Source organism: Homo sapiens, chromosome 15 (genome assembly GCF_000001405.40).
Source record: "Homo sapiens chromosome 15, GRCh38.p14 Primary Assembly".
Taxonomy (NCBI): Eukaryota; Metazoa; Chordata; class Mammalia; order Primates; family Hominidae; genus Homo; species Homo sapiens.
The window spans coordinates 81079212-81598701 of record NC_000015.10 but is presented as its reverse complement, the minus strand read 5'-3'; the positions used below and the strand labels follow the sequence as shown (position 1 = coordinate 81598701).

The 519490-nt window shown below is 41.0% G+C and overlaps 4 protein-coding genes, 2 long non-coding RNA genes and 1 pseudogene across 28 annotated transcripts, besides 24 other annotated features; 3 read left to right on the top strand and 4 right to left on the bottom strand.

Moving 5' to 3' along the window:
- Window positions 49485-49986: an enhancer, noted in NCBI's record as "NANOG hESC enhancer chr15:81841057-81841558 (GRCh37/hg19 assembly coordinates)". NCBI's record gives its function as "activates a minimal SCP1, AML or CMV promoter by ChIP-STARR-seq in primed H9 embryonic stem cells {active_cell/tissue: H9 hESC(primed)}" and the evidence as "EXISTENCE:reporter gene assay evidence [ECO:0000049][PMID:30033119]".
- TMC3-AS1 (TMC3 antisense RNA 1) lies at window positions 155626-274369 on the bottom strand. Its single transcript, NR_120365.1, has 7 exons — window positions 274141-274369; window positions 266161-266357; window positions 256994-257140; window positions 240199-240366; window positions 236666-236783; window positions 218448-218493; window positions 155626-155797 (listed from the first exon to the last, which is right to left on the bottom strand). It is a non-coding gene; the product is annotated as a TMC3 antisense RNA 1 (long non-coding RNA).
- On the top strand, window positions 224489-267614 carry TMC3 (transmembrane channel like 3). Its single transcript, NM_001080532.3, has 22 exons — window positions 224489-224713; window positions 225965-226111; window positions 230374-230449; window positions 236401-236482; window positions 239231-239337; window positions 240202-240300; window positions 240411-240553; window positions 242108-242255; window positions 242934-242977; window positions 246861-247008; window positions 249135-249244; window positions 252259-252337; window positions 253691-253936; window positions 254657-254785; window positions 255357-255424; window positions 257184-257312; window positions 259198-259308; window positions 259922-260047; window positions 260778-260856; window positions 262051-262093; window positions 263727-263982; window positions 265440-267614. The coding sequence occupies exons 1-22, from the start codon at window positions 224625-224627 to the stop codon at window positions 266281-266283; spliced, it is 3303 nt and encodes a 1100-aa protein (NP_001074001.1). The 5' UTR covers window positions 224489-224624; the 3' UTR covers window positions 266284-267614.
- Window positions 241737-242236: an enhancer, noted in NCBI's record as "H3K4me1 hESC enhancer chr15:81648807-81649306 (GRCh37/hg19 assembly coordinates)". NCBI's record gives its function as "activates a minimal SCP1, AML or CMV promoter by ChIP-STARR-seq in naive H9 embryonic stem cells {active_cell/tissue: H9 hESC(naive)}" and the evidence as "EXISTENCE:reporter gene assay evidence [ECO:0000049][PMID:30033119]".
- Window positions 274020-274069: a silencer, noted in NCBI's record as "silent region_6743". NCBI's record gives its function as "represses an Ori minimal core promoter by ATAC-STARR-seq in GM12878 lymphoblastoid cells {active_cell/tissue: GM12878}" and the evidence as "EXISTENCE:reporter gene assay evidence [ECO:0000049][PMID:35858748]".
- Window positions 274370-274560: 191 nt separating the features above from the next.
- Window positions 274561-289649, top strand: STARD5 (StAR related lipid transfer domain containing 5). 2 transcript variants are annotated; one of them, NM_181900.3, is made up of 6 exons: window positions 274561-274701; window positions 275754-275803; window positions 276162-276294; window positions 279246-279363; window positions 280200-280293; window positions 285299-289649. In NM_181900.3, the coding sequence occupies exons 1-6, from the start codon at window positions 274603-274605 to the stop codon at window positions 285444-285446; spliced, it is 642 nt and encodes a 213-aa protein (NP_871629.1). In that variant the 5' UTR covers window positions 274561-274602; the 3' UTR covers window positions 285447-289649. The 2 variants fall into 2 exon arrangements, 1 of the variants encoding a protein (NP_871629.1); NR_135013.2 differs by lacking the exon at window positions 275754-275803.
- Window positions 283106-283185: a silencer, noted in NCBI's record as "silent region_6742". NCBI's record gives its function as "represses an Ori minimal core promoter by ATAC-STARR-seq in GM12878 lymphoblastoid cells {active_cell/tissue: GM12878}" and the evidence as "EXISTENCE:reporter gene assay evidence [ECO:0000049][PMID:35858748]".
- Window positions 284618-285817: an enhancer, noted in NCBI's record as "P300/CBP strongly-dependent group 1 enhancer chr15:81605226-81606425 (GRCh37/hg19 assembly coordinates)". NCBI's record gives its function as "activates an origin of replication core promoter dependent on BRD2, BRD4, P300/CBP, MED14 and CDK7 cofactors, with strong dependence on P300/CBP, by STARR-seq in HCT116 cells {active_cell/tissue: HCT116}" and the evidence as "EXISTENCE:reporter gene assay evidence [ECO:0000049][PMID:35650434]".
- IL16 (interleukin 16) lies at window positions 284644-415990 on the bottom strand. Of its 19 annotated transcripts, none has more exons than XM_047432447.1 (20): window positions 415806-415990; window positions 410299-410349; window positions 372991-373403; window positions 338822-338930; window positions 332901-333043; window positions 329054-329164; window positions 325498-325612; window positions 319812-319885; window positions 318928-319144; window positions 315946-316063; window positions 312872-313004; window positions 308162-308249; window positions 305665-306146; window positions 301624-301774; window positions 298227-299322; window positions 297190-297358; window positions 295052-295153; window positions 292536-292794; window positions 292157-292282; window positions 284644-290097 (listed from the first exon to the last, which is right to left on the bottom strand). In XM_047432447.1, the coding sequence occupies exons 1-20, from the start codon at window positions 415843-415845 to the stop codon at window positions 289904-289906; spliced, it is 4191 nt and encodes a 1396-aa protein (XP_047288403.1). In that variant the 5' UTR covers window positions 415846-415990; the 3' UTR covers window positions 284644-289903. The 19 variants fall into 19 exon arrangements, 18 of the variants coding, with proteins under 18 accessions (XP_047288403.1, XP_047288404.1, NP_001339614.1 ...); XM_047432448.1 differs by having other exon boundaries at window positions 292157-292279; NM_001352685.2 differs by lacking the exons at window positions 410299-410349; window positions 415806-415990 and adding exons at window positions 331901-332048; window positions 401550-401823 and having other exon boundaries at window positions 292157-292279.
- Window positions 289971-290148: a silencer, noted in NCBI's record as "fragment chr15:81600895-81601072 (GRCh37/hg19 assembly coordinates)". NCBI's record gives its function as "represses an EF-1alpha promoter that drives an FKBP-Casp9 reporter gene in an ReSE screen in HepG2 liver carcinoma cells {active_cell/tissue: HepG2}" and the evidence as "EXISTENCE:reporter gene assay evidence [ECO:0000049][PMID:32094911]".
- Window positions 294266-295465: an enhancer, noted in NCBI's record as "CDK7 strongly-dependent group 2 enhancer chr15:81595578-81596777 (GRCh37/hg19 assembly coordinates)". NCBI's record gives its function as "activates an origin of replication core promoter dependent on BRD2, BRD4, P300/CBP, MED14 and CDK7 cofactors, with strong dependence on CDK7, by STARR-seq in HCT116 cells {active_cell/tissue: HCT116}" and the evidence as "EXISTENCE:reporter gene assay evidence [ECO:0000049][PMID:35650434]".
- Window positions 294351-294881: an enhancer, noted in NCBI's record as "H3K4me1 hESC enhancer chr15:81596162-81596692 (GRCh37/hg19 assembly coordinates)". NCBI's record gives its function as "activates a minimal SCP1, AML or CMV promoter by ChIP-STARR-seq in primed H9 embryonic stem cells {active_cell/tissue: H9 hESC(primed)}" and the evidence as "EXISTENCE:reporter gene assay evidence [ECO:0000049][PMID:30033119]".
- Window positions 296807-296896: an enhancer, noted in NCBI's record as "active region_9956". NCBI's record gives its function as "activates an Ori minimal core promoter by ATAC-STARR-seq in GM12878 lymphoblastoid cells {active_cell/tissue: GM12878}" and the evidence as "EXISTENCE:reporter gene assay evidence [ECO:0000049][PMID:35858748]".
- Window positions 299962-300011: an enhancer, noted in NCBI's record as "active region_9955". NCBI's record gives its function as "activates an Ori minimal core promoter by ATAC-STARR-seq in GM12878 lymphoblastoid cells {active_cell/tissue: GM12878}" and the evidence as "EXISTENCE:reporter gene assay evidence [ECO:0000049][PMID:35858748]".
- Window positions 300185-300234: an enhancer, noted in NCBI's record as "active region_9954". NCBI's record gives its function as "activates an Ori minimal core promoter by ATAC-STARR-seq in GM12878 lymphoblastoid cells {active_cell/tissue: GM12878}" and the evidence as "EXISTENCE:reporter gene assay evidence [ECO:0000049][PMID:35858748]".
- Window positions 300940-301504: an enhancer, noted in NCBI's record as "H3K4me1 hESC enhancer chr15:81589539-81590103 (GRCh37/hg19 assembly coordinates)". NCBI's record gives its function as "activates a minimal SCP1, AML or CMV promoter by ChIP-STARR-seq in naive H9 embryonic stem cells {active_cell/tissue: H9 hESC(naive)}" and the evidence as "EXISTENCE:reporter gene assay evidence [ECO:0000049][PMID:30033119]".
- Window positions 301505-302071: an enhancer, noted in NCBI's record as "H3K4me1 hESC enhancer chr15:81588972-81589538 (GRCh37/hg19 assembly coordinates)". NCBI's record gives its function as "activates a minimal SCP1, AML or CMV promoter by ChIP-STARR-seq in naive H9 embryonic stem cells {active_cell/tissue: H9 hESC(naive)}" and the evidence as "EXISTENCE:reporter gene assay evidence [ECO:0000049][PMID:30033119]".
- Window positions 304371-304430: an enhancer, noted in NCBI's record as "active region_9953". NCBI's record gives its function as "activates an Ori minimal core promoter by ATAC-STARR-seq in GM12878 lymphoblastoid cells {active_cell/tissue: GM12878}" and the evidence as "EXISTENCE:reporter gene assay evidence [ECO:0000049][PMID:35858748]".
- Window positions 304461-304550: an enhancer, noted in NCBI's record as "active region_9952". NCBI's record gives its function as "activates an Ori minimal core promoter by ATAC-STARR-seq in GM12878 lymphoblastoid cells {active_cell/tissue: GM12878}" and the evidence as "EXISTENCE:reporter gene assay evidence [ECO:0000049][PMID:35858748]".
- Window positions 304730-305248: an enhancer, noted in NCBI's record as "NANOG hESC enhancer chr15:81585795-81586313 (GRCh37/hg19 assembly coordinates)". NCBI's record gives its function as "activates a minimal SCP1, AML or CMV promoter by ChIP-STARR-seq in naive H9 embryonic stem cells {active_cell/tissue: H9 hESC(naive)}" and the evidence as "EXISTENCE:reporter gene assay evidence [ECO:0000049][PMID:30033119]".
- Window positions 306061-306190: an enhancer, noted in NCBI's record as "active region_9951". NCBI's record gives its function as "activates an Ori minimal core promoter by ATAC-STARR-seq in GM12878 lymphoblastoid cells {active_cell/tissue: GM12878}" and the evidence as "EXISTENCE:reporter gene assay evidence [ECO:0000049][PMID:35858748]".
- Window positions 311845-311924: an enhancer, noted in NCBI's record as "active region_9950". NCBI's record gives its function as "activates an Ori minimal core promoter by ATAC-STARR-seq in GM12878 lymphoblastoid cells {active_cell/tissue: GM12878}" and the evidence as "EXISTENCE:reporter gene assay evidence [ECO:0000049][PMID:35858748]".
- Window positions 323320-323614: an enhancer, noted in NCBI's record as "tiled region #15421; HepG2 Activating DNase unmatched - State 12:CtcfO, and K562 Activating DNase unmatched - State 12:CtcfO". NCBI's record gives its function as "activates a minimal TATA promoter and a strong SV40 promoter by Sharpr-MPRA in HepG2 and K562 cells {active_cell/tissue: HepG2 | K562}" and the evidence as "EXISTENCE:reporter gene assay evidence [ECO:0000049][PMID:27701403]".
- Window positions 323320-323634: a biological region, named in NCBI's record as "Sharpr-MPRA regulatory regions 3481 and 15421".
- Window positions 323340-323634: an enhancer, noted in NCBI's record as "tiled region #3481; HepG2 Activating DNase matched - State 12:CtcfO, and K562 Activating DNase unmatched - State 12:CtcfO". NCBI's record gives its function as "activates a minimal TATA promoter and a strong SV40 promoter by Sharpr-MPRA in HepG2 and K562 cells {active_cell/tissue: HepG2 | K562}" and the evidence as "EXISTENCE:reporter gene assay evidence [ECO:0000049][PMID:27701403]".
- Window positions 333334-333403: an enhancer, noted in NCBI's record as "active region_9949". NCBI's record gives its function as "activates an Ori minimal core promoter by ATAC-STARR-seq in GM12878 lymphoblastoid cells {active_cell/tissue: GM12878}" and the evidence as "EXISTENCE:reporter gene assay evidence [ECO:0000049][PMID:35858748]".
- Window positions 407970-409169: an enhancer, noted in NCBI's record as "P300/CBP strongly-dependent group 1 enhancer chr15:81481874-81483073 (GRCh37/hg19 assembly coordinates)". NCBI's record gives its function as "activates an origin of replication core promoter dependent on BRD2, BRD4, P300/CBP, MED14 and CDK7 cofactors, with strong dependence on P300/CBP, by STARR-seq in HCT116 cells {active_cell/tissue: HCT116}" and the evidence as "EXISTENCE:reporter gene assay evidence [ECO:0000049][PMID:35650434]".
- On the bottom strand, window positions 449523-499294 carry CFAP161 (cilia and flagella associated protein 161). 4 transcript variants are annotated; one of them, XM_006720408.3, is made up of 8 exons: window positions 499181-499294; window positions 470978-471112; window positions 463343-463432; window positions 461954-462186; window positions 460567-460651; window positions 454882-455040; window positions 450771-450844; window positions 449523-450364 (listed from the first exon to the last, which is right to left on the bottom strand). In XM_006720408.3, the coding sequence occupies exons 3-8, from the start codon at window positions 463424-463426 to the stop codon at window positions 450169-450171; spliced, it is 831 nt and encodes a 276-aa protein (XP_006720471.1). In that variant the 5' UTR covers window positions 463427-463432; window positions 470978-471112; window positions 499181-499294; the 3' UTR covers window positions 449523-450168. The 4 variants fall into 4 exon arrangements, with proteins under 4 accessions (XP_006720471.1, XP_016877452.1, NP_775799.2 ...); XM_017021963.2 differs by lacking the exon at window positions 499181-499294 and adding an exon at window positions 479869-479910; NM_173528.4 differs by lacking the exons at window positions 470978-471112; window positions 499181-499294 and adding an exon at window positions 464304-464432.
- On the top strand, window positions 480362-481563 carry ANP32BP3 (acidic nuclear phosphoprotein 32 family member B pseudogene 3; annotated as a pseudogene).
- Window positions 486938-487097: an enhancer, noted in NCBI's record as "active region_9948". NCBI's record gives its function as "activates an Ori minimal core promoter by ATAC-STARR-seq in GM12878 lymphoblastoid cells {active_cell/tissue: GM12878}" and the evidence as "EXISTENCE:reporter gene assay evidence [ECO:0000049][PMID:35858748]".
- Window positions 499295-516211: 16917 nt separating the features above from the next.
- LOC124903540 (uncharacterized) lies at window positions 516212-518995 on the bottom strand. The gene is made up of 3 exons (XR_007064734.1): window positions 518567-518995; window positions 517435-517547; window positions 516212-516425 (listed from the first exon to the last, which is right to left on the bottom strand). It is a non-coding gene; the product is annotated as an uncharacterized LOC124903540 (long non-coding RNA).
- Window positions 518996-519490: the final 495 nt, after the last annotated feature.

Here is a 519490-nt window from a genome sequence, read left to right as displayed (position 1 = left end):
AGATAAATAACCCAATTAAAAATGGGCAAAAGCCTTGAACAGACAACTCACCAAAGAAGATATGTAGAAGTAAATAAACTATGAAAACATGCTCAACATCATATGTCATTAGAAAATTGCAAATTGAAACAAAAATGAGATACCATTACACAGCTGTTAGAGTGGCCAACATACAGAGCACTGATAACACCACAAGTTGAGGCAGTAGAGCAATGGGAACTCTCATTTACTGCTGATGGGAAAGCAAAATGGTACAGTCCCTTTGGAAGACAGTTTGGTGGTTTCTTACAAAACTAAACATACTCCTGCCATATGATCTAGCAATCATGCCCCTTGGTATTTACCCAAAGGAGCTGAAAACTTATGTTCACACAAAAATCTGCACACAGATGTTGATAGCAGCTTTATTCACAACTGCCAAAACTTGGAAGTCAAAAACATGCGCTTCAGTAGGTGAATGAATAAATAAACTGTGGTACATCCACACGATGAAATATTATTCAGTGCTAAAAAGAAATGAGCTATCCATCCATGCAAAGAAACAGAGGAAACTTAAATGCCCATCACTAAGTGAAAAAAGCCAATCTGAGAAAGCCACATATTGTATGATTCCAAGTCTATGACATTCTGGAAAAGGCAACATTATAGATACCATAAAGAAGACCACTGGTTTCTGCGAGTTTGTGGGCAGGAGGAATAAATAAGTGGAGCAGAAGGGAATTTTATGACAATGAGGCTACTCTGTATGATACTAGGTGGTTGCACGTCATTGCAATTTGTCAAAACCCATAGAATGTGTAATACCAAGAGTGAGCCCTAATATAACCTGTGGATGTTGGGTGATGAGGATGTGTCAATGTAGGTTCATCAATTATAACAATGTACCATTGTGGTGCCAGATGTTGATAGCTGGGGAGGTTGTGCGTGTGTGTGGGGAAGTGATGATATAAGAGTTCCCAGAACTTTCTGCCTAATTTTGCTGTGAACCTAAAACCACTCCAAAAAATAAAATCTATTAAAAAACAAAACAAAACCAAAAAAACAATGTGTCTGGGCAAGCCTGTAATCCCAGCACTTTGGGAGGCCGAGGTGGGTGAATCACATGAGGTCAGGAGTTCGGGACCAGCCTGGCCAACATGGTGAAACCCCATCTATAGTGAAAATACAAAAATTAGCTGGGCATGGTCGTGGGTGCCTGTAATCCCAGCTATGCAGGGATTCCAAGTCCCTGAGGCAGGAGAATCACTTGAACCCCGGAGGCGGAGGTTGCAGTGGGCTGAGACCATGCCATTGCACACCAGCCTTGGCGACAAGAGTGAAACTGCATCTCAAAACAAAACAAAATGAAAAAACCAAAACAACGTATGTCAAAACAATTTGCCAGAGACTATTTCCAATGAGTAACACTTCATGGAGTCCAATCTGAAAGGAGAAGGATTGTAGACTGGACACCCCATTTACTTCGGTGTCAAGATTCCTTTTTCTTCCTCACCCTCAACCCCAGAATTTAGGCCTTCCTCAGGGAGAAAGGAAGATGAGAGAGGAGCTGAATTTTGAGAATGTTTCAAATGACTGAATGGTTACCCAAGAGACTAAATCTCAGACCTTGAGTTAGCTAACTTTTCTGGTATCAGCAATACTGAGGACATGAGAGCTGAAATAATTGAATAGAGTTCAATTACAGAGAGAAATAAAGAATATTGTACATCTGGGTTTTGTCACTCTGCACATTCAAACATACCACACGTGTTTTCAAGTTACATGTAAAAGTTTGATCTTAGAAAAAGAATTCTCAGGAACATGCACAGAGCTTATCCCAGCAAACAGCATTTATGAAGTTGCATCTGACAGGTGAGACACACCTCCCTTCTGGCATCTTCCCCACCTGTAAGGGTGAATTCACTCCTTTTTCATTGAACATGCCATTCTAATGCACAAAGTGCACAGTAAGCCTCACAAGGAGGGCTACTTAAATTTGCATACCAAACAATCCTGACATCTAGAGATGTCTTGTGGTCAGTCAGCACAGAGACAGAAAAATCTGGGCCAGTGACCCAGATATTGAGAGACTCACTCCTCTGAGGGATAAGGCTGCACGTGGCAGACTGGAAAGCAGTGAATTGAAACCTATTTCCTTCTACATTTCTCTGGAGACAAGATGGTAATATACCAGGGCCATGGTCTTCCTGTCTTGATATCTGTGCTCATCCCAAATGCACAAAAAAAAAAAAAAAAAAAAAAGACAGCTTCAGGAGACAGATCTTTGGACAACAAAAAGATCTTTAGATTAGATCTATCTACGCCGGAACAGGCAGGTGGGCTTCAGTCTTTGAAAACCAGAAGCTACTATGCATGAGTTGTTGTTCTCATAACTGAAAATCTAAAAATATAAGGAAATTCATTTTAATACTGACAGATTGGAAAACGGAAGGAAGAATTTAGAAAACTCAGAAATAGTGTCAAAGAACAAGGCAAGAAAGGCTCAGTAACATGCTCATAATTAGATGAAAAACGACGTGCAAGCTCCAGGGATTTTCTCCCCTGGAATCTTCTCTCTCCATGGAAAACCCACACAAATTGGCTGTGTACCCCTGAGAGCAAGGCCAGGATCAGGGAGCTATAATTGTTGTTTAGAGACAGTGCTAAATGCAAGACCAGGTTTCACTCTTGGCCAAAGAAGTGACCTTTTTCTAGAATTTTACTGTATGGTACATGCCCTCTAAGTACAGGAAATGTTAGCAATGGGCAAATAAATCTCATGCTCCGGCATGACTGGAATAATGGCTGAAATTGAAGGGAGTGACAGGCTGTAGGCTGTTATTCAAATGAGGGCAATATAGCCAAGTGGTGTAACATGGCTTGCTAGACAAACATAATCATCAGGAAAAGCTGCAAATCTATAGTTGAGAGATGGCTACAAGTAAAGAGAGAGTAAAAGGGAGAGAAAGGCTGGGTGTGGTGGCTCACACTTGTAATCCTAACACTGTGGGAGGCCAAGGGGAGCAGATGGCTTGAGCTCAGGAGTTCGAGATCAGCTTGGGCAACACGGTGAAACCCCATCTCTATAAAAAATACAAAAATTAGCTGGGTGTGGTGGCACATGCCTGTGGTCAGAGCTACTCGGGAGACTGAGGTGGGAGGATTGCTTGAATCCAGCAGGTCAAGGAAGCAGTGAGCCATGATCACTCCACTGCACTCCAGCCTGGGTGACAGAGTGAGACCCTGTCTCAAAAATAAAATAAAAATTAAAAGAAAGAGAGAGAGAGATACAGTGCATACTTAGACCTCAAGCAGTTAATTAGACAGGAAATACTGGTGAAACTTTCCTCAAGAAATGAAAATAGAGTAAGAATGGACAGGAAAGTAAGATGTAGTAATGATATCAAGCCATGGAGGGAACAGTAGTAAATCTAACACTATTTTTACACAAAGATTAGATAAGTTGTCTGAAGGGAAAGGAAAGAAAAAAAGAAGATATTTGGGCAGATATTTGATACAAAGCTCAGGGTGATAGGTTAAAAAAAAAGTTGGTTTCAATTGGAAGTGAATTGAACAGAAAATGAAGCACAGAGTTGGTGAACAAGCAGAGGTCCAGTTCGCAGACTTGAATGATGACTGATTCCAAAGAAAATTTCTTTTTTTTGAGACGGAGTCCACTCTTGTCGCCCAGGCTGGAGTGCAATGGCATGATCTCAGCTCACTGCAACCTCTGCCTCCTGGGTTCAAGTGAACCCTGGCTGCTTCAGCCTCCTGAGTAGCTGGGATTACAGGCGCCTGGCACCATGCCCAGCTAATTTTTGTATTTTTAGTAGAGATGGGGTTTCACCATGTTGGCCAGGCTGGTCTTGAACTCCTGACCTCAGGTGACTCTCCCGCCTCAGCCTCCCAAAGTGCTGGGATTACAGGCGTGAGCCACCGTGCCTGGCCCCAAAGAAAATTTTTAATCACAATACTTGTAATCAAAGACAAGCCAAAAGATACTACAGAAGCAGGATGCACAATAAGAAATGCCTTATGAAGGAGAGTGGGGAGCGACTGGCAGAGATGGCAAGCTATGAGCCTTGAGAACATCTCCTGACAAACAGTTGCTGGCAAGAAGACTCAGGGATTTTTATTTCATACTGGTAAGGATTTGATAGCCCTCAGACACAGTTCTTTCTGGGAGAGCTCTGTAGTAGATGAGCCATATATCTAACCAAGAGAGATATGAATATCATTTTCCACTGCAAATCTGTCTCCATTCAGAGATAATATGGCATTCTCTTAGAGCACGGCCTGAACTGGGCCATGATTATTACTAACACTTATAAAGACATTGAACATCAGAAATTTTTTTAAATATCAGTGCTTTTGTCATCTTTGGGGTTGTACACATCACAAGTGGAAATAGCATCCTCCCTTAGTTGTATGAGTTGTGTTATGGCACAGGTGGAGCTTCTGAACCATGAGCATCTACCCTCACCATGGGTTTGACCAACCAAGGGATATTAGTTTCTCCCTTTTCTCATGGAGGTGGCAAAGATAAAACATAAAAGCTGTGCTTGGGCATAATAAAAACTTACAGGGCTTTACTTTCGTGGAAAATGTGACCCATTACAAATGCTGACCATGATACACTGCCCCAGGGACCTTCGCTCTTCTCCATTTGGGTGAGATGCTGCTGATTCTGTTTTGACCCTGATAGGTGTTAAGTACCAGGCTCTGAAATACAATTATCACCTCCAGGTCAGCATACCCTGTAGGTATTTCAGTGAAGGATGATGAGGACCCAAGCTCTTCGTTAAACTCCAGCCGACCTTCACACAATTGAGGACACAAGCCTCTTGGTTGGTGCTCATATTATATTATGGAGAGAACTATCATTTCCTAACAAAAGTCAAGCAAAACCCTGAAGAGACTTTTCACCTCTTCCACCTATCTCAGCGAAGAACACACTGTGCTGATTATTTTCTATTTGGCCTCCTACCCCTACCCACATGAGATGAGAGCTCTTCTCTCCCTTCCTCTGCCATTCTCTGCCTTGCTCTGGGACTTAAGAGACTCCCCCTAATGGCCTGTATCATCTAGGTACCCGTATTCACCAGCTTCTCATGGGATCGACTAATGGGAGGCACCATCAAGAGACAACGCAGAGCTAGAGCAGAGAGAAACGCAGAGCTAGAGCAGAGAGAAACGCAGAGGTAGAGCAGAGAGAAACGCAGAGCTAGAGCAGAGAGAAACGCAGAGCTAGAGCAGAGAGAAACGCAGAGCTAGAGCAGAGAGAAACGCAGAGCTAGAGCAGAGAGAAACGCAGAGCTAGAGCAGAGAGGAGTCGCAGTTATTTCTTCCCCACTTGCTCCCAACTTAGGCACAGAGATACTGAGAGCAGTTGTGTCTTTCAGGGACTACAGCTTTTGCCTGAGTTCCTTCTCCTCAGCTCCAGCTCTCAGTGGACTTTGATACCATGACCCAAACCCCAAGGTAACCTTGTGCTCCTTTAGGCCTCAGACAACAACAGCTTCCTGCTCTTGTTACTTTCTGGGTACCCCAACATTCGCTGTTGGTTCTCTCCCCACATTCTGTCTTTAATAAACTTCAGCTGTCTGGTCCTGTTGCAACCCTGACTCGTACAAGCCTCTATCCCTGCTATCTCAGACTGTTTGGGCTGCCATAGCAAAAATACCATATACCGAGTGGCTTAAACAGCAAACATTTATTTCTCACAGTTCTAGAGACTGGCAAGTCCAAGATCAAGGCACTGGTAGATTTTGGGTTTGGTGAGGGCCCTTTTCCTGGTTGATAGATGGCTGTCTTCTTGCTGCATCCCCACATGGTGGAAGGTGAGAAGGAGCTCTCTGGGGCCTCTTTTATATGGCACTAATCACATGCATGAGGGCTTCACCCTCATGATATTAATCACCTCTCAAAGGCCCCACCTCCTAATACGATCACATTGAGAATAACGATTTCAACCTGTGAGTTTGGCTGGGTTGGGGAACACGCAAATTCAGACCATAATACCTGTCAATAGGGAAAATAAGTGAGAATACCCTGCTCTCTTAAAATGGAGTTTTTATTCTTGCAAATGAGTTTTGTTTGGAATCTATGTTACTCCTTGTACTCAGAAGTGAATACTTTGCCACTTTCTCTAACTAGACAGTTTTATGAGAGAATGGAAAGATAAGGCGAGAGGAGAACTTCAGAAGATTTCTTTTCGAGTCTTATATAATTATCAGGCTTGGGATTTCTCTAAAAGCAGATAGCCAGCTGTGTGAATGCCTATCCTTTGTTCTTTTTATCCCTGGGATCACTAAGACCCTTATCAAAAGAACATATTCAAATAAATCCATCAAATCTCTTTGATTTGGCACTTATTTTTAAAGAGAAATAAGAAAGTTTGGAACATCCTTCGCCAATTTAGGTATGGAAGTTTTATTGATTTCAACCTAATACTTAGAGCCTGTAAATATTTTTCAAGTGACTGCTTAATAATAATTTTATAGGGCATAACAGAAATTATAAACTTATGATTGAATCATCAGTTTGTATCATAATTGCAGAAATATTTTATTATAAATTTTAGAAACTTTATACCCTCATCCCCACTACTCCCAATTTTTTCCTAGACTTTCTTCTACTCACTGTTGGCATGCACATTTGTTTTTGGCAGGCTATGGGCTATCTTTGTAAATATGCACATTTCTAGTCTGCTTTTCCTCATAAAATCTTATTTCATAGGCAGTTTTCAGTAACATTTATTTTTTATTTTTAGTAGCTACATAATATTCTACCAGGTATTATTATTTGCCCATCTAATGCCACTCATGAGTATTTAGGTTATTTCCAATAATCAGGCTGTGATGGTTAATTTTATATGTCAACGTGGCTGGGCCACAGTGCCAATATTTGGTCAAACATTATTCTGTATGTTTCTGCAATTACGTTTTCAGATGAAATTTATATTTAAATTGGGGGAATCTGAGTAAAGCAGGTTGTCCTCCATAATATGGCTTGGCCTCATCCAATCAGTCAAAGGCTCAACTAGAATGAAAGACTGACCTTCCCTGAGCAAGAGGGGATTCTGCCTGCAGATGGGCTTTGAGTCTCAACTGTAACATCAGCTCTTCCTTGGTCTCCACCCTCCAAACCCATCCTTCAGACTTTGGACTTGCCAGCCTCCATCATCACATGAAGCAACTCCTTATAATAAATCTCTTTCTATGTATACGTATCCTGTTGTTTCTGTTTCTCTGGAAAATCCTAATGCACAGGTAATCCCTAGAAGTAAACTTTTTTTTTTTTTTTTGAGGCAGAGTCTTGCTCTGTTGCCCAGGCTGGAGTACAGTAGTTCTTGACTCACTGCAAGCTCCACCTCCTGGGTTCAGGCCATTCTCCTGCCTCAGCTTCCGAAGTGGCTGTGACTACAGGCACCTGCCACCATGCCTGGCTAATTTTTTTTTTTTTTTTGGTATTTTTAGTAGAGAGGGGGTTTCACCGTGTTAGCCAGGATGGTATCAATCTCCTGACTTTGTGATCTGCCCACCTCGGCCTCCCAAAGTGCTGCGATTACAGGCGTGAGCCACTGTGCCCAGCCCCCTAGAAGTAAACTCTTTAGAAATCCAGTAGAATCATATTTGCTGCACTTGAGAATTTGAGAACTGTTTCTCTCTTTCTTGATTAGAAACATCATGGGATTAGGTCCACAGTTGGCTCCTTCCAGTGGGTTTGTGGTTGCTGACTTCAAGAATGGAGCCAGGGACCTTCATGGTGAGTGTTACAGCTCTTAAAGGTGGCACAGACCCAAAGAGTGAACAACAGCAAGATTTATTGTGAAGAGCAAAAGAAGAAAGCTTCCGCAGCATGCAAAGGGATCTGACTGGGTTGCCCCTGTTGGCTGCGGGGTGGCCAGCTTTTATTCCCTTATTTGACCCCGCCCATGTTCTGCTGATTGGTCCATTTTACAGAGTGTTGATTGGTCTATTTTACAGAGTGCTAATTGGTCCATTTTACAGAGTGCTGATTGGTCCATTTTACAAACCTCTAGCTAGCCACAGAGCACTGATTGGTGTGTTTTTACAGAGCACTGATTGGTGCATTTTACAAACCTCTTCTAAGACAGAAAAGTTCTTCAAGACCCCACCGGACTCAGAAGTCCAGCTGGCTTCACCTCTCAGGATGACGCTTAAAGTGATTATTCTTTTGTACATAGAGAAATGACTTTTTGAGGCTTATGGAATCCATCAAAATTTTGTTTAGAAGTTTCATATTATAACATAATATTGTGTCATAATCCAGTATTTTCTCTTAATATTGTTTTCTACTTTAATTTTTCTGTAAGTAAATTATTAAAATGTAATTAAAATTTTAAAGAAGAAATTAAAAAATTGCTAATATAGGATTAACTGCAATGAAGATGGAAGAAATGGTTGGTTCTATTCATAGGTTATCTTCATGGACTTCTAGATGTCTGGTGATCAGGATTTGGGTGAAGATATACTAGGTGAAGGGGCAGATAAAATTGGTTAATAATGTAAAGAGATAAGATTTGGGGAGAGAAAATTAAAGAAGCAGTATAAAAAGAATAGCAGAGCAGGAGTGGGTACCTTGCATTCAGCTGTGAACAAGATGAAGGGATGGCATTTCATTCTAACAGTGGGAAGGAAACTGAGATTTGGCAAGGTAAGGGGGAATGGATGAAGCCAGGGCAAGAGTCCTGCTACTTCATGGTGTGCCCTGAGATATGGTTAGATATGAGTAGGTATGCATAGAATAAAAACCAGATTGGGGCTTGGAGAAATGGCCCCAGGCAGACTTGGAGTTTTCCTTTATGGCGAAGCAGAAAGAATTCTGATAATCAAGCTTTTTCTTATCTAACATATAGTTCTGCAACTTGAGAGCCAAAGAGCTGGATGTTGTCCATACCAGGGATGGTTAAAGAAGCTAAGGGAAAATTCAGAGCTGACAAGACAGCTGTCTTCAAATGTCCGAGGACTCGCCATACGGAAGAGAAGAAGGATTTCTGATCAATGGATAGAATTAACAGGGAGACAGATTTGGGCTCAATAGAAGAGACATTTTCTAATCATTATAACTGTCACACAATGGAGTGGATAATCTGTGGAATGTTGAGACCCCAACACGCTGGACGTGTTCAGGCTGGCGTACCATCTGTCAGAGATGCTATCAGACCAGATGACTCACTGTTAAAAATAACATTTTGTAATAATTATTAGAGTAGAATATGTTCGCAGGAGACTATGTAAAAAATAAAGCATTAAGAAGAAAAGAGAAGTCATCCTTAACTGCACCATCTATAGTTGACCCCTATTAACAGTTTGATGTATTTCCATTTGATACTTTTTGCTGTGTACATAAAACTCTACATTTGTACTTTCTAAAAGCATGTATATAGCACATACGTTATAAGTTTTCACAGTATACACATGGACTGCAAATATAGTTGTATAGCTTTGTCTTTTTTCTCTAAATTATGTAAGATTTTTCTATGTTTTAAAATAATCAGAAACATAATTTTAATTTGTTGTGGATGACCTAGTCCTATGAATGGAAGTATCTAGTGTTATTTATATACATGATGTCCTGTTGAACAGCTTTACACACACCTATATATAAATATGCAGACACATATATACAGATGTATGTATGTGTATATGGATGGGTGTGTGTGAGTGTGTGTGTGTGTGTGCATTTTATTTCTTTGGGAAAAAATCTTAGGCATAGAAATATTAGATCAGAGAACACAGACATTTTCTAGTCTTTTGATACAGGACAGGACTCCAGAAAATATACATCAATTTGTAATCTCAAAATAAGTTTACAGGAGTCCTTGTTTTAGCACAATCGTGCCTGTAATAAATCATACTATGTTTTAAGGTATTTGTCAATTTGGTAGCTAAAATTGTATTTCAGTTTTTGATAAAATGAATTTCTGTTATTATTGATACACTGGATTATTTGCCACTGGAAGAGAGAAAAACAGTAGCACATTGCTCATACTCCATAAAGCTAGAGGATCACAACAAATGGAGACAAATATTACAGAATTTCAAAGTCTAGGAAGGTGCAAAAGAGATGGAAGGGGACAGGGAGGGGTAGTGTAGAATGATGGCATAGTCATGGTCAGAGACTCTCCTCTCTGAGGCAGGTCACTCAAATTTTCCTCCCTGAGAGTTGGGCCCCTGGGTACATATGACCTGTCAAGGTAGCTGTTATCTTTAGTAAAATACAAAGTCAGGGAGAGAAATGTCAAGATATTTGAGACAGTCTGCATGTAAGAAAAACCATAAACTGTTGAAACATTATAGAGAAGAGAAAAGGAGCAACATAAAATAAACGTAGAAATTACTCTTAAATAATGGAGAATGTTGGTAGCATGAAACAGAAAGAAGCAGTTGTAAGAAGAAGCAAGTTATAAATACTGGATATAAAAAGTATAAGAATTGGAACAAAGAACATAATGAGTGGACTGAATAACAAATTAGGTACAGTTGATGAACAATTAGTAAGTATAACAATTTAAGGTACTGTCTCAGATTGCATTAGGAGAGAATAGAGCAATAGAAAATAGTAAGAGAAAAAGTTAAAGGAGATAGAAGATCAAAGTAGAAATGTCAATGCCTTTATAAAAAAAATTCAAAAAAGAGAGAAAAATGTAAGCAAAAGAAGGAGTAGCTAAAAAAATTATCAAAAATTTCCTGACATTAAAAAAATGCATAAAAACCCCTTAGATTTAAAAAGGTAATAGAGAATGGAGAATAGTCATTAATTTTAAAAGACCTAAAAGATATATAAGCCAAATACAATGTTTTGATCATGTTTTTAATCCTATTTTGGAAAAAAAAACAATTGTAAAAAATCTTTGAAACAATCAGAAAAATCTGAACACAGACTATCTATTAAATGGTGTTAAAGAATTATTGAAATATTTCTAGGTGTGATAAAGGTATCATGGGTATGTTAAAAAGATGAGTCCTTTTCATTTAGATATGCCAAATTTATTATGAATGAAGTGTGTGATGCTTGCGATTTGCTTTAAACTGGTGGCAGTGGTGCAACAGAAGTATAAATGAAAGAAAATCGGTCATTTATTGACATTTGTTCAAACTGAGTGATGAATACATGGGAATTCATTATAACATATAAGTCTCTTTCTTGTGTATGTGGAAAAATCCTCTAAGAAATCGCTTGAAAACTAAATTAAATTTTAAAAAGAAATGTGTTGTAGAATGAATGCCAAAATAGATAAGAAAGTTCACAGAAACATGCATTCATATTACCTCATTCTAGTCACATTACAGTGAATTTTAAGAAGTTTAGTCAAACTAAAATCTCTAAAAGATTTCAGAGAGAAAAAGTAGATAACCTAGAAAGGAAAAGAATTAGATCGACCTCACACTTATCAACAGCAACACCAAATATCAGAAGACAATGGAGTAGTATTTTCAAATTGTGGAAGGACAAGAACTTAAAGCTTAGAATCATATAGCAAGCTAAATTATCTTTTAAATATAAGGACAAAATAAAGATATTTTCAATCAAAAAAAAAAAAACCTTTAGAAAGTTTCCCAAAGACCCTCTTTGAAAACTCATAGGAAGAAGGTATTTTTAAAAAGAAAAATAAATTGGAGCCCTCATGAGATATTTGTAAAGAAAAAGTAAATTCACTTTTTTATTTTTTTATTTTCAGCTTTCCCAATTTCTTTTTTATTTTACTTTTTTATTATACTTTAAATTCTAGGGTACCTGTGCACAATGTGCAGGTTTGTTATATAGGTATACATGTGCCATGTTGGTTTGCTGCACCCATCAACTTGTCATTTACATTAGGTATTTCTCCTAATGCTATCTCTCCTCCAGGCCCCAGTGCCCCGACTGGCTCCGGTGTGTGATGTTCCCTGCCCTGTGTCCATGTATTCTCATTGTTGAACTCCCACTTATGAGTGAGAACATGTGGTGTTTGGTTTTCTGTCCTCGTGATAGTTTGCTTAGAATGATGGTTTCCAGCTTCACCCATGTCCCTGCAAAGGACATAAACTCATCATTTTTTATGGCTGTGTAGTATTTCATGGTGTATATGTGCCATATTTTCTTAATCCAGTCTATCATTGATGGACATTTGGGTCCATCAAGTTTTTGCTATTGTGAATAGTGCCACAATAAACATACATGTGCATGTGTCTTTATCGTAGAATTATTTATAATCCTTTGGGTATATACCCAGTAATGGGATGGCTGGGTCAAATGGTATTTCTAGTTCTAGATCCTTGAGGAATCGCCACACTGTCTCCCACAATGGTTGAACTAATTTACACTCCCACCAACAGTGTAAAAGCGTTCTTATTTCTCTACATCCTCTCCAACATCTGTTCTTTCCTGACTTTTTAATGATCACCATTCTAACTGGCATGAGACGGTATCTCACTGTGGTTTTGATTTGCATTTCTCCGATGACCAGTGATGATGAGCATTTTTGCATATGTCTGTTGGCTGCATAAATATCTTCTTTTGAGAAGTATCTGTTCATATCGTTTGCCTACTTTTTGATGGGGTTGTTTTTTCCTTGTAAATTTGTTTAAGTTCTTTGTAGATTCTGGATATTAGCCCTTTGTCAGATGCATAGATTTCAAAAATTTTCTCCCATTTGGTAGGTTGCCTGTTCACTCTGATGATAGTTTTTTTGCTGTGCAGAAGCTCTTTAGTTTGTTAGATCCCATGTGTCTATTTTGGCTTTTGTGGCCATTGCTTTGGGTGTTTTAGTCATGAAGTCTTTGTCCATGCCTATGTCTTGAAAGGTATTGTCTAGGTTTTCTTCTAGGGTTTTTATGGTGTTAGGCCTTACATTTAAGTCTTTAATCCATCTTGAGTTAATTTTTGTATGAGGTGTAAGGAAGGGATCCAGTTTCATCTTTCTACATATGGCTAGCCAGTTTTCCCAGCACCATTTATTAAACAGGGAATCCTTTCCCCATTGCTTGTTTTTGTCAGGTTTGTCAAAGATCAGATGGTTGTAGCTGTGTGGTGTTATTTCTGAGGCCTCTGTTCTGTCCCATTGGTCTATATATCTGTTTTGGTACCAGTACCATGCTTTTTTGGTTACTGTAGGCTTGTAGTATAGTTTGAAGTTAGGTAGCATGATGATTTGTTCTTTTTGTTTAGAATTGTCTTGGCTATGCGGGCTCTTTTTTGGTTCCATATGAACTTTAAAGTAGTTTTCTCCAATTCTGTGAAGAAAGTCAGTGGTAGCTTGATGGGGATAGCATTGAACCTCTAAATTACTTTGGGCAGTATGGCCATTTTCATGATATTCATTCTTCCTATCCATGAGCATGGAATGTTCTTCCATTGGTTTGTGTCCTCTTTTATTTCACTGAGCAGTGGTTTGTAGTTCTCCTTGAAGAGGTCCTTCCCATCCCTTGTAAGTTGGATTCCTAGGTATTTTATTCTCTTTGTAGTAATTGTGAATGAGAGTTCACTCATGATTTGGCTCTCTGTTTGTCTTTTATTGGTGTATAGGAATGCTTTTGAGTTTTGCACATTGATTTTGTATCCTGAGACTGTGCTGAAGTTGCTTATCAGCTTAAGGAGATTTGGGGCTCAGACAATGAGGTTTTCTAAATATACAATCATGTCATCTGCAAACAGGGACAATTTGACTTCCTCTTTTCTTAATTGAATACCCTTTATTTCTTTCTCTTGGCTGACTGCCCTGGCCAGAACTTCCAACACTATGTTGAATAGCAGTGGTGAGAGAGGGCATCCTTGTCTTGTGCCAGTTTTCAAAGGGAATGCTTCCAGTTTTTGCCCATTTGGTATGGTATTGGTTGTGGGTGTGTCATAAATAGCTCTTATTATTTTGAGATACGTTCCATCAATACCTAGTTTATTGAGAGTTTTTAGCATGAAGGGCTGTTGAATTTTGTCGAAGGCCTTTTCAGCATCTACTGAGATAATCATGTGGTTTTTTTCATTGGTTCTGTTTATGTGATGGATTATGTTTATTGATTTGCATATGTTAAACCAGCCTTGCATCCCAGGGATGAAGCCAAGTTGATCATGGTGGATGAGCTTTTTGATGTGCTGCTGGATTCAGTTTGCCAGTATTTTATTGAGGATTTTTGCATTGATGTTCATCAGGGATATTGGCCTAAAGTTCTCTTTTTTTGTTGTGTCTCTACCAAGCTTTGGTATCAGGGTGCTGTTAGCCTCATAAAATGAGTTACGGAGGATTCCCTCTTTTTCTATTGACTGAAATAGTTTCAGAAGGAATGGTACTAGCTCCTCTTTGTACCTCTGGTAAAATTCAGCTGTGACTCCCTCTAGTCCTGGACTTTTTTTGGTTGGTAGGCTATTAATTATTGCCTCAATTTCAGAACCTGTTATTGGTCTATTCAGAGATTCAACTTCTTCCTGGTTTAGTCTTGGGAGGATGTATGTGTCCAGGAATTTATCCATTTCTTCTAGATTTTCTAGTTTATTTGCATAGAGGTGTTTGTAGTATTCTCTGATGGTAGTTTGTATTTCTGTGGAATTGGTTGTGGTATCCCCTTTATCATTTTTTATTGCATCTGTTTGATTCTTCTCTCTTTTCTTCTTTATTAGTCTTGCTAGCGGTCTATCTATTTTGTCAATCTTTTCAAGAAACCAGCTCCTGGATTCATTGATTTTTTGAAGGGTTTTTTTCTGTCTCTATCTCTTTCAGTTCTGCTCTGATCTTAGTTATTTCTTGCCTTCTGCTGGCTTTTGAATGTGTTTGCTCTTGCTTTTCTAGTTCTTTTAATTGTGATGTTAGGGTGTTGATTTTAGATCTTTTCTGCTTTCTCTTGTGGGCATTTAATACTATAGATTTCCCTCTACACACTGCTGTAAATGTGTCCCAGAGATTCTGATATGTTGTGTCTTTGTTCTCATTTGTTTCAAAGAACATCTTTATTTCTGCCTTCATTTCGTTATTTACCCAGTAGTCATTCAGGAGCAGGTTGTTCAGTTTCCATGTAGTTGTGCAATTTTGAGTGAGTTTATTAATCCTGAGTTCCAATTTGATTGCACTGTTGTCTGAGAGACAGTTTGTTGTGATTTCTGTTCTTTCACATTTGCTGAGGAGTGTTTTACTGCCAATTATGTGGTCAATTTTAGAATAAATGTGATGTGGTGCTGAGAAGAATGTATATTCTATTGATTTGGGGTGGAGAGTTCTGTAGATGTCTCTTAGGTCTGCTTGGTTCAGAGCTGAGTTCAAGTCCTGGATACCCTTGTTAACCTTCTGTCTCATTGATCTGTCTAATACTGACAATGGGGTGTTAAAGTCTCCCACTATTATTGTATGGGAGTCTAAGTCTCTTTGTAGGTCTCTAAGGACTTGCTTTATGAATCTGAGTGCTCCTGCATTGGGTGCATATATATTTAGGATAGTTAGCTCTTCTTGTTGAATTGATCCCTTTACCATTATGTAGTGGACTTCTTTGTCTCTTTTGATGTTGTTTTAAAGTCTGTTTTATCAGAGACCAGGATTGCAACCTCTGCTATTTTTTGCTCTCCATTTGCTTGGTAGATCTTCCTCCATCCCTTTATTTTGAGCCTATGTGCGTCTTTGCACGTGAGATGGGTCTCCTGAATACAGCACACTGATGGGTCTTGACTCTTTATCCAATTTGCCAGTCTGTGTCTTTTAATTGGGGCATTTAGCCCATTTACATTTAAGGTTAATATTGTTATGTTTGAATTTGATCCTGTCATTATGATGTTAGCTGGTTATTTTGCCCATTAATTGATGCAGTTTCTTCATAGCGTCAATGGTCTTTACAATTTGGCATGTTTTTACAGTGGCTGGTACCGGTTGTTCCTTTCCATGTTGAGTGCTGCCTTCAGGAGCTCTTGTAAGGTAGGCCTGGTGGTGACAAAATCTCTCAGCATTTGCTTGTCTGTAAAGGATTTTATTTCTCCTTCACTTATGGAGCTTAGTTTGGCTGGATATGAGATTCTGGTTTGAAAATTCCTTTCTGTAAGAATATTGAATATTGGCCCCCACTCTTTCCTAGCTTGTAGGGTTTCTGCTGAGAGATCTGCTGTTAGTCTGATGGGCTTCCCTGTGTGGGTAATCCAACCTTTCTCTCTGGCTGCCCTTAACATTTTTTCCTTCATTTCAACCTTGGTGAATCTAACAATTATGTGTCTTGGGGTTGCTCTTCTCGAGGAGTTTCTTTGTGGTGTTCTCTGTATTTCCTGAATTCGAATGTTGGCCTGCCTTGCTAGGTTAGAGAAGTTCTCCTGGATAATATCCTGAAGAGTGTTTTCTAACTTGGTTCCATTCTCCCCATCACTTTCTGGCACCAATCAAACGTATATTTGGTTTTTTCACATAGTCCCATATTTCTTGGAGGCTTTGCTTGTTTCTTTTCACTCTTTGTTCTCTAACCTTGTCTTCTCACTTTATTTCATTAATTTGATCTTCAATCACTGATATCCTTCCTTCTACTTGATCGAATTTGCTATTGAAGCTTGTGCATGCGTCACGAAGTTCTTGTGCCATGGTTTTCAGCTCCACCAGGTCATTAAAGGTCTTCTCTACACTGTTTATTCTAGTTTGCCAATCGTCTAACCTTTTTTCAAGGTTTTTAGCTTCCTTGCAATGGGTTAGAACATGCTCCTGTAGCTTGGAGAAGTTTGTTATTACTGACCTTCTGAAACCTACTTCTGTCAACTCGTCAAACTCATTCTCCATCAGTCTTGTTCCCTTGCTGGTGAGGAGCTGTGATCCTTTGGAGAACAAGAGGCACTCTGTTTTTTTGGAATTTTCAGCTTTTCTGCTCTGGTTTCTCCCCATCTTTGTGGTTTTATCTACCTTTGGTCTTTGATGTTGGTGACCTACAGGTAGGGTTTTGGCGTGGATGTCCTTTTTGTTGATGTTGCTGCTCTTCCTTTCTGTTTGTTAGTTTTCTTTCTAACAGTCAGACCCCTCAGCTGCAGGTCTGTTGGAGTTTGCTGGAGGTCCACTCCAGACCCTGTTTTCCTGGGTATCACCAGCAGAGGTTCAGTTGGAAAAGCGGAAATCACCCATCTTCTGCGTTGATCTCACTGGGAGCTGCAGATCGGAGCTGTTCCTATTCGGCCATCTTGGAAGTGACTCCAGTTTACTCTTGTTTAAATAAATGTTCCCTTCCTTCCAAGTTAATGACAAAAATTAATCAATAAAATTAAAATAGCAGTGTGGCTTGGGACTTGGAGTGGGGGAATAAGTAGAAAGGACAGAAACCAGAGGGAAATGAGAACTTCCTAAAGTATTTTTCTTGTTTGAGAACTATTTATATATGAATAAGCCTTAGAAATAGATAGAAAAAAGTATGAATTTTAATAAGATATGAGAAAGTACTAGAAAGACAGAAATATATAGTTTTCAAGCCAATATAAAGCAGATATAGAATATTAAATAAAAACTAAATAGAAATCACGATGATAAAAAATCATTAGGTAACACGAAATAGTTTACCATTAATTACCACAAATATCAATAGCTTAAACTCATATTTCAGAAGAGAGATTCTCGGAATGGAAAAAAATTCAACTTTATGTTTTTTTCAATAAGCAAACTGAAAAAATATATACAAAAAAATTGGAAAATAATAAGATGAAAAGAATATCTTATGCAAATGTGAACCAAAAGAAAGACAGGGTAACAGCTTTAATAAGACACAAAAATGATTGTATTCCAGATCATCATAAGGGACAAAAGGGACATTTAATATTGCAAAAAGAAACAATATACCCTGATGATATAGTAAACATGAACATATATTCACCTAACAATATAGTCGCAAAATGTATACAACAACTGCAGACATATAGAGATGTAAAAATATCAGAAATTGTAATTAGATATCCCATATATTCAACTTAGAAACTGTTGGACCAAACGGAATTAAAAAAAATAAATTTATTGAGGATTTGAATAACACAATTAATAAGCTTGAATTAAAGAGGAAATTTTTAAAATATCCAAAATGTAAAAAATTTTAAATGCCTCAGGTGTGATTAAAAAACCAAATCAAATTAATCTAAAAACATAACACCCAAGAACCTACAGTAGGCATAATCTTAAATGAGAAAATAATTTAAAAGCATTTTCTTTAAAATCAGGAACTAAACAAATACATTACCTGTACCACTTTTTTCCTTCAACGTTTTAGTAGAGAGCATAGCCAGAACAATAAGAGAAGAAAAAGAAAATAAAGATATTTAGAATTAGAAGGGAGGAAATAAAATTGCCCTTAAAATCTGCAGACAACATAATTGTCTACAAAGAACCTTGACAAAAAAAAAAAAAAAGTCCTACAAATTATTAGAAATAGTAGGAGATTTTTGTAAGGTACCAAGATATAAGATCAATATTTTCAAAATTAATTGCATTTCTATAATGGCAACAAATTAATGGAAAATGTAATTTATATGGAACACTATTTACATTAGCAATAAAAATAATAAAAAGCTTAGTAATGAATCTAACGAAGTATATAAAGGACCCACACACATTAATTATGAAAATTTACTGGAAAACATTAAGGAAACCTATGAAAATGGAGAAATATCTCATGAGTAGGAAAAGTTTATGTCAAAATGATATTAATTCTCACTAAATTAATCTACAGATTGAACACAACTCTAATTAATAGCGTTTTTCATGGAACTTGACAAGCTATTACTAAGTTTCCAGATACATGTGAAAAAGAAGAATAAGGAGGAAAGATATGCTTAGCCAGAAATCAGGACTTACTATAAAGCCATTGTGTCTGAAAGTATGTTATTACACAGGGATGGACAAATTACCCAGTGGAATAGATTAGACATCTCAGAAACAAAAACCTACAGTACGGTAAACTTTGATAAATGATAAAGATAGTATAACAGATCACTGGGAAAAGGAGTGATTGTTCAATGAAAGGAGCTGGAAAACATGTTGATTCAAGTTAGGGGAAAATTAAGTTTTATCCTTAGTTTAAATGAAAAACAAAATTAACTCCCAAAGAAGTAAAAGCTTAAATGTCAAAGAAAGGGTACAAAATATTAGTAGAAAATATAGATGAATATGTTTTTGCCTTTAGGACTGGGAAAGATTTCTTAAACAGGAACAATATTAAATAATAAATAAATATTACACAGGACAAAAAGTTAAATTTGGCTGTCTTAAAATCTTACAAAAACTAAAAGTTGTTTTATGTTGGGAGGAGACGCTTACTACATATATTTAGAAAAAGCTAGATCCATAATTATTGCTGGGAAAAAATGGTTCACTTAATGAAGAAAAATAATTTTGGATACCTACCACATGATATATGCAAAGTTCAACTCTAGATGGATTGGTAAAAACTATAATGGTTGATTTTTTTTTAACCTTTAGAAGGCAAAGATCTTATACTTCCAAAAGCACAAAACTTTATAAGGCAAAATGTTAGCTATGACTACATCAAAATTTAGGATTTCTGCTTAGTAAAGAACATCAGAGACAAAGTTAACAGCTGACAGACAGGGAGAATATATTTATTCAACAAGAGAAAATACAAGATACACAACAGGAAAATGGGAAAAGAATATTAGAAGTCAATTCGCAGAAGGAGACCTTAAATGACTAACTAGTATATGAAGAGATGTTTAATTGATCTCTCAAGTGAAACCTCATTGACTAATAAAATGACCAGTGATATTAAACAAGAAAGTTGAATGTTATCTTTTTGGCCAAGATACTGAAAACAACATCCTTGTCCCTGCTGGTGGAAGCAATTTGGTCATACTTAGTGAAATTACAGATACACAATAACCCATCCATCTCTTTCTCCTGAGGGTATGACATTGACCAGTGGTTCTCAGGTTAGGGTGATTCTTCCCGTCTCCACCAGAGGACAATTAGCAATGTCTGGAAACATTTTTGATTGTCACAACTGGGAGAATGCTACTGGCATCTACTGGGTAGACCCCAAGGTGCTGCTAAATATCCTACAATGCACAGGACAGCCCCTACCAACTAAGAGCCGTGCAGCCCCAAATGTTCATCGTACTGAGGTTGAGAAACCCTGCCCTAGAGAAACTCTTATATAGGTGTGGAAAGGGGCTCATGTGAAGTACTCTATCACAGTATTGTTTCCACAAGTGGGGAGCCGGAACATGTAAGAGTCTATTATGAAATAAAATAAAACATAAAATATGCTGGAGACACAATACCGTGTGCAGCACATAGAAGTAGCAGAAAAAAACACACAATAGGCATAGATCTTAAAAGATGGTGTTAAGTGAAAAAAGGTGAGAAATAAAATTAAGTCGACAGCTCAATATGATTTGTATAAATTTAAAATATACATACCCGAAGCAAAATCATATTTTTTACAAGAATATATTATTTCAAAGGATATTAGCAAACACATTTGAGTACCGTGTCTCTAGAGGAAGAGAGGAATGAATTGGTGTGTGAGAAAAATCCAAAAGATTAAAGCAAATTAACTTAAGGAGAATAGAGCCTGGCTTGAACTAATAATGATGATGTGTCATTGATGAAGAAATAGTACTAATTTGACTCCTCAAGAGTGAGATTAAACCAACAAATAACCGATATATATCGTAATATTTTTTATTCTATGGAGAGTATACTTCTTAAAAGTGCTCATGAAACATTTATTTAAAGAAACTAATGATGTGTTATATCAGGAAGAAAAATACATTTCAAAAACTGGAATTTATAAAGACCACATTCATTAAAAAAAGTTCTAAAATAGGTTAAATAGAAATATCATTTGCTTTTAAATTAAAAAGCACTCTCAAGCAGTTCTTGGATCACAAAACGAGAAAGGAAAATGAAAGCAATCCCAGACTACATAGGCAGTAAGGACAAAGGCAATTTTGCATCAAAACTTATTAGATGTGCTCAAAGTTTTATTCAATATGAAATTCATAAGACCTCTACCTCTTTTTTTATTAAACAAGAAAGAATATAAATATATGATCTAGGCATTCACCTCAAAATATTAGTAAAAGAACATCAAAATAAACCCAAAGAAAGTAGAAGGAAGGATTATATGCTGACAAATTCAATATTAAAGCATCAGAAAACAGAAAAAGAACTGGTTCTTTGAAAATTAAAAAAAAAAGAAGAAGAAAAGAAAATAGCAGACAAATCCCTGGGAGAGTCAGCGAGCAATAAGATGAAGGGAAAATACTTGTCTGAACCATCCAGCTGGAGACATAGAGTCCTTTCTCACATCTTAAGCAAGAAGCCCCGGGAGTGGAAGGTTTAATTCCTGTTCAGTACTTTGGCTGCAGGAAGGGCATTATGAGGGGTTGGGTGTATGGGGATGGGCAATCAGCTCCTACTCATACATGATTTCTCTGTTTGGTTGGACTGAGCTGAATACACACTGAGCTTGCTGAGTCTTCTGTCCAGCATCAGCTCTTCTCTGAAGTCCCTGCTGCTAGTGCCCTGGGCTACTACTCCCGAGTGAAGGCAGCTCCACCACATCCAGTTTTCTGCTTGTTGTGGTTTTGCTTGTCCTTCTCCCTTTGGACTCAAGTCATTGTTTCAGTGCAGATTGAACCCTGTGACACATGCCCGTTGACACAGCCTCTCAACCAGATTGGATGTTAACTCCATTGCTGCCAGGGCATTCTTTGCTCACCCCTTGTGATGGAGCCCTGCTTTCCCAGGAAGAGGTATGTGGAGTTGGCCCTCCACCTGGTCCCATAGGCAGTATCCCAAACTCCCTTGATGACCATTGCATACGAATGACATTCTTCCCTCATTTTAAGTAGTGGTACAGGTTTTCCTCCATTGATACTGTACGTGGTCATTTCCATCATTTGCAGGGGCAAGGGAAATTACATGCCTCAAGACCAGTCACCTTCTTCCTCTCAAGTAAAGCATTCTTCAACATGTGCCCCTGGGCAAGCCAAAACATACATCTTCCTACAGCTTATTTGCACCTTTTATTTTTCATATTCATAGCAGATGTTCAAGGATAAAAATATCCCATTGATTTAAAAGTAAAAATAATCTGCCTATTTAACTGCAAAAATACTACATTCTCATTGTAAAAAATCAATGATACAGAGATGTTTAGAACAAAAAGCTAGTAGCTTCTTCTATCTACATTCCAATTTCACCCCCTCAACCATAAGGTAACAAATTTGAAGAATCTCAAGTATGTTTCCATAGTTTTCTCTGTCTTTTCATATATACTATTGGTTTATAGTAATTGTTTAAAAATATAAGTCCTCATATTTGTGGATTGACAGAAAACCACAGCTTCCTATCTGAAGTTCCTTTGTTTCACAGTAAATTTTGGTACAGAGTAGTGAGTATAGAAGCTGTGACCATATTACCAACTAAACCATGGGACTATGTCCCAAGAAGCCCATCCCTCCTTAATTTTAATATAGAATTTCCAGTCATCGAGAATTATTCACTAAGCTCGTGGCTCAAAATATTTTGTGTTAGGAAAAGATCCTGTCAGAAGAATTTAGTAAAGCCTGCTTTTCCACTACTAACAGCTGTCCAAAAAAATTTTTCAGGAAATACTAAGAAAAAGTACCAAGATACTAAAAATATGGAAAGAAGAGCTTTCCATGAGATACTAGTAAGGTGAATGGTCAGTATTAAATTATAAGCAAAATATTCAGTTAAAAAAAATGGCCACGTGTTGAACATTGACACCACTGATAAGAATGACCCTTGCAGGAGACCATGGCCTCCTGGCAAAGCTCCAGGGAAAACAGAGAGGGGCATGACCCTGAATCAAGTGAAGCCAAATATAATGTTACAAAGACCGGATTTCACATGCAGTCCTCATTCCTGCTGCTCTGATTGCATCGTTGCAATCGCTCCAATTCAGGCTTGATATTTGCTGAAGCTTACTTATTCCCCATGGCATGAAACCAAATTACAGAAAGATGGCTTCACTCCATGCTAGTTTGGACAGGTACAAATATTTGAAAAGCCTCTTTGTATGTCTATTCCTTGAGCATGGAATGGATGTGAGCTTGTAGGGCTTGGAAATGTCAATGAATAGAATTGTCTGATCACCCAAAGGACTTGCTTCGTGGGCGTGTTTAGAAGTGAAGAGGTGTGATGTGACTTATCAGTAAAGGGAGTGTCCATGGCAACCAGCCCCAGGTTTCCTTGGAGATACTGTGCTTTGGCGGGAAGCCAGTGAAGAAGTGCTTTGGAATGGAGTCTAGGAAATAACAATGACACAACCTTTGCATGGGGACAGATTGCCCCAGACATATATACCATGCTATAAATGGATGTGAGGCTCCATACATAGAAAGCATGCAGCAAACATATAAAAGTTGAGGGTTCTAAAAAACACTAAAAAAAAAGTCTTGAAATAGGATCTATACTGGCTTTAACATCAGTTGAGCAAAGGAAGCTATGTGATTAAAACTTTAAGCAATTTCTCCACTGATCACAATTTTCCAACTAAAGAATTTTTCAAAAAAATATGAAATAGGAACACAGAATTAAAGGGCCAAAAATAAATGAACATCATAATCTTGATATTGAGGCTTATAGATTCACGAGTTTTCCCTCTTTTCTAAGGAAGACAGACTTTTGCATTCTTGTGTCTATTTTTCTTTTCTTGCTTTTACTTTAGACAGCTTCTACATTTCAATAAAAGTAGCCAATGTGTGCCAATATTGGAGCCTCACCTCCTCATGTCCATAGAGAGTTGAGGGAAGTCAGCAAATTTTGCATTTTGCATTTTGGATCATTGGTTCAGAAAGGAGCTGCTGCAGAGCTTGAGCCCTTCCTAGCATTGTCACTAAATTCCTTAGTGTTTAACTTTTCCCCACAAAGTCTACTGCTAGTTAACTGAAGGATAGCTTCAGGGAATTTCACAGCTTTCAACACAGGAAAATTGTGGGCTGGAGTGAAAAAGTTCAACATTAGGAATCAATCAGGAGATTTAAGTGTGAGTCCAGGTCAGGCCTACTGTGAATCTGGGCAAATCACGTTCCTTTCATGCTTTTATTAATTATCTAATTGTTTAATTCCATTTATGTGAAATTCTCCAACAAGCAGAAGTATCATCAAAGAAAGTAGATGCGTAGTTGCCAGAGGCCAAGGGCTGGAGAGGAGGTCGATCGATCGTAAGGAAGCACAAAGGAAGTTTTTAGGGTGATGGAAACAGTCTGGGTCATGATTACAGTGAGGGTGACCTGGCTGCATACATATTTCTCACATCTCATCAGATTTTATACTTAAAATTGGTGATTTTATTGTATGGAAATTATACCTCAGTAAAGTGGATTTTTAAAATTCATGGTCACTTGTCCAGTTTCTGAACCCTCTCCAGTTTTAGTCTCCCTTGTCCCTGATCTTTCCATCTTTTTCCTTCCAGGCCCCTGGCCAACCGGTGAAATCACTTGCCACTACCCATCTATCCTTACCTCAGGCCTCCAAAGGGGTCACCAAGTGCTGTACCTGAAGCTCTGGCTGTTGGAACAATTTCCCATTACTGGCCTCTTTTGGGACCACCCTTGAAGAGGGCTGTATTGCAATGGCAGTTCACTTTTACTTTATACCTACATAGAAAGTCATCCGTCCAGGAACCATACTTGGCCTTTTTCTTCCTTTATCAACAATTATAAGGGAACCCCATATGGGCTACAGGTAGGAACTGAGAGGCACTAATGAACAGTGGCATAGGATTCTGGGTCACCTTACTTGTGCCCTCTGGTTCTGTTGGAACCCAGACTCTGATAGGCAGGTTAGTTGCACAGTTCCTGATTACCCATGGTTGGGTACTCGACCCTCCAGGGCTCAGAAAGGCTGATTCTTTTGGAAAAACAAAGAAACAAAAAAACTAAGATAGATAAAACTCTGGAAAGTTAAAAAAGGGAAAGAAAAAGAAGGTGCAAATAAATAATATTATAAATGCAAGAGAATGCATAAGTATAGATTAGGTAAGTATAGATAGTAAGTATAGACTGGGAGCTTTCTGCAAACGGTGTGTGCTTTGCAGCAGAGAGCGTGACCTTGCTCCAGAACTTCAAGAATCTCCCTTGTTATTCTCCTGATGCAGCCTGCCATAAACTCCACATGGTTTCTTTTCCCACCGCAGATTCTTTGCATACTGAATCTGCAAGGTTTCATGGTCAAGTAGCTGGCCTACCTGTGTGGCAGCCTGAAACTGATGACGGTTCTTGAGATGCGGTAAAGAGATTAGAGCACTTCCAGTTTTGAAGAGGTCTGACAGATGTTGTGCTTCCTTTATGTGGTGAGAGCTTGGAGTAAAGGACAAATTATTGTATCACCAAGGTGTCAGCACATGAAGCCTGCTCCACACCCTTAAATCCTTCCCTGCTGTGGCAGCTCCCGAATTTACATAGGGTTCACTCTCTCTCTCTAGAGTACGTGTGTCCTACTAACACTTGAGAGTATTCATCACTTCTCAGTTAACAGCTCCTTTTAACATGAATCATCGATTACTAGAGTAGACCCATATGATATTCTGTGTAATGTTCAGACAGTCCAGGTGCATTGAAACTATATTGACAGAGAGTGAGATAAAATAACCGTGGAGTAAAACCATTGATGTATATTGTTTTCTGTCCCAAGTGAATGTGAACTGTTTCTGATCTTTCTTTCTGAGTGGGATGGACAATTACCTTTACACTGCTCTAGCAAAGACTGCCCATCTTGCACAGCTGCTGCAATTAGGGCTAATATTTGATTAAGTTTTTAGTTGTCCACCCTCCACGATATGTTTGGTTATAGCAGTGATGGAGCTTGTCAATTAAATAGAGATATTTTTGCTACAGCCAGTTCTGTATCTATCAGTTGTTCAAAGGCAGAAGGGATGTACTAGAAATAAGAAAAGGCTGAAAAGTAATGAGCTATATGAACAAAGTAAAAAATGAGAAAGGGTAAAAGAGTAGAAATCCAAAAGAAGATGAAAGAAGTGCTGATAATAAAGGTAAAAAATTTACGAAATAAAAACAAAGATACAATAGAGAAGATGATCAAAGCTAAAGGCTGATTCTTTGGGGGAAAAACTAAGATACTGCCCTGCAAGTTTGAAGAAGGAAAAGAAAGGCAAGGCACAAATAATATTATAAATGCAAAAGTGCATAAGTATAGATTAAGGAGAAAAAAGGAAAAGAGCTTAATATCAAAGACAGACCAACAAACCTCAAAACTCTAGATGAATAGAAATATAACTTACCAAATCTGTGCCCAAAATAAGTAGAAATGCTTAACAACTTAAAAAACTATAAAATAAATTGAAGTAGTAATTTAGTATCTTTACACACACACACACACCCACACACACACCCACACACACACCCCACACTAGGTTCAGTTGGTTTTATTGGCAAGTTGTAACAAACTTAAAAGAAACAGATTGCCCCAATCTTAGAGAGTATTCTAGAGGGGAAGAAAAAAAAGGAATATATCCAAACTTACTCTATGAGGCCAGCATAACTTTGATTTCAAAACTAAAAAGACAATATGAGAAAGGAATGTAAAAGACCCGCTTCACTCATTAATGTACATGTGTTAAAGTCCCCAACAAAATAATAGCAGACATAAACAAACAATATGGAAAAATGATTATATACTATAATTAAATGGAATCTGTCCCAAAACAGGATGGTTTAACATTTGAGAAATCGCTGTCATTTGCTGCATTAACATATTGAATGAGAAAAAGTCATTTCTTAGAGATATGGTACTCCTCTTACAGGTGACTTTACCTCCAAGGCTCCTATTAGTCTGATAGCAATTTTCTTAGAAATTTGCTTTAAACTGAAACCCTTCCTACCCAACCCTTCCATGTTTCTCCCGTCTTTTACAGGGGTCAAACTTGCATTACAATCAGATGACTTTCCTACCTTCTCCTTCATGGATTTTTTTTAAGGGAATGCTGGTTAGCTTGATGAGAGAAGACAGCAGAGTTGAGTGAATGGGCAAAAGAAGTGTTGTCTAAATCTTTGAATATAAAGTATAAAAGTCAGTGAAAGTGAAGTATTGGAGCTGCCAGAAAGAGGATCATTAGGGAATTAAATCATTGAAGAGTTGTGAGAAAGTATGCCCAGAATATAGGCTGAAGGATCTTCTTAGAAAGGATAAAGGAAAAGCCATTCTCTGAGAATAGGGAAAAGTTTGGGAAATATACACAGATTCATTAGTCAACAATTACTGAACACTTACTATGTGCCAGGCACTGTATTAGACAAGGGTATTCAATGGTGAACGAAGCAAAAATGCTTGCTCCTCCCATGGAACCTACTGTCTCGAGATGGAAACTGCATTAAACAATTGCATGCAGATGAATGCAATAGTGCCAGTTACTAAACTCCATGAAGAAAAAGATCAAGATGCAGTGAAAGATGATGGTGTGGTTCTGATTGAGAAAAACAAAGAGTCAAGGAAGGTCTTTCAGTGAAAATATAGTTTGACCTGAGAGCTAGATGATGGCTAAAGGACAGTGAGAAAAAGAGTAAGGCAAGAAATAATCTAGGTAAAGCAAAAATGCCTTGTTTGAAGACTGAACCAGAGCAAAACTTGGTTATATTAAGGAAGCACCAAATGGTCAATCTGCCTAAAGGGTAGTGAAAGAGGGGAAGAGCATCAAGGGGCGAGTATAACGAGGTGAGCCTGTCCTGAAAGATTTTAAAATCCCCAAGAACTTAGATTTATTTGAAGTGCAATGGAAAACAAATTCAAATTGCTTTTAGCAAGAGAGTGACATTATTTCAAAAAGGTTTCTCTGGCTGTCATCTGAAGAATGGGTTGCAGGAGGGGTATGAGTATAAGTAGGAAGACCCTCTACTCTCATGTGGCAATTGAGCTGAGACAATGGTGGTGGCTCGTACTGATACAGAGGGAGGTGGAATGAGTCTAGGCATTTCGAGGCGATAGAATAAACAGGATTTAGTGACAAATTGAATGTTAGTGATGACGTGGAAGAGGTGTTATGAAGAATGACTCCCAGATTTCTGTCTTTAGCAACCAGAGAGATAGAGATGCTATTTACTAAAAGGAAGAAAAACAGAAAGAAAAGAGCGTTAGGTTGGAGAAGGTGGGGAAAGAAGGATGGAGGTAGCATGATGAGAAAGTTTCAATTGGGGACATGTTATAACATCATGAGGAAGCCAGATCTCTAGTGGGTAGTTTGGTAGGGAATTAGGAGCACAGATGAAGAATTTTAGATGGGTAAGAAGGTATTCTAAAATAGATAGGATGGGATATCTTAACAGAATGAGAGATCCTCTATTTAGAAAAAAAAAGAGGAGAGGGAGATTGAGATTTGGGACATGAGCCTAGTGGAAGAGGCTCTGAGGAATATGCAACAGAATCCCAGATGAGAATTGAGCAACAATGTAGGTGAAAGTATTATAGCATTAGACTGCCTGCATGTGTGCTGTGCCCAGCCATTCCCATGGCTAATATTGCGCAGAATAGAGGAATGTTAGTGCTGTGTGATATTCCAAAAGACCTGTGGTCAAATTCCTCTTTACAGGCCTGGAGCCTGATTGATATTCATTGTATACCACATGCTTTTTTTTTTTCTCATGGGGAAAAGAGAAAAAAACAAATTGCAACCGTTAACTGTTATTTTCAACTTAAGTCTCATATGATCTGTGTGCATTGTTGTCCAAAAGATCATTTTTACCTTTTAGGAACAAATGTACATAAGACAACTGAAAAAATTTCTGGAAGAAAGTCTTAAAAATAACAAGTACCAGCTTGTTATTTACTATAGCAACTAAAGAAGAACAAAGGACCTGCCCATTCATCTCACCCTGAGGGAATAATGTTCTGATTGAATGGCATCACTGCTAATTATTTTTGCATTAGGAGCTGTATGAAGAGGAAAAGAGCCCCTTCCGCATCTGAGTTAAGATGACTTAAGTCCTCGGTATCTGTTCCATACAAAAAGAGGGGGTTCGGGCTCTGTTTAGATATAAAAAATAAGAATTAATCTCAGAAGCAGAGAGCTGAATACTCAGGCAGAGAGTTTCTGACTATTCTGTAAGGGGTGTGTGTGTGTGTGTGTGTGCAAGTGCATGTGCAGAAAATACATGAGCAGTTGTAGAAATCATTTGACTGGCCTCTAAGCTTCTTGGCATCTTGAAATTTTGCCTCATTGCTGATTAAAATATTCAAATATGTCTAGCCTACAGAGGGAGGTCTCGTCTGATTTTGTCAAGCACCAAATATAATAAAGCATTCATGAAGTAAGGCATCATTCCAAATTCTCTCTTGGTTAACCACACATGTGAAGGATTAGGCTACTCAGAGTTTAAGGCTATACCTTTAAACTGCCCAAAGGAATACTGCATAATTCAAGCCTGCTTCAGTGGTATGCTGGTAAATGTTTAACAGTCAGCTCTCAAGGAGGAAAAAGCACCATGATTTGTAGCATTTGCCAATTTCCATGGTGTAAAACTTCCACCATAGCTGATTCCAAGCTACTGTAGGTTTAACAAATGGCTTGCAAAATTTCAGAAAATTTGACATTCAAACTGGTATGAGCTAGCTCCAATACACTACGGCAAATAGGTTTGCAAATTATTGCTGAATTAATGGCAGTATATTCTAATTGCGGACAAAGGAAACCAAATGCAATTAAAAATAAACATCCTCTTAGAGCTGGGGTTTAATTCCAAAACTTAAATAATCTTTCTTAGAACAGGATTCCACAAAAGGTCCAAAGTTTTTGAAGAGTCATTCTGTTTTGGTTAACATTTTATTTTTAAGCATTATAAAACAATTGGAAAATGCAGAAAATAATTTTTCTCTAGAAGCCTCTTGGGAACTAATTTTAAAGTTGCTGACAGGAATCAAGAAATGACCCAGTGCTTGGGAAATCTGATACAAATTCTCTGATCTGACCCATACTCTGTAAATTGATATTGCTGAGCCCCCTTGTCTTGGGGTATTATTTTGTGTCTAATATTAGGATAAGAACCTTTGTGCCTCATGGAAATGTACCTGAATCCCCATGGAGGAGCTCTGCATGACAGAGAGAAAAGGTGACATATAATTACATGCGGCCTTATTATCCCTCTTGGCCTCACCATTCTTACAGAAAACCATTTAAAAGAAGTTCCTCCAGCTAATGGACAATAAAATTGATACTATACAGATGTAAGTTCAAATCACTGTTAGGATGATTATGCATGGTAATATTTAAGATACACATCATTCAGTTATTCAATAAAAAGTCTTGGAGATAAAGTGGTCATCAAGACAGTCTCTACCCACATAAAACTTAAAGACTAGTGAAGGAAAAAGGCAGCATATAATCACACACACAATAAATAAATGTGTAGTTATGAGTTATAGTAATGGCCATAACTGAAAAAGACAGTACTATCAGAGTATGCCGTAGAAGTGATGCTTGATTTGAGACATAAAAGAGAGGTGGAAATTAATTAGGAAAAGGGGATGAAAGTGAAGACTATTCCAAGCAGGAGGAATCGTTGCTTGTGCAAGACTTTGAGATGGGAAAGATCATGGGGTCTCTGCAGAGCTGGTGGTTGGCTGGTTTGTGTGGCTAGAGTCGGAGCACTAAGGGAGAACGGCAGGAGGTGGAGCTCTAGGAGTTGAGTTAGAAACCAGATCATGAGAGTCTTGACAGAATGGTGCAGACGCCAAAATGAAGTTGATATTACTCACAGAGATGTAGCTTTACCTAGCAGAACCATGAAAAATGCTCTGAAAAGAAGAAGGTTAGGAAGAAGAGGGTAAAATTCTGCTCAACTCCTCACTTCTAAAGGGGGAAGAATAGACATGAATTCTTTCTAAACATTAACTTTAAAGTATTTTTTAACATTTATTTACTAATGGTTTCTACTTTAAAAGTAAAATTTCTAATTTTCAAATATAAAAAAGAAGAAAAAACAGAAATTGATCAACAAAATGTTATGAAAACAAATACATTAGAAAGCAACCATGGTTACCCTCTTCCTGCCTTAAGCGATTGTATCTTTAAATAGATACATCTTAAAAATAGTGGATAAATATAACTTTAAACATACATCTTTAAATAGATACGTTATTTGGTATGACATTTAAAACATTAAACATAATAGAAATATATTTCTAATCTTAGTTTTAAATTTAAGAAAAGACTAAATTTTTATTAAATCCTTTTTGTCAACTGATATTTTCTATGATTTGCTAATGTGATTATTGAATATTTTAACACATTTTATGATAATGAATTAACTTTGGATTCCTGTAATGAAAGCTACTGGTAACTTTCTCTTTGTACACTTTCTGCTATGACCACAAATACTCACCATTTTACTGAAGGTGCTAGCCAAGATAACAAATATGAAAAAATAAGACATGTTATTAATATGACCATGAATATTAACATGTACCTGAAAAAGCCAAAATGGTCAACTAAAAAAATCATTCAAACATTCCTATAAGAGAGTTCAGAAAAGTGGTCAGTTACAAAATAGGTACTTTAAACCAATCACTTTCCTTGATAAATAGCAATGCCCATTGAGGAAAGATTAAGAAAAACCACTCTATTCTTGATAGTAACATTAGTATTGAAATAATTGGTAATCATCTAGGAATGTTATTGGTCTATATGAAAGAAACTTTCCAACTTTTTACAGAGGGAGATAAATTTGAATAAATGAGAAACTATATAATTGTGAATCGAAACTTTGAACTTGTGAAGATGTTAGTTATCCAACTAAAATGAAAAAGTACCCTAAAAAATGAATTGAATCAGTTCCATAAAGAAAAGGACAAAGTTCATCTGGCATTGATACTTATGCAAGAACCTCTTTCTCTCTCTCTCATTCTTTCTCTGTCATATCATGGAATGTACTTATCAAATGGATTTTTAAATAAATAGTTAGAAGACAACTGGGTAACCACATATTCACACAAGTTAGATCTGGACTTCAACTCACCCATTAAAACAAATCTCGAATGGTTTCAAGAGATAAATGTAAAAATGGAATCATAAACAAATGAGGGGAAATGATAAGCCTATGTGTATACGTGAAAGACTTTCTGACATCAGTATCAGGAAGCATTTCCGAAACATTGATCGATTTGATTATATAAAAACCAAAACCTTCCATACATTTAAAGATGCAACATAAACAATTTGAAGCCAAACAGAAATTGAGAGAAATATTAAATACATATGCAATCAATAATTAGCATCTTAAACGTGTAAAAGAATTTTTAAAATCACTGAAAATGTCAACATCCCATTGAGAAGTTATAAACAGGAAATTAGGACAAGGAGAAAATCAGCATTGGCAAATATAGATCTGGGAAAATATTCAACCTAACCTGCTAAAATATGCAAATCAATACAACAATAAGATATTATTTTCCACTAAAAAAACTGACAATTATTCACAACTGGTGTAGGTTTAGGCAAATTAATTTCTTAATATTCTTATTTGGAGATATACAATTATTATGTTTTGATTTAAAATTCTTAAAAGTTTGCATAACTGTTGATGTACTAGTTATAAAAAATTTTATGAAAATCTGTGAATGTACACAAGACTGTACACAAGACTGTACACAAGAAATGTACACGAGAAATGAGGAGAAAACTGTACACAAGAATGTATGCGAAGACTTCACATTGAGGCTGTACATTGACATGATTAAGAATGAAAACTTTGGCTTTAGGATCCTTAGTTATGCTATTCAATCTGTCTAAACTTCCTTTCTTTATCTGTAAAATGTGTAACATAGTATCTGGGTTAAAAGATTGTAGAGATCAAATGAGTACTATAAGTAAATACACTGAAAGTACTCAGGAAATCATTATTATTTGTTTTAATAACATTATTATCATCAGCAGCAGCATTTTTAGGTGGCCATATTGCATGTGGTACAAAGTTTGGATTTTTAAAAAGTCATTTGTTCATACATTCACAGAGCTTTCCAGGCCTGGGGAATACAGCAGTAAACCAAAGTCCCTGTCTTCAAAGAGGGTCCAATGTAGTGGAGTAAGTTCAACCATAAGCAATTAAATGAGATGATTTTATTTGTCAGAAACAAACTATGGAGAAAATAAAGCAGGGTAAGAGGTTTAGAGGATGGCTTTTTTTTTATTTTATTTTATATAGGCTCCCACACTTCAAAAAAATTTAAAAAGGTGAAAATATTGGTGGAGAAAATCATGGAGATAGACCAGGAAAGGAGAACTACAAGTGCAAAAGGGCTTGACATTTTTGAAGAATAGTAAGGGGCCAGTGTGGCTGGGAGTGTGTGAGCAGGTGGGGCCGGGAGAGACAGAGACAGAGACAGCGACAGAGACAGAGACGAGAGACAGAGACGAGAGACAGAGGAGAGAGAGGAGAGAGAGAGAGAGAGAGAGAGAGAGAGAGAGAGAGAGAGAGAGAGAGAGAGAGAGAGAGAGAGAGAGAGAAACATGGCATGCAGTGCACTGGTTTTGAAACACCCAGGATGGCCGGGTGCGGTGGCTCACGCCTGTAATCCCAGCACTTTGGGAGGCCAAGGCGGGTGGATCACGAGGTCAGGAGAGCGAGACCATCCTGGCTAACACGGTGAAACCCCCTCTCTACTAAAAATACAAAAAAATTAGCCAGGCGTGATGGCAGGCACCTGTAGTCCCAGCTACTCCGGAGGCTGAGGCAGGAGAATGGTGTGAAACCGGGAGGCGGAGCTTACTTACAGTGAGCCGAGATCGCGCCACTGCACTCCAGCCTGGGCGACAGAGTAAGACTCCGTCTCAAAAAAAAAATAAAAAATAAAAAATAAAAAGAAAAAAAGAAACACCTAGGATCTTGTGGGCCATTGTAAAGGCTTTGTTTTTGTTTTTCCTCTGAGAGAAATGAGAAGCTTTGAGCAAAGAAGTGACATAACACACATTTTTGAAGGATTCCTTTTGCCACTGTAGGAGGCAAGGTGTAAGTAGGGAGAATGCTTTGGAGGCTACGCAGTTTCCAGATGAGAGATGAAGGTGACTTTGGCTAGGATAAGAGCCAGAAAAGTGCTGGAATTTTGCATATATTTTGAAGGAAAAACTGAAATAATTTTCTGGAAAAAATTAGATGAGTCAGGAGACTCTACATTTTTGGTTTGGCTCGCTGGAATATGGATGCTGCCATTGGCCATGATGGGGAAACCTACAGGAGGAGTATGGGGCAGAGTGAGGTATTCAGTATTGAATATGTTAAATCTGAGACATCTATTGGACATCTGAGACACAGAATGGAAAGTTGGCTCTGTCAGTCTGTCTATACATGCAGGAAGTGTGACCAGCCTGGAGATGTAAATATAAGAATGTTCTGCACAGGGGTGGTATTCAAACCCATGCAACTGGAAGAGACCGTCAAAAGACTGAGTGTAAATGAACAAAAATAGAAGTCTAAGAACGGAGCCTTGGAGCACTCCTACATCTGAGGCCAAGATATGAGGAGTGAGTGCTCAAGAAATAAGAAATGAGAAGACATCAGAAATCAAATGAGGACAACGTATCAAGAACAAGGAATGATTAATCGTGGCTTATTCTGCAGACAGGTCAAAAAGAGAAAGGCCAAGAAGTGACCCTAGTATTTAGCAATGTGGATGTCATTGGTAACTTTTATAAGAATGGTTAGATGTTGCTAACTGGAAGATTGAAAAGACCAACTCCATTAGGGTAAGAGCAATTCCTCCAAGTCCATGTTTCTCAAAGTGTGATCCCAGGACTGGCAGCATCAGCCTCACCAGGTACCTTGTTAGACATTCAAATTTGCAAGGTACACTTGTGTCTACTGAATCAGAAACACTGAGGGTAAGGCCCAGCAATTTGTTTTAACAAAACTGTGATGATTCCAATGCATGCTTACATTTGAGACCCACTCTTCTACGTAATGGGATTACTGTAACTTTTTATTTCCTTCTTCTTGCTTTTTTCCCCTATTAACCATATATATTTTTGCCTTGAATATAAATTATCCATAATAATATCTTCAATTTTTAAAGAATGAAATGTGATTCATCTGTGTTGAAAATGCTGAATGATACAATTGAAATACTGATAGATTTTCATTGGTCTTTGTAGAAAAGCTAAGTTACTGAAAATGGTTAATTTTATGTTTCATAAAAGTACTGACATAAGGCTGAGTTTATCAAATCTCTGTGCAATGTTACAGAATTTTTCTTTTTGTCAACAGTGCATAAATACTGCTCTGCTAAACAAGGATGAGTGTATCTGACAAGTTTTAAAGTCATTAGAAAAAAGGCAAAAATAATTTTAAAGCCTCTTCTCTCTTCCATGTGAAATGATATAAGTTGCTAGTCAGTTTGACTGTCACAGGAAATTACTATAGTAGCTTTAGCTGGTGAGTGAGTTTTAAAAAAAGGATAAATGCTTGACTCTTTTCATTGAGGTAAGATACAAAGTGTAGGCCTTTTATACTTTGGATATTACATCCCATTTTGGTTTTGTAGTCCATTCATCTTGAACTTCTAAAAAGCCATCCCGAAGCTCTGCTTTTTATTACATAAACCATGTGGGAATGTTAAAACCCCAAGACTTCATTTCTAGGCTCCATTCCAACTTCCCTACTCCCAAAGAGAAATAATAATGAAGAATTAGCTTCAGTTTTAACAAACATTTGTTTTTCCCAATCGGAAAAAAAAAAAGGATTTTGAATTCAGTTTCTTCCTTTTAAGATTTTACTGTTTGTTAGGATTAAGTTTGGTTATGACAAGGAAAAGAAATAAGCAAAACCAAAATATCTTAAACAAGGTAACAACTTATTTCTTTCTTATATAAAGTGAAGGAGAGAGAGTTCAGGGCTGCTACCATGTTTCTTGGTACAAGATCCTAGGCTCCTGTCTTCCTGACTGACTAGTAACGGTCTCCGTTCCCAGGGTCTCCTGTGATCCAAAATGCCTGCTGCAATTCCAGCCCTCACATCTCTATTCTAACCCAAAGGAGGAGGGAACAGAAGGATAATGCACATGCTCCATTTAAGAATGCTTCCCACAGCCAGGCACATCATTTGCACGTATATCCCATTGGCAGAACTCATTCACATGGCCCTACATGGCTGTCAGGAAGGCTAGGAAATTTTAGACTTTATTCAAGGTGGCCATGGCCCAGCTAAAACTTGGGAGAAGAGTTAACAGATGTTAGGGGCCACCAACTAATCTTCTTCATAACAGTCATCTAACTCTTTTTATTTACTCTTAGAAAATATTCAGGGAAATTCTTGCTTGCCTTTTTTTTTTTTTTTTTTTTGAGACGGAGTCTTGCTGCATGTCCCAGGTTGGAGTGCAGCGGCGTGATCTTGCCTCACTACAGCCTCCAGCTCTCAGGTTCAAGTGATTCTACTGCCTCGGCCTTCCGAGTAGCTGGGATTACAAATGTGCGCCACCATGCCCAGCTAATTTTTTGTATTTTTAGTAGAGACAGGGTTTCACTGTGTTGGCCAAGTTGGTTTCCAACTCCTGATCTCAAGCCATCTGCCCACCTCGGCCTGTCAAAGTGCTGGGATTACAGGCGTGAGCCACCGTTCCTGGCCACCTCTATTTTCATAGAGGCAGTGTGGTATGGTAAAAGGTTATTGGACTAGGTGTCAAAAGAACGGAGTTTTTGTCTTGGTTATATCACTTACAACTAAGTTGCATGACTCTGGAAAATTATAGAAAGGTTATGTAAAATAGTGGAAAAAGTACTGGGCCTGGAGACAAAAACTTGGACTTGAATTTTGGCTCCATGACTTACAGATGTATGACTTTAGTCTCCTCATCTGTAAAGTAGAAACAACAATGTATAACTTGCAAGATTGTTAGGAGGAGTATATGATTAATGTACGTGTACACTAGGCACATACTTATAATTTAATCAGTTAGTTTCCTTACTTCTCTGAGCTTCCACTTCATGATTAATGAAATTCTAACATTGCATGAAAAATTATAAGATACCAAAAAAGTAAAACATTTGTATAATAAACTGAAAAAAATGCTTGTGACGAATAACTTCAAGGTTAGAGATCTCCAATAAAATCAAATTCAAATGAAAGACACAGTGAACTTAGATCTTGGCATACCTCTGGGTTTTTTTGTTTGTTTTGAGATGAGCCTTTGCTATGCTGCCCAGGCTGGTCTTGAACTCCTGGGCTCAAGCGATCCTCCCACCTCAGACTCCCAAGTAACTGGGACTGCATGTGTGTGCTGCTGTGCTTTGGGGCTTTCCTTTTTAAGAAGAAAAGTTTATCCCATTACTATTGACACACAGGGCAGAATTTTCAGCTGTTGTTTTAGTTCTTAGATCACTTTTTAGTTTTTGTTTTTAGTTCAGTCTTGTCGTTTTCTTGGGGCAAGTAAAAAGTCATTCTCAACGTGAAAAAAAAAATAAAAATAAAAAAGCTAGACCCAGTCATTGTATGAGTGGAAAATGTATCAGATTAGGAGAAAATTTCACTTCATTTAATAGCTCTAGGCCCCAGGTTTCTTACTTGTTATCAGCAAAAATAAAAGAACAGTGTCCTCTACTTACAAAGCATTTATATTTAAAACTTTCATTTAATAATACTTACTCACCAAATCTCAGAGATATTTAAGAGAGACATTTGATGAAATTACCTTGAAAAATATGTGTCATTTTTACAATATCACTGATTAGAGATGTGAAAAATTCTCTTGGTGCAAAACACAATTTAGAGAAAAGTTATAGTGTTCTTGTTCTCAGATATCAGGCTTGCCAGGATAGAATAGAAGATAAATATATTTAACAGTTTTAAACAAAAAAGAAAGTATAAAAAGTAAAAGAAAATATTTAAAAGGAATAATTCTACAGAGAAAACTAGGCCTAGATAATTTTATTGGCAACTAACCTCTACTGAATATTCAGTAACTAGTTATTTTCAAACTTACATAAACTATTTCAGAAGATAAAAAAGAAGAAAGATCCCCTACTAGTTTTTGAGGCTGGCATAACCACAACCTGAGAATAGCATGAAAAAAGAAAATTGTATGCTTGCCTCACTCATAAACATAGATACAAAAATTCTAAATGAGGTACTAACAAACTAGATCCACCAATGTATTAAACAGAAATAGAGCACTGCTATGTTGGATTTAATCCAGGCATGCAAGGTTGGGTTAACAACAAAAAAAAACCCATCTTAAGAAAATGATGTAATTCACCGTTAATTCACTCCTTAAGGGAAAAAAAATGATGATTTCAACTTATGCAGAAAAAAAAAAGCATTCAATAAAATTAGACATTACATCCTGATTTAAAGACAAAGACAAAAGCAAAAAACAAAATGACAACAAAAATCACTCTGGCAATTTAGGAAGAGAAGGCAACTTTTAAACTTGGACACACAGCATGTAAAGAAAACAAAACAAATCCTGATAGTGAACAACATCATTAACAAGAAAATTTAAAAACATTTTCTTTAAATTCAAAAGAAAGTAAAACACCCATCATCTCTCCTCAAAAATATGCTGACCACATAATAAGAAAAAGAAATAAAGAATACAAAGATTAAAAAGGAAAAAATCATCATTATTAACAAGAACGGTTATTATTAAATGTTTTTTCCACATAAAGCCCTTTGGAATCTTTAGGTTATGTCTCATTAAAAAAAAGATTTAAAAATTTATGTTAAAATAAACAACTTCTTCTGATCAAAGACATCATAAGATAAATGAAAAACATTACAAACAGAATATGCTCACAAAACATGAAAGAGAAATGATTAAAGTTCAGAATAAAATGATAAATCAATAAAAGCCAAGATGGCCAACTAGATGCAGCCAGGGAGTTTCTCCCGCTGAAAGAGACCAGACCATCAAGTAGACTGGCACACTCCAAACAGATCTTTGGAAAGAAGTCATTGAGAGTGGACAGAGGGAGGATGCAAACCCTGGGCTAAAAGAGGAGGAATCTGGGAACCCTGCACAGTCCTGGGAGCACCAGGACTCATTCCTGGCCCCAAGCAGCTCCTGGGGAAGGGATGAGTTAAATAGATGTGGAGTGGCCTATTCTCACCATGGACCTTTGAAATCCTAGCTGCAGGAAACCCCAGGACTGCCACAGACATTCGAGCTGGCAGGGGTAACTGCCTGGAGAATTGGTGGAGACAGACTTCCAGCCTGCATGGAGCCCAGAGGGTTTGGCAGGAACAGTTGCAATGGAGCACAGCCATAGGTGCCCAACCCACAAGGCTCTCCATGCTCCTCTATGTGGTTTTCATCTTTGTTGAGTGTCATACCTAAACAGAGCAGGGCTATCTTGCCTGTGGGATGGGGACAGTCTGATCTGAGTGCCCCCCAGTCTGTCAGCCTATCCCAGGGTCCCTGCTTGGCCACACCTGCATGCAGTGTGGCATCAGCTGCCAAGTCAAGGTGCTTGCCAGTGGCCATCACCATAGCTCTTTCATCATTAGACTCTATCTAACAGTTGGAGAGCTTCTGAAGGCAGGCCCCTGCTGCAAGCACCCACCGATAGAACTCCTCCACTGGTGCATACCCACCTGCACCTCCCCGTGCTGCTTCAGCCATGTGTGTGCATGTGCAGGACCCACTGCTGGTGCATGTACAGGAACACCTGCTGCCCACTGCTTTCCTGTTCAAGTGCTTTTACCAGCACCTCTCATTGGACTGTTGCTGCCAGTGAACTGGGCACATCTTGACCCCTCCAGTACAACAGGTTCCTAACTTCGAGGAGCCAGAGAAAAAAGCTGCAGGCCTGGCTCCATCCCCCACAGGGTTAGAGCACACAGGCTAGGAGTATTGAGCTGAGCCTTGGCCCCTGAAATCATCCAGAAATGAAGCCAGTCGACTAAACACAACTTATAACACAGTCAAGCCCTCAAGGGTATCAAAGACAATAAAAGCAAAACCCTTATCCAAAGGACAACAACTTCAAAGATTAAAGGAATATCAGCCCAGAAAGATGAGAAAAAAACCAGTGTAAGAACTCTGGCAACTCCAAAGCCAGAGTGTCTTCTTACCTCCAAATGACTGCACTAGCTCCCCAGCAATGGTTCTTACCCAGACTGAAATGGCTGAAATGGTAGACATGTATTCAGAATCTGGATGGCCAAGATCACTAAGATTCAGGAGAAAGCTGAAACCCAATCCAAGGAATCTGAGAAATCCAATATAATAATACTATAGCTGAAAGATAAAATAGCAATTTTTCACAAGAACCAAACTGATCTTCTAGAGCTGAAAAACTCTCTACAAGAATTTCATAATATGATCAGAAGTATTAACAGCAGAATGAACCAAGCTGAGGTAAGAATTTTAGAGCTTGAAGACCAGTTCTTCAAATCGACTCAGACAAAAAAAGAAAAAAGAATTTAAAAAATGAACAAACCTACAAAACCTCTGAGAAACAGGGGATTATATTAAAAAAAAAAAACAAATATATGACCCAATGCCATCTTAGAAAGAGAGGGAGAGAGAAGAAGCTTTTTGGAAAACATATTTGAGGATATTTTCTATGGAAATTTCCTCAGTGTCACTAGAGAGGTCAAAATGTAAATTCAGGAGATTCAGAGAACCCTAGCAAGATACCATATAAGATGCCCATGTCCAAGACACGTAGTCATCAGATTCTCCAAGGTCAACATGAAAGAAAAAATATTAAAGAAAGCTAGAGAGAAGGGTTGGGTAACATACAAAGGGAACCCCTTCAGGCTAACAGCAGACCTTTCAGTAGAAATCTTGCAAGCCAAAAGAGATTGGGGGCCTATATTCACATCCTTAAAGAAAAGAAATTCAAACCAAGAATTTCATATCCAGCCAAACTAAGCTTCATAAACAGAGGAGAAACAAGATGTTTTTCAGACAAGCAAATGCTAAGGGAATTTGTTATCACTAGATCCTTAAGGGAGTGCTGAACGTGGAAACAAAAGACTGTTACCTGCCACCAGAAAAACACACTTAAGTACATAGCCCATTGACACTATAAAGCAACTATATAATCAAATCTACATAACAACCAGCTAATAACACGAGGACAAAATAAAATTCATACATGTCAATATTATCCTTGAATGTAAATGGGCTAGATGCCCCATTTAAAAGGCACAGAGTGTCAAGTTGGATAAAGCAGCAAGACCCAACTGTATGATGTCTTCAAGAGACTCATCTTACAAGTTATGACATGCACAGACTCAAAGTAAAGGGGAGGGCAAAGATCTATCAAGCCAATAAAAAACAAGGTAGCAGGGGTTGAAATTCTTTTTTTTTTTTTTTTTTTTTTTTTGAGACGGAGTCTCACTGTCACCCAGGCTGGAGTGCAGTGGTGCAATCTTGGCTCACTGCAATCTCTGCCTCCCAGATTCAAGCAAGTCTCCTGTCTCAGCTTCCCAGGTAGCTGGGACTACAGGCACCTGCCACCATGCCTGGCTAATTTTTGTATTTTTAGTAGAGACGGGGTTTTACCATATTGGTCAGGCTGGTCTCAAACTCCTGACCTCAGGTGATCCACCGGCCCTAGCTTCCCAAAGTGCTAGGATTACAGGCATGAGCCACCAAACCCAGCAGGGGTTGCTATTCTTATTTCAGACAAAACAGACTTTAAACTAATAATGATCATAAAGGACAAAGAATGGTATGAAATAATGATAAAGGGTTTAGCTCAACAAGAACACTTAACTGTACTACATATATATGCATGCAACACTGGAGCACACCAATTCATAAAACAGGTTCTTAGAGACCTATGAAGAGACTTAGATAACCACATAATAATAGTGGGAGACTTCAGGACTTTACTGATGGTGGTAGACAGATTATTGAGGCAGAAACCCAACAAAGATACTTGGGACCTAAACTTGACAGTTGAACAAATGGACCTAACAGATATCTACAGAAAACTCCACCCAACAACAGAATACACATTCTTCTCACCTGAATATGGCACATACATGAAGATCAAACACACTCTCCGCCATAAAGCAATTCTCAAGAAATTTTAAAAAGCTGAAACCATATCAGCCACATTCTTGGACCACAGGGCAATAAAAATAGAAATCAATACCAAGAAGATTCTCAAAAACATACAATCACCTGGAAATTAAACAACCTGCTTCTGAATGACTTTTGAGTAAAGAATAAAGTTAAAGCAGAAATCAAGCAATTATTTGAAAGAAATATACACCTATACATAAACTTCGATGTACACAATATTTCATAATAAAAATAATGCATAGTATAGAATGAGCTGAATGCATATTGCTGCTTTGTCCATACTAAGACTTGTTTTAGGAGTTGAACTAAATCTTACCTGAATCTTATCTACTGACTTTGGTTTTACATTATCTCCATTGTAAAGTGACTCCCCAAGAGATGTCTTTGTGTTTTTACACAGCCTGGCTTCAGAAGACAGTGGGGTGATTATCTTTATCCTTCCTCTTTCTTATGAAAATGCTCCAGTCTGATTTCTTCCAGAGCCAGTTTCTCCATGGAACCAGACAATTCACTTTGAAGGCACTACTCTCATTTGCAGAATCATCTGTAAGCACCTATCTATGCAGGACGTAATATCCTCTTCTCACCTCATTTGTTGCGTCTTTCATGTTCTGTTGCTGTTTGCAAATCTCTCTCTTCATTCTCAAATCTGACCCCAAAACAAGGTTCTCCCAAACCAAACTAAGTAATCAACTTAGTCCTTCCACTCTTTCTCTATTTTTCCTTTTTGTGCAAACAGCTCTCCCTCCCTTTTTAAATGGAAGTAGAATAAAGCAGTCTCTTTCCTGGCAATTGCTCAGCTCTGTCTACCCATTTCCCAAATTCTGCCTCACCAAAGCATAGAAATGGAACCAGAAGACTCACACTATTCTTTAGAAATGGAAAGCGTCACATCCCTGAAACCAAAGTTGTCTTTAGCAGAATTTTTTTTAAATAGGTTTTTCTGTTACAAAAAGTTTGAAAGATGTATAATTTAATATCTTTTCTTATATCTCAACTGTATCATTGTACTTTCGGGTGAAAATACCCTCATGATATGATGTTAAGAATGTGACCTTTAGAGTCTGGCAGACTGAAATTAAATCTCAGTTTGGGTAAATTATTGAATGTCTTGGCACCTCATTTTCTTTTGTTAAATTGGGATATAAATACCTACTTACTTGGCTGTTGTGAAATTAAATATAGTGATACTTACACAGCATTTTGTGGAAAGTCTTGACCCTTGGAAGGAACTCAGTAACTGGTAGTTTAACTGTATATTCAAAGCCAGGCACGCTGGCTCATACTTGTAATCCCATCACTTGGGGAAGCTAAGGCGGGAGGATTGCTTGAAGCCAGGAGTTTGAGACCAGCCTGGACAACATAGCAAGACTAAATTTCTACTAAAAAAAAAAACAAAAATGTGTCGGCTGGGTGCGGTGGTTCACACCTGTAATCCCAGCATTTTGGGAGGCCGAGGTGGGTGGATCACCTGAGGTCAAGAGTTCAAGACCAGCCTCGCCAACAGGGTGAAACCCTGTCTCTACTAAAAATACAAAATTAGCCAGGCATGGTGGTGCACACCTGTAGTCCTAGCCACTGGGGAGGCTGAGGCAGGAGAATCACTTGAACCCAGGAGGCGGAGGTTGCAGTGAGCTGAGATTGCACCATTGAGCTCCAGTCTGGGTGACAAGAGTGAAACTCTGTCTCAAAAAAAAAACAATGTGTATATTCAATATTCTGCTAGAAGCAGTAGGGGGAAGAAGAATAAGTAAATAAATTGTGGTTTCTCAGTGATTTACCATTTTTATATGAGAAGCTCACATGCATGCACACACAGCACTGAGGACTACACAAAGAATAGGGACAGGGACAGGGGCAGAAAGAGTCAGGGAGAACTTTTGGTGTGGAGTTTTCATGGACAGAGGGAAAGAGTCAACTGCTGTAGAAAAAAATAATTATCTGAGATACGTGGGGGCATTCTCTGCAGCCTTACTGGGCCATTTCATTCATTCCTCCATTGGTTCAGTATTCTTCAATTATTTGAATGGAAACAGAATGAACCTATTTAACTTCAAAAGTAATTAGAATGGGGCCAGGCACAGTGGCTCATGCCTGTAATCCCAGCACTTTGGGAGGCCAAGGCGGGAGGATCACTTGAGGTCAGGAGTTCGAGACCAGCCTGGCCAACATGGTGAAACCCCGTCTCTACTAAAAATACAAAAATTAGCTGAGCATGGTGGCACACACCTGTAATCTCAGCTACTCTGGAGGCTGAGACAGGAGAATCGCTTGAACCAGGGAGGCAGAGGTTGCAGTGAGCTGAGATTGCACCACTGCACTCCAGCCTGGGCGACAGAGTGAGACGCCATCTCAAAAAAAAAAAAAAAAAAGGTAATTAGAATGCTGTTTGCCTGCACCATTGTCCCTTGTTCCCCACCACTATCTCTGAGATGGAAGGACTACAGATCCACAAGGGAAACAGGCAGGTGATGCTCTACGCTGTGGCTATAACTGCTGTCACATTTTTGAGTGATGTGCTGTCCTTCACTCTCACCCTCATCAGTACTTCTCTTCTTATTCATTCTGAGACAGTGAGACAGCAATTTCCAGAAAACACCTAGGCAAGAAGGAGAGAATTAGCAGGAGTTCCTTGCATCCTGGGAGGATCATTCCCCATTAGCAACATGCAGAAGGGAAAAGAAATAGGCAGAGCTGGTAGAAATCACCAGGAAAAAAAAAAAAAAGACCAAAATGTACCTCATGTGACCCCAGGCTTCAATCACCGGTTTGTCCAATGTGTCACTGTAGCTTTGTATTCTGAATATCAACAGTCTGGTCATCTATGCAGTGGATGAGAAAGAAGCTCAATGTTTTCCAGGACTGAGGACCCTCCTCATCTTATTTTATTTAGAGGCAGTGGAGTATGTGGTTAAACATGTGGCACTGAAGCTGACAGTCTGGGTTTAAATCCTTATTCTGCGCCTTGCTGACTCTGTAACTTTAAGCAAGATAGTTCAGTTCTCTGCCTCAATTGCTTCATCTGTAAAATGGGGATCATCTTGGTGTGTCCACTTCACAAAATTATTGTGAGAAGTAAATGAGTTAACAATGAAAGTGCTAAGAACAGAGTGACTGTTAGGAAAAGTGCTAATTGGTATATTTGTTAGGGGTCAGAAAGAGGAGAAGGCAGTTCTTACTTATAATCGGAGCCTGTCTGACGTTGTCTGGCTGCCCTTTTACTCCTATGATCACTCTTATTTTGCAACCCTTGTCACTAACTTCTCTGGAACTGCTGACCTCTTCCTACCCACACACCACCGCCCATGTCACTGCCTAACTTGACTGTAGATTTTTGAGAGTGTCAAAGAAAAATCATTAGAGTTTGAAGAAGAGTTCATCTTGGGCAGCAGGAAGACACCAGGGAGCATTAACAATGACTGGGACTCGGACTGGGAACTGCTCATAGCACTGGGGCCATCGACGGTGAGGAGAGGAAATGGGGAAGGGGAATCAGCACGGGGCCTGAGAATGCACAAGGCAAAATCACTAGACCAAAGGAGCAAGAAAGGTAACACATAATCACTACACCGAAGAAAAGAGTCCTGGTTTCACTAAAGATTAAACAATCTGTGCTGAGCAAAGAAACCAGTAAAAAGAATTCTGCACGAAGGCCATACTGAAAACATGCATTTTAAAAATTTGAATAATTATGAGAAAATTTGAAGCTTTCTACCAAAAAATAAGTCACATAAAAAAGAAGAAAAATTGGGATGACATCTGCATGATGAAATGCCAAAGAACAAAAAGGCAATACTTAAGATTTGAGAGAAAAAAGAAAGCAGAGACTCTCAATTTTGTACTAGTCCAGCTTTTCGGGTCAAAGAAAAATATTTCTTAAATATGCAAAAAGCTAGAAAATCCATTGTCTACGTACCCCTCATGAAAAATTTACTTGAAGACACAAAAGCAGTCAACTGAGCTATAAAGGAAAACTAAAGAATAGGAGCATGGTGGTTTATACTGATTTGCAGGTTTTTCTTGTTAGGAAATACTAAGTTTGGGGTTTTTAAAAGTAATTATAGTTAATTATTCTTAAAAAATAGAAAATGTAGCAAATGTTGGAATAATCCCACTCTAGGAAAATTATTTTTTTCATTTTTAGTTGACACATAATAATTGTACATAGTTATGGGATAAGAGTAATATTTTGAGATATGTGTACGATGTGTGATGATCAAATCAGGGTAATTAGCATGGTGAGAACCTGGGATATTTGCTATTTTCCCTTTTTGATTTTCATCTTCCCCCCAAATTTTTACCCTACACTAACACATATTACAGTGAACTCATACTACATAGTGTTCATAAAAATGATATTAAAATCAATATATGCAATAATATATGCAAAATTCTTTCCTCTAGCTATTTGGAAATATATAAGACATTGCCATTAACTGTATTTACCCTCTGGTGCTATAGAACACTAGGACTTATTCCTCCCATCTATCTGTAATTTTGTATCCATTAACCAACCTCTTCCTCTCCTCCCCTCTCTCATCCTCTAATAACCATAATTCAACTGTATACTTCTATGAGCTCAAGTATTTTTTAGCTTCCACATATGAGTGAGAGCATGCAGTGTTTAAATCTCTGGGCCTGGCTTATTTCACACAATATAATGTCCTCTAGGCTCATTCATGCTGCCATGAATGACAGACCTTCATTCTTTTTTAATGGCTGAAGAATATTCCATGGTTATATACCACATTTTCTTTATCTATTCATTTGTTAATAGTTAATATGTAGGTTAATTCTATATCTTGGCTATTGTGAATAGTGCTGTAATAAATATGGGGATGCAGATATCTCTTTGATATGCTGATTTCTTTTCCTTTGGATAAATACCCTTTAGTGGGATTGCTGGATCATATGGTAGCTCTGTTTCTAGTTTTTTGAGAAGTTTTCATACTGTTCTCCGTAGTGGCTGTACTAATTTACATTCCTATCAACAGTGTATAAGAGTTCCCTTTTCTCCACATCGTCGCCAGCATTTGTAATTTTTTGTCTTTTTGATAAGAGTCATCTTAACTGGGGTGAGATGATACCTCCTTGTGGTTTTGATTTGCATTTCCCTGATGATTAGTGGTGTTGGGCATTTTTTCATATGTTTGTTGGCCATTTGTATAAATTCTTTCTAAAAATGTCTCCTCAGACCCTTTGCTTATTTTTAAATTGCATTATTTGGTTTTTGCAGTTGGGTTGTTTGAGTTTCTTGTTTATTCTGGAGATTGTTCCTTTGTTGGATGAATGGTTTGTGAATATGTTCTCCCATTCTACAGATTGCCTCTTCACGCCATTGTTTCCTTTGCTGTGCAGAAGCTTGTCAGTTTGCCATACCACGCTCGTCATTTTTTTTGTTGTTGTCTGTGCTTTTTAAGTCTTATCCGTAAAATCTTTGCCTAGACAAGTGTCCTGAAGCATTTCCCTTACATTTTCTTCTTTCAGTTATATAGTTTGGGGTCTTGTATTTAAGTTTTTAATCCATTTTATTTTTATATATAACAAAAGATAGGAGACTAATTTTTAAAGTAATTAATTCTTCTTAAAACCAATAGCAAATATAGCAAATGTTGGAATAATTCTATTCTAAGAAAGTTATTTTTAACAATGAAGAACAATGCTGCACAGAACTACTGGAATCTTGGTATTCTGCACATATAAAACCCATATTAAGGATCCTGTGTCATTTTGACAGAACTAGAACCTAATAAAATTAGTGGCAGATATGAACCTAAATGATGCCTCTCTTTATGTCATCTTTTACCTAGTACTTATTGATATCCCTTATAAGTATACTTAAAAATTAGTGGGTGCATTTTGCTTTCAACTACATAAATTACATGAAAATAAACATAAGAAAATGTAATAAAATGTTTACTGTGGAAGGTGAGACATGGGAGATTTGCTATTTTCCCTTTATGATTTTCAATTCCCCCCCTCAATTTTTTACCCTACACTAACACATATTACAGTGAATTCATATTATATTTGCTATTTTCCCTTTATGATTTGCTATTTTCCCTTTATGATTTTCAATTCCACCCCCCCCAATTTTTTACCCTACACTAACACATATTACAGCGAATTCATATTATATTGGTGGTCATAAAATGATATTAAAATCAATATATGCAATTAGATATATTTCATATGACTAGAACCTTGTCAACAATGTACTAAAAATAACTGTGAAAGTAAATACAGCAGCTTTACAATGGTTACTTCTGGATTACAGCACTATGGGGGATTGTTTTAATCTCCTCCTACTTTTTCTGTATTTCCCAAACATTCTATGAGGAGCACATGACATTTTTATAGTGGATAATAAAAAAAATAAAACAAATCTAGGGGGCATGGATCAGCAAGGCAGAGATGAATAGGGCAGAGAGAACTGTTCCAGGTTTGAAGCTAACAGAAGCTCTCAAGGAATTTCTGGTAACTTTCTGCCCTAATCATCTCCTTGCTGTGACAGCCACAGGCCCCCTCCTGCTGCTGCTGCCATCACTTTTAAATATGTACGTATGTAAGGGCATATGTGTGTACGTATGTGTGTGTGTATATATATTTACATTAAGAGTACACAAATATAATCTCACTGCAAACATAGACATTGCAGATAAAGCTAAAAGTCTCTCTTGATTTTCAGCCCCAATTTTTGTCTCCAATCCAGATGTTTGTTTGATCATTATACTTTATAGCTGTGAGTTTGCCACAGTAAAATCGCAACTCATTCAGACCTTTATACCTGCAATTATACGCATATCTGTTCATATAGAATTTGACAATATTGATTTATGTTCATGTGTTTGTACAATTGGTATTTTAACATTTGCATTGTCTTCTCAAAAATATCTCACGGAGAACTTTCTCTGGCCATCCACGTAACTCTATATTTTTACTTGGTGTGAGTAACAAGGATGTGAACGATCATTTGTTTCTTAATTAAGAAAAATGGGCTGGGCATGTTGGCTCACATCTGTAATCCCAGTACTTTGGGAGGCCAAGGAAAGAGGATTCCTTGAGACCAGGAATTCAAGACCAGCCTGAGCAACATAGCGAAGCCCCACCTCTACAGATAATACAAAAATTAGCCGGGCAGGGTGGCACGCGCCTGTAGTTCCAGCTACTCGGGAGGCTGATGTGGAAGGATCAATTGAGCCCAGGAGGTCAAGGCTACAGTGAGCCAAGATTGCACTACTGCACTCCAACCTGGGCAACAGAGCCAGACTCTTTCTCAAGAAAAAAAAAAAAGAAATATTATTAACCTTAGGCATTCTATAATTGGTATCAACTTTTCATTGTCACAGAAGAAATCTAGCAATGAATATGCTTCCCGTATACATTTTAAATGGTTCTCTGTGGAGTTATCAAAAATTAATGAAATATAAGGCATGTATATTTTTAATTTAAAAGATATTGCCCTCTAGTGCCTTCCCATGAGTCCTCTCACTAGCAGTGTTGAAAGAGTACCCATATCTTTCCCCACACTTCATATTATTAAACTTGGTTTTTTTTTGTTTTTTTTTTTTTTACCAGCCTTGTCCTATTGGAAGTATTTCATTGTTATTGATTTCCCCTGATTACCAGTGAGGTTGCATCTAAATTTTTTTCCTTCAGACTTTGCATCTCTCCCACCTCACCTCTCAAACTGCCCTAATCATCTTAACTCCTGTTACGCAGGTTGGTATCACCAGCTGTCTGGCCCAGACTCTGTGAGCACAGAAAATGAATAAGAACTTTTGTTAGTAACTTTTATTTGGCTGTTCATAGCACAGCAGGGAAAGACGCATGGCTATTGAATTTCAATCTGGCCTTTCTTGGCCACTTCCCCAGCAGTTGCCTTTTGCAGTAGAAAATGCACTGGCCTAATAGTCAGAAGTGTGAGTGCAGGTTTTGCTACTTCCTGCTTCTATACCTTTGGTGAGTTTCCCATAATTTTTGGCTTCAGAGTCATCCTTTATTAAGAATAATTGACAATACCTATTATCCTAGTTTACAGATGTAAATGGGTGCCCCACGTGTTTAAGTGTGTTTCCCATTACCCTAGTTCCTAGTAAAATTCCAAATGCTTTGCTCAGTTCCAACTTGTGTGAAGTTGGAGGGTTCTCAGCCCATTTCCACACAAGTTGTCCAAGTTTCCTACCCAATGTTAAATGGTCTGACGAATGTTTATGACTATCTGTTGATGAGTCATCCATAGGCAACTGGTTGGCAACGGGGTTTGCACTTAAGTCAGCTCCGAACTAAATCCTTTCTACCCTACTTCTTGGCCTTCCTGGAAGGAGGATCCCTCACGCTAATTCAAAGACCTGTTCCTTGTACTCCTTCTCTCTTGTTCAAGTTACCTTTTAGCTTCTTCCTCTTTCCTCTTATCTCTAGTCTTATCCAGTTTTAAGAAAATTGTACCTGTGAATAGACTTTTGCTCCTAGTTTTATTTTGGATGGTGGTGGGGGAAGAGGTCAAAGAGAGAGGAAAATACACAGAACACACACACACACACACACACACACACACACACACACGCACACTCACACACATGCACACACACACGTGCTTTGGGCTATAACCCTACGACCCAGGGTTAGTGTGAAGAATCAAATGAGATAGTATATATGAACATTTTCGTAAACTGTACAGCCCCATACAATTAACGATATAATTAATATTAAAATGTTCCAGGTGAAGCAATATCTTTTATTATTTTCATCTTCCAAGCAGGAGTAGCCATTCCTCTTGCCAGCCAAATGAGCCTTATGCTTCTGTAGTCCTGTGCACAGGCTGACAAGCTAAACTGAGCCATACCAGACCTGCCCATATTTTATAGCTATCCTGAGAGTAGGATCCTCCTCCTCTCTCATTCTTCCTCCCTTACAATAGGAAATCTATCCCACTATATCAGGGAAGGGCTGTGAGAAGCATTCTGGTCTGAGTGACCTCCTTTCATTTTTGAAACCTGAATGGCTCAAGTCCAAGGGTGAAATATGTGCAGCTGAGTAACTACAGATGATAACACCCAATCCTGGTAGAAGGACTCCACCCTCCAAGAAGGCTCTTTGTAATAGGAAGTGCATGGTTTCCACATGTTCTTCTGGCCTGAACATCCATGTGCTTTTCTCTCAGGTCTTTGAGGCATGAAAGCTCAGCCCCCAGCTCAGCCTGACTCAGTGGAAGCCACAGGCCAAACAGTTGGTTTCTCTCATCATTTCCATTCTGGTTTCTCATTATAGTTTCATGTTCTTGAATGAATATTCCTAATCCTATTCAGCAGCCAGGCGCAGTGGCTCACGCCTGTAATCCCAACACTTTGGGAGGCTGAGACGGGCAGATCACGAGGTTAGGAGATCGAGACCATCCTGGCTAACACGGTGAAACCCCATCTCTACCAAAAATACAAAAAATTAGCTGGGCGTGGTGACATGCACCTGTAGTCCCAGCTACTCGGGAGGCTGAGGCAGAAGAATCACTTGAACCCGGGAGGTGGAGGTTGCAGTGAGCAGAGATCCTGCCACTGCACTCCAGCCTGGGTGACAGAGCAAGACTCCATCTCAAAAACAAACAAAAAAGAGAAATCGGCTCATCCTCTCTGAAGGGCTGCAGAGACATGGACTGGGCAGTAAGGAGCCAAGTTCAAGTCTTGACTTCACCACCAGCAAGTAGCTGCATGGCTGCAAGTCTCACTTCCCTGTGAGGTCAAGGAAGTGCAGTGTAGGAGATTAGAGTACAGATTCCTCTGTGTGCTTCATTTTCTTCACTGACGAAATAAAGGCAAAATACCACTTACATTGAAACGCTGCAGAGGTTCAGTAGAGTAAAAGGTTGGAAAACACTTAAAATAGTATCTGACGTGCTTAGTACCCTTGAACTTCAGTTTCTGCATCCGTAAAATGGGAAAACAGAATGGATAATTCTGTAAAGCCTTATTCTAGCTGATAACTAAGATTGAGTTTTGCAAAATAGAGATGTAATAGTAATACTGTTACAAGAATTCGGGCTTTCTTCCTCTCTGTCATACACTTGGCTGTGCTCTGGACGTACCCACCTTTTCCATTTGACAGATTGAGTAGGCAGCCTCAACGGTGGCAAGAAACTTTTTCAGCCAATAGAAAATAACTCCACCTGAGGGAATTAGGAAAAGCAGGACAGACTTTGATCTGAGTCAAGAACAATAAGGGTAATTTGGGAGGGAGACAAAGCCAGAGATGGCAGGAGTGGGGTACTCTCAAGGTTGGGGAGAGCATGGAATGTTTGAGACTGAAGTGCCTGGAAGAGGGTTACAGTGGGTGACACAGAATGGGCTGGAGAGATGAGTGGGACCCAAGTTCCAAACGGTTTTAAATCCATGTGAAGAATTTGAACTTTATCCTCTCAGGAAGCAAAGCCAACAGGGATCTTTAAGCAGAGGACAGATCTTGCCAGGTTTGCATGCCTCTCTAGAATGAAAGTTTTCAAACCACTGGAGTAGGAAGATTAGAGGCAATTAGACTGGTTGGGAGGTTGGTGAGAGAGATGAGAACCAAGACTCAAGAAGAAGGAATACAAATTAAGAGTTGGAGTTAGATTAAGGAACCATTTTTCAGGTGCATGTTATGAGATTTGGATATCGACTGCATGTGGGAGATGGGGCAAGAGGTCATTTTCTAACGTGGAGTAATCAAGAATAACAGAAAGTCTGAAAGGAGCTTCATTTGTGACACAGTAGGTTTGGGGTGTCTATGGGGCACTCGCTGTAAATACTTCATCACCTATGCATGCCAAGCACTACACTGCATTCTAAAGATAAAGTGGTAAGCAAGGCCACAGGGTCCCTGCCTTTGTGCAGCGTATGTTCTAGTGGGAGAGGCAGACAATAAATGGATTAAGTAGATAAACCAAATAATAGCAGATTGTGATGATTACATTGAGGGAAATAAAGAAGGTAATAGGAAAGAAGCAAATGTATAAAATTAAAAATTCAAGTTCAGTGTTGAAGAGAGATACCAAAGCAAGTTGGTTTGAGTGACAAAATAAACAATGTAATATTGCAGAATAACACACATTTCCAAATAAATGTTCATGAGTCTCTGTACTAACATTAATAAATGTTTGAATAAGTTCTTAAAAATTGGAGAGAATAGCCAATTTCACATACAGAAGATTTCAAATAATTCAGATAGATACTCTGCTCTTAAGGAGACAAATCATAACTCCCTTCTCGTTAAGTGTGGGATGCACATAGAGACTTCCTTCTAAAGGGAATAGCATAAAAAGAAGGTAAAAGAGTAACGTAACAGAAAAGAAGCCTGATAAACACTAGATCAAGGTTAACATCATCAATGACAAATCATGTGGATAGTATGTATTTTTGTTATGATATGATGAAAATGGCACTTTACCTCTGTAGTGCTTTTCCAAAAACCCATAACGTCAGTCACATCATGAAACAAACATTACACAAAGCCCAAGTGAGGAACATTCTACAAAAATGCCTGACCAGTATTCCTCAAAACTGCGAAGGTCACCAGCAAGAAAAATCAAAGAAGCTGTCACCTCCAAGAGGAGCCCAAGGAGAAATGATGACTAAATGTAATGTGGGATCTTGGATGGGATCCTGAGACAGAAAGAGGACACTAGGTAAAAATGAAGAGAATTCAAAGTATGAAGTTCAGTTAAAAATTATGTAACAATATTAGTTCATTAGTTGTCACAAATGTACCACAATAACGTAAGATGTTAACAATAGGGGAAACTGAGTAAATGGGAATCAATCTTTGGGTAGGATTTCTCTCCTCTATATTGTCATGTTTTCCTGTATATTCCTATGATAGAATCTAGATTTCCTTTAAAAGTGGAGAATTTTGCCTGTATTATTTTTGAGAGCCATGTTTAGTGCAGGGACATAAATCTAAAAGTTCACTACAAACTCATGGCAACGTGATGGAACTGTCTTAGTCAAACCAGAGCTAAAATGGAAAACTACCTGGTATAGAAGCATCCTGACTTCTCATTCAACTTGAACATTTTTTATGTAATGGAAAAATATCTGGCAGTTATATATAAGGTTAAGTTCACTAAACTTAATGAAATTTTAGAACAAATATGACATAATACACTCAACATTCCATTATCTATTCTCAGATAACCCCAAAATCATTTATATGGAATGTAATTTTTCATTTTTGGCCGCAGATTTTCCTCCATAATTATGCTTGGCTTTGAATGTGGTTTTAATTAGTTTACAGCAGAAGATAGGGGTAGTGCCAAGATGCTCCTTCCCGCAAGCCTCTTTAGAATACTATAAGGTCACTGAAAAACAAAACATTTTTTAGCAGCAGCAACAGGAGAAATGATCTTACCTTCTGAAAATCCTGGCATAACTCCCTGTCATAATTCGTATAGCAGAGAAAACATCTGTAAATGGACCATCCAATCAACAAGCTCTCCATCTACCCACGTTCATCTCTCAGAACTCACCCTCTCCATAAACGCACTCTCCAAAGTCATTACAACGGTAGACTCTAGAAAATGACTAGCTGAGCTCTGATCCTCATTTTCAACTTAGACGTTGTGTGACCTTGGGATAAGTTACTCATCTCCTTACCTCATTCTCCAAATCTAGAAAGTGTACATTTTCTAGCAATTAAAAAAATATGGCAACAGGACTCTTGCTTCCAGCTATGATGGAAGATCTTATATGAGGTCAAACCTCTCACTGGAAACAAATATAAATTTCGGATACTGTATAATAAAAAAAAAAAATACAGAGGCTGGGCGTGGTGGCTCATGCCTGCAATCCTAGCACTTTGGGAGGCCGAGGCGGGCAGATCGTGAGGTCAGGAGATCGAGACTATCCTGGCTAATACGGTGAAACCCCGTCTCTACTAAAAATACAAAAAATTAGCCGGGCGTGGTGGCGGGCGCCTGTAGTCCCAGCTACTGGGGAGGCTGAGGCAGGAGAATGGCGTGAACCCGGGAGGCGGAGCTTGCAGTGAGCCGAGATCGCGCCACTGCACTCCAGCCTGGGTGACAGAGCGAGACTCCGTATGAAAAACAACAACAACAACAACAACAACAACAACAAAACAACAAAATAGCTGCACAAAGGCATTTGGAAAACGACTAAAACATAGAATTTGAGGGGTCAAGGTGACAAAGAAAAGGGAAACACATTGAAGTGAGCAGGGCTTTTGCCACCGCTTTTATACTTCTAAAAATCAATTTTATTGAGGCATAAATGGCGTGAGAATATGCATGGCTGTTAAATGTGCATTCAGTGAATTTGGGCACATGTATACACCTGTGTCATTTCCATCACACATCAAACAGAACACTTTCATCATCCAGGGAAGCTTCCTAGTGCACTTTTGCTATCAATCCCAACCAACCTGCATTGCCCCAGGCAAGCACTGATCTGATTTCTATTACCATGACTTAATTGTGCCTGTTACAGACTTCATGCGAATGAAATCGTCAGTATGTAATACAGCATATCTGGTTTCTTCCACTTTGTGTTATTTGTTGTGAGATTCATCCATAGTTTAGGGTTTAGCAGTTCATGTTGCCTCCTCTTGATGATGCTTCACATGTTTTGAAGGTCTGTTATTAGAAAATACATCTCTAGGATTGCTTCATTCCTCACAAACTAACTCTCCTATGATTACAACAGCATTCATTGTCTTAAAATTCATATTTCTATTGTTAATATGGCTACATGAACTTTCTTATGCTTATTCTTTGCATACTGTGTCTTTCCCTATCCTTTGACTTTCAACTTTAGGTTGAAAGTATGTCTCTTTGCAAACAATGTGGAGTCGGATCTTATTTCTCATCCAATCTAAAAATCTCTATTTTTAAATAGGGGTGTTTAATTCATTTACATTTAATGTAATGATCAATACAGTTGAACGTCAGTCTACCATCTTATTTATTTCTGATTTTTTCTTTTTATTCTGTGGCCCTTATTTCACAAAAAATATTTTTACTATTTTGTCTATCTTTTCTATTGGTTATTTAACTTCTTCCTATTATTTTTAGTAGGTTTTAGTCAGGATCATAATGGGTATCCTTAACTTTTCACAGTCTACCTTTAATTAATATTATGTACTTTCTGTACACTGTAAGAACCCATAACAATGTAATTCCATTTATATTTTACCTTGTCCTTTATACTATTATTTCAAGTATTTTAGTTCCATGTGTTATTAAGCAAAATTCTTTGTTTTTATTTTTTATTTAAATAGTCAATTGACTTTTAGAGGATTTTTAAAAAATTCTTAAAATTATCCTAATATTTACCATGCCCAATACTATTTATTTCTTCCCAAAGATCTGAATTTCCATGTGGTAACATTTCCTTTGTGCTGCATTGGTTTTTAAGTATTTTGTAATTATTTATATTATTGCAAAATGTGCCTTTTAAAATTTAATTTTCCAGTTATTTGCCACTGCTATGTAGGAGTATCATTGATTTTATGTTAACCTTGTTAGCAGAAAACTTGTTACATTTACTTGTTAATTCTTGTCTGTAAATTATCTTGGATTTTCTTTATAGCAATCATGTTGTCTCTCTGATACATAATAGTTTTATGTATCCTCCTAAATACTTATGACTTTTATTTTCGTTGTTGCTGCCTTATTGCCCTGGTAGGAGTTACAGTATGACATCAAACAAAGGTAGTGTTAGTAAGCATCTCTGTTTCTTTCTTGATCTCATTTGGAAAGATCTCAATATTTGATCATTTACTGTGTTATTGGGTGTGATCTTCTTGTAAGATACTCTTTATCATATAAAAGAAGTTCCTTTCCATTTCTAGTTTGCTAAGGCTTTCCTTTTTATTACAAATTAAAATGATAACTCTTATATGCCCATGTTGTTTTTAGTGTATTTATTTTTATTAAACATAACTGCAGAAAGAGATAAATGTGTATTTTTGTTTGTTTTGTGATTGTTAATGTAACTCTGTTATTAAAAATTTATTACATTATCAAAAATTACAGGGCAATATCTTTCATGAACACAGAGAAATATTAGCACATTGAATCCAGCATTATATTAAGTGGATAATACATGACAATCAAGTGAAAGTAATTCTAAAAATACAAGTTTCGTTTAGCATTTGAAAGTCAGGTAATAAAATTCATTACATTAAAAATAAAAAATAAAAATCATGTAACTATCCCAAAAGGTACAGATGAAGCATGTGCTAATCTACCATGAAATATACAAAATGTGTATACTAAAAACTATATTACTTATTTTTAATAAAGAGGATATACCATATCTTATTAAAGTAAATATCATAAAGATGTCAATTTGCCCAAACTGACCTGTACGTTTAATACAATATCAATCAAAATCCCACTAAGAGTTTTTTAAATTGATACATAGTAGATGCATACATTTTGGGAGCACATGTAACAATTTGATACAGTCATATAATATGTAAAGATCAAATTAGGATAATTGGGATATTCATCACTGTTTTAGTTTAGTGTTGCTAAAAAGGAGTACCTGGGGATGGGTAATTTATAAAGTAAAGAGGCTTATTTGGCTTATGGTTCTGTATGTTCTACAAGAAGGATGGTGCTGGTATCAGCCTAGCTTGTGGTGAGGGCCTGGACTGTTTCAACTTATGACAAAGTAAAGGGGAGCTGGCTTGTCCAGAGATCATATGGTAAGAGAGGATGCCAGAGAGAGAGGGAAGAGATGCCAGGCTCTTTTTAACAACCAGCTTTCACAGGAACTCATGGAGTGAGAATTCACTCATTACTACAAGAATGGCACCAAGCCTTTCCTGAGAGCTCTGTCCCCATGAGCCAAACACCTCCCATTGGGTCTTATCTCCAACACTGGGGACCAAATTTCAACATGATATTTGGAGGGACAAATATCCAAACTATAGCACTTCCCTTAAATATTGATCTTTTCTTTATGCTAGGAACATTTGAATTATTCTCTTCTAGCTATTTTGAAAGATACAATGGATTATTGTTAACTATAATCACCTTCCTGGTCTATCAAACACGAGGTCCTATTTCTTTTATCTGACTATATATTTCTACCCATAAATCACTCTCACTTCATTCTTCATTCCCCCCACCGCACTCTTCCTAGCCTCTGGTAATCACCAGTTTACTCTCTATCTTCATGAGATCTACTTTTTTAGTTCCCATGTGAATCAAAACATGAGATATTTGTCTTTCTGTGCTTGGCTTATTTTACTTAACATAGTGACCTCCAGGTCCATCCATGTTGCTGCAAATGACAAGATTTCATGCTTTTTAATGGCTGAATAACATTCTATTGTATGTATACCACATTTTCTTTATTCATTCATTCATTCATTGATAAGAACTTAGGTTGATTCCATAAGTGTGTTTTAATTCACTGCTTTTTATGTTTAGTGTATTTATTATAGGTTTTTGCACTGTGGTTAGCATGAGGCTTATAAAAATTCTTATAGATATAATAAGTTATAAAGAGATGAGAACTGATATTAGATCACAAAGAAAATGGAAATAAAAAAATAAAAGCAACTCCACACTTTAATTACACCCTCCTACATTTGACTTTTTGTTGTCTCAATTTATACATATTTACACTGCCTATATCTTAACTGGTTGCTGTAGCTATTATTGATTTTGATAGATTTGTCATTTAGGCTTTATACTAGAGTTATGAGCAGATTATGTACCACAATTACAGTATTAGAGTATTCAGGGTTTGTCTGTGCACATAATTTTACCAGTGGGTTTCATAATTTCAGTTTTTAAAATTTTTCATGTTAATGTTTTATCTTTCAGATTGAAAAACTCCATTCAGCATTTCTTATGAGTCTAGTAGTGGTAAATTCACTCAGCTTTTGTTTGTCTGGGAAAGACTGTCTCTTCCTTGTTTTTGAAGAAGAGCTTTGGTGGATACAATATACTTGGATGACAGTTTTTTCTTTTCTTTCAGCACTTTAAAGATGTCATCCTGCTCCTCCTGGACTGTGCAGTTTTCATTGAGAAGTTTGTTGCCAGATGAATTGGATCTCATTTGTTTGTTATTTGCTTCTTTTCTCTTGCCACGTTTAGGATCCTCTCTTTGTTTTTGACCTTTTAGGTTTGATTTTTATATGCCCTGGTGTAGTCTTGCTAAGGACACATCTGTTTGGTCTTCTCTAACCTTTCAGTACCTGGATATTTATCTCTTTCCCAAGTTTTGGAAAGCTTTTTTTTTTTATTTTTGTGGGTACATAGTAGGTGTATATAATTATGAGGTACATGACATATTTTGGTAAAGGCATGCAATGTTTAATAATCACATCATGAAAAATTGAGTATCCAGCCTCTCAAGCATTTATCCTTTGTGGTACAAACAATCCAGTTATACTCTTTTAGCTATTAAAAATGTACAATTAAATTATTATCTACTATAGTCCCCCTGTTGTGCTATCAAATAACAGGTCTTATTCATTCTAAGTATTTTTTTTGGTACACATTAACCATGTCCACCTTTCCCTAACATCTCCATTACTCTTCCCAACCTCTGACAACCATCTTTCAATCCTCTGTTTCCATGAGTTTTATTGTTTTGATTTTTAGATCCCAGAAATATGTGAGAACATGCAATGTTTTTCTTTCTGTGCCTGGCTTATTTCACTTAACATAATGACCTCCAGTTCCATCCGTGTTGTTGCAAATGACAGAGTTTTATTCTTTTTCATGGTTGAATAGCATTCCATTGTGTATATGCACCACATTTTCTTTATCCATTCACTTGTTGAGGGACACTTAGGTTGCTTCCAAATCTTGGCATTTGTGAACACTGCTGCAAAATACATGAGTGTGCAGATATCTCTTTGATACACTGATTTCCCTTTTTGAGGGTATATACCAACAGTGGGATTGCTGTATTGTGCGGTAGCTCTATTTTTAGTTTTCTGAGAAGCTTCAAACTGTCCTCCATAGTGGTTTTACTAATTTATATTCCCACCAACAGTGTATAAGGATTCCGTTTTTTCCACATCCTCACCAGCATTTGCAATTGCCTGTCTTTTGGATATAAGTCATTTTAACTGGGGTGAGATGATATCTAACTGTTCTCTAATGATCAATGATGTTAAGCACCTTTTCATATGCCTGTTTGCCATTTGTATGTCTTATTTTAAGAAATGTTTAATCAAATCTTAAATCAGGTTAACATTTTTTTTCTACAGAGTTGTTTGAGCTCCTTATATATTCTGGATATTAATTCTTTGTCAGATGGGTAGTTTGCAAATATTTTCTCTCATTCTGTGGGTTGTCTCTTTGTTGATTGTTTCCTTTGTAGTGTGGATGCTTTTTAACTTGGTGTGATTCCATTTGTCCATTTTTGTTTCAGTTGCCTGTGGTTGTGAGGTATTACTTAAGAAGCTTTTGCCCACACCAATGTCCTGAAGATTTCCCCCAATTTTTTGGGGCAATTTTATAGTTTGAGGTCTTAGATTTAAGTGCTTAATCCATTTTCATTTGATTTTTGTATGTGGCAAGAGATAAGGGCCTAGTTTCATTCTTCTGTATATAGATATCCAGTTTTCCCAAAACCATTTATTGAAGAGGCAGTCATTTCTCCAATGTATGTTCTTGACATCTTTGTCAAAAATGAGTTCACTATAGATGTGTGGATTTATCTCTGGGTTCTATATTCTGTTCCATTGGTCTGTGTGTCTGTTTTTATGCCAGTAGCATGCTGTTTTGGTTACTATATCTCTGTAGTATAATTTGAAGTCAGGTAATGTGATTTCTCCAGTTTTATTCCTTTTGCTCAGGATAGTTTTGGCCATCCTGGGTCTTTTGTGATTCCATATAAATTTTAGGATTTTTTTTCTATTTCTGTGAAGAATGTCATTAATATTTTAATAAGCATTGTATTGAAACTGTAGATTGCTTTGGGTAATAATGGACTTTTTAACAATACTGATTCTTCCGACCCATGAACATGGAATATCTTTCCAATAACATGTAATATCTTTCCATTTTTGTGTCCTCTTCAATTTCTTTCATCAGTGATTTATAGTTTTCATTGTAGAGAGCTTTGACTTTTTTTGGGTTAATTCTTAGGTATTTAATTTTATTTGTGGCTATTGTAAATGGGATTACTTCTTAAATTCCTTTTTCAGGTTGTTCAGTTTGATATATGGAAAGGCTACTGATTTCTGTATGTTTATTTTGTATCCTGCAACTTTACTGAATTTATCAGTTCTAATAGTTTTTTGATGGAGTCTTTAGGTTTTTCAAAATATAAGTTCATATCATCTGCAAACATGATTAATCTGACTTTTTGCTTTCTAATTTGGATGCCTTGTATATCTTTCTCTTGTCTGATTGCTCTAGCTAGGACCTCCAGTACTCTGTTGAATAACAGTGGCGAAAGTGGGCATCCTTGCCATGTTCCATTGCCAGATGTATTGGAGCTCCATTGTTTGTCATTTGTTTCTTTTCTCTTGTTGCCTTTAGGATCCTTTATCCTTGACTTTTGGGAGTTTAATTATTAAATGCCTTGTGGTAGTCTTCTTTGGTTTAAGTCTGCTTGGTGTTTTATACCCTTCTTGTACTTCAATCTTGTTATCTTTCTCTAGGTTTGGGAAGTTGTCTGATATTATCCTTTTGAATAGACTTTCTACCCCTATCTCTTTCTCTACCTCCTCTTTAAAGCCAAAAACTCTTAGATTTGCCCTTTCGAAGCTATTTTTAGATCCTATAAACATGGATCATTTTTTTTATTCTTTTTTCTTTTGTCTCTTCTGATTGTGTATTTTCAACTAGCCTGTCTTCAAGCTCACTAATTCTTTCTTCTGCTTGATTAATTCTGCTATTAAAGGAATACTGCACTCTTAAGAATGATGCATTCTGAAATATGCCCATTGTAGTTGTCAGTTCCAGAATTTCTTTTTGATTCTTTTAAATTATTTCAATCTCTTTGTTGAATTTTTCTGATAGAATTCAGAATTCCTCCTCTGTGTTATCTTGAATTTCTTTAAGTTTCCTCAAAATAGCTATTTTGCATTCTCTGTCTGAAAGGTCCTGTATCTCTGCTTCTCCAGGATTGGTCCCTGGTGCCTTATGTAGTTCGTTTGGTGAGCTAACGTTTTCCTGGATGATGTTGATGCTTGCAGATGTTCTTCAGTGTCTCGGCAATGAAGAGTTAGGTATTTATTGTAGTTTCCACAGTCTGGGCTTCTTTATGCCTGTCCTTCTTGGGAATGCTTTCCGGGTATTCAAAGGGACTTGGGCCCTAAGCCCAATAGAACTGTGGTTTTTGCAGACTCATAGAGGTACCGCCTTGGTGGTCTTGGTTAAGATCCAGAAGAATTCTCTGGATTACCAGGCAGAGACCGTAGTTCTTTTCTCTTACTTTCTCCCAAATTCTTTTCTCTGCTTGATTCTCTCAGTTGTTAAGAGCCTGTAATAAATGTTTTAGTTCAGCAAATCAATCTGTGAGTTCCATGACTTCTGTTTGATTTTTTAAAATTATTTCAATCTCTTGTTAATTTTTTTGACAAATTTCTAAATTGCTTTTCTGCATTATCTTGGAGATTACCGAGTTTCCTTAAAACTGGTATTTTGAATTCTTGGCCAGAGAGCTCATATATTACCATCTCATTAGGGACAGTCACTGGTTCCTTATTTTGTCGATTTAGGGAGGACATGGTTCTGTTTGCTGTTGTTTCTTGTGGATGTATTTCTATGCCTATACATTGAAGCATTCGTTTTTTAATTCCAGTCTTCTCTACCTAGCTTGTTTTGTTTTTTATTGGACATATTTGCTTATTCTTTGTAATTTACCTGTTAAATTTCTTTTTTTCTTTTTCCTGCTAGGTCACCACCTCCTTTTTGGCACTAAATAGTAACTTAAGCCCAGGTTTGCCTCTGCTCTAATAAAAACTTATAACACTACGTGTCGCAAATGAGGGAGGTTTCAAAGAGCATATCCCAGTATGGGAAAGCTGGCTAGGGGTTCATGCACAAGGGAACTGTGGAACATACCTCCTACAGCCTGGAGCTGCTGAACAGCTATTCTGATCTGACAACTCCTTTGGCCAAGTTACAGAGCAGAGTTTCCAGGGCTGGGGATGTTAGTACCACCTCCCCACTTTGTCTGTGGCTGCCTTAGGGATATTTCTCCCTTCAGATACTGCTTCCTGTGGGTTGAGGCAGTGACAGGTCTTCTGCTAGGGAACCCAAGACAGTGGGGGTGCTGATAGTCTACCTTAATCTTGCTTTTTTTCAGGGTAGAAACCATGAGAGTGGAGTAAATTTTCCATGTGCTTGCTGTAGGCAAATTGTGGGGAGTGGAATTGCAGATATGGAGGTCCAATTCTCTTACCATCTGTTCAGAGTTTTTCACTCCTCTGTATCCCTGGGAACTCTCTGACCTTCCTATTTGAGTTCTGGGATATTGCTGGTGATAATCCTAGTGCTGTGTATTTGTTTTGTGTTTTCTGTCGGGGGAGTGAAGCAAGTTTGCTTCTATGCCCACCATCTTGGAACTGGAGCCACTTTGTGTAGAAATTAAAAATGGATTATTAAAATGTATATAGAATTGCAAATGACTATGAATCATTAATCTTTAAAAAGAGTAACAAAATTAGAAAATATAAACTACCATATATGAGGACTTATACACTACAGTAATAAGGAGTAGTATATAAGTGTGTGGAGTTGAGACAAACATAGTTAATAGACCAATGAACTAGATTAGAAAGTGCAGAAACAGGTAAAATACTTATATGATCACTTGCTTTATGACAAAGATGACACAATGTTACTTAGTTGGTGCTCAATAAAGATTGCTTATTTGATCAGGCATCCATACAAAAAAACATTGGAACTTGATCCTGCTTTCCTTCACAATAATTAAATCCAGATGAATTGTAAAAAGACCAATAATTATTTTAATCAGATGACACTGAAAGGCAAAGATTTCTTGAATAGGACACAAAAAGGCTATCTATAAAGGAAAATAATGATAAATTAAACTACATTAAATTAAGAACTTCTGTGTATTATAAAACATCAAGAAAGTAAAAAGATAAGTTTGATTGCAACAAGACATTTGTAGTACATATATTTCAAAAGGACTTGCATCCAAAATATGATGGACATGCACAAATTAATAAGAAAAGGAAAGGCAATACAAAAAGAAGGAAAAAAGTAGCTAAAAGTCTTGAACGGACACTTCACACAGGAAGATATTAGAATGGCCAATAAGCACATGAAAAAATGCTCATCATCAATAGACATCAGGGAAATTCAAATTAAAACCACTATGAGATACCACTGCACATTTGTTAGAATGGCTATTAACACCAGAATGTCTGTAATGAAAAAGGTAGAAACTCCTTAGTGTTGGTGATGATGTGGAACAACTGGAATTCTCATACGTCTGGTGGGAATATAAATTGCAACCATTTGGAAAACTGTTTGGCAATTGCTATTTAGGCTGAACAATTGCATTCTGTATGACCCAGAAATTCCACTCCTAGGAATAGACCCAACATAAATTTATGTTCTGTATAAAGCCAAAGAAAGACATATATGAAAATGTTCATAGCAGCATTACATGTAAGAGCCAAAAGCTGGAAACTACTTAATGCTTATTAATAGTATAATGGATAAGTAAGATGTGATATATGTATATTCTGGAATCAATCAGTCAAATGCTATATGCCACATGGATTTCATGAACATAATCATATCTAATCCAGAAAAAAATACATTCTGTATGATGCCATTCATAAAAATTTCAAAAACTGACAAAATTAATATATAGTGATAGATGTTAGAATATTGGTTATCTTTGGGTAAGAGATAATGACAGGAAAAGGGAGAAAGAGACTCCTGGGATGCTGATAATATGATAGTATTATATCATTTCATGGGTGTGTTCACTTTATAAAAATTCATCAGGCTGTACACTTCTGATTTTTGCATTTTCATGTATTAATTATATTTCAATTAAAAATACAAAAAAATCACAATGCAAAGCACCAATTGATGCCTTGTCAATTTTCAAAATATATAAAAAAATTTGTGAGATTTTGGTGGCATTTCATACTCTTACATATTACCAGTAGCAGTACAAATGTCTATGAGTTTTGAAATGTAATTTTTTAATAAAGCAAAATCAAATTCTAATCAGGGTCTACTACATCCTAGTTATCAGATTGTATGCTTTCATATTCAATCACACTTTATCATTGCAACAGGTACTATCAAGGACTAGTAAACAGGTAAGCTGGAATTCTCACCAGCTTAAAGTACTGCTATAACTAGAGATTCCTCAGAGAGAGTAATAATACTCATGAAAATTTATCCCAAGGAGGATGTGGGAATGGGGAGCTGTCAATATGAGAAGAGATCGATGCAAGAAGACCTGCATTACTGCTTGATTTGTAATACAGAAAACTGAAAACCTAAAACCGAATAAAAGCATATGTTGGCCAGTTGCAATGGCTCACACCTTTAATCCCAGCACTTTGGGAGGCCTCAGCTGGATGATTGCTTGAGCCCAAGAGTTCAAGACTAGCCTGGGGAACACGGTGAAACCCGTCTCCACAAAAAAATTAAAAAATTAGCCAGGCGTGGTGGTGTGTCTGCAGTCCCAGCTACTCAGGAGGCTTAGGCAGGAGAATTGCTTGAGCCCTGGGGGTGGAGGCTACAGTGAGCCATGATTGCACCACTGCACTCCAGCCTGGGTGATAGAATGAGACCCTATCTAAAAAAATAAGTACATAAAAAAAGAATATGCTTCAATAAATGATGTTTCTCAATGGTATATTATACAGATATTACGTAGCCTTTAGAACGGTTATTATGATTTTTCATACAAGTTGGCTTTTTTAGAAGTGCATATAGGAGATATTGTTGAATGAATGCATTTTCCAACAACGCAGAAAATGTTTAGAATAGAATATTAAGTGAAAGGCAAAAAACTTTTGTTGAAACTAAAACTATGTAAAAGTTATGTGCATGTATGTGAAAATATGGTGAAGAAATTCCCTGACATGGAAAAGGGTGATGTATTATGATGAGTGCTTAGGGGAAATTTTCTTATATTTTTTCTCTTCTTTTATTGCTGTTGAAATGGTGTTTGTGCAGTATATGAAAATGTAAAACTAAGACTCCAACTGGTAAGAATGAGTAGCTCAGTTTATCAGGGGTAAGGCGGTTCTTTTCAGGACGTTTAATTTAATGGGGGAATATTGGGTTTAATAGAATCACAAATGACTTAGAGAATAAAAGAATCCTTGGAGAACCAGAAATAGTCAGTGGTTCTTCCAGCGTTTTCTAGTGGATTGTTGGCAGTCAGGGCTAGAACATAGCTATTTTGACTACAATTAAATGAATTTAAAAATTGAACAGTTTAAACAATAATGATACTGAAAAATAAGGACAAAGCAACAACTCAACAAAAGCAAAAATTGGCCAGGGATAAATCATAAAATTGATGAGCCACATCACAATTATTTTATGACTGACTTATTGTATTTATAGTAAGACTCCTCCCGCATTCTTGTCATTCTTAATCATTTTCCACTATGTATACATGTGTTGTTTAAGGAGACTCTGACAAACTACTACCATGATTTGCTCAAATGTTTAATTTAGTGTCTATCTGATTCTTCAAGTTCAGAAAATGTTCACTGTACAATACTCTTTTCCCTCATCTTGGCCTTTATTTATTTTATTATTTAAACTCAAACAGGAGGCATCATTTTATCAGAGTTACCAACAAAATTATTTCCACTTGCTTTGGTTCCTGTGTATTAAAGAAAAAAAAGCCATCTCCTTCCTCCTCCCTGTCTGCATTTATGTTTAACGAGAATAGGAGATGCTAAAAAATAATATGGATTATTAAGGACATCATTTTAATTTATAGTAGCAGTTACTCTTTGCAGGATGAAAAGGAAGTTGGTGCGAACCCTCATTAGAAAAGCAGTGGACATACTGAAAGAAAGTTTCAGGGTGTTTTTAAAGGGGTGATTAAAAGTTAGATTTCCATGCTCTGTGCCAGTGGGCACTGAGGGAGGAGGGTGGGCTAAGGGCGTACAGTGGCTAGAGAGACCATTAAATTGGTATTAAACACTTTTCCATATGAAGGAAGTGTCCTCCTGCCAAAAGCCAGAAGCTGAGAGATCAATTTCCATGCAAATGCTGCTGCGAGAGAGCTGGGTAAACTTGGAGAGATTAAGAGGTCACTGGGGTGAGGACCCAGGACGCTGAGCACGTCTGGCTTCACTTCCTTGCAGACTCGTGGAACTTGGCACAGAGCAGCGGGATGAAGGGCCTATATAAACACACAACCCCACTGACTATTTTTTTCCATAGAATTAACTCAACCCGAAATATATTACAAAAATAGAACAAAGCTGGCTTCCATCAGTTTTCATCGCACCAGCCCATAAAGGATTTCTTGTACCTTGTCCAAAGCAAAGTGGGGGAATGACAGCTCAGGGCCCAGCCTTCTCAGCGGTGGTTTCCTCTGCTGACCACCGCCTGACCTCCTTCCAGAGCTGTGCTGCAACAAAAACCCCATTGAGTGAAATGCAGCCCATATGGAGCAGGAGGGTCTCCCAGACTGACTTCCTCTACTAAAATCCTCAAAGCGATTCATTTGCAAAATCTTCCTAATAAGTACCACGTGGATTCCTGGATACCTCTGGGATCTTGGTAAGAATTTCCTTGTGGTGCTCAGACCCTGACTTGTCTTAACTAACCCTACCTACGTAGCAGGGGCATCAGCCTTAAAAAGCAACCTTGGGCTGTTTGAAATAAAGAATGTTACAAACATTTAGAAGTCCTTTAAAAATTGGCCCCCAGCCCCTTTCACATTTATAGTCCTGGTAAGTGCATTATGTTTAGTGTGAAACGTATAGGCTTTGGAATCAGACAGACTTGGACAATTCCATTAATTATTGCATGGTGACCTTAAACAAGTTATGTAAACTCTTCTGGCCTCAGTTTCTCTAGTAGAAGAATGAGAATAATATCTGCTTATTTGTTAAGAAAATTAAATGAAAGAAATAAGTCTGTCTTGGCACATTAGAATTCAATAAATCTGAGCTTCCTTTTCTTCTCCCTCCCACACAGACTCTGACCTGAATTTAACATACGAGTGTCCAGTATATCTGGTAAGATTAGAAAGTGGCGGGGTCATCTTTTGGGGATTATAAATAATGATCTGAAACTGTGGCCAAAAATTCCTTACAGAATAGCATTGTAAAATATCTTTGGCCTAAGGCTACGTGATCAACCCCCAACTGTCTTTGTTTCAGGTTCTTTAAACATTCAGGCAGACTTTGAGAGTGCTGATGGGGGAAGGTTAACTGGAAAAAGCCAAAGTGAAACCATGATGTACTAAAACCAGGGAAATGCATAGAAAAGAGAGACACTGGTAGTATAATAAAATAATTTACTTCCACACAGAGCTCTACCCAGAATCACATTGAACTCTACCCAGAATCTGTTGTCTTCTCACAAAAGACAGAGTGGTTTTACAGCCACATAAAATCCCTGCTGCCACCAGAACACAGCTCAGAGGGAGATAAAGTACGAATTAAAGAGCACACAGATCAGAGCAAAGACATAGCCCAGGTAGAGGAGGCCTGTCTATGTTAAATAGGTATCTAGCATTTATTTTGAAGTGTGCACAAAGCAAACCCTAGGGTTTGCAGAAGTCACTGAAGTGTCTGGCTGAAAAATGGGATGCCCAGAAATAAGCAGTTTGTGATGGGTCTGCACTTTATGAGGATAAATCTTGGGCTACTGACAGCAGAGAAGCTAAGTCATTTTTGTTTACTTGTTTGTTTGTTTTGAAATGCCAAAAGTGACCATTTCAATGACAATAGGAAAATGAATTTTAGGGAAACAAAAGGCATTCCAGAAATAATGCAAAATTAAAAGGAGTGCAGAAGGACAGGACTTAGTCTGGGCCAGAACAAAAACATTTATCTCAGCCACATCTGGATCAGGAATTTGCCAGCTCCCTAGGGACAATGAGTTGAGAGTTAATACCAGAAATGTATCTTATGTTATTTGTAGTCTGTAATTGTTGAAATGTATGCTGTAATTAACTCTTCCAATAAACTGTGTATATAGTTCAGTCTATAATAAGGGTGCTGTCATCCTCACCTAAGTTTTATAGTATTCTAATGCAAAGAACCCCTTCAGGAATTGTTTAAGATCTTTATCTGAAGTCAGGAGGCATAAGAAATCATTGAAGTCAGAATCGTTGCGTTAAGAGTTGGAGACAGATCCTTAGACATATTAAGCTTGCATCATGGGAATGTGAACCACACTGTCCATAAAGCCTCAAAATACCCCCAAGAAATAGGATCTTCTTGAGTGTATTATTTTAGAAGAAAAACTACTGTTTTAAAAGGCAGTATGTCGGAGTCTTTCTATGTGTACAGTTAGATGGATAAAATCAGTGATGTAACAAAATGGAAAGACGAAGACTGGAAGATCGGTGGGCCTGTGAGAATGATAGTGACCACATCTTTCATTGCAGGGAGTCGATCCACATCAACTAAAATTGAAATATGCAATTTAAAATAAAATGACTCCAACCATTGTTCAAAGGGTGAAGATGGGATTAGGAGATAACCTGCGCTACAACTCCAAACAAGGATCTTATGTTCCTTTATTTGATCATCATTTTGGCACATTCATGACTTTAAATCGACCATGTCTCTCTCTCTCTTCCGCCTGCTTACTGTTGGTGGATTTCTTATTGGAACAAATTCACATTTGTTTTATTATTAAGTGTTAAGAGAGTCTTTTACTTAATTTAGGTTTATTCCATCATCTTATCTTGGAGCTCACCAGTTTTTTGTTTTTAATTGTTTTATATATTGGACTATAGTTTGAGCCACATGTGTTGAGTAATATGTTGAGCTAAACTCTCCTACCCTATGCATCAGGGATATCACTGGAGCTCTATGCATTAGCCAAAGGTTATGAGCCTTGTTCACCAAGACTACGGTCCATGAAGGAGGCCAACCTGGTAGAGATGATCCCTGTGAGATAATGGAACATTCACTCAATAAATCCCAGGTAAGCAAAAGGCAACTGGCTCACCCAGGCTTCAGTTGTAGCCCACATGTCTTGTATTCTACTTCTGCATGAAGCTGCTTGCTGAACTGAAGAGATAACTTCTCTTGATAGGCCATACTTCTTTTAATAAAACTTATTCGGGACAATTTAGATTTTAATTCCAATATCCCACATCCAAATTATACATTCTAAGTTTATGCTTATAACCACAAGCTTCTCAAGACATAAACAACAAACAAAACAAAAAAATAACAGTAAAATTCAAACATCAACCACCTCCCCTATGTCCTGCAAAGCTGTGAAACCAATCGTTCAAGTTTTATTTAGGAAAAGTTCTGAACGACAGTAATACTATAGTTCTACTCTAGTTTAAGAAATAGATTTGACTTGTATTTCATTAATTGCTTAAAAACTGTTAGGGGATATTAGAAAAAAAGTGAAAGACTGAGAAATTTCCCTAGACCTTAGGGAAAAAAGAAAAGGACAATTTATTATTATTATTATTATTGCAAAGGTTGCAATTGGGATTTTTAAAATTTTATTTTAAGTTCTGGGATACATGTGCAGGACATGTAGGTTTGTTACATAGGTAAACATCTGCCATGGTGGCTTGCTACACCTATCAACCCATCACCTAGGTATTAAGCCCCACATGCATTAACTATTTATCCTTATGCCCTCCACCCCTGCTCCCCACAACAGACCCCAGTGTGTATTTTTTCCCCTCCTTGGTCCATGCGTTCTCATTGTTTAGCTCCCACTTATAAGTGAGAACATGCAGTGCTCGGTTCTCTGTTCTTGTGTTAGTTTGCTGAGGATAATGACTTCCAGCTCTATCTATGTCCTTGCAAAGGACATTATCTCATTCCTTTTTATGGCTGCATAGTATTCCACGGTGTATATGTACCACATTTTCTTTATCCAGTCTATCATTGATGGGCATTTGGGTTGGTTCCATGCCTTTGCTATTGTAAATAGTGCTGCAATAAACATATGCATGCATGTATTTTTATAATAGAATGATTTATATTCCTTTGGGTATATATGCAGTAATATATATCCAAAGGAATTGCTGGGATTGCTGGGTCAAATGGTATTTCTGGTTCTAGATCTTTCAGGAATTGCCACACTGTCTTCCTCAATAGTTGAACTTTACATTCCCACCAACAGTGTAAAAGCGTTCGTTCCTTTTTCTCCATGACCTCGCAAGCATCTGTTGTTTCTTCACTTTTTAATAATTGCTATTCTGACTGGTGTGAAATGGTGTCTCATTGTGGTTTTGGTTTGCATTTCTCTAATGATCGTGATGTTGAGAAGAAGGAAAATTTAAACGACGATGAAGCAAAAGAAAAGGAATTGTCACTCACGGCTGGTGGGCTGAGTACAAGTTGATGTAACTTTTGGGGAGGGAAATTTAGTAATAACTAAGAAAATTGAAAATGCATATATCCTTGGACCTGGAAGTTCTACATCTAGAAATATGAATTATTCTCACAAATAAGTGCATAAGAATAAATATACAAAGATGATAATTGCAGCATTATTTGTAACATCCAAAACCTGGAAGCCATCCAAGTCTCTACAAATAACAGTGTGCTTTGGATCACACTATATACTCACATTATGGACTATTATTCAACTGTTACAAAGAAACAAATACAGAAATAAAAATATCTCTAGGAAAGAAATTATCATGAAACACAAATAAATAACAATATTTTATATAGATGATCCCATTTATGAAAAATGTAAGACAAGTGTGAAATGATAAGAACATTGATAATAATTGGCATTTAAGAGTTATGATAACCCCGGGCTGTTCTCAGTACTTTATATGAATTCCCTCCTTCAATCCTTACAAAGACCCCACAAGGAAGCTGCTATTTTTATCATTGTTTTGCAGATAAGAAAAATCAAGCACAGAGATAGAGTAACTTGTTCAAGATCACACAGCCACTAAGTGAAAAAGAGGGTCCTCAAAGTATCCACTCAACTGTGAGGGAAGGAAAATAAGGAAATAAAGATAGAACTTCATTTATTTTATATTATTTAATTTTTTGATGAGAGCAAGTATTTACTTGTTATCTAATAAAATATTTTTAAATTGTTTCAAAATAATGTTAAAAAATAATTCCAGGAATTGCAAAATACTTAGAATGAATATCAATCATTTTACTACTTCTGGGAACAAATAAAATCACATCTCTTTTATTTTTTTGAATTATCGGTAAGAGATCCATCGTCATCCTTTTTAGGCACCCCAGGAATGACTATTGCAGCCAACAGCTCCTAAGCCCTAGGTAAAGAGAAAGAAGGAGAATAAGAACAGCCTGCTAGTGTTATCACTTCTCATTGAACTCTGGTCCCAAAGTCTGGAAGAATTTACTTCTTTCCTGCAACCAACAGATTCACAGATAGGCTGGAATAACCGAAGTATATCATAACGGACATGGTGCACTGGTCACCCCGAGGCCATACTCTGGATTTTGCAGAAAACTAATATGATTTCCAATTATAAGAATACTCAGGCAAAGCATACGTGGCACACTAAGCACAAAATTGTGATCATGTGCATTGCTTTGTTTTTACATTCATTTTTTTAAAATCTTCAATCACTGACACAAGTGTCCTAGAATTTGCTCCAGGTATAGATTACACATGACAATCCCTCTAAAAGGCATATCTGTATAACACCGGCTGTCTGTAATAAAGATAAAGGATTTCCAGGCTTAGACGAGGGAAGAGGAAAATGCAAAAGCATACATCTTGTAGTGCCAAACAATAAAAATCTTCTGATGCCTTGGAGACAATACAAACCAAAGGGAGAATACTAATAAAAACAGATATTTGGGATTTCATTGAAATCTTCCTGTACCTCTATTTCTATGGGCCAAAATGAAGATTTCCTTCCTCCATCTGAGACCCAGCATTTGAATCTATTTTTTCGCATTACTTTAAAAAAAAACATATTGTTGTTAATCTCTTAATTGGAATTAGTTTTAGAACTAAATTTTAACTTTCTAGAGGCACTCGAATCTATGTAGACACTTACTAGTTAAGCATTGCACTATCCCAAAAGCCAGCAAAGAATGTGATACCAACCAGATTTGCTCTGCCCATACACAGTAAGCCAATCATTGTGATGATGGGTTGTGCAAAAGAGAAAAGATTTATTCACAGGGCGGCGCCTCAAGGAGGCAGGAAAACAGCTCTCAAATCTACCTCATCAAAGATAAGGCTTACGGATGTCTATAGGTTAGAGAAATGAGATGGCCTAAGGCTTGGGAAAGGTGACCAGCAATAATAATGAAGCAATTGGTGATCTGCACAAGCATAGTTGGGGTTCATGGCTGTTCACAGGACACATGTTTTGAAAATGATAGTGTTAGCATAATCTGAGGGTAGAGTTTTTGGCCCTCTGACATCAAAAGGCTACCTCTCAGATATTTGCATAGGCCCAGTTAAATGGTCAGTGATCTCAACTGCTTTCAATTGGACAAGAGCTGCTCCAAATTCCTGAAAAACAACTTAAGCAGTTGTTATCATGATGACATATATAGTAAAGGTGTTATCTACAAGGAAGCCAGTGAAGGCTAAGTTACAGTGTTTAGCAGCATAGCTATATGGGTTACCAAAACAAAGTAGCAAAAAGCAGGCAACCAAAATCAAGCAAGGCAGGTTAAGTTTGGCAGATCCAAACAGATTAACTCCTCAGTTTCAAATGTCAAAAAAAATGCGACCAAATTAATAATAATTGCTAGAGAAATAAGTGAAATACTACAATGCTAAAAATTTTTTTCTGGCTCATGTTGTTTTTAGACTGTATAATTTTCCCAATATTTCCTCAATACCTTAAGAACCAATCAATAAATCTGTCAACTTACAGTCAGATCATGATATTGTGAGAAACAAAGAAGTAAAATACGGTCCTTAAAAAAATTAAAATGAAGACTAAAAATGGAGCATTCATTACTTCCAAATAATGAGACAAAATAGAAGAGCAGAATTGCAAAGGTCTATGAAGAAAGGAGGAAAAGAAAAGGCAACAGCAAAAAAATAATATATTAAAGAAAATTATATCTAATTATTCTCTTTCAAAACAAAACCTGTACAATTATCCCAAAAATATTTATTGAGCACCCCCTATGTGTCAGGTATTATCCTAGACCTCAGAGATACGGTGTTAAATAAAATAGAGAAGGTCAAATGAAGGGTAAGCAAAGATACCAGGCAAATTCAAACAAAGTTGGAAGGAGGATATCAGGAACAAAGTAGCAATGGAGGCAAAAATAGGTCAATAGGACAAAAAGATGCGTTCCTAATTGTTTAAAAAATACAATATAGAGTAAGTATAGCAAAACAATAATAAATTTTTTAGAACCAAATAGCATAGACATAAAATATATTAAACAGAATTTGTAAAAACAAAGGTCACATTTATTTGGAGAAAATGCAACATACCTATTAGCTTTTCTATGAAGTACATAAAACACTGGTAAGTATTTCACTTTGGCTCTTTCTTCTACAAGTGAAAGAAAATGCAACCAAAACTAGTTAAAGATAAAGGGGGGCTTATTCGTTCACATAAGGAAACCCCTAGTGGTAGCCTCAGGTCAGGGGCAGAAACAATGAGCAAAAACACAGTTTCTGACTCTCTTGGCTGCACTCTGCCCTACGTTGACTCAATTTAAAGGCAGCTCTTACTGCAGGGTCTCAAGATAGCCAAGCTATCCTGTACAACAAAATTTTAGGTTTTGTGAGAAAGGGGAGGCTTCCCTGATAAACATACACCATAGTGATATGGACAGGAGACAGGGAAATAGTGGGTAGAAGAGGGTGGTTCCCTGGCAAAGGCCCCACACTCAAGCCTGGAGATCGTTGGCCCTAAATGGGGACAGGCATTCCTGTTTTCACACCCAAAAAGTTGCCTTTTGGCCTGCCACGCCCCTTATCCCGTACCCATATAAACCCTGAACCCCAGGCTCCAGAAGCAGATGAGCCGGTGAGGAGATGAGGAGACAAGCAGATGAATGGTGGAGTGACGCAGAAGAGAAAGAGAGAAGAGAATGTTTGATCACCAAGGGGAGTTCAGCTGGAGACGGTCGGAGAGGAGTTCATTTGCTGGATGGACAAACTCCAAGGGAAGATCATCTTCCCACTTCATCCCCCCTTTCAGCTCCCTAGAGGTCCTGCTGACAGCCACCTCCACCACTCAATAAAAGCCCGCATTCATCCTTCAAGCCTGTGTGTGACCCAATTCTTCCAGGATGCTGGGCAAGAGCTCAGGACACGAAAGCTGTCACACTGGTCCTCTGGCCCTCTGCCCTTGCAAAAAGGCAGAGGGTCCATTGAGCTGGCTAACACTTAAGACATCTGTGAATGGCAAGCCTAAAAGAGCATTGTAACAGTGGGGCTGCAGGCACCCACCCCTAGACACTACCGTGGGGCTGGAGCCCAAAGCACTCACCCTGGCTCCCGCACTTGCCTGGCAGCTACACCCTTGTCACACACCTTGCAAGGGGGATCACGGAACTCTCCCGTTTCATCAGCAGACTTGTTTGTTCTGATGGGACCGTCTTAAAATAAATCTTTATGGCCAGGAAAATAAAATACACTGATTGGTGTAGGCGGAGGTCACAGGTTCCAGACTTGGAGCTGGGGATAAAAACCAGCTTCACCAGAAGGCTAAGACCGACGGTGGATGTGACAGAGGCACTGGGACCCTATTCAATAGCCCTTCTTCCTGACCTTCTTTCTAAGACCCCTGTAGCACTAGAGGTAAATCAATATGCCCTGCTTAAAAAACAAAAAGCTCTGACATTTCCTAGCTTTCCTTGGGGATGGGGATGGTCCACCAGATATAAGTGGAAACTTTTGAGTGAGCCTTCTGGAATAACTGTTTTAAAGCTATCTGGGTCAGCAGGGAGGTCACCTATTTACCCTCGCCCTTCTCCTTTCCCCTTCTTCCTTTCTATTTTCTAGAATATGTTGGTTTCAGCTGCAGAGTCCAACCTGAAACTAGAAGGTGATTTTGAACGTGGAGAGTAAGTGTTAACACGACCTAGTAGAAAGCTGGATTCTGGGCTGTGTGCCCCCAGACTTCTTTTATTGTAATAATCAAAATAACTACTTTTTATTCCAGCCACTACAATTCATGTGTTTCTGTTATATGCTTCTAAATCTGGTAAGATACAGAGGGAGAATATTGCTCTTTCCAAAGTTAAGTTTCAAGGCAGACAGTCGTTTTGGGGAGAAAGAGATTGACTCGAAAGGGACATAGGAGAGCTCCTGAGGCGATGGAAGTGTTCTGTAGTTTGTTTAGGACGGTGATTATGTGAGTGTATACAGTTGTCAAAATTCATCAAACTAAGCATTTTACTGTATATTACCTCGATTTAACAAAACAAGGTTCTACGAGCTCAATTAAGGAAAGTGGATGCTGGATAGCAGAAACAAACAAAAACTTCTCTATGAAAAGAAAATAGAGGAACTTCAAAATGTCATTAATAAAATTGAAACATATGTATATATATATACACATATATATAGCTTTGATTTTTATAAACAAAGAACTGAAAACACACATTCTTTATAAAATTCCTATGAAAAACATAAAAAATCAATTACATGCTAAGTTACAAAGAAAGCCTCAATAATGGAAATTATAAAGACCACACTCTGTGACCATAATGTGATAAACAGATACATTTCATTAAAAAACAAATAAAAGAAATGTAAAAGTAAAACACTTCAAAATTTAAACATGAAATTTACCTAAAGCTCTCCTGGGTCAAAGAGTAAACCAACATTGCTTTCTAAATAATCTGAAGTTCAGACAACCTCTACAAGTCAATGAAAACATTAAATATTATCATGTTAGCCTAATAGTAAAGGCCAAAGCTATACTTACAGCAAAAATTTTAGCTTAAATTGCTTTAATATCAACTGGTTAAAAAATGACAATTATTTTAAAATGTAACCAAAAGTTAGAAAACATAATAAAGCAAATTAAGGCAAGAGATAATTTTTATGAAATTTGTAATAAGAAATCAGTGAACTTTAAAAAGAGAAAAATGGCAGAATTGATTAAAATACTATTTTTATATCACTTCAAGGACTGTATAATATCGACTCTAAAGACATACATATTGTCTACTTTAGGAACCAGGCAAAATCATCATCACAAACATTTTCTGGCTCCTACCTAATTCATTCTTTCAGAAGATAATTTTTTGAGTTATATACACATTGTTTCATCTAAAGAGGGGGTGATGCTTCCTAACTGTTACACAAGGACTATGTAATTATTTAATTCATAGCTTCCAACTCTATTTGAAGATTTTGGCCAAATCGAGCATTCTTTGTGTCAGGTACACTCATTAATACATGAAAGATATATTTACGGAACATAGTTTAAAAAAAGTAAAATTGCACCAATGTTTACTTTCTGCCACCCCTGATTCCAGGAAAGGGTGCTCTCCTTGGCTAATGAGCACCTTTGTCCTCAGGATGGGTATAATTGAAAAAGGATATCTTGTTAGTGATGCTACCTGCTCCATGAATTGATTGCACTGTATCCTTGCCAAGACCCAGCCAGGCAAAGATAGAGTTTTGGTTTTGACATCAAAGAATTATCTGAAAAGAAAGGATGTGCAAACTACAATAGTCTTGTTCTTTTACCACGGCCAGGTTGTCTAAAGATCATCCTTCTGTCAAAGAAGGACCAGACCTGAATGGGTCATCTCCCCTAAGGTTGTTACATTAGGAGGGACTATTCTTTCGGGCCTATTTTCTCCAGAACCCATCCAGAGGTCTAATTAATAGTGGCAATTAAGTTAAAGACAAATGATTATCCTTGACAGCTCTCAGTGAGAAATGCAAAATTATCTTTGATTCATTTCATATTTTAGATTTAAATTTACTTCGTAATGCCCCTAAATTCCTTACTGAATTTCAACATGTTGGTATAAATGCATCTCTTTTCTAAGGAGGTGTAACCATAACAAGGGTCTGTGGAAAATTGAAATTATCTACATTCATCTTAAAAACTGCTTATTTTCTTTCCTCCTTTCCCTTCCCCTTCCCCTTCCCCTTCCCCTTCCCTTTCCTTTCCTTTCCTTTCCTTCTTTTTTGACAGGGTCTCACTCTGTCACCCAGTTTGGAGTGCAGTGGTGGAATCGACTCACTCACTGCAACCTCTGTCTCCTGGGCTCAAACGATCCTCCTACCTCAGCCTCCCAAACAGCTGGAACCACAGGCATGCACTGCCATGCCAGGCTAATTTTTTTATATTTTTGTTAGATACAGGATTTCACCACGTTGCCCAGGCTGGTCTCAAACTTCTGAACTTAAGTGATCCGCCTGCCTCGGCCTCTCAAAGTGCTGAGATTACAGATGTGAATCACCGTGCCTAGCCTCCTCTTCTTTTTCTTAAGACTCACCTTGGGGAGGGTCACAAACAGAACTTTAAGAAATTTACCTGTATTACAGATCACCATTTTAGTTATTAGCCTTTTTTTCTTGAAGTTGTCCCAAAGTATTATTCTAATTGTTATTTAGATAGACACTTTTTATTTTAATTTTTATTTTAAGTTCTGGGGTACATGTGCAGGCTGTGCATGTTTGTTACATAGGTAAATGTGTACCATGGTGGTTTGCTGCATCTATCTACCCATCACCTAGGTATTAAGCCCAGCATGCATTAGCTATTTTTCCTGATGCTCTCCCTCCTGCAACCCTACCTCATGGCAGGCCCCAGTGAGTGTTGTTCTCCTCTCTGTGTCCATGTGTTGTCAGTGTTCAGCTCCCACTTGTAAGTGAGAGCCTGTGTTGTTTGGTTTTCTGTTCCTGTGTTAGTTTGCTGGGGATACTGAACTCCAGCTCCATCCATGTCCCTGCAAAGGACATGATTTCATTCCTTTTTATGGCCACATAGTATTCCATGGTGTATATGTACCACATTTTCTTTACTCAGTCTATCACTGATGGTCATTTGGGTTGATTCCATTAGATAGACGCTAACTTTTAAAAATGCATTTCCCAGATGTTTCTATATTTAACACTATATTTAACCACATATTTAACTACTTCAGACATTTACTCACAAATCAAACCCTAAGCTTATTTTATCTCTGAAATCTCATACTCCAATATCGCATGCTCTACACTACTCTGCGTCCCTTCAGCTCTCTCAAGTTCCCATTCCCCATGACTCACCATTCACTCTATACAGGCTTCCTTCTTTCAACTCTTCAGTCCATTCATTTGTGTGCCAGCCTTTCCAGCCTTTCCAGCCTTGACTCTGTAGTTCATCAACGATCTGTTTTCTCTTAGTACTAAACATGTCCTTGCATACCTGATAGTTTCCCTTTCTGGTGCAGTCAGTCTCCCGGCCCACTGTCTCCATTCAAACATCTGGGCTGCTAAGGGAACTTCCTTCTAATGAATGTTGCTCAGCCACACAGACTAGCCATTATCATGTACCCAAGGGCCCCAACCTTAGAGCTATCAACGTGGCTTGCTTACCTTGGTGAATTTTTGCTTATTCTTAGTCAATTTCCCCTCTACACCTCTTGTAACTTCTTATCCCTCTCCAAACTCCTAATCCACCTCATCTACCTTACCCACTGTGATGGACTAAATTGTGTCTATCCCAAAACCACATGTTGAAGTCTTCACCCCTGATGTGCCTCTGTTTGGAGATACAGTCTTTAAGAAGGTAATTACATTTAAAGAGGTCATAAGAGTGGGACCCTAATCCAACAGAATGGTTGTCCTTATAAGAGAAGATACAGCAAGGATGTGAGCCCACAGAGGAAAGGCCACGTGAAGACAGAGAGCAGGCAGCCATCTGCAGGCTGAGGAGAGAGACCTCCAGAGAAACCAACACTGCTGGCAGCTTTAACTTAGATTTCTACCCTCCAGAAAGGTGAGAAAATAAATTTCTGTTATTTAGGACACCCAGTCTGTGGTATTTTGTTACGGCAGTCCTAGCAAACTAAGATACCCACAGCAATGATTTCACCTTTCACTTCATAAAGAAGATTGAGGTCTTCCGACAGGAACTCATTCAACTTCCTGCCCTCCTGCAAAATTATTTGTGTTCACTCCATTCCTCAACCACTTCCCACCTATATGAGAGAATCAGTTGCTTTCCTTCTGTCCAAAACCAGATTAAACCAGCATGGAGGAAAAATAGAAGAGGATAGACCAGCAGCAGATTGACTTGTTAGGAGCCTCCTGCTCATCTATTTCTTTGGGGTTTATCCTGCAGAGGCCTGAGCAGGAAGGGAGAGAAATGAGCTTCTGCAAGGCAAAAAATGTAAGGAGGCACTCACTCTTCATGAATTGTACAAATACTGATACTTCACTTGCACAACCTTGACTGTGGGAGTCTCCTTATATTTTGCATCTAGGGTACCTAATTGGTCTCATCATCATCTCAGCAAGCTTCCGTTGCATCATGTACCTCTGTTAGAACATTCCCCAAAGCTTTCTGAGAGCTGGAGCCTTGGAGCCTTGGAATATGCCCTGGTTGGGGAAGAGCCTTCCAGTCGCCCTGATGTCTGGGACTCTCCCAGGTGTCCTGATCCACAGAGGTCTACTGGATCCTCTGGGTCCTTAGAAAAATTACTCTTCTCTGCACCCTGAAAACTATCTTGTGCTTAAAATGTGAAGCATCTCTCTTCTTTCCCAAATCACTGAAATCTTTGCTGTCACTCTAAACATGGCTGGGATCTCTCTAACCAAGGAAGGCTTGACTGGTCACTTCTCTCTTTCGGGCTGCATTAAGTGTCTATCTTTGTCTCCATAGACTGGTGAGGAGGGCTCTATTATCACATTAGATAGTAATTATGGCATTATGTATCTCTCCCACATGGTAAACTCATCGAGGTGCAATGTCTTACTGATCTTTGAATTTCTAGTGTCCAACACAGGATTTGGCACATAAATTTTCTACCATTGTTTGTTGGATAAATGAATGATATTTCTGCAATCTGCTGTCTCACCAGCTCCAGCTGGATAAGCATGATTGATCAGTACTATATTTGTTATTTACTCTTATTTACTCCAACGCAAGGAAATAAATAACTGAAAATTTGGAACGCCGTCACTGCATGATTGCTGAGTAAACCTTTGTTTTCACATAGCAATATTCCTTGTGTAGCAGGTGAGACAGATTGCTCCTGAAATACAATGAAGTTTTTCTTTTCTTCTCCGTTCCCTTTTCAAATGTGTAGACTTAAAAATATCTAACTCATTAGCAAAATGAGTTTATTTTAATTACACAGTTGAGACTTCTTATAGCTCCATCAGTCGTATTTCTCCATCTGGTTTATTATCTTATTTCATATCAAGTTTCTGTGACTTTTCCTATCACCAGAGTCAAATTTTCTAATCTGTAACTCCTCTTTTTCTTGGTAATTAATGTTGGCTTTCTTGAATTCAGAAGGGTCCTCCCTGTCTCCAAGGATCTACCATAAATCCTACCCATGAACAACTTCCGCTGTTTTATTCAAGATGTTTCTCTGTAACTTGTCATCTATGCTGTCTCAAATTCTGGAGCTTATCTTTTAACAACCATACTGTTTTACCAGAACCCTTAAACAAGCATGCATTATAGCATCATTGGTTGCATCTAATGCTTCAGGAAAACTATATTTCCACTCCTTACAATGATGTTCTTCCCAGAAATTTTCCTAGGTTTCATTTTTTTTTTAATGCTCCTTTAGAAGTGAACTCACAGGTTCCATCTATCGCTTTAGTTTTCTGTTGAAAAAAACTCACGTTCTTTGATATTTGGTACAATTTTTCTTTTCCTGACTGTCATAATTTCTCAGTCTAATGTTGTTCTCCTCAAATATTCCACATCCCCCTGGACTATTTTGTGTTGGCCATGTTCATACAAGTCAACTGTTTCCAATCCTACTTTATGGACACAGAACATTTCCTTCCTTCATTCCTTGAAAGCTGTTCATGAAAATGTTGGAGATAAACAGCAGGGTCATCTGATGAGTCACTGTATTTGGCACCTACTGCCTGGCTTTTTCTTTGTCCCGAAAATCTTTGGTAAAACACACTGGCTTAAAGAGGAGGAGCAGGAACCGCTCTGGAATCATCAATGCAACTCCACCACGAACTGACTACTTCTATTCCTTGACTTGGACTCTGAAAAAAAAATCCCAGAATGTTAACCTTCTTTACATTCTATGCCAGTCCCAGCCCTCATAGCAGCTGCTCCCCCAATTCAATTTCTATGTGCTTGTGCATATGTCAGCCCTGGCTCTAATTTCCCATTTCCCAGGCACCATCCCTTGAATGTCTACTTTCAGTTTTCCTCCTACTCAATTAAACCTTACCCTCAAGAACCCCTGAGCCTTCAACAATGTCCCAAGCCTGCTGTATTTCTTTGGATTACTTCCTTTCTCCTCCCAAACCAGTGGGTGGCTCTCATCTTAGTCATCTTTCTTCAATCCAATAGCTAGGTCATATTTTGCAAGGTCAGCTATATCCCTGTGTAGATCTGTCCTCAGTGTAGATTCTAGAGTGGTGGTACCTAAACCTGGCTGCTCATCAGGACCTTATGGGCAGCCTGGTAAGATTAAGGGGAGAGAGAAAGAAATTGAGGGAAAGACAGTGAGCTAGCTAGGTAGCCAGACAGAGATTTTTATCAGGTTTAGCTCTAGTTAATCAATTTTAAAGCCCAATATCAGACTTTTTATACTCTGAGTCTGATTGTTAATTTTGCTCTATCTCTTTAGAAACAGTATCTTTTGAAATAAAATTTTCAAGCGAAATGCATGATATATTTTCTGTAGTTGGAGATATCTCTCTACTCTCATCAGAAATGAACATATGAAAGATCTTGGATGGATATACTGAAATGTTCAATCTTTTCTTTCTCCTCCAGGACAATGATAATCATTCCACTTTATTTCTAAAATTGTCATTAAAATAGAGAAATGGAGGACAGCCTGATTTATATGACTGTGTAAGTAACAATTTGTCTTTTTTTTTCTGCCTGGATACTTTTTGGAATTTTATTTTGTACTTTCAAAATATCTTTGTACTTTAAAATTTCTGTCTCACCTGAACTCAAGAGGGGTTTCCTTTCTATTAAATTGTCTGGAATGTGAACAACGTTCTTATTTTTCTTCTCAAACTATCTAGTGTATCTTCAATTACATCCTTGTTTTTATTCCTAAAATTGCTAATTGTTCATTGTTGTTTTAGGCCAATGGCTTAGCTGTTTTATTACCTTTTCACAGGAGCGGCTATCAATGTATCCTCTTTTTAAAGAATTCCTATATTAATAATGTCTTTTTCATCTGTTTAATTTTTTATTTTCTGCTTTCTCTGAGTATTAGTGCCTGAGTATTATTTTCCTTCTTGAGTTGAATTCTTATTTGTTTTCTTTAGTTCAGAAAATATTCTCTGTTATATGTTTGTGTATTCCTTATCTTCCACATACTCTAGTATCTCCTTTAGAAATGATCTTCCATTTGCTGGCACTGCTTTGCTATCATTCACATTTAGAACTTTCTATCTCATGGTTTCCCATCTGAACTGTGTCCTCTGAAATCTGAGAGTTACATTTTCCCATTTTATTCACATAATGACTCCTTACATTATCTCAGTCTCTTATAACTTAATGTTGTAGAGATAGTTGTGGTTTGCAATCATCTTTACTCCATCCACTTATTTGTGTTCTTTTTAGTCTCATCTTATCTTTTCATTTCAGTCTATTATGATTCTATGCAGAGAATCTATATCTGCTTAAATTCTTTTCGTGATGCCAAAAGTTTCTGGAATTCTTCTCTTGGATATTTTCAGAATAGCATTCTTCTTCTGCATCTTCTTTTTTTAGACAGAGTCTCACTCTGTCACCCAGGCTAGAGTGCAGTGGCATGAACATGGCTCACTGCAGCCTCAGCCTCCTAGGTTCAAGCGATCCTCTCACCTCAACCTCCTGAGCAACTGGGACCACAGGTCCGTGCCAATATGCCCAGCTAATTCTTCTACATCTTCTAAATGTGAATTCCTTTTCCTTATTCTGCTATATATTTTCACTGGTCCCTGGTTGATTTTATCCTCTTTATTTTTTATAGATATTAAGATAATTTTGTTTCCAGACTTAGAAATAAATTCTATTAACAGAGCATGTTAGTAAATTTCCATTTGTTCCTCCCTGTCCACTCGTATGCATTACCATTTCAGTTCTCACAACCATTCTTATTCTTGCTTTCCAGGACACCCTCTATTGGTGTATTGCCAATGGAGATGGCCCGGAGTCTTTGTAATTTTGAACCAAGGAAATAATAAAAAGCCATGATAAACATCTGCTGGCAGGTTCCCATTGTCAACCCTCTCCTACAACACTTTATTTGAAAGAAATAGTCCTTCCAACGTATGCAGAGCCTATTTTCCTTGCTGCCTAATTGTTCTGAGATGCTGAAAAATGGTAACTGTGAGAAGGCATATCCTGTTGAACAGAGGTCTGATTGCCTCAAAGACGAGCAACAGTGAATGATATAAAATAAAAGTTGTGTTTTATTTCACGTATTTTGGTACAACTCTTGGTTCTGGAGAAGGTAAATTGAGTCTTCCTTTTTAAAAAAGTACTTCTTTAGTTTCAAGAAACAAAAGGAAATTGTAGCATAAGAGGAAAAATAAAGAACTTACTCAATTCAACTCCATATGCTTTATTGTTTGTGTTCATTTTTCCCAGATATCTGTGAGAAGCCCAGAAGGGCTGCACTGTGGATGGCTAGCCAGAGGCATTTTGTACTGTAGACCCCTGCTGTGTGTTTGCACACACCTCTTTTCTGCGTCCTACTCTATCTGGATTCCTGTCTTAACAATACTGAATTTTTCACCCCAAAAGTACATATCTCTTATGTCTTTTTCGTATTATTTTCATTTCTTTTTCTCTTGAGTCTTTGGAAAATTCAATGGCGATGTGTCCCAATTCATTGATTTATATATGTTTTTGGATTTCACAAACTAGCAGATTGCAGCTAATATTGTTTATAGCAAGTTTAAGAACATACTGCACTTAATCTGATTCTTTTAGGAATGTCTCGATTCCATGTAGTGCTGGTGTGGCTATTAATCATGGTATCAAACTCCAATCTCAGACACAGGAACAGGCATTTGACAATCATAGTGCTACATCTCAGGGGATACAGTGATATTTTCAGATATGGGTGTGTGACTTTTTCCCAGGCCAATCAAAGTTTTCCTTGAGAAAGTTTTGGGGGAACTTGAGGTTTTTCTTTTCCTTTAGGAGTATGAGCTAAAAGCAAATAGGCCTAGAGCTTCTGATGAATATCTTGTCAGGTACTACTTTGAAAGCCTGCATACGGTAAGAAAAATTGAGGCCAAGTAAACAAAAGGCAGACAAGTAAAGCTGTAGACTAGATAAAGCTGACCATATTATTTGAGCTCAGAATCAAGCCATGCCTGAAGCTAAATCTGTTCTCCAGAAATATCCAGTTATGTGAGCCAACAAATTCTTCAGGCTAATCTATTCTCTTCCGTAAAACCAAGAACACTGTTCACTTCATCCAATTTGCCATTGCTGTCTATTGCATTCTTTAAGTGATACATTTTCTACCTCTAGTGTGAGCACTATACTCAGTCTATATAGTTTCCCTTTTCCATGATTCTATACTGTAGTTTCATCATTAAAGTTTATAAATGAAATGAGAGACTTTCAAGCATTTTCATTTAGTGTATCATCTTCAAAACCAGAAAATATTTCCCTGAGATATTAAATGCTTCTTTTCTCTATTAGTGAATCCTTTCCAATGTCTGTTTGACATCAGAATGTCAAACAAATATGGTTTGTTGTTTTTGTTGTTCATTTAAAAATAGTGAATATTACATCTTAGGGTTAATAAGGTTTTCCTCCCCCACAGATTGTACATATGTATTCTTATTTTGGTCTTTTAGGCATGGATGAGAGAAATCATAGGGGGAGTTCAGTTGGATGAAAGTTTATAAAATTGGGGATCCAGTAAATGGTAGAATAAAGAGTTACAAGGCCGGGCATGGTGGCTTACACCTGTAATCCCAGCACGCTGGGAGGCCAAGGCGGGCAGATCAGTTGAGGTCAGGAGATTGAGACCAGCCTGGCCAACATGGTGAAATCCTGTCTCTACTAAAAATATAAAAAATTAGCCCGGCATGGTGGCAGGCACCTGTAATCCCAGCTACTCGGGAAGCTGAGGCAGGAGAATCGCTTAAACCCAGGAGGCCTGAGGTTGTAGTGAGCCGAGATCGCACCACTGCACTCCAGCCTGGGTGACAGAGCCAGACTCCATCTTAAAAACAAACAAACAAACAAACAAAAAACCACACACACAAACACAAAAGAGTTACGACCACAGGAATCATAGAAGGTGGACTGGATTATTTCCTCAAGTTTTTCTTTTGTTGTGTTTATTATGGTAGCCAAAGTGACCACAGGCACTACTCCCACTTCTCATGCTATCAAAATTCCTGCCTAGTAACTGGTTATCTCCACCTTTACATAGCATATTTCCTATATAAAACATTAGCTAAAATTGAGCACTATCAGTGCATCCCTATTTTTGTGGAGTTTGGTACTACGTATCAGATATATATTTTCTCTATCTACCTGGTCAGAGGCTATCATAATAGTCAGTCATGGTTTCCCTAAGAAAGGAGTTTTAGTAGACACCTTATAAGAAGCTGCTACCTACTCATGGTTCACACTTGTGTAACTCTAAATGGAATTGATCAGTTCCTCTTGAGTCCCTTCTTGATCACACTGTATTTTGATAAATTTTTTTATTTCTGATTTGCACATTATACCTTTCCCTAGATATTAGCAGCTTTATAAATCGTTTTCTACTATTTTACTCTAATAATAAAAAGAGTAAGAATAAGAAGTTATATTTCAATTTCAATTTTAGAAAACAATAGTAGCTAAATGGATATATAGCTATCCAAAGATTGCTGCCTTAAACCTGAAGCAGTGTGATCAGATTTCTAATGAGTAGTCTTGCCAAAATCATAAAATACAACAATACAATCTATTTGGTAGATTTTTGTGAATTATATATCATTTTGTCACAATCTAAGACCTGAATTAAAAAAAATAGTCTTCTAGCAGTTTAAATAAAATCGTTTTTCTTCTTCATCTTCCCTTTTATTATTCTACGTTTTGGATACAATTACTTATATATTAGTCATAAGTGCTTCATCACATAATGTGACATAATTGGCAACTCATTGAAGACATGGGAATTTTCTCTTGTCTGCAGAGTAATAGTTTCTTATAATAAGAAACACATGTGAGGATTTTTTTTAACTATGTCTGGAGTTGGGATCTTTCCCAGGAGAGTTTCCAGGTGTTTATCTAAGCATAACAGGCCAAATTACTACCTTTTAGAGTCTGGGAAACAGGAATAGCATTAAAAAAGTATAAACGTGACTGGACAGCCTCATAATTCTAAAATGAATTTGGAAACTGGAGAAACTTGAATGAAATTAATATGCTGGAACTATGGACTTGAATTTAATGTGAATTTCTATTTGTTAATCTTCAACTGATGCTATTTTTCTCTGGTCTCTTTTCACATTTGGCTCCTCCTTGTCGTTTGTTAAATGTAAATTTTCCTGTCTAAGCACAAATGTTCATAGCAGGCCTGTAATCTCAAATCTCAAATCATTTAATATAATTGCACTAATTCAATGTGCACCACTTAAATTCACAATGCTCACTTAGATCCTGATTCAGAAAACTCCAAATAGTAGCCATGCTCACTTGTGATAGAAAGCTTATTTATAAACTTCTCTTTTCCTCCTTAGATGAATAAACTAAATTCTTCAAGATTCTCAAAAAGAAAATCTGTGGTGGCAGCCATTTATCTATTGTCTTTCACCCCAATCCACTCTTTTATACTATATTTGCAATTCTGGGTCTTGGAACATGCTTCTTTGCCAGATGACTTTATGTTAGGTTCTGCCAACAGGGAGGACTAGGAGGATCTTAGAAGGCAAGAGGAGGAAGAGAATTTATTTTTCTTTTCTGTGTATTGTTCTTGCTAGTATCTCCTCAGTAGTGGCACAACTTACTTCCCAGCAGCAAAAATTAGTTCTAGACTCCAAATTCATTCAGTACTCCCAGAATTTTATCATCATAGGCCTTCAGCATAAATGCAGCTGCAATAAAGGAAGTCTGTCCCCTTCTCAGATGTCTGAGTTCCACCTCAACAGGGCCCTACCTCCAAAGTTCTATATTCTGATAACCCCAAATACTTTCCTTTTTCTCCTCACTTCCATGGGTGGTAACTGATTCTTTTGTGTGTGTGTGTGTATGTTTGTGTCAATGGATGTTTCTGGGTTCCCTGTTTCCTCTTTGTTCTTTCAATACTCCAATTCTTGTGTAATCACTTCCCTATATTAAATTCTGTCCGTTAAAATACGTATTATGATTTCTACCTGCATGACTACAGCCTAAGTAATACATTATTAGTAGCAGTCCTAGGAAACAGACTTTCAAGCAAGGATGGGATACTGGTTTTCAGCTATTTTTCTACAAAATATGTTGCCTCCAATACCAATTTTCAAGGCCTGCCAGAAGAAGATTGCTTTCACCTGGCAGGAACAACCGTAGATTTTAATAACCTTGCCTCAGATGGATTTTGATTCTCCTGATCTCTGCCATAATATAGTCCTCAGAGAACTTAATCATCTTGACATTCCACAAACATCACCCTGGTCCACTACTATGATGGTATCACACTGATTGTACCTGATGAACAGCAATTAGCCAGTACTTGAGATATCTTAGTAAGACACAAGTTAGACAGAGGGTGGGAGGTAAAACCCACAAAAGTGCAAATGCCTGTCCCCTCAATGAAGTTACTCAAGGAAACTCCAAACATCTCAAGTACAAATAAATACCCAACAGAGCCTCTTGCAAGCTGCAGCAGGAAAATCACAGTGAAGATTGGTACAATTTTGGATGAAAGCTATGCCTTCTTTTGTAGATTCAAGAGCTAGAATCATCTGTTCACCTACTTTTATAACTAGGCAGCCCTGAAATTCTTGGAGCTGTCTTGTTATACGGTAGTCTTTCTCCTACCTTTCCTCAAAAAAGGAGTTTTCCTTGTGGGTGCTTTTTCACAGCACAAACGATTATGTGTCCCTTGCTCTGCTAACATATTGAAATGGAAGCTGTATAGCTGTAAGAAAGAACCTGACTTGATTGAGAATTGATAATTTGCCATGTCCCAGCAAGCGGGCACACAATTCTACTTCTCTATCAGGACTTGGTTAAGACTGGTTCAATATAAAGAACAAAATGTGCAATCTGACTACATTCTAGTACATACAATTTTCTTATCTCAACTTTTTCTGGTGCTTTTGAAGGGCTTTTCCTACTTGGTATTTTATGTATAGTTTAATGGAAACTTTAAGATGGGATCTGAACTGTTTTAATTCAAACTGCCATCTTCTCCAAAGCTGGTGTGTGTAATTTTTTTTAATGAAAGGAAAGCCATATTCTCAAACTGTGTTGCATCAGGTCATCATTTGCCAGTGATACTTTCATGGGATTATGTAAAATCACAAGCAATTGGTGTAATAGAGACAAATTAGACAAAAGCTGTTTTTGAAGCAGATATCTTATATAAAGTATCAAGGTATAGGCATCAGTTTGTCTCTCTCTTGAGAAGGTAATGAACTCTGAAAATATTACTTCTTTTGCTTTAAAAAAGAGAACCACCAATAATAAACTAAAAATAATTAACAAGCAGTATACAAATTAATAAGCATACAAATCCTGCTTATTAATTATTTTTAGTAGTTGGTGGTTCCCTTTTGAATCCAAACATTCTACCACTACCTCAATTTCTGCCTAGAAAGAGTAAAGATGAAAAATCTAGTTTTCTGTCACTCCTTCCCTTGGATGACCTTAAACAAGTTACTAGGGCTCTATATGCCAATTGTTGCACTGTTAAAATAAAACAAAGGCTCTTCTGGATTAGGAACTGTTTCTGAGGGTTTGTCCATTTGTGGATTCTTGTTAAAAGCAAGTAATCAATAAATATGATGGATTCTGGGGCCAAATCAGTGGCTGTTGCTGGTTAGTTTCTTCTCAGAACTAACATCATTGATAGCATTTGAAATAGATGGATAATACATCGATTCCTTCTAAAGGTCAAGGTACTAATAATCAGTAAGCCCTAAACGAGCACCTACGTGTCTCAATCAACGCTCTAGGTACTTTGAAGGTACAAAAACGTTTCTAAGAAATCACTTTACTCTCAAGAAGATTCCAGTCCAGGCAAGAAGAAACAACAAACAACTGGAAATAAATACAAGATATGGGTGTTTAGGAGCCGCGAATGTGATGTTGATTGTCTAGTTCCATATTCTGCTCACTGCAGGTTGCTGTTGCAGCATCTCTCTTTTCAGCTAAAACCTCTCAGGTTCAGCAACTCTTCTTGCTATATCTGTGCCCCCTCCTAAGTGCTTGGAGCTAGTTCTGTGATTCTGACACCCCTTTGCAAATCCAAGCAATCTGTGAAGTTCTTCTAGGCTTGCACTAACAAACACAAGCCTCTCAGTGCTCAGCGAGTGAGTCATCTCACTATCAAAGAGACTCGCCCAGGTAGGCCAGGATATGGGACTTCTTTCACAGAACTACACCAGAATCTAAGCCCTAACTTCTTTTAAAATTCTCCTCTCACCCCTACGATATGAAGAATATCTTATAGGCTCAGTGAGTAGGGAGTTATGCCATGATTCATCAAATATTCTTTATGCCAGTAATTTGTTTAAAAGAAAAATTAAGAGATGGGGTCTTGTTATGTTGCTCAGGCTGATCTCAAACTCCTGGGCTCAAGTGATCTGCCTACTTCGGTCTCCCAAAGTGCTGGGGTTACAGGCATGAGCCAACATGCTCGGCCTTGTGAATTGTTTTTGATCATGAACAATTACCAATAAAAAGGCATGCTCTGAGAAAATACATACATTCCTATATACTACATCGTTATTACTAATTGCTATCTCATGAGATTATATATTATACATATATATATATAATATATATACTGCTCATGGTGTTAGATTTAAATCTATATTTCCAACAGTTTTAATAACTTCAAAATAGTTTGGCTGACTTTTTTTTCAGTTCTGATGAAATTATCTTTTTTAAACCCATGAGGTAGCTGACAACTCATCCTGGGAGTAGATGTGTCGGCTCTGCTATTTCCTTATTTCTTTCTTGTGAATATATCATAGTACTAATTTTGAACCAAAATTTCTTTTTGAAAATCTTTTAAAGCCGACTGTCCATTTTTTGGAAAGCTGGTTCAGTTAAGTTTAAGAAACATAATCCCAAGACCATTAAACTAGTACCAAGAAACTAGAGTACATACATATAGTGAAAGAAAAAATGAGGATGGGCCAGACTCACTGGCATATAAATCCCAGTCTTCTCACAGGTTACTTCACTAAGCAAGATGTGACCTCATGCAGGTATCAATGTCAATCCCTTTATATTAGCAAAGCTAATACTTTCTTCCCACATTCCAGTGGTTTGACTTGTACACTCCTGTTTAGAGGTCACTTTTCTCTTCTATGAGTCTTTTCAAGGCCTAAGCTTTGGAAATGCAGTAGCCTGTTTTCTGCTAGAATATCTTTTCCACGAAGCATTAAATACACTGACAAAATAGGAGAAGGATCACAAGATGAAAAGAAGTTGTGAGAAAAAACAACACATCCATTTATATAAAAAATGTTTTCGCACCTCTCTTGGATGTGGATGGGTGCCCAGGGGTAACACTTTCTAGACAAGGGAATAAGTGTGGACACAGACATTGGATTGGAGGTTATTGGGACATGTGAAAAGGATGGGGCTTCCCAATGGGAGTATACGGGGAGTTATGGTAGGTAAGATCAGTGGGGTAGGGAAGCCACACTGAAAATCAGACTGAGGAACCAGGTTTCTTTGGGATTGTTCCATCACCCTTACCCCATTCATTAATAGTGCAACACATAACCTGTTTCTGATTTGTTTCCTAAATAAGGTTTAAATCTATCTACTTCTTTCTCTTTGGACACCATCACTCAAGCTACTGTCCCACTGCAATAGCCTCCAACTAGTCTACCAACACCCACTCTTTGTCCCAAGTAGTTCTCCTACTTCCCTCCCCAGCCTGATCTCCTAGCATCTGGCCCCTCGTTCTTTGCAGCCATGTCATCTTATCTCACCCAGCCACCTCTTCTTCCTACTCCAGGGGCTCTGTGTGTTACCACTGCTGGAACACTCCCATCCTGTACTACCTCTACCATTCTTCAGACCTCAACTCAATACCAGTTCCTTACTGAACATATTTTTTAACACCTTAAGTGAGTCATATTCCCTATTATGTAATCACAGCATCAGGGACTTACCACAGTTATAATTGTGTTTTACATACTTTGTTTTTTGTCTCCCACACTTGTATAAACGCTGTGGGATCAAGGATCATGTCTCTATTTTCTTACTATTTTATTTCTAGCACTTATCACAACATAAAGAACACAGTAGGTGTTTGATAGTTACTTGCTGAATGGCAAATGCTGTTGTCAATAGGTAGCCACTATACCATCTTGATGGACAACTGACAAGATAAAATAAGGTTTAAGATGTTTCAGCTGGGCGCAGTGGCTCAGGCCTGTAATCCCAGCACTTTGGAAGGCCAAGTCAGGCAGATAACCCGAGGTCAGGAGTTCGAGACCAGCCTGGCCAACATGGAGAAACCCTGTCTCTAGTAAAAATACAAAATGAGCCGGGCATGGTGGTGCGTGCCTATAGTCCCAGCTGCTTGGGAGGCTGAGGCAGGAGAATTGCTTGAACCTGGAAGGCAGAGGTTGCAGTGAGCTGAGATTGCACCATTGCACTCCAGCATGGGCAAAAAGAGTGAAACTCTGTCAAAAAAAAAAAAAAAAAAGTCTTGATGTCTCCAATAGAACAAAAAACAATATAAAAAATTTATCACTAAAAAATTTTAATATAACCACCTATGCAACTCTAAAAGGAAATTAAAACTAATTTTCACAATATATAGAAAAGAACAATAATGAAAACTTTGCATTTGATTGAATAAGACAAAGCTGTTGTCAGAGGAAAATTCATGATTGTAAATGTTTTGCTAATAAACAAGCAAAATTTATATAAAATATATTACTTAAGTATCTAATTCAAGAAATTAGTAAAGGAATTTAAAAAAAAAGCTAAAGAAATCATAACAAAGGGAAGATATAGGCACCTGAAGAAAAATACCTAAAGAAGCCATTTGTAATTTTCCACAAGTAAATTTGAGAATCTCTACAGTGATTTCTTAATAAAATATAAATGATTAAAATGTACCCTAAGAGAGAAATTATAAGAAGATCAATTGTAAATGAAGAAATAGAACAGTTTCCTAAAAACTATCCACCTTCAAAAGTACACATATTTTCACAGAAGAGTTACAGCAAAATGTTAGAATGTTTCCTGTACCTCCTGCAGAGAAGGTGGTTAGGGCAATGAGAAGGATCTCAGACTATAAGAGTAGCCACCTGTCCTATGTCAACACTTTTGGAGGATAGGTTGTTGTATTATTAAGAGAGCAGGCAGGTCCTTTGAATTCCAGTACAATAACTCTTCTCCTCTAAATAGAATGACCATGTATTCTGATTTTCTAAGATAGCTCTTTTTTTCCAGAGGTAATCTGAGTTTTCTAGAAGTAGCTAGATTTTAGTGTATAGTAATTCTACAAATCTAACCATAAGCCATTGAACATTAAGACCCACTAATAAATGACAATTCACCAGTTAAGGTGAGCACATGATTGCTAAAATTAATGTATGCTCAATGTTCAGGTGTAGATATGCTATTTGAGTAGCTGAAGCCCACAGGGCTTGTGTTGGTACGGTAAGCTGAGAAATTGTGGCCATAGGTCAGTACAGATATGGGCACAAGGTGACATCAGCAAGGAACATTTCCAGCTGTATTACCAGATCACTTTCCCAGAGTTCAAAGATATTTGAAAGGTTTGAAAATATATCATTACACTTTTAACTTTCATGTCAAAATGTCTATAAATGATAATTTTTTAAAGACTTACTTTTTAAAAGCTTTGCCAAAAGAATTACATTCGTTAAAAGAGACATGACAATTTGTCTTTTCACTTATGAGATAAGCATGACTCAAGGCAGGAAGTATGACTTATAATATATTCAATCTAAGGAACTCACTTAGCTGTTGAGTCTGTAGTGTCTAGTACTTCCATGAATACATTTCTTGAGATAAGATCATGTAAAATGAGGCTTGTTGCCAAGAACGTGGGAAATCATACACGATACTGCAAAACTCCACCATGGTCACAGATCTTCCTATTGTACTTATTGCTGTGTGAGCAGATGTATATTAACCAGCTTTCCAAAGAGGGTGCCTTGATTTATAGAATTTGTCAATATCCATGGTATAAATACTCCAAATATGGTTGATTAAAGTCTACCAACGTGATGTCACTGAGAAGATTTGTGTCCAATCAGCTCCCACAAGCTGGTGTGAGTCAATTTCCAGTGCACCACAAATTCTAGATAAATTTTCATAATCTTTAAACTTAAGTATTCATTATTACAAATAAAACACAGAATTATCATAACATATGCTCTTCCTCCTTAAGCTCAAAATATTTTACTTTAGGAATTGGATGACATTTTATGTTTAGCCATTGTGAAACAAAACATCTATTTAGCCATGAAAGTCAATATATTAGTTTAAAAAGTTAATATGGAAGTTCTTAACGATGAGTAGGACAGCCATATGTCAATAACATATCTGATCTTCTAAAAATTAGTTACAATTTTGATAATGATTTTTATAATTTTAATAGAAGTAAAGATGTTAGCATCATTTTGTTCTTTGTTAAAATGTACAACTCACCAATTGTCTTATTTAGACACATACAAATCTGATGTGCAATCTTGAAGTAGCATGTGAATGTTTCAAACATTATTTTACAGGATTTTTTTTTTTTGAGACAGGGTCTCTGTTGCCCAGACAGGTGTGCAGTGGTGCGATCTGGGCTCACTGCAATTTTCACCTCCCTGGCTCAAGCGATCCTCCCACCTCAGACTCCCAAGTAGCTGGGTCCACAGGTGCCCGCCACCATGCCTGGCTAATTTTTGTATTTTTTGTAGAGACATATATATTGCCCAGGCTGGTTTCTAACTTGTGCACTCAAGCAATGTGCCTGCCTTGGCCTCCCAAAGTACTGGGATTACAGGCTTGAGCCACTGTGCCCAGCCTTGAAGGACTTCTTTAAATTGACCCTTTTTCCCCAAAATTCCATAGCTGACATCTAATTTAATGCTTTCTCAATGCTACAATTACTTTCTATGTCACATTTTCCCAAAATGGATGAGCACCACTTATTAGTAACCATGCCTTGTGTGGAATTACTTATACTTGTACCAATATCAATAATAAAGACAAAAAAATTGAAGGTTTTTAAACTTACTGTTCTCTAATTCAGGAAGAAAGTTGTTGAGAAAAAGTATGTATTGCATTTTGGATGAGGCTCAGCAGGTAAACGCAAGTTAAGATTGTTGAGTCTTCTTGAGTTCATGTTGTGGCTAAAAACCCCTGGGGACTGGGGAGTTACTGTTTGTGGGAATACCTATTCTTATGAGGGCTTCTTGTTCATAGAAGATGGAAGTTATTTTCTACCAGGTTGAGATGTGTATATGTTTTATGTTACAAATGGTCTTCCTTACTCAAGCTTGAGTAAATTGGACCACCACTGTGGTCCTTGGAGGGCAAATTTGAAAGTCCCTATTAATCCTGTAGGATTCAGTTGAAAGCATAGTCTTCAATGTACTTTACCTGAAAAAAAGGGAATTTTAAAAATGTGTTTCTCATATTTCACTTATTTACTCATTCATCTGTAGATACATTCATTATGCACATCTTCATTTATTCTATAAATAGTTACTGCGTCACTATGACTCGCTAGACAATGAGCAAGGGCTCGGGACAGAGCTGGGAGCCAGAGGGACACAGTTCTGCCCTCATACTATGGACAGACCAGCCATGAAGAAGGCTTTTAAACAAACTATTTTAATTGTGATGATTACCTAAAAGAGGGAATGCACAGCCCTATGGGGATGTGCAATAGTGGAGTCTGGCATTTTCTTGTTGCGGGGAGGAAGATCTCATTGGAGAAGTCATACATAAGCTGCGACACGAAGGACGATGCTTTTACATGAAATTTGTTTTCCTAACCCCTGTCTACATCAGAACTTCCTAGTGAAATTGGCAAGGACAAAAAGAGCATGAGAGATAGCAAAAGGGTCCTCATAATTTTCATAATGACATACATACATAATATTCTACAAATAAAGGACATACGCGAATTTCCTCTCTAATTAGTGAACAAGAACTCTGACCTTGACACTTGATTTCTACTGATTAACAACCCTCGGAAGTCGGAGGAGCCATCAATGATCATGGAAATCACTTTATAAAACCTCTCTCAATAGCTAAATTGCTTAGAGACTCTCAAGAGGATATTTAGAAACATTTAGAAGAATAAAAATTTGTGGAACAGGATGAATTCTTCCAACAGCATTATTACCAAGTTCAGAAATAGGTAAAAAAAAAGAAACTGATCAGGTAAATACCATAAGCTATCTTATTACCAAAGTAATGTTTTAATTTTAATAGTGGAAATACATAGAAGCAGAAGGAAGAAATCACCCATATTCCACACTCAGAGACAACCCCTGGCTCCATTCTGGTGCGGATCTCCAGACTTTGCTCTTCCATATGTGTTAAGGACTGATTAAATGTAATATGATATGCAATATCCCTGGAGAGACAAAAATGACGAAGAGTCTTGGCATCATGACTTTCCAGTTTCAACAATTTGTATTAGTTATTTTACTTTTTCTGCCATGCTTACCTCGTCTATAAAATGGGGCTAAAGGTCACCACTGCATGATAGGATTGTGGCCAAATTAGCTGTTTTAATTCATGTAAATTGGTGTAGCATAGCACACACTCAGTAGGTGGCTGCTGTTCATCTTCTCTGTCAGTGGCTTTCAACTTACAGGTTGTGACCCATACTAACATGTCACGAAATTGATTTAGGTGTGGTGACCAGCATTAAAAAGGAACAGATAATAGAAGAGAATACAGGTTTCATAAAACTCCTATTAAATAAAAAAAAATGAAATAAGAAAAGAGAGTCTGGGTATCGTGAAACTCTATTTCAGGTGTGTGTCGGGGGGCAGGGTTGGGGGCTGTGCACTGTGTCACTAATTTCTTTCTAAGTAGGGAGCACTGTCAACAAAGCATGAAAACACTGTTCTAGATCACAACATGGCCCCTGCCCTGGAACCTACTTTTGCTCTCTCAACAACATCCTGTGGACGTGCTTCCCTATCATTAGACATTCTTCTACACAGTTCTGGTGGTTGTACTTACTTACTGTATTTACTTATGTAAATAGAGCATTTTTTTTTTTTTTTTTTGAGACAGAGTCTCTCTCTGTTGCCCAGGCTGGAGTGCAGTGGCGCCATCTCTGTTCACTGCAACCTCCTCCTCCCAGGTTCACGCCATTTTCCTGCCTCAGCTTCCCCAGTAACTGGGACTGCAGGTGCCCACTACCACCCCCACCTAATTTATTTATTTATTTATTTAGTAGAGATGGGGTTTCACTGTGTTAGCCAGAATGGTCTCGATCTCCTGAACTCATGATCTGCCCACCTTGGCCTCCCAAAGTGCTGGGATTACAGGCGTGAGCCACCATGCCCGGCTGAATGGAACTTAACTTTTAAAATAAATCTCCTAACATTTTGGCCCAATCAGAGAATTATTTCTCAATATAGAAAAGTTCAAACTATTTGCAGATTCTGTAGCCTTTAGAAAGACAATTCATCAAGCGTGTTACTACACATGATTTAAATTGTATACTTTGGACGATGCTGTGTTTAAATAACTTCACAAGTCAGAAAAAATATATACCATTTATTTTTTAGTGATGACTCCAGGGACTCAGAATAAATTGATGCTTAAGGGAAAAAAAGGAAAGGTCTTGGATAAGCTTTGTTTAGCTACTGCACCTGGCATCGCTGAGAAAGAGCTCAGGATACAATGCTTTAAGCCAAGAACACATTGACTTATTGCAGCCCCTCCACATACATTTTACTGTCATTTCTGCAGTTCATATACGAATGTGGTTACAAAGGAAGGTCAACGTTGCTTTGGTGTTTCTATTTCCCCCCACTCTTTCTTTCCTCCTGTCTCCTCTCTCTCTCTCTCTCTCAAAGTGTGTGTGTCTGTGTGTGTGTGTACGTGTCTTTTCTAAGGTCACACTAGAAAACCTAAGACAGCCAACATCGTAGTTAAATGCACAGGACTTCCTGCTTGATGGAAGGCCATAGAAAGCTCTATTAACTTTGATTGTACATGTTTTTTCTCCCTTACTGGAGGAGACTTAAAATCTTTTTACCCTTCACAGCCCTTGGATCCTAATGAGTGTTCAATAAATATTTATTAGATTGAACTGCCATTATTGTCTGCAGTTATTTATTTAACGTGTTTCACAAACCTTGACTTCCATACATTTATAAAAGTATGCATTTCAGATGGGCAAAGGTAAGTCCAGCAGTAAATAATTTCATTCATTCATTCAGAAAAGGTTTACTGAACTTGTACCCTTTGCTCTGCATTTCTGTTCTAGGAAATAGAGATAGAGAGAAAGAGCAGTGAACGAAAAGGACAAATCACTTTTCTCTTGGGGTTGGATACTTCTCGAGGGGGCAGACAATAAATAAATAAGCACATGTATATAAAGTGACTGGTGCTGGTAAGTGTGGGACTAGTATCTTCAACAATTACCACCTTCTATTAATACTCTCTCTCTTTCTTTTAAATATATTCAGGAAAAACATAAATATTCAGAGAGGAGTGGTTCTTTTCCTGCCCCTTGATGAACATTCCAGCAGGCTGAAGATTTTTCTCCTCATTCTCAGGTAAAATCAAACAAATGAACAATGAGCTAATAAATAAAGTCTTGTGATCCCTTGTGGTCACAAATAGAATCTCAGTTTAGTAGTTAGACTGTCTACTGTTCTGTAGGAATCAAAATGAACTTGAATCCAAACCAAACCTTCTCTGACCCCTCTCAGCTGGAGCTGACAGTGGACTGGCCAGTTGCAATGGTGGGGGTGTTGGGACAGCACTCTCTTATTTCCTCATGGAGCCTCCCCTAGCTCCTAACTTCAGTTTCAGGTCATCAGCCCTAGTGAGAACTGACCACCAAGTCATACCTCTTGGGCCTGGTGGATGGATGGTTCTAGCTGAGTCTGAGATCCTCGGCTGCCTCCTTCAGCCCTTGCTTCTCAGGCACTCATTGATCCCAGGCAGGGCTTCCAGGCTGCTGCTTTTTGCAGCAACTTTATCCACACCTTCACAGCACATAGTCATGCATCATTGTCCGGATAACCCCCGGAGTGCAATGTGATCCCAGAGCAGATGCCTGTATCCTGCTGCCTAGGGCCACCTGAGATTTCTCAGGCAGGAGACAGCCACTTCTAGACTGCAGGAAGTGCAAGGATTCCTCCGTCACTAAGGCTGGAGATCAGAACGTAAGGAAGATTCACAGTATAGTTACACGCCTGTCCCATACAGGGAAGATAAGGCGTTACCCAAAACCCTCTCTGACACCTTTGTATGTTCTTGCTATGGCTGAGTCATGGAGCTATTTTCCCATAGGTTCTTTTAAAATTCTCCCTAAGGTGTGGGACAGCAGGGATGGGTTTCACATTCACTCTGGTGATAGGCATTGTACTTATCTCAGTTAAAACTGAGATGGGAGGAACCCATTTCAACACACTTAGAGGGTTGTGAAGAAAACCAATTGGGTAGATGAAGAGAATGTGTGGTGGAGGAGACAGGGTGCCATTTTATGTGGGGTGGTCAGAGAAATTCTCTCTGAGAAGGTGAGAGGTAAGCAGAGACTCTAACTGAAGGGAGGAAGCGAGCCCTTTGGATATGGCTAGGGAAGAACACGCTAGACAAAAGGAACCAGTAGTTCGAAGGTCCTGAGGGAGGAGCGTGCTTGGCATGGAAGAGCCAGGAGGTCAGGAGGCTGGAGCCACAAGCAAAGAGGAAGACAGGAAGGTGTTGAGTTACAGGAGTAGCAGGGAGACAGCTCATGCATGGCTCTGTAAGCCATGCGAATATTCTTTGTATTTTATTTGCGTGACAAGAGAGTCCTTATTTATTTACTTTAATGGCAGGAAAACACAAGAAAATAACTCTGTCCTTATAGTTGAGTATAGAACATAGTAAAATGTAATATAAATTGGGCCATGAGCTTAGTTGATCAGTTGATAGCCAAGACTCTTTATTCTGTGTTCTTATTAACATAAAAAGGAGATTTATGACACAGTAAATGAATAAACAAATACTGCTAAGTTCAAGTAATGTGCTCTGTGGATTTTCTTTCATTAAAAGCTGGTCTTTCTGGAGGAACACTCATCATTCTGATTTTGTATGCTCTCTTTTTATTTATTTATTTATTTGAGATGGAGTTTCCCTCTGTTGCCCAGGCTGGAGAGCAGTGGCGCCATCTTGGCTCACTGCAACCTCCACCTCCCAGGTTCAAGCAATTCTCCTGGCTTAGCCTCCCAAGTAGCTGGAATTACAGGTGCCCACCACCACACTCGGCTAATTTTTGTAGTTTTTAGTACAGACGGGGTTTCACCATGTTGGCCAGGCTGGTCTTGAACTCCTGGCCTCAGGTGATCTGCCCGCTTCGGCCTCCCAAAGTGCTGGGATTACAAGCGTGAGCCACGGTGTCTGGCCTATATTCTCTCTTTTTAAATACGGGCCAATGTTATTTTATACCTTGGCTGTCTCCCTTCCCCAAACATCTGAAATTCAGGTGAAATGAATCTGAAATGACCCAAAAGCAATACAATACCGAAGTGAATATGAAAGTGGCCGAGGGGATAGATCAGCCCAGTGGAGTCCTCCTCATTGTGGGGGCGTGAGGGTGTTGGTTGGTTGGGATATTACCTAAAGGAAGCCCAGTCCTAAAGCAGACGCCAGTGCTGCCTCCCTGAGCCACTGCCCAGCCTCCTGGAAAGCCCAGGGCACTGCTGCCAGCTGGCCCTCTCTGAGCCTGGCTCTGAGAGCAGGCCGACTGTGCACGGGTTCAGAGGCATCCATCACCTGGAGAAGGCACAGAAGGCCTGCTGCGGTAGGGCTGGATTTGAGTCCAGGTAGGTGGAGAGGAGAATTACACATTAGGAAACCATGTGAGCTAAGGCAGGAACACACGAAATCTCTTCCAGGACAGGGAGGAGCCCTGTTGTGAGAGCCTGAGAAGGGAAGAAAAAGCTGTAGAGAATAGCAAGGGCAGATGATGGAAGTGTATGCATTGATATAAAATATGCACCCTCACCTTAGTCACAGGAGAGATCATCTGGTGGATATGAAAATGAGTCTCTTCTGTGCTCCCTTAAGAAGGAAGAAGCGTGGGACAGAGGACTTTCAAGCATGGCTGTCAACCTTGTCTACCCATTGGGATCACCTGGGACCTCTGATGTCTGGTGCCTTGTCCCCATACTCAGAAATTCTGACTTAACTTGTCTGGGTGCCAGCTGAGAGTGGGGATTTGAGGGAGCAACCCAGCTTCTCCTAAGGTGCAGCCATAGCTCTAGAGCCTGACAGCTGATGAGAATTTTGCTTCCCGGCTGTGTGTGTGTGGAGGTACGTCACCTAATGCTCAGGGCTGACTTCTCCATTCGGCACAGCAGGCGTGGTGCTTAAGGCCCATGATACTTTTAGCAGCCCACACAAATGCTTTACATTTTTTTAATCAAAAGAAAAAAGTGAATATAATTCAGCCTGGATTATATTTGTCTTTCTACCAATGTAATTCTAAAATATAATCTTAAATTTTTTTTATGGAGGAGGGTCCATGAAAGTCACAATGCAGCCACTGCTGGGCCTTACCATGCCAATCTGTGAAATGGGGATAGTGAGGAGTCACCTATTCTACCCAGTTGCTGTGAATAAGTCTTCCTCTTATCCCTCTCCAGCAGTGAAATTTGTCCTACTTTGCACTTACAAAGTAATCTCTTACACCATTTCCCCTATTACTGCTTTGAAGTTTCATAAAATTATTTTACTCTTACAAAATCTTTATTCTTACTAAATGAAAGAACTTTGAGTACCGTGGACCCTATCTTTTACATATATATATATTTGCAGGGGTTGGAAAGCAAATTCCATGCAGAAAAACTAATTACAGTGCTTTGCGCGTTGCAGCTGTGCAATCAGCATTGGTTGTTTTGAACTGGGTGGGAGGCAGTCGGGCAAGCACTTCAAGAGATCAGATTCTTGCAGCACATGTGTGGTTGCACATCTATTGCATGCCGGGGATGGAAACACTCTCAATGAACGTCTTTTTGTGTTTCCACATCTGTAAGATCATCAAGATCACCTGGGGAACCTCAGGCCAGCTCTCAAAATTAGCATATCGAAGTACAAGGCTGCATGGATGTATGTATATAGTATGTATATTAATCCCCATTGAAATTGAAGAATTAGCCAAACATGGGAGTCACTGCTTTTTAATGTCCCTTGTGCCAGATGTTCTCTATGTGCTTCTTCAAGTCAACTCTCCACCCTTCTCCACCCGGTTTTCTGCCCCACAGACAGACTCTTAGAAACTGCACCCAAGGCTTCCCTTGCCCTGTGGCTTCCAGTTGGTTTCAGCCTATGGGAGGCACTGACAGGAGATGGTGAGAGGAGAGTGAGGAGAGTACAAGTGTTAATTTCCATCCTCCTCATCCCATAATCTGGCACAGGCTGTGTTCTGCCTAAGGTCCTATCCTCTAGCAGTAGCTCTCTGCAGGTTCTGGAAGAGAACCTTCCAGGCAGCTGAAAACCCAAAGGCATTTATATTACCCTTCCTTTGGTCTCTACAACCTACTCACTCCCTTGTAAATAGGCCCTTCATTAAACTCTCTTCAGTTGCCTCTTCTGGGCTGTGCCATAGCTTTCTTGCTTGGACCCTGAGTTCCTTAATTCTATACTGTATTTTTTTTTTTTTGCAGGTAATCCTGCAGTCTTAATGTGATCACCTTCAGGGTTTGGAAACTCAAATGCAATACCAACATTTATGTTATGTTATTACAGTTTACTCTCCAGGTTTTTTAAAGAATGTTTATGCTTTGCTTTCAAATATTACTATTGTCTATTTTATCCCTACAGCAAATGTATGAGATTGTTATGATCAGCATTGTTTTAGTTGAAGAAATTGAAGCAACACAATAAACGGTAACTTGTTTCAGATTGCACTGCGAGTAAGTGGTAGAGCTGGGGCTCCCACATCGTGGTCCCTGCAGTCCCAATATTCTTGGTGAATTCATCTGAATGCCTCAGAACCCCAGGGAGGAGGAAGCTGTCATATTTAACACCTAGAATTTACTTTTCACAAGTTGGCTAGCTGTGGTTTCTGGATTATAGACTCCTCAAGTGCACCGTAGCCTTGCTTCAACTTGTGGAGAGGGCTTTATTGAAATAATTTTTCCCCATGATTGATGGGTTGCAAATCCATGCCATGAATCTGGGGGCAGCAGGCTTTTCTTTTTGCTGTTGCTGAGGCAGCACTGTAAAACATAATGTACGGCCACATCAGAGTGAGTATTTTCCAGGAAAAATGCCTGCTTCTACTTAAGTTTTATGGGGTCCCCACTTAACATCTCCTTTGGAGTACACACAGAGCTTTTCTAGTTGAGTCTTTCCTAGAGACACTCAATGGACGGAAAGCCACATCATCTACCCTAACAAATGAAGGGGGAGGCAGGGCTCTTTTTTAGAAGGAAATGGCACACTTTTCTCTTTTCTTTAACTGTTTATTGGCAGACGTTTAGTGTGAGTCTGCATACCTGGAAATAATTATATCCCATTCCAGGAATCACTTACAAACCTGGATATTGAGGTGAGACCTGGAAAAAGGGATTCTTTTCACTTCAAGAGAGAAAAATTGGATATGCAGCTGGATTGGCTGTCTCCCTTTTGCAAGTTATTTAACTTTTTCTGGGCCTCAGTTTCTTCACTTGAAACTTGAGATAGTAACATCCACTTATAGGGAAATGAGAGGGATTATGTTAGATAATGAAAGTCAACATACCTTACAAATGTAAATTACTTTCTTGTGATCTTTTGGATCACATGATTAAACAATATTTTGTGCTGAGTTTTGTATGTTTGATATGGGTCAAATGGATTTGGTCCCTTGAGCACATCTCTGTCTGGCCCCGGCAAATATATCACCCAAGTGAAGCTGAGCCGGTGATAACAAAATCTTCCCTCAATGCAATCACTTGGGGGTCAATGGTGAGAAGAACACAGAGTTAAGGAAAGGCCTGACAGAGTTGGGTTTGAATCCCAGCTCCACTCTTATCAGCTGTGTAGCAAGGAAACAGAATACGATTTGCAGAACCCAGTGGAAATACAGACCCCTTTGTTCAAAATTTATTAAGAATTTGAAATGGCAATAGCAGAGCATTAATACAATCATGTGGGGTCCCCTTCGGAGGATGGGGCCTTGAGCAACTGCACATGACCTTGTGGGTGACCTCGAGGAGCTCTTTTAACTGCTCTCGGCCTGGGTTTGCTCATCTCTAAAATGAAAGGAGAGCAAGTGACTGTCTGGCAGGGTTATATGTGAGGAGGGGTGCTAAGGTGTCCAACAGGCACAGCACAGGCACACGTGGGGCTCTGCAGGCAGACCCTGCACTATTCACAGTCCTTAACAACAGCATTTGGCTTAGGGACTCTGAGCCATGCTGCTCCTTCTTTAGTTTATTTCTTGAATGACTCACTTCTACCAGCACAACGGGCAAGGACTTTGGTAGGGTAACAATCTAGATCTAGACAGAGTGAGGTTGGAGTCACCGTTGTTACCAAACATTGATTATTATGAACTATTACAGTTGAATCTAAAACTAGAAGTAAAAAAAGAAAAAATCCTTTAAAAATGAGTTATGGTGTAGGCGGAATTAAAGAAACAAGATATAGTTTCATTGGGCATTCGATCTTTAATGGGCAATGTCAGGTTATCAGTGACTCCAGGGCACACTATGGCTCATGGTCAAAGCTAGCTCAATACCTGTTTTTATAAATAAAGTTTTATTGGAACACAGTCACAGCCATTCATTTACCTATTGTCTAGGGCTGCTTTCACATGACAGTGGTAGAGCTGAGTTGTTGAAACAGAGAGTATTTGGCCCACAAGCCTAAAGTATTTACAATCTGGACCTTTACAGATCAAGTCTGTTGAGCCCTGATTAATGGTCTCCAGAGTCGTCATGTGTGGAATAAGGAATTAGATGAGAACGAGTACGCTTTGTTAAGAGAACAGCACTGCACAAATACTAGAATTGATTAGCCCCTAATGTTGACCTACTGTGGTGTTGGGTCTGCTATAAATCTGCTTGATTCTGGAAGAAAGTCAAGAAATACACAGCATGTAATTAAATGATCAACCAGTCAAGCCTTTATCGGGTGGCAATTATGGGCAAAGCACCTTGGTAACTATCACCTCAGGGGGGCAGTTTGGCTTGCCAAATAGCTGAGTGCCACATCAGTGCTGCTGGTGAAAAAATATGAAAGGAAAAAGAAAATAAAGGAAAACTTATCCTTTCTTCAAAACACTCAAACCTTCTCCATTTAATTTAGACTCCCCAGCTAACATATAGTTAAAATCTCAGCTGTGCTTTTCTTTGAGGGGGAAAAATTCCAATGCTTTGGGAAATCTGCCAGTCCCTGACACTAGAGCCCTTGGATTTTGGGGGTGGTGATAAAGAGACTCACATTCTCCTCCATCACCAAAGGTTACATTTCCAAATTGAATGTATTGAATGTTAGGAGTATGTACATGTTAAATGTTGTTCAGCTGCAGAAGTGCTAAGAGCCTTAATAAAGGTATTGATGTGGGCTTTCTCAGCACCCCCACCACCACATGCTCCACTATTGAGATCAGGGTGAATGTTCTGTAGTGCACACCCGTAAGCCAGGCTGTATGAGCAAGCCAGTCTGCTGTGATCCTCTTGGCGGATCTCCATCATTGTTCCAATGGGCAAGGTGCCGAGGGGAGGCTGCAGCCAGACTTTCTGCCCAAAACACAGCAAATTCTCCCATCTCCAATCACTTGACCATAGGCTCTTTCATCTATAAACCTGGCCCCTTTGCCAGACCATCCTCCATTCTGCCAAATTTGAATAATAAGCCCCAAAGCAGCTCCTGCTGCTGGATGAAGCACACCTTCCTCTGAGCGGGGATTCACATTTCCTTCCCAGGCACTGAGCCATGAGCTGAAACCACTTTTCATCCTGAAATGAGGCTGTGCTGACTGATGGTTACAGCTTTTTTTCTGGGTCTCTGTCAACATGTGCAAATAAATTAATTCGATTCAGTGAGAGCAAGAAAATCAATTAAATTAGTAAAATATCTCACTGTCTTGTGTCAATGATGATAGTCCATTTTATTTAAAAATAACAACACCTCTCTTTAAGACTGTGTAGACCCAGGAGGCTACTAAACCACCTTGTTATATTCCCGATTATATTAACAAATTGCCACCTCTTAAGAGAGGGATTCTAATCTCTATGGAACCACTCTCCTCTCTGTCAAGTTCAGGTGGTGATAACTGCTTCTTACTCATCTTATAAGAATATTACGAAAACGCATGAGATCATGTCTCAGAACAGAGCTCTAGAAGAGAAGCTCAGAGCTTGTTGTCACCTTCCCTTATTCTCCACTTTTTCCTGACCTCCTTTTTTTCTCTACTTTTGCTCATAGAATTCCACTCCTAGTGAGAAGAAAGTCGCCTGTGGCAATCTCAGCATTTACCCTACATCTTTCCTAGGGGCATGTTCATTAAGCCAAGATATACCCAAAAGATGGTGTGCAGTAACCAGCACTCTAGGTTTACATTGGAGATAAGGAATGTTTGTTCTTAGAGTGCAGCATGCACATGCATTATTGAAATGTTATATAACCATAAAATCGAGGTCATACCTCCCTGTGGGATAATCTCCACCTTCTCTCTAATACCACCGTGCACTTGCCAGATCATTTCAGGTGTGCATTCTTTGCAAAGAGATTGCTCTTTCCTTCCTATTTCTTCCCCCAACAGATCTCTGCAAAAGTTCCCTTTTGTGACACCATTTTCTTTGACAATCTTTCCATTGGAACCAGTTTCTTCTGCATTCTGCTGAGCATCTTCGTTCTCTGGGAAGGATGCCTTCTCAGAGGTGGCCTCCTCTGGCAACCACAGGTCTGTTTCCCCCTGATATGGTTTGCCTGCGTCCCCACCAAAATCTCATCTTGAATTGTAGTTCCCGTAATCCCCACATGTCGTGGGAGGGACCAGGTGGAGAAAAATCAAATCATGGGCGGCTACCCTCATCCTGTTCTCGTGATAGTGAGTTAGTTCTCATGATATCTGATGGTTTTATAAGGGGCTTCCCCCTTCACTGGGTACTCATTCATCCTCCTTCCTGCCGCCCTGTGAAGAAGAACGTGTTTGTTTCCCTTTCTGCCATGATTGTGAGTTTCTGGAGGCCTCCCCAGCCATGCTGAACTGTGAGTCAATTAAATCTATTTCTTTTATAAGTTACCCAGTCTCAGGTAGTAGCTTTGCAGCAACATGAGAATGGACTAATACACCCCACTTCCTCAGTTCCTTCTCTCCTGATCAGAAGATATTGTATGCATTATCTCCAAGGCTGATCCATCTGGTGTGCCCATGATGCTAACTGGAACATCATCAAATAAGTTTTGCCTTATGTTCTTTGAATTTTAACCTATTTCTCCGCACCAAATTATCCATCCATTTAACAAATATGCTCCAGCTATGAATATGCATCTACACTTTCATCTATACTCACATCTATAATACTTCTATAGCAAGACCTTTTGGAAATTCACAAAATTGATTTAGGAAAACAGAGTGAATATAGATATACTAAAAAATGTAAAAGGAGTTACCCTTGAGGTTGATAGTACTACTAGATATAAAAATGTTTTAAAGCTATAACAATTAAAATTGTTATGCTAACAAAGCAACCACACAGCCCACCAAAATTCTCAATAATTGGTGTTGAATACATAAATGAATGTCTATCATTATATAATATAAAAATTAGGAAAAGAATAAACATCTAATGCATTATTTTAGAACCATTAAATGTTAAATAAAATTAGCTCCACATCTTATAGCATACAAAATAAATTACAAATATATTAAAGAGTTAAATTATAAAAATCAAATTATAGAAACTATAGAAAACAAATATTGTCAAAAGTTCCCAGAAAATCTAATTGATCATCAAATTTCTAGAAAAAATTGAAGTCACAAAGTTAAAGCTCAATGAATTATACCTCTAGGACAAAAATATTTTACATAAGAAACAATGAAAAATTAAAGGAGAATTAAAATAGTTGACTATACATTTACAGCAACAAATATGACAAAGAGAAAATATAAATGTTTTATTTCTTAAAATATGAAAGAAATTTGTTTTCATTTGCAAGCTGATAGTTTGTCAATATTTTATATTTTCCTTATTAATTGTAGAAGCTTTTAGCATATTGTGTGTACTAAATCTTTGCCTGACATGTCTTTTACAAATATACTTCTTATTTTTTTCAATTGTTTTAAAAATTACTTTATGGTTCTTTACATGTTTACGAAATACAAATCTATTAACTATTTTGTTTGTAATTTCTGCTGTTAGTGCCAGGCTTAGAAGGTAGGCCTTCCCTACCTCAGAATTATATAAATTCACCTATGTTTTATGTTTTTGTCTTAATTCTACTTTTAATTTTAACATTTTTGTCTTTTTTTGTTTTAAGTTTGAAGAGAGATCTTGATTAATTCTCTCCTTATGCAATTGTCCTGATGTTACTTTTTGACTAATCCATCGTTGCCCCTATCAATATGAAATTCCATTTTTAGCATTTTTGGAGATTTGCACATAAACACACATACAGGTGCTAGTCTAATTTTTATAATTTTTATTCTGATCAGTTGATTCTGGTGCTGGCTTGTAGTTGTTCAGATTTTTCGAAGTTTGGTAATAAATTTTAACATCCAGCAGGGTAAGTCCTACCATTTTGTGGACATTTTTGCATGCTTAGTTTTCAGATGAACTTCAAGGTTATTTGGTAAAATTATTTCAAATATTCCCTTAGAATTTTGAGTTGGATTATGCTAAATTTATGGACTAAAGAAGGGAGATTTAAAAAGAAGTGGGCAGGTTATATGCTGCCTGTGAACAAATAAATGGCTCCAGCCTTTCTGAGTTCAACTTGACAATGTAGATCAAGAACCCTAAAAATATGAACACCCCAAGATTTTCATCATCAACTCTAAGTAAATAATTAAAGATGTGCTCAATAAGTGTCTATAAATATCTTAATTGTAGTTTGTCATGTGAAAATACTGGCAATACATAAATGTCCAGTGGCAGGAGATAGGCTGAGTAAACCATGCTGTGCTCACTCACGTAAAGAAATTCAATAGAAACATTATAAAACATGAATGATTATTTACCTGGAAAGTAGGTTTAAAACAGTATTAAGATTCCATTTTGTTGGAAATTATTGAATATGACTAAACAAACAAATCATATAGATAGATGCAGTGATGTGCTGATCAATGTTTAACAGCCAGCTCTGGAAGGAAAGAGCCTGGATTTGTAGCCTTTGCTGTTTTCTGTGATGTAAATATGCCCACTATGGCTGATTTGAAGGTACAAATACTACATACGACTAATGTAGACCTGGGAAGAAATGAGTACAATCAGCTCTCCCGATCTGTTTCCAACACTCCACTGGGCGAGTAAAGACAAAGAAAGAGGGAGAGAGTGAATAGGCAACCTACAGAATGGGAGAACATTTTTGCAATCTACCCAGCTGACAAAGGGCTAATATCCAGAATCTACAAAGAACTCAAACAAATTTACGAGAAAAAAATCAAACAACCCCATCAAAAAGTGGGCAAAGGATATGAACAAACACTTCTCAAAAGAAGACATTTATGCAGCCAACAGACACATGAAAAAATGCTCATCATCACTGGCCATCAGAGAAATGCAAATCAAAACCACAATGAAATATCATCTCACACCAGTTAGAATGACGATCATTAAAAAGTCAGGAAACAACAGGTGCTGGAGAGGATGTGGAGAAATAGGAACACTTTTACACTGTTGGTGGGACTGTCAACTAGTTCAAGCATTGTGGAAGACAGTGTGGTGATTCCCCAAGGATCTAGAACTAGAAATACCATTTGACCCAGCCATCCCATTACTGGGTATATACCCAAAGGATTATAAATCATGCTGCTATAAAGAAACAAGCATATGTATGTTTATTGGGGCACTATTCACAATAGCAAAGACTTGGAACCAACCCAAATGTCCATCAATGATAGATTGGATTAAGAAGATGTGGCACATATACACCATGGAATACTACGCAGCCATAAAAAATGATGAGTTCATGTCCTTTGTAGGGACATGGATGAAGCTGGAAACCATCATTCTCAGCAAACTATCACAAGGACAGAAAACCAAACACCACATGTTCTCACTCATAGGTGGGAACTGAACAATGAGAATACTTGGACACAGGGAGGGGAACATCACACACCAGGGCCTGTCAGGGGGTTGGGGGGAGGGGAGAAGGATAGCATTAGGAGATATACCTAATGTAAAGGACGAGTTAATGGGTGCAGCACACCAACATGGCACATGTATACATATGTAATAAACCTGCACATTGTGCACACGTGCCCTAGAACTTCAAGTATAATTTAAAAAAAAATTAAACAGAAAAAAAAAGAAAGACGGAGAGAGACAAAGTTACCTAAACTGAAGGGAAGGTGGGAAGCTAAGCATGACAAGGGGTGTCAGAACTCTTCCTGGGAGTGGATTTTTAGTCTCTGAGGACAAGAATCCAGTCAGATACCCAGAGAGACAGCTGAACTTCTCTGAATCCAAGAAGTTGAATTACATAGAGGGCCAGGAGAGAGAGCAAATGAGAGAGTGAGAGTGGGAAAGAAAGAAAGCAAGGATGAGCAGTGGTACAGGGCTGGCCTCCAAAGTTCTAAAGTGGCTTCGAGAAGATGAGGAGCAGCGATATCTAACCCTGAATTGTAATCATTTGAGTTTCTGTGATGTAGATTCCCTTTGTCTCCAGAATTCCTTTAAAGTCTGCCGTGTGTGTGTGTGTGTGTGTGTGTGTGTGTGTGTGTGTGTGTGTGTGTGTGTTTAGAGGGAGGGTTTCAGCAAGGTACCGACATGATGGGATTTACATGTTAAAAATATGTTTATCTTCTGCTGGTGTGGGAAGGAGAGACTAAAGAGAGACTACAGAGAAGAAAGAATGACAGCTGGGAGCAGTTGTCAGAGAAAAGATGTTGGTGGCTGTACCGAGGTGAGAGCATGGGGCTGAGAGGTGGCGATATTAATGATGTATTTGGGAGGTACAGCCACCAGGATTTGCTGTGATTCTTGTGCAGCCAGACTGGCACCATTTTGCAGACTAGTGTCCAAACATCCTGATTTAGGTTGCTTTAATTGAACCGCTTTTTGTGGGAGTAATTATATTTTATTATCCCTACATGCCTACTATAAAGTGCACTTAAAGGGCCAATCCAGCCCCCGAGACACATAGCTTTGAACGTGTTGCTTCCCTGCTCAACAACCCTCCATTGCTCCCAGTGCCTTCCTGCGAAGTCCACAGTCCAAGAACTGACCCCAAGCTACTCTTTCAGTACATCCTGGAGGACCTCCTTTCGAGACATCATATGCCTCCGTCAAACCAACTATTTCCTGCTCCCATTATATATACCCTGCTTTGGTAGACTATCTGACTGTCAAAAAAATGTACCATCCCTCCTTACTTAGCCATCCCTGGGGAGAACAATACTTCCCGCTGGACTTGCATCAGGCTTGACCTGGTGACTTGGCTTTACCCAGTGAAATGAGAGTAAACTTCAGAGCAGAAGCTTGAAGAGTCATCCATGGTTCTCCCCTTGCTTTTTTCCTCTCTTCCAAGAAGCCAACTTGTCCCCAGTGGACAGAAGACCGTGAATGACCCGATCATTGGAGGTTGGAAGATTCCAGCAAGAGCCCTGACACATTTTGAGGAGAAAGACTGACTGAAGAGTTCGCTTCTGGAAACCTGGAAACCTCAAGTTTCATACCGACCTTGCTCCCTCCCAACACCCTGTGGATCCCACTGCCCTGACAAGCAGGTTTAGGGTGAGTGTAGGTTCTGCCCAGAGGCCTGGGCAGGGTTGGGATGGGATGCCTCATGCCCTCATTGATGAGCGCTAGGGTGGTTTTCCTGGGAAGCCGGAAAACTGGCCACAGGAAAGGGCTCATGCTTCTCACTTCCTGTGCCATGTAGTGCACTGTTCATACGACACGGCCAGCTTGGAAACAGGCGTCTTATCTCTCCCACCACAGGGTGAGCTTCCACATGGCAGGACTTGCACTGTCCCTTGCTCCCATCTTCTCTGTGCCTAGAGATGGCTTCACTAGGCACTAGGCAGCGTGCCAAGTCCTTCCCAAGCAAGGGAAGGCAGCTGGTGAAACTAGATTCTCCAGTCAGACTTCCTGCCTTGGACACTTACCAGCTATGGGGTCCTGAGCAGTCTGCTTACATCTCTGAGCCTCACTTCCTCATCTGTAAAATGGGCTGGTAACAGTAGTCCTCACCTAATAGTGCTGGTCAAAGGATTGAATGGACTGATTTCTATAAAGCCCTTAGAACAGTACCTGGCAGGGCGTGGTGGCTCATGCCTGTAATCCCAGCACTTTGGGAGGCCAAGGCGGGCGGATCACGAGGTCAGGAGATCGAGACCATCCTGGCTAACACAGTGAAACCCCCTCTCTACTAAAAATACAAAAAATTAGCCGGGCGTGGTGGCGGGCGCCTGTAGTCCCAGCTACTTGGGAGGCTGAGGCAGGAGAATGGCCTGAACCCTGTAGGCGGAGCTTGCAGTGAGCCTAGACTATGCCACTGCACTGCAGCCTGGGCAACAGAGCGAGACTCTGTCTCAAAAAAAAAAAAAAAAAGAACAGTACCTGAATGCTCCTTGTGCTTTCTCAGTGTTTATTAAATAAATCCTCCCTTCTTATAAAGACTGATCATCTAGGCTTTCCAAGGCTGATGGAAGTTTATGTTTTCTAATACCTCATAAATAATACAAAGCTAGAGAATTGTTTCTGATTAGATAGGATCAGATTAGATTTATTATGTAAAGTACAATGGGCAGACCTAGGACCTAGGCACTGAAATTCACTCATTCATTTATTATTCAGCAGGTATTTATTGAGAGTCACCGTACTAACCTCTTGGATTATGACAGTGAACAAAACAAACAAAAAATTCCTAGTCTTGTGAAGGTATTTTATAGTGGGGGCTGGGGGTAGACAATGAACAAGATAAATAGAATACACATCCAAACTGTGTCAGCTGAGGATAAGTACAAATAAGAAAAATAAATCAGGGAAGAAGAGAAGGGCTGCAAATTTGGCTGAGTGTGGGCAGCAGCTGAAAGACTTGTTTAGAGAGGCAGATGTTTAAGGCAGGCTGTACCCAGCAACCTTTTGTACACCTTGGACAGTCAAGGATTCTAAAATTGCATTCACCTCCTTTCTTGAGCCCGCTGACCTCAGGTGATGCAAAGCAGATGACTGTCTCAACTTCTTTGCACACACCCAAGCTAAACATTTAACTTGGAAATTCTTATAAGGACATGGCTGCTGGGCCAGGGTAAGCAAACCCAATGGACCAAACCTATGTTTGCTGTTTTTGAAAAGAAATCTTAATTAGAAGGTGGAATGACTGAAAGTTCCCTCCCAGAGGACAGCTGACTAAACGATTCATGAAGAAATAAAAAGAGAGCCTGAAGCAGAGAGATCGCAGATTACTTCTCCTTCTGAACTCTCCACGTGGAAATCCCAGGGTGTTCAGGAAGAACGAATAACTGCACGAGAAGACTTGTGCCAAAGGGAACACAAGCCCTTACATTGTGCTTTCAGCTTCTAATACAAGTGAATAAATCCTGCTGCTATAATTTGATAACTTCTGGGTTTATTTATCATTTCTTCTGCAAATCTCACTTGAATCGCAGTTTTAGAACCTCTGTCATTTGTCGTTAGGACTAATTGCTCCCAGGAAAGGAATCTGGCTTCTGATGGGAAGGCTTGAAGGAAGGGCTTGCTGAGGCTGAGCTGGCAGATGGCTCTCTTTCCCAGGCCTTTGCTTTTGCCAACACACATCGCCAGGCCATGATGGACAGTAGGGAGAGGAGGAAAGGGCTGCTTGCCAGTGTGTGAGGGAGGCTTGACACTATGGCTCCCAGTGCAGGAGGAGCCTTTGGAGAGCCACGATGACCCAGCTCCGGCCACCTTCCTGCTGCCGCATGCTCAGGAGCCATGCACAAGGCCACAGATGTTATGAGGCTAAACTCCTTGGCCCTCTTTAGAATGTGGCTGAGGAATGATACTGGCCACACTGGAGTGGAGAGCTATGGACTTTTTTCTATGGAGGGTGAGCAGAGCAGTTTTATCAATTTGACTGTAATGACCCACACTGAATTAATCTCACCTGAACTAGCAGTGATGTCTTGATTTTCCTGCATCAAGTCCTGAGAAGTGTGAGGAAAATATGGAGAAAACAGAGAATTATATTTTAAGCATAGGCTGCTTTTTTGCAGGTTGTACCTTTGACGCCAATAACCAACATTGTTTCTAGCAAGGTGTGAGTCACAGGCAAAGAAATGTAAGAGTATCTAAGAGGGTGAGTAGGCAAAGACACCATATTGGGGGCATGGGAACAGACCACACACAGTAAGAGACTTGAATGTTTGGTTTTTGTTTGTTTTTTGGTCAGGTCTGCCATTGTGCATGAAAGTTTCAATTTTGCCTAATGTAGGAAAAGAACTCAAATATCTCTTTGTTCTTTATAGATTCTTCTTCAAGTCAGTAACTCTATACAGGAGTCCAGCTTTCTCTAGCCAGCCAACTAAAACAAAACCCTGTAGCGCCTGCCCGGAGCTATCACACATACCCCATCATCCCCTGCACCACATCTCCTGAGAAGCTGCTGAAATGACTTTTTCTGGAAGTCTCTGGGGACTAACAACCAGTCCTAACATCTTGGGCACTGCTTGTGATGGCTACATTTATGTGTCAACTTGGCTGGGCCATGGTGCCCAGATTATTTAGTCAAACATGATTCTGGATGTTTCTGTGAAGGAGTTTGGGAATGAGATTTACATTTAAACGGGTGCACTTTGAATGAAGCAGATTGCCCTCCAAATGCGGCTGGGCCTCATCAAGGTAGTTGAAGGCCTGAATAAAGACTGACCTCCCTGCAGCAAGAAGGAATTCTCACAGCAGATGGCTTTTGCACTTGGACTGCAACTTTTGCCTGGGTCTCCAGCCTGCCTGCCTACCTTGCAGATTTTTAGACTTGCACCTTCAAAATCATGTAAGGTAATTCCTTAAAATGAATCTCTCTCTACCTATCTATCTATAGATATATATGTAGAAAGAGGGAGATTTTTATGTACGTACGTCCTATTGGTTCTGTTCCTCCCAAGAACACTGCCCAAGAGTTTCTGTAAAGATGGCACCTTTGGGGTCAAGAATTAAGATAATACACAAAATCATACACATCATGACACACATATCATGTCATAACATCACGCACATCTGTACACATTTTGTTGAGCATTCTTTCAGATAACTCTATATCGGTGCATATTCTCATTCACACTTACATGTGGACAACTTTGAGAAGGCATCACTATATACAGCTGTTCTATAAGTAGCCTAGTGCATTGAACCACATGTCATGAACACCCCTGATCACAAGATGATTTTTTTTTATTAAATGGCTCCCAAATACCATTATATATTTGAGTTCCATTTTGAAGGACACATAGATTATTTCTAATTTTTAACTATTAAACATAGTTCGGGCTGGGTGCAGTGGCTCACATCTGTAATCCCAGCACTTTGGGAGGCTGAGGCAGGAGGATTGCTAGAGCCCAGGAGTTCGAAGCCAGTCTGGGCAACAAAGTGAAGCTCTCATCTCTACAAAAAAATAATAACTGGGCATCGTGGTGTGCACCTGTGGTTCCAGCTACATGGAAGGCTGAGGCAGAAGGATTGTTTGATCCTGGGAGGTCGAGGCTGCAATGAGTCATGTTTGCACCACTGCCCTTCAGCCTGGGCAACAGAGAGAGATTCTACCCCAAAAATAAATAAATAAAATAAAATACTTCTATGAAAACTAGCTTTTCCTATATGCTTCTTACATCTGGGTGCTTATCTGCTAAAGGGAAATTGCTTGACGTGGGATTGTGAGATCACAGGGCCAAACTATGCAGAAAAAAGAGTATGATGATTTACACATTCACAGATAGTAAAGGAGAATGCCCATCTGCCCACATGCTTTGTAACATTGGAACTTAGGTCTCTGATAAGCTGAGTAAAGCCCAAAGAATACCCAGACAGGGCTGGCTCGGGCAGGGAGCTCCTCTCCTCCCCTCCCTGCCTTCCTTCTTTCACTGTCCACTCTTGCTCTTACTTCAGCCTCCTTGTATCTTTCCTTTTTACCAAATATGCCCCACTCATCCTACCCCAGTGTGTTCAGTTATTCTGTCCCCATCACCTGTCATTGCCCTGCCCTCACCTCTGTCCAGATCTCCTCCCTTCCAGGCCACCCATGTCAAGGAAGGCCCACGGGATGCCTTCTCAGTCACCACTAGTCTCTGCCCACAGCTCTCGGCCTTTTCTCTCCTAGGGTCCCTGGCGTGCTCTGTCTTTATTTAACAATATTTGTATCCTGGGTTTGTTTCCTTCCTGAAAACTCCTGGAGGGCAGAAACTCGTCTCATGGATCTTTATACTCTGCAGCAGCTCCTCCCAGTGCAGGAGAACCAATAAATATTCAATGACCTGTCTTGGCGGATGCCTCTGTCACTAGCAGCCCTACCAGGGAGGCGAGGCACAGAGGGTGTTTGACAGCTTCTCAGCCGCCTTAGCGATATTTTTGGTAGAAAGAGGTGGGAGGTTTGGGTTAGGGAGGGTACGGTTAAATGCTATCTTGGGCAAATGTAAGCTTGTTCTCACTTTCTTTTATTTGCCACCACCATGTAAATCCACATCTCTCCAATCTCTGGATCCCTGGTCTGCCCTGGAGATTTGGTTTGGGTTTGGTTTGTAGTGTGCCCTGAGATTCCAGAACCACTTGAATGGACAGCATTTGGCCTAGGATGGATCCCCATTGACTGGGGTTGTCAAGTATCCCATGGTGCTGGTACACAGTATCCTTCCAGGCATCTTTTTGCAAACCACAAATGAAGGTAACTCGTCAATTCCAGAGGTAAAAGTTGTGCAGATTTATCTATCCATATTGAAGGGACAGGAGAAGAAAACGAGAATTAGTAAATGAAGCAAAATATACTCTATCCTCACCAAAGACATCAAGCTGCAACCAGAACGCTTTCAGTAATGAGAACAATGCAGACACTCCGGAAGCCCCTGCGAAAGTCAAAGCTGACATCAGAAGTCCCGCCTCTCTCTGGGCTCTTGGGGATGGGGTGGGGTGGCTGTTACCTCCTAGTGGAACTGTGGGTTGGCACAGAGGCCCCAGTACTTCATGCAGGGCTATGGTCTCCACCTGCTTACAGTGTTGTCTTCTAGCAAAGATGAGAGAATGAGTTCTAAGTTAATTTTGCACGCCCAGTTCTGCTTTTTGATGGACATGACTATGCAAATACTGCCCCCTAGTGGGGATTTATAATAATGCACCGCATAATCTCAAACTACACAGTTTAATATGTGGAAGGGATATTGGAATTCTGTCCAAACTGCTTGTCTCATCGTTGAGGAAATTGAGGCCCAGATACAAAAAGTGACTGTCCCAAAGTCACAGGCTAAGTGGAAAGCTTAGAACTAAACCTCAATTTCCACCCTGTAATTTGTAACATCTCTGGTCACAATCAATGAAAATATTTTCTCAGAAAACTATGCATTTCTTGGGAGAAAAACACTCTTAGAAAAAGCCACTATCCTTTGTTTTGTTATATTCAGAATTAGGCCTTTGACGATTTTTCAGGGTTTTTGTTTTTTCTGATAAGTAGTTTAAGTACAAAATCTATTAGTGGGTTCATTGTGGTTTTTGCTTTATTCTTTACATGCACAACTAATTTTGAAAGGCGAATCATAGCAAGAAAATATATATATAATTACCTAAAAGATTTAACTTGTGAAAACAACTGTTCTTTAGTGTTTAAAATTTGGGGATACTGTTACTGTCATCTGAAGCAAAAAAAAAGAAGAAAAGTCAGCACTCAGTTACCTTATACATTTTCTTTTGCTTTTTAAATTTATTTCTTATCACATTCAAAAAAGTGGAGAGCAGGGTAGCCCTCAGAACACCTTCCGTCTCTCTCTCGCTTCCCTAACCCAGTTGTGAAGACTTCTCAGGCCTTCAGGTATACAGGGACTGCAGCATTCATTTGGTTCTCTTTTACTGAGACTAACAATCTTTGTTTATTTTACTGATGAATTCAGTCCATTTACTGACACATTTGTGTTAATTTCTACCGTTTTATTTTGCCTCATATTTCTACTGTTTTTCCACTTTTTTTTTTCTTTTTTTTTTTTTTTTTGAGATGGAGTCTTGCTCTGTCTCCCAGGCTGCAGTGCAGTGGCGTGATCTCAGCTCACTGCAATCTCCACCTTCTGGGTCCAAGGGATGCTCCTGCCTCAGCCTCCCGAATAGTTGGGATTACAGGCACATGCCACCATACCCAGCTAATTTTTGTATTTTTAGTAGAGATGGGGTTTTACCATGTTGTCCAGGCTGGTCTCGAACTCCTGACCTTAGGTGATCCGCCAGCCTCGGCCTCCCAAAGTGTTGGGATTACAGGTGTGAGCCACCGCACCTGGCCTGTTTTTCCACTTTTTACCCACTTTTGATTTGTGGTTGTCCCCTTCCCTCCCCCGGCCCCATATCTCTTAATGCAGTTCTGGAAATTGTAGGTTACCAGACACTGCCGGGGCAGATGTCAGCTCCGGTAGATGCTTATTCAAATGCAGTCCCATTTTTATGCAGCTTCTGGAGCAGAAAATACTTCCTTATTTTCCTGTAAGCCATGCTATGCTTAGAAAAGAATGTTTTATTTACTTTTTGTTTGGTTGTTTTGGATCTGGCATTTTAGGTGTGCTGCTATTTTCTCAGAAAGAATACTCTTATTTTTTGCTCTATCTATTCTCTCATTCATTCAGTCACTCATTCAACGAAAATTTATTGAACATCAAATAAGTGCCAATATTGTTTTAAATGGATCATACTGTAGGTCTATTTGTATTCTGCTTTCGTTTGCTTAGGATATTGTGGACACATTTTCTGGTCAATATTTAATTCAATTTAAAATCATTTTCATTAGTTTATATCATTTGTTTTCATTTATATTGATAATACATCTAATTCTCAATTAATAGACACTAAGATTATTGCAAAAAGTACCTATTACAATAAGCCTTGTGATGAACATCATTGTGGGAAAAGCTTTATGCACAGATACAGTTATTTTCACAGGAAACAAAATACGTGGAATTTGTGTCTCAGAGGATAAAATAAAAGGCCAAAGGATGAGAATTTCATATATTTGAATCAGGTACATTTAGTGATCCAGAGCATACTTATCTTATTTGGGATGGGGAGAGACTTTCTAAGAAAAGTTTTAAATAAAACAAAACTAAAGAAAATGTTGAATACTAATGACTACATAAAAATTAAAAATTTCTGTACATAAAAACAAAAATTAAATGGCCCACAATAAAATGGAAATATATTCACAGTGCAGAATAGGGGTTAGCAAGGGTCAAATCCTGCGGCCTCCTGTTTTTAAAATAAAGTTTTACTGCAACACAGCCACACCCATTCATTTGTGTATTGTCTATGCTGCTTTCACACTAGAAAGGCAGTGCTGAGTCGCTGTGATTTGCAAGTACTTTAGTACCTAAAGTATTTACAATGTAGCCAATTACAGAAAAAGTTTTCAACCTCTGCTGTAGATGACAGAAGTTTATTATCCTTCATATATAAAAACTCTTACAATTCAGTAAGAAAGCATACTTAATTGAACAAACATCTACTCAATATCTAGCTCTTTGCTGGGTCCTATTGTTGGGAACAGTAGAAACAAGATAGACAGTCCCTGCCCTCATGGAGCTGATCTTGAAAGGGGATCAGGCAGGTAATAGAAATACATTAACAAGCGAATGCATTTATGTAATGCCACACATTGGTAAATGCTGTGAAGAAGCTTAAAAAAAATGGCAATTAAAAAACTGTGTTGGGCCTGGGACCGGGAATGTCCTTGGCTAGAAGATAGTTTTGTCTGCGGTACTCACCGAAGGCCACTCAGTGGAGTTAACGTTTGAGCTTACAATCCTTACAATCAGGATTACTTTGTAGGGTTAGGAGCAGGTAGTATTAATACCACAAAAAAGTTGGGTGTTGGTATTGTGCTACGTACCCTTCTAGAGTTATATCCATTAATCTAAAATAGTTATACATCTACTGAATGTTGCTAAATGAGAAGAGATCTTCTACAGACTGCTATATAATTTATTTTACTGAAGTATAATTTAATAAATTGAATGACTACAAATTACTTAACAAACCTGCTATGATTGAACAATTTGCTCTGCTTTTCAGTTACTGTCCCCTCACAATGCATGAAAGACTTTGTGTAGCAGAGCCTTACGGTTAATTTTTGACCTAATTATTTCCTTGGGAAAGCTTCCTAGAAGCAGAATTGCTAGATCAAAGAAAATGCACACGTTTAAGACTTTTGAGATACACTGAAAAACCTGAGTTTCAGACAGTGTAGAGTTATTTGCATTTCTTCTAAAAGTGAATAAGATTGCCCATTTCTCCTAGTGCCATGAAGGCATTCACATTATTTTCCATGTGATATGGGCAAATGTTATTTTTCATATTTTAGTTTCCATAATTTTTGTTCAGGTCAAATATTTATATGTTTATTTGAATTCATCTTTGGAGAAACTTCTCTTTAAAGTCTTTACCGATTTGTCCATTGTGTTTTTATATTTTTATTGATTTGAAAGAGCCCTTTACATGTTAAAGACAATAACCTCTTAGCCAGTTTATTTCTCTCTAAATTCTTTTCATGATGGCTTTGATAACAAAATAATTTTTGGTTCAATTAATCTAAACCACTTTTCTTTGTGATTTCTGCCTTTGATGTCATTCATAAATAGACCTTTCCTAATTAGCCTGTATTTTCATCTACTACTTTCATACTTTTATTTTTGAAAGTTAAATCTTAGCATATTTACTATCTAATTTGGTATAACACATAAGCTAGATTCTATGTTCTTTTTTCCCCCAAATGTTTAAGCCAATTGATTCAATGGCATTTACTAAATAATCTTTATTCTTTCTCAGGAATTTGAACTCACACCTTTTTCATCTGCTAGGTTTACATTATGTGCTTGTCTATTTTCTGGATTTTAATTCTATCTATTTCTGTGCTGGTTTCATAGTGGTTAAATTATTTTAACTTCATCTTCTATTTCTATTTGTAACTCAAATTTATTACTCTTCCTTTTGTACTATTTTCAATCATTTTTCTTTGAGATAAAGTTTTGTTTTTCTTTATTTTCAATTTCCAAAACAAGTCATTTAAAAATTTTAAAGCTGTGTTCAAATTATAGATATACTTGGGATGGACTGAGAACATTAAATTATCTTCTCAAGCAAAATTTCCATTTATTCTGATTTTCCCACTCCTCAGTAAATGTTCATATATATATATATATATATATATATATATAAACAATATTGACAGTAAATGTTAACATATATGTGAGCATAAAAATATATGACCTGCCTATTTTCTGTCAATATTGTTTCAAGATTTTTTATGCTTCTAATATGAATGGAATCCTTCTTCCATTATACTTTTCAATCGCATATTACTGATATATAGAAAATGTATTCTTTTGTACTTGTTATATTTTTGTGTTTGTTTTATAATTTTCCCTTTATTGAAATTTTCATCAGTTATAATTGACTTTATATTATTTTTAGTTTTTATGCAAATGATATCATCTGCAAAAAATGTGATTTTTTTTCATCTATTAAATATTTTATCTTGTTCATTTCCCTTGTCTGATCACAAGGGACTAAAATCCCAAACCCATGTTAAGTAATAATAGTAACAGGAGATATTTATAACTTGTTCTTAATTTTAGTGGCTATTCCTCATACAGTTCACTTTCAAGCATGAAGTTGACTCGATTTGAGATATTTATGCTATGAAGGAAGCATCCTTTCATTCCTATTTTATCAAGAACTTTTAACCAAAATAAATGGCTGAGTTTTATCAAAATATTTTTTGTGGGGTGGGATGGTAATGTCTATCAGGCTAATTCCATTACTGTTCATCTGTGACTTTTATTTCTTTTGGCTTCATGTTTAAATGTTCCTGTCTTCATAAAATGCAACCTATGTAATCATGGCATTTTTTTCTTTTCATGAACTCTAAACCCATGTGATAACATTTTATTTAGAATTTTTCTTATCTTTTTTACATTTAAATCTTTAATCCATTTGGAATTTGCTGTAAGATATGAAGTACCCTTTTTTTTTTTACAAAAATATTTAGCCAATTGTCCACACACTAGTTATCAAAAGCCAAATTTCCAAAATACCACATTTATCATGGAATAATGTGATTTGATTGTCTCAGTCAGCTCAGGGTGCCATAACAAAATACCATAGACTGGGTGGCTCCATAGACTGGGTGGCTTAAACCACAGAAATGTACTTTCTCCCAGTTCTGCAGGCTGGAAGTCTGAGGTCAGGATGCTACCATGGTCGGGTTCTGGTGGGGGCTCCTCTTGGCTTGCAGATGGTTACTTTCCCTCTGCGTCCTCATATGGGAGAAGAGACTGAGAGACTGAGAGATCTCTGTCTTCCTCTTCTTGTAAGGACATGGATCCTATTGGATTAGGGCCCCACCCTTATGATCTCATTTTACCTTAATTACATCCTAAAGACTCTCTCTCCAGATATAGTCACTGGGGGCTAAAGCTTCAACATATACATTCTCGGAGGACACAGTTCAGCCCCTAGCAATGATGTGCCTGGATACAACGTACAGAGAATTGAGTTAAGCAAACCCTTCAGTACATGACACGCTATTATCACCAGCCTGTGTAAGGGGACTCTGATTTCTCTTTTTTCTTACTTTTCATCCCAATTCCCAGCTCCTATACACATGCAAGCTAATATGTCTAATTTCTTTGATATATATTTTTAATGACAAATATTACTAATTTGTCATTAAAAATAGTAATATTTACTAATACCATTAACATTGTTACTATTATTATTACCAACAATGATTTGAAATTTCTATTAACATTGATTTGAAATTTCTATTATTAACGTTGATTTGGAATTTTAGTCCTTTGTGATCAATGAAAATAGATGAAATAAAATATTTACTAGACAAAAAATTACCAATTTTGTACATGGCATTATTATTTAGATGTATGTTGTGTATGTGTATCAAAAAAAAAATGTGTGTACATATAGATCTCAAAGACATTTATATATGTCAGAGACATTATGTTATCTTTACAAAATATTAGATTAATTGCATATGAAAGTGCTTCTAATTAATTTACATAAGTGATACTATGTTGTAGATCTTACTATGTTCCTTACTTTTAAAATCTAAGCTATGTTATCAAAATTTTTCCATTTTAGTAACTCTATAAATAAAAGATATAAAATAAAAGCTATGGGGGGATAGGGCTGAGCATATAGTATTGTAATGCTTATTGTTATCTAAAACTGGCAAGGAAAAAGGAAATAAAAGAGGAGTACATCATATCAACTTAGGATAAAATATTTAGACCTGAACTACACAATATGATAGCCATTTGCCACATGTAGTTATTTAAATGTAAATAAAATAAAAACTAAAATTCACTTTCTCAGCCACACTAACCACATTTCAAGTGTTCAATAGCCATGTAAGGCTGGTAGCTACTGTATCGAACAGTATAGATCTAAGACATTCCTATCATTGCAAAACATTCTACTGCAAAGTGTTATAAGTAGGCAATCTCAATGCTGTAAAGATGGAGAGGAGAAAGAGTGGTCGAGAAAGGTGTTTCCTTTTTACAAATACAGGGTCTTGTGAAGGAAGATTTTTCTAAAGTTTCTAATGCTTCCATTTCAAGGAAATACTTAAGGAGATGTTAAATCGATGGACATTTGTTCTGCTGTCCTAGGCACTCTTCTGTGTGAGTGACAGCACCACATGGTCCTACTCCGGTAGACCTGACATTCTAACAGCCCGCAGCGAAAGATGACAATCATGAAGAAATAGGAGAAAGTCTTACAGAATGCATTGGGGAGGCTTTACTTTAGATTGGGTGGTCAAGGAAAGCCTCTCTGAGCACATGGCATTTCATCAGTGCTGGAAAGACAAAGGAAACTAGCCATGCAAAGATGTGAGGGAGGAGAAAGAGCAAGTGCAAAGTGCCAAGGCATGAATGCACCTCAAATACACAATGAAGCACAGCAAGGCATATGGCCTGATGGCAAAATAAGTGGTGGGGAGAGCCTTAAGAGAGACACTGTCTGGCAGCAGTGGAGAATGAAGTATATCGTTCTGTTAGACCAGAGCTTCTCAAGCTCAGACTATTAACATTTTGAGTTAGATATTTCTTTATTGGGTGGGGAGAAGGGGTGTCCATATGCATTTTACGATGGTTTGCAACATTCTTTGCCTCTACCTACTAGATTCCAGTTGCATCACTCTAGTTGTGAGAACCAAAATTATCTCCGAGTATTTTCAAATATCCTTTGGGGACCAAGTCGCCCTTCGTTGACAATCACTGTGCTGAACCACACTATTCTTTCAGGTCAGTTTCCAAATACTGATCCATGCCCATCTGTGATTTTGATCAGCCTAGCAATTATAACGTGGTCACATACTTTCCCTACAACCAATGACGATTCTTCCCTTTATACTTGCCTACAGTTGGAGGAGCAATTGTATCACATGCTTGTCCTGTCCAATGAATTTTGGCTGGTAGCCTCACATTTTATCAGAAACACAAAGAATCTACTGATGTGGCTTGAGTCAGAAATCCTAATCAACACCCTCATAAGGCCAGCCCGAGTCCTCGTTCTTGGCAGCACTCTAAAGAACTTCATGCCAGATAATGGACAACTGTGCACAATAACAGGAGAAGAAAAGGGTCCAGGGTGAGACAATCTGGGCCCCTCTCTGGCTGGTCTTGTTGCGGCAACTACTCTTTCTATTGAAACCAATAATCTTTTATTTAATTGGCACATGATGAGGATTGTAACTTAGGCTTTCAACAAGATGATATTTTTGAAATATTTATAGGTGTGCCCCTGCCCTGCCAATATCTATTCCATCTTTGTGTTTTACCCCCAACCCTTACTATTCAAGAGCTGGATTATTCCCTGCTCATTATTTCCGAAAGAGACTGTGACAGCTGAAAGAAGAGAAAAAAGTAGCTGCTATCTGGCTTTGAATATCAAAAGAACAGGTTTTGAGAGAAAAGGGAAAGAATAAAAGATCAGACAGAAAGAATAAGAAACAGGAGAGTACAGGAAAGGCAGTTCTCCCTCCCTGGCCCCCACCAACCCTCCACACATACACACACGCACACACACACGCATCCTGGGCTTGATGGATAAGGAGAAGACAACACAGAAGCGATGGGACAGAAGAGACAGCAAGGTCTGAGAAAAGGAACTAAGTCACTTTTGCCAGTTGCCTGGCTTCTACTTGAGCAAGGGGCTCCATCTGCTATGTGAACCCAGAGGCGATATCCATTGCCTTTTCAAACCATGTTCTTCTGATAGCAGACAACACTTTGCCCATTGGTTATCTAGCCAGAAGAGTGCCCTTCTACACCAGACCCCTTAAAACCACTGGCACCATCCCACAGCACAGATACGTCCAACACAGACCCTGGTCACCAAGTTGGATGAGGCTGGGAGTGGTGTGAAAGGGAGAATCCCAAAACTTACTCACAGGAACCCAACAGGGGCAGGAAGTAGGAGTGAATTCTCCTTCTAGAGGTCACAGATGGTTACTCTTAACTTGCTGTCTGTGCCCTCTGTACAATGGAAGCAGAGCAGTGAATCTGTTCCCTGTCCATACGATCTGAGGCACTGGTAGATGTTCAACGGGTCCCTCCAATTTTCCATTATTTCTGTCATTTCCAGTCTAAGCTGCTGTGAACTTGAGGTGTCCCAAGATAGCAGGGCAGCTTGTGCTTTGGTCTGGTTCTATGTATGTATATCCTGCAGAATTTCCCCAGTGTTTCTAGTATACAAATGATGTTTGCCCTTTTTAAGGGCTTCTACTGCTTTTTCCTCCCCAATTTTCATATTTATTTGGTCATTTCAATGAAAATTTGGAAGGGATAGGCTTCACTCAGTTGAACTAAATTCCTTCTCTTGAAATTCAGTGTGCACTGTCTTTCCAATGTCATCTTAATTTTACCATAGTTTGTAGAAAGTCTTTAAAATTTGGCTGATTCTACAAACCTTTGCTCACCTGTGGTCATTTCAACAGGAATGCATAAGAGAAGCAAATTTATGAAAATATGGCCTTACATTGCCTTGTTTTCACCAGATTCAGTCGATTTTTTAAAAAGTCTAGCTACAAGTTGACAGGGTATACAGAATCTCCGTTCTGGGATTACCTCTGGTATTTTAGGTGTGACTCATTGGTGCTTTCTGGAGAATTCTGACATTGGCAAGAAGAAAAGAAAAGAAAAGAAAAGAAAAGGCATTCTCTTGTTAATGTCAATGCATACAGTGGCCTTCTCCTTAAAATTTCCTCCAGTGCCATGAGCAGACAGCAAACTGGATTCTATTCCCCTTTGTACCCCTTTCATTTCTTTAATTTTCTTTATTGGCACTTTACATGAAAGAAATTGTACAGAGTTAAGAATGCATTTTAGGATGTTTTCCTCTGCCAAATTTGCTTGCAAATTTTGCTCCTGCTAGAAGATAAAACGGAACACTCTTGACATTGCCAGTATTCCCGACTGTAGGATCACTTGAGATATTACTTTCCTACTTAGCAATCTCTGAAAGTTGTTCTCCTCTGTGATTTGATACAGACCTTTGCCAATTTGCTCTCTCTCTTTTTTTCACTTTTAACACATTTCCATGCAATATACAAATGCCAGTGTGCAAATCATCCAGAATTATTCACATCCTAAAATAAAGTTCCTTTTCTTCTCCATTGAAATTGTAAAGCTTAAAATAAATTTAGAAGAAAAAAAAAAACCCAGACTTATGGTTTGCGTTTGTCTAAAATGGCTTTGTTTGACAACCAGTGGTTTTGTAGTGTGCCCTGTTGGGTACAGTGGCCACCTTGAGTAATCAGTGAAACTCACAGGCTGAGACCAAGCAGGACATCCACAGGCATGATTTTAAATGTTAGTGTGCAGGACTGAAATCCCACGGTGGTCTGAGCTTGACGAAGCATGGTTTGTCAAGGTTGGTATTCTGATATTGTTTTCCAGACCCTGATAAGAACAGGCCTGAAAGGGAACTGAAGAGATTTTTTAGGGGAGTTGAAGAGTTGAGAACCTAAACAGGGCTGCCTGGGGGACAGCCAGGCTGAGTGAGAAAGCTGCCTTCTAGGAGGTTATCATTCCCACCCCTGAGCATTTCAGAATCTTGGGTAGACACCTGAGGCTCAAACCTGGAAAAGGTAAAAGACAAAGGCAAAAGGTCGTCAAAGGTTATGACTCTCCCTCTGGGGTCAGCTCTTTGCCCCATAAAACCCCTCTGCACGCTAGGAGAGTCCTTGTGCAAAGTCAGCTCAGCCACAGGCTTGGACAAGCAGGAATAATAGGCCTTAGCTACGTTCAGATGGATCCTGCCTTTCCTTCCTTCAATCCTACAGTTTCTGAAATGGGTCATAACTTGGCTACTGTTAGGGGTAGCTAACTGTTGTTGAGAGCTGACCTTAGCCAGGCACTGTGCAAACTGCTTTCTATTCATGACCTTATTTGATACTCACAACTCCCCAGTTAGGACTCATTGCTACCCCCGTTTATGAATCAGGAAACTAGGAGCTAAGAGATTCGGAGCTTGCTCAGGGCCACACCACCAGTAACCCTTACACTGTGCTAGTTTCCACTAAGATTTTGGCTTCCTAATGTTGGAGTAATTCATTTCTTTTAATGTGCCTTAATTTGTTTGATCTCATTTGAATCTTTTTAAGCTTTTGAGATTTCATAATCCTTTTTATCTCTTTTTACTATCATTTATAATTTGTGTCTATTTGTCCCTTAAATATTTCATGTCTTTTATTACTAACCCTTTAATAATTTAGCATTGACATAGTTTCATATTCTTTAATGTCTGAGCTTTAATTTCCAGTAGCAAGCACTTTTCCTGGCACACAGAAAGATCCAAATTAATATTTGTCGAAAAATGAGTAAGCCTCTAGCCTTCATAGTTTTGGGTTGTTACTCTGCTTTATAAGTTTCCCTTTAATTATTTATCTTCTTTTAAGTTTTTTATTCACACTTTTGTGGTTTAACTTTGACAAAATTAGACAACTGTAAGTTCTGAGCTAGTGGTTTTATCTATTATGATTAATTTTTCCTTTAGTTGTTAATATGTGTTAAGCTTTTAATCTTACCTTTCAAAGTTCTGATTTCTAGTTCTTTTGCTCCCCTTAATCTCCCTATATTTCACATAGAAATCCTTAAATTTCTGTTTTTCTTAGACTTTTAGGTTTTTTTCCTTTACTTTGTTATCACACTGGCTCATCTTTTTATTTACTTACACATTTTTTCATCAGTAATTTTAATTATTTTGCTCTGTGGATGATTTTAAAAGTGAGGATTTGGGAGAGGGTGGAAGGCTAAAAATAAATCTTCCTTATGTTCTCCTTCAATGGTTCTCTAATTCCATTCATTTCTCCTGGTACAAATAACAACAACAAACGGTAACAGGAAAAGAATAACTGGACAGCAAATAGTAACATGCCAGAGTGAACATTAAGCTTACTTAATCATCAGAATGGACTCAGGCGCATGTACCAACAAAACAGAGCAGTTGCTGGCTGGCCAGGACCTGCAAGGCTGCACCGGTATGCACTGGCTGCAGATCACGGGGGCATAGAACTCGTCTCAGTGCAAGAAAGAGTAGACTGCCATCTTTTTCCTTTTCCCTCCAGAGGGATTCCCACCAGAAATTTAGGGTTCATTATTCTTTTACTTTTCTTTGTAGTTTTACCACATACATAAACACTCTTAACAATAGGTTATATAGTTTTTGCATTTTAAAAAGCAGCTTTTTGCAAAGAGATTTATACTCTATGCATTATTTTTGACCACCTTTAATTGACCAAGATTATTTCTTTTTTCTTAATTTTTTTTGAGACAGGGTCTGTCTGTTACCTAGGCTGGAGTACAGTGGCACCATCTTGGCTCACTGCAACCTCTGCCTACTGGGTTCAAGTGATTTTCCTGTCTCAGCCTCCCAAGTAGTTGGGACTACAGGAGCACACCACCATGCCTGGCTAATTTTTGTAATTTTAGTAGAGACAGGGTTTTGCCATGTTGCCCAGACTGGTCTCAAACTTTTGGCCTCAGGTGATCTACCCACCTCAGCCTCCCAAAATGCTGGGATTACAGGCACAAGCCACCACGCCCATCCTGACCAAGATTATTTCATAAGAAGCATACTTGTTGCTGCCTGTGGTTTATGTATTTTATTGCTGTATAATATTTCATTGTTTGAATATACCACAATATACTTTGTCATTCTATTTGTAATGTGAATTTTCCTGTTTTTTTTTTTTTTTTACTGTGTTAGAACATTTTGATTCTTGTCTCCTGATGCACATTTCTAAGGGTTTAAGTTAGACATTTAGAAATGAAAAAAGCCAGTCTTAAGGGACATGCATCTTCAACTTTATTAGAGAATGCCAAACTATTCAAATCGTGCTGTACCAATTTACACTTCCTCAAGCACAGTTATATGATTTTTTGTTTCTCTTCACTCTTTTCAATACTTGATATTACATATTTGAATATTTTTGCCAATCTGATGGGTTTGAAATGAAATATCACTATGGCTTTGATTTGACTTTACAAATCACAAATGATATTAGGCATCTTTTCATAAGACTGGTTGGCCACTCATATTCTTCATCTAAAAGATGTTTGTTCCAGATTTGCCTATTTTTCTTCTTTCTGTTATTTATCAATTTTTTTTTCCTTTATTTCTTCTAAAAAAAAAAACAGGATACATGTGCAGAACATGCAGGTTTGTTACACAGGTTTATGTGAGCCATAGTGGTTTCCTCCACCTATTGACCCATCCCCTAAGCTCCCTCCCCTCACCCCCAAACCCCCAACAGGCCCTGGTGTGAATTGTTCTGCTCTCTGTGTCCATGTGTTCTCATTGTTCAACTCCCAATTATAAGTGAGAGCATGTGGTGTTTGGTTTTCTATCTCTTTGTTAGTTTGATAAGGATAGTGGATTCCAGCTTCAATCACATCCCTGCAAAGGACATGATCTCATTCCTTTTTTATGGCTGCATAGTATTTCATGGTGTATATGTACCACATTTTCTTTATCCAGTCTATCATTGATGGGAATTTGGGTTGGTTCCATGTCTTTGCTATTGTAAATAGTGCTGCAGTTAAACATACATGTGCATGTCAGACTTGCTTATTTTTCTACTGAGCCATTTCTCCTAATTCATTAATATTATTTATACATTTTTAAAATTTTTATTCTGTATATTGGACATTGTATTTTCACTTTATGGGCATTTTGTTAAACATAAATGCTTAATTTAATATAGTAAAATGTATCATTCTCTTTCTCTAGAGTGCACTTGATGTACCTTGCTTAAGAATTCCACCTATATGCCAGTCATAAACATATCTTCTATATATTTTGTAAGTTTTATAGTTTTATCTTCCACATTTAAGATTTTTTTCATCTATCAAAGAACTAATTTTAGACTTATTCATCCTCTCTATTATATGTTTGATTTCCACTTCATTAATCTCTCCTTTTATCAGGTAGAAACATTGATAATCCTAAACATATTTAGGTAAAAATTAGCATGTGAAATTCTTTAAATTTCACAGCAACCATTTGTTTGGAGGACACCAGAAAGCCTACCTTAATAAACACGCATATAGAGCTGATAAAATCTCACTTAATTCTTCCGAGCTTGGAGAGCTATCAAAACCTAATAAAGCTTTAAATGGTCAGATCTGCATTTTTAAAATATAACTTTAGCTGAAGTAGATGAGATCACAGAGCTCTGAACTATGACATGGACAACAGAAATTCAAGAAGAGGAACTGATTTCCAGGAAACAATCCTGAATAATTGATACTGGTCAGGTCTTACCGGGCACGAGGGATGCAAGAGAATGGGTCTAAGATCAGTGTTCAGTTTCAATGTTGGTAGAGTATACGGTTAGTGACTCTATTAAGTGAGAGAGAGAGTATGGGAATAGAAACTAGCTAAGAGGTTGAAAGTGCAGGTGGATTAGTCCATTCTTGCACTGCTATGAATAAATACCTGAAACTGGGTAATTTATAAAGAAAAGAAGTTTAATTGGCTCATAGTTCTGCAGTCTGTATGGGAAGCATAGCAAGAAGCCTTGGAAAGCTTTTACTCATGGCAGAAGGCAAAGCAGGAGCAGTCATCTTTCATGGCAGGAGTAGGACCGAGAGAGAGAGGGGAGGCACCACACACTTTTAAACAACCAGGTCTCACAAGAACTCACTTACTGTCACCAAGACAATACTAAGGGGCTGGTGCCAAACCATTCACGAGAAATCTGTCCCCATCATCCGGTCACCTCCCATCAGGCCCCACCTCCAACACTGAGGATTACAATTCAACACGAGATTTGGGTAAGGACGCAAATCCAAACCATATCTCAGTTAGTCAAGGATTCCAATAGAAAAGGATGGCACACATTGGACAATTCGAAGAATCTAGGAAGAACTGCATGGTGAGAGCTGCAGCTTTGGTAGAGGGATGTGACATGTAGCCAACCCATTGGATCCAGCAGGTGCTGCTGGGGAAATAAGTTCCCAGCCCAATCTTCTCCTTCCTTCCAATCTTTTACTGGTGCTGCCCATTTGCAAGAAGGCTAAGGAGTCTCTGATATAGACTAAGCTAAGTCTCCTTGGACATAAGCAAGGGCTGAAAGGTAGAAAGTGGATTTAAAGGAACAAATGATATGTATCACAATAAGCGAAATAAAAGGATCTTTTAGATTTTCTTTAAAATAGATCAGAACTTGTGGGAGATAGATGAAACAATATTGGCAAACTGTTGATATTTGTTAAAACCATGCAATGAGCTCTTCACAAGTGCTTGTTACAGCCCTCTGTACATTTTTGTTTGAAAATTTCAAGACTAAAAAAGTAGGAAGAAGAGGGAGGAGAAAAGGAGCAGGAGGAGGAGGATGAAATTATAGACACCACTGACGCTGTCTGTACATAGCTGAAAAAACTATATGAAAACTACACTATTACGAACACTCAGAGTGAAAGCTAAGGTGTTCTTCCTAACCATCACCAGACACATATCCTTAAAAAAATCTTCCTCTACAAAAGTCAATTCAAAGACTAGAATAAGGAACCATTGCAATATATGTGCAGATATAAACAGAAGGAAACCAGAAACATGAAAAAGTAAGGAAATTTGACACTTTCAAAGGAACACAATAATTCTCTAACAACAGATTTCAATGAAAAAGAAATTTACAAAATGCTGGAAAAATAATTCAAAATAATTATATTAAAGAAGCTCTGTGAGATATAAGAGAACACAGAAAAACAATACAAAGAAATCCATAAAACAATTCAAAATATGGATGAGAAATTCACCAAAGAGAGATATCAAAAAAAGAGAACAAAAATTCCATAATTAAATAATTTAATACATGAAATAAAAAGTACATTTGAGAGCCTTAACAATGAACTAGATCAAGGAGAAGAAAGAATTTCAAAACTCAAAGACAGGTCTTTTGAAATAACTAAGTCAGAAATAATAAATTAATAAAAAGGAAAGAATAAAAATAAGAAAAGTATACAGGAAAGAACGGACGCCATAAAGGAATCAAATATTTAAATTTTTTGTGTTCCAGAAAATGAAGAAAAGTCCAAAGGCATAAAAAAATGTTTAATGAAATAGCTGAAAATGATTCAGGTATAGCAAGTTATTTACACATCTAAACACAGGAAGCTCAGAGATCCCTATCTAGATCTATCCCAAAAAGATCTCCATGGCACATTATTTTCAAACTGTCAAAAGTGAAAGACAAACAGAGAAATATAAAAATAGCAAGAGAAAAGCATCTAGTTGCATATAAGGAAAACCCCATCAGACAAACAGTGGATTTCTCAGCAGAATCCTTAGAGACAAGGAGAAATTGGGATGAGGTATTCAAAGTTCTGAAAGCAAAAAACACTGTCAAGTAAGAATACTACACCCAGGAAAGTTATCTGTCATAAATGAAGGACAAAAGTCTTTCACATACAGGCAAAAACAGAGGGAATTCATTATCACTAGATTAAACCTACAAGAAATGTTCAAAGGAGTCCTAACCATGGAAATGAAAGGACAATATTTACCATCATTATGAAAACACATGAAAGTATACAACTCACTGGTAAAGCAAACACACAAATGAGGGAGAGAAAATACAAAAATCACATCACTACAGAAAACCACCAAAGAACAATGCTAAACAGTAAGAGAGAAAGAAAGACACAAAAGATAACAAAACCAGAAACAATGAAAATTATGACAGGAACATAACCTCACATATAAATAATAACCTCGAATGAAAACAGATTAAATCCTTTGCTTAAAAAATATAGACTGGCTAAATGGATTTCAAAACAAAACAAAACATAATCCAAGTATATGCTGCCTACAAGAGACATAGTTTACATGTAAAGACACATACAGGCTGAAGTAAAGGTATGAAAAAAGTATTCTATGCAGCAGAAACCAAAAGTATGCAGAAGCAGCTATGCTCAATATCAAACAAAATAGAACTTTAACTCAAAAACAGTATTAAAAAAGACAAAGAAGTAATTATATAATGATAAAGAGGTCAGCCCAGCAAAAAGATGTAACAGTTTTTATATGGACCCAACACTGAAGCACCTAGATACATAAAACAAGTATTACTAGTTATAGAGAGATAGGCTTCAATACATTAATACTGAGGGATTTCAAAACCTTGGTCTCAGCATTAGAGAGATCATATAGACAGAAAATCAACAAAGAAACATTGGATTTAAACTGGACTTTACACCAAATGGACCTAACAAACATTTACAGAACATGTTATCCAACAACTGCACAATATGCATTATTATCATCAGCACATGGAATATTCTTTAAGAAATACCATATATTAGGCCATAAAACAAGTATCAAGAAATTATAAAAAACTAAAATCATATCAAATATCTTCTCAGACCACAATAAAACAAAACTAGAAATCAATACCAAGAGGAATTTTGAAAACTACACAAATATTTGTAAATTAAACAACATGCACCTGAATTACCATTGTGTCAATGAAGAAATCAAGATAGAAATTAAAGCTTTTCTTGAGACCAATGAAAAGGAAAACACAACATACCAAAACCTGTAAGATAACAGCAAAAGTCATGCTAAAAGAGAAGTTTATAGCAATAAACACATACATCAAAAATGTAGAAAGACTTCAAACAAACAACCTAATGATGCACCTCAAAAAACTAGAAAGAACAAACCAAACCCCAAATTAGAAGGAAAAAAAGAAAAAAAGAAATATCAGAGTGAATCTAAACAAAATAGAGACTAAAGAAATATAAAGAATCAACAAAACAAAAAGTTGGTTCTTCAAAAAGATAAAGAAAAATGATAAGCTACCAGTAGACTAGCTAAAAAAAAAAAGAGAGAAGACCCAAATTAACATAATCACAAATGAAAAAGGAGACATTACAACTGACACCACAAAAATACAAAAGATCATTAGAAACTATTATGAACAGCTATACATCTAAAAACTGGAAAACCTAAAATAAATGAATAAGTTCCTCGGAACATACAACCTCCCAAGATTGAATCAGAAGAAAGTAGAAGATTTGAACAGATCGATAATGAGTAGTGAAATTCAATCAGTAATAAAATGTCTCCCAACAAAGAAAAGCCCAGGATCGGATGGATGAATTTGCTGCTGAATTCTAATAAACACACAAAGAAGAAATGGTACCAAGCCTCCTGAAACTGTTCTAAAACACACAACAGTTCTGCAACTGTTCCAAAAATTGAAGAGTAGATAACTCCTCCCTAACTCATTCTACAAAGCTAGCATTATCCTGATATCAAAACCAAAGAAGAACACAGCAAAAAAAACTACAGGCCAATATCCGTAATAGACACAGATGAAAAAATTCTCAACAAAATACTGGCAAACCAAATCCAATAGCACATCAAAAAGATAATATACCATGATCAGGTGGCATTTATACCAGGAATACAAGGATGGCTCACCATATGCAAATCAATAAACATGATCAATAAACATCACATCAATAGAACGAAGGACAAAAATCATTTGATTATCTCAATAAATAGAAAAAGATACAAAATCATCTCAGTAAGTACAAAAAAATCAATAAATTCAACATCCCTTCATGATAAAAAAAAAAAGTTCCCAACAAACTAGGCATGGAAGGAATACACTTCAAAATAATAAAGGCCATATATGACAAACCCACAACTAACATTATACCAAATGGGGAAAAGTTGAAAGCCTTTCCTCTAGGACTTGGAACAAGGCAAGGATGCTCCCTCTCACCACTCCTGTTCAATATAATACTGGAAGTCCTAGCCAGAGCAATCGGACAAGAGAAAGAAATAAAAGGTATCCAAATTGGAAAAGAGGAAGTCAAATGGTTAGACTGCCATCTTTCCCTCCAGATGACATGATCTTGTATTTAGAAAATCCATAAGACTCCACCAAAAACCTCTTAGAACTGATAAATTCAATAAAGTCACAGGATATAAAATCAACATATATAAACCAACATACTTTCTATATACTAATAATAAAATAGTTGAAAAAGAAATCCAGAAGGCAATCCCATTTACAATGGCTACAAAATAAAATAATAAAATAAAATACCTAGGAATAAATATAACCAAGGAGGTGAAAGATCTCTACAAGGAAAACTGTAAAACATCAATGAAAGAAATTGAAGAGGACACAAGAAAATGGAAAGAAAGACATCCTATGCTCACAGATCGCAAAGATGAGCATCATTAAAATGTTAATGATGCCTGAAGCAATCTGCAGATTTAATGCAATCCCTATCAATACACCAATATCACTTTTTACAAACATGCAAAAAATCCTAAAATTAATTAGAACCAAAAGAGAGCCCTAATAGTCAAAGCATTCCTGAGAAAAAAGAACAAAGCTGGAGGCATCACACTACTTCAAAATATATTACAAGGCCATAGTAACCAATACAGAATGGTATTGGTGTAAAAATAAACACACAGACCAATGGAACAGAATAGAGAGCCCAGAAATAAATCCACATATTTATAGCCAACTGATCTTCAACAAAGTCATTAAGAATATACATTAGGAAAAGGAATCAAGATGGCAGATACATGCAGGTAGTAGGTGCCTCCTCCATGAAGAGGAACCAGAATAGTAAGTAGATACTTAATATTTTGAACAGATTATCTAGAAGAGAACGCTAGGATTCACAAGAGAAGAAACGAGAAGCACCAGAAGTAAGGAGAGGATTTGAGGGATTTCAGGCAGCTTGCCTGGCCAGGAACTGACTGAGGGCCAGGAGAGCCTCCTGATGCAGGGAAATGGAGAGAAAGCCCCAAAGTTCCACTCTGAAACAGACTTTTATGATTTGGGATATGGGAGAAACCTTTGACTACTAGGACCTCAGGCCTGACATATGAAGCTGCCTAAGGATTGCACAGAGATGCTGCTCCAGGAAGGGAATCTACACAGAATCCACTGGCATCTGAGCCTAGAGAAGCCTCAGCTGGGTGCCATTTTGAAAGCCTAGATACCAGGGACCTAGAAACATGGCTACTGCCACTGCACTACTCCAAGGTGGAAGAAGGGAGACCAGGTGTTCCCATGCACCTCTGGGAGGATCCCTACTGCTCTGCTATGAACTGCTGTGAGATTGAGGCTAGAGCAAACCACATTCTTCACATCTTCTTGTCTATGCTGCTCACTTGAGAATGGCCCTGCCCTCTCTGGTGACAAGCCCACAGATGGCACCGTTTTGAACATTTAATGCTGGGCTATGCCCTGTGTTCTGGCCAAGTTTCAGGTGACACAGCTGCAGCTGCCAGTCCACCTAGGGAGGAACAGCACACTTAGGACAATACCCACTGCCCTGCTATGGGTAGCTCTGGGACTGAGGACCAGCACACCCAACTCTTCACAGCAATACTGACGTGGACTGCTTGGGTCCCAGTGGATTGCTCCACCACCACTACTGCCATCATCAAGCAACACTAGCTGCCCAAAGGCCTGAGAATGCACCCTCACACCACACTCACCTTCTAAGCAAGCCAAATCCCTGGAGGCCCAATAATCAGCTCTCCCAGGACCCACTAACACTGGAGCCAGTGTAAGACTGTTCTGGGGCCTACAAATAGGCACATTCACTCCACTACTGCCATCACTGAGACCCAAAGATTGGCTCAGTTGGTGTCCATGTTCCCAGCAAAACTTCACCACAACTTCAACTAATAACCATACCCTAAGCCACTGAGGAAATCACAGATACCACTGACCCTGTGCACTGCCAAAGAAGTCATACAAAGATCACACACAAAAAAACAAAAAAAAATTATTTTGGATTTGCAGAAATCCAAAATCAAAGTCAAAGTATCTTAATCAACATACATACATCTTCAGGAAAAACTTATCCTGTACAAAAGCAATTTCAGGCTAGGCTGAAAAACAACCTGTACAGAAGCAATTACAGGTGGCTCATACCTGTAACCCCAGCACTTTGGAATGTTGAGATGGGAGGACTGCTTGAGCCTAGGAATTCCAGATCATCCTGGGCAACATAGGGAGACATTGTCACTAAAAAAAAAAAAAAAAGAAAAGAAAAATTAAAAAATAGCTGGGCATGGTGGCACACATCTGTAGTCTCAGCTACTCAGAAGGCTGAGGTAGGAATATCAACTGGGCTCAGGAGGTCAAGGCTGCAATGAGCCATGATTGTACCACTGCACTCCAGCCTGGGTGACAGAATGAGACCCTGTCTAAAAAAATATTTTTTAAACAATTTCAAAAAATTGGAACAAGTGACTGCTACATAAAATGTGCAGGTATCAATGGAAGAACAAAGGAAACATGAAAAGCCAGGGAAATACGACACCACCAAAGGACCACAGCAATTGTTCAGCAACAGACCTTAATCAAAAAAAATTATGTGAAATACCAGATAAATAATTCAAATACGGATTTTAAAGAAGCTCAATGAGATGTAAGAGAAATCTAAAAACTAACACAAAAAAATTAGAAAATTAATTCAAGATATAAATGAGAAATTTACCAAGATGATAGATATCTTCTTATATATTAAAAAATATATAGTATATACAATTAAAGATATATATCTTTAAATATATTTATGTTATATAAATATATACTATACTATGTATTATATATAAATATATATAATTTATATATATCTTCTATTTTTTAAAAAAAGCAGAAATTCTGGAACTAAAAAATTCATTGAAGAAAACACCAAATAGATTTTGAACTTTCAATAACAGACTAAACCAACCAAGCAAAAAAAAAGAAAAAAATCAGAACTCAACAACAGGTCTTTTGAAATAATCCAGTCAGAAAAAAATAATAAACAAGAATTAAAAAGAATGAACAAAGACTTTGAGACATCTGTAACTACATAAAGTGGTTGAACTTATGAATTATAGGTATCCCAAGGAGGAAGAGAGATGAAAGAGCTTAGAAAACCTATTTAAAGAAATAATCAATGCAAGCATCCCACGTCTATCGATAGTCACACATCCACATATAAGAAGCCCAGTAATCCCCAGAAAAATATATTACAAAAAGGACTTCACCACTGCATGTTATATTCAGAATGTCTAAAGTTGAATTAAAATAAGTAATTTTAAAATTAGCAAGAGAAAAATGTCTAGTCACCTATTCAAAAAAAAAAAAAAAAAAAACCCCACCCCATCAGGCTAACAGTGGACTTTTCAGCAGAACCTCACAGGTAAGGAGAGAATACAATAGTATTTTCAAAGCACTGAAAGAAAAGGACTGCCAGCCAAGGATTTTATATCCTCCCAAAATAAGCTTCATAAATAAAGGAGAAATACAGTTGTTTCCTGACAAGCAAACACTGAGGGAATTTCTCATCACTAGCCTGGCCCTAAAGGAAATGCTCAAAGGGGTCATAAACATGGAAATGAAAGGTTGATATTCACCATCATGAAAACACACGAAAATATAAAACTCATAGTTCTTATAAAACAAGGAGGAAAAGAAAGGAATCAAATGGCAACAGAACAGAGTTTCATCAAACCACAAAGACAAAAAAAGAAAACGAAACAAAGAATTTTTAAAACCAAGTTGAAAACAACAATGTGACAGGAACAAAGCTTCACATATTAATATTAACCTTTAATGTAAATGAATTAAATGCTCCACTAAAAAAATACAGATTGGCTAAATGAATTTTTTGAACGATCCAGCTATATGCTACATACAAGAAACTCACCTTACCTTTAAAGGCACATAGATGGAAAAAAAAAAACTCAGAGGTGGAGAAAGATATTCTATGCAAATGAAAACCAAAACTGAGCAGGAGTCACTATACTTACTAGATAAAAGAGACTTTAAATCAAAAACAGTTTTTTTAAACAGACAAAAAGGTCATTATATAATGATAAAGGAATCAATTCAGCAAGAGCAAATAACAATCCTAAATATATATGCACCCAACATTGAAGCACCCAAATTCACAAAGCAAATATTATTAGACCTAAGTAATGAGATAAACAGCAATACAATGATAGTGAGTGACTTAAACACCCTATTCACAGCACTAGACACATCATCAAGACAGAAAACTAATTTTGAAAATTGGACTTTAGACCAAATGAACCTAATAGACATTTAGAGAACATTCTTCCCAACAGCTACAGAATATTCTTTTCACTAGCACATTGAACATTCTCTAAGATAGACTGCATCTTATAGGCCACAATGCAGGTCTTAACAAATGTTTAAAAACTGAAATAATATCAAGTAACTTCTCAGACCACAGTGGAATAAAGCTAGTAATCAATGCCAAGAAGAACTTCAGAAACTATACAAATATCTGGAAATTAAACAGCATGCTCCTGAACAATGACTGGGTCAATGAAGAAATTAATGTGAAAATTTAAAGATTTTTTTGAGATGAATAAAAATGAAAATACAACATACCTAACCCTGTAGGATATAGCCAAGGGAGTGCAAAGAGAGAAATTTATAGCATTAGATGCCTACATCAAAAAATTAGAAAGATTACAAATTAACAGCCCAACATTACACCTCAAGAAATAGATTAAAAAGAACACACCAAACCCAAAGTTAGCAAAAGAAAAGAAATAACAATGATGAGAGTGTAACTAAATAAAAGAGACCCCCTCAAAAATACAAAGGATGAACAAAACAAAAAGTTGGTTCTTTGAAAAGATAAGCAATATTGAGAAACCACTAGCTAGATTAACCAAGAATAGAGATGATCCAAACAAACAAAATCACATATGAAAAAGGAGACATCCCAACCGATACTATAAAAATACAAAAATAATCAGAGATTATTATGTACAATTATAGGCTCACAAACTAGAAAACCCAGAGGAAGCAGATAAACTCATGGAAACACACAACCTACTGAGATTGAATGAGGAAAAAACACAGCCCCTGAACAAACTAAAATCAGTAGCAAGATGGAATTGTGTCTGGAGTTGGTTCCTTCCAGTGGGTTCATGATCTGGCTGACTTCAAGAATGGAGGCAGACCTTCACGGTGTTACAGCTCACAGACCCAAGAGCAGTAGCAAGGTTTATTGTGAAGAGCGAAAGAACAAAGCTTCCACAGCATGGAACCGGACCTGAGTGGTTTGCCGCTGGCTGGCTGGGATGGCCAGCTCCATTCCCTTATTTGTCCCCTCCCATGTCCTGTTTCTGTCCTATCAGAATGCCCTTTTCTCAATCCTCCCCGCGATTGGCTTCTTTTAGACTCCTGCTGATTGGTGCATTTTACAGCGTGCTGATTGGTCCATTTTACAGAGTACTGATTGGTGCATTTTACAGAGTGCTGATTGGTGCATTTTACAAACCTCTTGCTAGCTACAGAGCACTGATTGGTGCGTTTTTACAGAGCGCTGATTGGTGCATTTTACAAACTTCTTGCTAGCTACAGAGTGCTGATTGGTGCATTTTACAAACCCCTTGTAAGACAGAAAAGTTCTCCAAGTCCCCACTCCACGGAGGAAGTCCAGCTGGCTTCACTTCTCACAATCACAAATTAAAAAATCTTCCAATAAGTAAAAGCCTGAGACCCGATGCATTCACAGCTGAATTCTATCAAACACACAAACAAGAACTAATACTTATCCCCTTGAAACTAGCCCAAAAAAATCAAGTGGAAGGGAGTTATCCCTAACTCATTTTACAAGGCCATTATCATTCTGATACCAAAATCGGACAAAGGTACAACAAAAAAAGAAAACTACAGATTAATATATATGATGAACATAGACGCAAAAATCCTTAACAAAATACTAGCAAATCAAATCCAACAGCACATTTAAAATATAATATACCATGATCAGGTTGAATTTATCCCAGGGATGCGTGGATGGTTCAACACACGCAAATCAATAAATGTGATGCATTATACAAGCAGAATTAAAGACAAAAACCTTATGAACATCTCAATAGATGCAGAAAAATCACTGAATGAAATTCAGCATCGCTTCATGATAAAAATCCTCAAAAGAACTAGGCATCAATGGAACAAATCTCAACATAATAAAGGCCACATATGACAAACTCACAGACAACATCATACCTAACAGGGAAAAGTTGAAAGTATTCCCTCTAAGATCTGGTATAAGAAAGAATGCCCATTTCCACCACTCTTATTTAACATAGAACTGGAAGTCCTCACCAGAGCAATCAGGCAAGAGAAAAAAAAAATAAAATGTATCCAATTTGGAAAGGACAAAGTCAAATTATCTCTGTTTGCTGATATGATTTTATATCTAGAAAACCCTAAAGACTCCACCAAAAAAAATTCCCAAATGAATTCAGTAAAGTTTCAGGATACAAAATTAACATATAGAAATCTGTGGTGTTTCCATACACCAATAATGATCTAGCTAAAGACAAAATCAAGAAGGCAATCTCATTTACAACAGCTACAGAAAGAAAAATGCCTAGGAATATATTTAACCAAGGAGGTGAAAGACCTCTATATGGAGAACTAAAAAACACCGACTGGCTCATGCCTGTAATCCCAGCACTCTGGGAGGCCAACGTGGGTGGATCACCTGAGTCAGGAGTTCAAGACCAGCCTGGCCAACATGATGAAACCCCGTCTCTACTAAAAGTACAAAATTAGCTGGGCATGGTGGTGCATGCCTGTAGTCCCAGCTACTCGGGAGGCTGAGACAGGAGAATAGCTTGAACCTGGGAGGCAGAGGTTGCAGGGAGCCGAGATCGCACCACTGCACTTCAGCCTATTGGGCGACAGAGTGAGACTCCATCTCAAAACAATAACAACAAACAAAAAAACACTGAAAAAAGAAATTATACATGACAGAAACAAATGCATTCCATGCTTATGAATTGAAAGAATCGATGTTATTAAAATGACCATAGTGCCCAAATAAATCTACAGATTCAATATAATTCCCATCAAATTACCAATATATTTTTTCACAGAATTAGAAAAACAATCCTAAAAATCATATGGAATGAAAATAGAGCCCAAAGAGCCAAAATCAATTCTAAGCAAAAAAGGAACAAAGTTGGAGGCATCACATTGCCTGACTTCAAATTATACTACAAGGCTACAGAAACCAAAACAACATGGTACCGGTATAAAAATAGACATATAGATCAGCATAGAGAACCCATAAATAAAGCCACATACGAACAACGAACTGATCTTTGACAAAGTCATAAAAACTGTACACCAGGGCAAGAAGAACATAGTCAATTAATGGTGTTGGGAAATTTTTATAGCCTGTGCAGAACAATGAAATTGGACCCTCTCACCATATTAAAAAACAAAACAACAACAACAAAAAAACCTTACGGTGGATTAATTGCCTAAATGTAAGACCTGAAACTATAGAAATACTAGAAGAAACCTAGGGAAAACTCTTCAGTATGTTGGCTTAGGTAAAGAATTTATGACCAAGTCATCAAAAGCAAACACAACAGCAACAAAATAGACAAATGGGACTTAATTAAAAGCTTCTGCACAGCAAAAGAAACAATATTAACAGCTGGGTGCGGTGGATCACGCCTGTAATCCCAGCACGTTGGGAGGCCAAGGCAGGTAGATCACCTAAGGTCAGTAGTATGAGACCAGCCTGGCCAACAGGGTGAAACCCCGTCTCTACTAAAAATACAAAAATTAGCTGGGCATGGTGGCACACGCCTGTAATCCTAGCTACACGGGAGGCTGAGGCAGAAGAATTGCTGGAACCCGGGAGGTGGAGGTTGCAGTGAGCTGAGATTGCGCCATTGCACTCCAGCCTGGGAGACAGAGTGAGACTCTGCCTCAAAAAAAAAAAAGAGAGAGAAAGAAAAGAAACAATAAACACAATAAACAGACAACCTACAGAATGAAAGAAAATATTTGCAAAGTCCACACTTACAAAGTGCTAATATCCGGAATCTACAAGGAATTCAAACAACTCAACAAGAAAAAAACAACCCCATTAAAAAGTAGGCAAAGGACATGAAATTAGATTTTGCAAAAGAAGATGTACAAGCAAACAAACATGAAAAAATGCTCAACATCACAAGTTATCAGAGAAATGCAAATAAAACCACAATGAGATATCATCTTACACCAACTAGAATGGCTATTGTTAAAACATTAAAAAACAACAGATGGTGAGGATGTGGAGAAAAGGAAATGCTTATACGCTGTTGGTGGGAATGTACAACCTTTATGGAAACAGCATGGAGATTTCTCAAAGAACTAAAAATACAACTACCATTCAACCCAGCACTTCTACTACTAGGTATATACCCAAAGGGAAAGAAACAATTACATCAAAAAGATACCTATGCTTTTATGTTTATTGCAGCACCATTAACAATATCTCCATAGAATATTTCTTTCATTAAAAAAAAAATGAAATCATGTCTTTTGCAACAATATGGATGAAACTAGAAGCCATTATCCTAAGTGAAGTCACTCAGAAACAGAAAGTATAATACCACATGTTCTCACTTATAAGTTGGAGTTAAACAGTGGGTACAGATGGACATACAGAATCGAATAATAGACATTGGAAACTACAAAAGGTGGGAGGGCGGGGGTGGTTTGGACTGTTGAAAATTATCGATTGGGTACAATGTTCACTATTTGGGTGACGAGTACACTAGAAGCCCAGACTTCACCACTACACAATATACACATGTAAGAAATCTGCACTTATTAACCCCCTAAATATATTTAAATTTTGTTTCATTTTAAAAAATAAAAACCTTTTTGAAGGATAAAAAACCTACATTGAGGAAAGGATAACCTCTTCAATAAATTATGCTGGTAAAACTGGATAATCATATGCAGAAGAATAAAGCTAGATTTCTATCTCTTACCACACTCAATAATCAATTCAAGATGGATTAAAGGCTTAAATGTAAAACCCAAAACTATAAAACTACTAAAAGAAAAACACAGATAAAACTCTTTAGGACATCGATCTAGGCAAATATTTTTATGGCTAAGACCTCAAAAGCACAGGGAACAAAACCAAAAATAGACAAATGTGACTGTATTAAACTAAGAAGCCTTTGCACAGAAAACGAAACAAAAACAATCAACAGAGTGAAGAGACAACTTCTTTAATGGGAGAAAATATTTGCAAACTACTCATCTTACAGGGAAATAATATCCATAATATACAAGAAACTCAAACATCTCAGGGGTAAAAAAAAAACAACTAACCCCCAAAAATGAGCAGAGGACATGAATAGATATTTCTCAAAAGAAGACTAACAGGGATATGAAAAGATGCTCAACATCAGTATTCATCAGGGAAATGCAAATCAAAACCACAAGGAGGTACTGCCTTACCCCAGTTAGAATGGTTATCCTTAAAATGACAAAAAAAAACAGATATTGGTGAGGATATGGGAAAAGTAGGAAGTCTCATAGACTGTTGGTGGAATGTAAACTAGTCCACCACTGTGAAAAACAATATGGAGATTTCTCACAAAACTAAAAATAGAATTACCATCCAATCCAGCAATCCCACTACTGGGTAAATATAGAAAGGAAAAGAAATCAATATATCAAAGGGATACCTGTATTTGCATATTTATTGCAGCACTGCTCATAATAGCAAAGAGATGGAATCAACCCAAGTGTCTATCAATGGATGAATGAATAAAGACAATGTGGCCTATGTACACATGGAATACTGTGCGGCAATAAAAAAATGAAATCATGTCATTTTTAGCAACATGGAGGGAACCAGAGGTCATTATGTCAACTGAAATAAGCCAAGCACAGAAAGACAAATATCACACGTTCTCACTCATATATGGGAGCTAAAAATTTTGATCACATGAAGATATAAAATGAAATAATTGATCCCAGTGACTGGGAAGGGTGCATGGGTGGCAACTGCAGGGGATAAAAAGGTTGGTTAATGAGTACAAACATACAATTAGATAGAAGGAATACGTTCTAATGTCTGGTAGCATAATAGGGTGACTATAGTTAACAACTATGTATTAATATGATATTTTTCAAAATAGCTAGAAGACCTGGAATGTACCCAACACATAGAAATGATAAATACTCAGGTATTGGATACCTAAGTATTTTGACTTGATCATTACACATTCTAAGTATGTAACAAAATTTCACATGTACCCCATAAATATGTACAAATATATATCAAAAATAAAATTTAAAAAGATTAAATGCAACAATGCACACAAAGATGTAGGAAATAATTAATGAATTTATATTATCAATGAATATTTGCTATTATTATATTTACCACTATATTTTGGTGCTAAATATCCACTAAGTACTGTACTAGGCATTTAACTTACATTTTATTTAGTCTTCACGATGACCCCCAAATTATGATAAATCATGTTAACCTTTGAAAAACCGAAATCAATTTGTTATTTTCTCAGTGATCTATTCATTCAGTTAGCAAATGTTGGAGTTATATTTAAATCTGGTCTTATCTGACTCAAAAACAATTGGGAAAATTATCCAGGTGTGGTGGTGCGCACCAGTAGTCCCAGCTACTTGGAAGGCTGAGATGGGAGGATCACCTGAGCCCGGAGGCAGAGGTTGCAGTGAGCAGAGATCATGCTGCTGCACTCCAGCCTGGGTGACAAAGTGAGACCCTGTCTCAAAAAAAAAAAAAAAAAAAAAGGAATTTTCACTTTATGAGGGTGAATTATATTTCAGGTGCTCCAGAGAATTTATTCAAAATGAAACAATGCCCACGTACAAATTAATTTATTAGGTATCACAGTTCAGCTTCTGTCTAAATATTGGTTTTTTGTTGTTTTGCTGCTTTAATAAAGATATAATTTTTTAAAGTAAATGTAGAAAACCAGGGGCTGAAAGAAACAAACCTCATGGCTTAATAAACAAACCAAGTGAATCTAAACTTACTCTTCAAAAGTATATTTTTATTATAAAACATTTCAAGCATTCAAAAGTTACAAAGAATAATATAGTGAATTTTCAGAAATCTATATCAAGATTTAACACATCAAAAATTTTCCATATATTTTTTAAGAAATAAAACATTACTGATGGAGTTGAAGCTGTAATTCCATTGCATATCCTGCTTCTCTCCTTCCACAGAGGTAACTCCTGTACTGAAGTTAGTATGTATCCTTCTCATCTGGGTTTCTCCTTGTACAAATAAACCATATATAACATTGTTTCCTTAATTTTAAATTCCATATAAACTTTATCATACTGTATATATTCTGCAACTTGCTTTTTGTTTCCACATCATGCTTTTATAGTTAATATGTATTCTTAAATATAATTCTAATGTGTTCATTTTTACCATATTATCATTTTCATACAATAATGTAGGCTATTCATTCATACATTATGCTACAAATTATTATATTATTGTGTTGTTCTATTCCATTGGTTTATATATCTGTTTTTATGCCAGTGCCATGCTGTTCGTATTATTGTAGCTTGTTAATATATTTTGAAATCAGGAGGTGTGATGCCTTCAGCTTTGTTCTTTTTCTCAAGATTACTTTGGTTATTTGGGGACTTTTGTGGTTCCATACAAACTTCAGGATTTTTTTTTCTATTTCTGTAAAAAAAAGTTATTGGGATTTGATAGGGATAGCATTGAATGTAGAGATCACTTTGGATAGTATGAAAATTTTAACAATATTAAGTTTTCCAATCCTTGAACATCATATGTCTTTCTATTTATTTGTGTCTTCATTAACTTGCTTCATCAGTTTTCAGTGTACAAGTCTTTCACCTTCTTGGTTAAGTTCATACCTAAGTATTTTACTTTTTTGGGTGCTATTGTAAATAGGACTGTTTTCTTAATTTCCTGTTCAGATATTCCTTGTTAGTGTATAAAAATGTAATTGATTTTTGTGTGTTGCTTTTGTACCCTGCAACTTTACAGAATTTGTTTATTAGTTCTAACAGGCTTTTTTTTTTTGGTAGAGTCTTTCAGGTTTTCTATATATAAGATAATGTCACTTTGCAAACAGAGATACAGTCATGTATTGCCTAATGACAGGAATACGTTCTGAGAAATATGTTGTTAGGTGATTTCATCATTGTGCAAACATCATAGAGTGTGCTTACACAAACCTAGATGGTATATATAACCTACCACACACCTAGGCTGTATAATATAGCCTATTGTACCTAGGCTACAAATCTGTACAGCATGTTACTGTACTGAATACTGTAGGCAGTGGTAAATATTTGTATATCTAAACATATATAAAGATAGAAAAATACAACATAAAAGATAAAAAATGATATATCTGTATAGGGCACTTGCCATGAACAGAGCATGCAGCGCTGAAAGCTGCTCTGGGTGAGTCAGAGTGAGAGGTAAGTGGATGTGAAGGCCAGGACATTACTGCACACTACTGTAGACCTGACAAACACTGTTCACTTAGACAACACTAAACTTATAGAAAATTTTTTTTCTTCAAAAATAAATAACCTCAGCTTACTGTCACTTTTTTACTTTATAAACTTTTAAATTTTTAAAAATACTTTTTGACTCATTTTGTAATAACAGCTGAAACTCAAATACATTCTACTGCTGTACAAAAACATTTTTTCTTTATACCCCTATTCTATAACCTTTCTTGTATTTAAAAAAAATTTTTTTTTATGTTTAAAATTTTTTTGTTGAAAACGAATACACAAACACACACATTAACCTAGACCTACACAGGGTCAGGATTATCAAGATGTCAGTAAGTGATAGAAGTTCTTCAGCTCCATTATAATCTTATGGGATCACTATTGTATATGTCATCTGTCATGGGCAGAAATGTTATGCAGTACATGATTTTAATTTCACTTCTTCCTTTCTGCTTTGTATGCTTTTTACTTCTTTTTCTTGTCTGGCTAGAACTTCAAGTATTATGTTGAACAGAAGTAGCAAAAGTGAACATCCTTGTCCTTTTCTTGCTCCTGATTTTACAGGAAAAGATTGCAGTTTTTCACGAGTGAGTATGATGTTAGCTGTGAACTTATCATATATGGCCTTTATTATGTTGAAGTAGGTACGGTTTAAATAATATTGGAGTTGTTTCTTTAAAATTTAAATATAATAACCATAAATCTATTTAGATCTGATATACTTTTTAATGGTAACAGAAGATAAAATAATTAGATTTACAATCCTTTCTATTGCTTGTTTAAATTTCCTGCTTCTTGGATTCGATTCTTCTTCTTCTTCTTTTTTTTTTTTCTGTCATTGTTGTTTTGAGACAGAGTCTGGCTCTGTTGCCCAGGCTGAAGTGCAGTGATGCAATCTCAGCTCACTGCAACCTCCGCCTCCCGGGTTCAAACGATTCTCCTGCCTCAGCCTCCCAAGTAGCTGGGACTACAGGCACGTGCCACTATGCCCGGCTAATTTTTGTGTTTTTTAGCAGAGACAGGGTTTTGCCATATTGGCCAGGCTGGTCTCAAACTCCTGACCTTAAGTGATCCTCCTGCCTTGGCCTCCCAAAGTGCTGGGATTACAGGCATGAGCCACCGCATCCAGCCATGCATTCTTCTTTTTAAGACTTAATTGTTTTGAATCAGTTTCAGGCTCACAGAAAAATTGAGAGGAAGACACAGAGATTTCTCTTATATCTCCTGACCCCACACATGCATAGACTTCCCCATCATCAAAATCCTCCACCAGAATGGTTCCTTTGTTATAACTGATGAACTTACATTGACACATCATAATCACCCCAAATTTGTAGACTATGTTGAGGTTAAATCTTAGTGTTGTACATTCTATGGGTTTGGACAAATACATATTGGAAAAATAAATTCATCATTATAGCATCATACACAGTATTTTCACTGCCTTGAAAATCTTATGTGCTCCATTCTATTTGTCTCTCCCTTTCACCTCCCCAACTCCTGGTAACCACTGATTTTTTTTAATTGTCTTCATGGTTTTATCTTTTCCAGAATGTCATATTGTTGGAATAATACAGTATATAGGCTGGGCAAGATGGCTCATGCCTATAATCCCAGCATTCTGGGAGGCTGAGGCAGGTTGATCATGAGGTCAAGAGATCGAGACCATCCTGGCCAACATGGTGAAACCCCATCTCTACTAAAATACAAAAATTAGCTGGGCATGGTGGTGCATGCCTGTAATCCCAGCTACTCTGGAGGCTGAGGCAGGAGAATCGCTTGAACCCGGGAGGCTGAGGTTGCAGTGAGCTGAGATTGCGCCACTGCACTCCAGCCTGGCAACAGAGCGAGACTCTGTCTGGAAAAAAAAAAAAGAAAATGCATTCAGTACATCTAACCTACTGAAAAATATAGCTTAGCCTAGCCTACCTTCAACATGCTCAGAACACTTACACTATCCTACAGTTGGGTAAAATCATCTGACAACTCAGTATACTATAGAGTATTGGTTGTTTATCCTCTTGATTGTGTGGCAGACTGGGAGCTGTGGCTGGCTGCTGCTGACCAGCATTGCAAGAGAGTATTGTACTACATATCACTAGCCTGGGAAAAGATCAAAAATCAGAATTCGGATTATGGTTTTACTAAAGAGATATCAATTTTGCACCATTGTAAAGTCAAAAAACATCATAAGTCAAACCATTGTAAGCCGATGGCCATCTATACTTGCTTCCCATAAACCCACTGTTTCCTATATCCCATGACCAAAAGGAAAATAATGACAGTCAATGAAAAATTAGACTTCCTTTTTCTTTTTTTTTTTTAATTTCAGTTGTTTTGGGGAACAGGTGGTTTTTGGTTACATGGATAAGTTGTTTAGTGGTGAACACTGTATCCAATGTATAGTCTTTCATCCCTCAAACCCTGCCATCCTTTCCAGTAGTGAGATTGCTGGGTCAAATCATAGTTCTACTTTTCATTAAGGAATCTCCATACTGTTTTCTGTAGTGATTGTACTGGTTTTCATTCCCACCAGCAATGTAAAAGTGTTCCCTTTTCGCCACGTCTACACCAATGTCTACTTTTTTAATTTTTAAATTATGGCCCTTCTTGCAAGAGCAAGGTGGTATCTCATTGTGGTTTTAATTTGCATTTCCCTGATAATTAGTGAAATGCAAGTGAAGAATATCTTGATTGCTTGCAAATTTTGGCAGTTATGAATAAAGCTGCTGTAAATATTGTGTGCAGGTTTATGTGTGGACATAAGTTTTTAACTCCTTTGGGTAAATACCAAGAAGTGCATTTACTGGATTATGTAGTAAAAGTATGTTTAGTTTTGCAAGAAATCGCCAAACTGTTTTCCAAAGTGGTTGTACCATTTTACATTTCTACCAGCAATGAATGAGAGTTCCTGTTTCTCCACATCATCAGCATTTGGTGTTGCCAGTGTTCTGGATTTTTGCCATTGTAAAAGATGTGCCTTGGTATCTCATTATTATTCTAATTTGCATTTCCCCTATGATATATGATTTGATCATGTTTTCATATGCTTATTTGCCATCTTTGTTGGTGAGGTATTTAAGTCTTTTGCTCATTTTTAAAATCAGGTTGTTCATTTTCTTATTGTTGAGTCTTAAGAGCTCTTTACATATTTTGGATAACAATCCTTTATAAAATGTGTCTTTGCAAATATTTTCTTCAACTCTATGGCTTGTTCTCATTCTGTTTCACAGAGCAGAAGTTTGTAATTTTCATGAAGTCCAGCATATCAGTGATTTCCCTCATAGGTCATGCCTTTGGTGTTGTATCTAAAAAGTCATCACCATATTCATGTTAACCTAGGTTTTCTCCTGTGTTATATTCTAGAAGTTTTATATTTTTACATTTTACATTTAGGTCTATAATTTATATTGGGTTTACTTTTATGAAGAGTGTAAGGTCTATGTCTTAAGATTCATGTTTTTGTATGTGAATGTCCAGTTGCTCCAGTGCCATTTGTTCAAAGTCTATCTATTGTTTATTGTATTGCCTTTGCTCCTTTGTCAAAGATTAGTTGACTACATTTATCTAGGTCTAATTCTGAGCTCTCTTTTCTGTTATATTGATTTATTTGTCCATTCTATATCAATACCACAATGCCTTGATTACTGCAGCTTTATAGTAAGTTTGAAGTGGTGTGGTCTTGGTTGTTCAGCTTTGTTCTCCTTCAATATTTTGTTGGCTATTGTGGGTCTTTCGCATTTTTATATAAACTTTCTAATTAGTTTTTCAATATCCACACAATAACTTTCTGGGATTTTCATGGGGAGTGTATTGGATCTATAGATCAAGTTGGAAAGAATTGATAACTTCATAATACTGAATTTTCCTATCCATTATCTTTGAGCATAAAATATCTCTCTATTATTTAGTTCTTTGACTTTGTTCATCAGAGTTTTGTAGTTTTATCATATAGATATGGTATATTTTTTAAGATTTATGCCTAGCTATTTCATTTTCGGAAGTGCTAAAATAAATGGAATTATTTTTTAAATTTTAAATTCCATTTGCTTATTGCTGGGATATAGCAAAGTGATTGGCTTTTGTATATAAACCTTGCATCCTTCAAGCTTGCTATAATCACTTACTAGTTTTAAGAGGTTTTTTTGGACAATTCTTTTGGATTTTCCACATAGATGACATGATCATCTATGTGGAAAAGACAATTTTCTGCAGAAAAGACAATTTTCTGCTTTTCTGCCAGTTGTCTTTTTCTTTTCTTTCCCAATTTATAGGTCTTTTATTTCATTTCCTTGTCTTATTGCATTAGCTGGTACTTCCAGTACAATGTTGAAAGCAAAGGTGAGAGGAGACATCTTTGCATATTTCTTGATCTTAGCAGGAAAGCTTTGAGTTTCTTATCATTAGTGGGTTGCAGTTTTTGTAGAAATTCTTTTTCAAGTTCAGGAGATTTCCCTCTTTCTAGTTTATCAAAAGGTGTTTTTTTAAATCATGAATTGGTGTTGGATTTTGTCAAATGCTTTTTTCACATCTGTTAATATGATTATGTGATTTTTCATTTTTAGCCTGTTGATATGATGGATTACATTAAATAATTTTTGAAAGTTGAACCAGCCTGCATACCTGCAATAAATCTCACTTGGTCATGATGTATAACTCATCTTATATGTTGTTGAATTCAAATTGATATTTTATGAAGGATTTTTGCAAATACGTTCATGAGACATATTGGTCTATAGATTTTTGTTTTTCTTGTAATATCTTTGTCTGGTTTTGCCATTCGGATAATGCCTATCTCATAGAATGACTTAGACAGTATTCCCTCTATTTCTATCCTCTGAAAGAGATTATAGACAATTGGTATCATTCTTTCCTTAAATTTTTGGTAGAATTCACCAGTGAATCCATCTAGGCATGGTGCTTTCTGTTTTGGGAAGTTATTGATTTTGATTCTTTTTAAAATTTTTATATTTTCATTATATTTTCAAATTTAATAGTTGCATGTAATATACTTTTATAGTTTTAAAAGCTTATTATCTTTATGCACTTTTGATGAATAATTCACTCCTATGGCTTCAGTTACAACTATTCAATACTCTCAAATATCAATCTGTTTCCAGATGTTTAGCCTACTGACTTTTGGTTGTTTTCAGTATCTAGTCTACAAAGAAAAGCTGCATTTAAAAATGGGAGTTATTAAACCAGAACGTGTATAAACCAGAATGTGTATAACCATAATTCATCTAAACTAATTTGGTTATAATAGAATAAAAAGGAAGGAAAGAGAATACAGCAAACATAAGTATTGTTTGGTTGGTATGTATGTGAATATGTGTCTGTGTGTTTCTTATCATAAATTGTATTTACTTAATGTAATCTTTGAACCCAAAAAGCATTTAAAAATTATGCTTGTCAAAGGCATTTTTATAGTAACTCCATCCCTTTTTCCAATTATTTGTTCAAAAATGGAGTGAGTGATTCAATTCTGGCCAAAAATATTTTAAGAAAATTTCTCATTCTTGAAAGGGATGAGAGGGTCATCCTTCTGTCTCTGCTTAAAGAAGTCAAGGCACCTTATCCATTTTAATAGCTGTCTTGAAACAATGAGGAAACTCAACCTTTGGATAAAGACAAGAAGTGCTAAGACAGAGGTAAGTGGAGGTTTGTTCATACCAATCCTAAAACCCACTCGACCTTGGGATTCCTAGTAGGAAAACCAATAAAATCCTTATTTTGTAAGCCAATTGAGTGTCTGATATTTGTTACAGAAAGGATCCAGTTTGAAACTCTAGGTCATTGTGTAATTTAATGAGATAATGCATGTGGAACAGGCAGTACTATGATCATATAATAGGGGATTGAAAAGGGAAAATAAAAGAATCATGCAATTGGTGGTTTGGCTTATGCATGATAAAGCCACCTCACTGAGTTTTTATCATGATATAATGAATGTGTACATTGATTTATCATGTAGTCTTTCTAAATAGGAGAGAGCATGTGGCTTAGACCATTAGATCCAGTGTCCTTCTAATAGATGCTTTCTGAGCTCTCTGTGGGGATAAGAGACTTCATCTCCTGCTGAAGGAGTGATGTGCTGTGTTTTTCCTAAGAACACTATAGTATTCTGTAAACTTTGGAAAAAGTACCATACTTAATTCCATTAATATATTTAGTCTTCACATAATTATATGAAATTTAATTTTTTGGAGAGTAAAATCTCTCCAGTGCATTTTCTCTCTCTGGTGGATAAGGAAATCAGAATGTGTCATGGGCACACTCTTCCTGAGCCTTCACCATCTGTGTGTTGTTGAACGTATTTTCAGAGGAGAAATTGGGACAAACTTAAATGGCGGTTCCCCAAAGTGAGTTTTTTCATCATAGGCAGTCTGACAACTCTATACCAGCACTACTAAATCTTCTAATTTTTTTCTAGAGCTAGCCAAGCTTCTAGCCTCTTAATAGGTACTTTCAACTATACTAACAAGGCTGACATACCAAACAACAGCCTTTCAAATGCAGCAAAATCAATGACTTGGCTTTGCCCTGACTCCTGGAGGTTGACAAAAATGGACCCTGATTAATTATGTTTTCTACCACATGCATTTCTTGGAAACATTTCAGGCAGGGGTGTATCAGATTTATAAGGGCTATTAAGAAGAGTGAATACACGTTTTCATCTGCATACATAATTTATGCTAGTGGAATACATTTTCCATGTGTGTGTATAAAAACAAGCAGGTTGAATTGTGTTTGTGGAATGGATACGATCCGGGCATCACATATGTGGCATTTTGCTCTTCTGCAATTTCAAGTTTGTAATCTAAGACACAGAATTACTTAACAATGACTATAAATGCATGCTACATTGCAAAGATAATTGCTTTTACATTTCATCTGTTATTTGCTAGCATAACCTTTTTTTATGTGTGAATTTCTTACCAAATGACTTCCAAATGAGTATTTTGGAATACAATTAACTACACAATTAACTATAGGCTCCCAATTTGGTACAGTCAGGAGATATTAGAATGTCTTCCACACTGGTGCTTCTCAAAGTCTGTAGAAGAAAGCAGAATTTCCCCCCCATTAATCACTGACCAATTATTTCGAAAAAAACATAACAAAAGTAAATTATTAGAAAAATGAAATTTAAAAGTATGAAACAAACCCTTTAAAAATTTTAGTTGAAATAGACATAAAATTATTCATTGTGTCGGATTCTAAAAAAGTTCTAACACTCTCCATTTCTAAATTTATCACAGGGCACATTGGTGACATGTAGTTCACAGAGACACTCTGGCTCACAGACCCCACTTTGAGTGGCACTGCCCTAGATAACAGTTGGTAAAAGAACATGTGCACCTTTCAAGTTTCCATTTTGTTAGGAGATGCTTAGAAAGTTAATAAAAATGTACTCTGTCTTTGTCCAAACTGCACAGGTTTGTGGGATCTGATAATGTGTCCTAGACTCTATTTTGGTGATGGAGTTCTGCAAAATCCACCTGCAATTCCACTCTGGTTCTGCTGCAAGTCAGCCCTTGCTTAAATCTCTTCTGTGGCTTCCCATTGCCCTCAGGATGACATCGAAACAATTAGCCATGACACAGTGGTCTTGCCCACCTTCCTATCTCTTCAACATCTTATCTGCCACTCTCCAAACAATCCCAGAAAACAAGATCATATTAGAAAAACTCAGAAGCCAATCTGAAGTGCCTCCTACCAGACAAAGATGGGAAAAGTTGAGCAACAATATAAATAATAAGTGCAATAGACTGAAACACACCAAATAGATTTAAATCCATCTGTTCATAATAACACTTTAGAAAGGTATTGGGCCAGGCTAACCCAGTCAGTAGATCATGAGACTCTTAAAAAGGTCTTGTTCATCTTTGGAGGCTGCTAGGGAACTAACTCATTATTATGAAAATGGGTGAGTCAAGGAAAGATACAAGCATTCATCCTTTGTTATACAAACTTTGCCTCAGAACAAATACTTGATAAGAGAAAATTTCCTTCATAGAATTATTTTAACTAATAAAGAAAGAATTTCAGCAATTTGCCACCCCTAATGGAATAATGGCTACATTTTAGTAACCACTTGGAGAATAAACGGAGATACAATTTTTCAAAATCATTAAAGTGTTGAAAGAAAAAATAACCTAACCCATTAGCAAGAGGGCAGAGACAAGAGTAATTAAGCATCAAAACCAGTAAGTATTAAAAAGGACAAAACACGTCAATTCTGAAAACACACATGTAAGTATGAAAACTATCAGATGACAAAACTCTCTGTGTAGGCAAGAAAATAAATTTGACCTATATATATTTTAAAAGGTATATTAAAGCAAAATCATAGAATTAAAAGGAAAACAGTAGGCAAAGATATAGCAGGCAAGCACAAAAACGTTTGACAGGTGGCAGAGTCAAAGACACAAACACAACAAAGAGAAGACAGTTATACACCTCTACCGACAAAATAAAATGGTATTGAACTATATAACATAAAGTACTAGGAAAATAAATAGAAATTGATAAAGCCACAATAGTAGTGCGAGACATCACACCTTTATCAATTGGTGATGCATAAAAGACGAAAAAAAAAAAAGAGATGTGCCTACTATGGTTTATCTCATTAACATACACATAATAAGATAGCTTTTTTATATATGTAAAATGTCTCAACTGTTTTGTAATTTTTTTCCTTTTAATTGTGGTAAAATACACATAACAAAAAATTGACCATCTTAACCATTTTTAAGTGTATAGTTCATACTGTTAAATACATTTACATTGTTGTGGAACCAATCTCCAGAACTCTTTCCATCTCGCAAAACTGAAACTTCACATCCATTAAACAACTCCCTATTCCTTCCTCTCCCAAGCAACTAGCAACCACTATTCCACTTTCTGTCTCTATGAATTTGACTACTCTAGGTACCTCACGTAAGTGAAATCATAAGTATTTGTCTTCTGTGGCTGGCTTATTGCACTTAGCATAGTGTACTCAAGGTATTTATGTTGTAGCCTGTGTCAGAATTTCCTTCCTTTTCATGACTGAGTAATATTCTATCATATGTCTATATTATATTTCTTTAGTCATCTCTGAACAGTTGGGCTGCGTCCACCTTTTGGATCCTGTGAACAATGCTGCTATGAATATGTGTATGCTTTGGAAAATTTTTAATTAAAAATCAGTATTACAGGAACGATTAGGGGATGGGCATTGAACTGGACACTGCACGAGAAATCATGTCACCCTTTTAGTATCCCCCAGGAGACACATCTTCAATTGGTAGATGCAAAATTACAAATTGATGTGACTTTGCCAAGGTCCCAAGGAGATGAACAGCAAGCCAAGCTTGGGTTTGAACTCAGGTTTGTCTGCCTTCAAATTCTGAACTCAAATAATCAGATAGCCAAGAAGAAGTTAGGAGAGATGTTTGTTTTTAACTGCAACATAAAAGGAACTCAGCGTTCACTTAATTAATTTCTATTTGCCGGTCGTAACCTTGCTTATGCTTACATTTTCATCTCTTTGTTTTGAGAAAAACAACCTCCCTCATCTTGTGAAGTCTGATTCTTCTTTGTAGCACTTCTCTGGCCTCCTTGCTCCCTGCTCTGCTTCGGATAAACAAGTAAAATTCACATTCCAGGTTACTTTTTGCCAATCACCCTCACTGAGAATTACTGATACAGAAGAAAGGGTCCAGGTCCCCATCCAAAAAATGGAAATAAAATAAAATTGCTCTAAGAATTGAAAGACGTGATACATATAAATCACTTAATGTAATGCCTGAAACATTATAATGGGCTCAATGCTGCTCTAAGTCATCACTGTTAATGGCCCCCTTAGTTTCCACTGTATCATAATTGATGTAATCACTCTACTGATGGATAATAATTCATTGCTATTTTTTATTATAAAAACAATACACTATATACATCTGTATAGCACAATAGCATGCACAATATAATCTTATTTTTTAAATATCAGGCAGCATAATACATGTATACACAGGTATCTGGAAGAAGATAAACAAAATGGTGAGTCTTGTGTTTTCACCTTTAGACTTTTTTGTTTTGTTGTTCTTTGTCTTGTTTTGAGCAATAAAAATGTATTAATTTTAAAAACAGAAAAAAATTATTTTGGAAAAGAGAATGCTGTAATCCCATACAAGAGAAAGTCTACAAATTTCAGAAAGGCAGGTCTAAATTGAAAATCAGTTCTTCTTTGAGTGAATATGCTTGTAATTAGCTGCTTATTTGAGACGAAAATGGGATACACGCCCATGTTAAACATGATATCTATCTAAAAGGACTAATTTGAGAATGATTATCACACACCAAAGTCTGTAGTATTTTACCAAATCTAAGATGTCTTCAATTATAAGTTGTATCATTGTTTTATAGGCCATTAAGAAATAAGAAAAATGTCTAAATAAACCATGATGTGTCATAGATTCTGAAATGCATCCTGATTTCCAAGAATTCAGAATGTGAAAATATTTGCACCTTAGACTTGATAAAAGAGTGTCATTCACTTCCTGTCATTAATTTACTTACTTATTTATTCAGTATATAACTCCCTTATTCAGAAATATTCTTCCAATCCCCTAACATTCAAAGCACTGTTTAGAGTTGAATTTAAAGATAGTACATAAAATATTAACTCTCTGCTCTCAAAAAGGCTGAGGCATGAATCTATGTAGTAAACTACAATACAATATTTTCGTGCTAGATCTGAAGTAAATAAGAGATGTTGTGGGGCACACAGGCCAGCACAATTACTATTTCCCTGAGGATACTGGGGAGCCTTAGTGAAGACCATGTGTATCATCTTCCCTTGAAAAAGGAGCATCTTTGTCCAGACACACAGAGGCAGATATGCAAAGGTCCAATACATCCTCTGCCGGGCCCTCTGAACCTAGCCCCATCATTCCTTTGTTTTCTAAATGTGTGCCTCACATAGATGAGGTAGGAAAGATTACACCTCAGCCTTGGCTTGAAAAATGAGAGAAACAGGTTTTAAAAAGGCTTTTGAAGCCTTCAGGATTACAAGAAATTGTCTCAGATGCTGGGGTGAGCATCTGAAATTAGTGCAAAAGGTTAAAAAAGGAAAAGTGTATAGTTAAATTTGCCCTGGAAAAAAAATAGTAAGTCACCTTAAGTTACCATAACTTAAGCACCTGAAGTTCAGAAACGTGATTTTTTTTTTTTTTTTGAGACGGAGTCTAGCTCTGTTGCCCAGGCTGGAGTGCAGTGGCTCGATCTTGGCTCACTGCAACCTCTGTCTCCTGGGTTCAAGTGATTCTCCTGCCTCAGCCTCCCGAGTAGCTGGGGTTACAGGCGCCCATCACCACACCCAGCTAATTTTTGTATTTTTAGTAAAGACAGGGTTTCACTGTGTTGGCCAGGCTGGTCTCGAACTCTTGACCTCAAGATTCAACCGCCTCTGCCTCCCGAAGTGTTGGGATTACAAGCGTGAGCCACCGTGCCCAGCCAAAAACATGATTTTTTAATTTCATTGTTTTGTGTGTTTCACGTGATAGCTTTCTTTGCCTTTTGGGGATTAAGTAAAAGTTCTTAGGAAGACATGTAAGAAAATAAAAGAATTCATTCTCTCTCACTCTCTCTCTCCAGACTCATAGTTGAATTTGCCTAAGTTAAATACCCAAATAATGTGATTCCACTTCAGTCACTTACAGAATTCAAAGCACATAATCTCTGAACAGGATCAATAAAAATAAATACCGTGAACCAAAGGCAAATCAAAGGAAACCATAAAACTATAGTCATCAACCAAAGGAAGGAGCAAGGATGGATTCAAGACAGAAATCAAAGAACATGATAAAAATTTAAGCTAAATGTTTATATTTTAGATGATTATTTACATAGAAGAAACGAGCACTGTTCTTAAAATATCCAGATAACATAATGCTAGATACAGTTAAAAATGAATGTTCCTCCATCCCCTTCTGTTTCTCTTCCACAGATACAAGCACTGTTAACAATTTGGTCTATATTCTTTTGGATTTTCTGCTCATACATATGAGAATATATTATACATATCAATATTTAAATGTGTTAATATGCTTATCCCTGTTGTGTTTCCTTTTATGTGACTTCCTCCTTTTCTCCTGTGGTGGTTTGGGATTGTGGCACAAAGAAGAAGGAGGAATAAATATGCAGTTTATGAAATAGAATTCAGAATAGGATTTTTGAGTCTTTAGCAATATGCAGGTTTTTAAAAGCCTGCGTTTGTCATGAGATATAATTTTCTAAAATTTAAAATTTGTACATTTTATTAACCTATTGGTCTGATTTTATAATTTTAACGATACCCACTAGAACGTAGAACAGGCAAGAAGAAGAAATACAGTCCTCTTCCTTTTTACTTCCGAGTAGAAAACGGTAGGGTAAAAAGATCAGATTCTTGCCCATGCCTTCCCTGAGTCATTTTTCTGGGAAAGGAAAATGAGGGATGGGTCAAATGTTCTTCCCATACAATGAGAGTATCTAAGACAAACGAGACTACAGTCTCATTTCCATAGGATGTACTCCTTTAAGTGTATAACGGCTTGGAGTCACATTCAGAATTCCATGGGAGCATTAACCAGCACTGGAGCTTTGAGCAAAGCCTGCACCTGGTGTCTGGTGCAGCACATAGCTTCCATGTGCACTAGAGGCTTCTGCAACAAGGACAAAGGAGCTGCAGCATTAGGGAATTTAGTGAAAAAGATGCAAATGACCGGCCGGGCGCGGTGGCTCACGCCTGTAATCCCAGCACTTTGGGAGGCCGAGGCAGGCGGATCACGAGGTCAGGAGATCGAGACCATCCTGGCTAACACGGTGAAACCCCGTCTCTAGTAAAAATACAAAAAAAATTAGCCAGGCGTGGTGGTGGGCGCCTGTAGTCCCAGCTTCTCGGGAGGCTGAGGCAGGAGAATGGCGTGAACCCGGGAGGCGGAGCTTGCAGTGAGCCGAGATCTCGTCACTGCACTCCAGCCTGGGGACAGAGCGAGAGTCTGTCACAAAAAAAAAAAAAAAAAAAAAAAAAAAAAAAAAGATGCGAATGACCAGTGTCAGTGTACACAGCTCAAAATTAAGGTCCAATATTATGTACTGCCTTCACACCTGGGGAAAACTGGGAGAGCCTTAAGTGGCCTCACCACAAGTTCTCCTCCCCATTTTGCTCCCATAGATAAGGTCGCCTAGCCAAATAACCCTCCTTTTCAGGAGGACCAGGCACAGTTCCTACTTATACCTGAGAGGCAGGTTTTGGTTCCCTGACAGCCTGCGGAATTTTCAACAAAAAAATCACATCCTCCGTCGGGCAGCAGACAGCACCAGGCTCCTGATACTACAAAGCCTACCTCCTGCAGCCCCTGCCTCCTGCAGCCCCTGCTTGTTCACCCTCTTCCTAAGCCGAACACCTACGTGGCCCTGTGTGGCCTGTGGCCCTTTCCCCCAGCCCCCTGTGCTGCGAGTATGGGTGATTAGTAAATCACCGTCAACCTCATCTGTCTGGTGTTGGTGTTCAGTCATCCCCATAACCTGAGGCAACGGTGTAAATATCAGGTGTTAAAAACCACTGTGCCCCATCTTTAGCAGTGAAGGCTGGTACCTGCCTGACTTCAGCAATTCTTATTGTTCTTTTAAAAAGATAAATCTATCAATTTAACGCAACTCCAGTCATACTCCCAGGTATTTTTGAGTGGGAAGGAGCAGGGAGCAGGATGAGGGAGAATATAGGGAGGTTGGATACAAAGTTAAAAAAAAAGAAATTACTAATTTTCACTTCTTTTAAAATAATTTTTTAAACGTATAGAAATTTTCAAATAAATGAATTGGGAAAGCTATTACAAGCAAGTATAAATCAAAAATAAAATACAGCAAAATAAAGGATAAGGCCAACAATACACTATCAGGCAAAAAACAATTCAAGAAAGGGAACTGAATGGGACAAAGAAGATGATTTTAATTCTCTAAGAGATAGACTTGAAAATAAAAATGTGGTATTTATGAACCTTTAAATTAAATACAATCATTTTCAAGCCCTCCCTCCTTGAGATTGTTCTAGAATTAACCTGATTAGAGTTGTGGTGTTTCCCAAATTCCAATTATATGGTCACAGGCAATCCCTCAGACTTGATCCCTCAGATACCTAATTATAATTGGTATGTGTGGCTTTTACTAGCTTATATCCAAGTGTTGGAGAAGACCCTTATTTTCTCCTCCATTTACTGACAACAAGTGTAGAAAAAAAAAGTATATTGGTTTTTTATTTTTTAGAATGAGATTATCCTAGGTGGCATCCATCCATCCATCCATGCATCCATCCTTAAATAGTGTGAACCCAAACTTCATGGCTTCCATATTTTTTTTTCTGAATAGAAAGAAAGAAAATAATGAGGAAGAATTGTCTAGTCTCAAATTCACTTTACCAGTTATGAGGTTACACTGTTAGGTCAGGACACTGCAGAGATGAATCAGAGGGAGTCAAAGGGAGAAGGGAATAAAGAAATATCTTAGATTCATTGGGGGACAGGCGAGGTACAGGTAGCTGCATCGTCCATGTGTAGGACACATATTGTCTTCAGTAATCACCACAAACATACTCCTCTTTTGCATTAGTGAAACATGTTCACACGTTTGTTATTGCTGATGTATTTAACAACAGTGAGAGAAATTGCTACAGGAAATATAACCCCGAAAAGGAATTAAAAAAAAAAAAGCTTTATCTAGGTTAGATGGTGATTTAGTTTTCAGCAGAGAAAATCCAGAACAGTGGAAGGATCATGCTGGTCTTTTCATCTATGTTCTCCCTTGTGTTGATTCAAGCATCTCTAAGAGTTATTTCAAGAACCATTTTCACACATTCACTGATTTTTGTTTCTTTTTTTAAGCCTTCTGGAAGCAAAACCCAAGCTGTCTATTGCAGCCATGGAGATAAACAGAGATCTGAAAGCTATCATTTTGAAGTTTTCTTCTCTTTTAACTATTCTTAACAGGATAAAGCTACCCTAACTACATGATAGAATCACCTGGGGAGCTTTTCAAAAATCTCAGATTCTCAGGACACATCCAAGGCCAATTAAATCAGAATCTTGTGAGGTATGCACCAGGCATGGTAGAAGTCGGTGACTTCTGGCAGCAATATTGTTTTGGCACCCAGATTTACGGATTTTTAGGTCATCATTATAAGCCCTTATGTTAGAATAGCTTTCACATCTTTTACAAATGTTACCCACTTAATCTTCACCACAAGCCGTGTGATGGGTCTTATTCTCCATGTTTTATAAATGAGGACATTAGGGTTCAAAGGGGCTTGCAAGTGGCAGACACCAGTGTATAATCCATTGACTTGAATCCTAAGAAAAGTTGGATATTCCAAAACTAGATTGTTCACCGGCTTCCCCAGGGACTTAAGCTCTCATTACAGAATTCCTACAGAAGAGAAGGTCTGGGTACATATTACCAAAGATTGAAGAACAGGGACAAAGCTACCTGTAACACCCATATTATTTCTCTTTTTATGGCAGTCAGGTGGCTTGTAGTGAGTATTGAATGATCAGCATGATGAAACTGCTTCATCAACTCATATGATCTAGAATTTGGGAGAAAACGGGAAAGTTCCCAAGTAATCCCATGCTCAGATACCGTCTCAGTAACATGTACCATGACCTTTTATGATGAAGCAATATGAACATGGTATTGTTTGTGCCAGTTTTTTAAGGAGTCATACAACATTGTCAGTGTTATTAAGGTTATGAATTGGGAATTACCTGGATAGGACATCCACCACCTCATTCACTGTCTGCATGGATTCAATTAATATGATTGGTCAGACAGGAGGAATTTTTCTGCATAACTAGGTGCTTAGTTGCAGGATACAGGAAGGTTCCCACATAAAGGAGGATCATTCATTGGGCCAGAATATTGAGATTGCTACCAACCAATAACATTGATGACTCTTAAAACCATATTAAGACATAAATGGAATGGTGAACTGAGAACCTCTGAAAATCCTTTCCATAAAATCGAGGAGAACATTGGCAAAAATAGCCAAAACTGACTTTTTCAAAACTCTATAAATTAACCAAAAGCTTGCAACAAGGCGATTGTTTATTCAAGAAAAAAAAAGTGGCAAGAAGAATGGGTGTTGTGACATTTTAACTTGCCTTATTTCCATTACCTTCTCAACTCCATGGTACCCTTAAAAATCAACAGCCCACAATACAATGCCATTAAAGGTGCCAGACAGGGTTGGAGCTCTTTCAAAGCCTCATTCTCAGAGAATTGTCACTGTTTGACTTGTTTGACTTATCACTGTTTGACTTGTCTGGTAGTTCCCTAGAAAACCATACACACAAGGCTCGTCTTTAAGTGAATAGACTTGGAGATTACCCAGTGTGAACAGGCTTTTGCCCAGGGGCATTTGTCAAAAAGAAAACAAAAATCAGCAGCGATTGTTCAGCATTACTGTGGCAATAACAATTGGTCCAAACAAGTTGACCAAAAACTTTGAAAGAAAAACCTGGGGAGTTAGATGTTTTTCAGAGGCTTTGAAAAATTCTGAAATATTCATAGGAATCTAGAAGGTCACACACATGTGTAGGGAAAAATCTAAGAAGGCCTTAAGCTCTCACACCTGGCTGACCATGAGGCTCTGCATAAGTAGGGACAGAAATGCTAAGACAGAGTGATAAAGGAAATGGATGTATGTTAAATGCATGTCCTGACATGTACACAGAGTCCTTGGCAAACACAAGGAGACTTTTTGGTTCCAGTATTTTAGTGAAATCTCTGTCCAGTCATTACCTGGTCACTAAATTAACCAACCAGAAACTTCAGGGGTCATACACGGCAAAGAACACGTATGGCATAGAATTAGTTCAGGTAAGTCACTAAGAACACAAGCAGCAACAAAAACAACAATAATAAAGAGCAATGACAACAAACCCTAAAGAGAGGGAGAATCTATTTTCCAGGGTAGCCACTTTTATATTATTGAAAATTTCCAGTTTCAACAACAAAAAATGATGAGACAGGCAAAGAAACAAAGTATGAGCCACACATAGAAGAAAAACAGTCAATACAAATTGTTCCTGAGGAAGCCAAGATGTTGGACTTACTAAAAAAAGACTTTAAATCAATTGTTTTAAATATGTTCAAAAACTAGAGGACACCAAATGTATGATCAACAAAAGAAAAAAATTGTTAAGTTAGACTCTACTAAAACTAAAAACTTTTGCTCTGTTACACTAACACTGTTAGAAGAATAAAAAGACAAGCCATAGACTGGAAAAGTAATTGCAAAATATATATCTGATATGTAATTGGTATCCAAAATATGCAAAAGCTCTCAAAACAATAAGATAGTAACTATCTAATTTAAAAATAGGCAATGAGGTTTTAATTTAAAACTTCATTGAAGAAGATATACATGTGACAAATAGGCATATGAAAAGATGTTCAACATCACATGTCATTAGAGAATTATAAATTAAAACAACAATAAATTATCACTACACACCTATCAGAATGGCCAAAGTCCAGAACACTGTCAACACCAAATACCGATGAGGGTGTGGAGCAATAGGAACTTGGATTCATTGCTAGTGGGAATGCAAAATGACACAGCCACTTTAGAAGACAGATCGGCAGTTCCTCACAAAACTAAACATACTCTTGCCATATAATCCAGAAATTGTGTTCTTTTGTATTGACCCAAAGAAGTTGAAATTTTATATTCACACAGAACTTGCACACAAATGTTTACAGCAGCTGTATTCATAATTTACAAAACTTGGAAGCAACCAAGAATAGGTGAATGGATTTAAAAAACACAAAACTGTGGCATATTCATACAATGAAATATTATTCAGTAACAAAAACAAATGAGCTATCAATCTATGAGAACTCATGAAGGAATCTTAAATATATATTGCTAAGCGAAGGAAGCTACGCTGTAAACACTACATACTGTATGATTCCAACTATATGACATTCTGGAAAAGGCAAAGCTATGGAGTCTTTTAAAAGATCAACTGTTGTCAGAAGTTTGGGGAAAGGGAGAAATGAATCAGTGCAGCAGAGGGGAATTTTCAGACAGTGAAACTATTCTGCAGGAGACTATAATTGTGAATACATGTCCAACAAAAAGAGTAAACCCTAATGCAAACCATGAACTTTTGTTATTAATAGTGTATCAATATTACTTAATCAATTGTAACAAATGTACCACACTAATACAAGACACTAATAATAGGTAAACCTGGGGAAGGATGTGAAGTTATATATATGAACTATATGTACTTTCCACTCAACTTTTCTCTAAACCTAAAAACTATGCAAAATAATAAAGACTATGAATTAAAACAACCAGAAAAAAAATTAGAGAAAACTATGTCTAAAGAAACAAAGGAAACGATGAGAATAATGTCTCACCAACTACATAATATCAACAAAGAAATGAAATGATTTTTAAAAAACCAAATATAAATTCTGGAGTTGAAAAGTACAATAATTGAAATGAAAAAACTTCTGTGGGTACTCAACATTGTATTTGAGTAAGCAGAAGAAAGAATTAGCAAACTTGAAGATAGGTCAATTAAGATTAGCCAATCTAAGAGAGAGAAAGAAAATGGAAAAAAAAAAAAAAAAACCCAGAGCCTCAGAGATCTATGGGACATCATTAATTGTGCCAACATATGCATAATGGAATTCTAGAAGGAGAGGAGAATGAGAAATGGGCAGAAAGAATATTTAAAAAAAAAGAATGGCCAAAAATTAACAAATTTAATTTAAAAAAACATTTATTTAGACATGAAAGGAGCTCAACACACTCCAATAGGATACACTGTAAGTGATCCATACCTATGTACATCATAGTCAAACTGTCAAAAATCAAAGATGAAGGGATTTTTGAAAGCAGAGAGAAGCTACTTATCATGCATAAATTATTCTCAATATGATTAACATCCAGTTTTTCATTAGCAATCACAGAGGCTAGAAAGCAGTAAGATGATATATTTAAAGTGCTGAAAGAAAAAAAAGTCTGGCAACCCCAAATTTTATATCCAGCAAAACTAATCTTTAAAAGTTAACAGAAATTAAGGAATTCCCAGATAAAAGTTGACGCAACTGGTCATTAGCAAACCGTCTCTATAAGAAAAACTACAGGAGGCTCTTCTGGACAAAATAAAAGGACACTACTGAGCAGTAACTTAAAAATTATAACGGAATACTATGAAGCAATAAATAGCATCAGTAAAGGTAACTACATAGGTAAATATAATATACTGCACAAATATATTTTTGGTTATAACACTTCTTTTTTTTCTCCCTAAGTGATAACTGCATAAATAGATAATAAATTTGTGTTGATGGGCATACAATATATTAAAATGTAATTTTATGGCAATAATAGCATAAGAGTGGGAAAGAATAGAGCTGTATAGGAGCAAAGTTGTATAGACTATTAAAATTCAGTTGGTATTAATCTAAACTAGATTATTACAAGTTTAGATATTAATTATAATTTCCCAGGGCAACTACCAAAAAAAATTCAAAAGAATATATACTGAAAAAAAAACAAGTGAACTAAAATGGGACACTAGAAAATCTCTACTCAACACAAAAGAAGGCAGTAATAAAAGAACAGAGGCACAACAAAAGCAACAACAAAGAGAAAAAACTCAGAAGAAATATAGAAAACAGAAAGATGGAAGATGTAAATCATACCTCATCAGTAATTAAATTACATGTAAATGAATTAAATACTTCACTAGCAGAAGAAAGGAAATGAGAAACATTATAATGGATATAAATGAAATAAAAAATAGAAAAACAATAGAGAAAATCAATAAAACCAAAAGTGGCTTTTTGGAAAGATTGGGAAAACTGACTATCCTATAGCTACACTGAGCAAGAATAAAAGAAAGAAGACTCAAAATACTAAAGTCAGGAAAAAAAAGTGGACATTACTACATATCTTACAGAAACAAAAAGGATTATAAGAAAATACTACGACCAATTATATAACAACAAATTAGATCATTGAGAAGAAACTGACACATTTCCAGAAAGATAAAACTTCCAATACTGACTCAAGAATAAATAGAAAATGTTAATAAATCTATTACAGGCAAAGAGTTTGAATTAGTAGTATTAAAAATTCCCACAAAGTGCCATGACAGGGATATTGCTTAAACAAAAAAAGAAAAAGAAAAAAGAAAACCCCCATAAAGAAAAGACTAGATGCTTGTTCAGTGATTGCTAACAAAAGTTAAAGAAGAATTAACATCAATCCTTCTCAAACTCTTCCAAAAAATAGAAGAAAAAGAAACACTTCTCATTTTCTAAGGCCAGTATTACTCTAGACAGGTATCACAACAAGAGAAAATTATAGACCAATACCCCTATGTATACCAATGAAAAATCTTCTACAACAACTTTCAGATTGAATATAGCAACATATAAAAGGGCTTATCCAAATGCGATTTATCCCATTTTTATGGATTCAAAGACAATATTGTTAAGATGGTAAAACTCCACAAATTGATCTACAGATCCGATGCAATTTCTATCAGGATGCCAGCTGCCTTTTTTTCCCCCCCAAATTGACAAGCTTAATGTAAAACTCATATAAAAATTCAAGGGACCCAGAAGAGCCAAAACAATCTTAAAAGAACAAATTTGTAAAACTCATACTTCCATATTTCAAAACTTACTACAATAAAGGTACAATAAACGAAACTGTGCCACTGGCTTTAAAATAAATATATGGATCAGTGGAATAGAATTGAGAATACAAAAATATACCCTAACATTTACGGTAGATCAATTTTTGACAAAACTACCAAGACAATCCAGTGGAGAAAATTTCAATATTTGTAAGTCATATATAAAGGACTAATATTTAGAATATATAAAGAACTCTTACAACCCAACAACAGAAAGACAAGCAACCCATTTAAAAAGTAGACAAAGGATTTAAGCAAACATTTTTCATAAGAAGATATACAAATGGCCAACAAGCACCTGAAATATGCTCAACATCACTAATCATTAGGAATAAGAAAAGTCAAAAACAACCTTCAGATACCACTTCACACCTACCAGCATGACTATAATAAAAAAGATGGATAATAACAGATGTTGGCAAGAATGTGGAGAAATTGGAACCATAACACATTGCTGGTGGGAATGTAAAATGGTGCTGTCATTTTGAAAAATAGTTTGACATTTTTTCAAATGTTAAACATACAGTTTAAATCATGTTGAGTAAAAAAAGACAAACACAACAATTCCGTTTACATGAAGTTTAAAAGGCAAAGCTATAGTGCAGAGATACATAGGTGGTAAAACTATAACAAACTTTTTTTTAAAAATGATTATCATTAAAGCCAAGATAATAATTACTTTAGGGGTTAAGAAGAGGCTTTTGGTTTGAAACAAGCACATGAAGGGAACTAATGTAATGGTAATGCTATAATTTTTGGTGTGGGTGATCGTAATCTGGCTGTTAATTTTTATCATAATTCAATAAGCTTGCACAATTACGTAGTGTGCACTTTTCTACTAAGTGCTATATTTCATAATAAACACTCATTTTAATGTGCAAGTGAAAAATCTATGAATAAACTGTACTATAAGCTACTTAATCATTCCCATACTGTTGACATTTTGATTGCTTTCAATTTTTTATTATTCTTAACAACATAGCAATTAAGGTTTTTGTGCAAAATTCTCCATATTTTTTATTATTAACTTGAGATGAATTTCCTTCTGTGGGAATATAAAGGCAAAGGATTCAAATAATTGCAACTACAAATGCTCAAACGTAGTTTTTCTTTCTTATGCTACATGTGGTTTATTTCAACCCAATGCTCAGTATTCCAAGACCTTTCTGAATTCTGATTCTGTCCTGTTACTATCTCCTATCCTTTCAAGGTGTTCCCAACTTCCTCTTAGCAGGCTCATCAATCCCTTACTGCAAGCCCAGGCTTGGAAAGTGAGCTTGCTTCTGCTCCTACATAGTTACCTGTATCAATGTTCAGGACCACGTTGAGAGCCCTTCTGATAAGGAAGGGACTCCTGTGCCTGAGATTTGTGGCCTGTGCCTTCCAGACGGCAATGCATTCTGAAAACTCTTACGATGCAATGCCACTGCCACTGTCAAATAACAACGTTCAAAAAGTTAAAAACATGACATGGCTAAATACAGATTGAGCATATGTCAAGTATTTTATTCAACTCATTAATTAATAAGGGACCGGTAGGATGGTAAAACTGATTCAAAGAACAGTTCAAGGAATGAAGATTGATGGATGTATTAGTCTGTTTTCACACTGCTACAAAGAACTGCCCAAGACTGGGTAATTTATAAAGAAAGAGGTTTAATTGACTCACAGTTCAGCATGGCTGGGGAGGCCTCATGAAACTTGCAATCATGGTGGAAGGCAAAGGGGAAAAAAGGCACCTTCTTCACCAGGCGGCCAGAAGGACAATGAATGCGAGAGAAACTACCAAACACTTATAATAACATCAGATCTCCCGAGAACTCACTTGTTACGAGAACAGCATGGAGGAAACCACGCCCATGATTCAATTACCTCCACCTGGTCTCTCCCTTGACTTGCAAGGATTATGGGGATTACAATTCAAGATGAGATTCAGGTGGGGATACAGCTAAACCGTATCAACAGAGTTAGTTCAAAAATGCTGAAATGAATTTGCTAACAGATATAAAACTATATAGTGTCTCACAGGGTGATAAAATAATAACAGAATAAATCTTTTTACCAGGCAGAAATCTACAAATTAACATGTAATTTCACAGTGTGTGGGTTTTAATCAAGTGGAAATAATCAGTCAAACTCAGGTGTACTCTGCTACTAGTGAAATAATCCTTAGGGAAAGGATTGTAAAACAATGCCCCCACATGACATTGAACATCAAAAGGACATGCATTCATACTTTGGCTTTATTTCCAAGTGTTGGATAACTTTTTCCAACACCACTTTTTTTTCAGCGGTCTTGAAAAATCACTGGGTCTGTCTTTTGCTATTTTGAAAATCCTGAAAAACTGGGGTAGGTAGTAAAATTCAATGCAATTTTACTATTTAAAATTCAAGTCACTACATAGAATATGTATTTTTTTTTCTTCCCAAGGCCAATTCAATTCTTTCATTATCTGAAAGCTCACAAGCAGTCAATTATTTTGCTTTCTGAAGCCACTGATGTTTACCAAGGTATAAGAAACTTCCTATCTTGAAGTGTTCACGGATAGAACATATGCCCAAGAGTCTCCTAAAATCTCATTCAGATAATTGCTTTAGGTGCACATGTGCATTTTTGTTAAAAAGAGAACAAAGTTCTATGATCAGAGGGTTAAGAAACACTGCCAAGTGGGGCTCCTGCAGCTAGTACTTCCATGGAGTTAGTTGCCACATTGCAGGGTGCCTTTACATTTTCCTCACACGTGTTCTATTGCCTTCTTCAGAATCACTGGGTATAAACTCTGCTTCTAGTCACATCCCTGCTATCCACCAGCCTGGAAGCATCTGCATCCTTCTTATGACAAAAGGTACCCATATCACTCCATAGTACCAATACACACACACACACACACACACACACACACACAGAGTATAACACTACCAAAAAGGTAAAGGCACAAAAGGCTGCCAAATCCCTGGCTGTTATACTTAGCAAATACAAAAACCAAAAAGCCCTGCTGTTATTGAAGTTCTGCTCATTTGTTAACATAATTCCTTTTGCTCTAAATTTTATTTGCAGTCTGTCTTTATTAAGAATTCAAACACACCCTAATGTATCATTTACATTATGTGAATATGTGTTTAGCATAAGGCTATTCCAAGGTACCAAGAGTAATTGATGCTAAAATTATATTTCCTGTGTAATCTGTAAAATAAAAGTTCAAAACCCATATGAAGGCAGGAACAATCTGTCAGCTTGTTGCAGGTGCAATAAGCCATGTTGTCATTTGGTCAGCCTAAAACAAATGAGTCGAGCAATGCCATTATAGGCCATTTTCAACTCACAAATTTCATTCCAATTAAAGACTAGGGTTTCTCGTTGCAGAATGGATTCTGTCTATAATAAGCTTTATATTTAAATACACCCCAAGATACTATTTTTGCTAGGATTTTTTTCTTATTTGCATAAAAGGCCTGACAGGGAGCAGAAAGATAGGGGATGGGAAAGATAAAGGGGACATAAAGGAAGATTCTAATCTCTTTCCAATAATGGATAAATAATATCTTAGAGAATGGCAATGTAATAATAGATCCCATTTGCTGAACACTAAGTGTGGGGCAAACGTTATACTATAACCTTGACAGATATTTGTTCATTCATTTATTTAATAGCTGTTGAGTGCCTACTATGTGTCAAGAACTGCCTTATGTGTCCTAGAACATAAAATATAGTTTATACCCTCACAGTGTTTATATGCTAAAGAGAAGAGAGCCCATAAACACAGAAATAAATACAACTACTGCACACACACACACACACACATATAATTTTTTTTTTTTTTTTGAGACTGAGTCTCACTCTGTCGCCCAGGCTGGAGTGCAGTGGCGCGATCTCCGCTCACCGCAAACTCCACCCCCCACATTCACGCCATTCTCCTGCCTCAGCCTCCCGAGTAGCTGGGACAACAGGCGCCCGCCACCACGCCTGCTAATTTTTTTGTATTTTTAGTAGAGACGGGGCTTCACTGTGTTAGCCAGGATGGTCTCGATCTCCTGACCTCGTGATCCACACGCCTCGGCCTCCCAAAGTGCTGGGATTACGGCCACACACGTATATAATTTTAACTTGAAACATGCTTCACAGAGGTGATTGAATTGTGCTGGAGAAGGACTGATTTGGCCAGATGGTCAAAGCGTCTCTTGGAGGTCTCATGAGAATATCTGGAAAAGCTTTCTGGGTAAAGAATCAGCAAATGTCAAAGTGTTGAGACTGAATAGTGTTTGGCACGTTTGAAAGATGCAGAAAGAAGACCAGTGGTCATGGGGATAAGGAGAAAAATGAGGAGAGATTAAAAGGCCATTTGAAAGTTTAAGTAAAAGAATAATGTTCATTTTTCAAAGCTCACTCTGGTTGCTCTGTGAGGGCTACATGGTGAAGGAATGGAGTGGAAGCAAATAGGCTGGTTAGGAGGCTGTTGGGTTGGTGTGGATGGAAGATGATGGTAGTTGTGACCGGGCTTATCAGCGAGCATGATGAGGATCGGCAGAATTCTGGTTGTATCTTTTATTTTTGAGATGGAACGATTAGGATTTGATGATGAATTAAATATCGGGTCTGAGGTCAAGGGAGGAACCAGAGATAAATACTATGGCAAAATAGAAGAACCCCTGCCCTCCCTACTCCTCTTCTCATAACGGAAAAATTGACACAAGATATTGGAAATTCACTGAGTGTGGTGACTCATGCCTGTAATCTCAGCTACTTGGGAGGCTGAGGTGGGAGGATCAATTGAGGCCATGAGTTTGAGATCAGCCTGAGCAATACAGCGAGACCTTATCACTAAAAAGAAAAAGAAAATAGGCATCAGAAATTCACCATAGCAGCCAAATAAATGTCCCACTCCAGTGCAATGCAAAACATGTCCAATTTAACGAAAATCAATAATGAACTTTTCTATAAGAAAACCATCTAGCCAATTGACAAATATTTTTGAATATATATATATACACACACACATACATATACATATACATATATATATATATATATATATATATATATATAAAGATTATTAAGGATAGTTAAAGGATTCCCCTCAGATCCCAACAGTGGAATGTAAATGAATCAATATAATCAAAAGGAAATTTGAAATTTTATTTTTGGTAGCTTTCATAATATACCTTTTCTTCACCAATTCTATGTCTTGGAAAATATTGTAAGGAAATAACCAAATATGGAATTAGACTTACGTTCAAAAACATTAACTATAATGATAATGAAGGGAAATTAGAAATAATGTAAATATCCAATGATAGAAAATGACTAAATATATTACGGTACAGCCATTTATGCTGTCATTAAAATCATATTTTGGAATCTTTTTTGTCACTATCAAGTCATCATGATGTAAATAAAATGGAGTTCAAAAGCATGATAAAAAATGCTACATGGATAATGGATAAACATGTATGAATGCAAATAACAGAAAGTAGAAAGTTAAAAGGTTAATAATGGTTTTCTCAGAGAGGTCAGATGATAGATTATTATTTCCAAAATCTCAACAATGAACATGTATTACTTATATAATCAATAAAATTATACAACTTTTGCAAGCCCTAAGAAGTCCATAGAACTTTCTGGGATCCAATATGTGCCCCTTTGTGTCAAGATATGACAGTTGCGACCAGACCTGGAAATTTTTATGGACCCCCGAAGATAATTCTGCTTGTTGCCTGATTTTACCTCTCTGAACTTAGTGATGTTGGCAGGGTTCCTCTAGGAGTCGCTTAAAGTCATTTTGGGTTTGGATTTTTTTCTTATTTGCCTTACCTTATAGATTATCTTAGTTCAGGCTGCTATAACAAGTTGCCATAGACTGGGTTGCTTAAACAACAAACGTTATTTCTTACAGTTCTAGAGGCTGAGGAGTCCAAGATCAAGGTGCTGGCAGATCTGGTGTCTGGTGAGCATCCTCTTCCTGATTTGCAGATGATGCCATCTCATTGGATTCTCATATGGCGGAAAGAGGGCAAGAGAGACAGCCCTCTTGGGTCCCTTTTCTAAGAGCACTAATCCCACTCATGGGGGCTCTGCCCTTGTGACCTAATTATCTCTTAAAGCCCCACCTACAAATATCTTCACATCGGAAGTTAGGATTTCAACATATGAATTTGGGGAAGCATAGATATTCAGTCCTCAAAACATATTGCTTGGCCTTTCCCTTCATCTGGTCCTGGCTGCACAAAATTGTGCTGAAATTTCTTGACATTGGAGGCATGTTTTCTTCTGCTGTTAAAATACTTCCTCCTTGCAATGCTCCTTTCATGATTTAAGTAGTAATGTGTGAAAGGTGGAGTCAATTCGCTGTGTACAGATCATTTCGCACACAGGCTTTTAGTGGCCTAGCCTCTCTGGCTCCCACTTTGCCAGATTTTCTCACATTCCAGGAGGAAAAAGACAGAAGAGGAGCCTTCTAGGTCACAGAGCCTGAAGAACAGCAGAGCATCATTTCAGGGAGATCGAACACACTTGTTTTTACCATTCTCTCTTCTGTTATCTCACCAAACCAAGGCACCCTTTTCTCAAAATGTGGGAAATGAATGAAACCAAATATGCACTAACAAACTTCTGTGAGCTGATCGTATTTAGCCAAGCACAAAAGCACATGTACAGATGATTAATTGGTGCCCAAACTCAAAATGGAGACCAAATTTTCAACCCATTCTGGGTGCAAAGTCTGACTTAAAGATTCGTGCATATGAGATCAGCAAGTTTTTTCCAAAAATAATCATGTCCACAGATTCCTATCATCATTGTATTGATTCTCAAATTTTATTTAATTTAATTTTATTAAAGTCCTTAATGAAAAACTTTTCTTGCACAATCATTATATCTCTTATGGCTCTTGGGTGGCTTTGAAGGAAAAATAATACTATGAAAAGATGGTTGCTGAAGGGTAATTTAATCAGCATTCTCATAAATTATAGAACTTTTCTGTCTCCTTTGCATAGAGGGAAAAGTCTTAGGGCAGAAAGAGTGTCTTCCATATTTTAATTTGATTTCCAGGCCTAATTATATTTTGCTTAAACTCAACACACTCGTGATTTTACAAGGACGACAATCTTGTGGGATGAAATAAAGCTTTGTAAAACTTCTGCATTTACTTTTCTTTGCTGGAAATTGAATTCTCACTATAATCAAGGATACAGTCCACAAAGAGAACTTATTTAATTTCTATGTTAAATCAAAGACAATGTAAAGCTGATAAATTTACTACAGTCTCTTTGAAAAAAAAAAAAAGTGTAGCCAGAAAAATTACCAAGTATGAGCAACAGAATTTTAAAAAGCCAGTTTCTATCAATTTTTCCAGGTATGCAAGCTCACACCTTCTCCCTCAAACCACCAGTTGTATCAAAAGAGGTTTTAAAATCCTGTCAAGGTAGTTAGAACAACATGTTATCCAAGTAGATACTTTGAGTAGTTGTTGAAAGGGAAGCCAATAGCTAGCAGTAGAGAAGTTATGGGGAGTCTTTATTATAAACAATGAATCTAGGGATTTATGAGCCAAAGAGCCTGGAGCTGAAGATATCAGGAACAGGTCAAAGTAAAAGCAGATCTGATTTATTGCAAGAACAAAAGGAGAGGGTCAGTATCTGCTCTTATTGCATGGTACTGAGACAAGCCAGAACATTCAAAGCCTCAAGAAAAGGCAGAAAAGCAGCGGTTCTATTTATTCCAGAATTATCTAAATGCAACTCTTTTTCAAGTTTCACTTCTTCCACAAAATTTTCTCTGGACAGTTTACCTACCTGCTATTACTCCTCTGATCCTATACAACATGCATTGTCTACAAATGACAAGCTATATTATGATTTATTATTTAATGTTTTATTTATGTACTTACATATATCCCTTCTGGTTCTAAGGAGGATTTACAGGTACTTATTGGGTATTATCATTTAGTTTCTCATGTCTTCTCTTTGTGTACAATTCCCTATTGGTTATTCCTCCATCAGATTGACTGTGCTTTCCAAACTCAGCATGGCTGTAGCAGACCCAGTAAGAGGCTACTTTTGTCCTTGCTCTCAGAGCTCTGGTTTTATTCTGGTTTCCACTCTTCCTCCATGAGACAGAAACACAGAGCCTCAACCTGCATCCCCAGGGGAGAGTCCTGGTGGGTCCACACCAATCACAGGGAGACACATGGAGAAGAGAGGAAAAAGCATCCTCCATTGGCTCAGGAGTGGGCATGAGACAAAGTGCTGACTGATGAGGGGTGGACAGAGTCTCTCAGGAGATTCTGGTAAAATTTTCCACATTTTTTAGAAGGACACATGAGAAAAGAAGGCTTTTTCCTGCTTCGGGACACTGTCTAAACTAAATGACAATCCTGGAGCTACTGACACCCTTTGAAACCATGAGGGAAAGCAGCCTTATGATGAAGCTGATGCTAAAGATGGCAGAGAGATGAAGATTTCTGGGTCTGTGCAGACACGAAGGTGTCTTTCAGCCACCAAAAGCGCTGTGCCCTCTTTCTTTCTCCTCTGGACTTCCAGTATGAAATAATAAATTTCCTTAGGACAATTTGATCCTGGGTGACCTTTTGCAGCCATAGTTGTCCTAACTGATGGCCTAGCATAACTCTTGACACATAGTAGGTGCTGTATTACCATTAATTGAGAAACTGGATCAATAGTTCAATATATTATTTGCTTTTATAATAGTTAAGATCGCTCTATCATAAAATAAGAGAAGTTATCACAAAATAGTATATTTGATCAGGTATCATGGAAACTAACATCTGTTTTAAATTTGTAATAAGAAAATAATACTACAGCAAAAATCCTGTATAAAGATATAATATGACATATTATGATTTTACATGTTATCGTGACATAATATGGTTTTAGACTATAGTTACGAATATTAGTTACTAGCAAACTTCAACATATAAGAGCTGTTTCTTTCTAAAGCCAAGAAAAATAGATTATAGAATAGGTTATTATTTAATACAACAGTGCTATATTTCCATAACACTAAAATTTTTAAAACAATTTTACATATATGAGTTTATTTGCAATACTTTATACACTATTTCATTGTCTCATGCCTAAAGCAGTTCATTATAAATATTAGGAACTTGACATGTCATTTGTGAATGAATTAAAAAAAGCGTGTTGTTAGATTATTCCATGGTTTCAAATGTCTCAATTTAATTTTGCCTCTGTTTTACCTGCCTAAAATAGGTCATATATTTTCATGAATAGCGGAGAAGAATTATCCCAGGTTTGGACTATTTTTTAAGGGTTTTAGACAATTTTTTTCATTTTGCTTTCTAACATGAAGCTAAGGAGACAAACTCTTTACTCTCTAATTAAAACTCACAGTTTCACAGCTGAAATAGGAATTGAAGAGTAAATACATACTTCAGTTTTGGTAACCATAGTTCTAGCACAGTGACCCGAGCTCAGTTGAACCTGACTTCTTAAGCACTCTAACATTGGTTAGTTCCAGCACGTTGAATCTGCTGTTGAGAATTAATGTCACAGAGGGCAATGGAACAGATGCAAGAAAACAGATTTGGTCTCAATTTTCTGTGACCAGAATACATTGTCTAAACCCTGAGCCACATGGCATCGGGAATCAACGTTTTATTTTCTTGGTCTCCGTCATGTTCTGAAACATGAACGGAAACTCCAGGAACTGTCCCGCTGAGATCATTCTGAGTCAAAGGAGTAAGGAGAGGTTAAGGGCCTCAGCAATTTCAGGGTCTCAGGTTACAGTTTAGAGCCAAATGCTGAGCAGAAAAGGGTGAATTAGCAGCGCAAAGCCTTTTTCTTGCTTTTAGCAGATTGTGCCTTGGGAGTAGGATATAGGATGACTCCATTTGTGAAGTCACATTCACGGAAATAAGGATACAGGGAAGTAAAGATTAAACAGGATCCATTAAAACACTGACTCCTTTTCTTTCTGAGAATGTGGACATTGAAATATTTAATTTGTCGAGGAGATGACATAAAGAAAACACTTGGATATCTAGAACTTGTACTTACTTAGTAGGCATATTGGTCTGCTCGGGCTTCCATAACAAAATACCACAGACCAGGTGGCTTAAACAGACGTTTATTTTCTCACAGTTCTAGAGGGCGGGAGTTCACGATCAAGGTGCCAGCAGAGTTGGTTTCTTGTTAGGCCTTTCCTCCTGGCTGGTAGATGGCCATCTTCTCACTGTACCCTCACAGGACCTTTCCTCTTTGTATGCACAGGGAGAGAGAAAGAGAGAGAGAGAGAGAGAGACTGATTTGGTTTCTCATCCTCTTCTTATAAGGACATCAGTCTTATTGGATTGGTGCCCTACTCTTATGACCTATTTAATTTTAATCATCTCCTGTAAACATCCTGACTCCAAATACAGTCATATTGTGGGTTAGGGCTTCAAGATATGAATTTCTGAGCACGGGAGCAGGCGACAAAATTTAGTCCATATCAGTAAGTAAACATGAATTTTCCTGCATGTGAAGTGTGGTCGTTTGTTAGGGCTGCCATAACAAAATCCCAGACCGGCGGCTTAAATGACAGATTTATTTTCTCACACTTCTGAAGACTGGAAGTCCAGGCTTGAGGTGCTGACTGGGTTGGCTTCTTCGGAGGCCCCTCTTTGCGGCTTGCAGATGGTTTTCCTCCCACTGTGTCCTCACACAGTCACTTCTAGGTCTCTGGGTCATATGTGTTCTAATCTCTTCTTCTTACAAGGACCCCAGGCAGACTGGACCAAGGTCCACAGTAGCAGCCTCAACTTACCTTCATTACCTTTTTAATGGCCTGTCTCTAAGTACTGTTACATTCTGAGATATTGGGGCTTAAGACTTCCACATTTGAATTTGATGGGGACGTAATTCAGCCCATAACATGAAGTGAGAGATGCTGAAATTAGAGGTGCTGTATTGAAGTAAAAACCTTGCCATGGTGGTATCAATTCATGATAAAATCTACTCAGTCAGCAGTACTCAAGACTTTGAGGACATGTCCATAAGAGTTGTCCAAATTTTACCAAATCTGTTGTTTTTCTTCCTTCATTATCTTATGGACTAAATAATCACAAAATCATATTATATTGCATAGTGGTTCTATTAGCATTCAATGCTAACATGCATATACATTTCCATATTTTTGGTATTTGATTCATGAGTGTTTGAGTGTTTTTGTTGTTGTGGTTTTTTTTTTTTTTTTGGAGCTGGAGTCGCTCTGCCGCCCAGGCTGGAGTGCAGTGGTGCGATCTCGGCTCACTGCAATCTCCACCTCCCAGCTTCAAGCCATCCTCCCACCTCAGCCTCCCCAGTAGCTGAGATTACAAGGGTGTGCCACCAAGCCTGACTAATTTCTGCATTTTTTTTTTTAGAGACGGGGATTCACCATGTTGGCCAGGCTGGTCTCGAACTCCTGGCCTAAAGTGATCCACCCACCTTGGCCTCTCAAAGTGCTGGGATTATAGGGGTGAGCCACTGTGTCCAGCCATGAGTTTTTAAATGCCTAAGCACATGGTACATTTTTCATTAACATTATGTTGTTGCTTCCAAGATTAATTGCACTGTGGAAACATAATGTGTCCTGTATGAAAAATAATTATTCTTAATTATTTGAAATGTGTTGAAGATTGCTTTATGTCTTAGACTTACCCAAATTTTGGACCTGCTCCATGTGTATTTGAGGAAGAATGTATGCTTTGATCGTTATGTGCTGGTTCCATATATAGCTATTAAATCTAGCTTATTAATTGTGTTTTCAAATTTTCCAATCTGTGTGATAGGTGTGTATGTATATGTAAGTGGGGGGCTGTATGTCTGCTCAGCCTAAAATTACTGAGATGGGTAGTGAAATTTCCTAATATAATGAATTTGTCACATTTTCCTTGTAATTAGTTTAACATTTGTTATATATATGTGTGTGTGTATATATATGTGTAAATATATGTGTGAGTGTGTGTGTATATATATATATATTTGAGACAGGGTCTTTCTCTGTCATCTAGACTGGAGTGCAGTGGCGCCATCTCAACTCACTGCAACCTCTGCCTCCAAGGCCCAAGCGATCCTCCTGCCTCAGCCTCCCAAGTAGCTGGGACCACAGGTGTGTACCACCACACTCAGCTGTGTTTTATATATTTTGATGCAAATTTAGGTGGTTGTGTTTAGTATTAACTTTCTCTGATGAACTGAAACTTTTACCATTCTTGAGTAATTTCATACACTTGGTGTTTTGTCTCAAAAACCACTTTGTTCGACACTAATATAAAGATATCAGCTTTTGATTAGTATTTGCCTGCTGTACCTTTTTTCACCTTTTACTTTTGACATTGCTGTCACTGTCGTGTTCTTGTGTTTTTAGTTTCTCATAGTCAGCATGTAGGTAAAGTTGGTTTCCTTTTCATCTTCTAGCACACTTTCTGCCTTTTAACAGATGTGTTTAGACCCTCTGCCTTTTTGTGTTATCAATTACTTGGCTTTACTTATCTTAAATGATTTTGTGCTATTTTAGCATTTTTTCTGTCTTTTTTCTGCTTTTAGATTAATTGCACACATATATTCTTACTCTATTATCTCTTGCCGACTATGAAAGATATGAACACTGTTTTTATTCTTTTAGGAGTTCATGTCATTCTTCATTGTAGAAATCTCAAGTTATTTTGCTAAAGGAAAACTAAAGATGATTGAAAACAAAGATTGAGCGCTGAGTAGAAAAAAAAAAAAAAGCTGTGCTGTCAAGCCAAGGACTAGGTCCAACAAAGTCAAAGTTGACTTTCAGGAATGAGGTAGGGAGAGGAGAAATGTGGTAGGTCTTCTAAAACTGAAAGACTGTGGCCTGTCCCTGTTCCATATCAATAAGGAAAGCAAAGCTGCAGAGTGTCGCTGGCTGACTGACAATGAGTTTGTCACTAGGTGAGTTCTGGCCGGGTTGAAGGTGGTCTGTTGTGTGCATGTGGTGTCAGTCTGAGGATTATGGAGTCAAGGTGCCTCTCCTTTGTACATTACAGGCCATGGACAGGATATGTTGGCCAGTCAGGGGAGCACCGGGTAGGTAAGCCAAGTGACCAGGTCAGGATCTGTTGGTCTCTTTGATCTCTTCAATGAAATTCCAATTGGATGTTAAACCCTCTTGTTCTATCCTGCATGTCTTTGTGTATCATATCTCTTTCATTGTCTCTAATTCCTTGCCCTACAGTGCTGCCTCTGTGCAATGTCTTCATATCTGGTGTACAGCTTGCAGTGACAAGAATCTTCAGAATACCTAGACCACCATACTGAGAAGTGTTAAGAAGTGTTTTTAATCAAATTGAATATTAAATTTCAAGTATATTTTAATTGTCTACTGAAAGATAGTTTCTCCCCTTTCACTTATTATAATAACATTTATAGAGAAATTATAATATGCAAGGCACTATGCTGTTTCATAGGTTTTATCCTATTTAATCTTCAAAATCATGCCGGGAGGGTACAAAAGGATGCTGAGTAGGACTTTTCATTTCCTCACAATTTCGGTGACAGCTAAAGCCAAGAGCAACAGGTGCAACATGGGGAAATAAGCATCTCTCGCTCCTGAGATTAGCCGGAAGGCCCAAGATGGCAGGACCCAGGGAGAGAGGCACTAGATGGACAAGCTGAACTCCCACCATTTCATAAAGCAGGTGTGCTTGAGAGCCCATGGACCAGATGGAAAACACAGAAAGCATCAAAACTATGGCACTCCTAAAAGGCCCTGCCTGGGGGCTTGCCTATAGCAAGGGAATCTCACTCAAAAGGACAAAGATCGTGGCTGTGCCTAGGGCAGGAGCCGCAAGAGATGTCATGAGAAGGCAGCCAATGATTTAGTCTGTTAGAGTTATGATAACAAAAAATAACACTAACCAGGTCACTTATAAACAACAATCATTTATGTCTCAGTTCTGGAGGCTGGGAAGTCCACGATCAAGGCACTATCATATTTGGTGTCCACAAAGGCCCTGCTTCCTCCTAGATGGTGCCTTCTTACTGTGTCCTCACAAGTGGAAGTGGCAAGGCCACTCTCTGGGGTCTCTTTTATAAGGGAACTAATCCCATTCATGAGGGCTCCTGCCTCATGACCCACTCACCTCCCAAAGGAACCATTTCATACTGTGTCAGGAATTGGTGGGTTCTTGGTCTCGCTGACGTCCAGAATGAAGCCGCCAACCCTCATGGTGAGTGTTACAGTTCTTAAACATGGTGTGTCCGGAGTTTGTTCCTTCAGATGCTCAGATGTGTCTGGAGTTTCTTCCTTGTGGTGGGTTAGTGGTCTCGCTGACTTCAGGACTGAAGCTGCAGACCTTCGCAGTGAGCGTTACAGCTCTCAAAGGCAGCATGTCTGGAGTTGTTTGTTCCTTCCGGTGGGTTTGTGGTCTCACTGGCTTCAGGAGTGAAGCTGCAGACCTTCTCAGGGAGTGTTACAGCTCTTAAAGGCGGCACGTCTGGAGTTGTTCCTCCCTCCCGGTTTGTGGTCTCGCTGCAGACCTTCCCAGTGAGTGTTACAGCTCATAAAGGCGGCACGGACCCAAAGAGTGAGCACCAGCAAGATTTATTGCTAAGAGCAAAACAACAAAGATTCCACAGCCTGGAAGAGTACCTGAGGAGGTTGCCACTGCTGACTCAGGCAGCCTGCATTTATTCCCTTATCTGACCCTACCCACATCCTGCTGATTGGCCCATTTTACAGAGAGCTGATTGGTCCGTTTTGACAGAGTGCTGATTGGTGCGTTTACAAACCTTTAGCTAGACACAGAGTGCTTATTGGTGCATTTATAATCCCTTAGGTAGACACAAAAGTTCTCCAAGTCCCCACCAGATTAGCTAGACACAGAGTGCTGATTGGTGCATTTACAAACTTTAGCTAGACACATAGTGCTGATTGGTGTGTTTACAATCCTTTAGCTAGACAGAAGAGTTCTCCAAGTCCCCACCTGACCCAGAAGCCCAGCTGGCTCCACCTCTCAATGGCACTCTCTGCGCGGCTTTGCAGCATGTAACCCGGGCACTCTGGCAGCCCAGAGGGAGCTCGTCCCCAGATCAAGCCCAGCATGCGCCGGCGGGCCACGCCCAGTGCGGGGCGCTGAGCCCGCGCCCACCAGGAACCCGCGCCAGCCCAAGAGGGACACGCACAGCCCAGGCTCCCGCCCACGCTTCTGCCTCCGCACCTCCGCGCCAGCAGAGGCAGCCGGCTCCGGCCTCGGCTCCCAGAGAGGGGCCCCCACAGCGCAGCGGCGGACTGAAGGGTTCCTCAAGTGCGGCCAGAGCGGACGCCGAGGCTGAGGAGGCGCCCAGAGCAAGCGACCTTGTCACCTCTCAATACCACCATCATTTTGGAATTTCAACATATAAATCTGGGGAGACACATTCAGACCATATCAGCCAGGAAGGTCGTGTCTCTCACCAGTCAGGGTACAATGGAACATGGTGGTGGTGGTAAGAGGCCAATGAAGAGTCCTTTGAGGAGCCTCATCAAAGGACCTGCATGTGGCCCCTGCCATGCCAGAGGGCATGGCCATCCAGAGAGAATGACAGATAGCACCAGCCAATTAAAGAGGTACTTTCCCCTTTGCCTCCCTCCCCTCCCAATTTCCCCAGCCCTGGAAGAGCAAGAAATAGAGCCAGTAGAAGAAAGGAAAATAAAAAGAGGAGGAAGAGAAGAGCCAAGCACAGGAAAGGGGAAAGACTGACCATGCCTGCTTTCTGCACTGTGGCTTTTTTTTTACGGGGCCCAGGGGTCAGCATAAGCTGAGGGGAGATGGAGGGATGGAAGATGAGGAGACACATGTTTCACACTGGAGAATGTCATCTAGTTTCTATTTAAACCAGACAGGATTTTTACAAAAAAATGTGTGGACATTTTCAAATCTATACAAAAGCAGAGAGAAGAGTACAATTACTCACCAAGTGCCCATCATCCAACTTCGACTATTATCAATCTTTTACTGGTTGCGGTTTCTCTCCCCTTCTTTTTTTTTTCTGGACTATTTCAAAATCAAACTTTAAATACTTTATCATTTCACTAAAACACACTTCATGTGCATCTGTAACAGCTACGGAGATATCTTTTTAATATACTCACAATGCCACTGTTACATTTAACAAAATACAAAGTAATTATAATTGACTTTTTGATACCCTAAATAAAATGAGGCTGCTCTTATGGTTGAAAATCAATGAGAAGCTGGGGGAATCTGCCCAAGATTCCATCCAATGATGGAAAAAGGCAACATGGCTAAACGGTGTGAAGATAGTGGTAGGGGAAAAATAAAGTTGTTTACTAGATAGTGGCAAGTTCAACATACTCAACAAACCAGTCGTTCATGTTTGAGAAAAATGTAAACTCTGCATTATTGATAATTGGTCTGGCACAAACCGAAAAGGGGATACCGGGCCTAAATATGTAGTTTTGAACTTCAGTAGATAGCAATGCTCTCTAGTGATGAAATTTGCTTCTAGGTGTTTCTTTGCCGAAGACTTCCTTTTTCTACAATAATTCACATTCCCCAATAAAATATCATTTAAAATGGGCAACTTGCTATAGATGTTATTGTTCAATTCTTGTTCAATGATATTGCTTAATCTTTTTAAAGACCTCAGTTTTTTCATCTGTAAAATGGGGATAAAACTAGTATCTATCAGATAGGGTTGTGTGAGATGAAATTTAAAAAGCAATGTGTGTAAGAATGTATGTAGTACTGTGCTTGGAGCATAATAAATGCTCAATTTATCCATTTATTTATTCAACACATATTTAATTAATTGTTTTGATTTAGCAGGCATTCCCCAAGGGCTAGGAATGTAGCATTGGACAGGAACAGACACATTCTGTCTTGAAGGGTACATCACAATGGAGGTGAAAGAGGCTACGTAACAAATCACCCAATTCATCACTTAATTACAACGGTAATCGATTTGATGAAGAAGTACATAGTGAGATTACAGTGGAACCTGAGCTAATCTGAAAGTCTGAGAAAGCTTTCTGGATGTGCTGACAGATGATCTTTTCCAGCTCATCTGGCAGTCTGTTAGAGATAATGCAATTTGCAGTATACATGCCTATAAATATAGAAAGAATCCAAGGCGTTTTTCTCCCTCCTGGACTGGTGAGTTGGTGGATGTCCCATGTGGTTGTGCAACTGTAAATTAAATAGCAGAATAAACCTGAGACTGTACCAATTTTATTCTGCTCTTTTTGAGCCGGGATATACTTACTCTCATAGAAATAGTACACCCTTATGTGCAATTGTTTATCAGCAGGATCCTGTGCCTTTGGGTTCTCTTTTTCATCATTTATTTAAAAATGTTCCACTCTTTTATTACTGCGGAAAAGATACTCTTTTAAGTTATCAATAATCCCCTGTTATACACTGTCTTTTCCTAAGGCATAATTCAATTATTTGTGTTAATATAATGTTCTCTGGTAATGGCTTTGATCCCAAATCTCATTTTTTAATCAAATTTCATAACCAGAAGAAAATAGAGAAATGGATCAGCCTATTGTCATCATTCATTCTTTTATTCAATCTATATTGAACCTTCTACATGCCACACACTCTTCTAAAAGGTGGGGATACCGTGGGAGCCAGACAGAGGGAATTCCTGCCTGCTTCAACAATAACTGTAGGGAGGGAAGGCAGACAATCAAGTATAAAATGAGACTGTTTTATTCACATAAGTGCAGAGGGATGAGAGAGTGAGTAACTGGAAATAATTTTAGATGGGATGGTCAGGAGAGATCTCTCTAATGGGGTGACATATGGCTAACAGATGAGACAAAGAGTCCTGCAGTAAGCTGGGAAAAGAGCATTTCAGGTTCCCATTTGCCCCCTGTGCTCTGGCCCCAGCAAGTGTCTCAATGTTGCAGAAGTAAACCAAGACTTTTAGGATTAATAGCTGTTGATGCTGCTCTTGGGGAGTTGGGATACACCCTAGTCTTCACTGGAGTGTAGTATCCTTGTGGACGCTAGATGGGGCAGGGCCAGGGAGGAAGGTTCCCTTTAGGTTTCCTTTGATAGAACCTGTCTCTGAAAGGTAAGCTAGAAGCTGATGGAAGAAAGGAAGGCAAGTGGCAATTGTTGGTTAGAACTTTATCCTGCCAACTCCCTGCTAGCTGGCCCATGCCATTCGTTCATCTGTTTAGGGGATAAAAAGTGTATGCAAGTCTCTGATTGCATGAAGATGCAATGAAATTCACCTTGTATTTACTGAATCATCTCTCAGGCTTTTCACAAATAATCAACTGCTATCGTCAGTTTTCAATATGGTCTTTTTCTGTAGCTTTATGACAGACAATAGCAGGACTTGCTGTCTTAAAAGACAATGAACTACAAAGTCTAAAATTGTGTAGCTTTTTCTTTATTTTCTAGCAGATATCTTTGCTTATCTGACTGCACTGCAACAAGAACTTCACAAGTACATTCTGTAGTAACACATCTTTGAGCACTTACCCAAATTTGTTCCAGAGACAGCCAAGAGAACCACCCTCTCCACTCTCCAGGGGCACTGCAAAAATACAAAGCCTGCCTGTTTACATCACAGAGTTGCACAATTGCAAGTCTGTAACAGCAACCGGCATTAACAAGGAGCGTCAGGCACCTCCCTTCCTTGAAGGAGCTCGCAGATGTAACTTTGTGACAAACAGGGCGTTTTCTCTCAGCCTGCTCCTCTCTTGTCAGCAACACAAAGGCTCCTTGGCAATGGAATTGTTTTTCTCAGTTCTCTGGTGCCATCTGGAGGTTTGATGTTAGATTCACAGCCAATAATTTAATTCTGCAAACAGGTCCAGGTGTGTGGCAAAGAGGCTTGAGTGGGTAACTCATAAATTAAGATCCTTAGTCTGCATCCTTAAAGGGAAAGTGAAGCACCAAGCTGAGAAAATGATTTAGGTACTTTTGACAACACGTTCTTCTTAATGTAAAAATCAAACAGCAGTAGCTATCATTTGTTTAAAGGGGTGGAAAAGAAGGCGCTATGTAGATGGGTGGTCTACATTTTAAGGGCTCATTAGGCACTGTTCATTGCTTCACTTCACTGACACTGGGGAGACTTGAAGCTTAAATTGCATTAGCCCAAGTTCAAGTGTTAGGAGGACAGCAGGAAAATATTGTAGAGGTTTTTTTTTTATATTATTTATTTATTTATTTATTTATTGAGACAGAGTCTCTGTCGCCCAGGCTATAGTGCAGTGGCACAATCTTGGCTCAGTACATCCTCTGCTTCCAGGGTTCAAGCAATTCTCCTGTCTCAGCCTCCCAAGTAGCTGGGACTACAGGTGCGTACCACCAAGCCCAGCTAATTTTTGTAATTGTGGTAGACACAGTGTTTCGCCCTGTTGGTCAGGCTGGTCTCAAACTCCTGCCCTTGTGTCCGGAGTTTGTTCCTTCCAGTGGGTTCATGGTCTCGCTGATTTCAGGAATGAAGCGTGACCTTCACAGTGAGTGTTACAGCTCTTACAGGTGATGCGGACCCCAAGACTGAGCAGCAGCAAGATTTATTGTGGAGAACGAAAGAACAAACCTCCCACAGCCTGGAAGGGGACTTAAGCAGGTTACCGCTGAGGGCTGGGGTGGCCAGCTTTTATTCCCTGAGTTGTCCCCTCCCATTTGGTCCATTTTACAGAGTGGATTGGTCCATTTTACAGAGTGCTGATTGGTCCATTTTACAGAGCACTGATTGGTCCATTTTACAGAGTGCTGATTGGTTCATTTTACAAACCTCTAGCTAGCTACGGAGCACTGATTGGTGTGTTTTTACAGAGCACTGATTGGTGCATTTTACGAACCTCTGGCTAGCTACAGAGCACTGATTGGTGCATTTTACAAACCTCTAGCTAGCTACAGAACACTGGTGCGTTTTACAATCCTAGCTACAGAGTGCTGATTGGTGCATTTTACAATCCTTTTGTAAGACAGAAAAGTTCTCCAAGTCTCTACTGGACCCAGAAGTCCAGGTGGCTTCACCTTTCAACCTCAGGTGATCTGCCTGTAGAGCCTGTTTATGTAAGGGCATGAGTTCTGAAGACAGTTTGCATTGGTTCAAAGATGGGTGGGATGGCAGAGGGGTCCATGGTCTCCATGAGGTTGCCTGTTGGAGAAGGAATGGGGTATGTTGTGATGAAAGAATATGCTGCACTGGACATTTTTTTCTTAAATTCCCATCAACACCAATTGACTTCTGAAACAAGGAAACATTCTTGTTATCTTAGTAATTGTTATTCTTATAATATCGGTAATATCCTCTGATAATTATGCTGCATTTTATAGCTTGTAAAGAACTTTCACATATAGCAATATCAGAGGATTTTAATTTTTTATATATATTGAGTTAATATAAGCAAAGCACCTTGGACAGTACTTGGCACATAGTCAGTGCTATATAAATGTTTAGTAGATCATTATGATGAGAGGCAAATGGTCTCTAGTTACCTTGAATCTAAAAAGAATTTCTTCATAGTCTGTTACAGCCTATTAATGTGACTTTAAAACATAGCCAATATAAGATCCTCTCTTCGATGAGAAAGGTAAATCATTGCCTGGAGAAAATGAAGCTCTTGAAAATCGAGCTGTTTGTCCCATAACTGAATCTTAATAAATCCTAATATCACATTCTTAACATTAAAAATTATGATCCTTAAGTGATAAATTCAAGCCACTTAAGATATAGACTATTTTCTGAAATGCACTCCAAAATGGGTGTAACTGAATTTATTGAACCATCTAAACTAAATAAGCCACAACACAAAATGGTGTTTTTCTCTCATCTTTGCTTTCAAACTTGATTAGTTGCATCTCTCTTTTCCATCACTTAAAGATGCTTTAGGCAAATCCCGTAGCTTTTTGCTTACTTTCAGTTACTCAAGCGATATTTAAAAGCACACTCTGGTCCGGTTCATTTTAAGCTTCAATCACTCACTCAACCTCATATCCCCTCTCTTGCTCCCCAGAACCAGCCAGGCAGCAGGTGAGACTTGAGTGTAATCTATGTTCTCTTATGTCCGCCTTCCCTTCTCCTTTTTGCTTCCACCTTTGGACAAGGAGAGAGGGAATTACAGAAGAGGGGCAAAGGTGTTTTGTTTAACTGGTGTAATGTCATTCTCTCTCGGCAGACGCGCTCTGTATAGGAGGCTGGCTATTTTGGAGACACGGGTTTGTTCCTTAGGAGACTCTATAGGCGGCTTCACCACGCACATTATCTTTGCTTGGCAGAGTCACTCCAGCTTCACCCCTAGGTAAGCCCCTCCCCAGCTCCTGCCCGCAAAGGGATGCCCCCCTCCTTGCACTTCATGGTCAGCCCACAGCCTTCTTTAGTAAGCTACCAAGCCTGGCACCCTCCCACGGTGTCTACTTATCCTGCTCACCCTGCCATGTGAGATACGGAGAGCAGGAGGCTCCCGGACAGCTCCTGCCTATCCTGCATCTAGCCTCTTGTCTCTTTCCTCTCTTTTCTCTTGCTTAGAGAGACACACAGGGCAGACAGAAGCAAGTTAGCTGCCTATGCAGCTGTCTAGCCGGGGATTGAGGTGCCACCACCCGCACTTGGGCAGGCATGACTGAGGGCCCAACTCTGAAGGTAACTCTTAGCCTGGGCAGCGGTGGAGAGTAAAAAACCGTAGCCCTGGGCTCTGATTCTGAAGGGTCCCTTCTCTTTCTGGTTCCTGTTCTTACATATAGGAAGGGCTGTGGTGAGTTGATGGGATCCAGGCAAATTCTTCCATCTCTTGGCATCTCCTGGGCAGCTCTTTTTGGAATCTGATAACACTTCACACTTTCTGTTTTCAGCTCAGGGACTTCATTCTAAAATTGTCAGAGGACAGAAAAAGTCCTGTGCACATTTTGTCACACTGGTATCACGGGTGTCATAAAAACTTTTTAAAGCTCTTTCTTTGTTTCAAAAACCTTTTCTTTTGGCAGCCAGGATGGTTCAACAGGGAAAAGCAGAATCTTGTCCTTGCTGCCAATTTCTTGGTGCAATTTGCTAAAAATACACATTCTCTGTAGGCATGATTTGATTATATTTAAAATTTTTACAATTTTTGTGAACACTGAATCAAGGTCAGGAGCTCTATATTTGGTAAATTAGTGCTTTTTAAGAGAAAGGCAATGTATGGATTGGCTTCCAAGTACGAGTTGTATTTGAGTAGCAGTGGCTATCTTCATGACATATCTAGGTTTTCTAGTTTAAAGAAACTTTAGGTCTTAGTTTCAGTTTTTGGTTTTAAAAACTTTGATTAAAGAACTGCTTTGATAAACAGAAGCCACCAAGAGCTTCTTCTCATATATGTACTGCAAACATGCATGATCAAATACCAGTGATCTATGTCATCTAATTGCAACACAAAATAGCTCCTTGAACATGCACGATAAAAGCATATTTTTTAAAAAAAAGTTAAAAACATTACACTCATACAAATATAAAGCAAATGTGTGTCAATGAGCTGTTGATTTATTGATGAGGAAACCAGCAACGTGCACAGAATGATTGAAAGAAAAATTAGAGAAAAAAAAGATTACACAGTCTATTAGGAAAGGAATACCAAAATAAATTTGCTAAGTCAGAGATATAACTAGTTAATGTTTTGCATCTCCATTAGACAAAAATCTACAAGTTAACACGTGACTTCAGAGTCTTGGCTTTAATTAACAGAAAGTAGTTAATCAACAAGAGTCCATCTTTTAAAAAATGAAATAATGCTTGATGGGCCTGATAGATGCTGGTCTGGTATATGATATTGAAAGCACGAGCAATCTTCTTTTGCTTTATTTCTACATTTTGGATAATTTTTAAACAATAGCATTTGTTGTAATCTATCATGTGCCATTGCTATGATGTGGTGTCCAACAGTATGATCTGACTAGAATTGCAAAGATTAATTGATTATTTTCCCAGGTACAATACTTATCATTGGTTTTGTGGCTAACCCTGCAAGCTTCTTGGTAGTGGAATAACTTGTAGTTCTTTTTGCTGTGAGAAGTAGAACTCTAAAAGGTGCCTCCCTAGTTTATTTTTTCCATCTTTTCATCCTCCTCCTCCTCCTTTTTCTTTTTTTTTAAACAAACTTTTTATTTTGGAGTAGATTTACATTTACAGAAAAATTAAGGAACTAGTACAGAGAGATCCTGTGTACCCCACACAGTTTCCTCTGTTAGTAACATCTTATATTAATATGGTATATTTGTCACAATTAATGAACCAATATAGATACATTGTCATTAACCAAAGTCCATACTTCATTTAGATTGCTTTAGTTTATACCTAATGTCCTTTTTCTCTCCCAAGATCTTATTCAGGATACCATACTACATTTAATTGTCCTGTTTCCTTCGACTCCTCTTGGCCTTGAAAGTCTCTGAGTTTCCTCGGTTTTGATTACCTTGACACTTTTGAGGAGTGTTGGTCAGGTATTTTTGTAGAATATTCATCAATTTGTATTTGTCTAATGTTTTTCTCATTAGACTGGGATTATGGGGTAGGAGAGGAGGATCACAGGTACAGTGCCATTTTCATGATATCAAGGATACATACCATCAACATGACTGGTCATTGTTGATGTTGACCTTGGTCACCTGGCTGAGGTAGTTTGCCAGTCTTCTCCACTGTAAAGTTACTCTTCTCCCTCTATTTTCCACACTGTACTCTTTGGAAGGAAGTCAGTATATGCAGCCCACACGTAAGGAATGCGAATCATGCTCACTTTTCTTGAATGCAAATTATCTGTATTAGTCAGGGTTCTATAGAGAATCGGAACCAATAGGATGTATGTGTGTGTATATGTGGAGAGAAGGATTTATTATAAGGAATTGGCTCATGCAATTCTGGAGGCCAGGAAGTCAAAAATCTGCAGTGTGGGTTGTCAGGCTCAAGACTCAGGTAAGCCAAGAATATAGATGAAGTCCAAAGGCAGTCCACTGAAGAATTCCTTCCTGCTTGGGGAGGGCAGTCTTTTGGTTTGATTCATGGTTCGACTAATTGGATGAGACCCACCCATATAATGGAGGACAATCTGCTTTACTCAAAGTGCACCCATTTAAATGCTAATCACATCTGAAAACATCCTCCAAGTTAGCACACAAAATTAACCCTCACAGTATCTGCATAAATTATTTGAAATTCTTCTGCACTGGAGATTTGGCTATTCTTCTCCATTTATTTATTTATGCAGTCATTTTGTTTATATCAGTGTAGACCCATCAATATTTATTTTATATATTGGGTTATAATTCAGTACCACTTTGTTTATTTTGTTGCACAGCTTGTTCTGCCTTTGGCCATTGGGAGCTTTCTGTCAGTTCCTGTATCCTTGGCATAGGCCCATCAGTGTCAGTTTTTCTGTGCATTTCCTTATTACTAGCATTGCAAGATGTTTCTCCTCCATCCTTAGAATCATCCATTGCTCCAAGGAGCCCTCATTCCTTCTATCAGAGAATGGTATTAGAAACCAGGATCTGAGTTCTAACTTTACTTGCTACTACTTGGGTGTCATTTATTACCTCTAGTTCCTCTCAGCTGACAAAATAGAGAAATACATGTATACACGTATCTATATAACCCATGTACAGATACATCTATAAATATTCATGTACTATTTATATATTAAGCTAAATATGAGTTTATACAGATGTCTCCCACTCTAATCAATTACCCATGGATTATTCTAGCCTCCTCCCTTTGCTCGTCTGTAACTTCCCACTCCAACAGTGAGGAGCCTGGCTCCCACCCTCCATTACACTTCACTACCTCTTCATTTTTTACACTAAAATACATCAACTTTAGGGTGAAAATTACCAAGCTTATTTTAGAAAAACTCATTTGGCTCACCAAAGAGATGCTATACCTTATTTTTCACAAACCCTTGAAAGATTTCACAATGCCATTTTGAAAAACTTTGTAACAGAACACAATGGGACTGGTGGGTGAATGGATCAATGTTTATCAATACAATCTAATTTTCAGATGCTCATTCTTTTATTTCTTTAGTTCTTCTAAAAGAATGAAGACAACAATGTGACAGCATTTCAGCTGGTGACATCATTTCTCTTGTATCTTCATTTCTCTCAGCATATACAGATCAACCTCTGTCTTCACAGGTGCTCTATTTATTATTTACATCTAGTGTATTTTTCTGATTTGTAGTATATTCATTAAATTTTTAATCACTAACCACCTGCTTCAATGAGTCATTTTTGATATGCTTTCTTGTAAATTGGTATTATAACACTTCACGTCTTATTGTTTTTGTTTTGTTTTGTTTTGTTTTGTTTTGAGACGGAGTTTCTCTCTGTTGCCCAGGCTAGAGTGCAGTGGTGCGATCTTGGCTCACTGCAACCTCTGCCTCCCTGGTTCAAGTGATTCTCCTGCCTCAGCCTCCCCAGTAGCTAGGACTGGGCCACCCACCATGCCCAGCTAATTTTTTTTTTTTTTTTTTTTTTTTTTTTTTTTTTTTAGTAGAGACGAGGTTTCACCATGTTGTCCAGGATGGTCTCGATCTCTTGACCTCGTGATCCACCCCCGCCCCCACCCCCCGTCTCCCAAAGTGCTGGGATTACAGGCATGAGCCACTGCGCCCAGCCAACACTTCACATTTTAAAATCAACTTTACCAAGGTCTCACTTACATATGATAAAATGCATTCATTCGAAGTGTATCGTTTAATGAGTTTTGGCAAGCTACATCCATGGAACTACCAACATAATCAATATAAGAAAATAATTGCTGCATCCCCAAAAGTTCCCAGGGTCATGAGCCTGTTTACAATCAAGCCTTCCCAAGCCCTGATTATTGTCACCATAGATTAGTTTCCACGCAGCAATTTAAGAACAAGAATCACAACTAATAGAATACAAGTGACATTGGAAAATTTTCACAAGACTCTGTTAGCTGAATGACAGCTGAAACAAATTTACCAACGCAGTTCTTGGAGCACATTTACAACTTTTATGATATAATCATTAAAATGCAGTGGAATTTAAAAAGTATAATTAATATTACATTTCAAATTTATAAAACATGTGTAAATAGGATTGTTTCATCATTTTTATCTCCAAAACTGCCTAACCATATGTGGACTACTTGATATACCATAAGCAATGTGTATAGCACATTTTGCAAAACATAATTCTAGGAGGCCCTTGGCTTTAAAAAGTCAATGGCATTGACTTTTCTAATTAAATATATGATAATGTCAGGGGGTGGGGGAGCAGGCAACTTAGGCACACATCTGGCTTTTTCTAGGGAGAAGCCATAACATTCAACAAATAGATGTCAAGGTTTTTTGAGAATTGTATAGGAGAGTTAGTCTAGTACAATTAATCTCAATCTTCAGTGTAGTTAATAAGTCTTTCTTCTAGGCATATGCTTGGATTTTATCCCTGGACAGCATGGTTCAGTAGGTGACAGGGCCCAAGGATCTGAATCCTAAATGAACATCCCAGGTGACCCTGCTGCAAGTGTTCCACTGACATCACATTGAGAAATACTACTTTAGACCTCTCAATCTGAAAAATCTGATTCCATGCATTTCAGTCATGACTTTCCTATAACTGGAAATACTGTATCTGATGCAAGATGATGATGTGTCAGGGAGTTTCTGACAGGCATTTTCGCATTTGAGGAGACATTGAACTCACTGATCTTTAAAACCCTTTCACTTTGAATAATTTGTGCATTCATTGTCATATAGCTTGTAAGCATCCCTTACCTTGGAGCACTGTGTGCCTGGAGAGAAACGAGGTGACACATGGAGACACTACTTTCCTCCCCCAAAACAATATGTCACTCTTCTAGTGAGAACTAGAAGAGGGTTTTGTTTTTCAGGACAGCAATGAGGGAAGAGGGTTCTCTTTCAGGCACACCCAGGACCGAGTCAAAAGCTGAGGGAATGAACCACAGCAGATGATGAACTGACTGCCATTGCATGGAAGCAGGTCCCAAGAGAACCCAGCTTTGAACCCATGAAGTTATGGCAGCTTCCAAAAGCCACGTGCAGAGAGGGTGATCTCATGTTCTTATGAGGTGGCTGTACTGAGTAGAAGCCATAGAGAATTGGCCAAAGAAAAACATGTCACAAATAATTACAGTAGCTCTCCAACAAGAGTTGTACAGTGGTACTTCAAGAAAAGACAAGAAAATTGGAAAATATAGTTTGTAAAAGGTTTACTGTTTCCTTCATAAGAAGCCTGAAATATCTTTAAGATGTGCTGTCTTCTAGAAAACATCTACAATGAACAGAAAAGATCAAGGACATCCAATACTTCCCCACAATGATATCCTCAGGCTATTCCATTTAAAACATTTTCCTTAGAGTCAACATACTTCTGGAACAATGTACAGTGAATTTAATTTTATTAGCAAAATAATAAAACAAAGCATATTCTGGACAATAATCAATACTCTGAAATTATATTACTTTAGTTAGTTTTCCCTTTTAAATTATTTTTTCCACTTCAATTTAAAAAATGTCTCCAAGTAATTCATGCGCATAATTTAAAAAGTCAAATAGAACCACAAGGCTTACAAGCAAACAAACAAACAAAAAGGGCTGTAATCTTTTGGCCTTCTTTTTGCTACCTCCAGAATAGCTGATATGAAAACTTTTTCCACAACTACGGGGGTGGAGGGTAGAGGCTCCTGAGCTGGTCTGAATTTGTTCAAGTGCCCTTTCCTGAGCAGATCACTGAAGTCAGGGGGATGATAACAGTTATGAGCTTTTGCCAGTTGGAGCCCCTGGAACTGGAGAAAAGTCAGTCTCTATCACACCTCACAGCTGCTACCAACGATCTCACCAATGATAGTGGTGGAAGGGGCGCTGGACAGACTACTGTGTTCCTGGAAACACTTTCCCCAGCCCCCTTCACTTTCTCCCAGTGGTAGACTAATAATGGTCTCCAAAGATATCCAGATCCTAATCTCTGGAAACTGCGGATGTTATATGGTAAAAGTGATTAAATTAAAAATTCTTGAGATGGGAGTATTCTGGATCACCTAGGTGTCCTTATAAGAGTGAGGCAGAGAGAGATTTGACAGATAAGAATGAGGCAATGTGAGGGCTGAAGCAAGATGCTACATTGCTGGCTTTGAAGAAGGAGGAAGGGGCCACAAGCCAAGGAATGCAAGTCTGGAAAAGATAAGACAGGCCCTCTCTTTAGTAAAAGAATGAATAAATATATTTGCACAGTTCGTTGTCCAAGTTTAAATTCCTTTCCAAATGGCTGCGAATGAACCTGTCCTGCTGCATTTGCATTAAGAAGATGTGTTTCTGTTTCTCACAGAAGCTATTGACCTAATCTACGCTGCTCCACTAAATTGACTTGGATCTTGACGTTCATAATGTTGAGTGACTGCAGAACTTAATTTAGCCACAAGATGGAGACTTCATCCTAGTCCTGGAAAACATCTCAGCACCTGGGGTTTCTGTAAGTAAAATTCCAGAATGAAATACCTTAATTAATTTATCGTCCAGCCTCTGATCCCACGTACAAGATGAAGAACCTGAGTTCCAGAGAGATCACAGAATTAGTTTTCAAAGGAGTCAAATCTAGAAGTTTGTTTCCTAATTCCCATTCTGATGTTCTTCAGCAAGCATCACTTTTGCTTCCTATGTCTTTTTCTGATATGCTATTTCTCTTATTTTCTGAGAATTACACTTACTCATGTAAAGGGTTTTTTTTTTTGTTTTCTTCTCTCCCTGTTGCTATGTTTCAGGCAGATAACTTATTTAAAATCATTTCACATTGCTGTCTACATTGGCCTACGCATTGCTAACCTCAGGAGAAAACTCAATTCAAACTAAATAATATCCACCTGTAGCTACCACAAAATGTTCAGCTGGGGCCTTGGGGTGTTTGGGTGAATCAAACATGGTCTTCACCTTCCAGGAGCTCTAAGTTAAATGGATGAGGAAGAGAAGCAAATGAGATGATTGCCTTAAGAGAGGTATACTACTCTTTCTATTAGCAGAGAAGAGGAGGGTATCCCATCCAACTGGAAACCGGAGATCCTTGGGAAGGAGATGACGTTTAGGATAGACCATGAAGGTCAGATGAGATAGTATAAGCCATAAATAGGGTAAAGGAGTATGTAGATGACAGACAGCTTGGACAAATTATGCAGCCAGGAAAGGAAGCAGAAATTTGGGAAGTAGGAATTCTGTTAATCAGGATATGCTCTGTTCTGCAGTTGTAACAGATTACTCCAAATGGTCAGTGGCTTAACAAAGGCTTATTTGTTACACATGGTCATGTCTAACAAGTGTCGGCAGAGCTTTATTCCATACAGTCACTCAGGGACCCAGGCTGAGTAGGAACCATCATCCTGAAACTCCATTATCTGGCTCACACAACTTAAGTTGCCATAGTAGAGGAAAGAAAACTAAAATATTGTTCATAAATTTTTCACTGCTTCTGTCAGAAGGGGCATGTATCACTCGCACACATATATTATTGGCCAGAACTTGTCGCATGGCTCTAACTCAACACAAGCCTGGACTATTTGGTGCATGTTACTTTCTCTGCCACAAGAGTATTCCAAAATTGACTGTAATTCAGAATATTTATAAGGCAGGAGCTTGGATCTTAACGTAGAAAGCCTTTCAAGTTTTGGTGAAAGGCTAACAATTTGCCCCAACTCTGAGAGTATCAGAACTCTGTTTTAATATAAAGAACATTACATGTTTACCAATGAGCCAAGCTTTCCCAAAAGTCAAGTAGAGGGAGCAAAGCTTTGCTATTACTGTGCATAAGATTTTTTATTAATTCTGCAAAGGGGCCACTGGCAAGAACAGATTCTAAGGACCTCTCGTAGCTCCAGGCTACATCAAGGCAATCAGATCTGGGAGTTGCCAGTGTCAATATAACAAAGGAAATACATTCCTGGGCATGGTGATAGAGAGTGGGAGGTAGATTCACAGATATCTTCCAGTGTTTCACGTCTGAGAACCTTCCAAAATAGTTGTCTTTCTCCTACTTTGACATCTAATGAAGAAAAGCATTCAGATGATCACCACAACTTTAAGAGAGTCACCCTTGATTTGTGTGATAATGTGAAACTTACTAAGCAGCTGAAGGAATTGGGTAATTCTGTGTTACGACACTGGAGCCGTAAATCCGACCAACCCCATTAAATACTTAGGAGTCTGTTTACTATCTGTCTCTATTTATTACCTGGCTTCCCCCCATGACATTGCAGAGAAATAAAGTGCAAACAAGAACTACACCAGAAGAAGGCAGGTACAGAAAGCTTTGTTACCTCCTACTGAAATGAACTAAATTTGTTTGCAGGCCAAACTGTGCTAGAAAACTTTTGAAAGCATTGCAGTTTGACTAAGGAAAAGGTCTGAAGTCTTTCCAACTGTCCCAAGATATTTCTCAAATTATCGCTAATGGAATCAGATTATTTGGGAAATATTAATCTATGCATATTCAGACTCAGATACTGAGCTAAGGAATTCAAATAGTTAGTATTCCTACATGGATTTGGTTAGTGATAAGGTACAGATCCAGGCATGTTCTGGGTGTCACATTGCCCAGGTCATGCCAGGGCTATGGAGAGGACAAACAGGTGTCTGGAAAGGGACATATTTCTCAGGCGGACAGGAGCCTAGTTAGAGCAGGGCTGGCTAAACAGTATAAACCAAAGGCGGGCCAAACTCATTCAGGAGTTTGGCATAGACTTGGAGAAATTCAAACCAAGTAGTTCCTTATAGGACAAAGGTGGCAGCATCATTCAGTCTCTTTAACAAGGTAACAAGGTTACTCAACACCTCCTCATTGTTGGGAAGGATGGGGTAGGGGTAAAGGGCTGAGTAGTAGGGCCAACATGCAGGAAAATGACGAGAGCATAACTTTTCTTTCTGGTCTTGAAGGTAACGTCTTCACAGGATGGGATTCCCTGAAAGCTGCCATTATTATCTCCAGGTTTCCCTCCTATCCATCCATTGCTGCTGAGTAGGGCAACGCCTGGGACCAGTTAATTATCACAGGAGAAGATCTTTCCAAATCAGGGATTGTAAAGGTGGAGGGGAAAATTCTCCCTTCAGTATTCTAAGATGAATCTCTTCAAGCCCAAGATGGCAGCAGTTGTCTTCTTAGTGCAGCCTTGCTCAATTCACTTATCACTGGGTCTCGGAGTCTCAAAAGTAAAAAAGGGCTGTGCACATTACACACACACACGCGCGCGCACATACACACACTCTTTAGCATCATATAATGTCATCACTGGTATCCTGGAGTCTTTACTGCTTACCTGTACCCTCTTTCCTCCACAAGGTCAATGAAACATCAATCATCCAATGCAGAACCAGAAAAGAAAGGCTGCAGGTACTTGACGGTTACATTGAAAAGCTGAATGGCAGGAAGATGGGCAACTGGTTTAAGTTTAAGATAGAGAGTTGAGATGTCCTGCCTTTAGATATCAGGAGCTGGGGAGATTATAGAAGGAAGGGACAAGGTAGATAATAGACAATAAGAACCAAAGATCTGCAGCAATGAAGGGAGCAGGCATCATGAGTCACCATCATCTTAGAGTCCAATTGTATTTCTTTTTGCCATCATGGGGAAACCAAAAGTAGAAAGTGGTCACCACTGTTTTTAAATTGTCCAGAGAAAATAACATTTTTCTGTGCTGTGATAATTCACTCAAGCCTCCATCCAACCCAGACCATGCGGACATCCTCCATTCTGTGGTCCAGGATACATTTCAGCTCTGCCAGAAACACAGGATGGTCCCTGACCTCCTACAGAATTGTGAGTCTTTGAAGGAAAGACTTTCCTCCAAGGAAATAATTATGGAACAGGTAGAATTTATGGGGCGCATGGAGAACCCTGTAGATGTCTACTAAATATGTTGCATATATCGGTGAATTTCATATCTGTAACAGGACAAGAACTATCCTGCCCAACTATATAAGGTTGTTGTGAAGTTCACATGTGCTGTATATGATTGTCTGGATGTATCATATGCCTGTTCATTTTCTCCAGGTTACATCTTTCTGTGAGATCTAGGAATTGGTGCAGACAGGAAGGTAGAGAAAGGAAGAATAATAATAGTCTATCTGTTCTGCCTTTTTCCTTTCCTTTCCATCTTCAACACATTCTGTCTCTATTTTTCTTTATCTCTGTCTCTTTGTCTTGTTCAAATGCTACCACGGCTGTACTATTTGCATTCCTACCAGTATTGTATGAAAGTTCCAGTGGTTCGGCATCTTCTCCAGCATTTGCAATTGTTTTTTTTCCTTTGTTCTAATAAATGTATAGTGTCATCTCATTGTTGTTTGATTTTAGTGACTAATAATATTGAACTTCTTTTCATGTACTTATTTGCCATTCATAGACCTTCTTTGGTGAAGTAACTATTCACAGTTTTGGCCCATGTTTAATTGGGTGGATTGTTTTCTTATCATTGAGTCTTAAGAGTTTTCTGTGTATTCTGGATACAAGTTCTTTCTTAGGTATGCGTTTCGCGAATATTTCTCCTAGACTCTGCCTTGTCTTTTTATTCTCTTAATGATGTCCTTCAATGAGCAGACATTATCACTTTAAATGAAGTCTAATTTATCAAATTTTTAATTTTATGGATCATGCTTTTGGGTTTGTATTTAAGAAATCTTTGCCTAACCCCACATCACAAGGATTTTCTGTTTTCTTCTAGAAATATTAAATTTTTAGGCTTTATGTTAGGCCTATGATCTATTTTGAATACTTTTTTATAGTGTAAGGTATAGTTCAAGGTTTATCTTTTGCATATGAGTGTCCAATTTTTCTAGCACAATGTGCTGGGAAAAAAAACTTATTGAATTGTCTTTGCACTTTTGTTGAAAATCAATTGACTATATACTATTTCTAGACTCTCTGGTTCCATTGAACAGAGAGTCTATCATGTGTCTATCATTTGTCTAATACCACATTGTCTTGGTTAGATAAACTTTATAGTAAATCTTGAAATCAGATAGGATGAGTCCTCTGGTTTTGTTTTTCATTTCCAAAGTGATTTTGGCTATTTTTTGCTTTGCCTTTCCATGCAAATTTCGAAATTAGCTTGTCAAGTTATACAAAAGAAATATAGACTTCTGATTGACATTGGGTTGAATACCTGAATTTGAACAAGAATTGCAGCTTTCACAACATTGAGGCTTAAATCCATAAGCATAGTATATTTCTCCATTTATATTTGAGATTTATTTCTTTCATCAGTGTTTTACAGTTTTTAGCCTAAGATAATGGGGTAGATTTTCTATCACTTGAAATAAAGACTATCAATTAATATAGCATACTTGAATGATTTTAAACAGATGTCCAGCAAATCAGGTGTGAGAAGGGTTCAGGAATATGTTAGGATTAATTCTTAAGTATGGTTTTGTGTGACAAGTGTCCAGAAAGGCAAGAGTGACAGAAGATCAAGAATACTTGTATAAGGTTAATTTAAGAGATCACTTACGGAGTTCAGTTTGAACAGGAAAGATAATGAGAAAGACAAAAGCTGATATTTGAAAAAGTTAACAGTTCAAATGTCTCATTGTGGTTAAAGGATATGTGCAAAGAGAGGAATGGTTTGATAACTGGGATAGGTCATTGTATGATCAGAGAGTGGAATATTATTCATAAGAAGAGAAGATAGATGTGTAAAAGGAGCTAATAAGAACCAAAGATCTGCAGCAATGAAGGGAGCAGGCATCATGAGTCACCATCATCTTAGAGTCCAGTTGTATTTCTTTTTGCCATCATACGGAATAAGAACCAAAGTAGAGAAGATAGATGTGTAAAAGGAACTCAGTGAGGCCTCGGAAGCATGTGACTGAAGTGGAATGGGTGTGAATGTCCATGAGTTCTAATTATGCCTAGTTTCACTGACTTTTGACACCAGTTACTTTACAGGTTAGGGACACAGTTTTCCACAAGACTACACAAACTAAAGACATCAGACACAAGTTCAAAGGCTCACAGGCCACTCTTACTCCTGACCAGCTTGCTACAAATTTGGTGGTTCCCATAACCCCCTCAGGATTAATAATTCACTAAAATGACTCATGGAACTCAAGAAAGTCCTATAAATTACAGTTGTAGTCTTATTACAGCAAAAGGATACACATCAGAACCAGCCAAAGGGAAAGAGATACACATATAATGAGGTCTAGGGGAGTTCAACACAAAGCTTCTGTTGTTCTATCCCCAAAGAGTAAGGATGCATTACCTTCCTGGCATATCAATGTGTGACATTATCAGAATATTAACAACCTGTGAAGCTCAACTGAGCTTTGCTGCCCAGAGTTTTTATTGAGGTATCATTACACAATCATGACTGATGGAATCTTTGGCCTTGCAGTTGAATTCAATCTCTAGCTCCCCTTGGCTCCCTGGAGACTGAGCTGATATCACCTGGCTCAAAGCCCCACCCTCTAATCACATGGTTGGTCTTTCTGGCAGGAGCAGCCAGCTCCTGTCCTGAGTCATCTCTTTAGCACAGACTATCAAGTTTGATCCCAGGAGTTCACCATGAATAATAGACACTCCTACCACTTAAGAAATTCTAAAGGTTTTGATGCTACTTCCCAGGAACCAGGGACAAAGTCAGGCATATTCTTTATTGCATATCAGTTAAAGTAACAAGAATAGTGACCAGAATTGGCTGTGGAAGATGCCAATTTTAAATTTCATATCCCTACAATAAGGATAAGGGTTGATGAAGTCAGAGTGTGTAACCACCCAGGGGTCCAGAAGCAGGTGTGGGGAACAGAGGGCTAATGCAGAGTAAAGTCTGAAAGTGTGAACGGACATAGAGGAGAATCTGTCCTCTGGTTCAAGAAATTAGAATCTTGAGCTCTTTCAAAAGCTGTCATCTTCTGTGTTCCAGTGTGTCCTCCTGGCCTCTATATCCCTACATTAGGTCTCTAGCTTCTCTTGAGGCACCTGAGTCCCCAAGTGCTGAGTGTGCTCTACAGATGTACCTTAAAACACTTCTTTGCATCTACTCAACCCAGATCGGAAAATATCTTTTCCTATTTTGTTGTGTCAAGGCTAAAGACAATACGGAAAACCTTTTCTCCACCTGCATTTTATCCTGGGATAGGTCAAAAAAGGGTATGCTTTTATCCTCATATTATCAAACAAAAACCATAAGAAAAAAAGAAGTTAGTTTACTTACTCTTTATTACAACTTCTCCTTTGAAAACTACAAACTATAGAATTAAGAAAGGGGTTGGAGGTCTGATTTGGAAGGGCTAGAACTCTGCTTCAAACCATCTAATCTTTATTTTCTCACCTAGGTAAATCTCTGACTGTCTCATGTAACCAGCTCTTTCAATAGGCCTGGTTATGACTCTATGGTCTGAAGGGACTGATGCATGGGCTGGAGCTAAGTCTTCTATGTTCTGAAGATCCAGAGATATTCACTTAGGAGTCAGAATTCTAGTATGAATTTATAAGGGCTCTTTTCCAAAAGATGCTTGGTTGGTATTGACTCATATGTTCATTTGAAATGGGTTTTTCATGATCCTTGTTTTCCAGGAGCTAATGATATCATTGGAACAAATCAGTGCTGTAATTTATGACCTATTTCTTTCTGCTGTGAGTGAAAGACACCAAAGGCTAGCTTGGGGAGACACTTGGCCAGACTCCCACCTATTTATCTGCATCAGGGCTGGCAGACACTGTAATTACATTTGCTTCATTTCCCATACAATTTATAGAAAGATCATTAAGCAGCAGGAAATAACAGAGGTCAGAATACATGAGATTACACCAAAAGGTTTAGGCTGGCTATTGGGATTAGAAACAACAGGAAAGATCAGCTTCAAGGATTTGCAGAAAGTGTTAAACAAAGCTGTAATCCTTTTGTGATTGTTATTCCTTGGAGTCAATGTTCTTTGAGAGATTTTTATTATAAAACTGAGATAAACCACTACTCATATCAATAAAGGCTGCATAAATATATTATCATTATACGGCATATATTATGCAGTATATATTATGTCTTAGGCCTGAATTAGGTTCAAGTCAACACGATCAAGATGAATATCTAGTTCACATCAGATTCCAGCAATGCTGCAGGGAAGCTCTCCTCCAGGTGGTGACTCAGAAATCCAACGTACTTCCATCTTGTGGTTCTGACACCTCAATTTATAGCTTCCATGTTCACTTCCAAAGGAGACAAAACATGTGGATGGGTTATATCAGCTCTTATTGTCTTGGCCTGTACATGACACATTCCATTTTGCCTAACATGTCATTAGAACTAGTCATGGCCCATGTGTCCAGGAAGGAGAGGAAAACCAGATATGGGTGAACCCTTGTTGTCCGTTCCTTGTTGCCTCAACTGTTGTTATCATCAGGGTTATATTAGAGCTGTGCTAGTAGAGTTAACAGATATAAATAGCACACAGCAGGTACTCAGTAAATGCTAACTTTTGCTGTTATTATTTATTATATTCCAAGTCATTAAAGTAAACATGTACTTCGTACAAAAGAAATATCATAAACCCCAAAAGGGGAGATGACATTTGGAAAGGCAGCTCAAAGTTTTTTGTTCATTTTTTTATATGCTTGATATTATATTTTTGAAATAGTCTTTTATTTAGAATAGTTTTAGATTTACATAAAAATTGTGAAGATAATACTGGAAGTTCCCATAGGACCCCACACCCACTTTCCCCTATTATTAATATCTTACATTAATATGGTATATTTGTCACAAGTAATGAATCAATATTGATACATTATTAAAGTCCATGTTTTATTCAAATTTCTTGAGTTTTTGCCTAATGCCCTTCTTCCGTCTGAGGATCCTACCCGGGATCCCATATTATATTTAGTCATCATTTCTTTTTAGACTCCTGTTGGCTCTGTTTCTCAGACTTTTATTGTTTTTGATGGCCTTGACAGTTTTGAGGAATCCTGGTCAGGTATATTGTAGAATGCCCCTCCATGGGTATTTGTCTAGTGTTTTTCTTATAATTGGACATGGGTTATGAGTTTTGGGGAGGAAGACTACAGAAATAAAGTGTCATTTTCATCATATCAAGGGTGCATACCGCCAACATAACTTACGACTGTTGACGTTGACCTCAATCACCTGGCTGAAGTGCTTATCAGATTTCTCTAATGTAAAGTTACCCTTCTCTCCCCCATATTTTGTACTTTACTCTTTGGAAGGAAGTAACTTACAGCTCGCATTTAAGAAAGGGCTTCATCTCTCTGAGGGCAAAGTAACTACATAATTTATTTAGAATTCTGCACTGGAGATTTGTCTATTCTCCATTTATTGATCTATTCAACCATTTACAGTCATGTGTTGCTCAATGACTGGGGTATATTCTGAGAAACATGTCATTAGGTGATTTCATCATTGTGTGAACATCACAGGGTTCCAAAGGGGACAATCTTACTACACAAATCTAGATGGTAGAGCCTACTGCACACATATATGGTATAGCCTATTGCGCCTAGACTAAAAACCTGTACCACATATTATTGTACTGAATACTATAGGTAACTGTAATGCAATAGTAAGTATTTGCATATCTATACATAGAAAATTGTAGTACAAATATAATACTGTAATCTTATGGGACCACTGTTGTATATGTGGTCCACTGTTAACCAAAACATATTATGTGGCACATGACTCTATATCAATATAGATGCATAGATATTTATTTTATACTATACTTTGAGTTTTATTCTGATACTACTTTGTTTTGTTGTTTGAATTGTTCCAGCTTTGGCCATTGGAAGTTTTTTCATGTGTTCCTTTGACTTACATCATTGACGTGGATTTTTTTGAGCACTTTTTGACTTTCTAGCACTACAGAATGTGTCAGGCTTATCTTGTATATTTCCTGCCCCAGTCCTAAAATCATTGCCTCTTCAAAGATCCCTGGTTCTTTTATTGGAGAATGATATTAGAAAACAAGATCTGCTTGGTGCAGTGGCTCACACTTGTAATCCCAGCATTTTGGGAGGCTGAGGTGGGTGGATCACATGAGCCCAGGAGTTCAAGACCAACCTGGGCAACACAGCAAGACCCCATCTCCACAAAATTTAAAAATTAGCCAGGTGTGGTGGCATACACCTGTAGTTCAAGCTACTCAAGAGGCTGAGGTGGGAGGATCTCTTGAGCCCAAGGAATTTGAGGCAGCAGTGAGCTATGATTATACCACCGTATTTGAGCTTGGGTGATAATGCAAGACCCCATCTCAAAAAAAAAAGAAAAGAAAAGAAGGAAGGAAGGAAGAGGGAAGGAAGAGAAAATAAAGAGAAAAGAAAGGAAATGAAATGAAAAGAAAAGAAAAAAGAAAAGATAAGAAAGAAAATCAGATCAGGGTATTAGGTGTGCTCACTGCTACTAAGGTGGTATTGCGTCTAGGCCTTCCAGATGACAGAGCAAATATATGTGTGTATACTAATATAGACCCACACACATATATAATATCTTTAAATATGATATATAGATATGTATTATATTATATATGTGCCTCTGTGTAGGTATATCGACTTTAAGCTAAACAGGAGTTCATGCTGATATCCCCAACTCTAATCCATTACCTACAGATTATTCCAGCCACCTCCCCTTGCTTGTCTGTAACCTCGCACTCCAAAAGTGAGAAACCTGTTTCCCACTATCTATCATCCATTTACTTAATTGTTCAGTTCCAATATACACATACAGCGATTTCAGAATTGTTAACCCATACCCCCATGGGAAACAACTTTATCAATTAAAGGGTTTGGGGTTTTTTGCCTTTGGTCTGATAAAATCTACCCAATTCCAAAGTTACTTATGGCAGCACCTTTCTACTTTCTTCACTGAGGTTTTTTTCCATACATTTGTAAACATTGAAAAGCATACATGCAAATGCTTTTTTAGAAAATTTTGCGCATATTAAGGCTATTTGTGCTGAAAAGTTCTAGAGTTTTTGACAAATGCATATTTTTATGTATCCACTGTTACAGTGTTATACAGAATAGTTTCACTGCCCCCAAAAAACCCAAAAAAACAAAAAACCTATTCTCTGTCTATTCAACCCTCCCTGGCAACCATTGATCTATTTGCCAACTCTTTATTTTTGTCTTTTTTTAAGGTCATATGGAATCATACAGCATGTAGCCTTTTTTTTTTTTTTTTGAGACAAAGTCTCACTCTGTCCCCCTAGCTGGAGTGCAGTGGCGCCATCTCCGCTCACTGCAACCTCTGCCTCCTGGGTTTAAGCGATTCTCTCTGCCTCAGCCTCCCAAGTAGCTGGGATTACAGGCGCCCGCCACCACACCCAGCTAATTTTTGTATTTTTGGTAGAGATGGGGTTTCGCCATGTTGGCCAGGCTGGTCTGGAACTCCTGACCTCAAGTGATCCACCCGCCTCAGCCTCCCAAAGTGCTGCAATTACAGGCATGAGCCACCATGCCTGGCTCAGTATGTAGCTGTTTAAGACTGGCTTCTTTCACTTATCAGGAGGGATTTGGAATAAAAGGCTCTAAGATTTTTTTCTACCCAAAAGACTCACTAAGCCTATTGGGATGTGGACAGGAGGCTAGGATAGAAAAGAAGGGAGTTCCTGCTGAAGACATGAGACCACTACCAGATGTCTGCATTCAGACAGGATGGTATTGATAATCAATGAAGGAGTGTTCATATATTTTAATAAGAACAAGGAAACTCAAGCTCTCCTAACTTCCTTATCCCAATGAGACTTTGGATCTGTGTCTTCTCTGTGTCCAGTATCCAAATGTATATACCCCATTACCTACAGCCACCTCTTTGGCAACTCTCTCCCTTGTGTCCTGCAGGTGAGGTTGGAATGTAAGTTGATAGACTGTCACAGCTATGGTTTAGGGCCTGAGTGACTGGAGGAGGGTGGCAGTTTCCGCCTGTCCCCACAGGCCATTGCAGCTTTCTGTCTTGAATGGTCCATCTGTGCCCCTCAACAGTATACTACTGTAGTTTAAGAACAGTAACTTATCTTTCAAGACCCAAACTAAGCAATACTCCTTCTCTCTCCTCTTCTACCCCTCCCTAGCTCTAAGCATTCACCCATCACAGCAGTCACCTCACTCTGTTTCAATTCTTGCTTTGTCTGTCATTCTATCAAGCATCAAGTTGCTTTAAGGAGAAGATCATGTATTTTTTTTTATTCCATTCCCTAAGGAAGTGCATAGGGTCAGGCACAAACCAGACAGCCAGTAAATGCTTGATGGCAGAATAAATGAGTGTGCAAACTCATTCCTTACCAATTGGGAATATTCACACAAGCTCTCTGTCCCAGCCATGTCCATTTTTTTCAGAATAGGCCAAGTTCGAGAATTCTACCTTGGTCTTGATTTTAGGATGAATTGGAGAACACAGAGTAGAAAGGCTCTGGGCAGTAGAGGAGGAATACAAATGTTAAAAATGAGGGTGGCAAAAGGTTTGTGCAGAAAGCTGATGGAAGGGAGAAAGAATGGAAGTGGGTCACACAGCTTTAAAATCAAATGAATCCTAGATTTTAGCAAACAAAACCTTGTTAATTTTTTTTTCTCCTGCCTCTCTGTTGACTACATCTCTATTTTATGGCCATTTGGAGATCATTTGAAGTCCATCCCATAATTGTTTTCTTGCTAAGCTTCCTTTGTGCAGAAAAAAATGATAATGCAGTTAGCATGCTTTCAGAAGTCCCAGAGGAAATTAATTTGTTTACAGGATTGTGTATCATATGGTTAAACCAACAAAGAGGAACAGACAGTTCTCCTCTCAGCCGAGCTAAGCCACTGCTGTGTGAGGTCAATAGGCAGGGAATGTATGCAGGGTCCCAGTGAGCTCCAAGAGGGGCCATCTAGACCCAGGTCACGGTTCTCAAACCATCCCCACTGCGGAGCCATTCTCAGTTACGGTAGCTCAGCTCTCTGCTCCTGGATTTTGTTATTCTTTTGTGGGGCTGATGTGTGCAGCATAGACTGCCACTTTTTTGCAGTTCATCCCTGCTGCCTCCCCCTGTGGGTTCTTCAGAAACACAGCCCTCATGATCCTCCTCACTCCATTTTGCGACCACCCAAGTGGTTTTGCTGGCACTTGGATATTATTCCTGCACTCTGAGCTTTATACTGGAAGTGAACCAGGACAACGCTCAAGCAGATGGCACCTAAGGGTTAAAAATAGATACACAGAATTGAAACAAAATAGACTTAAGTCAACAACGAGCCCTAGAATCTAGGGGTGCACCATAATGTAAAATTTCCAAGTGTCAGCATTTAATTCCACTTTTTTGTTCTGTATCATATATGCCAAGTCTGGATTATCACAGTTTCCAAATTAGTAGGGCAGAAATTTAATAAGACCCTATCATAACCAGTGACAGTTTATCTTCCTTTTTTAATCTCATGAAAGATACCACTTAACAAATTTCATCCTTCCTGCAGTTGGGCTGGGAGCACATGTTCAATTACACAGTGCGGGCGCGTTCACCAATCAGCCGGCTTCCCGTGAGCTCTGGGAATTAAACCCTGCATCTCTGGGCCTTGGCAGGCTGCTTCTCCCATCCATGGGCAACTACAGTAAATTCAGACACCCCGAGTTAAATTCTATATATGTACTTGGCTACTGTTTGGGCTTGTTTCTTAGACAGGAGAGGGCATTTTTAAAGTTTTATTTGCATTTGGAGCTGGATTAAAGAGCACACATAGTGTGTATGTTATGTCGTTAATCAGTATATTGGCAAAATATTTTGTTTGCAGTTCTCTACATGAATCAGTTCAGTTTGCAAAAAATAATTCATCTCAAAGCATTCTTACCAAACTTTAATGCTGATTTTAAAATAATGTCAAGAATGATGATAATAATGGCTATCACATATTTCATAAGAAATTACTTAAACCATTCTGGCCATGCTTTCATGGTGGGGTTTAAATGACACTACTATTATAGACACAAGAATAAACATCCTTCTCAGTTTTTAGTTTCCTACTACGCCCTATGCACTGTGGTAGGCCTTTCCTATACAATTTTGCTAATCTTTACAACGTTGCAAAGTTATTTCTGTTTTGTAAATAAGGAAATAATGACTCAGGGACAGTCAGTAAAAGCTCCCTAGCTTTCACTGTGGAAGTACTCTAGCTAGCAAGCAGTAGAACTGACATTTAATGCCTGGAGTATTTGACCCCCAAGCCTCTTAAGAATCTAATTTATCAACCAAAATAATCTACATGGAGTGATGCAATGTGTTTATGTGTGCAGCATAGTGTTCACTGCATCTCCCCAGGAAGATTATTTTGGTTGACAAATTAGATTCTTAGTAGACACAGAACAAATCATAGGCTCAATTGTCATTTATTCACCCAAATAGAGTAAGTTATGTTTTTTTAAAAGAAAGATATAATATGTAAACTGTCTCTTGTTTGTTTTTTACTTTCATGTAAAAGTATAGTACTGAACAGATAGACTAGCAAGGTGTAAATATGTATATATTTAATATCTGGTGGGGATAAATGCTATAAAGAAAAATAAAGCGTGATAGGCAGCCAATGAGGGCTGGTGGTTTGCTCTGGTATGTAGGGTGGCCAAAAATACCCTCTGATAGGGCAACATTTGAGAAGAGACTTGAAGGAGGAAAGGGAGCAGGTAACTGAGCATGCAGGGAAAAAGCATTCCAACCAAGGCAAAAGACACACGTAAAGACCCCAAGGCCACAGGCCTGGAGTATTTGGGCACAGCAAGGAGGCCAGTGTGGCCAGAGCAGGGTAGGCAAGACACTCAAATTACAGGAGAAGAGCTCCAGGGTGCAGCACAGGGTCCCTCTTGTTGGGCTATGTAGCTCTGGGTAAGGATGTGGATTTTACTCTGACTGAGAAAAGGAGCCACTGGAGGTTTCTAGAAGAGAAGGCACCTGATTTGACTTACATTTTTTACAAAAAAAAATTCTCTGGCTGCTGTGAGGAGAATGGGATGTAGCTGGGCGGGAAATAGTCTTTGGAAGTCGTCAAAAGAAACAGGACAACGATGAGGAGGCTGCTACGACAATCTAGGCAATGGCGGCTTGGACTGGGCAGTAGTCACAGAGGCAGATGGAACAGAAAGGCTCTGATGATTGCATTATTTTAGATAAAACGTTGTATTTCATTAGCATTCTTGTTACTTCACTTTTGATGTTGGAAATTTAGGTGGCCCAATGTTTTAAATAAACCTATCACAATCAAACATTTTGAACACTTACTACATCAAACACTATTCTGAGCCTTTTACAGCTATTTATTTTCATTCTCACAGAAACACTTCAAAAAGTCCCAGTTTTCCTACCTATGGGTTGGACAGCCTTGGAGAGTCGTATCTCTTGAGGCCTCTGACCCGTCTTTTGTAGAACAGGGGATTGAGCCAGGTGACCAGAGTCTTTCTAGCGCTACAGTTCTATGACTCTGTGCCTTTTTACAGAATGGAGTCTCAATTTCTCAGAGGCCATCTGTGGAGTTTCTATTTTAGATCATTTCAAAACCAATCACATTCTCATCCCCCTTCTCTCACAGGCCCCCGACAGCCGGGTTCACACAGTCCCACACCTCTTCTGGTGTCCCATATACAATGCCTTCTCCTCAGTACCTGGAGCACAAAAGGGAATTTGACCCCAGGGTATCACTCAAACTTGTTTATCTTGGCATTATATCTAAGGACTAGAAGGTGGACCATGCCCAACAGCCGGCTTCACACAGTCCCACACCTCTTCCAGTGTCCCATATACAATGCCTTCTCCTCAGTACTTGGAGCCCAAAAAGGAATTATATCTAAGGACTAGAAGGTGGACCATGCCCAACAGCCGGCTTCACACAGTCCCATACCTCTTCCAGTGTCCCATACACAATGCCTTCTCCTCAGTACCTGGAGTGCAAAAAGGAATTTCACCCCAGGGTATCAATCAAACTTGTTTATCTTGGCATTATATCTAATGACTAGAAGGTGGACCATGCCATGTCTGTCACTGCTGTTTAGAGCAGGCTTGCAGAGAAGGGGCTGAGACTTACTAGCCCCACCTCCCTTCAGGCCTGCAGAAATGAACAGTAAGCTTTCACAAAAATATGGTTTGCTGGGGACGACTTAGTTAAAAAACAGAAGTTAATCATTTTCTGAAAGACAGTTGGAAAGTTGATCACCGGGTGCAAGGGTTGATTGGAATCTTAGGAAGCAAACCCACAGAGACACCAGGAAGGATGTGGCATCTCTGGTAAACTTGAAACAAGGCATGCACTTACAGGTTCCCTATTATTAACCTCATTTTGGACATAAAGTGGCTGGATTAATTTCCTGTGGCTGCTGTAACAAATCACCATAAACGTAGTAGTTTAAAATGACAGAAATGTATTTTCTGGCAGTTTTGAAGGCCAGAAGTCTGAAGTCTGATAGTATCACTGGGCCCAAATAAAGGTGTTGGCAGGGTACTCCCTCTGTAGGTTCTATAGAAGAAGACATTCCTTGCCTCTTTCAGCTTCTGGTGAGAGCAGGCACTCCTTGGCTTGTGGCTGCATCCCTGCAGCCTTCAACGCCAGCATCTTCAGGTCTCTCTCTGCTCCATCTTCACATCACCTTCTCCTCTGTATGCAGTAAAATCTCCTCCTTCATCCCTCTTATAAGGTACATGTGATTACCTGTAGTGCCTACCCAGATAATCTAGGATAACCTCCCTATCTCATAATACTTAATCACATCTGCAAGGACCTCCCTCCCTTTTTGCTATATCAGGAAATACGCACAGGTTTCAGGGGTTAAGACGTAGATAGATTTTGGGGGGTCATTTTTCTGCCTATCTCAATGACACAGAATATACTCTGAATTTAGACATTAGCATGCTAATGTTCAACTCTCATTAGTAGATGCTGATAAGATCTACTCAAGTGCATCACACCATAAATACTGACTCTCCAGGTCAGACCCATTTTCTCTAAATAGTAAGCCTGAACAAGCCTGCTTGGGATTCAGGGAAACTGCCTAGAGTTTTTCCAAAACCCATAGACCTTGTCTGGTGAAAATGTTGTAGCATATGATTTAATGTTGTAACACAACACAGCACAGGTACTTAGTATTTATGTAATGAATGAGTGAAATAATAAACTCAGAGGCCCTCACAAGCAGAGAGAGGAAGGGGAAAGAAAGTGCTGTGGATATGGGAATTCCACCCACCAGAAATGGAGAATATTATATTTACTATTTTTAAATGATTAGAGGCAAATCTGCACCAATTCTAGAAACTAGAAAAAAAAAAGAGCCTGAACTTACTAAATGCTTTGTATTAGTCTGTTCTCATGCTGCTGACAAGGACATACCCAAGACTGGGTAATTTATAAAGAAAAAGGGCCGGGCGCAGTGGCTCACGCCTGAAATCATAGCACTTTGGGAGGCCGAGGTGGGCAGATCACCTGAGGTCGGAGTTTGAGACCAGCCTGCCCAACATGGCCAAACCCTGTCTCTATTAAAAATACAAAAAATTATCTGGGTGTGGTGGCAGGCACCTGTAATCCCAGCTACTTGAGAGGCTGAGGCAGAAGAATAGCTTGAACCCGGGAGGTGGAGGTTGCAGTGAGCCAAGACCGCACCACTGCACTCCAGCCTGGGCAACAAGAGCCAAACTCCATCTAAAAAAAAAAGAAAAAGAAAAAAAGAAAAGAAAAAGAGGTTTAATGGACTGACAGTTCCACATGACTGGGGAGGCCTCACAATCATGGTGGAAGGCAAAAGTCACATTTTACGTGGCGGCAGACAAGAGAGAAAGAGAGCCAAGTGAAAGGGGTTTCCCCTTATAAAACCATCAGATCTCATGAGACTTATTCACTACCACAAGAACAGTATGGGGAAAACTGCCCCCAGGATTCCATTATCTCCCAAAAGGTCCCTCCTACAACATGTGGGAATTATGGGAGCTACAATTCAAGATGAGATTTGGATGGGGACCCAGCCAAACTATATCATGCTTCAAGAAGTTTCCGGGAGACTTGGTAAAATGGAAGGAGATTAAAGAAAGTTCCCTAAGTCAGAACCCTCATCTACAGGGAATTTGTAGCCCATTTAATAGGAAGTATCTAGAGTCCTACCAACACTACTATTTCAGAGGTGCATGGGCTAGACATGAAGATGGTGGGAGAGATAGGGACCGTTTCTTGTTCCACACCCTTTCTTGCTATAGCTTAAAAACATTTAAATGATAAACAAAATGTGGAATATGCCTACAGTGAGATATTATTCAGCCTTAAAAAAGAAGGAATTTCTGACACATACCACAACATGAATGGACCTCGAAGACATTACGCTGAGTGAAATCAGCCAGTCACAAAAACAAATACTGTATGACTCCACCCTCATAGGTACCTAGAGTAATCAGCTTCCTAGAGACAGAAAGAAGAATGGCGGTTGTCAGGGGCTGGTGGGGCAGGGGAAAATGAGGGCTTGTTGTTTAGTGGGTATGGGGGGTTTCTGTTGAGGAAGATGAATAAAGTCCTGAATATGAATACTCGTGATGATTGCCAAACAATGTGCATGTTCTTAATGCCACTGAACTGGACACTTAAAAACGGTAACATGTAAGTTTATGTTATGTGTATTTTGCCACAGTAAAGAAAAAAAATTCAGAATTAGATTGGAGGGGATGTGAAGGATCAAAACAAGAGTGGCCGTTCTAAACAAGAAGTCTCCAGGCATGGGTGTTTTTCACTGATTCTGATTCTCTCTGCTGTGGTGAGATCCTGTCCCTGTTGTGGAAAAGTTCTTGAGAGGGACACTAAGCCACATCGAAGACCTGAGGAAGAGGCCATGCTGAACAAAGGAATACAAGAAGTGGCCGGGCACGGTCGCTCACGCCTGTAATCCCAGCACTTTGGGAGGCCGAGATGGGCAGATCACTTAAGGCCAGGAGTTTGAGACCAGTCTGGCCAACATGGTGAAAATCCGGCTCTACTAAAAATACAAAATTAGCCGGGTGTTATGGTGCACACCTGTAATCCCAGCTACTCTGGAGGCTGAGGTGGGAGAATCGCTTCAACCCGGGAGGAGGCGGTTGCAGTGAGCCAAGATCGCACCACTGCACTCCAGCCTGGGCGACAGAGCAAGACTTTGTGTCAAAATAAACAAAAAACAAACACACAAACAACACACCAAAAACAAAGGAATACAAGAAGAGAACTGCCCTCCTGTATAAGAAAGAAGGAGTCAACAGAACAAACACCAAATTCTTCTTTTTAGAGTGCTCCCAGCCTCACCTTTTTCTCCACTCCCTCAGCCTACAAAGTCATCATGCAGCAGCCTTCACCAGTAAGCATATGAAAGATGAAGTCCCATAGCATTCCTGGGAACAGGGAGGGAAGCCAGAGAACACTCACTCACAGGATGGGGGCGCAAACACAGAAATTCTGCAGCATAAAAAAGGAAATGAATGCAGCATGCCAGAGGTAAAGAAAAACGCAGATTTTAGAAAGGAGCTTTCTACAGAAAGCAAAATGTAAATTTTAGACATTTGCTTCTCTCACTCAGTGAAATAAAATGAAATCATTGTCTCTGAAATAAGGGACGCAAATTAAGAGAAGAAGAAGAGATAGTGACTTTATAAAGGAAACCAGCAGAGTTAAAAAAAATGTAAGTGGAGATTGACATAGTAAAATGAAAACCTGGATTAGCATAATCCCAAGAAAAATGGCAACAGTAATCTAAGCCCCTCAGTAGCTTTAAATAAAAGGCTAAGGTCAAGGGCTATAAAAATAAGAGAACATTAAATAACACTGGAGAAAAGGAAGTATGTCACCATATAAGACATTTCAATGAGCTTCTTTAAGATGCAATTCAGACAGAACAAACTACCAACCTGTAGTAGGTCATCAATGATTTAATCACAATCCACACTTTACCATTTACGCTTTCTGTTCAGGAAGTCAAACAGTCCTGGCAGAGCAGTATAACCATCTACTAATTCAAGAGATAAAATTCGCAGGCAACAGTAGCCATGAAGAGCTTTTTCAGTCAGGGTTCAATTGGAGAAACAGAACCAATATATAGAATTTATAACAGGGATTAGGATCTGCACAATGGTGAGACTGGTTGTGAAATCTCTGTAAAGGTAGTATCTGATACTGGGCTGAATTTGTTCTATATCGCCTGGACTGGGAGTTAGGAAGGAGAGTTGGGTGTGAAATTGAGGAAGTAGAGGACAAGAGGTATTTTCCCATTTCCCCTCAAAAGGATGAAATAGAGCCCACCTCTCTTTCTCACCACCTCCCACCCAAAAGATGCAGAAGACCTACTGGAAAAGTTGGTGGCTTTCACCATGGAGCTGTACACACATCTGGCCCAGGGCTCAGAGGAGCTGAAGGAAGAGATCCAGTGGGAGCTGAGGTTGTGCGAGGCTCAGGATATGGCCCCACCCGCAAGGCAAGGCTAGCAGATGACAGACCTGTGTGAGCTGCCACAGCATCTGGTGCCCTTTACCCACCTCAGAGCACACAAAATGGCAGCTCCTTCTCTTACATCTTCCAAGACTTAGACACACAAGTCTCTTTGTGGCCAGCAACACACAGAGAATGGAATACTAGAAAACACATTTCCAGCTTAGCTATGTTAGCTCAGTAAAAAGCACCCCCAGGAGATATGAAGACTGTTTGTTTGCAATCTCTTTTACCACTCCAGAGCCACAACATTCATTTATGTCTGCTCCAGGAGATTCAATGCAATGCTTCACTATGAAATAGCAAAAGGGTGGTTGGGCTTCTTTCTGATATACAGGGTTCAACCCCATCAGGGAAGCTCACCTCAACAACGAAGCACTCAACCTACTCCCTCATGTTTGCAGTGGAAACCCCCACGCCCTCTCATCCCTCAAAGGCTGCCAGAGGTATCAATAGAAGGGAAGCCAGACAGCCACAGCCACAGCCACACCCGAGAAGCTGCTGGAATGAAAGTGAGGCTAGAAACAAGAGGTGATGCAGAATGTTGGCAAAAGGAAGAAAAAATAAATAAAAAATTTACTTTCACCTGCTGTTTCTCTGAGTTCAGCTGTTCCTTCATCAGGCTTTTAAATCTGTAAACAAGCAATATAAAATTATGAGTAATATAAAATTACGAGTAATATAAAATCCCACATGATTTGTAAAGATCATCATGGCATTTATATATACGATGAGATTTAAGGTGGGAATATAATTTATACATGAAGACTATTTGTGGGTATACACATGCCAAGACAGAACTCTCCTTCTTCAAAAATCAAAAAAATGTAGAGGCAGAAATGCGGTGTTAATTAGACCTATGAAAATATTATTTAAAAAGAAGGTAAAGTACTAAAAGTGAAAAAAGAGGGCAGGAGTAGTTTAATTTTTAAAAGGCCTTGCTTTGGGGAATTAAATTGGTTTGCACGTTAAGGAAAAGGATTTTGAAAGATCTTTATAAAACAAGAAATGAAAAGATATGTCAAAAATACATGTTAATTAATTTGATTGTGGTAATCATTACAAAACATATACATATATCAAATCATCACATTGTATACCTCAATCCCTATTTGACCATTAATTATTTTAAAATGAAAATATAAGATGAAAAGAGATGTGAGGAAAAGATGAAGATAATTTTCTAAAAGAAGGGGTTTTAAAATATCACATCGAGACCAAAGCAAAACACGATAAACTTCGTATTTTGGCGGTAGATCAACATATCGTAAATACTGTTTTGTCTGGAATCTGCTCTGTTCTGTTGTCTCAGCTGATCCCAGATGCTATTTGGCTTCCATCTGCTGATGGAGACATAGCATTTCTGTAAGGACGTGAAGAAATGCTGAGAGCTCATCCCTCCTGAGACGTTGGCTGTGCTTTCTAATATTCCCCAAATACTTGGGAAAATACAGACAGTCTAAAAATCATTCAGGAAAACTCTCAGCCAATTACTAAATAGTCGTTTGACAAGGAATTCAGCTGCTGTCTTTTACCCCCGTTTTTTAGAAACTTCAATTTTTTTCTTTCTCCTAGGACAGATTATGTGTTTAGATACACTCATATATGAAAAGGAATCTCATTCCTTGAGGAAGCTTAACAGCTGATGGGACAGGGCAGCGTTACAATTGTATCCCAACAGCAACCTATCTGATGATTTGTTCTTCTTCTTAAAGGATTCTATTATGGTGATAAGAATCTATCTTCACTTAATGCAAGGGGCAATATAGCAAAGGACACCACCCCCCACCCCCACCAACCCATCTATGAATCTCAGACTACTTTCTAAAGGTGTAACATAGTTACAGAGTATCACAGGACCCCAAGGGAAATCTCAGAGGGTCTGCACAGTTTCAAATTTATTTGCCACCAATGATTTCATGTGGAATCCAAAAATAAAAATAAGTTCTCATGCCTCAACAAATTCAGCTGTTACTCAGATAATTGAAAACAATCTCTTCTTGAGAATCTTCCCTGAAAAATATTCTCCAAACCCAAAACATATTTCTAAACTTCAAGCAAAAGCTTTTGGGGTTGCTAAAACAATATAACAGAGGTGTAAATATGTCCCAGGAATGGGAAAGTTTGTCTTGTAAAATCCAGAGCTGAAAATCTGATAGCTAAGAAAAGAGACTTTGGCTTTGCTGATGGAACACACTGGACTCACACATAAATTTTAGGATGTGCCCAGGGATATTAATTTCTCAGAATAGAATTCACTTAGCAGGAAAACAACTCTTTAATTGATGACGTAGGAAATAAATGTTTTTGTCCCTGTAAGCTAAGCCTTCGGATCATTTCTGATGAAACCTTCTGGGATTTATAACTAAATTTTATTGTTGTTTTGTTTTGTTTTTAGAACTGAACAAGATTCATATGTTATACAATTAGGCCTTCACTTGCTATCTCTATCTGCCTTACTACCTTCTTTCTCTCACCCCATAGATCCTGTAAGCAGTGGGTCTAGGAAATAATAATTTTAGCCTATTTTGACACTATTTGGAACCTTTTTGATTTTTGGATTTTTAGTCATTTTATCTACATACAAATTCTGGCTTAACTTAAAGGTATCCAGCGCATCTAAAACCTTTAATCAAATTGTCAGAGGAAGTCAATGCATGTGGAGTAATTAATCTCCCTGCATTCAGAAAGCAACATCCTCTCTATGTTCTCCTTCTGCCTGGCCCTTCAGCACCCAGAGGAGCAGCAGTCTAGAGAGGAAATGGGGAAGGGCATCCAAGTCCATCCGGCTGGAGAATGAGAGGCTGCAATCACAGCCTCGCCTTGAACACACTGCCCACATGAATGCCGGGGGGTACTTAGAGGGAGTTTGTAAAAATCAGACCAAGGAAACCATAAACAGACCATAGACAAATGTGAATTTTTGATTAAAAACTCATTTTACCAATAATAATAAAAGCACATTAAATCAATATAAAGGGAGCAATATTCATTTGACAACATTGAATTTTCTTAAATAATATTCTTTTTGATCTAGTAATTTCACTTCTGAAAAACTAATTCTATAGAAATTATGTGAAAAGCAGAAAATATCGATGGCCAAAAAAAAGGTCGGTGGGGGCTGGGCTCACGCCTGTAATCTCAGCACTTTGGGAGGCTGAAGTGGGTGGATCACCTGAGGTCAGGAGTTTGAGACCAGCCTGGCCAACATGGTGAAAACCCATCTGTACTAAAAAAATTAGCTGAGTGTGGTGGCACACACCTGTAATCCAGCTACTCGGGAGGCTGAGGCAGGAGAATCGCCTGAACCTGGGAACCAGAGTTTGCAGTGAGCCAAAAATGGTGCCACTGCACTCCAGCCTGGGTGACAGAGTGAGACTCTGTCTCAAAACAACAACAACAAACAAACAAACAAACAAACAAAAGGTACTAGGGAGAACAAAATGGATGTTTGAGAAATGGGGCACAGTTAAATGCTTCACATCCTAGACAGAATATACCACTCAATAGCCTATTGGTAAAATATGCCCACAGAAAATTTTTTTAAAACATGGAAATTGCTTTAAATATAAAATCAATGGAAAAGGTAAGAGAAATACACATATACAGTACAGCCACAAAATATATAAAGGAAAATATGCACTTTTAAAAAGCTGAAAAGATTAATAGTTAATATCATTGAGCAATATTGTTCTAGGTGGTTTTTGCTATTTCTAATTTTCCTATTGTTTCCATTTTGTTTGATGATTATACATTAACTTCATAATAAAAATGTTTAGAAATCAACATTTCCTTAAAATTAGGCAAAAAACAAGGACAACTGATTAATATCAAAAGTTGCAATTCCTATGTAATTATCTCAGTTAATTTATGATTTGGGTACTAAAAATAGAGTTAAATATCTTTTATTCAACCTATCTTCATTTAGGTTCAATAAATTACTTAATTTTATTTATTTTTATTTATTTATCTTTTTGAGACGGAGTCTCGCTCTGTTGCCAGGCTGGAGTGCTGTGGCACAATCTCAGTTCACTGTAACCTCTGACTCCCTGGTTCAAGCAATTCTCCTGCCTCAGCCTCCTGAGTAGCTGGGATTACAGGCACGCATCACCATGACCGGCTAATTTTTGTATTTTTAGTAGAGACGGAGTTTCACCATGTTGGCCAGGATGGTCTCAATCTCCTGACCTTGTGAGGCCCGCCTCAGCCTCCCAAAGTGCTGGGATTACAGGTGTGAGCTACCGCGCCCGGCCAATAAATTACTTAATTATTAAAATTAACTTAAACTTAATGCTGTTGTAACTTGAAATTATTCTAAGCCTTGAGAAGAATGTGGCTTTGCAGCCTGAGTCATGTGGCACACAGCTGTAACTTCTGCCTTTTCTTCCCTGTAAATAATTAGAAAGGCCAAAGGGCATCAGAGATAACACCCCCCTACCAGGATCACTACCCCTTCTCACAGAGTAATAAAGTCATCTTCCTTAGAATGCAGCAATCTATAACCACAGGCACTGGTCTCATATAGAAAATGTAATCCGGCTAACATTTCTGTCTCTGCCTATACAAGTAAAACCTTAACTTCTCCACTTTGGAATGCTGATCCCATTTATTTGGACTTGATGGTTCCTGGGTGGCTACCCTCAAGTTCTGTGTTCAAATAAACTCTATTCTTAATCTCTGAATTAATTTTCTGAATCTCATTATTTAAGGTTGACACTTATCTCACCTATAGTGCCAGAGAGAATTACCTGAATGAATATGAAATTTTAAAAAGATTGATTTTGCTCTAATTTGTTTTTAATAAATCCCTGTGTACTGCAAAATTTGCTACCTTTCCTTACCTCCCCTTACAATATACATGTATATGTAACATCAAAAGGAAACAAAAACACTCAAAATACTTGAGTGAGATTAATATAAAATATTTTAAATTTTTGAGTAAATATTTCAAAATAAGGCAGGGGGGCTTTAGAAAAAGTAGGACGAAAAAAATCTTTGAAATGTTCAGGAATGATTGAGATAAGTAAAGATCTCTGAAAGAATGCAAAAAATCCCAGTGGGGCTAGCAGTAATTCTATTGTATAAGCCATTTGTCCATTTGATAAGCACACATTTTATCTAATGTTACCAGATAGAGCATCAGGCCAAATGGCCTCAAGCAAATTGGCAGACAGATGACCTGGTCCCAGAGGCTCCGGATCCATCTCTGACCCAAGGCCAGCTCTGGCACTCAGCCTTCCACTTCGTTCCCATGCTTTCAGCGCTAGGTCTGAACACTTGCCTGATGGTCCTGAACCCCTGGGCTAGGGCTCTTGCTTACATTTGCCAGTTCAGTGTGTGGTAAGATCTTTCCAATTATTTGCTAATGAATTAGTGGAGGATTGAATGGACAAATGAATGAAGTTTCTCTCCGAAGCCCCACATCTGAACTTGCTGATGGATTTTCTTTCTGCTCCGTTGTCTGGTGTCCACTTCAGTTATTTATTCACCCATTTATTGAGTCTTTAGTGTGCAGTGGGTAATGTTCAATAGAAAGAGTCATGTCTACTCCAGTCCTGCACCTTCCCATTCTGTTACTACAAAGGTGCAATTTACCTCACTGCAGTCAAACCATTTCTTGTGTTAAGTAGCAAATAGAGGTTTACACTGTGAAACCAGGCAAGTCTTGGACTTGGGAATGAGGTTCTTGGAACAGAATCCCAATGCATGGCTAACAGTGAGAGTCTGCAGGTGACAAAGGAACCGGGCTCCATTCTGCTGATGGCTGGGGAAGGGGAGGAGAAGCTGCTGACCTTTGCTGAAGGACTAGGATGAACTACTCATCCCATTTTACAGCAGGCAACCTATTTTCAGAACATTGAGGTGAGAGTCTAATCTCTATCAAAGTCTTCCTTTCTTACCAAATGCTATAGGAAGTCTCTTTATTTCTTTTAGCCTCAGTCTCAGAGTCATAGTGCTCATTAATGTGACCATGTATGGTAAAGGTAAAATGTAATAAGATGTTAATTTGATTATTATTAATATCATGCTGAAGTACTTGGGGTTGATGTATCATTATTTCTGCAATCTACTTTCAAATGGTGTGTGGTGGGGGAAGGATACAGACAGAAATAAAGCAATTGTGGCAAAATGTGGCAATTGGTAAATCTAGGTTAAGAGTGTACAGATATTCCTGGTACTGTTCCATCAGCATTTCTAAGGATTTGACTTTTTTCAAAATAGAAACTAAGTTGAGAAAAAACTAAATAAGAAAAAATAAAATGTGATGGCTGTGCCTCTCCTCAACTCCACTGTATGAACACAAGCAAGGTCCTTACTGTCTCTAAGCCTCTTCGTTGAGAGTAAAAAACTGGGGAAATTAAGCCTTGCCTTTTATACTCCCTCAGTGTTTTGTGAACACCAGTCATGGTCACAGATGTAAAGTGTTTTGCAAACCATCCAGGACTGTCAGGGCATAAGGGGTTAACGGATGTGATCATTTGTACAGCACCAAGCGATGTGTAGATCACCGGGCCAAACCCTTGGCTGTCTAGACTCCAGCCAATCTGTGTGCCTCAGCCACCTTAACATTACATATGCATGACTGGCCTCCTGGATTCTTCCCTGCTCAGAGCACCAGCTGCAAGCACACAGTCTTCTTCCTGAGAACTAGCGGGCAGAGCAAACTCCGCTGCTTCCATTCAGAAACCTCGGAACAGACCTTTGCCTGCCAACTTCCTAGCTCTCTGGCCAGCTTCTGATTGTTAGCAGTGGGTTAGCTCCCATGAAAACCTCGAAGGCATCCCAGCGCTATAGAGGCATCCGGAGAAATGCCAGCCAGTGCTACCTCTACCAGGAATCTCTGCTGCTCAGGTGAGCTGGCCCCATTCATCAGCTGGGCAGAGGAGTCAGGTGTGTGAGGAAGGAATGCATGGGTCACCAGAGCGAGGGACAAAGTCCCTGTCCTGCTCAGTTGTCCTTCAGAATGAACTCAGAAACTCACTTCTCCAGGTTGTGGTACAACTAGGATGGCAACCTCAGCAACGGGCATGGGGGGAAATGGTTCTTCTGGCTGCTTCTTGACCAGGAGGTCAGAATCCAAAAGCTTGCATCCCAACCTGGCTTTATGGCTGGCCAAACCCACAGATATGTTTCCCTGTTTTCTCTATGTTCACTCAATCAGCAATGTCAAGAGAGAGCAGATAATATGTCTATCATGATAAATAAAGTGTTTATTGGAAAAGCCTTCAGGCTAGTTAGAAGTGGATGAGAGTGCTATTCGAATTTGTTAAATATTTATAAAGGTCTAGTACAGCTGCCATTTAATTTGGTGAAATTGAAAAAAATTCTCCTCTAAATGAGTAAAAACAACATGAATTAGAGAATAACAAACGAAATCTTTTATTTCTAATAGTCATAGATGAATACTCTTAACTCCTCTCAAAATGTTGCATTAGGATAAGCATATTAAGTGTAACTGGGAGTAAATGTTGCTACATGTTGGAAAATTGTTCCTCTTGAGAGTATCTATTTCCTGAAATATCTCACCCATGTAAATTTGCTTAGCTAATCTTTCGCTCGTAGAAATTGCTTTGCCTGGCTCTGCCTCGGTTATCTCAGGCTTAAAATGAATTGACGTGAAAGGGTGAAGAGGGGTTTCTGAGTGGCAGAAGTTTTGATTTATGTTACCTTCAAGTAACATAAGGAGTCCTGCCTCTAAAATTAGCTGATTATTTCAATGAGCCTGAAAAAGAAATTATTTTGCCTACCCAAATTGCTGCTACTCAGGAATCCAAGAGTACGTAAATACCCTCTTGTCTCATCTTGTGTTTTCTGATAATATCATGCACCCTGAGAAATCATTATCTTCTAATGACCCAGTGGAAGTAATTGAATCCAATAAATGTGTTTCAACAGGCTACTGACACTGGCAAATTATCTGTTTCTGTGGGTCCCTCACTTTACACACACACACACACACACACACACACGCACAAACACATACACATTTCATACAGATGACCCTAGGGCAGTGAGATGCTGAACTTGTGCCCAGGGCAAGATGATCTTTGCTGGAAGCAATTCTTCTAATCAGATTTCCTCCTTAATGCCCTGATCATTCAGCAACTTGGATGACAGCTTTAGTGCTGATGAAACAGGGGACAGCAATGATCCGGAACAAATCTTCCAGAATATACAGTTCCAGAAAGATCTCATGGCAAACATTCGCTGCAGACCCTGGACTATGGGACAGAAGCTGAGGGCATTGAGGTAAGGGCCTCAATGGCCATTATTGATCATTACAAGCATGCTTTCCGATAAACCACCTTGCCTTGCCCATGGGAACGAGGATAAAGACTCATGTGAGAGAGATGGCTCAGTCACTCTTGACCTGAATTAGCAAAGTCACAAAGATATCTGAGAGGTCTAGCTGGTCCAGAAGCCAGTTCCTCTGTGTGTGTGTGTGTGTGTGTGTGTGTGTGTGTGTGTGTGTGTGTGTGTGTGTGTGTGTCAGAGAGACAGATACAGAGAAAGAGAGAGTATAAAGAGTTGTGTGTCTGTGTTGGGGGTGTGTGTGTTGGTGGAGAGTCTTTTATCTTCTACCTCCTTTCTAAACACTAGATTTTAATATTCTCTCCAAGCTCGTCTCGCTCACTAGAAACAGAGCAGTAAGCCAATATGAAAAGAGATACTCATTTTAGCTGCTTGGATATTACCACCCTCTGGGTAAAAAAATAATTAAAAAAAAAAAGACTTTATAGGAAGCCAGATTATTATGATACTTAGAGTCATATTAAATAGTCTGTCTATATAATAAAGTGCTAAAGATTTAAAAATAGATTCCCTGATTCAAATACTGCCTTTACCAATTTCTATCTATGTGATATTAATTTTCTTAATTTCTCTGAATACCAGTTCTTTTCTTTTTTAAAGTTGAAGCGATGGTGAGGAATAGCCCTTAACTTCCTGCAGCACGTTTCCAAAAATGTCAACCACTAAGCTCTCTGGATATTGTTAAAAATTCAAAATCCCTGATTGCTCTCAGACCTACTGAATCAAACCAAGGGAGAGGGTCCTTGTATTTTTAACATGCATTCAGGTTGATACTTTTGCACATTCAAGTTTGAGATCCACTGATAGCAGTTTGTTGAAGGATCAAATGGGATGAACCCTGTGAGTGCTTAGCATTGTATCTGGTATTTAACAGTCACTCACTAAGAGTGAGTAAGGAATAGTGATTCTGATGCCTGGGGTCACAGCAAAGGGAGTTAGCAGAGTTGCCTTCATGGCCTGTACCATTGAGCTACTGTGACCTGTGCTGTGGAGCTTCCTGGCAAAGCAGACACTATGCCTGATCATCAGGCACCTGCAGTGTGGACAGAACCACTGTCCGATCTTGATCTTCACTGCCCTTTTCTAGATGCCAAGCAGACATCTCTTTACCTCCACATCAACCATGTATTAGGCTTGCATTTCTTTCCCATCAAATCATTTCTTCCTTAGATTTGCATTCCAGGTAATGTTCTTCCAGTCTGACCAGCCTCTTCTGCAGGTGACTGTGAAAGATAGCTGAAGTCATCCATAGTTTTGATCCTCAAAATGTTCCAAGTAATTCTCCTTCATGGGCCTTTCATGTCCGTTATCAGCTGCTATTGTTTCCATTTATTTGAGTAAGGATGGCATTATGTCCATTTTTCAGACAAGAAGGTTGATACTCAGAGAGGTTAAGAGACTAACCCAAGCTACACAGTTTCTGAGTGCTAGAATTAAGCTTTAAATCTAGGATTTCTGATTCCAAGTACAGTTTTCTCTTGTATTGAAACACAGGAATTTAACCAAAGTAATCATTGGAGCAATTACTCTTTAAAAAAAAAAGACATAGGTTCTTGGCTGGGTGCGGTGGCTCATGCCTATAATCCCAGAACTTTGGGAGGCCAAGGCAGGTGGATCACAAGGTCAGGAGATCGAGACCCACCTGGTCAATATGGTGAAACCCTGTCTCTATTAAAAATACAAAAATTAGTTGGGCATGGTGGCAGGCACCTGTAGTCCCAGCTATTCGGGAGGCTGAGGCAGGAGAATTGCTTGAACCCGGGAGGAAGAGGTTGCAGTGAGCCAAGATTGTGCCACTGCCCTCCAGCCTGGGTGACAGAGACTCTGTCTCAAAAAAAAAAAAAAAAGAAATAGTTTCTATTAGAATTTTGCTAAATCATCCCGAAATGATGATGATCAATTGTTATCTGAATAACAGTTGGTTAAGTGTCTTTAACTTTGAGGGGACAGCAGAGCAAATGGTAACTTTTCTGTCAAGGCACTTCAGAAACCAAAGAATAAGCCAGGCCTTCTGCCATGTTGCTTGGCCCATGTAACACATCCAGAGCCCCAAGATGGCTGACACCGGCCATGTGTTCAGCCAGCGGCCAGGGTCTCAGAGTGCAGCTGGCCCTCTGAGCACCTTCGTCCGTCATCCTCTTGCCACGCATATCTCCTCTCCATCACCTTGAGAAACTACTGGAGCAACACTTCCCTCATTGGACTTGCTGAAGTTCATCACAGTGCTTCTGTGGAAGGTGCAAAAAGCACGGAACCCTGACTGCTTGAGAATCAAGGGAGCATAGCAGGATGCAGATAAAAGCAGAGTGAGCTAACCCTGAGTCTGGAGCAAGAGCCACCTGTCTAAGAGGATATAGGACATGCTTGTTTCCCCTGTAGGAAGCAAGTGGTCAGTTCCTATGAAATCAGCATAGGTCTATGACTGGGCCTTGGTTTGGGCCGCCCCTCCCTGCTACCTCCACACCCAATCACCCCTCTGTCATAGCTCTTGTCACACCCACTGTCTCTCAGTCATTGTCTTTAAAGGTCTCTGTCATCCCTATTAGGTAGTGAACTCTTCCAGGGCAGAGACTCTGGTTTTTTGTTGTTGTTGTTGTTTGTTATGAAACAGGGTGTCACTCTCACCCAGGCTGGAGTGCAGTGGCTGGATCACAGCTCACCACAGCCTCAAACTCCTGGGCTCAAGTGATCTTCCCACCATGGCCTTCCAAGTAGCTGGGACTGCAGTCATGTGCCACCACATCCAGCTAATTTTTTTAATATTTTTGTAGAGATGGGATCTCACTGTATTGCCCAGGATGGTCTTGAACTCCTGGGCTCAAGTAATCCTCCCACCTCAGCCTCCCAAAGTGCTGAGATTACAGGTGTGAGCCACCCCACCTGGCAGAAACTCTGTTTTAGGCAACTCTGTATTCCACTATGCTTGACCCAAAATAGGTGTGCATAAAATGTTTAAATATTTTCAGAAAAAAATAAAAAATAAATAAGGATATAAAATGAATTGTTATTTGACTTCAATAGGCTTTTACTTTTTAAAAACTTGCAGCAGACAGCTCTATTAAGATGGTCCCAACATGGTAGTCATGGTATGGGGTAGAACATCAACCTTGCTCCTAACCTACATTTTGGTTCTGGCCAGAATGAAGTCAATGCATTGGCTGGGCTATTAAGATGGAGACGTTGCAATGGTAGGAAGAGAGATCCAAAACCAAGAACTCTGGTTAGGTAACGTTTTGGAGAGATCATCCTGTCTGTGGATAAAGGAGTTGGCTTGTACCTTGTGTTTTCCAAGGAAGGACTCAGACCAGTGGGTGTTATTGGGGGTTGCTGTGATGCGCAGACCAGAGCACCCTCCCAATCAAACCTGTCAAACTAGCAAAATGGCTAATTCAGAAGAACTAAGTTTTTCAACACTGAACATAATCAAGCAGAGGGCATCCGACCATCAGATAATGAGCATCTCTGCATGGGGTGGTATATGATTAGGTTACCTTGAAGGTGACATTCTTCTCTCTAAGAGCCCTTGACTTCAGTCTGTCCATGGCACTAACATTTATTTTCTAATCCTGTTGTTCATTTAAGGTATGAATTTAACTGTCTATCCCAATTATATTTAGTCCATTTTCAGGACTGAACATTTAGGCAGAGATATCAGGTTAATTCAAGAGTGATCAATCAGTGTGTTAGAAGTTTGTTTGGGGTGAATCAGATTGTTCATGTCTATGTAGACATGACTTTTTTGCTGCCATTAATCAGACACCAACCTTTACTTGAGGCAGATTCTCTGAAGCCAGGTCTGATTTGCACTTTTAAACAATTGACTGCAAGAGGAAAATTGCTAAGTGAAGAGGCCGAGATGCACGTGTCTGCCACCAGGATTTCCAAAGCTCAGAATTCCCAGCCAAGCACCAGAATCAGGGAAGGCCTTTAAGAAATTCAGTTGTAGCTAATTTTGGTATAAATTCATCATTTTGAATTATGTATCCATTTAAATATTAAAGAAAAAAATTTTAAGGTGTTTTCTGATTACCAAAAATTAGACCATGAAGTATTTGTGTAACTCCATTCTCTCATGGCATCTTTTGCTGTATCATTTTTCAGGACAAGATGGCAACCTATTCCTGTTGCATTTTTACACATTTTGCAGAAATTGTAAGTGTGATACAATTGTGTTCACCATCATGTTTTTCTTCTCTTAGACAAGCGAAGAACATTGTGCTGAAGTTTGAAGGGAGGCTGACCAGGACCCGAGGCTACCAAGCAGCAGGTGCAGAGGTAATACAGAACACACATGTGGCTGGGCGCGGTGGCTCACACCTGTAATCCCAGTGCTTTGGGAGGCCAAGGGAGGTGGATCACGAGGTCAGAAGATCAAGACCATCCTGGCTAACACGGTGAAACCCCATCTCTACTAAAAATACAAAAATTAGCCGGGCGTGGTGGCAGGCGCCTGTAGTCCCAGCTACTTGGGAGGCTGAGGCAGGAGAATCGCTTGAGCCTGGGAGGCAGAGGTTGCAGTGAGCCGAGATCACGCCACTGCACTCCAGTCTGGGTGACAGAGTGAGACTCCCTCTCAAAAAACAAACAAACAAAACAACAACAACAAAAAACACACACACATGTGAGCACTGTGGTCTCCAGAGCCAGGAGGTTGTGTTTGCCATCACACTTGCCATCATACACAGGTTGCGAGTGCCAGTCTATAATACAGCTGTAGATCAGGATGATAGAGTTGAAAAGTATGAATTTCCTGACTTGAATTTTAGTCCTAGACGCCTTCCCTTCCCAATTGTGTGAAACTGGGTAAGCCTAATTCATCAGGAGAAAGGATGGCAAAAGTGATCTAGCACCTTTCCTGAGTTAATCCCACCCATATTCGTAGGTTTGATTCACCGTGTCCCTGTATACAGCTGTATTTCTTACAATGAGAAAGCTGCAGGTATATGCCAATGCTCATTTTATAATACAATGTTAAGGTTTTTGTTTGTTATTTTTCCCATTCAGTTACTTAAATGAAAAGTATACATTAAAATTATCTGCTTATAAAGTCATTTCATAAATGTGTAGAAACAAAGAAAAATAACTTCTCCTTCTATACCCCCTACTTCCCAATATAATGTCATTTTAGAAATTTCACATCAGTCATTGCATAATTATTTTCATACCATAACTGTAGTGTATATACATTTTTGTCTTGCCTCTTTTTTCACATAACACCATTATATTATTTTTTCCATGTTGCTATATAGTTTTTATATTTAATGGTTTTCAATGACTGTGTGGTATTCCATCAGATAAATGTATATTAATTTAATTAGTCATTTGGCCGCTGGTGGATATTTAAATTGCTTCCAATTTTTCATTATTATTAATAGCCCTACGAAGAACATCTTTGCACATATAGATTTTTCTATGTTTTTGAATTTTTTTCTTAGGGTGAATGCCAGAATTGCAATCCCTATAGAAAAGACTGTGGTCCATTGTTTGGCTTTTGATAAATATTTAAAGATTATTTTCTAAAAGCCTTGATGATTTATATCGCCATTATTAGTCTCATAATACCTGCACCAATGTTGATTATTACATTTTTTGTTTGTTATCTTAAGAGACAATAACTGACAGATACACTCTTTTTAGATTCTCTGAAACAAAAATATTCTTAATATAGCTTAAATTAAAGCTGGTCATAAATTTTACATGTCTGAAAAATTATAAACTATCAAAGAATCCCTAAGGACACATCTTGGCATTCTTTCTTCTTACTCTTCACAAAAATCTTCTTTACAATTCTAATCTGTTTTTATGACCAAATCATCCATGACTCCTTATTCCTGCCACACTATGATGGAGTTTATGAAATAAATTATCTTTTTGTAGACATATGAACTACCAAGCTCTTTTGTTTTCTCTAAATAAGCTGAAGTGCTACAGGAAGTAAAGTATTTCACCTGAATTCAAATGACCTATAATATATATATAACAATGAAAAGCTATTGAGACTTTTAGCAATAGTAAACTCAGTATTATTAAAGGTATAACTTGATAATGGGCTGAATTATTAGAAGCAGAGTTTTTACACTCAGTAAGGTAATCCAAATTTTTATCTCGCTCCTCTCTCCTCCATCCTCTTCTGTAAAACGCTCAGCTCGTGCTAACCCACAACTTGTACTGGCTGTTCTCCCCTTTTAGAAAGCCACTCTTCCCATTTACTTTTCATTTTCCTTTTCATTCAAGTCTCAGCTCAAGTATGACCTCCTCAGCTAGACCTTCCCTGACCTTGTTTAAAGGGCCTTTTCCTCCAGTCCTAATAGACTGTGTCCCATTGTGGCATGGACTTGCTTGTGACTGCCTTGTTGCTACCTGAATGCAAACTCCACACCAGCTGACATCTTGCATGTCGTGTTCACTATCTGCATTCACAGGAAAACACAACCTAGGTGCTTAATACATACTATGAATAAATATGCTTTTCATGAACTGTCATACATATTGTTAGATCTGTATGATACATACATGTATAATGATAAATGTATACATACATATGTATGTATAATGATATGTGCATGTATCACATATCTAACAACATGTATGATAGTTCATGTTGACATGTTGATAGGTCAACACAATCTAGGTGCTTAACACATACTATGAATAAATATACTTTTCATGAACTATCATATATGTTGTTAAATATCTTCTGCGTGGACATGTAAGTCTTTCCAAAGAAAGAACTTATTCTTAGTTACCAAAGCTCAATAACCCAAACCCACAATTAGGATCTATTTCTTCCAAGTTTAGTTTTTCTTTGTTTTGATTTTGCTTTTTTCTTTTTTTTCTTTTTCTTTTTTTTTTTTTTTGAGACAGAGTCTTGCTCTGTGGCCCACGCTGGAGTGCAATGGCACAATCTCGGCTCACTGCAACCTCTGCCTCCTGGGTTCAAGGGATTCTCCTGTCTCAGCCTCCTGAGTAGCTGGGATTACAGGCGCCTGCCACCACGCCTGGCTAATTTTTGTATTTTTAGTAGAGATGGGGTTTCACCATGTTGGTCAGTCTGGTCTCGAACTCCTGACCTTGTGATCTGCCCGCTTCAGCCTCCCAAAATGCTGGGATTACAGGCATAAGCCATCGCGCCCGGCCCTTTTTTCTGTTTCTTAAGAGCATACTTTATTCATCTTTGTACCATCTGTGGCTAGCCCTGTGCTTAGCATACAGTGAGCAGACAAGAGATGCTGGTCAAATGAAGAGTCAACTGCATTTAATTAAACTGTCTCATTTTCCCCTCCTCTCCCACCCCTTTTACTTTAGAATGCAAGGGATGGAAAAACTCTCTAAACTTTTTCAGAGGAGAAGAATATAGGAGGTCTTACATTTCACTTTCAGTATAAGTACAGCACTGGTCTTAGAGTTAAAGTATTATGGAAACGTTTGTTTTTATAAATATATCACAGGTTGGAGATACTGACATATAATAAGATAAAGTTATTAGCCCAAGGTTTAGTTGGCAACACCTTGACTGTATTTACTTTTATAATCATGAGAAACATTGCTTCAAACCATGTTTGTTATACATAATAAGCATATATAGGCCCCTGGTTTATGGCAGAAAACCTTTTTCAAAAAATTCGTGACATTAAGAAAACATTACAAGCATCAGCATATTCCTATATATGTGTGCTCAATTTCAAAATTTATTTGAGGATTTGTAGAAAATATCACTCTGAAGTGACTGTGAACTTCATTTTTGCAACACTACCAGGGTACAGAATTTTTATATTGATTTTTAAATTTTTTTTTTATTACAGTTTTATTTTTTATTTTTTTTTTTTTGGAATAATGTTTTTTTTTATTATACTTTAAGTTTTAGGGTACATGTGCACATTGTGCAGGTTAGTTACATATGTATACATGTGCCATGCTGGTGCGCTGCACCCACTAACGTGTCATCTAGCATTAGGTATATCTCCCAATGCTATCCCTCCCCCCTCCCCCGACCCCACCACAGTCCCCAGAGTGTGATATTCCCCTTCCTGTGTCCATGTGATCTCATTGTTCAATTCCCACCTATGAGTGAGAATATTGCTTTTTTCTTAAATTTTGAATTATTCCTGTTTCAAGGCTTTTGCTGTGGAGATTTGGTATAAATCATCAGAGAAGCATGAAACTTTTTCCCCCATGCCTTACTGAACACGTCATCAACAAATCACCTTTTTCAATCACATTTTCCTTTAAGAAGTTCCTTTAGGCCAACTTGCATAGACTCTTATTCCCAGAATGAGCATCTTGGGCCATTCAGTCCAGTGCTCTCTAACCTGAGTTCAAGGGCCCTGGCTCCTCAAGCACTACTGATGGGGTGGTGGGGGAGATTTTTTTACCCCCACCTACAAAAGTTGCCCTGCCTTAGCCCATTGCATGTATGAAAATTCTCATACAACTTTAAATTTAAAGAGAACTCTGAATGCCACTAATCAAATCTTACTTCTTATACAGATGGAGAAATGGAATCCAAGGAAATAAAATAACTTCCCCAGGGACACATAGTGAGATAGATGTGAAATTAGAGCTAGAACTCAGGTCTCTGGCTTTCCGCCCTGTGCTTCTTAGACTTCAGGGCTTTAAAACGGGCCAGAGACTCAATGCTTTCCAACACCAAGCCCTTGCCAAAGGATGATGGTGCACCCCTTCCTCGGGATACTGGGGGAATAAATGATCAGAAAGCCTGCCTCTCCCTCTCTATGCCCTAGGAGACAAGCCAGGTGAACAAAATTAAGGTAATGTAAGGTAGGATATGATAAACATTATGCGAGAGACCAAAAATTATTGCTGGGGGAGTTTACAAAGAGGAGAATTTCTTTTCTGGCTACAGAGATTCTGTGTTCATGGGAGTGGCTGTATTTGAGTTGGCTCTCAAATCATGAACAGAAGATGAACAACTTCTGATAAACTTCTGATAAAATTCAGATTTTCATTTACAAGCAGCCATTCTGGCCTCAGCAGACACGTCCAGAATGACATTACCATACATGTCTGTACCGGGACCATGTGTGGTCTTATAGTTCAGAATGTCATAATTACATTTGTAATCCCTCTTTCTGCAATGATATCATTTGCTTCCAGCACAAACCCAGATTGTTTGTGTGTTAAAATGCACAACCTGCCAACTTTGTTGGAAGCAGAACTAGTGTCAGGGCATATCTTGCTTTATTCGCTTTTGAGAAATGTTTTTTAAACTTTTGGCAATTGCATCTTAAAAACATAAGACAATTTTTTTTTTTTTTTTGAGACGGAGTCTCACTCTGTCCCCCAGGCTGCAGTGCAGTGGCACGGTCTCGGCTCACTGCAACCTCTGCCTCCCGGGTTCAAGCGATTCTTCTGCCTCAGTAGAGTAGCTGGGTCCACAGGCGCACGCCACCACACCTGACTAATTTTTGTATTTTTAGTAGAGACTGGGTTTCACTTTATTGGCCAGGCTGGTCTCGAACTCCTGACCTCGTGATCTGCCCGTCTTGGCCTCCCAAAGTGTTGGATTACAGGCGTGAGCCACCGCGCCTGGCCAAAAATACAAGACAAATTTTTAGACCTTATCCCTGACAGCTCTATCCAGGAAAGAGGCTGTAGCAGGAGGCGAGTCACACATTAGGGTGGGGCTCATTTTCAGGGTAGGCTCTAGACTCTTGGTCCTTAAACAGGGATGCACTTGTAATCACCTGGGGAGTCTGTTAGGCATCTGGATTCCTGGGGCACACTCTCAGAATCCCCTTAGGTTTATGACAGGATCAAGTGGATTTATTTAGATATCATTCCTCGAGTAATTTGTACTGTGTCTTGTGGTTTTAAGATGTAATTGCCAAAAGTTAAAAAGATTTTTTTTTCTCAAAGAGCAAGAGATACCCCTCATCAGGAATGGGATGGCTAATGCAAACTGCAACCCTATAGAATATCCACTTCAATACAGGCATCACGGCTCGGGTGGTGTCTGTATTGAGGTGCATATTATATGGGGCTGCAGCTTGCATTATTCCTCCAAAGCTGGTGTCCATTCACCTGGTTAGGAGCACAGACAAGGGAGCTACTTTGGTTCTAGTGCAGCTTAAAGGCCTATGAAGCCATAATCATAATTAAAGGTACCAGAGGGAGTGTCTGGTATACTCCATTTAGGTGCCTAGTACTGCACAGCCATTGCCATCTTCATGTACGTGACCTCTCTAATCCTGACCCCTCTTGTCTAGCTCTGGCGGAAATTTGCTCGTCTCGCCTGTAACTTTGTGGTCATCTTCATTCCCTGGGAAATGAGGATAAAGAAAATCGAGAGTAAGTATTTACACCTGGAGAGTGGGGCAGGAATGCAATGCTAGTGGCCAGTCACAGCCTAAGGAGAGTCTGCTGTGTTCTGGTCCTTATGCTGTGCAGCTGAGGGCACCCTCATAGCAGAGTCACTGGCCTCCATATGGAACAACAGACCCAGAAGACAAGATACCTGCCCCCACCACCTACCAGAATGGGAACAGTCTGGACGTGGGCCTTTCCACATTCCGCTGCGGCTCTGCTGTTCTCTCCCAGTTCATTCCTTCAGTCAGATATAATGCAAACCCCGAAAGGATCAAGTGAAAACCTATGAGGATGAATAAGAGGGTAGCTCAAGGAATTGCAAAACACAAATACAAAAATCTGCATTTTTATAGAGATAATTGTGCCCATTTAGAAAACATACGCCAAAAAATAAATAAATCATGTCTACGATCACACTGACACACACAATACCTGGAAGAGACTTAACAATAAGTCCAAAATATCCTGTGGTAAAATTATACCACAGGATAGAAAAGTCTTGTTAAAACACATATGAAGATTTAATATTTGGAAGATGTTAATTTTCCAAAAATTAATTTACAAGTTTGATGCAATCAAATAAAAATCTCAATGTATTGTTACCAAGTATTTAACAAAATGATCATAAAACTTATATGGAAGGAAAAATATCCAAGAGATTAATAAAAAAATTATAAAGAAGAATGCAAATGAAGTTGCATGATCAAGATATTAAAGTATATCATAAAGGTACAACAATTGAAGCAGTATAGCATAGTGTGGGAATTGATGGGCAAATCAAAGGAGTAAGCAAAAAATTCAGGGACAGACAGGAATACACTTAGACTTTTAGCATGCAATAATTATTGAAGTCAGTCTACTGCATAAATATCACTGGAACAATTGATTCAATTGTTTTAAAGAGTAAGTTTAACTCCTTCACTTAAAATTGATGGTATGAATGCAGAATGGAGACATATCTAATCATAAAAGTGAAGGAGGAAAAAGTACTGTTATTTTTAATTACCTAAAAAAAGAAAACTTACATACATAAAAAGTAAAGCTAAAAGTTAGATGACAAATTGGGAAAAACATGTTGAATATTTAAATGGATTAAGCACTTTGATATGCTGGCAGAAATGTAAATTAGGACAGTATTTCTTTTTTAAAAAGTTTTAATATGTACCAAAAGTCTTCAAAATGTTGTATACCTTGGTAATATGCTTCCGTTTCCAAAAAAAAAAAAAAAAGAGAAAACCGTAATAAACTAAACAAACAAGGCTGTAGTAGCTGCCATTAGTGCTGTACCCAGGTTGCCCTTCCTTGGCTAGTCTACCCTTTCCTCAGCTGTTGAGTATGGACTGCTTGTCACTCAGCTGCTCCCCTTCAGAGAATTGCCCCAGGACTACCTCCTATCACCCCAATCGCCCACTCACCACCTAGAGTCTAGAGGCAGTGACCATTGACAGAGGGGCATTCAAGTCTGATCCCTTGCTCCAAGTGGGACCAACTCAGTGGTGCAATTCATGCTGCAGAACTGCTGGTGGGATAGACTCAGCTAGGGTGCAGCTAAGATCGTGCCCTTCCCTGGCTCTTTCCCCCGACCTTCCCTGACTCCTTCACAACTTCTCTACGGAGAGTGCTTCCTCAACGAATCACCTGTAGCCAAATCCCTTTCTCAAGCTCTGCTTCTAGGAAACCTTACCTTAGACAGATATTATTTATTATAGAACTATTCAACCTGGTGAACAGTTGGAAATGTCCTAAATGTCAAGTCATGGGGAATAGTTTAAGTAAGTTATGGAAAATTTACTTAATGGAACAATAAAATTTATTTTATAGAAGAGTATTTTTGGCAAGAGAAAATGCTTGTAATATATTGATAATTTAAGATGTATGCTGGAGAGAAATGCCAATCTTATACAAAAACATTATTTGTATAGAATAATTGTGGAGGGTTACACTAAAAGTTTAATAGAAACTAATTCTAATCGTGATTTTAATTTAGTGATCACAGAATGGGTAATTTTTCTTGTCCTTGTGATGTTTTGTGTTTTGCTACTCATTATGACAAACATAAACTAGATTTGAAATAAAAATTTAAGAGTTTTTTTTTTTAATGACATAAAACTACCTACTCCAGAATGCTGTCAAATTGTTGCCTACATCCTCATCTGAGTTCTTCTATGCTCCTGGATTTTCTCAATAGATATAAATTTGTTTTTACTATGCTTTTTATTTTAGAATAAGTTTAGATGTATAGAAAAGTTGGAAAGAGAATTCCCGTGTACCCTTCACCCACGGTCCACTATTGTGAACATCTAGCAAATGGTGTTTTATCTTGAAATTAAGGCAAAAAGACCCTTAGCAAAATCCTTGAAATTCTCAAAATGGTGCAAAATAGATAAGAAATATGCCAAATTCTTAAAAGATGCTGATACTTGTTAACATACATGAAATATTGTAAATTTGATAAGACCATTTTAGATAAGTAAGTCATTAGGGAAGTGACTATCAAATAGCATTTTAGGCAAACTAGAGACTTTTCCTGCCTATAGAACTGATAGATATTCAGGGGCATCTTGATCTGTCTGAGTTAACATTTAGGAAGGAACACCTCGATTGGTACAATAATGGCATTCTTACTCTATGTCCCGTGGATGTAAAAAAAATTATGGTGTTCTTTTTGTAGGATTTCTTGCACTATGAGGATTTTATTTAAACTGTTCTCATTATCTTGTCTTTCTTTAGGTCATTTTGGATCTGGCGTTGCCTCCTATTTCATATTCTTGAGATGGTTATTTGGAATTAATATTGTGCTCACCATTATGACAGGTGCTTTTATTGTCATTCCAGAGGTAAGATGTTTCAGGAAAGTACCACTCATTACAAAGAGGAGACATTACAGCAGTCGCATAAAATGGCTCCTCTGGTTATCATTGTGGGGATGAAAATATATGTGTTTGTGTAAAGCAGGGCTTGGCAAACTTTTTCTGTAAAGGACCACAGAATAAATACTTTAGGCTTCATGGGCTACTTGGTGTCCGTCACAATGACTCAAATCTGCCGTGTAGCACAAAAGCACCTGCAGACAGTATATCAACCAGTGGATGTGGTTGTGTTTCAATAAAATTTTATTTATGAATACTGAAATTTGAATTTTATATAAATTATTTTGATTTTTTTCCCCAACCACTTAAAAATGCAAAACTATTCTTAGCTCTTGGGCCATACAAAAAGGCCATGGGTTGGATTTGGCCAACCAGCCAGTTTGCCAGCCCAAAGTTGAAATAATACCCAGACTGTGTACATTATTCAGATTATGGGAACACTAAAGCCCAGACCTCACCATAGCATGATGTATCCATGTAACAAAACCGCACTCGTGCCCCTTACATTTACATAAAGAAATAAAATCCATTTCTCAACTAAACTTCATCCTCAAAAAGTAAATGGGCCATTTCCCAACAGGGGTCTTAATAATCCACCTGTAGAAACCATGTCTAGCTCAGAGAGAGTACATCCAGGTGAGCTCTAATCAGGCAAAAAGAAAATCTGGCCGCCCAAGATTAATTTTTCATTAATGAAAATCAAGCAGAAATCCACCCCCTGGAGATCTCTTATGTGTGGCATTTTCACAAGCACATGGAGATCAACCTCTCATTTTCTCCCGGTCCCCTCCCACCCAGAGGACCACATGACATGCTTTCTTCTCTCACCAGCTGATTGCAGGCCAGCCCTTTGGAAGCACAGCCAGGAAGACCATCCCCAAGGAGCAGGTTTCGTCTGCCCAAGACCTGGACACCGTCTGGTCTCTGGGGGTGAGATTGATGCTTGGCCACACTCTTGTCTTGAGGGAAGGGGTGAATGGGCCACAGTTCTGAGACCTGGGAACGGGAAGCAGAAATGACACTGAGTGTTTTCTTTGCAGGGCTACCTCCAGTACTCTGTCCTCTTCTACGGATATTACGGCAGGGAGAGGAAGATCGGGAGAGCTGGCTACCGGCTGCCCTTGGCGTATTTCCTAGTGGGGATGGCAGTGTTTGCTTACAGCTTCATCATTCTTTTAAAAAAGTATGACTGCTCAATTTCTCAAAATACATATCAAGCGTTATGATATGTGTAATGGAAGTATTTTCTTACAGCTTCATCATTCTTTTAAAAAAGTATGACTGCTTGATTTCTCAAAATACATATCAAGTGTTATGATATGTGTAATGTCATCTAATCTTGTCAATAGCCCTGTAAAGTTAAGGCATAACTGTATCCATTTTACAGATGAGAAGAACCAAGGCTAAAAGAGGCATGTTCATTTTAACAAGTACTTATTGAACACTTACTGCTTTGTACTAGGTCCTATATTGGGCCTGGAAATACAAGAATCATATGGATTTACCAGTTCATGTAATTTTAGACAATGTGGTAGCTGCACTAATAGGGACATAAGCAATATGATCTAGGTGACCAGAGGTTGCAAAAAGCAAAAGGTCCTCCTTTGGTTGTATGTTTGTTTGCCTGTGACCTAGCTACAAATTCTGCAAAGGCCAGGCTTGTCTGTGCTGTGATGCAGTTGGCACCTCTAGGTCATCACTGGGGAGGCAAAATGCAAAAGACGCAATCTGGTGGGGGTTAGGAGCTCTGCACCACCCCGACTGTGAGACCTGTAGGAACTCACCTTCCTTCCCTGAGCCTCATCTGTAAAATGGGTAGGTTGGCTCAGAACATCACCAGGTCTTCCGTGTGGGAGCTAGAGAAATGCAGACTGATAAGGAGGCTCCAAATCCCGGGGAAAAGCTGGCCCCACCCACGCTGGTTCATCTGCTGCTTCTGCTTGATTTGTGTAACCACCCTTCATTGCCCAACCCCCTTGTGGCATGTTAGCAAAATGCAGATAGAAGCACTTGGGGTAAAAAAAGACAATAAACAAATAAACAAAACTTGAGGAGGTGCATAATGACCTAGGGGCCTTCAGTTCCCCTGAAGCTTTCCAGCTTAGCTCCTGGTGGCTTCCAGGACCCACATGGAAGACTCGGGCCCTTTACTAGACATACAATGTAAGAGACAGATTAGAGCAAACTTGGAAGCAAGAAATATGGATGGAGAGGAGAGCTTATTACAGGAGAAAGGCTCTAAAAAGTAGGGAGAGTTTCACCTAAGGAGGGTTGATGACTCCTGCCTTCAAATATCTAAAGAAATGTGGGAAAGAGGGACTCAGCACGTTACGTGGAGTCCCACGGGGTGGAGTTCCCATGGGAAGGAGCTCCAAGAAGACTGATTCAAAGGAAAATTTTATTTCACAATCACAGCTGCAAAGAGATGAGAACAGCTGGCTCCTGGGGCACACACACCTGCAGTGACCTGCTGGGCACCACAGTGGTGGGAGTCCTTGTCAAATGAACTCATATAATAATGGGCCATTGCAGTTTTCACACTGTTCCAAAGTGTTGCTGAGGTCACAAGCATGGGCAGAAATCCAGTCGGTGCTCTCCTGTCCAAGCTGTGACCCGAGGAGCTGCGTCCACCCAGAGGGGTGCAGCCTATGCTAATTCACACAAAGGCTCCATGGGTGCTAGCTACAGCCCCCTATTCCTGAGACTCCCAAGACCTGTTTGTGCTCCTCTTTTGCAGGATGGCTAAGAACTCCCGCACGAGTCTTGCCAGTGCTTCCAATGAAAACTATACCTTCTGCTGGCGGGTGTTCTGTGCCTGGGATTACCTCATTGGAAACCCAGAGGCTGCAGAGAGCAAAACAGCTGCCATAGTGAACAGCATCAGGGTGAGTGAGTGAGCCTGTGCAGCCTGCGGGGGTGGGCAGCTCAGGGTCAGAGCCAGCCGCTGGCCCTCAGCTGGAAGCCAGAACCATCCTCTTCCCATTGATGTTCATTGTCCAGGGCAGTTGTTTCCAAAGTGAGGTGAACATGCTCCAGGAAATGTACCAAATAACTCAATGAAGGGAGGGAGAAACATTTTGAAACTCCTTTCTTTTTAAACTTTTCCATTTTATCCTTTTAAAATTTCAGTTTGTATATTTTAGATAATTTACATAATGGATTATTACCATGATGCATGTATATAACCTGAAAATGAGCGAATACATATATGTGAGGGATATAGGCTTTTACTTTTAACTTAGAAAATAATGCAATCAAAAATATTCAGAGACTTAGCTCTATTGAACTATACAGACAGCTAAATGGTGCACTATTTTGAGAAAAAAAATCTACTTAGATAATTTAAATTACAGCCATACTATCTCCCAATCCCTCTTCCCAACCGCCAATATTTTTTCAATTGATTAGATTATTGATATCTAATTCATTTATATCAATTGAATCCTACAGAATAAAGTCTTAGACAATGAAGGTATGAGCTAAATTACTGGGTAAATTATTTCTAATGATTTATAATTAATGATGATGCTAAGCTTTTATTGCTGTATGTATTTTTCTTAAAGGAAGCTATATTGGAAGAACAGGAGAAAAAGAAAAGCAAAAACCTGTAGGTATTATTACTCCCCATGCTGAATTCATTGATAAGTTTTATTTTTAGTTTGGTACAAAAACTACCAGATCATCTATATCTTATTTTCATAATTGTCAGGCAGCTCTTCTTTCTTCCTTTCTCATAATGTGATCTGAGGGAACTGAATGATTTTTTCCTTAGCAATATTTAGGACGACTTCCTCCTTCCATAGATCCTGTAACAAGGGTCACAGGGTCTGAAATTGACCAGTTTCTTATTTCTTACTCTTTTACTTAGATAATAAAAGAGGTATTTTGAGCACCAACTTATGCTGTTAAGACTAGTTTTATTTAGAAACTAGTCATAAGACACAAATATTATCCAGTTGGTGTTCACAAGCCTTTCAAGATGATTTCCTAGGTTCAAGATTCTTCTCAAGATCTTGAGAGCTATGCTGGTGAGGGTGAAGCCCTTCAAACAGAGAACTAATGAAAGGGAAAGCCATTCCCAGGGAAGGGCAATGGCCCTGACCTCATGAAGACAGGTAGGTCTGTTCATCCCACATCCTTACTGGTTATTTAGCCCTCATGATTAGTTTCCACAGTGCAGAAAGCCCATTCGGAGGACTTGTACAAAAGGACATGGGGAATTAAGGAAACACACCCAGCCTCTGGAATAATGAGGGAGCTTAGGGAGTGGGGGAGGAGTTGGAAAGGGCTGTCCATAGGGAGTCAGAAGACATGGATTCTAGTCCTCTCTGTCATTAATGTCGATAACCTGGGAAATGCTCCTGAACTTCATGAACCTGAAGTTCCTCACCTATAAAAGTATGGGATTCTGCCATCTGATTCTTTTTCTGTAGCTCTCCTCCACCAGAGTTGATAATAATAATAACAACATACTGTGCCATGTTGTTATTTTTACCAAGCAAAGTGACATTTATCTTCTCATTTGGGAATGTTTCCTCATTGTGCAAATCAAGGGCCAAAACATGTGTAGAGGGAAGAGTTGTGATCTGCCCAAGGTCCCCAGTGGGTAGAAATTTCATGGAGAAGATAGTATACCTTGGGTGCCCCTTCAAATCCTCTTGGCCATACTTTTCTCCAGCCCTTGCTACTGGGCAGGACTGTGCAGGCCACCACCAGCTGCACACATGTACCCCTTGCTCGTACCCGCTGTTTGGTGCCCCAGGGATCTTCTGAGGCTGCTGCATAGGGAACCCACAAGATCCCAGTCAACACACATGCACGTGCAACCAAGAGGCTGGGTGCAATGCTGGGAGTGAATGCTCATGGAGCTACCCTGAACCGCTGGGAATAGAAGAAATGCTTTCCTATTTCACACTGGGCAAACAGTTCTGTCAGGCATTTCATAAGCCCCTCAGAAGGCCCTGCATTTGCCTCTAGCTGCTGCCAACCCCATTGCATATCCTTGTACTGATGGCCCCTCTCTCCTGCTCCACTCCAGGACCTCCACTCCTGCTTTCTGGGATCAACCTCCACTCCTGCTTTCTGAGATCACTTCCCAAATAAACTATCTGCAAAAAGGACTGGGATTCCAGGCCTTAGCCAGGCTAAGACAAGCTCCAAAGTTGGCAGAAGAAGGTGCCTTCAAAATAGGCCAATTGAAGTCAGACAGGGAGTTGTCCTCCAGTGTTAGAAAAAAATGGATATGTTTCAGTTAAAACCAGAAACATGTATGTAAGTACTAGAATCATTACTGATTCACACACCTGCCCTCACTATCAGAGGCATATGAGAAGTGAGACCAAATTAGGAAAGAGATGAGCCCTGTGTCTCCCATCTCATGGGCAATTAGTTGCTCCTTTATTTACTTATTCATCTAGCAAATATTTATGAAGCATCCATATATGCTAAGCCTGTTTTAAGAGCTGAAGATAACAGCATTGAAAAAGGCTAAAAAGCTTAGAGCTTACTTCTAAAGAGAAAAGACAATTAAGAAACTACCAAAGGAATAGTCAGATGTTGCATAGTGACAGGATCACATTCCAAGAAATGTGTCTTTACACAATGTTGTCCTTGTGTGAACATCATAGCATGTACTTACACAGAGCTAGATGGTATAGCCTACTACACACCTAGGCTATATAGTATAGCCAATTGCTCCTAGGCTACAAACCTGAACAGCATGCTACTTGTATTAAATACCGTAGGCAATTGTAACACAATGGTATTTGTGTATCTAAACATATCTAGACATAGAAAGGTACAATAAAAATGTGGTATAAAAGATTAAAAAATGGTACACCTGTATAGGGAACTTACCATGAATTAGCTTACAGGACTGGAAGTTGCTCTGAGTGAGTCAATGAATGAGTGATTAGTGAATGTGAAGGCCCAGGACACAACTGCATACTAGCGTAGACTTTATAAACACTGTACATTTAGGCCTCACTATATTTATTTCTTAAAGTTTCTTTAATAATAAATTAATCTTAGTTTACTGTCACTTGTTTATGAACTTTTAAATTTTAAAAAACTGTTTGACTCTTGTAATACTTAAAACACAATCACATTGTACAGCTGTACAAAAACAGTTTTTCTTTATATCCTTATTCTATAAGCTTTATTTTTAATTTTTTTAACTTTTTACACTTTTTTTGTTAAAAACTAAGACCAGGCCGGATGTGGTGGCACACACCTGTAATCCCAGCACTTTGGGAGGCCGAGGCGGGCAGATCACCTGAGGTCAGGAGTTTTGAGACAAGCCTGATCAACATGGGAAAACCCAGTCTCTACTAAAAATACAAAAATTAGCCAGGTGTGGTGGCAAATGCCTGTAAATCCCAGCTACTCAGGAGGCTGAGGCAGGAGAATCGCTTGAACCCAGGAGGCAGAGGTCGCAGTGAGCCGAGATTGTGCTATTGCACTCCAGCCTGGGCAACAAGAGCAAAATGCCATCTCAAACAAACAAACAAACAAAAAACAAACAAACAAAAGACTAACACACACATTAGCCTAGGCCTGCACGGAGTCAGGATAATCAATATCACTGCCTTCCACCTCCACATCTTGTCCCACTGGAAGGTCTTCGGGGCCATAACACGCACGGAGGTGTCATCTCTTATGGTAACAGTGCCTTACCCTGGATGCCTCCTGAAGGACCTGCCTGAGGCTGTTTTACAGTTAACATTTTGTTTTAAATAAGTAGAAGTATACCCTAAAATAATGATTTAAAAAATATAGTAAATACATAAGCCAGTAACAGTCATTTAATTCATTATCAAATATGTACTGTACATAATTGTATGTACTATACTTTTATACAACTGGCAGTGCAGTAGGCTTGTTTACACCAGCATCACCACAAATGTGAGTGCAATGCATCATGCTACAATGTCCTAGGCCATAGGAATTTTTCAGCTCCAATATAATCTTATGGAACCACTGTCATATATGCAGTCCGTCATTGACCAAAATGCCATTATGCGGCACATGACTGTACAATGTCAGATTCATTATATGGGATGACAGGCAGAATCATGTGTCCTCCCTTCCTCTCTTCCTCCCTGCCTTCCTTCCTCCCTCCCTCTGCTGAACACATTTACTTGAATTCCTATATCTTTAATGTGCATACCACAAGACTCCAATTTCAAGTAGTGAAGCTAGAACTGAACCCCAAATACTCTGACTCTAAAACAAGAGGCGTTTATTTGTTCGTCTGTTTGTTTCAAACCCCACTGATGCAGGCTGGTTGAATTTATGACTGGTCGTTGATCTCTTAGAAAATGAGGAATTCTAGGGTGCTGGGTGGGGTGGGCTGGAAGTGCATTGATGCTTCAGGGCAGAGAATCCTCTTGGCAATGGATGTGTTCCAGTCCCCAAGTAGTGTTGTCTTTGCATCGTGGTGCTGTGAGCAGGACCCTGTGTACCGTTCTCATGCCTGTTTCTCTCCCCAGGGCAGTGACCATCTGCCTGAGGATTATTGCCAACATCCTGGTGCTTCTCTCACTGGCTGGGAGCATTTATCTCATCTACTTTGTGGTGGACCGGTCCCAGAAGCTGGAGCAGTCGAAGAAGGAGCTGACACTTTGGGAAAAGAATGAGGTACCCACTGCCATTACCTGCAGCACCCTAGAAAAGAGACATAGCTGGGCACAGTGGCTGATGCCTGTAATCCCAGCACTTTGGGAGGCTGGGGCAGGTGGATCACTTGAGGTCAGGAGTTCCAGCCCAGCCTGGCCAACATGATGAAACCCCATCTCTACCAAAAACACAAAAATTAGCTGGGCGTCGTGGTGCACACCTGTAGTTCCAGCTACTCAGGAGGCTGAGGCAGGAGAATCCTTGAACCCAGGCGACGGAGGCTAGAGTGAGCCAAGATCACGCCACTGCACTCCAGTGTGAGCAACAGCGCGAGACTCTGTCTCAAAAAAAAAAAAAAAAAAAAAAGAGAGAGAGAGAGACACAGAAAAGTAGCCTGCCTCTCTGTTCCTTATGTAAGTTAGGTGGGAATATCTCTAGGAAAAAACTTTAGTCCTCTTGTCCTAGAGCATTGACTATAAGGACTTTGAGCCAGAGGGGCAGCACTAAGGCTTGGCAATTTTATTCATCTCCTTTGGGAAAGAGTTTGATTCAAAAACACCTTCAAGCATTTACACCGTTCTCTACCTTTGAGCCTCACCGACTGTGTTTTGCCTTTTGCACATCTGTTTCTTCACATCCATGTTCCACATTCCTGCAGACTGGAATTAACAACTACACTTATTCCATAGTATGGATTAAAGTTGACCAGGTGTCATTCGTGAATATTTAGGTAGTTTCTGAATATCTAAATGACAAATAATGCTTCCAGAACCAGCTCTACACAAATGGTTTGTTTTTTAAACAATCTTCTCCCCCCCAACCCCCGTTGTGTGAATATTCCCATAAATAGAAAATCACCAAGTGAACGGTTATGAACAATTTTGGAATTCTAAATATTCATTTTAAGACCATTGTCCTGAAAGGTTGGCCCAATTTATCTATACAGATTTGAAAGGCAGAAATAGCACAAAAACCACCTCTCTGACCATTTCTATGAAAATTATTTCCCTCTTTTGGGATTTAAAAAGAAAGATGTGTAAGATGGCCATCAATTTACCGTGTGCATATTTATCAATGTACAGTAATTTATCAAAATCTGAGCCCACCCTAGATAATCTTTTCCCATGCCTCTATTTTATGCCAATTGAGTTGCTGTGTGCTTGTATGTTTACAGACAGAAATATGAATAGTTTTTGAAAGATATATTCAGAAATTATTTCTTATTTTATCTCAAACATCTTCTGTACCAGCTAAAACTCCTCTTTCTTCTGCTCTAAGTACAAAAGCCAGGCCTAATTCTCTAGATAATTAATCTTCCATGTACAGAAAGAATATTACATTACCTCTCAGGCTTTCCTTTTCTATTGGTAATAGTTGCAGTTATTTCCATCTTCCATCCAAGGTCAGGGAAGTATAAATACTGTGAGATGGTAATTGGGGAAAATGTGGCAGAAATGCTAGTGAATCCTTTTTGTTTTTTGAGTCAAGGTTTCACTCTGTTGCCCAGGCTGGAGTGCAGTGATCCAATCACAGGTCACAGCAGCCTTGAACTTCTGGGTTCAAGAAATTCTTCTGCCACAGTTTCCCAACAAGCTGGGACCATAGGCATGTGCCACTTTTTTTTTTTTTTGGTAGAGATGGGGTCTTGCTGTGTTGCCCTGGCTGGTCTTAAACACCTGGCCTCAAGCAATTCTCTTGCCTCAGCCTCCCAATGAGTTGGGACCATAGGCATATGCCAGCTTTTTTTTTTTTTTTGTAGAGATGGGGTCTTGCTGTGTTGCCCAGGCTGGTCTTCAATGCCTGGCCTCAAAAAATTCTCCTGCCTGGGCCTCACAAGCCTCCCAAAGTGTTGGGATTACAGGTGTGAGCCACAGCACCTGGCCTAGTGAATCCCAAATGGGATGTATGAGTGTCCTCAGAACATTTAAGGAGAGTTCAAAAAAAAAAAAAAAAAAGACCATGATAAAGTGGTGGCCGCCTTTTGAAAAAAGTTAATTAGCAGAGATTTGGGGGGATTTTCCATGGAGGATCCAAGGACCCTGTGGAAAGCCACTGATCCAATATTAGGGAAAGAGATCAAATGCACATGGTGAGGGCTGGTGGGGGGTCCTGGGAATGTCTGGCTCTGGCATGTGCTCTCTCAGCAGGTCAGTGTGGTGGTCTCCCTCGTCACCATGATAGCACCATCAGCCTTTGACCTCATTGCTGCCTTAGAGATGTACCACCCCAGGACCACGCTGCGCTTCCAGCTTGCAAGGTACAACAGTCCTGCCCAGAAATGCCACCTGTGGCTCACCCATGTGCCCACCCACAGTGGGAATGTAAGTGCCTCAAGAGCCAGGGCTTGCTTCTTTTCTCTCAGACAATCAGCACAGAACTTTACCTATGGATGCAACTCAAGAAAAGCATAACCCAAGAGGAGGGATAGGGGAGGAGGCAGGGGAAGAGGAGGAGGAAGGGAGGAGGAGGACCAGGATGACAAGGGTAGAAGAAAAGAAATGAAGAAGAGGAAGAAGAGGAGGAGGAGAAGGGAAAGGAATAAAGGAAGAACAGGCAGAAAAAGAGGACACAAAAGGGAACCAAGGGTCGGGCGTGGTGGCTCACGCCTGTAATCCCAGTACTTTGGGAGGCCGAGGCGGGTGGATCACCTGAGGTCGGGAGTTCAAGACCAGCCTGACCAACATGGAGAAACCCTGTCTCTACTAAAAATAAAAAAAAATTTAAAAAATTAAAAAATAGCTGGGCGTGGTGGCGCATGCCTATAATCCCAGCTACTCGGGAGGCTGAGTCAGGAGAATCGCTTGGCAGAGGTTGAGTCAAGGTTGCGGTGAGCCAAGATCACACCACTGCACTCCAGCCTGGGCAACAAAAGCGAAACTCCATCTCAAACAAACAAACAAACAAATGAACAAAAGGGAACCAAGAAGAGGTCTGGCAGTGTCTGGTTTTCCCCACTGTTCTGTTTTCTCCGTGGTTTAACTCTGAGTGGTGAGAGGGACCCATGTTGTTTTTCCAGACGCAAGAAGAACAGTCAATGCTTTGTGAACAGTTCCCCCAAAGTACAGACTCAAAGAGTTCCTTGTAGATATGCCTGGAAGCTTTGCCAGGACAGTCAGTGGCTGTGACAGCAGGTGGTTGAGGAAGACCTGAGCAACAGTAGGCTGATGCACCTGAGGGGACGTCCTGAGACACCTTCTATGGGAGTCAGAACAACCACACTCATTTTGAGCACTGGCTTTATCAGTATTTTCCTGAAAAATTTGCCTGTTCTCCCCGGAGTATGGTCTCTTCATTTACAAATTTAGCTACTGTAGTAGGGCTGGGTGAGGCATTGTTAAACTGAATGTGGCAGAGGGAGGCAGTGAGAGCCCTGCTTACCTGATCTCACCTTCAACCTGGTCTACACTAGTTTCTCCCCATTTCCTCTTGTAACACCTAATAACATTCTACAGAACTAATTTTCCACAGACCACTTTGGGAAGATTTGCTCTCATTCAGGAATTGGCAAACATCTCCCAAAAAGAACTAGATAGTAAATACTTGTGGTTTTGTGGGTCACACAGTCTCTATCACCACTACTCAACTCTAAGGTTCTAGCATGAAAGCAGCCACAGACCATACGGCGATGAACAGGTGTGGTCGTGTTCCAATACAACTTTACTGACAAAAATAGGCAAGGGTACGGTTTGGTTTGAAGGCCATAATTTCCAACCCCTGAAATTCAACTGTCATTTCAAAGAGAGAAAACATGACTAGGAAGAGCATGGAGTTGGTCAAACCTTCATGGCCCAGGGTAGATCTGGGATGAGCCTCTCAGCCCACTGGCTATTCCTGGTTCTTTCTGCTCCACCCAACACGTCTTTTGACCTGCAACAGAGAAGCTCCTTCCTCACTAGCAAGTATTGGGTGGAATCAATTCCATTATTGCATTTGGTCTAAAGGCAATGCTATTATATAAATTGGCCTCGTTACTCATGTTGAAAACTAGAGAAACAGAGGCATCAGAGACTTCCCCCAGACAAATTAGGGCTAATTCTGGTAATAAGCATAAGACATATTATTTCAGTTCCATTAACTCACCAGCAGACTGTGTTACCTTCTATCCAAGGCACAGAGTGATGGTAATGCCAAGACAGCAGGAGAGGAAATGCATTCAATCCTTCCTTTGGCCAACACTTACTGAATACACACTGAGGGGCTTGCCTTGTACTCAGTACTGTAAATGCACTGTGCCCACGGGAATCCCGTCTCAATTCAGAGGGAGAGCCCATGTGAGTTATAATGCTGTCCCCTGGAGATGCCACTTTCCTGTTTCTCTGCCCACTGCCTGCACACGGGTGGTCAACTTTATACTTGAGGAGATGCGGAAGGCCTGGGGGGATGGTTTCAACTTGGAGTCTTTTCCTCAAGATAAAGATGCTTTCCCATCAACTTTCTCAATTGGTTTCACGATTCTCCCATCAATTGGCTTCATTTTTCTCCAAGGGCTAAGTGTTGTCTCACTGAAGTGTGTATAAACCTGTCGTTTCCTTTCTCACTTCATTTTCCCAGACAGGTTTCCAGTAAGAACCAAGGCTGCATCCTGGGAAATTCCATGATGTGTTTCCAAAACCTTCCAGCACTAGGGAAACTGACATCAAGTCTTTGATCATTGGCTGATCCAGACTGTTGCTGGCAGGTTCCATTCACTCCCAGTGGCTGACAGGGTGTAGTTGTACCCACAGCTTTTCAGTGCTTCTGAGGGGTCCAGCCTGTATTTCAGAAGCAGAGCACTGAGGTCCTGAAATTGCATTCTGCTGCTTTTTAATTGTGTGAACTTGAGCTGGTGACTTAGCTCCCTCTGCGCTTCAATACACTTGTCCCTTAAGTGGGGATTATTACAGAGCTGCTATGAGGATCAAATGAGATAATGCATGGGAAATCAATTCATAAACCAGAAAGCATGACTCATAAACTACACGTTTTAGGGCCCCACTTCCTAAACTCACATTTTCTGCTACACTAGTGTTTGTAAAGTACAGATCCAAGGATGGGCTATAGCAGAATCACCTGGAAAGGCTGTAAAACAATTTCCAGACCCCTTCCAGACCTACTAAGGGTGGATTCTGGAATTCTTTTTAAAAATGCCCGCAAGGTGATTCTAGAGGAAACCAAGTGTGGCAGCCACTGCCTTAATATATCCATGACAGTCTTTAGAACCATGTGGGGGCTCTAGAACCACGGACTTCTATGCCATGGTCTTGTTTCTCAAGGTGGGCTTGTGGCTTTCAGGGTCCTTGTGCTGTATTTGGGAAATCTCTACAGCCTGATCATTGCTCTCCTGGACAAAGTTAACAGCATGAGCATTGAGGTGAGTGCCCATCCCAGATAGTTGCCTGCCCCACCTCTGCCCTCTCTGCTACCTCCTCCCAACACCAGGGTCATCATCGTGGACAGGATCACTGCTTATACTTGTACTCCATAATCATGTGCAAAACTTGACTTTGCTGGAGTCTTCTCAAGGTAAGGAGAGAAAAATGATCCCTGTTTCCCAGATAAAGAAACTCAGGCCACAGTGCATGACTAGTAAGTGATGGTGCTGGGATGAGAACTCCAGAATTTTTGACTCTTTGTATCATACTACCCCATTTCTTTGAATCCCATCAGGAAAAGGCTATCAACAGCTATTGCAAACGATCACAGGAAGAGCAGCAGGCCATGGGACTCACTCAGAAAGTCAGGACAGAATAATCATTTCATGGGGAACAGTTCAGAGGGGACTTACTATCCCAGCCCAGCAGGAGTATTTGCTCCCAACCTAGAGTAGCTTTGGTGTCCACCTTTTTTTTTTTCTTTTTTGAGACAGGGTCTCGCTTTGTTGCCCAGGCTGGAGTGCAGTGGCACAATCACTGCTCACTGCAGCCTCAACCTCCCTAGGCTCAAGTGATACTCCCATCTCAGCCTCCAGAGTAGCTGGGACTAGAGCTGCGTGCCACCGCTGCATCTGGCTATTTTTTTTTGTATTTTTTATAGAGATGGGGTTTCACCATGTTGCTCAGGCTGGTCTCAAACTCTTGGGCTCAAGCGATTCCCCTGCCTCGACCTCCCAAAGTGCTGGGATTACAAGTGTGAGGCATCACGCCCAGCCTGATGTCCACTTTCAACCTGCCCCACCTATAAGGATATCCTGAATGGGGGAGGAAAGGGAGTAAGACAGGGGGTGCTCTTTTAGGGTTGTTTGCCCAAGGCATATCACACTAACATCAAATTTCAAGGCCTATAGGCAGACGAGGCCACAGAGAATCATTTTTCTGCATTGGGGCTTTGAGGTTACATAGACCTGGGTCTTTACCTGACACTTACTAGCAGCGTGACCTTGAGCATTAGGTTTCAACTCACTGAGTTTCAATCTCCTCATCTGAACATGAGGTAATAATCGTTATCTAAAGCTCTTGTGAGGATAAGTAGAGTTAACATGTGTTACCTAAAACAGTTTCTGACCCTTACTAGGGATGAATAAATATTATCCATTACACCTCTGTGTTCCCTTATTGGGGCCAACTCTAGTCAAGTGATGGTCTAGAAAGAGAAAGAGGATGAATGATTACTCCCAAGCAATGCAATGACACCCTTGGGGTCCATGATGGATTCTCATTTACAAATATGTGGACCGCCATTTTCCTTTCTCCCCTGCTTCCCTCTCTCTCTCTCTCTCTCTCCCCAGGAAATGGCTACCAAAAATAACACAAGTCATTGGATAGATTCCACCACCTTCTTTGCAACCAGGACAGCCCCTGAAGAAGAGAAATGGTCCACATCTCGGCCTGGAATGGGGCTCAGGAGAAACAACACATGGGCCTTGGAAGAGACCAGCATTTCAGCTTATACCATGCCTCTTATAAAGGCCAACAAGACTAGCCTCCACACTCAGAGTCCACAAGACCAGTGCTGGGAGACATACGTTGGTCAGGTGGTTCTCTTTACCCTTACAAAGCTCTGTCATATCCATCTCATCACTTAACCCCAGCAACTCTCTGAGCTGTCACTGCCCCTATGTTATAGAAAAAAGAAAAGTTCAGTGAGGTTTATGATTTTCCAAGCCTCAAAATTAAAAAAGAAAAATAATCAGTGCAAAGATTCAGCCAATATTGACCGCATGCTGGGTCCTGTCCTAAATGCTTGGTCCTCATAAGAGTCCTATTATTGTCACCCTTATAGGCACAGATGAGGAAACTGAGGCACAGTGGTCAAGTACTTGCCCAAGGACACAGATAGTAAAGAGCAGAATGAAGTCCTGAACCCAGGAATCTGCTCCAAAATCTGTACCCTTAACCATGTTGTACAGAGAACCTCAACCCCAAGGTATTATCCCATGGAAATGGGTCACTGGCCTCGAGTCTCCTGCAGCTCAGAACCACAGACCTTAGATTCTTTCCTAGTTTCATGTGATGCTGGCCTCAGATATCAAAATTCGAATTCAAATTACCTAATATTTATTGAACACCCATTATGTACCAGAAGCCCAGTCCTCTGCCCACTGCAACTTACAAAGATGAGAAATGAAGATGCCATTGGAGGGGCCCACTGGCTGGGGCCCACAAGAATGAACAGAGATTAGGAGCACCCTGAAGGAAGAGTGACCGTGGGAAGGGTGGGGCATGGTGGCATCCAGGGACGCCCTGTGTTTCAGGAGATGCTGAAGCTCTCCATCATTGACATGCTCTTCACCGTGGCGAGCATTCTGCTCATAGACTTCTTCCGAGGACTTTTCGTGCGGTACTTAAGTGACTACTGGTGTTGGGATCTGGAGAGCAAGTTTGTAAGTAAAATGCTGTGTCTGTTGGGAAAGTTTATATGGCCAAATCCATCCTTTCTCATGTTGTGGCTGGGAAACAGTCCAGCATAGTTGAGGGGGACACACGGAAAGAGAATACAAGTGGGAAGAGATGGGTGCAGAAAGCTGAGCTTCTACTTCCTTTTTTTTTTTTTTGTCTGTTTTTTGTGTTTTTTGAGACAGGGTCTTGCTCAAGCGATCCTCCTGCCTCAGCCTCCCGAGTAGCTGGGACTATAGGCACATGCCACCATGCCCAGCTAGTTTTAAAAATTTCTTGTAGAGATGAGGTCTCACTATGTTGCCCAGGCTGACCTCGAACTCCTGACTACAAGTGATCCTCCTGCTCAGCCTCCCGAAGTGCTGGGATTACAGGCATAAGCTACAATGCCCAGCCCCACCCCTTTCTTAACATTTACCATTTGCTGGGATGGCCCCACAAGCACTGATCTCTAAGTGTTCATAAGAGCAAAGAAGTCTATATAGGTGTCTGTAATTAATTGGTTCATGCAAAGAACTTTGGAACTTGTTTAATGCACAAGTTTATTTTCTCTTGTAGCCTGAATATGGAGAATTCAAAATAGCTGAGAATGTGCTACATTTAGTCTACAACCAAGGAATGATTTGGTAGGTATCAAAGTTTCTTCTTGCCTTTGCTTACATCTCATCTGGGCTAAGATTTTAATTTACTTAGTCTAGATGGGACACGACCATAACACAGTTACATAAGCATTAAGAAGGGATGTTTCCAAGATTATTATTTCACATGTATATTACTTTTATTAATGGTTTCCTAAGAATTTTGCAGGAAGAAATTAAAAAGAAAATAATCCATGTTTAAGCTACTATTGGTCGCAGCCGAAAAAAATCTGCACAGAAACCAGTAGAATACACTCTTAGGGAGGACTTGGGGAAGGCTGGAAGGAGAGGCTGCTTCTCCCTCGTGAGGACTTCAGGAGTGGCTGCGGGGGACCTTGGCCAGTCTGTCCTCGCTCGCCACCCTCCCTCCATTTCCTCCTAATTTTCACTTAGACACTGGGCCCAGGAGTACAGCCATCCCCTAGACTGCTCCCCACCCTTGGGGAGGCAGGAAGTAGGGAAGTCTGTTCACCCATGGCGCCTCCCAGCCCATGGCATTCCTGTCCTTGGAGACACTGAGGAGCTGATTTTACCTGTTGGACCAGAATAGTGCTATTTGTTAAAACACAAGCAAACAAACGAACAAAAAACAAGAACTTGGGATATTCCATACATCCAGAAAACATTCTCTTCATAATCATTCAGTAAAATACATGGCAATTGAGAGGTACAAAGTAATACGCCTCCTGTCAAATTCTTAGAGCCACTGTATTTTGCAAAATATCTTTACAAATACAGTATTAAAAATAATAGGTGACATTTATTTAATAGTGCTAGATATCAAGTACTTTTCTACCTGTAGTAACTGATTTAATCCTTATAGTAAACCCATGAAGTAACTGCTATTATTTTCCCCTTTTTAAAGATGAGAAAACTGAAGTGCAGAGAAGCTTAGTGTCTTGCCTAACATCCAACAGATAATGATAACTGAACATTTCTTGTTAGAAACATTTTACTTAGGAAACATACTCTTATGTCCATGTTTATTTTCATACCACTAAATCCAAATTCCACAAGTATTAGATTGAATACGTATCCAATATAAACTGATTTAGACTTAAGTCTGAAGACATGGGTTTTGTCGCCTAGCTGCCATTTCTTTTCAGGGTGACCATAAGTCCCAGCTTCCCTGGGATGATCTGGTTCTTGTCTGTGGGCTCAGTTCTTTCATTCCCCAAATCTCCCAGGTTTGGATGATATAGAGTCAGCCTTAGCAACATGTCTTTGGTTTCCCCATATCTGCCCTTGTTGTCTATCAACTGGATATTTACCTCTCCTCTCACTATTGCAGAAGAGTAAACAAACTGAAATGTGTGAGGATGCTTAATGCCATATCCAGCAAAACTAGGTGCCCAAAATATGTTGATTAAACCTGAAAGGCAGTAATTTATTAGCACAGTCCTCATCATAGACAAGCAAAACCAGGAGCTGGCCCCAAATAGTAGTTATCCATTATTTGCCTCCTTCCCAGAGGATTTTCCTTTGCTCAGCTGTGAAAAGAGAGACAAACAGTTGTCCTTTGCAAATATAATATTTTAAAATAGGATCAATACCCACCTTCAGTGACTTGTCTTATCTTTAGAAGGTGGAGGGTTGTGGTCTCGGGACTTCAGGGGCTTTTCCAGTCCTTTAAGCTTAGGGTATAATCCCCAAAGTGTCAGAACCATGTTCCTGCATGGGGCTTCCATAGTCCTGGGAGATAGGCTGAAAGAGAACAGATGCAAACTGACCTTCCTCATGGTTCCAGGATGGGGGCCTTCTTCTCCCCATGTCTCCCAGCGTTCAACGTTCTCAAACTCATTGGGCTCATGTACCTGAGAAGCTGGGCTGTGCTGACCTGCAATGTGCCCCACCAGCAAGTATTTCGAGCCTCAAGGTGAGTAAGAATAAGATCTGATCATGCAGATAACTATATATACATATATATAATCCATGCCTGCCTTACCCAGGGGTCCTCTAGCAAAGGGTCCCCCCAACTCTCTTCCTGTCAAAATCTTGCCTGTCCTCCAATTTTGTCTCCTCCAAGAGCCATTTCCAATGTCTTACTCTTTCAATGAATCATTACTCCTCTTGAACTCATGACACTTTTAAAACGTTTTGCCGAAGTTTAATAATCCTTTAGAAAAAAAGTACACAAATCGTAAATGTTTAGCTTGATTAGTTTTCAAAAACTGAACACAAGGCACTCAGATCAAAAAACAAAACACAAATGGCAACCAGAGCATGCCCACTTGTATGTCATTCCAATCACTGCCAACTTCTAATGGCATAATTAGGCTTGCCTGGGTTTTACTTGATGTAAACGTAATCACACACACACACAGTATGTGCTCCTTTGTGCCCAACTGCTTACACGCAACATTGTGTTTGTGAGATTCAACTCACTGAGAAAATATACCCCAATTTCTTTATCCTGGCTCCTGTTGACGGGCATGTAGGTTGCTTCCAGCTGTTAGCCATAATGAGTAATGCTGCCTTGAACATCCTAAGTATCTTTGTTGCATATATACCTAGGAATGCAATTGCTGGGACACAGGGCATGCATATGTTCACCTTTAGCAAATAGCACCAAAAAGTTTTCTAAAATGAACACCCCATTTTACATGTCTAGCAGCATTATATGAGAGTTCCAAGTGTTTTATAACCTTGCCAACACTTATTCTTTTAACTGTTTTAATTTTACCAACTTTGGTGAATTCATAACACATTCTAAATACTTTGATTCAGTTATTTTACTTTGACATATGGTTATGTGTGTCTATATCAGTGGCTTTCAAACTTTTGCTCATGACCTACTTGACAATGCATTTTATCTGATGACAGTACACATATATTAATACATTCAGAGATATGTTTTGATATATTTATATATGTTATATATGTGTATGTATATTTATTATATGTATGTATGTCTGTGGATAGACAAAGATAAAGAAGTTTCACAACTTATCACTCTCCTACTACATTCTGTGCTCTCTGAAATCTTCTGTTCTCTTTTAGTCAAGTCTTTTTCATGAGAGAGAGAGAGAGAGAGAGAGAGACAGAGACAGAGAGAGACAGAGAAACAGACCAACAGAGAGTACTAGTTGAAAGTAACTAGATTGACCCCTCATTCTCTTTTCTGAACTGTGTACAGGGCCTTGCACACCAAACAGATCTAAGCTGCCCTCAGGGGAGCTCTGGGCATCCAAACTCCCTGACACTAGCTTAGGGCTCAGGGACCGGGGCTTAATCAGGTAGAACACATACCCTGGGCAGCCACATGCGGAGTGGATAAGAGGTTGAGTGCAAATCACACCCAAGTGAGAGAGTCAGGAATCATAAACAAAAGAGCCAAACCATCCCGAGACGTAAGAGACAAGTTCAAGCCTGGGAATAGGAGAGGGAACCATTAGGTAAGGACCCAGATGGATGGGCAATGCTTCTAAGATTTTTCCATAAATTGAGTTTACTGTGTGGAACTCCTGGGTGCCAGGGTGAGTTCACCACTTTTATGGTTTGAGGTGAACAGGTGCTCAGCAAATGTTTATTAGATGAACAGGTTGGGTGGGAGATCTCTGAAGTTCCTTTGAACGCTGATTTCTAGGTTTCTAAGCTGCATGTGACCCTATGACAGATCCATTTGTAGGTAACCCTGAGAGGAGGATTTTTAGTTTGCAAAGAGTCAGGGCAACCGTTTCTGTGGCAGCTCTTTGGGCATATGCAACCCTGGCAACTGGCTATGGAGTGAACTTAACACATGACATCTGATTTATCTGCAGATCCAACAACTTCTACTTGGCAATGCTCCTGTTTATGCTGTTTCTGTGCATGCTGCCAACCATTTTTGCTATTGTCCGATACAAGCCATCTCTAAACTGTGGGCCATTCAGGTAAGTTTCGTTCCCAGCTCTGCCCGGAGTGACTGACAGCTGTAAGGGAATTAGATCATATTGAACTGAATTCTCCTCCAAGCTCACAGAGCAGGTAAACAGGATAGAAAGATTGCAAACCCGCATGTTTTAAATCCAAGACCAGGGCTCTTTCCTTAATAGAAGGCTGCCCTTAGTATAATCATCTCTGTGCTCATGTTAAAAAACACAATCCTTTTAAAGTGAAAAAGAGAAACAGCATTGTTCTGTGCTAGAGGACATTCTACCTGGTCAAAACACAGAAAGCTTTTATTAAACCACAGTGCACAGCACTTTTTTTTCCTATATTATCCAGCTGTATTCAAGCAAAACCCTCTAGTATCTTCATCCAGCATTCAAGTCAGCTTTGATACAATATGGAATATTTAGTCTACCTTAGTGTACACGATTAGAACACACACATACATGCAATGTGATTAATGACCCCATCTTCCATCCTCCATATTAATTAGATATGAAATCATTTGAGGAATGTTATGAATTGGCCTCCAGGCATCCAGCCATTTTCTGATGTCTTGCAGCATCTTTCTGCCAAGAGCAATAAAATCTGGAGTTATGTTTTTCTTTCTCACAGTGGACAAGAGAAAATTTATGACATTGTGTCAGAAACGATTGAGAAAGACTTTCCTGTGTGGTTTGGCTCCGTGGTTGGACACATCAGTAGCCCCGTGGTCATCCTGCCCGCAGTACTCCTGCTTTTGTGAGTACCACACCTGCCAGCTTTGGAGGGACTTCTGTGTGTTTGGCCAACAAGAAAACGCTGCTTTCCAATAATTACATAAAATTTATTAGTTCATTCAAAAATCACTTAGGCTTAGAGCCTGATGATCTCAACAGGGACTCTGAGTCACACACCAGAGTCACATGAGGCACTGTGCCATGGAGACACAGCCACTGGGTCTCAGCGAGGGGCGATGAGGGAGCACTCCATTGCCATTGAGGTGGTTATTGATCCATCAACACCATTTGGTCAATTACTGTGATCACTAGAATGGGGCTGAATGCCATTATCATTTTCTAGAAACTTAAATAATCCTGAAAAGGAATTTCACAACTCAGCTGAGTAGCTTTGGCTTATTTTGGTTTAAAGGAAAAAAAAATAAAAGTGAGTGGATCCTGTACTCATAGCTTGATAGACTGCAAAATTTCTCCCCCATTTTCAGTTCTTCCTTATTGCTATCACCAGTGCAGAATTCCAGGTCAACGAGGGTGCTGTGGAAAGCCAGGAAGAGAAAACAAAAGCAGCCCCTTCCCAGTGCTCACTGGCTTGAGAACTTGCTGATACATTTTGTCCTTAGCGGAGGGTCAGTGGATAGCCCGCATCTGGCCTGGGAGCCTCTCATTCCTGCCAACTATCTGCAGGGAATGTGGTCTGAAAAGCAGAAAAGCGAGTTGCAGTCCACTCATTGTCCTGTGTTGTTCTGTCCTAGCATGCTCATCTATTATCTCCAGAGCATCGCACGGTCTCTAAAGCTCAGCAACCACCAGCTCAAAATGCAGATCCAAAACGCAAGTATTTCATGAACTTTGCTATTATGAATATGTGTCAACCACATGACTGAGATCCCGCCAGCGTGGGAATACAAGTGAAGTCACATCTTCAAGGTTTCTGTGACTCTTGGCCACCCACTATGGTGCAAGGCCACCAATCCCCAGATGTCCAAGAGTTATTTCTAAGAATACCCAGGGATGGCTCCCCTTTGCTAGGAGGAAGCCTGCTCCTGTTTTTCTTCCTCCTCAAGAGGCCTTGCAGCTGCCTCGAGCCTTTCAGTGCCCACCCTGTGACCACACCAAGCCCTCAGTGTGCCAGGTACTTTTGTGAGCTCTGGTAGATTGGCAGGGGAGAGAAAGGGCCCCTTCCCAATCCTTGTCAACTTGGGCATCTGAGCCCAGCAGCACTGTTTGTCCCTAAAGCCTCACCTCTTTCATATCCTTTAGATGTGGCTGTCATTACGTTCTCTCCATGGGGCTCAAACCCTATCTCTCAGAGCAGTCCCAGGGAGACACACGCTCCCAAAACTCCCACAATTTCTCCTCCTCCACATACCCCAGGTGTTCCCTTAGTGCCCTGGGTCCTCCAGACCCCAAGGAAGGATCCCAAGACTGGGATGAGGCCAGTGAGGCTCCCAAAGCACCACATTTAAGGAGGCTCTGTAAGCGTAATGCTGATTCTGTCCTTTCACAGCCCTGAAAATAAGTGCCTCCTTAAATTTGGCACCCCAGATGCCTCACTGACCTCACCCATGCAAAAAAACTCCTTCCACTTCTATCAGAAAAAAAAAAAAACTTCCCATGAACATCAATTCATGCAAAGAAACACAAATTAGCTTCTAATTGGAAATTCATTTGGAGTTACAAAGGCCATTTTGGTGGAAACATACATCTCCAGTGTTGTCGATCTGTATTTTTTTCTTTGTGATTCAGGCAAACTATTATGGACAGAATCTAAACATGGTCTGTTAATTAGCTGTCCCTAAATAAAACTGGCTAGGCATAAAACTTCAGCTCTCAGGTATCTGCATTTATTCACTCAAATAACAGGCCCGAGCCCAGAGCATACCGTCCATAGGGGGCAATAGTAGTACAGTTATGGTCCAAGGTAAGAACTATGGCATGTAAATCTTTTTCTCTTCCCCCAGGAATAATATTTGTTACTGCTTCCTGCTAAAGCCAAAACAAACATGCATATCATTTGCATTTTAGGCAAGATCAGAGGATAAGAAAAAGGTTGCCCAGATGGTAGAAGGTAAGTATTTCCGTTTCTTTTTGTTGTTGTTTTTTTGTTTTGAGGCAGAGTCTTGCTCTGTCGCCCAGGCTGGAGTGCAGTGGTGTGATCTCGGCTCACTGCAACCTCCACCTTCCCGGTTCAAGTGATTCTCCTGCCTCAGCCTCCTGAGTAGCTGGGATTACAGGTGCGTGCCATCACACCTGGCTAATTTTTATATTTTCACCATGTTGGTCAGCCTGGTCTCAAACTCCTGACCTCATGATCCACCCACCTTGGCCTCCCAAAGTGCTGGGGAGAGCTAGCCCCTAGAGCTAGCTCTAGGTGTGAGCCACTGCACCTGTCCTAATATTTTTTTTAAATGCAGAGATCTGCTGTCTCAGTTAGTGGGCATTTAAAAATACAGCCATTTAAAGTAGTTTGCGGTATACTACCAATACAAATTCCTGATAACCTGTGTTTTTTCACCAGTAACTATGCACAATAAAATAAAATCTAGGGATATAAATGTTGTTTTAAATCTTTAATTTTTATATCATATCCAGGCCCATGAATAATCCCAAAACATGTGTAAAATCAGAAGGAAGTATCGAAGTAGGAGAGGAAAAGCAGCACATTCACGTGGATGAAAGCCCAAAGAATCTCTTTGTCTGGGTCACTTTTGTATACTTCCTCTCCATGGCCCATCTCTTCCTTGCAATGTTCCCTCCCAGGTCCCTTCCCTGAGCCTCCTTAGGTTCTGTCCTGTCCCTGCAGAGCAGGGAGAATGGAAGCATGTGGCGTAGAAGTCTGCTGTGGCCTGAAGGGAAGAAAGTGGGCAACGGCAGCTCGAAGGAGATGGATCTGTTTCTCAGGACCACTAACAGAGTGCTGTGAGCTAGAAGGCTCACTGGGCACCATTAACATGGCACAGCCTACATGAATGAGAATGGGACCCAGAAGGGCTTTAGGGGCTAGCTCTCACAGCTGTTGCAATACTTCACTAATTGGAAGGGAAATATTCCTCTCCAGAAAAATGTCTGAGCAAGACCTCTAAGGCCTAAGGATTATGCTTGCTTGCTCCATCAGCTTTTCAGAGAGAAGCCTACAATTGATAATGATTACTGAAAGTGACTGTGGCTCACGCCATAAAATGCCTCTGTAATCGTCATCGCTTATTTGCCAATTAAGCGTAATTAAATTTAGTTCAGGTCACCTTCAAAAGCCAGAATCCACATAGACTGTTTCAGGATAACAATAGCATTGTCCAGTGTTCATTTTCCAGCTCGAGACCACATCTTTTTTCAGAATGCATGTGAACTGTTTCCAAAGAATCATAATTGTTGTGTAAGCTTTATTATCTCCATTGAATAGATAAGGAACTGGAGGCCCAAAGCTGTTAAGTACTTGCTTTGCCTCATGGGAGCATCAGATGGAGCACTGTAAAGCCTTGTGTTCACTTGATTCCTCCTACACTCCCAGCTCCAACTTGCAGGGATGAAATCATTTGAATTACAGAATGTTTGTTGCCCACTGGTTAGGTGCATTTGTAAGTGCACTCAATTGTTTGCGGACCAACTCTTGGATGTCATAAAACCCTTGCAACTCAACTCATCTGAAGTTGTCACCTGCTCAGTGACACCTGTCTTCTCACAACACCTCCCTCTCCCTGCAGCCCGAATCCAGACCCAGGAAGAAAGCACCAAGAAGCTTCCAAACGACAGTGATCTTACCAGCCAGCTGTCCTCAGCGCACTCGGGCACACCCCAAAACAACGGCAACGTGGCCCATTTTGACTCAGGGAGCAGCAAGAGTGGCAGGATAGAGACAGTCGCACAGTCCATGCCCCAGAGCCCGAGGCCAGGGGACAGGGCTCCTAGCTCACCTCTCCCTGGGGTCCCCAAATCCAGGCTAGAGCATGAAACTAACAGGTGAGGCTCCACTGCAGCACAGATTAAAACCTGGAATGTGAGAGATTTGAAGGCCTCTGCAGCTTCAGGAGGCCAAGGCCATTAAATTCTAATTCTCCCAGAAGGCATGGGTCAGGAGACTATGACAGCTGGTACTAAAAAGAAATGGAGGCGGGGTGGGGGTGTCAAAGTTTATCAAACAGGACAAATTCTTCCTCCTAGGTTATCTGCCATTTAACTTGTAAGCAAACCTTCCAGCCAACCTAGGATAAACATTTGTCTAGGCTAAGAAAATAACTGTTTATTTTTTAGTTCCACAGTGGCCATATTATTGGCAAGATCTTCCATATTTTAGCCCTAGTCTGGTCAAGTTATTGGCAAGACCATTTATGCATTACATGGGGTCAAAGAAAGCAGTAGATCCCTTCCTACTTTAATGGAGGTAGGACCCCTGGAAAGATGAAGGGGATAGACCTGCGGTGGCCCAAACTCATATGGAGAATTATATTTGATCTGAATGTAGCACAGCGAAAGCAATATAGATAAAATACAGGGGCTCTCTTTTTTAAAGATAATGACTAAGTTAGCAAAGAACTTGAAGTCTTGTTATATAAGGAGTTGTCTGCCTGTCTCTGTGGGGTCTTGACAAGGAGAAAGGGTTCAAACACTCCTTGAGAGGCCCCTAGGGGTCAAACTACAGCCACCATACAGATTCAAGTCTTTATCAGGAAGAACTTTTTTTTTTTTTTGAGACTAGGGTTTTGCTCTTGTCACCCAGGCTGGAGTGCAGTGGTGCAATCTCGACCCACTGCAACCTCCACCTCCCAGGTTCAAGCAATTCTCCTGCCTCAGCCTCCCGAGTAGCTGGGATTACAGGCACCTGCCACCACACCCGGCTATTTTTTTGTATTTTCAATAGAGACCAGGTTTCACCATGTTGGCCAGGCTGGTCTCAAACTCCTGACCTTAAGTGATCCACCTGCCTTGGCCTCCCAAAGCGCTGGGATTACAAATGTGAACCACCGTACCTGGCCAGGGAAGAACTGTTTAATATGTACAACTCCCCTCCACCCACCAGTGGAAACTCAGAGAAGTGCTTGAGAAGTCAGACAGCTGCTTAGCAGAAAGGATGAGAAACTGTGTTCCTAACATGTGCTTCACAGACACTAGTCCCACTATGTGCCTCTTGACACAAAGAGGGCTCTGTGAGGAAATACACTAGCATAACACCCCTCGCTCTGCAGTCTTCATGGAGACTCATGTGTACATCACTGATTTAGGTTCTGAAAATTCCAGCAGTAAAGAAAACTGTTTAGCCCTGTCCCCCAAATGTCTCTGTGCACACAATCCATACCCATTAACCAGTTGGAACCAGCCTCAGTGAAAATGCTCAGAGAACTGCTCACAGCTCACAGTCCTCAGGTGTGGGGCTCTGAGACCACCAAGGCCACAGCTACTTAACCGCCCCTGTCTTACAGGTATCTGCACGGTCTGTGTGCAAGCACCAGTGACCTTCACAGGAACAGATCGCGCACACCTATGACATTTACAACGCACATCGAAGATGTACACTCAGAACCTCTTTTCCGAAAAGACTTTCAGCAAATCAACCCTCCTCACCGTGGACCACAGGCCTCGACTTTGCTGGCACAGGGTCCCAGGCCCCACGCCCCCAGATACTATGTCATTAATGAATGTGACTCTTACAAGAAAAAACATCTAAATGTCTGGCCAGAAAGACATTTCAAGATAGATGCTTCAGGTGACATTGTGGAGCTGTACCCCAGGAACGTGCGACAATATGCATCCCGGGTCCCCCGCCAGCCTCCCTCCCCACAGCTGAGTGAAGAAGAGGAGGAGACGCCAAGCAGAGATTGGATCAAACGGTCTCTTCCCCCACGCTCCCTGATAGACCTCCGTCGGGCTCCTCATTTTTATATTGGGGAGAGGTCCGAAAGTCAGACCCGGGATCCCGAGCACCAGGGGAGGGTGCACTACAAGTCGTGGAATGAAGATTTTGAGGGTCACCTTGAGAGGCCAGCCTATGTGCCCAGAAAGCCACGATCCCGGAATTTCCAATACCCACAGCCCCCTCTGAAGCCCAGAGGGAAGCCCAGGTTCGAGCCATCCCTCACGGAATCTGACTCCGTGTCGGCAGCATCCAGCAGTGACCAGCAGAACAGCAGCGCTGACCAGTACCTGCAGGTCACCCACAGCCAGGGCAGGTTCCCGAGGTCCGTGGGCCAGCCCAGCAGGAGGAAGGCCAAGTCGGGGCAGGAGCTGACCGTGGATCTGGATGACTTGATTTGTTCAGATGTCTAGGCTTCCTCCAGTGTCCCGTTCCTAGAGGTCAGGCCCCTGTTGGAGTGCTGGGCCAGCACATGGCATCTCCCTTTCTGGAAAAAGAGGTGAACAAGTGTGTTAGAGACCTGAGGGGCATGGTCAGCGGCTGCTAGCTGAGGCCCTGAGGCTGACAGGGCTACAGATACCTATTCTACAGCTACTGTTAGCCAAATTTATCCGAGTTAGGTGGCACCAAAGTATGTCACCAGCAGTGAATCATCACGGGTCTGCAGCAATCTCAATACTTGCCTCCTCGGAAGAAAGAATTTGGCAGAGGGGCTCAAGACAGAAGGAGAGACTGAGGCAAGTTTTAGAGCAGGCATGAAAGTTTACTGAAAAGCTTTAAAGCAGGAATGAAAGAACGTAAAACATACTTAGTAGAGGGCCAAGCAGGCGACTTGAGAGATCCAGTGCACTGTTTGACCTTTGACTTGGGGTTTTACACGTTGGCATGCTTCCGGGGTCTTGCGTTGCTTCTCCCCACGATTCTTCCCTTTCTTCCCTTGGGGTGGGCTGTCCGCATGCGCAGTAGTGGCCTGCTAGCGCTGGGGAGGGGAGCATGCGCAGTGTGTTTACTGGAGTTGTGCACGCGCTCACTCGAGGTTCTTCCCTTACCAGGGGAATGCTCCATTTTGTCTCTTAGTGCGCATGTTTGAGCCCACTCGCCCAACTCCTGACATTTTATGGGGAAGCTGCCGATCACCAGTTTCAGGTTTTTTCTATCTATTGGGAGACTGTCGTTCCCTGGTGCCAGCTGTGACCAATTATTATTTTAGAGAGACAATCAGCAGCCACCTGACCATCACCTGATGGTCGCCTGACATTCCTGGGGGTTGTGTTGAAGAAGGAATTCATGAATTTTACAAGTATAATCAAAGACAACCAAAAATTTTTACTTTTTCCTTCAAAAGCTAAGTGTAGTGTAGCTCCCCCATAGTCTAAGTTAAAGAAGAACACTAACTGCCTGTTTTTCCTTCTGTGCTCAGCAAGCCTTATCTGTACTTGCTAGTTTCACATTCCTTGAGGCTCAGCGAGTTCCTGCTTCACCACCCTAGCGCAGCTGCAAAGTTACAAGGTTGATGCAGAAACATGGTTTCCCAGGGATGTGGAACATGTAGTATAGATAAATGTAAAAGACTGAACAACTGCCTTTGCTCTCGCTTCTGTAAGTACGCTTCCTGCCTCGCGTACTCCCGGCCACCGACTGCTTAAAAGGTGGCTGCTTTCTTTATCCAGGGCTCAGACTTTCCTGGACGCTAGTCCTACTGAGCCAGGTGATCACCTTTTAATAAAGACCTTTCCTGAACTCACTCTGTTCAGTGTCTCCCATCTTTGATTGTCCCACAACATTTCGTTGGCAGGAGCCCCCACTGTCTGCTCATGTCTAACTGGCTACCTACTGTAACACTACCACACATGAGCAGATTGTTTCCGTGGGGCTCTTTGCATCCAGAAGCACATCAGGCCATCATTTCAATGGAACTCAGTGCTTTGCCTCCTTTTGGGTTGACCGCAAATCATAAGCAAGCCAGAGATATCTCATCCTGCCTGCTGAAGCCTCAGCTGAGATATCGGAATGATACGAGTGAACTGTTTGTATTGCAATGCTGTCTTTCAACAGACAAAAGTCATCTTCTCTAATAAGCACCACAAATCAGATGGCCACCCTTAAAGATATCACAATGCTTAGTTTGTATGAATAATCAGTTTAGTAATGACAAGAGGAACTAACATTTATTGAGAACTTATTTTACTCTGCTAACTGGGCAGTATATCTGTATTAATGAGTCAGGACACTTAGATTGGAAGTAATCCATGATTTATCCCTAAGATTTGCTGGTTTGCTTAACTGGGAAGGATGGGACTCAAGCTAGCCTCAGGCCCAACTGGAGCCAGGGCATTAAAGCACCCTCAGGAATCTCTTTTCACCTCTCTGCTCTATTTCTATGTTTGTTGACCTCATTTTCTCCTACTGGCAACAGGCTTCCTCCATGTAGTCAATGGAGAAGGAAATCACAGCCACAGAAAATGCCAGGTTTACACCATCCAGCCAATGAGCCCAGAGGGAAGAACAGCACTGTTCCCCCCACCCCCCAACGCCCCCTGCCCCCTCTCCCCTTCACATTATCTTCACCTTTATGGGCTGATGTCCTTGGATCCTTCTACGGGCATTCTGCAGGGTTTGGGCAGCAGTGTGTTCAATCTGCCATGGTTAACGAGGAGCACACCCTGATTCAAATTTTCATAACTCTTTTCACTCTAAATTGTGTCTTTTAAACATTTGTCTCCTCCACCAGATTGTGTCTTTGGAGCAAGAATGGTGTTGTATTCATTCTGCATCTTCAGTCACTGACACTTATATATTGTATTCATTTTCTATTACTGCATAACAAATTTAGTAGGCTTAAAAGAATGCAGACTTATCATCTCAGTTTCCATGCATCAGGAGTCCAGGCCCAGCTTAGGTGGATCCTGAGCTCAGGGTCTCATCAGGCTATAATCCAGGTGTCTGCCAGAGCTGGCATCCCATTTGAGGTTCAAGGTCCTCTTCCAAGCTCAGGTGATTGTTGGCAGAATTCATTTCTTTGAGGTCCTAGGACTGAGGCCCTCCACTCCTAGAGGCTGCCCGCAATTCCCTGCCACAAGGCCCTCTCCACAACATGGCTGTTTGCCTCTTCAAAGCCAGAGAGTGTTTCTTCAGCTTTGAATCTCCTTCCTTCCAGGGAAGGCCTGAACCCACTTTTTAAAAGGGCTCGCCTGATTAGGTCAGGCCCACCCAGACACTCTCTTTTGATTAACTCAGAGTTGACTGAGTGGAGATCTCATTACATCTTCAAAATCACTTCACTTTTACTATATCTGGGAGTAAAATCTCATCCTATACACAAGTGCCAGCATACTCAAGGGAAGAAGATTATATAGGGCATGTATACTAGGGAGCAGCAATCTTGGAGGCCGACCATAGATAATAAACATCTGTTAAATGTGAATGGGTGAACAAATAAATGAAAGAATTGTCCTAATGAATGAATCACAAATGGCCTGGTCACAGGGTTATATTCTAAGATTCATTACCAATTCCAAACTGAAAGAAAAGTCCGTATAAATACCACCATTTTAAATGTACACACAGATTAACACCTCTCCTGAAATTTAGGAAGAGGAGTGGACATATTTTCAAATATCTTGCTATGACAAATCCAAGAGATTGCAGTCTGCTTAAGATTCAATGTTCTACAATGCCATGAAATGGGTCTGCTTAAGACTCAATGTTCTACAATGCCATGGAAATGTGCTTTTGAGATAGAGGTGCTCATGGGAGGTTCATGATGATGGTCCTCTCTTCCTGGTGCTTGGTCTGGGACTGTGGCCTCAAGCTCCCTGGGACATTAAAACATATTTTGGAAAAGGCTGACCTTTGCTCCAGACACCTGTGGGAGCACCATTGTCTGTGTGGGAGTGGGGAGGTGCTTCTTTAGGACTTAAGGGCAAGCAGGTCCTGAGACATTCCTAAGAAAATTTGAGAGTGGCCAAACACACGCAGGGTTGAAAGTATGAGTATCACTTTCCAATGCACAACACAGCTCACATGCACTCTGGCACTTACTGTTGGGTTAGGTCTTTAATTTAAATAAATTTAAAAGACATAGAATAGTGCAAAGTCTACTGTGACAAGCACCAATATTCCTACTGTGAGAGTCAACAACTGCCAAAATTGGAATTTTATTTTATTTCCATTAAGCCATTTTGTTACTATTAATAATAAAGAAAATATTACAGATACGGTCAAAGCCTACTCTAATCCTTACACAAAGTCTCATTCCCTTCACACTAGCAAGAGTTTGGAGTACATCCATTGGTCAATTGTTTATAGTTTTATATGTTGTATGTGTGAGTATATACGTATAAGCATCCATAAACAATGTGTAAGCACATCTTAAGTAAAGAGTATTATACTGCATGTATTAATGCACATACTTATATTTTTAGCTCTAGCAAAAAATAGATCAAACTCATAACTGTAGCAAAGTATTTCATCACATGAATAAACTACATAATATCGATCCTTTTTTTTACTGATGGACATTGTAATCATTTCTACTTCTTTGCTGCTGAAAATAATGTTGCACTAAACATCTTTTATATGTCTGTCTTGATGTATCTTTTTGGCACACACACGTGCCAGTGTTTACTTAGAAGTGAATATCGGTCCTCCTAAAAGAGAAATCCCTAGCTCATAAGAGAGGAGCATGTTCATTTTCACTAGCAGCTCCTTTATTAGTCCTCACGAGTCCAGACGTCTGTGCACACTTCCTCTAGAGCATGAGAGGGCCATTTTCTTATAGCCTCACCAATGCCTGATACTGTCACACTATATCATTTTTGCCAATCTGATGAAAAAATTATACCAACTTATTTTAATTAATTTGTATTTCTTATTGTTATCATCTCTCCCTAAGTCAACTGGCCATTTGCATTTCCTCTTCTGTGAACCGATTGCCTATTCAACACCTTTGTTCATTTTTCTGTGGACATCAACCATCATCGCTGTGAAAAGGAGCTCATAAAGCTCCTGACAAAAGCATCACATGCTAGTCAGTTATCCCTTTCCCTTCCCTGAACTCTAGCCCTTGTCTAAGTTGCAGCAACAGAAAGCTAAAAACGCACTCTGTCAAAAATGCCTTTGCATAACTGTGGTTTCACCACATTGCTTTGTATTTTAGTAACAGTCCATGGGGGTGTACATTTCTGCCTTTGGTCAAACTATTATTGAGGACATGATCCACAGCATTATTAAAATCTCTCCTAAAACACCTACATAACAAACTCCTCTCAAGTCTCAAAGATCAGACTGTTATATCCATTAAAGAGTGAATTCCTTTTGATAAGAGTAGTTCAGTAAATATCTTGGTAACCTCAGATTGCTTCCTTTAGTCACTCCTTTTGTCTCAGAATTCATGAGCTCCAGGAAACTTAGAGCAAAGTTTTCTGCACATCTCTAAAAGACTAACTTCCCTAGCCTAAGGTAGTATCTTCCAGCTACTCTGTGTGTGTGTTTTCCTTCTTTTTAGGGTTTGCAGGTTGTTGTTTTCTTTTATCTTTGCACGTTTCACACTTAACACTACATATGCTCATAGGATGTAGTAGACAGCAAAGCATATGAGTAAACATTTGGCCTTTGGAAATAGAAATCGTATGTTTGCCACAGCTCTGCCACTTCCCAGCTATGTGGCCTTGGATACCCTACATGATCTTCACTTTCTTAACTTGCAAAATGGGAGTAGTAGTCTCTATCTCATGGTGCTGCGGTATTGTTAAGTTAAATGGCCCAAAACAGGTAAAGTGCTTAGGATAGTGGCTAGCAAGAAGTAAGTGCTGAGTAACGATTAGCTATTGCTGAGTAAGCAATAAACATACCGACGTGCTTACATTTGTAGATTCACATAGCACCTGCCCAAGCTAACTTAGTAAATATGCATGCAATTCTTCATCAGTGTCTAAGTGGAAAGCAGATACTCCACTCTATTCAGGGCCTTGTAAGACTGGAGCATGTGGACACTTGGGCCCATCCCCTCTATAGTCTGTCTAGTGGTGGTGTTGAGTTAGAAGCTACTGGGCTACCTGCTCCCATATACACCTATTAATTGTATTCACCTGGGACTTTGATGAAGTCTGGTGGACAACTGGGTGACTCAGAGCCCTCTCAGGACCTTGTGGGAAGGGCTCTGATCAGTGGAATCTCCAGAGCTCAGTCATTCCTCCATCCCCTTCAGCTCCAAACTGCAGCCTCAGACAGACTACAAAATAGATTTCTGTCCCAGGCCCCTGGCAAACACTGTGTGGGCAGCTCTCACCTTCCCTCTGTTCCAATCATCTGCTCACTCTGCCCTGTGCCGGCCTCCGGTGATAAAATAAATGAGTGTTCTGCTTGAAGGCTGCCCTGACCTCACCAATCTCCTACTTCCAGTTTGTCACAGGCCTCGGGGACAGTTTGCTTCTCCAAATATTTTGTATATCCAGACGTTCCCATTTCCTAGGAGCAAAATAGTGCTACTATAGTCCTGCAGGGGGTCTACTCCATCCCCACTTTCCACCATCTGGGCTAGGTTATTTTGATGGCTACATAATATTCCACTAAGTGGATGTTCTATAACTTTGGTTAATATACTGGTAAATAGGTTACTTCCAGTTGCAAGATTAATTTTATGCATCTTTGTGCAGGAAGAGTCACTGGATCAAAGAACAAGTAGAGTAAAATTTTAATATATGTTGTTATTCTGTTCCCAGGAGGTTGCATACATTTGTACTCTCATCCGCTGTGTAACAACTATTTCTCCATACCCTCACCAACACAGGGTATAAACAAACTTCATGTTTGTCCATCAATAGGTTTTAAGAAAAGCCTCTCCTTGCTTTAATTTTTAATTCCCTAACAATGAGTGAGGTTCTGCATCTTTTTATAGCTTTGTTAGCCATGTCAATTAATTTTTCCACAAAGTATCTTTCCATGTCTAATGCATTCTTTTTGTTTATGGGGTTGTCTGAAAATTGCTTAATGATTTGTATGAGCCCTTGGTTCGATAAGAAAACTTATGTGTTAAAGTGTGTCCCGATTTTTTTCTCATATTATCTAACTTTTTATGAAATTTTGATGTGCTTAATTTTTTAATGGGATTAATTTACTAGTCTTTTCTTTTATGGGTCCTAAGAGTATTTACATGCGTTACTTCCCTCTCTCTTCACAAGGGCATAGGGAACATTTATTTGTTTGTTTGTTTATTTTTATTACTTTTTGAGACAGGATCTTGCTCTGCAGCCCAGGCTGGAGTGCAGTGGCGCGATCACGGTTCACTGCTGCCTCTGCCTCCCGGGTTGAAGCGATCCTCCCACCTCAGCCCCCCCAAGTAGCTGGGATTACAGCCCCGCGCCACCATGCCCGGCTAATTTTTGAATTTTTAGTAGAGACGGAGTCTCGCCATGCTGCTCAGGCTGGTCTCGAACTCCTAGGTTCAAGTGATCTCCTGCCTCAGCCTCCCAAAGTGCTGGGATTACAGGCGTGAGCCACCGGACCCCGCCAGGAACATTTATGATGTATCCCATTTCACCTTGGAGTAAACTGAAGCTCAAAGAATAATGAGTGAAACTGGGTTTAGATCTTGAGCTCCCTAATTCCCCATCCAGGTCTTCTTCACAGCCTGGCTGCCCTTCACATCTTCCAAAAAGGTCTTTCAAGTTGTCAATTTGTTTACACTACTCTTCCAAACATTTATATCGAAAGTTTAAAGGAAACAATAAGTACATAAAAAAGAAAGATAAGAAATAGACCTCAGTATTAACCTTTTCAAATATTTAGTTGGTGATAGCGCAGAAGAGGGGAAACCGAGGCTGTCCTTGCCATTCACGCTGTGAAGATGCGACCCTGGCTCACTCCCCGCAGCTCCAGGGCAGCTGGAAGCAGAGAACTCCCATATCTCTAATAAAGCCGGGCCTCTCGCAGATGTCAGCGCATTGCATTGACTCCTGGACACCTGCACTAAAGGCCCTTCAGGCACCTCCAACTAAATATGCCCAGAACTGAACTCACCCTATCTCTTCTCCATCTCAGGTAAGCTGCCAGGTGGCCAAGGCTGGGAGTCATGATGCTTTCTCCTTCTGAACATCCACAATCGGGGGCAGAGACCTTCACCTTCCATCTCCTAAACACTCTACGATGGGTCCTCTTCTCTTCACCCCCACTCCCCGCACCCCTGCCACACACCTCTCCCACCATTGCACGCGCCCAGTCTCCACGCGCATTTCCTCTCCCACCCTGCAGCAGCCGCCCTAGCATATTACCTCTAATGCAAATCGCACCACTGTCCCGCAGGCTGAAAGCCTCGGTGCACTCAGGACAAGAGTCCACGCTTCTTAAACAAACGGTCGACGTTGTCCGCGACCTGGCCCGGCCCAACGGGTCAGACCGTCATTGGCCATCTCACAGTCCCGGCGCTCCAGAGCCCCTCCCACAGCGGGACATGAAGGAGGCGGATACGGCTGGACCTTACCCGGCCCGCCCAAGGCGTCCGGGACCCGCCCAGGCGCTGACGCTAACTGGAGAGCCTGGCCCCGCGGTCTCCTTGTCCTGCCAATCTCCGGGAGGCGGGATCCGTCTGAGGGCCTGGACCAATTCGGGAGCGGGGGCGCGGAAAGAGGCGGGGCTACGAGCTCCTCCCAGAGCTCCAGCCTCCAGGCACCCGGGATCCAGCGCCGCCGCTCATAACACCCGCGACCCCGCAGCTAAGCGCAGCTCCCGACGCAATGGACCCGGCGCTGGCAGCCCAGATGAGCGAGGCTGTGGCCGAGAAGATGCTCCAGTACCGGCGGGACACAGCAGGCTGGAAGATTTGCCGGGAAGGCGTGAGTGAGGAGCTGGGCGGGAAGGGGTCGCGGAGACGGCTTCGTGGAGCCCGGGTCCCCAGAAGCCCCCAAGCGCCTCCTCTCCCCGTTGTTTTCTGCTCCCCAATCCCCTGGACCCGATTGAGAGGGATTCCAATGGGGATTGTTTTCTTCTTTAAAAAAAAGATTGGGCCTGTTATGCTCACAATGACTTCAGGTGGTAAGTATCTGTTCCTTTCACTCAGTGACTTGCCCAAGGTCACCTGGCTGTTGAATGCTGTTTAGGACTGGATGTTTCTGTGACAGTGGTAAAAGTAAATAAATTGCATTTAAGGGGTAAGCAGGTGTTTAAAAACAAAACAAAATGAAAGAATGTGGTCGCAGCTAAGGAGGTTTTTACATGTTGTTTAAATCCAGTAAAGTCTGATCCAGCATCTGATGCATACTAAGGTTTTCTTCTGTGTTCATTACAGCATGAACCCCTCTCTTTGTCGTTGCCAGAGGGTAGCATGGGAGTAGTTTTGCTTGACCCTTCTGACTTTTCATTACAGCATGAACCCCTCTCTTTGTCGTTGCCAGAGGGTAACATGGGAGTAGTTTTGCTTGACCCTTCTGACTTTTCATTACAGCATGAACCCCTCTCTTTGTCGTTGCCAGAGGGTAGCATGGGAGTAGTTTTGCTTGACCCTTCTGACTTTTCATTACAGCATGAACCCCTCTCTTTGTCGTTGCCAGAGGGTAGCATGGGAGTAGTTTTGCTTGACCCTTCTGACTTTTCATTAAGTAGCCCTGGGTTGCTCAAGGAAACAGAATGCCTGGTGGCTTTTAAGATAATTTTAAAAACCACCCACGGCTCTTGGAGTCAGCCAGTTAAGATCTTTTTCTTCATCACATTCTGCTGTGGGGACAGCTTTGCCCAAGACTAGTCCCAGCTTTTCCACGTATGGGTTGCACAGCCTTGGAGAGTCGTATCTCTTGAGGCCTCTTACCCCTCTTCTGTAGAACAGGGGATTAAGCCAGGTGACCAGAGCCCTTCTAGCTCTAAAATTCTGTGGTTCTGTGCCTTTTGACAGAATGGAGTTTCAGTTTCCTGGAGGCCATCTGTGGAGTTTCCAGGGAACCTGTAAGTGCATGCCTCGTTCAAAGATTACCAGAGGTGCCGCACCCTTCCTGGTATCTTTATGGGCCTGCCTCCTAAAATATTCAAATCAACCCTATAACCTGTGATCACTTGTCCTCCAGAAAAGCCTTACTGTTTTTAATGAAATCATTTCCAGCAAACTGTATTCTTGTGAAAGCTTACTGTCCATTTCTGCAGGCCTGAAGGGAGGCGGGGCTAGTGACTTTCAGCCCCTTCTCTGCAAGTCTGTCCTAAAGAGTAGTGACAGACATGGCATGGTCCACCTTCTAGTCCTTAGATACAATCTCAAGATAACAAGTTTGATTGATGCGTTGGGGTCAAATTCCTTTTCGTGCTCCAGGTACCGAGGAGAAGGCATTGTATATGGGACACTAGAGGAGGTGTGGGACTGTGTGAAGCCAGCTGTTGGAGGCCTACGAGTGAAGTGGGATGAGAATGTGACCGGTTTTGAAATTATCCAAAGCATCACTGACGTAAGTCTTTCCAAGCATGTTATCTCTAGATAGTGTCTGGGCCAGGCTATAGTAACCCCCTCCCATTTCTTCTGGAAGGGGTCCGTGATACCTTTTGTTAAGGGGGTGTGTCCTGCAAGCACAGGCTGCCCACTGCTTGCAGCATTGGAGGCCTGCCTCAGCCCAGTTTCCCGGTGGGAAACCTCATGACTCAGAGAGGGAGAGAAGCCCCAAACAGAGTCTCTGCGGGGAGCATACCTGTTCCTTGTGTGGGGCTGCTGCACTAGGCAACACAGGATCCTCAGCCCCTGGCACCCACTTCCCTGAAGCCTGGGCCAGTAGCAGCTCCACGTACCTGCATGACCCCAGTTACCCTCTGGTATGAGGGTCTTCACGCTTTTTGCTTACATGCATCCAACAGATTTTTGAGAAATTATGCATCATCCTCACACATCCAGTTGATGTCTATTAATAACATTTAGTTTACAACTAAATTTTCATAAGTTGCAAAGCATGTCATTTTTGACATGTAAATCTCAGTTTTGAACAAAGCAATGACATCATTCTTTTAGATGTGTCTAAATAATATATAAATTTTTACTTAAAATACATGAACAAGGTTTTTTAAATCATCAGAAATGGTATATAGCTGTTTTCCTGGAACTCAAATTTCCATTCCACATAGCCCTCTGAATTTTATCCTAATACAATACATGTTTATTCTTGGAAGTCATCATCTTGCATCATAAATATGCATAGAAATAGAAGTTTTTTTAATCATATATTTCATGTAATCATGAGACTAATTTTTTTTTTTTTTGAGACGGAATCTCACTCTGTCGCTAGGCTGGAGTACAGTGGCGTGATCTTGGCTCACTGCAGCCTCTGCCTCCTGGGTTCAAGTGATTCTCCTGCCTCAGCCTCCTAAGTAGCTGGGACTACAGGGGCACGCCACCATGCCCAGCTAATTTTTGTATTTTTGGTAGAGACGGAGTTTCACCATATTGGCTGGGATGGTCTCGATCTCTTGACCTCATGATCCCCCCACCTCGACCCCCCAAAGTGCTGGGATTACAGGTGTAAGCCACTGCGCCTGGCCAAGACTAATTGTTTTTTAAAAAATTGGATTGAGGTACGAGTGTAATTCATTAAAATAACATGATTATATTATAAATTCTGATAAATATTAAACGTGACAAGTAAAACATTTTGCGTCTTTAGATGAGATGAATGGGAGCTCTCTTTTTTCTAATTAACTCATAAGCCCATGAAAAGATACAAACTTTTCAATAGACAACTGCAAAGTAGAGGGGAAGCACAGGCTACTGGTGAGCTCAGGTTTACAAAAAAGTGGAGAATTGCCAAGTGGTAGCTCTTTATCATTTAGTGAAACAATGAAAATGTGGAGAAAGGGCTCTTCCTTGCAGACTGACATTTCTCAGCATGCTTTTGGCAACTCTCAAATATCCTAATTCTAAAATAGATAGATGATCGATGATAGGTGGATGGATGGATAGGATACAGGGCCATGCCATGAGTTTGTCGCATTTATGACATGTGCTGCTGCTGTCTTCAAAATTTCTTTCCAAAGTCCTCCTCATCTTAGTTTCCAGACACTGTACCTCAGGAATGATGCACTTGGAGGCAGTCATCAGGGGTGGAAGCAGTATGATTTTTTTTTCAAAATTTTCATCACTTCTGCCATTACTGTTACAAAATACCAGAATTTAGAAATGGCAAAATTGCCTAGTTTTTAACACCAAGTTTTGGAATATGCTTAAGAAAGGGAAAAACATGAAATTCTAATACCAGTGTGTACTGCCTTGATTACATATTGCCGCCCGCACTCCTAATTGTCCCTTTGCCACCCTGGAGGATTTTACACACTGGGACAATTCATGATAGGATGATTCTAGATGAATGGGCATATGCTGTGCTTTTCTTCAAGTGGGAAAGGAGACCCTGTGTGCAGGTGCAGCCTGTTCCCAGGCAGGTCATTAGGGGATGAAGGAAACACGGAGTAGTTTCCTGGAAATTTATTCTCATTGCACCCATTGCAAAGTGCTCAAGTGCCCCCATGCATCTCATGCCATTCGAAGATTAATTTCCTGAGGCCGAAAGTGTCCCTGATGAAAAGTTCTGCAGCAACACACGATGCCCCAAGTCTTAATACCTGAGGGGAAAGACACAGAGATGGAGACCTTTACCAGCCCCTCTCACCTACCCCGAGACTTCTCTCCAGGACTGTTCCATCACAGGCCTGGCCTGTACTTCTCCACTGTGACCTCGAGAGAGCCTGGGCCCCACTCTCTTGCAGGATGGGATGAATGGGAGAAAGCCCAGCATCCTTGGTTTATAAAATGAGAGTGTGGACTACTGGGATATGCTGAGATTGAGTGAGGTTCAAGGTATTCCCTCCTGGGGCTGGGACTAGGGTAAACCAAAGAGTTGCCCCAGGCACAACATAGGAGGCTGAGCAAGTGCAGGGTCAGCCCTAAAAAAGAGTGGCCTCTCTTCCCTCTCCCTAGCTCTGGCCCTGTTCAAATCCTATCTCCACCATGAGCTTCGTGCTGAGTTCCTTAGTCTCTCTAAGTGTCAGTTTCCTCACCTGTAGGAGGGATTAATGATTCCTATTTCTAAAGGTAAGGGACAGCTGAGAGCTTTGTCCAGCCAGGCTCTTACTAGGTGCTCAATAAATGGTACCTCTTATGGTCACATGAGACGTGACCTCAGCATGGCACTGGTCTGCAGCTAGACAGCTGTGGGCAGCCTGTGTCACAGCCCTCGTCTTACAAACTGGGTGTATTTCCATGACACCCAGTTCCTGGGAAGACTCGCTCTGGATCTTAACTGTTTATAGTGCCACCCTACTGTCAGCCCTAGTACCTTTCCCAGACCTTGAGGGATGGGGTGGGAGTTGGGAGAAGATGTCTGGCCAGCAGTCACAGCTACATGCTTCTTTGGTTTGGCAGACCCTGTGTGTAAGCAGAACCTCCACTCCCTCCGCTGCCATGAAGCTCATTTCTCCCAGAGATTTTGTGGACTTGGTGCTAGTCAAGAGATATGAGGATGGGACCATCAGTTCCAACGGTGAGTGATGCCCGGAGGAGCTGCCATGCCTTCCTGCGATATCGAGCTTTCTCTTCTGCACCCCACAGTTCCTTAAGGAAAGCCAAGCAACCAGAAATCACCAGAAACTCACACTCTGAGTCCCCTACCTCATCTGGTTGGGTTTGGGGGGACTCAGGGCCATGGGGGTCTGACGCAAGACAGTCCATATGCCAGTAATTCTATGTTCAAGTCACGGTTTTGCCAGTGCCCCTTTTTTTTTTTTCCTGCGGAAGCTCATGGTGTGTGCTGTACACATGTGGGTTAGTTGGGTGGCAAAAAACTTGTGTGCAAAATCTATGGCCGTGTCTTCTTGAGGGTTTGGATGCTGTCCACTCCCTTAATGCCCAGTGAGGAGCAGGGCTCCTGCCTCTGCACAGCCCCTGCCATTCCTCCAATTCTTCTACGCGGGAGAGTTGGATGCATCCATGCCTCTCCTGGCTGAGATTTGAGAGAGGCACCTGCCTCCTCCCATGACCAAACCTTGTGTTCTAGAATGTTCTTTTCTCTGATATTCTTGACAAGCTTGGGAAAGCTATGTGCATGTTTATGTGTGAATGTGGATGAGTGAGTGTGTGTGAGTGCAAGTGTGTGTGTGTCTGTGTGTGAGTTTGTGTACACGCATGTGAGAGTGTATTTGTATGTGTGAGTGTAAGGGGCAGTAGGGTGGGAGTAGGGGGAACTCACGCCAAGAGGCAGGAGTCCCTCACAGACTCCAGGGCTGCAGGTAGTCTGGTCTGTGTGCTCTATGGCACCCCAATGGCAGTGACCTGACCGTCTGAAGTTGTAACTCACCGAGATTCTGCACTGTCTTCCAGCCACCCATGTGGAGCATCCGTTATGTCCCCCGAAGCCAGGTTTTGTGAGAGGATTTAACCATCCTTGTGGTTGCTTCTGTGAACCTCTTCCAGGGTAAGGATAATTTCCTGCATTGAGGTACATGGCTCAGACCTAACTGTGACTTCCCTGTGGACCTTCTGTGAAAAGGGGCACTTTGACTACGATTCAAAAGAAGAAAAATGCCTTATAGCTCTTTAGATTGTGACGATACAAAATACTTTCACACACATCTGCATAAGCAGAACCTCCTGAGAGTACCTGGCATGTGGGAAAGAATTGAGGGGAGGCGTTACTCTTATTTTTGATGCAGGAAATTTTCCCTGCAGCCTCCAGGTTAAGCAAATGTCATGGTCCATTTAGCAAATGAGGAAACTGAGGTTTGGGGAGGTTCAGTGATGTGTCCTGACTCAAAGGCTAGGAGGTTGGCAGGGCAGGGTCTGTGCTCCGAGTCCTCCCTGAATACCCTCCGCCAGGCAGGAGCAGCTTTGAGGATAGCAGTCCCCACCCCACATTTCACTCAGTGATCATCTCTCCTCGGCAAGGAATGTGGCGGAACTCAGGCCTAAAGGGCAGTTCTGAGACCACACTGTAAGTCAGCCTCAGAATTGACCCCGGGGACTCTCTGTTCCCATTTTGCCACAGGTCATGGCCAGGCTCTTGCCAGGAAATTTCTGTGTAATGAATTACCTGAAGGTCCCTTGTTTACCCTGGGAATCATGCATGTTGACAGCAAAAGAAACTGTGCCTTGCAGGTGTGTCCCGGTGTTCCCTGCAGTCTCCATACAGACACCCGGAGGGAAGGGGTCTGTCCTTCTACCACATTGTCCCAGGAGGTGGGCCTCGGTGTCGTGGGATTATACCAAGCCCAGACCTAGCACCTTTATGTTACCCTCTTTGCTAAGCTGGCTTTTCAGACATCATGTGAAGACTTTTCTTAGATGTAACAAAATTTTGAGTTTGAAAATAGCACAGCTGTGCTCTACCACACACAGACATACACACCTGCACTCAGTTTCAGTTCTCCCAATATATAGGTGCCCTGGATCCCCTGGCCTGGGCTCATTTCCTTGTCCTCTCCCACCTGGTAGTCAGATGCTAAGACTCACCTTTCAGTGGTGCCGGGTCTGACAGAGAGGAATTTTCAGAATAAGAGGCAGAGTCCTTCCTTCTGAGGGGCTGAATCCCATTGCTGTCTTCTTTTTGGTGGAATGCACAATATAATGGGTAGCATCACGCCCTCATGCCAGGTAGCAAAGGTATCACATGGATTTTTTTTTTTTTTTTTTGAGACGGAGTTTGGCTGTCACCCAGGCCGGAGTGCAGTGGTGCAATCTTGGCTCACTGCAACCTCTGCCTCCCAGGCTCAAGCGATTCTCCTGCCTCAGCCTCCCGAGTAGCTGGGATTACAGGTGCCTGCCACCATGCCTGGCTAATTTTTGTATTTTTAGTAGAGCCGGGGTTTCACCATGTTGTCCAGGCTGGTCTTGAACTCCTGACCTCAAATGATCCCCGTCTTGGCCTCCCAAAGTGCTGTGATTACAGGCGTGAGTCACCGCGCCTGGCCCGATTGCATGGATTTTGCTGAGAGGGTGGTTGGGGTCCCACAAAACCCTGCCCATATGAAGGTTTTAACTCAAGTGTTGACTCTTCCAACTCCTCTCCACTTGATTAAAAACATCACGTGTTCTCTGTAAAGCTTTCTTCCAGAGCCTGCTGTGTGCAGTTATTCTCATGAGGCTGTGGATCTGAAATCTGTGACAATGATTATTCTCTTATTATTCTGTGAAGATAGGCCTATTCTGGACCCTAGATTCAGCAGACAATAATAACAGCAGCAGCAGCAGCAAACATTTATACAGCATTACTGTGTGTCAGCCACTATTGTAAGCACTTCATATAAATTAACTGTTTTTATAACAACCGTAAGGCACTGTTGTGATCCTCATTTTTAAAATAAGAATGGTGGGTGCACAGAGAGGTTTAGTAACTAACCCAAGGTCACACAGCCAGCAAGTAAGAGAGCCACAGTCTCATTCTGGCCATCTGGCTCCAGAATCTGGGCTCTTAACCCAGATATTGATGTCTCAAAACAGCTAGAGTGTCTGCCCTCTTAGAACTTAGATTCCAATGAAGGCAGGAGGAGACAGACAAAACACAAATGTAAGTAGTTCTATCTCGTGGATGTGCTAGTAAGTATCAGACGTTAAGTGCCTTGGGGAAAACTAAACCCAGATAAAGGTGCCAGGGAAAGGTGTGAGTGGGTTATCTAGGGGGTTTCCCTAATAAGACGTTTGAGCAAGGCACAAATGCAGGGAGTCTTGGGCGTGTTGGTGGAGCGAGCATTCTGGCAGGGGGATGAGCAGATGCAAAGTCCCAGAAGTGGGAGCAGGAGCCGGAGCAAGAGCGGGGCCTTTGAGGAACAGCACAGAGGGAGGTGTTGTGTTAGCAAGAGGAGAGGCTAGGACATTCGGCCCATGAGGTAGCAGGGGCCGCAGCCTGTTGGGGACTTTCCTCTGAATAAAATGGGAAGCCACTGGGGAGGCCTGAGCAGGACATGGTCTGACTTTGGTCTTAACTGCTATGATGCCCTGCTTCCCCAAAGAGGGTGAACTCCAGGGGACAGGGACTTCCTTCCATCTCAAAGCCTTAGCATCGTCTGCACTCCACCCTCTCCCTCACCCACCAACCCCTGCCCATCCCGCCTTTGCTAGGGCCTTCTCTCTCCTCTTGCTCTCTTGAGTAAGAGGCTGTGAGCAAGAGGGCAAGAGGACTCATTGGGGGTGAGGTGGTGTTGAGGCCAGAGGTGGTGGTGGTTGAGCTCCAAGTGGCGCGGGGGGCGGGGGAAAGGTGTTCTTAAGGTGGAGGAGCCTGTATCTGTGGTCGAGGCAGCATTACAGTGTCATTTCTGGAGCACTTGCACTGTGCACAGGAAGGATGCTAAGTGCGTCACACCTACTCTCATTAAATCCTTCTAGCAACCGTAGTGGATGCCTTCATCCCAGCCTTTTCTGAGGGGAGACTGGGTGACCTACAATTCCTCTGTGCCCCCTTTTGCCCTTTCTGTTGTTGTCACATAATGGTGTACATGCAAGAGCTACCACTCACCAAGGCCACTGTGACGAAGAGAGTTTGTCCCATCCCACATGGCCTCTCACACGTTCCGCCCACCACAAAGCCCATTCCTCACCCAGAGGGAAACATGATCACGGAGTCTCATTTCTCACTCACCTGTTCATGTTTCCAAAGAGGATGCTGCTGAGAGGTGATGCGGGCCAGAGGAAGCCCATTGGGAGGAGGAGCAGGGAGGAGAGAGAAGGCTCTAGCAGAGGCGGGATGGGCAGGGGTTGGTGGGTGAGGGAAAGGTGGAGTGCGGATGATGCTAGGACTTTGAGATGGAAGGAAGTCTCTGTCCCCTGGAGTTCACCCTCTTTGGGGAAGCAGGGCACAAGCAGAGGAGAAAAGCCACAGCCCAGAGGAGCACATGCTCTCCCACCTTGTGGATCTGCTGGCCCCATCCTGTTCCATGCCCCAGTTGTCCTTCTGTATGACTTGAAGAGTGAGATTCTTTTTTTTTTTTTTTTTTTTTTCTTTTTTGAGGTGGGGTTTTGCTCTTGTCACCCAGGCTGGAGTGCAATGGTGTAATCTCGGCTCACTGCAACCTCCGCCTCCCAGGTTCAAGCGATTCTCCTGCCTCAGCCTCCTGAGTAGCTGGGATTATAGGCACCTGCCACTATGCCTGGCTAACTTTTGTATGTTTAGTAGAGATGGGGTTTCCCCTTGTTGTCCAGATTGGTCTCGAACTCCTGACCTCAGGTGATCCACCTGCCTCGACCTCCCAAAGGTGCTGGGATTACAGGCATGAGCCACCGTGCTTGGCCCTGGGGAGTGGGATTCTAAAAGGTCTCCAGTTCCAAACCTGTAGCCTGCATGATGTCAGGAAACATCTGATGGGCAGGCATAGTGCTACCTGGGGTTCCTGGTGAGGCTGAGTGGACAGTTGCATTCAAGTAAAATGCCAAATGCACACCACAAAGCCTATACCACCTTTGTTGTCCTGGCCGTTGAGAAGTTTGTCACAGTGAAGATCGCTTCCTGTCCCTACCAAGTTGTGTTCCATCTCCACATCGTGTGCCCCTTTGATTCTGGACTTCCAGTCAGCATCTGTGCCACCTGCCGTCCTCTGAGCTTCTGCCACCCCTTGGCCAAAATCCCTTCATAGGTGCTCAAATTATTCGCCAGTTCTCTAAATAGCAGTTCTCAAAATTTTGGCATAAGGCATTATTATACCCTTACATATATTTGAGGGCTTCATAGGGCCTTTGTTCTTGGGGGTTATAGCTATCATTATTTGATGTATTTGAAATTGTAACTGGTAAATTTGAGAAATGTTAAAAATATTTTAACATAAAAATGCACTGCATGTTAACATAGATAACATTTTTATTTTAAAAAACTATTTTTTTAAAACAAAAAATACTGTGAAAAGAGTGGCATTGTTTTTATATTTTTGCCCATCTCTTTCATGCCAGGCTTAACAGAAACTCATACCTGCTTGTGCGTGTAGTCTGTTGCAATATCACATATCATGTAACCTCCGGAAAACCCCACTGTATGCATGTGAGAGAAGGCGAATCACATGTTCGTGTTGTTATAAAAATAGTGTTAACTTTGTAGACCCCTTGAAAGGGTCCCAGGAGCCCCCAGGAGGTTGCAGACCCTAAATAGTGAAGGGCAGCATCTCTTCGTTCCTCTCAGGGCCTGGCACAAAGTGAGTTCTCTGAAAGCATTTGCTGAGTGAATCGGGCAGCAGGGTACTGGGTTTTTGGGCTGGGAGTAGGGACTTCTTCCTCCCTGGAGGCCGGGAGAGGCTGTGGAATGCATCCCCGACAGGATGGGTTTCCATCCTGAAAATCAGCAGGTCCAGAGAGGACTCCTGGGTGGAGGGCACAGCAAGGGATGAGACGCGATCACTGTATCATGGCCATTTCCACTGGGCTGGGCTCTGCTCACCTGCCTGGCGCTCGTCCCCAGCACCTCTGCTGCAGATCATAACACAGCTCTGCTGTTGCCTTCACAGGGAACCCACCAAGACCAACCTGGTCACATTCTTCCATACCGACCTCAGCGGTTACCTCCCACAGAACGTGGTGGACTCCTTCTTCCCCCGCAGCATGACCCGGTTTTATGCCAACCTTCAGAAAGCAGTGAAGCAATTCCATGAGTAATGCTATCGTTACTTCTTGGCAAAGAACTCCCGTGACTCATCGAGGAGCTCCAGCTGTTGGGACACCAAGGAGCCTGGGAGCACGCAGAGGCCTGTGTTCACTCTTTGGAACAAGCTGATGGACTGCGCATCTCTGAGAATGCCAACCAGAGGCGGCAGCCCACCCTTCCTGCCTCCTGCCCCACTCAGGGTTGGCGTGTGATGAGCCATTCATGTGTTCCAAACTCCATCTGCCTGTTACCCAAACACGCCTCTCCTGGCAGGGTAGACCCAGGCCTCTAACCATCTGACAGAGACTCGGCCTGGACACCATGCGATGCACTCTGGCACCAAGGCTTTATGTGCCCATCACTCTCAGAGACCACGTTTCCCTGACTGTCATAGAGAATCATCATCGCCACTGAAAACCAGGCCCTGTTGCCTTTTAAGCATGTACCGCTCCCTCAGTCCTGTGCTGCAGCCCCCCAAATATATTTTTCTGATATAGACCTTGTATATGGCTTTAATGCCGCAAAATATTTATTTTTCCTTAAAAAAGGTGTCAACTTGGAAATAATGGTTTAAAAACAGGATAAGCATTAAGGAAAAACACTTTCAATGTGTCTTCCATTTGATGAATTTGTTTTTCTCTCTTTATCCCCGCAAGGTGGAGTTTCATGTCCTCGGTGAAACCAGACAGTGTGAATCTGTTCCAGCCCAAATCTGCAGCATTAGGGATGAGTTCTCAGAAGTGATTCTGAACTGAGCACGCACTCATGTCTGCATGGGGAACTCTGGGGAGAAGAGCCTTCCTTTTCTTTCCCTTGGGCATTTGCCTTTCCTTGTCGTCTTACTGAGGCGGAGGCAGGAGGTCTCTGTCTTCCAGGCCCTGGCCAGGCCATCCTGCCATCAGGAAAGATGGAAGAGTAGGCCTCCGTCTAGCAGCCCTGGCTGGAAATCCCCCCTCTAGATCCTGCTGCAAGACTGTACAAACTCACAGGGGCCATGTCCACCCAGGCACATCATCAGAACCAGGGAGCACAGCCTTGCCACCTAGAAGGGGCCTCAGCAGCCGTGCAACTTTCTTTCCCTATCTCCAATCCAGAGAGGGATCCTCTAACATTCTCTAGCAACCTCATCTGCACCCCCACCACCTTCCTTGTAAGAAAGACCACGTGTGACTAAAATCCCTTCACGCTGCATTTACCCAGGTTACTATTGTGCGCGCAAAATGTTTTCACAGTGTTCTCAGCCTTTGCTCCTCCAAACAGAAAACGTTTCCCCTGCGTTACTGTTACTTCCCTATTTTTGAGTCCTGGGGTGACTGTCTCTTAAATGTGCCAAGATGTGAGCAAGCTTTAAAACATGACAGCTCAGTGTTAAGGAGACAGAAAGCTTCCTCTTTCTCTGTTCTATTGCAACTACAAATTCTACAGTCATGCCTAAGATCCTTTAGCTAACACCCTTTTCAAGAAATCATCAGACTCTTGGATTGACTTAGAATTCATTCATTCATTAAGTGCTTACCGAGTCCCCGCTCTGTGGCAAGCACTGTTCTATATCAACTTCTCATGAGTTCAGCCAATTCTAGGTGCACCAGCCAAGGAAACTTCATGCCTGCCCTCTCTGAGCTCCATACTCTGAGGTGGTGGTCTTATCAAGATGGGATCGCCTTGTACATCCCTGTGTAGCCAAGTGGAAGGCCAGCCAACCAAGAATGCATCTCACTGGGCCTATGGGACATACTGTGCCTGCACTGCTCCTCCACGTGACTGCATCAGGTTAAACTGGTCAGAGCCCTGGATGAGGAGCTGGAAAACATGCATCCAGTCCAAGCTCTGCCACTTGGGCCAAGTGTGCTCTTGAACAGTCACTTAATATATCTGCTTTGATTTGTCTTTTAAAGAAAATATGGAGGCAGGAATACCAGTGTCAGTGTAGCCTGCTTCTTGAGTGTTGGCACAAGTGAGATAATGTATGAATCAGTAAAATGCTGGGCAAAGCAAAGAAGTAGGGCTGCCTGGGAGTGGATTCCTTTTTATGGTGAGTTAAGACGACTTCACAATTGTTAGCTGTGATGCCTGCAGTGTTTGAGGATGGCATTGCCTTCATCCTGTGTCAGCTCTGAAGAAGTTGGCAGAGCAAAGCTAAGCCTCAAGTGTAAATCCCAGCATCATGGAACGCAAATGGATGAGCTTTTGTTTTAGGATCTTCTTGCTGATTCCTACCCAGAGGACTTCCCCAGCCTAGAGACCAGAAACCTGGGCAATAGTTATATCTTCAGTGGCCCTAGGAGTTGTTGTGTCTCCTTGGGGAGGAGAGAACCTTCTAAAACAGGCCAGAGACAGGAGGTACTGGGAGGGCCATGGGCTCACCTGCATCTATGCCCAGATAACCTGGGACAGATAACCTCTGTCCCAATCACTTGCTTTGCCTGGTCTCTCAAGGAGTCTCTTGGTACCCCAGGCCCACGGCCAGCTCCATGCTCATCCCTGTCCCCACCTTCCAGTCTTGATGAAAACCCACCTTCTCTTTCATCCCTTGGCTGCTTGATAAGACTTAAAACAATTCCCTGATTTTAGGGAAGGCCACTGCGTGCACAGATGGTGAGTTTGTGCAGGCAAGGAATGTGCCCTCCACATCACGTGGCCTCCTTGCCCAGCCTGGGTCATGGGAAGGGAGTGTTGAATTGAATCACGTCTTTCGTTGGTAGATTATGTTCATCTTCAATGTTTCTATTAAGTCTAAAAAGTGGATACAAATGGTGCCTCCAAGTTCTTGTCTAATTGCTTGTCTACTGCTTGACAAAATCCAGAATGGAATAGGCCAAACAAGTTAACCAGCAGGACAGAAACTGCTCTAAGCCCATTATTCCTTGAGATGAATAGAACAGTGAGCTGAACGCCTGCTCTAATGAAGCCACTAAAGGGGTTTACAGGAAGGTTAGGAGCCCAGATGGGTTTTGAGTCCACTGCTGGGAAACAGATTCTTCACTTCCTGTGGACCCTGGAGAAGCCATCAGATTACATTAACATGGCTCCACTGATGATGGCCTGAGAATTACTATTGTTTGTGTTTCATCTGTGTCCTTGCCAGGTCTTCCCCCACATCCTTACTTCACAGGATCAGGGGCTGAGAGGAGACCAATACTCTGGCCCAGGCCTGGTCAAGGGATGCTGGTTGTTGCTGATGCAAAGTCACATTGCCTGGTCCTGAGCTTGGCAATCAGGCATCCAGAGATGGCCAAACCAAATATCCCTTTGGCCAGGCACTCAGGCATTCCCTGTAATGTTGTGCACTTAAAGCATCTTGGGCTGATAGTCTCCACCGAATCACAGAAGAAAACTCAATCTGCCGCATCACTCACCAGCTGGATAAGCCATTTACTGTACACAGTGTGTGCCCTCTTATCAATACATTGGCACAGAACCATACACCGTAGAAGCTGCTGTGATCACTAAAGGCAATGCCCGTTTAGCCCTGAGCACAGTGCTTGGCATGTGGTAGGTAAGTAGTAGCAATTTTATTTGATACCCTCATATACACGCTGGTTCCTTCTGTCGGCACACCTGTCCACGCTTTGAGCTTGGTGCTTCACCTGTACTCCTCTGTTTACTGGCTCCACCACCCTTCCCTAGGATTACTTCTCCAATCCAACCAAAAACAATTTTGCAAATGTTTCATGTGACAAACTGTATTTTTCATAAATGACCCCAGCAATATTTCCTCTCCCCTTAAACCCAGGCAGGTTTGTGTCAGCTCTAACTGATGGAGTATGGTGGAGGTGATGCCATGCAACTTCCAAGGCAAAGGTATAAACAAGATGCAGCTTCTACATGGCTCTTGCGATCCTGGGATGCTCATCCTGGGAATCCAGACACCATGTTGTGAGGAGGCCCAGGCCACAAGGAGAGGCCACCTATAAGCATTCAGGCCAGCAGCCCCAGGTGAGTTCCCAGCCAACATCAACGGCCAGATGTATGAGTGAATGATCTCACGTGGTCCCAGCCTTTGCATGACTTTGCATGACGCCAGCTGATGCCAAGTGGGACAGAGATGAGCTGCCCATTCCAATCTCTGCCCACATTGCAGATTCATGAGAAAAATAAATGTCACTGTTTGGGGGTGAATCATGACACAGTTACAGTACTTGAAACATTTTGCGAAGCCAGGCATGAATGTCATATGAAATTCTAATAAATCCATTTTATTTGTGGCACCACAATATTATCATTAAGCTCTCTTTTTACACAGTCTGCAATTTGTATCAGCTGCCCCCGTGTGACTCTGCCCTTATTTTAGGAACAACCTTTTGCTGGGTGGCGTCCTAGAAGGTCTGGGCCTGGGCAGCAGCCACTGGGAAGCCCACCTGTGCTTTCCCCCATCTGGGTGGGGCGGCAGCAGAGACCCTGAGAATCAGCGGTTATGGGAGCTGTGTGTTAGCTGTGTGTTATTGGCTTTGGCTTCAGCATGTCCTGCCTAGGAGTCTCCAGCAGCTGTGGTTTCCTTGGACTGGAGGCTTTTTCTCCTGATGACAATCGTGACAGGTCCATCAGGCAGTGCCTTGATGATGTTCCAGGCTTCAAACCGTGTGAGGCCCTGCATGGCAGTGCCACCCAGCTGTAAGATTTCATCTCCAGGCTGGACTGTCTCACTTTGTTCTGAGGCTGCTCCTGAAATGAGGGAGAAGGTAATGGGTTCCACAGATGATGGGGAACAAGGAAAGTTGCCTCCTCTCCTTGATCTCCAAAGAGCCAGGATAGCTTGGTAGAGAACAGGGCACCATCCCTTGGGAGCTTGCTTGTTGGTGGTTCTAAAATGAGGCATCTCTTAAGATGGTGACTCAGAGGTTAGGGCACCAGGCTCCAGCTCTCCATGGCCTTTGGAAAGGGATAGCCCTTGCTGTCCCCAGGGGAGGGAAATATCAGGCAGCTCCACGCCTTAGCCTGCCTGGAGCACCGTCCATAGTTCATAGAGGACTCTGGGGAGCTGAGTCCTGCCCAGACCCTGCTTTGGACACTGACCCAATATCCTACTCCCTTCACATTTGTTCTCCGCATGTGGTGAGGACATCAGCATTGGGTGGTATGGGAAGAGAGCTAGTGAGATTTTTGTGCAACAATATTTACAGGGATCTTGCCTCTGGCACGAAGTCCTCTGTGTCCACATAAAAAAGGAAACAACCATATATGGCCCCCACTATTTCAAAGCTGCAAGTGAAAACAATGCTATTTTACTGTTTATATTAAAATAAAATTTCCCATCCATTTGACACAGTGATCTTCACAAATCCTGATAAGAGTAGAAGATAATACTAATGATAGTAATGAAAATATAGCTAAAGTGTATTGGGCAATTATTTTAACAGGCGTTGTGCTAATGTTTTGCATTTATGACAGTAATCCTATGAGGGGTGTATTATTTGTGTTTCCTTTTAACAGCTGAGGAAACCAAGAACTCAAGTAACTGGCCCAGAGCTTCATAGCTGCTAGTGGTGGGCCCTGGGCTGGAACCCAGACTTTCTGGCTCCAGAATCTGCATCTCTCCTTCCAACATCACCCTGCAGCTGGCAGTCTCATCCTAAACATTTAAGCAAATGGGCCCATGGTGGTGAAGTGACTTGTCCAAGATCATGCTACCAAGGTCATGTGGCAGAACTAACACTGGAATCTAGTCCTCTTGACATTGAACCCAATGCTCCTTCCAAATTGACCTTCAAAAATTAGAAATATCTTTCCCAGAATTGGGGTTAACATGGATTCTGGGGGGAATGCCATGTAAGCCTCACTCTACCTTCTGGGTTTCTGCAGCCGCAGCAGAACTTCCTCTAACGAAACCAGTCAGCAGCAGGAGCTCATAGTGGGTGAGGGACAGAGCTAAGAGTCCCTTTGGGTCTCAGTCCTAAGAGCCCTCAGACACACACCTGTACCTCTTTACCTCCTTTTATGGATGAAGAGCCTCAGGCCCAGAAGGGAAGGGTCACTCAGCACATTACAGGCAGAGCTGGGACTAGAACCTGGCCCACCTGCCTCCCTGTCCAGTACTCCTCTCTCTACAACCCCTTGCTCTGTGGCTTGGAGACCTCCAATTTGAGGAACACCAAAGAATCAGGGATGGTTTTACATGGTAGCCACAGTCATTCATGATTTTCACAGGGAAATCCAAGTGACCCCCATATCAGACTGGTTTGTACTCCAATCCCTGATGAACAAAATATCTATCAACATTTTAAATAAAGGCAGGAGCTGACGTGTCCAGGACTAGGGTAAGGCAAATGAGGCCAAGTGTGCAGTACAAAGTCAGACTCTGTCTTGATTTAAACTTGGATATTTTGTCCAACATGTTTTTTTAAAATTAATTTTAAAAAACACGCTGCATTAAAATAGTATCGATCTGAGTTACTGAGTGTTTTGGCACCCCTTTAAAATTCTGCCCCACAGGCCAGTGCCTCACTGCCCCACTCTAGAGTCCTGGCCCTGCCAACCCGAACCAAGCCCAGGACTTAGGTATTTTTGAAGACCCATCAAAACAGAGGGGGGATTGAGGGGATGTCTGAGCAAAGGAGAAAAAGTAGAAAAAGCAGAATTGAGCCCTAAAAGGACCAGCATGCCTATGAAGAGGACATGGAGTTGTGGGAAACAACATAGCCCAGAAAGTGCCCAGAAGCCTTTTGGGGGCCTGGCCACATGCCCACAACTGGAGAGCACGCAAAGAACCAGACACACCCCACACCTTTGAAAATCCTGTTAATGGTGAGAGGCTTGTCTCCGTGTAGGGAGCCCTTCCCTCCTTCCAGGCTGAAGCCCAGCCCTGCCGACATCTTCTCCAGTGTCACCGTGCAGACTGTGGCCTCTGCTGCTGAGAAAAACACAAGGTCTCTGTTAGGGATCCTCTCCTCTCCCAGGCCACAGATGCCCTGGGCTTCAAGTGAGCCCGGGGTGATACAGCCCCCGTGTTTGCACACAGGCACATGTAAACACGTCTCAGGCAGTGTACTAGGCAGCCACACATTCTTGGGGTCACAAATTACTGAGTAGCCCCATCAGGTCTGGCCCCAAATGGCCAAAGAGGATGTGGCCCATGTGGCTTCCACTGAGTTGGGAGAACTTACTAGATTCTACAGAAACATCACTGGCTGCAGAGGCTGAGGCTGCAGAGTCAGTGGAGGAGTTGAGGTCGGGCATGGCCTCTGGAGTCAGCTTCCTTGTGACAATCACAGCTTGCCTGGGCTCTCGAGCTTGGCGGAGGATGGCCAAGGCATCATGGTGCGTGGTCCCCTTGAGAGACTTGCCGTTGATGGAAAGAACCTCATTGCCCTTCTGAATAGTCCCTTCCTGGGAGGCCAGCCCATTTGGAAACACTCTGTGAACCTGAGCAAACCAAAGGAAGTCAGGACCAGAAATCACACAAGTCCAGTCCACATACTTGCTGGAGGAGGATTGAACCGGTTAGTCAATGCTAGAGGATTTTTAGGCCAACAAAGATTAAAGATAATTGTGTCCTAGATTGGAGCTGCTGGCACAGAGGCCAGCATTCCCTCCTTCTCCATCCAGAGCAGAGATCACCAGCAGTAATGACCAGGTAAGCCCTCAGAATCCATCCCAACACAACGTCCTATAGTGTACCACCACGATTCTAGTTGGGATTCCATATAAAATCTTTTGCTTCACCTGCCCTAGGTCAGAAGTCCCCAGAGTAGTTTTCTCAAGGCACTGATTCTATGGCATATTAACGGGTATTGTGTAAGAAAAAGGCTTTTCCTATTATTTTTTAAAAAATAGAGACAGGGTCTCCCAGTGTTGCCCAGGATGGTCTCAAACTCCTGGGCTCAAGCAATCCTCTCACCTTGGCCCCGCACAGTGTTGGAATTACAGGTATGAGCCACCACACCCGGCCAAGAAAAATTTTTTAAAATCAAAGAAACTTGAGGAATACTGGGTGAAACAAAAGCTCTGACATTGTCTACTTTTAAAAAGCAAAAGGCATTAGAGGGTCTACAATGCAAATTTGCATGGCAGCAGATTTCTAAGCAAAAGGCATTTAGAGGGTCTACAATGCAAATCTGCATGGCAGATTTCTAAGTATTGGCAGGGTATTATGGGGATTCCCAAAGTGTTTCAACAAAGAATTCTTTTCTCATAGAGAAATTCTCGGTCTCATTTGGCAGAATGCATTTTGAGAAACACTCTCCTAGGCAGTCTAGACATTTTTATAGCTCCTCCCCTAGAAATTCTGACTCTTTACCTCCAGTCACCTCTTGGTCCCCTTTCTGCAAGATATGTGGGATAAACAAACACACAAAAATATCTCATGTCTCTGCCTCAGCCTCTTTAATGAGGTCCATTATAATTAAGAGGACTGAGTGATAGCATGCATGGAAACCACTAAAATGTGGTACCTGTAGTTTTGCTTTTATGATAGGAGCAAAGCTCTTTGCTTCTCTAAATTGTTTTGGTGTTAGAAAAATTCTGTTACATGGTTAGAATCCCCAGGCTGTAACATCCAAGCATGAAGCAGAACCTCTCCTCTGAGCCTCAGGTTCCTCAATGCTAGAGGATTTTTAGGCCAACGAAGATTAAAGTTAATTAAAGGAGGAACCTCAGGTTCCTCCTCTATAAAAGAAGCATAAATGCCACCAATTTATCAATCCAAAGTGTGGGTAGGATGAATTTAGACAACAGGTCAGTGAGTGCTCAGCATGGCCGTGGATGGTGCTCTACGTTAGTTCCCTTTTAATCATCTGGAAAGGAAGAGAAATGCTCAAACACAGAAGGAGAAAGAAGCTTTTGTGCATGTGCTCAGCCAACATGTGCGCCTTCCTCCTAGTTTCCTGTTGTCTGCAGTGTCTCAAGGGTGACTGGCCAGATGACGTGGACAGAAGTTGCTACTCATGGACAGAGAAAAATACCCAAAGTGCCATTCCCACAGGCAAGCTCTCTTTCCTCCTCTTCAAGTAGAAAGTAAACTACACGGTCAGGAATCTTTTTGTAATACTCAGCTGCACTCAGTGAGAGAAATAGAGACTTACAGGTTTTAAGTGTTTTTTATGTGATAGAAAACTTATCAGGAAATCAAGGAAGTCACCACTGACATGATTGACTCTGAAGTGACACGCAGGAACATGCCAGATTGCCACTGCAAGGGGGTGTGGTATGTTGAATGCTGGCTGATGCTGTGAACTGGAGGATTTGTTTTCAGTTGGGCATGGAAATTCAAATGAGCCCAGCACAGCCTACACAAAGGATACCCTGAGACAACACAGCCCTGGGATGACAGCAATGCACTCGGCTTTAGAGAGCGAGCAGCCGCAGCATGGCTCCACAAAACTGGCAGAACCAGAAACCATCTGGGTCAGGTACAGGTGACCTGAAGGCAGCAGCCAATGCTGATCAGATTGGATGAGCCAGAATAGTGGGACCCACAGGAAAAGATGCCCATGGCCAGGCCTGCTACCCTCTCCACGCAGCCCCAGGCTCTGGGATGTGCTGAGTGGACAGGACCTGCCCAGTGGCCTAGTGTCATGCATTCTTCATTTCCCCAGCACAGGGCCCCTTCCTGGCAAGTGTGTCCCCCTCCCCCAGAACCATTGCCTCTGGCTGTGACATGCCCCTTCACTTGGCCACTCACCGTAATCACCTTGTTTTCTAGATCTGCTCCTCCTGCCAAGCTGAACCCAAGACCAGCACCTTCCTCCTTGTGTAAGATGGTGACATGGATGCCGTCTAATTGCTGCAGAGGAAATACATACATTCAAAAACATTTTACTGCAAGAGGATGAACAATTTAACATCGGACTGACATCAGACTGATTTGTTATCTCAAACCCCAGCTTGGCCAGCCTCCAAGTTACATCACCTCCTCAAACCTCAGTTTCCTCATCTGTAAAGAATGGACCTTCAGGAGTCATGGGAAGCTTAGAAGAAAAAAAAAATGTATGTAAAGCAGCAAGCATAATTATTTTCCTCTCTCATTCACCCTGTCCACAGCCGGGCAGGGGGAGTGCCATGAAGTCAGCCAGAAATCAGCATATTGGACAGTGTGAGATGAAGTCAGGTTGTAGGACTTCAGGTAAAACAAAACAAAAAAAAAAAACAACAAAAAACAAAACAGGGGTCAGTGCTGTTCTGCAGGAATTGGTTGCTCCTTCTTCCCTTCTACTTCTCCATGGGTCACAGCAGCAGCACTAAGGAAGCCCAGCTAACATCCTGCCCCAATGCACAGTGTGCAAGTGTGACACACACACACACACACACACACACACATTACTACGGTACTTCCTAGCCTAGACGGGGACTCCCATGGAGCCAGGACACAGTCAGAGACTCCTATTCCAGTCTAGAGCAGGGGTCTCAAACTCAGATGCCTATAGGAGTCAGGCAGGTCCCTAAAATGAGCCAAATGGGCAGATGTGTGATAGGAACTGCAGAGCGCCAACGAGTACATCTGCTCAAAGGGTCAGCTCTACGTAGGCATACAGAACTAGCGCTACCAGATCACTTCCCTAAAGTCCAGGTTTCAATTCAGGTTTTATCATGTATAGAATTCAATATTTTTTTCATCACCATGCAGACCAAATAAAGTACACCTACAGGTTCTTGGGGCACCTGTTTGTACCTTGGCACTAAGGAGTAAACTTATGTCAAAGAATTCACTTGCTCAGCGTCACTAGAGCACCTGACTTGCAGCTGTCCCTATGATCCTAAGACTTGGAGCCCCTAAGACCCAAAGGCATGGAAGGATGAATGTACCTCACTGCACCCTCACCTCCAAGCCCCAACACTAGCCCAACTCTCTCAACTTTTACCCAAGTATCAGGTTACTTGCCTTGTAGAAGGCTCTTCTCATGTTAGAAAGCAAATACTCTCCCCAGAGCAGCTCAGGCAGGATGGCTCTTTGTGTTTTACACGCTCTGCCTCTGTTATTTCATTTGCACTGAGTAAGATCCTGGGGGATGATGGTCCCAGGTGACAAGTGAAAGCCACAGCGAAAGAATCTCAGCACAGCAGCACCTTGGGCTCATCAGACTCACCTACACTCTTGATGTGGAAATTGCAGCTATGAGGCCTCCTTGTATGGAAAACGAGAACCTCCTTATCCTCTCATCCTAGCCTGGATCATTCTAGTGCCAAAAGCCTACGGAGGCCTGGGGCAGCACCTAGAGGGTGCAGGACCCATGAGCCTGAGCTCATTTGACTGCTGGCCCCAGCTCAGCCTGGCCACTTCCTCCCCACACCCCTTTGGGTCATGCTCAGAAAACATATGGGAAGTGAGACTTTCAGAATGACTTGACTGAAGCGTGGGGGACTTGTGAGCCCTGGGATCAGCCACCTCTCCATGCACAGTGGAAATAATGAAAGCTCCAGGTGAGAGCTCTTGTAACCCACATTGTTTACAATGGACAGCATCCCACAACAGACACATGCCAGGACAGCAGCACATGGAATGTGGAAACAGCACTGAACTTGAACTTGGAGACAGAAAACCCAGGTTCTGTAACCTTGATTGAGCCTTACCTTTCTCATTTATAAAATGACAAAAGAAGATGCAAGAAGTCAATCTACTGAAAGTGGTTCACAAGCTAAAAGGCTCTCTTCAAATGGAAGGTCTTACTGTGGTCAAGTGCTACAGTGTCCCACCATCACAGGACGCAACCTGGGTCTGATGTGAGCAGGCTACTCAAGCTACTTCCCCTCTGGCCCAACTAAGGTGGCCACACAGCCATAATAAGCCATTGGTTACTGCAGATGCTTACAAAGGAAACCTACCTTTAATGTTGCTTCATCCAGAACCTTCACCTCCTCGATGAGTTTTTTTAATTCTTCTGAGCTCAGCAGGGAGATAACGGACTGACCAGACTGAAGGGAACTGTGGTCCCCATCATCGTCTTCCTTGGCTTCCGTGAGACCCTCTGTATATTCTCTCAGCTCTGAAAGGCTTTCATAAGGAGAAACAACACACAGTATGAACAACAATATTAAAAAGAGGTAACAGTGATTGTATAATTACTATGTCCCAGGTGTGGTGCCAAGCACTTATGTGCATATTATTTGATGCAACAAATCTATGAGTAGATACTAGCATACCTTCACTCTACAGATATTTCCCAGCAGTGTAAGAATAATAAATAAAACTAATAAATGCAGAGCTACTTTGATCAGAGGGAAGACCAAGCCCCAGCCCTACAGCAGGGACCCTATGGCACGTCTGACATCCTCTTGGTTCTGCATAGAAGGTCTCATCCATCTCCTAATTTCAACTGACAAGGAATCTGAGGGTGAGCATGGAAAGAACCTGCTCATAGTCAGAATCAGTGCCTAAGCTGAGACTAGGACCCAGACATCCTAACTCCCTGACGAGGGAGTTGAACCCACGTGCAGAGTACAAGTGGATTCCATTTGGAGAGTAAGAATTCCTGATGGATAATTTCCTGGCCTCATTCTGGTCTTTCTGAGTAACCGCAGGACATTTCAGATGTGCATCAACCTTCCAAATCTCCACAGGCGTATGTCAGCCCTCATGAGCAATTCACCAGGGAGCCAGTCCCACCTCCTACCTCCCAGCCCTCCTGAAGCCAGATGTTGTGAAAACTCCTCCTTAATGTGAAAGGCAGAGGTGTAATACCTACAGACAGACACACACACACTCAGACATCTGCACACACATGGAAAGAAAGAGGCAGAACAATTCTTTAATCAATATATCTGGGAATTTTTTAAATTATATATAGGATTATTTTTAAAAATAAAGATGAGAAAGAAAAAGATGAGAAAGGTAAAGAGAAACACCGGGTGTAGAAACTCACTTGAGCGAGAACCCTGTGTCCAAGGCAGATGTTTCAGCAGAACCATTTGCAGCTGAGTCTTCGTTGGATGATGATGTTGGAGATGCCCCTTCCTTGGGGATGCAGGGAGTCTGGGCACAGGAGATAGAAGATGGAAGGCACAGCAAGGATTTCATGACAGCCGATGACACTTGGCTGCTGATAGAATAGAGTTTGCTGGTCTTTTCGTCAAGTAGCTTCGTCTCACAGGACTGGGACCTGGTCAGGGGGAAGCTCCGTGCTCGCTGGCTAGGCATCTTGAGCACTGGGCCTTGAGATTCCTCAGCCTGTGTTGACAGCAGCCTTAGGAGCGGGTCCGGGCCAGGGGGGAGAGTTTTCTGATTGGGCTGCCGCCCTGGGGGAGGGGACTCAGACACACCTGGGTCTCTGGCCTCGGAGGCTGCAGGGGACCCCGAGGACAGTACTTGCTCAGGCTGCTGGGGCACAAGAGTGGGTGCAGCCCCTCGCCCCAAGAGTCCAGAAAACCGTCCTTCCTCATGCTTCCCAAGAGGTTTTGCTGCCTCCCCAGAGGAGGGCTGGAGGCTCAGTCTCTGGGCTCCTTTGTCAGGCAGTTGAGAGGAGCCAAAGGTTTCAAAGGAGCTGATTCTCTGCCTGATGGAGGAGGAGGAGGAGGAGGCCCGGATGTGTGATCCTAGGTGCTCCCTGGAAGCAGGTGCTGGCTGGGTGGACAAGGCAGGATCAGGGAGCCCTCTTGGGTCTGAAGCACGATTCCTCAAACCTTTCAAGCTTTGGCGAAACCAGGCTGGCTTGGGAGCCACAGGAGGACCTTTCTTCACAGTGCTGCTGTCTGCTGACTTGTAAACTTTGGGAGTGCCATTGGCGGTGTCCAGCTTTGGTGGGGTCCCATCTGGGTGGCCCTGTGTCCCTTCTTCTTCATTCAGGCTGGCATTGGGCTGTAGAGGCATGTGGCCATGGTTCTCACTCATGATGGGGCTAAATAAGTTTTTGATGCAGTCAGAAATCCTAACCCAAGGGTCTTCGGCTGTGGTATCAAAGCTATAGTCCATCCGAGCCTGCCTCTTAAGCAGTGGGTGTTTTATCGGGGATGTTTGGGTCACTACAGTGCAGAAACAAGGCCAAAGCTGTGCATTACATCATACAGTGACTTTTCTTCCTAAATTCTAGTTTCCAAGCTGAACAGCAAGAAGGATTCAAGAGGAGGAGATTAGCAGAAGTGGGGGACACCCAGGTGGGTGAACTCCAGGTGCTATTACCTGACTGAGCTGCCAACAGGCAGGAGTGAAGGACCAGAAGTAGGAGTTAATCTCACAGTATCCTAGTGTTTTAGGCCTGGAAGGGTGCTCAGAGAATATCTGGGCCGACCTCTGGCATATTACATTTCAAGAAGGGTAAGGGGCCATCTGATGGCAGTGCTCAGGCAAGACCCTGTGTCTCCTGACTCTTGAAGTTCATGTCCTTTCTACTGCACTAAGGAGCCTCCAAGATACCATGTTAAATGTGTAAAAGCCAAAGCAGTTCTCCTGCCGTTTAAACTTTTAAGACAAAGGTCATGAGTTGGCAGCTGTTTGTGCTTTGACCTACCCGTGTCATTAAAAACAAGGTGCCTGTGCACAGCTTCTGATGGGGCCACTTCGGCTTCCCACAGCTCTTCACGCTCCCTCTCACCCAGCCAGCATTTCCCATGTATGTACCTGCCTGGCCCTGAAGCCGTGTGTTTGCTGCTCTGCCTATACACAGGTCATTGATCAGCTTGCTCTCGGCAAAGGAGTGTTTTCCCTCCCTCAAAAGCTGATGAAAAGGTTCCAGGTAGAAAGGAATCTGTGAAGTAGGATTCTCCACCTTGGCTACATACTGGAATCTGGAGGGCCCTGAAAAATACTGACGCCCACCCCTAGGTACTGACTGAAGATACCTGGGATGCAGCCTGGGTGTTGGGAATGTGATGAGCAGGGGATTGCAATGTGCAACCTGCTCTGTGCCAGCCAGGACCTCAGGCATGCCCTGGAGCACATAGGAGTCTTTCTCAGAAGCCAGCATTGAACCAGCATCATATCTGCATGGGTAAGGGAGAGGGTGTCCTGGCTCTCTTTCCCAGGGGCAGAGGGAGGCTGGCCTGTGTGCCTTGGGGGATGCTTGCTACTGGAACGCAACCCAGTTGAAGGAACTCTGATCCCTCCTGTCCCTTGTCTCAATGCCAGGTTTCAAAAGAAGTGAATCATGGAGCATTACACCTTGATGATATCAAAGAGAAATTCTGCACAATCTAAGAGACTGGCCTTGGGCAAGTGAGCCCAGGCCTCCAGCCTGTTTCTGCATTTTTGAATGGCTTGGCTGTAAGGTGCTGTTGTGAGAATCAGGAGGCAGAGGTTCCACAGGCAAGCCCTTTGCAGATTGGAGTGACAACCTCCTGTCAGTTAAACACTGAGGCGTTTGCTTTTGCTAGAATGTTCCTCAATTAGGGTGACTAAGGGAGAGGAGCCTCCACCCACAGGGCCTCTGCTCTGGGTGAGATGTGCTAGATCTTTCCAAAATGTCCCTTAGCCCTCCAAAAGTCTTTCATGAGCTTTTCTGTAGTGTTACTCAAACAGTCATATGTTTTATAGTCTATATGTTTATTTCCTGCCACTACTAGTTGCTCCTTGGAGGCAGGACCTGACTACCTGGTCTCATCCCTTTCTCTCTCTCCCCCCAGCATCTAGCACAGGGCCTCACGAAGCCAGCATTCAATGTGTGCTTGCTGAATGCATCATATGCTTGGGGTCTACGTGCTCTTCCACACATTGCTGATGAGTGAATCTGGGCTCAGAAAGGCAAAGTAGGTTGCTCAGAATCATACTAATGACAGACAGATCCAGGATTCCCTGACTTCAAGTCCTATGCTCTCTCTAGCAAGCAAATAAATATTCAAGTCATGTCTTAGCATTGTCAGGTGTACCATGTGGACACACCCTTGCTATCCACCTCATGGAGGAGGTGACCACTGGTAGATGCTATTTATACTTTTCTGGCGTTGCATTCTCTGACTCAGAAATCCTGAATGCAGCAGGACTGTTGCAACTGGAATGTTGGCACCCTAGAGGTAGCTGCCCAGGATGGCTGGGTGGGTGTGTCTTTGGACCTCTTCCAAGGGCTCCATCCTCCCAATTATCCAGAATGGCCTGCATTCCTGCTGCCACCCCCACAGCATCACCCGTCCACCCAGGAGGCTCCCCACCCTGGACAGCACCTCCACGGTGCTGCTGCCCAGCACCTGGAACCCTTGACTGTTGATCAGCCAGGTCCAGTGGTGATGTCAATGCAGAGCACTCTGATCCTCAGGCCAATTTGTGCTCTTATCTTATCCCTGCACCTTTTTTCAAAAGACCCTTCCTTTTGGAAGATCTCAATGAAAGCTTACCTGGGCTGGCTCTTCTCCACCCTGGCTCGCCCTCTGTGGAGGACTTGGTCTGTGGGCCGATACCAGGTCCTGGGCAGCCGGCAGAGGCACTAGGGCTTCTCCCTGCTGTGTCTTCCTGTGGTAGCAGCAGTGGCAGCAGCTCTCTCGCTTCCTGTGGTGTAAACAGGAAGCGAGACCATGTCAAAACGGTAGCCTCAAGCTGTGAGAAGGCGAGACACGCTTTGATTGGGACGGAAAAACGGATATTGAGCTGCTTTCAGTGAGAAGTTCATCAGCAGCCATGTAAAGAGGATTCTTTTCTCCTTGGTGCTGACGTGGCAGAGCCAGCACCTCCTAGACATGCAGAGCATCCCTTGACTTCCAGCAACCTGGTATCCAGGTCATGGGCTCATACTGTTGACATACTTGAAGACCCTGACTCTTTATGATAGGAACAAAAGGCTTTGAGTGTGGAGGGACTGGCATTGCTTCAGTTACAACTGCATCTGGTGAACTACCCACCCCGGGAGGGTATAGGGCAGCGTAGAAACAAGGCAGCAAAAAAACCTGGCAGCTAGTGTTCCCTAAGGTTAGAGCACTCAGGAAAATGCTTGTCAATTGCTGTCACTTGTTAAGCACTCTTCAAATATTTAGTAAGTGTTCTGCAAAAGATGACAGATACTCAGCACCTGTGCCATTGCTCCCCTCTGTGGCACCTAGGGTGACATCCTCAATCTGTTGCAGAATTGTTTCCACCACTGAGCCTGGATGCAGCCTTGGGGTCCTCCCAAAACAGCCTAGGGACAAGATGAACCAGGCTCTGAATAGCTATGCAATACTTGAAGAGTTTGGATTATCACACAGTGTGCTTAAGGTACTGTCAGGGCCCAGAGGAAACAGAGAGACCAGTTCCATCCCAGAGGTGGAGAAGGCTTCCTAGAGAAGTACTTTCTGTCTGCTTCATAAACAGAGTAAGAATTTTGCAGGCAGAGAGGCAGAAAAATAGTGTTCCAGAGACATAGCCCAACCAAACATAATACCCATCTGGAAAAAAAGATTGAGAAAGCAGACATCATCAAAATGATGCCACCTGTATTTGATTGTCTGCAAGAGAAATGCTTTGCTATACTGCGGTGGCCTCCACGTCCGGTTCATTCCAGATTTGTGTAATGATGGGCCATTTGACATGGCTGCAGGCTTCCTTCCAGAGAGGAAGGAAAGAGGAAGGAACAAATGCATCCTTTGGGACTAAAAAAGCAATGGCAAATATCCATGACCTGAAATTTAAGATCTACATTGACAATAAACATTTTGGAGGAAGCAAAGGTCTACAAAAGTTAGAAGTGTATTCACAGAGCATTGCCTCAGCTCGAGTTCCCTACTGTAGAACTGAGCTTTAGGAGAGCATTATGAAATACTGAGAGATCAACCAATTTCAAAGGAATCATTGAGCTTCTCGAACTAGCCCTTAAAAAAAGTAAGGCTGAGTCATGGCATTAGAAGCTCCAAATATTGGCCTGATGATCTCTAAGTCTCTTGTCCACAAGAGAAATTACATGGGGATGAAATTTAATTTCACCTGGTTGGGAGCTCTGTAAGTTGACATCTGTTGACATTCATGAATTGTTAGCTCTTTTACAGGCAGCCACATGTGATACCAACTGCAGTCAATGCAGCTTTACAACTTAGAACAGCACAAATGTGTTTTGTCTTTTCATCAACACATCCAATATTGCATCCTCTTCATGGGAGACTTCAGAATTAGCCCCTGAAATAAATTTGATTTTACACAAATTTTTCTCTTACTAGTGTTTCCTGGAACCATGCTTGGTGGATGAGGGAGGGAGAAGAGAAAGAAGGAAAGAGGGAGAGAGCAGATTCAGCATAGTGGGGAGAAAGTACGTTTTTGTTTGGTTTTTTTGTTTGTTTTCTAAGAAAGGATTCTTCGAAAATCCTGTTGTGTTTTTTTAAGCAAGTTTTTTAAAGCACGGGGGAGAGTTTAGGCTGATTTTTTATAAGAGGGATGTTAGTTTTTTGTTGAAGAAAATATCCCAAAGTTCATATTGGTTGTGAGAGTTAAGTCCCCTTGAATTAGAGTAGATGGGAAAGACTTGGGGGTCATCCATAGCAGCTTGACAACAGTCTTGGGACCCTGTAGAGAAAAGACTGCAGGGAGGGAAAAGTGGGAGAGTGAGACAGTGGACACTGTGGCCACGGAAGAAAACATCCAGTGAGAAATCCCCAGGAATGGTCAAGGAAATTTTGAGAGTGACCTCAAGCAAATTGCTTCCTGTTTTCTATTGCGTGCTATGATCCTTTCTCTGTGACCCCCGCCTCTCCAGTGCCCAATAAAATTATGTCGTGCTGATTGCTTTTATGGAAATGTTTGTGGGAGAAGGATCTGCTGGCCACGTGGGACAGACCAGAGCAAACAGAGGAGGGCAGCTGCAGAACGGCCTTGTCTCCAGGAGACGGTGCTGTTGGGGGCAGGTACAGGAGGGAGCCCTGTATTCTGCTGAGGCACACAGGGCATGAAAGATGACCTGTGGGAAGTTCCTTGCCTGGGCTTCCCTGAGGACACCCCAGTTCCTTCTCCAGACGCCTTACTCGGGAATATTCCCTGACCCTATGTGGCTCTGCCAAGGGCATCACTGGGACAGACCTGCTGTGGCAACTGCACTCCTTTTCTGGGCCTCCAGGAGGAAGGCAAAATGACTGGCTTCTCAGCTGGCTGCTCCTGATTTGCCCTTCTGGACTCATAGGTCTCAGGCCCAAGGGAAAATGAAATATGGGCTTAAAAGAGGGGGTGGGAGAACAGATCCATCTGATAACTCCATCATGTGTTGCTAACCAGCCACATCCTGCCAGCGCTCTGCAAAACTGCACTTCCTTTTTAGTAACCTGGCTTCCTCCTCCCTCCTTCACTTTCACCCCTCCTACTCAACATCCCGTCTCCACCGCTACCCCTCCTGAAGCTTGCCAACCCTCACTGTAGATTGTTTTAGGGGATTTCCAGAGGCCCCCTCCCACCTGCCCACGGTGTGCTTAAGGGAAGGGCCAGGGCCCCTGCAGGGCCATTCCGTGATGGGGGAGACAGCTTCTGGGTAAGGATGGGAAACTCAGCATTGCATAGTGGGTAACTGTGACCCACTAGCAATGTGAACTTGAGCGAGTTTCTCAGTTCCCTCTTTGCACAACTGGGACTCTCACCATCAGGTGGTTGTAAGATTTAATTGACACAATGTACATGAAAGTACTCAGTGTGGTTAGCCTGCGCATAAAATGGTTCTAGACACAGCAGCTGTCTGTCAGTCAGTCTGCCTTTTATGCAAGGGGTGGAAAGGAGGGCTTTAAGGGGCCTGATGGGGAAAGATCATGGCAATGAATGCTAATATGCCTGAGATGCTGTCAGGTACTTGCCTTAAGTGGTTACCTTTAATCCTCACAATAGCCCTTGGAAGGAGCCACTCCTCCCGGGTTTAAGCAATTCCCTGCCTCAGCCTCCTGCGTAGCTGGGATTACAGGCACCTGCCACCATACCCGGCTAATTTTTGTATTGTTAGTAGAGACAGGGTTTCACCATCTTGGCCAGGCTGGTCTTGAACTCCTGAGCTCATGATCCACCCGGCTCAGCCTCCCAAAGTGCTGGGATTACAGGCATGAGCCACCGTGCCAGGCCCCTTTTTAGTTATTTAAGCCACTATTCTCCCTACAAGCAGGACACTCAAAGATCCACATGCAAAGACTGAGACCCTGCAGGGGCCCTGGTATTTTTCCTTCATGGTGAGTGAAAAATGACACAAGAAAGGAACCTTAAATTCCAGTGTGTTATGGGTGGGAACCCAGATGCCAGCAAGCAGGACTGGGACTTCAATTATCTGTCAACCTTCAAACCCATCTTTTCATGGTCAGTCCTCAGCTGAGTCCTAGGCAACAGTTTCTCTCTGGTGGAGCAGGAGAAACTTTCATTCTGGCCCTGCTAACACTAACTTGCTAATTTGCCCATGCTCAAGATTTGAGTCTGGTCCTGGAAACACTCAACCTGTGGACCCATCCTCTTACCTGGCCACAGGTGGGTGGGGTGTGCCCAGAAGAGCATGAGGAGTTCTCTCTCTCTTCCAGACTCTTCTGAGGGTCACTGTCACTTTTAAAGTATTTTCTGGGTGGAGGCTTGGGCTTGGAGGACATAGGCTTTCTCACCAAAATCTCAAAGGATTTCTTCAGTCTCAGCGGCGGGTGGCTGTCCCGGCTCTCTGGGAGGGGTGGGCTCTCCTGGGGCAGCCTGGAGGATGCTATAGAAAGCACCACTGGCTCCCGTGCCAGAGGCAAGCTGGGGCTGTGTGTGCTGATGTCCACGTCAGAGGACGGCTTCTCAGCACTGCCACTCCCAGGACTTCCCCCTGGGGACCCAGACATGTAGCTGCTGTCACTGCTGGAGCGGATCATGACCTTCTGAGCCCTGCGATGCGGGGGTGCTGAGTTCTTCTCTCGTTCCTTCTCCAAGGTGGGCCGCCCGTGCCAACTGCTTTCCAGCCTTTTGACACCTGTGTGGGAAGCACAAGAGAATCTTCACAGCTGAGCTTCAGAAAACAGAAATACCCCCTGGCCTCACCTGTGACTGCCACGGGCAGCACACTGCACATCGGCCATCTGCTTCTTATCTGAAGTCACTGTGGATCTGGAGTATGGCAGTCTTGGTGTTGGTCCCTGGCGAGCTGTATGACTTTGGGTTGGGAAAATCATTCAAGCTTTCTGAGCCTATGACTGATGTATATGGAGATATGCCACCCAGATCACCCATCGAGGAAGGGCTTGGTGTCCCAGCTGTGGGGAGTGCTGCTGGCAGACTACTTTCAGCTGTGGGTCCCTCCAGGGGCTGCCACAGCTGCAGACAGCTGCCTTGTCCAATGGGGCAGCCCATCTCCAGGGACTGCTGGAGATAGGGTTACAGAGGCCCAGCTATGTTGGCCAACATAGGACAACTCTAATGGGGACTTTGGCTGCAGAGCTCCAGGGCTTGGCTGAAGCTGTTGGGTGTGCACCTCAGCTCCGTCCTCCCTCTGTCTACCCTGCCTGCTCCCCTCCCTGCCACAGGTAGTGAACCCCAGGACACTGCCTGCAGACCAAACTCCATCTCAGAGTCAGCTTCCTGGGGGACCCAACTCCATTTCTGCATCTGTAAAATGAGGATGATAATTTTAAAGTCACTGGGGTTATTTTGAGGCTCAATAACAAAGACAGAGAAACTACCTGTCAAGGCACTTTGAATCTTACACGAAGAAGTCACTATTTCTTTCCAGTTGAGGGTGAGGTGAGGGCAGAAAGCCGCTATTTCTTAGCCACTGCACCTTCCTCCCTCCCTCCCCATTAGCCCTTCCTGGTTCTCAGTACCCCCTACCCTAGTTTCCAGCACTAGGGCTACCCACACATCCTTGAGAGGCCCTTCTCTCTAGTGGTAAGCTGTCAAGGGTGCCCCTTTCCTAAAATCACAGCTTGAAGGGGTGGGAGAGGATTGAAATCTAGTCTCTTGCTCAAATTCCAGCTCATTCTGAGAGACCAAGAAAGCCAGAGGAGCCCCATGAGAGAGAACCAAGGCCAGCCAAGCTCCTAACTCACTTTCTCTTTAAATAAAAAGTTTTCTTTTTTTTTTTCCTGATCATGAAATAATGCATCCTCCTTAGAGAAAACTCAGCCACAAGGAGGAAGGAATGAAAGTAAAAATTCACTTCACCTGTGTTCCTATCAGCCAGAAATAACTACTGTCAAAATTTTGGTGAGTTTCTCTGTCATGCTTTCCCGAGCATATATGCATGTTGGGTGGGTAGAAATAATAAACCAGAGCTGAAATAAATTGTGTTCTGTTCTTTTCTCTGAACATTTCCCCAGATCATTTAATTTCTTGTCAATATCAGTGCCAATGGTTGCATGTTGTTCTTTCATAAGGATGTTCCATGGTAGACGTGATTAATGCCCAATGGCTAGGCATGGGAGTCAAGCCAGCTGGATCTCCATTCCAGAGCCTCTGTGCTCTAGTGGTATGACTTTGAGTAAGAGAGTCTCTGAGGGCCTCACTTTTTCTTATAAAATTTGCATAAAAATTATGTGTGAATGCATGAATTAGCATAGTCTCTGATTTATTATAAGAATTATAAGAATTAAATAAATGTCAGAATTATATTCCCAAATGTTAGTTTTTCTAATATTCTATTATTATAAACTAGGGGCTGCAAACTCAAGTGCCTGCAGGGGCTATTGTGTGAATGGCAACTTGGTACAGGATAAAGGGAACGGTGGAGACCACCGGGAGCTGGAGAGAGCCTGGCACATTTGTAGCAATTTAAATTCAGATGCTTTTAAAATCTTGTGTCTTCCAAACAAAGCAAAAATATAAGCTAAATTTAGCTGGTGGGCTGCTAGTTTTCAGCCTTTGTCTACATACTATGCTGGTCTATGGTAAATGCTGTTACTATTCCTTGGATAGAGGATGAGTTAATGGATAAATCCTAAGCTTTCTAAGAAGGCAAAGATATTTTACATCAAAGTTCACCATTTGTCTTACCTTCCAGACTCCACTGATGCCTCTCCTTTCCAAACTTGGTGTTTTCCACAGCCTGGGCCACAGCTTCTTTGAGTTGCTGTTCAGAGACCTAGAAAATATCAGTCATCTCCTCAAACAAACAGTAGAAGCTCCTGCATCAGGCTCCCAGCCCCGTACCAGCTCCAAAGCTGGGCCACTGGATTCTAAATTATTTTATTTCAACCCACTCTGCAAATAGCTGATGAATTCCATTTCCAGAAATACCCCGGGAATCAATGGTTCCTCAGTATCTTCTAGATAAAGTCCAAAGTCTATCAATGCAGGGGTTCCCAAGGAGGCCCCCTCAACTCTCCAACCTTCTCCCCACTACTTGCTGGAAAATTCTAGGCAAAGTTACCACTTCATAGGTTATCTCTATGAGCTAGTCCGTTCTTGGCAATGCTGTCATGACATCATCATTATCAACAATATCGTAATAATCACAATCACTATTATACTGTCTGAGCTGTGACTCACAGTTTATTATCACTTTGGAGTAATAGTTAAGAGTATGAGTCCTAGAGTCAAAAAGGCTTGTGTTCTAGTCCCGGTTCCTCTACTGTCTAGGTGTGAACACCTAGACAAGTTACTTAACCTCCTGAGCCTCCATTTCTTCCTTCTGTAAAATAATAACAATAATAAAACCCACTTCAAAATGAGGACAGGTTTTTTAAAAATAAATTATTTGACATCAAAAGTACAGGAAACAAAAAAATAGATAAATTGGACTATGTGAAAATCAAAAACTTCTGTGCATCAAAAGGACATCATCAACAGATTGAAAAGGCAACTCATAGAATTGGAGAAAATATTCGCAAATCATATTTCAGATAAATAGTTGAGTTGCAGATTATATAAAGAACTCCTACAACTCAGCAACAACAACAACAACAAAACAACCTGATTAAAAACTGGGCACAGAACCTGAATAGACATTTCTTCAAAGAAGATATACAAACAGCCAAAAAGCAAATGAAAAAATGCTCAACATCACTAATGATTAGGTAAATGCAAATCACAACCACACTGAGTTACCACCTCACACACATTAGGACATTAGGATGGCTACTATAAACAAAAAGAAAAGAGGCTGGGCATGGTAGCTCATGCTTCTAATCCCAGCACTCTGGGAGGCTGAGGCAGGCAGATCACTTGAGGTCAGGAGTTCGAGACCAGGCTGACCAACATGGTGAAAGCCCATCGCTACTAAAAATACAAAAATTAGCCTGTGCAGTGGTACACACCTATAATCCCTGCTACTAGGGAGGCTGAGGTGGGAGAATCACTTGAACCCAGTGCAGTGAGCCAAGATCGTGCCACTGCGCTCGAGCCTGGGTGACAGAGTGAGACTCAGTCTCAAAAAAAGAAAAGAAAATAACAAAGTATTGGCAAGGATATGGAGAAATCGGGACCCTTGGGCTCTGTTGATAAGAATGTAAAATGGTGTAGCCACTGTGGAAAATAGTTTGAAGGCTCCTCAAAAACTTAAAAATAGAATTACCATATGACCCAGCAATTCCACTTCTGGGTATATACCCTAAAAGAAGGGAAGTCAGTATCTCAGAGGAATCTGTACTCCACGTTCATTGTAGCATTATTCACAATAGTCAAAAGGTGGAAACAACCCAAGTACCCAAAAACAGATGATAAACAGCATGTGATACACACACACGCACACACACACACACACACATACACATACTAGAAGATTATTCGACCTTAAAAAGGAAGGAAATTCTGGCCCGTGCTACAACATAAATGAACCTTGAGGACATTACGCGAAGTCAAATAAGGCAGACACAAAAGGACCCATTTTATATGATTCCACTTCGATGAACGTAGAGTAGTCAAAATCACAGAGACAGAAAGTAAAATGGTGGTTCCCAGGATTTGCTGGTAGGAGAACATAGGGACTTGTTTAACTGGTAGAGTTTAAATTCTGAAAGATGGAAAGAGTTCTGGAGACGGATGGTGGCAATGGTTGCACAACAATGAGAATGTCCTTAATGCCACTGAACTGTACACTTAAAAAATGGTTAAGATGGTAAATTTTATGTTATGTGTATTTTACCACAATAAACAACAATAAATAAATCATTTAAAGTCTGCGGCACAATGCCTGGCAGATGGTAAACTCTTACTAGAGGAGAGTTACCATCCACAACAGTCCTGTAAGGTAAAGACCACTCCCCTATGTCAGAGTTGAGGAACCAGAGGCTCTTGGAGGTTAGATGAGTTGCCCAAATTAACCATAAGCAAGCAGCAGACTGGACACATGCCAGGCATTCTGCTGCTGGGCCTGGCTCTCTTCTCTCTGCCCTATGCCTGTGCCCCTGGATCTCCACGGCCTAGGGTGTCTTCGTCTTTCTGCTGCTCTAAACCTTACCTGTCCTTTCTGGCCTGGCTCCCTTATCTGAGCAGCTGGAACTCCAGCTCCCTCACTCTCAAGGCCCTCACCTCTGTGGCCTCTCTGTGTGTGTCCCATGTCTCTGGGAGAATGCACATTCCTTAAGCCCAGGGCTACAGCATTTGCCCACAACCTGACGCCCTACTCCACTGATTTTCTGCCGTAGTCCTAAAAGCAGCAGGAGGAAATGACAAATTAATTGGGACCTCTTTCTTTTCTTGTATTGTCCAGAGATTTAGGCCAATTATTTGTTTGCCTTAATTAAGAAGTTTGCTTGTCTCTGATTGTGTTTAGCTCCAGTGTGCAATCCACAGAATGGGGCTGGGTTTGAATTCCACCACACCATTATATATTGATTTCCCTCATTACTCCACTCTGTCCAAGTGTCACTGGGAGTTTGGGAGTCAGTGAGTTCAAAGCACAGGCTTTGCTGGATTTAAATCTTAGCTTCTTTACTTAGTAGCTTCACCATTGGGAAACTTATTTGTCCTTTCTAAGCCTCAGTTTCCTCATCTGTGAGTTGGGGGGGAAATATCACACTGATTTCAGGAGGCTGCACAACAACTAAATGCAGTTGTGTGGGTCACATCTTTGAAAAACATGCCTGGTGCATATTAAGATTAAATAATTCTTTGTGGTGATTATTCCAGGTTCCCCAGAGCTCTCACCAACAGCAGGGATTCAACCCCCAAGTCTAGCTCCAGCCTGGGTTCCTGTTATAGTTGCTATCAGCCCTAAGTCTAACTTGCCTACTGGGCATCTTTACCTGGACACCCCGTGGTACCTCCACCTCACTATGTCCCACAGTAAGATCATGCTCTTCTCTCCCTCCCAAGCCTGCTACCTTTTCCTCTTCTCTCTTCTGGTGGAAGACCATTGCTCAGTCTTCCAATCTAAAAATATTCGAGATATCTTCGGTTCCTCCCTCTCTTACCCCAGAGCCACTTGCCCAGCAGCTCTTGTTGAGTCTTCCCAAGCATTGCCTCATGTTGCCTGATATGGTTTGTCTGTGTCCCTACCCAAATCTTATCTTGAGTTTTAGCTCCCATAATTCCCACATGTTGTGGGAGGGACCTGGTGGGAGATAATTGAGTCATAGGGGCAGTTTCCCCCATTCTGTTCTCATGATAGTGAATAAGTCTCACAAGATCTGACGATTTTATAAGGGGTTTCCCCTTTCACTTGGCTCTTATTCTCTCTTGTCTGCCATCATGTAAGACATGCCTTTCACCTTCTGCTGTGATTGTGAGGCCTCCCCAGCCACATGGAACTGTAAGTCTATTAAATCTCTTTTTCTTTATAAACTACCCAGTCTCAGGTATGTGTCTATCAACAGCGGGAGAACAGACTAATACATTGCCCCTTCTCTTTTCTCTTCTCATGGCTGCTGTGTAGTTCAGGCTCTCACCATCAGCTTCCTTCCTCTTACAAACCCCACACTCCACCCACTCTATCCTGTCTTCTACAGTGCAATCAAAGGTTTAAAAATTAAAATATGAACATGCTCCTTCTACAGCTACAGACCTCCCATAGCTCCTCACTATGTAGAATAAAATGCAAACTCTTTAGTATCCTGTTGAAAGCCCTCTGCAGTGTAACCCCAATGCCCTGCCAACATCTGTTCTCAGTCACTCTTACCTAGTACCCTACATTCCAGCCCCACAGAACCCACTCCTCTCCTTCCATGTCAGGTCCCTTTTTGACTCTGTGACATTGAATTTTGTGTTCCCACCTCCTGGAATGATCTTCCTTATATTCTCTGCCTGGAGAAAACTAACCTCTGGTATTTTTTTACTTTATCAACCATTCCCTGCTATATTCCTGTATTCTCATAGGACTTACCATCTCTGTTTTGCAATTATTTGTATGTCAGGCTCTTTATTGATACTGTGAGCTTCTGCAGGGCAGGACTGTGTGCTATGAACTTGCCTCTGTATCTTCAGTACCTACCTCCAGACATTCCCACAGTGGGTACCTACTAGACGCATAAATGAATAAATTTCTTGGTCTACTAGCTGGGACCCTGGGTCTCTACTTTCCTGCCCCAGAGCTTATAACTCAGCTGTAAGAGCTTCCCTAAGTTAATGTCAATTGCCTCTGATATCTAGGAGTTTGTTAGTGGACCTCTGCTGCAGACAATTCTTACTACAGAAACTTGGAAGGGATTCTTGGGAATTCAGGTACAAACCCAGCCAGCAACATCTCTGTTTTCATCTATTTCTTGTTCCAATTTTGGTACTGAACGAGTGAGCCTGAGAAGAAGAGGATAACCCAGTGGGTGTTACCTGTGGGTCTGGATGTCGGCTAACAATGATGGGGACTGGACCGGGATCACAGTGACTCAGGATCGTGTAGACTTCATTGAGCGTCAGGCAGTGCACAGGGGAATCACTGATTTCCACAATCTCGTCCCCACACCTGTGCAAGCATCAATAAGAAGCCATCAGTAAGTGAATCAATGAGACATTTGAACAGTCACTGCCCCAGGGGCCCACTCCTGGCTGGGCTGTTTGATGAGATATAAAAATCACATGAATAAGTAGACCCCACTAGCCACCAGACCAAAACTCAGAACAGGGCAGACCAAAGTAGCATATCCCATACCCCCTTACCGTACAACCACAAAGCAGCAGACATTTCCTATTTACAGTGGGTCAACATTAACAAAAGTTCATCTGTAACTTTCCTCCTTCTTTTCACATTTAACTATGCCCATTAAAGACTGAGGGTGTGGGTTAGCCAATTCAACTAAATAACAATTAACCAGGATTTAATCCACCACATCCTCTCCTTGGGCCTCTGTGTTCCCATAAGTAGACTAGTTAGAAGGAAGGATTGGATCTAACATAGCACACACAGGATGTTGAATATCGGACCTAACATCCTACATGTGCTAAAAGGCAGAGAAAAAATAACTCAACAGGAGAGCAGTTGAGATTCTTGCAAAAAGAAATAAGGAGAAAAGGTGATGGCATTCATTCTAGTTGTGAGGTGGGAAGGGAGTTAATAGCAACCTAAACCTTAAAAAAAAAAAAGGTAGGAAACACGGGGTCACATAGATACATGGAAGATTTGTATAATCCAGTCCCCTTCCCGACCTAGATAGGGAAATTGAGTTGCAGAGGTTGAATAGATTTCCCTGATCTAGGTCTGCTCAGGAATTGACAAACTTTTTCTGCAAAGGGCCAGAGAGTAAATATTTTTGGTGTTGCATGCTTTGCCATACTGTCTTTATCGAAACTATTCAACTCTGCTGTTATATTAATAGCATGACAGCTGTGGCCATAGACGAGGCATAAACAAATGAGCATGGCTTTGTTCCAATATAATTTTATTAAAACAACAACAACAACAAAACCAAAACAGTGATAGGCCCCAGTTTGCAGACCCCTGGCCTAGTTGGTCATCAGCAGGTCCAGGATTGGAACTCTAGCCTCCTGAGGCTGATTTCCCTGTGTCCCCTGCTGTGTTCTGTGACTTCCTTCTGCTGAGTTCATCCTCCTTCACCCTTGCTTCCTTTTTACTGCTGTAACTGAAGGCCATGGTTGTATAGCACCAGATGCTAAGGAAAGCAGAAGCTTCCAGAACAATCCCTACTCCACTGCAGATCTAAGAAGGAGGTACTCTCTGTCCGAGGGTACTAGGACCAAGACAACCACATGGAACCTGCAGTATGTGCCACAAACCAGCAGAGCAGCTCAGCAAATCACCTGCCACCCTCCCGCAGATAACAGCAAATCCCTTTCTAATTCAGAAGCTCCAGAGAGACAGCATCATAAGCAGGGATGGCTTTTCCATACACTGCAATTGTAGGAAACCCTTTAAAAGGATGGCAAAACTCTCCTGATTTAGGAAAACCCAAAACCAGTGAGAGATGATATATTTGCACTATACACAAATGTTAGAGTGCAAAGTATTGTAACAAATTAAATAGGATAAATTTTTAAATCAAATCCAGATCAGTTATTGAAAGAAATTAGATTTGAACTTCTCTTAGAAATTATTTATAAAAAATATATCTGGAGTACCCAGAAATATATTGTTTATGGGAGAAAGAACCTGTATTTCTCTTACTGATATCTTCTCTCTCTCTTTTTTTTTTTTTTTTTTTCTGAGACAGGGTCTTGCTCTGTTGCCCAGGCTGAAGTGCAATGGTGCGATCTTGGCTTACTGCAACCTCTGCCTCCCTGGCTCAAGTGAGCCTCCTGCCTCAGCCTCCCAAGTAACTGGGATTACAGGAAGGTGCCACCACACTTGGCTAATTTTTATGTTTAGTAGAGATGGGTTTTGCCATGTTGCCCAGGCTGGTCTTGAACTCCTGAGCTCAGGCCATTCACTCGCCTCAGCCTCCCAAAGCGCTGGGATTATAGGTGTGAACCATGGTGCCCAACTTACTAATATTTTTGTCATTAAGCCACCATTTCCATATAGAATTCATAGATTAACCTCATCAAAGCTCCTATTTATGTCATTGTAAATTCAATATTAGTTAAATCTTAATTAAAGTGTGTTTTCTATGTTGGACTGGCATTCTCTGAGACGATGCTTCTTAAGCTGTAACATGCATACACATTCATGGGGATTTTGTTAGAATGCAGGTCCTCGTTCAGCAGGTCTGGGTCCGGGCGTCTGAGATTCCACATTTCTAACAAGTTCCCAGTTGACATTGATTCTGCTGGTCCAGACCACACTTTGAGGAACACGGCTCTGAGCTATGCCCAGATCATTCTCTTTTTTTTGTTTGTTTGGTTTTTGGGGTTTTTTTTTTGAGGCACCTGTGGGGCTTTATTAGATAAACAGACCCCAGCTCCAGCCACAGGCTTGAACCAGCCCACTGGGTATGGCCTCAGACATCCCCTCCAGCTTCTCTGCCTCCCGGCCCAGCCCTGGAATTTCTCAGGGTTACAAATGTGTGCAGGGTCAGGGGTGTGCTGGCCACAGCGGGATGTGGTATTTAGGCCGCCCCACCTCGGTCTGGTCCTGGCAGGACCCACACCTGGCTCTGCTGTGGGAGCTGAGAACAAAGACCCTGTCCACCCCGCTCCTGCTAGCCCTGGGGGCTCAGCCAGCACCCACCCTCCCAGTGGCCTGGAGAGGGGCTGGGGTGCAAAGCCTCACTCCCTCCCTCTGAGCCAGATTGCAAATGCATCTCCCAAGAGTGTCCTGGGGGGCAGGAAGGAGGCCTGCCCCTCCCCAGCCAGTGCCCACAACAGGGGGTGTCCTGGCGGGCGGAGCGGCTGATCTCCACCACAAGATCATTCTTTATAGCTCATGTCCAAATCAATCTCCCGACATTCTAAGGTATTTCTTTCCTGGTTGTAAGTCGGGGGTATATTCAGAAACAGAAGTGAGGACATACCGGAGACGTCCGTCCAGGTGCGCCACGGATCCTGGTGACAGCGTGTGGACGAAAATGCCAGAGATGCATTGGAAGTAGGGAACGCTGCACAGGCCGATGCCCAGGCCCACGCCGGCCTCTGGAAGCAGAACAGGGCGGGGTGGGGAGACCGGGACTGAGCTTTCCCAGGGGGCCTACTCGTCGATTGGGTGCCACAGACATGGCCCCCTGGTTATTACAGCTTTCATCCCACCCGTATTCACAGAGTAGTCGTTGTGTGCAGGCACCGCTCTAGGGTCAGAACAGTGACCAAGGCAGGCAAGGAATAGTGGGGAAAGACTAGGAAGGAAGGAGCGAAGGAGGGAGGAAGGGAAGGAGGGAAGGAGGGAGCTAGATGAGAAGAGAGGACAGTATCTAAGAGTGATAAGTATTATGTGGTGAATGTACGCAGAATGTGCTGGAAAGTGAGGGATGGCTACTTCAGGCCTCAGAGGAGACACCAGTTGGGCTAAAATACAAGTGACAAGAGTTAGGGGTGAAGAGATGGGGCAGAGCATCTCAGAAGCAGAAACAGCCAACGCAAAGGCCCCAGGGCAAAAGCAAGCATGCCATGTTGCAGGACCAGAAAGGCCAGTGTGGCAGGGACACAGCCTGCATGGGAGAGCAGCACATGACGGTGAGAGAGAGGGATCAAGCGCAGATTCAGTGGGGCTGTGTCAACAATGGCATGTCAGTGAACGGGTTTATTCTCTACTGAGAAGGGATGCCATAGGAGAACTGTGAACAAGGAAGTGACATGATCTCATTCCTATTTTTATGAACACATCTGGCTACTGTGAAGGGAAAGAACTATGGGTCATGGAGAATGGAAGCAAGAAGACCAGCTAAGAGGCCTCTGTTGAGAGAAACAGTGGTGGCCTTGGACTTCACCTCCAGTGAAGATGGAAAGAAACGGATGCCCATGGAAGATATTTTGAAGATAGACTTGCTGATGGATGAAGTATAGAAACTTAACAAATAAAATCAAAATAACTTGGAGATCTGTTTGGCTTGAGTAACTGGGCAGATGGTAATGTGATTTACCAAAGCAGGGAGGGCTATGGAAGCCCAGGATTATGAGGGTAAGACTGGGGGGTTCAGCTTTGCCCAAATGACATGTGCAATGTGCTGGAAAGTGAGGAATGGATACTTCAGGTGGCTTCACAGGCAAGGGGGTGCTGTCAGGATGTCTGGGACTATCCCAGCGACGTGTAGAGCAGATGTTTGCACAGATGAAGCCGGAACCCAGAGGAGAAAGCAGGGTGGAAGCTGAAAGTTTGAACGTAGCTGCATGTAGGTGGTGTTAGGGCCGTGGGGCTGGATGGGATCCCCCAGTGTGTGGGAGAGGAGGGCCTGGGGCTCACCAACATGGAAACGCCTGGAAAACGAGGAGCTGTCAGCAAGGAGGACCAGATGGAGTGAGCACAGTGTGGGGGAAGGCCCTTTACAGTTTTCTTTCGACACGTATGATTTACAGAGCACTTTGGCAAATGTTTTCACCTTCTCATGCTGGTCCTCCCAGCAGTCCCATGAGGGAGGCCGTGACAATTGTTGGCAATCCCATTTTATGGATGAAGAATTTGGTAAAAGTCAGAGCCCTTCCCACAGCCCAGGTGTCCTGACTAGAGCAAGTTTTTCAGTCTAATGGGCGTCAGAATTGCATAAGATACTTGTTTAGAATGTGGATCCCTTGGCCTCACCTCAACTTGTTGAACAAACACTGTTGAAGCAAAATCTCTGGGGGTGGAGTCTAAGAAGCTGCATTATATAAAATGAGCAAACAAAAATCCTCCCTAAGGTGTTTCTGATGCCAGTGATCAGAGGAAACACCACTCCAAGGCCATGCCTTTCCCATTTTATGCCTGCTCAGCAAATGCACTGCGGGAGCCCTGGTTACAGCTGTTGGGACCATGCCAGCACAGACTTGTCTGCCCCTAGTCCTTATGCCAAGCATTGTGCCAGGCTTGCAGGCATACAGAGGCATCTGAGGCCTCAGGGAGCTTTCAACCTAGCAGGAGAGTTAAAACACACATCAGGCAAAGCTGTATGCAAGGAATTAACTATGTATGCTTCCCTTCCACTTCGACAATATATCTCAAGCCCATCCTCTTCTCTCCAAATCCACTACTCCCAATCCCTGACCCAAATGGCTGCAAGTGGATTCCAAGCCTCTACTTTTGTCACACTATGGGCCATTCTCCGTGAAGAACCCTAGGAGACATTTTTTGAAGCATAAGCTGATGTGTCACTCGCCTGCTTAGAAATCTATAAAGGATTTCCAACTCCAGTTAGAAGAGAATCGAGCTGCAAAGCCCCACAGGGTCTCTCTGCCTCTGCCAAGTACCCTGATGTCAGCTCTCACTCTGCCCACCTAGCTCCAGCCATGCTGGCCTTCATTCTGCTCCTAGAACACATGCTGGCCCCTGTGCTGGAGCCCAGCTCTGTGCCTCGCTGCCTCCTCTTTATCCTCCAGGTCTCAGTTCGGTTGCATTCAGGCAGAGAGGGCTCCGAGCCCCCACCTGGGGGGGTGGCAAAGGGAATGGCTGTCTGTTCCTGAATGTCAGAGGTAGAAAGGACCTCAATTCTCTGCCACAGGTAGGGAAACTGAGGCCCAGGGAAGGGAAGGTGGCCTGCCCAGGGCGTCTTAGCATATTTACTGCAGAGCTACCACTCCTGGCCCATTGTTTCTCTCTCTCTCTCTCTGGGTATTTTTGTGTTTGAGTTTTTCTTTGCTTTGTTTTGCTTTATTTAAACCACTGACCCAGAACACATTGACTAGGTTCGAATGGTATGTCTTGAGCTTCTATAAACAGAAGACTCGACCTGGCTCCAAGCAGTAGCTGTAAAATGTGCTAAAAGACAACATCCTGCCCTACCTCTGGACTGATTCCAAGTGAGGAAAGCCTGGGAGACTCAGCCAGTGCTGGGAGACCCAGGCACGGGACACAGCTGCAGCACTCCTACCTTTCTGCAGAGAAACCTCCACCATGATTCTGTAATTGGGCTTGGCGGTGCTGATGGGAGCCGAGGGGCTTTCCAAGGCGAAGGAGCTGCTGTCCTTGGTGATACAAGTGCTGGAGCTCAGGGAGCGGCACAGTGGGGGAGACAGGTGGCTGCACAGGGAAGGAGGCGCCGTCAGGCGGGTTCTCACGGTGAGGGTGAGGAGCCCCTTTTTGGCTTGCTGAAAGAAAGAGAGAGGGCTACAACACCCAGCAGCAATCCAGGGTGAGATGAAGAAATACTGTTTAAGGAAACACACCTCTGTGTGTGTGTATGTGTATGAAATATAAATGTGCGCATATATTCATACATGTTACAAATTATATTATGACATATTTGTATATATACACACAACTACTATATATATTTACATATGCCAGATAGATGGATGAATAGATAGATAGATGGAAGGATAGATAGATGGATGAATAGATGGATGGATAGATAGATGGATGAATAGATAGAGATAGATAGATAGATTGATTGATAATAGATAGATGGATGGATAGAGTCATGAATTGAACTAACTAGATGGAGACTTAGGAATATCATTTAGCAATTATCTTAAAAACTTAAAACAGATTTGTAAATATACCATGATAAATACACAGAGTGTTTTAAAACAATTTTATAAATATTAAAGAGTTTTAAAATCCCCCACAACAATCCCGATCACACTATTATTTTCTGAGTCAGGTCTTCTTTTAACCCTGCGCCAAGATCAGCATCAGTGAGGTGCCTCATGTGAAGGGTTCCACAGTTTGAATTTGTAGGTTTGGATGCTGAGAGCTTGGTTTCTTTGCCTGAAGGCCCCAGAGTTTGGTCACGTGTTGATAAGAAATGGTCACCTTGAACTTCTGCAAAGCATCCTGATGTGTTAGTCCAGCCATTGATTCACCATTGAGCTCCAGAATTTCATCACCTGTTTAGAGAGAGAAAGTGTAGCTAAGAAGAGTGTTGCCCAATCAAAGGGCATTATCATTACCTTTAACTCTAGTCTCCCCAACTGCCCGGCTTTTTGTATGATGCACGAAGCTCTGGAAGAACATTTTCTCATTTTGTGCTCTCCCCTTGCGAAGCAGGCAGGGCAGCAACATGGGCCTTCTCTGGCACCCACTCTCTTCCAGGGTGAAACCCAGGGTTCTTAGCCAGGCACACAAGTCCTGGCTGGATATGGTCCTTGCCCACCTCTTTGCTTCACCTCCTTCCTCCTTGTCTCCCTGACCCTCACACCATTTGCTCCCATGCATCATTTTCTGATGCAACACGACCTGCATTTTCCACAATGGTCTGTGCAGTTAAATGCTTGTCCATGCCATTTTCTCAAATAAAATATACTTCCACTTTCTCCTCCTATCCCTTCTTAATCTTTAGGCCCCTGCTACCTTTAGCTCCTTTCTATGTTCATGTCACACTGTACCTACTGCACTTGTCACCCTGGGTGGTGATCAATGGCCTGCACCCTCAGTCACTCCCTGGCCAGGCTGGCAGCTTGTTGGGGACAGGGATTTTGTCTTATTAGATGATATATCCCCAGGACCAATGCTGAATGAGGTCTACAGATTGCTCAGTGGATGTGGTTTGGATACGATTTTCCAGAATGCAATGTAGACCCCATTTTACAATAGAGAAAAGTGAACTCAGAGAAGTCCGAAGTCATATGGTAAAAATAAATAAATAAATAAATAAATAAATAAATAAATAAATAGGACTTGGATCTTTTGACTGCAAGTCCTTTTTTCACAACAGTATACTTGTAGGAGAATCATTCTTCCTGTAACCAAAAATCCATTTCTATGTGAACAGAAAACCACTTTCTCCCTTTCTTTCAATTTGTTCAATACACAAACAGGGAGCACTTTCTCTGAATTCAACATTGCACCAAGCAACTCAGATATAAATACTATGTTTACACTGACTTCTGGACCTGGTCGTTACTGATGAATCTGCTGTCGCCTAATCATGGTTCCATTGTATATGATCCATCCTTTTTCTCTGGTTTCTTTTAAGGTTTCTTTTTCTAGCTGGGCACTGTGGCTCACACCTCTAATCCCAGCGCTTTGTGAGGCTGAGATGGGGGCACCCTGGGCAACATGGCGAAACCCTGTTTCTACAAAACGTACAAATATTAGCTGGATGTAGTGGCATGCACCTGTAGTCCCAACTACTTCAGAGGCTGAGGTGGGGGATCACTTGAACCTGGGAGATCAAGGCTGCAGTGAGCTGTGATTGAACCACTGCACTCCAGCCTGGGCTACAGGATGAGATCCTGTCTCAAAAAAAAAAAAAGGAAAGAAAAGATTTCTTTTTCCTTTGTCTTTGATATTCTGCAGTTTTACTATGATGCACTAGAGAGAAAGGAAACATTTTGTGTTTCCTCAAGCAGAAATATCATGCCTTAAGTCAGTTCTTGAAAATTATAAGCCACTATCTTTTTGCATACTATCTCTCCCTTTTCACTCTATTCTTTCTAAAATTCCTATTAAATGTATTTTGGACCCTTTCAACCTATTCTCCATATTTCTTTAGTGCTCATCTTTTTCTTCTTTGATCTGCGTGGCCTACTGGATAATTTCCAGTTCACTAATTCTCCTTACAGCTGCATCTAATCTTCTGTTTAAGCCATCCATTGAGTTTTTTATTTCAATGACTGCTTTTTTTGCTCATTTCCAAAAGTTATTTTTTTCACTTCCACTTATTTTTTTTTTTACTGTTTCCGGTCTTGTCTTACAGTTTATATTCCTTTTTTTATCTTTTTAAAATGATTTTAAACATAGCAATTCTATAGTCTCTTTTAGATTGTTCTGTTAAGTTGTTAAGGGCTAACGCTCCTCTTTGTTATTTCTGCTGACTCTCCTCAACAGTGGACATTTCCTGATGTAGTATAGTATGTAATCTTTATAAACTCATTTTCAGGATATTCTGTTTTTCTATGGGATTCCCATACACCCCAGGTCACTGCCAGTTTTTCCTTTATTTCCATTTGGCACCCCAAGGTTTTCACTGGTTTGGGACTAGTTTTCATATTAATTTCTTACCTTGGCATTACCTTTGCTTTACAGGAACTATAAATGTAACCTGCATGCCCATATATGACACAATTTTGATATTCACTTTTTGGTGAGAGATGTTTTTGGCCAACTGAGGAGCCATGGGTAAAGTTAAGTTTCCTTGTTGCTCCCCTGGGGCCTGTTGGCTTTACTGAGGGGAAACTCTTTCATTATCAAGGCTGTGTGCAGGTTCTCAGAGCCTCACATGGACCCAAGGCTCTGTCCCCTCTGCCCATGTGGGCATTCAAATCTGAGTTCCAGCCCTTAAGGTCTATAAGCATCCAGCAGCCCTCCCCGCCACATCATCAACCCCTGAGTCTGCCATTCTTAGATTTAAAGTTGTTTCTTTGTTTCTTAGCAGCTGGGCATTTCCACGTCTTTATTTTGATTTTGGATGTGCTATATTATTTCACAAGTCTACGTATTGGAAACAGGGGCTGGAGGCAGGGTGGGGAGAGTATTCAGATCAGTTCCGTCTGTTAGGTTGCTGGAGCCAAAGTGAAAAATAAAAGGAACCAGTCCTTGTCATTGTGAGACTCCAAGTCTGGGAAGGAAAATAGATACATTTAAAACATCAGAATATAATTACATGTGTGCTGAAAGAAGGATAGACAACAAAAATTCAGAATGTCCATTCTTAATTACCTAAGGGGCTAGACTTCTCTTTAAGTTATTAGAATGTCCATCTTACTGGGGCCACACAGCCCAGCTCTGGGCTTTTTGGAATGTCCTGTCCTTATTTGGCTATATCTGGTAAAAGCTGGCTGATTAGGTTTTGCCAAATAAATCTTACACAATAGTTTCTTGGAAGGGGAATAAAAGTAAAACATTAGTAGCCTTGATCTGTACACCAAACTTTTGTTGCAACTAATGTATTTGCCCTGAATTCAAGATTCAAATATTTACTTTTAAAAGAAGTTACAAAAGATGATTTGGTCAATGTTTGAGGCTAGAATCAGGGATCATATACTAGCTGAGAGTCTTGACTCATTGAAATCTTCAATTTTTATGATTGCTGTTAATTAAGGGAGGCAAATGCTCAGAAAAAATAAAAAGTTTGGCTTGGGCAGGCTTACATTCAGGAAAGAGAACAAAACACAATATTCTCTTTTCTTGCCACTTCAACCCTTCCCCCACCCCTTTGTTTAAACACAGAAAAGTACAAAAGATAATAAAACACATGATGGCACACTCCCAATTCTGATCCCACTGTTCTTTTTTCCTCTCTTTGACATTTCCTCTCCACCACCCTCTTGATTTAGCTATTCCCCTAGAACGGCATCTGGGCCCTCCCCTCCCCTCCCCTCCCCTCCCCTCCCCTCCCCCCCCTCCTCCCCCGTCAACTGCTTGGTAACTTCAGCTGTTTTTCTAATGTCCATGCTCCCCAAATGTCTGCATTCACTTCTAACTCCCTGAACGGAGAGAGAACGGATGTCATTTCCCTGCTGGACAGCGCCATCTCGTGGTCATCCAGGGACATCGCTCTCCCTTCTGCCACTCAAACCTACACATCCTGGTTTGCCTTCCTTTTCCTCCTCCTCCTCCAGTGCCTCTTACTCTATATAAGGCAATGTCTTTCTCTAGTTTACTAAGACCAGAAACCTTCCAGTTCTCTCTGACCCGCCCCGCCCTTTGCGACCTCTGCTCAGGCTCTGTCACTTCTCTCATCTGCTCCCTTCTCCTCCCAGGGTTACCGCCTCTGTGCAGTCCTTGGAGCTGGAGCCTGGGGCTCACAATGGCCCACTTCATCCTACACTCTGCTTCCTGAAGCCTCTGAAAACCCTGGTCACAGCAGGTCCCTCCCATAGTATAAAAACCTTCAAAGGCTCGCCATTGCCCACACCCTAAAATCTGTATGTGTAATTCTGCATAGTGCTCGGGTTGATAAACTTTTTCTGTAAAGACCCAGATGGTAAAAGTTTTAACCTTTGTGAGCTGCAACCACTCCACACTATGCTGTAACATAAAATCCATTTCTATGTGAACAGAAAACCACTTTCTCCCTTTCTTTCAATTTGTTCAATACACAAACAGGGAGCACTTTCTCTGAATTCAACATTACACCAAGCAACTCAGATATAAATACTATGTTTACACTGACTTCTGGACCTGGTCGTTACTGATGAATCTGCTGTCACCTAATCATGGTTCCATTGTATATGATCCATCCTTTTTCTCTGGTTTCTTTTTCTAGCTGGGCACTGTGGCTCACACCTCTAATCCCAGCACTTTGTGAGGCTGAGATGGGGGCACCCTGCTGAGATGAAAGCAGCCCTGGATGACAGGTACGTGGATGAGCGTGCTCGAGTCCCCAGAAGGCTTTTTTATGGATACTAAAATTTGGATTTCATTTCATTTCCACATATCATAAAATAATCAAAAACACTTTTAAATTTTCAACCATTTAGAAATGTAATAACCTTTCTTTGTTCATGAGACATTGAAAACAGGCGGTGGGCCAGATTTGGCCCACAGACTGTAGTGTGCCTACCCTGCCCTAAGCAAGTTAGATGATTAAAGGTGGTTAGGCTCCCAGCATAGCTTATAGAAAGCGAGCTGACAGAGAAGAGTGAAAATGCTATGAAGTCACTTCTCTTCAGACCTCTGGTGTATGGCCCAGTCCTTGGCCTGCAGTGGGTACTCTCTGCCCTGTGACTTCCAGCCCCTGAACTTTGCCTCCTGAGTTGAAACCTGGCAATTTCTTTGGGCCAAACCTGTTGCTCAATAATCCATGAATGACTTTAGGGTGGAGGTGGGGGTGGGGGGAACCCTGACTCTACAGGACAAGAAGACAGGCAGCTCTGTTTCCCTGGCCCCTCACTCCCAGGATGGATGAGGCTTCTGTCTTGTGAGGATATGAAAGAGTTGAGAGGGGGTGGGTTGATGGAAGAAAGGTGGGTGGGGAGTGGAAGAGAGGGTCCCTGTGGCAGATCATGAGCTCTTCAGGAATCATGCCTGATTGTTTCTATCTGTATTCCTAGACCCTAGGATTCAGTAGGCTCCTAGCAAATGTTTATCAGACTCATCCGTTACAAGGGTTGGAAGCATTGAACCTGGTTTCCCTATGGTTGTGGGTTAGGAAGGACAGGGAGAATGAAGGAGAGGGGGTGTTAACGGATCCCAGCAACTGAGACAGGATCTTGGATGGAAAGGGAAAGACAGCCGAGAGAATGGGTGAGAGGAGGGAAGGGTCAGAAACAGACCCCTCAGACTTCAGTCCCACCCAGGCTGGCCCCAAGACCAGCTAAGGGGTAACGGTGCCAGGGGCTAAATGTGCAAACATGCACAACCAACCTGCCAGTCATAATGAAGACCCCCTCGGGGGAGCTGTGTCCCCATTGCTTGCAGACCCCAGGATGCATGCTGGCCGTATCCTGACAACTCAAGACACATTTTGCATTCCCAACATCTTCTATGGCCCCAGCAATTCTGGATTCTGCTTCTGATTCCTCCACCATGGTCTGAAAAGGGCTGGGAAGCCTACCTTCCTGTAGCCTTCCATCGGCTGCTGCTGCTCCCCCTGCAAAAATGGTTTTGACGTAAATCCCAATGGGGCCATAAATGCTGTCTTTTCCCCCAACGATGCTGAAGCCCAGACCCTGGGGAAAAAAAGAGAAGGTCTGATTTAGGGGTAGTATTCCATGCTTCTCATTGGCCTGATGCCTTCTGAGGGCCTGCCTCAGCCCTGAACAAAGGGATTGGGAAGGAGAGAAGGTGCCTTTGGTCTCAGAGGTCTCAGAGGTTAACAACAACAACAACAACAACACCAACAACAACAACAAAAATAGGAAGAGCAGCGGCATGAAGGCCAGCCTGGGCTGGGTAGTGTCTGGAGCTTTCGCGGGAATCTGAAGTTTCCCACACAGAGGGAGGCTGGATGGAGACCAGCACCCTGGCTCTGTCCCTCCAGTTGGCAATCCTGGGCCAATCACTTTCTGCTTCTGAACCTCAGTTTCCCTCCTTTTAAAATAATAATGATATTACCTAACTCACAGGGTTGTGTTTGAAAGTAAAATGCCTAGCAACAATCATAAAAATACCAACAATAGTAATAATAGTAGCAGCTTTACAATGTAGCCCTTCTCCCACCAAAGGCCTTCTCAATCCCCTTCTCAAGGACATCCCTCCAATCACGTGCTCTCCCTCCTGCACCTGCTCTATCTGCCATTGTCCTAGGTGATTCCCATGAGCCAACAAACATATCCTGGAATTGTACAGGTGGCTCTGGGAGAATAAACTCATAGCTCAGCAGATAGTTCCAGCTGGGGAGCAGCCAGAAGGCAGTAGAGAAGGCCAAACAGGAATAAGTCCCGGGAAAGGTTGAGTGAGGTCTACAGCAGGAAGAGAAGGGAGGGTGGGCACAGCTTCCCCTGCAAATCGGCCAGTGAGTTCACAGAATGGCCTGGCAGACCTGAAAAGCAGCAAAGGAAATCCATGTGACTTGCTCAATTTTGTTGAGGACTAAGGCACCCCATGCCGCCCTAGAGGGCATAGCTTGAGTCTAATAAGCAGCTTTCTAGACTATAAGCTCTCTGAAGACAGTAAATGCATCTTATTTCTGTGTCTGGCCTCAGGCAGGTGCTCAAGAAGCACGTATTACAGGATAAAGGCATAAATGCACCTGGAGGCCAGGCTTTTGGGTCCAACGTACAAGCATGCCAGGCAGTGGCCAGTAGCTTGGCTCCTAGACAGACCCTTTAAAGTGATGGCCACTGCTGTAACAGAACCATTGCTCATGGGCAGTTTACTTCAGGCCAGAGCCGCTGCGCTGATTAGGAGCATCACCCCGTGCCACAGAGACAACACGCTGTCCTCCATCTTCTTGACACTGTAGGGAGTCAGTGGGAGAGCCGTGGGGATGAGCAGCTGTTCTAAGCCTCTGGTGAAGGTGGTGTGTGTTCCAGGATGGGCAGGACAAATGGTGTCCGGGAGTAGCACAGGCTTAGGAAAAGGTGAGGTAGGAGCCCCTTCAGGGCTCCTCCACGGGCCCCTAGCCTTGTCCTGGCTGAGACGGCTGCTCTAGACTCAAAGTCTCACCCATCCTGGGGACTCAGGATGGCGTCATGGTTAAGAACAAGGCCCAGGGGTCAGACAGCCTGGGGTCATTGCCTTGGTTCGGCTCCTCACTAACCAAGTCACCTTGGACGAGTCCTGCAACCTCCCAGGTCCCCCGTCTCCATATCTATATACACACATACACACAGAGATATTCATTAGAGATAGCGTCTCCCTCTGCTGCCCAGACTGGAGTGCAGTGGCTCTATCACAGCTCACTGTGGCCTCAAATTCCCGGACTCAAGCAATCCTCCCACCTCAGCCTCCTGGGCAGCTGGGACTACAGGCATGTGCCAGCATACCGGGTTAATTATTTTATATATTTATTTATTTATTTTATTATTTTATTTTATTTAATTTATTTTATTTTATTTATTTTTGTAGAGACAGGGTCTTACTATGTTACCCAGGCTGGTCTCCAACTCCAGGACTCAAACAGGAGGCCTCCCAAAGTGCTGGGATTATAGGCGTGAGCCAGTGCGCCCGGCTGCACGTCTATAAAAGGGAGATAATAGGAGGGTTGTTGTGGGGATTAAAGGAGTTATGGTTGCAAAGCCCATAGCACAATGCCCGGGTTTTGGTGGCTGGTTTTATTGTGTGATTTGCTTTTGACTCTACCTCAAGCACTTGCTGATCCCTCTGGCTCTAACTCCTCCTCCCCCTGCTTCACTGCTACTTGTCATCCTGTTAGTGACGAGATCTTGGGGTGTAGGTTTTATCGCCAGATAGTGGGAAGCCTGCTTTATTTCTGAACTCATCATCACTGCTCTGTACATGAGGATTTCTATATCAAATGATTCATCTTCTTCCACCCCCCGGCCTCATAAAGATTACTCATTGAATGCATATTTTGTGCACACCAAGATAACTTAAACCATTTTTGGTCATCTTCACATGAGTTTTGGTGGCGTTTACCATTTCACCTTCTTTTGGGCACTGCAAACAATTTAAAAGTCAATCCAAAAAAATACTACTACCTAAATTGAAGGGGAAAAAGCATCGTGATTTACTAATCAGAAAATGGGTCCTTCAGAGAAAGTCAGCATAGAAGACAGTTACTCCCTTGTGATCAGAGGAGCATTCGTCCCAGCATCTCTCATGTCTCTCTTCTTTTTTATTTCCTGCTAAGCTCCCAGCAGACAGAAGGGACAGGAGATGGAGGGAAAGAGGACTTGAGGTGTATGGTGGGGCCCCTCCCCCTGGACAGACCATAAGTAGCAATTAGGTCCTCCTCTCACACCACACAAAAAATTATATTACATAAAGAAACCACCCTTTCATTACTTTAGCACCTGGGTTGCTTGGGCTGGCCTGAGAGCTTTGCAGTCAACCTCACGCACAAGGTGGCATGTTCTGGGAGCAGTGCAAACCTGTGTACGCCCCCTATCTCACCATCACCACCAATACTTTTGTATCCCCTTTGGCTATATCTCCATTATGAAGCAGAGATCAGTATGATGTTTCATCATCTTGAGAGAGGTAGAGTTAGTTCTGACTCTTCCAGATGCTACAATTGACAGCCAAAAGCACTATCAACCATTGAATTTCCCACATGTAGTAGGTAGCATATGTTTTTATAAATTAATATATGGGTCCCTGCTTTATTATGCCAACATCTGAATGGCAGAGGTAAACTCAGGATCCAGAAATCTATGTAAACAATTTGGATTTATGTATCAGGTAAAATTAAGTCCTGGAAACTACTGTGCCAGGAATGAATTAGAGAACAAGCTTTGAAAGTGCTAAGGCAGCTGGCAGGGACTGGCATCCTTTACAAGAAAACAATCACTTTGTTTAATTAGAAAAATGTGTGCTGCTTGGACTCAGCCAGGTGTGAGTTTTAAGACTAGCCACTCTTGTGTTTGTCTCTTCTGATGCGCCAGGACACCCCAGTAGTCCTATTCCCATCCTTCCCTGGACACAGCAGCTCCTTGGAGACTGGTGCTGCCCCCCAGGACTTCCTGTTGGCCACAATCCCTTCTCACCTTAGCCTGGCCCTTCATCAGCACGATGTTGGAGATGACTGAAGCCTGGAGGCCCCCAGATGGCTGCACGAGCTGAGCTGTGCTCAGGGACCGTGTTGGTCTCGAAGTTCCCTGCAACAAGGAACCAGAGTAGGCAGAAGATTAGCCACATAGGACAGCAGCACATGCCTCACAAGGAAGGGGAAAAGCCCAGCCAAAGAGAGGAACCAAGTCCTCTTTCTCCTAAGGGCAGGCAGCGTAACAACCAGAATGTGGTTAGTGGGGTGTGGGTAGGATTATGGTGGGGAGGGACTTCCTTGGTTCTAGGAGCCTGCTTTGCTGAGCCTGATGTAGATGAGCAGCCAAAAGGCTCACTAAGGTTTATCAAGGAAGTAGGGCCCAGGTTAACATCACAGAACACGCTGCCTCCAGGACAAGTCCTCATAAGCCAGGTCTCAGGCAGAATTTGGGAAGCCAGCTACCAAGAACGCCCTGAGACTATGTTCAATCCAAGACACATTTACTGAGAACTCCCCTTGTGCCAGGCAGGAGGTGGTGGGCAAGGGGGCGGAGCCCAAAGACTTCAAAACTCAGAATGTAATTTTGGGGTAGGCAGACAGGCTTAACTATTCATGAATGAGAACCAGAGCTATGTGCCACAGGAAGCCGCCCTGCAGAGGGGAAATACGGCTTAGTGGTGAGAGCTTAGACTTGGGAACCCCATTGTCTGGGTTCTTCTGACTCTGCCCATTATCAGCTGGCGGGTGACCTTAGCTTAGTGACTTAGCCCTCTCTGCCTCAGTTTCCTCAGCTGTAAAAGCATGGTCCTAATGGGGCCTATCTAATAGTGTCATTTTGAAGAATAAATCTATGCGAGTGCTTAAAATGGTGCCCGACACATAGCAAGTGCCTTAGAAATGTTTCTTGTCATTATTATAAATTCTAAGACTGTTTGCTACTTTCAGCATTTAATATTTGGAAAGAGTCTGGGGCTGAAGGCTGTGCTTCCTGCATGTCCACGAAAGCAGACACATCAGCTGTGAATGTGGAGGTAGCTGCTTGCTCCCTGCTCTCTGATATCGGAGATGCCGCAAGGCAGAACCAGGATCCCGGGCTGCTGACTCCCAGGCCCATGCTGTCCCCATGCCACCTGGGCAGAGGAAGCAGCAGGGCATGGGCTCTGAGCTGCCTGTGTTCATATCCATCCTGTTGCTATGAATTAGATGACCTTCGGAAGGCCACTTAACTTCTCTCAGCCTGGCCTCTGTATCTGTCAAAGGTGGATATTAACAGTACTTAGCTCTTTGGGTTGTACTCCCTTGGCTGTATAGCTGTTTGTAAAACACATCGCCTCATGCCTGGAAGGCAGCGAACATGGAATGCATGTTTTCTTTATTACTAGCATTCCCTGGATAACGAGCTGCTCTTCTCTGGATCACCCTCTCTCTTGTTGGCTTGCAGTTGCCCACACCTGATGGGCCGCTCTCTCCAAAGTCACCCAGGAAATACCCAGGTCCTGTAAGCCACTCCCTGGCCTTCCCGTCCACTGTGGATCCCACTTTCTCTTCTTCTCTCCCAGAAACAACCTTCCTCTGATAACTCCCTCTCCTCCTCCTTTGGAGGGCTGTTATGAAGACAATGTGAAATCACGCATGGACATCCGTGGTGGTTAATTTTCTGTGTCCACTTGACTGGGCCACATGGGTGCCCATATATTTAGTCAACCATTATTCTGTGTGTGTCTATGAGGGTGCTTTGGAATGAGATGAGCATTGAAATCTGTAGCCAAAGCACATCACCTGCCCTGATGCAGGTGAGCCTCATCCAATCTGCTGAAGTCCTGAATAGAGAAAAGACAGACCTCCCCTGAGTTAGAAAGCATCCTTCGTGCGTGACTGCCTTTGAACTAGGACATCAGCCTTTTTCCTGTCTTTATATTCCAACTGAAAAATCAGCCCTTCCTGGGCTTGAGCCTGCTGGCCTTTGGATGGGAACCACACCATTGGCTCTCCTGGTTCTCAGGCCTTTAGACTCTAATTAGGTCTAAACCATAGGCTTCCCTGGGTCTCCAGCTTGTCAATTCATGCTAAAGATCTTGGAACCTGCCTACCTTCATAATCCCATAAACCAACCAATTCATTATGATCAGTCTCTCGCTCTCTCTGTGTGTGTGTGTGTGTGTGTGTGTGTCTGTGTATGTGTGTCTGCGTATGTGTATGTGTGTCTATCTATACATCTCTTATTGGTTCTGTCTCCAACTAACATAGTGTCTAATTGCCTCCTAAACTTTGAGGAGTTGAGTAGAGGGAATAACTGAGTCTCCCACTCCTGTCCCCAAAACACTGCCAATCTCCTGAAGCACTCCTTCCTGGTGGAATGTAACCCCTCAATTCTCTTCAGCACAGCCTCCCAGGCAGCTACTACTGGCTGATCTTTAGCCCATCCCTGCTGGCCAGGTAGGCCTCCTGTTCCCAAGGACCTGGATCCTAGTGCATGAGGCAGCAAAGACAGGAAGCAGCTTCCCCCAGGAAGTACCCGCTAGCCCAATCCTCAGGGACCCAGCGCTGGCTGCAGATATTGGAGGGCTCCAGTGTACTCCTGTATGACCCCAGATGTGCAGAAAACCAGGGACTGGGAAAGTTCTCAGCTCAGGGTGGCACCAGGGAAGCCACCTTCTTCTAACACTAGGACACCACACTCCCAGTTTGGGAATGAAAAACACATTGACTCAAGGAAAGGAAGGGAAGAGAGAGATGAAATTCACTGAGCATCTATTATGTACTATGCAGGGAAACATTGCTTGACCGTGGAGACCCTCCTTGGGAGAGTCAGTTGGTGAGATGAAATGCTAACATAAATGACACTCACAAGACAGGCTGGGTGAGCACTGTGAGAGGAGTGCAGTTGCTTCCTGATGGGCATTTGGGAAAATGTGAAGTCCACGCCTTTGGAGAGATCAGGAGCTTTCCCAGGCAAAAGAGAACCTTAGGAAGGTTTTTGAAGGCTGGGGCAGTTTCTAGAGATAGAGATCAGAGAAGGAGGGGTGAGATGCTACAGACAGAGGGCGCTGTGTGACCAAAAGTGGCAGCGTGCAGCACAGCGTGCTTTGGCTGGGGCTGAAAGGCAAGCTGGTGGGACGTGTGTAGGGTACACTGTGCTTTATATCTGCTTAGCTCTCTGCCTGCAAGCTGACACCTGTAGTGGGAAGGTCATGGACTGAGGAGCACACAGGGCAGTTTAAATTCTGGTCCTATAGGTTTTAAGATGCATAAACCCAGCTACTCACTTTGCCAAGCCTCAGTGTCCTACTATAAAATGGGACTAACAACATATTCCTTTCTAAGCTTGTTTTAAGAATTAGAGGCAATGTTGGTAAAGCAGGTCACTAGATTATAGGAGTGAAAAGCCTTTTCGCACAGGCTTCAGAGTCATAAAGATCAGACTTGAAGTCCCAGCTGTTTCTCCTCAACAGTGTGAATGTGCATAAATCCTTTAACTTGCCCAAGCTGTAGCTCCCTCTTCTACCTCTTAGGAGTATGTGCAGATGAAATAAAGCGATCCACGCAAAGCCATAGTTCAGGGTCCCCCCGCGTGCCGTGTTCTCTACATGTTAGCTCTTAATAGCACACACGTGGCAGCAGTTGCAAGTGCCTGGCACAAGGGGGCGCTCAATGGATGACCATTTCTAATGCGGTTCTCAGCCCAGAGATGGTTGTACCTTCTTGCAGCTACTAAGCGAGACCCTCTCCTCTGTAGTTCTGCGGACAAAAAAACTACTGGGAAGGCCTCTTCAGCCACTGTTAATGTTGGGCCCCTCCCTTCTCCCCGGGAGAAACTCTTCTCTGAGTTTCCCTCCTTCCATTCTTACCGCAGCCTTTCCTGCTGGACAGTCCAATTGTTGAGAGAGGGACTTCCTGTTACTGCAGAGAGAGTAAGGCTGCCTGTCCGTGGGCGCTGCAGATTTCTTGGTCATTGGAAAATCAATTTCTCTTGTGCAATAGGGATTAACACCTAAACCAGAAGAGGAAAAACAGCAAGAAATCATTTGTGCTCTCAAAATGCAAAGTTCAACTAAGAACAATATCAGCCCCTCATTAGCCAGGGGCCAGTGTGACTGTAAACCACTTAACACCCTGTGCCAGGTGCGTGGTGGGGAGAGGTGGCCGCGGAAGACATGAGCAGCATTGTCATGATCTCCACGCATGCTGTCTGTACTGCAGGGTGCAGATGGGACTCTCACTTCCATTTTACCTCCATTCAATGCAACAAGAGTTGACAGGCATTTCCTGCAAGTCAATCAGTGTGCTGAGCTCTCAGAAACCACAATGCTGCATCAGATCCAGGCCCCGGTGTTTTCAATCCCAACCAAGGAGAGAAAGGAGGAAAACACAAAGGTTTCCGAGGACAAGCACAAACAGGCGAGACCCAGTAGGAACAGGGGCAGGGGAGATCCTATCTGACTGGCTCTTACACAGGCACTCACACACAGGGATACACACACACGGAGACAACTCTTGATTCTTTGGATATCTGCAAAAATGCAAAGCGACAGGCTTCCTCTACTTTGTGGAAACCACAGACTTCCTTTCATCCAACCGGGAACTCTACCCTACCTCCCTACCCTACCACATCCAGCTGGGAAAACCTTCACAGATGATCTGATTTAACCTGTCATTGTCTACAACAGTGCTTCCCAAATGAAATATAATGCCAGCCACCTATGTAATTAAAAAATTTTCTAGTAGCCACATTTAAAAAGTGAAAAGAAACAGGAGAGATTAATTTTAATAATATATTTTATTTGGTCTGTTATATCTATTGTTCTTTCAACATATAAATAATATGTAAAATTATTAGTGAGATATTTTACATCCTTTTCTTCTTGCACTTAGTCTTTGAATCCAGTGGGTCTTTGATACTTTCTGCACATTCTGTTTGAATAAGTCACATTTCAAGTGCTCAAGACTACATGTGGCTAATGTGTTGGGCAGTTCCGTTCTAGAGGCCAGGAGAGGGGCAGGGTTTGCCTAGTATCCTGAGGGCCAAGTGAGGCTCGAGTGAATGGACAGGCTTTTGTGAAAAATTCCCCTAGAGGAAAAGGTAAGATTGGTGGTAGTTCAAAGGAAACACAGGATGGAGCAGGGTTGGGTTTGCTTTTATTTTCAGGATGGGAAAGACTTAAGCTTATTTATAGGCTGAAGAGAGGAAGCCACTGGCCAGGGTAGCTTGAGAAGAAAAGAGGAGTGGTATCTCTGAGGGTGTGAGATCCCTAAAAGGGGATGAGGAAAGGAACAAAGACAAGGTGAAGAAGGGAGAGGTTTTGGTCCATCGGGGCCCAGAGAGTGGCTGGGGAAACCTGCCCCTGCAAGAACAGCTGCTCCCAGCAGCTGCTTCAGCGCAAGTAGGTGGCCCTCTCTGAGTTACAGGGACCAACTGCTCCCAGATGGACCAGGAGGGAGAGGAAGCCAGAAGATTCAGAAAACCACACGCTGCAAAGAGAGGACACAGAATCAAGAAAGGGGGGTGAGAGGAGAGGCTAGACATCCTCTAGTGCTAACTCTGCCTGTGCATTATATTTATCCGGAGTGTTTAATAGAAAGGTAGATTTCAGTGCTCCACCCAACCTATTGATCCATATCTGCACGTTTCGGGTCTGGGGAAACCTGTATGTTTGTCAGCCTGTGCAGATGATGCAGGTGGCTCGTCATTTGTCCTTTGGGAACCCTGCTGGAGTTACTCCTTCCTCTATCAGTGAGGAAATGGAAGCCCAGAGGGTTCCGGATCAGTGAAGAAACAGTCTGAGGCATGACCTCAGCCTCCAGAATCCCAGTCTCCCTGCATTCTCTCCATCCACAGCAGTGCAAGGGTGACCTGTGACTTGAAGGTGGCCAGTGGTGCATGCTTTGGGTTCAGAGGGAATGAGGATGAACAAACAGGCTGCCAACTTGGAATGGTTCACAGAGCAGATCAACCTGACCTCAGAGCCACAGGAGAGCCCAGTGCAACTGCTCAGGCCACACCCAGCTCCACTTGTGTGGGGGTTCCAGTTCCCACTAGACATTCAGATCTGTGGGGACGCAGACCAGAGTCAGGACAGAGTGGGTTCTCCAAAACTCTCCCTGGTCTGGGGTCGATTTCTGTGCCCACTTCGGCCCACTGTTTCAGAACATTGCTTGTTGACGCACTCCAGCCAACTAGGAAATGTACCAAAATTATCATCTCCATTGGGGGAAGTTTAAACCAGTTAAGTGTAGAGTATTAAGTGAGTTAACTGAAAGCTGGTTATTACAACCCAATGCAAAAAAAAAAAAAACAAAAAAAAATAGTTTTTGAAAGGGGAGCTATATATTGTCATGATTATATACAAAAAAGCTATATTAGAGCTACATATTGTCATGAGTTTATAAAGTTATGTTGAATTACAAAATGGAAAAATCCATGGAAAAGGGATGAATAACACCAAGCTAACTTCTTCATCTTTCATGAGGGGGACAATTTGGAAAATGTTATGTCAGATATTAATTAATTGATTAAACTTAATTGGGTAATTAATTAAAACTTAAGGAAATCAGAAGTAGAGACAATAATTAAATAAACCTTTCACAATCATTATAGCAAGAGGCCAAGAACAAACAAATGGCAAGGAATCATCAAAATAAAAAGCATAAAAAGAGCTAAGTAAAAATAAATATGATCTATAACACTGATTTCAACTATCTGAGCTTCTTTTCTTTTTTTAAAATGGAGTTTCACTCTTGTTGCCCAGGCTAGAGTGCAGTGGCACAATCTCGGCTCACCACAACCTCTGCCTCCCAGGTTTAAGTGATTCTCCTGCCTCAGCCTCCTGAGTAGCTGGGATTACAGGCGTGTGCCACCACTCCCGGCTAATTTTGTATTTTTAGTAGAGACAGGGTTTCTCTATGTTGGTCAGGCTGGTCTCGAACTCCTGACCTCAGGTGATCCACCCACCTCGGCCTCCCAAAGTGCTGGGATTACAGGCGTGAGCCACTGCGCCCGGCCTTAAGCTTCTCTTCTTAAAAAAATTGCCAAATTTGCTTTCAGGGACCTAACTGCATATCGTTTGCATGAGATTAACAAAACAAACAAAAAACGCAAAATAAAAGGAACTGATTGTAAATAAGTGATGCTAGAATAATTCTCTATTCATTTAGAAAAAAAAAATCTACCTAGATTCTTACATCATATCAAACACCAAAAATAAACTACAGATAATACAGTAAATTTGAGGGAAAAAAGATAAATCATTTACAAATTAGAAGTATATATAGTCACAGACTTAATAGTTATCTGAATGTGGAAGTAACTTTCACATTAAAAAAGAAAAGATCAGTAAACTTGATTACATAAAGATTAAAACACCTTAATGTTAAAAAATTAAAATAAAAGCAACGAACTGGAGAAAGTATTTTCAACAAGTATGACGTCAAATATTAATTTAACCAAGAGGCTTTTTATAAATTAATGATAAAAAGATGATTATTTCAGTAAAGAATAGGCAAACTCACCAAAAACAAAATAAATAAATGAAGGAATGTTTAACTTCACCTGTATGAATGTTTAACTTCACCTCTTTTCGGGGGGGCAGGACAGGCTCTCACTCTGTTGCCCAGACCAGAGTGCAGTGGCACAATCATGGCTTACTGCAGCCTCAACCTCCCAGGCTCAAGGGATCCTCCTACCAGCTGGGACCTCAGGTACGAGCCATCATGCCTAGTGGGTTTTCTTTTTTTAAAAAAATTTTTTGTAGAGACATGGTTTCACTATATTGTCCAGGCTGATCTCAAACTCCTGGGTTCAAGCGATCCTCCTGCCTCAGCCTCCCAAAGGGCTAGAATGACAGGCAGAAGCTGTGGCAGCCAGCCTAGGTACTTTTTTTTTCCATCTATTTTTATCAGTGTATCAATCAGGGTTTGGGAAGAAACAAAAGGCACACTCAGTTGGGATTCTGAGAATTGGGTAAAGGAGCCATACACAGAGGGGTGGGCCGGGTTAGAAAAATAACGAGGCCTATTGAGGTACCAGACACTGTTACCACCCCAGGCTTGAAGGAGTAAGGTGGGGAAATGGTGTTACCAGAGCCCAGTGGGCACTGGAACCGACAGGCCACCCTAACACAATTTACTGTCATAGAGGGGCACAGCCACCACCAGCACTGCAGCACCAAGGTGGGGGAGCAGAGGAAGAAACACCCTGGTGGCTCTCTTCCCCCTGCCAGTCCTCCATTGATGCCTGTCATTGACTGAACTCAATCAGAAGCCAGAGAGCCAGGGAGCCCTGGGGATGCCAGGGAGCCAGGGAGCTCTGCGGGGTTCAGCTCCCAGGGGGCAAGAGGGCCTGGCTTCAGGGGCACGTGGCCTGCACAGTCACCTGGGGCCCTGTGATTGAAGAATCCCAACCTGGTTCAAAGATTTTCTTCTACCTTTTTGAAATTATTCATATATTTTTTGAACAGCAATCGTGCCTTTTCATTTTACAGTGAGTCCTACCAATTGTATAGCTGGTCTTGGCTGCAAAACAAAACAGTAAAAAAGCAAAGAATGGGTGAGGGAGAAAGGGAAAGGAGAAAAACCTGTAAATCTGTAAATTGCTGTAAAGCAAATATTTATCAAAAATCATAATCCCATGTGAGCTATGATTGAAGAAATAGGTATTCATATATATTATTGAAAGAATATTAGCTACTGAAATTTGGCAATACAGATAAAAAGCCTTAAACTACATCTACCGTTTAACCCCAAATTCCATTTCTAGAAAATTATGCTAGAATAAGTAAAAATTGATGATAAAAAAGCAAGTAACTTTTTAAAAATATTTTTATTTCCAATAATAGGAAATCACTAAGGATGGTGCATCATACAGCAGAATCATGTGAGACTCAGAGGGGACTTGCCCAAGATCACATAGGTCACTAGTTCTGGAAGCGGGACCCAGATCCAAGTGCCTTAGCTCCCAAATGTGAGCTCTTAACCAGGCCACTGCCTTCTGTATTTTCTTTGAAAGATCATCACAAACTCAGACAAAATCTCATGTACCTATTCAGCAACTTGATTAGACTAGTGAAAACCTGAGAATGACTTAAATACCTAATAACAGGGATTTGGTTAAGTAGATTTTATAAATATCTAATAATAGGGAGTTGGTTAACTAGATTTCATAAATTCATATAATAAAATACCATGGATCCACTAAAAAATGGTGTTTTCAAGAGTTTCTGATGACCTGAAATAGTTATATATAAATAAATGCGTGTGTGAAGTTTTTTATAGCATATGTAGGCATAGAAGGGAAATAACTGAATATGTTAACATAGATGATCTCTAATATTATGATTTGGTGTGATTTTAATTTCTTCAGGTTTTTCTGTATTATTGCATTCTTCACATTTTCTTGACTTTGTACTAGCCATCTTCTATTTTCAGCTAATAAAAATCATGAGCTCTTCCAACCTCAACTTCCATCATATTGCAGCTAAGAGACAGAAGCCTTCCCAAGACCAAGGAGCATGTTAGGAGACACAGCAGGAGTAAAGCCCGGTCTCTTCTTCCCCACACCCAGGTCTTTCCAGCATGGCACTTGGAGCCATGAGGAGAGCTGGCTAGACAACACAGAACTCTGGCTAGCCAGAGCATGCACACACTATGAAGCTGAGCAGACTCCAATGCTAGTTTACTCCAACTGGACCAGAAGAGAGCCGCTATCCTCCCAATAGTCCTGCTATCCAGGAACAGCTGAGCTCTGTTCCTGAAGACATGTTGGGAAGACACTTACTGGTTGAGTTGCTGCGTGCCCTTTGGTGGCAGGCTTTAGGAAACAGGAAGTTACTACTTTGTGCTTCTAGTTTTCCAGGCTTTTCTCGAGAGGAAGCTGTGGAAGATTCCTGCAAAACAATTGCCGTCTTTTTATTCAGCAAGTTAGAATAGAAAACTTGTGCTTAGCAAAATTGGATTTTGACACTGACCATAGAAGTACTCAGATTATCTGTCTCCCCTACTGAAATGATAAGTACTATAAGAGCAGGGATTTAGAATCACCATCATCCTTTCACTCATAGACATACATTCATTTGTTTAATTACAAATATTGAATGAATAGATTACATTAATAGTAAACTAATGCGACACAAATTGAATGAATCCTTCAGCTATTAGATGTCAAGTTCTTTGTTAGACATTGTGCACATAGCTGTGACCAAGACAGACAAGGATGTTGATCTTGGAGAAAATGCATTTTAGTGAAAGATGACTGACAATAAACAAGCAAAATAAAGGTGAAAGATAATTACAGAGAATGATAAGTGCTCTGAAGAAAAGAACTAGAGAGCAATGTGGATAGGGAGCCTGGAAGGTATGTTTTAGAGAGAAAGATCGAGCAAGTTACATTGTTCTGGCATACCTGGCACATAACAGGCACTTGCAACTATTTGCGGAATGAATGTTATATAAATGGATTTCTTAATATTGAACTATCCATGCATTATTAAGGGTATTATGATTTTACTATATTGCTTATTACTATATGCAAATATTTAATTTAGGGCTTTTAAAAATCAATATTGTTAAACTTGCTTATGGTTCTCTTATCCTTTTTCTACCTTGCTGTATCAATCAAATATATATATGTTAATTTATTATATATCTCTCCTCATCCTGGAATTTTAGGGATGGGTGTAGGGATATGGGCTGATAATGAGGATGACGGTATTAATTATTTTATCTTTCTGAAAGTTTTCTGATTGTTATTCTATTTTATAACTTTGTTATCCACAATGATCTTGACTTAATTCTTGAGTTATATTGGTTTTATTACTCACTACCATAATCCTTGTGTGTGTGTGCACATGTTGTGTGTGCGTATATGCACAAATATATATATATAGAGAGAGAGAGAGAGAGCGAGTGACAGAGAGAGAGAGAGAGAGCGCGTGCGCGAGTGACAGAGAGAGAGCAGGTCAGGACAGGGTGGTGCTCTGTTGTCTGGCTGGAGTACAGTGGTGTGATCTCGGCTCACTGCAGCCTTGACCTCCTGGGCTCCAGAGATCCTCCCACTCAGCCTCCTGAGTAGCTGGTACTACAGATGCATGCCAGCATGCCCAGCTAGTTTATGTATTTTTTGTAGAGACGGAGTTTCATCATGTTGCCCAGGCTGATCTCAAACTCCTGGGCTCAAGTGATCCTCCCACCTCAGCCTCCCAAAGTGTAAGGATTACAGGCGTGAGTCATCGTGACTAGACAATCAAATTTTCTTTGCTCTCTTTTTATACTAATAATTTAGAAAATATTTTATAGTATTGAGTATGTAAGCAGTATATTAAACAACATACTTGGACTCATTTCCATACCAGGGTCAGTAATGAAACAGAAAACATGACTCTCCCTCATCTAAGATGAGATTTTGAGACAACTTTTACTTTCTTCCCTCTCCTCATCCTGAGATTTTAGGGATGGGTATAGGGATAGAGACTGATAATGAGGATGATGGTATTAATTACTTTATTTCTCTTCCTGAAGCTGTTTTCTGGTTATTCTATTTTGTAACTTTGTTAGCCACAATGATCTTCACTTAACTCTTGAGTTATATTGGTTTTATTACTCTACCATAATTCTTGTATGTGTGTGCACATGCTCTGTGTGTGTGTACATCTGTGTGTGTGTCTGTGTGTGTGTTTTCTTTCAGGAAAGCTCTCTGAATATCTGCATGTCTAGGGATGTCTTTCTGTGGCTGTCACATGTGAATGATTGGCTGAGTATAGAATCTTTGGATATTGGTTACTCAACTTGGAAACTAGATGGCTTAAATGCTTTCTGGGACTTAGTGTTTCAGGGTATAGTTTGTTGGAGACACTGACACTCTATTATAACTCTATCCTAACTGACTTAACTGCATTTCTTAGAAGCCAGGCTTAGCAATGCCTGGTTAATTTCATGTGCCAAGGGTTTGCAGAACCCAGCACCTGGTGCATTTTCCAGAGCAGAGGGAGGATCTATGCTTGCCTCTCGCTGTGTGCCAAATAACCCACCCTCAGCTCCAGCCCCTGCCACTGTGAGCTAGTAGGTATTGAGGGGCTCTGCTGGAATCCCTCATTCCCTTGGCTTTTCCCTCTTATGTGGTCAATGGCAGGCTAATGAGCCCTTCCCTCAATCCAATCTCACCTGCACTTTGTCGTGCAGAAAGTTCTCATGAGTTCCAGAATGTGTTGGCCCCTTTCCATGGTTTCCTGTTTCTGACATGCATTTCTCCCTATTTGTATATTCCTTTTGAATTTTGATAGAAATTTCTAACAGGTGGAGGAGTTAATCAAGTGTACTCTGTCGCCAACTGGAGCCAGAAGTCCACTCAGTCTTTTTGAAAAAGATTGTTTCCAGTTCTGACACAAGGGGATCCTGCAAGAAACCACATGTCAATTCCCTTTTATTTCTTAAACAAGTCAATGTTTAAAACTAGAGAACTCATCCTGAAGGACTCCTTTTCAGCAGCAGATGGTGCTATATTAACTTGGACAAAATTACCTTCTATAACCAGGCTAACCAGGGAATTCTTTTAAAGGGGAGAAAGCAGTGACTATAGAGAAGGTAGTTGAGTTCAGTTGAATTCTTGAGACTCTGTATTGCCAGAACTTAGCATAATGAGTCGTTCTCTGAATTCAATGCTTCATAAAACACAATATGCAAAAGATATTTCTTAGTTACAGTAGATTGAGAAGGTAATGTCCTGATTCTAATTTCAAGACCTCCCTCTGGCACTGAGAAGTGAAAACTTCTTTATGTAATCCAGTAAGACTATGAAAGTAAAAAATAAAATGTGATTTTATTAATTTTTTCGGGTCCATTGAGCATAAGGAAGCCTAGTAAAACAGCCAGTTGGTCTACTTATCCATGAGGAGCAAGCCCTATGTGCAAAGGATCTTTGAAATTTGTATTTTATCTCAAATATCTAGCTGCATGAGCGTAAATAAGTAAATGATGTGTACACAATACATCGAATACTAAGCACCTTTAAAAATGTAGAGTCTGGGTGCGGTGGCTCACACCTGTAATCCCTGCACTTTGGGAGGCCAAATTGGGGGGTTCACTGGAGTTCAGGAGTTCAAGGAGTTCAAGACCACCCTGGCCAACATGGCAAAACCCTGTCTCTACTAAAAATACAAAAAAACTAGCCGGCATGTTGGCATGCACCTGTGGTCCCAGCTACTTGGGAGGCTGAGGCAGGAGAATCACATAAACCTGGGAGGCAGAGGTTGCAGTGAACCAAGATCCTGCCACTGTACTTCAGCCTGGGTGACAGAGCGAGACTCTGTCTCAAAAAAAAAAAAAAAAAAAGTTTGTAAAGAGTTGTGACATAGGTATACCTGTGTTATCATAGTAAGTTAAAAAAAGATATTATCTAATGATGATGACTGACTACAATCATGTAAAATATACATAGAAAAAGGGCAAAAAGGCTGGAAATAAGTATACCAAAACAGTAACACTCATTCATTCAACAAATGTTTATTAAGCACTTACTCTGTACCAGGCACTGTTCCAAGTACTGAGGATGTGACAGCAGACATGAAACACAAGGTCTTGCTCTCATGAATTAGCAAGAGTGGGTTTGGGTGATGGGATTATGAATACTATTTTTTCACATGTTTCTGTATTTTCTATATTTTCCATAGAGAGAATATACTACTTTTAGAATCAAACCAAAAATAAATGATTACTTTTACATTTATTTCAATTGTCACATTGGTAGACTTAAAGCCTGCTTATTTTTAAACATCTTTCTTTTAATCCTCTTTGTAAGTCCTGAGTCCAAGGCACAGTTGGAAATTGCCTGGCCTGTAAAGCCAATTGATGGCAGGAGAATCATAGGAAGTGGAGCCTCTCCCTGCCCCGCCCACCCAGATTAGCTGTAAATACTTAATGCCGTGTTAGAGGGAAAGCTTTCTCTGGGGGTTTCAATGTTGGCTGTAGAAGGCCTTATCCAAAAGACACTGAACCGACTGGGTCCCCACTTGGCCCCTCAGTTCTCCACATTTCAGTGGCTCAGTCTCTTCTTTCCATGGCACCTGGGAACAGCAATCTCAGTTTCCACATGCAGGGAGGTGTAGCCTCTTGTGCATGCGCAAGGCTATGCAGATGAGTCCTTCTCCTTCCTTCACAAGTCTGTATCCTCCAACCAAAGCCATCTCAGACACAGATGACAGAAGGTTGTTCCCTTCCCACTGCCATGCAGCCAGTCTCTGAAGTAGCTGGAGGCTCCAGTAAGGTGTATCTCACTAGGCTATAATCAAGTTCTTTGACAGTTTTGTGAAATTGATGTGCTTCACTTCAACATGGCCGTGGTGTGAAGTGGCTCATTAGATGGCTACTATAGGAGAGAATAGAAATGTTCTATCTCGACCCAAGTTGAGGTCTAAGTAGCAATTTCCTATGAAACACATATAAAGCCATATGACTCCTAAAGGTTCCTGAAACAGAGGCAGTGCACACATTTTTGGACCTTCTGTTTTCTCGACACCAACAAGGGTCTAGTACTCATCTATACTCTGGGACTATTTCAAGTTATTGTTCAAGCTAAACAGTTTCTTCATCAGAAATGAGTCGTAGGGAAAGGGTCATGAGACCAGCAGCACTAACTCTCTCATGACTCTGAGCTTGTCAATTATCTGGGCTCAGTTTCCTCTTTAGTAAAGCTAAGGGGTGAACTAAACAATCTCTAAAATCACTTTCAGCTCTTTACTTTTAATAGTAACTGATGGTTATGTTTAAAGGGCACCTCTCTCAAATGATCACATGTCAGAACATCTTACATAAGAACAAAGCATCTGGTCTCTCTCTGGCAAGTATGTCCTGGGTGGAGAGGTTTCTCATCAAAGGATTCTCTGTAGGAGCCCCACGAACGTCTGCACAGTGTGACTCCCTCCCAGCACACAGAACAGAACTCTTCTGTTTCTGCTCTCAAGGTGGGGCTGCTGTCAGAGCTGAGGATTTGTCATCGAGGTCAGGGGCTGTCAAAATCATTTCTAAACACATTTTCCCTATTCTCATCAGAGACTGTGGCCCTGGGCAGAGGTTCTGTGGGTGATACACCCCGTAATTACCTGGGTAGCAGTCTCTCCATCTGCCAGTCCCCATGGCAACTGAGCGAGAAATGGGGTCAACTGTCCAGAGAACTCTTTAAATATTTTTTCCAAAGTTAGGATTGGTCATGTGACTGCTAGGGCTAAACAGTCAACTCCAAGAAATGGGGAAAAAAACAAAAACAAACAAGATTCTCATGCAACCAAGGAATGGACCCAGAATGAAGATGGAGAATTCTGGGGCATTGTGTCCTGCAAACAAGGTGATTCCAAAGCCTAAACTTCTCCCCAAAGATCATGACAATTCCATTGCTCTGTTAGGAGTGTTTATTTTTTATGTAGCCAGCCCTGGCTGACATCACTGGCATTACTGACAGAAGCCTGATGCTTCTGGAGTTGGCTGACTGCATTCCCCTTCCATCCAAACCTTACCATTTTCTCTTTGAACTCAGATGCCATAGCTGCTCCAGTCTAAGAGAACCACAAAATAGAATTCAACTGTCCTCCTGATTGAGGCTTATTTCCTGTGGTTGAATTGATCATACGGCTACAGGCTTTGATCCTCCAGTCATGAGGATAAACAAGTAGGCCCCAGCAGATTGGTTCTGGGATGGCCACATGTCATGTGGGATGATGAGGCCACAGATCTCCTGATATGGAGGGGAAGGTTGGGAACCAGAAATCTAAAACTTCTCAAGTTCTTACTCTCCGACCCCTGCATGACTGCAGTTCCCATGTCCTTATAATCTTACCTTCTCAACCTTCCCCAGCACACCCATTCCCACTGCCAATGGCATAGCTCAGGATATTTGTTTTAGATTGGACTATTATTAATACAATGCCCTAGGGGGTATAGAAAAACTATTTTAAAAATATATTTTACAAATAGTGCTGGGACAACCAGATATTCACATGCAAAAGAGTGAAGCTGGACTCCTCTATCACACCATACACAAAAAGGACCTCAAAATAGATCATAGATCTATATGTGAGAGCTAATACTATAAAAGTCTTAAAGAAAATATAGGAGTAAATCTTGGGTTGGGTTAGGGAGAGGCTTCTTCAATACGATACAAAAAGCACAAATGACAAAAGATAAATGAGCTTCATCAAAATTTAAAACTTTTGTGCCTCAAAGGACACCATCAAGAAAGTGAAAAAACAACCTACAGAAATGGAGAAAATATTTGCAAATCATATATCTGATAAGGGACTTGTGTATCTAGAGTATACAAAGGATGCTTACCACTCAAAAATAAAAAGACAAATAACCTAATTTTTATAAATAGGCAAAAAATGTGAATAGACATTTTTTCAAATGATATACAAGAGACTAGAAGCACATAAAAAGATATTCAACATCATTAGCCATCAAGGAAATGCAAATCAAAACCACAATGAGATACCACTCGCATGCACTAGGATGGCTATAATCACAACCACTTTATACCTGCTAGTGTAAGGAGGATATGAGAAATTGGAATGCTCTTACATTGATGATGGAAATGTAAAATGGAGCAGGGGGTTTGGAAAACAGTGTCAGTTTTTCAAAAAGTTAAGTATAGAGTTACCATATGATGCAGCAGTTCCATTCCTAGGTATATACCCAAGGGAAATGAAAACATAAAACCACACAAAAACTTGTACAAAAAAGTTCAAAGCAGCATTATTCATGATATCCAGAACATAGAAACAACCTGTGTCCATTACCTGATAAATGGATGAATAAAATGGAATATATCCATATAATAGAAGATTGCCAATTAAAATGAATGAACTGATACATGCTACAACATGGATGAGTCTTGAAAACATTAAATGAAACGAAAGAAGCCAGTCACGAGAGACCACATATTGTATAATTCTATTTATATTATGTCCAGAATAAGCAAATCTATAGATAGAAAGTGGATTAGTGGGTAATTAGGGATCGGGCAGGAATGAGGGGTATAAGGAGTAACAGCTAATGGGCAGGAGGTTTCTTTTTCGGGGGACAAAAATGTTCTAAAACTAGACAGTGGTGTGGTTGTACAACTCTGTAAATATACTAAAAACCATTTAACATTACACTTTAAATGGTTTAATTGTGTGGTATGTGAGTTAATATCTTAATAAAACCATTAAAAAATAGAATATTCACTCATCTATTCCTAATTTCCCTGCCTTTAATCTTTTCTCCCTTAAATTCCTCTGCACCTTGTTGCCAGCATAATTTTATAAAAATGCAAATGCTACCCATGAAACTTTCTGATTAAAACTAATGGCTCTGTCTTTCACGAATTCAAGTCCAAATCCAAACCCCTTGGTATGTCATTCAACATCCCTTCTCCTCTGACACTACCCAGATAGCCCCAAATCTCCATTGCACTTTGTTAGTCCACTTCCTACCAGTGAATCCTGGTATTTCCTGCTGTTTGTATAGTTACCCATCCATTCTCTCCTTCATCCTTCTGGAATCAATTTAGAATTGATTTACAGAACCTTTGTAGTGATGTCCCCAGACAAATAGCTGTCTCCTGAGAAAACCATGGACTTCTCCACCAATCAGACCCTAGGAAGGATTAAAATATCCATAGTTGTTTACAGTTGTTTTCAAACCTGATAGGACCAGTTTTTCATTGCTCTTCATCTTGACTCATCTTACGTGTTTTTCCAAACACATTACAGCATTATGTTACTAAGAAATTATTTCTGTTAATAATTTGGGAGAAGTTCCTCTTGAAAAAAAACTGTAGGTAATATTAAAATAATTGGCTATTTTTTTCCAGAAACAGTGTCTATATTTTTATTTACTTAATAGAAATGACTCTCAGTAGAGTTTCCATTATGCTAGTTCCAGTGGGATTTTTGAAAGGAGTAAGCAAAGTAATATATGCAATGACTATCAAGAGCCCTAAGAATCTAGTTAGTCTACAAGCAGTGCCAAGCTATTTTCCAAATATTCCTCAGTTCTGTCGCTTTCTTTTTATATTCTAGAAATTTATTATAGAAACTAACTGGACAAGGTGCACAAAGATGTCTATACAAAGATGTTCATCATCACATTGTTTGTAATAGAAAACATGGAGGGGGACATTCAATGATAGGAGAATAACTAAAGGTGTCATGACAGGAGACTTCTATGTCTGGTAGTACAGTGGATCCTTCTGCTAAATAAAAGGAAAAGAGCCAAGGTTGGAGGATTGCTTGAGGCCAGGAGTTCAAGACCAGTCTGGGCAACAAAGTGAGATCCATCTCTACAAAGTTTTTAAAAATTTTGCCAGTGTGGTGGTACGAACCTGTAGTACCAGCTACTTGGGAGGCTGAAGTGGGAGGATCACTTGAGCCCAAGAGGTTGAGATTGCAGTGAGGTATGATCACACCACTGCATCCCAGCCCAGTCAACAGAGAGAGACCCTGTCTCTAGAAACACAAAAACAAAAACAAGTAGAAAGGTTGCATGGGATGTAAATGTATCAACAAAATAGCAAATGGGTAAGGAATACCTGGAGGCCAAAAAGTAAATAAAAGCTGTACCATAGTTTTTCTGAGAAACAAGCAGAGCCCAGAAGCTGGAGGTTGCTCTGAGATAATTTGATGAACTGGTTGAACTTGAACTTTGTCTTTCATAGCCTTATGGGATATTGGGAAGAGAAGAGAAATACCAGTCCCTTCCTAGGAAAGAGAGTTTAACAGGATACTTCTCTTGGATAAAAAGGGAGCCCCAAAGGATTATATCTTCATTTTAAGTTTGAATTGGAAATAAATTAATCCCCTCCCTCAGGAAATGCATAAAAACAATTAATCTGGAAATGACCCTGAATGGAAGGAGGAAAATCTTCCCCCCAGAGGAATAATCATTACCAGATGGCCTTTTCAAGAGTTGGCAACCCTAATTAATACATATGGACATCTTTTTAAAGCCTCTAGATAAGAATTTAGTTTAAAATGATTCCAGGCTGGTGGTGCCCCAATACCTGGCAGAAACAAATTTGAATCTTCTCTGCAGGAACCAGCTTTGACTTCAGTCACAAAACTCCCCACAAGATGACAAAACATATGAGCTGTCACAGAAAAAAAAATCAAAGCAAAATAAAACATAAGATAAAACACACATTGAAACAAGGTCCTAGGTCAAGTGTGGTGGCTCCCACCTGTAATCGCAGCACTTTGAGAGGCTGAGGTGGGCAGATCACTTGAGGCCAAGAGCTTGAGACAACCTGACCAACACGGTGAAGCCCCATCTCTATTTAAAATAAAAAAGAAATAAAATTAGCCAGGAGTGGTGGCTCATGCCTGTAATCCCAGCTACTCGTGAGGCTGAGGCATGAGAATCACTTGAACTCAGGAGGCAGAGGTTGCAGTGAGCCGAGATCACGTCACTGCACTCCAACCTGGGCGACACAGCAAGACTTTGTCTCAAAACAAAAAACAAGATTCTAAGAGAGAGAACTACAAGGAGCAACACACCATAATCAGACCTGCGAAGACTTCCAATTATGGAGTGAGCAGACACAGAATACAATACATATTTAATATTTTTAAAACAAAAAAGAAGTGACTGAGAAATTTGAGAAGAGAGAAAATAAGGCTTCCCAGCCAACTTGAAAAAGAAGCACAAAATTTAAAAAAATTATTCATATTAAAAATTAAATAGATGGATGAAAAGTGTATTAGACAGTGTTAAAGAGAGGATGAAAGAATTGGAATATATATCTAACAAAATACTCAGATGGCAACATAAAGAAAACATAAAAGAGAGGTAAAGAAACATGTAAGATAGAGTGACAAAGCCTAACATCTAATCAGTGTTCCACAAGAAGGGAATAGGAATAATAAGGTAGAATTATACTTCACGTAATTATTAAAAATCTTTCAGTCCTGAAGAAATGCATCAATTCATGAAACCCAACAAATCCCAAATAAGATAAATTAAAAAAGCATATCTAGATAGTTCTTAGCAAAACTGCAAAACACTAAAACATATAGAAGATTTTAAAACAGCAGCCAGAGAGAAAAGACAGATTAACTTCAAAAGGGCAAAAATCAAACTTAAAGCTCATTTCTCAACAGCAATTGTATAAGTCATATAGCAGTGTAATGATTAGTTCAGTGTAATCATCAACATAGAATTGTATACCAGCTAAAATATCTTCAAAAATGAGTAAAATAAAGGTCTTTACAGACAGAAAAAAAAAATCCCAAGGGAGTTTGCCACCAATATACTCTCACTAAAAGAAATTCCAAAAATATTTTTTTCTTTAGAAAGAAGAGAAGTGACCCAAGATGAAGGCCTGTGAGGCAAAGAATGATGATTAAAAGAAAGAGTTGATATTCAGGTAAATCTAAACAAAAAGTGACTGAAGTAATAATAATATGTTATGGTTTTACAAATAAAAATGGAGCAATTTACCTATTAACAAAAGGATATGAACCAGGAAAACATACTATTGGGGTGAAAATATTCAATGGTTTTTCTGTTATTCAGGAAGAGGGTAAAAGTAAAAATTAATAACTTTTGCACTTTGAAAACCTTCATATACATGCCAAATTTTCTGAGTTCACCATAAAATCACAGAAATAGGTCCAGGTGCGGTGGCTTATGTCTGTCTGTAATCCCAGCACTTTGGGATGCAGAAGCGGGCAGATCACTTGAGCTCAGGAGTTCAAGACCAGCCTGGGCAACATGGCAAAACCCCAACTCTACTAAAAATACAAAAATTAGCAAGGTGTGGTGGTGGGCGCCTGTAATCCCAGCCACTTGGGAGGCTGAGGCAGGAGAACGGCTTGAACCCAGGGGGTGGAGTTTGCCGTGAATGGAGACTGCACCACTGCGCTCCAGCCTGGGTGATAGAGTGAGACTCTGCCTCAAAAAAAAAAAAAAAAAAAGAAAGAAAGAAAAAAAATCACAGAAATAGAATTAGAAACAGAATCAATAGAGGAGGAGAAAGGGAATGAGAAAATATAATCAATAAAAAGATAAGAAAGCAGAGAATAAAACAGGGAAAATGGAATAAGTATTAAACATGAAATAATTTTACTTATAATTTAAGAGGTTAAATATAATTTTAAAGATAAATATAATTTTAAAGATAATTTTTAATAATTTTAAATATAATAATAAAAATAATTTTAAAGAGATTCATCTAAGAAGCAAAGATTGTCAAGACAGATTTACATTGTAAATCCAACCATAAACCATTTAAGAAATATACAGGTAAAATAAAAGAAGACAAACAGTTCAAAAAGAAAAAGTCATTCACATACACATTCACACATACATAAGTAGGTGTGTGTGTAGTTGAAAACAAAAGAATAAAAACTAGATAGAAGTAGATAGATACAGACATAGACAGATAGGTGGGTAGATAGCTCAGACAACTGCTAATAAAATTAAAGCTAGTACCACTTTATAGACAAGGTAGATTCAAACAAAAATAATAGAGATAAACTCAGGATATAAATTATAACTGCTTTCAATCATAAAGAATATATAACAATTCTAAATGTTCGCACCTTATAACATAGCCTCATAATGCTGAAATAACTAAAAGGAAAATCTAGCATGAGATTTTTAACCGACTCCTTAAGAAACTGATAGATCAAGCAGACAAAAAGCAGTAAGGTTAATAGCTATATACAATGTCTCTTTAAACATAAACAAAATATGAAAATAATCTTATACGGGGTCATCAAATAATTCTCAACAATTCTGAATAACTGGAATGACCCACTCCATGCTTTCTGACAACACCACAATTAATTATAAGGCACTTAAAAATGTTAACTGGGGAGAGAGAAAACAGATGAGTTGCTGCTAGAGGTTAAGGATGGTGGGAAGAGGGGTGGGGTGTGATTCTGAAGGGTGGCATTAGGGAGATCTTAGTGGCGAGGGAGCACTTTGGTATCTTCGCTGAAGTAGAGGTTACAAGTGATAAAATAGCATAGAACTACACACACACCATAGCAATGTCAAATTTGTGGTTTTGATGTTTTACTATAGTTATGTAAGAGGGAACCAATGGGGAAAACTGGGTGAAGGGTACATGAGATTTCTCTGTACTATCTTTGCAACTTCTTGTGAATATGTAGTTACTCGAAAAGAAAAAGGTTTTGATTTTTGTCTTCGAGGTAACTGGAAAATAACTACATATTTGAAAATCAAGAAACATACCTCCAAATAACTCATGGGTCAAAGAAGAAATCATACTGGAAATTTAAAGGCATTTAGAACTGAATGATAATAAAATTTTACATATTAAATCTTGTGGAATGCAGCTAAAGATAAAACAGTGCTTACAGGAAAAGTTATCTCAAGTGCTTATATTAAAAAGGAAGAAAAGCTGAAAATAATGGGCTAATCATCAAAGAAAGTAGAGAAAACGATAAAGATATGGACAAAATTTATTAAATAAAAATACACGTATAATAGGGGAGTTGACAAAATTATAAGCTGGTTCTGTGAAAAGATTTTAAAATACTGATGACGCTCCAGCAAGGTCACTCAAGATCAAAAAAAAAAAAAAAAAAAAGGAAAAGAAAAGAAAGAAAACACAAATAAAATGAGGGTTGAAAGGGGACACAATTACAAATACAGTAAAGATTAAAAGATGACAAGAAGATATTACAAATAACTGTATAGCATAAATTTGAACAACTAGATTAAATGAGAAAGTTCTGAGGAAAATAAACTGTATCAAAATCAACTCAAGAAAGACAAGGAAACTTTTAGGGGCCTGTAAAAATTAAAGAAACAGAGTGGTTTTAACTCTTTCCACAAAGAAAACACTGGTACCAGATGGTTTTAAACAGTAAGTTCTATAAATCATTGAAGAAATAAATAATTCCAAACCTAGAATACGAATTCCAGAATGTAGATAATGAGAAACCACACCTCACATTTTAGAAGGGTGGCAAACTTAGTTACCTGGCAAGTAAAAAGAAAACATTGATATCAGTAAAAGAGATGAGCATGGTATCAGTGTGAGGTCAGTGTAACCTTGGAACCAGTACAGGAGAAAAATTCCAAGGCCATCACACTCATGAATATAAAAATTACAAATAAAATCATAGTCGACTGAATCCAGGGATTCAAAGATTTGTTGAACACTGGAAAATAAATGAAATCATTTACCACTTTAACAGATTAAGAAGAAAAATTATCTTAAAAGATCACAAAGTGTATGTATTCATTTTATACGCTATCTGAAAAAGGCAGAAAAAGAAAGAGAGAATAGAAAAGTAAGTGGTTGCCAGGGGTTAGGGGTGGGGAGATGGTTGGAGGACAAAAGGGCAGCCTAAGGGAACTTTCGAAGGTGACAGAACCAACTCTTCAGTATCCTGATTGTGGTGGTGGTTCCACGACCCTGCATATGTTAAAATTCATAAAACTCTCGCATTTTAGAAGGGTGGCAAACTTCTTTGCGGAAAGAGTTAAAACCACTCTGTTTCTTTAATTTTTACAGGCTTGTAAAAAATTAAAAGAAAGGTGGTTTGAAGAAACAAAACCATTATTATTCATAGATGATATGATTATGTAGAAAATAAAATCTATAGATAAAAGATTTGCAAAGAGCCTGAAGATGCTGAATATAACAACAATGAACAAAAATAAATTGCAGTTCCACTCTGGGAAGATGGAGTAGACAGACTTTTCCCTATTTCTCCCAGTAAGTACAACTAAAAACTCTAGATATTTGATGTTAAACAAACATAAGAAGACTCTGAAAGGTAGCAAGAAGACAGATCAGATAGGAACCTTGGTACCCAAGGAATGACAAGATGACTTCTCTAGGAATTCTTTTGCCTCATGTATTCCAGAATTGCAGCTGGCAATCTGGAATTGCCAGTAGGTACAGGCAAAAAAAAAAAAAAAAAAAAAAAAGCCAAAACAAAAGTCTGATCTCTCTAGCCAAAAGACCATGAAGGGACTGTTCAGCGAGACAGAAAACATTAGACAATAACTGCTCCACTCCACCAAAGAAAAATGGGGCCCTGTCCCACCCATGCCAGCAGTGGCTAGACTTCCATCTTTCCCAGGTAGTAACAACTTACTCCAACCCGGCCGTTGGGGTACTGTCAGAGAAGGCTGAGTAGAGCGATGGGACTTTCATCCTGCCATACGGCAAAAAGCCCTTTTCACCCACAGCCTTAGTGTAAAACATCTGGAGAACTGTAAATCACATCTCTATACAACATTAATGAGAAGTCCCTCACCTTGGGTGTCAACAAAGACCGAATGGGGAAGCTGGACTTCTACCTTTACCTGGCAGTAACAAATGGTGGCCCCTTCCCCACACTCGCAAGAATAATGTCAAAGGCAGCTAAAATGGAAGGTTTGAATAAGATCCAGGGCCTCATAACAATTTTTAAAAGTCCAGGATTCAATTGAAAATTACTAATCATACCAAACCCCAGAAATATTTTGAACAGGATAGAAGAAAAACCATCAATAGATGCCAACACTGAGATGATAGAAAATATAGAAATATTTGACAAAGATTTTAAGGCAGCTGTCATAAAATGTTTTAAATAAGCAATTGCAAACATGCTCAAAACAATGAAAAAGAAAGTTTCAACAAATAAATAGAAGATATGAAGAATCAAGTGGAAACCTTATCACTAAAAAATATAATTATCAAAATAAACTAAAGGAATGAACTCAGGGGACAGAGGAAAGAATCAATTAATCAGAATACGGAATAACAGAAATTACTCAATCTGAACAAGACAGAGAAAAATAGACTGGGAAAAAAATGAACCAAGCCTCAGGGATCTGTGATACTATAACAAAAGAGCTAACATTTGTGTCATAGGGTTGTGGAAGGAGAGAGAAAGAGAATGGGATTCATAAATAATGGCTGAGCACTTCACAAATTTAGGAAAAGAGATGAAATTACAGATTCAAGAAGCTTAGAGAATTCCAAACAATAAATCCAAAGAAACATACATAAAAGCCCATTATAATTTAACTTTAAAAACTAGACACATAAAATTATCTTAAAAACAAGCTGAAAGAAATAACACATTAATTATAAAGGAAACTCAATTCAGATGACAGTAGATTTCTTATCTGAAAGAGGACAGAAGGATGTGGTATATTTTTAAGTAATGGAAGAAAAAAATTGTCAGCCTAAGGTCCTTTATGTAGCAAAAAATATTTTTTTCTGAAATGAAAGAGAAATTAAGAGATTCTGAGATGAAGGAAAATGAATAGAATTTGTCACCACCAGAACTATCCCAAAAAAACAGCTAAAGCACATTCACGAAACAGAAGGAAAACAAACAAACAAACAAAAAGAATCTTAAAACGTCAGGAAGGAAAAACACATGGCAAACAAAATATGAGTAAATACAATAGACTTTTCTTCTCTTGAGTTTTCTAAGTTGTATTTGATGGTTGAAGCAAAAAATGTTAACACTGTGATGTGGTTTTAAGTGTATGTAAAGGAAATATTTTAAGACAATTATAGCATAAACGAGGTAGGTAAAGGGAAATAAGTTTGCTACACTTCACTTGAATTGGTAAAATGATCACTAGTAGACTATAATGAGTTATGTCTATATAATGTAAAGCCCACAACAACAACTAAAAAAGCTATACAAGATTTTTTATAGAGACAATCAATGAAACAAACCTCTAGCAAGACTGCAACATTAAAACAATAAAAAATAGAAGACACAAATTACTAATATCAGAAATAAAAGAGAAGCTATCACTACAAACCCTGAAGACTTCTGAAGGATAATAATGAAATGCTACAAACCACTCTACACACATAAATGTACTAAATGAAATGTACCAATTCCTCAAAAAGCACAAACTACCACAACTCTACAAATATGAAAAACATAATTTGAATAGTTCTATAACTATTAAGAACATTGAATTTGTAATTTCAAAACTTCCAAATGATAAACCTCTAGGGTCAGATGGCTTTACTGAAGAATTCTATCAAACATTTAAAGAATTAACATAAATTGTACACAGTCTTTTCCAGAAAATGGCAGAAAATACATCCCAATTCATCTTATTAAGCTAATATTATCTTGGTACCAAAACCAGACAAAGATTTACAAAAAAAGAAAACTACAAGCCAATAGTCTTCATAAATATAGATGCATGGCCAGACATGGTGGCTCATGCCTATAACAACAGCACTTTGGGAGACTGAGGCAGGTGGATTGCTTGAGCTCAGGAGTTTGAAACCAGACTGGGCAACATGGCAAAATTCTCTCTCTACAAAAAAAACTAAGAAAATAAAAATTAGCCAGGCATGGTGGCACATGCCTATGGTCCCAGCCATTTGAGAGGCTGAGGTGGGAGGATTTCTTGAGCCTGAGAGGTGAAGACTGCAGTGAGCCATGATTGTGCCACTGCACTCCAGCCTGGGTGACAGAGCAAGACCTTGCCTCAAAAAAAAAAAAAAAAAAAAAAAAAAAAAATATATATATATATATATATACTTATATAGCTAATATATAAGCAAAATGTTAGCAAATTGAATTCATCAATATATGAAAAGAATTATACATGATGACCAAGTGGAATTATTCTTGGAATGCAAGGATGGCTCAATATTCAAGAATCAATTGATGTTATTCACTCTATTAATAGGCTAAACAAGAAGAATCACATGATCATATCAATGAATGCAAAAAAATTTTTTGACCAAATTAAGTACCCAATCATGATTAAAAGCTGTCAGTACACTAGGACTAGAGGAGAATATCTTCAACCTCATAAAGAACATCTGCAAAAAACCTGTGGCTAAAACCATAATTAATAATGAAAACTAAACGTTTTCACCAAGACTGGGGACAAAGAAAGAATGCCCAATCTCAACACTCTCATTCAACATACTACTGGAAGTTCTACTTACTACAATAAGGAAACAAAAGAAAATAAAAAGCATAAAGATCAGAAAGGAAGAAATAAAACTGTCCTTGTTTGTTGATGATGTTGTTGTCTACACAGAAAAACTCAATGCCTAGAACTAATGAGTTTCAGTAATTCATAGGTATAAAATTAGCTTACAAAAATCAATTGTATTTCTATCTACTATCAATGAATATTTGGACACCCAAATTAAAATGCATACCATTTATAATCACTCAAAAGAAAGCAAAATACTTAGGCATAAATCTGACAAAACATGTATAGGACTTGTATGCTACAAACTACAAAGACACTAATGAGAGAAATGAAAGATGATCTAAATAAATACAGAGACATACCATATTCATAGATTGAAAAACTCAGCATAGTAAAGATTAATTCTTCCCAAACTGATATGCTGGTTTAACGCAATTCCTACCAAAACTTCAGTAAGACTTTTTGTAGATATAGACAAAATTATTCCAAAATTTATATGTAAATGCAAAGGGATTACATTAGCTAAAACGACTGAAATAGAAGAATAAAATGGGCGGAATCAGTCTACCCAATTTTAAGACTTAATGTATAGCTACAGAATTCAGCACTGTGTGATATTTGGTAAGAGATATACATAGAATAGAGAACACAGAAATAAGCCTGAAGCATATACCAAACTGATATGTGACAAAGATGCAGCAGGAATTCAATGGAAGATAGTTTTTTTCAACAAATGGTGCTATAATTGGATATCCACAGGAGAGAAAAAAAAAAAAAGCTTGGTTTAAGTTTCACATTTCACACAAAAATTAACTCAAAATGGACTTACAAGTATAATGTAAGACTATGAAACTTCTAGAAAAAATAGGAGAAAAGGTGGAGGTGGGGTTGGGAGGGAAGTGACTGTGGCTATATAAAGGTAACATGAGGGAACCTTGCGATGATGGAAATATTCTATATACTGGCTGCATCAACATCAGTAATATTCTACTATAATTTTACAAGATGTTACCATTGGGGGAAACTGGATTATACACAGACTTCTCTGTATTGTTTTCTTGTGACTTTTGGTGAATCTACCATAATTGCAAAATAAAATGTTTAATTAAAATAACTATTTAAAAATTGCATTCCATATGCCAGCAAATAGCAGTTCATAAATAGAATTATTAAAAAGATAAGAATTACAATGCACCAGAAAATGAGGAATGCCTGGGAACTAATCTAATGAAAGATATGTAAGCCCTTGCTGAAGAAAATTATAAAAATTGCTGAAATACATTAAATAAGGCCTGAATAATGCAGCAATATATCATGTCTATTAAAGTGGTAGGCTTAATAGATGTCAATTCTCCCCCAAATTTATCTACAAATTTAATGCAGTATCAAACTTTCAAGTCTTTTTTTTTTAGATTTAAGCTTATCCTTAAATATTTATCAAGAAGCAAAGGGCCTCAAATAAATAAGTATATCTAAATAAACACTAGGAAGGAGATACTTTCATACAAGAGAACAATACTTGTTTTAAAATATAGTGATTAAGACAATGGCTTATTGGCATACAAATCTTAAAAACTGACCAAATGGAATAGAATAGAGAGCCTAGAAACAACCCCATGTTCATAAGAGGAAACCTGAATTCTGACAAAACTAATACTTTAGATCTGTGGGGAAAGAGACACTTTTCAACAGAGGGCGCTGGAACAATGGGCTAACTGTATGGAAAAAAAATAATGTACCCCTATACCCCACAGACATCAATTCCAGGTAGACTAAAAACATAAACACAAAAGGCAAAACTCTAAGATGTTTAGAAGACAACAAAAAAGAATAGACATTATAAAATAATGTTTATTACTTTAGGAAATGGTAACAATTTTTAATAAGATACAAAAGCATAAAGTATAAAGGAAAGGATTGATAAATCCCACATTAAAGTTAGGAACTTCTACTCATCGATTAAAAGAGTAAAAATGACAAATTAAAAGCTGGGAGAAAATAGAGAAAGCTGGGAAAAGAAGGAAGAAGACTAGCAAGCCAAAAGAAAAATAGAAAAAGGTTTGAATGAGTATATAACATTGAAGTTTCTATAAAATATGAAAAAAGGTTTATATACGTACAACGTTATTAGTAATCAGGGAAATGAAAGTTGCAACTAAAATTAGAAACAATTTCATTGCCCTGAGATTGGAGAAAGTTTAAAATCTGATGTTATCAAGGATTGATGAGGATGCAAAGGAACAAAGAAACTTACACCTGCTGATGGAAGGGTAGATTGGTATAACCACTTCAGAAAATAATTTGGCTTTATCTAGTATATATGAAAATTCCCATACCCTTTGACTCACCATTTCCACACCTAGATTTATACTCTACTGAACTTGCACAGATGCCACTGGAGGTATGTACAAGAATGCCCATGGAAGTATAGTCTCTAATTTAAAGTAGGTGAGGGGAAAGGGGAAATATCTCAAACGTCCACCAATAGTAGAATGGATAAATTGAGTGGTTTTCACACAATGGAAAACTCAAGAGCAGAGAAAAATCAATGAACTACAACAAAATGAAATAATATGAATGAATTCCTGGAACATAATATTGAATAACATAAACAAATTTACCAAAGAGGAATCACAGTGCAATAGCATTGATATCATGTTCACAAATAAGAAGAACGGAGACTTCCAATTCCAGGACAAGATGGTAGAGACTGACTTTCCTCCTCTTTGCTAAATACAACTAAATACCCTGGGAATTATTTAATAGACAACAATATAAAGATTCTGAAAGTCAGAATGAACTGGTTAGTTACCTCAGGACTTGGGAAACAACAATAGGGTGAGTTCCCTGGATTTTCTTTCTATCTACTATCTACCCCAAACTAGAGGCTGGAGAGGCCTGCAACCCAGAACTGCCAATAGGCAAAGCCAAAAACAAACAAACAAACAAACAAACAAACAAAGACAAGCCTGTTCTCGCCAGCCTGGCTAAAACACCAGGAAAGGAGGAAGACCAGCAAAGACCTAGTGGGGAATCCCAGCCTCTGTTCCACAACCAGGGTGCCAAGATGTGGTCTGATATGTCTACTTTAGCAGCAGCAAAATCCTAGGTTAACTCAGCCCCACTCTATCACTGGGGCACTGGCAAGTGGTCCAGTTCATCTTCAGGGGCAGCATCAGCTGAGTGCTTCATTTTTTTCTGCTCTCCACCTAGTAGAAAAAGAGGCCCAGGCCCTGTAGGTTTTTTCTGTCCCCAAACCTAAGCAGCAGATGGTCACCCAGTGGTACCAGGCAGCCCAGGAAAGGTCTTTTCACCCCAGTAGACAGAACTGCAGGGATTGAGCAAGACCACTGGTAGTGCCAGAAAATGAAGCATACCAGAATAGCACTGCAAGGGCTCTGAACACTGAAATGCCATTGTAACAAAAGCTCATAAGAGTAGGCCAGAACTACATGCTAATCCTAAACAGAGTGGCTGCCTACTAAAACAAAAGATCTAAGTCAGATGAAGAGTCTTCTCACATAATAATCAAAATGTCCAAGATACAATTGAGTCACTTATAATGTCAAGAACTGAGAATTCACGAGTCATGTGAGAAAAGATAAACTAAAATAAACCCAAATAAATCAACAACTAGATACATCATAATTAAACTTCTAAAAACTAAAGATGAAGAAAATTTGTTTAAATAACAAAAAGATGACACATTACCTGTAAAGAAAAAAAAAAAAGAACACCAATTCAAATGACAGCAGATTTCACATCTGAAAACATGAAGGTCAGAAGTCAGGACACATTTTTTTAAGCATAAAGAAATTCATGTCAACCATAAATCCTATATCTATTGAAACTACCCTTCAGGAATGATGGAAAATAAAGATATTCTCAGGTAAAAAAAAAAAAAAACTAAAAGAATTCATTGCTAGCAGGCCTACCCTTAAAGAATGGCTAAAGGAAATTCTTCAAATACAAAGAAAATGATAAAATGTCTGGAACCTTTGGAAAGGAAAGAAGAAGAATAGAATGAGTAAAAATATAAATAAACATAATAGATCATCTTTCCCTTTATGAGTTTTTTTACTTATATTTTATGGTTGGGGCAAAAGTTATAACAACACCTAATGAGGTGTTCAATAGATATAGAGAAAGTACTTAAAACAATAATATTTAAGAAATGGAGAAAAGTAAAGTGATCTAAATATAAGTAAGACTTCTACACTTTACTCGAAGTGGTAAAATGTCAGTACCAATAGGCTGCATAACAAGTTATGTGCATATATGGTAATATATACAGCAACCACTATGAAAACTATAAAAAGTTATATACTCAAAAGCATAATAAATAAATCAAAGTGGAACTCTTTAAAATGTTCAAGGATTACACCGGATGGCAAAAGAAAATAAATGGAGGAACAAGAAATAAAGGGAACAAACAGGAAACAAATAATAAAATGACAGACTTAAGTTCTAACATACAAGTTATTACTTTAAATATAAATTGCTTAAATACACCAGTTAAAATACAGAGACTAGGCCGGGCGCAGTGGCTCACGCCTGTAATCCCAGCACTTTGGGAGGCTGAGGTGGGTGGATCACGAGGTCAGGAGTTCAAGACCAGCCTGGCCAAGATGGTAAAACCCCATCTCTACTAAAAATACAAAAATTAGCCAGGCTTGGTGGCAGGTGCCTGTAATCCCAGCTACTCGGAAGGCTGAGGCAGAGAATTGCTTGCACCTGGGAGGCGGAGGTTGCAGTGAGCCGAGATTGCATCACTGCACTCCAGCCTGGGTGACAGAGCAAGACTCCGTCTCAAAATAAATAAATAAATAAAATAAATAAAATTAAAAAATAAAATAAAGAGACTGGTAGAGTGAATAAAAATTTCTAAATGACCCAATTATATGCCATCCATAAGAAACTCACTTGAAACATAACAAATAGGTTGAAAATAAAAGGATAAAAAATAGACACCATGTAAATGCTAATCAAAAATAAGTGGAACTAAATAATAAAACATTCAGATATACAAACAGGTATAATAAAGTATAAAGAAAAGCAAGAGAATAATAACCCAAAATTAAGTGGTTACCTTAGAGAGGAGTGAGAATGGAAAGGCATCAGGTAGGAACATTCAAATAATCTCAAAGTTAACGGTAAGGTTTGTTTCTTAAACTTGATAATTGACACACCGGTGTATAGGGCATCTTTATTTTTTAGAGTGTGTATACATCTTACAAATTCATTTTTATATGTTCAATATTTAATAAAATACTTTGAAGATCTTAAAATAATAAACTATGATACATGTGTGTGATGTATAGAATCTCATGCAGCCTTAAACCTTTTTTCAGACATTCTTCTAAACTGGGGGTGGAAACACAAATTGTTACAGTAAATTCCTCCTACCTGCAGCTAGTTGCCATTCTTCAATGGGAATATGTAAGTTTCTTAATTGTTTGTTGTTTCAAGCAGGGATGGTGGAAACTAAGGGTGCAGGATAAGAGGAGGATCAGGAAAAGATTTATGGCGGATGCTCCACTGAAGCTGAGCCTTAGAGGATAACTAAAACTTGGGTTCATAAAGATGAGAGTGAGGAAGATATTCCAGGCAGAGAGCCACAAGGACAAAGGCTTGGAGGCAGTAACCAGTGGGTTATATGTGAAGGACAGGGAGAAGCCTACATGGGTTGTAATGTACAAATGAAGGGCCGTATTGAGAAATAGAGTTGGAAAGGTAGATGGTTTACTACTTCTTCCCAGTTTCCTTTCTTTTTTTGAGATGGAGTCTCCCTCTGTTACCCAGGCTGGAGTGCAATGGTTGCGATCTCAGCTCACTGCAACCTCCACTTCCCGGGTTCAAGCAATTCTCCCTGCCTCAGCCTCCTGAGTAGCTGGGATTACGGGCACCCACCACCAGGCCTGGCTAATTTTTGTGTATTTCGTAGAGACAGGATTTTTGCCATGTTGGCCAGGCTGGTCTCGAACTCCTGACCTCAGATGATCCACCCGCCTCAGCCTCCCAAAGTATTGTAATTACAGGCATGAGCCACCGCGCCCGGCCTTATTCTCCTCTTCTTTTCTACCTAACACCTCTTCACTAACCAAATGAAGTTCTGCCAGAGCTAATGAAATTCAAAAGGCCAACTCCTAAAACTAGCTTTCAGGAATAGTACAAAATGTTTTCTGGCAATAAAAACAGCAACTAGAAATCACATTGAATTGGGGAGACAGTCAGCAAGTGAAGATTAATCATACCTGTGGGCAGCCCCTCCTTGCTTCCTGCACATGGACCACCCTTGCCTCCCTGCTCATCCTCCCACACACTCAGGGGATACAGCTGGCTCTGTGGGAGTCATGGAGCCCTAAGCTTCCCTCTCAGTGGCTGCTCTCAGCATCCATAAGTCGCTCTTCTGCGGCAGGAAGAGGCAGGCAGCCAAAAGATTGGGTTTCCCACTTGCCAAGAAGGCCCAGGCCCCAAAGCCACAGGCTGAGTTGCTCACAGGCAGCAAAGCAAAGGATTTTGTCTGCTGAAGGAAGGCCTTGACCACCTTTTCTCCAACCACAGCACATGCCAGAGATTCAGACGACTGATCTGACCTCATCAAATCCTGAGTCATGCTATATGAGTGGTGACACTGTCTGACCAATTACTTTGAATTTTTAAAGAAAGCAAGATTTTCCACTCTATGGAGGTCATTCTCATGTGGATAAAGCATTTCACATCTTTTTAGGAGGGCAGCTCTGAAGTGGGGACCTCCCACACATTCGGTCTCATCTGCTGCTGTCCTTCTTCCAGATCGAGTGTCCTGTAACTCCATATCCCACCCAATGGGAATGCCCAAAGCAATATTCAGTGTAAAGCCATGTGTTGATTCAAATAAACAAATGCAAGTTTGGGCCATGTGAATAGACTCTCTGCCTTAAGGGTGGTCTCATTATACCCTTTTATGGGTATAATGCCACTCCTTTCACAAACATTTATAGAGCCATTATTATGTGCCGTTCCCAGTCTCATTCAGTTCTGTGCTCCACCGTGTCGTAAAACATGGGGTTCCAGGTCTACTTTGTGACCTGCTCACATTCAACTGGAGAGAAATTGAGAAATGGGAGGCATGAGACTCCATCAGGAGAGCTTGTGCCCCTGATACAGTTTAGATGTTTTGTCTCCTCCAAATCTCATGCTGAAAGGTGATCCCCAGTGTTGGAGGGGGGGCCTAGTGGGAAGTGTTTGGGTCACTGGGGGCAGATTCCTCATGAACGGCTTTGTGCTCTTTTTGTGGTCATGAGTTCACATGAGATCTGGTTGTTAAAAAGAGTCTGGGATCTCCTCTCTCTCTCTTGCTCCCTCTCTTGCCATGTGACACAACTGTTCCCTCTTCATCTTCCATCATGAGTAAAAGCTTCCTGAGACCTCACCAGAAGCCGAGTAGATGCTGGTCCCATGCTTGTATAGCTTGCAGAATGGTAAGCCAAATAAACCTCTTTTCTTTAAAAATTACCCAGTCTCAGGTATTCCTTTATAGAAATGCAAAATGGACTAACACAGCCCCCAACCTTATCTTTTCTCTGGGTCTGTGCTATCAATGGAGAATCACACCACTGGTATGCACAGTTCAAGGCTGGAGAGGTACCAGGGTAGCTGTTTACTGGGCATGGGGGCAGTGATTAGAGAACTACAGGTGTTCACATACATGCATTTATGGCCCCTAGTGGTGATGAACAGTGCTGAGAGTGGTACAAGAAAGAGAATCCTAGCTGGCAGCCAGGAGCCATGAAATGGCTTTTCCTACACCATCACCTTCCAGTGGAAAACTCTGAGGAGTCCAAGAAATCAGTTGAACTTGGCCATCCAAGTTCTTATCAAGGTATATTTGTCAAGGTAGGAAGGTAGAACATGTATTTTTAACATATTTTACCTTGACTTATAACTTTTTAGACACTTAACATGTAGATCTCATGTGTACTTTCATTCTAGGGCCTACCTGTATTAGAGGCAGCCTGCTGCAGGCAGAAAGGAAGTGATCTTACCGAGAAACACATAAATGCAGGAAGGAATGAAAAATAATGGAAAATGTAAACATTTAAATTAATGTACATGAATATTGACTCTATAGAATAATAATGATATAGTCTGGAGTTTTAAATATATGTAGAATTAAAATGCATGACAATAATACCAAAAAGTGGGCAAGTATAAATGGAGTTGTGTGTCCTAAGGTTTTAGCATTATTTGAGAACTAGTAAAAAGTACAAATTTATATAAGACTAATATATTAAGACTGTATGTTGTATATTTTAATGATTAAAAAAGTAAAAAAATTATAGCTAACAAGCTAATCATAGGGGAAATGGAATAGTAAAAATTATGTTAGTCCAAAAGAGGGCAAGATGAGAGAGAAAACAGAATATAAAACACTTGAGACAATTAGACACTAAATAATAAGAGAGTACACATAGATCCAAACACATCTGAAATGATATTAAATGTAAATAGTGTAAACACCTACAATTCTAAAGACAAAGATTGAAGGAAGAACAACATAATTATATGATGCTTGCATGTGATATACTTTAAATATGTGAACACAGATTGAAGATAAAGAAGGAAAAAAGATATACCACGCAACCACTCACCAAAAGATAGTGGTGAAGCTATACTAGTATCAGACAATTTTTCAGAAAAAAATCAGCACTAGTCAAAAGAATATTTCGAAATTGTAAGAGCATTTATCAACCAAGAAAACATAAAAAGTTATAAAGGTCTATGCACATAGAGTATAGCTTCAAAATATATAAGGCAAAAATTGACAGAACTAAAAGGAGAAACAGACCAATCTACAATAATAATGAGAGGCTTTAACATGCTTCTTTCAGCAAATAATTGAGAGCTGGAATTGATAAAGTTAAAAAAGATTGGGAAAATAGCTAACAAGCTATTCATAGGGGAAATGGGTAGACAAATATCTTCTCTATTTGACTATTCATGCAAATTAATGGTTATTGTGGAATTTGACCTAATAGACAAATATAGAAGATGGCACTCAACAAATATATATGTATATACAGATATATATATGCATACACATACACAGACATATATACACATTTTTTGTGTGTATATATGTGTGTGTGTGTATATGCATGTATATATATTCTCAACAAATTTCCAGTGATTAAAATCATTCGCAATACATTCTCTTCTTTAACTATGGAACAATTAGTCTAGGAATCAATCAAGACACACACACACACACACACACACACACACACACACAGAAAGAGAAGACATATGTATCAATATTAGGAATGAAAAATGAACATCACTATGGTTTTTACCAATGCCTAAAAAATAACAAGTATACACACACGCACATCAATGTAAGTAAAGCTGAGAAAATGTGAGTAACGTTAATGGTTTGCATCAAAATCAATATGCTGGTTGTGCTACTGTACTAGAGTTATGCAAAATGTTACTTTTGGGGAAAACTGGGAAAAGGTACACAGGATCTTTCTATTATTCTTTACAACTTCATGTAAATCTACAACTATCTCAAAATTTGAGTAAAAATATAAGATTTTTATTAACAACTTCATGCTAATAAATTTGGAAATTCAAATGAAACAAATTCTCAGAAGAAAAATGCATCTTACCAAAACTGATATCAAAAGAAGTTGAAAATTTGTATAGTCCTATTTCTACTAAATAAATACAGTGATAATTTAAAACCTTTCCAAAAAGAAATCTCTAGTCCCAGACGGCTCATAGGTGAATTCTTCAACCATTTTAAAAAAGTATAGCACCAATGTAAGTCAAAGTATTCCAGAAAATGGAAAAGAGAAAGTATTTCCTAACTCATTTCATGAGGTCAAAATACCCATAGTTTGAAAACCAGACCAAAACATTACCAGAAAGGAAAGTTTTAGGTTATCTCTCTCATAAACACAAGGGGCAACAATTACTAACAAAATATTAGCATATCAAATCCAGAGTTATATTAAAAGGACAATACATCATAGCTAAATTGAGTTTATTCCAGGAAGACAAAGTTGTTTCAACATTCAAAAAAGTCAATTAGTGCAATTCACTACATGAAAAAGTAAAGTATAAAACTCCATACGAGCATCTCAATAAATGCAGGAAAAAATCATTTCACAAAATTCAACAATTTATGTTGGCGGTGGGGGTGGCGGGCAAAATAAAACCTCTGCCAATTGTGAACAGAGGCAAACTTCCTTAATCTAATGAAGGGTAGCTACAAAAAAACTACAACAAACATCATATGTACAGACATAATAATAATGAAACTTTCCCCTTGAGATTAGGAATGAGACAAGGATGCCTGTTATCACCACTTCTATTCGACATTGCACTGTAGGCCTTAGCCTGTAAAATAAAGGGGAAAAAAGTATAAAAATTGGAAGGGGAGAAATAGAGCTCCGCTTATTCAGAAATGGTAGGTAACGATTGGATATGCTGAAAAATAAACAACAACAACAAAAATCTCCAATCAAACTTTGCAGAAATATATCATGTAAAGGGACTGGAATATCAAGTACTGTAAAGATGTCAGTCTTCTTCAGATTGATCTATAAAGCCAAAGCAATTCCAATAAAAATTCCAACGGAAAAACCAAGTCTAGTTTTAAGAACAAATGTGAAAAAAAAAAGAAAAAAAAAAAAAAAAAAAAAAAACAAGAACAAATGTGGAGGACTTACATGACCAAATATCATAAAGCTTATTAGAAAGCTTCAGTAAATTGAACTGTGCAAAAATAGGAAAAATAAAAGACTAATAGATCAGAATAGAGAAACCAGAAATAGACCTATACATATGTGATCCTTGACTTATAAGAGAGATGACACTGCTATGCAGTGGGGTGAGGACAGGATTTCCAAAAAATGGTGTTGACTACATTGGATATTCACGTAGGAAAAAAGTTAGCAGCTAACTCACAACATATACAAAAATTTATTTAATGTGAATTAAAGATCCAATTGTGAAAGATAAAACAACCAAGCTTCTAGAAAAAACATGAGGAAATATCTTTATGACCTTTGGGTAGGCCGAGCAGAGTGGCTCACTCTTGTAATCCCAGCACTGTGGGAGGCCAAGGTGAGTGGATTGCTGGAATGCACAAGTTTGAGAACAGCCTGGGCAACATGGTGAAACCCCACCTCTACAAAAAATACAAAAATTAGCCAGGCATGGTGGCATGTGCCTGTAGTCCCAACTACTCAGGAGGCTGAAAGGGGGGATCACTTGAGCCTGGGAGGTTGAGGTTGTGGTGAGCCCATGTTCATGCCATTGCATCCCAGCCTGGGTGACAAAGCAAGACCCTGTCTTAAGAGAGGGAGAGAGAGAGAGAGAGAGAGAGAGAGAGAGAGAGAGAGAGAGAGAGAGAGAGAGAGACAGACCGACCTTGGGTAGATCTCCCCTCCCCTCCCCTCCTCTCCTCTGGTCTCCTCAGCTCTCCTCTCCTTTCCTGCCCGCCTGCTTGCCTTCCTTTTTTCAGAGACAAGGTATTGTTATGTTATGTTGCTATGTTATGTTATTGTTATATTATGTTATATTGTTATGCTGCCCAGGCTGGTCTCAAAACCTCCTTGGGTTCAAGGGATCCACCTACCTCAGCCTCCCAAAATTCTGGGATTACAGGCATGAGCCACTGTGCCCAGCCAGAAAATGATTTATTTGTGAATCTGGGGCCAGGTTTGACTTCTGAGATGTAGGAGTGATCCCTCTCACTCCTGCCTCCAGCTTTCTCTCCCCTTCCTCCACTGTCTCCCTCTGCATTTTCACCTCCGTCTTCACCTGCATCCCCCATGCTCTGATGCCCTTTAACTCTCCAGGGAATCCTACCTTTGTCCGCCACCCATGTATACTGAGCCTCCTGGAGAGGTGGACAGGAGAGTCAGCTTGACCAGAGCTCATTTGCTGATTTCTAAGATTGCTTAGATTTCACAGAAATCTTAGCTGTACCCATTCCTTCTAGGGAAGCTCCATAATGAAGGGTGTAAATCCTATTATTGTGGAATATTCTAGGGAAATGAAAGGTAACCTAGAAGTCTCTTTGTAGGATATAATTCCCCCACTACTCATTCTCTGGCTGAGACCTTTCCTTAAGAAAACTGAGCAAGGAATGCCATTCAGGTTGGGGAAGAGATAAGGGACAGAATTAACTATGCTTACACCTGCCCCCTTCTCTAGACTGCAAGTTCCCTGAGGGTATAATATCAAATCTATTTCTTTATCTCCAGAGGACAGCTCATAACAAGTCCCTGCCAATGTCTGAAGAAAGAGAAAGAAATAAGGAAGAAAGGAGAAGGAAGAGAGGAAAGAGGAGAGGGAGAGTTTGACCTTTCGTTCCCTCTAACTGAGCTGCCTTCCATTTGGCCTTAACATCCTACTTAAAGGGCATTTAAAAATACTCTTCCCATTTGCAAACAGACAGGGGCTGGAGTAGCCAGTAAGTCCCTGTATTCCTTCTTTCAAAGTTCTAAGTCTGATAAATTGTATTTGCTTTTGTTTATTAACTTAGGAAGCCTGACTTTTGACATTCTCCCATTTGAATTCATCTCCAGGGGTCTAGAAGCTCCCCCAGAACAAACAGCCCTAATCAGTACTTTCATGCACAACACAGATTCAAATGCTTAATTAGTTTGGATTCTTCACGCCCATGCCCCGCTTTGGCACATCCTGGGGCATTAATTTACCCAGTCTTTTCTGGGCCAAACACAACCCATCCAATAAGGCTTTAAAAAAAAAAGTTGGCTGTTTATATAACTTCCTCTTCTTTAATTTTTATATTAGGCGTTTCCAGAGGAGAGGCTAACATCACAGGGCCTCATTCCAGATGTTGTTTTGAAATCAGTGTAACCATGGCATTGCTGGAGCCTGCAGAGTTCATCTGGGCCAACTGAGTCACGCCTGGGTGCAGGGCCACTCTGGCGAGGGGAGGCAGGGAGGGAGGCAGACAGGGCATGGACTAGAGTGTCCCTGTGAGAAGGGAGAAGTGAGTGGGTGTGGGCTATTGAGTACTCTGAGCTTCTCCAGAAAGGATATGAGGACCTGCTGTTGCCTTTGGCCTTGCTGACCTGGAACCTTTGATTGCAGGACTTGCTTAGGCAACTGAAACCCTCCCTTGCTTACAATTCACTCTTGGATCTTTAAGGATCACCTGTACTCCTTAAAAAAAAGAACAAGAGAGCTCAGGTTCTGAATTGGACAATGCCCCTCTCTGTTGTCCCAGTTCATCCCTGCCTCAAACTTGACTCCACTGTGCTCATCACCTCTTCTGCCACCCCCAGCAAATTCTTCCAAGCCCCTGTGAGCTCCTGCAAGCCCCTGCGAGCCCATATCCCTCTGCCCATTCCCACCTCTTACCACCATCCAGACTGGTTTCCTGGAATATCCTGCTTTCAACAGCCACCTCCCCCAGGACGCCCCTCCCCACACTGTCTGCCCTCCTCGGTGTACCCATGATTTCCCTGACATGTCTTTGCCTGCACTTTGGCCACATCAGAAATAAGAATGATCCAGTTTGTCCCTGTCTCCCTCATTATCCTCTGAGCATTGTCAACTATAACTCTTACACACTGTCTAGCACATTGAAGGGACTCAATAAATGTGTTTGAATTCATTAAGTGCTTAATTCCTCAGAATTAGTGCCCCCATGCTAAAATAGAAATAATAATCATCATCATATTTATCAAGCAATTACTACATGCATTGTTCTGTTTTAGGTGAATTTTCTCATGTAAGTGCCTATAATGTTATCCTTATAATATCCATATGAGATATATACTATTTTTAACTTTCTCCATTTAACAGGTGAGAAAACTGAGGCACAGAGAGGTAAAGTGGATTGTCTAGGATTACACAGCTAGTAACTGCGAAAGGCAGACCACAACCTAGGCAGTCAGATTAATGAGCCCACACACCTAACCCCTGTGCCATATTGCCCTTCAGAAATAGCAATATTGCTATTATTATATTAGTATATGTATATTTGATAATATGCATCATTAACATATTCTACTACCTTCCTCCCAAGGTTTGGGGGAAAGGAAGACAATGAGATAAGAGTTGTGAAGACATTTTTAAACCCAAAATATGGACTGGGTGTGGTGGCTCACTCCCCCAAGCACTTTGGGAGGCCAAGGCGGGCAGATCACTTGAGGTCAGGAGTTTGAAACCAGCTCAGCCAACATGGTGAATCCCCATTTCTACTAAAAATATTTTTAAAATTAGCTGGGTGTAGTGGCAGGCTCCTGTAATCCCAGCTACTCTGGAGGCTGAGGCAGGAGAATCACTTGAACCCAGGAGGCAGAGGTTGCAATGAGCTGAGATCGCACCCCTGTACTCCAGCCTGGGCAACAGAGCGAGACTCCGTCTCAAAAAAAAAAAAAAAATGTGTTGTACATGTGAATCACAAAGAGATGAAAAGGTGAAGTTTGTTCTTTCCCCTGCCCGGGTCCCTCCCCATGCCCACTCCTTCCCCATGCCATCTAGCCATTCTCAAGTATCCAGCCTCCTGCTGTGGAATAGGTACAAGGACAGAGTGATAGACGTGCTCACCTGTGCCCGGAGACCCCAGCATAAGCATTCAGACCTCTCCTCGCCTGTCTTTGCAGACGCATGTCCCTTCGCCTGGAATTCTCTCCCCTCCACCTCTGCTTAGTACAACTGCGCACCCTTAAGAGCACAACTCACCATTTTCCTGACCATTTTTCCAGCCCCTCCTGTTTTGCATGTTGGGACAGGGCACCTCCTTCCCCTACTACCCCCAGGTGCTCAAGCTGAAACTTCTACCCCCAGGTGCTCACAGGCTGAAACTTGCAGTTGAAGTTTACTTCTCTCATTCTCTCACATGCTACATCCTTGCATCAACAAATCCCTACCTTGGCCATTCTCAGTGCCTCTACCACCACCACCTCAGTCCAAGCCACGTCATTTCTGGCCTGGGTTATTGCTGCAGTCCCCCTCACTGGTCTCCCTACACTCCATTCTCCACTCAGCAGTCAGAGTGCTCCTTTTAAAGCACCAATCTGAGCATGTCACTTTCTTACTCAAAATCCTCCCATGGCTTCCCATCCTTCGTAGAATAAAACTCCAAGTCCTTGCCACAGCCCTTGTTCTGGTCCCTGGCTGCCACCTCAACTTGGTCTTCTACCATCCTCCTCTTTCCTCTTTACCCCAGGCATACCGGTCTCCTTGATGCTCCTAGGCACACTCTTGCTTCCTGTCTTTGCACATGCTGTTCCCACTGCCTGCAATGCCCTTCCCCAGGTGGGCACGTGATGCACCCCCCTCCACTTCATTCAGGTCCTTGCCAAAATGTCACATCTTTAGAGAAGCCTTTGTGATTACCTTTTCAATAAAAAGCAGTAACCCCTCCTCATCACTCTCTATCCCCTTATCCTGCTTAATATGTCTTCATAGTCCTTCACTACTTAATATAATATTATATTATATATCAAGTTGTTATTATCTATATCCCCAAATCAGAATAAAAGTTGCAATAGGACTGAGTCTGTTTTGCTCACTCCCGTGCCTGGCTTAAGTATTTACTGAATGAAGGAAGGAATGACAGCATCCCCAGAGACATGATGCCTTTTTCCTTTGAGCCTCCCACAGCCCTCCTACACCCCTCTTGTAGTGTATTTTTCACTCTATCTTAAGTGAGTTATTTCGGGGCAAAGACTGGACCCCCACTGTGCCTTGCAGATAATAGGTGCTCAGGAAATACCTATGATATTAAGAGGAAGCATGTGAATAATCCATTCTAGGATTCTGCTGAGGTCTTGAAATACTTTTTGAATTTCATTTAGGTGAGCGCTAATCTAGATACATTCATAATGTCACTAATAAATTTGACTCTCAGTTGGTGGATTAGATTTTTTCACATCATTAATGGCAGCCTGGGAGCCTGGCGAGCCTCCCCCAAACCCACTGGGCTGATGGCTTCTCCTTCTACCCAATTAAGTGAGTGCAGGACATATTAATAGAAGTCACATCATGGGTTATAGAGCAGACTGGGCTGGGTGAGGCTCTTAAGGATGCTGTGGAGTCCTTAAGGCCCTTAACACAAATGTTGTTTATTATGTGTGTTAAATAGTGATTTCCCTCCTGAAGAAGGCAAGCTGTACAGAGGTGACAGACCCCTTTCAAAGGTACTGGAATGTCTTCCCTATTTAAATGCATAGACTGGCAGTAGGCTATAGGAGAAATGTCTGTATGTTGGCTTATCACTGCGTTAGCAGCACTGATCCCATGGTTTAGGGCCATCTGGACTCTTGAAAAATCTCACCTTTGATAGAAGCCACAGCACTTGATAGCAAAATATTTTACTTGGTCTAGATTTCTGGTATTCTGCAATCTCCATCTCATTATGATGACAAAAATTGAAATATGATATAACAGAAAGGAAAACATTCTGAATTCTGGCAGGTCCCCAGACACTGCTTATTTCCCCCTCCCCTATTGATGGCTCCACTTGCCACCTTCAGCATCTACACCTATGTTGAAAATGGCAGAAGGTACCTGGAAAATGTTCACAGTCAGCATTCAGGGAACAAACTCACTCATCCGGCACCCCTTACCTTGCTTGCCATAAGGCCTCCTTCTCTGCCCAGGCCCTATAAGTCTGTTTCTATAAGTCTACAAGAAAGATGTGATTTGGCCTGCCTATGGTATGCTCTATAATGCCTGTCTAGAGAAAAGAGCTTCCCAGTGTATTGACTACTGCATCTGGCATTTTCCATCAGGGATCTAGGCTCAGTTTACCTTGGAGTGACATAGTGCTTCCCTGAACCTCTCAAGCAAGAGTGTTAACTGAGCCTGATTCACTCCCATACTCATTGTTACAGTTCCAGTGGGCCCTGCCTCAACTTTTTTCTTGCTCTCTTTCAGAATTATAACTCTGCAGCTTCATGATTTTTGAATAAATGGATTCAAAGACTTTAATTCACAGCACCAGAAACCAACTGCAGGCTAGTTCAGGCCTGCAAAGCCTGGGCATACCTTCATGAAGAATATCCTCCTACAGGTCTTGCCTCGATCATTCCCAGCTGCTTGGAGTTGAGCAGCCTCCGAGGCCAGTGCTAGATCAGGAACACTGCTGGGCCCAGCCTCCGATGTGTCTGCCAGCTGCACAGATGAGTGGAAAATTCCCTCCTTGCCCTGGGCCAAGGAAATCTCAAAGGGATCAGGATATTTCTCATCAGGGCTAGAGCCATCATCACTGGTCTTAGCATTACAGAGCATCAGGGACCTGGAGATGGACCGAAATTTTGCAGATTTTCTGCTCTTTCCAGCGCGGCTGTGCGACTCCATCCTCAAAGAGGAAGTGAAGCTGCCTTTCTTCCTTTCCTGGTCTCTGGCCCTTGGCTGACGGGTGGCCACTGGACAGGGCTTAGCTGCCACTTCATGAGTCCCTAGAGGAAAGAGGAAATGGGAAGAAGCAATGTGACTTGCTGCTGACAAGTGGAGCTGCACACGAGTCCTGGATCTGAGCCACGGGTTCTTGGTGCCCGTGAAGCAGGACAGATGGGCAGATCATCCTTTAAGATCACTGGCCCTTCCAGTGTGCCAGCCAAATGGGGCTCAGTTAACCCAAGCGGTTAACACCCACTCCACTCCCAGTGTCATGGAGACCTAGCCCCAGAGCTTCTCATTCTATAGACAAGGGAACTGAGGTGCAGAGAGGGGAAGTACCAACCCAAGGCACTAGCAGAAGAGCCAGTAATAAGTTACAGGAGACAGTTTAGGGATCTTAGAGGCCAGTACTTTGTGAGGTTTTTAAACTTGGAAGCCATTCTTTAAACAAAAGTGTGCAGTGAACTCCAGTCTATAGAGCAGACCAAAGATGGGAAAACCAAAACTAAGTTCCACTTTCCTGGTCCCCTTGGTAACTTCACCCTTGATAACTCCCATGGCATCTCCAAAGAAACCCCAGAATCCATGGAGCTGAGTCTGAAGACCACTGATGTCTTATGTCCTCCATTGACAGATGAAGAGCCCAAGGCTAGGAAGGTTGGAAGTCTTACCTAACACTGACCTGCCAGAGTTGATGTGAGCATAAAAGAAGGTGACACTTGGCAAGTGCCTGCCAAAGGGATGAGCACATAACAGGCTCCTGGCAAACATGAGTGCCTTTCTCCAGGCCTAAAGTCAAACACTTGGCCAGAGTCACAGTCAGGCCCAGGGGCTCCTGCTTCATCACCTATCCCCACTGGGTCAAACTCTCACAGCCAGAGAGACCAAAGATGGGCTTTCCAGTCAGGCCAACATCCTGGCTCAGCTTTGCCAAGAGGAGCCTCCCATGGATTCAGTTTCCATGAAGCAGGTGGTGAAAGGAGCCCTGATGCTGTATCCTAAAAAGTTCTGACTCAGGCCCAAGCCACAAAAGAGAGGCTGTGGCCAGAACAACAAATTGTGGGATGCTCTTGGCCCATTGGTACTGCTGTTTGCGCACATCCAGTATTGAATAAGGAATAGCAGAGACCTAATAACATTTCATTACATCAAAACCCTTTCACATATCCTCCAAAAGGAGAATTTCTGCCTAAAAATAGACTGTTTTTCAGCACTCGAATTGCACACATTTATTGTTTTCTGTATTAGCTCTTTGATTTTATCAATTTATTCACCAACCATCCCAGTAATCAATAGCAATAAACAAAAATGAATTAATGATTGATTGAAAGTCTACAATATATCAGGCACTGTGTTTGATGCTTTAGTATAAATTAATTCGGTTTTGATCCATTTTATCAAGCACCCTCTTGTCAACATGCCTAAGTTTTGTACTCCATGTCCTTCCATCTCAAATGATAGTAAAACTCCAATCACAGACAAATCCAAGCCTCTGCAGAGTTCATGCCTGACTGTGGGTCTCTAAGCCTTGAAGGAGACACTCTCACTCCTGAACAGATTGGTATCATGAAACATTCGTGGCCACCAACTGGGCCTCCAGCTCTGGCCAACAGTAGTACTGTTTCAGTAATCAGCTTGATAACACATTTCCAACAATGTCTGTTTGAAAACTTCACTATGGTGTGCCAGGCATTGCTCTCATTGCTTTACTATTTAGTTCTCATAAACTCTGTGGTAGCCTCCATCAATATCCTCATTTTACAGAAGAGATACTAAGGCACAGAGAGGTTAGGTGACTTTCTCAAGATCACACAGCTAGGACTCAGTAAAAGCAGGAATCAAACCAGGCAATCTGGCTCTTAAGCCTGCATGCTTTACCCTGGCTCTACCGTCTCATTGATTATTGCCTTTCTCACCTTTAGCCTCAGTCTCTTCCTCTGTGCTGGATCTTTATCCTCAGCACATGAACACACTCAAACATTTTCTGTCTTTCAAACACTATATGTTAACTCCATGTCCTCCTCTTGTCACTTGCTTTTCCTTTATCCCCTTCATGTCTTCTTGAGAAAATGTTCTGCACTTTGTACTTCCTCCCCTCATGCTTACCTCCTCTTCAAGCCTCAGCCCACAGAGTCAGCTTCCTTTCCCTACAGCCACTGAAACTGTTGTATCAGGTCTGCCTTTTACAAACCCCAGTGCCATGAACCAAAGTCCAGAGGCCAAATCTGCTTGGTTAAAAAGCTTGCTGCATTTTGAGAGGATTTGTTAACCAGTATATCAATGCTCAGATCCATTGGCAGAAGAATACATACGTTTTAAGCTTTTAGAGTAGTTTTCTCTTTTACCTCATTATTGCCTTTAGTTCCAGATGTCATCTTCCAAATGCAAATTGTGAATGTTCCTCTGCCCCCATCCCCAATCCAAGAGTTTCTCTGCATCCTGCCAATTCCACTTCCCAAAACTAGTAACTCTCCACACAAATGTCGCTATAAATATTAATATGTCCAAACTTCTTTCCATTTTGATCACTTCCTTAGGAGTTCCATAGTTCACCAGGGTTTCACAGGGAAAGATGTGTGTGGGTATGTGTGTGTGTGTGTGTGTGTGTGTGTCTGTGAGTGTGTGTTGGTCACAGCTAACACTGGTCCATTAGGCATTTGGAAATTTGTAAGATAATCAGTGCTGTGTTAAAATCCTTCTGGACTTTGCTGGTGCTAAACAGGAAAGATATAAACATGGGGATGCTGAGGGCGACCATGTAGAGAGGCTGCCTGTGAGTGAAGCCAACACAGAAGGTACAGAACTCATAGAGGTGGGGAGAGAGGTAGAGATAAAGGAAGGAGGACAGAGAGAAAATCTGAGAGGGACTGAGTTCAGACATTATCATATGGGCATCTAGATCCAGCCATGCCTGAAACTGCATTGACCTATGCAGTTATGCAAACCAAAAGACTTTCTTTTTGCTTAAAAAAAAAAAAAAAAACCCTCCTGGAATAGTAGCTCTTCTCTTTGCCGTTGCTGGCATAAGGCATGGAAAACAGTGACATCCAAGGGCCGAGAGGGTTTTTGAAACTCTCTTATCCCACCCCAAGCCTAGGAGAGAAGCCATCATACCCAGTCAAGGCCTCAACTCTGCCCCCTTCATCCTCCAGTGTCAGATTCTGGTATAACAGCCTCTCGCATTCTTGTCCCACCAAGAATTGCCACAGTCTGCATGGGTTCTTGGAATGCAAACCCAATTCCCTTTCCCTTCCACATCCTCTTCCAATGTACAATAACTGTCCCAGCAATAGTAAGGTCACTCACTAGGCATTTTCCAGGACAAAAAAACATTTGGGGGCCTTTGGGGCTAGGTGCAAGGCTGTGTGCTTCACTCAGTGGTGGAATAGTTGGCTGCATGTAGCATTTAAGAGAACAGAGGGATCAAATTCCTTGGTGGAAACTGTGCTAATCCCAATGCACCATTTGCAGGAGTGTCTGATGAGTACCGGCAGCTTTGAAAAAACAAGCTCTTCCCAAGAGAATCACCACTTTCATGACCTAGGCTCTCATGTGGGATGGCAGGGCCCATGGGATGGGAGATGGCAATGAACCAGGGGGCAAGGCATTAACACTTTGGTTAAGAGTGAAGGCAGTTTTCAAAATGAGCCTTGTCATTATGGATTTTTTTTTTTAAAGGAAGAGAACAATTGCAAAAGAGCTGTAGTAGAGAAGCCAGAATTGGACTTCTGTGGGAGATTGCCTTCCCTCCAGGCCTGGCATCGAGAGGGAGGAAGGGAGAGAGAATAATTGAAAACACAGTGCTGTGGTCACATGGTTCAGCTTAGCTTCAGTAATTGAGCTCAGGACATTGGAACCAGCTATTGCTCCCTAATGGAACCAAATGTCAGCAGAGCTGGGGGGCAAGCCCATGCCATTCCTCCAGTCCAGCTGCCTTCGAAAGGTTGGAACTAATGAGCTTTCCCTTATCTTTCCCCAGGCTCTATGACGACTTGTCAAACTCTTGCCAGATTTTCTCTGCCTCTGGTGGGCCCTCCACAAGACAGCCTTGTGGGTCTCCTCCAGAGGATTCCGGGGGGGAAGCACAATGAAGGTTTCTAACATGGCTAAGCTAATGCGATCAGTTGTTTTACTTCCAAGCAGAAAAACCGAGAAGTTCTGCAGCTCCCTAGAAAACTGCTCTCCAACTCCCTGGAGGCTTCCCCACACCTCCCCAACAGAGCTAGTGTATTTGTTCTTTGGTTATATCTTCCACAGAATACTAGATCTGGAAGGGGTCTCCCCATCACATCTTGGGTAAGGACACTGTGCCAAAAAAAAAGTGGGGCAGGACTGACTCATCATCATAGTTATCAGTATATGTTTTTACCATGGCAGAGCTGTCATTTATTTAGAAAATGCAGAGCCAAAAGGATAGAGCTGAATTGAAAAGAAATGGATAGTTCCTCTCCTTTAAAGAAGTTCAAAAAACTTGCAGAATATGTACTGTGAAGCAGGATCTGTTAGTCTGTCCCTCCCTTCCTCCTCCTTCCTTCCTTCCTTTTCATTTTTTTTTTTTTTTCATTCAACAAGCACTTGTTGAGAAACTGTCATGTGCCTGTTTTTGTGCTAGGCAAAGCTAACCTACCGGAGGAAAGGCCACAGTATTTCCACCTGGATAAAATACATTTAACTCACTGGAGATCTTTGGGAGGGTAAATAACCACATGGAGAGAGAAGAACTAGCTGGTAAAATGTGTTTCAAATTGCTGAATTCTCCAACAGTGTCCTACATCAAAGGCAATTTTTAAAGTTTGGTCACTCTAGCCCAGGGGGTAATTTTTGTCTTTGTCAATTAAAGAATAACTCAATGATAAGAAATGAAGAAATGTATGGTTCTTTCTCTTTCTAAAAGAATATCTTAGGTGGGGTACAGTGGCTCAAGCCTGTAATCCCAACACTTTGGGATGCCGAGGTGGGTGATTTGCTTGAGCTCAGGAGTTCAAGGGCAGCCTGGGCAGCCTGGTGAAACCCTGTCTCTACCAAAAATACAAAACAAAAAACAAAAAACAAAAAAACTAGCCAGCATGATGGCATGTGCCTGTGGTCCCAACTACTCAGGAGGCTGAGATGGAGAGATTGCTTGAGCCTGGGAGGTGGAGGCTGCAGTGAGCCGAAATCACAGCACTGCACTCCAGCCTGGGCAACAGTGAGACCCTGTCTCGAAAAAAAAGAAGTATCTTTAATAGGATTCCATTGGATCTGCAGCTGGGAGTAGTTCTGTGTATGTCTCTATACATTGTACACAGGACTAGGAAGACAGTGTCTCTGGGCCTCAGTTTCCCAACTGGTAATTTAAGCAAGTTGTGTTGAAGTTAGTTTCATATCTGTTATCTTTCTTCCTCTATACTGTTACCTCCTGGAGAGGAGAGATAGACATAGTCTCATTCATTTTTTGTCCCCAAAGCTTTGATGGGGGTTGACACAAAGAAGGGGCATTTGCATGTTCAGTGAATGAACGGCAGATGAGTGTTTCAGAGGCCCTTTCCAACAGACTTTTCCTGCACCAACATCATGTGAAGTGTTCTCAAGGAAACCATCTCAGCTAGGACCACAGAATGATGCACTCCAGGTAACCAACCAACATCAGAGTGACAAGGAGCCACAGTGGGCTGACCTCAGAGCAGAAGACAAGTCAAGAGCCATCAGGGAAGATTCTCAATGCTGCTCCTCAGAAAAGTCCTTAAGATCCTGGAGAAGCCCCTCACAGGGACCATTGCACTTTCAGCATCCTGGAAGGAGAACCTAACCATCAGTGCACAGGCATGAGCGGGGCATCAGGTGGGCCTCAACAAGATCCAGGCCCCTGGGGCACAGGATAAGTCAGGAAAGGGATTTCCCAATCAGTATATATTACCTCCAATATGGAGGTAATATATTACCTCCAAAGGCCTGCTATATAGTCAATCGCAAGAAGGAGCTAGATAAATAAAGGCATTTCCACCCAGATAGATAAGGGCATATCCACTCATCATTGTTCTTGAAAGACTGGCTAAAGCTCATTCCTCATGGAATCCCAGTGCCCACAGCAGGACTTCACACTTAGGACGCACTCAGTCAATGTCACTGCAGAATGAAATGAGAGGTCAACTGCACAAAGCTACACATAGGGATGTCCACACAGTGTCGTTAATTAGTAATTGTTAATAATTGGGAAGATGGACAAGCAGAATTATAAATATACCGCTTAAAGGCTTAGGCTCTGAAATTGACCTTGCTCTGTATGCCAGATCTGTTGCTTAGTATCTGGACAACTTAAGCAAAGTATTTAACACCTTTATGGCTTAGAGGTAACAATGCTAACGACCGTGAAGGCTAAAGAAAATAATTCTGAGAGATACTTAGCTTATTGCCTTGCACGTAGTATGGACTAAAAAAAAAAAAATTGTTACTCAAAAAAACAGTAAAAGAGGAGAAAAAACCTAAATGTATATGAATGGGAGATTTTGTTAAATATATTATGATACATTTGTATGATGGAATACCATGCAGCCAATCACAACAATAAAATAGATACATATATAGATATGGAAATATGTCTGCAATATATTGTAAAGCTGAAAAAGCATAAAATAGCTGGAGTTGAGTTTTATTTACAAAAAACTTACTTGCATCAATAAAATCAAACTATTAATAACTTTTTGGGAAGGTACAGCAAGGTGCTGGGGGATGATATTTACAAGGAGTCTTTCCTTTCTGCGTAATTTCCTACACTTGATTTCTTTTTACAACAATCACGTCTCAATTATGATGAGAAAATAAAGATTTGCTATTTGCAGGAACAAAATAGAAATTTATGCTTAATTTTGTCAGCTAGTAGTTGTGAAATAATTTTATCAGGTTCTAAAATGTCTGGTGGAAATTTTGATTGGAATTGCTTTGCATTTATAGATGAATTAGGGGAGAAAGTCTTCCCATCCAGGGACTTTTTAGAAAATTGTTGTTTTGTTTCTATATTCGTTCAAATTTTCTTTTCAGACTTTCAATAACATTTTACACTCTTCTTTATTTGGGCTCTAAATATTTTTAATTACATTTTTCCGGAACATTTTTTTCTATTTTGAATTGAATTATTTGTAAAATATATTTTCTAATTGGTTAGTCTTTGTATATACATAAGTGACTTTTGTATATTTACTTCATAACTTGCAAACTTGCAGATCTCATATTAATTCTAATAACTATTCAGTAGGTTATTTTGAATTTTCAATCATGTAACCTCTGAACATTAACAAACTTGCTTCATTTACAAATATTTGGGTCACTTATTTCATTTTGTTTTCTAATTTTACTGACTAAAGTTTCTAGAACCTTAGTAAATCATGATGACAATACAGGATTTTCATTTCTCTTTCCAGACATTAATGGAAATTCCTGCAGTGTTTTCTAGTATGTAGAATGTTGACCGATATATTGAGACATAATTTTTTTATCATATTAAGGAAATACATGTTACTAATGATAATTTTGGAAGCATTTTCATCAAGAACGGGTGGTTGTTTATTAAATGCTTTTTTAGCTGTTTGGCACTATCAGGTGTCTTTCCTCTTTTGATTTGTCAAAATGAAGAAATAAACTAATGCCTTTCTTACAATTGAGCTACTTATATTTTGTTATTGTTTTAAGTCCCATTAGATCACAGTGTGCGTCTCTTTCAATAGATAACTGGATTGAGTTTGCTAACATTTTATTTAGGACTTTTATATCTATATTCACAAATAGGAATGGTCTGCCATCTCATTTGGGTTGTCTTAGGTTTTATAAAAAGAGCAAAGAGAAGCTGGACATTTCTTTTACTTTCTGAAATAGTTTAATAGTTTAAAGTACACCTAGTCCTAAAAGCTTGAAATATTTTTTCCATAAAATTTTTTGGTCCTGGCATCCCCTTTAGGTAGTTCTTTGAAACTTTTTCCATTACTTCCTTGGTTGGTCTATTTTAATTTTTAAAAAAATTTCCTCTGTTAATTTTGATCACTTACATTGTCATAAAAGTACTCTTTCATCCAGATTTTCAGGTTTGTTAGTATAAAGTTGTCCATCACAGACTCATAATTTTAAATATTTTCTAAAATCTGTGCATATGCTCTCCTGACCAGTGCTCTGCATTTCTGTTGGCCTCCCCTTCTGTTTGCCTTGCTTTGTCTTCACTGAGGGCTATCTGTTCTATCAGTCCTTTCCAAGGACTCATTCTTAGAAGCAGTGAAAACATCTGCTTTTTGGGGTTTGATTTCCAACATATTTATTTCTGCTTTAGCTACTTTTCTCCTTCTTGCTTTTATTTGTTTTATTTTTTTTCTATCTTCAAGAATTGAATATTTAGTTTCCTTAAATTTATTCTATTTTAGAAATGATAGCATATCATGTCGTGGTTACATGCTGTAGCTTTACAGCCTAAGTAGACCTAGGTGTCAATCCCACTCCAACAATTTACTATGCCTGACCTTGAAGAAATCTACTTAGTATGCAGTGGAGAGGAGGGAGGCTGGAAGAGGCTTGGCTGCAAGGCTGTAAGGAGGGCTGCTTGGGGTGCCAGGCACAGTAGACCTATTCAGCAGCCAGGGATGCTAACAGCTTTGGGTTCTTCTCATAGGAGGTCCTCATGAATGCTCGGTAGGCAGCCTCATCATTGCTGTCTTCCTCCTCCTGCTGCTGCTGCTGCTGCTGCTGCTGCTAAGACAGACAGATGTGGCCCAGCTGGATGGTGGCTGAGCATTCCTCAAAGACAGCAGGAGGCGGAAACAAGATGGCCGACTACATGCAGCCAGGATGTGTTGCTCCCACTGAGAGAGACCAAACTATCAAGTAAGCCACCATAATTTGGGTAGCTCTTCAAAAAGAAAAAGCCAGGGGTGGGTAGAAGTGATGCTGAAGCTGAGGCTGAAGAGGGAAGAAGCTGGGAACCCTGCAGGGGTACCCAAACGCTATTAGGCTAGTTCCTGGCCCAAACAGCTCCTGGGAAAGCAGTGAGTGAGGGAACTGAAGGATGCCTCACTCTTGCCACCAGCCTCTGGGATTCTAGCTACAGGGGACCCTGCATCACACAAGGACGTGGGAGCTGGAGGGGGATCTCCCCAGGGAACAGGCAAAGACAGGCCTTCAGACAGCATGGAGCTGAGGAGTTTGTGTGCACAGGACAGCTCCAGCAGAGAGCAGCCACAGATGGTCATCCCCCAGGACTCTCTATTCCCCTCTGGGAGGCGCTGGCCCCAGCTGACCTTCCAGCCAGGAGAGAGCAGGGCTGGCTTCCCTGGGAATGATGCACATCTGTTCTGCAAGCCTTCCTACATGCTAGCCCTTCCCAGGGCCCATGCCTAGCCACCCTGCAGGAGCAGGTGCACAGCACAGCCTCCTTGGCCCAGCCTGAGCGCATTGCTCCACCTGAGTACTTTCCTGGTGATCTGGAGCACATAGAATCCCCAGTGCAGCCAGAATCCAACCATGGATTCAGACAGAGCCATGGGATGTTCTGGTGCCCCAGGGCCACAGTACAGCAGCTCAGGAATACAAAGCCAGGATCTGTGGTTGGCACTTGAGTGAGGGAGGATCCCCCACCCTCAGAGTGTGGCAAGGGGTGAGACAAATGGGTTCCCGGGCCAGGGTGGGAACAAGCTATGCCTCCCTCCACAGGGTCAATCCAGAAAGGGTGAAGAACATCTTCCTGTTACAGCCTTTCCCAGAGGGGGCCCTGCATCCTGGAACACCTAACAAAAGAAACACGGGCACATAACTGGTGATCAAAAGGGTCTCCCCAAGGCTCATGAGCAGACCTGGTGAAGGGGCCATTTGTCTCCACCCCCGACTGCAGAGCACACCTGCCAACATGAGGAGATACAAAAGAGTAGTGTGACTGGCTATCAGCCTAGCTATTGGCCATCACTCTTCCACACCATCTACTGGATCACAGCCTAAGCTGCAACACCAAAAATTATCCTACTAATATATGCATCTGTGAAACCAAACACAAGAATTCACCCAAGCATAAAGATCCTGTGCAGAGCTCTGATCCTCTGAAAACATCCAGAAACAAAGCCAACTAAGTATAATCAACTTACACCACAGTTAAAGGAACACTAACCCTTGCAGATGGGAAAGAACCAGTTACAACTCTGGCAATTTAAAAAGCCAGTGTCCCCTTATCTCCAAATGAGTCCACTAGTTCCCTAGCAATGGTTTTTTGCTCAGTCTGAAATGACTGAAATGACAGACATAGAATTCAGAATCTGGATAGCAAGGAAGCTCACTGAGATTCCTGAGAAAGTTGGAGCCCAATCAATCCAGGGAATCCAGTAAAATGTTACAAGAGCTGAAAGACAAAATAGCCACTTTAAGAAAGAACCAAACTGAACTTCTAGAGCTGAAAGACTCACTACAAAAATTTCATACTACAATCAGAAATATCAACAGCAGAATAGATCAAGCTGAGGAAAGAATCTCAGAGCTCTAAGACTGGTTCCTTGAATCCACTCAATCAGATAAAGGGAAAGAAAAAAGAATTAAGAAAAATGAACAAAATCTCTAAAAATTATGAAAGTATGTAAAGAGATCAAATCTACAATTCATTGGCATTCCTGAGAGAAAAGGAGAGAGAATAAGCACCTTGGAAAATACATTTGAGGATATAGTCCCCAAAAATTTCCCTAATTTTGCTAGAGGTTGATATGCAAATATGAGAAATATAGAGAACCCTGGCTAGATACTACACAAGACAACCATCACCAAGACACATAGTCACCAGACTCACCAAGGTCAATGCAAACAAAAAAAAAATCTTAAAGGCAATTAGAGAGTAGGGTAAATCATAAACTGAAAGAACCCTATTAGGCAGCAGCAGACCTCTCAGCAGAAACCTTACAAGTCAGAAGAGATTGGGGGCCTATTTTCAGCATTTTCAAAGCAAAGAAATTCCAACCAAGAATTTCATATCCTGCCAAACTAAACTTCATAAGTGAAGGAAAAATAAAATCATTCTCAGACTAGCAAATGCTTAATGAATTTGTTTAAACTAGACCAGCCTTACAAGAAGTCCTTATGGGAGTGCTAAACATGGAATTAAAAGGATGACACCTGCTACCACAGAAAACACACTTAAGCATATAGCTAACTAAGCTTTATAAGTAAAGCAAACTAGGTTTCATAAGTGAAAGAAAGCTAAAATCCTTCTCAGGCAAGCAAATGCTGATGGAATTTGTTTTAACTAGACAAGCCTTACAAGAGATTTTTAAGGGAATGCTAAACATGGAATCAAAAGAACAATACCTACTGCCACAAAAACAAACAAACAAACAAAAAAAAAACAAAATGCACACTTAAGCACATAGCCCACAGGCACTATAAAGCAACTACACAATCAAATCTATATAACAATCAGCTATATGAGGACATGAGGACAGGATCAAAACATGAGGACAGGATCAAAATCACGCATATCAATACTAACCTTGTAAATGTAAATGGACTAAATGTTCCCACTTAAAAGGCACAGAGGGGCAAGCTGGATAAAAAGACAAGACCCAACCATTTATTATCTTCAAGAGACCTATTTCACGTAGCTCCCATAGACTTAAAATAAAGGGATAGAGAAAGATATACTATGCAAATGGAAAACAAAAAAGAACAGGAGTCACTATTTTTAAAACAGACTTTAAACCAATAAAAGTTAAAGTGACAATGAAGGGCATTATATAATAATAAAGGATACAATCCAACAAGAAAATTTAACTATCCTAAATATATACTGCACCCAACATTGGAGCACCCAGATTCATAAAACAAGTCCTTCTTGGCCTACAAAAAGACTTAGACAACCATACAATAATAGTGAGAGACATCAGCACCCCACTGACAATGTTAGACAGATCATCAAGGCAGAAAACCAACGAAGACACTCTGGACTTAAACTCAGCACTTGAACAGTTGGACCTACTAGACATCTATAGAACTCCACACAACAATCACGGAATATATATTCTTCTCATCTGCACATGAAACATATTCTAACATAGACCACATGTTAAGTCCTAAAGCAAGTCTCAATAACTTCAAATAAGTTATTGAACTCATACCAAGCACATTATCAAACCACAGTGCAATAAAAATAGAAATCAGTATCAAGAAGCTTTCTCAAAACTACATAAATGCATGGAAATTAAACAACTTGCTTCTGAATAACTCCTGGATGAGCACAGAAATTAAGGCAGAAATTTTAAAATATTCTTTTAAATTAATGAAAATAGGGATACAACTTACCAAAATCTCTGGGATGCAGCTAAAGTAGTGTTAGGAGGAAAGTTTAGAGCCCTAAACACCTTCATCGAGAAATTAAAAAGATGTTAAATTAACAATTTGCCTTTGCACCTAAAGAAACTAGAACAAAAAAAGAACAAACTAACCCCAACACTAACAGAAGGAAAGATATAAATAGAATTAGAGAAGAACTGAATGAAATTGAGGTGCAAAAATCCAAACAAAAGATCAGTGAAACCAAGAATTGTTTTTTCAAGAAAATAAATAAGATTGATAGACAGCTAGCTATATTTAAAAAGAGAAGGGCCGGGCATGGTGGCTCATGCCTGTAATCCTGGCACTTTTGGAGGCTGAGGCAGGCAGATCACTTGAGGTCAGGAGTTTAAGACCAGCCTGGCCAATATAGTGAAACCCCATCTCTACTAAAAATACAAAACTTAGCTGGGTGCGGTGGAGGGAGCCTGTAATCCCAGTTACTTGGGAGGCTGAAGTGGGAGAATCACCTGAGCCCAGGGAGTCAAGGCTGCAGTAAGCCAGGATTGCACCACTGCACTCCAGCCTGGGCAAGAGAGTGAGACCCTGTCTCAAAAAATAAATAAATAGAAATAATTTTTAAAAATTTTTAAAAATTAAAAAAAATCTTGACTTACAGTAAGAATTTACATTTTATATCATAGTACATAGATCACATAAACACACATAAGATGTATATATAAGTAAATAAAGATGGTATTATAACTGATCCCACAGACAAACAAACATTCTTCAGAGAATACTGTGAACAAATCTATGCAAACATATTAGAAAATCTGGAGGAAATAGATAAATTCCTGGAAACACACAATCTCCAAAGATTGAATCAGGAAGATATTGAAACTCTGAATAGACCAATATCAAGCACTGAAATTGAATCAGTAATAAGAAACCTGTCAACCAAAAAAAAAAGCCCTAGACAAGATGGATTCACAGCCAAATTCTGCCAGATGTACAAAGAACTGGTATCAATCCTACCGAAACTATTCCAAAAAATTGAGGAGGAGGCACTCCTCCCTAACTTATCCTATGAAGCCACAATCAGTCTAATACCAAAATGTGGCAGAGACACAATGAAGTAAGAAAACCCCACTCCAATATTCCTAATGAACATAGATGTAAAAATCCTCAACAAACTGAATCCAGCATATCAAAATGTTAATTCACCACGATCAAGTAGGCTTTATTCCTAGGATGCAAGATTGGTTCAATATACATAAATCAATAAATGTGATTTACCATATAAACAGAATTAAAAGCAAAAACCATATGATCATCTCAATGGACACAGAAAAAAACTTCTGATAAAATTCAACATTCCTTAATAACAATAATAATAATAAACACCTAAACATGGCCAAGTGCAGTGGCTCATGCCTGTAATTCTAGCACTTTGGGAGGCCAAGAGCGGCAGATTGCTTAAGCCCAGGAGTTAAAGGCCAGCCAAGACAACATAGTGAGACCTTGTTTTTACTAAAAATACAAAAACTAGGCCAAGCGCGGTGGCTCATGCTTGTAATCCCAGTGCTTTGGGAGGCTGAGGTGGGTGGATCACCTGAGGTCAGGATTTTGACACCAGCCTGGCCAACATGGCGAAACCCTGTCTCTACTAAAAACTGCAAAATTAGCTGAGCATGGTGGTGCATGCCTGTAATCCCAGCTACTTGGGAGGCTGAGGCAGGAGAATAGCCTGAACCTGGGAGGTGGAGGTTGCAGTCAGCAGAGATTGCACCACTGCACTCCAGCCTGGGTGACAAGAGTGAAACTCTGTCTCACAAAAAAAAAAAAAGAAAGAAAAAAAGAATTCAAAATACAAAAACTAGCCAGGCATGGCATGTGCCTATAGTCCCAGCTACTCAGGAGGTTGAGGTGGGAAGATCACTCAGGCCCAGAATGTTGAGGCTGCAGTGCGCGATGATTGCACCAATGCACTCCAGCCTGGGTGACAGAGTGAGACTCTGTCTATGAAAACAAACAAACAAACAAACAAAAAACCCAAAAAATCTCTCAACACACTAGGCATCTAAGGAAGATAACTCAAAATAATAAGAGCCATCTATGAAAACCCACAGCCAACATCATACTGAATGGGAAAAAGCTGGAACCATTCCCCTTGAGGATTGGAATAAGACAAGGATGCCCACTCTCACCACTCCTATTCAACATAGTACTGGAAGTTCTAGCCAGAGCAATCAGGCAAAAGAAAAAAATGAAAAGCATACAAATAGGAAAAGAAGAAGTCAAACTATCTCTCTTCGTTGTCAATATGAATCTATACTTAGAAAACCCTAGACTCCAACAAAAGTCTGCTAGAACTGATAAACAACTTTAGCAAGGTTTCAGGATACAAAATCAATGTACAAAAATCAGTAGCATTTCTATACACCAATAATGTCCAGGCTGAGTGTCAAATCAAGAACACAATCCCACTTGTAATAGCCACAAAGAAAATGAATAACGAAGAAGGTGAAAGATCTCTACAAGGAGAACTACAAAATACTGCTGAAAGAAATCAGAAATGAAACAAATAAGTGGAAAAATATTCCATGCTCATGGACTGGAAGAATCAATATTGTTTAAATGGCCATACTGCTCAAAGCAATTTAAAGATTGAATGCTATTCCTATCAAACTACCAGTGTCCTTCTTCACAGAATTAGAAAAACTATTCTAAAATTCATACGGAATCAAAAAAGAACCCACATAGCCAAGGCAATTTTAAGCAAAAAGAACAGAAGAACATCACATGACCCAATTTCACACTATACTATAAGGCTACAGTAACCAAAACAGCATGGCACTGGTATAGAAAATGACACACAGACCAATGAAACGAAATACAAAACTCAGAAATAAAACTGCACCCCTACAACCATCTGCTCTTCAACAACGCCAGCAAAAACCAGCAATGGGGAAAGGACTCCTTATTTAATAAATGTTTCTGGATAAACTGGCTAGCCATATGCTGAAGAATGAAACCAGAACCTTACCTTTCACCATATACAAAAACCAACTCAAAATGGATTAAAGGCGTAAATATAAGATCTCAAACTATAAAAATCCTAGAGGAAAACTTAAGAAGTACCCTTGTCAACATCTGCTTTGGCAAAGAATTTTTGGCCAAGTCCCCAAAAGCAATTGCAACAAAAACAAGAAGTGACAATTCCAGATGTTGTTTTGAAATCAGTGTAACCATGGCATTGCTGGAGCCTGCAGAGTTCATCTGGGCCAACTGAGTCACGCCTGGGTGCAGGGCCACTGGCGAGGGGAGGCAGGGAGGTAGGCAGACAGGACATGGACTAGAGTGTCCCCGTGAGAAGGGAGAAGTGAGTGGGTGTGGGCTATTGAGTACTCCGAGCTTCTCCAGAAAGGATATGAGGACCTGCTGTCACCTTTGGCCTTGCTGACCTGGAACCTTTGATTGCAGGACTTGCTTAGACAACTGAAACCCTCCCTTGCTTAGAATTCACTCTTGGATCTTTAAGGATCACCTGTGCTCCTTAAAAAAAAGAACAAGAGAGCTCAGGTTCTGAACTGGACAATGCCCCTCTCTGTTGTCCCAGTTCATCCCTGCCTCAGACTTGACTCCACTGTGCTCATCACCTCTTCTGCCACCTCCAGCAAATTCTTCCAAGCCCCTGTGAGCTCCTGCAAGCCCCTGCGAGCCCATATCCCTCTGCCCATTCCCACCTCTTACCACCATCCAGACTGGTTTCCTGGAATATCCTGCTTTCAACAGCCACCTCCCCCAGGACGCCCCTCCCCACACTGTCTGCCCTCCTCGGTGTACCCATGATTTCCCTGACATGTCTTTGCCTGCACTTTGGCCACATCAGAAATAAGAATGATCTGGTTTGTCCCTGTCTCCATCATTATCCTCTGAGCACCATCAACCATAACTCTTGCACACTGTCTGGAACATTGAAGGGACTCAATAAATGTGATTGAATTCATTGAGTGCTCAATTCCTCAGAATTAGTGCCCCCATGCTAAAATAGAAATAATAATCATCATCATATTTATCAAGCAATTACTATGTGCACTGTTCTGTTTTAGGTGAATTTTCTCATATAAGTACCTATAATGTTATCCTTATAATATCCATATGAGATATATACTATTTTTAACTTTCTCCATTTAACAGGTGAGAAAACTGAGGCACAGAGAGGTAAAGTGGATTGTCTGGGATTACACAGCTAGTAACTGAGAAAGTCAGACCACAACCCCGGCAGATTAATGAGCCCACACACCTAACCCCTGTGCCATATTGCCCTTCAGAAATAGCAATACTGCTGTTATATGTATATTTGATAATATGCATCATTAACATATTCTACTACCTTCCTCCCAAGGTTTGGGGGAAAAGGAGACAATGAGATAAGAGTTGCAAAAACATTTTTAAAACCAAAATATGGACCAGGTGTGATGGCTCATGCCAGTAATCCAAGCACTTTGGGAGGCCAAGGTGGGCAGATCACTTGAGGTCAGGAGTTTGAATCTAGCTCAGCCAACACGGTGAAACCCCATCTCTACTAAAAATATTTTAAAAGTTAGCTGGGCATGGTGGTGGGCACCTGTAATCCCAGCTACTCTGGAGGCTGAGGCAAGAGAATCGCTGGAACCTGGGAGGCAGAGATTGCAGTAAGCTGAGATCATGCCACCTAATTAAGCTAACGAGCTTCTGCACAGCAAAAGAAACTATCAACAGAGTAAAAAGACAACCTACAGAATGAGAGAAAATATTCACAACCTGTGCATCTGACAAAGGTCTAATATCCAGAAACTATAAGGAACTTAAACAAATCAACAAGCAAAAACCAAATAACCCCATTAAAAATGGGCAAAGGACATGAACAGACACTTTTTGAAAGAAGACATACTAGCAGCCAAGAAATATATGAAAAAATGCTTATCATCAGTAATCATTAGAGAAATTCAAATAAAAATCATGAGATATCATCTCACACCAGTCAGAATGACAGTTATTAAAAAGTCAACAGACAACAGATGCTGGTGAGGTTGCAGAGGAAAGGGAATGCTTATACACTGTTGATGGGAATGTAAACTAGTTTGGCCACTATGGAAATCAGTTCAGAGATTTCTCAAAGAACTTAAGGTAGAGCTATCATTCGACCCATCAATCCCATTACTGCATATATACCCAAAGAAAAACCGATCATTATACCAAAAAAAAAAAAAACCCACATGCACTTGTATGCTCATTGTGGCACTATTCACAATAGCAAAGACATGGAATCAACCTAGATACCTATTAACGGTGGAGTAAAGAAAATGTGGTACGTATCACCATGAAATACTATGCAGCCATAAAATAGAATGAAATCATGTCCTTTGCAGCAACATGGATGGAGCTAGAGACCACACATAATTCTAAGCAAATTAATGTAGAAACAAAAAACCGAATACTTCAAGTTCTCACTTGTAAGTAGGAGCTAAAGATTGGCCACATAGTAACATAAACAGAGGAACAACAGACACCATGGACTACTAGAGGGGGTGGGTGGGAGGTGGGGCGTGGGTTAAAAAAACTACATATGGGGTATTATGCTCACTATCTAGTTGTAATATACCCATGTAACAAATCTGCATATGTATCCCCTGTATCTAAAATAAAGTTGAAATTTAAAATAATCTACTTAGCCTTTTTGTGAATCACTTTTTAAAAATCTGTAAGATGCAGATGATTAGCCATCTCACAGCAACACTGTGATTATAAATTGAAATATTGGATGTAAATTTCTTTTTTCTTTTCTTTTTTTTGTTTTTTTTTTTTTTTGTTTTTTTTGAGACAGAGTCTGACTCTGTCGCCCAGCCTGGAGTGCAGTGGCATGATCTCAGCTCACTGCAAGCTCTGCCTCCCAGGTTCACGCCATTCTCCTACCTCAGCCTCCCCAGGGGAGCTGGGACCACAGGCGCCCACCACCACGCCTGGCTAATTTTTTGTGGTTTTTTTAGTAGAGACGGGGTTTCACCGTGTTAGCCAGGATGGTCTTGATCTCCTGACCTCGTGATCCACCTGCCTCGGCCTCCCAAAGTGTTGGGATTACAGGCATGAGCCACCACACCTGGCCTGGATGTAAATTTCTTAGCATGGTTTGTTGGGTGGTTTTATTGCCACCATGTCATCGTCATCATCATCATCATCATCATCATCATTATTTAAAGCCCGAAATTCTCTTCTGAACATCCTTTTGGCCCCAACCCAGGAATTGTGAAATACAATATTCTAAATGTTATTTTAGGAATGGTCTGTAATTGCAGTTTTGATTCCCAATTTAAACTCAGTTCTTCAGGAGATTTTTGGTGTTATTGTTAATTTCATGTAGTTAAATTTCCCAGATTTAGTGTTGCTGTTCTTACAATTTTTTATTAGAAAATTCCAGTTTAATTGCATCGTGCCACAGGATGTGTCTTATTTTTATTTGTTGGAATTCATTGAGGTTTACTCTGTTAGCCAGTATGTGATGTGACTAAGTGTTTTATGTGTTCTGTGCACATTTGAAAAGAATGATTATTCTGTGTTTTGGGTTTCAAATATGTATATATTCAAATGTGATATTAAAATGCAGTCATTATGGTCAACAAAGAACTGCTTATATGATAGTGGTCCCATAAGATTAAAATACCATATTTTTACTGTACCTTTTGTTACAAATGTTCAGATACACAAATACTTACCACTGTGTTACAAATGCCTACAATAACATGCTGTACAGGCTTGTAGACTAGAAGCAGTAGGCAATACCATATAGCCTTGGGGTGTAGTAGGCTATACCATCCAGGTCTGTTTAAGTACCCTATGTAACGTTTGTACGACGATGAAATTTCTCAGAACTTATCTTCATTGCCATGCAACACATGACTGCATATATATGTAAGCACATATTCAATTTTGTAAGTCATAGAATTCAAGCTCTTTATGTACATTTTGTCTAATTAATCTGAAAAAATCTTAACAGTGGTGTACATTGAAATCTAACACCATATTTGGAGTATATCTCTAATTTTTTTGTTTTACATATTTCGACGCTTTATGTTTACCCAAAGTTTTCTGATTTTCATGCCTTCATTGAGTGCTCTTTTTATCATTTTGTAAAAAAGTAATTCTTGATCTATTTAATAGTTGCCTCAATTTTTATTTTGTCTGACAAAATTAACACTGACACCTCACTTTCTTTTAATTTGCATTTGCACAGTATTTTCCTATCCCTTTATTTGTAACTTTATGTGATTAAGTTTTAAATGTGTCTCTTGAAAGTGGGATATAATTGGACTGGGGAGAGAGAGTTTGTTTCTTTAGGCTTTTTTTGTTTCCCTTTTTTAAACTGAATCTGAGAGTCTCTTTTATTTTAATGTGTAATCTTACTACAGAGCTTAATTGATTCATCTTTCTTCTCACATGTTTTGTTTTTCTTATTATGGCTCCTTAATTATTCCTTTTCTTGTTTTCCAGTCAACTTATTCACACTTTCTTTTCCTTCTTAATGAATCATAGGTTTCATTCATTTTATTTGATATTACTGGTGGCTATGTAAAGAATTTTTCAAAGCAATATTTGAGCCTGTATTTTTCCTCTTCATTGATTGCAAGAATGGCACTATCTGATGCCTCTTCCCTATGCAAGAGGTGAGGTGCTAGGTGCTCTCAGAGTGATTGACTATTTAGGGGACATCATAGATCATTATATATCATCTCTCAAGATTTTTTTTTTTTTTTTGAGATGGAGTCTTGCTCTGTCATCTAGGCTGGAGTGCAATGGTGTGATCTCGGCTCACTGCAACCTCCGCCTCCCAGATTCAAGCCATTCTCCTGCCTTAGCCTCCCGAGTAGCTGGGATGACAGGCACGTGCCACTATGCCCGGCTAATTTTTGTATTTTTAGTACAGATGGGATTTCACCAGGTTGGCCAACTGGTCTTGAACTCCTGGCCTCAAATGATCCACCCACCTTGGCCCCCCAAGGTGCTGGGGTTACAAGTGTGAGCCACTGCGCCCGGTCTAAGATTTATCATTTGCTTTATTTCAAAATCGTATTAACAACCGTCACTGAGACTTAAAATTTGTCTTGTTTTGTGGCCTGTCAATTTTTTTATCATCATGGTCTGCTCCCCCAACCCCTCCAGGCTCTTGCTCTGCCCTATCTTGAACTCCATTCTATTACAGCACTAAACCTTTTCAGTCCCCTGAATGTCCCATGCGCTCTCTAGCTTCCAGGACTTGGTGCAGGCTGCTTCCAATGCCTTCCAAATTTTCTTTTTTTTCTTTTTTTTTTTTAATTTTGTTATTATTATACTTTAAGTTTTAGGGTACATGTGCACAACGTGCAGGTTTGTTACATACGTATACATGTGCCATGTTGATGTGCTGCACCCATTAACTCGTCATTTAGCATTCAATAAACGTAATCCAGCATATAAACAGAACCAAAGACAAAAACCACATGATTATCTCAATAGATGCAGAAAAGGCCTTTGAGAAAATTCAACAACCCATCATGCTAAAAACTCTCAATAAATTAGGTATTGATGGGACGTATTTCAAAATAATAAGAGCTATCTATGACAAACCCACAGCCAATATCATACTGAATGGGCAAAAACTGGAAGCATTCCCTTTGAAAACGGGCACAAGACAGGGAAGCCCTCTCTCACCACTCCTATTCAACATAGTGTTGGAAGTTCTGGCCAGGGCAATTAGGCAGGAGAAGGAAATAAAGGGTATTCAATTAGGAAAAGAGGAAGTCAAATTGTCCCTGTTTGCAGATGACATGATTGTATATCTAGAAAACCCCATCGTCTCAGCCCAAAATCTCCTTAAGCTGATAGGCAACTTCAGCAAAGTCTCAGGATACAAAATCAATGTATAAAAATCACAAGCTTTCTTATACACCAATAACAGACAAACAGAGAGCCAAATCATGAGTGAACTCCCATTCACAATTGCTTCAAAGAGAATAAAATACCTAGGAATCCAACTTACAAGGGATGTGAAGGACCTCTTCAAGGAGAACTACAAACCACTGCTCAAGGAAATAAAAGAGGATACAAACAAATGGAAGAACATTCCACGCTCATGGGTAGGAAGAATCAATATCGTGAAAATGGCCATACTGCCCAAGGTAATTTATAGATTCAATGTCATCCCCATCAAGCCACCAATGACTTTCTTCACAGAATTGGAAAAAACTACTTTAAAGTTCATATGGAACCAAAAAAGAGCCCGCATTGCCAAGTCAATCCTAAGCCAAAAGAACAAAGTTGGAGGCATCACGCTACCTGACTTCAAACTATACTACAAGGCTGCAGTAACCAAAACAGCATGGTACTGGTACCAAAACAGAGATATAGACCAATGGAATAGAACAGAGCCCTCAGAAATAATGCCGCATATCTACAACTATCTGATCTTTGACAAACCTGACAAAAACAAGCAATGGGGAAAGGATTCCCTATTTAATAAATGGTGCTGGGAAAACTGGCTAGCCATATGTAGAAAGCTGAAACTGGATCCCTTCCTTACACCTTATACAAAAATTAATTCAAGATGGATTAAAGACTTAAATGTTAGACCTAAAACCATAAAAACCCTGGAAGAAAACCTAGGCAATACCATTCAGGACATAGGCATGGGCAAGGACTTCATGTCTAAAACACCAAAAGCAATGGCAACAAAAGACAAAATTGACCAATGGGATCTAATTAAACTAAAGAGCTTCTGCACAGCAAAAGAAACTACCATCAGAGTGAACAGGCAACTGACAGAATGGGAGAAAATTTTTGCAACCTACTCATCTGACAAAGGGCTAATATCCAGAATCTACAATGAACTCAAACAAATTTACAAGAAAAAAACAACCCCATCAAAAAGTGGGTGAAGGATATGAACAGACACTTCTCAAAAGAAGACATTTACGCAGCCAACAGACACATGAAAAAGTGCTCATCATCACTGGCCATCAGAGAAATGCAAATCAAAACCACAATGAGATATCATCTCACACCAGTTAGAATGGTGATCATTAAAAAGTCAGGAAACAACAGGTGCTGGAGAGGATGTGGAGAAATAGGAACACTTTTACACTGTTGGTGGGACTGTAAACTAGTTCAACCATTGTGGAAGTCAGTGTGGCGATTCCTCAGGGATCTAGAACTAGGAATACCATTTGACCCAGCCATCCCATTACTGGGTATATACCCAAAAGATTATAAATCATGCTGCTATAAAGACACATGCACACGTATGTTTATTGGGGCACTATTCACAATAGCAAAGACTTGGAACCAACCTAAATGTCCAACAATGATAGACTGGATTAAGAAAATGTGGCACATATACACCATGGAATACTATGCAGCCATAAAAAATGATGAGTTCATGTCCTTTGTAGGGACATGGATGAAACTGGAAACCATCATTCTCAGCAAACTATTGCAAGGACAAAAAACCAAACACTGCATGTTCTCACTCATAGGTGGAATTGAACAATGAGAACACATGGACACAGGAAGGGGAACATCACACACTGGGGACTGTTGTGGGTGTAGGGAGGGGGGAGGGATAGCATTAGGAGATATGCCTTCCAAATTTTCTATAGTCCTTGATGATGCTAAATTTTCATCACTCTTCAAACCCTATTTTTGGATAACACTTCTTTAAAATGAAACCACAAACCAATACAGACCCCCAAAGCTGTCTGTGCTCTGAGAACAGGTTCTTCCACTACCAAAGCACTCATCTGATGCTACTCCAGTGGCTTGTGTCACCACTGGTCATGTCTACTGAACTCTAAGCTCCCTGAGGGCAGAGTCTGTCTGTCATATTTCGAGTTGATCCATGAGGCCTAGCTTGGCGAATGGCCTCTATCAATTGCTCAGTAAATATTTGTTGAATGACTAAGGATGATTGCATTTAATGTTTAAAGGTGTTCTCTGGCCAGATAAAATGTATAAAGTAGGAAAAGACATTTTACATACTGTACAACACCTTTGCTTGGGCTAATTCTTCTGGGGAACTAATAGTTCACTTAGTAACCCCATCTCTGGTTCAAATCTGATGAATTGCCTATGCTTACTTGCCTTATATTGTAAGTGATCATCAAGATACATGGAATACTGTTGAGATATGGAGAAGAATGAGGTTAAGTCTTTTTGTGCTACATAGAATTGGAAAACAAAACATGCTGCAGCACAGTGTGTGCGCGTGTGTGTGTCTGATGCTAGAATAAATCAGAGAGAATACTCAACAAGCTGTTATTGAAGAGCAGAGAATGGGTAAAAACTGATTACTCTACATTTTACTAATTACAGCATTTTTACCAAACACAAAATTTAATATTAAAGATTAAAATACAAAGTGGCAATATAATAAATTGCTAATAAATTTGTATACACCACTTAACTACAACCTAAAAAGAAAAAGAGGGAAAAACAAAAACCACAAACTTAAAACAAAGAAACCCAAAATATGATCTGCCTACTGGAAGAAATAGAAGTAGGAAAGTGGCTCAAAAAGTTGTTCGTGGATGAACAACTAAGATCTCCTTCCTGGAGAACTAAGGGCAGGGCCATTAAATTAGACATTTCGTGATCTCTAAATAGAACTGAGAGGAGATTCAAAGAAATGCAAAATAACAGCTATAGAGCATTATGGAGTCTTTGGCCTGAAAGAATTTTTCAGATTTTGATGGTCCAACTGCTGTCATTTACTTCTGTGTGTGTGTGTGTGGATGGGGGTGTGTGCGTGCATGTGTGTGGGTGTATGTGTGATTGCTTTGGCTTGAGTTTTGGTAAGAAATTACATATCATGTCTTTTAAGATTATTTTTAGATATATTTCTCTTTTTCACCACACATACACACACACACACACAGAGACACACACACACTTTTTATTTTCTGCTTCTGACAACTAGCTCAATGCAGGGGATGCATTGTCCTGCCACTGCTTCAGTAAATGTGACAGGTATCCTGTGTTCTCAGCAACTGCTGCAGGATTCTCTGGCATCTGCACTTTGGCTGGAGTTGGCTACAACCATCCTTGGAGGATGAGGAGAAGGAAGGAAGAGAGGGAAAGCGCATAAGACTGGGCCACCTGTCCACCTTCTCCAACCCTCACCATTGCTCGAGGCTCTCTTAATCCATTTATGAGGAGGTAAGTACAGAAAAAAAGACAGATGAGCTTATGGCTGACTCAGGCCTGAAATCCTTGCCTTGGATAATGGGAAGAAGGCCATCTTTTTGAAAGAGAAGATCAGGAATATTTCAGTTACAATACTCTCCTGACACATTTTCACCATTCCAAACTCCACCCAGTGTTCTACAGGACTATTTATGAAACTTTTAAAATCTTGACCTAGGCTAGGCATGGTGGCTCACGACTTTAATTCCAGCACTTTGGGAGGTTGAGGCGAGCAGATCACTCGAGCTCAAGAGTTTGAGACCAGCCTGGCCAACATGGCAAAACCCCATCTCTAATAAAAATACAAAAAATTATCCAGGTGTGGTGGCGTGTGCCTGTAGTCCCAGCTACTCGGGAGGCTGAAGGGGGAGAATCACCTGAGCTCACGGAGTCAAGGCTGCAGTGAGCCGGGATTGCACTGCTGAACTCCAGCCTGGGCAACAGAGTGAGACCCTGTTTCAAAAAATAAATAGATAAATAAATAAAAATAATTTTTAAAGAATTTTAAAAATTAAAAAAATCTTGACTTACCATAATAATTTACATTTTACATCATAGTACATGGATCACATACACATAAGATTTATATGTATACATAAATAAATAAATATATATAACTAAAAACTTTCATGAAACAATACCTTTACTACGGTATAATAAAAATAATATAAAATATCTTTGGTATGAAAAAGATAATATAAAATATGATTTTGCTAAGAACCTGATGCAATCTGATGTATGCTATTCTTTTTTTGTTTTAGAAAAAGGAAGTTGGTTCCAACCCGCTAAGTTGATTTTCAATCCACTAGTGGGTCATGCTTGAAAACCACTACTTTCAGGTTTTCTCTGATTTTTTACAGCAATTCCATATGGGGTATTTGCTTTGATTCCTCATTTAGCTCCCTTCTTTGGGCCACTGAATCTTGTCATATGTGCATTGATTTTGCCGCATTTGCTCAGCCCTACTCAAGAGGTCTGTGCTTACTCAGATTCGGGAGCTGGGATGAGTTCTGAAATTCCTCGTTGGAATCTTTCATATGCCGATGCCAGACTGCAGAAAGGGCTTAGATTTCCTGTGGCTTTTCTTTGCCAGGTGAGAGGTGCAGTGAGCAGCAGGGAAGGTGCACCATTCCCCAGCATCCAAGTTCTCAGGGGAGCCTTGAACCTTTGGAAGGGATGTTTGTAGGTGACCGCCTCCTATTGGCTGAGCAAGGTAGCCATGTCTTAGCTGCTGTAACTGTCCACTGGAGGAGCATTTCCATCCCAGCTGCACATGCCAAGACTCAGCCAGGGGCAAGACCGATGGAGATCTCCACGCGGGATCCCAGCATCGGGTCACTGTCCAGCATTACCAGTTGCTCCCACTCAAAGCAAACCTCTCCTCCAGCATCTCCAGATGTGGCAAGAACAGCGCCTCCCTCCTGATGGGCTCCGCCCTTCCACCCAACGTCCTTCACATCCACCTGAGACATCCACTGAGACTTCTCAGTGTTTCTGGCACACACTGAGCAACACTGTCTAGTTTACAAGACTGACATAGATTCGTCCTTATTTCAACAGGAATTCAAAAGAAGAACTTGAAGTAAATTCCTGATTTCAAGCTGCCTTCCTAGTTAACCACAACTCCAAGTTCTTGGAACTATTTGTTTATTTTGCCCCATGCCTATTTTCTCCCCGTGTTTATGAGCATATTGCTATTCACAATGAATTGCTTTTTAATAGCAAAACGTAACCTATATATGAAAATGTATTACCAATTCAAATGCACAATAAAAAATATGTATTTTATATATATATATATATATATATATATATATTTTTTTTTTTTGAGATGGAGTCTCCCTCTGTCACCCAGGCTGGAGTGCAGTGGCATGATCTCGGCTCACTGCAGTCTCCGCCTCCCGGGTTCAAGCAATTCTCCTGCCTCAGCCTCTTGAGTAGCTGGGATTACAGGCATGTGCCTCCACGCCTGGCTAATTTTTGTATTTTTAGTAGAAACAGGGTTTCACCATGTTGGCCAGCCTGGTCAGGAACTCCTGACCTCAAGTGATCCGCCCGCCTCGGCCTCTCAAATTGCTGGGATTACAGGCGTGAGCCACTGTACCTGGCCAGTAGATTTCAATTCAAAGTGTACCTCCCTCCCTCTCACTCCTATACCCCTGGGCCACTGCTGGGAACCAGAAAGGGGGAGGGGTTGACAAAAGGGCAGGTCTCAAGGTCCTGGTCTGCCTCTGCCAAAATAATTCTGCCTTAACTGATTATACATGAGTTTTCATGATAGATTTTAATTCTAAAAAGGTTTCCATGAATACAAACAATTAGAAAATAATAATTCTATAGTCAATTGCATCCAACAGAGATTATTTTTTAACCCTATGGATATATGACCATCTTTGTGTTGAGGAAACTCAAGTATTTATTGAGGCATGCCACAAAGCCAGTGAGAGCATGGATTTTGGAGTCAAGCTGGGTTTGGGTCCTGGGAACGTCTAGCTGAGTGGTCCTGTGCAAGCCTCCTCACCTCTCGGTTTGGGGATATACTCCCTAAGCTCCAGGTTGTTGTAAGGTTTAAATTAAATGAGGTATGTGAATATTTTAGCTTGGTGCCTGGGGCTTGAAGAGTGGCCAGGAAATGGTTGGGGTACTAAGTTTTATTTAAAAGACTCACTGGGGATTGAATAAATGAGCAGTAGAGGCTTCAAGGGTCTGACCCACCTGACGGCTCATGCCCACGTCATATCTGCAGCAGGGGAGGTGCCTTCTACTGTGCTCGTAAATGTTGACCATCACTTAACTTCAGGGTAAAGAAGGAGAACAGAGGAGGAAAAAGGCTGAACGGTCTTCTCCTTCCGGGGGAAACTGGAGAAATAGGAAGGGGAGCCACAGAGACGGCAGCTCCCAGGCTGCTTCCAGGAACCCAGTGGGAGCTTGAACTGGCCTCCTGGGACAAAGGGGTCGTCTTTGTATGGCTCAGCCTGAAGTGGGAGGATTTCACCTGATAAGGGCAGGAGGAGAAGATGCTTCCCTGTATTCCACAGGGAACCTCTATTCTTATGCTGTTACCTCATTCTCCAGCTACAGAAAGCAAACTTGCTATGGACCAAAAAAGAAAAAAACAAACAAACAAAAAACAAAAACAAAAAAACACCAATCCTGGGACCTACCAATGCAGGAATTAGTCACGGGACCCTTATCAAAAAGCAAGCAGAGTGAACACTTTTCCCATGGTCAATCTGCAGAGATGCCCACCCGCTGTGCCCACTTTGGAGAAAAGGAGTCTGGCCAGGCAGCAGAGAAGCCCCCATCAGGTGCCCCGTGGCCTTTCTCTCTCCTGCTGCCTTCCTTTCCTCCACCTCCTTCCACACCCCATTGCCAAGGATGAGACGAGGCTGAAAAGTCAGAAATCTCAGGACCAAATTCTCCCCGTGCTGCAGAGCCAGGTCAAGCGATATCCCTCTGCCCGCTCTGGCCTTCTGAAGCTGCTTCCTCCTGTACCTAACTGTGACATGGTGACACAGAGATTCCTACCAACACAATCCTGGCTTCTGCTCCTGCCCCTGACCCCAGCACCACTTCCAAATATGAAGTTACGTCCTAGCAACCAAGACCCTCCCCATTCAGGTCAGAGAGGCCAGCTTCCTCCCTCCGGTAACGGCCACCTGGACAGAGCAGCTGCCTGACAGACATTCACTCACCTGGTGCCCACCTACCTCCCTATGCACAGTCCCCCGGGGCTGCCATCTCCCTTGCTCCTCTCTCCATCTGCCCAGCAGGGATTGCAGCACCACTTATTCCCGGACAGCCTGTGGCCCAGGCCTGGGTCAGAGCCGGCAAGGATTGAGAAATGGACGCTCAGTTCTCAGACGGAGGCCGGCCTTTGAGTCAGATCCCAGGCTCCGATAGTTGAGATGCCGTGAGTAGGACACAATATTCACCACCTGCTCTGGACAGGTGACTCAGGACAAATGTGTCCCACCTGGCATGGATTTGCTCGAAGACTCCTGATCTGAGCCATCTGACTGCTCCACGTGAAAAGGCTTGATCCAAAAAGGGGGGCTGCCAGTGCTGAGAAGCTCAGCCTCAGAACAAGGTCCACCATCTGCTGGGCTGGCCGGCAACACCCAGGAGGCAAACCCAGTGCAGAGCCACAGAACCACAGTGAGGTTCCTTGGTCCAGCCCAGTTGCCCCTGCCTTCTTTGGACAACACAGAAATGACTAGGAGAGCCGAAAGGTAGCAGACATGACTCGGTGCCTGCAATGTGCCTGGCACGCTGCTAGGAGCTTTCTATAAACCTCATCACATGCTGGAAGCTGTGGCACGTGCCTATAATCCCAGCTACTCAGGAGGCTGAGGCAGAAGGATCACTTGAGCCGGGGGATTCAAGACAAGCCCGGGCAAACCATAGCAAGAACTCCTCTCAAATTATATAAAAATTTAATAAAAAGAGGAAAAAAGTCATCACATACAATCCTGCCATCAATCTGGTAAATATATCACCTGCTTTGCAGACAAAGAAAGCCACTGCACAAACGTTCATTAAACACCTACTACGTGCCGTGGAATTTCCCCAAGGTCACACAGTTAGCAAGTTAGCAAGTCAAAATCCACCTGTCTCCAAAGCCCAGGCTTTTTCCATAGCATTTCATTTCTTGTCTGTGCCACCCTTTCCCAAAAACAACAGACTGGCTCTCAGAAGCTTATGTAACTCAGTGGTCCTCAAGCCAGCTGCATCAGCAGCATCTGCTAGAAATGCAAGTTCTCAGGCCCTGGCCTAGACCTCCTGAAGCAGCACCTCTGGCACTCTGTTTTCACAAAGCCTCCAGGTGATTTTGGTGCGTGCTCAGGTGCGAGAGCCCATGACCTAACGTATACAGAGCATGTTGAAAACTGCAGCATAAAAGAATGGGGCACTTTTGTGTGTGTCCTGTTGGCATTAGTGTCATGAGACCAGAGTGCCTTTCCCCCACGTAGCCCCTTGGAGAATCTAATCATAAGGTGGCATTTAATCCATCTGCCCCGCAAAGAGCATCCCACACATCTCTCCTAAGCTCAGTCTCTGTGAGCCCTGTGTACATGCTAGGCTGAGGTTTTTGTATGGACCTCTCTTCTAAAGAATGGAATGTTTCCCAACGCTCAGCACCAAATGTTTCAGGGCTTCCTGGGGGCTTTAATGAGGGTGTAGGTGCAACCTGTAGGAAGCCCTTGAAATTCCATGCAAGGCTGCAAAGATCTAGCCGCTGCTGCTGGAGAACACAGGCCCACGGTCCCAAGGGAAGCACGGGAGGAGGGAGCACTCTGGGGATAAAGCTGCCTTTGTCAGCAGGCACAGGGGACATTGTAGGGCTGAGTCTGGAGTGAGTCTGGAGTGCAGTGAAGGAATTTCTAAATTGCAGAGAGTGAGCGCCTCTGTCAGTGTCGCCTGCTCAGCTCACACCCACAATCTCTCTCACAATGGCCTGGGTGCGGTGGGGCCAGGACAGACTCAGGCCCCACTTCCATCTTGCTCTGGCAGAGAGGCTGAGGAGCAATTCAGCACCCCAGGGCTATGGGGGCTGGCCTTGCCCTTCTTGGATCCTGAGGCCTGGGAGGGCCCCACAGCCCCCCTCCTCCACTAAGTCTAAGCTCTCTCTTGTCATCGGCACCTGAATCCAGTTCCCGCCTCTCCCTCTATTTTCCGAAGATCTGTTCTTTCTCACTCTCAGAAGGTAAATTTATTCCAAAGTGTAGTTGAGACTTGGCCCTGATTTTTCCTAATACGGGGTGGTTTGTGCTTCAAGGTGGAAATTTTATCACCCCTCTGCCCTTCAGGACATCCTGCAGAAAGAGTCTCCACCCTGCCCAACACTCCATAGTCCAGCTCACTGCAAGCCAGAAGAGACGGGGAGGAAGACGCAGGTGAGAGAGCCCCGCCCTGGTTAGAACTAGGAAGTTCAAGCACCACTTGAAGCTCAACCAAGAGCTTCCTGTGTGATCTTGGTCATTCACAGCCTTAGTTTGCTACGATGAAAATTAGATGAAATTAATTGTCTGCCAGATGAAATTAGAAACTTCTACTGCACAGTGTTACTGAGAGAATGAGGCAATAGAGGAGGAAGCATGCTGCCAACAGCTAACCAAGCAGAAGCCTGCTCACCTTTTTGGCCCTTCCAGCCCACGGAACTGAGAAATCTGTTCAACAAGTGATTCTGATGCTTGCTAAAGTTTCATAATCAATAACCTGTATTTCCTTCTAATTCTCCTATTTTTTAATTACAAAATTTTATTTCCAAAAGTAAATTTTTAATTACAAAAATTTTAATTACAAAATTAAAATTATAAATTTTGAAAAATTAATTTAAAAAATTTTAATTTTAAAAATTCTAATTTAATTTTTAAAAATTAAAATTACAATTACAAATTTAAATTTAATTTAAAAAATTAAAATTACAAAAATTTTTAATTTCAAAATTTTAGTTATAAAAGTAATACATGTTTGTTGTGGCAAGTAAACATATTCAGAAGGCAAAAAGAAAGTGTGTCCTTAAAATGACACAACAGGGTCATCTCCTATTCTGTTCAAACAATGGCAAAATAAAGAGCTTAGGGTCAGAGCAATAAGCCCCAGCTTCTGTACTAAGCGGCTCTGTCAACTGCAAGTCCTTTTACCTTACTGAGTCTCAGTTTCCATGTCCACAAAATGGAAACAATAACCCAATAATCTGACAGGGCTGCTCAGAGGTCTGAGCAAAGAGCTGTCCTGCAATCTATAAAATGCCTTGGGAATTCTTTATGCTGTACACTTTTGGTCATGCGAACTGTATTATCATGAGCAGAATATAATTTAACAATTTTAACTAGTAATGTAACAATTTTAACTAGTAATGTAACATGACGCAGAATATAATTTAACAATTTTAACTAGTAATGTAACAATTTTAACTAGTAATGTAATGTTACTAGTAATGTAACCTGACAGTAATGGACATGATGATAATAAATTCTCTCTGCATTTAGCACTTTCAACTTAGACAGAATGTTGAGGCCAAAACTTGATGATTTTATTGTACGTCCCCACTTACGGATGCAAACACTGAGACTCAGAGAAGTTACATGTCCAAAAAGTGCACGTCCAAGGCTGTGCAGTCAGAAGCCATTGGTCCCTTGATTCCCGCTCCCCGGCTCTCTTCCCCTCTTTCCCTGGCCCACAGCAACATATAGATTCAAACCAAGGGTTTTAACTTCATACGAAAATTCTAGCTGACTTCCATGTAGACCATGCTGCCCTCTCTCTGGCCTTTTTTTCTTTCAAACTGTCCATCAGGCTTGCATCCTTTCAAAGTAATATTCCATCACTAAGATACTTACAATCACGACAAGCAACTGAAGCCAGTCCACAAGCAAATATACCACGCACATGCCAACAACTCCCAAATTCACTTCTCCAGGCCTGGACTTCTCCTTGAATTCTGACTCTTTTTTCCTACCACTTGCTTAACATCTTCAGCTGGGGTTTAACTTAAATTTCAAAAGTAACATTGCCTGGCTGTTATTCAGTGAGGCAAAAAAAAGGAACACTGCCAACAGTACTCTTGATTCCCCCCCTAATAAAATGTTTCTTCCCTAAACTTCCACATTTTGGTAATTGTCACTAGCATCCATCAATTTCCCAAGCCAAAATCCTCAGTATCAAGGTGGGAAGAACATAGCACAGGCTCTGAAGCCAAAATTCCTGGGTTCATCTCGCAGGTCTGTCCCTGCCCAAGTGCATGATCATAGGCAGGCAAAAAGGCACTTCTCTGTGGACTGGTTTTGTCATCTATAGGCTGGCTAGTGCACTAACATCCACCTCACAAGGTTTGTTTGGGCTAAATATGGTAATACTTGTAAGGTTCTTAGAACAGTGCCTGCCAGAATAAGCCCTCTGTGAGTTTTTATTCATCTTGATCCCTCCATCTCTCTAACCTTCCACATCACATCCAATTTATCAGTGATTCTCGTTGGCTCTATCCCCAGAAGCTATCCCACTTTCTTTCCGCTTCTCTCCATCTTCACTGCCGCCACCCTCCTCTTACCAGTGCCTCTTGTCTGATTATAGCTTTCACCTTCTAACTGGGATTCTGGTTCCTATGCAGACCTTCATAATCCATTTTTCACATAATAGCAGGTAGGCTTTTTGAAAATATAAATTGGATCAGCATAAAATTTGCAAGGGCTTTGAATTACTTTTAAAAACTGTTTTTTGTTTGTTTGTTTGTTTTTGAGACAGCATCTTGCTCTGTGGCCCAGGCTGCAGGGTAGTGGTATGATCATAGCTAACTGCAGCCTTAAACTCCTGGCTCAAGCAATCCTCCAGCCTCAGCCTCCCGAGTAGCTAGGACAACAAGCACATGCCACCACATTTGGCTATTTTTTCTTTTTTCTTTTTTTTTGTAGAGACACGGTCTCTCTGTGTTGCCCAGGCTGGTCTTGAACTCCTGGCCTCAAGCAGTCCTCCTTCCTTGGCCTCCCAAAGTGCTGGGATTATAGGCATGAGCCACTGCACCCAACCACTTTTTTAAAAATTTAATAAACTTTATTGTTCTGAGCAGTTTTAGCTTTACAGAAATATTGCATAGAAAGTACAGAACTCCCGAATACTGATCTCCCTCTCCACACACACAATTTCCCATACTATTAACATCTTGCATTGGCGTGGTACCTTTTTACAATTGATAAATCAATACTGATACATGATTATTAGCTAAAGTTCATGGCTTACGTGATGGTTCACCCATTGTGTTGTGCAGTTCTATGGGTTCTGACAAGTGCATAGCGTTATGGATCTACCACTGTAGTATCAGACAGAGAGATATATTTACTGCCCCAAAAATGCCCTGTGCTCCACCCCTTCCAAAGGCTTTGCGTTGTTTTCCAAAATAATACCCAAATTCCTTACAGTGTCCCAAAGGAGCTAAATGATCTCACCCTTGTTTATCTCCCAAACTCCAGCTTCCACCTCTGCCTCTCCTGCTCGCTGCATCCCACAGCCACCCTGGCCTTCTGGCTCTTTCTTGAATAAGCCATGCCCTTGTCACCCTAAGACTTCTGCCCTAGCTGTTTTCTCTTACAGGAAAGTTCCACTTCCAGATCTTCATATGGCTGGCTCTTCCCTGACTCCATCTCCTAAGTGGGATCTTTCTTGACCACTCAACCTAAACCAGGCACTCACCGTTACCTCTCCTTATTTTATTTTCTTCATAGAACTTGCCAGCATTTGAAGCTGTCTTGTTAGTCTGCTTGGGTACTTACATACCACCCATCCGCCCCATCTAGGTCCCACACAGGGACCTCATCAGCCTGTTCACTGTGGGGTCCCCAGCACTAGAGCATGCCTGGCCCATAAAGGGTTGATAAACATTTACTGAGTGAATCAATGCATAAATGAATGAATAAATGACTAATGCCATGTAATGAGTTTCTACATTTGTTTGTAGTTTTCAGTTTACAAAGAGCTCTTCCAGACATTTCCTTAGCGTAATTTATGTGATTAGGCCCAGGTTTAAATGGAACTTAAAAAACATATTCACAGTATCTCTCTTAGCTCCTAGAAGCCACAGATTAGGAAACAGAATGTTCTCTCCAAGGGAAGAGAGTTTAGTTCCAAGAGCATTCATGACCCTCCGGTTATGACAAGAAGAATCACTTGGTTTAATTCATGGCTCTAAAACAAATAAAAAGTACTCAGAGATATAGAACCTTGGCTGATTAATAACAGCAACAACAAGCATTTGTGCAGCACTTGCTGTGGGCCAGTGTGGAGGCTGAGGCAACTCCATCTTGGGTGCTAATCCCCCATGTTGGATTCTGATTAACTCCAGTTCCAGGAAAGTCTCGTAAGGTTTCTAGTCTATCTACTGTTCCTTGTATAAGAGCATGTACTTATCCTACCCTTAGGTCAAAACAATCTTGATGTTATTGTACTTACCATAAATCCTGACCTTGAGCAATCACCCTACCCATTCCTTCTGAAGCACTGTACCCTTCTCCTATGATATATAAACCCTGGGTCTGGGGTGTAATTGTGGGGATTCACCATCTTGTCTCGCCGTCCTAGACACAGACATGGCTTCTGGACATAAGTCCCTATTCAACATTTCTTTCTAAGAAACTGGATTTTTCAGCTTCTTTCTTTGGCCCCTCAACTTCCTCAGCCTTTGGGGGTAGGTTTGCATAGGCCTGCTCACCATGGAACAGCTAGACACAAGGCTAAGTACCATCCACACAGTATCCAGCTCCACAATTCACTTGGAGGGTTGGTACCATAATGATTTCCCCTTTTTCTTATAAGAAAGGGAGGAAGAGACATCACAGGGAGTAAAACAACTCAAAGCCCAAAGTACAGAGCCAGGATGTTAACCCAGGATTATCTGACAACAAAATCCAGTCAGTTCTTGTCCTTGTAACAAAAGCTGAGTAAGTAAACATTGCCGTGCTGAGCATCTGTAGATTCCTACCCATCCCCTTCAGCCCTATCACATGGGTGGGCTTAGAAAGGGTTAAACGCCACACTGGGAGGGAGTGGTCAGTGCCTGGGTGGTGCTATTTTTAAGGCCAATATTAGGATGGTTTGCACAGCACCACCTGGCAACAAGAAAAGGCCAGGTATTAATGAGTGACACACCCGGGGGAGAAGGGGGAGAATGTTTCCACTCAGCAAGACTTTGGCAGGAACCATGTGTTCAGTTTGGGGTCTTGCCTTTTACAAGGGTGTGGAGGCAGTTGAGTCCCTCGTCTTTTCTGGCTGTCACAGAATGTCCGAGATGCCCTGGCCAGGGGCCCTGGCCTGCGTGGCTTCAGACAGGACAAGGGTGGAGTTCGAGGTGGATGGTGCCCAGCTGTGCAAAGCAGTTATTTGTCCCACGCTTTCAGTCTTTCTGCCCACACAAGTATCTGAGGAACGCCGCTTCCTGCCTTGCATCAGAAAGCAACATTTTTAAAGATTAAGAAATCCCTACTTTCTTCTCTTAATTTGTTGTTGTCATGACATGACTGACTCAATAAGTAAAAATTTTAAATCCCTGCCCAAGAACACAGGCTTGTCTCTCCGACGCTTGAAGTTCCTCCAGATGCTTCGTGCATCCTTCCACCTCCACATGTCAGCACACTCTGCCCTTTCTAAGCAAGAGCTTCAACAAGCCCTGCCTCCAGTGAACTCTTGTATGTTTTTCAAGGCTTGGCTCAGAATCACCTCCTCCAGGAAGACTTCCCTGACACCCCCTCCCAACTCACACATTAAATCACTTGACTGGTCGTAGTGGATCAGACCTGTAATCCTAACTCTTTGGGAGGCTGAGGTGGGAGAATCACTTGAGGCCAGGAGTTCAAGACCAGCCTGGGAAAGACCCTGTCTCTACAGCAAGACTCTGTCCCTACAAAAATAAAAATGAAAAATTAGCTTGGTATGGGCCAGGTGCAGTGGCTCATGCTTGTAATCCCAGCACTTTAGGAGACCAAGGCAGGTGGATCATTTGAGATCAGGAGTTGGACACAAGCTGGGTCAACATGGAGAAACCCTGTCTGTACTAAAAATACAAAACTTAGCCGGGCACGATGGCAGGCTCCTGTAATCCCAGCTACTCGGGAGGCTGAGGCAAAAGAATCGCTTGAACCCAGGAGGTGGAGGTTGCAGTGAGCCAAGATCGTGCCACTGCACTCCAGCCTGGGTGATGTAGTGAGACTCCGTCTCAAAAAAAAAAAAAAAAAAAAATTATCTTGGCATGGTGGCATGTGCCTATAGTCTCAGTTACTTAGGAGGCTGAGGCGGGAGGATTGCTTAAGCCCAGGCTTAAGCCAGGAGGTCAAGGCTGCAGTGAGCCTTGATCATACCACTGCACTCCTTGTTTCAATAAATAAGAAATAAATAAGGAGCTGCCCTTCTGTCCTCCCAAAGCACTCCATGCTGAGTTCTCTCATCCGTGTGTCTGCCTTACCAGTAAGAGAATAAAGCCTTGCTGCCAGGGGCTGTGCCATATCTTTCTTTGTAGCCCTGGTATTGAGCATAGTACCTGACACAAACTGGATGCTAAGTAGCTGTGAGAGGAAGGGATGAGAAGAGGAAGAGAAAGAAGAAAAAAAGGCCGGGAGGAAGAAGGGCAAAGGAAGGAGGGAAAGAGGGATTCTTTGTGATCAGATGCATAGACACAGAGACAATATAGACACATCAACACATGGATCTAACCTGTTACAGGCATACGTATGCACGTGCACACCCTAGTCACAGGAGGGGTTTGCATTGAAAAGAGCACTGGTCCAGGAGTCCAGCAGCCTGAGTACCTATCCCCTGGGCTGCTGCTGACTAGTGTCTGACCTGAGGGAAGCCAGTCCTCTTTCTGAGCATCAGCTTCCTCATCTGTAAAATGGGTTATTATAAGACTTATACAGAACGCTCTCACTGCCTGAAATACAGTGGACGTTCAACACGTACCAGCTCTGCCTTCCCTCAGCTCCATCTCGCCCGCAGTGCTCCACACACCCTCTGCAATGGGAAGAAAAGAACAGCAGTGTGCAAGAGCCAGAAATGCCTGTGTCTATACCCTCCCCCTCTCCACCTCATAACAACATAGCGATTCAGACGGCTGAAAGCACATCTGCCCGACACTACCTGCAATCTATTTTGTGCTGTTTTTGTATTCATCTTGCTAGCGAAAGGTACATGCATTGCCTCCAATGCCCATTCTAGTCTGGACTGCAGCAGGAAATATGAGGACAACTCTAGTGGGAACAGCTTGGCACCCATCACTGGGCCTTAGGGTCCATGGGGGCTCAGGTGAGGCCCTCAGGATAAACAAGGACATACAAAGCCTCAATACAGTGCTCACCACCCATGGGGCCCCTGCTCCATCTCCTCTTCCCTGGCCTGTTTCTAACCTCACTGTCAGAACCCAAAACTGCAACCCTAATCCCAAGCCCAGAGATAGCCAGGACCACTCTCCGTACCTTGTTGCCCTTTAGCCCAGAATAACCCATGGCTTGGTGCTGCTTTCTTATCCCAGAACCCCCAGCCAAAGTCTGCACTTGAACTCATCATGAGGTCTGCTCACCACAACTGGGGGCCTTTGCAGGCAAAGGTTCTGCCCCCACGGTCAAAGGAGGACAAAGCAGGTGCCATACTTTATTTAATCAGGTCTTTAAAGTTAGCAACAAGTTGTGTATTATCAGCAAAAATTGAAAGCAACTGAGAAGGGCACAAAAGAGCTTTATGGGGTGATCATGATGGTAATTTTTTTGGGTGGGGGTGAACAAAGTCTTACTGTCACTCAGGCGGGAATGCAGTGATACAATCATAGTTCACTGCAAACTCAACCTCCCAGACTCAAGCAACCCTCCTGCCTCGGCCTTCCAAGTACCTGGGATTACAGGTGTGCACCGTCACACCCAGCAAATTTTTAATTTTTTTAGAGATGGGGTCTTGCTATGTTGCACAGACTGGTCTTGAACTCCTGGGCATCAGCCATCTCCCTACTCAGCCTACAAAAGTGTAGCGATTACGGATGTGAGCCACTGCATCCAGCCAGTGATGATAACATTTTATGCCTTGCTAGGGGTGTGCTTTACACTGGGATATACACTTTTCACAATGAACTGAACAGTGCACTTAAGATACATACATTTCACTGTATGTAAATCTTACCTGAAAGAACAACAGTAAACAAATATTGAAAGTTAGATGTATGATGAAGTCAAGTTCCACCCTGGAAGGTTCGCCAGTGTAAGTAAGTGCACACACATAGTCTGCCTCCAAAGGGAGATCACCTATATCCTCACCCTACTTTCTACTAGAGAGGAAGCCAGGGGGGCTACTTTGGGCCCTCAGGTACTCTTTATTTAATCCCCAACTTATTTGGAAATGCATTCAAAAATGAGATGGATAGCCAGGCATGGTGGCTCACTCTTGTAATCTCAGCACTTTAGGATGCTGAGGCAGGGAGGATCACTTGGGGACAGGAGTTCGAGGCTCCCCTGGGCAACATAGTAAGACTTCATCTCTATATTTAAAAAAGAAAAAAATGAAAAAAAAAGATGGATGCATGGATGGACAGAGGGATGGAGAGATGGATAGATGTGATAAAGCAAATATACTAAAATGTTATTTGTAGAATCTAGATAGTGGACATAGGTATGTTGACTACAATTCTTTCCTCTTTTCCATATGTTTGAAAATATTTATGATGATATTTTGGAAAACATAAAATTGAAAGCAAGCCAAGATGTCCATAATTGGGGAATGGTTAAATAAATTACTGCACAGGCATCTGATCTGTTTTTCTGAGGTTGGTAAGACTGGTGGTTCAGATAACTTTGTCGGAACTGAGAAGTTATCCACAACCCAATGTCGAGTGGAAGCATCAGCATGTGAGCAGTATGGATATGTAGAAAGCTCACCGTGCTTTTTCAGCTGCATACTGCTTACTAAGAGTACAGGCTTTAGGATGGAATAGACCCGCCTGTGTTCAAATCTGTCCTGCCACTCACCACCTGGTTAAACTCCCTGTGTCTTGTTTTGGTTCACCTGAGAAGTAAAGACAACAGCATGTACCCCACAGTGCTGTAGGTAAAAATAAAAAATAAAAATAAAAATAAAGCGCTGTAGGTAAGATCAAATGAGTCAGTGCTCATGCAGGTTGATCCTAAATCAATGCCTGGTGCTGAAAGCACTCAGGAAGAGGGAGCTGCTGGTATTACTGAGGGCTTTCCAGGGTTCAGGGCGAGGCCTCTGGTAGTGAGGGATGCACACTGAGGGGTTGGCTGCCAGATGTGGGGAACAGAGACAACTGGCTGATACACAGGCAAAACCTTGCCCCACCAGCAAAAAGATCTTATTCCCTTAGCTAACAAGTCACCATAATTTGTTTAAGATGCTGCAAGAAAAACAGACTGGATGGATGTACACTTAAAAAACTCACAGTGGCTAGGTTAAGCTGGTAAGATTTAAAACACTTTCTTTTCCCATCCCTATTCTACAATTCGCCCATTTGCTTCTCCATCTCTGCCCCAGTGTAACTCCCACACACCCTTCAGAAAACAACTCAAATAGCACCTCCTCAGGGAAGCCCCACGCTGATCTGCCAGACTAGGCCAGTTCCCTGTTACAGCCTCCCATAGAACTTAACCCTCTTTGCCGTTATATTTATGTGTGTACAGTTGTTTGTTTAATGTGTCCCATTAGATCCCCAGAGCCCAGCACAGTGCTTGAAGCCTAGAATACTCTAAATAAATAATTTGTTGAAAATAAATTCCAGGCTGGGCACAGTGGCTCACCAGCCTGAGCAACATAGGAAGACTCCATCTCTACAAAAAAATAAAATTTAGCCAGGCATGGTGGCACGCTCCTGTAGTCTCAGCTACTAAGGAGGGTGAGGTGGGAGAACTACTTGAACCCAGGAGGTTGAGGCCATAGTGAGCCATGATCATGCCACTGCACTCTAGCCTGGGCGACAGATGAGATCCTGTCAAAAAAAAAAAAAGGAAAAGAAAAGAAAAAAAGCAATGAAAATGAATTCCAAGTGTTTGGGAAAGTGATTTCACTCTTTGTATATTGAAAAGTAAATAGGAAATTAGGAGGAGACGGAGAGTAATAAAACTATATCCATGCTTGTCCCGGGCAACATTACATAGCTCTTAACTATCAAAGACATATGGCAGTGTGTCATGTGGTTTTACTTTTTTTATTGGAGAGACGTTGGGGGGATGGTGGGGGAAGGTGTGCAGCAGAATCCTCCTCAAACCCTACGCCCCACCCTCCAGCCCTATGCAGAGCCTCCCTCTGCTTCCCACAGGCCCAGCCCCTCCTTGCTGACAGGGGCCAAGTCCCAAGGATCCCCAGGTGACTCGATTCCTATTTCCCAGCAGAAGGAGTCAAGGCACCTATGGTGGAGACCACAGGACCCAACTATTATTGAGGACACATCCAACCACCATGACCACATGCTCAGAATCTGCACATGTGAAATAGCAGAGCTGGAGTGTTTTTAGAGGCCATGTCTAGTCCAACACCCTTCCATCCACTTTATAGACAGGGACACTGAGTCCCAGATATGGAAAGGGGCTTATCCAAAGGCACACTTCTATGCAAGGATTTAACTGGACAGGTGTCCCTGCATGTGAATGCCCAATCTTCTAACAGCCTAACTCAGAGAAAGAAGGCACTGTGTCAAATGTATTGAGTAGTTGATGGGGCATCGCCCGGATAAGCTCCTCACCCCTGGACCGAGGTGTTCATTCCCACAGCTGACATAAGTGTTGCCTGTGACAACTCACAACTGAGTCCCTCTCGGGAAACTGCCTTCAGCCAAAGACAGTTGCCTCACCCAAGGTTATGCCTGGATTCCAGGGGCAGCCCACAAGCAATGACTGGTCACTGCAGGGATACAAAACCCCATAAGATCCCCTGGATCCGCTGAGGCCAGTGTTGCAACTGCATCACAGCCCAACTTCTCCATCTGTCTGGTTCTGTCTCCCTCACCCCACGCTGGTGTTGTTCCCAGAGCACACACCAATGAACTTCCTATGCGCAAATCTCTGTCTCACCATCTGTTACCAGGGAAACCCAACCAAAGGCAGTGCAGCCAGGGTAGGAAGTGGTAAGACCTCCCTGTGAATCAGAGTGAATAAAATGGTTTCACCAAACACGGAGCACCTAGTAAACACCAGGTCAAGTCCCACCCTCGAAGATCCCCAGTGGAAGTAAATGCATCCATGTCATCTGCCTCCAAAGGGAGGCCGCCTGAATGCTCACCCTACTTTCTGCTATACGAAGAGCCAGGGCTACTTTGGGCCCTCAAGCACTCTTTTCTTCATCCTCAAGCCTGTATATCTATGATGGTTGCTGTGAGAGAAGAGGGGAGCAGCCTGCTTAGGAGAGCTGACATATCCTCTGAATACGTACATGCCATTTGGGTCATTTCACACACTTTATCTTAGTTATTGTTTCTGCCGTCCTCTGAGGTAAGAATTTATGACCACCGTTTTGCAAAGGAGGAAAGTGAGCCTTTGAATGCCTTTTCCAAGATCAAGGAGCCTGTTACCCTCAGAGCCAAGATTCCATCCCAGGTGGCCACGCCCCATGGCCCAGGTTCTTATTCCCTACACCCCACTGCCTTTCTTCAGACTTCAGCGGATGCCTTAATGCAACCTAAGCAAGTAGATGCCAGGGTTCTAGCCATATCTTTCTGTAGCTAGAAAAGTCAGAATATGCCTTTGACTTGCTTACTTCTCCTTTTTAAGGAAAACCATGTGTTTACTCTCTTATGCCAAAGTTGCAACAGAGCTGAAGTTTCGCCAGTGTTAACTTTAAAAGTTGGGCAGAAGGGTTAAAACGTTCTGCCCTGATGCCTGTTTATGTTTCCAGAGCAAAAGAAGAAGATTTTAATAAGAAATGCTCTCATCTGTTGGGCTGTACCTGCAGGAAGGTAGGGGATCTGGATGGAGGCCCCTCCCAGTTCTCAGATCTGCTCCAGAGACCAGCACTCCGTTCACTTCTCCCGGAGCTGAGCAGCTCCCTCTTCTGTTCTGCTTCTGCTGAAACTGGAGCGGAACTGGTGGGGACCCTGACAGCTAGCGTTTTAGACACTGATGCCTCTGCCCCTTGAAGAGGAAGCCGGGGCACATGGAAAACCATTGCCCTGGCCAGGGTTCACTCTCCTCCCCTGTGGGGGTCCTGCAATTGCCCTTCCCGAACTCTCTGCCAAGCACTTGGTGAGCACTCAGCCAGCCTCTGCAAAGACAGGCATTGTGTCCTATTGTAGCACACGTGTGCACACACTTACACGTGTGCACACACACTCACACGTGTGCACACACACACTCACTCATATACTACACAGTGGGACCAAAACCATGCTTCCATTCCCCTGGGAGGATGTCAGGAAGGGTCCACCCCTCCATTCCAACCTCCCCTGAGTCCCCTGGGATAGGAGAAGGAGCTCCACTCACCGTTCTGCCTTCTCGGGAAGACTCTCTTCTGCAAACTCATTGCACAGGGTTTGAGGGAGGGAGAGAGAGCTGTGAAAAGTTCCTCCAAACCAGGATCAGGGGTCCATGGGAGGATCGATGGCAGCTTCTCGGCTGGGAGTATTTGAATATGAGTTAAAACTACAAAGTAACTCCTCGTTAGAACTGTTTTTTCCTCGGCAGGGAGGGAGAAAAAAAAAATCCCTTTCCCTCTGCCAGAAAATCTTTAACGTTTCACAACGGTCGCTTCCAACTCCTGCCCTCCTTGAGAAGCAAATGTGTATAAAGGCAATGTTATTTCACTGAATCAAGCCCTCAGAGCATAAGCCTTTTCCTGTACCACAAACAGAAATGTAAAACCTCAAACTTTCCTTTGGACTTGGAGTCTGTTGTGAGAGGGCAGAACACAACCCTTTCTGAGGTCTAATGTATGGAAAATGTGCCGCACTGTTTAGATCATCGCAAGCACTTGAATCTCTGCCCCCCTCTTCTACTTTTTTTTTTTAATGAGTTCTGGTGTGTTTATGTAATTGCATGGGACAAACACTACACCTAAAATCCTTGCCCAAAGTTGAAGTGATTCATTTTCTCCTTCACACACACCACACACAAACACAGCGCCTGTTTAATCCAAGTGAAAACGCCTTTCATAAAATCTGCAAAGAGCTTGGGCAGAGAGACCCATGGTGAATGCAGCCTGTGTCCTGAGAAGGGCAACTGGGCTCGGGGGAAGGTGGAGGCTGACTTTAATCAAGACAAACAGAAGGCGCTCTGACTCCTGCCATGCCGGGACAAAAAAGGGATAAATGAAAAAGGGGCTTGGGCTCCGGGTAATGGTGCTATAAAACATTTTCAGCCTACTCTACCCAATTTCCTCCGCTTGCCTTCTCATACCAGGACATTTTATTTTTGGACTTGGACAAGATGTACTATTATTTAAAATGACCAATTTGACTGCTGGGTTAAATAAATCCTTGGATCACCATTGGAAAGACCAAAAGAATATACAGTGAGTGGGCAAACAAAACTGAAAACTGAGAAAGTAATATCCACCCCTCTGGTGGAAGAGTGTGATGATTTTCTGGACATAGCAATGTGAGACTGAATGGGAGGGAAAACCTGCTCTGTTTGATAGAGAGAAAAACTTACCAGGAAAGCAAGTGAGACAGATCCTGGTCTAGTCCCTGAGTTATCTGTCACCAGCCAAGGGCCCCAGGTCTTTCTGGGATGGGCCCCCTGCCGTGGTGCCTCTGGCCTCAATATCACTGCTACCACTCAGGGCTCCAAAGAGTCGTGGCCACTGGCATCACCATCACTCTGCTCAATCCACTGCCAAGACACTGTGACTCTCGTACTCCCTCTGCACCCCTCACCCCCATGCAAATATACTTTAGATAATCATTTCTCAAGGCAGTGCTACAGGTTGCCAGAGAAACTCTGCTATCAGCACCTGGAGTCAGAACAGCTCCCTGAGAGCCATCATCACCCCTGGGTGAGGGTGGGGACCCTACACTGGCACTTCCTGACCCTTCCTTACTCTGATTATTGAATGAACTGCCTAGGCTCTGAAACTGCAGGATGCTGCAGCTGTGCCAGGAGCACTGTGAGGGCCAGAAACTGGCCTTGCATTTTAGTCGTACCCAATGGCAGCAACAATAAGCAATAGGCTAGATAAATTCTGGGAGTACTCTGCAGATATTAAGATGATGTGAGGCCAGACACCGTGGCTCACACCTGTAATCTCAGCACTTTGGGAGGCCAAGGTGGGTGGATCACCTGGGGTCAGGAGTTCAAGACCAGCCTGGCCAACATGGCGAAACCCCATTTCTACTAAAAATACAAAAATTAGCCAGGTGTGGTGGCATGTGCCTGTAATCCCAGCTACTCGGGAGGCTGAGGCAGGAGAATTGCTTGAATCCAGGAGGTGGACATTGCAGTGAGCCAAGATCGTGCCACTGCACTCCAGCCTGGGTGACAAAGTGAGACTTTGTCTCAAAAAAAAAAAAAAAAGAAAGACAGAAAAGAAAAGAAATTAAGATGATGTGATAAAATAAGATGTATTGCCATAGAAAGATGTCTGCATTATATTATTAAGTGAATAAAACCGCTTACAAAAAAACATGGTGTAAATACGATCCACATACATGAAACAAGATCAGATCTGGAGAATAAAATTGAGTTTTTTATTTTTATTTTCACCATGAGCTTTTCAATATCCCTTTGGGCTTTTCACTTTCAATTCATGCCATCTATATGATTATTAAAAAAAAATAAGTCAAAGCATTGGCTTTAGAATTTCTAAATAGACTTTGTTAAATCAGTAGCAAAGACCATAATACTGAAAACCATGGTTCATAATGATATGAATCAAGCCTTTGACAAAAGTGTGATGGACAGAAAAATGGCTTCTCCAGAGATGTCCACATCCTGAACCTGGGAACCTGTGAATATGTGATGTTACATGACAAGGGAGGATAAGATTGCAGATGGAATTAAGGTTGCTAATCAGCTGACTTCGAAATAAAGGAATCATCCTGCATGATCCAGGCTGGCCTAGTGTAATCACAAGTATCCTTAAAAGTGGAAGGAACAGCTCGGCTCAGTGGCTCCTGCCTGTAATCCCAGCACTTTGAGAGGCCAAGGTGGGTAGATCACCTGAGGTCAGAAGTTCAAGACCAGCCTGACCAACATGGTGAAACCCCATCTCTACTAAAAATACAAAAATTAGCCAGGCATGGTGGCATGCACCTGCAATCCCAGCTACTCGGGAGGCTGAGGCAGGAGAATCTCTTGAACCCGGGAGGCGGACGTTGCAGTGAGCTGTGATCATGCCATTGCACTCCAGCCCAGGCAACAAGAGTGAAACTCCATCTCAAAAAAAAAAAAAAAAAAAAAAGTGGAAGGATCAGAGAACCAGATGCCTCAGCAGCTAATATAGTGAGGACGGTCCTGGACAAAGGAGAGACTGACAGGTGACATCTGTAGTGAATTCCAACAGAGAGGCAACTGCGAGTTGTGTGCACCTTCCAAACACAACAGCCCAGCAGGGAAAAGCCTGAATTGAGTGAGTAGTTACCCAGAGGAGACTGTGTTTTATATTAAGAGTGGAGGGAGGTAGAAGAGGAGGTCAGAGTCAGAGTGAGACTTGAAGATGCTCTGCTGCTGACTTTAAAGATGCAGGAAGGGACCATGAGCCAAGGGAATGCAGGTGGCCTCCAGAGGCTGAAAAAGCAAGGAAATGGATTATCCCTTCTAGCCTCCAGAAAGAAGTGCAATCCTGCTGTCACCTTGATTTTAGCCCAGGAAGACCCATGTTGGGCTTCTGACCTCCGGAAATGTAAGCTAATAACTTTGCCTTGTTTAAGCCACTAAACTTGTGTGGCTTATCCAGATAAATATATTTGATTTGTTTTTATTTTGTTTGTTTCTTTGATGCAAAAAGCTTGGCTTTGACTACAAAGAGAAAAGCCTGGAGGATGCAAAGCGCAAAATTTATGTCATTAACCACGAACTTGGGTAGAACATGAGATGCTATCTGAGCAGCTTTCTTCTTATCCAAAAGCAGATAAAAGTCTGCCCAGCTGAAGGGAGGGTGACGTTCAAAGGCCACAGGTTGGAGCCTGAGAGGGTCTCTGCCCACTCTGCTCCTTTCCGAAGTCGGCACCGAGAGATAGGGGCCATCCACACTGGAGAAAACTGCTCAGAGACCTGTATCCCACTCCCTGCCTGAGATTCTGGGAGAAAAGAGCCTCTTTGAGTGTGAGTCTACACAGAGTAGAAATATCCACCTGGGATATTTAGACAAAGATTCTGGGACACTCTCCCGAGTCTTCCTTTGGGGGTGGGAGTATAGCTGAAAGTTTCCTGTGCCTTGAAGAGGTACCCAGGATTGTCCTGATGTGCCAGCTGCCCCAGGGAGCTCTTGACAGTCAGACACAGAGGAAGCAGGATGACCTTCACGGATCAGAGAACCAGATGTCTCGGCAGCCCATGTGGTGAGGATGGGACCTCCCTGGACAAAGGAGAGGCTGACAGGTGACATCCGCAATGAATTCCAGCAGAGAGGCAACTGCGAGTTGTGTGCACCTTCCAAACACCACCATACTACACAGCAGCCCAGCAGGGAAAATCCTGAATTGAGTGAGTAGTTACCCAGAGGAGACTGTGTTTTAAGTTTAGAGTGACTAAATTTACTTTGAATTGACAAAATTAACTTTCCATCATCCACAACAATGGAGATTTAAGAGTCGACATTCAATCACATGGAAATAAATAAGGTTGCATGTTTGTACATAATTTTTTTTGTTAATAGCTTATTGGCTGTATGCCAATGTTTGAACAAAGATTATCTCAGGCTAGTGGGATTATTTATTTTTTCTGTATTTGCTAATTTATTTTTTGCCAAAAGAAACATGTTTGTTCCTTGACAAAAAGGGAGGAAATAGGGCCAGGTATGGTGGCTCATACCTGTAGTCCCAGCACTTTGGGAGGCGAAGGTGGGAGAATTGCTTGAACCCTGGGGTTTGAGACCAGCCTGGGCAATATAGCAAAACCCTGTCTCTTAAAAAAAAGTGTATATATATATTTATATATAAATATATATTATATATTACATATATTTTAAAACAGGGGGGAGGGGATATACATTTGTATAAAAATATGGGAAGCCCTAGTCTTTGGGAGGCCAGAACTATGCATTTATGAAGAGATTGTATTCTCAATGAGGAGGAGATCTTTGTTTTGTTCACCGATTTATCCCAAGTGCCTAGAACGATGTCTGGCACAGAGTAGATGCTCAACAAATATTTGTTGAATGACTTCCTCAAACAATTCACATGCCTCTACGACAACCTAGATGTCTAGTTTCCAGCGTTGATGACAAGCTTTTATCTTATTCTGTATGTTCCTAGGGACTTTGGTGGGAAGATCAGGAGGCTACATTGGGAATCACTAGCCAGACACCATGTCTTTTGAGGTTAACATTTCTGAGTTTGCAGCAGTGTTGAAATTAAGCTAGAGCTGTGGGCCTGTTGTTTTTGGCCTCTTGGCTTAGGAATCTCATGCATGTGCATCTCAGATGAAAGGTCCTTGACACTGACTTCTGAGTTTCTACCACCAGCCCCAGGAAGAGACCCCAAAGCACCAAGCTTCTTTGCACACCTCCTTCCTCTCTAGACTATGTCCCTCAACCTGGAAGAATGGGTGGGGGTCAGAATGGCACCATCCCAATTATAACCACAAATTAGAAAAGCTGGAAAGCTGGAATGAGCTTTAGGGGGTTGGGGAGAAACCACATTTGGGGAGGTCTTCTCTCTATTTCTTTCATTCTTTCTATATGACCTCTTCCCATACACAAACCCAAATCCTTGCCATCCCTCCCCTGCATAAAAGGAGCCGAGGGAACAGGTTTTTGTTACACCCAACTGTCTATAACGAAGAATGAAAGGTCCTGCCTCTTACCAGTTAAACCACCTTGGGAGAGACATAACTTCAGCCACCCATCATGAGGTCAGGAGATCGAGACCATCCTGGCTAACAAGGTGAAACCCTGTCTCTACTAAAAATACAAAAAATTAGCCGGGCGCGGTGGCGGGCGCCTGTAGTCCCAGCTACTCGGGAGGCTGAGGCAGGAGAATGGCGTGAACCCGGGAAGCGGAGCTTGCAGTGAGCCGAGATTGCGCCACTGCAGTCCGCAGTCCGGCCTGGGCGACAGAGCGAGACTCCGTCTCAAAAAAAAAATAAAAAAAAAAAAAAAATTCAGCCACCCATACACATTCCAATTTCTGTTCCCTCTTGGCCGCTGGCTGTGCCCCCATTAGCAGCACCCCTTACTGGCCCCTAGCACTGACAGTTTGTTGGTGTCCCCCACACACTCAACAGTCCCTTGGATTGTTCTCCCTTCAGATGATTGGGTCCCCTTCCTCAGCTAGTCCTTGTGCCCCCCAGCCCCTCAGGGCTATGGACACAGATGCTTCCAGTTGCTACCGGGCCTTCCCCAGCCCTGAGCTGATTGTGACTGGGCTGCCAGGATGTTGGGGGGCTCAGAGAGCTTGGCACGCGAGGCCCGCAGTGACCTGCACTGCTGTGGGCATAGGATCTACTGTGCCTGGAATGAGCCCTGAGTCCTCCCAGGTCTCATGTATTGACTTGGTCTGCCTAGCCTGCCTCCCGCTGCTGTTGCCTGGCCTGTGCCTTCCCTGTTGGGCCTGGAGCCCGCCCTAAACCCTGCCCCTTGGCCGTATGTTCCCTCTTGTTTAGCGGCCTCTAGCGTAGAGACTGGACTGTATAGTCGGCCCCTACTTCATTCTCCCAAAGCCACAAGTTACTGCCCCTACCAGATTCAGCACAGGCCACTTCTGCGGGGCAGACAGCCCAAATCCAGTCCAACTGCACCACTCCCTGTTATATAATGGATCTGTAGTGTTCCCGAGGGGCCAGACCTACAGCAGCCCCGGGACCAGTTCCCACAGCCGACTTCCTCCCGTTTCCCATTGCCTGGACCTCTGAGTTCTCAGCTGACGCTGTCAAATCACATTTAACACTTCAGGAGCTGAGCCATTGCCTGCCAGCATCATCCCAAGATCACAAACCTCTAAAACTTGGCTTCTTCATTCTCCACCGGGGCCTTGTGTAGCAAATGGCCTGCAACATCTTCCAGGCCCTGTCATCAGAAGAGCCAGCATTGTCTCTCAAACCCTTGGCCACTTCCCACACATTCCCATGGAGAGCTGCCACACTGAATGGAGTGACATGTGACAACTTACATGACAGTGACCGCATGGGAGATGGGGCTGGCTCAGAAAATGCCAGTAAACTATTTTTCAGTCTAATGTGTAATCATTAACCCCAATGCCTTCAACTCTGCGGATGGTAAGTGCACCTAATAATCAATGTTCTTATTCAACCAGCTCATTAGTTTTAAAATGTTCACTGCCTTCATCATTTGTTTTTGCATTCAGAACATTATAGAGGCAGGCCATTATATCAATTTATGGATTTTTAAATGCTTTATTATTTTTCAACATTCATGTGAAGGACAAATTGAGCCTCATTCAACATTCAAAGAAGGGCAAAAGCACAGACTGAGTGATGGTGGTAGTAGTGATGATGGCAATGATGGTGGTGGTTATGATGATGGCAGTCATGGTAGTGTTGAAAATAGTGATGATGGTGATCATGGTAGTGGTGATAATAGTGATGATGGTGGTGGTGGTGGTGGTGGTGATGATGGGGACGATAGTGATGATGGTGTGGTGGTGGTTGATGGTGTTTATGATGGTGATGATGGTGGTGGTAGCTGGTGGTGTTTATGATGGTGATGATGGTGATGGTAGTGATGGCAGCTACCATTTCCTGAGTGTTTACTCTGTGCCAGGTACTGTGCTAATCACTTCACCTGTATTACCTCTCTGAATTAAGGCATATTGTGGTCAGCAGCACATTGTAGAATGCCATCAAAGTTTGGTTATCTCCTCCAAACTAGACAAGAGCAGGAAAGAAACTGACAAATATCAATTGACACTTATGGCCACTATCTGGCTGGCTGACTGACTGTGGAGGTTCATCTGGATTGTCTGTTGTAGTAAAGGGAAAAAGTAAAGTGACTCCAATACCAGCCCATTACAGGGACCCAAGAAGCAATAGGGGACCCAGAGAGTAACACATGGCACCCAGGAATGAGTTAGGAACCAGAACTAACATGAAAGTCCTGGGTTAATCCCTGGGGCATCATATCTTTGCTCCCCCTTGAGGTGGAGATAAGCAAGTAATAAGTACATCATTTGGAAGATGGTAAGTAAGTTCTGCTCTTCCTACCTTAAGTCAGTTTTGTCTTGCAGAAATTATTGAGTTGTTCTAGCTAGGAAAACCTGGAGGGGGCAGAGGCTTGGCTGGAATGCGGAGTATTCCAGCTCATGCTGCCACAGATTGCTAAGCCAGGGGGGACAAAGGATTGTTGTCTGAATTCCACCTCTCCAAGGGAAACTGAATGTGTTTGGATGGATGTCAACCAGAAAGAGGCCAATGGTCCACCCAAGGCCAGATCTACTCACTGAGGCAGTTTAAAGTACAGAGAGTTAGCACAAAAGGCCAGAGCTCTGTTCTCAAGGAAGGCCCCAGAGTCAAGTTGCAAAGATCAGATCTCAGCCCTATGTCCAAAAGTGGTGACTGCAGAACTAAGAACACAGAGTGGGGGTAGACTGGATGACTTAAAGGCCAGGAGTGAGCTCGAGGGAAAGAAGAACTCCAACAATGAAAACACAGACAAGACCTCACAGAGGGGATGACATTAGGCTTAGCCTCAAAGGTATTTCCAGTCCCCCCAGGATGCCTTCTCAACTCCTTCCAGGTCATCTCACACTTTTCTCTTCCTTTACATCGACCACAGAGCCAAAATAAATCAGTAGTGAGGCTGTCAAGTTCTGGAGGCTCCCCCAGATCAGCCCCACTCTAAGCTTGGAGCTCACTTGGGTTACTGACTCTATGCCTACCCCATCTGCAGTAGACACAACCCCACTGTAGGCTTGGAGCTTATCTGGGCTGCTGGCTCCATGCCTGCAACATCTGCAGTGGACACAGCCCCACTGTTGGCTTAGAACTCACTTGGGTTGCTGTCTCCATGCCTGCACCATCTGCTATGGACACAGTGGACACAGGCCCACTGTAGGCTTGGAGCTCACTTGGGTTGCTGTCTCCATGTCTGCACCATACACAGTGGACCCAGCCCCACTGCAGGCTAGGAATTCCTACTCAGGTTGCTCTCTCTGTGCCTCCACCATTTCTGCTCCAACAGCTCCACTGTTTCTCTAGAGGCATTTTTTCATCTTTCCTCCTCCCTCTGCTGCTCCTTCTTCCTCTGCCCCTGAAACCTTAGCCTGTTCCTGTCCTTGCCCTTTACAAGAATCTCATTTGCAGCTGACACCCATCCTGCACTGTTAAGGAATCAATGGAAAGGCCCACCTAGAGCCCTGTGACTGAGCTCTCCTCCTTGGAGCCTCCTGTTGTCACCTTACTGTTTTCACCAGTGCTACTGCTTTCCATCAGCCATCCTCCTCCCACCCTGGTCCCTGAAAGGCCTGAGCCCAGATGCTTTGCTTCCAGGGTATTGGCCATTCACTCACACAAGTGAAACTTCCCACTCACCTAATAGCCAGAGAAGTTGTTATAGCCCCAAATCACATTGTTAGATGGTCATAGAACATGTTGCCTGTATCTTTCCTCTTTCCCTGAGATCATACTGGTTACAACTGTCACAAAATCAAAGCTCAGGAGGCCAAGGTGGCCAGATTATTTGAGTCCAGGAGTTCAAGACCAGCCTGGGCAACATAGTGAGACCCCCATCTCTGAAAAAAAAATTAATTGGTCATGTTGGCATGCACCAGTAATCCCAGCTACTCTGGAGGCTGAAGTGGGAGGATTACTTGAGCCCAGGAGGTCGAGGCTGTGGTGAGCTGTGATTGTGCCACTGCAATCCAGCCTGGGTGACAGAGCGAGCCCCATCTCCAAAAATAATAAGAAGAAAGAAAGAAAAATCAAAGCTCAGATGCCATCTATGTTGTCCTCATTTCTCTGATGCATTAGATTTCAATTCTGTAACTAAAAAGAACAAACTTCATTTCTTCCCAAGATGCATTCAGTAGTCAGCAAAGAGCAACTGAATGGCTGCTGGGCTTCTGTCCTCAAAACCTCTCTATTGGAGACTGACAGAGGGGACAGAGGCAAGTACATTACAGTGGGGTGATTTGGGGGATAAAGCTTAGCCCTGGGAGATGTGGGAGCACAGAAGAAGGCACAGACCCTGCTGAGTTAGGTCAGATAAATGCTGGATAGACGAATGAATTGACTCTGAACCTCGGGTGAGATGGCCAGCTGGAAAAGGGTGATGGGCATGTTTGAGTCACAGGCACCAGTATGCACCATGGTACAAGGACAGGAAATAGGAGGATGAGTTCAAGGAACCACAGTCTAATATATCAAGAATATTTCTGAGCGCCTTGTGTTTTCTCTGCTAGCACCATTACTATATTCCACATTACCCAACCCAGATAGCTACAATCTATCCCTGACTCCTTTTTTTTTTCCTTATCTCAACTTTCAGCTCAATTCCTGACAGTTATATTTTCTTTGTTTCTTTTTTTATTATTATTTGAGACAGAGTCTTGTGCTGTTGCTCAGGCTGGAGTGCAGGGGCTCGAGCTCGACTCACTGCAACCTTTGCCTCCTGGGTTCAAGCGATTCTGGTGCCTCAGCCTCAGTAGTAGCTGGGATTACAGGTGCACACCACCATGATTGGTTAATTTTTCTTGTATTTTTAGTAGAGATGTGGTTTTGCCATGTTGGCCAGGCTGGTCTTGAACTCCTGGCCTCAAGCAATCTGCCCACCTCAACTTCCCAAAGTGCTGGGATTAGACGTGAGCCACTGTTCCTGGCCCCTCACAGTTATATATTCTAAACATCTCTCAGACCCACTGACTTCTCTGCCACTTCCTGGCTTAGGCTTTCATACTATTCAGCCAGAATAACCCAAGAGTCTCCTAATTTCTCTACCTTTATCCATTCTTACTCTCTCAAATTCATCCTCTCTCATAACCATAGAAATCTGACCTTTTGGCCAGGCACAGTGGCTCACACCTGCATCCCAACACTTTAAGAGAGGAGACTGGGGTAGGAAGATTGCTTGAGACCAGGAATTCAAGACCAGCCTGGGCAACATAGGGAGACCCTCTCTCAAGAAAGAAGAAGAAGGAAGAGGAAGAGGAGGAGGGGAAGAAGTCTGACCTTTATATTTGCCATTGAACACTCGACTGAGAGACTATATAAACTATCTGAAAAAAATCCCAAACCTTCTGAATAAGGCATGTAAGCCTTTATATAACTAAGCCCTGTCTACTTGCTTCAAATGCCAGGCTCCAGCAAAGCCGAAATTGTGCTAATTGTCTGCTTTCACTGCTGTCTGTCACCTCCATGCTTTTGTGCATCTGTCCCCTCTCTTCCTTTACCTTTCTCACCCTTTGATTGCCAGCTCAGGGATCACCCTTCTAAAATTCTCCTTTGAATGCTCCCCACCACTGATATAATTCATGCCCCTTTCCCACGCTACTAAGATTCTCTGCATATTTCTAATGCTGGGCTTTCTCTGTAATTATTTGTTGACATGTCCATCTTCTCCACTGGGTTGTGAACACATTGAGGCCAAATACTAGCTCTTATTCATCTTTGTGTTCCCTGATCTAACTCAGTGTCTGGCATACAGTGTCAGGCATTGAGTGAAGACTCAAAATTGCCTAAACTAATTAAATAATGGCATTGGTGACTGATACTTCTAGTTACTAAAATAATGAATGCAGGGAAAAAAACTGGAATGATGAGAAAGATGATGAGCTCAGTTTGGACATATGGTTTGGAGCATCTGTGGGCTACAGAGAGTAGAGATGTCTGATGGGCATATGGATGCAGGAACTGGAGGTCAGGAGAGAGATCTGGGATGGGGATAGAAATATGAACATCACTGGTGTATAGAAAGTAGTTGAAGTCAAAGGTTCTGATTTAAAACAATATAGAAAGCACAGTAAGAAAAATGGACTAAGTTCTGATTCAAGCAGCAGAGACAGAAGAAAACAAAAATAACAACAATACCAAAAAAAATGGGCTATGCATGAAGCCTTATAAAATTTCAACATTGAAGAAACAAGCAATGGAAAAGACATCCAACAGAGATGCAACACCAAGACAGGGAAGAGACTGAAGAGAGATAAAATTAAGAAAGTTCCAACACGGAAGCCAAGGGGAAGGGAGGATATATTTTGCATGTTGTTCAGTCTTTGCTGGCTTTGGGACAAAATAAATAAACCCTAAGAACCTTGGGCAAATTCATTTGGCCTTCCCTCTCTCTTGCAGAAAAGACTAGCGTTCAGCGTTCCCTTGAATTAAATAGCTGTAATTTCTAGGGTGCTAAGGAAGAATGTTTTGGGGAAGAGTAGATGGACATAACTGAGAATCTGTTCAGCATTTCCATTGACTTCCCAAACCTCGTGCTAATTTGTACAGCCCATAGTCCATTTCCCATAATTTGAAATCGCTGTGTATTTGAATAGAAATATAATCCACATGTTCATGATTCATTTGCACTTTATGTAACCAAATGTTGGTCTGTAGCTGTTTGATGTCCAAGAGACCATCTGAAAAGTCTTTGCAGCCAGAAGTCATGAGTTGCCAAGAAAATTAAGAGAAAAACCTCAGCCAGCCCTATCTATAATCCAAGGCAGTCGGCAGGAAATGAATAGGTACAGTGTGAAAGACAGAGCATTCAAGCTGCCAATTGTTAGATCAGATCCATGTTCTATGTCTCAAGTTCCAGCCACTTGATGCTAAAGAAGCCATATCAACACACAGGCAATGCCTGGAGATGCACTGTCATTTATTAAACAGATTGGTTACTGTTGGACATTTAGGTCATTTCCAATTTTGTTATTACAAATTAAGCTAAAACAAAAATCTTGGTTGATAAATTTTTGCTCACATCTCTTTATTTATTTACTTTTTCAGACAGGGTCTCACTCTGTCACTCAGGTGGGAGTGCAGTTGTGCTGTCTCCATTCACTGCAACCTCTGCCTCCTGGGCTCAAGCAATCCTCCTGCTTCAGTCTCATGAGTAGCTGGGACTACAGGTGTGTTCCACCACACCCGGCTAATTGACATCTCTTATTATGCACTTCAGAAAAATTGCACTAAATTGTTTTCCTACAGGCAGTGAATGAACTTGTCTTTCTCAGGATACCTTTCCAAGCATGGAGCATCATCAATGAAATAATCCAATGGAATAACATAAAGTTATTACAAATCATGTTTCCAAAGACTATTTTACATAGTATGGGAAACTATTAATAACATAAATATAATTGCATTATTAAATATAGATAACAAAACAGGATATTTCCCTGACCTCTTAGTGGGACTCACAGTAGGAGGGACTTGTTTACTCAGCCCACCACTCTCAACTCCTCGTGGGAGGGAGCACGTGAGCAAACAAGGTGGGAACTAGGGTATATGAGTGCTGGAACCAGCTGGCCACTCCTGCATCGGCACTCGCTGGGACCCACTGTGTTCTACCCATCATGAGAGGGAGCACGCAGGTGGGCAGGTGTGGGAGCAGGGCAAGTGCTTTTCTATGCAGGCAGGAACAAACTTTGTGCAGGCCCTGAAGCAGCATCTGGGGTGGGTGATGCCTGCAACCCCTGAAGCCCCAGAGCTCTTTTAGCTCTGCCATCCATAGATGGCTTAAGTATTAACAGCTCAGTGGGCCCTTTGTATTTGCACTCATGGCTCTTGAGCTCTTATCTATTGTTCAGGAAAAATGAGGTTGCATGAATGAATTGAAGGATGGTAAATACAGGGGATTTTATTGTCCCCAGTGAAAGTGGCTCTCAGTGGGAAGGGGAGCTGAAAAGGGGATGGGACAAGTAAGTAATCTCCCCCTGGAGTCCAGCCATCTCTAGCTGGATTCTTCTCTGAAGTTATGCCATCAAGCTCTCTGAAGTCTAGTCACTTCTGTCTGATGTCCAGCCATAGTCCCCAACGTCCAGTGGCTTCTACCCTCTGCCAGCTGAGTCTGGGGTCTTTATAGGCACAGGATGGGATGGGGTGGGGCGATGGGTAATTTAGGAAAAGGCAACATTTGAGCAGGAAAACAGGGATAGAAGTTCTCACTTTGGGCCTCAGTCTCAGGCTTTTTGACTTGAGAGTGGGGCTTCGCCAGGGATCTGCCCCTGTCTGCCTAGAATTTCTCTGCCTCCTGTCACTATCAATAATATATAAGTATAAACTCAATTTTATTTAAATTATGACTTAGCTGTGATGTTTATTGTTATCAGTCAGACCTTCCAAAGTGACTCAGGGATCCAGGCTGTCTCCACCTTGTGTCTCCATCATCTTAACACAGTGTTTTCAGAGCTCCACATTGGAGGATGAGAAAGCACAAAGAATTATACAAGAGTTTTTCAACGCCTCAGGCCAGGAGTGGATATATGACATTTTTACTCATGATCTATTGCCTAGAACTTATTTTCTGACCACACCCAACTACAAAGCAGCTAGGAAGAGCATATGGATATTTAGTGAGTATTCATTATCTCAGCCACATTCTGGTCACCAAATGTCCCTCTTCTCCCTCCTTTCTCCACAAAACAAACAAACACTCACTGTTACTCCATGAGAGACAACACAAAGTCCCATCCCGTCCAGGCACCCAGCTCAAAAGATTAGAATCTCCAGAAGATGCACGGTGGTCTCTGCATTGAGTCAGATGTGGCTCCTCATGGTCGAGGGGACTATCATCCTAGAACAGGGGTCACCAAATATTTCCTCAAAGGGCCAAAGTGTAAGTATGTAAGGCTTGCAGGCTATAACATCTCAGTTGCAACTCCTCAACTCGCCATTGTAGCACAAAAAGCAGTCACAGACAGTATGCAAATGATGAGCTTGGCTTTTGTAAATAAATCTAACTTTATTTACAAAAACAGCCAGAAGGGTCCAGGTGCAGTGGTTCATGCCTGTAATCCCAGCACTTTGGGAAGCCAAGGCTGACAGATTGCTGGAGGTCAGGAGTTCAAGACCAGCCTGGCCAACATAGTGAAACCCTATCCCTATTGAAAACACACACACACACACAAAAAATTAGCTAGGTGTGGTGGTGCATGCCTGTAGTCCTAGCTACTCAGGAGGCTGAAGCATGAGAATCGCTTGAACCTGGGAGGCAGAGGTTGCAGTGAGCCGAGATCGTGCCACTGCACTCCAGCTGGGTGACAGAGTGAGAACCTGTCTCAAAAAAAAAAAAAAAAAAAAAAAAAAAAGAAGAATAAAAAATAGGCAAAAGGCTTGTAGGCTGTATTTGGCCAGTGGCCAATAGTTTGTCAACTGCTGATCTGAAAAGTCAAGTTACCTTCCTTCTACGTACCAGTATTCAGTGGTGGAACAGAGACAAGACAATAGCCATAAGGACTCTCATTCAAAGAGGAGAAAAATGGGAGACTCCAGCAGTCATAGAACCATAGAAATTCTGCAATCCTACTGGACAGCCATTGTGAGGACCTCTGACCTCGAGGGTGGGAGATGTTCCCTAGTTAGTCCTTTACCCTTTACGCTGCTCTCTGGAGGACACTCCCTTTTTTATTGTCCTCCAAGGACATATTTCAGAAGTTTCTTCCTTTTCCCTTGCCTCCTTGGCCTCATCTGAAGTAGGTTTCAGAAAATGTGTCCTCCTGGGGGGCTGCATAGCTTTCCCAGCCTGTTTGCCTCTTGGAGTCTCAAGAGTGGTTATAGGTCCCAAATAATCACAGGGCTTTTAAGGCCAGAATCATGCGAGGGGAGGTTGCTTTGTTTTGTTGGTGTACTGGTGTATGAGTCTCTAAGTTTAGCAGTCAGTTCCTCTTCCAAGAACCACACCCATTGTTCTTAGAAGGCTTGTTTTCCAGATCTGCCTTATTTCTTCAGTCTGGGCACCCCAGCTTCTTTCGCTCAATGTGTTGGTGGCTACCTTGAGGCAACTTGGAGCCATAGGTGTCAAGGCCACAGCTTTAATCTAATATTTGCTCTGATACATTGTAGCCAGAGGGAAATTTTAACAATAGGTATGGAACACACCCTTCATTTGAATTTGCCTTAATTCCAACTGGAAAGCACACCCTTAATTTGATATTTGCCTTTGGCCATTTAAAATCTTTCTAAATTCCATTACTTAGCATTTATCATCTAAAGGCAGTTAGCTTTTCAACTTTAATTTCTGGCCTTTATTTTCTTTTATTACTCCTAGAAACTAGTCAATTATTTTCTGTGCTTATCTCTTCCTTGTAAATTTTGTTAAGCACAGTAATAATCAGGACATGCTACCAACATTCTATTTTCAACCCCTTCCCCTAGAGCTACAAGTTCATTAGGAAGTGAATAAGCCTTCCAAGTTATCGCAGGCTAGTCTTACAAATATTTTACCACTGTACAGCAGGGGCTGCAGGGTTTTCAGTCTGATTCTGTTTCCTCACTGCTGCTGCCTAACCAATCTGTCAATGCACATATTTTAGTTTTTTTCCTCACTGCTGTTGCCTAGCCAATCTGTCAACGCAGCATTCCATTTCTACTACCAATTTCTAAATTAATTAGAACAAGTCAGGAAATATTATCATCACAAATTAATCCCAATATTCAGGGGTTTATACAAGTAACGTGTTTTCTCATAGGAAGTCTGATATGAGTTTGATGGCTCTTTATGGCATATAAAATGTATGTTAAGGAGACACATGAAAAATTAACAGTACAGGTACTTATATCCAGTATAAGTATATAGTGAGCATTTACTTAATCCAGTGAGCATTTATTATTTTTTAATCAGAAAAATTTGCAAATATTAAAGTCAATAGGTAATTCAGTTGCTTGGAGGGTATGGTTCCTAACAGTTAACTGACTTTTTCTTCTGACGTCTAGTCCTCTGAATGGGTCTTTCAAGATTACACATTAGGCCAGGCACAGTGGCTCACACCTGTAATCTCAGCACTTTGGGAGGCTAAGGTGGGAGGATTGCTTAAGCCCAGGAGTTAGAGACCAGCCTGGGCAATGTGGTGAAACCCCGTCTCCACAAAAAAATACAAAAATTAGCTGGGTGTGGTGGTGCACACCTGTAGTCCCAGTTACTCGGGACACTGAGGTGGAAGGATTGCTTGAGCCCAGGAGATGGAGGTTGCAGTGAGCTTAGATCATGCCACTGCACTCCACCCTGGGCAACAGAGCAAGACCCTGTCTCAAAAAACTAAAGAAGTAAAAAAGTTACACACTAGTATATAGGCCCCTCTCTCTACTGGAATGGCCCTCACTCTATGAAGTCTTCCCAATTACGAAGCATCCCTGAGTCTCTCCCTCTTCTGTTCTCTCACATTCCTATTTGTGTAATTACAGCATTTAGATATTGTATATTATTTTATAATATAGGAATATGCTTTTCTTTTTGCATTTCTGTTTCCATTCTTTTCCTAGGCAGTGTGAGGCATACACCTGCCTGGAGATGGGAGAAGAGGCAAGCAAGTACAGACCAGTAGAGTAGGAAGGCAACACGAGTCATTCAGCTTCTGGCATCTGCATAGGATTTTCTGGATCTCCAGCCATGCAGTAGTTCTATAAGCTAGATTTATTGCAAGAAAGAAAACCAATTGGTTTTCTTACCCCCATTCCTCTTTGGCTTATTAGGAGGCAGGCCTGGTTGCTAAACTTCATGATTCATTCCATAATAGAAAGCAAATACCTTCGGCCTTGGAGGGAGACAACGGCCTAAGATGCTACCCTAGGGGAGATGGTATAACATAGAAGAAGTAGAGATTGGAGCTAACATCTCTGGTCTCAAAGAATAATGGACAGAAGAGGAGATTGGTAAGAGAAGGAAAAAGGGGCATAATATTGACACAGGCTGTTTTCTTGACCCCTACATGGGACCCATGACAGGGGTGTCTTGTTTACTCAGCCTGCCATGCTCAACCCTTCATGGGAGGGAGCATGTAGGAAAGCAAGTGCAGGCTGCTTCAGTGCCAGCAGAATCAAACTCCATTTACTCGGACCCACTGCGCCCCACGCTTCATGGGAGGGAGTGCATAGGTGAGCGAGTGCTAGAACCAGCCAGCCACTTTGGCGCAGGCAGGAGCCAACTCCGTGCAGGCCCCATAGCAGCATCCAGGTGGGGGCATTTTCCTAAACTTCCCTAAAATATCAGGATTAATATATAGATAGAAACAGGAAGTAGAGAATCTCTAGGCAAGCAGGGGAGGGTCCCTGGCAAAGCTCGATATTCAAGCTGAAAAGCATGAAACTCATGGCCCAAAATGAGAACTTCTATCCCTGTGTGCCCACTCTTTCCCAATTGGTTCTTTCTGAATAATGTCTTTTTACCAACTGAATATTGCCTTTTCCAAAACTACCTACAGCCCATCCCACCCTCCATCCTGTGCCCCAGACTCAGCCAGTAGATGGGAGAAGCAGCTGGATGTCGAGGACAGGCAACTTGACTTTGGAGGAGAGAGGCAGAGAGGTGACTTGACTTCAGAGGAAAGCCCAATTCAAGCTGGAGTCGCCTCTCATATACAACCATAGGGAAATCATGACTTGCAGAACTTAAAGGGAAACCACATCAAAGTAAACTCATGATTTGGCAGGATCAGGGAGATGGGGCTTGAGTTGAGCACAAACAAGCTGCTTTTCATTCCTGTGTGCTGTGCTCATGATTGAAAAGTTCAATTTGTGGAAGAAGATAAGCAGAAGTTAGCTGAGGATTCAGCAGGAGAGTTTACTAGAGGAGGTCCCTGCTGTAGGGAGAAAGTGGCCTGTACCTGAAGGCAGTAGGGCAGCCACAGTGCCATCGAGAACTGAGGGGAGGTTTGGTCAACCAAGAAGGACTATACAGTACTGACCAGGCCAGATCACTAATCACTCCAGCCACAGACAACTATGGCCAGTATCAGCAGAGGGAGCTGGTCAGCCTTCAGCAGTCACCAGCCCAGAGCAGTCCAGGTGCCTCATGGCAGAGCTCAGCAAGGACCCTCCAGGACAACTCATGGACTCAAGAACCCGCCTTTTCCCCTGCTGTCATGCACAGTTTGTAAGCCCTCCACATGCACTACATACCATCTTGGGTTAGGGAAGGATGGTGGGGACAAACCTAAGAGATCAAAAATTTTACCTAAAGGGACTGTTTGAATTATTGCATCAGAATAAGATTTTATGGTTTATTTAAATCTAATTCATCTCCTCCCCATCACACCTTTGCCAGGTGGTAGAGATTTGTTAAGAAAATCATATAGCTGTAGAGAATAGGAGTCCTTTGTTTTGCACATTTAAATTGTAGTGTGAAGTTGGCATGGAACATACCTGTAGTCCTAGGTGCTTGGGAAGCTGAGGCAGTGGGACTTCGAGGTTACAGTGAGCTACAATCACACTGCTGCACTCTAGCCTGGGTGACAGAGTAAGATCCTATCAAAAAACAAAAAACAAAAAACCTGTAATCCCCAGCACTTTGGGAGGCTAAGGTAGGCAGATCACAAGGTCAGGAGTTCAAGACCAGTCTGGCCAACATAGTGAAACCCCGGCTATACTAAAAAAAAAAAAAAAATTAAAAAATATTAGCCAGGCGTGGTGGTGGGCACCTGTAGTCCCAGCTACTTGGGAGGCTGAGGCAGAATTGCTTGAACTTGGGAGGCAGAGGAGGTTGCAGGGAGCCAAGATCGCGCCACTGCACCCCATCCTGGGTGACAGAGTGAGACTCCATCTCAAAAAAAAAAAAAAAAAAAAAACTACAGTGCAAGTACATGTTCCAACTACAAGTAAATGGTGTAGTCTTTGCATATAACCCATACACATCTTCCTATATATTTTAAATCACATCTAGATTACTTATAGTACCCAATACAATGTAAATGCTATATAAACAGTTGTTATACTGTGTTGGTTTTTATTTGTATTATTATTTTTTTCTTTTTTAGAGATGGGGTAGCTCTCTGTTGCCCAAGCAGTGGTGTAATCAAAGCTCACTGCAATATCTCAAACTCCTGGGCTCAAGCAATCCTCCTGTTTCAGCCTCCCAAAGAGTTGAGATTACAGGCATGAGCCACCATGTCCTGCCTCATATTATTATTATTATTATTATTTTTTTTTTTTTTTTTTTTTTTTTTTTTTTTGAGACGGAGTCTCGCTCTGTCGCCCAGGCTGGAGTGCAGTGGCGCGATCTCGGCTCACTGCAAGCTCCGCCTCCCGGGTTCACGCCATTCTCCTGCCTCAGCCTCCCGAGTAGCTGGGACTACAGGCGCCTGCTACCACGCCCGGCTAATTTTTTGTATTTTTAGTAGAGACGGGGTTTCACCGTGTTAGCCAGGATGGTCTCGATCTCCTGACCTCGTGATCCGCCCGCCTCGGCCTCCCAAAGTGCTGGGATTACAGGCGTGAGCCACCGCGCCCGGCCTCATATTATTTTTTTATGGTCGTATTATTATTTTTTATTGTGAGTTTTTTTCTCCTACATTTTCTATTCATAGAGATTTATAAGAGTTAGAGATGAGAAAAGGGTTTTTTGGAGAAAACTGGTGGTGTTCTCTGTCCTTTCGTCATCCCTAAAGAGGGATGAGAATATGTCCCCCTCTACCTGAAGTTAACAGAAGAGAGCTTCAAGGAGGTCACCCAGGGATATTGATTAGCACCTTCTGCCATTTGAAGGAAACCCAGTACTGGTGCTGACTCCCACCTGGAAAGGCTAAAAAGAGAGAGAAATGAGGAAATATTGAGTTGCTGCTTTGGTGGCAAGAAGAAAGAGTGGCTTCATGGGGCTGGATCTATGCACCCAGAATTTGTTGGAGCTGGAAGAGTCCGTGGCTGTTCCTTTGGGCCAGATGTGGGCTACAAGAAGGAGAGAGAGAGAGAGAGAGAATGTGGGATCATCCTCAGCCCCATCTAAGTGGTATCCTTGAAAGAGAAGACAGACCTCAACAGCAGGAACCCAAAAGTATGGGGGATGCCCGGAGGCTGAGAGCAAGCAATGAGTTGGATGAGAGACCAATCTGCCTTCCATAGAAACCCTAGGAAAGACCCCACAGAGTGGGAGATCCCCAAGGAAGTCTCAAAACACTCAAGATAGACAGTGACCTTGGCCATCTGCCAAGACCAGAGAACCCAGAAGCTAGATCTCTCAGAACTGGTGTCGAGAAAGAACTTTCCTGATGATCTCATTTATTTTCCTGCCCTCAAACTTCAACCCCAAAAGGGTCGGAAACTGCAGTTGGCGAGGTGGAGAAGCAAATCTACCAGGGGCCTCCTGACAGCAGTGAGCCGAGCTGGAGGAGGAGGAAAGATTCAACTTCACATTAAGTTCAGAATTTCATTATGACACGGAAAAACAACATTGTAATTGCCTAAACTGAGCCTGTGTTTGGCAACATAAAGTGGTCCAAGATCACTTTACCAGCTAAGGGACCAGTGGAGCAGCGTTCATCCTGGGGACAGGAGGAAGCGTCTCCCTGGGACTAGACTAAAGGGCCCCTGCTTGGGCGGTAGGAATGAAGGCACTTTATCAATCCATTACTTGCTTGTTCCATGTCTGGGATACATAAGGAAAACAGAAAGGAGGAGAGGCAGGTACATAGGGAAAGAGAGATAACAGAAAGGGAGATAGGAGAAGTGGCAGGGAAGAGACGGGCAGGGGAGGAGAGAGAAGAGGTGAGCAAGTAACCATTAAGAGTAATAGAAAAAGAAGACACAGGAAGAGAGGAGGAGAGAAATAAGCAACGGGTCCATGCCCCCATCTACCCTTTATCTTCGACTTTTGTTTGCCACTTGTAACAGGAACTGTCCTGTCCTGCCCAAATTTCCTCTGTGGCTTCCTACTGCAAGTACCTGGGGCTTCCCCTTAGGGCTTTCTCTCAGCCCACTCCCTGCAGCAGGACAAAAAAGCCAAGGAGTTCCCGTCCCCAGAGCAGTCCTCAATCAAAGACAGATGTGAGATGAGAAGCAAATCTCCCCACGTGCTCACCCCTCAGGTGGGGTTTTGCTGAGGCACATCCTGCCTCTCAGGTTCTGTAGTGGTATGGAGTTCCAGCTGCCCCCAGTGCTACCTGCTTGGTAAAAAGCACCTTTTATTGACTTGCCTCTCTTTCCTGTCTCATATCACCTCTCAAATGAGCTGTTTGCACTCACATCCTTGTCTGCTTCCCATCTCTATCCCAGAAGTAGAGGCCACTCCCTCCCCTCTGTCTCCCAGGGGGACCCTAACCTCCTCCTCTTTCCATCTCCAGCCACCTGCGGCAGGCCTCTGTTGAATGTCTCTAACCCATAGCATTATCCCTACTTGGAGGGAAGGAAGGATGTAAAACCAAGATGCTTCTCTCACCATTCTCCCACCCTTCCCAAAGGGAGACCAGATCTCAGCTCAGGGGATCCCGCCAGCCCCAAGCAAGCCAGGCAGTGTCCTGGTGTGGCAGCTCACAGGCCCTGGCAGTGCATTTCAAGGGTGGTGCTGCTTCCTGCCCGTCTGTTTGGGAGCACATTCAGGAGACGTGAGCAGATGTTTGGCAAATGTTCAACCTTGTCCATGTCAGCCAACAATAACACAGCACAGAGACGATGCAGGGATGGAGGAAGGGAGGATACTTGCTTAGCAGCTAGGGATGGCCACAGGAGACACCATCTCCAGCTCCTTCTGGGTGGGAGGGAGGCAGAGTGTTCATGCATGACTTGCATGCGTGAGTTAGAGCATGGGACGCATAGTGCCAGTATTCTAGGGTGGAGTCCTGGGGGGATCCGCCTGTTTTTCTCAGCTCCCCAGACAAAGCCCACAACCCCAATGCCAGCCTGGCTGCCCAGGGAGGCCTGCAGAAGCTGCAAGAATTTGGGTTTATCAGAAAGGGAGGGCCTGGGCAGGACAAGCTAACATGTGGCCCACGATCCCCTCCTGGACACAAGAGGGCATCTCGAATGCTCTTCCCACAGAGACTGGACATTTCTCTAATCTTTTTCAGCACAGGGCTCCGGAGAACCACTACCCATTGACAGAGCTGGGGAGACGAGTCCCATGCACTGTCCGTCCGGGCTGGAGGGATGTGGCGGGCGACTGAGTTTCCAGGGGTGCTGAGGCACCTGTGGGTGCTCAGGGAACTAAGAACCACCTTCTTAAGACATTTTTTATTTTAAAGTATTTAATGGGCCGGGCGCAGTGGCTCACACCTGTAATCCCAACACTTTGGGAGGCCAACGTGGGCGGATCACAAGGTCAGGAGATCCAGACCATCCTAGCTAACATGGTGAAACCCCATCTCTACTAAAAATACAAAAAAAAAAAAAAAAAAATTAGCCAGGCGCGATGGTGGGCACCTGTAGTCCCAGCTACGCGGGAGGCTGAGGCAGGAGAACGGCGTTGTGTCCGGAATTGGTGGGTTCTTGGTCTCACTGACTTCAAGAATGAAGCCTCGGACCCTCGCGGTCAGTGTTACAGTTCTTAAAGGCGACGTGTCCGGAGTTTGCTCCTTCTGACGTTCAGATGTGTTCCGAGTTTCTTCTTTCTGGCGGGTTCGTGGTCTCGCTGGCTCAGGAGTGAAGCTGCAGACTTTCGCGGTGAGTGTTACAGCTCTTAAGGTGGCGCGTCTGGAGTTGTTCGTTCCTCTCGGTGGGCTCAGTGATCTCGCTGGCTTCAGGAGTGAAGCTGCAGACCTTCGCGGTGAGTGTTACTGCTCATAAAGGCAGTGTGGACCCAAAGAGCAAAAGAACAAAGCTTCTTGTGGAAGGGGACCCGAGCGGATTGCCACTGCTGGCTCTGGCAGCCTGCTTTTATTCTCTTATCTGGCCCCACCCACATCCTGCTGATTGGTAGAGCCCAGTGGTCTGTTTTGACAGGGTGCTGATTGGTGCGTTTACAATCCCTGAGCTAGACGCAGAGGTGCTCCACGTCCCCACTAGATTAACTAGATACAGAGTGTGGACACAAAGGTTCTCCAAGGCCCCACCAGAGAAGCTAGATACAGAGTGTCGATTGGTGCATTCACAAACCCTGAGCTAGACACAGGGTACTGATTGGTGTGTTTACAAACCTTGAGCTAGATACAGAGTGCCGATTGGTGTATTCACAATCCCTGAGCTAGACATAAAGGTTCTCCAAGGCCCCACCAGAGTAGCTAGACACAGAGTGTCCATTGGTGCATTCACAAACCCTGAGCTAGACACAGGGTGCTGATTGGTGTGTTTACAAACCTTGAGCTAGACATAAAGATTCTCCACGTCCCCACCAGACTCAGGAGCCCAGCTGGCTTCACCCAGTGGATCCCGCACCGGGGCTGCAGGTGGAGCTGCCTGCCAGTCCCGCGCCGTGCGCCGGCACTCCTCAGTCCTTGGGTGGTCAATGGGACTGGGCACCGTGGAGCAGGCGGCGGTGCTCATCGGGGAGGCTCGGGCCGCACAGGAGCCCACGGGGGGTGTGGGAGGCTCAGAATGGCGGGCTGCAGGTCCCGAGCCCTGCCCCGCGGGAAGGCAGCTAAGGCCCGGCAAGAAATCGAGCGCAGCACCGGTGGGCTGGCACTGCTGGGGGACCCAGTACACCCTCCACAGCCGCTGGCCCGGGCGCTAAGCCCTTCATTGCCCGGGGCCGGCAGGGCCGGCCGGCTGCTCCGAGTGCGGGGCCCGCCAAGCCCACGCCCACCCGGAACTCCAGCTGGCCCGCAAGCGCCACGCGCAGCCCCGGTTCCCGCTCGCGCGTCTCCCTCCACACCTCCCTGCAAGCTGAGGGAGCCGGCTCCGGCCTTGGCCAGCCCAGAAAAGGGCTCCCACAGTGCAGCGGTGGGCTGAAGGGCTCCTCAAGTGCTGCCAAAGTGGGAGCCCAGGCAGAGAAAGCGCCGAGAGCAAGCAAGCGAGGGCTGTGAGGACTGCCAGCACACTGTCACCTCTCAGCGTGAACCTGGGAGCTTGCAGTGAGCCGAGATCGCGCCACTGCACTCCAGCCTGGGCGAAAGAGCGAGACTCCATCTCAAAAAAAAAAAAAAAAAAAATTTAATTGACAAATAGTGTATACATTCAAAGTATACAACATTATGATTTGATATAAATATACACTGTGTAAGTTTCCCTGAGGGCAGGAAAACTTATCCCAAGTTGTGTCACCAGGGTTAAAATACCATCATTAGCATAGCTAACATTTATTGAGCACGTACTATGTGCCAGACACTCTTCTAAGCACTCTTTTTCATGCATTAACCAATGTAATTCTCATATAACCTGTAAGCCAGGTACCATCATTATCTGAGTTTTTACGGAAGCAGAAACTGAGTCATGGAGAGGTTAACTTACCCAATGATACACAGTTGGTAAGTAGGAGAGCCAGGCACTCTGAATCTGGAGCCAGAACACTTCACCTGTAACTTAACCTCTCAGGCAGAAATCCTTCATGAATTTTTGTTGGCTAGAATTGAATCAGTAAGATTGGAGATTGAGCAATACTGTAGTGTATCATGGGGAGTGACCCTAGGAGTGCTCAATCAAACCAAATAGCACATCTCTTATCACCCACGTGGATCTGTACATGAGATCCCTAGAAGTTGTTAATCGTATAAAGTTTGTATCCTCTGAACAATATCTTCCCATTTCCCTCACCTCCCAGTCCCTGGGAACCACCATTCTACTCTCTGCTTCTGGGAGTTTGACTCTTTCAGATTCCACATGTGAGTGAGATCATGCAGTATTTATGTTTCTGTGTCTGGCTTATTTCACTTAATGTCCTCCAGATTCACCCATGCCTTCACAAACAACTGCGGTCCCACCATAGACTCATAGCAGGGATGGGGGGATGCCCAGCTCCCAGGCTTCCTCCACAGTCCTCACCACTGCTCCCTGCTCCCCAAGACTGGATGGTACCTGAGCTGAGCAGTTCCCCTGGCACCTTGCCTCCTTCCCTCCCACTCACTCAGACATGGTTCTGCAGAACGTTCTCCCTGCAGACATGGCTCTTCCTGTCACCTTTGGATGGTACATTTGAAGCAGGTCTCAACATGGAACTTGAGGGCACACCTAGGGTCACTCCCCATGATACACTACAGTATTGCTCAATCTCCAATCTTACTGATTCAATTCTAGCCAACAAAAATTCATGAAGGATTTCTGCCTGAGAGGTTAAGTTACGGGTGAAGTGTTCTGGCCCCAGATTCAGAGTGGCTGGCTCTCCTACTTACCAGCTGTGCAACACTGGGTAAGTTAATCTCTCCATGTCTCAGTTTCTACTCCAGTAAAACTCAGATAATGATGGTACCTGGCTTACAGGTTATACGTGAGAATTACATTGGTTAATGCATGAAAAAGAATGCTTAGAAGAGTGTCTGGCACATAGTACGTGCTCAATAAATGTTAGCTATGCTAATGATGGTATTTTAACCCTGGAGACATAACTTGGGATAAGTTTTCCTGCCCTCAGGGAGCTTATGGTCAAGCATGGTAGACAGAGGTAAACACACCATACAATTCAGAGTGACAAGTGCTGTAAGAGAGGAAGTACTAACTCATGTGCTCCACTGGACAAATCAGTCCACCTCTCCAAGCTTTCATTTACCTGTAAAATGAGGGAGAAGGAAGAACTAGCATTTAGCAGTATGAGCCAAGCCCTGGGCTGAACATGGGGGATGCGGATATTAAAATCATATGTGTATACCCACAGCATCTGTATTTGAGGGGCTCATAGTTAAGTGGAAGAGAGACAAATATTTAAAAATTAGAATGCAGCAATGCAAGGCAGAGATACATACAAGAGACCCAAGCAGTCTTGACAATTATTATTCTTATTGACGTAGTTCTAGACAGGATGCTCAGTGCTTAACCACACAACTCCACTTAATCTGCACAGGAAGCCTGAGAGATGGGTAATATTTTAGCCCTCTTTTTAACCTATGAAGGAATGGAGGCCCAAAGTGGTGCAATGACTTTCCAAAGACATGCAGCTGGGAAGCGAACAGTGTCCACACTGAGTTGTCTGATCCCAGAGCCAGCACTCAGAACCATGATCTCCTCCTGCTTCTCTCAAATACGTTGTCTCGTTCTATTTAATCTTCTAAACAACTCTGAGAGGGAGCTAGTAATCCTATAGAGAAAACTGAGGCTTCACGAGGGCAAAGTGGCTTAGCTGAGGATGGTAAGTAGCAGCGAGGGCTTTGAAATCACTATTCGGCACATCATGCAGGACCCCTGGACCTGGGGTTTAGGGTACAATTTCTTGGAGGGACCTCCAGGCTCCAGATGCAATGTTTATAAAAAGTCCCAAAGGGGCTGTAGGCTAACCTGAACTTCCTTTGTCGCAAACCCTAGGAATGCTGTTTTATTCAGGTTTTACACGTGCCTAATACACGGTTTTCTTTATAAAGTCAAAAAACATTGAATTCATACTCTGACCACAGTGTTTTTATGGTTTTTCCCCTCTTAGAATGTACATTTTGAAAACTGAAAACCCCCTCGTATTTTGCAATAAGCTCAATATTTGAGCAACTGCAAGTGTTGACTTGTTAGCATTATTAACATTGACATCTCGTGGCCACTTTGGAAAACTGCAAGATCAAATTGGCAGGACAGAAACCAGGCCTCCTTCCAGGTTGCAAAACCTCTTCAAGGTTCATCAGTCTCGACTTCTCAGCAGACACTGTCACCAGAGGGGGATCTGTTCAGAATTTGCCTCTGTCTAACCCCTGGGTTTAGGTGGGTCCCTTCTCCTATCTGGGCCTATCTTCCTCACCTGTAAAATGACCGGGGAAGCCAAATCAGCTGGTCCTTGTAGGTTCTGACACTCTATGGTTCTGTCATTGCCATCCAATCAGATGAAAGGAAAATGGTATCTCATTGCTGTCTTCATTTGAACATGTTTTGAAATGTTTATTGGATCCTCGAATTACTTCTTTTAGAGTTGCCAGTTTAAGCCTTTGCCTTATTTTTCTAATGGGGTGTTTACAGTTTTATCTTGCATTTGTAGGAGTTCCTTATATATTAACCAATTGACTTCTCTGCGACATCATCTCCCCATAGGAATTGAACCCAGTAATTTAGCCAGGCTCTCCTTACGCCAAGTCTTCAAGATAACTGAATTTATATTGAATTATTATCAAATATAGAAATACTTATAAATAGTTGTAGTTCTTTTTTTTTTTTTTCTTTTGAGACAGGATCTTGCTCTGTTGCCCAAGGTGGAGTTCAGTGTCATTACCATAGCTCACTGTAACCTCTAACTTCTGGGCACAAGTGATCCTCCCACCTCAGCCTCCCAAGTAGCTAGGACTACAGGCATGTGCCGCCACACCTGGCTAATTTTTTTTAATTTTTTGTAAAGATGGGTTCTATGTTGCACAGACTGATTTCAAATTCCCAAAGTACTAGGAGTACAGGCATGAGCTACACCGGGGCCTACACAGTTGCTCTTAAAAACAAAGCTATTTTCTTTTGAAACAGCTACAGACAAATAAGGAGACGTTGAGTGTATTTACTAATGGAAAAAACAGTGTCTCTATTATTTTTTGCCTTTGAAGGGATATTGGGGAAAAAAATCTGCCAAAACCCATTAATCAGACTTCAGCTTTGTTCTCCTCAGGTTTAAGCCTTTGGGGGCTTTCACCAACTGTAATTTCAGACTCACAAATGACCTCCTTCAATTACCTCATACCCCTCACTCCCAGACTAACCTTCCTTTCCTGTCCTATCTCTCCCTTGCTCAAAAATATGTGGTGGCTCCCAAATGCTCCATATATTAATATAGACTGCCACACTCTGACCCCTCTACCTCCTTCAATGTCTCATCTCCCTTCTGACCCTCTCTGCAGTGGAAGCCTTAAAGGTAGGAACACATTTACTCCCCACTGGATCCCCAGTGTCTACCTCAAGACCTGGTATAAAATAGTCAATGATGTCTGCTGGATCTGGTTGAATGCAAAAATGTCTACTGTATATGGGAAAGGAGTCGAGTCCTCCTCCAGGTATGGAACCAAATGTGATAAAGATGAACTCACTTACTGACTGGGATGTACACATATTAAATTCATAGGAAGGTGGAGGGGGAGCAACAGAGGCCCTTTCACACGTGGGCACCTGCTTTTGCGTAGCTAACATATCCAGTCCTCTCAGAAGCCCTCAAAGGTGAAGTTCTTGGAGCTAGGACATGGAGAACCCTAGCCACTGGGCTCGTTGGTTTCTTCCTTGCTCCCGCTGGCAGGATGCTAAAGGTGCTCTTCAATCCCAAAGTTGTATTTGCTATCAGTTACCCAAGACTTAGGTGAGTGTGATAGAGACAAACAGCCTAGCAGATGACAGCACTGTAGGTGGGTTGCAGCTATATCCACACCAAAACAACCTCCACTCAGGGACCAGACATTCCCAGATGACTGCTTGTCACCTTTCCTGTGCACCTGTTTTTCCTACTGGGTTTGAATCTCAGGGAGAGGCATGTGCCCCAAATCTGAGTGTCCACCTTCTCCTTCTCTCCTGGCCTTATACCCACCAAGCTATAGAGTCCTGTCTCTCTCTTCCTGGCCTCTCTCTAACCCATGCCCTTTTCCCAGTGCTTCCTGACACTGCCTTAGTTCAAAGCCGCATCAGTTCCTCCTCCCGTGCCTCCATAATCATCTTTTTAAAGTAAAATCATGACACTTTCCTCCTCAAAGCCTTTCACAGGCTGACCATCACCTTCAAGATCAAATTCAAGTTCGATAATTGATACATGAAGCCAAGAGTGATATTCAAAATAGTTAACCACCTCTATAGTTTTTCTTGAGTATCACTGGATATTAGCCAAATAAAACAAACTCCAGGCACCATGGTGGGGTAGGGTCTTGCAGGCCCCACCATTGGGCTGAACATTAACCCTTTAGTTGCTGGTTGTAGGGAAATCCAAGGGTCTCCAGGGAGGTGCCAGGGTTACAGGGGGCACTTTAGGGGCTTGAGTCAGTAGCTATTTTCCAACCAGGTTGGAGACATTATCGTATTTTAACAGCCAGTATAGCCATGCTGAGTGTACCAGCACACAGCCCATTTTGAATGTCTCTTGCCAGTCCCCACTTCTCCCCAGGAGAGGTGTTGGCCCTTTGCAAACGCAGTCTCCTTTGCCTGGAATGCTCTTCCCATGTGTGTCCTTTCCAGCTCAAGTGTCATCTGAAGGCAGGCTTCCCTGGACTCCAGGTATAAGTAATGCGGTCCTTCTACTGGGATTTCAGCATGGCCTGTGCGTAATCACACAGATGGTCTCCTCTTCCCTCTCTCTTGCATTTGCAGAGTCCTTACCTTGTTCCTTACTGTCAAACAATTCATAAACATTTGTTCAATTGAAAGAAAGTGAACCTTAGAGCTGGGAGGAGCCCATTGTCCATGACTCAGGACAAAGCTGTGCAGGCATCGTTGCAGCAAGTGACTCAGTGGCATTTTCTGTATAATGAATGACTGCACACAGCACGCAGGATGCTCTCCACAATTTGTGATTGTGCACCCTTCCCAATAAGCAATCCTTTTGGGTATTTGCTACACACATACATTTATATGTAATTCTATTAATAAATTTTACTCATGCCCATTAAGCTAAAATGTCATGTACATTTAAAAACATTTTGTCTCAAAAAAAGAAAAAAAACTAATATTTTGTCAATTTTACACAATGAAGTGTAAAAATAAAAAGATAAACTTTTTTAAAGGTAAAAAATAAAAACTATTTTGGATCGTATAAAGCACACACACATTAATGCACTTTAAAGGATAAAATAATGATATACGCAGAGTTCTAAACTCTTCTTTTCACATCTCAATGAGCATCTCTGTGCCCCACACTGGAGGTCGCTGCAGAGGTGCTGTGTGCCAAAGTCACTGTACACAGGTCCATACAGCGGCTGCATCCTGGAGAGCCAGTCTCCCCCTGCCAATATTCTAAGTTTCCATCAAAGTCCAGCTCAGATGCTAAAAGCAGATTATTAATATATCTGGAAGTCATGTTAGAGACCACATATTCTAATCTCTATAGGACACAAAAAAAGGAAAGAAAGAAAAGGAAGGAGAGAGAGAGAGAGAGAGAGATAAATACCCATTTTACAGCATCCTTTATAAATGGCAAATAAAAAACAGCTAGAAGTAGGTCTAGACTATTGGTCCTTAAATAGCAGACCCCTCCCAGGGACATTTAGCAATGTTTAGAGACGCTTTGTGTTGTCATGAGTGGAGGGGTGCTACTTCATCTAGTGAGCAGAGGCCAGGGATGCTGGCAAACATCTTATAATGCACAGGAAAGCAACCACAACAAAGAATTAGAAAAAAAATTAGATTAGAAGGCCCTTGTCCAGAAGAAGGGATAGAAGAATCTGACTTGGTCCTGCCCCAGCTCTGCTGTTTAGGAGCTGTGTCCCTGAACAAATCTCTAAGCCTGGCTCCTCTGTAAAAGTTACGGATCCATTCATCTGTTGATTCATTCATTCATTCACTTAACAGATATTTCCCAGGAAATGGAGATAAACAGCAAAGAACAAGACCTGGTCTAACCCCAGAGAGTAGTGAAAATTAAATAAGAAAATGAGTATAAAAGCCCTTTATAATTTTGAGGTGCACAACAGACCCAAGGTAGAAATACTGATTTGTAAATAACACGAGGTGATGCATGTAGGTGCTCACTTTCTAGTTATTTATTGTCTTTCTTCTATTCTGAGAAGTACAGACTTCTCTTTTCCATCTTTTAACGTCTCTGAACTCTGTCTGTGTACATTAAAATGAAGTGCTTCACAATCACCGTCAGCCAGGCGGCAGTCACGCCCCCAGCAGTCACTGTAGTCAGTCACTGATTACCTGAGTGCGAACTTGGTCGGTGGCACTAATTCCTGGTTACACTAAAACTGAGACAGAATAGGGAGTTAGGGTAACCAAGGGTTAAGGCATGGGCTCAGCAACATGGACTTCCACTCACCAAGGCTGACCTGGCTACAGGTCAAGTGCCCAATTTACCAGCAGCAGTGACCAACACTGAGCCCTTGATATGGCACCAGTCCTTGGTTCTAGGCAAGATTAGGCAGCATAGAGGCCACAACCTCACTCCTGTGATAACAAGACAACAAGTTTCTACTTCAGCCTCTAATTGGCTGCGGGCAGTCTCCACTTCCGCCTCTGATTGGTCATGGGCCAAGTCTCCACTTCAGCCTCTGATTGGTCGTGGGCCAATTATTCATAAGGTGTAACCCTCCACAGGGCACCAAGGGGTGTTACCAAAATTCTTCTAGCTTAGTTTAAACCCTAACAAACATTGTAATCGGGGCTCTTGAGCCTCTTGCCCAAGCCTGCTTGTGCTTTATAGAGTGTACTTTCACTTAAATAAATCTGTGCTTGTATTGCTTATGGCGTTGCTTCATTCTTTTGTCACTTTGTGCATTTTGTGTTGCTCTGTTTGTGCACTTTGTTCAATTCTTTGTTCAACGTGCCAAAAACCTGGAAAACTCATAGTCAAGACTTTCCATCTGGTGGAAACCTCTCGGTGTTCAGTCAAGAAGCCATTGGAGGATCACTTAGGAAAGGATCAAGAGCCCTGATGTTGTCTGAAGCTTTCCGTGGATATCTTACGGTAGGAGCAAGAATGCACTGAAATTGGTTTAGATGCTTTCAGGTGGCTCACACTGTTAAAGAATGTCTTTCCCCAGCTGAAGCCCAAACCCACCTGGTCTCACCCCTTGGAGACACACAGGCAGACCTAACTCTCAGCTAAGCCAGAGGTTCTCAACCCAGACTGCACATTAAAATAAATTAGCAAGTTTTACATCACATGTTCTCACTTATTTGTGGGATCTAAAAATCAAAACGATTGAACTCATGGACATAGAGAGTAGAAGGATGGTTACCACAGGCTGGAAAGGGTACTAGGGACCTGAGAGGGAGGTGGGGTTGGTTAATTGGCACAAAAAAGAATAGTTACAAGGAATGAATAAGACCTACTATTTGATAGCACAACAGGTGACTATAGTCAATAACTTAATTGTACATTTAAAAATAACTAAAAGAGTGTAATTGAATTGTTTGTAACACACAGGATAAATGCTTGAGGGAACAGATACCCCATTCTCCATAATGTGATTATTTCACATTGCATGCCTGTATCAAAACATCTCATGGCTAGGTGCGGTGGCTCACGTCTGTAATCCCAGCACTTTGGGAGGTGGGTGGATTACCTGAGGTCAGGAGTTCGAGACCAGCCTGACCAACATGGAGAAATCTCATCTCTACTAAAACTACAAAATTAGCCAGGCGTGGTGGTGCATGCCTATAATCCCAGCTACTCGGGAGGCTGAGGCAGAAGAATCGCTTGAACCCAGGAGGCGGAGGTTGTGTTGAGCGGAGATAGTGCCATTGCACTCCACCCTGGGCAACAAGAGCAAAACCCCATCTCAAAAAAAAAAAAAATAAAATAAAAATCTCATGTACCGCATAATATATACACCTACTACGTACCCACAAAAATTAAAAATTAAAAATGTTTTTAAAATTTTTAATTAAATTTAAATCAAATAAATTAGTGAGTTTTTAAAAATACGAATACCTGGGTTCCACTTCAAATAAAATAAGAAGCTCTGGGGTGGGCCCAAGCATCTGTATTTTTTTAATGTCCTACCCTAGAAATGCTGATTGAATGGTCCAGAGTGCAGCCTGGGCCGCGGGCTTTTCAGTATTCTTCAGGAGATTCTAATGTGCAGCCAGAGAGACTTGCTGAGGAAAGCCTCCTCTGACCACCCTAAGGAACCACTGCTTCCTCCTCCACCTCCTAACACAGTGGGTCTTCGCTGTGGCTGCACATGGGAACCATCTAAAGAACACTGACAAAGCCCAGTGCCCAGGCTGTACCCCAGACCATTCAATCAGAATTTCTGGGCTCAGACCAGGAATCAGTAATTGTTACAGTTCCCAGAGTGAATGCAACGCATAGCCAAGGCTGGAACCACTGCCCTAAATCCTGCAGTACTTGATGGAAAATGCTTGCCTTCTTGAAGAGGGTCAGTCTGCATTGACTGAAACTGCATCTATTTAAAACACATTTACAGCCCATGTTCTACCTCTCAGTATACATATTTGTGAACCGGCCTGTTTACCTGTATCTATAAGACTTGGAAACCCTACATCCCTTTATAATACCCTACACATCACAGGCACTCAATGAGGAATGAACAGATGAACAAATACATGGAAGGACATACATTTATTTTGTCAGGAACTATCTAATCACATGGGTGCCACAACTAATGTGCCAGTTTCAAAGACAAGGTAGAGATTCTGCAGCTTAAAAATCATTACAAAATAATAGGTTACTGATCAGGTAGAGGTCCTGACCTGGAAAGCCAAAGGTAGAAACAAAAATAGGATGTTTTACAAAGGTGGAAATGTTTAATTCCAAGGTAAGGCCACAGCTCAGAGCTGTCAGTTTTTTGTGTTTTAGTACATTCAAGAGGGAAACTGTGGTACCAAAAATTCAGTATAGGTCCAACAGCTTTATTACATAGACATAACTTTAAAAAGTAACGCACTGTCCTTGTAGACAATGAAGGATATAAGTAGAGGAAGCTGAGTTCTTCAGAATTTGTTTATCAACAAAAGGCTATTGTTTGTCACTTTCAAATACTAATTATTCTCCAGAGCTGTTTTTCTTCAGCCCTAGACTCCCACCACAAATTCAATAATCTTAATGTAATCTTTATTTTAATATAGTGCCCAGAGAGTCCCACATCTGATTCAAAAATAGCTTGAGGCATGACCAAGGTTGTTAATTTCTTTTAAAGCTACATTTGATGAGAGCGGGACCAGGGAAAACATGCACGTGCCTGGCGTGTTACTGCGTGTCAAGGCCCATGGCCTGCTCCATGGCTCGAGTGTCCTCTGTGGGTGGTTTGGGCAGATCCAACATGGAGGACGAGGCATCCCTGGGATTCCCAGTAACCAACATCCAGTGGTTCCTTGGTTTCTCAACTCTATGTGAATCCAGGTATGTGTGAGCTACAACCTCAGCCTCCTTTCCAAAATAGGTGCTGGAGCAAGAGAGAATCAGTTGTGGTTTGAAATTGAATAACAACTCTCAATAAGCTGTTATTAATAATTTAATCTCGAAAGCACCTTAAGAAGCGGATTGCTAGATAAAGCCCTAGGGAATCTCTAAAATGGGACATGTTTGCAGGGAGGTTACACCTTATTTGGGCAAAGATTAGGCCAGTAGGATCCCATTAGAACCAAAGTCCTCTTGTAGGGGTAGGATTTGTATAAAAGAAGGGGCTCTAATAGGATTTTTCACACCATTGAAGTTCTATGTGGCGGTATTTCATCAGCAAAGGACATTTTTTGTATGTGCAGCCATACACTATCAATTGAGCTTCTTTGCTTATATTCATGGCCCCCAGCCCCAATCACAGCATTTTGTTGTACCCTGAAATACAATACCTTAAGAAAAGATGCCGGTGGGCTGCCAGTCCCCGATTTGTGTGACAGTGATTGATGAGAATTTTAGCATTTGCCTTAACAGATAAAGAAAATGTGTTATTAGCATTCTAAACATTTTTTTTTTTGCTTTTAGGGAAAAGCTTACCTAAAAGCAAAAATTTGGGATTATACTATACATTTATTTCAATTTAGTAGAAAAAAATTATATATATTCACAGTCATGTGCCACTTCACAACATTTCATTTGGCAAAGGACCACCTATGCGACCGTAAGACCCTATTTTGACTGTACCTTTTCTGTGTTTAGATGCACAAATACTTACCACTGTGTTACAGTTACCTACAGTATTCAGTATAGTAACATCCTTACAGGTTTGTACACCTAGGAACACGAGGCTATCCCGTGTAGCCTTGGTGTGTAGTAGGCTATGCCATCTGGGTTTGTGTAAGTACATTTATGATGTATAAATCAAAGAAAATTATTGAGGCGAGTCTCAATTATTTTAAGAGGTTTATTTGCCAAGGTCAAAGATGCGTCCACCAAAAAGAACACAGGCCAACAGGAAAAATCGGTGGTCCATGCTTTTTCCCGAAGAGGGTCCGGGGACCTCAATATTTAAAGTGAAAAGAGCGGGTACTGGGGGGGAGAGGAAGAAAGAAAGAACAACAACAACCAAAAAAGGAGGGTAAATAAAAGAGGCAAGCAGTTGCGTTCTTTTGAGTTTTCAGTCAGTGTTCACCAAATACACATTTTACATGTGAGAGGGCGGTAGAGGAATAGTTACTTATGCATTCGTCTTGTGCTCGGTGAATCTGCATTTTTACGTAAGATGAAATAAACACAGGGCAGAGGGAGCATTCATATATGCCTTTGTCTCAGGTGAGAGGAAGGATGACTTTTTAGTTCTGTCCTTTGTCCCACACTGTGAAGATAAGCTACCACTTTACATTGTCAGGGTAACATTCCACATAACTGTTTTAAGGTAAAGATCTTCCCACAAGGAATTTCCTTGTGGGCAAATTGTGAGGGATGTATGTAGCTTTTTAAATATATATATATATATATATATATATATATATATATATATATATATATATATTTGTAGCTATCCTATTTAAGAGCAAAATGGGAGGCAGGTTTGCATGACCCCATTCCCAGCCTGACTTTCCCTTTGACATAGTGAGTTTAGGTCCCAAGATTCATTTTCCTTTCACAATGTCCACACAATGACAAAATCATTGTCAGGGTGACCACGATTGCCTAATGATGCATTTCTCAGAACTTATCCCCATCATTGAGTGACACATGACTGTATATATATTTATACACACACAGACACAGAAAAATTTAGATGCCAAACCATAATGGATGGATGAAATACATTATTGTAGATATCTGTATGATGAAATCATCACTCAAAGTTATATTGGAGAAGATCTTTGCCACACAAGATATGGTCAATGATGTTATTTAATGGAAAAAAAGAAGTATCTTCATGATGTCCTATCTTGTAAAAAGAAATGATAAGCAATGGCTTTCTCTGGAAATGGAACTACTGGTAATTTTCATATTATTTTTTTGCTTTCCTGACTTTTCATAAGTGAACATATGTTTATAATCAGGAAAAATATATATTATTTCAAAATCCTGACTCATGTAAGTTAAAAGCTGTGTAAGAAAGAAAAGGCAGCCCTGCCATCCAGGGGTTGGCCTGGCACTGACAAGTAGGCTTTAGTGTTCTCCTGGGAACAGAATCAACTTCACAGAATGTCCACATCAGACAAGGCTACTCTGTGATCATGAGGGGTCAAAACAAAAACAAGAGCACTCTATAATCATATCTGAACACACACAAAACACAAACATTGGCTAAGCCACTAAATACCAAACACTGGCCTCTCCCAGCTAATATGAGCGACTGACTGCTGCTTCTTTACTAATGACAGCTTTGTCCTCACTCTAGTCTGGCCCTCCCTAGAGATAAGATTTATTGAGATAACCAATGATAGAGTTATCCCCCACTTCCTGACAGCATCCAGTCCAGAGCAAAGCCTCACTTCTCGGGATTCTCTCCAACACCACCCAACCAAAGCCCAAATTCTATAAGCATCCTAACACCCTCTTTCATGCTTCCCCATGGTGTGTGTTCTCCCTCACTGCAATAAGTAATCTACCCAACCTGTTAAACCACAGTTGTTCCTGGTGGTCTCTCTAGCCAGAGGTCATTGACATGTGCAAGGTAGCTCAGACAGGTTTGGGGTTTCCCATTTACAGATGTGTAACCATGTCTCAGTGAGGCCTGGGGAGACTTTCCTGAAGCCATAAGGTGAATCAGTAATGGAGAAAAGAACTCCTGGTGCCTGGAACACTGACTGCTCCCTTAACCTCTTAAAAAAACCAGCAACAATAACAATATAACAACAACAGTCATGACAACAAGAAACACTTGTGGGTGGCTTCTGTGAGCCAGGCACTTTTCGAATTAGCACTCTAAATGTACTAACCATTTAGTCTTCACAAAACCTCATGAGGTAGGTACTATTAACACCCCAAATTTAGATAGGGAAACTGAGGCACTGGCAGTTTAAATTGTGGAACTAGAAGGCAATTCTCAGAAGAGCGAAGCTTAGCAAAGGACATCTAAAGAGAATAATTTGTAAAGCCTGTTTCATTGTAGATAATATATATGTCCTCCATGCTCAGAGAAAGAACCTTGTGAAGTCAGGGTCCACCTGGCAGAGGTGAGGGACAGGCATGCTGCATCGGGTGGACTCAGTGGCCTGCAACTGCGGCCACTTCCTGGCCAGTAGCAAGCGAACCCTGGCCATGCTTGCTACTAATTCCATAGTCAACGCAGTGGCTACCAACACATCCACATGTCTGCTGGATGCCTCGTGAGCAGGAAAGCCTCTGGTCCTTGAAATAGGGAGGCCTACTCTGTGCCCACAAGACCTCCCACCTTCCCGTCAGGACCATGCCTCAGGTTCCAGTCCCATGGGTCCCAGCATCCGGAGAAAGTGTCGCACAGTGATAATGAGAATGATGCCGTCCTGCAGGACCACTGCATTGACTATGTGGCTACCCTGCTGTCTCCTTGGCTTCTCCAAGACTCCCTAAGCTCTTTTTCTTTCTTTTTTTTTTTTTTTGAGACACGGTCTCACTGTTGATCAGGCTGGAGTCCAATGGCACAATCACAGCTCACAGCAGCCTCGACCTCCCAGGCTCAGGTGATCCTCCCACCTCAGCCTCTCTAGTAGCTGGGACTACAGGTGCTCACCACCACACCTGGCTAATATTTATTTATTTATTCATTTATTCATTTATTTATTTATTTTGAGACAGAGTCTCACTCTGTCACCCAGGCTGGAGTGCGATGGTACAGTCTTGGCTCACTGCAACCTCTGTCTCCTGGGTACAAAAGATTCTCATGCCTCAGCCACCTGAGTAGCTTGGATTACAGGTGTGTGCCACCACACCCGGCTAATTTTTGTATTTTTTGTAGAGACAGGGGTTTTGCCATGTTGCCCAGGCTGGTCTTGAACTCCTGGCCTCAAAAGATCCGCCCGCCTTAGCCTCCCAAAGTGCTGGGATTGCAGGCGTGAGCCACCGCACCTGGGCTCAAAGTCCTTAAAAAATAGTACTTAGCGGAGGCCTTAGCGAAAACAGTGCGAAGGAAGCAGTGTCACAACGCTCATGATCGCACATCAGTGGTTCTTATCCTGATGACAGGGGCAGGGCCTGAGCTTTTTAGAAAGTTCCTGAGGCGATTCTAACGTGCAGCCAGAGGTGAGAAACTCTAGTGCAGGATGCTGCCATGGGGTAGATTAGTACCTCCCAAACTTGTGTTACAAACGGAAAAGAGACAGAAAGTCATAAGGCATTTGAGCTATAAGTCTGTGTGTTATAAATGGAAAAAAAGAGACAGAAAAGAAAGAGAAAGTCATAAGGCATTTGAGCTATAAGTCTGTGTGTTATAAATGGAAAAAAAAAGACAGAAAAGAGAGAGAAAGTCATAAGGCATTTGAGCTATAAGTCTGTGTGTTATAGACAGGAATAAATTGCATCCATTTCATAGCCTAGACACCCATGTCTTCCCGATGCTGCACTCACCGGGACGGGGAAGCCTTCATATTCCAGGCGTAACTGGGGGTCAGGGAAGGCAGCCTGCCAGCAGTTCACATGGGAGACCTCATCTGTTAGGTACACTTCCTGGAGCCAAGACCTCTTAGACGATTTCAGGAGGGTCCTGTGGTCACTTGACAAATACAACTGAAAATGACAGCAAGCAGATGCACTAAGTCAGAGCTCTGTGAAAAGCTGGAGAATAAAGAAGCAATTGACTGGCTGGACGGCAAGCACATTCAAAGCAGTTCTCAAAAACTCTGTTCTTACTGATTGTATGAGAAAGCACAATTTTCCTCTACCTTAGATATGCCATCTGGCATGCTGAGACCAAGACACACACACACACCTACACACACTCACATCTCCAACTACTTTTCCTTCCTCTGAATACCAAACTCAATCTTCCTCTCTCCTTCCTACTCCCTGTCCCCTGTTCCCCTTCAGGATATAGGAACTGGACCAATGGGTTTGTTTTGTTTTGTTTTGTTTTGTTTTGAGACAGGGTCTCATTCTGTTGCCCAGGCTGGAGCGCAGTGGCAATCATGGTTCACTGCAGCCTCCAACTCCTGGGCTCAAGTGATCCTCCCACCTCAGCCTCCCGAGTAGCTGGGACTGCAGGTGCACACTGCCATGCCCAGCTGATTTTTTTTTATTTGTTGTAGAGCTAGGATCCCACTGTTTCCCAAGCTGGTCTTGAACTCCTGGTCTCAAGCAATCCTCCCACCTCAGCCTCCCAAAGTGCTGGGTTTATAGGTGTGAACGACCATGCCCAGCCATGGACTAATATTTTATTTAATATAAATGATGTTGCATTAAACTCATCACGTGAAATGAATTATTCTTCAAATCAATATCCTCACAGCTGATATTCATTTGTGAGCCTTCAAGGTGACCCACACCCCTCTGGAATTGATGTCCATGCTGGAAATTTATGTCGGCTATCTGGCTGCCTGTAACCTTGCCAGGAAACAACCCCCATCCTGCTGAAAAGTCCAAAATGTTAGTCCTTTGCTAGTTCTTCACTGGTTCAGCCCCGCCCTGAATGTGGAGGTAGTTTCTGCATATTTTGACAGGTTTCCAATAAGCACCTTTCCCATGCAAGGCTGTGCTGTGAGGCACTATGGGGAAGGCAGAGATGAGTTACTATCCTCATGAGGTTCTCCACCTAGCAGAAGAGGTGATTGAGCACAAAAATGGGAAGCACCTGCATGCAGCTTTCTGGTTAGGGAGGTCCAGCAGATTTGCAATGAGCTGTGGGAGGCAGAGGTAGGAGCACGGTGCTTTCCTGGGGGATCAAAAGAGGCTCTGAGGAGGAGGCTGGATAGCCAGAGGGGGTGAACACAGAGAGGGTGAGGATGTATTACAGAAGGCCTCAAATGCCACAGCAAACAGGCAGAACTTCATTCAAAGGGCAATGGGGAGCCACTGCTGACTCCAGTGAGGATGGGGGTGACCAGACCTGTGCTTGTAAAAGATCAACCTGAAAAACAAATAATAATAATAATAAATTTTAAAAATTAAAATGAAAATTAAAAAAAAAAGATCAACCTGGCAGCACCCTGTCTAGTATGGTCTGAAGTCAGGATAGACTAAAAGGGCAAAGCAATGGGGCCTGGGTTGCTGAGGGGCTGCACTGGGGCAAGAGAAACAGGCCAAAGTGCAGTATGAAGGGAGAAAAGAGCCTAGGAACAGCGGAAGAGACCTGGTAATCAGCTGGACGTGGGTGGGGAAGGGAGATGGGCCCAAGATAGATTCGCCATTGGCCCTGGATGATGGTGCCTTTCAGAGCAACAAGAAAACCAGAATTTAAAAAGGCAAATAAGGCCAGGTACAGTGGCTCATGCCTGTAATCCCAGCACTTTGGGAGACTCAGGCAGGAGGATCACTTGAGGTCAGGAGTTCGAGAGAGTCTGGCCAACATGGTGAAACCCTGTCTCTACTAAAAATACAAAACTTAGCCAGGTGTGGTGGCAGGTGCCTGTAATCCCAGCTACGCAGGAAGCTGAGGCATGAGAATCGCTTGAACCCGGGAGGCAGAGGCTGCAGTGAGCCGAGATCACACCACTGCCCTCCAGCCTAGGCAACAGAGTGAGACACCAACTTAAAAAAAAAAAAAAGGCAAATACTATCTGTCTCAAACCACAAACTGCCTTGTTCACCTAAAGTAAAACCATAATAAAATCAGGAACTAACCCAGTAGGCCACTATTTCACCAACGCTTCTATGAATGCCCCAGAAGGGTTTGCTAATTCAAAGACAAGAAACCAAAATTCGAGGTATAAGAATTGAGGAAGAGAGAAAATTGTCATCATTTGAAGATTAAATGACTGTCTTCCCAGAAAACATAAAAAAATCAACTGAAAAAACTATAGAATTAATAAGAGTAAGTGATCTCATCAAAGGTGAATATAAAAATCAATAGCCTTCTTATATTTTTATAAGAGAAATTATCCTTTATTCTATCAAATGTTCTATCCTTATTCTATCAAAAGGACCTCTCTACAATAGCATCTGAAAATACAAGATACCAAGGAAAAACCCTTAACAAAATCATTGTCAAGTCCATGTAAAGAAAACCACAAAATCTTACTGGGTGATAGAAAATTTTGCTGACAGAATAAATGGAGAGACATCTCAGAAGAATAAATATGGCAAAGTTACTAAATATGTGAATTTACTTAATTTTACAATGCCAATCAAAATATAATACCAAGTAATCTTTTCCCCACAGGGGCAGAAGGACTTGAAAAAAATAACCATTATATTTAACTGAGAAATTAATTCCTAACATAATTCAGACAAAGAAGTGTAATGAGAGGCAACTAGCCCTATGAGCTGTCAAGGTCACAGGGCTATGAGCCCTATCATAAAGCTCTAATAATTAAGACACTATAGTCCTAGAATAAAAATAGAGAACTGGGCTGGGTGCAGTGGCTCACGCCTGTAATCCCAGCACTTTGGGAGGTGGAGGCAGGAGGATCACTTGAACTCAGGAGTTCAAGACCAGCCTGGCCAACATGGCGAAACTCCGTCTCTACAAAAATAAATAAATAAATAAATAATAAATAAATTTTAAAAACTTAGCCAGGTATAATGGTGTGCACCTGTGGTCCCAGCTACTCAGGAGGCTGAGGCAGGAAAATTGCTTGAGCCTGGGAGGTGGAAGCTGCAGTGAACCATGTTCGTGACACTGTACTCCAGCCTAAGTGACAGAGTGAGACCCTGTCTCAAAAAAAAAAGGAAAAAAAAAGAAATAGACAACTAGGGTTTAATGGATCAAAATAGAAAGCTCAGAAGCACAGGGTAGTATATACAGTAATTTAATATATGCTAAGGGAAATGTCATGCACCTGTAGAGAAAGGAATAATCATTCAAGGGATAATAGATATAACTGACCAGTCATCTGGGACAAAATGAGATGTTCACATAAAACCCTTTATCAAAATAAATCCCAAGTTGATTAAATAATAAATGTAAGCAAAAGTCAAATTGCAAACATCTAGAAGCTAATTCTAGTTTTTCTTTTTATCAGATCTCTGAAGCAGTCTTAAAAACATAAAAGCAATGGAAGGAATTACATTTTACTCAAAAATATAATATTAGAACAACTACAATTTAAAAGCCAAGCAGCAAATGGAAATATTAGCAACACATATGACAAAATTTAGTAATCAATGGTATATAAACCCAAATCAACACAAAGGCAAAAAACGGATGATTTGCAGGAGAGAGGAGAGGGAGGGAGAAAGAAAAAAGAAGCGAGAGAGAAAGGAAGAGATAAGGGAAAGAGAACAAACTTAAAATATAGGAGAAATTACAAGTAGTACAACATTTACATATCATTTTTTCTTTTCATTTTGTTTGCTTGTCAAATTAGCAAAGTTTTAAATTATGATATTTAATACAATTAATGAAGCAGTATATGATCATTCTTACTGTTGCTGAGAGTGCAAATTGGTACACCCCATTACAAAAAGAACTCTTTATATGTATCAATACTTTTAAATGTGTTCATATTCTTTGACTTAGTAATTCATTGCCCAAAAATCTATCCTAAAGGTAGAATTCCTAATTTGAAGTTTGAGAGGGGAAGATTTAAGCATTTATACACAAATGCACACTGGAACTTTACATATAAAAGAGAAATATTGGACCAAACCCAACTGCCCAAAAGTAGAAGAAAGACTAGGTAAATTATGATACCGCCACACAATTATATCTTATGCTCTCATTAAATGATTTCGTCATTTTAAAAAGCTTTAAAAATGCTATTTTAGAAAGAATAACCTATCTGTATATTTATCTAAGTTTTAAAAAAATACACAGGAAAGTAAAAATAAACCAAAATGTTAATGGTGCTAATCTCTGGTTAAGAAATGGTAATTTACTCCCTTTTTTCAGTAAGTCAATATTTATCAGGCTGCAACTTACCATCTGTGGGGTGTCAAAGTTTAATTGGTAGCATCGTTTCTTCTTCTTTTTATTTTTTATTTTTATTTTTATTTTTTGACACAGGGTCTCTTTCTGTCACCCAGGCTGGAGTACAGTGGTGCAAACTCTACAGTTTCTACCTTCCGGCTTAAGCAATCCTCCCACCTCAGCCTCATGAGTATGTGGGACTACAGGAGCGCGTCACCATACCTGGCCAATTTTTTTAAAATTTTTAGTTGAGATGAGGTCTCGCTATGTTGCCAAAGCTGGTCTACAACTCCTGGCCTCAAGTGATCCTCTTGCCTTGGTCTCCCAAAGTGCTGAGATTACAGGCATGAGCCGCTGCACCCAGCAGGCAGCATTGTGTTTTCTTAGTGGTATCAAAAATAATAATAATAATAACGCTACATCATATAGTAAATGGATTTTTAATTCAATAAAAAATGTGATATAGTACTAGCTCTGCTACTTGCTAACTGAGTGACTTGAGTCAGAAATCACTTAACCTCTTGGTGCCTCAGTTTTTCCATCAGTAAATTAAAGGTAAAATAGTCCCTACCTCAAAGGCAAGTTTGGGGGATTAGGAGAGTTGAAATATGTGAAGCATTTACAACACTGCCTGGCATGTAGTAAGGTAGATTAATACTCACCATCTTATGGATGAGAAACAGGCTCAAAAAGCATTAAATAACTTACCCAAATTCCCATCCCATAGGTACGCACCTGAAATTCAAACCCAAATCTATCTGGTTCTATTATACTTCCTAATCCCCAAGGCTCCCTGATTTATGCAAATTTAAGCATCTCATATTGTCCCTACTCCCATACTAAGCAAAAGTCTGATCATCAAAAGTTTAAATAAAAAAGTTGTCAGATAATATGCCTTGCTAGCATTGGCAACATTTGACAGGTATCAGATGGTTATTAATGAATTCAATCATTTAATTTACAGGTGGAAGTGGTATAAACTTTTGCTTTTTGCCAGCTGCATTGTGAAATGGTTTTCCTCCCTTACTGTTTAGGTTTTAAGGGTGTAGTTTTTGTAATTTGGGAAGTTAAAAGGAAAGACTGGCTTGGCCCAAAACTGCCTGTGAAAAGCTGCAAGCTGACACCATAGTGAAGTCAGAGGTGGAGCCCATGACTCTGGAGTTCTCTGTCCACTTCAGTAGATAGTTATGATCCCATTTTGGGCAACAGAAATGACTGATCCAAAGTAGATATGCAAAGTGATAACTCACCATTTTGTTGTCAAATCCTCCTGTTATCCCCAGGCAAAAGTCCTGCCCATATCTAAGGACTTGACCAGTGGCATCTCTGTGTACACTGTCAGTGGACAATAAGTATAATGTAAATGTAAACTCTCTGTATTAGAATCATTCTATGACTCTATTTTTTATGCATGCAATTTTGTTTATAATCAGTTTTTTGATAATTTATATTCACATACTGTAACTGAATTAGGTAATTAAATAAAAGGTGTTTTCTTTTGGTCTTAAAATCCAGCTAGCACCCTACTCCCTGCCCTGCACCATAGCTAGCACACAAAGCATCCCCACTTTGTGAGCCTCTGGTTAGAGTAAACTAAGCACATCTTGCTAATGTATACTAAGGAATTCTGGTCAAGTGCATTGACATGTTCAGAGAGAACCAAGGTAACACATTTGTAGACATTTAATACGGTTCCCTCTTAATCCTTCAGGATAACAGAGGTTGTGATCAATTTTTACTTGTCTTAACATATGTATTCAAAGGAAATCTAAATTAGAACTTGAAGAACTGTCTATATATTCTTTTTTTTCCCCCAGGCTGGAGTTCAGTGGTGCAATCTTGGCTCACTGCAACCTCCACCTCCCAGGTTCAAGTGATTCTCATGCTTCAGTGACACAAGTAGCTGGAATTACAGGAGCCTGCCACCACGCCCAGCTAATTTTTTGTATTTTTTGTAGAGATGGGGTTTCGACATGTTGGCCAGGCTGGTCTCGAACTCCAGACCTCAGGTGATCTGCCTGCCTTGACTTCCCAAAGTATTGGGATTACAGGCATGAGCCACTGTACCTTGCCTGGGTCCATATATTCTTGCAATGCTTACATTGCTGTCATACGAATTAGTAATAGTTTTTAATTGTGATCATGTATCTATTTCTTCTCTAAGGATTTAATTGTTCATTTTCAAAATCTCTTCAAATACATTTTTAATGGACAGTTAATTTTAAAAGAGAAAATCCCATCTAGTGCCACATTGTATTAAACTACACGTTTTTATTGTAAAAAAAAAAATAGCCGTATTAAGAACAATGAAAACACTCAAATGAGCTCAAAAAGTTCCAAAATGTTATAGGGAAAACCTACTTTGCTTCCAGGCAGAATATGGATTTAATTCCCTGGATCCTATACTCATGATTTAAGCATTTTGAATTGAACACAATTATCCTGCTGTCTAAGGTAAAAAGGGATTGTAAAGTTCCTTTGACAATAATTCTCAAGGTAAGCAAAGCAAGATGAAAATCACGAAAAATGTTCACAAAACCTTTCCCTCCACTCAGTGGCTCCAATACCCAGGAATCTTTAAGCTACAAGTGAAACATATTTATGATGAAAATGAACTGAAAATTAAAGTCTCTTTACCTCAAAATGATAAAAGTGTTTCTGCCAATTGGGGTCTTGGCTTGAACTGCGCTCAGGCCACAGGGTACCTCTAATTCGTCTTTCAGATGGGACTGAATTTCATCTGGAGTCATACACAGGCTCAGGTCCCCACGCAGAAACACATCAGCTTCTGTGTCAGGATCATCAGGATTCACAAGCATCACTTTGTCACCGTAATGAATATAGCCATCTTCAGTTACGGAAAGTTGCATCTACAATTTTGATAGTAGTTTATTACATAAACCATGCAATTCCTCAACAGTTACTGCCAAGGCAATTTTCTTCCTTCTCGGACTAGTACCCATTTCATTCAGGATTTCACTTGGATTCCCTCGAACCCTTAGTTCCTTCTTCCTTTCCCTTCCCCTTTGCCAAGGCAAAGCTCCCAATAATTCCAAATGAAGTCGAATAAAGCTGGTTAAAATCACATGGATTTACTCATTATCCTAGAAATTCAACATTCATTGAAAAATTTGTCGATTACCAACTAAGGGGCATTTTACTTATTTACATATTAACTCATTTATTTCTTTATTTGTAAAATGCAGGTAAACATGATTTAGGGCAGACTGTTTATGTTTCTAAAATCTTAGAAGAATTTAAAACATTGCAAATTGTTTTTAAAAACTGTTATTTTCCAAATGGTAACTCAGTTATGAAATTTTTTTCTTGCTTAACATATACTCACACCAAGTTCAACAGAATTTTGAAAACAATGTCTGAATTTAAAGTTACCGGTCTCAATAAACATACGTGTGCATGTGTCTTTATAGCAGCATGTTTTATAATCCTTTGGGTATATACCCAGTAATGGGATGTCTGGGTCAAATGGTATTTCTAGTTCTAGATCCCTGAGGAATTGCCACACTGACTTCCACAATGGTTGAACTAGTTTACAGTCCCACCAACTGCGGCACTATTCACAATAGCAAAGACTTGGAACCAACCTAAATGTCCAACAACGATAGACTGGATTAAGAAAATGTGGCACATATACACCATGGAATACTATGCAGCCATAAAAAATGATGAGTTCATGTCCTTTGTAGGGACATGGATGAAGCTGGAAACCATCATTCTGAGCAAACTATCGCAGGGACAGAAAACCAAACACCGCATATTCTCACTCATAGGTGGGAATTGAACAATGGAGAACACATGGACACAGGAAGGGGAACATCGCACACTGGGGCCTGTTGTGGGGTGGGGGGAGGGGAGAGGGATAGCATTAGGAGATATACCTAATGTTAAATGACGAGTTAATGGGTGCAGCACACCAACATAGCATATGTATACATATGTAACAAACCTGCACGTTGTGCACATGTACCCTAAAACTTAAAGTGTAATAAAAAAAAAAAAAGTTACCGGTCTCAAGAGATTCTGTTTTAGTCTTCTACTTCTCTGTATGAGAAGTTTCCCCTTGTCTCTCTTCTCTAAGAAGTCTTTCATGAGCTCCTAAACAGAAAATCAACAAAAGTAGCCCTGAATAATATAGATGTTAGTATTAATAACTTTTAGGTCAGAAGCTCTTCCAAGTTGAAAAAGCAAAATTTGAGTACAAAAAAAGAGATGTGAGCATAATTGGAATGATGGAACGTTTTTAGCACTACTTTAATATTTTTACTACATTATAGAATGTTTAGAAAAATGAGAAAGGCAAAACAAAGAAAAAGAAACATCACCAGTAATTACTCCAGCCAGATACCATCCTAAATGACATTTGGAGGCCATGTCTCCCCTGCTGGGGTTTCCCTTGACCGTATGATGACTGACACTAGAAAGTTCACCCCTCCCCAATCTGACCCGTATACGAATGGCTCAAAGCCTTGTTAAGACCACCCTTGGGAGAATACGAGGCAGTGAGTGAGTACAACGTCAATAAAAGGAATACTCAGGGTCATTTAAGAGGGCAAGCGTGGCAGGGTTGGAGTGGGGAGGGATATTATTTCTACCTAGAACCTGTGTCCTCACCTGGCCCGCAGCCTGAGACTGTAAGACTCTAAGGAATACGGGGGACTTAGTGGGGCTCTAGACTAAGCGGGAGACACAGGCCAGGGGCTTGAGAGTCAAGGCATCTGACTTTGGGAGGCCAAGGGACCCAGAGAAAGAAAAGTCAGGGTGCTCGGAGTAGAGGTCAGTGAGACCTGGGTTTGCAGTTCGGCAGGTGAGATTCCTTGGGAGTTTAGAGAAGTGGGGGATTTTAGAGGTATTCGCTGTATGCTGGGAGAGAGAGGAGGCTTGAGGCGCTCAAAGTAGGAGACTGAACTTAGAGCAGGGTCTGGGAGTTCCTGAGCTGCGGGTCTGCGCCTGGCCACACCCTGCGTACCTCCTCCAGGTAGACATCCTCATTCCAGTTGCCTATCCGGACTCCCGGACCATACACGTTCTGCGCCATCGCTCCCTGCTGTTCAGCAAGTGGGCCTCCCTCCGACACCATGCGTTAGCGTGGCGCGTCGCCATGACGACCCGGCCCCAGGCGATTGGTCAAGGTCTGGGACCCTGCTGGCCAATAAGCGACAGCGCGCACCCTCGCCCTGGGGCGGGAGATGGGGCGTCTGGGTCAGCGGCTGTCTGTGGCCCTCCAGCCCGCCCCACTTCCACCTCTTAGATTTCCTTAACTGCAGGGTGGGCGAGAGGGAAAACCCTGGCTGACAAAGTGCTTCCGAGAGAGAAATTTAAAGCTTTCTTTCTATTAGAATCTAACCGAAAAGTGCTATCGAGTACCCCTTGCTTGTCGAGGCAACAAAGAGGAGCTTTTAAATGGAAGCACGGCTTGCTTGCAGCCTATTTTTTGTAATCAGCAGCAGCAGCAGCAGCAGCAGCAGCAGCAATTTCGCCCTAATCATAAAACAATACCTGCTCAATGTACACATTTGGAAACCAAAATCGCATAGAAAGAAGAAAGGAAAATTAATAATTTCAGGGCCTTAAAAGTAAGAAATATACCATGTTAGTATATTTCTGTTTATAGGTTTCTGAGGTTGTCCATATTTTTGCGGACTTGACAGCATCCTCCCTCCCTCCCTCCCTTGCTCCCTCCTTCCCTGGGTCTCAAAGTTAAAGGACGAACCTGTGATTTGCAGGAACTCTTAAGAAAACCAGACTCTGCTGTAGCCAGCATTAATAAAACAAAATATTATTTTCTGGGGAGGGGAGGGATACCAGTTACTGTAGGACTACCGGAGGCTTGATGCAGATTGAATGCATTCAGTAATTTACCTCTATTTAGTGTCTAGTAAGACATGACTGAAATGGAAGACAGGAGCCTCCGCTCCCTTCAGCAAACCCAGTCTAAAAGAAAAGATAGTTCATGAAAACGAATTACTTAAGGAAGACTGTGGAAAAATGCAATTAAAGATGTGCTGATGGGCTGGCGTGGTGGCTCAAGCCTATAATCCAGCACTTTGGGAAGCCGAGGCAGGAGGATCACTTGAGCCCAGGAGTTCTAGACCAGCCTGGGCAACATAGTGAGACCCCATCTCCAATTTAAAAAAAAATACATATATATATATATATATATATATATATATATATATATATATATATATGCTGATGAAGGGCCATGGAGTTGAAGGATCCTTTCTGTCTTGAGGAACTGTGAGAATGGGAATTGGATGGCCTTTGAGTGATGGGAGAGGGGCTGCTTTGGAGCTGAACTGGGAAGGATTTGAACTGGCAGGCTGAAGTGTAGAATAAAAATAGGAACATTCCCACATTCTGATGAATCCACCAGCTCTGTCAATATATCACCACATTCGAGGATACTTCTGAAGGACACATAGGACAAAGCAGTTAGATCAGATAGTATACCACTAACTGCATTTGATAAATTCAGAAACTGAGACTCAAAGAAGCTAGCAGTCTAAATTCAAACTGCTAAAAGTTGCTCAAAGAAAGGACTCAGTCCAAACTTTCCGACTCCAAAGTCATGTTTGTTTGTTTTTCCTTTTAAGTATTTTTCATATTCCTCATAAAATCAAGAATAAAACAAAGCAGCTCTAGTCTCTACATTTTTAACAAGGTTCTAATGATTGGGTCATTCAGTAAGTCCTTACACTGATACAGCTTTGCTCCCACCTACTTCCTTAGTGCTATTTTTGACAAGTATATTACATTTCTATATATAATAGACCCAATAATACAATTATACATAGTGTTTTATACAATTGCTTTAAATCACTCAGGAGAAGAAATATCTTTATTGGTGCTCTATGGTATTTTTCTATGAACACAAATTACTGCTTTGTGTTGTTTTCAACCTGAATAACTTCCTTCCATATTTCTTATAAATCAGGTCTGCTAGCAACACATTCTCTTGGTTTTTGCTTACCTTAATAAGATGCTTTTTCTGGATACATGATTCTTTGTTGATAGCGTTTTTTTCTTTCTTTCAATATTTTAAATATGCCATCCTACTACCTCTGGACTCCCTTATTTCTTTTTCTTCCAAGACAGAGTCTCACTCTATCAACCTGGCTGGAGTACAGCAGCACAATCTCGGCTCACTGCAACCTCTGCTTCCCAGGTTCAAGCAATTCTCATGCCTCAGCCTCCTGAGTACCTGGGGCTAAAGGCATGTGCCACCATGCCTGGGTAATTTTTGTATTTTTAGTAGAGATGGGGTTTTACCAGGTTGGCCAGGCTGGTCTTGAACTCCTGACCTCAAGTGATCGGCCCTCCTCAGCCTTCCAAAGTGCTGGGATTACAGGCATAAGCCACCCTGCCCAGCCATGGCCTCCATTATTTCTGATGAGAAATCAGCTATTAATCTTATTTTGCTTCCCTTACACATACTCTTGCTGCTTTCAAGATTTTTTTTGTCTTTGTCTTTAATATTTTAACTAGATATATTTGGATATTGACCTCTTTTCTTTTATCCTGCTTGAGCTGCCTGAATATGTAAATTAATGCTCTTTTCATCAAATTTGGGGAATTTTCAGGCCTTATTGTTTGGAATATTTTTTCTGATCCTTTGTCTGTCTTCTGTCTTTATGAAACTCCCATCATGTGTATATTGATGCACTTACTGATATCCTGCATTCCTCCAAGATGCTATTTGTTTTTCTTCATTTTTTTCTCTCTGTTCTTCAGATTGCATAATTTCTATTGATTTGTCTTCAAGTTTGCAAATTTTTGTTTTGCTGGCTCAAACTTACTGCTGTATTCCGCTAGTGAGTTTTTTATTTTGGTTATGGTACTTTTCAACTACAGAATTTACATTCGGTTATATTTTATAATTTCTCTCTATTGATATTTTATATTTCATAATGAAACACTATCATCATACCTTCCTTTAATTCTTTAATCATGGTATCCCTTAGTTTTTTGAACATATTTATAATGGCTGCTTTGAAGTCTTTGTCTGCTAAGTCCAACATCTGGGCTCTGTCAAAGGCAGTTTCTGTTGACTTTTTTGTTTGTTTGTTTTTTATCTTCTTTCTGTCTGTGGATCACAGTTTTCTGTTTCTTTGCAGGTCTCATGATTTTTTGTTGAAAACTAGACATTTTAGATACAGGAATACATCATTTTATTGCAATTCACTTTATTGCACTTTGCAGATATTGATTCTTTTTTTTTTTTTTTTTTTACAAATTGAAGGTTTTTGGCAAGCCTGCATCAGGCAAGTGTGTTGGAGCCATTTTTCCAACAGCATACGCTCACTTCACGTCTCTGTGTCACATTTTGGTAATGCTCAAGATATTTCAAACTTCCTTATTATTATATCTATTATGGTGATCTGTGATCAGTGATTTTTGATGTTGCCATTGTAGTTGTTTGGGGCACCATGAACCATGGGCATATAAGATAGCAAATCCAATCAATAAATGTTAGGTGTTCTGACTGCTCCACCTACCAGCCATGTCCCCATCTCTCTCCCTCTCCTCAGGCCTTCCCAGTCCCTGAGACACAACAATATATAAATTAGGACAATTAATAACCCTAAAATGGCCACTAAGTGTTCAAGTGTTCAAGTGAAAGGAAGAGCCAAATGTCTGTCTCTGTTTTGTTTTTGTTTTTGTTTTTGAGATGGAGTCTCGCTCTGTTGCCCAGGCTGGAGTGCAGTGGCACGATCTTGGCTCACTACAACCTCCACCTCCCAGGTTCAAGCGATTCTCCTGCCTCAGCCTCCCAAGTAGCTGAGACTACAGGCGCATGCCACCACACCCAGCTAATTTTTTGTATTTTTAGTAGAGAGGGAGTTTCACCATGTTAGCCAGGATGGTCTCACTCTCCTGACCTTGTGATCCACCTGCCTCGGCCTCCCAAAGTGCTGGGATTACAGGCGTGAGCCAAGTCTGTCTCTTAAATAAAAAGCTAGATATGATTAAACTGAGTGAGGAAAACATGTCAAAAGCCAAGATAGGCTGAAAGCTGGGCCTCTTGCATAAAGCAGTTAGCTAAGTTGTGAATGCAAAGGAGAAGTTCTTGAAGGAAATTAAAAGTGCTATTCCAATGAAAACACAAATGATAAGAAAGTAAAACAGCCTGTTTCTGATATGAAAAAAGTTTTACTGGTCTAGATAAAAGGTCAGACGAGCCACCACATTCCCTTGAGCCAAAGCCTAATCCAGAACAAGGCTCTAATTCTTTTCAAGTCTATAAAGACTGAGAGAAGGTTTAAGGAAAAAGCCATCTTCATAACATAAAACTGCAAAGTGAAGCAGTAAGTTCTGATGTAAAGGCTGCACCAAGTTATCCAGAGGATCTGGCTAAGATCATTGATGTAGGTGGCTGCACTAAACAACAGATTTTCAATATAGGCAAAAAAAAAAAAAAAGCCTTACATTAGAAGATGTCATCTAGGACTTTCACAGAGAAAAAAGTTAATGCCTGATTTTCAATGTAGGCAAAAAAAGCCTTACATTAGAAGATGTCATCTAGGACTTTCACAGAGAAAAAAGTTAATGCCTGATTTTCAATGTAGGCAAAAAAGACTTACATTAGAAGATGTCATCTAGGACTTTCATAGAGGAAAAAGTTAATGCTTGCCTTCAAAGCTTCAGAGAACAGGATGAGTATCTTGTTAGTGGCTAATGCACCCCATGCTCATTTACTATTCTGAAAATCCTAGGTGATATGGTTTGGCTGTGTCACCACCCAAATCTCATCTCAAATTGTAGCTCCCATAATTCCCACATGTTGTGGGAGGGACCCAGTGGCAGATATTTGAATCATGGGGGTGGTTTTCCCCATACTGTTCTCGTGGTAGTGAATAAGTCTCATGAGATCTGATGGTTTTTTAAGAGGTTTCCCCTTTAATTTAGCTCTTTTTTCTCTTGTCTGCCACCATGTGAGATGTGCCTTTCACCTTCCACCGTGATTGTGAGGCCTCCCCAGCCATGTGGAAATGAGTCTATTAACCTCTTTTTCTTCATAAATCACCCAGTCTCAGGATGTCTTTATCAGCAGCATGAAAACAAAATAATACACTAGGTCCCTTAAGAATTATGCTAAATCTACTTTTCCTGTGCTCTATAACTGGAAGAAGAAAGCCTGGATGACAGCACATCTGTTTGCAGCTTTGTTCACTGACTATTTTAAGCCCACTGTTGAGATCTACTGCTTAGAAAAAAAAAAAGATTTCTTTCAAAATATTACTGTTTATTGACAATGCACCTAGTCACCCAAGAGCTCTGATGGAGATGTACAAGGAAATTAATATTGTTTTCATGATTGCTAACATAATATCCATTCTGCAGCCCATGGATCAAGAAGTAATTTCAACTTTCAAGTCTTATTATTTAAGAAATGCTTTTTTTTTTTTTTCTCGAGACAGAGTCCTGCTGTGTTGTCCAGGCTGGAGTGCAGTGGCGTGATCTTGGCTCACCTCTGCCTCCTGGGTTCAAGCGATTCTCCTGCCAAAGTGCTGGGATTACAGGCATAAACCACCACAACCAGCCAATAAATACATTTTTAAGGCCATAGCTGCCAAAGATAGTGATTTCTCTGATGAATCTGGGTGAAGTAAATTGAAAACTTTCTGGAAAGGATTTGCCATTCTAGATGCCATTAAGAACATTTGTGATTCATGGGAGGAGGTCAAAATATCAACATTAATGAGAGTTTGGAAGAAATTGATTTCAATCCTCATGGATGACTTTGAGGAGTTCCATATTTTAATGGAGGAGGTAATTGCAGATGTCACGGATATAACAAGAAAACTAGAATTAAAAATGGAGCCTGAAGAAGTGGAATCTGAAAAAGATCACTCTTGGGAAGAATTAAAAATGGAGCTGCAGTCTTGAGGAGGAGTTGCTGCTTATGAATGAACAAGTAAAGTGGTTTCTGGAGGTGGAATCTACTCCTGGTGAAGATACTATAACACTGCTGAAATGACAACAAAGGATTTAGACTATTACATAAACTTATTTGATAAGGCAGCAGCAGGGTTTGAGAGGATTGACTCCAATTTCAGAAGAAGTTCTACCATGGGTGAAATGCTATCAAACATCATCACATGCTACAGAGAAATTTTTCATGTATGAAAATTGTCAGAATTAAAACAGAGTCACTAATGTTAAGATAATTCTGACAAATAGAGCTGGGAAAGACCATAAAGAGAGGGTTCTCACACTTATATGCCTGATAACGAAAAGATTCTACAAAAACCACAGCCTTACACAAAGGTCATTACCACCTTATACAAAAAATACTTCTACAAGGCCATCTACCCAACACTTGCCTATCCAACCTTGGACTGGTGTCACCTTGTTATTGATCTTTGTAACCAAGGAAAATTATTTAAAAACAACTATGTAGTCCTAATCTTTTCCTTTAAAAACCTTTATCTTTTCTTTACCTCCCTGAATACACACATAGTTTACTATGGCATGCATAGTCCCATTGCAATGCTCTGTCCCCAGATAAGTATCTTTTCTTTTAGAGAGCCTCTCTCTATTTGTTATTGAGGGTGACATATATGGTGTCAAAAGTGGGATCTGAAAAAGATCAGTCTTGGGAAGAATCAGTGATTCTTGGAACCAGTGTGTGGTACTCACTTCAGTCCTTTGAGCTCTGCTTCCATGGCTGTCATCTTTTCTGCCCTGGTGAGTTTTCTCTCAGGTTGAGCCCCTCCTCTTCTTTTGGTAGAGGCTTTTTAAATACTATTTGGGATCTGATTTAGATAAGCCCACCTTAATAAAAAAAGAAAAAACATACATCATTCTTGGGATGAAAAAAGACTTTTTGCCTTTTCTGATATGTCCTTTCTGGTATAAATACAAATGTTTTTTTCCAGATTGAGTACTCTTGGTTTCCACAGAATTTACATTCTGTCTCTGAGGCATATCTTCTGGTAAATTTAATTTTGGTCTAGCTTGCATACCTAGTTTAATGTTTTGTGTGATCTGCACACCTAGGTTAAAATGTTTGTGAGCATTCTTATCTGGGTTTTTTGCTTTTGTTTGACTTTTTCCCTTACTTGTTTCTGAAAATCTTCTGAGAGTAAAAATAAACACTCTGGATGGTGGGTGCAGGATGGCTAATTAAAAGCCACAGGGCAATCACCATCATCTAAAACACGGGTCTAAATTCCTGATGTTCTCTGACATGATTTTTGGATTTTCCTTGCTCTTGAGAGATTAATAAGAAACAGAATGGGATTCACAAACATTAAGGCATGCCAGGTTTTCTGGGACTCCAGCCAGCTACATATTATGGCCTGTTCTTGTGTACATTTTCAAACTGATAGGCAAATTCTATCAAGGAAAATTCAGAGTTCGAACGGTCTTTATTCAAAAAACCTGCAAATATAGAGTTAAAATGGAGAGTCTTACATGTTCTCTATCTCTCTATTTTTTTCTACCTACTTTGAATTTGCTGACTTTTCCACTGGTGTTAAGATAAAACTCACCACTTATGGCATTCAAGCAAAGATTTTTAAAAGTCTTTAAGAACTTTCAAATCAATGGTTTTGCAAATTCCAATAGTTCCGTGCTAACCAACAACCCTGATATCTTTTAGAAACATAAAATAGTTTTGCCTAACAATTGTGTGCAATGATAAAATACTTAACTGACAAATTAATAATCTAAAGTGAAAAGAAATAGATAAATATTTATAAAAATTAGGCTCTCAGATCAAACAGGTCAAAATCTTGAGCTCAGAGCAATAACGTAAGGTATCTGTCCAGCATAAAAATTTTACTTTTTGGCTACACTGAGGCCAAAAGGAAAAAGCTGAGAAAAAGAGAAAAATAAACTGCTCAAATTCTTCCCTGCCCACATTTGTTAATGAAGTAAACCAGATCAGCAAATAGATTTGTTACTTGTTCAAGGCTACCTGGAGATTTCATTTTTCTTATACAATTCAGCCAATCCTAGATAAAATGTAAATATTGAAATTTTAACCTTGAACTCACTTGAAGCTAAAAAAAAATAAGATGAAGGAAGTTTTTCAAAATCAAACTGACATGGAAACTGCTTTACCCAAAATTTTGATCTTCAGCCTTCATTCAATTACCTATCAGGGCAAATAAAGTTTAGCAATGTGAACAAATCTCAATTTTGTTAGAAATATAATTTGGATCTCACTTTCTTTTATACACCAGTGAGTTGGCCGGGCATGGTGGCTCGCGCCTGTAATCCCAGGACTTTGGGAGGCTGAGCTGGCTGGATCACCTGAGGTCAGGAGTTTGAGACCAGCCTGCCAACATGGTGAAACCCCAGCTCTACTAAAAATACAAAACTTAGCTGGGCATGGTGATGTGCATCTGTAATCCCAGCTACTCCAGAGGCTGAGGCAAGAGAATCACTTGAACCCGGGAGACGGAGGTTGCAGTAAGCTGAGATTGTGCCACTGCACTCCAGCCTAGGCAACAGAGCGAGACTCCATCTCAAAAACAAAAACAAAAACAAAAACAAACAAAAAAAACAATGAGTTGTTATACTATCTCATGACTCTAATACTAAAATGAAAGCTATATGATTTTTATTTGAGTGTGTATATGTGTTTAGATGTGTTACGGATATGTACATTTATCATGTTGTATGCTGTGTTTACATAGTAAAATCTGATGTCGTTGGTCAGAAATCCTCTAAGGATAAATGAGTACTCATATAAAATATAATATGTATATAGCCATTAGCCCAGATACCTTTTAGTTCACATGACTAAAGTAAACCTTTAGTAAATAAACTGGTTTTTAAATTACTGATAACATAAAAATAAAAATGTCTTCAAAATTGTCAGTATGCATTTTTGCTTAAGTTTACTGGTCAGTTTTATGTTGTCTTTGCTAGATGTTTTAAGGAATAGGGGTTTGACACAAAGTTTACAAAACTATAAATCCAGCCTAAAACAGAATTATCTGTTTGGGTAATTTCCTGACAAATAAGACTTTAATATTGTCAGTTTAATGAAAACAGATGTATCTTCTGATACATTTTGCTGAATATTTACCAGCAACACATTCATATATTTAACTTTAAGGTTTGCATTTAAATACCTAATACAGGCTATTAAAATGATTAATAGGGAAATAACTTGAAATGGTGATGGGCTTTGTCTACTTTTCAGTTCTCATAAGTAGTCTAGGTAAACTGTTTTTAAAAAATCAAGTAAATGTAAATCAAATAAATGCTTATAAATGAACTTGTTATTGTTTTTTTTTCTTTTTTACTTTTCTTTTAAATAAACTTTTTCTGTAATTGGAAATCTTAAAGTTATGTTATGTTAAATAAATAATAGATACTCTGGTATCTATGCCTGGGTCATTTCCAAATAAAAAAAATTTTTTAACTGAAACAAATTGCCAAACACAAATAAAAGCTTGTTCTTGGCTTAAGTTTTATAGAAAGACTAAAGTATATGAGTCTATTAATATACATTAAAAATTATGTTATGCACAATCAGAAATGATAAGGGGAATATTACCACTGACCCCACAGAAATACAAACAAGCATCAGAGAATATTATAAACAGCTCTATGCACATAAACTAGAAAATCTGGAAGAAATGGATAAATTCTTGGACACATACACCCTCCCAAGACTCAACCAGGAAGAAACTGAATCTCTGAATAGACCAATAATGAGTTCCGAAATTGAGGCAGTAATTAGCCTTTGAACCAAAAAAAGCCCAGGAGCAGATGGATTCACATCTGAATTCTACCAGAGGTACAAAGAAGAGCTGGTACCATTTCTACGGAAACTATTCCAAAAAATTAGAAAGGAGGGACTCCTCCCTAACTCATTCTATGAGGCCAGCATCATCCTGATACCAAAACCTGGCAGAAATAAAACAAAAAAAAGAAAACTTCATGCCAGTATCCTTGGTGAACATCAATGCAAAAATCCTCAACAAAATACTGACAAACTGAATCCAGCAGCATATCAAAGGCTTATCTACCATGATCAAATAGGCTTCATCCCCAGGATGTAATGTTGGTTCAACATATGCAAATCAATAAGTGTGATTCATCACATAAACAGAACTAAAGACAAAAACCACACGATTATCTCAATAGATGCAGAAAAAGCTTTCAATAAAATTCAATATCCCTGGTATTGAAGGAACATACCTCAAAATAATAAGAGCCATATATGACAAACCCACAGCCAATATCATACTGAAAGGGGAATACTGGAAGCCTTCCTCTTGAAAACTGGCACAAGACAAGGATATCCTCTCTCACCACTGCTATTCAACATAGTATTGGAAGTTCTGGCCAGGGCAATCAGGCAAGAGAAAGAAACAAAAAGCATTCAAATAGGAAGAAAGAAAGTCACACTATCCCTGTTTGTAGATGACATGATCCTACATCTAGAAAACCCCATCGTCTCAGCCCAAAACCCTCTTAAGCTTATAATCAACTTCAGCAAAGTCTCAGGACACAAAATCAATGTGCAAAAATTGCTAGCCTTCCTATATACCAACAACAGTCAACCTGAGAGCCAAATCAAGAAGACAGTCTCATTCACAATTGCCACAAAAAGAATAAAATACTTAGGAATACAGCTAACGAGAGAAGTGAAGGATCTCAACAAGGAGAACTACAAACCACTGCTCAAAAAAATCAGAGATGACACAACAAATGGAAAAACATTCTATGCTCATGGGTAAGAAGAATCAATGTCATCAAAATGGCCATACTGCCTACAGCAGTTTATAGATTCAATGTTATTCCCATTAAACTACCATTGACATTCTTCATAGAACTAGAAAAAAACTATTTTAAAATTCATATGAAACCAAAAAAGAGCCCAAATAGCCAAGGCAATCCTAGGCACAAAGAACAAAGCTGGAGGCATCACACTACCCAACTTCAAACTATTCTACAAGGCTACAGTGACCAAAGCAGCATGATACTGGTACAAAAACAGACACATGGACCAATGGAACAGAAGAGAGAACCCAGAAATAAGACCGCACACCTACAACTATCTGATCTTCAACAAACCTGACAAAAACAAGCAATGGGGGATGCCCATTTAATAAATAATGCTGGGATAACTAACTAGCTAGCCATATGCGGAAGATTAAAACTGGACCCCTTCCTCACACTATATACAAAAATTAACTCAAGATGGATTAAAGACTTAAATGTAAAACCTAAAACTATAAAAACCCTAGAAGAAAAATGAGGTACCACCATTCAGGACATTGGCATGGGCAAAGATTTCATGATGAAGATGCCAAAAGCAATTGCAACAAAAGCAAAAATTAACAAATGGGATCTAATTACACTAAAAAGCTCTGCACAGCAAAAGAAACAATAAACAGAGTAAACAGACAACCTATGGAATGGGGAAAAAATTTTGCAAACTATGAATCCAAGAAAGGTCTAATATCCAGCATCTATAAGGAACTTAATCGAGAACTTACAAGAAAAAACAAACAACCCCATTAAAAAGTGGGTAAAAGACATGAGCAGACACTTATCAAAAGAAGATATACATCAGGCCAACAATCATATGAAAAAAATCAACATCGGCCAGGCACGGTGGCTCATACCTGTAATCCCAGCACTTTGGGAGGGTGAGGCAGGCAGATTCCTTGAGGTCAGGAGTTTGAGACCAGCCTGGCCAACATAGTGAAACCCTGTCTCTATTAAAAATACAAAAAATAGCTGGGTATGGTGATGCGTGCCTGTAATCCCAGCTACAAGGGAGGCTAAGGCAGGTGAATCGCTTGAACCTGGCAGGCAGAGGTTGTAGTGAGCCGAGATCATACCACTGCACTCCAGCCTGGGCAACAAGAGTGAAATTCCATCTAAAAAAAAAAAAAAGAAAGAAAGAAAGAAAAAAAAATCAACATCACTGATCATTAGAGAAGTGCAAATCAACACCACAATGAGATACCATCTCATACCAGTCAGAATGGCTATTACTAAAAAGTCAAAAAATAGCAGATGCTGGTGAGGTTGTAGAGAAAAAGGAATGCATTTATACTGTTGGTGGGATTGTAAACTAGTTCAACCATTGTAGAAGGCAGTGTGGCCATTCCTCAAAGACCTAAAGACAGAAATACCATTTGACCCAGCAATCGCATTACTGGGTACACTCAAAGGAATAGAAATCATTCTATTATAAAGACACATGCATGTGTATGTTCATTACAGCACTATTCACAATAGCAAAGACATGGAATCAACTTAAGTGCCCAACAATGATAGACTGGATAAAGAAAAAGTAGTACATACACACAATGGAATACTATGCAGCCATAAAAAGAATGAGATCATGTCCTCTGCAGGGACATGGGTGGAGCTGGAGGCCATTATCCTTAGCAAACTAATGCAGGAACAGAAAACCAAATACTGCATGTTCTCACTCATAAGCAGGAGCTAAATGATGAGAACACATGGACGCATAGAAGGGAACAATACACAGTGGGGCCTTTCAGAAGGTGGAAGGTGGGAGGAGGGAGAGAATCAGGAAAAATAACTAATGGATACTAGGCTTAATACCTGGGTGATGAAACAGTCTGTGCAACAAACCCCCATGACATGTTTACCTATGTAACAAATCTGCACATCCCGCACATGTACCCCTGAACTTAAAAGTTAAAAAAAATATGTTATGGGGAAACATATTTCTAAAACTTATAAAATAGTTCTGATCTCTAAAATACTGATATGTAACAGACAAGTCAAGATTTCTTGCTTCCCAGGTTTTTGCTAAAAATTTAAGGTTGCTAAGAGTTAAACATTCTAATTAATATATATATATAACTTTGTATTTAAAATATACCAAAAAAGTCAGATGTGTTTTTGATGAAAAAAATTATAAGAAAAGTATACAAATATGCTCTCTGTTGAGAAAGAAAGAGTAATTTTGTCTAATTCAGAGGTTATTTGAAGGTTGTTTTAAAATACAGATTTAGGAAGGAAATAGAAATAAAATAAAATGGAACCAGCAAGTAGCAGATAGAAATGTAAAGTTATAAATATGAAAATATGTTTTTGGTAAAGAACATGAAAAAGAAAAGAGAATAATTTTGAATAAGAAAGAATCTTGCATGGTAAATTTTGTCCTAAAGTAAAATAATTGGTTATTTAAGATAGAGGAAGTATAGGAAAATGCAGAAAGCCCAAGTATGTCATCAGTGGTCTGAGTAGGTTGCAGTAAGTTTCATCAAAAATAATTTATAGAAGGAATTGTTTGTGTGATCAAATTGGCTATAATTAGAAGGAAATTATTTAAAAGTTTTTCTAAAGATTGAACTTGGACCTTAAAAATGCATTAATCCAAAATGTTAAAATGTGGTTCTCCATGTAAAAACAAGATTTTCTTAAAGTATTGATTTACTCTTAGTAGAATTGCAAGAGGTTTTGATTTTTAATTCTGAAACCCGTTTCTTTAATAGCCATCTTCTAAACTACAGACAGTTTCTATTTCATCCAGATATCTAATTAGTTTATCTAGTTTTAGGTTGGAAAATGCTGTGTTTTTCATTCAGAATGGTAACTTCATTTTTTGAGGTAAAATTTTCCTTTTTGAAACTTCTCAGATTTATATAAGTTCAACTTTTGCTGCACCTCACTGCATATGATTTGTAGGACATACGTCATTGCCTTCTGCTCTTTCTTCCCTTGAAAAGGTGTATCTTTTTGCTTGGCTCTGGTGATAACTCTCTCCTTCAACCTTTTTGTCAACTACTGTAACTTGTGTGTGTGTGTGGAGACGAGGTCTCACTATGTTGTCAGAGCTGGTCTTGAACTCCTGGCCTCAAGTGATCCTCCGACCTCAGTGTTCCAGAATTCTGGGATTACAGGTGGGAACCATTGGGCCTGGCCAATGGCTGTAACATTTTTTTCAGTTTTAGCTCTGTTGTTATGACCTGATGCTGACATTTTATTTTGGAGGTCTAGAAAAGCAATGTTTTCCTCCAATATAATTTGATTCCATACTCTTGGCTTTCCTTGAGGTGTCTGAATTGTTCCTTGTAGCCAGGAAACTTGTCATGCTATTACTAAGAGCCATGCATTCTCCTGGTCAAGGTATTAGTTTTCTTGTTTACATTTCTCTATAACATAGCATACAGTCATAATCCAGGATATACCCTTCATGTGTCTGATTAATTTGAGTTCCAGGTTATCTAAATGGGCTTCACCTAAGGAAGAGCAATCACACTACAGGAGGTTTTTCTTTAGCTTTTTGGTAATTGGCCTTAAAAATATATATTTTTTACATTTTATGAAGATAATACCTGCCTTGTCTTTATTAAGTTTTTTATTATTTAGGAAAACTGGGCTTTAAAGAGGTTAAGGTTTTAATATCCATGCAACTTTCTGTACTGCTTTTGAGCCTTTTATCACTCTGGATAATAACTTATTTTATAGTGACTGGTGATTCTGTTTTTTTAAATTTTTATTTTTTTAATTTTTTTTTAAAGACAGGATCTTGCTGTGTTGCCCAGGCTGGTGTTGAACTTCTGGCCTCCTGCACTGACCACCCAAAATGTTGGGATTACAAGCATGAACCACCATGGGGGCTGGGGCCTGTGATTGGGTTTTGATCAATTGTTTTGAACCTTTTAATGTCTTTGGCAGGTTTCCCCAGAATCAATATTCTAAATTATCTCTTTTTGACCTAAAATTAACTGGGATTTTCTGGGTGGGCCTCCAGAGAGCCCCAAAAAATGTCTCTCTCATCTTGTAGAGATACTAAATGATTAGACTTAGGTAAATTGTATGGGAGCCATTGCCAAATGGTAAGTGGTGCTGGATCTTCTTTCAGTTACAATTATGGGTATGCTATTAATATAAAGTTTCAAAAATTATATAACGTTATTAAAATCTGTTAATTTATTAAAAGTCATAATTTTATTGCTATGTTGAATGTTTTCTAAAGCTGTATTTGTGTGGCTATCTTATTAATATGAGTATTCTAACGATAATATAAAATTTATAAAAGATTATAAAAATTTATAAAAGTCCTGATGTGACACTCTCAGTCATGATTCTGGTTGTTATCTTAAAATACTGCATGTAGTAGAAATAAATAAATTTCTTTGTCAACTGGGAACTTTCATCAGATTTTAATCATGGCTAGTCTAAGTTTTTGTCATCTATAATTATTGTTTTGAATTCTTCTTTAAAAGTATTTGCAATCAGCTATAGTCTAAAATTGCTTTTCATGGAAAACACTCTAACAACAGATATCTGGTAACTTTAAGATCAATGGACTCAATAAAAATTTCCAGAGCCCTAATTTAAAAACCAATGGGTTCATAAAACTGCTAATTAACATCCAGCAAAACAAAACAAAATACATGAAACTAAGCAATTGATAAAAATAATGTTCTGACGACTCTTATTTAAAACCTTATTGGTTCTTTACTTAAATGTTTTCCAGATTTCAGGAAATTTTATCTCACAAGCTATCTATAGTTTATAATAATTTGGTAACGTATACAAAAATAGAAGCAATTGCTTCTTCTCCCTACCTGATTCTTCCAAAATTCAGAAACTATTCGTGAGTATTTTTATTTATATAAGTTCAATAAAAATACATTCTCTCTTGGGTGGTTTGGGGCGGGCCTCAGCTGGGCTCCGCTGGCGGGTCGTGCAGCCTCTGGCCTCGCTAGAGTACAGCCCGGTGCGGCCCTCGTGGGGCGCGGCTGCGTGTGCGCTGGTCCGGCCTGGAGGAATCGCCCCTTTGGTCTCCCGGGTTTAGCGCGACTGCCCGCCACCGCGAGCCCCCCGCGGACTAGCGCGGGGCCAGGTGGCGCTGCAGGCGGACGCCCCAGCGGGTGAGTGGCTTTCCCGCTGAGGGCGGCCCCGCGTGGCCTCCCACCCCGCTCCGGTCCCACAAGCAGCCGGGTTTCGTGCCCTCAGGTGGCTGTGGTTAACAAGCCGCGAACTTGTGGGAATTCGTCCATCAGGTTTACCTGGCGTGCTCGACGTTTTTCAGCTGAGATGTAAGAGTGTTTAAAGAGGGTTCGAGAACATGTCTTGGACAACTGCAAATCAAATGACTGGAAAATTGAGAGCTTAACAGCTGAATTTGTGAACTTAGAGTTCCTCCGTTTAATAAATGTAGGTTTGATTTCAATTTCAAATCTCCCCAAGCTGCCTAAATTGAAAAAATTTGTACTCAGTGAAAATAGAATCTTTGGAGGTCTGAATATGTCTGCAGAAAAACTTCCAAATCTCACACATTTAAACTTAAGTGGAAAAAAACTGAAAGATATCAGCACCTTGGAACCTTTGAAAAAGTTGGAATGTCTAAAAAGCCTGGACCTCTTTAACTGTGAGGTTATTAACCTGAATGACTACCAAGAGAGTGTCTTCAAGCTCCTGCCTCAGCTGACCTGCTTGGATACCTATGACCCAGAGGACCAGGAAGCCCCTGACTCAGATGCCCAGGTGGATGGTGTGGATAAAGAGGAGGAGGATGAAGAAGGAGAAGATGAGAAGGACTAGGAGAATGAGGATGGTGAAGAAGAGGAGTTGGATGAAGAGGAAGATGAAGACGAAGATGTAGAAGGGGATGATGACAAAGATGAAGTCAGCGAGGAGGAAGAAGAATTTGGACTTGATAAAGATGAAGATGGATGAGGATGAAGATGAGGATGAAGAGGAGGAAGAAAGCGGAAAAGGTGAAAACAGGAAGAGAGAAACAGATGATGAAGAAGATGGTTAAGACCCCAGACCACCTGCAGAAACAGAACTGTTCAGTATTGTTTGGACTATTCATGGATTTGGTAGCTGTTTAAAAAAAAAAAAAAAAAAAAGTAGCTGTGATACAAACCCCAGGACATCCACCCACCCAAAGAGCCAAAGAATAGGTTCTGTGACATTCTGCCTTCCTCCATTTAGTCCCTCTTGGTAATCTACCACCGAGCTTAGGGACTTCACCCCAACAAAATTGTAAGCATTGTTAGCTTTTTGTGTGAGACTCTTGCTGTAGCGTGGATAGCTGTGATTGGTGAGTCAACCATCTGTGGCTACCAATTACACTGAGATTGCGACAGCATTTTTACTTTCTGTACAACAAAAAAGCTTTGAAAATAAAATCTTAACACTGAATATATATAGTGTATATTATATATATATGTATAATCTCTTTATAAGTATGATACAATTGGAAACATTGGTTATATTACCAAGATTTTGACTAAAATATCATATTTAAGAATGTGCAGAAAATGCCTGGCTTCCAGAGTTCCCAGCCTCACAGTGAGTAAAAATTGTCACTTCCTGGCAGGTCCAAGAACCTTAAAACTGTATGTAAAAATCTAAAGTCTGCCTTCCTATGGATTCCTAGCCCCAAAAGGTTTTTTAATATGAGATTCCTAAGTGATCAGTGCAGAGAGAAAAGGTTAGTTTTCCAAAAACAACACTATAAGCCATCTGTATTGGATTGCAGCCTTGTGAATTGTTTACAAGTTCTCATTATCTACCTGTAGACTAGACTAGACCCTGAATTCTCCTAATTTTCTCTAATATTTGGCTACAACTCTCCAACTAAAAACAAAAGTTGCCCTATTCCTAAAGCCCTACAAGCTGAAACTAGACAAATTTTAAGAAACAAGCCTCATGCTCGGTGTATGAATCACACAAAAAACTCACCAAGCCACCCAATGTCATGACCAGAGATACTCACACTACAAACCAGGGGAAAAAGTTGATGTTTTCACACCATAAACAGCTTTTCCCAAGATGTTGAAATAAGACTCCAGGCCAGGCGCAGTGACTCAAGCCTGTAATCCCAGCACTTTGGGAGGCTGAGGCGGGTGGATCACCTGAGGTCAGGAGTTTGAGACCAGCCTGACCAACATGGTGAAACCCCATCTCTACCAAAAATACAAAAAAAATTAGCTGGGCGTTATGGCGTGCGCCTGTAGTCCCAGTTACTTGGGAGACTGAGGCAGGAGAATCACTTGAACCCAGGAGGCGGAGGCTGCAGTGAGCCAAGATTGTGCCACTGCACTCCAGCCTGGGCAACAGAGCAAGAATCCATCTCAAAAAATTTGTTCTTAATAAAATAAAATTTTTAAAAAAGAAATGACTCCATAACATAATGAGACTTTTACCTCCCTTAATGTAACCTTTTTCACTTGGCAAGTGAAATGGTGTAACCGAAATTCCACAGTTAATAGCTGGTAACCTAACGGAACCTACTCTAAGAAATCCTTTAGTAACCACTGGTTAAATAAGAAAACGTCTGTACTGTTGCTAATACTACATGCTGTACCTAAACACATTCTTCTCTGGAAAAGTTCAGACTTATGTTTACAACATAAGAAAACAGGCCACATGGTTACAACAGGTCTCACTTATTCCCTATAGTCATTTGATTCATTCAATTAATTGTCTTTAAGCCTAGATTCTGGTTGAGGTGGGAGTATTGCTTGAGCCCAGGAGCTCGCAATCAGCCTGGGCAACATAGTGAAACCCTGTCTCTGTTAAAAAAAAAAAAAAAAAATTAATTAGCTAGGCACAGTGGTACCTGCTGTAGTCCCAGCTACTTGGGAGGCTGACCATAAGAGATCACTTGAGCTTGAGAGATTGAGGTTGCAGTGAGAGGCAATGACTCCACTGCACTCCAGCTGCAGTGACAGAGTGAGCCCTGTCTCAAAACAAATGAAAAACAAAAGCCTAGGTTCTAGCTGAAACCCATTATGCAAACTAGAATTTTGTCATATAATTATTAATTTTTACTTTGTATTTTCCCTTTTTAAACTTTGGATCTGTTATTTATTAAATGTCTTCAGAAGTACGAAATAATACTGGCTCAGCACTTTGACATAATTGCAAAATTGAGCTTAGTAATGGATTCTAGCAGACTTGACTTAAAGCCACTTCCTCCAACCTTCCTCTTTACGCAAATGTAGCTAAAAGGGTTTTGACACTGACTACTAGTGACCAATTACCCCCCTCCACTGCTCCCAGTGTGACACAAGACCAACCACTGGAACAGGTTCATCCCAGCATCCAGAGACATCAAAACCTAACTACAGGTTGATTGTTCAGTGATGCTTTTGGAAAAAGATATTGATCAAAAACGGGAAATGTGAAAGTTATCAGAATCAAAATGGAGTCACTAATGCTAAAAAAAGAAAAAATTCCCTGACAAGTAGAGCCAGAGAAGGCCATGAAGAAAGAGTTTTCATGCTTGTATGCCTGATAATAAAAAAGACTGCACAAACCACAACCTTGCACAAAAGTCGTCACAAACTTATACAAAAAATCCTTCTGCAAAAACATCTTCCCAACAACTGCCTGTCCCACCTTGGACTTGGCATCACCCTTGTTATCGATCTTTTTAGCCAAGGATAATTGTTTCAAAACAATTATGCAATCCTCATTTTTTTTATTTTAAAAACCCTTGCGCCTGTAATCCTAGGACTTTGGGAGGCCGAGGTGGGCGGATCACAAGGTCAGGAGATAGAGACCATCCTGACCAACATGGTGAAACCCTGTCTCTACTAAAAATACAAAAAATTAGCTGGGCGTGGTGGTGGGTGCCTGCAGTCCCAGCTACTCGGGAGGCTGAGGCAGGAGAATGACGTGAACCCGGGAGGCGGAGCTTGCAGTGAGCCGAGATCGCGCCACTGCACTCCAGCCTGGGCGACAGAGCGAGACTCCGTCTTAAAACAAACAAACAAACAAAAACCCTCGTCTTCCTCTACCTCCATGAATATGCACTTAGTTTACTATGACATGCATATTCCCATTGCGATGTTCTATCCCCAAACATACATCTTTTCTTTCAGAGAGCCTCTCTCTGTTTGTTTAGATTGACATGTGAAAGAAGAGTCAATCAATGTGGCAAACTTCTTTGTTGTGTTATTTTAAGAAATTGCCATAGCCACCCTAATCAACCCCCACCCTCAACAGTCAGCAGCCAACAACAGCAAGGCAAGATCCTCCACTATCATAAAGATTACAACTCACTGAAAGCCCAAATGGCTCTAAGCATTTTTTAGCAGTAAACTATTTTTAAATTAAGATATGTACATTTTTTAGACATAAAGCCATTGAACACTTAATAGACCACAGTATAGTGTAAGTATAAATGTTTATATGCACTGGGAAAACAAAAATCTATGTGACTCACTTTAATGCAATATATGCTTCAGTGCAGCAGTCTGGAAACAAACCCACGTTATCTCTGAGGTATGCCTGTATGTTGTAGCAGCTCTGTCTATTTTTTCTCCATGCCCAGGGCTCATTGTTTTTGTTTGCTTGTTTGCTAGTATATTTGTTTGGCAACTGTGGTATTATAAGAAACATATTTGGTTTTTCTTCTTTGTTCTTGGCACAGAGCTCCTAAAACCCTTGGAATTTCCTGAATGATGAGAATGTCTTTTGTTATTCATAATAAGCTCCTTTTGATCACACTGAATTTATACGAATCAGGTAACTTAGGGTGGAGCCCTTAGATAGCCTCGTGATGGGACTGGCCACCAGAAGGACCAAGTGATTCGAGAGTGGAGACTTTTAGCTCCACTGACCCAGCTCCAAGAAGAAAGGTGAGGGGCTGGAGATTAAGCTCTGAGAGAACTCTTGAACAATAAATGTTGATGTGCTCCTGGGCTGGTGAACACATCGAGGTGCTGGGAAGGTGGCACCCAGAAAAGTCATGGAAGCTCTGCACCCCTTTCCTCACTCCTTACCCTATGCATCTCTTCCATTTGGCTGTTACTGAGTTGTATCCTTTATAACATCCTTTGTAATAAATCAGTAAACGCAGAGTACTTTCCTGGCTCTATGAGTCATTCTAGCAAATAATTGAACTTGAGGAGGGGGCCATGGGAACTCCTGATTTTACAGCCAGAAGTATGGGTGGCCCAGGACTTGCACTTGGCATCTGAAGTGAAGGCAGTCTTGTAAAACCGAACGCTTTTAGCCTGTGAAATCTGACACTAACTCCAGGTAGTTAATGTCAGAGTGGAATTTAATTGTTGGACACCCAGTTGGTGTCTGGAGAATCAATAATTGGTTGTTAGTGTTGGAAAACACTCCAGTGACCTTGGCTAGACTAGTTTGCTGAAGTCTATTTCCTGGACACTGTGCAGTCTCTGGTGTTACTCATTAGAGGGCACAGACTTGGGCATGAGCAGAGTCCCTTGACTCCCCAAATGAATCTTAACAAGATAAACAAAGTAACATAAAGAATCATCTCACAACTTACAACGCAGATGAATTTAAAAGCCAGGTGATAATAAAATAATAAATATGCAAGGGATTTTTTAAATTCTCCTTTTATTACTTTTTACTCTTTTTATCATAAAATATTCATTTTACATGTGATTATATCAAGTTTTAAATTTACATTCCTCAAAAACTCTCAAAGCCAAGATTAAAACAGAAATGCACTCATACATTATTGGATGCTGTGCAATTTACTCAGTATTACTTAGCAATAAATATCCCCTTAAAATCAGGCCACCACTCACCTCGCTTTAAAAGTATTATTTTGACATAAACTAGCTATATACTAGAAAACTTAATTTGCTATTGTTTTCTTTTTTATGATTTATGTATTTATTTTAGGGTCTCAGGTACATTAAATTGGATTATGACACACTCTCAGCAGTGGTCCTCTAGTTATTTAGCCGGTTATTTTTAAATAATGTAATAAGCACTTGTAAACCTATAACCCCAAAATAAAAGCTAAGATCTTGATAATAATCTACATCTAAATATAAGAGTCTTTCATTCCCCATCCCTCCCTACCTCCAGCCAAGGTAACCATCTCCTAAATCCTGTGTTCATTATCCACTTGCTTTTCTTTTTATATAGTTTTATTATACCTATATGTAATCTCAAAATTATGTTTTAATTTTAAGTTCATAAAGATATAACATGCTCTATGTATTGTTTTCATTATTTGATGAAGCTCTTGGGAAAATTTAATTGGAGCCTTTCATTACTTGTAAAACATCTGGCAGGAAAGAAAAGTGAAAGAAAAACTTGGGAATAATCATTTTTAGAAAAGAGAAGTGGGACAAAATTCAGATATTAGGAAAGATAAATACAGGCTATTGTCTTACTTTCCATAGTTCGGAAAGTTTAAAAGTTCTTGTTGGATGACAAATGTAAGTCATCACAGTGTAGTAAAGAAAAAAAAAAAACAGATTGAAGCTCCTTTCACTCGGCTTGCGCAAGTATTTTTGTCTCTGAGCCTCAGCATCTTCATCATTAAAAACAGATTAAAGATATTACTGGTAACTCTCGGGAAAGTATTTCCAAAATAATCTGCAATATGTTAATAGGTGTGAAAGGGGAAAGGGTTCTATGGTCAAATAAATTTGAGAAATGCTGAGTTAAATAGGTTTCTTGATTGCAGATCTTCTCAGATCCTTGAATTAATGGCCTGCACTATAAATCTACAAAATGGCAATAATCCATACAACACTTCCTAAGCTAATTTCAACATCAAATCCTTTTCTTTAGAATCACCTTTTAAAACTGCTATTTAAGGAACAATGACTCAGAGACTTTTTGAAACTTAAATGACATAATAATAGAAATGATGAATAGGATTTGGACATGCAGATGCAAGAACAGAGGTAAGCACTTTCCAGGCAGAGGAAGGAGGATGAGGCCAAGCACAGAAGCAAGAAAGCAAGGGCCAGGAGGGACACAGGGTGATGAGAGGCAGAGGGGAGATGATGGGAAAGTACCTTCAGCATCGAGGCAAGAGTTGGTGGTTTTCTTCTGCAAGTAGTGGAGAGCCCCTGAAACTTTCAGAAGAGGAAATTGACAAGGGACAGAGAGTAGAGCTTTCGGAAGGTTGCTGGGGCTACAGGCCATTGCCTGGATTTAAAGCAGACAGGCCAGGGTAGGGGGTCAGGAAGCCTAGTTAAAGATAGCCCCAGGAGAGGTGATGCCGTGTGCTGACTTAAGCAGTGGCAGCGGGGATAAGGAGGTGGAACTAAATAAGAAAAGAATCAAAAGTGATATTGTCAGGTCTTGGAAAAATGACACTGCAATGGGCAAATCCTTTCAATTGTTCATTCAACCAAAATTCACTGTGCGTCAAGCACTGTGCTCAGCCTTCTGGATGCAGTGGGAAATAAGATACTCATGGTCCCCGCCTTTGTGGAGAGTCAGAAGGAGAAGACTGTTCTGAACAAGTAGTTACATGTGTAAGGTGTGTTGCCGAAGGGTCAGTACAGGGAGGATTTCTCTGAAAGGAATTCAGCAATGTTTTCCCACTAAATAACAGTCCTTTGAAAAAGCAGACAGGATATTGAAAATAATCCAGTTTAACAGAACTACATAATCATTTTTTAATAGCTCATCTGATCAAAGGCACGTATTCCTATTCTCTGCAAAGAACATAGAGTGATGTCTCTACATAGAAAGGGTCTCCTAGTCTTTTTTGTCTCCATCTATTTTTGCCTTCAGCTTCTAGCAGACCCCTGGGGGAAAGAATATCACACCAACAATGCACCTTTGCTTCTCCGCAGCCCAGCATGGCCACCAGAGCCCAGCATTCGTCCCCAGGAACAGGACTATGAGCCTAAGGTCTTGCATCCCCTTTTTAGTGCCCTTGATCATCTGGTGGTCAGTCTCCAGTCCCCTTCCACCGAAGCTGACCACTTGGGTAATATGCCTGCTTATACTATGAAATCCTGAGAGCGGAAGAGATTTCTTACTATTTACTTTCTCCACTGGCTTCTAAAAAGGGAAACCCTTTTGTAGTTAACACTCTGGTGGGTATGGGAATGCCGGCATGGACCCAGAGTAGTGTTTAGTCTCAGTCTGCCTAAGAGAGTGAAAAGAAATGAAGTTTCCCATCTGTGGTGATGCATTCTCCAGAAGCACCCAGAGGCAAGGGTGACCAGGAGAACAGCACCCTCCTGGAAATTCACAGATATCCTGGGGAGGGTTTCAGACTTCTAAGTGGCATAAAGGGGATGGAGGGAGTGGGGGGCTTCAAGTCATTTATTCTAGATATCAAAAAACATAGAGACCTTTAACTGATATTTTCGTTATAGGAGGATGCTGTCCTTCAAAATCACCAGAAAATTTTTTAAATTTTTGCCCCCTTTTAAGCAGGGGAGACTTCTTTTAAACAAAAGCAAGACAGAATTCAATTACATAAAACAAATATGAGAGGTCTTCAAAAAGTTCATGGAAGACACATCTTATGAAAAAACTATACATGGATTTAAAAAAATTTTGCACCAAAACAAACTCACACTAACCTGTACTGAATGTCTGAACAGGATCTATTTTGAGGCACTAAGAAGGATAAGACATCAGTTTGCAAAGATCTCGTATCAGAGCTACATGGATTCTGCTAAAATTGGACCAAGAACAAACATCAAATTTATGCAGAAATTTGGGTGGAAAAATGGTGAAATCACTGATGCTTTATGAAAGTTTATGGTAATAATGCCCCAAAGAAATCAGCAGTTTAAAAATGAATAATTAATTTTAATAAGGGATGAGGCAATGTTGAAGATGAAGCCTGCAGTGGTAGACCATCCACATCAATTTGGAAGGAAAAATATTATCTTCTTTATGCCCTGATTAAAGAGAATTGACATTAACAGTAGAAACAATAACCAACATCATAGACATCTCAATTGGTAACTTACGCAATTCTTTTTTGAGATAAGGTCTTACCCTGTCATCTAGGTTGGGGTGCCATGGTGCAATCATAGGTCATCACAGCCTCAAACTCCTGGACTCCAGTGATCCTCCTGCCTCAGCCTCCTGAATAGCTGGGACTACAGGCATACACCACCACACCCAGCTAATTTTTAAATTTTTTGTAGAGACAGGGTCTTACTATGTTGCCCAGGCTGGAGCACATACAATTCTAACCGAAAAAAGCAAAGTTGAACAAACTTTCTACTTGATGGGTGCCAAAACCATTGTGCCCAGCTCAGCTGCAGACAAGAGCACAGCTTTCAATGGAACTTTTAAACAAGGGGGATTAAGATCCTGAAGCATTTCTTTGAAGAACTGCAACAGGAGATGAAATATGGCTTTGCCAGTATGATCCTGAAGACAAAGCACAATCAAAGCAATGGCTACCAAGAGGTGGAAGTGGCCCAGTCAAAGCAATAGTGGACCAGTCAAGAGCAAAAGTCATGGCAAGAGTTTTTTGGGATGCTCAAGGCATTTTTCTTGTTGACTTTCTGGAGGACCAAAGAATGATAACATCTGTTCATTATAAGAGTGTTTTGAGAAAGTTAGCCAGAGCATGAGCAGATAAACACCCAGGAGAGCTTCACTGGAGAGCCCTTCTCCACCGTGACAATGCTCCTGCTCACTCCTCTTATCATACATGGGCAATTTTGTGAGAGTTTCAATGGGAAATCATTAGGCATCCACCTTACAGTCCTGATTTGGCTCCTTCTGACCTCTTTTTGTTTCCGAATCTTGAAAAACTTTTAAAGGAAACCCTTTTTTCTTCAGTTAATAATGTAAAAAAGACAGCATTGACATGGTTAAATTCCCAGGAACCTCAATTCTTTACAGCTGGACTAAATGGCTGGTAACATTGCTTACAAAAGTGTCTTGAATATGATGGAGGTTATGTTGAGAAATAAAGCTTATATTTTTTATTTTTACCTTTTAATTACATTTTCCCAAGAACTTTTGAAGTTGCCTCACAGATTTAAAAAGGGTGGTCTTATGATAGACTCAAAGGGTGAGTTGGGGCCAAAACTTCCACCTTGCCCCACCAGAGGGCCCTAAGAATCTGTAGAGCATAGATTGAAAACCACCGATCTAGTTTGGCCCTTCTAATTTTACAGCTGAGAAAATAAAAGCCCAGAGTGGGTCCAAACCCTTGAGGACCACAAGCCCCTCAGGAGGAAGAGCAGGGGCTAGAATTAATGTCACTTGACTTTTTGTCCAGGGCCTTTTCTACTTCCTACCCCTTATCTGGCCACAACTGTGGGAACACTCATCTGATTCTCATTGACCCATTCATCTCCTGTTGCTGGTTGGGAAAAAAAAAAAATGCTGGCCCTTATGGCTTCAGAAAAATATAAATAAAAGCATTTCACATATTGAATATAAGATTCAGAATGCAACAAGAATGAATCTGTTTGGGTCCATTTCTATTTTTCTGCAATTTAAAAGTCAGCAATTATAAAAGGTTTGGAAGCAATGCAATTATTCACTTACAGTACAATAGGGTAAAGTTAAGAAAGAGACCATTTCCAGGAACTTAAAGATACTGGATGAATGTGCACAGAAGGGTATCAAGGCAGACTCATTTCCCCAAACCGTCAGCTTCTCCGGTTCCCTTAAGCTGATGGGAGAAGATAGGGTGTGTCTCAGTTTCACAGACGAGGAAACGGAAGTGCAGAGATAGTATGGGAAAACATAAGTTAACATGGGAGTCAGAACTAAAACCCACCATCAAAAAAAAAAAATGTGATAAGAGGGGAGGAAAGGAGAAAGAAAACATTGAAAAATAAAGCCTTCCTCATGTGTTCATAGCATTTGTGGGTCTCAGACCATGTTTATACACATCAGTTTTATTTGGGTACTTCCGTTACAAGAGGTTAGAAAATAATTCAATATTATATGACCAGCTCTGTTTATTTATTTTATTTTATTTTATTTATTTGAGACTGAGTTTCACTCTTGTTGCCCAGGCTGGAGTGCAATGGCATGATCTCGGCTCGCCACAACCTCCGCCTCCTGGGTTCAAGCAATTCTCCTGCCTCAGCCTCCTGAGTAGCTGGGATTACAGGCACACGCCACTACACCTGGCTAATTTTGTATTTTTAGGAGAGATGGGGTTTCTCCACGTTGGCCAGGCTGGTCTCAAAGTCCCGACCTCAGGTGATCCGCCCACCCCGGCCTCCCAAAGTGGTGGGATTACAGGCATGAGCCACTGTGCCCAGCCTCTGTAATTTAAATCACAGGCTTTGGAGTCAGATATTCTCAATCCAAATGGCAGAACCAAGCACTCACCTGCTGTGTAAACCTTGGGTGGAATCACAGTCTATGACTTAGTTGCCTCATCTGTAAAATGGAGAAATAACCTCACTCACGTTATATGATGAGTGTGGATATGTATGTAAGATGACGTGTGTGACACATTGGCACAGTACCTAGGACACAGTGAGTACTCGGTAAATACTACTGCTTATTATTATGAAAAGTCTGACAGCAGACCAAGAATGGGAACCAGTTTTCTGCTCAAATTCCTCCAGGCACCTCATTCAGCAGATGTTTGCAGGTTTTAGATAGTCGCATTGGGCTTGTTTTTTGTTTTGGTTGGTTTGAAACAGGGTCTTGCTGTATTTAGGCTGGAGTGTCATAGTGTGATCACAGCTCACTGTAGCCTTGCACTCCTTGGCTCAAGCAATCCTCCCACCTCAGCCTCCTGAGAAGCTAGTACTATAGGTGCACACCATCACGCCCGGCTAATTTTTAAATATTTTGTAGAAATGGGGTCTTGCTATGTAGCTCAAGCTGGTCTTGAACTCCTGGGCTCAAGTGATCCACCCGCCTCGGCCTCCCAAAGTCCTGGGATTACAGGCTTGAGCCACCACACAGCCACACTGGGCTGTTTCTCATGCTCAAAAGTAATGTCTCATCCAGAAGAAATGTTTAGGACAAGGGCTTCCCTGACCTTTGAAAGAGCGTGTTTAATTTCATAATTGGGCAAGTGTGCCCTCATGTGGCAATTCGTGGGTACAGCTTCTGATTTGTGACTAGAAAAATGATGCAGTGACAGCAAGGTGTTCTCCAGGCTCAGTTCAGAAGACTCCAGTTTACAAGTGGGTCTCTGATTCCAAAGGGAGTTGTAAACCTTTGCTTCTGGAACTAATGATACATCTTCTCTCACTGTAATAAACACCGAGGTTAAAAGCCAGCCGGGCACGGTGGCTCATGCCTGTAATCCCAGCACTTTGGGAGGCCGAGGTAGGCGGATCATGAGGTCAGGAGATCGAGACCATCCTGGTTAACACGGTGAAACCCCGTCAGTCTGATGTCGGAAGCCTATTAAATTATTGTCTACTTGCAATAGTCTTAGGTTTCACTCCTGCAAATAATCCTGTTTCACATTATGTTCTAAAAATATCAAAATCCTTGAGACTCCCCCAAACTATGTCTTTCTTGCCCTTGCTTTTAACTCTATTTGAATTTACTTTCTCAAGACCCTTCTTCTCCGTGTGATTTCTACTCATCTATCAAGACCATCTTAGAAGTCATCTCCCTCAGCAACATCCCCAGCCCAGATTAAGCTGTCTGCTACTCCCTGGTTCTCATGACACTTTGCATTTTCTCTGCAAATCCCTATTATGGGCAATTTTTCTTAGCAATGAGCAACTTGGACTAGTGTAAGCCCCATAAAGACAGGGGTCTTTTTGTTTCATCGACATAGCCTTAGCCCCAGCGACAATGCCTGATAGACAAGGGGATATTTGAAAGCACCTGCCACATCAGTGAATTGTTCAGTTTCTTTTTCACACTCCTGGGACCATCTGTAGTACAGTACAAACACTCATATTATCATAAATTTTATTCACTGGAAATACACAGCTACCCATCCTCCAAAACCTGTGTTTGCACATCACGTGGACTTAATAATCTTCTGCCTGCGTCAGCCTTCAAATGCCTGTCCATCTGGATCTCATAGCAGCCCGGAAGTGTTAATACATTAGTCATGAGCTGCTGCAATAGGCAGGTCTCAGTTTCCCCAGAATTGCAGGAAACCCTCCTCTATTTGTCTCAGATAAGTTGCTATCCCTCCACTTCTGCCAACCAACCTCTCCAGTGGCCACTGACTGCTTGGCTCAGAAGCTGAGGTGGGAGAATTGCTTGAGCCTGGCAGGTCAAGGCTGCAGTGAGCTGTGATTGGGCCACTGCACTCCAGCCTGGGTGACACAGTGAGACCCCGTCTCAGAAAAGAAAGAAGAGAAGGAGTGAGGGAAGAATGGAGGAAGGGAAGAAGGAAGGAAGGAGGGAAGGAGGAAAAGAAGGAAGGAGGGAAGGAGGGAAGAAAAGAAGAAGGAAAGGAAAGAAAGGAAGAAAGGAAGGAAAAGAAAGGAAGGAAAAAAGAAAAAGAAAGAAAGAGAAAGAGGAAGGAGAGAGAGAGAGAAAGAAAGAGGGGGGAGGGTGGGGGAGAAAGGAGGAGGGGGAGTGAGGGAGGAAAAAAGGAAGGGAGGGAGGAAGGAAGGGAGGGAGGGAGGGAGGGAGGGGAGGGGGGAGAAAGGTATGGGGGAGAAAGGAAGGGAGGGAGGGAGGGAAAAGAAAAGAAAGACAAAAAATTGAGGTGACACAGCTACAAGACAGGGAACATCAAGGATCGCCAGAAGCTGCCAGAAGAGGCATGGAACAGATTCTCCCTCAGAGTCACCGGAAGGAACCAACCCTGCCAAAATCTTGGTAACAGGTTTCTGGCCTCTAGAACCATAGGAGAATATATTTCCCTTGTTTTAACCCACCAAGTTTGTGGCAATTTCTTACAGCAGCCCTAGAAAACCAACATGCCATATAAATAGCAAACTAGAGAATATCATATACAGTAGGTGCCATTTATGTAAAATTTTATACCCATGTATAGAAGCCTACAGGGATGCCTGGAAGAATGTTTTCCAGATTGGGATTGGAAATAACCTCTGACTAGTGGCATTTGGGATGATTTTTCCACACTTTCAGATTGGAATAACTTAAGACTTAGATATAAGATATTTGGAAAGAATTCTTTTATATATTTCCTCAGCCTGTGAGATCCAAATGCAATCTTTCTAGAACCTTCCAAATAAGATCAAAAGGATGCCTTGTAACTCCCTTGGATACCATATCCCTTTGGCACAGCCTAAGTCCCACTCATGGGAGAGGATACCTTCCTTGCAGCTCCTTGTGGAATACTTGCTGTCTTTAAAGTAGCTGCCAGAACTTTGGCCCGCTCCTGTTCAGTTCAGACGACCTGGGTAAGGCCTAGGAAGCAGTCCCTACTGCCCCATGCTCACTGTCACAGCTTTCTAGTCTCTTCCCAGCTTCACTGCACTAGAGGGAAAATTGAAGGCGAAAACTGAAGTTGGCTAAAAGCTCCTGTCTGTGGATGCCTCCTGGCAGCATTTGACTGAACCAGTCCCTGTTTTCCATGCTGAATTCTACTGCTACTTTCTCTGCCTTGCAGAAAAAAATTTTGATTTTCATTACTTAATTAGAAGGCTGCCCATTCTTTTTCTTTAGTGGAAAAGCACTTGACAACCAGCTCCATCACTTATTAGCTCTGTCACCTTTGAGCAGTTTTTGTTCTCCTCTCTGTGCCTCTATTTTCCCATCTGGAAAATGGGGATAGTAATTATTTAGGGAAAAACTCTCTGAAATCATGTTTTTCCTCACCTCTCATACCACCACAATAACCATCAACATAGAAGAGGACATCTGTGACCAAACATGAGGGGGTTTTCCCCCATTCACCAAGCAGCGGACACCAGCTAGGTGCCCTCCAATTCATTCCAACACTATTTATCCGGAGATAGTGTCAGAACCCATGGACTGAGGACTCAGTTCCCAAGACTACCCCTCAAGCCAGATACCAGTTGCAAGTTCAGACCTCCAGAGCATGTGACCTTCTGGCTTCAAGTTGGGATTCCCATAATCCCCTCTAGGTTTGAGATTTGCTGGAGCAGCTCACAGAACTCAGGTAAACACAGGTAGTAGCTTATTATACTGAGTACTGCAAGGGATACAGGTGAAGAAATGCATATGGCGAGCTATGGGGGACGGGACGCGGCGCTTCCATGCCCTTCCTGGGCACACCACCCTCCAGGAACCTCCAGGTGGTCAGCTATTCTATTCATAAGCTCCCCAAATTCACAGTCCTCTTGGGTTTTTTTTGTTTTCCTCTTGAGTTTTTATGGAAGGTTCATAAGGTCCCCAATCCTTTCTCCAGGATATAGGGTGGGATCCTCCCTGGGGAGGATCTTGAGACTCCAATCAGAAGGGTGGGGAAAGACTAGAGTCCTGCCTTGGGGCAAGTGAAAGGAGGGCAGGAGATTCTGTTTCCTGAGGCCAAACACATCCAGCATTATAACAAAAGCCTGTAACTTGTGTTATGGGAGTTATGAGCCAGGAATCATAGATGAAAACCAGTCTTTATCACAACACTACAGTAATACTATCTATTTTGTTCACTTACTGCAACAAGTAAATGAGTTAATGAGTTAATACATATAAATTTGACGTGAGCAGTGCCAGGCTCATACTAAGTGCTCAATAAAAGTTGCCCATCATCACCATCATCATCATCATCATCATGTGCTTCCTCGGTCTTCTCTTTCTCCAGCGGCTGCCCTTCAGTGAGGCTAAGATATTTGGTCTTTCAACCCAGGTACATTTTAAAGGCTTGTCTGGCAGACTCTCCAAAATCCTCCTTTATTATCAATCTTTTGGATGTTCTATGTCTATAAAACTTCCTCATTGATTCAACCCCATAGATCAAATTCTTCCCTTCCAAATTAATACCCAACGTAATGATCCAACATCAACTACATTTCTTGTCCTATCATCTGTCCTGGCATGTGAGTCCTGGGGCTTGAGGTATCTGCAAGCTAAGCCGGTGTCTCTTTGGGTTTGCCTGCCACAGATACCAGCCTGCCCTCTGCAGAAGAAATACACATATCTATAAAATATCTGTGGCTTACTTTTTAATTTTTTTGAAACAGGATCTCATTCTGTTGCCCAGGCTGGAGGGCAGTGATGCAATCACAGCTCACTGCAGCCTTCACCTCCTGGACTCAAGCAACCCTTCTACCTCTGCCTCTGAAGTAGCTGAAATGATGTGCACCACCACGTCAACTAATTTTTTATTTTTTTTTTTGTAGAGACAGAAGTCTTGCTATGTTGCCCAGTCTGGTCTTGAACTCCTGGGCTCAAGCAATCTCCCGGCCTTGGCCTCCCAAAGTGCTGGGATTATAGGTGTGAGCCACAGCACTGGGCCCTGTGACCCACTTCTATGACTGGATTTACATAACACTCTGCATAGATCACCTCCCCTTGAATTTTCTGCAAAAGGTCTTGTGCTGGAACTGGCCTAGAAAACGTGAACGTGGCCTGGTCCTGATACGTTCTCAGACCCAGCCCTCACCCAGCAGCTCAGGGACCTAGATCAGAACCACTCTTTTCCTGATCCTCTCCTTGTGTGAGAATATTCTGAGCACAATTGCTATTTGTGCTGAACAAATTTGCACTACTTGGCACCATTCTCCTAACAGTTTGGCTGCCACATGATAGAGCCACTCTTTGGCTCAATTCCAGGGAATGATGAAATTCAATAACAACTAAATGCCAATCTCAGTTCAATATTACAGATGGTACTTGCCGTCTCCAAGTGTACCCTCAGAGCTACACCTTTTGTCCTGGAAGAGGGTGGTGGTGTAGTCTGCAGTGAGGTAGTGAGGTCAGTTGGCCAGGCACATGATTAGATTCCTGGAGAATGTCAGACAACCATCCTGATTCTGAGTTTGGGGGGATGTCATTGCAATCAAACAGCATTGCAAAGCATCCCTGCCAGAGGACAACAGCAAGTAGAGACACTGACAGAGCACCTGGGGGCCAGCTCCACAGGAATTGTCCCTGACACTGTGGGCTGGACTTCAGTCTGACATCACTAGATGCACTGGCTGGCTCTTTGAGTGTTAATGCATTGTTATACTTCCATGCTGGTCGGCAAAGAGCTATTGCCCAGAGCCTCCTGCATGCTCCCTACTATAATAACATTCCCAGCCTCTCCCTCTCAGATCACTCACGAATCACCCCACCACCACCACCATCTTTTTTTTTTTTTTTTTTTTTTTTTTGAGACAGAGTCTTACTCTGTCACCCAGGCTGGAGTGCTGTGGTGTGATCTCAGCTCACTGCAACCTCCACCTCCCGGGTTCAAGTGATTATCCCGCCTCAGCCTCCCAAGTAGCCGGGATTACAGGTGCCTGCCACCACACCCAGCTAATTTTTGTATTTTTAATAGAGTCAGGGTTTCACCATGTTGGCCAGGCTGGTCTCAAACTCCTGACCTCAGGTGATCCAATAGACTCAGCCTCCCAAAGTGCTGGGATGACAGGCCACGGCACCCAGCCACCACCACCACCTTTATTTAACAAAGGGTAAATATTTGGCACAAGAGGGGCTTCTAGGCCTCTGCCTCAACACTACCTCTGCCTATTCCTGATTAGTCAGGGCAGGTTGTTAAATATTTCCATTGCCAACCTTGCCAGGACCCATTCACAGAAGGAAGGCTGGATTGATCAGAAATGAGATGTGGAATGTTTGCCCCAGTAAAGCAGCATTATCAAAAACAAAACCAAGCATACACATCTAGGGATTTTCTAAACTCCTTCCTCAAGCCAGCCAAGTTGGTGGCCAAGTTATTGAACTAGTAACACAGACTTAACCAGCCAGCCCTCTACCTGGAGGAAAATGAGAGGAGCTACTAGCATGCAGGAGGACAAATCCAGTGAGGACCAAAGGATGACACAAAGACATATTCTGGGGCCAGGCATGGTGGCTCACTCCTGTAATCCTAGCACTTTGGGAGGCCAAGGCAGGAGGATTGCCTGAACCCAGGAGTTCTAGAACAGCCTGGCCAACATGGCGAGCCTGTGTCTCTTAAAAAAAAAAAAAAAGAGAGAGAGAGAGGAAAAGGAAATACCTGGCCAACTTAAACCTCTTTTTGTTAAGAATGAGAATTCTTAAGAGATAAAAAGTAGATAATTTTTTTATTTCAAGGATAAAGGAAGATGCCTATTATTATCTAGGCATGTAGAAAATTGTAGGCAATGGAAGAAAAATGGAGCTAGCCTCAGTGTACTCCAGCAGCTACATAAAATTCTGAGGGGGAAAGTTTGCAAAGCAAGATTTCAAACCCCAAGAAGTCATCCATTGTTCATTATTTAAAGCAATAGAAAGACACTCTAAGGTATCTGTAAGGTCTCAATATGCCTCTGCCGTACCTTTCCATAAAAATACTATGCAGTTGATCTGTACGTCAAAATAAAGAACTCTATAATAGAAGACTGTATTACAGTAGGACAGATAATCAGCACTGAAATAATTTAAACTTAGAACTAAGATGAAATAAGTATTATGAATACAGTTTCAAAATAATGCAGATGTTAAATAATTCTTGGAGAAAAAAAATACATCAGTATGGTAACGAGCATTAAACTTTGTCAAAAGTCCCAGACTATACCAAAAACCTGGGATGCAGACAGGCAGAGAAGGTGGAAGAAGTTTTAAGTGGAAATTTTCTCCTCTTATAACACTTATTGAGTGTTTGCAAACTGCTTTAAATGCCGTACATGTATTATCTTATGTACTTTAATACTCATGCATCTATGAGGCAAAGATCATTCCTATTTTATAGGTGATGAAACAAATGGACGGAAGCTAATTACTTGTATAAATATAGGGAAAAAAAACCTTTGGAAATATACGTGAGGAGGAAGATAGTAGGAGAGGAAGATTTACCTACCTTTAGGTCTAATAAAACAGATTTAAAATAAAATAAGCACTTAGAAAATTTAAATACTAGAATTAATATGCTTGATTTAATATATATTTAGCCTCTCTAACCTGCAGTTTCCTCATCTATAAAAAAGGGATGGGACTTCCTTCCTGTTGTAATGTTCTAAGGGTAGTAAAAGGATGCTTCATCTCAACAGACAACCCTGCATGTTGGGGCTATTTGTTGAGCTTTTGGAAATTCCAGAGCATAATTTCTAGGAGCTGAGCTGTTCATCCCAGAATTCTGGACTCAATCCAAGGAAAGGACCAAAATTCCCCTTTGCTTTCAATTGCAGAACTGACCTGCGCTCCTGAGTTCCAGTGGCATGGAGTGTTCTGGGAGGGGCAGCTGGGATTCTGCCCATGGTCGAGGACAGTACTGGAAGTCTGGCAGGAATTCTTCATTGACACATGAATGAGAGCGGGTGCCCTTGGTGCTGACTCTTAGCTGGAAACCCTCTTCTTCCTCCTCGGGCTAAGCACGCCCCCTTTGGGGTAAAGGATTGGGCAGGGCTCCTCTCTGGTGTCTGCTCCTGGAGATAAGTCCTTGATGACTCTCTGCAGCCTCCCATTCGGGAGATAAATTTCCGATTTGGGAGGAAATCACACACCCCGCCCCATGCCCCAACAGGAGTTGCTACATCTCCCATCCCTCTGCAACGGTGGGAAGTGACTACACCCACCCTTCCCCAACCCTGGGGGATTCCAGAATTTGAAAGTTCAGAGCTGGAAAGATAAACATCACTGCATATCCCTCACTCCCTCAATTGTTTCTCTTCAGGAACAGAAAAGGAACAGAGAACCAGACTGTGCGGAAATTCATCCATCTGCGGGCGTTGTTAAGGGAACTGTTGCTGAAATTACATTTGTGGGTTCCTCCCTTTCCTCCTTGTCAACACCCCCACCCACCTCTTAAGAAAAGAAAAGAAAGGAAAAAAAAACCAACTTTGATTCTTAGTCCACGGTGAGCTTCAACTAGCTTGGCCCTGCAAACCTCTTCTTGATTTCCAGAGATGAAACTTAATGTAGTAAAATTAGTGTGAAATTTGGTGCTGGTTTTCTCACTTACAGCCTGTGTCACTTAGAATGAATTAACTGCCCTGTAACCGGGTTACCTGATCCATTACAGGAAATAATCCTATTTCCTCTGCTACTTCACAGGGTTGTTGAACAAAAGGACATATTGAACCCAAGATCTTTTTTTTTTTTTTTTTTTAAGAAATGGGGTCTGGCTCTGTTGCCCAGGCTGGTCTCGAACTCCTAGGCTCAAGCAATCCTCCTCCCTCAGCCTCTCGGTAGCTGGGACTACAGGCTTGAACCCAAATTCCATTTATAAATTGCAAAATAGATATCATGTGAAAGAATCTTATCCTCAGTTCCCACTGTCTCCTTCATGTATCCTACCTGCCAACCAACTCAGTTAGTGTTTTTGCCAAATGTGGAGGACGATTTACTTTTTTTCCAGAACAAGTCTTTGTTCAAACTGTTTTCTCAGTCAGAGATGTTCCTCCTCTATCTCTGCCTTCAAAATCCTTTCCATCCTTCCCAGTCCAGTTGAAATTCCCTTCCATCCCAGAAGGCTTCCACATTCTGATGTCTCTTTGCAGAATCAATTGCTCTCCTTCTGAACCCCTCTAGCTTTTTCTTTGTTCCTTGATGTCGGCACTGACCCTATTCCGCCTTACATTCGCGTTCTTTCTGTGCCAGCTTATCCCTGCAATAGACTAACCATGAATCATTCACAGGCAGCGCCTTTCATCACTGCATTCCCAGTGCCTGGCATTTAGCCTGGGCTGGGGACATAGCAGTGGTGATGGTAAGAAAGGGACAGGAAGAGGCCATCTGTCTCATGTATATGTGCTTGTATGCATGGATTTTTTTTGGAGAAAATTTACACCTTACTATTTCCCAAAGGAGTCTAAGGAAACATTAAAAACAGAACACAACTCAAGGACCAATGAGCTAGAGTAAAAAGAGAACAATACGTTTCAAGGCACCTGGGATGTTGTTTACTACAGTTAAACCCTGGATTTATCACTGAGTTTCCTGGATAAAAGGGAAACACACTGGCTCATATACTTCTCATTGTACAATAACTTTGGAATCCGATTGGAAAAAGAAAATTTTCCTGGCACTGTGTTTAAGGAGAAATTTATCAAGTGGATCTTTATATAACAGACATGAGGTCACACAATGAGCAGCATCTCCAACAGCAGTGTTGGAAAAGGACACAAAGGTCTTCAGATGGGCAATTCTTACATTCCACCGTATTTCAGAGAGAAGGGGTTTCTGCAAGGAAATGAGACGTGGCCCATAGCCAGGGCTTTCTCTACATTTGTAAGAGATGCCTTGAGAACCTAAAAGAAAGAAAAGTTGGTGTAAGTCTGCTTAATATCCGATCTCAAAGCCCACCTCCAGGCCGGGTGTAATGGCTCACTTCTATAATCCCAGCACTTTGGGAGGCCAAGGCAGGAGGATTTCTTGGGCCCAGGAATTCGAGACCAGCCTGGGCAACATAGCAAGACCCCATCTCTAGAAAAGAAAAGGAAATTAGCCACGCATGGTGGCACGTGCCTTCGGTCCCAATACTCAGGAGGCTGAGGCAGGAGGACTGCTTGAGGTTAGGAGTTTGAGATCATCCTGGGCAACATAGGGAAACCTCATCTCAAAAAAAAAAATTAAAAAATAAAAGCCATGTCTAGATTTCCTTTACGGATCCTGGTGGCTAGCTTGCAACACCTCAAGGCAGGAAGAGGCAGGGAGCAAGCAGAAAGCTGGGACAAGTGTGGGCTGAGGCAGGCAGAGCTCTGTGTCCACAATAGCCAGTGTCTGTCCCTCCACAGGGATGACATCAGTGGGCCCCCTGTTCATCAGGACGGATGCCCAAGCCTGGTTAGCCTCAAAGGAGAGGCTAATAGGTGTCTTGGAAGGCCGTGAAAGAGTCCTAGGGAATGATAGTTCATAATGGTAACACCAGACCCCCAGGAAAATTGAATTCTAAGACTATCAAGATGACAGAAAAGAACCAGCCTCAGGTGGGGCTGAATCAGAACGTGGGCACCTTGGGGTATCCATCTGTGAGTTTCAGAAGCAGGAAGGAGAGGTGGGAGCTGACCATCTCAACTGACCTCCTTACTTTATGATGGGAAGAACCTAGACTGACAGAGAGAAACTTACGCCCAAGGGCTCGCATCTGTGGCTACACAGATATAATTCCTGTGGTCATCAGTATTTTGTTTTGTTTTGTTTCGTTTTTCAGAGTCTCACTCTGTTGCCCAGGCTGGAAGGCTGGAGTTCAGTGGTGTGATTTCGGCTCACTGCAACCTCTGCCTCCCGAGTTCAAGCAATTCTCCTGCCTCCACCTCCTGAGTAGCTGGGATTACAGGCATGCACCACCATGCCCAGATAAATTTTCATATTTTTAGTAGAGACGGGGTTTCACCATGTTGGCCATGCTGGCCTCAAACGCCTGACTTCAAGTGATCCACCTGCCTCTCAAAGTGCTGGAATTACAGGTGTGAGCCACGCGCACAGCCTAATCATCAGTTCTAAGACAGCTGCTTGTCTCTGCATAAAAGAGGGAGCACTTGTCTTCTGGGTCTCCACACACCTGAGGAACAGCAGCGCCTCACCAAGAGTTGATGCTGAGATAGCCCCAGGGTTTTCAGCTTGAGACTTTTATGTCTAGAAAGAACTCTCTCTCTGTTTTCAGTCTTCCGTTTTTGTGTCTGCTGTTATGAAGACCTCCTGAAATAGCTGGCTCAGTCTCTCTCAGTCCTGTGACTCCGGAAGCCTGGTCCTGTCTCTCTGAAGTTATTTCTGGTTGGGAAGTTGGTCTCTCAGTATATCTGACTCTAGTGAGACCTGAGGGTCAAGACCCCACAGTCACTTTAGGCCACCACAGACCTCATGAGGTTGGCAAAAACAGACTTCTGTTGTCCTTATCAGTCAGTGCCAGGGGAAGGGAGAGGTCAGAGAGAGACAGCGAGACAGAGAGAGAGCATCACAAGGTCAGAGGAGGGGGCGGCCAGGATGCCCAGAAGGAAGAGTAATTCTGTATTCCCTTCCCCGCTTAGAAGTCGTAGCTTCATTCTGGGTAGCCTCGTGTGGCCATTTTGCAGCCCCGCCAGGGCAGTTCTGTGAAGCACTTTCTCTGAATTTTGCTCAACACATCCAATCAATAAGATTGAAGACACACTGCAAATGGAGCCCACCGGAAGTGAGGGCACCAGAACCACTGTGCAGGGAGTGTCACTTAAAGATGCAGCTCAGTCCTGCCTCACCAGGAGTGCAAAACCTCAACCCATTGTTCTTATCATTACCATTATGATTATTACTACTATTAACAACAACAATGATAAGAATGGTGTTATGAGTGTGAAGAGCTTGGCAGTCAAGTACAAAACTGAGGCATAGGCCGGGCACAGTGGCTCATGTCTTAGTCCCTGCACTTTGGGAGGCCAAGGCAGGAGAATCGCTTGAGCCCAGGAGTTTGAGACCAGCTTTGGCCACATAGTGGGACCCTGTCTCTACAAAAAAATAAAATAACCAGGTGTAGTAGAGCATGCCTGTCATCCCAGCTACTCAGGAGTCTGAGGTAGGAGGATCGCTTGAGCCCTGGTGGTTGAGGCTGCAGTAAGCTGTGATTACGCCACTGCACTTCAGCCTGGGTGACAGAGCGAGAACCTGTCTCAAAAAAAAACCTGTCTCGTGTGTGTGTGTGTGTGTGTGTGTGTGTGTGTGAAAAACAAAACTGAGGCTTGTATTTCCCCAAAAGAAATTAGGTGTGTTTTAATCTCTCCATATGCCAGGATTGGCATGAAGTCCAAAATCAACTATTCTTCCCTATGACCAAACATAGAGAAATCTAGGCAACTGATAGGTGTCCAAAAACAATGTTTCTTTGTGTGGGGGCATCTTTCTGTTGTTTTTTTCTTGTTTCCCCCAAAGCCACTACTGCATACTAGCCATTCCCCAACTGTCTAACAGTGAGGTTCTGGATGAAACCCTCTTGCTTGCCCAAATACTCATCCAGCAGGGTAAGTCCTCTGCAGTGGTGAGATGCTTCCATCAGTTGTGCCTTTCCTCCCAACCTGGCCACCTGGCACCTTGCTCTAGGCCTCAAGGGACCGGTATATTATGCCAAGTCCCCCACTGACACCCACACATATATCCCCTGGGAGGTTCTGACCCTTGAAGGCATGTGATCTTGTGCCCTGGTCTCCTTCCCAATCAATCTGAAGCTGCTTCCTTACCTGGGATCCAAGTCCCATCATCTAGGGTTGAGACATTTCCCTCTTCTCACTGCATTAACCTGCAACCCCTAGCCCTTGGCTAATCCATCCTGCAGGGAAGATCTATCCCCTCACACAGTAGAAGAAGTTTGCCCTTCAGAGTCTTTAATTTTCAAAAGCAAAGCCTTCCCTGGAGTCTTCTTGGTTGAATTCTCCAAGGAGCCAACTCTGAGAAAAGGAATGAGTGTAAGTAGGTGAATGGGAAGCGATCCCAGGACCCTAGTAGGGGCGGAGGGAAGTGAGACGGGGAATGGAAGGAGCCTACAAAGGGCACCTCATCACATAAATTTCCACTGTGGGCAACTGGGGCTTCATCTCTCTGGGGAACTCTGGGAGGTAACACAGAACACAAACCTCAACTGTATCCCACCTGAGGAGGGAGGGATTTGGGGTATTTATCCACCAGCTCCCACCAGTCATTGGTTGAAGATTGCTGGCGAAGAGTACGAATTCCTAAGCACTTCCAACCATGTGGGGACAGAGTGGGCTCAGGTGGCTAGGAAAGTCCCCAGTCCCCAAGCAAAAAGGATAAAAGAAAGACACAGGTGCTAGAAGTTGGAAGTCAGGTCAAAGTGCCAGGAAAAGGTAAGAGCTAAGGGGACGGGGTGGGCCAAGGGGAGTATCACTCCCACTGAGGAGAGGAAGTCCAGTCTTCATGAACACTAAGGCATGACCATCAAAGGACCTTGCAGGGGAGAGAAAAATAGTTTTCTTATTCTGCTTAAAAATCCAGGGCAGCAAATTTACTAATTAAATAACTAATGTTTATTGTTGTTGTTTGTTGTTGTTGTTGTTGTTTGAGATGGAGTCTCACTCTGTTGCCCAGGCCGGAGTGCAATGGTGCTATCTTGGCTCACTGCAATCTCTGCCACCCAGGTTCAAGCAATTCTCCTGCCTCAGCCTCCTGAGTAGCTGGGATTACAGGCGCCCGCCACCACACCCAGCTAATTTTTGTATTTTTAGTAGAGACGGGGTTTCACCATGTTGGCCAGGCTGGTCTTGAACTCCTAACCTCAGGGGATCTGCCCACCTCGGCCTCCCAAAGTGCTGGGATTACAGGCGTAAATAACTAATGTTTAAAATTCCTAATAACTCATCCTATTAAACATTTCTCATCCTAAGCATCTATTATGTATCTACCACTATATTAGGCACTTCACATTTGATATTGCTTTTAATCTCCACAACAGCCCTGCAGGACAGATCTATCCCCTCGTACAGCAGAAGAAATGGCACAGAGAGCTTGGACAGCACAGGCTCAAGATAGGGTAGCTCCTAAAAAGCTAACTGCCACTCCATTGTCAACCAGAAGGGAAAGGAACTTTTAGTCTTGCCATCTGCATGCAAACCTAGTGGATGATTAGAGAAATATAGGATAAAGAAACTACCACAGAACAACCTCAGAAATGGATACCTATGATAAATTAAGATCCCCAGAGGCAGAAACAAAGACCACCTAGATTAGACAATCTTTTTTACATATGTTTTCAGCTAAACCTAGGTTGGGCCAACCTGTGTGAACCTTCCAGGCAGTCTCATATATTTGACCTTATTTTAGCTGCGCAGCGTGCTTTGAGGTAGATCTCTCTGTTTTATGACAAAGAAAATGAGGTGCAAACAATTAGGTAAATTGCTCGAGATCATGGTTAATCTGTATCAAAGCTGGGATCAAGCCTAGCTCCAGCTCCATTCGTACTGACACACAGATACAAGCAAGCTACTGAAATGCATTACCAGGAAAGATCATGATTTCATTTTTTGAAGTTATTTTTCAAAAAAGAATGGACCACTGTCCTTGGGGAAGTCATTTGGTACGCTGCCAACACAGCCGCAAAGGGTAAGTAGGAACTAACTAGGTCTTCCGCTCATGTTCCTGTCCAGGCTAAGAAGTTAATTCTCTTCAATTGTTTCTGCCTCCTTCTTTCCTTCTTCCTTCCCTCTTGTCTCATTTGTTTTCTCCTTTTGCCTACTCTCATCTCCTTGTCTATAAGGGTCAGGATCTCTGTAAAGCTCTAACTTGGTTTCTGCTTTTTTCCTCCAGACTCCAAGATGAATCATCTGGTGCTCATGTTGCTATAATTACCGGCACATTTGTACGGTGCAGGGTGGAGGGAGAAGAGTTAGCTCACCGTGAGGCTGGGAAAGGAATGGCCTTGATCTAAGCTGCAGCCTGGTTCTAATTTTAGCAACAACGAAGCATTGGACTTCCTGGAGGTATCAGATTGCCCGTGTTCTCTGCTCCCTGAGCTGGGCTGACACTAGACATATGGAAGAGATTCAGATCACAAGAATCACCAAATCAACTCTCACCTCTGGGTCATCGTGCCCAACCTCTGTCTCAGAAAGTAGGGACAAGGTGTCTCGCAATGTCAGAGCTTAGCGATCTCCTCGTAAAACTCCTTGAGTGATACACAAAGCAGGGGTAAAGAGGAAAACAGAATTCCCCATCATGAAAGGCCAGCAGAGCCAGGTCTAGCACCCAGGTCTTCCGGCGTCCAGTCTCCGGTGTTCCTTCTGACATCACCCTCTAAAGGTTAGGGCTTTAGCCGGAGGATTTATTGTTTCCCTTTTGAAGTATGGGCCATTCAGAAATATTTCTTTTTTTTTTTTATTATACTTTAAGTTTTAGGGTACATGTGCACAATGTGCAGGTTAGTTACATATATATACATGTGCCATGCTGGTGCGCTGCACCCACTAACTCGTCATCTAGCATTAGGTATATCTCCCGATGCTATCCCTCCCCCCTCCCCCCACCCCCCACCCCACAACAGTCCCCAGAGCGTGATATTCCCCTTCCTGTGTCCATGTGTTCTCATTGTTCAATTCCCACCTATGAGTGAGAATATGCGGTGTTTGGTTTTTTGTTCTTGCGATAGTTTACTGAGAATGATGATTTCCAATTTCATCCATGTCCCTACAAAGGACATGAACTCATCATTTTTTATGGCTGCATAGTATTCCATGGTGTATATGTGCCACATTTTCTTAATCCAGTCTATCATTGTTGGACATTTGGGTTGGTTCCAAGTCTTTGCTATTGTGAATAATGCCTCAATAAACATACGTGTGCATGTGTCTTTATAGCAGCATGATTTATAGTCCTTTGGGTATATACCCAGTAATGGGATGGCTGGGTCAAATGGTATTTCTAGTTCTAGATCCCTGAGGAATCGCCACACTGACTTCCACAATGGTTGAACTAGTTTACGGTCCCACCAACAGTGTAAAAGTGTTCCTATTTCTCCACATCCTCTCCAGCACCTGTTGTTTCCTGACTTTTTAATGATTGCCATTCTAACTGGTGTGAGATGGTATCTCATTGTGGTGTTGGTTTGCATTTCTCTGATGGCCAGTGATGGTGAGCATTTTTTCATGTGTTTTTTGGCTGCATAAATGTCTTCTTTTGAGAAGTGTCTGTTCATGTCCTTTGACCACTTTTTGATGGGGTTGTTTGTTTTTTTCTTGTAAATTTGTTTGAGTTCATTGTAGATTCTGGATATTAGCCCTTTGTCAGATGAGTAGGTTGCGAAAATTTTCTCCCATTCTGTCGGTTGGCTGTTCATTCTGATGGTAGTTTCTTTTGCTGTGCAGAAGCTCTTTAGTTTAATTAGATCCCATTTGTCAATTTTGGCTTTTGTTGCCATTGCTTTGCCATTCAGAAATATTTCTAAATAATTTCCCCTACTAATTCTATATCGTTAATGAGGTAAAATTTACACACAGTGGAATGCACAGATATCATGCATATAATTTAATGAATTTTGAAAAAGGTACCACCCCTATCAAGACAAAGAATACTTCCATCACCCCCAGAAAATGCCCCCATGTTTCCCTTTCTAGTCAATTTCCCAGTCCACCCCTTAGCCAACTGCAGTTCTAATTTTTATCAACATGGATTAGTTTTGCTGATTCTTAACTTCAAATAAATGGAATCATGGTATCTGGGAGGCGGACAGGATTCTAACCCTTAGCTTCTTGCAGGTCCTATGCCTGATGGTCCCAGTTACATTTCTCCTATCCAAGCCACTTCTTGCTGGACTGAGTGGGAAGAACTCTTAACTCTGGGGCTCCATCCCCTAAGCTCATGATGTGGAAAATTTAAAATGAGGCCACAGTGATCTCTGTTGCATTTTCAACTTAGAGGACATTCAATTTAGTTTTCTGCCATGAGCCAGGCTTATACTCCTGAGAGTTCTTTATTCCATCCTTCCAGATCTCCTGGAGCAAAGTCTGTGTACATTTTAGTTACTTAATAATGACTCTTCCTCCTTCAATTAACCTGAATGTTTTTTATTTCATTACAACGCAAGCCCATTTCTACATGTTTTCTCCCCAGTGAAGCTGTTGAACAATTGGTCAATAGTACAGTAATGCAATAAGAAATCTACTTATATTTCACCCTATGATCTCACTGGGCATAGATTTTCTGTATCCATTCTGAAGAATTTGGCATTGAACATAGGTTTGTGTTACAATTGCTACATACAAACTTGAATTTGAATTATAACTCTACCAGCAACTGGTCCTATTTTCGAGTCTTGTTATTGTCTGTCCTTGGCAATGCAGTTGTCCCCGGTGGAAAGCATGTGTGCATTAGTGAGCCACACCTCCTTGAGGGTGTCTCTCACCTGGGGTCAGCTGTGCACATAGCTCCCCTAAGTAGCCTTTGCCTAATCTTGCCTTTACCTCTCTTGCCTATACCTCATGTCATAGAACTCTCATCAAAGTGCTCAAGAGCTTCTTGAAGGACACATTGTTTCTATATCCCCAGCAGTAGCCATCACCATAAAGGCTGACTCAATAAAGATTAATAAATAAATTAATCAATAAACTATCTGGCTCAGTCTGGGGAAGAGTAAGAGATGGGTTCCTCAAAAGCATTGACTCCTTCCCATAACCAGGGGTGCTCCCTTCTTGGTCCCGAGCCAGTACAGATTCAGTACAAATCCATGACCAAGATCCTCCCTATCCTTAATAAATCTTGGTCCCAGGGTAAGGGGTAGAGAACCAGAGGGAAAAATGTCTACTAAATGTTTCCAGTGTCATTAAATGGCTGGCTATCCCAGACTTCCCCTCAACCCTCTCATCTCATCTGGGTGCCCACTTTTAGGGTAATTACAACTATGCTCTCCCCAAGTTCCCTTCTTATAACTCGTCTTTTTTCTCTGTCAGAGGCTTACTTTACGTACACAGTTCGTCAGACTGCACTTATTACAAAATAAAGGAATGCTCATTCCCTAAAAAAGGTCTTCCATTTTCTTCATTCTGTATTCGGTAACCACAATCCTATCCACAAAGCACACTATTTCATTAAACGCAAGTTTCACTGAGTTCTTAGGCTCCCAGCATATATGCTTACAGCCTACTTCATTGCCTTCAGTAAAAGAAAGACATTCTAGGGTATACGGGTTTTTGGGGGGCAGTGAGGCAGTTAGGCAGAGGTTCGGGGAAGAGTGATGATGGAAGTCGGAGGAACTCCTGCAAGGGCAGCCTGTAGGCTCATCAGTCTGGAGAGACCTGGACAATGCCTGGTAGGACACTAGTGAACTCAGAAAACAGCCCTTGCAGAGTGGCATGTAAGGGGTTAAGGCCATCCAGACTTGTTTATGGAGCAAACACTGTAGATCCCAGAGGGCAGGGAGAATAAAGTTGCTAGAAAGTGCATGTAAGTCTCTTTTCCTTGTCTTGTCTTGGCTGCCTCCATCCTGGAAGTCTGGCCCTGCATCACAAGAGTTCTTAAGTTATTCCATTAAGCACGTGATTTTTATCCACAAACAAATGTTTAGCCTCTTAGATTTTCTCTGCACTCAAAAGCCAAAATGAATACCATCCTTTGCATAAAAAACAGCTGACCTGGAGCCCCAGACCATATGAGGCAGAAACTCACACTCCCCACGCTCTGCCCTAGCAGCTGTGCCCCCACGGCCTCTGAAAACTTCCCCAGGCAGTATCAGCCATCCCATCGCACAGTGCTGCAGCAGACTACAAAACAGAACTAATAAGAAATATGCACGGGTTATAAATCATGGAATCAGAGCTAGAAGGGATGTTACAAACCTTCTGATCCAACTCTTACATTTTAAAGAAGAAGAACCTGAAGGAAAGCGATTTTCCTGGGTCATGTAGCAAACAAGCAGTGAGGTAGGCTCTGGGTTGATTTGACCCCAGCTATGAAGCCATCACTTTAAGCAACATGCCGTGATGATACCAGACATGTTTTGTGAACCTTTCTAGTTAACCTACAGAGATGAGTGAAGTCCTCTGGAAACTTACAGAAACAAAAAGCAGTTCTAGGGTATACAGGTTTTGGGGGGCCAGTGAGGCAGTTAGGCAGAGGTTCGGGGAAGAGTGATGGTGGAAATCAGAGCAACTCCTGCAAGGGCAGCCTGTAGACTCATCAGTGTGAAGAGACCTGGACAATGCCTAGTAGGACACTACTGAGCTCAGAAAACAGCCCTTACAGAGTGGCATGTAAGGGGTTAAGGCCGTCCAGAGTTGTTTATGGAGCAAACACTGTAGATCCCAGAGTGCAGGGAGAATAAAGTTGGAGAAAGGGCATGTGAGTGTGTCTGAATGTGTGAGCATGTGTGAAAGCATGTGCATGTGTGTGAAAGTATATGAGAATGCACCTGTGTGTGTGCATGTGTGTGTGTGTGGGTGCATGTGTATGTATGTGTTCCTGCATGCATGGGTGAGGGAGATCAGAAAGTGCAGGGGAAAGGAAAGAGTAAAGTGGGGAGAGCCCAGACAGCAGACACCCAAAGCATTTGGATTCTTTTTTCACTTTACCAAAAAACATAAACTCAACATGACACTAAAGAAAAAAAAAGCAAAAAGAAGTAGGGCACAGTGGCTCACGCCTGTAATCACAGCACTTTGGGAAACTGAGGCAGGTGGATCACTTGAGGTTAAAAGTTCAAGACCAGCCTGGCCAACATGGTGAAACCCTGTCTCTACTACAAATATAAAAAAAATAGCTGGGCATGGTGGAGTGCCTGTAGTCTCAGCTACTTGAGAGGCTGAGGCAGGAGAATCACTGGAACCCGGGAGGTGGAGGCTGCGGTGAGCCGAGATTGCGCCATTGTCTTCCAGCCTGGGCTACAGAGTAAGACTCGATCTCAGAAAGAAAACAAAAGCAAAAAGAAAACAAACTCTTAGTCCTATCATTTAGACATAACAACCATCGTATTCCCTTCTAGTCATTGCCCAAATGCAGACCTTTTTGTTTTGGCATGTTGTTGTCACCGTATGGGAAACATTTTGTAATGTGTTACCCAACATATTGTAAGCATTTTTTTCATGTTGATGAACTAACTGAAGGCTGAGACATCATCATTTTCTGAATGACTCCCTGATGGCTGGATATTTAAGCTGCCTCACAAATTTTACAAAGTAAAGCTGTAGTGAGGTTTGGAGCTTGTTTTTCTTATGAATTATTTGCTTAGGATAAATTCTCAGGAGTGTAGGTCAAGGGTCATGCACTATTTTTGGCTTTTGTTACGTATCATTAAAAGAATCAAACCCAAAAGAGTCCAGCCAATTATACTTCCACCTGCAGTGTGGAAAAGTGCTCACTTCATTAGAACTCTCTTCCATGATAAAACAAAACAAAACAAAACAAAACAAAACAAAACTATTTTAATGAGATCCTAAAACTCCTACATGCATGGAACTAGTTTGGCACCTTTATGACATCTTGTAGCACCAAAATACACAATAGACGACCAATAGCCAATCCAACCTTCTGATTCCTAAAGTTTAAACAAATTAAGAAACTGTCTTTAAGAGAAAGAATATAAAACCACCAACATATAATTATATAATTAGATATGAAAGGGATATTTTCAAATGAGAGAAAAAACTGAAACAAATCACAAATGTTTAGAAAGCCAGAAATGCCACAAATTTATAAATTGAAAAAATCTAATTTTTACTAATTAACTGCTTCTACAACCCTTTTTTCCTACATTTTTGGCTGCCTATTCATTGATCTCCTCACACACAATGACAGTTTTCAGTATCTTCTTCTGTAGCAAGAATAAAAAGCTAATTTAATCTTTCATCTGGCCTGGTGGATCAAAATTTGTTCATTACCATTTAATAAATTATAAAGGTTTCTTTTCATTTCACAACTTCGCATTAGTTCTATTGCATAGAGTTTTAGAATTATACAATCTGGAAAACCCTCAGTCAAATTTCTTTTGTATATGAGAGGAACTTGTCTTTGTCAGAGGAGGGTGTTTTATCAAACTTTTAAATCAGAATTTCTTTTCCCAATTGGGACAGATCACTGGAGTTTCTGTTACAGCTGCATGAGAAGATGATCTAAGCTGAGTCTGAATGTATTTCAAACCTTGTTTTTCCACCAGTACCCACATACTTCCTGCACTGGCTGCTGTGGGATGTGTACCTATGGGCTACAACCCCCGCCCTGCACCTTAGTGACAAGGTGGCACTGAGTCAGACAATGAATGGTAGGCGTGTTCCCAAAAACCATTCCTATAAAGGAATAGGGAACAATAACTTAACTCTACATGGAAGTGGCTGTGAATGACATAAATATATCCCATCAAACTCAAACTATTAGGTGGGTGCAAAAGTAATCGCGGTTTTCGCAATTACTTGAAATGGCAAAAACTGTGATTACTTTTCACCTAATAGATGTATTTCTAAGCCAATTTTACATCCTAAATATACCTGCAGCTGCTCTGACATCAACAGACACAAGCGGAAATTAACAGAGGGGAAGCCAGAGTGGATAGCAATGGTGGTCTTAATCAAATGTGATTTAAAATATGTATTGGTTCAAATTGTATAAAAACATAAGAACATGTGAACACATTATGAGGGCTCCTCCCCAGGGCCTTGGAAGGGGTCTGCATGGGGGAAGGCATCTGAGACCTAAGCTTCATTCTCTTCATCTGTGCATCACCCTGAATTCATTCCTGTATCACTTTGATAGAGTGAGAATTGTTCATTACCTTAATTGTATTAGGGTGTTGTGTGGGATTTTTTATTGCATCTAGAATTATGCTGAGGAAAAAATAGACTTTTGCATTCTGAATAATTATCATCCCCCTCCAGAGATGACTAAGAGGAAGCAGAGCCCATTACCACGTCTTCCCCTCTAGTCTCTGTATTAAGGAGATAAGGACTGGGGTGTGGTGGGGAGGAAATCTGGAGAGTCATTGGAATCGTAAGTCATAGAACTATTTGGGAAGTTCTGGGGGTTTTCTAACCCCCATACCAAATAATGGGTGGTCCAAGAGAACCCTTCATAGTGACTGGGTGGTTTGAAAGGAGGAGAACTAATGTCTCACTCTAAGTTGAGTGATTGTGCAGTGTAAGAGGTGTCATGCTTCCATGCCTAAAGCAGCCGGGGGAGAGAGAATTGAAGAAACAATCGCAGATGAAAAGCAGGGTAACAGGTGGCAGTTTAAATTCCCACTATTTGGAGAATCAAAGATATGTACATTTGTCCTAGAGTGGTGGGCACAATACAAGTAGCCAGGACCAAGCCTTCTTGCCACTATGCCACTCAAAAGCAATGGCCAGCAGGTGAGGGAACCGCAGCAAGGGGAAGCTCTAGACACCATCAAGGTGGAGCTGATAGGAGGTCAGGCCAGAACGCATCTCACATGCATCTCACACATAAGGGAACCGTGCAGATCAGAGGCTGCTTCTTCTTCTTCTTCTTTTTTTTTTTTTTTTTGAGAGAGAGTGCAGTGGCACCAATCTCAGCTCACTGCAGTCTCCACCTCCCTGGTTCAGGTGATACTCCTGCCTCAGCCTCCTGAGTAGCTGGGACTACGGGCACCCACCATCATACCCAGCTAATTTTTGTATTTTTAGTAGAGACAGTGTTTCACCATGTTGGCCAGGCTGGCCTCGAACTCCTGACTTCAGGTGATCCACCCGCCTCGGCCTCCCAAAGTGCTGGGATTACAGGCGTGAGCCACCGTGTCTGGCCAGAGGCTTCTTTCTAAAGGGCCTACTACAAGATACCCATGTGAGTCCCTCAGAGGGGCTGCCACTGAGCATCTGCTACCCAACGGCCGTGGTGGAAAAGCAGTAACCATCGACATAAAGAGCACCACAGTAGCACCAGCCCCCAACACAATGCAAAAGAGTGACCCGGGGGAGGGAGAGGAGGGAAAAGAGAAATCTAATCTCATCTGTCCCAGGTCCCGCAGGCCTAAGCCAGGTGGAGTGAGGAGGAAGAAAGTATTAAATTCAATATGATGATTTTTCAACCAAGGCTTCATTCAGATCTGCCCCAGATGCCACAAGGAAGAGGAATTGGGGATTTGTCATAGAACAGTTGAAGGCAAGGAGTAGAGATTTTTTAAAAAATGTCTCAACAACAAGTTCAGACTGTTCAACAAATTATTCATAAGTTGTAAGAATCAGGGAAAACAGATCAGGAGCTGCTGTGCAGCTAGAATCATCCTTCAAATGGGTTTCTCTGTTTTCTTCCACATCCCACAAATGTGCTGGCATGAAGTTGCCACTGGTATCCTTGGTCTAATGAATTTCCCAGTTAGTGGAAGAGTGTTTCTCTCCAAATCTCTGTTTTATTAATCAGAGTGATAGTCATGAAAAATAATGCTTAAGAAAATGTGTGCTTTTAACTTGTATGATATGTAAGCCTTCTGGGCATAAAGGCAAGCTCATGTTTACAATTGTTTTTCTACTTTGGGAATTCTCTTCGACCATCCAGCTAGCGAGAAGCCATATGGTCCAGTGAAAGGAACGTGGAACCAGGCACTGGTATGCCTGGGTTCCAGGCCCTACCCTGTGGGGAGTCAAGGGTAAACGTTCAGCTTTCTGGACCACATCTTCCTCAAAGAAAGTGTAAGACTTCTCCAGGGTGTTGAGATTAGCAAAAAGCAGGCCTAGGTCTCAAACCCAGGTCTTCTGACTCCAAAATGAGCACTGTGCATCTCTCTGAATTGTGTCTCTCTTTTTTTCCATTCGGTAGGATCTGAAGGATAGTGACACCATCTTGTCATATCTGCATCCCCAGTACCTGTCAATGTCCCTGGCATTGAGTAGAAGCCCAGAAAAGGTTAAGTGAATGAATACAAAAGCCATGTCTTTTGCAATCAATCAGAAACTGTGCGCATCAGCATTTTCTTAAGTGTCTCCCATGACACTGATTGATGAGCCCCACTGAATCTTCAAAATAAACATGAAATAAATGGAAGTAGAAAAAAGCAGAAAGTGAAGCATGCTGCCTGTCTCTCATGGTGTGGCTGACCAGGGATAGCAAGAGTATCATTGATAAAATGCACTCATCCACATGCCACGCTGTAGCCACTTGTCATAGGGAAGGAAAAATTTGCTTTAAAAGCTGGCTACATTTGACCCACTTTTGTTTGTTTGGTTGGTTGGTTAGTTGGTTTATCTATTTATTTTTCATTGTATTTTTTAAATTTATTTTTAGAGATGGAGATCTCACTATGGTGCCCAGGTTGGTCTTGAACTCTTGGGCTCAAGTGGTCCTCCTGTCTCAGACTCCCAAAGTGCTGAGATTACGGACGTAAGCCACCACGCCTAGCCTGTTTGTTTTTTAACGAGAAAATTATTCCTTTTCTGTTCATGAAAACATGTTGATGAGTCTTCTTAAGCTATAAAAGGTGAGCCTAAATAGAAAATGAGCTGCATAACATAGGAACAGGAATTTGGGGATTGTTCCCTTACAGAATAAGACGTAAGGAGCCGGGCATGGTGCCTGTAAAATCCCAGCACTTCGGTAGGCCGAGGCGGGCAGATTGCTTGAGCCCAGGCATTTGAGAACAGCCTGGGCAACACAGTGAGACCTCATCAACCTTGTCTCTACTAAAAATAAACAATTAGCCAGGTGTGGCAGTGTGCGCCTATGGTCCCAACTACTAGGGAAGCTGACACAGGAGGATCACTTGAGCCGGGAGGTCGAAGCTGCAGTGAGCCAAGATTGCACCACTGCACTCTAGCCTGGGCAACAGAGTGAGACCCTATGTAAAAAAAAAAAAAAAAAAAAAAGACGTAAGGACGGTGTGGTCTCCAAGCCTTGGAGAAGAGGAAAGATGGAGACATCTCTCCCAAGGAGAATAGAACCCAGCTACAAGGCTGTGATGTGCAATCTAGAAAGTACCTGGTGAAGAAGTGGTCCAGAGTGAAGGTAGGGCAGCAATTGCCTCTTCTGAGCTTCTGTGCATCAGCATTTTCTTAAGTGTCTCCCGTGACACTCATTGATGAGCCCATTGAATCTTCAAAATAAACATGAAATAAATGGAAGTAGAAAAAAAGCAGAAAGTGAAGCATGCTATCTGTCTGAGCTGTTTTCTAATTCCCCTCTATGATTCCTAATTCCTTAGTAAATGTCCCTTATCTGCACAAGTGTTATTGGTGCTTTGAGGATTTCAGGAAAAGGAACTGTACATACTGTTGATAAAGCAAATCAAAAATAGCAGCCATCACAATTCCCATTGCAGGAGGGTTGGCAAATGGAGAGATGAAAATGCACCAAGAGCAGGAATACAGAGTAAGAAGCAAACAAGAGAATACAAGTCCTCCCACTCCCTGCCCCAGGATCCTCTGAGACTTTTGAAGAGGCTGCTGGACTTCCCAGCATGTGAAGTAGATGAGTTCCAGCTATTTTATTTGACTATCCTAGCAGAGGTTGGTAGTACCCTTACCTTACCCACTTCAGTGAATAACACCTGCTGGTTTACAAATGCCAGGCCCTTCATTTTCTGGTTTGGGGCTTTCTCTTCTCACTGCAGCCTTTTTGATGACGATTGCAGTGGGATGGAAGAACAGGGGAATCAAAGCACAGCCTCCGCTTGCACCTCAGAGCAACCCTCAACCAATGACTGATGGGAGCCAGTATATAAATACCCCAGCTCCCTTGCCACTAATGAGGGGCCAACTCTGAGCTGTACTTTTACATTTGCTTCAGACATTTCCCTCTGGGTGAAGCTCTAGTCACTCTTGGTGACAGCTGGCTTGATAAAGCACCTTTAATTGGCTGCCTTCCCTCCCCAGTCTCACTACCCCCAACCCCTCTGTTCACTTCCCAAATAAAACATCTGCTTCAAATTCCTTGTCTCAAGATCTACTTCTGGTGGAACCCAAACTAAGACATATTACATGAAAGAGCAACTCTATGAAGCTGAAGAACTTGGGAACATTCAGATGACACCTGGGGAATCTGATGAAGCAGGAAATCCTTCTCAGACTCCATGTAAGCCTCAAACAGGATTCAGCATAACTTACATGTGTGAATGTTTCCATACTAGCGGCCCTTTCCATGCCCAAATGCAAATCTCTTTCCACTTGCAAATGACCTCAAGTGTTCTTTCTTGCGGGGTGAACCATCTGCTCTACTCCTAAAAAAATCCAATAGAAGAAGCCAGATGGAGTCCATGACATTTTTATTTGTGACAGTTTGACTACTGGCCAAAGGGATGGAAGAACAAGAATCACACAGCATGGCCATTTTCTATTCCTTGGGCACTTGAGAGCCTCCTCCATGCTCATCTCTGTCAATACAGAAGTTGGTCCCTACAAGGAGACCAGAAATGGTGGTGGGTAAAAGAAGAATGGGTTGGCTGCACCATGGATGAAAAGCTTCCTGAAGAGGGACCTTGTTGCCTTCTCATCTCAGCTTCTCTAATTTTTTTAACCACTTTTTTCTCTGTATCTTTCCAGGGCTACCCATGGTGACTCCTTTGTTTCTCTTCTCTCAGACTAAATCCAAATGACAGCCTCCCATCTCTTTAGTGCTCTCACTCCCTCCACATCAGCTCTTACCTCATACCTCAAGACCTCAGGCCCTTACAGCTTCCACCTGGCTGCACCCCCTTCCTTATACTGGTGGAGCCCCCTTCTCAGCCACACAACCCATTCTCTCATCAGCAACTTCTCGTGCCCATATCGGCACCAATTAAAGCATTTGCCATCTCTGCTCCTTCACCCTGGGATAAGCCGAGCTAGAGAAAAATCAGACAATTGTTCGGATCGGCATCCCTACATTTTATTCCTTACAACTTCTAGACCATATCTCTAAGCAGCCAAATTAACCTCCTAATCCCAGTTGACTTTCACTCGTATCATTTCTTATCTACTACTCCAGTGAATGTGTGTGTGTGTGTGTATGTATGTATGTGAATATGTGTGTATATGTGTGTGTGTATGTGTGTATAGTAGAGATGGGGTCTTGCTACATTGCCCAGACTGATATTGAACTCCTGGCCTCAAGTGATCCTTCCACCTTGGCCTCCCAAAGTGCTGGGATTGCAGGTATGAGTCACTACGCCCAGGTTGAATGTACTTTTTGAGGAACCTGGTGGTCCCTTTCTCCTTGTAATGCATGTTCCTGAGATCTAGATCTAGTTTAACCACTCACTAAGCAAGAAGGGTGACCTGTTATTCACTCATAGTCACTGCAGACGCCAAGAGACTCTTAGGGAGCCAATGAACCATAAGCAGAGGCTGGTGTGGATCCGTACATTTCATGCCAATGGTCTCCCCTGAAATAAATCAGAATATGCCTTAATCACTTGTCATCACTACCATGATGACAAGTGATTGAGGCATAGTCTGGGTCATGTCTTACCTTATATCTCTTACGGGGATAACTGGCTATTCAGCCTGATTCTGGAAAAAAGAAGTAAAAAGAAAACAGTCCCACTGAGAATTCATAACCACAAGTTTCCCCACAACATGCAGACCTCAGGTCAGAATTATATTATCTGCATGTCCAGAAAAACCTTAAGCCAAACTATTTTTTTTTTTTAATTTGAGATGGAGTCTCGCTCCGTTGCCCAGGCTAGAGTGCACTGGCACGATCTCGGCTCACTGCACCCTCTGCCTCCTGGGTTCAAGCGATTCTCCCACCTCAGCCTCCCAAGTAGCTGGAATTACAGGCATCCACCACCATGCCTGGCTAATTTTTTGTATGTTTAGTAGAGACAGAGTTTTGCCGTGTTGGCCAGGCTGGTCTCGAACACCTGACTTCAGGTGATCCACCCGCCTTGCCCTCCCAAAGTGCTGGGATACAGGCATGAGCCACTGTGCTCGGCCCCTAAATCAAACATTTAAAGTGATTTTTTTTTTTTAAATTTCAACTTTTATTTTAGATACAGGGGCACATGTGTAGGATTGTTAAATGGGTATGTTGGGCCCAGGTAGTGAGCATAGTACCCAATAGGTAGTTTTTCTTTCTTTTTTTTTCTTTCTTTATTTTACTTTAAGTTCTAGGGAACATGTGCACAACGCACAGGTTTGTTACATATGTATATATGTGCCATGTTGGTGTGCTCCACCCATT

Bases quoted from the DNA above. Each gene is read 5' to 3' on its own strand.
- TMC3 (NM_001080532.3), top strand. From the start codon at position 224,625: ATGAAAACCTCGAAGGCATCCCAGCGCTATAGAGGCATCCGGAGAAAT. The intron at 240,301-240,410 runs GTGAGATTGATG...TTTTCTTTGCAG, and splicing joins ACACCGTCTGGTCTCTGGGG to GGCTACCTCCAGTACTCTGT. The intron at 242,256-242,933 runs GTGAGTGAGTGA...TTTTTCTTAAAG, and splicing joins CCATAGTGAACAGCATCAGG to GAAGCTATATTGGAAGAACA.
- STARD5 (NM_181900.3), top strand. From the start codon at position 274,603: ATGGACCCGGCGCTGGCAGCCCAGATGAGCGAGGCTGTGGCCGAGAAG. The intron at 279,364-280,199 runs GTGAGTGATGCC...ACTGTCTTCCAG, and splicing joins TGGGACCATCAGTTCCAACG to CCACCCATGTGGAGCATCCG. The intron at 280,294-285,298 runs GTAAGGATAATT...TTGCCTTCACAG, and splicing joins TTCTGTGAACCTCTTCCAGG to GGAACCCACCAAGACCAACC.
- IL16 (XM_047432447.1), bottom strand. From the start codon at position 415,845: ATGAGTTTGCAGAAGAGAGTCTTCCCGAGAAGGCAGAACG. The intron at 329,165-332,900 runs GTAAGAATGGAA...TCCTTGTTGCAG, and splicing joins GTCCAGCAGGAAAGGCTGCG to GGAACTTCGAGACCAACACG. The intron at 292,283-292,535 runs GTAAGTTCTCCC...TGTTTTTCTCAG, and splicing joins TGATGTTTCTGTAGAATCTA to CAGCAGAGGCCACAGTCTGC.
- CFAP161 (NM_173528.4), bottom strand. From the start codon at position 464,372: ATGGCGCAGAACGTGTATGGTCCGGGAGTCCGGATAGGCAACTGGAAT. The intron at 463,433-464,303 runs GTACGCAGGGTG...TTTTCTGTTTAG, and splicing joins AGGATGTCTACCTGGAGGAG to GAGCTCATGAAAGACTTCTT. The intron at 460,652-461,953 runs GTAAAGAGACTT...GTCCACTGACAG, and splicing joins AACACTTTTATCATTTTGAG to TGTACACAGAGATGCCACTG.